The sequence below is a fragment of the Acomys minous genome (assembly GCF_964271855.1).
Source record: "Acomys minous genome assembly, chromosome: 11".
Classification (NCBI taxonomy): Eukaryota; Metazoa; Chordata; class Mammalia; order Rodentia; family Muridae; genus Acomys; species Acomys minous.
In genome coordinates, this window is record NC_140492.1 from 35,998,970 (window position 1) to 36,575,685 (window position 576,716).

General features: G+C 40.8%; 6 protein-coding genes and 1 long non-coding RNA gene across 26 annotated transcripts; 4 read left to right on the top strand and 3 right to left on the bottom strand.

Annotated features, from left to right (window-relative positions):
• Positions 1–14,513: 14,513 nt before the first annotated feature.
• CPOX (coproporphyrinogen oxidase) lies at positions 14,514–24,671 on the bottom strand. Its single transcript, XM_084800472.1, has 7 exons — positions 23,750–24,671; positions 22,119–22,262; positions 21,749–21,859; positions 20,274–20,415; positions 19,275–19,493; positions 15,394–15,498; positions 14,514–14,812 (listed from the first exon to the last, which is right to left on the bottom strand). Exons 1-7 carry the CDS (start codon positions 24,249–24,251, stop codon positions 14,725–14,727), a joined length of 1,311 nt encoding a protein of 436 aa, XP_084656598.1. The 5' UTR covers positions 24,252–24,671; the 3' UTR covers positions 14,514–14,724.
• Positions 24,672–42,310: 17,639 nt separating this feature from the next.
• Positions 42,311–45,988, top strand: LOC311608784 (ferritin heavy chain B-like). Of its 2 annotated transcripts, none has more exons than XM_084801424.1 (4): positions 42,311–42,476; positions 42,764–43,033; positions 44,183–44,308; positions 45,708–45,988. In XM_084801424.1, the coding sequence occupies exons 2-4, from the start codon at positions 42,803–42,805 to the stop codon at positions 45,915–45,917; spliced, it is 567 nt and encodes a 188-aa protein (XP_084657550.1). In that variant the 5' UTR covers positions 42,311–42,476; positions 42,764–42,802; the 3' UTR covers positions 45,918–45,988. The 2 variants fall into 2 exon arrangements, with proteins under 2 accessions (XP_084657550.1, XP_084657549.1); XM_084801423.1 differs by having other exon boundaries at positions 42,890–43,033.
• Positions 45,989–60,441: 14,453 nt separating this feature from the next.
• LOC311608340 (uncharacterized protein) lies at positions 60,442–65,108 on the top strand. 2 transcript variants are annotated; one of them, XR_014782911.1, is made up of 4 exons: positions 60,442–60,698; positions 62,345–62,459; positions 64,080–64,202; positions 64,793–65,108. XR_014782911.1 is itself a non-coding variant. In XM_084800799.1 (4 exons), the coding sequence occupies exons 1-4, from the start codon at positions 60,567–60,569 to the stop codon at positions 64,922–64,924; spliced, it is 531 nt and encodes a 176-aa protein (XP_084656925.1). In that variant the 5' UTR covers positions 60,446–60,566; the 3' UTR covers positions 64,925–65,108. The 2 variants fall into 2 exon arrangements, 1 of the variants encoding a protein (XP_084656925.1); XM_084800799.1 differs by having other exon boundaries at positions 60,446–60,698; positions 62,345–62,488.
• Positions 65,109–104,467: 39,359 nt separating this feature from the next.
• Positions 104,468–138,527, bottom strand: LOC311608685. The gene is made up of 6 exons (XR_014783080.1): positions 138,437–138,527; positions 131,311–131,393; positions 129,811–129,889; positions 117,573–117,674; positions 109,721–109,865; positions 104,468–107,842 (listed from the first exon to the last, which is right to left on the bottom strand). It is a non-coding gene; the product is annotated as an uncharacterized lncRNA (long non-coding RNA).
• Positions 138,121–193,328, top strand: ST3GAL6 (ST3 beta-galactoside alpha-2,3-sialyltransferase 6). Of its 6 annotated transcripts, none has more exons than XR_014783067.1 (11): positions 138,121–138,544; positions 154,242–154,394; positions 166,940–167,039; positions 171,010–171,087; positions 172,003–172,106; positions 174,263–174,326; positions 183,958–184,053; positions 188,129–188,315; positions 188,418–188,550; positions 189,691–189,843; positions 191,877–193,328. XR_014783067.1 is itself a non-coding variant. In XM_084801256.1 (11 exons), exons 3-11 carry the CDS (start codon positions 166,951–166,953, stop codon positions 191,961–191,963), a joined length of 954 nt encoding a protein of 317 aa, XP_084657382.1. In that variant the 5' UTR covers positions 138,129–138,544; positions 154,242–154,394; positions 166,940–166,950; the 3' UTR covers positions 191,964–193,328. The 6 variants fall into 6 exon arrangements, 5 of the variants coding, with proteins under 5 accessions (XP_084657382.1, XP_084657378.1, XP_084657379.1 ...); XM_084801256.1 differs by having other exon boundaries at positions 138,129–138,544; positions 172,003–172,064; positions 188,418–188,555; XM_084801252.1 differs by having other exon boundaries at positions 138,135–138,544; positions 188,418–188,555.
• Positions 193,329–193,612: 284 nt separating this feature from the next.
• DCBLD2 (discoidin, CUB and LCCL domain containing 2) lies at positions 193,613–254,507 on the bottom strand. 2 transcript variants are annotated; one of them, XM_084801238.1, is made up of 17 exons: positions 254,048–254,507; positions 239,480–239,707; positions 229,234–229,371; positions 215,451–215,502; positions 213,905–213,977; positions 213,479–213,612; positions 210,889–210,929; positions 209,837–210,052; positions 209,011–209,135; positions 205,614–205,764; positions 204,719–204,799; positions 204,436–204,561; positions 202,113–202,206; positions 199,690–199,739; positions 198,684–198,821; positions 197,126–197,517; positions 193,613–196,717 (listed from the first exon to the last, which is right to left on the bottom strand). In XM_084801238.1, exons 1-17 carry the CDS (start codon positions 254,241–254,243, stop codon positions 196,709–196,711), a joined length of 2,244 nt encoding a protein of 747 aa, XP_084657364.1. In that variant the 5' UTR covers positions 254,244–254,507; the 3' UTR covers positions 193,613–196,708. The 2 variants fall into 2 exon arrangements, with proteins under 2 accessions (XP_084657364.1, XP_084657363.1); XM_084801237.1 differs by having other exon boundaries at positions 193,613–197,517.
• Positions 254,508–254,626: 119 nt separating this feature from the next.
• On the top strand, positions 254,627–351,714 carry LOC311608683 (uncharacterized protein). 12 transcript variants are annotated; one of them, XR_014783068.1, is made up of 6 exons: positions 254,627–254,826; positions 257,852–258,012; positions 260,212–260,435; positions 263,103–263,207; positions 280,317–280,468; positions 284,306–284,506. XR_014783068.1 is itself a non-coding variant. In XM_084801275.1 (5 exons), exons 2-5 carry the CDS (start codon positions 257,918–257,920, stop codon positions 284,312–284,314), a joined length of 417 nt encoding a protein of 138 aa, XP_084657401.1. In that variant the 5' UTR covers positions 254,627–254,826; positions 257,852–257,917; the 3' UTR covers positions 284,315–284,506. The 12 variants fall into 12 exon arrangements, 1 of the variants encoding a protein (XP_084657401.1); XR_014783069.1 differs by lacking the exon at positions 263,103–263,207; XR_014783071.1 differs by lacking the exons at positions 280,317–280,468; positions 284,306–284,506 and adding an exon at positions 269,017–269,536.
• The last annotated feature ends 225,002 nt before the right edge of the window (positions 351,715–576,716 follow it).

Sequence of the window (576,716 nt, forward strand, 5' to 3'; positions counted from 1 at the left end):
GTACCCTAAATTTCATGTTGCCAACTCTCCAACTTGGAGAAGTTACTGTATAAAGAAGATCCTCCTCTCCTAAAGGATGACTGGGTTACTGGGGGGAGGTCATCATCTTTGGTATAGAATGGAATAACTGATATGCTTGCCTTGTCTTGAACTGGGGAGCCCCGCACTGTCTCAGGGCTGCAGAGTGTCAGCACCAGCAGCATGGTCCCTTTGCTTGATTTTGCTTGGCTTTGAGTTTGGGATCTCCAGAACTGCAAGAATACATTTCTTTTCTTTACAAAGTAGTGCACGGATTCTGTTTTATCAACCAAAATGGACCAAGACAATTATCCCTTTCAAAACTAAGTTCTGATGACTAATCCAGTGGGTCTTGACCTTCCTAATGTCACAACCCTTTAATACGGTCCGTCATGTTGTGATGACCCCTACTGCAAAATTATTTTTGTCACTACTTCATAGCTGTAATTTTTCTACTGTTATGAATCATAATGTAAATATTCAATATACAGGATATCTGCTATTCCACCCCTGTGAAAAGGGCATTCAACCCCCAAAGGGGTTTTGACCCACAGTTTGAGAATCGATGCTGCAATCAAATGGGATAAGATAAGGACAGGCTCAGCCTTCTGGTCTTACTGAGCCAGAGTTTCTGACTACAGAAGATCAAACCAAGGCTATGACCTGACACTGTGGGATTCGAATGACAACAGTGAACACTTATCATGGGCCTGGCCTGTATCAAGCTTTATATATATTAACATAAGGATGTTTTCTTTCACTCTGTCAAGGTACCTGCCACTTACATGAGACTCTAACCTCAAGATCTGGCCTCTGAGTTCACACTTTCCTGCTCTCTGTGATTGTTATGATTTTTATGATTCATGTAGTGTCTTAGCTACAAGCAGAAGTCCCTACCAGTGGTGAAGGGTTTGGCTCCAAAACTACAGGTTAATGAGTAAACAGATGAAGGAAGTGGTTTGGTGCATAATAGCAAGTTTCTATCCAGACTTCTATAGCTGTATCAAGTAACGCATAAATACTGTTCAAAAAAAAATCTGTGCCAACAAGACCTTAATGTTATTAACATTCCCAAATTCAAAGCCCAGCAGACCATATTAATCTATTTTTTATTTAATATGAAAAAGATGAGGAGGAAAACGATGGACTTGTTTTCATAACTATAGGAGTCATTTACCAGCACATGAACCACAAGATATTTACAGATCCTTACAAAATGCAAATCGTGGTTGGGGCCTGGAAACAACTGAGACGAGAGGGGAGATCTTCATGCCTACTGAGCTGTTGTTTTTTCATCAGTGACTCAGAGGACATCTCAGAGATAGCCTCTTCTGGCCAACGTTTGGCTATTAGATATTGACCACACACTCCATTCCTCCAAACTCTTGTATTGTTAGGGATAACCTCCCACTAAGATTGCTCCACATCATGAAGATGTCAACGTGTGTCTAGAAATAACTCCTGGTAGAGTCGCCCCCCTCAGTGCATGTTCACTTCAGGACTAGCCAATAAGAGGCAAAGTAGAAGTGGGGCATGGTGGCACACACACCTTTCATCCTGCACTTGAGAGGCAAAGGCAGGTGGATCTCTGAGTTCAAGGCTAGCCTGGTCTACAGAGTGAGTTTTAGGACATCCATGGCTACACAGAGAGGCCATGTCTTGAAATCCCACTCCTAACCCCAAAAAGGGATCAACATAGAGCATTTAAATGTATATTTAAATTTACAAAGAGAAAAATCATATTACCAAATGTCATGGGAGAGTCATATGAGAGATAAGGATACCAATACTCTTGGGTTTAAAGTGGGATAGGCCGTCCTAGGTGGGCCACTGGGGTAGAGTTTCAGGGTACGAAGCCTTGCATAGAGACAAAAAACAGCCTGCTTGGCCCCCCTTTGATGTGGGCCAGGTTCACTTGCTGCCCCTGGTGCAAAGCTCTCAGCTCTACCTAGATGGACTTCCGGTTTGCACTTGACCACAAAGAGAGAACAAACAGAACAAAAAACCAAGCAGTAGATTTGAAGCCAACACACGGTAAAACAACTAGCCCTCTGTGTAGGAGATAACATCTTATTTTCTTCCCAAGTAAAATTATATTGACTATGTGTGCTATCTATCTGCACTTTTTCAGATTACTAAAAATTTTAACTTAAAAATCATTATGACTTGATGTGTGATGATGTGAGAAAATAAAAAGTACCCTGTTGGTGCTTCTGTTTATATGAAGTATCTCCATTCATCTATATTTCACCTGGGAGGGGGAAAGGCTGGGATGAAAAGAACTAAGTTCTCCTCTCTGCTTGATCTCACTTCTACATCGTCTTCCCATCTTTAAAGTGCCAGCCAATCCCATGGTCTCCTCCAGCTGGTTTTAGTGTCTTCAGTGTGTCTCTAACTGACTCACTAAACACCAGCATCCACATTGCTCTGTCTCCCACAGTGTGTGTGGCCACTCCCAGCCTCTTTTTATTTTAGCCCGGGTGCTGAGGACTCAAAGTCATCACTTTGGAGAACTCTTCCCCACACACGGTTTCATTAAGGTCTCACGTGGAGGTTTGGAAGTACATGTTATTCACACAAGTTAACTTGAGTACAGAATCTCCCTTGGGTCTCAAGTGTGAGTGGCCTGAGATCTAGTCTCCAATGGTATGGGAATATATAAAAATAAAATAAAATAAAGTGTTCAGAAAATATTGGTCCATATTTAAGGTGGCAGCTTAAATGGAAAAGGGGACAGCATAGAGAGTTATTATATTGGGGTCTCTGACTATGAAGTTTCTCATTTTGCCACTTTCTTGTGTTATTTTATCCTTGTTTTGGCTTTCCCTTTAAAAAAGAACTTAAGAGGTTTTCCTCTGCAAGGAAGTAAGACATGAAACAGCAGATCATGTTGTGCTCTTCCTTTCATAGCAGACACACTGGATCACTCAGTCCTGAGAAGTTTCCTGAAGGACACTCATAGCTCTACTCTCATACAGAGAGCTTTAGATCCACACCCCTCATACAGGCTTGATTGGGTCATAACAGAATTTTTGTTGTTGTTGTTTTGGCTTTTCAAGACAGGATTCCTCTGTGTAGCCTTGGCTGTTCTGAACTCCTTTTATAGACCAGGCTGGCCTCGAACTCACAGCTATCTGCCTGCCCCTGCCACAGAGTGCCGAGATTAAAGGTGTTCACCACCACACCTGCTTCATAATAGAATTTTATGAGTTGGGGAAAGTACTTTGATTTGCTGTCAGACACTGTTGTTGTTGTTGTTGTTGTTGTTGTTGTTGTTGTTGTTTTATTCTTATTTGTTTGCTTGATTTGGTGTTCTGCTTTTGTTTGATGCTGTGTCTCATGTATGCCAGGCTGGCCTTGAACTTACTATGTACCTGAGGCTAGCCACTGAATGTCTGATTCTCCTGCCTCTACCTTCTGAATGCTGAAAATGAAGGCATGTACCACCATATCCAATACCATATGTGATTTTATTCTGTGCTGAGAATCAAGCCCAGGGCTTCACGAGGGTTTTGGGAGTACTGTGCCAAGAGCTTTGCCCACAGCATCTGCAAGACTCTCGTGTACTTTTTAAAGTGTGAGCGTGGGGAGTGTGGGCACAGGTGCTGGGGTATACTGTGCAGCACTTAGAGAAGGATGTTGGGCAGACTCTTCTTTTTACTTCCTCCCTTATTCCTTTGAGACAGGACCTAGTAGGTCCTATCAGTCTTCTGCCTCTGCCTCCTTTCATGTGAATGCTGGAGATTCAATGCCAGGTCCCGGTGCTTCTGCCACAATCACTCCCTCTACTGAGACATCTTCCAGGCTTGCCAGGATGGTTGCAAAAGAAATCTGCATTCAACTCTGTGGACTTTGAGGAAGGTAGTGTGTCTTCAGAAATCATCTCATTAGTGCAAGCTCTAAACCAAACAAGACTGGTTTTCCTCTACATGAGGGAATCTGCCAGCCAACATCACTGTGGAGCTTGAACTTGCCAGCCTCCATGCTCACGTGAGCCAAGACCTTCAAGCTGATCTCACTCTCCGCGTGCGTGCACTGCATGTCCTGTGGGTTCTGTTTCTTTGGAGAAGCCTAGAAGGAGTAGGTTCTGCCCATCTATGTATGTATAGAGTTGGACTTGAAGCTGCTCAACTGAACAAGAAGGAGCTGGTGCCGTCAGACTTGTGGCCCTAGGTGTCTGGATGCGGACCTTGGTCTTTGGTTCATCAGTAGCTATGTCTAGCTCCCTTTGTTGGCTCTCTTGTCTAACTGAATTCATTCTGTTGTGTTTTATGTTCCATTATGTGTCGTCATAAACTCAACAAATGGATTCCTATCAAATACAGAAGTTGCGTAACAGAAAAGTTATGCAAGCTACATTCAATATTACACAAATCTTTAAAAAAAAAAACTGATGATGATGAGATATCGAAGTCCCAGTGCATACTCAAGGGAAAGAAAGCATTTATATAACAAGACAATAAGTCTTACGATCAAGCTAGAGGCTTAAACATCAAACCACAAAGGTTTGATTTAGGTATAATTTAGAGCCAAAAATCTTCATTATAAAACATGAGGTTCTGGACGGTGGTGTCGCACATCTTTAATCCCAGCACTTGGGAGGCAGAGGCAGGTGGATCTCTGTGAGTTCGAGGCCAGCCTGGTCTACAGAGAGAGTTCCAGGATAGCTAAGGCAACACAGAGAAATCCTGTCTCGAAAAACAAAAAAACAAAAAGAAAGAGGCATTGGTCATACGTGCTATGCCAGCCCTTGAGAAGACAAAGCAGAAAGATTGTGATAAGTGCAAGGTAAGCATGTGAGTTCTAGGTTATTGTGGGTTACAGATTGAAACTGTCTCAAAATAATATAATAATAGTAATAATAATAGTAGTAGTAATAATAATGCTAATAATAATATAATAATAATATAAAGTCTAAATTTAAAAGTTGGAGAAGAGTAAATGAAAAAATGAATTTTGTTTCAGCTCCCACCTGAAGTTTGTAAGTATTCTGTTACTAAACTATTTTCTGGAAGAACAACCAATGTTCTTAACTGCTGAGCCATCTCCCCAGCCTAAACTATTTTCTGATGGAGGAAAAGTAAAGCGTCTGAGGGTGAAGAAGATGTTAGGAGTAATGAAAACATGATGTTATGTTGTCTCTGTACACACCTCCCACTCTGAACTGCTTTTCTGTGCTAACAAAAATTCCTGACCGTTTTATACTTGTCAGTAAGAGAAGCAAAGGGCATTTCTAGTTGTATCAAGGATTTCAGAAGAGCACAAAAAAAAAAAAATGAGGAACAAATACTAGTGAACTCAGAATGTCACCACAATGCTAGAGTAAGAATGGAAGGGCTCCACCCTACCTGCCCACATAAGACCCTGGCCAAAGCAAAAACCAAACCATGAAACAACATGCACAGCAACCTCGACGATCTCGGGAGGAAACAGTTAGCTTATGACCCATTTGCCCTAACCAGTACATGGCCTTCAATCTCCTGTGCTTGTCTCTGTTGCATCTCAGACAGATAAGACCACGAAGTGACAGAATAGAGTGAGGTTGCACACTGTGTGACTTTTCAGTAAATGCGACACACGTTTTCTCAGTGCACAATTGGCTCATTCCTCTAATCTGGAAGAAATGGAGGAGCAGGGAAGGATATAAGAAGTGTGTTCCATAATTACAGTACTTTCCTTTCATTTCCCTAGTCTGCTAATGGCCAAGAAAATAAGGTTGAGGTTTTGTTTTGTTTTGTTTTGTTTTTTGTTTTTAACCATTTAGATAGCATCTCTTTCCATTTGTCATGAAAATCTACTTTGGAAAAAAAAAAGGTTGTGGACCTGTAAAAGCCAGAATATGCTTTTTCCAACTTCCTTCTATGGAAACACAACTGTGCAAGAAGTCCTGCAGAGCGTATAAGATGCCCTTTGCGTCTCTTGCCAGCAAGCATAAAACAGTGAGTGCATGGCTGAGCCAGAGGGCTTTAGAGCTGAGGAAACCTAACCCCCAGGAAGAGCGGTCAGGTTGGTCCTCAGATGTTGTTTTCAATGTAAGCATGAACCCCCTGCTCAGATGTAATTGATAGGCAGCTCAGTCTCCATGTTGGTCCCCTAATATATGAAACAGAACTTGTCTCTTGCCCACTGCTTGATCACTTTCCCCTGGTGGGGCGACCTTGCCAGGGCACACAGGAGGCGAATCATTTCAGGAGGTCACACATCTCTTACCATTCGGTACCCACCCTCGGAAGCACGTTTCCCAGGCCCTTTGTGGTACTCAGAAGCTGCGTTTTAACAAGCTGGATGTTGTGAACAAAAGTTGTTCTCGATAGCAAAGGTAGAAAGTGTAGGACTCCACTAGGTCCTGGAGAACTATTAGGAGCTGTAAAGCAATTCTGCCCTCTGACTTCTTAAAGCTTCTTGGAAGGTGATAGTTTTAGCAATAATGAGCAACAGGAAGAGGCTTCTAGAACTGATAAGCTGATGGAAGATCATGATAGAAGCATTACTGTAACAGAAAGGAAGCCCTTTCCAATAAGAAACATGAGCTCATAGAAACCTACATGTGATTAAAATGATGTTTTGAGGACTTAAAATACCCAAAGGTCTTGAATATCTCTATTATTCTTAGTTTAACCATTTTTAAATGATAATTAAGGCTTGAAAGGGAAAACATCAGTCCCTTCCTCGTCTCACCTTTTATCTTAAAGCAAGCACTCTAAAACCTTTATGGCCTTTTGTTTATTTTGACCAGTTTCTTCCTTTCTTTCTTCTTTCTTTCTTTCTTCCTTTTTCTCTTTGGCTTTCTTTCTTTCTTTCTTCTTTCTTTCTTTCTTTCTTTTCTGGAGACAGGATTTCTCTATGCAGTCATGGCTGTCCTGAAACTCATTCTGTAAACCAGAGTGGCCTTGAACTTAGAGATCCACCTACCTTTGCCTCCTGAGTGCTGACAATCAAGGTGAGTGCCACCACTGCCCAACTTAACTCTACTTTAAAATTATATTTTTATTTTATGTGTATGGCCATGTTGCCCACATGTAAGTGCGCCACATGCATGCATGTTGCCAGTGGAAGACAGAAGACAGTGTAAGACTGACTACAAGTTGTGAACTACTCTGTGGGTGGTGGGGACAGATCCTGAGTGAGTTCCTGCAGAAAAAACAAGTAGTTCTAAAGAAAAACCACTTTACTCTGGAGGCTTTGGTATCCCCACCAAAAGTAGCTAGCTCTTCTTGTCCCCCAGCTGCCTCCAGAATCTTCCTATCCGTATCTTAGTGCCTCTGTATGCAAATAGACATTTCTTCCAGATCGTCTATTGTTCGAAAGTCAACTATCTCTGTTCATTCTCATACAAAGGCACACATTTTCTCAAGAAATCCGGGAACTCCAGGTTAGGACCTATAGGAATTCCAACAATAACCGTGCTCCGGTCGAATGACGTTCTTGCAACTGTAGTCCGAGGCAAGTGCAGAGGCTCCTGGCAATACTGAGAAACAAGGAACATGGTGGAGCCACTCGAAGAGAGATGGGCAGCAGTCAAACTAACCGGGCGGAGTTGCCAACAGCGCGTTTGGAAAGTCTCTAGAGAAACGGCAGTGAACTGAGCGCGCTTTCAAAGGCTCCCATCTTCTTTTATTCTGTTTCCTCCTTCTCCTGAGCATTCTTTCTCTCTGTGTGTCCCTCTCCTCCTCTCTCTCTCCCTCCTCTTTTTACTCTCCTTCTTTCTTCCTCAGTTTTCTTCTTCATTTTTTTCCCTCCCCATTACCTCCCCAACCTCTCCAAAACCGAGAATCACATTTCTTGAGCAGAACGGCTCCACCTATTGGTTCTTAGAAGAACGTCATGTTTATGCTCAAGCTGAAGGCACTGCACAGGTCTGTGAAAATAATTACTCCCTGGCCTTTACTACCGGGAACACCGTGTTACTTAATGGACTACACTGTTCGTAAAATATTAATTTGATTCCGAACTGATCAAACCTGTTGCCACAGACCATATACTTCATGATCGCCTTCTCTTTGTTTCACAAGCAGCAGGTGTAAAGTTTCGCCCTGCTGCAGAGGCACACCTCATGGCCTTTCTATCTTCCCTATTCCATTTATATGAGCTGTTTCGTGGCTTCCTCTCGCGGGACCTCCTCTCCTAGTTTCTCTGCCATGATTCAGTCTGTGGCTTCCTTTCTCGCTATTCTGCACTCGCTTCCTTGGGCAGTTCATCATCCTCCACTTTCCCAATTATCACCTTTATATAAATAATAGGTATATATATATATATATGCTTCTAGATTGAACTTTCCTCGTGAGCTGTAGATGCCCATCTCTAAATAATAGCATGGGTAGCTTACAGGCAATTTAAGCTCATCCACACTGTTCCCTCATTTTTGTTAATGGCACCTAACATGTTCCAGCTATCTACTGCAACTTAACAAACCTCACATTTAATGGCATACCACAGCACAGAGATGCTGTCAATCAATGATTGTGGGATCTCAGGGATAACTTGCCTCTACTCCCTGGCTGGGAGCCAGATAAGAAGACTGCTTTTGTCTGTGAACAAGGGAGGTACCCTAGGTCCTGTTTGTTGCTAAAATAGGAAAAGTAGATTCCTTGTCCACTGCTTCCTATAAAGATATTTTATGTGCATTGGTGTTTTGCCTGTATGTATGTCTGTTTCAGGGTGTCAGATCCCCTGGATACTGGGAACTGAACCCAGGTCCTCTGGAAAAGCAGCTAGTACTCATAACTGCAGAGTCAGCTCTCCAGCCCCAATATATATTATTGATGTACTGGTTGTTTTTGTTGTTATTGTTGTTTTGCTTTTTTGTTTTGTTTTGGTTTGGTTTTTCAAGACAGGGTTTCTCTCTGTGTAACCCCTAGAACTCACTCTGTAGACAAGGCTGTCCTCAGACTCATAAAGAGCTGCCTGCCTCTGCCTCCTGAGTGCTGGGATTAAAGGCGTCCATCAGCACCACTTGGCAAGAATATTTACTGAACCAATTCTTTTTAAGAAGTTAAGCTACAAACGTAGCTTCAAGTATTTGATAAGTTGAGTAGCTTGTGGTTAGGAGGACGTACGTCCCAGGTGGAACAGATCATGAAAAGGGCTTCCTGCTTTACCCATTTGACCATAGTCAGACTTGAACAGGGAAAAATTGCCATGTGTTTTTCAGGCCAGGTGGTGGCGGTACACACCTTTAATCTTAGTACTCAGGAGGCAGAGGCAGGCAGAACAGCCTGATCTACTGAGTGAGTTCCAGGACAGCAGGACAGCCAGGGCTACATGGATTAACCCTGTCTCGAAAAACCGAGAGAGAGAGAGAGAGAGAGAGAGAGAGAGAGAGAGAGAGAGAGAGAGACAGAGAGAGGGAGGGAGGGAGGGAGGGAGGGAGAGACAGAGAGACAGAGAGACAGAGAGACAGAGAGACAGAGAGACAGAGGGAGGGAGAGTCGGTGTCTTAATACTAGAGTGAACTTTAGTTGGAGGCCTCACCAACCATTTGATAACCAAATTACCTATGACAGGGCAATGTGGCAACTGTCATCCTATGACCAGCTTTGTGGTAAGTTGTTGAGAATACAGTGGGTTATATCATGCCAAATTTTATGTTAAAACATGTTTCTGAAATGTAAAAGATACAAAAGACTGCAGGTAAAAGACAGTTTAAAATACCAGTTGAATGAGTTTAACCTCTAGAGGTGAACCAGAAACACTGCTGGGACGCTGGAATGCAGTTTAACTGCCTTGCGTGGAAAGCATGCCTCAGTGTGGGCTTGGTTTAAAACCACAGGTAGAAACTGGTCTGTGAAGTTCTATTGTGGCTGGGATTCAGGAGCACAGGAGGATTAGTCACTAGGTGGATTTGTAAGCACCTAGCCTCACTAACTTAAGTATTCTGATTAAGGTATATTATGAAACTAGAAATTAACAGATATATTTCTTTGGGAGGAACTAAATTTTAGTATGTGGGCTATTAAACACATAGCTAATATTTGTGGCAGGAACACAGTTTCTAAACGGGCTTTTCTAGCTAGAGGCTTGGAACTCCGCTTTCACAGATTAGGTTTCATCGCACAATGTTAAGTTTGATGTCAAAATATTCTACAAAACCAGTTGAAAATAAAGGCTTAACTGGGCATTCAGAGGTAACGAAAATAAACCCCATCTCACATGTTTTGTGTTTAATGAAATTTACATTGAATGAGAGTAATAATAAAAATAAGAAATGTGTTGAACAAAAAGAGGAGACTGTGTCTGTGGCAGGATTTTTAGATTTGGAGCAGGCATGGAGTGATGCAGAAGAGCAGGAGATAGGCCAAGCAAAGACAGAAATTCCCAGAAGATGAGAGGAGGCAGCGTAACTGAGAGGATGCTCAGAAAATAGTCTGAAGGCAAAGTGCATAGAAGAAACACACAAGAGGCTGAAGAGCAGCAAGAGTCAAACAGTGGACCATTTTCAATGTCAAGCTAATTTAGAATTTTCTATAGGACTTGCTTTGAATATTCAGTATAGAAGTGTCAATAGGATCTAGATAAACAATTCTGAAGGACCCACAGTGACTGGAGGCAAAGCAGGCTATGGGAAAGAAACTCCCTCCCCCTTGAACATGGGAAGCAATAGAACGCAGAGCAAGTGACAACACGTAACTTCAGAGGTTAGACCTGTAGAAGAATTTTAATCCAGCAACATGGCTGCTCTGATCATATCCAAAGACCTTCTAGGTCTGTAGAATGCAGCCCTTGGTACACACCTCTAATTCTAAACAATGAAGGTGAAGTCCGTGTGTAGAAGGAAGCAGCCATATTTTAAAGTGATGTCTAATTGAGCAGCAAAGTGACTAATGAGAGAAAGATTTGACAGAATAGGATATGCCTGACTCTCAAGAAAAGAGAGAGGAAAGAAAGGAGACTTAAGAGAAGTGCAGAGAAGAGAGGAGGCAGTTTTGCTGGGACAGTTTTACAGAGACAGGTTGTAGAGAGAACAAGCTACACACAGGGGAAGAGAGACAAGGCAGAGAATAAGGAGCCAGATTAGAACGGATTGCCAGAGTGAGTTTGAGGCCAAGCAGAGAGCAATTCAGTCAGAAGGCAAAAGAGAAGCCAGATTGAATCAGTCAGCTTGCAGAGAAATTTTGAGCCAGACAGTTGAGTTGAACCAGCCACAAGTCAGAAAGAACCAGAAAGGGTGAGCTTATTCAGCAATAAATCTCAGAGGCTGAAAACACTTTAGGCCTAGATTAGATTGTATGGAGGCTAGAAGCTTCCAGGACTAGGCCTAGGTTAGCAGATGGCGCCAGTAAGTTACCTTCACATATTCTGGGCCACAGACATCCTGCTTTCATCTTGTTGCATGGAATATGTGTTCTGAGCCCCCAACAGGCACTGTGGCCTACTATCTACCATGGAGGGAACTGGGAGAGGTCCTGGCCAAGTTCCTTCTCAAACACTTTCAGGTGAGTTGTGTCTTGTTAAATTATAACAAAAGACACATGAAAGGATGTGTCCTATAGAAGAAACATTATTTGGCTCAGAGCTGGGCATGCCAAAGCACTGTTGTTTGGCTCCTGAAGGTCCACACCCTGTAGACTTGTTCCTGTCTGTGGAGGTTGGTGAGGTAGTTAGGGTACTGGACACATTGCCCCAGGAAGGGATAAATGCTGGTTCCTCAGAAATTAGTTATGATTGACTTAAAAAGGATGTCCACTGCACATGCTGGGCTTCTGCTGTAGATAGCCTCTTCCCTTCCCTCTTCTCTGCCATATTGTAAACTGGGGGGGGGGGGGGGGGGGAGCCCTTATGAAAGGCCACTGTTAGAGCAGCCTGGTCCTCAAATTTTAGCATCTATACAATCTAAACCTTTCTCTATGAAATACCCAGCCTTTGGTATTTCATCATAGTAACAGAAATCAGACCATGTGAGTAAGCAGAGCACTGTGGCGGGCGTTGGATACGTGCCCCTGTGTATTTACATCTTTCCCTAGATACCCTTATGACCAACAACAGACCAGTGTAAAACAACAGAAGTTAGGTATCATACCACGTGGATGCGTATCTTCATCTAGTAAACTTAGAACATAAGATTTTGAAAGTGGGGCTGGGGAGATGGCTCAGAGGATAAGAGCACTGTCTGCCCTTACAAAGTTCCTGGGTTCACTTCCCAGCAAACCACATGGTGGCTCACAACCATCTAATAATGAGATCCGGTGCCCTCTTCTGGTGTGCAGGTGTACATGCAGGTAGAGCACTGTATAAATAATAAAGAAATAAATCTTAAAAAAAAAAAAAAAAAGGAAAAAGATTTTGAAAGAGCAATTCATTTTGAAGCTCAATACAATACAATGGCCAGAGGATGGCAGCACACCCCTTTTATGCCAGCACTTGGGAGGCAGAGGCAGGTGGATGGCTGTGAGTTTGAGGCCAGCCTGGTCTTTAGAGTGAGTCTAGGACAGGCAAGGATACACAGAGAAACCCTGGCTCAAATAAATAAATAAATAAATAAATAAATAAATAAAAACAACAACAAAACCAAAAAAACCAAAAACAGAATGTTCTTCAAGTCGGCAACTGTTGCTGGTCTTCCAAACATGGTTCTGCAGTGGCTACTGAGGAATTCAAAATGGACACATAGGGTTTTAAATTTTCATCTTTGTCGTGTGTCTGTCACCTACAGGCCTTAAATACAACGGAATCAGCCAGAGATCCTTGTGCTGGGAATAAAACTCAGGGCTTCATGCCTGCTAGACAGGCTCAGAACTGAACCATACGCTCAGCTTGACACTTTTAGTTTCTAAAAGGCAGCCAGACATCCAAATCATATACACACCAGATATAAGAAAATTCTATAATGTTGAGTTCAATGAATTTTGATAAATGTATAGAGCCTAATAACCATTGTCACCTCAATCTCAGCACAGATCACACCTCAGCCCACACCTGCAGCCTGTGGAAGCCACTGACCGCTTTCCTGCATAAAGTCTCCCTGGTCTGGTTTTCACAGATGACATCTGACAGCAAATACTCTTGTGCCTGGCTTCTCTCTGTCACCATGGTGCTTGTGACGCCTCTCACACTTGCATTTCTCAGCTGGTACCTCCTTTTTGTTGCTGTGTTTTAACATCTGCATAAGTTACAAACTGTTTATACATTTACCTGCTAATTTGACTTGAGTTGTTTTTAATTTTGCCTATTCTTACTAAAACTGATAACAAAATGAAACAAAAAAATGTATATTTCTCTTGGGTAAAATACCTAGGATTAAGGAACTATTACTGTACTGAGAAATATTTGTATTCCTAAGATAGCCCAATAAAATAAAGAATATAAACACTTTCTTGTTTTATTTGAAAATAAAATTTATTAGCTGAATCTATGTAAGACATGTAGAAGAATTTGTAGGCTTTTTTTCACCCTAAAAGAGCCAAATACAATCACTAACATTTAACATACTCTAGGATAATATTTAAATATGTATCACACACTGCTTCTTACAAATTCAATATATTATACATCAAATAAGAGAGTGTAGTCATACTATTATTTACATAGTTAAACTACATATTAAGAAATCTTCTGTGACTTTTAAAGCAAAAATGTTGAAGAATCTGTAAATTGAAAACTAGAACAATTTCTATTGATTCATTTTTAAAAAAAAATATAAAATGCCCACATGTTAGACTAGCTCCATTCATTGTAACTAGAGAAGGAAAATGTTTTTCATTTGTTCTTAGTCTAAACTACAATATCTAAATGTCTGAAATATAAAACTTTAAGTATCAGAATCCAGGGATATAAGCTTTTGCTTTCAAAATTACATAGAAGCCCAGTGTCAGCAATTTATGATCCTACAAAAAGCACTTAGATGTATGTCTCTTATTTAAATAATAATAATAATAATAATAATAATAATGTCATGTACAATTATAAACTATAGGTCATCATATATAATACAGGAACTGACTTAAGGAAATTTCTAGAACTCCTAAATATCTACCTTTATAAAAATGAGTATTTCTATAATATTCTAGTCTATAGTGAAAAATACATGAATATTACATTAAGAAACTTCAAAAATAACAAAGAAAAACATTCCTTCAAGTTGCACTTTTTTTTTTTTTTGGTTTTTGTTTTGTTTTGTTTTGTTTTGTTTTTGTTTTTCGAGACAGTATTTCTCTGTGTAGCCCTGGATGTACTAGAACTCACTCTAGCACTGACCTGAAACTCACAGAGCTCCACTTGCCTCTGCCTCCCACGTGCTGGGGTTAAAGGCGATCATCACCAACGCCTGGCTTGAAATTGCATTCTAAAGTTACCAAGAAGGTCAACCTAAGTAAACTAATGAAGATAAAATGTATCTCCCAAAAAATTATCTATGGCAAAAAACTAAAACTTCAAGCAACAAAGAAAATAAAGAGTTTCCTGGCTCATTTCATAGTATATACATTCCCTTATCTTAAGACCTGGAAACCCAATGTCAGAACAAATGGTCATAGAAAAGGATTCTAAAAACTACAAATGGATTTTGGATCCAACGAATCTGATATTTTTACATCCCCACCCATCATTGCCACCTCACCCCCTAGCACCAGAAAAGCTCAAAAGCACGTGCCCCAGAGGTGGTGCCCAGAGGCTGAACAGTAAGGCACACACGGGACGGCCTGCCACACGGTGGCAATGGTGCAGGAAGACCACACCTGCGTCCAGCAGGCCCTGGGATGGTGCTCTGCTGCATCAGTGCACCCAGTCCTTCGGGTGGCGCAACACTTCTAGAATTTCAGCTTCTTTGGAATTCTCTGGGGGCGAATGCATGTACTCCCATCTACACACGACCAAAACAAAAGCAAGAAAATGAAGACAAAATAACACTAAGTGACATACATAGCTAATGAAGAATAAACCCTAAAAGTAAAAAGAATGCATTATTCCCCGCACCTCCCCGTGCCTACCCTGCCTCGCCCCTTGTAATACTTGTATTATACCTGCATACTTATAAAAAAAACAAAAAACAGAAACCTGCTACTTAAGAGGTTAAATTCTTAGTAAGTCTTAGATATATCTGGGTTAATATTAAAATCATAAAGGTAAAATGCACTTTGATTATAAACTAAGGTTTTGTAAAGTGTAGAACCTTGAGTGACACATAGGTACATATTGGCTTAATGTTTACAAATGTATCCTTCCAGAAACAAGGCTGTGATCAAGGCCGACCTCACCCCTCAAACACCATTTCCCGCTCGCTGCACCCTCTCCATGTCCTCAAACACAAGACTATGACATTCATCCTGTCACTTCTTACAAAATACAATCTGTGTCTTAGTCACCCACAATTTTCTTATAAAAGCAAAATGACGTGCAGATCCTCTGGGCACAGGGAGCTACTGTAAAGAACTGTCTCCTTACCGGGCTGTGAGGGGCAGAGACATCAAGATGCTTTCAATTCTTGACCCTGGAGTAAAGAGGCCAAACTTGGTGCCCCGATCATACAGCAGATTAAACTCTACATACCTGTCATAAAGACATCAAATAACAGGAAGGGGGTGTTAGTGAAATCTTCCAGAAATCCATAAGAAACACCAAGGGGGGAGCAGTCCCCCGCTCACCCTATCAACCGGAGCCAGAACACAGAAGCAGCCTACAGCCCAGTGGAAAAGCATAAATAAAAGGGCATTCTACCCACTGAACAATTGGACATGGATTGTGCCCAACACAGAGCAATTATAAATCAAGAAGAGTATGTTTTCCCCATGAATAAACAGTACAAATACAAATTGGGATCCCGCATGCACAACAGTTAAGAAAGAGACAGCATTGTTTCCTGGGTAACACTGCTTGGTCCTCCCTGTAGCCCGAGGAATTGCAGGAAAAAAAAGAGCTTCATCTCGCTGTAACTCACGGTACTAGGCTAGGAGTGCTGAACTTCTACAGGTAAGGACCAGGTACCACTCAGCAAGGAGCAGTCTATTAAGTGACTAACAGCCTGCATCTTCCTCCTTCCCTACACAGCATCAGGAGAGATGGGACCACCCATCCCTAGTGGTTACAGCTGTCACTATGGAAGCTACTGCCCTGCAATTCAGTGCTTAGTTTTACTCGATATTTTCTATGAAAAATATCTTGGTATCAGCTAAATTTATATTCAGTGCATAGTCCAAATTTTCTACTAACTATTAGGAAAGCAGATTCGAATTCCATCTAGCCCAAACATGTTTCCACCTTTAAGTCACAGGATTCAAGTCTCTTCATTAAAACTGTAGTTTCTACTGTCCTAAAGAATTCAGAATGATTCTTTTGTTTGTTTGTTTGTTTGTTTGTTTATCAAGACAGGGTTTCTCTGTAGACCAGGCTGGTCTCGAACTCACAGCAATCCGCCTGCCTCTGCCTCCTGAGTGCTGGGATTAAAGGCACGCGCCACCATGCCCAGCTCAGAATGATTCTTAAAATGAGTTTCTACAGAGCCCCCTTTCAGTCATTTCCCAACTCAATGAGGAACTACTCTTTGGTCCAAACTTCCCTCAGACATTCTTATTTAGTGCACAGGTTGCTGTCTTTACGTCCATCAACAGCAATATATATAAATATATATATGCATATGTGTATATATGTATATATGTGTATATGTGGGTATATTCTAGAATCCTAGAATCACTTTTGAAAAGGCATGTTTTGTGGGGAATGTTGTCAAAGACCGTGAAAAAATTTAAGCAACTGTATCTATGGATTCTTTTCTGTCTCCATCCTACTTATCACTGCCTGGCTTTCATGCTCTGATGGCTATTTTATGCCTTCTTCTACGTGTCTCAAAAGATAGTTCAAGCAACTTTTAAAAACCTCATTCCTGTAACTGTGAGAACGGATTTGGCCACTTAGCGACCTTCACTTGACATGGCATCTCTACTACATGTTCTCTACGAGGCAGCGGTGACATGAAGTCCCGTCTTAGAGACTGTTGTAAAAGAGCTCTCAATATACACCTTACAGCATGTTTCTGCTGGGCTCTGAGCCCTGCTGCCTCCTGTCTCAACACCATCCCTGACTCTTGCAGCTTTCACTTGGAGCTGACCTGTCTAGTACTTTCTTTGTATCTAGCCTCTGCCGTTCCTATAATCCCCAGGCTGTGAAGAATCTCTTAGTTTTCACGGATGCCTCTGTTCTAGCCTGCTGCCCTTTCCCAAATTAAGAAAAGAAAAATTAGTTCAAATTATAGTTCCAATTTTCCTGTAAAAGATGACGAGGAGACTAAAGTTCAAGGTCAAAGAAGACAACAGTAGTAACTGAAAAGACCAATGATGAAATGCACAAAAGAGAAGGCAAATGAAGTCAAAGGAGACGCAAATGACTGCTGAAAGGTGCGTGAGGGAAGAGGGCTGTGAAGGGTACAGATAGAAGTTAGGATGCAGTGTCAGAAACTGAAGCCAGCGCTGACCACTGTGGGTCTTTACGATGACGCTCAGGTTATCTGAAGCCCCAGACTCTAAGGCTATCTTCCAACCCAGAGGTAAGGGTGACAGAGCACTTCTCTTTGAAGATTAGTGACATACTAAGCCATGAGGGATTAATCTAACCCTCCACATAGCTGCTAACTCAAAAGACAGGCAACGCAGAGCAGAGCTCACAGAACAGCCTGCCGAAATGACGGAAAAACCAGACAGACAAGCAAGACTATTGGTAATGTTGTGTAAGAGCATTGCCTAAGTAGGATTCACAAAACTTCCCAGCTTTGCGTACAGAATATGTCCCATACTGAAACGGAGCTTTAATTAGCAATACCTTCCCTACTGAACTGTGAGCCACTTTCTGCATATCTGTTATGCCTACTGTGTAGTCAGGGCTATGCCTAACCTCAAAGAGTCCAAGATATATTAGAGAAAGGAAGACAGAATGGGAAGGGTATATTTGACAAATTGGGTGTTTTGGGGGGGTGGTCAAGACAGGAGGAAGTAGAGGAGGGAAGGGGTGCCAAACATGTATTGCTTTAAAATATGCTAATATTGAATCAATTTTCACTTCATCGGGTTGTTACACAGGGCCCAGACACAATCATTTAAGTCAAACAAACAAACAAACAACCCAAGAAGGCAAATACAAGCAATTATCTCTAAACTTGGCCTATTTAAGTTGACTTCTTCATGGCCTCTTCAAGGCACACACAGCTTTACCCCCTTAGGGCACAAAGTCCCAGATGCCTGAGAGAAGGAACATGAGTCAGAAGAACTCACGCAGTGACTGTGACTTATGGCACACAAGCGACTAAGATGGCCAAGAGAGGCTGGTGGGGGCTGAGCGTGGCTATGTGGAGTGGTCACAAGAACACTGTGACTGAACACAGCCTGTCTCACCACTTATGAGCCCACCAAGGTCAACAGACAGCCAGGGGTTGGGGGTAAGTATGGGGAAAAGCACATGCAGGGCGATTTTCATATCTGGGAAGTTATCAGACCTGCTGCGTAATCTTGGACGAAGGAATTAGTCGGCAAGGACCACTGGTGATCAGTAAAATAATGCTGTGTGTCTCACAGGGTTCCTGGGAAAGCTAGACACAAAGCGCCTCATATGCAGGGGCTATATGCATAGTGAGGGGTCCAAAATAAGGAGGGTAATCCTTAAAATGGATTGTTTGTAGTAAGACAGCTTTCATAAAATATTCAAGATGACTCTTTTTAAAGTGTGACTCTAAATTTGTAAGCAGAATGGAAGCTTACATGATGCCCTCGTCTTGGCAGAACATTAGAAGCCATCACTGAGAACTGAAGAGAATTATTATTATTATTATTATTATTATTATTATCATCATCATCATCATCATCATCATCATCATCATCATTATTAATTCATTCAGATTACAACTCAATTGTTATCCCATCACTTGTATCCTCCCATTCCTCCCTCCTTCCCACTTTCATCCTATTCCCCTCCCCTAGGTCTAAGACCAAGGGGGACCTCCTCCCCACTATATGGTCATAGGCTATCAAGTCTCATCTTGGTAGCCTGCTTATTCTTTCTTTGAGTGCCACCGGGCCTCCCCACCAATGGGAGGTGGTCAAAGGGAACGGAAGAGAATTAAACTCCACCAGTATTTACCATACAAATGCCTGCCATGCCTACCACAAGCACTTGTGGTGTAGGTAAACTAAGTAAACCCTGTGCCATCGACTATACAGTGTCAGCAAATTAATTTTTAGTGCAAAATAACAGTGTGGATTGGCATGACTAATTATATAAAGCATTTGGCCAAAACAGTACAACAGCTGCTATTATTAGACCCCTCCACTTCTGCCACTCACCGCCCTCGCCTCAGCTGCTGCCACAGCTTATCCTGGGGGGTGAATGAGTCATCGCAGTGCTTTTTCACAATGGGTACATAAGAAGGAACCACAGCTTCAGCGCATGTCTTAACAAAGCGGAACGCCTCCTCCTTGGATGGAGAGTTGAGATCATCAAAGAAGATGCCTCCGATGCCCCTCCGCTCTCCGCGGTGCACTATGTAGAAGTAGTCGTCGCACCTAGAACATGCGGCAGAGTAAAGAGTAGAATCCTGGGCCGAAAGGGAGGACGAGGCACACGTGGAAGCCGACATGGGCCCTTAGCCTCAGAGCACTCTCCTTGACTCACACCAGCAGTACCTTTATTTTCTATACAACTATGAAACTAGGACTTTAGCCGGAAGAGCCAGATTTCCTGCAGCTATTATGCAGGCAAAACGTGCTATATACTCTGCCCTTCAGAGCAAGGAGGCAATTCAAAACCAGCCAATCTAAAGGATAAGGGACACTACGAACTCCAGCAAGTGAAACAAGAATACTAGGCTGCTACCGTGTTTCCTAAAAAAAAGCGATGCCACCCTCTGGGGGGCACTGCTGCTTTTACAAGAGGCAAAGGGTGAGGCTCTGCTAACACAGATACCAGCTCAGGTGCAAGCCTGAACTCATGTGCCAACAGCAGGGTGCTGTAAGCAACCTTAGGTCTCTTTCAATATTAAAAGCGGTGACTCTAAAGCATGCACAACTAGAGAAAAGGCTGGCCAAAAGGAAATGTTTACAGAATGTCTTCATGTGTGTTAAAGGTCGCCCTTCTGAGCCAGCAAGAGTCCCTCAACCTACTCTTGATGCTTTTGTCCTCTGCCTAATAAAACAAGCGTCCTAAGACACCACCTACTACTGTTCCACATGTAGAATAGTCCTTAACTTGAAAAAAAGTTCCCTTGATGATCTTTATATAAATAAGGCCCGCAGGCAAGTCTCTGCAAACAGAAGATAACAGAAAACACAGTCTCAAGAGCTTACCATTTCTTAAATTTAGGGTAGATGTCTGACCCGTGCTGGTCACAAGCTTCCTTTAGAGTACGATGGAAATGGACCGCATCCTCTTGGTTCAGGTATGTTGGCGTGAGGTCACATCCGCCCCCAAACCACCAGTGCGTGATACCTACCAAAGCAAGGCAGCTGAAGCAATGTTGTGCGGAGGCCCAAGCCCACCACTGCTTGGACTAGCGACTTAATTCGTTAGCAGGAAAATGGGTGGCAGTCAAAGCACGGCTAACTAATGGAATTTAGCTCTGACAGCCAGTAAAGCTAAGGCTGGCAAGATGTGAAAACAGGAAGAAAAGGAGCTGGAAGTCGGGGAGAGAGCAGCAGTTGCAGGGAGATGGGCTGGAGGACAGCGCGCAGCAGCAGTTCGTATAGTGTCGGCTGTGAATCTCAACGTTGGCTCAACATTAGGATCCCACAGCTCAAATATCTCAGCTAGATCACTATATGAAAAAGCAACTGCTGGATGGCTGTGGTGGTGCAAGCCTTTAATCCCAGCACTCGGGAGGCAGAGGCAGGCGGATCACTGTGAGTTCGAGGCCAGCCTGGTCTACAAAGCAAGCCCAGGACAGCCAAGGCTAACACCGAGAGACTCTGTCTCGAAAAACGGAAAGAAAGAAAGAAAGAAAGAAAGAAAGAAAGAAAGAAAAGGCAACTGCTACCTCAGATGCATAAATTTAATAAAACCACCCAAGAGATTCTTATGGTCCCACTATCAGGAGTCACTTAAAGCCCTTGACATCTTCCTTCTGCCCCAGAAAAGGAGAAAACACCCGCTAAAGGCGCAACCTGCCATGTAAGAACAATTGTTTCACAAACTCACTCTTACCTAGAAGTTGTCAATACCCGTTACCAACCTTTATATGTGTACCTGTGAGTAGACAGTGCTTGTGTGTGTGCAGTGTGCACGGGTGCCCATACATGTAGGTGCATTTGTGTACAGGCCAGAAGCTAATGTCAGATGTCTTCTTCAATCTTACATGTTTTGAGACAGGGTCTCTCATTGGACCTGGAGCTTACCAATTAGCTACCCTGCCTGGCTCCAGATAGCCCCCTGTCTACCCTCCCAGCTCCTGGCTTTCTAAATGAGTGTGGCATGGGATCCCAACTCAAGTTCTCACGCACTGTGTGTTTATAGAGTATATATATTTGTGTTCGTGCCCCAAGGGCAAGTTCTCAATTTCAGAAATAACCAATTTATATTGGCAAAGGCTTTGGGTGGGGGACTGAAGTTTCGGCTCACAAAGCCACTCTGTGCAGAGGACAGAGGAGAGAATCAGTACCACTCTGATGTTTCAGGTCCTGTACTTCCTGCCGAGACGAAGCCCCTATGATATTCCTGGAGAGTCTAGGAAATTTGTACTTTCTCACTTTTTGATAGGGCACCTTTTGAGTTCTTTAGAATACTGATTTTGCACGATGATATTCTGCACAACTTTTGAGGGGCTTACCATCAGCTTCTTCCACTTCGAAATATCTGTAGTTGAAATGCATAGTGGGTGCATAAGGATTCTTGGGGTGAATCACAGAGCTTATACCCATAGCAGTAAATGGCAATTTACCTGGGAAGGAAAATAACACAGTGAGATGCATTCAGTCGCCTGCTTGTCAAACTACTCCCACGTGATTTCTGAATCCACTATCATACCCCGCTTTGTAACTTGTCTTTTAACTTCTAATTTCCACAATACAAGCATATGAACCTAGTTACTGGGCATATGCATCCAATGGCTGTTCCGGAAGAGCTACTTTTTAAACTTTTTTTTTTTTTAAAGTAAAACTGGCGGGAGAACAGTTGGCAGGAAGGTTTGTCTGATTTACCATCTTTCCTCCTCAGAATTTTTCCTCTGCTTTTCATTTGGTTTGCTGCTTCCTCAGAAAGACTCCCATGAACGACAGAGATGCTCACCCCAGCCTTTTCAAACACACGGCCGTCCTGAAGCACAGAGGTGATGCCGCCACCTCCTGTCCATAGAAACAGAAAATCAGAATAGGGGACCATCCTATGGGACACCACTCTCCCATGTCCGTGACAGCATGAGGAGCTCACTCTCCTCTGGTTCCAAAACCATCACTAATAGCAGATATTTTTATGGGCAATAAATTGAGTCATTAGCTTAGCTTGATGTCTTAAGCTGCTCATATGAGGAAAACATTGAGCCCAGATACAAACCGCTAAAATGACTTTTTTCTTCTGTGTTCTCGTGCCATTGCCTAATAAATCACCTAAGAACTCTTTCTTCAAATATCGCCAAAAAAAGAACCATTTGCTATTCACAAAATAGAAAGCTAATGTTACAGGCAGGGGTGGGTACATTGAATGGTGTTCTATTTTTAATGAACACAAGAACTTCATATCGGTTCATTGCTTTTTCCTCAGTCTGATATTTACCTCTAATTTATTATGCAATTTTAAAATGTAGCTATTCAAACTCTTTGGGGATTCAGCACCTTAAATTAAGTAAAGCATATATTATTGTTTAGGTATATGAATAGGATTGTTCTCGAGGATTAATTTTTGGGTTCTTTTATTTCTAAGAGCTGGTAAGGGTGTATATGTTCCCAGGATGACCTAGCACAATCCTTGAACATTCCAGATGAGAAAAAAAAAACTCAAAAGAAGCAGGAGGCCACATCCAAGATCACACAGCTGGGGTCGGCGGCCTTTACTTTAAAGCATTACGAGATGGAAAACTATGAAAGTCAGACTGAACACCATTTAATATACATGTGGCAGTATCATAGCTCAAAATGTGTTATAGTTCCAGCTGGGAAAAAAAAATCAGCAATCCTCAAGTTTAAGATCAAGATAGGAGGGGAGAACAGGCAAGGACAGTGTCGAGGGAGCAACACAGTCCCCGGTGCGGGGCTCCACAAGGATGGGTGGGTATTTGGGGATTCCAAGGAAATGTTTTCCTTCTAGAAATATGATGTGATTCATCAAGAGCTACTGAAACATCAATCAAATATTTCTTCTGTAACCCCGAAAAAGAAAAAAGAGGTGGGGAGAGTGTTGACACAGGGTGTCTAGTAGACGTGAAAGATCAGTGTTCCCTCTGCCTCTCTAGGACAAGGGACAAATGCATCCTAGCAGATGAAATGTGTGTGTGTTGGGGGGGGGGGGGTGTCTGTTCAGGAACGAACTTTGAACATGCCAGCTTCAGTCTGCTGCCTGCAAATGTTCCCTAATAAAGCTATAGAAAACTCAATTCTAGATTTCCAATACTTCTTAAATGGTCTGCCCTACGTTGTTGGCACACCTGGGTCCACATCTACAAGCAGAAAGCGAACGGTTCTCTCAATGTCAATCTTTTTAAGGGTGTCCCTTTCAACAGATGACCTCACCCACCCCCACCCCACCCCCCACCGCAGTGAGTACTGTCTACTTTAACCTATCCCCAATCCCAAACTACAACTGTTGCCCAACCAGGAGACAGGATGATCCTCCTCACCTTCCTTCCTCTCCCAGCGGTCCACAGAGAAGTCGGCGACTCCGTCTACCTGTGCCAGCGCCCGACACACCTGGGCCTGGATCTCCATAATCATCAATTCCATCTTGGTCTTCATGTCCTCTGGCCTCCTCCGCAGCTCCCGCAGGTCGGTCACAGGCAAGGTCATGAAGGCGCTGCAGCGGCGGGCCAGCTCGTCATCGTCCTCCCCACACCCCCCGGAGCTCCTGGGCACCATCTCCGCCCGCTGCACATGTCCAAAGGCGGCGGCTGCCAGCCCTGCCAACCCCGCCAGCGCCGCGGCCAGCCCGGTCCCCAATCGGGACCCGCCTCCAGCCGAGTGGCTGTGGCCCAGCCCGCGGCGAGCCTGGGTACCAGCCGTGCCAGGCAGCCTGCAGACGCGCGCGGAGGCGCCGCACGGGCACCAGGCGCGCAGCTGCCCATAGTCACCCCGCACGGCGCGCCAGCAGGGGCCCGCGCCCAGGCGGCCCAGCAGCAAGGCCATCTTCCGCCGGGACTGGGCAGCTCCGGTACTGAAGACCCGCCAGAGCCCCCAGGCCCCTAAGACCGAGACTTGCTCGGACTGGAACTAGGAGCCTGAACTGGCGCTGCCGGTTTGGGCCGCAGGCGGCAAGAGGGAGCCGAGGATGCTGGGAACTGTAGTCCGGTCCTATCGCCACCTGCACTCGCCTGATGGCTCCAGGACTGGAAGATAAGACTCTACCCCGCCCACAGAGGTGGGTCCTACTGGGCGGACGCCGGCCTCTGGAGCCACCAGAGGACTGTGAGGTTGCTTGGACTGATAAGAGAGGCGGTTTAGTCACGTACACCTCCGAACGCCCTTCTCACTCGCCCACAGTGAGCAAAACATGGGGCCGGAAGCCTGAAGGCAGGCGGGCAGATACAACACATAGACACATGTGTCTTAAAATAATCAAACAGGGATTGCAGACTAGTCCTGGATCTGGGGCGCGGGGGGGGGGGGGGGCCGGGGGGGGGCGAGGGGCCGAGCGAGATGGGGGGGATGGGGGATGAGGTGGATGCCCCTTCGCTGCAAACAGCTCAGGAAAGACTCAAAAAGTAAATAGGGGGCTGAGTAAATCCTAGGAAAAACATTCAGACTTCGGTTTACTCTCGTGGAACTCTGTCCTCCCCGACAGCTCTACACTTTGAAAATATGAAGGCAAAAGCAGATCTAATAGGCAGCAATTTGTTCCAAGCATTATGGTGCCTAGACTCAGATGTCATTGTCAACATATGTTATAATATCAGAAGGACTCGTTTTAATTTTTATTTCTAATAGTAAATAATAATCTAGGCCACTGGTTATTTGTCCACAAGCTTTCAGAGCTGGCTAGAGCAGTAATACAAGCTTAGTGGGTGTGGTTATGACCGCTCTTACGCAAAAGGAGACTCAAACTGCCTGGAACAGCCTGCTTGATCAAGCCTGGCAGCTAAGAGTGTGGCAGGCAAATGTCTTCAGAGAAGAGATGAATACTTCAGAGGAGAACACTCTTTAACTTTTAGGTGTAATGTGTCCTGCCTGGAGACCAACGTGGAAGAGAAGAAAAGACAAGAACTATCTCTTGGAAGGTCGTTTGCCTCCAGTGAACGCCTGTTATGTGTCTGGCTGGACCCACTGATGATAAATAAACCTCTTTAATGAAAAAGAATCTCTCTAATGGGTTTCTCTGTAAGAAATGCCTCCGTTTCTGTTCCTATTTTGCTAATGTGAAGCTAGTCAAAAAATAAATAAACCAAACAGAAACTTTTGGAGACTTGCCCAGACAAATAAGTTGATCCTGAACGAATTGTGTACTAGCTGACAGCCTGTTTGGATGTCTCTTTCCTCCCGACCTCTGGCTTCTGACTTAGTCCTGACCTTCAGTTTTAATGTGCAGTACTTTAATGGAATCCTCAACCTGATTTATGAGAGAGAGAGAGAGAGAGAGAGAGAGAGAGAGAGAGAGAGAGAGAGAGAGAGAGAGAATATCTTTCTAGCTGGGCATAGTGCTGCATGCTTTTAATCCCAGCACTCAGGATGTAGAGCCAACCAGACCTCTGTGAGTTTGAAGCCAGCCTGGTCTACATACTGAGTTTCAGGACAGGCAGGGCTACATAGCAAGACCCTGTCACACACAACAACAACACACAACACACAACAACAAAATATCATCTTCCCATGATCTTAAATTACTCCCAAGTCAAGGCTGGAGAGATGGCTCAGAAGTAAAGAGCACTGACTGCTCTTCCAGAGGTCCTGAGTTCAATTCCCAGCAACCACATGGTGGCTCACAACTATCTAGAATGAGAGCTGGTGCCCTCTTCTGACCTGCAGGTGTACACTGTATACATTGTAAGTAAATAAACATATTTTAAAAATTACTCCCAAGTCCTACTTGTTGGTGTATGGCGTAGAAGTAAAATATCCCATTCGATAAGCATTTTCATGTATCAGAAATAACTTCACAGAGAAATATAGAAAACTAATGGGGACAAATGGAAAGTTCCCATAAGATGTAAACAAGCCGTAGGGGTACTCATCCGCACCTAAGTTCTGTGTTCCACAGCGCAGTATGGTCTTATTGTCTACATGACCCCACTGGCCAGGAAGTTCTGATCAGCCTCATGCAGCTCACTAGATACAGGATACAACTGTCAGTCTACACACTCCACGTGCCTCTCAGAATCATGATGAATTCTGATCCTCCGTCTATTAAAAATAACTAATTCTATGTCCTGGTATTAGTGTATTCATTCTCCCTGTTTAGAGAGAGTTTAAGGAAACCCCTTCATTCATCTGGTGTGTGACACACACACACACACACACACACACACACACACACACACACAGACACACAAACACAGAATTCCCAAGTGTCTTTCCTAAATTATACTGTGTCTTACCAGTTCTCTGTGATAGCCAAACATGAGACGTGCCTTATCAAAGTGACTCTGTTCTGTTGCTTTCAGCCAGACACAGAACCCTGGGCTAATTAGTAACAAGGTACTGTCAAACATGGCCTTGGCCGACTTTCTCATCAACCTAGGAACTCTAGTGGGTTGTGGGAGGAACTGAGTTACCAAGAAAGTGGAGTTTTTGAGTTTGTTTTTTTTTTTAATACTTCACCCTAAGATTTAGAGTTTGACTTTTTCATTTTCTTACAGATTTTTTTAAAAAAATCTTAAAAGATCATAAAGAGCTGCCTTAAGCCGGGCATGGTGGTGCACACTTTTAATCCCAGCACTTGGGAGGCAGAGGCAGGTGGATCGCTGTGAGTTCAAGGCCAACCTGGTCTACAAAGCGAGTCCAGGACAGCCAAGGATACACAGAGAAACCCTGTCTCGAAAAACTTAAATCAATCTATCGGTCAGGCATAGCACATACCTGTCATCCCAACATACATGAGGTGAAGCAGGAGGACCACTGTAGGTTTGAGACTAGTACGGGCTACTACCACACCCCTATATATTAAATATGCAAATGTAACTTAGTGCGGTTGACTTCACTCGTTGTCCTTTCTCTTCTATCTTTTTGTCCTTAGCTTCTCTCTAATATTTTTTTTTAACTGTAGGAATCTGGATGCAATGTGATCACAAAGATTCTGTGACTGAGACTGTGAAAGTTTCACAAAGCACCTTGGAGGGCAGGTCGCTCAGCAGAGCCAGCATTTTGAGGGCACCTTTGAGCACATATGTTAGGTCACACTGCTTGTGTTTACGCATCCTGTGCTATGAGAGCAAACAATCTAAGGAATGAGATGTGGATTCTGTCCATCTTGGTTCAGATGCTCACTGAGGGAAAGGGACAATGCAAGGATACAGGATACAACTGTAATTAGTGTTTGGGCCTTGGCGAGGGGATGGTGAAACTGTACCATGTTATCGATAGAAGAAAAGATGATTTGAGAAGGCAAGAGCATGGATGCTTACTTAAAAGAGTAGAGTGAAACTCAGGGTGGGCAAGCCAGCAATCTGAGTCTGATCCCTGGACCCACAGGGTAAAAATAGAAGCAACTTCAGTAAGTTGTCTTCTGACACTTAATGATTTTTAAAAGAGAGAGAGAAATGATTGAAGCTGATTCCGAAGAACCTCACTATGTCTCAAAGGTAAGTTTTAAAATGATTGGCTCAGAACTAGCAAGCACAGAGCTGTAGGTCATGGACAGTGCAGGGCAGGAGACAGGTATTTAATACATCCGGCTAGTAATATAGGTATTTCTTCTTAGTTAGACAAAATACTGAAGGCATTTGCTGGGGTGTAGGGCCACCTGGCCCCTTATGTATTAAATGCTCTCCCCAACTGTTTTTAAGTCAAGGCCAAGTGGTAAACTGGGCCATTTGGGAAGAACTTGGGGGCAAAGTAGTAGCACATGGGCATGTGTGCTCTGTTTTAAGTAGTCAAGGAATGGTGAGTCTTAGGCACCTGTTGAGGAGCCTTCCTCGTCTAACAAGGAGAAAGAAACTCAACACTGCTTACGTGCCCCTGCCTTCACCTCCTTCATGTCCTCATGCACTATCACAACAAAAAGCAAATCTGCTCCTGCCGTGTCTCCTGACATTCATCTCACCTCGTGGGGTGGAGCACTTTTGGAAAATACACATTTAAGAAGTTTTATCTTAAGTCATCCTGGCGTCTTTTTTAATTTGGGTGTCAAGAATCAGCTCTTTTTGTTTTCTGCATCCACCTAGAATCATCTTTTTACCCCATCCTTGAAGCCTACTTCTTAGGAGAGAAGAGCCTTGGCTGAAAGCAAGAGGGCAACCCATATTTGAAAGGCTTTCTGCTGCAGGTGGATTGCTGTAGAAATGGAGATGTGGACGTCCATAGAGCTGAGGGCCAAGGACAGGTGAGCAACCTACGGTGCTGAAGAAGGCTCACACAGAAGCCTGAGTAAAGCAAGGAGTTCCAAGTTGGAAACAAGATCAACGAAGCAAGTGTAGGGCCTCAGTGTAGTGTGCCACTGAAACAGAGGGGAAGAAGAAATCAGGAAGAAGAAATCAGTGGGAATTCGTTTAAGCGCTGCTGTCTGGTCTACAGAGAACGCAAGTGCCAACCAGAAGAAAGTGCTGGAGCCCAGGAACTCTCTGGCTGCCTTTGAGATGAGAATTTCAGGAAACAGAGCAGCCGCTGGCTTTTCTGACACTGAAACTGAAAGTGTGAACTGAGAGATTGGGGCTTCCAATAGATTATTCCTCCTGTAGACCTTGCTTTGCATGGTGCTGCAACACTACGAAAATGACCCTCAAGCAGAAGCCACTGTGCTATTCTTAACAGCAAATGGAAAGTGTTTGCTCCTTCTGGGGCACTTCACTTGCCAACACATAAAATCTAAGTGACAATAAATTATAGGTAGAAATATTTGATTTATTAACTACTTAGTAATTTAAAACACTAGTAACACTGAGGATTTTTGAGCATAGTTTGAGCCATACTGGTGTCCGTCTTCTTACTGTGTATGCTATGGCTGGGAACAAGAGTCTTTCCTGAGCGTTGCTGAATTGTCACAGGTGTTTTTGTTCTGGATCAGCTTAAAACATTAGCTGGGTGTGGGCATGGTGGTGCACACCTGTAATCCCAGCACTCAGGAGGCAGAGGCAGGTGGATCGCTGTGCATTGGAGGCCAGCCTGGTCTACAAAGTGAGTCCAGGACAGCCAAGGCTACACAGAGAAACCCTATCTCAAAAAAACAAAAAACAAAAAAATTAGATATTTTGAGCTCTCAGTCTTTTGACACATTCTAATAAATCTGTGGGGAGGGGGTTGCTGGGCATGGTGTGCGTGCGCACACGTACATACACACATAACATATGTTGGAGCATGTTCATGCCTGGGTTTGGCCTCTTAAGGCAGGGAGGGGCTCTTCTCGGGCCCTTGTCTCTGTGGTCAGGATACAGATGTAAGGGTGTGAATTAGATCAGCTACTTTGATCCCATTCTACCTTTTTTTTTTTTTTTTTTTTTTTGGTTTTTCAAGACAGGGTTTCTCTGTGAGGCCTTGGCTGACCTAGACATACTTTGTAGACCAGGCTGGCCTTGAACTTATATCAATCCACCTGCCTTTGCCTCCCAAGTGCTGGGATTGAAGGTGTGTGCCACCACACCTGGCTCTGTTCTACTTTTAAGTGAGTAAAGAGATAGGGCAGCATGTTGTGCCCCCCAGGTGGCTGCCTGTTGACAATTGCATCAGAAATAATAGACTTCATTAGTGTTTGATCCTCCGGCCTGACAAGTGTTACACATCACTTCCTGCTTGTGGATGAATGACAACCAAATACAGAAACAGAGAGATATAGACACATACCACTGAACAGTTGATGCAGTCTCATCCTGTCAACGTTCATATAAAAATGACAGGAGGAAAAGCTGAGGATTGCTGGGCATACTGGTGCACTCCTGTAATCCCAGTATTCAGGGAGGCAGAGGTAGGCCGATTTCTGTGAGTTCGAGGCCAGCCTGGTGCAGAAAGTAAGTCTGAGTCCAGGACAGTCAAGGCAATACAGAGAAACCCTGTCTTAAAACGACAACAACAAACAAACAAAATATTACTCTTGTGAAATAAACTGGCAGGTCCTGCTAAGGATGACTGGCAGCAGGGAAGCCCTTGTAGCTCTGTTAATTAGACTTGGCCTCTGGCACAGTGGTCATCATAGCTCTCTCTTGTAAGTTGGAATGTGGACTTCCACTAATAATATTGAATTTAGAGCTAGAGAGATGGTTCAGTGGGTAATGGTGCTTGCCTTCAAACCTGATGACTTATCTAATTTTGATCCTGGGGACCCACTAGGTAGAAGGAGGTAACTGAACTGACTAGCAAAAGCTGGCTCTGGTCTCTGCAAATGCTCTAATACACACATGCACATGTGCATATAGACATTAAATAATTGTAATTTAAATTTTTAATTTTTAAAATATTTACTTATTTTACACCCCAATTGTAGCCTCCTCCTCCTCCCTCCCAAAAGGCATTAAGGTAGTCTCCTCTGGGGCCCACCCTCCCTCCCTCATACCCCCTCTCTGACCCAGTTCTCAAAAAGGGGGAGCCCTCCTCTTCTATCATCTGACCCCAGCCTATGAAGTCTCATCTGGACTGCCGGCATCCTCTTCCTCTGCGGCCTGGCAAGGCTACTCCACCAGGGGGAAGTGATCAATAAGTGGGCACCATAGTCCATGTCAAAGATAATCCCTACTCCCCATATAATGGGACACATAAGGGACTCTGCTGCCTATCAACTACATCTGAGCAGGGGGTCAAGGTCCTTACTATTTGTGGTCCTTGGTTGGTGCATTGTTGGGGTCAGTGCAAGAGGAAAAACAAAACAGCTCTAGAACTCATGGAATGTGGCCCACCGGTTAGCAAACCCACGATGGGTATCAGAGAGGCATAAACCTGAGAACTACATGTCCTGAGGACTTCATGCTGTTATGGAACATAGCTCTGCTTGCTTCCTTTGTGGTCCTTATCATCCCCTTAATATGTGAATTGTCTGTGTACTATAAAGGCAGCTTCCAGCCCCTCACTGGGCAGTATCGTTGGCATATTCAATAACAATGTTTGATCTCTTTCAGGAAGTGCTGCTGGAGCAGATTAATGATTAAGCCACCATCTCTGAAAACATCCTGCAGATATAGATTGTTAACAATGACCATTACTCTTGGAAAGTATTTGGAAAAATAGATTGTTCAACAAGGTTAGGTAAAGATGTTTTTGCTAGTGGCTCTGATGTAGAAAGTCTTAGGGAAAAAAATAGATTGTTTAGCAAAGTAAGGTAAAAATGGTTTTGCTATTGGCCCCGATGCAGGAAATCTTAGGGGACAATTGAAGTTAATAAAAAGTACACTCTTATTAGTAAAGGTAGGGACTTTTTGAGGTTGGCAAAGCAAGAACAATGGCCCATAGCAGCATTGGCCAACATGACTCTTTCAAGCTGGCCTGGTGACTGAGATGACCATTGATTCCCTTATTCTATTTTTCTGCCCTCAGCTTTCTGATATGATTTAATAAACCATATTAATGAGTAGATGAGCACCTTTAGGACTTAGAGTAGAAATTGCTGATTATTTTTATATGGGAGTTTAGATTTGTGATTCTTTTAAGATCTTTATAGGATTACTTCTTAAGATAATTGATGCCTTCTTTGTAACCACAAACTGTAGCCTGCCAGTAAAGAAAAACTGGCTGAGAAATCACCTTGCTTGCTTATATTCTGTTAATATGTAATGAGTTGCTTATGTACAAATGTATCTGGGTTCTTAGAAATAACTTGTTATTCATGTTTGTTCCTCGCCCATAATATGGAAAACATTTGATCATGTGAAGGTATTGATTGTGAAACATGATTTTTTTACGTATATCCACTGTAACGATTTATGTATAGAGAGATAGAATGTAAACACACTGTGATTTTTGTACTGCTTGAAAGGTTTTGTTGGGGTATATAAACTGTGAGACTAAGGATAAAGAAAAGCAGCTTGTTGAAACCTACCGGCTGGAGTCTGTCTTACTTCATCGCCGTGTGTGTGTGTGTGTGTGTGTGTGTGTGTGTGTGTGTGTGTGTGTGTGTGTGTGTGTTTTAGACACTTGCCACCACCAGTGGAAGCTATTGCCGGTAACTATCAGTTCCGGCTTGGAAGGCTGCCCTCAGAGAAAGTCTACAGGGACGCCAGTCAGCCAGCCACAGGATTCACGTCCCACCTCAGTTTTCCCCGGTTGATGTTGAAGCTGGAATTTCAATAGTGCATCAGTCTCTGCAGCCTCCACCCCAACCCAGGCCCATATCTGTTGGTTCCATTGGTCTCCTTGAGGAGTTCCTGTCCTCTCTAGATCCTTCTATCCCTCAACTCTTCCATAAGACTCCCTAAGCTCCACTCCAAAGTTTGGCTGTTGAGTCTCAGCATTTGCCTCAATCTCCGACTGGGAAGAATCTTTCAGAGGACCTCTATAGCAGGTTCGCATTCTGTTCTTTCTCTTCAGCTTCTTCTGGTGTCTATTCTACTTACCCTTCTGAATGAGAATTAAGCATTCTCCCTAGGGTCCTCCTTGTTATTTAGCTCCTTTAGGTCTGTGTACTGCAGTGTGGTTATCCTGTGTTATGTGGCTAATGTCAGCATATGAGTGAGTATATACCATGTGTGTTGTTCTGGGTCAGGGTTACCTCACTCAGGATGATCTTTTCTCCATCCATTTGCCTGAAATTTTCAAGATTTCCTTCTTTTTAAAAGCTGAGTAGTATTCTATTGTGTAAATGTACCACAGTTTCTTTATCCATTCCTCAGTTGAAGGACAGGTTGTTTCCAGATTCTAGCTATTATGAATAAAGCTACTATGAACATAGTTGAGCAAATGTCCTTGTTGAATGGTGAAGCATCTTTCAAGTATATGCTCAGGAGTGGTATGGCTGGGTGTTAAGGTATCACTATTCCCAATTTTTCTGAGGAAGTGCCAGGTAATCTAAATGTTTAATGAAATTTAATTTCCAGGAGTAAATAACAGCTCATGGCAGATCTCTGGCACTGCTTCTATAGTAGTGACAAAGTTGAATTGAAAGTAAAGGGTCAGTCATCACAAGGAAAGTAATTTGTCCTACTCTACATGTAGAACATGCACCACAAAGTGTGCCTCATGCATGGGAGGACTAGAAAGGAGGAAAGAGAGGAGGAGATAGTGTAAATATTGTCTCAAAAAAACTTTTTTTTAATCTAATACATCAACTAAGAATGGTGTAATAGTCAAGTATACACACTAGAGGGCACTCACGTACTAGTAGCTCTCAAATATTAGCACTGTAAACATTTCCCCTGGCCATGGATGTGCCCGGTGAATCTGCAGTTTCGTGAAAGGTACATAAAAGCGTGTTTTAGAGGGTGGCTCACAGAGCCTAAGTGGCAGGCTCTGAAACTGAGAAATAAATGTTCACAAGATTTATTTGAGTTTCCTGATCCTAGGCTTCCTGGTCCATCAGAAAGGTTAGGAACAGAAGCTACCTCTTAGAGAAGTTCCTTAAATTTTTCTCTGTGAACCACAGGACACAATTATTTGATGATGGTGATGATGATGACGACGATGATGACAATGATGATGATATTTCTCTTGTAATGTTGTCAATTAAAACTTAAGTTCTGATCCTCAGCCACAAGGATCATGAATGCTGGTAAACAAAGTTGCGTGACAGTGAGTGGGGTGAGGAGAGGCTGTTCTCTGCATGCTCTTTCAGACTTTATACTTTACCAGAAGTGGGTGGGATCCATTACAAAAGGCATTAAAGCAGAGGTCAGATAGCAAGACCTGACTCATACGTGGCATGGTCACTGTAGATGGAGAGGAGGGCGTGGAAATGAAGGTGGGTCTGAAGCCAAGTAAACGGAGAGCACAGACCAGGATAAGACTGCCCCTCTTCTAGTCTACAGAAGAATGTTCAGAAAATACAATTATTCATTCATATCTATGACTCTAATAGTAACAACTTGAACCCTATCGATGTCAAGATTGCACCTTTTCTAATCTAAAGAATACTCTTCTGCAAACACTATTCATATCTATGACTCTAATGATAATAATTTGAGCCTGATGAATATCTCCTTCTTGTGGGATAACAATAGTGTCTTGGGAGTAAAACTTCACATAAACTTCATAATTTATACACAGTTCATATTATAAAGCAGTCGTGAAGGCTCCTTTCTATGTTTTAGGCAGTCGGTGCTACAAAGAGGAGGCTATGAACTCTGCAACCACAAGGGAAAGCAGGCTGCTTTTTCACAGAACACAAGGCCGAGAAAGACAAGCATTCCTCAGATAGTCTGGCAGCGCTGTAGCGAACGCAGTGGGGTTTCCAGGAACCACGGGAATTTAACTATCTGACTCAAGAGATACTGAAATACATTTCAGTTTCCTTTATCATCCTGAGCACAGAATGGGTGAGGCTACCACAGGCCTGCCTGGGCCCAGGGCAGAGAAGGCAAGTCATTGTGGTTTGAGTCTAAAAATGTCCTTCAAACACTTGGGTCTTGAATGCTCGCTCCCTGGCCGACGGTGATAGGTTCAGAGCCTGTGAAACTTTTGAGAGGTGGAGCCGAGCTGGACGAAACACATTGCTAGGGATAGCCCTTGAGAGCAACAGTCAGCTCCTGATTCCCCCATCCTGTCTGGTCCCTGGACTGCTGCCCTGTGAACCCTCTCCCACATGGCCTGGCCTCCATAAACTGAGCTGCCCCGTGACTTTCCTGCCATGACCCTGAAGGACTGAAACTCTCAGAAATCAAGAATCCAAATGAATCTGTCCTCCTTTAATATGTCAGGTTCTGTGATCCAGGCCATGGGAAAGTAACCAAGACAGATGATTAATGCCAAGGAAGTAGGGTCCCTGCTATGAAGAATCCTGACCACGTGGCTAAGCCTTTGAAACTGGTGTGTGGGACGAATTTGGAAAAAAACTGATGCATGGGCTGGAAAAGCCATAGAATGATTTCAGTAGAATTTGATAGCCATTCTACTGGGAGCTCAGGAAACCAAAATGATAAAAATGGAGCTAGTCAAGGCTACATTCATAAATTCTCAGATGACATAAGGTCTCTATTGGGATAAACTAGGAGTTAGCTGGTCATGTGACAGTCTGGCAAAGGACTGCTCAATATTCTGCTGATGTCCTTGACAATTCGAGAGAGACTGAACTGAGAAGTAATGGGCGTATTAGTTTGTAAGAGGAAATTTCAAGACAGCATAGCTCTTAGCTATGTGGAGTGGTTGTTGATAATTGTACAAGTTCCAAAGAGAGCGAGCTGCAGAGAGGGGCCAGATATGGACTACAAACTGCAAAGTCGTAGTGATGGGGCTGCCAAATCAACACCATGACACCACAGGCCCCAGGGCTGGACGTGGAGTTATAGAAAATAATGTTTACCCTGATGGGTTTTGGTTTGTGTTGTCTCAATCACTTCCTTCTATGTCCTTGCCTCTCCTTTTTTGAATGGGAGCATTTCCTCGGCGCCATTGCACTTTAGAAGCATTTCTTTCTCTGCTTTTATTTTATACAGAACTAGACTTAGACTTTTGAGCAACGTAGGAACAATGAAGCCCATGGTGACTCTTGAAGCTGAGATGAATGAACTTTGTGTTATATGAGGACCAAAGATGAACTAGATAGAAGTCTTCAGAGGCCAGAGATAGTACAGTACACTTTACATCTGAAGGATCCTACACAGGCTTCTGTCTCCAATGCCACCCGGCTGGTATCACCATTTTCCTTCAGATACTGTGAAACTTAAACCTGTAAGTAGTAGGTCATTAGGGTGGAGGGGTCAGTCTTCAAAGATGGTACCTGGTCCCAGCTTCCTGTCTTTCTGTGCTTTTGGACCCACTGTGATATGAACAGCTACTATCCCACACTCCCGTTCCCACAGGCCGAATCGCTCTGCCATGCCTTCCAAGCCATCAAGGATGAAAATTGTGAGGCAGCATGAATGTTTCTCCTTCTAAGGTGCTTAAACCAGGCCTTGTGTTAACAGGAACAGAAGTAACCCATGTCTAGGGTTGTCTTGGTTTTTCCTAGAACAACATTTGGTACCAGAGAAAAACGGGTACACACATCTTCTTTCTAGTTACCTGAGTAATGATTAGAAAGGCTCCATAAGGAAAGATTTTCCCCCATGGGACACTTTTGCTGAGAGTCAACCCCAATTTTACACTTATCTGAGCCTCTTCTATTATCCATGTACCTAAGCTGAAAATGTACAAAACGCAAACTGTTCTTCCCTCTGTTAAGGTTTTCAAAATTATAGGTCCATAGGATTTTATCTTATACTGTTCTGTTGTTGTTTGGGGTTTTTTGTAAGGTAAGAGGAATCTAATGTTATGGCTTTAAATTTTTACTATCAAATTATTTAAAATTTAATGCTATAAAGAAGCTTGTTTAAAATGTGAACACAGGCCTGAGCAGGCTTTGATGTTGGAAGAGCCTCTGCTGTTTGTCACACTTGAACACTAGGGATAAGAATCACTTCTTTGAATCTTAGGAATCACGAGAATCCTGAAAATCTTGCTAAAACTATTTCCTCCTCTCTATAGAGGGTAGAAAGAACCCCAGATAGCTACCAGTTATGTAGCTAACAGAAGAAGAGCTCCGTGAGTGGTTATAAAAATAGATTTGAAAATTATCATTTCAAAGTATGGAAAAGAATGAGACGAAAGTAGATTTTTAGGGCATTTTGGGGGTTGGGACCAACAAATTGACGGTAAAGCAAAGTAGGGGACCTGCCAGGGCAGATTACAGGGTTACCCAGCAGTCACCTGATCCTCTATGGATAAATGGGGCGGGGGGGGGGCGGGGGAGCTGAAATCCAGTAATGGATTTTAAGATACCTGAGGGAAGTCGATATCCTGTCGTGGAGCAGAGACAGGAAGGCCACTCCAGTGAGCCAGATCCCGGCACAGAATTCAGCTTCCTGAGTGCTGGTCCGGAAATCAGCAAGCACACTTCCTGTGGAGAAGTGCTGTGCCCTGACTTTATAGTGGAAGCTTGTGGTGTCACAGCTGGGAGCCACTCAGAATACCTTGTCTGAGCTTGGCCCCCTGAAAGCCAAAGGATCTTTACATTCCCTTATCTCTGAGAACCCACATTTCTACACTGAGTCACCATGTATATGACTCAAAAACCAGTTTGGCCCTGAAGAAGAGTTTGTGGGTGGCGGTGGGGCGGGTGGGGGGGTGGGGGGGGGGGAGGGCATCGATGAGAGTTCTTTGTAATGATGGATTGGTGTAACAAATTTCTCTTCCTTTTAAGACACCTGGCTTTGGAAAGCCAGCTGCAAGATGCCAGGGGGAACAGCAGTGCCACAGAACATGAGTGGGTGGGGGTCTTGGGACACCATAGAAGGGGTAGGTTGCATGGAGCCTGCTTCGCCCATCCCCCAGCATGGATAGCTGCGCCCTGTATTACTCCTCTGTTGCTACGATAAACCCCCTGTGACCAAGGGCAACTTGTAGAAGGAAGAGTTCGTTTGGGCTTACTGTTTCATCATAGTGGCGAGGCATGGCAACAAGCAGAAGGCTTGGCGGCGGGAACAGGAAGTTAAGAGAACACGTCTCAACCACCAGCACAAAGCAAAAACGAGAGCTAAAAGTAGTTCGAGGCTGCACTCTCTCAAAGCCCACCACCCGTTGACTCCCTTCTTCTGGCACGGCCACACTATCTAAACCTTCCAAACAATGCCACTGACTGAGGACGGAAACACCGCACACACAGGCCCCAAGGTTTGCCTCCTAAGTTGAGCTAGTGGTTCTCAATCTTCATAATGCTGTGACCCTCTTCATGTTGTAGTGACCTCCAACCAGAAAATCGTTTTGTTGCCACCTCATAACTGAAATTTTGCTACTGTTATGAATCATAATATAAATATGTGATATACAACTCCTTGTGGGGGTCGAGGACCCGTAATTGAGAACCAAGTGATCTAAATAATTTGTGGTGGACAAGTAAGATTAACCATCCCAGTTCAGTTCCCTGTTATTTTAACACCCAAACACAATACTTTTAAAGCAAATGCTTCCCCCCTCCAACCCCCCGCAGCACTCATCAGCTCAAGATCACCTTATAATGGGAATTGCATTCATTCCATTTTCAAAAGTCCCAAGTCATTAACACTCAGAGTACTCTAAAAGTCCAAAGTCTCTTCTGAGCCTCTTAGACAATGTTTAAAAGGTTACATTCAAGCCAGGTGTGGTGGTTGCATGCTTTTAATCCCAGAACTCGGGAGGCAGAGGCAGGTGGATGCCTGTGAGTTCAAGACCAGCCTGGTCTACAAAGCAAGTCCAGGCCAGCCAAGGCTACACAGAGAAACCCTGTCTAGAAAACAAACAAACAAACAAAAAAGGTTACATTCTTACAATATAACAATGTTACAATGTAACATTCTTACAGTGGCTGAACGACTAGTCTCATCTCAAAAAGAGGAATGGAGGCTAGACCAAAACAGGGCCAAAACCCTATAGGAAAAACGTCAAGTCGCCTAGTGCTGTGTCTGCCATCTCTGGACGCCAAAGGACTTGGGAGCTCCGCCCTTCCAGCTGTATTGAAGCACACATGGCCGCACTCTTGGGCTGGCTGCATTTTGCACCTGGATTTGTCTTGACAGAAGTCAAACAGTTTTCCATCTCTAACATCCTGTGGTACCCACTGCATCTTATCTTATGTTTCACTCTTATAGTTTCCATGAAGTGGTCCCTTGGGACCTCTTTGCAGAGCCTCCAGCCCTGCCTGCCACTCATTGCCTAGCTGCAGGAGCCTTCCAGAACCTTGACACAGAACCTATCAGAACTCCCTCATTCTTACATCTTTTATGCCTACAAAGCCACTACCACTGCACTGCCAAGTTCTATTACCAGCTTAAGGTGTAGCCAGGCGCTTTTGGAACAGGGTGTCAGTCAGTGTCTGTTACATGCCTGAGGAAACATTTCCTCACGCGGTTCAGTTCAGTCTGTCTCATTTCAAATGAATTTTGATGGGTAGAGTCTTACCTTCAGGGCATCTTAGTATTGACCCAGGTCACAGGAATGGGTTTTTCTTCAATGATACTAATAGCATTCACAATGAAAGATTGGGCAGGGGAGGGACGCATACCTTTAATGCCAGCATCAAATTTAAACATCAATTGGGGAATGATAATGGGAAAACTCCTGAAGGTTTCAGTTACGTTCCTTTATCACAGCAAAAACGGATTATAAAAGCTATAAAAATATGGAAAAGAAAGAAAGAAGTCATAAAAGCTCTTTCAAAGTGGTTAAATAGCAATATTACACAGTTTTCCATAGTAATGCCTAACCACAGGGTAGAGATAGTATTCATACATGTGTTATGTATATACACGTAGTATATATGATTATAGATACGTATATTCAGTTTTATGTTTTGTCACAAAAGGAATGGTAGAGTCATGTACTGTCTGTACGGGAGTATCTTAAGGATCATGCAGAGATATCCAACTGCTTAAAAATCTTTCTATAACTAACATCTATAGCTTGCGGATTCACTCTAGCATAAATTGTACCATGTTGGGAGTAATAAACCAAACTTTTTAAGTCACTAGCTGGGATTATTCCCACAGCATTCTGATCCTCTGAAAAGTTTCCTGAACTGGGATAGGACGCATTGGGCTCGCATTTTACTGAGCTGTGAGCAGATCCAGTGGACAATCTTTCCAGCTTCCATGTTCTTTCCTCTTGACCGCCTCTGATCTTCAACATCCAATTTTCTTAGAACTTCTGCTTCCCAAGGACTGCTATGGAGATCTCGGCAGTATAGTCGTATAGACAGTGTAGTCAGGGCAGACAGTAGCCACTGGAAAATGCCCCCTTTTCTCTCCTTACTCAAAGATCACCAGCAGTGTTATTTTTACCTTACAGAACTTTATTAGCAGCTTTTTTTTGGAACGCTCTTAAAGGCTGGAGAGATGGCTAAGCAGTTAAGAGCACTGGCTGCTGCTCTAGAGCTCCTGTTCCCAGCAACCACATGGTGGCTCACAGCCATCTATAGTGAGATATGGTGCCCTCTTCTGGCCTGCAGGCGTATATGCAGGTGGAATACTGTATACATACTAAATAAATAAATCTTTTAAAAATTATTTTGGTTTTGTACATATACATTTATATTATTATACATATATACAATAGATTACCTATGGCAAGAAGAACCGTGACACAATCAGGGATTATATAAATGTTACATTCTTAGTGGTTTGGCTATTTATATTTGACAGCCTTGAAGGAGACATCTTTCCTATCTTGGTGCATCTACATTTCTGAATGTAAATAAATCTCCATCACATATTGTCATCATCAATTTAGAACACCTATCTAGACCTAAAACCATTTTAACCCCTAAACAATTAAGCTTCATTGTAAAACTAAGCTACCTGGTGTTCAATCAACTCCCTCGGAGACTTGAGAAGGAATAAACTTGATTATCTGAGTATGCCAGGAGTGCAGGTTAGTAGCTTTCCAAATGAAAAGTTCCAAATGAAAAAGAGACAGTTTTCTATCTGAATAGTCACACAATACTCTCTATAACATTGGAGCATCTTCTTCAGCCTTCTGGCTCAATATATCTGACAGACATAATTGTGAGGCAGGAACTATTGAGGACTTGCTTACTCTGTCTTGACAGAGTTTGGCCGTCGACTCTGCTTGCATCCAAGCTTGCAAATAAATAATTATTTAAAAGACAAAAAACAAAAACAAAACAAAACTTTCTTCTCAAGGTGTGTCCCTGCATAGGCAGTGGGTGAGAGATGTGGCAGGTTCCACCAATCACAGTTTATGTTTGAACCAAAGCCTCAGGTGATTCCTATGCAAACTATGGTTTGAGAGGCACTGTCTTAACCCACCCCTCTCCTTCTAAAATGGAGACATATGTTCAACTGGAGCAAGGGCAGTGTTGGATCACAAAGCAAGAGAGTCAAATGAAGTAACATTTTATAACCATCCCTTCCTTAAGATGACCTTGTTTGTGAATCTGTGCCCAACCTTAAAAGCTTAGCTGCTTTACTTAGCACGACCCATCCTCCCTTCAGCTGCAGCCTGGACCCTCACCACCTCACAGAGATGGACCTTTGGACCCAAGCTACTTCCATTTGTATTCATCCAGACATGATTTGGGCCTAGGTAGAGATCCACCGGACATGAGAGATGTTTTACCCTTTACTTCCATGGAAACTGTACTGTAATTAATCAGCACAGATTCAACCCGCTACCTAAGTCTCCCCATTGTGGAGCATAGGAAGAGTGGAATAAGTACAAGAGCCCCTGACCTCAGGAGGTTAATAGAGAATTATCTCTTGATAATAGATGCCAGGGAACATAGAGACTCCAGACAGCTGGAGTCAGGAGGAAGCAAAGAATCCAACAGAGGAACTGGGGAACAATGATTGCCTCCTCTGGTAGCTACACCTGTTCCCCAGAAGAAGGCCTCACTTCCATTTCCACTTCCGTCTTCCTGCCACTATTAAGACAAATTGAAAATGCATATTTACCAGAGACTCTGCCCTACTCTCCCCCGCTGACATGATTTTGATTTTTCAGAACGCTGCCTTATTAGCTGTCTCCTGCTGCTGAGGCCTTATGCACAAGGACCGGGGTCATAGGGTCACCTCATTGTGGAACGAACATGCAGCCATCAGGATTTTGTTGTTGTTGTTGTTGTTGTTGTTGTTGTTGTTGCTGCTGCTGCTGCTGGTTTTTGTTTTGTTTTGAGACAGGGTTTCTCTGTGTAGCCTTGGCTGCCGTGGCTTCTGTGCACCACCATGTCTGGCCAGCCATCAGTTTTTAAAGGAGAAGACTAAGAAAAGGTGATGAATCCCTTCGGGCAGTACGTCACTATCCCAGCGTCTCTCCGCCTTCTCTAATCAGAGAACACTGAGCAAGGGAGTAATAAGAAAGAAGAGCTCTTCCCAAGACAACTCTTTTGGCATCCTTGAGTCAGAGCCGTTCCTTCACTCAGAAAGCAGTCTTTATTGGTAGCTCAGTTACTCCCAGTCACAGCTGGTAGAAATTCACCTTTGTTGTTAGCTCTGGGCTACCCTATCATACTTAAAACGTGCTCTACAACAGTGGGAAGCTCATTTTATGGTTGAATCCTCTAACCCTGAAATGGCTTCCCGCCGCCCTTTTTCTGAAGAACGAGTAGACGCTTTGAGCCAAATTCTGTCTTACCAGATGCACATCTCCCATGTGTATTTAGGAATGGTTAGTATGGGCTCTTAAGCAGCCAAACGGGAGGATTTTGCTCTACTGTGGGTGACAATGGGTTTGTTATCCTGTAGAAAGGGTTGTGGCTATATCATAAGATGGGGACTTGGTGGTTAGGTTATTGATGTGCTGCAATCTGTTGACTTAAAACTGTAATCACGGGCTACAAGAAGGAAAAGTACAACCTTTTCAGTGGGTTTCCTAGTATCAAACAGGCATCAGGCAGCAGTGGGAGACAGAACAAATGGGTTTATGCCAATATGTATTTTTTGTTTTTAATGTAGATGTCCTGGGACTAATGAAACTCTCACTGCACCTCTGTCATGAGTCTAACAATTAATGAGGGAAAGTGTGAACAAGACCAAGCTTCCCTCACTCCCAGTGTTCTCCTCTTCTCATCTCTATCCCAGGCCTACAGTTTCACGGAAAAAAGGAACAAGCCACCTTTTGCCAAGTTCTTTGAAAACCAGGCTAATATGAGGAGGGAACATGCAGATGAATTCCTAAGATATCTGTGGAAGTGTGAGAAAAAGATCCGCCCTCAAAGCCATGAGGTAACTAGGATTTCACTGTGATCATCTCGGCAGGGTCTAGGAAACAACTGCTTACCATCTTACTGACGAGTTTATTCGTGTTCCAAGAATGGCCTTCTTCATAGCTGAGCTCACGGAGGAGTGTGTGTCAACACCTCTGTGGTAAAACGTAGTCGCCGAATGCTTGTTTAGCTTTTCTCAGTGGACTCTGCAAAGGGTGGTCTCTGTGTCCGAAGCACGAGCTCCACCTGAGGACCCTGAGAAATGCCAATTCCTGGACCCCAGTCCACAATGAGGAGATCTGTGAGTGGGACCTCACTCACACAAGTTCCTCTTTGGGTCCTAACTTGACCCAAAGGTTGTATAGACTGAAAGGGGCTATCCTTACTTCTTTCCAGACCCGCCACCATTCTCTTCCACGTCACTAACTTATCCGCAGTGTCACATACTTATTATCTGTCTTATCAGTAAGAACTGTACCTCATTTCTCAGGGAAGACAAAAAAAAAAATGTTCTGAAACTCAGGAACGCTGCATCCCTGATTATCTAAAAGGTTGCTGTTGCTTTGTAACTGAGCATTTTTTTTATATTTTATTAATTTATTCATATTACATCTCAATGGTTATCCCATCCCTTGTATCCTCCCATTCCTCCCTCCCTCCCGCTTTCCCTCTACTCCCTTCCCCTATGACTGTGACTGAGGGAGACCTCCTCCCCCTGTATATGCTCATTGGGTATCAAGTCTCTTCATGGTAACCTGCTATCCTTCCTCTGTAACTGAAGCTTTATAAAGAGAAATATCTGCTAATAAGAAAACAGCACTGTCACCACACAATTCCAAAGCTAACAGAGTAATTGACTTTCTATACCTGGGCCATTTCCCCTCCATGTCCTTGATCTGTAGCACATTACCGTGACCCCAGCAGGTAAAAATAATAATAATAATAATAAAATAAAATAAAATAAAATCTATGATCCCGAAGCTCACTTTCCATATCCTACCAATTACGTCAGAGTTTGGAAGCGAGCCACCCAGACTCAGCTGACTTCCAAGGCGCTCCAGAGCGTGCAAACTCCTGGACTGTGCAAGTCTCGTCGCCCTTATGATGTGTAAAGTAGACCGGGAGGCTGTCCAGAGGGAGGAAATGAACAACTGTTTCTCTCCAACAGAAGCCTGACATGAAGGAGATAACCACTCCTATAACAGCCATAAAACTGGCGCAGGAGATGGAAAACACATTAACCAAGATGCTGCTACACATAAACAATAAAGCTGAGGAATGCCAAGAAGAGGAGGTAAGTAGTCAAGTCTCACAGTGTCACTCCTTACTTCCAGCTAGCAATTTGCCTGTGCTATGTTCTCACTTCTCGTATTCCAACTAGCAATGAGGAGAAGTATACTCCACATCATGTTTGTGTGTGTTCAGCCCCAAGGGAGGGCAGATACTTACTGCTAAGAGTAGCGGCGCATGAGAGGTTAGAGATTTTTTTTTTCTCCCCAAGACAGGGTTTCTCTGTGTAACAGTCCTGGCTAACCTGGACTCTCTTTTGTAGACCAGGCTAGCCTCGAACTCACAGAGATCCGCCTATCTCTGCCTCGTGGGTGCTGGAATTAATGGCATGCGTCACCACACCCAGTTTAGCGATCTTAATAAGGAAGAATGCAACATATTACAGGACAGGCTTCCCAGAAGTAATGGACTCTGGACAGTTATACAAAGTCACGGTCTGGTGCCAGCGTGTGACCTTCATTTCGAAATGCCTGCACTATCTTGATCTCCTCAAACAGAGTGCTCACTGCCAACAACTGCTGGCATCCACCCCCGGCTAGCTTTGTTTGCTATGCTTTGCACAGGGTTTCCGAGTTGCCTTTGAAATAAGTTCCAGAGAATGCTAGTGCCAGCCGGGAGGACCCGTTTGAGACGTTATTATACTACAATCCTGATTAAATCTTCCTGGCTGTTAATAAACACTCCTTATATAGTAGAACTCACACACCAGGCCCAGGGCGTCTCCGGAAGTCAAAATGAAGGAGACGCCACCCCACAAAAGTTCTCCAGCCCAGTTAGACAACGCACTCAACTAGGGGCTCTGAGGAGATGCAAATAGCTGGGCTTTAGGCCTGGACGTCTGTGTTTCTTTGAAAATGGGCTTTGGGTATCTAGTCAAAATCTTCATGTGAAATAAGTAAAGGGGACTGAGAAGCATGATACAGGGTTGGAGATTTAGCTGAGTGGTAGAGCGCCTTGCCTAGCAAACGCAAGGTCCTCTGCTCTGGGAAAAGAAGAAAAGACAAAAAAATACCAAAAAACAAACAAACAAACAAACAAACAAAAAACAAAAAACAAAAAAAAACAAGGTAACTGGCAGTAGAACCTTGCTCCTTAAAGTGATCTCGCCCTTGATGGAATACCCTGGCACTCCTGTAAGTGGGTGCCTGTATTCACCTAGGGGCTGTGAATATCTGGGATTGGTTCTCAAGGTTGGCCCTTCAATCTACATATAAATCTCCTGGTCCTTCTCAGTATACTCAGAGAGTGATGTAGTAGGTTTTCGGCAGAACTTGAGATTCTGAGTACCTGAAATGATTTGGACTGAGGTTCACGGGCTACAGTTTGGGGTAAATTGCCTCACATTGCAGACACAGTCCTTAGTGACTGTCCTACCCTGTTTTGTTTTGTTTTTATGTCCGTAGCTGTTAAACATTTTGAAACCGTTCATGCAAAAACAAAAAAGGAATGAAGATTACCTGAAATGTCAACTTAATTATCAGGAAAGAGAAGAAAAGAAGAAGCAAAGCAGCGCACATCCTGAGGACCAACCTTTTACCACATCAGGTGGGAGGGTTTTACGTCGGAGGGTCAAGAAGCCAGTTGGGGATCATAAAGTCAGTGAGGTGATGTAAGAGCCTCCATCGCTTCCAACTGCTAAAGACTGCTTCCTTTTCCCGTTCCCCGTTCCCGTATCCCTGTTTGGATAAAAATAAATCTGTTTTGCATTATAAATGTGACTTAAGAGCATAATGATTTTTTGAAGGATTGCTTCCACATACACGAGACTGGTAAAAAGCATCCTGAGGGCTAATTATCAAATACATTGAATTTGTTGTTGTTTTTTTTTTCTCTCTCTCTCTCTACCTTCACTTATTGTTCCCAAACATTCATTAGGTGACAATCAAGATTAGGCAAATTCAATCGCAAACGAATGTAGAAAAACTAGGTGGTAAAACTTTACTTTTATTTTATTTGTATGGATGTTCTGCCTGCATGTATATCTGTGTACCACGCGTAGTACGTGCAATGCCTATAAGGTCCAGAATAGTGTGTCAGGGCCCCAGGAACTAGACGGGGGAGACAGGTATGGACAATTGTTCCCTCCCATGTGGGTGCTAAAAATCAAGCCCAAGTCTTCTAGAAGAGCACCCAGTGCTCTTAACACCTGAGCCATCTCTCCAGGCCGTAATAAAAATTTAAATCTCCATATTCTTCCCTCATGTGTGTATGCCTTTTAAATTTGAAACGATTGGAATTTTCTTGTTGTTGTTTTGTGTTTCTTTGGTGTTTTGTTTCAAACTAAACACAATTTGAAAACAGGAGTTGCTCATGTAAGAAAGGATGACCCTCACCTGATGGATGCACAGCAGATGGCTAAGGCCATCTGGTCCCTTTTCATAATCAGAGATTGATGCGTGTGGAATTAAATGGAGGCAGTTAGCTCACCATAGTCCAGCACACAGCTTCCTCTGTTCCCTTACTGTGAGCGCACTAGCAGCTACTGGAGCAATTGCTTTCAGAAGCAAGCAATTACAATCTAAACTTAGTCAGACGTCCCATGGCCAATGCAGAGGCTGGTGTAGAAATAGGAGGCTTTATAGCCCACCTTCTGGCTCCAAACCTTGTTAGTTCTGCATTCATGAGTTTAGTTTTTACTTCTTTGTTTAAGGAGTTTAATAAGATATAAAACAAAGTTAATCTTGTGAAGTACTAGTAAGTAAACAATGTCTCTAAAATATGTAGAACAGCCCCCGTCCAGAGGATATATTCTGTTTATGTACTACTAAAACCTTTAAACACAATGAAAGCTGATCGGTAAGAAAAAATAATTCCAGTAAGAAAACAGGATGGCGGCTAGAGAAATGGCTCAGTGGTTAAGAGCACTAGCTGCTCTTCTGAAGGGCCTGGGTCAAATTCCCAGCACCCACATGGTCTACAGCTGGGGTGGACGTGGTTTACTAAAGGGGTGTGGCATCAAGCTACCTTCTAAATATTTATATGTATACCCATAGATCAGTGCTCTCTCTGCCTTGGTCAGAGAAACTGTAGAAGACAATGACTGATGAGGACGTCCATATATGGTCAAGGTGCTCCAGACCCAGTGAAGTGGCTCAGCAGGAGCATGGGACCCAATTTCTGTCACCAAGATCCACATGATGAGGAGATAACTGACTCCCTTAAGTAGTCATCTACTTGCCGCACATATACCGTGACACATCTGTGTCCACACACAAGAACACATATACACATGGGTGAATAAATAAATGTTTAAAAATATTAAACAACTGAAGTCCCAGCACTTGGGAGGCAGAGGCAGGTGGATCGTTCTAAGTTCGAAGCCAGCTTGGTCTACAAAGTGAGTCCAGGACAGCCAAGCCTACACAGAGAAACCCTGTCTCAAAAACAAAACGAAACAACTATATATGTGTAATAATATAAATGTATATGTAAAAAATTAAATAATTTTAAAAAAACAAGCAAAAGTATTTGATCAGCTAGAAGAGTTACCGCCAGTGTTAGGCCAAAAAGGCGGGTAAGGAATGCTGGCAGCTGTAACTCAGCTTCTAGCTCCACTTGCATCTGTCCTAGATGGCTAGAACCAGGGCGTGGAGATCCACCAGGCCCGGGAGACAGACTGACAGGAAAAGAGATAGGAACTAGGGATGCAAGTAGACTGTGGAACCCAAGAGAGACTTAACACATCTGTCGTGTCACATAATAACCTTCGAGGCAACCCTAAGAGCAAAGCTGGGTTGTGAGGACAAATATTACACAAGACACATCTACCATCCAGCCTTACATCTTTCCTCAAGGCCTGCAGACTGCAGAGGCTGTATGTGGCCTGGGGCTACTCCCTTCACCCTTAGCACTAGTGCTTCAGAGCCTATGGATGAAGCCAGGCCCAAGCCCTGCTTGCCCAAGGAACACTAAATCGTGGTTCCTGAAAAAGTCCTGGGGGGAGGCAGAGGCAGAGGCAGGTGGATCACTGTGAGTTCAAGGCCCACCTGGTCTACAAACTGAGTCCAGTACAGCCAAGGATACACAAACAAACTCTGTCTCAAAAAACCAAAAAACAAAACAAAACAAATGTCTACGGGGCTGGAAAGATGGCTCAATGGTTAAGAGCACCATCTGCTCTGCTCTGCTCTGCTCTTCCAGAGGTCCTGAGTTCAATTCCCAGCAACCACATGGTGACTCACAACCATCTATAATGAGATCTGGTGCCTTCTTCTGGCCTACAGGCACACATGCAGGCAGAACAATGTATGCAATAAATAAATCTTTAAAAACAGGAAAAAGAAAAAGTCCTAGGGAAGGAACTGTGTGGGATCAAGCCTACAGGGCAGTTCTGTGACTAACACTGCCTACTTCACGGCTTTAAAAACAGGAACAGCAACACGACTATTTCCCTAAGCCAGCAACAAAGCCCTGGCCTGCTGTGCTTGGTGTTTTCAGATAATCTAGGAATGTGGAATTTAAGGTCCTTCATGCTGCAATCCACAGACCCAGAGAGGATAAGAAACAAGAAGAGCTCAAGGGTGGAGTAGGGTGGGGTGCGTGGATCTCCCTGGGAAGGAGAAAGAGAATAGATCTTGTGGGTGCACTGGGAAGTCCAGGCCTGACTGACACTGCCTGGAGGGTTAGGACTGAGTCCAGAGACCTAGGATAGAACCAAAGGCAACTGATTTAAAAAAAAAAAAAAAAATGGGCCCATAGGCTCAAAGGGAGTGGCATTATAGGAGGTGTGGTCTTGTTGGAGGAGGTGTGGTCTTGTTGGAGGAGGTGTGGTCTTGTTGGAGGAGGTGTGGTCTTGTTAAAGGAGGTGTGTCACTGGGGGGCGGGCTTTGAGGTCTCAGAAGGTTGACTTCCTGCTGCCTGCTGATCTAGATACAGAACTTTCTCTGGCCTCTTTTTCTTCCTGGTATGAGGATAATGGACGACACCTCTGAAGCTGTAAGCCAGCCCCTGTGCCCAGAAACATTCACTGTCTGATCAACAGAGAATATGAATGAATACAAGGAGGGCTGAGCGCTAACGTCGACATAGTGACTGGCTATCTGGAAGCAGGGGCTTCAGAAAATACGATAGGACAGCAGCTAACTTGACACACAGTAGGAAGGGTGGGGAGTTCCGGCACTCTCCTTTATTTGAGGAGGATAAGCACTGCTTTTGTTTGTTTTGCTGAAAGGAGTGAGACAATGCAAAAGCAAAACAAAAACAAAGAAAAAAGCTAAAAAAAAAAAAAAAAAATAAGAATTTACTTTCTAGAGACTTCATGGGTGACCAGAGACTTGTTTTCTTTTCTTTCTAAACCATCTCAGTGAGGCTCCACCAAGGGATTACAAAAGTCAAGATGGATGGGAAATGGTTGGCAGTAATGAAATAGCCACATCCGATCCTGCTAGAGGTGGTTTCAAGAGACCTCTCTCTAGCTCCAAGTATTTGCTCTGATTTTCACTTTCATTCTAACCAGAATCCAGGCAGTTTTTATATCTGGTTTGGTTTTTGTTTTGTTTTGTTTTTGGTGTTGTTTGAGACAGGGTTTCTCTGTGTAGCCCTGGCTGTCCTGGACTCACTTTGTAGATCAGACTGGCCTGAAACTCACCGCCTCCTGAGTGCTGGGGTTAAAGGCGTGCACCACCATGCCTGGCGAGTTTTTATATCTGTTATGTTTTAAATATGAGATGTCCATCACAGACTCAGGTATTAGTTTGTTTGCCAGGCGATGGTCTTGGAGAACCAACTGCATCCTCGGTGCCCGAACCTCATCAAAGGATTATCTCCTAAGGATATCCTAGAAGGAACACGGTAAAAAAAAAAAAAAAAGAAAGAAAGAAAGAAAGGAGGTGGTGAGGCTGGATTCAATCCCTGGGGATGTGGCCTGGGCAGCTTTACCTTCTCCCCTTGCTGGGGACGGGCTACATGGCCAATGTTCAGCCATCTTGTCAGAACCTAGGTTCCTATTTCTCCAGCAGTCTGCCATTTACCAGACACCAGCTGACCCTGTGGTGGTTCAGCAGTTAGACTAAAGGTAAGATTTAGACGGAGGCACCCTGTTGTAGCTTAACAGTTAGATTAGATAAAGATAGCAAAATATTCGGTGTGGCAGGATGTTGTGACCTGCTTGGAATTCCTCGCATCTTGTGATAGCCTGCAGCTGGGTTGCCATAGGAATATGCTTCCCTGCCCTCTGCCTTATAAAAACTCTGTGAAATTTCTCAATAACCGGGGTTTGATCAGAATGCAGAAAGGGGCCCCCTTCTTCGTGTCATGTGTTCTGTCTCCATACAGGAAAAGTTTCCTCCCGAGCGTTAGTCGAACCCCGGCGGGCCTGGGCGTCCCTTCACCCTTCCTTCCCTTCTTCTCCCTCATTTCCTCCCCCACTCTTTCTCCCTCGGATTTCTGGCCCCCATGAGGGGGGCAGCTCCACTGTAGCTCCTGCTGGGCAACCACAGTCTGTAACTTCTGAAAGGCAGAGCCAGAACCAGCTTCTCCTTCCTTTCAGGTGTTACCTCAGGCATGTCTCCAAGCAATGAGCTCTCTGAGTAGTATAACACCTAACCTCAACTGCAACCGAGGGTATGAGAAAGCCGTAGGGAAAACACCGCGGCTCAACCTGAGCCCAGAATTATTCATTCTCTTTTTATCAGCACTTTCTAAGTCTTAGTTCATATCAACCTTATGTGCACAGAAGTCATACTCACATGCTGTGTCGGGAAACTGAAGTGTGGACAGGGCTAGAGGAAACCAAGTCTCCATCTTGTCTTTAATTCTCTCTTAACATTAGTATCCTGCTGCACTGCCTTTCACTGGGCATAAAGTAGCCACTGATCAATGTCAGTACTACTTACTAAGCACATGTACCTTACTGGGAACTCCAGGGTTACACAGAAGCGATCAGTTCCCCCCCCCCCCCATCCCTAGAAGCAGCGATCCCCTTGAGCCATGAGATGCTGTCTTCAAGCGCATTACCTCACATTGCATGATGCTTCAGAACCATGAAAATGAACCTCAAGCAGAAGCCAGATCATTTTTTAAAGATTTATTTATTTATTTATTCATAAGTAGTCTTCTGCTTGCATGTGTGCCTGTATACCAGAACAGGGCACCAGATCTCATCATAGATGGTTGTGAGCCACCATGTGGGTGCTGGGAATTGAACTCAGGCCCTCTGGAAGAGCAGCCCGTGCTCTTAACCACTGAGCCATCTATCTCTTCAGCCTACCAGATCATTCTTAATAATCAATTGGAACTATTGGATCCTTCTAGAGGCTTTAGTAGTTTTGCCAACATAAAATAACTGTTATAGTAAATTATGAGTGAAACAGATAAAATATTATTTAGCTAGAATGTTTTCTTGGTGCTTTTGAGATGACTTGAGCCATTTTCACCTTCTTGTTCTCACTGTAAGTGCTGTGGCCTGGAGCATCTATAATTCACGCACAAGAAAACCAGCAATACAATGACAGGTAGCACTTGCTTTGCTTTTATTTCCTTTTCTCTCTCTTTTTTTTTTCCATAGTTTTGAAATTTTTACTTATGAAGTAATTTTGGGAATTTTTTCTTTCATTTTCTATTTTTAATTTGTTTACTTTACATCCCGGTTGTAGCCCCCTCCCTCATCGGCTCCCACTCCCACCCTCCCTCCCTCATGCCCTCTCCCTCCACTAGTCCTCAGAAAAGGGAGGATTTCCTCCCCTAACATCTGACCTCAGCCTATCAAGTCTCATCTCAACTGCCTGTACCCTCTTCCTCTGTGACCTGACAAGGCTACCCTGCCAGGGGGAAGTGACCAACACGTGTGGGCCAGAGTCCACGTCAGAAGTAGTTCCTACTCCCCATATTATGGGACCCACAAGGAAACTGTGCTGCCTATCTACTACATCTGAGCAGAGGGTCTAGGTCCACACCATGCATGGTCCTCGGTTGGTGCATCAGTCTCTGCAGCAGCATCTCCTCTCCCCCACCCGGATTTGTTGCCTCCATTGGTCTCCTTGTGGAGAGTTCCTGACCCCTCCAGGCCCTTGTGTTCCCCGACTCCTCCATAACGCTCCCTGTGCTCCACCCTGAAGTTTGGCTGTCACGGAAGATGCTTGGATCCCCCACTGGGTGGAGTCTTTCAGAGGACCTCTACGGTAGGCTCCCTTCCTGTTCCTTCTCTTCAACTGCTTCTGGTGTCTATTCTATTTGTCCTTCTGAATGAGAATTACGCATTCTCCCTAGGGTCCTCCTTGTTATTTAACTTCTTTAGATCTGTGTATTGTAGTGTGATTATTCTATATAATTTGGCGAATATCCACTTATATATGAGCATATGTGATGAATGTCTTCCTGGGTCTGGGTTACTTCACTCAGGATGACCTTTTCTAGTTCTATCCATTTGCCTGCAAATTTCAAGATTTCCTTGTTTTTAATAGCTGAGTAGTATTCCATTGTGTACCACAGTTGCTTTATCCATTCTTCAGTTGGGGGCATCTAGGTTGTTTCTAGATTCTGGCTATTATGAATAAAGCTGCTATGAACATAGTTGAGCAAATGTCCTTCTTGTATGGTGGAGCATCTTTTGGGTATATTCCCAAGAGTGGTATGGCTGGGTCCTGAGGTGGAGTTATTCCCAATTTCCTGAGAAAGCACCAGATTGATTTCCAAAGTGGCTGTACAAGTTTGCACTCCCACCAGCAATGGAGGAGTGTTCCCCTTTCTCCACATCCTCACCAGCATGTGCTGTCACCTGCATTTTTTTTATCTTAGCCATTTAGATAGGTGTAAGATGGAATTTCAGAGTCATTTTGATTTGCATTTCCCTGATAACTAGGGATGTTGAGTATTTCTTTAAGTGTTTCTCAGCCATTCCTCTGTTGAGAATTCTGTTTAGTTCTGTTCCCCATGTTTTTAATTGAGTTGTTTGGTTTTGTGGTGTTTAATGTCTTGAGTTTTTTGTGTATTTTGGATATTAGCCCTTTGTCAGATGTAGGGTTGGTGAAGATCTTTTCCCAGTTTGCAGACTGTCATTTGTTCTGTTGACAGTGTCCTTCGCCTTACGTAAGTTTTTTTGTTTTTTTGTTTTTTTTAGTTTCATAGGGTCCTATTTATTGATTGTTGACCTTAGAGCCTGAGCTGTTGGTGTTTTGTTCAGGAAGTTGTCTCCTGTGCCAATGAGCTCAGGGCTCTTCCCAACTTTTTCTTCTAAGAGATTTAGTGTGTTTGGTTTTATGTTGAGATCTTTAACCCACTTGGATTTCAATTTGTCATTTACTTTTCAGTTATCTAGATTCACAATTACTCAAGCGAGCACCATGAAGGCCTCTCAAACAAGGAAAAAGGGTTCCCAGAAGAATCAGTAGCCCCTGTACAAGAATACTATCACTCAGGAGGCAGAGGCAGGGGGATCACTGTGAGTTCAAGGACAGCCTGGTCTACAAAGTTAGTCCAGGACAGCCAAGGCTAACACAGAGAAACCCTGTCTCAAAAAAAGCCAAACACCCCAGCCCCCCCCAAAAAAGAACACTGTCACTTCAGTAACTGGAACTGTAGGGCCACACATGGTGATGCACATCTTTAATCCCAACACTTGGGAGGCAGAGGCAGGTACTAAAGTACTGTGGGTAAAGGCAGGTTTCTCCCTACTGCCCATTACTTCTTCCCCTTTACCCACCGTACTTTAGTTTTCAATGGGGGCAAATGGGTTGTTAACGCCACCCTCTTTTGAGGATTCTGACCAAATATTGGCCATCGAGATGCGGAGAAATCTGTGTTGTGCCACTTCTGGATTCCACCATTAGAGGCACGGCTTTTCCTTTGGCCTTTTCTACCCTGTCTGGGATAAGTCAAAAAAGATGGAATTAAATCAGCCACCATGAACCCAGATATGGAATCTGTGTTGAATAAGAGCAATGTGCACCCTGGACTGTTATATCTGTACACTTGTTTCAAAAAGAACAACATTCAGTCATGTTGAAGTCACTGTGGTCGGGGGTACTGTCTGGTTGCAGGCACTCAAAACTAGCTAAGGAGTACAGTAGATTGCTTTCTGTTTTGGTTATAAAAGCCTAGGAAGACAGAAAACTTATACACATAGCAGCAAACAGTGAGCCCGGCGGGGTGGTGCATGCCTTTAATCTTAGCACTGAGGAGGCAGAGGCAGGCGCATTGCTGTGAATTCAAGGCCAGCCTGGTCTACAAAGCAAATCCAGGACAGCCAGGGTACACAGAGAAACCCTGTCTCGGAAACAAAACAAAACACCCACCAGCAAACAGTGGCTTCTCTCCCTTCCGGCTCTCAATTAAAGATAACAAAGGGAGAAATGACGAGCAAGTCATCCCTCTATATGAACAGAAGCTGCATGCTAAAGATGACTAGTGGTGTAGTGAAGTCATTGCCGCTGTGTGGAAGAAAGCCCGCCTCTTGCAGAGTGGCTATGGTGCTTCCTGCTTGTCACCGCTATGCGCCAAGGCTACACATTTCCATCCTGCCCAGCAAATATGTTGGAGCAAGGACTTCCTATACAGAAGGCCCAGCGACAGTCATCTGGCATTGACTGTATAGTTTTTGTGATAAAAGCAAAGTTAGCAAAATAGTACCTCTACAGTGATTCACATGATATAAACTATACTGTTTACTGATACAGCTCCGAGTGTGCATCGGAAAGCTTGGCTCTTACATAAGGAGTATAATTATAAAACAAAACAAGGAAACAAAGATCTGCAGAAGTATAGGAGTAGACACAGCCATTGTGCAATGTTTGTGTGTAACCATTAGGGGGCGCACACCTACTAGTTCTCAAATATTAATGTGAAAGAATCATGGTATATACATATACATTTTTTTTAAACAAAAGACTAGCTCCAGGTTGTGGAGGGGCAGGTGAATCTGCATTTTAGCTCACTGCATAAAAGCATGATTCTGAAGTTGGCTCATACAGCTTGAATGTCACCCTGAACTTGGCTTTCCCATCTGTCAACTTAGGAAATTACTTTTACCTCTCTGAGCCTAGTTTTCTCATTCATCAGAAAAAGTTACAAATAACACCTGCTTCTAATAGTCATTGTGACTTTTAAATGGATTCATTTAAAACACAGTACGTAACACTGGGTGCCGTGCGTGGCCCATGCCTGTAATCGGAGCACTCAGGGAGGCAGAGGCAGCCTGTTCTACAAAGCAAGTCCAGGACAATCAAGGCTCCACAGAGAAACCCTGTCTCGAAAAGCCAAAACCAAAAACAAAAACAAACAAACAAACAAAAAATCACACAGTACATAAAATGCATTTAAGGTGTAGTAAGATGCATGCCCTGTGTGAGAAATTCAAGAGAGTTATATACCACTAACAGAAACTCAAGAGTTAAGCAATCAATAAATAAAAATTTCAAAACAGAAAGTTGAAAACTTCAATAACAGACGAAATCAAGCCAAAGAATTATTTTCTGAACCTTGGGATAGGTCTTTTGCAGGCATGCAGTCAAACAAACAAAAAAAAAGGGAAAAAGGAAAAAAATCAGGAAAGAAAATGAATAAGGAAAAATGAAGGATATCTACCAGACCTCTGAGAACCCAGTGAAAACACTGAGCTGTGGTGAATTTCAGAGTTAGAGACACAGAACTTAGGAGAAGAACAGTCTACCCTTTCCCAGTCTTGGGAAAGATTAAGACACCAAGACTTAAGAAGTTCAAAGAGCCCATCAGACTCAAACAAAGAAGATTCTCTTTGTAACATATTAGAATCAAGTAGTCCCCAGTCTAATGATGATCCTTGTATACCTGAGGCAAAATGTCACACGTGCTGCTCCGTGAATGTGTGTGTTTAAGTATGAGCTAATTAAAAATAGTAAGTAAAGCTGGGTAGATGGCCCGATGGGTAAAGTGCTTCCCACACAGGCCTGACATGCTGAGTTCTGAGCCCCATTCCACACACAGTATCACAAGCATGTACAGAGCCACCATTGTCCGACCAGCAGATGGGAACAGGAAGGCCGGCAGTTGGGAGGCCGGAAGCTAGGAGGCCACTAGCCTGGCATAAGCAGCAGTGAAGAGGAGGGAATCCCGTCTCAAACAGAGTAGAAGGGAAGGACTGACAGCTGAGATTGTTCTCTACAGGTGTACCCCTGTACACTCACACATGCACACACACATACACACACACACTACATATACATATATGTTCGTGTGTCAAAATTTTTAAATATAATTATAAAAATTTAAAAGGGCTATGGGAATGGCAAAGGCCCTTGCAGCCAAGCCTGATGATGTGAGTTTGAGCCCTGGGAAACTCAAGGCAGAAGGAAAAAACTGACTCTCTCACACTGTCTTCTGACATTTCATGGCATGTACATATAAGTCCATGCATATACACACATACACACACACACACACACACACACACACACACACACACTTGCACAAATGAATAATTGTAATAAAAGGTTTAAGTAGAAAAATAAAAAAAAGAAAACTCATTCTAAATCTGCCATACTTGCATAATAATTACTGAAGATATGTGTTTCCATTCTTACATGTGTGTGTGTGTGTGTGTGTGTGTGTGTGTGTGTGTGTATGTATGTTTAGATAGCAGAATCCTTAGTAATATCTAATTAAAAGAACAAAACTCTTTTTAAATATACATTCAGAGCTAGATGTGGTGGCATATGCCTTTAATCCCAGCACTTGGGAGGCAGAGGCAGGGAGATCTCTGTGAGTTTGAGGTCAGCCTGGTCTACAAAGTGAGTCCAGGACAGTCAAAGCTACAGAGAGAAACCTTGTCTTGAAAAACAAAACCAAAACAAAAAAAACAACAACTATATATATTCAGTTCTCTGTTGTGACCCAGACTATGTAGTAGAATCATGGAATATTTACATGGGAAGATTTTTATTTGTTTTGTTTTGTTTTTGTTTTTTGAGACAGGGTTTCTCTGCGTAGCCTTAGCTGTCCTGGACTCACTTTGTAGTCCAGGCTGTCCTCGAACTCACAGCGATCCATCTGCCTCTGCCTCCCAAGTGCTGGGATTAAAGGCGTGCGCCACCAACGCCCAACTATGGGAAGATCTTTAAAACTACGCAGAAATATGCAAAGTCTCAAAACTATTCCAGTAACAAATCTATGAATTTCAGATTTACTAACTTGTAGGTTGGATAGTATAAACTTGTCACTGTTGCCCACAAAACACTGATCTAAAAAGAACCACAGGGTTTGAGAAGTAAGAATCGAGGTCACATATCACATAAGGAAAAGCTGGACAGGGGCCTGGAGATGGTTCAGTGGTTAAGAGCACTTGCTGCTCTTGCAGAAGACCTCAGTTCTGTTCCCAGCACCTACACAGTGGCTCACAACCACTGTGGCTAGAGTTTCATGGGATCCAATGGTCTCTTGTGACCTTCTGACTTCTACAGGTTAGGCACACACATGGTATACATACATGTATACAAGCAAACACTCATACACTGAAACAGAATCAAATACATCATTAATAATCATGGTGGATGGGCTGGGGAGATGGCTCAAAGGTTAAGAGAACTGTCTGCTCTTCTAGAGGTCCTAAGTTTAATTCCCAGCAACCACATGGTGGTTCACGACCATCTAAAATGAGATCTGGTGTCCTCTTCTGATCTGCACACATATAAGCAGGCAGAATACTGTATACATAATAAGTAAATCTTTAAAAAAAAAACAAAGCAAAACAAACAAACAAAAAACATGGTAAGCCGGTCATGGCTGCATACACTTTAAATATTTATTTATGTGAGTGTTTTAGTTGCATGCATGACAGAAGAGGGCATCACATCCTATTATAGATGATCATGAGCCATCATGTGGTTGCTGGGAATTGAACTCAGGACCTCTGGAAGAACAGACAGTGCTCTTAACCATTGAGCCATCTCTCCAGCCCAGGCTGCATACACTTTAATCCCAGCACTCAGGAGGCAGAGACAGGCTGATCGATGTGAGTTTGAGGGCAGCCTGGTCTACAAATCGAGTCCAGGACAGCTGAGACTACAAAGAAAAACAAACACAAAAAAATAAAGAAAATATAAAACATGGTGGACAATCTGCACAGGTGCCGTATTCTTGGCCTGCTCTAAATTCTAGAGTCCAGCTGTTATAGAATGTCCTAGCACATCTGCCTCTCCAGGATGCTGCCACGGAGGACCTGACAGCTTGGACATGTCAGGCCAGCACAGTGGTCTCTAGAGAATACCTCCCTCGCTCTCCGTACTCAAAGATCCCCAGTGGTGCCATGGCTGCCCTATAAAACATTCACTGAAAGCTTTTTAGGAAAGTTCTTCAAACCTTTCTTTCTCTTCAAGGTGTGTTCCTGGACAGACAGTACCTGGAAGCAGGTTAGAAACCCAACAGCTCTGGCTCCACCAATCACAGTTTTGCATTTGAACAAAAGTTCCAAGTGATTCCTACGCAAACTATATTTTGGGAAGCACCTGTTGTTGTTGTTGTTGTTTTTAAGATTTTATTTATTTATTTTATTTTACGTATGAATGCTCTATCTGCATGTACACCCACTTGACAGAAGAGGGCATCAGATTCCAGTACTGATGGCCATGAGCCACCATGTCGTTGCTGGAATTTGAACTCAGGACCTCTGGACGAGCAGATAGTGCTCCGATCCGCTGAGCCATCTCTCCAGCCCAAGCGGCGGTTTTAAATCATCTTTCCTTTCTAGGAGTAATCTCAGACCCAGCTGGAGACAGAGGCAGTGGTGGGTCAGGAAACAAGAAGGGCTGGAGAGGTGGCTCAGAGGTTAAGAGGGTTTTGTTTTGTTTTTCTTTTCTCCCAGAGGTTCTGAGTTCAATCCCCAGCAACCATCTATGCTGGGATCTGATGCCCTCTTCTGGCATGCAGATGTACATGCAGTCAGAGCACTGTATACATAATAATAAATGCATCTTTTAAAAAGATAGAAAAAGACATTTTTTGTAATTATCCTTCTTTAAGACGACCTTGTTGGACTCTGTCCAAGGTTGAAGGTCTGGCTCCTTCCCTTAGCGTGTGTTCTCCGTCACAGCGGCTCCTTCCTCTTCACCACCCCACAGAGATGGATGTCTCACGCATCAACCCCAGAGCAGCGGGCGTTACAGGCTAGCACCTCCCTAGACAGCGGTTATTTATTTCCATTCAGTTCAAGCAAACAGGGAACAGTTAGCTCAAAGTCGTATAAGAATTTTATTTAAAAAAAAAAAAGAATTTTATTTTTATTTATTTTTGCCTGCATGTATGTCTGTGTGAGGCTGTTGGGTTCCTTGGAACTGGAGCTACAGTGTAGGCTCCCATGTGGGTGCTGGGAATTGAACCTGGGGCCTCAGAAAGAGCAGCAAGTGCTCGCAGCTGCTGAGTGACCTTTCCAGCCCTTGAATTTTAAGCTTTATTTGCAGGTCAAATACATTTTCATCTAATCAACCATGACTGGGTACATTCCTACAAGCACCCCATAATCAGCCATAAGGATAGTGAAACAGGTACACGCGGAGCCACAAAGAGACCTTTGAAGGAAACGAGAAGGAAGGAGCCAACGCGGTGCCAACTGGGGAACTGAGAGACTTCCGTTTCCTCGAGTAGCCACAGCTGTGCGTGCTTACGAGCGCTGCAGCTGCAATGCCTTTCTTTTATTTTCACTTTTCCATCGTTCTCCTGCTTACAAGGTCAACTTAAATTGCCAGTTTACCACCCAATTCTGTATGACTCCTCTAGCTGGGTTGTGGTATTTCAAAACTTGACCACATTACACCATAAGTTCAGTTACGACCGGGGAAGGAACAGGTTGTAGCGTTTCCTATAGACATATGCGCTCAACAGGCTTCTTAGATCCCATGTATATCGAGCACGCTATGCTGTCATCATTTCAAAGAGACTGAGAAATTAAAGATAATTCACATTACCCTTCAGGAAGTATACCTGCCTTCTCAAACCGAAGGCGAGAAGGACTGGACCATAGCCGGGCGTGGTGGCGCTCGCCTTTAATCCCAGCACTCGGGAGGCAGAGGCAGGGGGATCGCTGTGAGTTCGAGGCCAGCCTGGTCTACAAAGTGAGTCCAGGACAGCCAAGGCTACACAGAGAGACCCTGTCTCAAAAAACCAAAAAAAAAAGAAAGAAAATTACAAGACAAAGCCCTGCATCCCCTTCCAATCCATCTTTTCTCTGTTCGGCTTTGTTTCTTTACCCTCACACAATATCCTTGTTGGTAGATCAGCAGCTGCAGTCTCAGGTGGCTGTGATTTTTATCTCATTAGAAGGAGTGGGTTGTGTCCACTCCTCTTTAAAAGGCTTTCCAGGAATGTGGGCGGCTGAGTTTCTTGTTGCTGAAATGGCGCGTAAGAAAGCGGAGGCCATTCCCGAAGAGTCTTTAGCTATTATTCATCAAGTCGCCTGTGCGCAGATGTGTCTCAGTGATGCTTATTATTTCTTGGTGAGTGGGGCTTTTGGGCAACTGTGAGGGGTGGGGGGGAGGGGCGGGGGCGGGGTGACTTGCTAACTTCGTATCCTGACGTCTAACACTAGATGAGACAGCAGTTCAATAGTGAGGCTTATGCCGATTTAGAACCGTGACAGCTCAATCCATTTGTCCACAAATTTTGGAAATTCCTTGTTTTTAATAGCTGAGTAGTATTCCATAGTGTAAATGTACCACAGTTTCTTTATCCATTCTTCTATTGAGGGACACGTAGGTTGTTTCCAAGTTCTGGCTATTATGAATAAGGCAGCTATGAACATGGTTGAGCATATGTCCCTGTTGTGTGGTAGTACATCCTCTGGGTATATTCCAAGGAGTGGAATAGCTGGGTCTTGAGGAAGCCCTATTCCCATTTTTCTGAGAAAGCACCAGATAGCTTTCCAAAGTGGTTGTACTAGTTTGCATTCCCACCAGCAATGCAGGAGTGTTCCTCTTTCTCCACACCCTCGCCAGCATGAGGCGTCAGTTGAGTGAGTTCACACAGAAGCAAAAAGAGCTAAATGGTATATACTCACTTATATCGAGACACTAGTCCAAGGTGTACGTCCCCATGAAACTGTACCTACCAGAATAGTGGGTAAGAGGGGAGGACATCCTATTGAAACTTTAGGTGGGAGAAGCCTGGGAGAAAGAGGAAATGGAAGGATCCAGTGGGTCCTGGAAAACTATAGGCGAGTCTGGGCCCTGGGGTCCTCTGCAAACTGTGGCGACAGCCAAGGAAAAAATAGGCAGTAAAAACCTTGAACCCCTACCCGGACTAGCCGATGGACATTCTCCACTGTTGAGTGGAGAAGGAGATCTAACTTTCACACAAACTCTGGTGCCCCATATTTGAACATGTCCCTTGGACGGAGATGCCTGGTGGCACTCAGAGGAAAGATAATAGGTCACCAAGGAGAGACTTGATACCATATGAGCATATTCAGGGGGAGGAGGTCCCCCTCAGACACAGACTTAGGGGAGGGGAGGGGAGTAGTAGGGGGGAAGTGGGAGGAAGGGAGGAATGGGAGGATACATGGGATGGGCTAACAACTGAGATGTAATATGTATAAATTAATAAAAATGTATTAAAAAAAATAAAATAAATAAATAAATATAAATAGATTAAAAAAAAAAAATAGAACCGTGACAGCAAACTACAGGCTAAGAGAGGTAGAACCAGTTCTTCAGTTGGGTTCCCAAGCAATAGCCATGGGTGACAAAATAAACCCTTTTACAGCTAAGTGCAATTTTATACTTGCCACCAATATGTTAGGCTTAGGAGGATAAATCTACTCTTCACTTTTTAGTTCATTTGTGCTAGGCTTCTGTCCTGGATCTATTCAGTTAATGAATGAAATTGGTAGTGTGTGCGTTAACAGATCTGATCCATAGAAAAGCCATATTGTAGAAATATTAGGGTGTAGTAATGGGTTGCAGCTCTTTGGAGCAGGAAGACATAAGCTTCTGGAGTTCAAAGGATAAACAAGCTACCCAGGAACACCAAAGACCTTTTCTAGATGACCACTGAGGCAGGAAACTATTTTTATGAGATTCCTAGCTGAAAAAATCTAACTTCTCTTATCCCCCTCCCTCCCCTCGAATTCTCACCTCTGTCCTAGGCTTGCTATTACAGGGATAAGGTGACGACAACCGGCTTTGGAGCATGGGTTCAGGACAAGGCTGTGTTGAGATGGTTTGATGCCAAAACCACCCTGAGATACATCACTACAAAAGGTAGTCAGGTCTGCCTTCCGAGTGTTCAGGTGACTGTAATCCCACTATGACAATTTCTACCAGAGCTTTTTACTAGATCTAGAATATAATTGCTTGCTACTCAAACTTCCTCGTTAGGTTATTGGTGGTGTTCTTAGTAACTAAACAGGAGTCAGTATCTTTGGGGCTAAAAGCTTGGCCACTTAATACCTGTTGAGCTTTTTCTCTGTGAGCCAACCATACAGACCTCTGCATCGACAGCTCCAGCTCCATATGAGGATGGTGAGAAATGCGAATTTGTGACCCTCACCCTGCCTCAAGGAACCTGTTTGTGAGTGGGGCTAAGAATCAGTCTTTTTTGTTTTGTTTTGTTTTTTGAGACAGGGTTTCTCTGTGTAGCCTTAGCTGTCCTAGACTCCTTTTGTAGACCAGGCTGGCCTTGAACTCACAGTGATCCTGCCTGCCTCTGCCTCCCAAGTGCTGGGATTAAAGGTGTATGCTACCACGCCCGGCTAAGAATCTGTATCTTAACGGTCTCCTTGGATGCTCTGAATGCTCTGCAGAGTTTAGAAGCAAGTGCTGGGCTGGAGAGATGGCTCAGAGGTTAAGAGCACTGTCTATTCTTCCAAATGGTCCTAAATTCAATTTGCAACAACCACATGGTGGCTCACAACCATCTATAATGTGATCTCAGTCCTCTTCTGGTGTGCAGGCATGCATGTAGGCAGAATACTGTATAAATAATAAATAAATATATACATATTAAATATTTATTTTTTTTAAAAGCTGGGCGTGGTGGCACACACCTTTAATCCCAGCACTTAGGAGGCAGAGGCAGGTGGATCTCTGTGAGTTCGAGGCCAGCCTGGTCTACAAAGTGAGTCTAGGACAGCTAAGGCTACACAGAGAAACCCTGTCTCAAAAAACAAAACAAAACAAAACAAAATGAAGCAAGTGCCCACAAGTTCTCCCCAGAGCTGGCAGCATCCTTTCTCAGTTCACAGAAACTTTAGGTGGACCCTCAAGCATGCATTATGGTTGTCTTATCAGTATCTAGAACTATATTGTTCTCACTGGATGCCAACACTCCACAGAAACTGTCTGATCTTCTGTTAAGACTATTGTATCCTAGCTCGATTGGTGGTGGTGGCTGCAGCAGTGCCGCACACCTTCAGTCCCAGCGTTCAGGAGGCAGAGACAAGCAGATCTGTGAGTTTGAGGTCAGCTTGGACTAAAGAACAAGCTCCACGACAGCCAGGGCTACCCAAACACTGTTGCATCCATTTATCTGTAATGTTTCAGGTGCATTTTTATGAAGGAAGTACATATCTGCTACACAGCAAAAATCAAACCACCATTATAGAATTTCAAAGCCAATGGAATAATTTTTAACCTGTGCTATTTGCCCTCAGTATCCTTCCTATACAGCAACTGAATTTGTCAAGGGTCTCTTTACAGTCCTGAGGTCCATATCAATTAATCAAAATGACTTCAGGTTAGCCAAGAATCAGTCATTGAGACTCTCAGCTGACTCTACTACGCTATACAAAGCTTGAGAGCCATCTCACTTGCGAACCTATTCCTCATCTCACATAGAAATTACCTGACGTAGGAAATTGACCTCCTGTTCATTTCCAACAGATGCCTGCAATAGACAACCAGGGATGCATCCAGTGTTTGACGAGTGTTCTAAACATGGAAAAAGAATTAACCAAGATCCTGAAAGGTCTGCATGCCACAGCCCTTAAGATTAGGGATATGGATGTAAGTAGCTAACTGGTTCTGATAACCCTGGGATCCCTTCCTAACCGTTGGGAGCATGCTGTCTCAAAATGGACCTTCCCTCACTAAGCCCAGGGTGCCTTGGGAAGTCACAATGAAGAAAATGCTGCAGCACAAGAGTCCTCCATGCCAGTTAGACACCGCATTCATGAAGGGGCATCAAGGAGATGCCAACGGCTGGGCCTCGTGCCACAGCACTCACATCTAAGTCTTTGAAAAATGGTTCTGGGTATCTAGTCAGTCTCCAAGTTAACAGACTGAAAAGCCTGACAGAAGACCATCATTCCTTAAAGTGATGTACATCCTTAATATAAGACTCGCAAGGGGGTGCTTACAGCTACCTAGAGATTTTACATGTCTTCGGTCTGTTCTCTGGGACTTTCAATGTACATATGAATCACCTGGTGCCTTGTTTTGAAGACGCAGGTATTGATTTAGTTGGTTTGATAGAGCTTGAAGATGTTTTGCTGCTACGGTCTGGGCACCGCTGTTTCATGGGATAAGATTTGGATCAACTGCCTCTCAATATAAATAGTCTTTAACCGGAGTCCTTTTCTGTTCTATTTATGTAGACATTAAACTTCGTGAGAGAGCTAATGCCTACACAGAGAAAGAATGAAAAGTTTTTGGCACAGGAACTTGCTGTGCTGGAAGAGAGAGGTGAGCAGGCTCAGGAGGAGGAGGAAGATGAAACAAGACTCTAAGGCCCACCGTGGAAGCTGCTGAGGAGATAACTGAATGGCAGCAAACAAGAGCAGCCTCTCTAGTGCAGTTCCTAAAGTCAGTCACTTAACGTCTTTCTTTGTCACTTTCACTTGCCTGAAGATTGCTTTCCTTTTCATCTTCCTAGTTCTTATATGGGTGAAAATAAATTTATTTTGCATTCTACTTATCTCTAAAAAGGTCACTGTACACAGACTTCCTGAGAGTTATGTAGTATACTATACATTTTAAAAGATATCTCTCACCCTGTCCTATGGTCACCAAACACTCAGTGGCAGTCATGACTGGATTAATCCTGATGAAAATGTCTTTTTTTTCCCCCCTTGGTTTTTCGAGACAGGGTTTCTCTGTGTAGACCTGACTCTCCTGGACTCACTTTGTAGACTAGGCTGGCCTCAAACTCACAGAGATCCACCTGCTTCTGCCTCCAAGTGCTGAGATTAAAGGCATGTGCCGCCACCACCACCACCGCTCGCCCAGCTGAAAATGTCTTATTTGAAATTCTCAAAGAATGAAAAAATTGTGTATTTTTCAATCACAGGGGAATTCAGTAGAATAAGTGGTGAGACTGTAAATCTGAACACTCTGCCCTTATTTGTGTATATGTTTTAAGCTTGGAAAGTGGGGGTTTTCTTGACATTAAGTGAAAATTTCAAAGAGTGTTTTCATGCAGAAAGGTGCCCGTTATCTTAAGGGCATAAAGCAAACGGCTAATGGTGCCAGCTGCTTTCTCAAGGCAGCAATAGATATGGCTGGGATTATACAGGCATAATTAATTCACTACAGTCTGGTGCCTGACTTCCTCTATGAGACAGGCAGCAGCTACTGCAATAATTATTTTCAGGAGCCAACAATGAAGATGCCAGCTTAGGTCGGACTTCTCAGGACTGATGTGCATAGCACAGGATAGACCTCTCAAGGCTGATACGGCAAGTGTAAGATAGACTTTTCTGGGAAGATGTGGCTAGTCCAGGATGGATGTCTTGAGGCTGATGTGGGGAGAGCAGGATAAACATTTTAGGGCTGATGTGGCTAGCTACTGCCACCTGAGAGCAAGCAAGAACCTCTTTAGGGCTGATTGTATCGCAGCCCCAAAGCTTACTAGCCATGCACAAGCTTTTACCTCTTTATTGCCTCAGTTTAACCTATAAAATGAAGCTCGTTTTTCATAAGGTAGGTACACATTGATCCATGAAAACTGCTTAGAATAGCCCCTGTCCAAGTTATGTGTCCTGTCGACATGCTACTACTTACAAACACGGAGGAAACTGCTATTTAAGAAATATTTCTGATAAGAAACTGCACAGGGAAGACTGGGGGACTATCTTAAGAAAAAGGCAAATTTTGTTTGAACAAGAAAACATGGGTATAAAAATCAGCCATAGATTTCTTTGTTTTGGTTTGGTTTTTGTTTTTGTTTTGGTTTGGTTCTTTGAGACAGGGTTTCTCTATGTAGTCTTGGCTGTCCTGGACTCTGTTGGCCTTGAATTCAGAGATCCTCCTATCTTTGCCTTCTGAGTACTGGGATAAAGGGAGTGCGCCACCACATCGGCCCATAGACTTCTTTTAAAGAGTGAAAACATTTGGTATAAAATGCCAGTTAAGCATTCTAAATCACATCTCAGATTCTCAACCAAAGGAGTGAAAAGATGTTTAAAATATGAACATAATGGAAGAAAAATCTAGGGGCTGGAAGATGGCTCAGTTGTTAAGAGCACTCACTTAATCTGCTCTTCCAGAGGTCCTGAGTTCAATTCCCAGCAACCACATGGTGGCTCACAACCATCTATAATAAGATCTCATGCCCTCTTCATGTGTGCATGAAAACAGAGGACTCATATACATAAATAAAATATTTTTTTCAAAAAGAAAAATCTACTTAGACATTCAGAAGGAAATAGAAATTGAAAGGAAAAAAAATCCATAGAAAATGTAGCTCACTGGTCGTAAAAAGCACCCCGGGAAAGACTGGAAGTGCCTTTCTCATCAAAACTAGAATGAAAAGGAAAAAAAAATTTTTTTTAAATGTACATGGTAAAAAGTGACAGCAAAGAGTCAGAATAAAGCTATGCAAACATGCATGGTGAGAAAGATTTGCAGAAACTCATAGTCAACAGAAGTTCAGTGAAGAGTACCATTGTTTAAAGGCAGGAGTTTAGCATGTAAGCCCCACAAGACCCGCAAATAGCAGCCAACACTTCAGAGAACTTCCTCTGTCAATAACTGTCAGGAGGAAGGGTGTGCCCCTCAGCGGTGGCATCCTGTGGTGAGTTTTGCGTATTTTCCATTCACATCTTTTCTCTAATCCTTCTTTGTTTCTGTCACGGTCCACTTCCATCACCCTTACAGATCACTGGTTTTCACTAGTTTGCAAGTCACTCTTGACGCAAGGCCTCATCTTTATACTTATTAGCTTCTATTGAATCTCAAAATCTTTTTTTTTTTCTTTTGGTTTTTCGAGACAAGCTTTCTCTGTGTAACCCTGGCTGTTCCTGGACTTGCTTTGTAGACCAGGCTGTCCTCAAACTCACAGAAACCCACCTGCCTCTGCCTCCTAAGTGCTGGGATTAAAGGTGTGTGCCGCCACCACCCAGCCCATACCTTTTAATGTTAAGGCATGTACATTAATTTAAAAATCAAGAGTAGCGCTGTGAGTTGGAGGCCAGCCTGGTCTACAAAAGTGAGTCCAGGACAGCCAAGGCTACACAGAGAAACCCTGTCTTGAAATAAAACAAAACAATCAAGAGTAAGAGCCAGGTGTGGCAGCATGGACCTGTGATGCCAACTAAGAGGATGAGGCAGGAGGATTTAGGGTTTTAGATTAGATTGGGCTAAATAGTAAGACAGTAGCTCAAAATAAGAGGCAGGAGAAAGACAATAACAATTCTCTGTCTCTCTCTGTATCTATCTATCTATCTCTCCCCAGTACCAACCCCCCCCCTCTCTGGTTCTACCCAGTATTCTTCTAAAACATCTCAATCAACCTCAACATTTTAAAAAGATTTTTGCTGCCTCCACCTCATAAGTACTGGTATAGCAAGCAAGCTTATGCCATTATCCCAGATGCTGGAACTTTTTTTTTTTAACCCAGGTCCTCTAGAAGAGCGGTCAGTGCTCTTAATAGCTGAGCCATCTCTCCAGCCCCTCTAGAACTTCTAGAACTTTTTGGAGGAAACTAGCTGTCTGTACATTGCAAGAGGGTTTACCCAAGTCACAAGCACATTTGGTTACATACATAGAAATAGGCAGTAAGTAACATCTAGGTGCTGTGCTCTTCACAGTGCCACTGTTTGGCCTACTTACAGCAGCCAGGGAATGAAGAAAGGACAAACACACAGATATGTGGACACATGGACAGAAAAACCTGGAAGCACCCAGAAGCATGGCTTGTTATTATATACAGGTGAACAAGGGTGCAGGTGTAGCTAATCTTAGTAGGAGCCGTTTCTATAAACAAGCAGTCTTCACTCTGTAAACATCCGGGGCCAGAAAGCTATGGTGTTCATTTTCCGCACACACTGTCAACAGTCATGCTCAAATCTAAGGAAGGCTTCCCTGTCGTTCTGAACCTCCCACAGGCCTGAGACAGCGAGGTCCTTGACATGGCCATTGCCACTTCCTGAGGACTTCATTCGCTCTCCACACTGAAGGGGCTAAAATGGCCCAAGATGATTTGACTCTGGAGCTACAATATCCTAACCCTCCACAGCCACTGAAATTTTAGCTATCAATAAGCCCTCTGGAACATTTAAGGTAGCACAGCCCCTGTCCCCCATGGGAAGTTCAGTAGACAAACCACAGATCATTTTGAAAAAATAGGTGAGAATCCTAAGTCATCATGCACAACAGGCAGACACTGGAGATGGTACCCCTGTGTTTCCCTCCCTCACTGATGGTGCAAAACGGAGGACATGCTGAGTGAGGCTTTTAGATCAAATCTTTCTGCTTAGCCAGCAGAAGGCAGGGTAATTTTACATCTCTAAGCCCCTTACCACCATCATCCATGTCAACAAGCACTATGAATACAGGAGAAGGGAGAGGAGGATTTGAACTCTGACCCACGGAAGTGAACACATTTGGATAGGAGAGTGGATAGTGGGTCAGAAGGAGCTACACTGCAGGGGCAGGGTAGTCTGACCTTGGTCAGAGGAGGAAACTCAGGGTGAATCTTCTCACTCTAGAAAACATGTCTATAGCTGGATGGTGGTGACACATGCCTTAATCGCAGCACTTGGGAGGCAGAGGCAGATAGATCTCTGAGTTCGAGGCCAACCTGGCCTACAGAATGATTCCACGACAGCTAAGGATACACAGAGAAACCCTGTATTGGAAAAATAAAACAAAACAAACAAACAAACAACAACAACAACAACAACAAAAACCGGGACATGATTGCCCACACCTGTAATCCCAGCACTTGGGAGGCAGAGGCAGGTGGATTACTGTGAGTTTGAGGTCAGTCTCGTCTACAAAGAGAGTCCAGGACAGCCAAGACTACACAGAGAGACCCTGTCACGGAAAAAACAAAACAAAATATTGAGGACATAGAAATCAGAATTACAGCAAGTTCCTACCTCACACCAGTGATCCCCCTGCCTCTGCCTCCCAAGTGCTGGGATTAAAGGTGTGTGCCACCATGCCCAGCCCTTTTGGTAAATTTTAATCTGACCATAAATTTAAACATTTAAAAAGTTTAACATGGATGCCAGGAACTGGTCTCTACTTCCACCCAAAACTGTTAAGTGAGACATAGCCTGGGATGCACAGTTTCTGCACAATGAAATAGTATCTTGGCATAACAGCATCAGAAAAGGTCACTCTAGGACCGCCATGAAATAAAAGAAACCCACACATGGCAATTTTGTTTAAGCAATCCACAAAACAAGTGCCACAAACATAACTTTATACTCATTCTAGGCTGACCTCTGTGTGAATAAGATAATAGCAGCTCACACCAGGAACCACCAATCAGTGAAGTTGTAGATCAAAACCACGGTGGCATAGCATTTCATGCCTGTTATAATCTATCATAAAAATAAACATGACAAGTGCTGGGAAAGATATAGAGATGGGGAAAGTCTTACAAACTGCTGCTTGTGGGGAGTAGATGAAATAAGTCCCAAGTGAGTGTGCATTGCTGATATGAACATGGCCTGTCTAGGACCTTCAATGCCTCAGACTCATGGCAATGGTAAAGTCTTTTTTCCCAGGTCCACACACAGAAATTGACAGAATATGCAGAAAGTATCAAAGGCAGCTTCCATGACTGGAGCCCAGCCAGGACTGCCCCCTACACAGACTCCCTACCAAGGTTAGCTAACCCACCTCCTCACTCAACGGTATATAATAAACCCAACTCCTTCTTCAGTGTGGTGTAGTAAATTTCCTGAGCTTTTGTGGTTGGTCCTGCATCTCCATTAGAGCTCACTGCCCAGCTGATCACAACGCCTTTTTCTGTAGATGTGTCTCATTCCTTCACCCCCTATCACCCCAGTCACATCAATCCCAATGCCATGCAGGTTATTGTTGCATAAGGCATGAATGCAAATTAGCACAACAATTATGGAAAACGATATAAAGGCTCCTATAAAAGTTGAAAACAAAATAAGCATGTTACCCCACAATTGCACTATGTGGTTATATATCCAAAATAAATGAAATAAACATATCAAAGAGATACATGCATACCCATATTTACTTCCACACTATTTATAGTAGCCAGGATATGGCATCAACTGTGGTATTCATCAATTGATGAATGGATGAATAAGTGTGGTATATACACTCACATAGTGAAATATAGTTTACAAAAGCTTATCATTTATGGGAATATGAATATAGCCAGAAGGCATTATGCTAGGTAAAGTAAACCAGGTGAGAAAGCAAATTACATACTGTCATTCATTTGTGGAAACAAAGCAAGCTGAGTACATAGAAATAAAGACTACAAGCTGACGTGGTGGCACACACCAGCGCTCGGGAAGCAGAGGGAGGCAGACCTCTGTGAGGCTGAGGCCAGTTTGGTCTACAAAATGAGTACAGGGCAGCCAAGGCTACATAGAGAAACCCTGTCTCGAAAAACCAGTGTCCAATACTGAGGCAAGTCCCACTCTCCAGATCACCCAGTAAATGGTAACATGGTCAGTAAATTTAGCCACCTAGCTCTGCCTGCAGTTTCCTACTGAGAGCACCCTTCCTTGCTGCACTAATAGCAAAAACAAATCATGCAGTTCTGTGCATCTCTGGTGGCCATGGCTAAAGAACTCTGACAATGGCTGCTAATAATGTAAAATGCAACCGAAAAGGCAGGATACCTGTCCACATTTTAAAACTCCTTTTCTATAAGAGAACAAGTGAATCTTTTGAATGATTATAAGAAAAACAAAACAAAGGCATGTATAAACAGTTTTATAAAGAAAAAAGGGGGTGTAACTACAAACATAGACAAGAATTTTGTTGTTGTTGTTGTTTGTTTTTGCGTTTTGGTTTTCAAGACAGGTTTTCTCTTTGTATAGTCCTGGCTGTTCTGGATCTCACGGAGATCTGCCTCCCTCTCTCTGCCTTTCAAGTGCTGAGAGTAAAGGCATGTACCATCTCTGCTAGCTAATTTTTTTTTAATGTTAAAATGAAATTGTGAGCCATGTTATGAATGTAAATTTGAAACTAGAGGGCAGTAAATAACTTTTAATAAGAAAAAAGAAAGAACACACAAAATACCAAAACTGATCAAAAAACAAAATGGAAAACCTTGATATTCTATACAGAAAAATATTAGAATAGGTAAAAATAAAAAACTCTTTTCCCTTGTTTATACTTCTAAAAGGAAGGCTGATAGGAAGACAAGATGGAAGAAGAAAGGAAGGAAGGGAACAGGAGCCACTAGTGCTTAAAGGGAGCCTGTGAAAGTGATAGCTGTGAAAGACAGGCAGTGGGCACCAAAATTCAGTCAGAGGGGAGGATAGTTCTATTGTCCTAAGATAGCAAAACTATATCCCACAATTAATTACATATAAAAACTAGTTAATAATAGGTTTCCTCTGCTGACAAAATAAGCCAGTTCAAATCCAATCAAAGGATGAAAGCAGGTTAATTGGGTGCAGAGTTCACTGGACTCAAGGAACAAGGCCAGGAAAGTTGCAGTGGGGAGGGAGATAGAGAAGAGGGGGAAGAGAAAGTGTGTGCACGCAGGGAGAGAGAAAACGCATAGAGAAGGAGGGTGCCGAAATCTCTGGATTACATAGGGAAGTCCAGCCCCTGGCCTAGAAAGTTGAGAGGAGAGGGCAGGGTATGCCGGCCATGCCCTGGAACAGGTAGGGACTAGGGGATGCTGGGAGAACCTGGAAGACAGATCCACTTTGGTACACAATGTGCACCTCAGCCACTTGTTCTAGGTCTGAAGCCCAACAGCTGAGAAGAGTTTAGAAGGACCTAATAGAGCCGGAGAGATCAGAGGTTAAGAACACTGGCTGCTCTTCCAAAGGTCCTGAGTTCAACTCCCAGCAACCACAAGGTAGCTCATAACCATCTGTAATGAGATCTGGTGCCCTCTTCTTGCATGTAGGCAGACACATGGGCAGAATATTGTGTAAATAATAAATAAATAAATCTTTAAAAAAATAAAAATAAAATAACATAAAAAGACCTAACATAAATACATTAATGTGAATTTGAAGCCTGGGCAATTATAAGTGATCAGAACTACTATATTTTTATTGTTAGGAGGCAGGTGCCTGAGCAGTCCATCCATCTTAGGAACAACCTTCATCTTCTTGGCAAGGTCAAAACTGAGTCCATGTTCCCAGACCTCCCAACCAATGCCTATCCTGTTTCCCTAGGTGTTTCACGTTTATTTGTTAACCAGTAAAGACTGTAAAGAAAGGTGTTGCCCGTTCTTTAAACTAAGTCACACAAGTCATAAATACATTGCCTATCATGACTTAATTGCCGTTTGTCTGCTCTTTGCTCTCTTATCATTCTGAATTCAGGGCCACAAGTCCAGGAGGGTATCTGACTGTGTATCAAGGACCCTGAAAGCGGGTGGCATAGATAAGGCCCGGTCACCAACGTTTCATTACCTTGCTCAACCCCTTCTGTCAAAACATGATTGGACAATGCTACAGCCTGCCCCACTCCATCTCACTTTGGGGTTCCATCCTTTAAAAATGCTGTACAATTTCTCTTTGGGGTCAAACTTCAGCTCTGGAGTCTGTTCTGCAGCCCTGATTGATCACTAGTGGCCTGAGTAAAATAAGATTTTGTCATCAGCTTAAATACTTACTAAGATGAACATTTAAAAACACAGTCAGCTCTCGAGCCTGTGCTGTTGTCCCTGACTGGTCCGTTTGTTTGTTTGTTTGTTTGTTTTTTGTTTTGTTTTTTGGGGGCTTTTTTGGTGCCTAATTCAAATAAAGATCTTGCTTTACTGCACTCTCTTGTGACTACTTGGGTTTTGGTTTTCCGGATCCCAACATTGAAGTATATAACTACTATATTTTACTGAGAAAAAAAATTCCCAAAAGACAAATAAAAAATATTTTAAAGACAATATCACGATACAAAAATTAAGCATAAAAAGCATTGTGATAGTGGGTGGAAACGAATCCATATTGCTAGATAAAACAAAAATCAAGAATAGTGTTTTCAACAAGAGGGTAATTTACAACAGGATGAGGTTTTGGAGGTCAGGTTTATAAGTCATTTGATAATCAATACCCAAAACAAAATAAAAAAGAGACATGTATCCCTGTAATCCCAGCACTTGAGAAGTGGAGACAGAGGACATGGAGTTCCGGGCTAGCCTGGAATACATGGAGAGACAGCAAGACCTGAATGCAGGCATGGGGGTTGGCAAGCAGTTCTTGGTAAACTCTTTGTAGATGGAAAGTCAAACCTGCTAAAGGGTGTTTATAAAGAACAGACACTAGCCAGGTGTAGTGGCGCACACCTTTAATCCCAGCACTCGGGAGGCAGAGGCAGGCAGATCTCTGTGAGTTCGAGGCCAGCCTGCTCTACAAAGTGAGTCCAGGACAGCCAAGGCTACACAGAGAAACCCTGTCTCAAAAGAACAAAACAAAACAAAACAAAAAAACAAAAAGAACAGACACTGGCCAGGTGGTGATGGTACATGCTTGCAGCCATATACTTGAGAGGCAGAGACAGACAGGTCTTTAAGTTCCAGGCCAGCCTGGTCTATAGAGTCCTAGGACAACTCCAGCTACAAAAGAAAATTCCTGTAAAAAAGGGAACAAACACCACATGTGGTAAAATCTCGGAAATGGTTTCATTACAGTCTAAAAACAACGTGTCTGCCATTAATATTTTATTGGCATAACTCTCCAATTTATTTAAATTGATATTTTTTTTAAAAAAGGTCCTTAAGTCTTTTACTTTATGTCAATTGCTGAGCACGTAATGTTTCTACTTCTCTTCCCAAAAATTGTTTCATAGAACAACATTCACAAAGCAGTTATCTCCTGTGAAAACTAAGAGAAGATGAAAATTAAGAGAAGAACAGCAAACCCTTTGCAAGCTCGAAGCTAGATAAACTCCGAGCAGCAGTTATTGGCAGAAGGAGGGAAGGAAGCAAGAGAAAGAGGTTATCTGTTGTAGATAAGATTAAGTGTACAAATATTCAATATCAAATACACCAATGCCTTGGGAACCAAGAGGTTGTCAAATCCTAAGAGGCAGACGGAACGAGCAAAGGGTCATAGATAGATAATAAAGATAGCACACTTCCTGCTTCTTCCCTTTGCCAGCTGACCTATCCCACAAATTCAAGGCCAGAGCAGGACTCATAAAAGTTGAGGCCCTATCAGCATCCCTTTGTTTAGAAGATCTCCCCGCCAGCCTCAGCCTTCAGCTTCCTCAGTCGCCCCCTGCCTTGGTTCTTTCTCTCTGTGTGCTTTGCTGTGAACACGGCCTTCTTCACCTTGAATCAGAGCTTTTCTTCACCATTTGACTGTGCCTGCTAAGTCTGAATGTTTCCCTGTGGATACCTGCTAAGGTGAGATCTTCCCTCCCCTCCCCTTCCTTCTCCTCCCCTTCTCTCCCCTCTCCTAGTTCTTTAGCCAGTAGAGAAAATGAATCCAATCCTGAGCCCTGCATAGCGACACACCAAAGACTATCTATCCTACTTCATCGTGGATTCACTGTGGTGAATCTCTGTTCACTCTGTCATTCCTTCATGTCCCACTTTCACTAAGAGTAATGTTTCATCTGGGCACTGCTGGCACATGCCTTTAATCCTAGCGCTTGGGAGGCAGAGGCAGCTGGATCTCTTCTTGTGAGTTTGAGGCCGAGCCTGGTCTACATAGAGTGAATTCCAGGACAGCAAAGGCTACACACACACACACACACACACACACACGCACACACGCACACATGCACACACACACAAAACCTGTCTCAAAAATACTGTTTTACTTTGGACATAACTTTACGCTAGTAAGTGAAATATGCCTTGCAGTATGGTGGAATTTTAATCCAGAGCATGGCTGTTCTGGCAAGAGAGCACATCCAAAGACCTTCTAGGTCTGTGCAATTGCAGTTGGAACGCACAGGAGACAGAGGCAAGCCGAGTTCAAGACTAGCCTGGTATTGGGAAAGTTTCAGGGAAAGAAAAAGCTTAGGTCCAGAAGCGGTGGTACACGCCTTTAATCCCAAGCAAAGTAAAGTTAGTTTTTAGAAAGAAGCACCCATGTTTGAAAGTGATAGCTAATTGAGTGGCAGAAAAGGAAAATGATGTATCAGAGGAGCGAGGAAAGGGAAGTCACTTAAAGGGCAGTGCAGGGGAGAGGTGCAGTTTTACTGGGACAGTTTTACAGGGGGAAGTTGAATGAGAGAACAAGCTAGTCACAGGTGAAGAGGGAAGGAGGTGGAGAAGGAGAGGCAGCCAGAAGATTAGAAAAGACTGCTGGAGTTAGTTTGAGGCCAAGCAGAGCAATTCAGGTGCCAAGAGAGAAGCCAGAGTGAGTAAGTCAGCTGGGAGAGGCGTTTGAACCAGAACAGCTGAGTTGAACCAGCCAACCCAGAGCTCAGAAATAACAAGAAAATGTGAGACTTATTAAGCAGTAAGTTTCAGAAGCTGAAAACATTCTAGGCCTAGGTGATACTGCACAGAGGACAGAAGCTCCCAGGACTAGGCCTAGGCTAGCAGAAGGAGGCAGTAAGCCTCTGAAACAACAATTTAAACAGGCAAATGAAAGTTCTTTCTACATCGCAGGGAGACCAATGCATAGGCACATTTTGTCGTGCTGCTTTCTGTTTCCTGTCTACTCACCAGCATTAAATACAGGAGAGTTCAACACTCAGAAGAGCACCAAGAATATGTTCTGTGTTCACCTTCTCAGTCTTTCAAAACAAAACACCACACAGCCAGGCATGATGGCCCACCACTGTAATCCCAGCACTCGGGAGGCAGAGGCAGGCAGATCTCTGTAAGTTCGAGGCCAGCCTGGTGTACAAAGTGAGTCCAGGACAGCCAAGGCTACACAGAGAAACCCTGTCTGGAAAAAAAACAAACAAAGCACCACAGATTGGCTGGCTAAAAGAACAGAAAGATGTTTTCCTACAGTTTTGAAGGCTTAGGCAGGATTTCCCTTGAGTCCTCTCTCCTTGACTCCCTCATATCTGCCTCCTCGTTTCCTGGTTATCTGTGTACACGTGATTCTAATGTCTCTTATTGCATAGAAATGTCCAATTTCTGTGAGGGCTCTCGTGAGCCTGGATAGTGTGATCATCTTTCTTAAAGGCCCTCTCCCACATGCACAGCACTCTGGGGCACTGGCTGTTAAAAATCCAACATGTGAGTTTGGAAGGACACAGTATTATCTGGAGAAAGGGAGGGAGGGAGATTTGAGAAGCCCCAAGCTGATTCATTGATTGATACCCAGTGTAGAATTCATCTATCACTGTCAGATCTGTGGCTCTCATGCACACCTTTTTTTTTTTTTCGTAGTTTTTAGTTTTTCTGAGACATGGTTTCTCTGTGCAACAGAGCCCTGGATGTCTTGGACTCTCATTGTAGACCAGGCTGGCCTCAAACTCACAGAGCTCCGCCTGCCTCTGCCTCCCAAGTGCTGAGATTAGAGCCAAGCGCCACCACCACCTGGCTGATTTTAATTGTGTAAAATATCACAAGTGTAATTTCAATAAGCAAGATCCCATAAGGAGAGTTATACAAATGCACTTGTCATACCTGTACTTTACTTTGTAACCTGACATCAGTCAGCTCTAGCCTAGATCTATTGTTAAAGAGCTCCCCCAGTCCATTTACTAACAATTTCCTAATCCTCAGGGACATGCTTCTGTAAGCCATGGGAATAATACTCCTCTGAGTCTTTGAATGTGAAAAGAATACAAGCCTGAAACCTTGACACTTGGACGACAGTTTCAATTGGATAATCCCTGAGTGTCAGACAGAAGGGTTCTGTTTCTGTTGGTGTTGACTCTGGCTATGTCAACTTAGCCTTCCATTCCTACGAATGTCACAGTGTTCTTGGCCTGGCTGCCTAGCTAGTGACTAGTGCAAGCAAGATGATCTAGCTTATTATTAATAGACACAGCTCCTGGCTCCTGATACTGATCTTGATGCTGGCCATTACAGGAGAATTTATCCAGAGTTTGGGTGGACTGTTCAACCTAGTCTTGCTTCAAGAACACATTCTAAACAGGGCAAAGTGGCACCTGCCCTTAATCCCAGTACAGGGGAGGCAGAGGCAGGTAGATCTCCCTGAATTTGAGGCCAGTTTCATCTATACAGTAAGTTCCAGCACAGCCATAAGACATTCTAGTGTTTGTTCTCCATTGTTTCGGTTTTCCTCTGAGTGAAAAAAATAGCAGTATTCATAATTTGGAGTCTTTTCTCCTTTTCTTTTTTAAAGTTTTCAACTTATTCTGTTTTCCAAGTATTTCTCTCTCTCTCTCTCTCTCTCTCTCTCTCTCTCTCTTTCTCTTGTTTTGTTTTTGTTTGTTTTGTTTTTCGAGACAGGGTCTCTCTGTTAGCCTTGGCCATCCTGGACTCCCTTTGTAGACCAGGCTGGCCTCGAACTCACAGCGATCCACCTGCCTCTGTCTGCTTCTCTCTTTCATGTTCTTCCACTTTTCCCATGAGAGTAGAATGCGCATCCCATAGGTTTCCCATTCCAACCCCCATGCACCTTATAATTTAGTTTTTGCTTGTAAAATGATTGTTTTTTGCCATCTCTCCCATAACTTTTTACAAGCAACCATTTCACATCCTGGTTTTTATGACCATTATCTCGTCCCCCCCCCTTTTTTTTAAATCTTTTTTTGTTTTTCATTTTTCAAGACAGGATTTCTATGTGTAGCCTTGGCTGTCCAGGACTTGCTTTGTAGACCAGGCTGGCCTGGAACTCACAAAGAGCATCTGACTCTGCCTCCCAAGTGCTGGGATTAAAGATGTGTGCCACCACTCCCAGCTCATTGTCTCCTGTGAGTTGACCATCCTAGTGGATTTTGGCTGTGTTTCCTGAGGTTCTGTTTATATTTTCATTGTGTTCCTCTCGGTTCAATTATATCATTAACTTATTTATCTTTTTTTCATGTTTGGATATCATGTTATGCCCATCCTCTGCTTTGAATAAATATTTCTCTAGAACCTGTTACTTGGCAAGGAAGTTTTTCTTTTGTTTTGTTGGGGTTTTTTTGTTTGGTTTGGTTTGGGTTGGGTTGGTTTGAGTTGGTTTGGGTTGGGTTTCTTTTGTTTTGTTTTGTTTTTAGCTTGAAATTCTTTTCACTCTATTCTTCTCTAATATATCTTTGTTTGTAGTTCCTAATTATGCAATTATTTTGTTAATAAGATTGAAATGAGTTGGGAATTTTCTTAATTAGAATGAGGCTGTACAAGAGGCCGTTGGTTTTCCAGGTTCTCAGCTCCAATGTAGGGCATATGTCACTGTTGGTGCCAAACCTTCCCTCAACTTCGGATCTTGTTCACAAAAGCTCTCTCTGCTCACCAGTTCTACAGTTCTTCTATCCTTCCCTGAAGAAGCCAGATTCACCAGCAGATCCCGTTCCCTGTATACTCCAGCATGCCTTTCTTTTACAGGTGCTGTTTTCTTGAGTGTGTCCCCTCCCTACATGTCCTCTCGTGCCCAAATGTTCTACCCCTTGTCTGCCTTTCTCTCCTGTTGCACCTCCACTCTCCAATTACAGGAGCTCTCGCTGGGGACTGGGGCTCATTCTTCTGGGAGTAGATATTTACTATTAATAGTGACAGTAAGTATTTATTCTTAATTTCTGGTATCTGCCCTTTCTAAACCCACTGTGCATCTCATTCTGAGATGTACTCATGGCTTTTTGTGGCTTTCTACACCCAAACTGCTGCATTTACATACCGAGAGAGAGAGAGAGAGAGAGAGAGAGAGAGAGAGAGAGAGAGAGAGAGAGAGAGAGAGAGAAGGAAGGACAGAGAGACAGAGATCACCCAGAAACCCACAGGAAAAGAAATATAAGAGAGACAACCTTGTATAGCAGATACCGTAAGCACAGGCAATGGACTTTATGCTTCCTAAGTGTGGAGAATTCCAGAAAAGTAATCCTACATAAAGAAGGCCATGATGTCTTAGAAGGGCTTATTTTCCTGGATCCTACAGGAAATTCTTTTAAAAAGCTAAGCCATATACCCCTAAATAAAGTACTGACCATAAATATAAATATAGAAAGAGAAGAAAAGGAGGGAGAGGAAGAGTGGAGAAAAATTGGCAGCGCCTGTGTGCAGGTTGTTATTAGACAAAGGAGGGAAACTGAGCTGTTTGTCTCTTTGCTTTTTCTTTCCATGGTTATAATTATATCTGGGGTAAGGTGTGAGGTCTAGCTATCTGCAAAAACTTCCCATAGGAACCAGGAAAACAATCCTTGCTTAAAAAACAAAAAACAAAAAAACAAAACAAAAAACAAAACATAGCTTGCCGGGCAGTGGTGGCGCACACCTTTAATCCCAGCACTCGGGAGACAGAGGCTGGGCAGATCCTTGTGAGTTTGAGGCCAGCCTGGTCTAGAAAGTGAGGCCAGGACAGGCAAGGCTAACACAGAGACCCTGTCTCGAAAAGCTAAATCAAACAAACAAACAAAAAGAATAAAAAAGCATGGCTTCCCTCATGAAATCTCTTTCTTTTCCAGAACCACAAAATCAATTGGTTTGTTCTAGTTACAAGGAGAGTCTTCAGGCAACAGATACAAACTATAAACATATATTTTAATTTCAGTCTTTCTTCCATTTGTCTAGTGCATTCTGTTGTAGATTTGTTTTTTTATTCCTCTGTAACTGAGAAAGAAACCTTTAAAACTTGGGGAAGTGGTATGAGTGAATATATTGTTGCCCTGAGTCCCGTTAGTTAAGAGAGAAACTATTACAATGCAACACCTTCATGTTAGACTGGATCTTCCTATTTCCAAAATACTGTTAGGTCATCACACGAAGGCTTGCTGATGCTCACAGATACTCCTGATATGATAAGCATTGTGCTTGTTTTAATCCTAAAATATACAAGAGCCACAATTATACTTATTGATGCCTCTCCTCAGTTTGCAATAATGTAATGTTATATGTAGAAAATAAGTCCCTTTAGAATACCAGGGAGACAGCTTATTAAAAATGACAACCAAAATTGTTGAATGCTGTTTTTCACACCAAATCAATTCAGTTAATCAAGTATTTATTGAGCTTCTTCTTCTTCTTCTTCTTCTTCTTCTTCTTCTTCTTCTTCTTCTTCTTCTTCTTCTTCTTTTTCTTCTTCTTCTTTTTTGATGCAGGGTCACTGCATGTATACCTAGCTGTCCTGGAATTCACTGTGTAGACCAGGCTGGCCCCAAACTCACAAAGTTCTGTCTGCCTTTGCCTCTCTAGCGCTGGGACTAAAGGCATATGCCACTATGCTATGATGTAAGTTTCGTGTTTGCATCATGCATGAGCCTTACCTCGATGTGAGAATCAAAGATGAATGGGTCTTGTCTTCAAGGTATGGATAATAGAGTTAGAAGCATGTGCGCCAAGCGGAACTCCACATGATAAACGTGGTGAAGGGGTGAGAAGCAGAGGGGAGCATCTAGCATAGTGACCACTGTGCAGTGTTTCTGAGGGGTTCAAGGGATAAAAAGTTTTCCAAGTTGGGCATCAATGACTGATTCACTGGCCAATGGTTGAGGAAGGAGAGAACAGATACTAGGGTCTCTCATAAAGTCTCTTTTGTGCACACTAGCATGCTAGAGCCTTGTTCTTCCAGACACGGGAAGGCAATACAAAGAGGGTTGAACTGTAACTTGAGCCAGGTGTGGAAGTACACAGCCTCCTGAATGCTGAGGCAGGAGGATCTCAGGTTGAAACTGAGTCTGAGCAACAGACTCAGACCTCACCTAGAAGGCAAAGAAAGAATGAAGAAAAGAAAGGAGGAAGGAATAGAGGGATGGAGAAGAGACATCACATTATTTACAGTTTAGGTGAGGAAGCACAGGAGCTGATGATAGCCAGCCACTGGCAGTCAAGTTCAAACACTAGGAAACAGCTGGAATATTTAGTTCTGTGTAGAGCACTTACCTAGCGCATGTAAGAGCCAGCACTCACAAATTATGCACAACCTAAGAAGCAGAAATGAGCTACTGAGAAAATGATGAAGGTACGTGCTGTAATATTGGCAGTGGAGTGGATAGGAAAGGACAAATTTAAAAGTCATTGTCTGGGTATAATAAGTAAAAGCTTGGGATTCATCCACAGTAAAATATGGGTACAATATTGTTTTTATTTAAAAAAAAAACCTTCTTCATCAGTCACAGTTATAGGGAAGGGGAATGGGGTGAAAGCAGGAGGGAGGGAGGAATGGGAAGATGCACGGGATGGGATAACAATTGAGATGTAATATGAATGATTTTATTTTTCAATTAAAAAAAGATAAAAAATAAAAATAAACCTTTTACAGTTTTATGGTTTTATTTTGTGTTCCATTTTTAAAATATTTGTCTTCCTTCAGCACAAAGCAAGGGCACTTAGGGTCCAGTGTGAAGGAAGGTAGCAGCTAGCTTAAAATTACCTTGCTGGACAGTACCATTCAACACCACAGAGCCGTTCAGTTTGAGCTGCTCACCAGGCAGTAATCAGAGCCCAGTGTGCTGTTGAACATCTGTACTACCAGCACTTGGGAGGCTGAGGCAGTAAGATGGTAAGTTTGTGGACAAGGAGGACTATAAAATGAGGCCCTGTCTAAAAAAAAGGTAGTCAGACCATGGGGCTGATCTATCATGAACATCAAAATGAATTGTACATTATTTATTTATAAGGAGTATTGAGGGAAACTGTAGGATTCAGCCAATATCATTGTGTTATTCTTTCTTCTTACTGTTACACGAGCAAACTAACCGCAGGAGGTTATATGTATCATCACATATTTCAGTCAGTATTTGAATGCTTATTAACTGCGAAGAACACAGTTTTCAAGTGTACAAATTGACATTTTGAAATAAAATGTTATCTTACTCTTTTCAATAGATCGAATAAAATGTAAATGCATAGTGATGTGCTATTAATTTTCTCTTATATAAAAATTCAAAGCTGGCTGGCGTGGTGGTGCACACCTTTAATCCCAGCACTCAGAGAGGCAGAGGCAGGTGGATTGCTGTGAGTTCAAGGCCAGTGTGGTCTACAAAGTGAGTCCAGGACAGCCATGGCTATACAGAGAAACCCTTTCTCAAAAAACTGAAAATAAATAAATAAAAATACAAAAACTGAGCTGGGCATGGTGGCACATGCCTTTAATCCCAGCACTCGGGAGGCAGAGGCAGGCAGATCACAGTGAGTTCAAGGACAGCCTAGTCTACAAAGCGAGTCTCAGGCAGCCAAGGCTACACAGAGAAGCCCTATCTTGAAAAACAAAACAAACAAAAAATACAAAAACTGATCTTTGGTTTAACTGAGAGTGGAGCACATGTGAAGTTAACTCTCGTTTCTGACAAAATTTATAGAAAATTTTCACGAAGCCCAGAACCTTTCATGTTCTGAAGTTTAAAAAGTAATTATTCATATTCCCTCTTGCAGGAAATCATTTTTGCAGATAGAGTAGCAACTATGTCAATAAAAGGTAGAAAGGTGGCATTTACATCACACAGTTGAAGAACAATGGTAGGATCATCATTATTTGGCATTAAAGGTTTTCCCTTCCAACCACATGAGCAATGCAGTCTCCACTGACAATAAGAGAGTTCTCTAGGGTGGATATGATATGAGGGAAGCTGGTTCCGGATACTTTGCAAACTAATGGCATCATTTTCTGTGGTACCCACAGGAGTTGTGGCTCAGTTCTATTGCCTCAGAAATTCAGAAGAGGTTCCTAAGGAAAAACAGATTACTGTGAAACAATCAATGGTCAAAAAGACCTTAGTTTGTTAGAAGGTCTTCCCTGACTACTAAGTCTAAGGTTCTGGACAGTCTTTGTAGGTATTTTCTGAGATTTTCAGCAATTTCTTCCTAGAAAGAGAGCTGTACCTCTAGAGTGCTGAATAGGTAGGAACATAACAGTTGAAATTATACTATATATATATAGAAACTTAAAGAGGATATAGAAATAAAGTTAGCAGAGAATAACTAGAATTGTTTATAATACAAAGATAAAATGTATGAACAAAAACTTTAGAATTGTAATTTTTATTCTAGGTTAAATTTCTTTACAAACTATAAATAGTTGACCAAAACAAAAATTATTTAGACTCATAAGCATAAAAATTAAATATAAAAGCAATTTATTGAAAATAACTTTCTTTTTAAAATATGTTTTATTAATTTATTCATATTAAATCTCAATTGTTATCCTATCCCTTGTATCCTCCCATTTCTCCCTCCCTCCCATTTTCCCCTTACTCCCCTCTCCTATGACTGTGACTGAGGGGGACCTCCTCCCTTTGTGTATGATCATAATGAGTGAGTTAACCCAGAAGCAGAATACTCACTTATATCTGCACACTAGCCCGAGGGATATGTCCCATGAAAGTCTTCAGTTACCAGGAAAGTGGGACAGAAGGGAGAACATCCTGTTAGGACTCTAGGTGAGAGAAGCATGAAAGAATGGGGAAATAGAAGGATCCAGAGGATCCTAGAAACCTACAAGAAGAACATTATGGTGGGCAGATATGAGCCCAGGGGTCCTGTTCAGTAAACTTCGAACCCAGATCTACCCAATGGACAGGACATTCTCCACAGTTGAGTAGAGAGTGGGGTCTGTCTTTCACATGAACTCTGGTGCCCCATATTTGACCACATCCCCTGGATGGAGAGGCCTGGTGGCACTCAGAAGAAGGATAGCAGGCAACCAAGAAGGGACTTGATACCCTATGAGAAAATAACTTTCTTAAATCAGGCATGGTGGCTCACAACTTTAATCCCAGCACTCAGAAGGCAGAGGCAGGTGGATCTCTGAGTTTGAGGTGAGCCTGATCTACAAAGTGAGCCCAGGACAGCCAGGGCTGTTACATAGAGAAACCCTGTCTCGGTGTGGGTGCAGGGGAGAAAATAACTTTCTTAGAGTTGGATGTGGTGGCACACATCTTTAATTCCAGCACTCAAGAGACAGAAGGAGGTGGATCACTATGAGTTCGAGGACAGCCTGGTCTACAAAGTGAATCCAAGACAGGCAAGGCTGCATAGAGAAACCCTGTCTTGGAAAAAAAGAAAGAAAGAAAGAAAGAAAGAAAGAAAGAAAAGAAAGAAAGAAAGAAAGAAAAAGAAAAAAGAACTTTCTTAGCTGGACATGGTAATTTAATTCCAGCACTCAGGAGGCAGAGGCAGGCAGTCTTTCTGAGTTTGAGGCCAGACTGGTCTAGAGAGTGAATTTCAGGACAGCCAGGGCTACACTGAGAAAACCTGTCTCAACAAAACAAAACAAAAATTACTGATTGCCAAAATAAAACAGTTCCTTAGCACTTTGGCTAAGCTAAATGGATTGGAATAAAATAAATTTTGTTATGGCAATGCTACTAATTATTTGGCCTTTTCTGAACTTATGCCCAATATCAGCCGGCCTTGAACTCACAGAGATCCCCCTGCATCTGCCTCTCAAGTGCTAGGACTAAAGGTGTGTGCCACCACTGCCAGCCAAAATGAACGTTTAGGAGCTGAGTTTGGTCTTATCTAATTCTGTGGAAAGGGGAAAAAATCAAACTTGCGAAAATTAGTTATCCATTCTTCAAAGTAATTATCTTTCTCATCAACACTGATGTCTTTCTTAGTAGGGGTGCTCACCATACTGGAGGCGTTCACTCCTGAGCAATGTACTACAACAAGGTTCCAGAAGAGTGACAGTTACGACATCAGCCACACATTGAAGGAACGATATTTGTGAAAGAAAATATCAGGAAAAAAAAATCAGTATCTTAGCCCAGCAGTGGTGGTGCACGCCTTTAATCCCAGCACTGGGGAGGCAGAGGCAGGTGGATCACTGTAAGTTTGAGGCCAGCCTGGTCTACAAAGAGAGTCCAGAACAGCCAAGGCTACACAGAGAAACCCTGTCTCGAAAAAACAAAACAGTATCTTCACCTAGAAATTATCTTTAGTAATTTTAAGATAAAACAAAAAAGAAAATTTCCCTTATTAATTATTCACTTGTGTATGTTAGTAGTGTATAAGCATGACATTTATGACCATCTATGTATGAGTATGTGCGCATGTGCCTCTTAGGAGGCTAGAAGAGGGATTTAGGTTACAGGTATGCTTGGAATTGAAGGAAATGTTGGTGCTTGGAGTTTGGCCTTAGGCCCTCATGCCTGAGCAGTGAGCATTCTTACCTGCTGGTCTTGAACTCACAGTGATCCACCTGCCTCTGCCTCCTGAGTGCTGGGATTAAAGGTGTGCACCACCATGCTTGGCCCACAACTAAAAGTTCTGCTTTACTTCCTCCTCTCCCTCCCTCTCTCTCTCTTTCTTCCCCTTCTATTTCCTCCCCTCCCCTCCTCTCCTTTCCCCTCCCCTCCCCTTCTTTCCCCTCCCTTTCCATTTCTTTCTTCATGATAAGGAGCATGAAAAGGCCTTCCCTATGCCTGCTGGACAAGTTCTCTGCCACTCTAGGACATCCTCTATTGGGGGATGTTCTGATGTATTTTGATGCTAATTACTGCTTGCTGTCTCTGTAACCCACCTTCTAATTAATAAAAAGCCACCCACCTGGGCAGGGCAAAGGAGATAGAGGTGTGGCTAAGATTCAACTTTGGGGAATATTCCATATGATAAATAGTGAGAAAGAAACAATACATTGTGAAATTTTTCATTCAGCAAATTCTATAAGAAACAAAAACAAAGCCCTAGGGCTGAGGATGTAGCTGAGTGGTAGAGCATTTGCCTAGCATGAGTGGGGTCCTAGGTTCATCCTTAGCATCTCAAAAATAATATAATAAAAACTATAGTAGCTGGGCAGTGGTGGCACATGCCTTTAATCCCAGCATGCAAGAGGCAGAGGCAGCCAGATTTATGAGTTCTACACCAGCCTGGTCTACAGAGTGAGTTCCACAACAGGCAAGGCTACACAGAGAAACCCTGTCTCCAGAAGAAGGAGGAGGAGGAGGAGGAGGAGGAGGAGAAGAAGAAGAAGAAGAGGAAAAGGAGGAGGAGGAGGAAGAGGAGGTGAGTGTAGGTGGGTTCTAATAGACTCTTTGGATTCCTTAAAATCTGGTTCTGGGCAGACGGATGTTGGTTTGTCTTATCATTCGTTGCTTGCCTCGTGTCTCCACATCTCTTTCACAGTCTCCATGACAACAGTCAGCACAGTAATACTCATCCCCATGTGCTTACAGAGATGTCCAACTTCTAAGATTCAGTCTTTAGACTTTCTGCGGTGCTTCAGTCTTTTCTGGGAATAAGGATGTGGTTTCTTGTTCCCCTTGAGGACAGAGCAGTGCAGACAGTGAATGGGTTCCCAGACGACTTGAAACCTTCTTTTCTGCCTCATTTTCTAGCTACCCCATTACCGAGTAGAAATTATCGGCATATATGAAGGGCACTTAGTGTACGATTCCTTTATAAGCACAAAGTAATGGCCAAAGTATAATACTCTTTAAAAGCCATTTTCTCCCTGGGGTTCATATTGGCAACAGCCATCACTTCCTTGGTACATGATTCTAAGTGCTTCACATTAGTGTGTTTGTGTTTCTTGGATAGCTCTAAGTTTGGCATGTGTTTATTATGCTAACTCTTTGTAGGAAGTTCTATCACTAGCTCCTCCCTCTCTTAAAATTAAAAGAGGAGGCAGATGGATCCACTATATAGGGGTGAGCATTGACCTGATCCTCCTAGGGCCAGATTGGCTTGTCAGGATGTCTTTTTGAGGAGGAGAGGGAGGTCCTGATCTACTGTCTGTGGGCGTCCCCAACATACAGTGAACAAGACAGTTTTTGACATTAACCTCTATGCAATCAGGTTTACTTCTCAGGGGACTCAGAGTTGGACAATCAGGTCCTCCCCCTGCGGTACTTTGTCCCACACCCCTTGCAGGTGACCATGCCTTATGGCAGGCAATATCTGAGTATATGCCATTCTCACCGTGTCAAGGAAGGGGAATGGAGCCACATTAGTGTTCAAGCTCATCATGGCTTTGGTCTGCCAAGTCAAGTTTATGACAATGCACCTGTATTGCTTGAGCATCTTGAGCATCTAGCTGCTGTTTTACAAAGGCAGTGAGGCATCTAAAAGCCCAGGGGCCAAAAGAGATAAGGAGAAGAAATCCTATCAGGGGGCCCAGAATGGAGGGCAACAAGGTAGTAAGCCAAGGGGAGGTGGAAAACAAGTTATAGAACCAACTTTGTTCCTGTTCTCGCTGTCTTTTTCTTTTTCTAAGCCTTCTCTAACCTTGGCCATGCTATCTTTGACTACCCCAGAGTGGCCCATATAAAAGCAACACTCTTCTTTGAGGGCAACACAAAGTCCTCCTTGCTGAAGATGCAGCAAGTCTAGACCTCTCCTATTTTGTAGAACAACCTCAACGAGGGAAGACAAGGATTTTTCAAGGTGAGAAATGGCAGTTTCCATCCGCTCCAACTCTTCATCAATTGACACGCAAAGATCTGAATAATGTTTGTTGGAGAGAACAAAAGAGGTTATGCCCACCCCAGTACCTGTAGCGCCCAATCCGAGGAGGATAGCCAGGGTAATTGCAGTTATAGGCTCACGTTTGGTTCTAAGTAGGGCTTGTTCAGTAACAGGATCCCAGTAGTGGGAAAATTGTTCTTCAGTGTAATATATTAAGTGGAGGGACTAATTGAATAAGGATGCAAAAAGTGGTCTTACTGTTCTTTAAATGGGGGGAGTATATGCAGGGAGTGAGGCCATCATGACAGGCCCACCAAGTGCTGGGAAGGATATAATCAGAAACCATCTTTGTGATGATTATATTACAGAGACGTTGATAGAAGGAGGGGATAACTTTACCTATACATAACCTGGAGCCTGATAGGGAACTCAAGGTTAGCTTGGCGTTATCTAGTTGGGCCCATCGGCATTTAGAATGGTCAGAGGAATTGGAGATGTTCCTAATTACTGCAATTTCTTCATAAAAAGGAGGGATGGAGTCATAGCATAACCAACATGAATCAGTTAGCTCAGGACGAGAGTGATTTAAAGTCAAGTAAGTGAAGTTAATGACATTCAGTAGCAATTCACGAGTGTTTATCAACCCTAACCTCTGTAGTGGAGTTTCCGTGTAGGAGATAGTGAAGGAAGGAGCTGCAGTGACCTTCTTATGATTAGAGTCAAAGGTCTGGGGTGCCAGCACTGGATTAGAGCCCAGAGCCACAGAAGACGTACTTACTTTTAATTTGATTGTAAAGAGTAAGCCTGGATGGGAACCTCCTCTCCAATAAGTACATAATCCCCAAGTATTTCCTCTGAACCGGTCTCTATTTAGTTTGCCTTTTTTAGTAAATTTAATAATGATGGGGTTGCAGAATTTGTTTTACAAGGTCCTGAGGGACTGTTGGCCAAAGCACAACCAGAGTCAAGGGTCTGAGTTTGCAGGGTCATAAGAGCTGTTACATTTTACAGTGATAAGGTCCCAGCACGAAGTGGGCTTCCAGTAAGCATCACCTGTGGTCTCACATCCCCAGACTTTACAATAATAATCAGATGCTCCCCCACATTTATGTTGTTGGGTCCTCGTAAGGCCCTGTCCTGGACAGACATAGAACTGGGGTGCTCAGAGGTTGGCTCTATAAAATTATCCAGAGCATCCATAGGAGCCTCCTACCCCCATTTGGGAGACAAGTTTTTTCAGCTGGAGGGCTTAAATTATCCTCATGATTAGGAATGTCCCAAGTAGCAAGTCTGGCTACAAGTTTACAAATATCTGGAGTTAGGTCTGGCCACCAGGTCCGTAGACCAGACAGTATCTCCCACTGATGACCATACAGACCAGGTTTGTAATACTGGTTGATGAGGGTTGTCCTCTTGATTAGAGATCACCTTCTGGCCTCTCAACAGCATCCCAAGGATATTATCCAAAGAAGCCGCATCTGTAAGAGAAGAAAAAGGATCTCAGGGGGGTCTCCCACCCTGGATTTCCTGATCATTTATATGTTGGTCGACATCATCAAGATGATTGGGAGGAGGAGTATCAATTTGTTTGACCAGCCTCTCAGGCAGCTGGAAGATGTCTTTTCTATTATAAGACTGATAGATAGGCTCATTGTTCTGAAGGCCTTTGCACATACAAATCTATATGCATTAGAAATGCAACATTATCCATACTAAACTAGATACATTCTGTCTTATTACTGCAGAACAAAACTTTGTGTGTGTATGTGTGTGTGTGTGTTTCAAGACAGGTTCTCTTTGTGTAGCCTTGCCTGTCTTGGACTCGCTTTGTAGACCAGGCTGGCCTCAAACTCACAGAGACCCTCTTGCCTCTGCCTCCTGATTGCTGGGATTAAAGATGTGCACCAGGGGGCTGGAGAGATGGCTCAGAGGTTAAGAGCACTGTCTGTTTCTTCCAAAGGTCCTGAGTTCAATTCCCAGCAACCACATGGTGGCTCACAACCATTTGTAATGAGAGCTGGTGCCCTCTTCTGGCATGCGGGCAGAATACTGTATAAATAATAAACAATTTTAAAAAAAGATGTGCGCAGCCACCACACCCAGCTCTCAGTTATACTCTTCTGTGGAGCAACAAATGTAGACTTTGCATGGACCCAAGGCAGAAATCGCTAAGCTTTCCCCCTAAAATGGACACAACAAAATGACTACACATCAATGAACTTAAAGCAACAGAAATAGCCAGCTGAGTGTGGTGGAACACACCTTTAATCCCAGCACTCGAGAGGCACAGGCAGGTGAATCACTGTGAGTTCAAGGCCAGCCTGGTCTATAAAGCGAGTCCAGGACAGCCTAGGCTACACAGAGAAACCCTGTCTCAAAACTAACTAACTAACTAACTAACTAACTAACTAAATAAATAAATAAAACAGAAATTCATTTTTTCTGCTGTGAGTTAGAGGCCAGCCTGGTCTATAAAGTAAGTCCAGGACAGCCAAGGCTACATGGAGAAACCCTGTCTCAAGCAAAACAAAACAAAACAAAACAAAAACGAAAAAAAAAAAAAAGAAAAAAAAAAAAAGAAAAATTTATTTTCCACATTTTGGACCCTAGATTTCTAAGTTCAAAGTGTCTGCAAGGCTTGTTCCTTTGGGAGACAAGTGGGCAGGGAGTTCTGACCAAGAAAGACCTTACTCTCAGAGTCCCATAGCTCTTGTGATATTCGATGTTCCTGGGCTAGTAGAAACCTCTCTTCGATCCCTACCTTTGTCCTCTTGTCTTTTCTTCTCATTTCTCCTTTTCCATCTTTTTCTTAGTTAGGGTTTTGTTGTTTTAAAGAGACACCATGACCATGGCAGTTCTCATAAAGAACGCATTTACCATAATTGGGGCAGTTTTAGAGGTTTAGTCTATCGTCATCATCATGGTATGAAACACGGCAGCACGCGGGCAGACATGGTGCTAGAGAAGGAGCTGAGAGTTCTAAGTCTTGAGCCACCAGCGGCAGAAGGAGACTGTGTGCCACACTGGGCATAGCTTGAGCACAGGGGACCTCATAGCCTGCCCCCAGAGTGACACAGTTCCTCCAACAAGGCTGCACCTCCTAATAGTGTCACTCCCAATGGCCAAGCATTCAAACACCTATCTAGGGGGCCCATACCTATTCAAACCACCACGATCTTGTATAAGGATATTCTCATTTAATTCAGTTCAACTCCAGGCACACTGCAGAAGTTTGAATTTTGGGGAAGGGTCAACATACAGCCCAGCATATTTATCCAGAAGACTTTCTTTGTAATGAACTTAGAACCTCATGCCCCACTTGCCTTCCTTAATCTGTTCATTATACTCTGTCAAACAATTTCTCTGTGGGTGGCAGCAGTCTCAGCATTAAATACTAATATCTACCAATTGTTACGAATTGGTTCTACTTTCTCTGCTGGCAATAGTTTCATTGTTGTTGCTATTGGTTTGGTTTGGGTTTGGTTTTGTGTCTTCATGTGGAAGTCGGCTAGTCCCACTCTTTGCCATTGGTTCGTATTCTAAGCATAGTGACCAAGCCTGGGTCCCAAGACCCAGCTGTGGCTGCCTGCTATGTAGCTCGTGTGGTCTATATTGCCACATCCTTAGAAGCACTGAGGGATGAGATTCAGAGAACAAAACAAAACAAAAATGTAAGGCTTGTGGTAACAGTATATTTTTAGAAAATGAGAGCAGCCAATTTTTCCAAGGAAAGAATGTAAAACATGAGGAACTGAGCCAGTACCCTCAGCCAAATGCAGTAACTGGCTCAGCAGTATTTCAGGGAAGTGCTCTCTATTTAAAGAGAAGAACTTTCTTGATCTTGTCCCCAATCATGTCTTCTCCTTGCCCCTCCTCTACTCAGATCTAACAAGACATGTAAGTTGTAATGGAGGCACTACATAGGACTAATTTTTTTTTTTCTTTTTGAGACAGGATTTCTTTTGTAGACTTGGCTGTCCTGGAACTCACTTTGTAGACCAGGCTGGCCTTGAACTCACAGAGATCCACCTACTTCTGCCTCCCAAGTGCTGAGATTAAAGGCATGCGCCACCACGCCCAGCATGGACAGATATTTTTAATTCTAACTTGTATTTTGATTTAAAATGCCTTGATGTGTGCCTTTAATCGCAGCACTCAGGAGGCAGATGCAGGTGGACTCTGAGTTTGAGGCCAGCCTGGTCTACAGAGCAAGTTCCAAGACAGCCATGGCTACTCAGAGAAACTCTGCAGTGAAAAACACACAAAACAAAACAAAAATTAGCTTAAATTAAAAGATTCCTTCATTGTAACTTAGTTAAATGAGTGACAATCTAGCAAATCAGTTTATTTCCTTTCTAGTCAGGGAACCTATATAGCAGTTTATTTGCAGCTTACTTGGAAGTGGCATTCATTGGCCTCGGGGGCCTAATGATACTAACCCTTCTTTCTGTTTATGTCCTCAGTGCATCAGTAAGCTGGCACCGCCATGCTGCAGGCACTACATTAAAGTGATGGGGCTTTCTGGCTTGCAGGAAGGATTAGCTGCCATAAGTAACATAAAAGGACAGTTGCCCTAATGGGAAGAAATGTAAACTGAAATAAATTATGATGCCTTCTGTGCCAGAAATGGGAAAGCATCAACTTTTTAAAAAAGTCAAGTGTGGTGGTGTTTTCCTATAATTTCAATATTCGGGGAGGAATGCCACAAGTTGGTGGCTAGCCTGGGCTATATAGTTAGTTCCAGGTCAACTTGGACTAAAATAAGATTTTGTTTCAAGAACATTTTACATATACTTGTACATAATTCAGCACATGAATCAGCATAATTTGTTAACTTTAGATTGGAACAAAAATTTCATCAGTTGCAACACTTCACAGATAAGGAGAAAACAAATGCAGGGAACAACAGTCCCGAGGAGAACTTTGTGGGGTCAGGGTCTTTATCTAGAAAGTGCAAGGGGATTGCTCTGTTCCTAAACCCTTTTTGGATGTGACACATATCACAGACCAGTACATGAACAAGAAAGATTTCCCCAGGAGACAAAAGATTTTTGAAGATTAAAAAAGAAAGGAGCAGCAATTTAAAAATCTGTTTGGCTGCTGTACTTTAATATCTTGTGAAAAGGCCTTCACATAGTCTATCATGAGCCAAGCAAAGGCCAGTAGATTAACTATACACCTGTCTATTAGAGGAAAGGGTGTAATGTTTTGCCCTGTTTTAATAGTTTAGAAAATGTGGTATAGCTTTCCTGAAAGCTTATGCCCATCTTCTGTGTCTGATACATCTCCCTCAGGATAAGTCCTCCAGTTCATACCTATGTGGACACTTCCTTCTTTAGAAAGCTTAAACAATATTTGTGTTAGCCGGGCGTGGTGGTGCACACCTTTAATTCCAGCACTCAGGAGGCAAAGGCAGACAAGTCACTTTGGGTTCCAGGTCAGCCTGGTCTACAAAGGGAGCCCAGGACAGCCACAAAGAAACCCTGTCTCGAGAAAAAAAAAAAAGTGTGAGTGTGTGTGTGTGTGTGTGTGTGTGTGTGTGTGTGTGTGTGTTTCTTAGGTCATCCTCCTGTGGACACAGCTGCTATAATGCTTCAACAAACATGGGTGCTCAAGGCTTTCTCCAGAATACTGATTCCATTTCCTCTGCACACAGAGCCAGTCGTGGGATTCCTGACTTTTTGAAAACTCAGTGTTGGACTGACTCAGACATGAACTCTGGTGCCCCCTATTTGACACTCCCCCTTGGTGGGGAGACCTGGTGACACTCAGAGGAATAGTAAGCAGGCTACCAGGAAGAGACCTGATAGGCTGTGATCTTATAATGGGGGACAAGGTTCCCTTCTGTCACAGACCTAGGGAGGGGAATAGGATGAAAGAGGGAGGGAGGGGGAATGGGAAGATACAAGTGAGGGGATAACAAATGAGATGTAATCTGAATAAATAACTTAAATAAAAACTCAGTGTTGTTTTCCACAATGGCTGTCCTGACTTGTTTTCTTACTAACAGTGTACCAACATCCCCTTTGTTCCAGCAATTGTCTATACTTATCATTTATCGTGTGTGTGTGTGTGTGTGTGTGTGTGTGTGTGTGTGTGTGTGTGTGTGTTGTTTCTTTTCTTCTAGGGAAGGAGTGGTTAAATAGGATCTCCTGTAACTCAGGCTGGCCTCAGACTTGATATGTAGCCAAGGCTGATTGTGAACTCCGATCTTTTTGCCTCTACCTCCAGAGTGTTGAGATTACAGGCATGTGTCACTCTTAAAAAAAAAAAGATTTATTTATTTATTATGTATACAATGTCCTGCCTGCATATGTGCGTGCACTCCTGAAGAGGGCACGAGATCTCATTATAGATGGTTGAGAGCCACCATGTAGGTTGTTGGGAATTGAACTCAGGACGTCTGGATGAGCAGTCAGTGCTCTTAACCTCTGAGCCATCTCTCTAGCCCCCATATTTTACTCTCAAATTAGATAGATAAATGATAGATGATAGATAGATAGGTATAGATAGATAATAATTTGTAATGATAATATTAAAGAAAAAGAGCCATATTCTGCATGTCTCTGGGAGGTTTTTTAAGACTTTATCATTTTGTTTTGTTTTGTTTTTGGTTTTTTGTATTTTGGTGTTTTTTTGAAACAGGGTTTCTCTGTGTAGTCTTGGCTGTCCTAGACTCACTTTGTAGACCAGGCTGTCCTCAAATTCACAGAGATCCACCTGCCTCTGCTTCCCGAGTGCTAGGATTAAATGCATGAGCCACACCTGGCTTGAAGACCTTATCTTTCTATAGAGTTATATCTATCTGCTGCACCTAAGATGTATATTCTTGTGATAAAAGTAGACTAGCAATTGACATGTCCATGATTTAATCTACTAACATTTAATTTGTATAACTTATTTCTCCTAAACAGCTTGCTACAGCACTTTCAAAGCATTGGGAGTAAATATTGTATTATAATTGAGTTATATGGGTACAATAACTCATATTAGAGTAGAAATATATATATACATATATACATGTATTCATATAAATACATATACATATATATAATGTGTGTGAAGAATAATTTTATACCTTTAATCCCAGAACTTGGGAGACAGAGACAGGAGGATTGATGTGAGTTCAAGGCCAGCCTGGTCTACAAAGCAAGTCCAGGATAGTCAAGGCTACACAGAGAAACCCTGTCACAAACAAACAAACAAACAAACAAAACAAAAAATGAATTCTATACCATTGTATCTAGAATTAAACTTATTTTGCATCAATATACAAAATTCTATACCAGTGAATTAAAAATACCTTGTGAGTGACAAGTCACTAATCTATTTTTTGTTCTATCTTCCCTATATATTTCTATATTCCCCCTTCCTTCTTTTTAACCTCTTTCTCCAACAGGATGTCAATGTCCAGTATGCTGCAATGAATTTGTCCTGTCAGGTCTGATCCAATGTCTGTATCTGGTTCTTTTGTTCTGAAAGCATATAATTTCTCACAAGCATTACACAGTCCTAAAATTATAAGTGTATAAGGTGTGCATGATGCACAGAACAATTAAGGCTGGATTTCTGCTCTTTGCATGAGCAGGAAAAGAAGACCTCTATAAATCTTCATTCATGCCATATGAAGAAAGGCCTCTAATAGTAATTCATAGGGGTTCAGTAGTCAACAAGAAGCATTTTATTACTTTAAAGATTCATTGACAATGAGACAGGTTAACTCCTGGCAATGCTCAGCCTACCTCAAAGAGGATGATGGACATCAATGAACCTCCTTATGGAGATGGCTTCAAATGTAGCAAACCAGCTGCTGGGCAAAAGGTCCTCTTTTCTACCACAGACAGAATTCTGTCTTAAAAAGGGCAAGCTTGATTGCAGGCAGAGTTGATGGCCAAACTCTGCCAAGACAGGGTAAGCAAGTCCTCAATAGTTCCTGCCTCACAAATATGTCTGTCAGATATATTGGGCCAGAGGGCTGAAGAAGATGCTCCAACATTATAAAGAGTATTGGGTGACTATTCGGATAGAAAACTGTCTCTGTCATCTTTTTATTTGGAAAGCTACTAACCTGCACTCTCGGCATACTCAGATAATCAAGTTTATTCCTTCTCAAGTCTCTGAGGGAGTTGAAGACCACGTAGCTTAGTTTTACAATGAAGTTTAAATGCTTAGGGTTTAAGATGTTTTTAGGTCTAGATAGGTATTCTAAGTTGATAATGACAATACATGATGGAGATTGATTTACATTCAGAAATTTAGATGCACCAAGATAGGAAAGATGTCTCCTTCAAGGCTGTCAAATACAAATAGCCAAAATGCTAAGAATGTAACATTTATATAATTCCTGATTGTGTCATGGTTCTTCTTGCTATAGGTAATCTACTGCATACATGTGTAATAATATAAATGTATATGTAAAAAAAAACCACAGAAATTAAAAGAAAGAAAGAAAGAAAAAGAGCCATGATTTGAGATGGAGTGAGTGAGAAGCATGTTTGGAGGGAGGAAAAGGAGGTGAGATAGGATGTGAGGGTTTTTTTTTGTTGTTGTTTTGTTTGTTTGTTTGTTTGTTGTTTTTGGATTTTTCAAGACTGGGTTTGTCTATATAGCCTTGGCTGTCCTGAACTTGCTTTGTAGATCAGGCTGGCCTTGAATTCACAGAGATCCACCTGCCTCTGCCTCCCGAGTGCTGGGATTGAAGGCATGTGCCATCACGCCCAGCTTGTACCTGTTTCTTTCAACTACAATTATGTTGTAAAATATAATCTGGCTTGCATGCAGCAGTTTATTCACACTCACCCTGAAGATTCTCCATTGTTTAAATGTGACATATTGTGTTTATTCTTTCTTACATTGGTGAGCATTTGTGCTTCCAGGTTGATGATATTACAGTCCTGTGACAATTCGTACATATGTGTAATCATTGTCCTTACAAGAATATGTACAAGTGTTTAACTGCTATGTGCTATCTGCTTAAGCAAGACAGTAGTGTTTGTTTAAATGACATAAAACATAATAACAAAAACAACTGAATATACCCTCTTTTATAGACATATAAACATTTACTAAAATTGACATGATAACCAGGTAAAGTTTCAACAAATTCTGTTTTTTTGTTTCTTTTTGGGTTTTTTTTTTTTTTTGTGTGTGTGTGTGTTTTGTTTTGTTTTAGTTTGGTTTTTCTTTTTCTTCTTCTTTCTTCCCCTGCCCCCCCCCCCAACAAGACAGAGTTTCTCTGTGTAGCCTTGGCAAAGGCAGGTGGATCACTGTGAGTTCAAACCTAGTCTGGTCTACAAAGCAAGTCCAGGACAGCCAAGGCTGCACAGAGAAACCCTGTCTTGAAAAACAAAACGACGACAACAACATAAATTATTTTTAATAATTGTGGTCAAGATTTCGTTTAAGTTTGGTGTTCTTTGTGTTGCTCAAATAGGTAATTTGCTAAAAAGCATGAAATGCCTAGACTAGGCATGGCCACACACTCTATTTTCAATAGATACTAGATTTCTTTTTTTACAAGACAGAAAATTAAACTCAACTATTTCATGAACTACAAATGTCAAACATCTGCATTTAAAGGCATGGGGTTTTGTTTTTTATTTGTTTGTCTGTTGAAGGGGACACAGCAAGTCTGAGGCTGTGGCTATTTTATTGAGAGCAACTAGACAGGAGCTGGGTTTTATTAGGGCAGACAGAATGGCTGCTTCAAGAACAGCCAGCCTCTTGCTTCTGCTGATGGGCACTGGTGTGGGCGGAGCAAGGCAAGAAAGATGGTGGCAGTAATCCATGGGGACACTGCACTGCCTGGGGGTCAAGTCAGAAGCTTACAGCAGCCAGCAGTGCATGGCTGCCTGACCAGTAGTCAAGCCAGAGATCCAGCAATGAGTTCTTGAGGGAGAAATGGAGCCCTTCCTTCTTTAGGATAAATGATGAGTATCAAAAGATCTTTGATGAAATAGATGATGCTGGCCCATTTATTTCATGTGAAACGGGGACTTAAAAACCTCGGACAGTGGGAAGGTTTTGAAGGGTAATGCATTTGATTGGCTGGGACCATAGGGTATTGCAATAGGATGGAATCCCAGGAATTCCAGGTGCTTGCTGAACAGGTTCTACCAGGAGAAAGGGAGTTGAACCTGCTTTTTCCCTAAGGACTATATGACATTCCTCAGGTAGAGGATGTGGGGATTCGGCTACCCAGGCTGAGAAGGGGGAAACCCTGCTAACAAAGAGAGTCCTTATTTTTGTTTTGTTTTTGGTTTTCGAGGCAGGGTTTCTCTGTGTGTATCCCTGGCTATCCTGGACTCACTTTGTAGACCAAGCTGGCCCGGAACTCACAGGAATCCATCTCCAGAGTGCTGGGATTAAAGGAGTGCACCACCATGCCTGGCTTTCCGCACTCCCCTCGCCCCCCAAACTAAGCTCAGGTTATCAGGTAGTGCTAGGCTTCGACCTTAGCAGCAGGGTCCAACAAAAGACTACCTAGACAGTAAGAGGATAGGCAGCTTAGTGGCATGGATGCATGTGGAGGACACTGTGTTGAGCAAAATAATCCATTCACAGAAGAATTTGTACCACGTGATCTTGCTTATAGGTGAAAATTTGAAAACCCAGGCTCAGAGAAACTGAGAGTGGCTGCCGGGGCTAAGGAAGGGCTGAGACTGGGGAGAGAGTAATCAAATTACGCAAAACTTGAGTTAAGTTGGAGGGATAAGGTCACTGTTAGGATTCTGCTTCAGTCCCCCTACCTGTGATGTCATTGCTTACCTGCCGCAGGGGCGTGGCCTTGCCCAGGACCCTCCAGGAGGTCTCTCTCTCCCTCTCTTCCTCTTCCTCTCTCGCCTTTCTTCCTCTCTCTCTCTCTCTCTCTCTCTCTCTCTCTCTCTCTCTCTCTCTCTCTCTCTCTCTCTGCGGTACCCCTTCCCCCTTTCCTTCTCTCCCCATGCTCATTTCATAAACTCCTCTACAACATAATATCTGGCATCTGGTACCTTCATTACCTTAACTTACCTTATATCTTACTGCTTTAATTATTAACTACAAAATTGGTGGCCCATGCAGGGAAGGCTCTTCCAGGACTAACAAACCGGGAATCCTTTATATCAAACTCCATTGTTCCAAATTTCATTCTAAATCTCCATTCATTCTGGTCTTAACCCATCACCTTCAGACCATTATTCTAAGCTGAGACAAATCTCTGTTGCTTCGCTATCTCCCGGGACCCAGGGCAGAAAGGTAATTCACTGTGACACATGGCACCTGCTCCCAAGGGTGCTGCTATTCGAGGTGAACCTTGGTGTGGACTACCAGTTTTGGGTCCCTCTGGGGAAGCAACTCTGGGCTGGCCATGCTTTGCCAGCTGCTCCTTCAGCTACCTGATGGATCTTGATCACAGCCGGCCATCACCGAGCCTGCTGTTCTGGGATACTAGCCTCCGGCTCTGAAGCTTTCAGGAGGGTTACGCAGAGCCGAGCCTCCAGACAGGATGGGATGGAATGGGGTCGGCAGAACCACCGTGCAGCCAGCTGTGCAACCATGCCCCTGCGCTGGCAGCTGGGCATCTGTGGCAGCGTGCTAGCATTTTAAATCTGCCTGCTGTTACAGTCGCTATGTGGAAGAGGCGCTTGCTCTCCGCACCAGCCACGTGACTGGCCACCATCTTTGTTAGGGGCAATCACATGGCTAGCCTCTGCCTACCAGGTCACTAAGCTGCCATCTTTGTTAGGGGCAACCACATGGCTCGCCTCTGTCTTTAAGGACTACCACATGGCTAGCCACCATCTTTGTGGGCAACCGTAAAGATGACCGTCACCTGCTTCCTGTCTCTGCCCTGGCCCCTCCCCCTTCCCACCACAGGTATGCTGGAGATTCAGTGTTTATGCGTATGCATGGCCCCTACGCCCCGAGCCCAGCCTGCCCAAGGCCGGTCAGACGGGCCAGGGGAGGAGTTAACCTTCTCCACACAGTGACTAGTGACTAGCAGCTGTGCTAAGTCAGTACTGTATCCTGGTTCTAAATGTTTCTTATTTCAAAGTTATAAAGGTCTATTCAAATTAACAAGATAAATGCTGTTTCTCCCACAGGGCTCCTGAAAGCTTCCTAGTCAACTGATTGTATAATGTTCTGCTGTATTAACATTCATTTGTTTACAATGTTAAATTTTATTTATTTATTTATTTATTTATTTATTTATTTATTTATTTATTTATTTATATTTTGGTTTTTGAAACAAGGTTTCTCTTTGTATCCTTGGATATCCTGGACTTGCTTTGTAGACCAGCCTAGCCTCGAACTCACAATGACCCACCTGCATCTGCCTCCCAAGTGCTGGGATCAAAGGCATGCATCACTGCCTTAAAACATGTTTACCTTAAAATTCTAAATGTAATGTTATTAATCATACAGGAAACTGTTCTACTCTCTGTGTAACTCTTAGCTTTAATTAAGATCTTATAAATGATCAAGTCCTTTAACAGGTTCAAAAATGTAGTTTAGTCAACCAATGTAATTAATTATATTTTCAAGGTCAAACATAGAATGAGATCATAACATTCTATTTTATGTTTACAAAGTAAAGCTGGGCATGGTGGTGCACACCTTTTATCCCAGCACTTGGGAGGCAGAGGCTGGCAGATCTCTGTGAGTTCGAGGCCAGCCTGGTCTACGAAGTGAGTCCAGAACAGCCAAGGCTACACAGAGAAACCCTGTTTTGAAGAAAAAAGAAGAAGAAGAAAAGCGCTTAGCTCAAATATCCTAAACCTCAAACTTACCAGAGATCTGCTGAATATGGCATTTAACATGTGTAAATTTGTTATAAAAAAAAAAAAAAAGAGATTCCCAGATCATAAGAGTAGTTCCCCAAGGTCTCAGAAGACTTGGACACAAGGGCAGGTGACTTCAAACATAGATTGTGGTTTCTGGCCATGGAGCAAAACTGCTCGCAACATCTGCTATGGATCAACCCATGGACACCCAGAGAGTCATTGTCTCACGTTGCCTGACACAGGTGAGGTCAGTCTCTTCCATGTTCATGTTCACCTTCCACAGAAACAGCCTCTCATCCTCTGTGCCTAATGCAAGACTGTCTCTGCCATGGGAGACAACTGGGGCAACTATCTATTTACTGGGATATGACCTACTAGTCATCTCTGTCATGTTTATTAATCATAGATTCCTTTAGGATACAATTTATCTTTCTCAGGTCTCTGATCACATTAACGGCTAAGCTGATGTTAGCTTGATAGCTAGTCAACTCATTAGTTAGTTAAGACATCTAGATCTCTTATTTAAAAGGGCAGACAGGTTGGTCTTACTCACAGACCTCAGGTTAAAGATAATCAGGCTTCAGATGCCTTCCCATTCTTTTAGCTAAAGGACAGTGACTACTTACAGCAATTTCACTTTAAGCTTCCAAGAAGGTGTTTTAAGAACATGTTTTAAGTTGGCAAATACAAGTTATGGATATTAAAATGTCTAAAAAGATGTTTTATTCATCCTGTTGCTATGCTATTGTTGTATTAACTATTCAGAGTGTGGACACTGATCAATGGTGCTCTAGTTTAGTAATCTAACTATCATAAAACATTCCACTAAACGATCCTATCATAGTTCCAAGATTTTAAATTTCTTTTCAATTGTCTTTTTCTTAAAATGTCTCTCATTGTACTAAAATTATATACCTTATTACGTTATCTTACTGTCTTTTTATTAATCATAAAACTGGTGCGTTGGCCTCAGTCAACTGCTTGGAAGGCAGCTAGCTATGCTCAGCACTATATTCCTCCAGTCTTCTACAGGGAAGAAGCCTCTCTTTTCATGATATGTACTAATGCTTTTGCCTTCTGTTCTCAGGAGGTTTCTGTCCTCCCCATGTTACTGTTCCACAGAGGCCAGAAAGGCTTCTGCCTTCCCTAAGCTTACCTCAGATCATTTGTGCTTTTAACACAAAGGTCTTTTCCCAAGCCTCTGCTGCACTTTGTGTCTACTGCCTTTCCCTACAATGTGTTCATATCTAATAATGTGTAATTCACTGCAGATTTCAAACAGTGATGATGCTAAATTTATCTCCCTTTATGAACTTACGATTCTTGTAAGCTAAAAAAAAAAAAAACCTCTCAGGTCAAATGGAATCCAGATAAGTACCGTAAAACCAAAGCCTAAGTTTCTCACCTATCACCTATATCAAAGGGTGGGATTCCTTCCCTTTTTCAGTGGTTTTGGGACTCCTCTCTCCCTAACTACCTTTCTGCACCCAACATCAACTAAATTCCCCCTTCCTAGTTCCATAAACACTTCCCTTTGTCTGAGAGACCATCGACACCTCTTTGGTTCACTGGGAGCGAGGGACCCAACCCCAAACCTCTTCGCTGACCTACAAGTAGGTTTGTTCACATTGAGTGAGCTTTCAGAGGTAGCTTCTTTCCTGAAGCTGTCCTTGCTGTTTGTAGCCACTGTCTAAATCCCAGTGCATTAGGTAGTTACATCTCCAGGCCAGCTCAATCCACCATCTAGCTGCACTCTTGGTCACTGGTCAGGGATGAAGAGCCACTGACCAGTCTGTACCTGTTCCTTGGGTCACTGTCCATTTTTTGTTTGTTTGTTTGTTTTGGAATGCCCTAATGGATTTCTGTGTTGGGGCATGGTCTGATATATTTTGATGCTAATTGCTGCTTGCTGTCTGTGACCCACTTTTTGCTTAATAAAAAGCCATCCCACCTGGGCAGGTCAAAGGAGATAGGTGGGGTTTGAAAGAGAGAGGAATCCTGGGAAGAAGAAAGACAGCCAGGAGGAGAAAGGAGAAAGACCTGAAGTGAAGAGAGGAGGGCCACCATGGGTTAGGTGGAGGAGAAGCATATGGCCAGCAAGGATGGAGAATCTGGCCCAGATGAAGAACATTAGCAAGTATATGGGATTATGGCTGGGAGGTAGCTTGATAGACGTTATTAGAAGCAGATGGCATGGGATTGGGGCAGGGATCCCATGCCTGTCCCACTATGGGAGGTAGTTTAGAGAATTGATATCTGTCCTGCCCCAGGTTAACTAAGGCTATTTTAAAATATAACAAGTGTCTGTATCTTGATTGATTGCTAGCTGGGCCTATAGATAACACATGTCATTTTTAAAACATATTACTGACTCCACCGCCCCGTGAAAAATAGTCCATCCGGTGCTTCTCAAGTCTCCTCCGGGATGCCTTCTGAGAATTCCAAATCCCTACACCCACAGTAAGGGCTTCTAAGTTGACACACCTCTGCAACCAAACTTAGATCCAAAACTAAACCGTTTTGATTATTGCCAACAATCGGGTAAAATGGAAGGAAGCTCCCTATATCCAGATCTTTTCTTCACTCTCCCAAAAATTTCACACATTGTCAGCATCGTGTCTTGCCTTTTCTCTTTGCTCTCCCAAGAGTTTCAAATGTACCCCTAAAGGAAATTTTCTCCCCAACCTACTAACTTTGTCTTCTGCCTACATATATGTTCTAGTATTCTGTCAGACTTCCTGCATCTGGGACATCATCAAAGCAGCTACTCACAAGTGCTCCTGTCCAACCTCACAGATCCTGCCAGCTGGACCTGCATTGCTCCTCTTAGCTGGGCCTGCATGGTTCCTCCTAGCTGGACCTGTACTGTCCTTCCCAGATGCAGATGTTCTCAGACCCTTGACAGCAAATCAGTAGCCTGTTCTTCTGGAATCTGGCCAACATTTCAGTCTTTTTAAACCCCGAATTGCTGCCCTACTGTCAGCAGGAAGTAGTTAAGATGATTACTTCACCCTTATCCATTTGCAAAAGGCTGAAATGGTGTGCTCCAGGCCCCAGACTGACAGCTCCAGGTTCTCCCAGCACTCCTCTGTCCTTATCTGCTGCAGAACATGGCTGACATAGCCTGCCCTCTACCTTGAATTTTCAGGGCAGAATTTTCCTTCCCCTTCACTATATAATCCAGAAATTTTGTTGCTTTTTTTGTTTTTTGGGTATTTTTTTGTTTTTTGTTTTTTTCAAGACAGGGTTTCTTTGTGTTAGCCCTGGCTGTCCTGGACTTGCTTTGTAGACCATGCTGGCCTTGAGCTCACAATGATCAGCCTGCCTCTGCCTCCCAAGTGCTGAGATTAAAGGCATATACCACTGCGCCCGGCTCCTCATTTTTTAATTATAGGAAAAGGTAGGAATGTTAGGATTCTGCTTCAGTCTGCCTATCTGTGATGTCATTGCTTACCTGCCATGGGGTCGTGGCCCTGCCCAGGGCCATATAAAAAAACAGACCCTCCACAAGGTCTCTTTCTCCCTTTTCCTCTTCCTCTTCCTCTCTTTCCTCTTTCTTCCTCTGTCACTGTCTTTCTGGGGTGCCCTTCCCCTATCTCCTTCTCTCCCCATGTTCATTTAATAATCTCCTCTACAATGTAACATCTGGCATCTGGTACCTTATTAATACCTTATTACCTTACCTTTATTACCTTATCATCTCATCGCCTTTATATTAAACATAAAAGTCATGATATCTATTTTTTAAAGATTTATTTATTTGTTATTATGTACATAGTGCTCTGTCTACATGTACACCTGCAGGCCAGAAGAGGGTATCAGATCACATTATAGACGGTTGTGAGTCACCATTGTGGTTACTGGGAATTGAGCTCAGGACCTCTGGGGGAGCCGCCAGTGCTCTTAACCTCTGAGCCATCTTTCTGGCCCCATGATATTTATTAATATTGTTACTATCATTAACATCAATCTATAGTAAACATCTCCAAGACAACAAAATATTTTCACCACAAAGAACTAAAGGTCTGTAAGGCAATGCAGGATGATTAGCTTCATTAGCTTATTCCACAGCGTGTGCATAGTTGAGAGCAGTGTGTAGTATGCCATGATTATATAAATCTTTATGTCAGCAAAGAAGTTGAAAAAAATTTTTAAGTTTTATCTATTTATTATGAATACAGTGCTTTGCCTGCATGAATGACAGAAGAGAGCATTAGATCTCATTATAGATGGTTGTGAGCCACCGTGTTATTGCTGGAATTGAACTCAGGACCTCTGGAAGAGCAGTCAGTGTTTTTTTTTTCAATACAGGGTTTCTCTGTGTAGCCTTGGCTGTCCTAGACTCACTTTGTAGACCAGGCTGGCCTCGAACTCACAGCGATCTACCTGCCTCTGCCTCCGGAGTCCTGGGATTAAAGGTATGCGCCACCACACCTGGCTGCAGTCAGTGCTCTTAACCTCTGAGCCATCTCTCCAGCCCCAGCAAAGAATTCTTTAAAGAAAATGATGAGGGGAAAAAGAATGGAAGAGGTTAAAGGAGGTCAAAGTGGACAAGGGAGAAAAGTGAAAAGGACATGAAGGAAAAGCCAAAGAAATAGGAAAGAAGGTGACAGAGTGGCAGGGGTTGGTGAGAGCTCATGCAGCAAAGTGCTTGCCTTGTCAGCTTGGGGACCTGAGTCTCATGCTCTGAACTGTAGGGAACGGGCTATATAGCCAATGTTCAGCCATCTTGTCAGAGCCTAGATTCTTATTTTTCCAGCAGTCTGCCATTTACCAGACACCAGCTGACCCTGTCGTGGTTCAGCAGTTAGACTAAAGGTAAGATTTAGATGGAGCCACCCTGTTGTAGTTTAACAGTTAGATTAGATAAAGATAGCAAAATATTCGGTGTGGCAGGATGTTGTGACCTGCTTGGAATTCCTCGCATCTTGAGATAGCCTGCAGCTGGGTTGCCATAGTGTTATGCTTCCCTGCCCTATGCCTTATAAAAACTCTGTGAAATTTCTCAATAACCGGGGTTTGATCAGAATGCAGACTTGCCCCCTTCTTCGTGTCATGTGTTCTGTCCCTATACAGGAAAATTTTCCTCCTGAGTGTTAGTCGAACCCCGGCAGGCCGGGGCACTAAACCCATGGGAAAACAAAGGGACAATTGAGCTGGGCGTGGTGGTGCATGCTTTTAATCCCAGCACTCGGGAGGCAGAGGCAGGCGGATGGCTGTGAGTTCGAGGCCAGCCTGGTCTACAAAGCGAGTCCAGGACAGCCAAGGCTACACAGAGAAACCCTGTCTCAAAAAAAAAAAAAAACAAAAACAAAAACAAAAACAAAACAAAAAAAAACCCAGAAGGGACTATTGAGAGAGAAGTAGTCCTTGCCAGAGAAGAGCCCTTATCCAATGCCAAGTACTCAACCTTGAAGTCATTTATATGTAAGCAACACTAAATGGACTCTGTAAGTTCAAGGCCAGCCTGGTCTACATAGTGAGTTCCAGGTCATCCAGGTCTTCATAGAGAGGCCCTGTCTAAAATAAATTAATAATAACTAAAGAAAATCCAAAGCCCATCTAAGTAGGAAAAGTGGCTGCTATGGCATTTTCAATGACTTCAAAATTCATCTTATAGGAGCTTGAGGTTGATAGTCAGGTGGGTTGTAATACAGCCTCCATTCATCATTGGGTATCTTTGATCCCTTTCTTGTGTCTTAGCCCATAACCCATAATTTCTTGTGTCTTTGTTTTCTGATCAGTAGAAGAAGGATTTGGGCAATATGCTGCCAAGATCTCACGGCTGTATAGGTTATCAAAAATAAGAGAGAACTGAGCTGGATGTGATGGCACACGCCTTTAATCCCAGCACTCGGGAGGCAGAGGCAGGCAGATCGGTGTGAGTTCGAGGCCTGCCTGGTCCACAAAGTGAGTCCAGGACAGCCAAGGCTACACAGAGAAACCCTGAGTCGGAAAACAAAACAAAAATAAGAGAGAATGCACTAAGGTGTCATAAAGAACTTTAGCATTAGTGATATTTATGGTTAGTAATGCCTTGGCTAGGAAAACTATTCACAGACTAGTTATGGTTATTGACTTAATTGCTTTCATAAAGACAGGAGATAGATCAATGAAGAGATATGATATTGGGTAAGAGAAAACAAAAAACCATCCATAATTGTCAAGTTAGTGAAGGATATGTATTGTGTTATGATATTTCTGTGTCACAGTCAACAATTAAATCCAAATTGAGATGATCAAAGGGCAATTGCATACATTTTATGGATTTTCATGGCAGCAATCACTGTGTCTGACACATAGTTAAAGCATTTTCCAGGTGCTATTAATTAGTGTCAAATCACATCAGTTATTGATGATGCTAAGATTCAATAGCTTAATTTTAAGCTTTATTTTTCCAAGTTACAGATTTGAAAAGTAGAAAACTTAAGGACAAAATTAATTAAATTTAGCCGGGTGTGGTGGCACATGCCTGTAATCCCAGCACTCGGGAGGCAGAAGCAGGCAGATAGCTGAGTTTGAGGCCAACCTGGTCTACAAAGCGAGTCCAGGATGGCTAAGATAACGTAGAGAAACCCTGTCTCGAAAACAAACAAACAAACAAACAAACAAACAAAATTAAATTTAGCTGGGCAGTGGTTGTGGTTGCACAAGCCTTTAGTCCCAGCACTTGGGAGGTAGAGGCAGGAGGATCTCTGAGTTTGAGGCAGGCCTGGTCTACAGAGTGAGTTCCAAAACAGCCAGAGCTACACAGAGAAACTCTGTCACAATAAATATGTAAGTAGATCATAGATAGATAGACGCTAGATAACAAACTAAATAATTTAAAAGTTTCTTTGTTTCCTAAGTCAGTCAGGATGCATTCATCTTTACGTAATAGAAAATGGTTTTTAAAAACAGCCAAGACACATGGAGGACAGTTTACAGTTTTCCTGGAGCAACTCCAAGTTTCAGAAGGCAGAGCTGCCACCCCGTCTTCTTTGTTGTTGTTCTTGAGAAGTGTTCTGTGCAACCTAGATTGGCCTCAAACTTGCTACGTTGTGCAGGCTAGCCTTGAGCCTTGAACCCTTGATCCTCTTGTCTCTGCCTCCAGAATGCTGGAATTACATGCAGTGCTAAGGATGGAGAAGAGAGGTTCATGTATGCTAGACAAGTATTCTTCCAGAAAAGCACAGCCCTTCCCCACCACATACACAACTCTTTAGCACCCTGGATTGGCACCTGACTGCTTGCTGGGTGGCTGTACCCACATTCCATAAAACCTATGCAAATATAGCAGTTATGCCTTAAAATTATCAAATTTACAGTCCCCATTACACTTAATATTTTCTGCATATGTTTAATAATAGATTTTTTTTTTAAATTTTCAAATGGTGATGTGTTCTGTACTCCAAACCACAGATAGCCTTTTCATTATGGAATGCCTGGCTGTGTGGGACGGACACAGGTTTTAGTAGCTGCTGCTTCTTCTTCTTCTTCTTCTTCTTCTTCTTCTTCTTCTTCTTCTTCTTCTTCTTCTTCTTCTTCCTCTTCTTCTTCTTCTTCTTCTTCTTCCTTTTCAGACAGTGCTTCTCTGTGTAGCCTTAGGTGCCTGGGACTTGCTATGTACACCAGGCTGGCCTTGAACTCACAGAGATCTGCCTGCCTCTGCCTCCTGAGTGCTGGGATTAAAGGCTTGGCCATTATGCCGGGCCTTACTTCCTAAACCTTAACACGGTGCCAGAGGTAGCTACTACCATTCAAATTTCACAAATAGCAAAACTGCAAGTAGGAAATGGTAAGATTCTCCCCGCATTTGTGTTGGTAAACTGTAGAAGAGGGAATTTGAACATATGGTTGCAATACAGAGAATCATATATTAAATGCTACTAGGGGCAACGGGAAATGATCATCGAAGGAAGGAGTAAACCTATAATATGGAAATCAAACAAGACAAAGATACTCGAATTCCTGCTTGTAGCCAATATGTGGCTACAAAGCCATGGCAGATAGTCAAGATATTCAGATCTATTGAAATGAACTAGAGCTATACTCAGTAGTCACTCAGTTTGCATAGGTAGCCATGCCTAGGTCAGGCTAACATCCTGTTTTTATAATTTTTCATTGAGCTTACTCTGATCTTATAAGCTTTCATCAGCTCTTCTGGTAGTTGCCTCTGAGTATCTAGCCCACAAAATTAATCACCTTTTTTTGGGGGGGGGGGGAGACGTTTCTCAGGAAGTTTAGCTAAATGCAGTTCCTCACATTAGTCAACTATAAAAAGCTCTTGGCTTGACTCACATAGCAAAACAAACTCCTTTTTCCAGTAGGATATTCTGTGGACTATGCATGAAAGTGTTTATAAATAAATGTTACATTTCTTCTGTTGGTTTAGTCTGGGCCCTCAAGCAAATGACAATCATAGCCCCTTTGTTCTAAAGATGACATAAAAAAAATTTTTTTTGAGTGTCAAAGGTAAGTGGGGGAAAAAAAGGAAGAAAGAAAGAAAGAGAGAAAGAAAGACAGACAGACAGACTAAGATGGAAGGAGTAATTCCTTGAACTCTAAAACCCAGAATGATATATTCTCAAGCACACTGGTAATCTCGCTCACTTAAAGTTCCTGGCAGACACTGCCGTCCTGATTACCTCACTGCTCTCACCTTCTCCCTCCCCCATGCAGAAGCTAAAGCACTTGATTACAAAATCCCTGAACAGTTTCCAGCCCACTGAGATATGCTTCCTCAGCCCATTCTGGGATACGTTCCAAAAGTTATCCTGGTTACCCAACAACACCATGTCTTTTCCATGTCGGGCCCTCTCCTCTCCGACCTGACACCCTCATCCTTCCTGCCTGTGGTAGGTGGGGCTCGCTCTGGAAGGAAGGTGGGGATGTATACACTTTCCCTAAGGACTCCATACCGGAGCCAAATAGACAACTATGCTAAGCAGCTGTCATATTCACTGAAAGGCCCTGCCATGAGACTCCCTCAGAGAACAGTATACACAGAGAACCTGTCAGCCTCCTTGTGCCCTCTGGATCGGCGATAGGAGACACAGCATCCTCGAACAAGAAAGCATCCATTCCTATGTCCAAATGACCAGGCCAAGGCCATGTACAGGTCGAAGCTTTATGATAGCTCTTTCTTCCAACCCATTCCTACAAAGAAGAAAGAAAATGCTTTAGTTTAATTTTCATGACTGTAAAGAAAGAAGGATTATTTTACTTTTTTTAAATTTTGAGACAGGGTTTCTCGGTGTACCAGCTTTGGCTGTCCTGGAACTCTTTGTGTAGACCAGGCTGTCCTCGAACTCACAGAGATCCACTTGCCTCTGCCTCCCAAGTGTTGGGAGTAAAGATGTGCGCCTCTACCACCTGCCTGGATTATTTTACTTTATGCCATTGCAAGTTACTAATATCCCCACCCAACACTTTAATAATCCAATGCTGCATTTGGGAGTTATATCTGAAACAACAACAAAAAAAAGATGATTGAAAAAAATGAAGATTTTAAAATAAATTATCTAATGAACCCTAAGCATATAAGACATGAATTTATAACACTTATAAAAATGTATTATAAAGCAGAAAGGCTTGGAGAAGTACAGCCCTAGTTTTTCATTCTGACTCCCTTATAGGCCAGCTGATACGTAGTGGACAAGGTGGTTGAACATCACCTTCATTGTGGAAATGTAGGTGATGATAAGGACCCAAAAAGCTGCCAAACACTTTAAGACACATAGCTTCCTAGTTTCAGGTTTAGAATGACGATAATCTTTCAGCCCAAAAGAATTGTACAGGCTTTTTTTTGTTGTTGTCTTTTCCACAAATCAGCAAATGCTTTGAAGCATTTCTGTTGTCATTACCACTATCAACAAGTTTACAATCCAATTTGGGATTTACGCTGTGTCACATGGCGTGGTGGCACACGCCTTTAATCCCAGCACTTGGGAGGCAGAGGCAGGTGGATTGCTGTGAGTTCGAGGCCAGTCTGATCTACAAAGTGAGTCCAGGACAGCTAAGGCAAAACAGAGAAACCCTGTCTGGAGTAAAAAAAAAAAAAAAAAAAAGAATTAGGCTGAAAGCATAGGTCAGAGGTAGAACATATTCCTAGTGTACTAGTTTTCTGTTGCTGTGATAAAATACCAAGACCCAGGCAACTTCTTCAAGGAAGTGTTTACTGTGGTTTAGGGCTCCATGGTGGGGGGACGACAAGTCTACAAACAGTGAGTAAGATGGCGAGCAGGAACAGGAATCTTTAGCTGCAGGCCCAAAGCAGAGAGAGCAAACAGGAAGTGGCTTGAGGCTTTCAACTCTCAAAGCCTACCTCTCATGAGGTATTTCCTGCATCAAGGCTGCACCTCCCCCAAAACCTTTCCAAACACCGCCACCAACTGGAGATCGGATGTTCAAGCACCCAAGCCTTTGGGGAACGTTTTTCATACAAAAGACCACGAGGACCAAAATAGAATCAAGGGAGAGGAAGCAGAAAGATTGTAAGAGCTAAAGGTTGGGGAAGGACTGACTGAAGCAAAATAGGACGGCTGCACTCAGGAACTCACAGCCCCCGCCTTCACCTTTGTATGTCAAATTGGACTTGAGATATGTAGCCTTGGGAAAGGTTCTTTAACATTTACTAAAAACGGAAAAGCTGAGTCACTGTGCCTAAAGCGTGAACATGTCCTTAGTCATTCTGAAGAACTTAGAATCTTATAAAAAGAAGCAAATGCTCTGACTTTCAATTCATGCAGACGGTTAGAACGTCTGTCCAAGGTGGGAGTGACTTTTGTGGGTGGAGGAAATTATTCCCATTTTAGGGTGTTCAAAAGACGGAGTGTTCTTCATGCGTTTTACGTCGAAGAAGCGCAGCATGACACAAAGGTTCACAGGGAGGATGGAAGGATTTCTTCTAAGTCTTTCCCATTTGCCACTTAAGAGAAAAGGATATGTGGCATGACAGTGACTTCGTAATACTGCTCTTCACAATGTGAGATTGTCTATAGTCTCTGTTTCAGAACCCTTTTGCTAAAGAAAGGGATGAGCACAACACTAGCTAGATGAAACAGTCCAACTTTGGGAAGTTGAGGATGAGACATGAGGAACGAAAATAAGGATACTCGCAAGAAAACATTATCTTTTTTGTTTTGGTTTGGTTTTGGTTTTTTTCTTTTTCTTTTTTTTTGTGTGTGTGTATGTGTGTGTTTCTTTTTGTTTGTGTGTGTGTGTGTGTGTGTGTGTTTTGATTTCTTGAGACAGGGTTTCTCTGTGTATCCTTGGCTGGCCTGGACTCACTCTGCAGACCAGGCTGGCCTCGAACTGACAGCAATCCCCCTGCCTTTGCCTCCTGAGCTCTGGGATTAAAGGTGTGCACCACCACTCCCAGCCACATACCATTATCTTAATTGAATGCTGTGAAACAACAAATTTGTATTCCCTTTTCATGACCTTGCCTCTTGCTTAGGAGTTGAAAACTAATGTAGAACTACTTACTCTGTGCAGATGTTATGCCCAGATCACTAGATCCCCAAAGACCACCAGGAGTCCAAAGCCATATGCAAAAGCAAAGAGCCTTTATTTTTATTTTTATTTTTCCCCCAAGACAGGATTTCTCACTGGGCATGGTGGCGCGTGCCTGTAATCCCAGCATTTGGGAGGCAAAGGCAGGTGGATCACCATGAGTTCGAGGCCAGCTTGGTCTACAGAGTGAGTCTAGGATAGTCAAGGCTAACAGAGAAACCCTGTCTTGAAAAAAATCAAGAGAGAGAGAGAGAGAGAGAGAGAGAGAGAGAGAGAGAGAGAGAGAGAGAGGGTTTCTCTCTGTAGCCTTGGCTGTCCTAGACTCGCTTTGTAGATCAGGCTGGCCTTGAACTCACAGAGATCGCCTGCCTCTGCCTCTTGAATGATGGGATTAAAGGCATGTGCCACCACACTCGCTACAAAGGGTCTGTCCCAACAGTTCTTGAACCTCACCTAAGCAGCGGATTAGTAGGAGAGTCCCAAACTACCCTCAGGCAGGGTTTTAATCCTGGTTATGGCAAAGAACAGGAGTTTCCAGTATGGCAGTTACAGGATAGGTTGACATTTAGCAAGGTTGGCTTGGTGCTAGAGGCTTGGTGGAGCCTGACCACGAAATGCTTAACATCTGGGGATGGTAGGTGCTCTCCTGCTGTCACCTGATTGGCTCAGGCCTAGGGTGTTTCTTTTTCTGGAATAGTTTGGGATTTTTACAGTAAGTGGGATGACCTTGAGGACAGGCCTAAGGATAGGCCTAAGGTGAAGTCTAGCAACAAGATGGAGTCATAATGGCTTGGGTTTCCACACAGAACCCTGCCATCTATCCACATTTTTCACTAAACTCAACTCTTTTGACAACTATGTGCACCTCCTCAGCCAGCTCTCTCTCTGCTGGGAAGGGGCTGGTTGGCAAGTGATACCAAATGCAAGTCAGCCTGGAGCTTTCCTTCTCCATCAGAAGAGGAGAGGTTCTGGTACGCTGTCTCTGTCTCTGTCTTAAAAGTCTATCCACTGAGTCGGGCATGGTGGTGCACGCCTGCAGTCCCAGCACTCAGGAGGCAGAGGCAGGTGGATCTCTGTGAGTTTGAGGCCAGCCTGGTCTACTAAGTGAGTCCAGGACAGCTAAGGCTACACAGAGAAACCCTGTCTCAAAACAAAAAACTAAAAGAAACAAATAAATAAACAGATAGTCCATCCACTGACCCATGGACTATCTCTGTTGCAGTCAAGTGGGTTTCCAGGAATGTATATTGAAATATAACAACAAGCAGAGGACCTGACAAGAGGTAGGAGAAGTGAGAGAGTCAATTACCCTTTAAAATAAGCAAGCATGCTAGAAATTGAGAGGACACGGAAGGTGTTGACATTATAGAGGTGTAAGATAGGACAGAATGCAGGCAAAAGGTAAAAGAAGAATTAGTGCTGGGTTTTGGTAAAAGTCAAATTTCATACATTTATAAAGCATAAAAATGGGAACAAGCCAGGCAACGTGTGACAGAGGCAGGAGCAGGCAGATCCCTGTGAGTTCAAGGCCAGCCTGGTCTACAAAGTGAGTTCCAGAACAGCCAGGGATACACAGAGAGATCCTGTCTTAGAAAAACACAAAACAAACACACACACACACACAAAAAAAAAAAAAAAAAAAGAAAAGAAAAGAAAAGAAAGAAAGAAAGAAAGAAGGAAAGAAAGAAAAGAAGAAGAATAGGTTGGTGTGGAAAATCTATCAGAGAAAGTCAAGCTATGGACAATCCAGGCCAACTTCACAACAGTACCCAGAGTGCTTCTTCCACATCCCCACCGCTGCCTTCTCCTAGCTCAGGGTCAAGTCCACAAGGCCCTTTCTTCTCCATCTGGATCTCAGCATATATCACTCAGGCCTAAGAGATGCCTCCACTCTTGTGCTATGCATAGTTTATGCCATTTGATAGTCGCCTATAATTTCGTTGTGGCAACTCTCTGATTAGAGCTTGGACCATATATGTCATGAGCATTCTAAGTCACGGAACGAATCTATATCACTTAAAGATCACAAAGACTTGATTGCCAAGTAGGTAGATTGCCTCCCAGGTAGATAGTCTAAATATTAATCATATTGAAGTAAATCAGTGCTGGAGCCCAGCCTGGTGGTTCAGGCCTGTAATCCCAACTTTTCAGAAGGGTCGGATAGGAGGACCACAAGTTCAAGGCCTTCCTGGGCAACAGAGTAAATTCAAGGTTAGCTTGGACAATTTGGACTCTGTCTTGAAATAAGTAAAATTATGCCGGGTGTGGTGGTGCATGAGGCAGATCTCTGTGAGTTTGAGGCCAGCCTGGTCTACAGGGTGATTCCAGGACAGCCAGGGCTACACACAGAGAAACTCTGTCTCGGAAAAACTTAAATATTTTTTAAAGTTAGATTAAGGCTGGAAATATAGCAATACTTCAGTAGGAGAGCACTTACCTAGCAGGCACTAGGTCCTATAGACAAACCAATATAAAAAGTGTTGCTAGGAGTTAATAAAGAAAAAGAAGAAGAAAAAGAGGGAAGAAGCTTGTGTGGGGGGACATGTAGTTCTCTGCTAAAAAGGTATTTTTCAGAAGGAAATATTTAAATCAGTCTCCTTTGAGTGTTATTAGGAGAAATTATATACTTGGTATTTATCACAAATTAGACTTTGAGTAAACATCTAATTTTTAAACATCAGATAAAATGTTCACAGGAGTTGGCATTAATGAATGTTTCTTACTTTCATGGATTATTTTACTCTATGTAACAGTAATTCCTATGCTTCTGCTTTCAACCTTTATAATAAAAATATTTTTTTTTCCCCAGGTCCACATGATGTGCTCATATGAGCTAGGTAGTGTTCACCCTAGCGGGCATATTTGGTCCTACCTTCTGGAGGACACCTGTGGTGTGAGCTGAAATGTGGGGAGGGAGGTTCATTACTCTGAGAAAGAAGATTATAGTCAGTTTAGTGTCATGGAATCTTTTTTCTTATTTTTTTTTTTCCGAGACAGGGTTTCTCTGTTTAACCTTGGCTGTGCTGGACTTGTAGTGTAGACCAGGCTGGCCTCGAACTCACAGCGATCCACCTGCCTCTGCCTCCCGAGTGCTGGGATTATAGGCGTGCGCCACCACGCCCAGCGTGTCATGGAATCTTAATGGCTACGCACCCAGTAAATTTTTATTAGAATTGCCACAGAATTCTAGAATCGAGGAGAATCATCATCTTCAAGTACATCTTCATCATATTAGCACCTTATCTAATTCTCTTTTTCCTGAAGACACACATGCCATTGGCCTTACTTTGTTCACCTTTCGGTGTAGTATGTAGAGTTAAAGATCTTTCCCAAAGTCACTTTCAAAAACTGGGCTTTTCTAAAGAACGTGAAAATGACCCAACTGCCTATTCTACCGATGTGGTCAAGACAGGTATATTATTTATAATTTTTCATACGTCTTAAAATGTTTTGGTTTTGGTTTTGGATTGTCAAGACAGGGTTTCACTGTGTAGCCTTGATTTTTCTCTTGAGATAATAATAGCATATTCACTTATAGTGCTGCAGAGCAGTTGTCCTGTAGGTCTGAACACGCAGTCAAAGCCCAGCTGTAGCTCACATGTGAGGATCTTGTCACATTCCGTATCACACTTTTACAATGCCTCTCTCTTCTCTTTCACACATACATAGGGGAGGGTAAAAGGAAGAGAGAGAGGGAGAGAGAGAGAGAGAGAGAGAGAGAGAGAGAGAGAGAGAGAAGGCACATATACCTCGATTTGTAAATAGAGAAAATGAGGCTCCCTCAAAATTATATCTGGGACCTTGACAAGAACACACAATAAATGACTTGCATCCAGAATCCTGTGCACCTGAAACTCCTGTCTAACACTCATGCCCTGACTATGGACGTGGCAAATGCTAGGATGTTCATGACATAAACTTCAAGTTGCATATAAGGAAAGTACTATGATTTAGATACTATGCTAAAAGCATTACCTAAGAGCACACTACGGACTTTTGACTTTCATAGTCCACATTTACATAGAAGTTTAACTTTCATATTTCACATTTACATAGAAGTTTGCAACACAATGTTCATCTAAGAAAGAGAGCGCCATTTCTTTGTTCATTTATATTAGGAATAAAATCTAAACAGGAGGGCTTTTAATTTTCTTTGTACAAAGGTATAGACAAACTGTTTTTTGTTGTTGTTGTTTTGAGTTAGGGTTTCTCTGTGTATCCTTGGCTGTCCTGGACTCACTTTGTACACCAGGCTAGCCTTCAACTCAGCGATCTGCCTTCCTCTGCCTCTGCCTCTGCCTCCTGGGTGCTGGGATTAAAGGAGTGCACTACCATGTCCAGCTACAAATTACATTTTTATTTCAAAGTCATTTAATGAAACATTTTCTTTTCATAAGCACACAATTTATGCTACATGAGGGCACTAGGGAGGCAGAGGAAGGAGAATCACTGAGTTTAAGGCCAGTCTGGTCCAGGATGTCCAGGGCTATACAGAAAAAAAAATGGTGTCTTGAAAAACAAAAACAGCCGGGCGTGGTGGTGCACACCTGTAATCCCCGGACTCAGGAGGCAAAGGCAGGCAGATTGCTGTGAGTTCAAGGCCAGCCTGGTCTACAAAGTGAGTCCAGGACAGCCAAGGCTACACAAAGAGACCCTGTCTCAAAAAAAAAAAAAAAAAAACAAAATCAAAACCAAAGCAAGCAAACAAAGCACACACAGACACTAGAATATGTTAATTCCTGGTTTTTATGTTAAAGACTTACCAATAGTGCACAATTTTACCCAAGTCCAAAAGTTACTGATCAATCAAAATCCAGGAAAATCTGAAACAGCCAGAGTTTCACATATGGCCTGAAGTCTGACCCTTGTAATTTACTTTGCCTGGTAAAGTGAACATTTTGCTTACAACTTTCTAAGTAGTTTCTTGTCCCATCACTTTCATGACATTTTCTCCAAACTGGCCCTTATTTCCACGGAAGAGTGAGGCCTAGAGGCTCGTCTTTAGTCAGCCTACTGTAAAGTCTTAGATAAATGCTTTAAACTTTAACCATCTGTTCTCCCATAAAATGATCGGTACATTATTGAGATGATGATTGATAACTGGGCTACATTCTAATAAAGGTGTTGTTAGGTGATTATAGGCTTGCAAACTCGATGGCCAAGTCCACAACATACCTAGGCCATATGGCACAGGCTATTGCTTCCGGGTTCCCAACATGTACAGCGTGTTACCATATGAAATGCTGTAGCAACTAGAACACAACAGTAAGAATTTCTCTTTCTAAACACATCTACACTTAGAAAGGCACAGTAAAATTATGGTGCCAAGGTACTGGCTAGGGTACTTACTGTGAATGCAGTATACAGGTCTCAAACTTGCTCTGAATGCTCCAAATGACAGGACAGTTCACGAAAGCAAAGCCCAAGCCACTATTATGGGTTGTGGCAAACCTTATAAATGACAAACATATAAAAATATTTTTCCTAATTATAAATCAGTGGTAGTGTATTACTACCCTTGGGCGTATTTCATATTAACATATTTCATAGCATCACTTAGCTTATAGGATAAGTATAGGGCTGGGAAGGCAGCTCAAGTGTTAAAGTGTTTGCTTTGCAACCCAGAGGACATGGGAGGGTGGAGAAGGGTGACTCCCTGGTTCTCAGTTGCAAACCAGACTAGTTTACACTGGTTGCAGCCAGTGCAGAACAGGCCCTCAAAAGACCAGAGCAAGATCGTCCTTGACCTCCCAGAGCACCCCCCCCCTTTCTCTTCTGCCCCCCTTCTTCCTCTTCCTCCTTTATTATCTACTGTTGATCCACACCCAAGGCCTCACACATCCTAGGGCAAAAATCGAATTCATTTCCAAATTGGAGATGGAACTTGCTAGGTTTGTAGACTGCCTTCAAACTTGGAATCCTCTTGCCTCAGACTCTTGAATGTTGGATACTGCCTTGATAGGATATAGTGCTATATTTTTGGATGTTGTATTTTTGGATATCTGGCAATGCAGTGGGTTTAGTTATACCTGCATCAACATGAACACAGGAGTAAATATAATGTCCAAGGTGTTACAATGGCTGCAATGCTGCAAAACAATAAAAAATTTCAACTTTGCTATAATGCTTTATGGGACTACCATCACATATGTGGTCTACTGTAGAGTGAATTGTATTGATATATATATATATATATATATATATATATATATATATGTGTGTGTGTGTGTGTGTGTGTGTGTGTGTGTGTGTGTGTGTGTGTATGTTATATAACTGTACGCTAAAGCTGGGCGTGGTGGTACACACCTGTAATCCCAGCACTCAGGAGGCAGAGGCAGGTGGATCACTGTGAATTCGAGGCCAGTTTGGTCTACAAAGCCAGTCCTGTAAGACTGAGACCTCCAGAGAGATCCCTAAGTCTATTCCTGGAGTCCCCACTAAGAGACGGAGTCCGTTGTCGATGCAAATGCATAGGAATTTACCGAGCCGATGCAATGGAGTCTGCCCAGCTCTTTCAAGCTGCAGACTCTGAGAAGCAGAGGCATGGGCCTTTTATAGGTTTTAGACAAAGAAATGAGTTTTATATTATGTGATTGGTTGGCATTTGGGCAGAAAAGCTGCAAGCAGGGGGTTACAAGCCTTGGCATTTCATGGTTGGATAATAGGTGGAGGGGCAAGCTGACCTATGGAAAAGATTGGTTGAAGCAGTCACAGGGGGCATTTACGAACTTTTTTAGTTGGAGAGGTGTAGAGGAAATTTTAAACACAGCTGGTTGTCCTTGAGTCCAGCTGGACCCTGACTGAGCACAGACTGAGACCTTGAGTCAAGTTGGGCTCTTCAAGGTTTTTCCTGACACACACACACACACACACACACACACACACACACACACACACACACAGTGATTCTGATATCTGTCCGTCCTTGGCTCAAGCTGGACCCTCTAGAAATTTACAAGCTTTGGTCTTAATGGAGGTCCTTAAGGGAGGACTGGTAGGCTGACTTTTTCTAGACTTTGGCCTTAATGGGGGTCTTTAAGGGGGCTGGTTCCTTCAGTCTAGGACAGCCAAGGCTACACAGAGAGACCCTGTCTCACAAAAACAAAACAAAACAACAACAACAAACCCCAACCAACCAACTAAACAAAAATAACTGCTATAAAGCAGTGGTGTTAGAGTGCACTAGGTATCTATATAGTGTAGCTACTTTAGCTTGTTTTGTTCCTGTGGCCCCTGAGGCTAATAGCCAGACCAAAGGTTATGCATATGTAATACAAATACTTGTCAAAGTTAATTATACTATTAGAAATCACCTAGCTATGACTAGTCAACAATCTATGCTTCTGTTTACTATAGCCACAAATATGCGTCCCGTTTTAATCACAGTCACAGGCTACAAGGTCATATTTTTCTTTCTCTGTCTAGAGATTTCTTGTTCAAAGATGGCTTCAGTTTTGCACCTGAGATATTTTGTACAAATAACAGTGAATCGAGCTGCAAACTAAAGGTACTTTTGTCACTTAATAACACTAACCACAGATGGTAGCATTTGCATGCAAATTGTACAATAACAAAGAGGTGGGTGGGTTTCTTTGCTTTAAGTAGGAGGCTACGTGGGCTATAAGGCCTTCAGTTGTTGACAACCACCCTAGTTACTTTTCTGCCTCTGTGATAAACCACCATGACCACAGCAATTTATAGAAGAAATAGTTAATTTTGGCTCACTGTTCCAGAAGGGTAGAGTTCATAATGATAAAGACAGTATGGAAGCAAGAGACAGGCATGGTGGCTGAGGCAGGGTGCTGGGAACTCACACCCTTTACTGTAAGCAGGAATCAGAGAGAGATGGAATCACTGGGAGTCCTTAAGTGCTCAAAGCCTGCCTCCAGTGACACTTCCTCCAACAAGGACAAGTCTTCTACACCCCCATAAAACTGCACCTCCCACTGGAGACCACCTGTACAAGAATCTGAGCCATTTCTACCCAAACCAATGCTGTCACCTGAGCTCATTGCATCATAGGCCTTAGTAGTGGATGAGATGGAAAGGACAAGTCTGCAATGATCACAGACTGAATCTCAGGCCTACATGACCATTCATGGGCTGGAGAGATGGCTCAGAGGTTAAGAGCATCAGCTGCTCTTCCAAAGGTCCTGAGTTCAATTCCCAGCAACCACATGGTAGCTCACAATCATCTATAAAGATATCTGGTGGAGCTGGGCGTGGTGGCGCACGCCTTTAATCCCAGCACTCGGGAGGCAGAGGCAGGTGGATCGCTGTGAGTTCGAGGCCAGCCTAGTCTACAAAGTGAGTCCAGGATGGCCAAGGCTACACAGAGAAACCCTGTCTCGAAAAAAACCAATAAATAAATAAATAAATAAATAAATAAATAAATAAATAAATAAATAAATCTTAAAAAAAAAAAAAAAGAAAAGAAAAAAGAATGACTATTCATGGCAGACCACAAGATAAAGAAGAGTACCTGCACTCTTCTGTAGGAGGAAGGCATTTCGTTCAAGGGCCCAGCTAGTTTGAAACCCTGTAGGAATTTGAACCTAGGCCTCTTAGATGCTGTAGCCCCTGAGCCTCATTTTATAATTGTCCTTCAGGATCTCAAGAAAATGGGGTATAGAGTGCGCCTAACTGCTCACCCAGCATCGTGCCACCTTATTCTCACTCAACATAAAGACTGATGTTTATTTCATTATCAGAATGATGAACCGTTGGTCTTAAATTCAGTTAAGGAAAGAAATCTGCTTTCTGCTTATATTTAGAGAGAGTCAAAGAGTAAGTATCTTGGTGAAATTTTTCTGAAAACAACTCCTTTTTGGTGATGATACCAAAGAAAATGATAGGGTTTTTTTTGTTGTTGATTTGGTGTGTATGTGTGTGTGTGTGTGTGTGTGTGTGTGTGTGTGTGTGTGTGTGAGTGTGAGTGATATTGGCTTGGGAGTAGTCAGTCAGGATGGAATGAAGAATTTTCTAGTTCAGGGTGGATGGGAAGGATATCACCAGCCCTTCTCCTGGCCTTTGGGGAAAGTTAGAAGGAAATGAGTTGTCAACTGCTAGTCGTCACGTGGAGGTGCTACCCATGGGGTTTGAGTCATTGCTTTCCAATCTGTCTCTTCGCAGGTGACTTCTGCTCAAGCAACTCATTAACTTCCCACAAAGTTTCCCTTTCTCCGCCCCACCCCCCAAACAGGGTTTCTCTCTCTGTGTAGCCTTGGCTGTCCTGGACTCACTTTGTAGACCAGGCTGGCCTCGAGCTCACAGCAATCTGCCTGCCTCTGCCTCCTGAGTGCTGGGATTAAAGGCGTGTGCCACCATGCCTGGCTGGTTTCCCTTTCTTAACAGCAGTGGCTTTCTTTTGATTAGCTAAGAGCTAAGCCTTGGATCCCAGAGGCAAGACTCTTCAGATACTGCCCCACCCCCTCTACACACATGGTTTGAAAGTACAGGAGTTGGCACAGAATACAACAATAAGACCAGCTCCTCAGCACAAAGGAGATTTGCACCAGAGGGACAAAGGGCAGGGGATAAGGGCCAAAGATAGGAGATGGACAATGAGGGAAAAGGGATAAGAAACAAAGGAGAAGGGAGAAGGGGTGTTTGTACCATGGGGACACAGGACTGCCTCTGGAGAGGAGACAGGCAATCACAAGTTTATAAAAAGGGAAAGGGGAAACCTCGGTGATAGGATGGGTTGGTTTGCTTTGATTTAGCATGCTAATTAGGTGAGTCAAAGGGGGCCTCTTGATTACTGGATTTCAACACTTGGATAGTTGGACCATGGTAGTCAGCCTCAGGAGGAGGAGGAAGTGGCCAAATATCAGATGTCTAGCTTTAGGAATGTAATCTAACAGTTTAATGAGGTGGAGAGAATGGAGGAAAAGCAAGGTCTACCAGGGCCATGTTTGCCATGTTCAGGCTTGTTAGAGCCAGATCTCTGTCTTCTTGCCCATCATCACTTAGAAGTTGGCAACATCTCAGCCATCAGTAAAATGCAAATCAAACCCAAATCGCTTCCCAGCCAGAAAGCCAGAATGGCTATCAATGAGGAAACAAAATGATGTGGAGACGGGATAGGACACTCAATATACTGTTGGTGAGAATGAATTTAAGTTAGCGACAGACAGTGGTGGCACACACCTTTAATCCCAGCACTCAGGAGGCAGAGGCAGGCAGCTATCTGTGAGTTCAAGGCCAGCCTGGTCCACAAAACAAGCTCTGGGGCAGCCAGGGCTGTTGCACAGAGAATCTTTTTCAAAAATTATAATAACAATAGTAAGTATAGTACTTGCGGAAATCGGTAGTTCTTCAAAAAACTGAACATCTGCTCCTGATATCCAGTTAAAGGAACCAAGGCAGCATACAACAGATATACTGGTACCTGCACGCTGTGTTTACCATGGCATTATTCACCGTAGCTTCTATGGACTCACTCAAATGCCCATCAGTGATAAATGGGCAAAGAAAATGCAATGTAAAGCTGGGCGTGGTGGCACATGCCTTTAATCCCAGCACTCAGGAGGCAGAGGTCAGTTAAAGGCCAGTCTGGTCTACAAAGTGAGTCTAGGACAGCCAAGTATACATAGAGAAACCCTGTCCTGAAAAAACTAAAATAAAATAAAATCCAGTGTCTATGCAATTATTATTCTGCCACAAGAAAGAAAAAAGCATGTCATTTGTAAGAAAATAGATGAAACTAGCTATCATCATATTAAACAGAGTAAACCAGTCTCTTAGAGAAATATCATGTTTTCTCTCATGAGAGGAATTTAGGGAAAAAAAAAGACATATAAATAGGGAAGAGATGAAGATAAGAGGGAATGGAGAGTGAATTGATCAGGTATTTAATATGGACACATAAAAATAACACACCCAATCCATTATTTTATATAATTAAAATATTCTGATTTAAAAAATTGTCTGGTATGATAGCATATGCCTATAATTACAGAATTTGGAAGGTTGATCCATGAAGACCTTTAGTTAAAGAGAAACCTCAGCTGTATACAGAGGTCCAGGCCAGCCTGAGCTGTATATGCCTCAAAAGAGTAGGAGGGGTGCAAGCTAGTGAGATAGCTTAGTGACAGAGCACGCACCCAGCATGCAACAGGCCCTCTGTTCCATCCCTAGCACATATAAATAAATAAATAAATAAATAAATAAAATGCTATACTCACGCATTAAAATCTTTGACCACTGACATCTCACACCAGCAAAAGAGGAGAGGGCCCCTGACTTCCCGTTTGTGCTATTTATTTATTTAGATATAGTTTTCCACTATATAGTCCAAGCTAGCTTCTGAAGCTCACAAGCCACTGGTCTCAGTCTACCCACACTAGACCCTAGTTATCTTTTTAAGAGGTAAGAAAAAGATTTCCCAAATGTTTTCTTCTCCTGCTTCGTTGGCAATAGTTCCCCATGCCTGTTCCTAACCTCAGATGACAAAGGAAATGGTTACCACAGGATAGCTCAGGTTGGCACTGATTTACACTTAGTGTCTGCAAGAAAGCCCAGGCTACCTTAAAGTTTATGTGGTAAAGATCCCTGGAACCAGTGGTTTTGTGTTGACAAAGATGAAGGCAGTTTGCTTTGGTTGGCAACCTATGCTAGCAAGAGTTCATATTATTCTTGAAAAATATTTTTTTGGCTAAAAAAAAACCAAAAACCCAGCATATGTGGAAAAATAATGTCTCCCAAAGCTGACTCTATCCTAATCCTTAGAAGCAGTGAATATACTACCTCTTATGGCCAAGAGAATTTTGCAGAAGCGATTCAAGTTTAAGACCTTGATAGTTAGCCAGGTGGAGCCGATGCCTTCAGAGTCCTCTTAAAGAGCAACAGGGCTTGACTTCAGTGACGGAGACAAGAGGAACTATGCTTCTGGCTTTGGAGGTATAAAAAGACGTGACCTAAGGAATGCAGATGGTCTCTCATCTGGGAAAGTCAAGGAGCAGACCACCACTGTGGCCTCCAGATGAGCAGACGTAACATCACAGGCCATAAATGGAATCTCAGCAAGCATCTGCAATCTGAATCTTCTTCTCCCATGTTGCTTATCAAAGCAGAAAACCCAACATTTGGACTTCTGTATGTCCAGTGACCAGTACATCAGTGTGCTGGGTGTGCAATGGGTTCTCCTATAAATGTGTAAGTGAATGAAACCATTATATTCACACCAAATTCCGTTCTCATAGCCAATGCACATTCTCCTACACTATAAAGTTTCTCTGGAAATGAGTAAAATTGGGTTAAGTACCAAAGAATTTCTGTTGCAATAATTTGTTTAAAAAAAAAAAAGCTAAGCCAGGTGTGGTGGCGCAGGCCTGTAGTCCCAGCACTCTGGGAAGCACGGGCATGAAAATCTCTGTGAGTTCAAGGCCAGCCTGGTCTACAAAATGAGTGCAAGCTACAAAGGTCTACAAAGCGCGTCCAGAACAGTCAAGGCTACACAGAGAAAAAAAAAGTTAGAGTTTTGTACATGTTAGAACGAGGACGAGCTGGCTAGCAGAGAGAAGGTCATTTTAGCCACTAGACTAAACAGGGACAAAAATCTTTTCTGTGGATTCTGACCTAAAATAATGACCAATGACAGTAAACATTTGGTACAATAAAATATTAGGGAATGGTAGTATACGTGTTTCCAAGAACAATAAATAATGGTTGATATTAAACTTGGTTCTGCAAGTCTGCCACACAATGTGTTTCTAAACATAGTTCTCATGAAGTGACTTTCATATGAAAATTTTTATATTCTTGGCTGATTTCTTAAGAAGATTCCAGACCACATGGTTCTCTAATTGGATATATAAAGAACCAAATCTGGGGGGAAAACTGTTTTCGTTTTCTCTTTTACTTTTTAAGAAACATTTTATTTCATATCTTTTCTTTTCTTTTCTTTCAAGACAGGGTGTAATTGCTCTGGGTGTCCTGGAACGCTCTTTGTAGATCAAGCTGGCCTGGAACTCACAGAAATCCGCCTGCCTCTACCTTCCCAGTGTTGGCATGCATGCTTATTTTCTGTCCTTAGGAGATAGAGACAAGGTGTTAGCATACCTGCCCCCAGGCTGCCTAGTAACCTATAACAGCATCACCTGCTGGCTACAGGTGTGTCCCTGCCTGGGCTATAAAAAGGGCAAACCCACCTTTGTTTCTGAAAAAGAAACAAAGAAACCTAACATACATGTCCCTCATTTCAACCGTGTTAAAATTAGATTTGTCTAACTCTTAGGTAGAGTTCAACGTCTTTCCTTATTGCTGCTATTGAGTGCTGGGAGTTTCAGGCTCCCTTCTAAGCGGAAGGGCCATGGCTAAGGTGGCCGGCTTCTTCTTTACCCTCCTGACATGAGACAAAAGCCAGAGAGCTTGAATCAGTGGTTCTCAACCTTCTGCTGCTGCGACCCTTTCATACAGTTTCTCATGCTGTGCTGACCCCCAACTATCACGTTATTTCATTGCTACTTTATAACTAATATTTCTACTCTTAGGAATCATAATGTAAGCCCGGCGTGGTGCCACACGCCTTTAATCCCAGCACTCGGGAGGCAGAGCCAGGCAGATTGGTAAGATTTCCAGGCCTGGTCTACAAATCGTGTCCAGGACAGCCAAGGCTACACAGAGAAACCCTGCCTAGAAGAAAAACAAACAAACAAACAAACAACATAAAAAAAGAATCACAATGTAAATATCTGATATGCAGGATATCTGATATGTGAACCAGGGCGGGGTGGGGGGAGGGGCCTTAAGGCAAAGGCTTTTTTTTTTTTTTTTTTTTTGGTTTTTCGAGACAGGGTTTCTCTGTGTAGCCTTGGCCATCCTGGACTCACTTTGTAGACCAGGCTGGCCTCGAACTCGAACTCACAGCGATCCACCTGCCTCTGCCTCCCGAGTGCTGGGATTAAAGGCGTGCGCCACCACACCCGGCTAAGGCAAAGGCTTTTAAACTGTGGTCCCCCACCAGCGGGCCCCCTGCTCACAAGCTGCCTTAACAAGTGCAAGGCCTGCTCAGGACATGCTGTCCAGCAGTTCTGGGCCAACCAACCCTTCGGACTTTCTTCAAACTAAGCAGCCCTAAGTTAGGAGAGGAAAATTCATCGGTTGCTTTAAAATCAGTTGTCTTCTGGAAGAATCTGGATGCTTTGACTTTCCGAATCCCCATTCTGCTTTCAGAAGGTCTTTTTCTCTGTCTGCCACATGTGTGTTTCCTCACCCTAATAAATACCTTTCCCCTTTAATTCTTTAGCTGGCAGAGAAGATACACCTGACCAAGATCCCTAGACATTATCACTTTTTCTGTATTACTATAACTATAATACTTATTATTTTACTCATTGCATGTTTCTAGCAGTGTGTCCTGGTTGGAGGCACTGTGAGAACTCAATATTTTGTTATGCCCAGATGGCTAGATCCTCAAAGACCACCAGGAGTCCCAAGCCATATGCAAAAGCAAGGGGCCTTTATTTCTGCACAAGTTCAGTGTGCAGGGATCACCATTTAGACAAAATTGCCATCCCAAGGTGAGCTCGCAGGCTATTTTTAAAGGCATTCAGGGGAATCCCAAGGAAGGGTTTGGTGACCTTTAAAATGATTGGAGCACTCAAATTGAAAAAGCTCGGACAAGACTGGAAAGGTGTGGGCAACATTAGTCAGCTGTCATGAGTTAATCATAAGACAAAAGATTTCTAGCCGGTAAACTAACCTTGAGAAATTTTACCTTCTGCAGACCAGGTGGCTAGGCCATCCCTGATTGGCTGCCTGTTATCTGTGGTATTCCCAGTAACCACTGAGCTCATTACTGAAGAATGGAGGCTCAGGCCTACTCTGAGCTAACAAGAAACTAAAGCCTGTCATGGAGTCGGCTAGATTTAGTTAACCAGGCCTCCTCATCTTTCTTGCCTCAAAATCCTTTATTATTGTTATTATTTTTTATTTTTTGTTTTTTTGTGACAGAATTTCTCTGTGTAGCCTTGGCTGTCCTGGAACTGCTTTGTAGACCATGCTGGCCTCGAATTTACAGAGATCCGTCTGCCTTTGCCTCCTGAGTGCTGAGATTAAAGGTGTGAGCCACTTCAAAATCTTTTATTAGCCGGGCATGGTGGCGCACGCCTTTAATCCCAGCACTTGGGAGGCAAAGGCGGGAGGATCGCTGTGAGTTCGAGGCCAGCCAAGGCTAACACAGAGAGACTCTGTCTCACAAAACAAAAATCTTTTATTATTGGAACTCAAAATTAGTAACTCTCACAGGACAGTGTGGGAAAGGCTACTTAAAGTGTTGATTCCTTCTTGAACTAAAAGCCTCAGACTATGGTTTTCTGCAGTAGGCTGTTCCCAGGAATAACCAGCCAAAAAGAAAAAGAAAAAGAAAGAAAGGAAGAAAGAAAGAAAGAAAGAAAAAGTGCTAGTTTGAAATGAAAAAGAAACGAGCAAGTCATTACTTTATGAAGCTTAAAGATTCTGTATTACAATGTATGTGGCGGGGCTGTAGAGAAAAATAGAAATCATGTCACATGGTAGATCCATGTGAAAGGTTTATTAGGGAAGGGAATGCAGAGACAGTCTCTGGAGACATATGAGGGAAAGAGGAGCAGAGGGATGGGAGGAGTTCCCTTTATAAATCAGCCTAGCCCATGCATAAGATGCTTAGGAGGTACACACGTGGCTTTGGGGACCTGGATCCTGCCAGCTGGTGGCGACTTTTTTCCAATGACATGCTTCCAGGGTGGCTTTGGGGTTGCCTGTTTTCCCACCGTCATCAGAACCTTTTGGTATGGCTGTATTGCTGCCTGTTGACTTGCATTCTGTAAATAATTTTCTTCGCTACAAGGCCCAGGTCCACGGAGGGCTTCCCCATGAGAAGCGTCCCACCCCTTTTCACCTGCTGTCACATGATGCTTTGTGCTGTGGCTTTGGCCCAACTGGGGATCTAGGCTTGATCTCGGCTCCATTACTGTTTTTGTTGTTTTGTTTTATCTCAGTCATACTTACCTGCCAGGCTTATTGCCAAGTCTCCTCCCTCACACCCAGTGCTTGACTGACACCTGAGGTCTGTCTGGCTGAGACTTTTTCTTCTTCCTTACTGGGCTTGTGCGGACAGATGTGTGGTCAGATGACGAAGAGTCCTCAAATCTCTTTATGTTGTTTCACTCACCACTGCTGTAAATATTTTTCCATCTCGAGGAAGTAACGCAAACTTTGCACTTGTTTTGGTGGCCTAGTGACTTTTTGTTAGAGCGAAAGAAAAGTTTTCAGGTATATGGGCGTTAACCCAATGTGTGGTGTTTTTTGTTTAAAAGCTCGAAAAGAAAACCAGGTGAACTGAGTCTGGAACCGTGGTCTACCGTTTGGTTTGGTTTGGGAGAATGAGAGTTGAACTCAGGAACAGGAGGCTGTTCAAGAGAGAGTGGTGTGGAGAGAACGTAAGGGAAGAAAGGAAGGGGAAGGGGCTGTTGAAGAAGTTGGCCTTAGGCTGAGCAGTAGAAAGGTAAATTGTCGGTCTCTAAATAATCAGCCCCAGGGTTGGAATCTCAGCAGGGAAGCCTTGGGGAAGCAAAGGAATGCTAAGTGAGAAAAAGCACAATTGAAATGCAGACAAGGCAATCAATCAGCAAGGGGCAGGCTGGAAGGCTCCTTCTGTCAGGAGCCAGTAGCCCTTAGACCACAGGTTCTGCAGGCAATTGATTCTCTCTTTGTCTAACTGCCCTGGCACAGAGCACACCCGTGTCTGGCAAACAGCTGGCACATGTTAAACATATCATGGGTATGGAGTGTGCAAATGACACGAAGGATGAATATTTGGCGGATTGGGGGAAAGAAGGGTAAAACCAGGATGACCAGAGATTTCACAGGTAAGGAGTGAGGTGGATGGAGAGTTGGCACTATAAGGCTAGCAGGGCAGGAAGGCTAAAGAGATGGCTTTTAGACTTGTTGACACAGCAAAGCACATAGAACAAGCAGGCTACTGCTAAGTACACGCTGAACAGAATGCAGAAGATTTAGTTAACAAAGTAGTCTCTATGGCTGGAAGTGCACCTTCCAAGAGATGGCAGGTAGAGAGAAAATGTGAGTGGAGATAACACACACCTCTTTTCTTAAGCCATGTATGAGTGAGCCTCTGAGTCATACCAGAAAAGTGAATTAGAGACAAGTTTTAAATACCCAATATTGACATTTTATTACTTTCTAGCCCAAAATTTTGTCTCTATGATTGAGAGATATTGTAACAGCAGGACTCTTGGCTCTAAAGGGCAGAGGAAAAGTCAGAATATTTACTACCTTTGTCATCTACAGTCTGTATAAAGAAATATGCTATCAGTTATACAAAAATTGGAACATACAAAAATCTCAGCGATAGTTGACCTAGTTAAAAGGCATTAATTTATCATGTGATAAGCTCAGAGGCATATAATTAAACTCTGACTACTCCCATTTGTTTTGGCAGGCAAAATCACAAGCACATAGACTTCTTTTTAGGTCCTTAGACAAGCATACAGAAGGTCTTCCATTTTATGGGACAATACTAAAATAATGGTATAAGTTAAAGCTACCAGTATTTGCAGGTGGATGTCAGTACACCAACACTTACTTAATTGGCTTGTGACAGTTTGCAGTCCTTTTGCTAATATGCAGGATTTACAGAAATTGTCCTTCTTAGGGTGCAATGGCTATTTAGAGAGAGAGAGAGAGAGAGAGAGAGAGAGAGAGAGAGAGAGAGAGAGAGAGAGAGAGAATAAAATGTTAACAATACCCCAAAAGCTAAAACTAAGAAACAGATTCCGGGGGTTGGAGAGATAGCTCAGAGGTTAAGAAGACTAGTTGTTCTTCCAAAGGTCCTGAGTTCAATTCCCAGCAACCACATGGTGGCTCACAACCATCTATAGTGAGATCTGGTGCCCTTTTCTGGTCTACATGTAGGCAGAATACTGTATAAGTAATAAATAAATAAATCTTTAAAAAAAGAAGCAGATTCCTCCTTTGTCATTAGTAAACAGCTATCATACTGATTTCTACTTACTTATACTTCAGATTTTTGCAACTGGTGGAGTAGTCAGTTTGGGATGCCATTGAAAAGCATCATCTCACAAACTGGGTAATTTACAGACAACTGACACTTAGTTCCAGAAGCTGGAAGTCTGAGTTGAGGGAGACATCACAAACAGGGCCTACTGAATGCCTTTTTTGGTTTTTGTTTTTTTTTGTTTTTTGTTTTGGTTTTTTGAGACAGGCTTTCTCTGTGTAATAGACTTGGCTGTCCTGTCCTGGACTTACTTTGTAGACCAAGCTGGCCTCGAACTCACAGAGGTCCGCCTGCCTCTGTCTCCCAAGGGCTGGGATTAAAGGCATGCGCCACCACGCTCATCTTCTGAATGCCTTCTTTCTGGCTGCAGTCAGCTGCCTAGTGGCCTTTCATGGTATAGGTGAGGAAGTTCTCTGAGACCCCTTTCACAAGAACATTAATTTTCATGCATGGTGGCTCCAACCTCACTGCGCAATTGAAGATCTATAACCGTACCTCTTAATACCTTCACACTCAGAGTTAGGGTTCAACTCATGAACCTGCCGGGGGCACGGCACATTCCATTACAAACGCTTCTGGGTATCTCTCCCTCTGATCTCTTAGCCATGTCTTATCTTGCAGTGAACACTTGCAGGTAAGGAGTAGAGATGCTCAGGCATTGGGCTTCCTCTTTCTGGGGAGCCCCTGGACTCTTCCTCTGTGATGGGTTGCTGCTGTACCCTAAGAATAGGAACCACGCCTAAAGGGTAGTTATGGCACTGGACCTGCCATGAGGAGGGGTGGCTGCTTATATTAGTCTATGTTTTATTCATCCTTGGAGAAAACATTCTGAGTTAGGAGAGCTGGTCGTGGAACAATGGGAACGAGAAATGACTAATTCCTTTTTACTCTATAATTGTGTGCTCAATACCAGAGACTCATCTGAGTTTTACAGGATCCCTAGTTATAAATATTTACCAGAAATGTCATACTCCAGAATGGCAGATACTGCCTTTTCTCATATGAATCACTGGTTGAACAATAAGACATTGTATCATAGGTATGAAATAAGGGCTTTTAATACTTAACCTGGTATCATCCCATTGGTGACACATGTTAGCTGCTGATCTTTCTGTAAATTATTTAAGTTCTTTGAATGTCCAATTTACCACCTGAAAAAATGGGGATAGTGGTAGTTAGCCTACAAAATTTCTACATGTAATAACGTACATAAAGAGCCAGGCGTGGTGGCACATGCCTTTAATCCTAAGAGGCAGAGGCAGAGGCAGAGGCAGAGGCAGAGGCAGAGGCAGAGGCAGAGGCAGGTAGATCTCTGTAATTCCAAGGCTAGCATGGTCTACAAAGTGAGCCCAGGACAGCCAGAGCTGTTACACAGAAAAACAAAAACAAGAACAAAAAAGTACATAAAGGAATATAATAAATGTTAGCTTACATTTGAGTGTATCCTGTAACCAACCCCACTAGTTGTTTCTTCTTTGACCACCCTCTTTTTATCTTAAAAAAAAATTTATTTGGCTGGGTGTAGTGATGCATACCTTTAATCCCAGCACTTGAGAGGCAGAGGCAGGCGGATCATTGTGAGTTCGAGGCCAGTTTGGTTTTCAAAGTGAGTCCAGGACAGCCAGGAGTACGCAGAGAAACTCTGTCTTGAGAAACACACACACACACACACACACACACACACACACACACACACACACACACACATATATATATATATGTTTGTTTTTCTGTGTAACAGCTCTGGCTGTCCTCGACTCACTTTGTAGACCATACTAGCCTTGGAATCACAGAGATCTACCTGCCTCTGCCTCTGCCTCTGCCTCTTAGGATTAAAGGCATGTGCCACACACATGTGTTCTATCTGCATGTATAACAGAAGAAGGTATCAAATTAGATGGTCATGAGCCACCAAGTGGTGGCTGGGAATTGAACTCAGGACCTCTGGAAGAACAGACAGTGCTCTTAACCACTGAGCCACCTCTCCAGCCCCCTCCTCTTTTTATCTTAAGGGGTAATGGAAGGAAGCTCGGAGGGATCCAGGCATGCACAAGGAGCAGGTTCTGGTAGATACTCCAGTAACAACCTTGTATTTAGTCAACACCTCCCAGCAGTCAAGAGGCCTTCTAATAAATATAAGGATACTGGGGTAAATACAAGGTATTGTGAAAATTTACTTCAAGTTTATATATGGGTAAGTCCCTCTGATTCTAAGACTCATACAGGAGACACCCTGAATGCTGACATGGTCAAAGTTCCGATGATTGATGTTGCACACAGTTCTTTACCACATCAGCTGATGTCTAGTTCTCTCTGACAGGTGACTCCCCTTTCTTAACAAAACAAAAAAGAAACAAAAAAAAAAAAAAAACAAAAAAAAATCAAATTTGGGACTGTGGATTACATCATACCTGTAATGCCAGGGCTTGGATAGTGGAGGAAAGAGAATTTGGAATTCAAGGCTAATTTTGGCTGTATAATGAGTTTGAGGCCAGACTGGGTTTCACGAGACCCTGTTGAAGAGGAGAAGAAAGAGGGGAAGGAAGAGGAGGGAGAAGAGGAGGAAGAGGAAAAGGAGGCAGCTGCTGCTAGTGGTTGCAGAAGTAACAGCAAAACAAAACAAAAAATATAAACACAGGTAAAATTGCATTAGGTATGTTCCTAAGCACTTGGATGCTTAGATACCTAAAGTGAAAAAATGCTTTTTGAGTAAATAAACAAAGAACTCTTTCTTTTTCAGTTACAAAAGTTAAGAGGTACTTGTGAAACTCAAATATCCAGAATTTTTTTTTAATAAAATAGGATAAGTCCAGCTTTGTCAGCTACTTATGAGAGATAAAGAAAGGTATAGACTAATACTGTTAAGTATTAATAAACTAGGTAAAGGCCAGGCATGATGGTGCATGCCTTTAATCCCAGCACTCGGGAGGCAGAGGTAAGTCATCTCCGTGAGTTTGAGGCCATGTTGGTCTACGAAGTGAGTCCAGGACAGCCAAGGCCACACAGAGAAACCCTGTCTCGAAAAATCAAAACCAACCAACCAAACAAACTAGATAAATATTCAACACAGAGGCATTTGTAACACTTTTTTTTTCTGTTTTGTTTTTGTTTTGTTCTTTTCCAGACAGGGTTTCTACGTGTAACCTTGGCTGTCCTGGACTTGCTTTGTAGACCAGGCTGGCCTCGAACTCACAGTGATCCACCTGCCTCTGCCTCCCGAGTGCCACATTTGTAACAGTTTAAAAGAACATGGGCCATAGGACCAAAGTAGAAATCAGAGCGAGGCTCCACCACCTCCCTCCCCTCTCCTGAAGAATGCCTCTTTCGTAACTGAATAAAAGCTCTGAGCAAGGCGCCTTGTGTGTTGCTGGTTTGGGGATTGCCTCCCTCCTCCAACCTTAGGAAGGGATCCTGGTATTTCCTAGTTTTTGTGAAGAAGAGCTGCACAGTAACCAGAAAGGTTGTCCCTGTGTTGGTCAGGGTAGCTAGGCACCCTCTTAGGGATGTAAGCCCCCTCCCCCTCCTCCCTGCCTCCTCAATTGTAGCCTGTCTGCTGAATTGAGGCCAAACTGTCTTCTAAGGGGCACTTTAAGGGAGAATTTGAAATCCAGCCTGAAGTAACTTGTGATTTTGATAGCAATCACCAAATGGTTCTCTCAAAAGGAAGTGCCACTGTGTAGTTATGTGGATTTTTTTTCCTGACATCTTTTTGACAAAACTGGACCTCAGAAACTTTTTAGAGCCTATAAAATTTATTTCTGGTTGTTTATTTTTTTAATTAAACATTGTTTGCATATAAGACCATTAAGGAGCTGGACTGGGTGGCGCACGCCTTTAATCCCAGCAGAGGCCAGAGGCAAGAGGCAGAGGCAGGCGGATCGCTGTGAATTCAGAGGCCAGCCTGGTCTGCAAAGCAAGTCTAGGACAGCCAAGGCTACATAGAGAAACCCAGTCTCAAAACAAAAACAAAAACAAAAAACAAAAAACAGACGAAAAAAAAAAAAAAAGAAAGAAATTTAAGGAGGAGACAGTTCAGTCATTAATAGCACTTGCTGCTCTTTCAGAGACCTCAGTTCAGTTCCCAGAACCCACATGGTGAATTACAACCCATCTTAAGCCCAGTTCCAGGGGAATTAAGTGCCCTCTCTGGTCTCCTTGGGCACCATGTACATATGAAGTGCACTTACATACAGACCAGCAAAACACTAGGGCTGTTGGTATAACTCAGACAAATGCTACAAGGTCCATCACAGATGAGGAAGTTTGCTACAGGACGTGGCACATGTCAGCTGTGAATGACACTCAATCTGTCCCGCTCAGCCTGCAGCTCTTCTCTCCTGGAGGTCATTTGGCTGCCTGTGATTATTTGACCAGAGCCTAAATGCTGGAGCTGTGGGTTGAATGCAAAACAGTGAATTGTTTGATGAATATTGACATTCAAAAAGCATATAGAACCATCCAAGTCCGAGGACATTGAACCCAGAGATGGCTGGCAAGATGGCTGAGTAGGTAAAGGTATTTGTGTCCAAGCTTGATCCTCAGGTCTGTGTAATAGCAGGACAGAACTGACTCCCCAAGCTGCTCTCTGGTGCCCACGTGCAGTGCTTGCACACACATACAAAATAAATAAATGTAATTAAAAGAACATTGGGAATTTTATGCATTCGTGAACCATTTTATTATTTATCTGAATTACTTGTTATGAAGGCTGTGTCTTAAGGGTTTAATTTTTTTATGAATCCATAAATCTTTGTATTTCCTGGATATTAACCTATTTCTTATTAAGTAGCAATGGTTTCCTGTTTGTATTAGTTATAGTTTCCACCAACCAGATATTCCACATGTTACATGCCTGGGAAGTGTTAGGATTGTTCTCTAGTTTGTAGAGGGAGGGAAAAACCTGGTTCTTGAGACTAAGTTATTTACAACGTTCAAAACTGTGGTTGGAGTGTTCAATACAAGGACACTCTCATTTATGGAGTAAAAATGTCTATAGATTCAAATTCCTTTTGTGTGTATGTGTGTGTATGTGTGAAATCTTCAAACTGGCAAAATTATTACAGCAGATACTTACCCATGCAGGTGAGACCCTGGTCTGATGGTGTTTGGGAAAGTGTGGTGCTTCCATAAAAACCTAAGTTCTTTGCTAGTGTAATAGCTTTCCCACATTGTAGTCATAGCTATAAGTCATAATACAGATGGTTAAGGCACTGTGGCTTACTCTTTCTGAGAAGCACTTGCAGTCAGAATTAATGCTCATGGGAGACAAGACCCCATGGCAGTTAGAAGATGGAACTGGCAGCATCTTCCCTTAAGCTAAAGAAGGATTAAATGGAAATAGAATCAGCTTGGTCAGTCAGTCTCAGCCTTGGAGGATATAGTATTTAAAAGTCAACAGCTTAGAGCCAGGTGTGGTGGCGCACGCCTTTAGTCCCAGCTCTTAGGAGGCAGAGGCAGGTGGATTTCTGTGAGTTCCAGGCTAGCCTGATCTACAAAGTGAGTCTAGGAGAGCCAAGGTTGCACAGAGAAACCCTGTGGAAAACCAAAAAAGAAAAAGAAGAAAGAAACACCAAAATAAACAAACAAACAAATAATAAAATAAAACATAAAAATAAATAAATAAATAAATAGAAACAATAAAAGAAAAAAGAAAGCTTTGAGGTATAGGATTGGGAGAGGACACAGGGTCTGGACTTCCTTCCACCCTTATGGGTTTTTGTTTTATTTTGTTTTTAAGATTTGTTTATATATTATGTATATAGTGCTCTGTCTGCATGTACACCTGAAGGCCAGAAGGGGGCATCAGATCACATTGCAGATGGTTGTGAGCCTCCATGTGGTTGCTGGGAATTGAACTCAGGACCTTTGTAAGAGCAGTTAGTGCTCTTAACCTCTGAGCCATCTCTCTAGCCCAAGGGTTTCTTTCATTCTTTTTTCTCTCTCTTTCTTTCTTTCTTCTTCTTCTTCTTCTTCTTCTTCTTCTTCTTCTTCTTCTTCTTCTTCTTCTTCTTCTTCTTCTTCTTCTTCTTCTTCTTTTTGGTTTTTCAAGATAGGGTTTCTCTGTGTTGCCCTAGTGGTCCTAGACTCACTCTGTAGACAAGGCTGGCCTCAAACTCCCAGCGATCTGCCTGCCTGCACCTCCTGAGTGCTGGCATTAAAGGTGTGCATCACCACGCTTGGCCCACCCTTGTGTTTTAATTTGCACTAAAATGTTTATATTGTTTCACTCCACAGTTAATCAAAACGGAAGCAAGTGAAGGGAGCAACTACCTGGCTAACATCACACAGCAGGCAGCATTCCAAGGTAGGTGAGCAGCTGTTCCTGCCAGCTTTCGCAGCCTTCTCCCTTAGTATCTTTCTTTGCAGATTAAAAAATGTAGTGGGCTGGGCTTAGTGGCGCACGCCTTTAATCCCAGCACTCGGGAGGCACAGGCAGGCAGATCGCTGTGAGTTCGAGGCCAGCCTGGTCTATAAAGTGAGTCCAGGACAGCCAAACCTACACAGAAAAACTGTCTCAAAAAACAAAGCAACAACAACAACAACAAAAAGTAGCCATATGGGGCTGAAGAGAAGGCTCAGAGGTTAAAAAAATACTCTCTGCTTTTCCAGAGGTCTCAAGGTCAATTCCCAGCAACTACATGGTGAATCACAAGAAAAACTAGGAGTATTCATGCAGTATCAGCGGTTGGAAGGATAAGGCAGGATTGTCATGAGTCAGAGAAGCCAGCCTGGGTTATACAGCAAGATTTAAAAGGCCCTGTTTAAAAAAACAAAACAAAACAAAACAAAAAATGCCCTGTATAGCAGCAGCAGCAGCAACACACACACACACACACAAGTGTAGGTATGCCCCTCCACAACAACAACAACAACAACAACAACACCACACACACACACACACACAAGTGTAGGTATGCCCCTCCACCACCACCACCACCACCACCACCACCACCACAACAACACCACACACACAAGTCTAGGTATGCCCCTCCACAACAACAACAACAACAACAACAACAACAACACACACACACAAGTCTAGGTATGCCCCTCCACAACAACAACAACAACAACACACACACACACAAGTCTAGGTATGCCCCTCCGCATCCCACCACTACATAGATGGGCACTCCCAGTACTTCAGAGTCTGAAAAAAGGGGACCACACCAGCCTAGATTACACAGGGAGGTGCTGTCAAAATCCAATTGAATACACAAAACCTAGAGGATCAGAAGAGATAAAACACAACTCAGTTTTAATATTGAAGATCATGAAGAGAACAAGAAGGAACTCAGCAGAAACGAAAAGTATATGGGAATTCTCCACAAATTTTTATCTAGATGGAGAAACTCCAGGAATCTTTTTGACTGCCCTGCTGTCCCAAGAGCCAAGCTTATAATTACACAATCTATGTCAAAGTCAACTTGTAGAAAGGGGAGAGACTATGAACGATCTGTGCTACTTGTTGGTATAATTACGAAAAAAAAAATAAGAAAAATACCAGAGGTTCCATCAGAGATGAGGGACTTTGTTACAGGACTTGGTGCATGGCCAGCTTTGAATTACACTCAACTCCTTTCTTCCTAGTCTGGAGCTCTCCTCTCCTGGGGGGCCATTTGATTGCATGTGATTATTTGATCAGAGCCCAAAGGCTGGAGCTGTGAGTTGAATGCTAAACAATGAATTATTTGACAAACACTGAAATTTAAAAAGCATTCAGAGTTAAGCAAGTATGAGGGCATTATTCAGACAGACTTCTTATTAGGGAGAGCTACAGAAAGAAAAGAGGAGAAGGGAGGAAGGGAGGGAGGGAGGAAGGAAGGAAGGAAAGGAGGAAGAGAGGAAGGGAAGTAGAGAGGAAAGGAAGGAAGCCCCACTCCTTTAAAGATAAAAAATGTACTACATGTCTACAGCTATTTCTTTTAACACTAACACTTTTGTCTTTGAAGACCAGAGTCAGGAAACGGTGTAGCTTTGTGAACACCCCTCCCTTTCTGCTAGGGACCAAAATGCCCGCTGTGTCTGATGTCACAGACAGTCCAGGCTGCGACCAAACTGTGTTGATTTCTGCCTCCTGTAAGCACCGGGAAGGAGAATACCTCAGAACCTCCCGCCTTTGCTCCCGTGGATTTCCAAACAAACCGGGGCGGGATGGGAGTGTCTTCTTGGCTCTGGAAGTCAATCCTCCTACCTTGTCCTGAAGCTACCCGCCTCACTTTCCCGGCCCTCCGTCACCAGTGATTTTCCTGTCCTGGACTCCAGGCGAGAGCGAGCGGCTGGTGACCGCCCCGCCCTAAAGGTAGGAACCTGGGAGCGCGCCTGCCGCCCCCGGGGGTCTCGGAGCCCTTCTCCAGTCTCCCGGCTGCACTTTCGGCGCGAACTTGGGGGAGGCGGCCACCGTGCATCTGGCGCCGGCGACAAGGAGGAGCTTCCCGCAGCGTCGCACGCAGCGGCCAGGGACGCGGAGCCGGGTGCCGGCGGGCGGTGAGGGGACCGGTGGCCGTCTCAGACTCCCGGCGACACGGCGCCCTGCTCCGCTCTTTCCGGCCACCCCCGTGTCCGTGCCACCTTGCTCAGGCTTCCGCTCGCAGCCGGCTCGGGGACCCGATGCGGCAGACGCCGCGGGACAGACAGAAGCGCGCTGCGGAGAGCCACGCACATGCCTCTGTGGTCGCCGCGCCCGGGCCTCGGCCGGTAACTCTCTGCCGCTTGGCTGTGGGTCAGCTTGGCTAGGGGTGCGGGGAGACTACGTTCCCCACCCAGCGGGAGGCTGGTGGGGTGCTGCCCAGATACTGGGGTTCTGCAACCGCTTGAGAGTAGAGAAAGGCACTCTGCGCGCTCTCGGCCCCTTCGTCCCCTGCCATTGCCCCAGAGCAGTGCGGGAACTACAGCCCCCCCCCCCCCCGCCCCCAGACCCTCTAGCCAACCTGGTGTGCGGGGGCTGTCCTGTAGGGTCCTGGAGCTGCTAGGGAGGACCCCGGGAATGTAGCGGCCAGGAGCGCGGGGACACTGCTCTCCTTGGTCGTCCCGGAATCTGTGAGCTGGGAGGCCGACAGGGGTGCATGGTTCCTTGCTCACCATTGTTTGTGAAAGGGTCTGTAAGCGTGGAGAGGCGAGAAGGTTCTTTTTTTTTTTTTTTTTTTTTAAACAAACTAAGTTTCCCAAGAAATCCTCCTTGCCATAATAAAACTAAACCTAACAAAATACCAAGGCAGTTTGGAGCCAAGGGCTACAGTGAGAAAACTGCAGTTTTGGCTGCTGTGAATTTTTAAGAGAGAGAGGAAAAAAACCTTTGCTGTTTTGCGGTTTTTGCCTTGGGAGCTCCCATAGACTTACTTCAGCTCCCTCCTTAGGTGCTGTTATTTTGGGCGAGTTAAAAGAAAAATCTATAAAAAGCCATTTCTAGAAACCAAAGAAACTCGAAGCGCCTTTTAGGATCTCCAGAGGAAGCCGGGAGAAGGGCAGGCTTGGGGGTGAAGATTTTTCTTTAAAGGTAATATGTAAAAATTGTGTGGGAGTGGGGATAGGAAAGGCATGGGTAGGTGCTAGCCTATTAGAAACCACACATTCCAAATTCAGAAGTCAAATTTGTTTTTAGGAGGATCACCTTAGCACCATGATTAGTGGATGGATTAGCAGATCCTTCCTTGCTGCCGTGCCCCATCCTATTGACCTTCAGGCCTCTAACGTTTCCTTAGAGTGCCATGGGCGCCTCTAGTAGACTCCACTGACTGTTTGACTTTCCGGGGTCTTCAAATCCAATTTTCTCTCCCAGCTCCTGACCCACCTTGGAGCTATCTTTTTATTTACACGGTGGTGTTAAATATTTGGGAAGCTCTGATCAAGGTGCCCAGTTATTTTTCATCTAAAAGCATGGTGATTAGATGTTTGTTAATTAGTTTCAGTTGCCGCCTTTAGAAATCACCAAGAATTGCTTTTCAAACCAGGATCAGAAGAAAACAAAACTATATATAGCTGGTTAGTTTGACTTTGAATAAGGACATCTGCTTCAGAGCTTCCTTAGATAACGGCAGCTTTGGATCAAGGAAAATATTTGTATGAATCTGATCTGTTTTTCCAAGCTCCTCCAAGGTTAATGTAGACAAGGCAGAGTGGTCATTCATTGCCTAATAGCCTTTTCCATGAACAAACGTTCTAGCATAGTCCGTGAGTGTTATTTTTAGATCCAATTGTATCCTGATGTACTAGTGATACAACTAAATGGGACTGCAATTGTGAAAATATTTTAGTAGCCTTATGGCAGGTACCTTTTTCCCCCATGTCCAAAATCAATACCAAAAAAAAAAAAAAAGTTGAGAACCAAAGAGCAGATGACCTGACAGAAGAACGCAGTCAAAACACACCAGGCTGTCTTTTGTAAAATTGAAATTCTCCAGTTTCCCATTTCAGAACTCAGTGGCACAGAACTGAATTCCACGGTCCTTCTCTTCTGTCAGAGATATTTCTGTGCTCCACATCTGTGAAGCACAGATGAACACTGCCCTAGTTCCATTTCCATGATCAGCTTCGTCAGCCCAGCATGCAGAGTCCAGGTGGCTTTTGTGGAAATTAGGAATCTTTACCTGCTTCTAGATGGCCACGTCCACTGCAAAGGGCATGGCTGCATGGAGTGAGTGTGGAGTACTCATGCTGATGCCTGGTGTGTTCGCACGAGTCATTTCATTTAATATCCCCAGCAATGCCGGGACAAAAGTTTTAGTCCCATTTTAAAGCTATGACAAGTGAAGACATCTCTAAGCTTGAGTTGTAGTGAGTTCTTTGTTTATGTCTTCACACATGCACAAACAAACACACACACACACACACACACACACACACACACACACACACACACAGAGTTATAGATCGATCAGATTGTTACCTACTTCCTAATTACCACTCACTCCAGAGAGACTTCCTAGAGAGATGTCTTGTATGTTTTGGTGTCCTTTCCCTTTGACACCTTCAGACATTCACTTTGTTTCTATATATTGCAGAGTTTTAATACACCCTTGGATGTAGGATATCTGGCTAGTCTAGGGAACACGCTGTCTCCCTGGGTTATATTCTTTTTTTTTTTTTTTTAGTTTAAATTTATTTTAGATTTATTTAATTTTACTTTTTAAAACATAGTTTATTAATTTATTCATATTACATCTCAATGATTATCCCATCCCTTGTATCCTCCCATTCTTCCCTCCCTCCCATTTTCCCCTTAGTCCCTTCCCCTATGACTGTGACTGAGGGGGATCTCCTCCCCCTGTATATGCTCATAGGGTATCAGATCTCCTCTTGGTAACCTGCTATCCTTCCTCTGAGTGCCACCAGGCCTCCCCATCCAGGGGACGTGGTCAAATATGGGGCACCAGAGTTCATGTGAAAGTCAGACCCCACTCTCCACTCAACTGTGAAGAATGTCCTGTCCATTGGCTAGATCTGGGTAGGGGTTCGAAGTTTTCTGCATGTATTGTCCTTGGCTGGTGCCATAGTTTGAGCAGGACCCCTGGGCCCAGATTCGCCCGTCATAATGATCTACTTGTAGGTTTCTAGGACCCTCTGGGTCCTTCTATTTCCCCATTCTCCCTTGATTCTCTCACCTAGAGTCCCAATAGGAAGTCTTCCCCTCTGTCCCACTTTCCTGGTAAGCGAAGACTGGGACCTGGGTTATATTCTAAACTTCCTTACTTCCCAAAGATAAAGTTTTTCTGAAGTCCCTACTTCCTCCAAGGCCAGCTCTGTCTCGCTTGTGTGTACTCTTCCAGAGACACATCCTCATCCTCCGCAGTAAAATGAACTTTGCTCTTGTGCACGCCTACTGCTGTGGATACTGGCATCCTTCACAGTTCTGAGATAACATTCGTAGGATTCGAAAAGGAATCAGAGGCCAAGAGATGATGGCTCAATGGGTAAAGGTTTGCTATCAAGCCCAAGAGAGATTTATGGGACCCATTATGGTAGAAAGTGAGGACCAATCCCAAAAGTTGAATTATGGCATGGAGCAAGCTTGGTGTGTGGGACAAAATAGTCCACAAAGGCTTGATATATGTGTCAGCTTTTATGGTTCCGTATCAGGGTGTCAGAAACAGGGTTGTCTCACTTTCTGTGGGTGGCAGGAGTGCTCCTGGTAGTGACACCTACCATTGTAATCACTTCAGGGTTGATCAAGAACTTGACTGCTGGTCCCCTCAGGCTAAGGTGTGTGAAGCTGTGAGAGTGAGAGAGAGTGAGAGAGAGTGAGAGAGAGGAAGGAGCAGGAGGATCTGTTTTCTCTCCCGTGTCTGAATTCCTTTTCTTGGTCACAGAGTAAGAGTTGCTAGGCTGTCTTTCCTTGCTACACGTTCTGATCGGTTGCCAGGGGATTTCCTTTCGTGGGAAGCTGGGAAAAAGTGGAAGGAAAGCAACCGGCCCTTAGGAAGTTTTCCTTATCATGAATACTAAAAAAAAAAAAAAAAAAAAAAAAAAAAAAGTCCTGTTCTCTCCATTTCTCTCACCTTCTCATATATGTAGCCCAAGATAAAGTATATAGATGACGTCATTTTTTTCGGTAGCATGTAAACACTTTGAAGACTCTATAATTGTTCATGTGCTTTTTATCTCTTTGAGAATGGAAGTTGTTGTTGTTTCTCTTAGTAGCCCTGTATGTAGCCTTGGCTGTCCTGGACTGTCCTCAGACGCACAGAGATCCGCCTGCCTCCGCCTCTCCGAGTGCCACCACTGCCTGGTTAAGGTTTTAACATGGTGAGAAATAAGGCCTCCAGATGAGATGCAAGAAAGCTAGAGATTTCCCCAAAGCTTTAGGATCATTCTTGCATTCCACGTTGAGGAAGTAGACCTGGAGTTGGTATGAAGGGGAAGGGAGCTGCCCACCCTAAGGGACGAGGCAACAGAGGAAAAAGTAGCTTCCTTTGAATCTTGGGTGCGCTGTCATCCATAAGGTAGGATATTCTTCACGCACAATAAAGATAACTTAGTATGCCTGCATCACAAGAGGTGTTCCAGGAGGATGAAGGGGTGTGTAGGGTAGTGTGTGACAAAACAGAGAAGCCCCCATGTCCTTGTAGAGGTTTGTGAGAATCGGAGTCAGTAACAGAGGAAGAAATAAATGAAAGGCCTGTTTGAGATGGGACGGGTGCAGTGAGGATGATGCGCTGTGGTGCAAGTGACATGTGCTTGAGGGAAGAGCTGTGTGTGGGGGCGGGGCAGAAGGGAGGGCACTGCAGGAAGAGGAAACAGCTACCACCAAGGTTCAGGGAAGTGCATGGATTTGGAGTGTTGGGGAAAGGGAAGGTCAGTATGGGGGAGATTATGGGGTAATGTGTAGCCCTAGAAGAGTGCAAAGAGTGAAGGGGGAGATGGAGTTCAAGATGCAGAAGGGGTGGGGTCGGGGGGACAGATTTTTTTTTTTTATGGTGCCATCAAACCTCTTTGGAAAGTTGCTGGGTGCACTTAATTGGAGCCTCCTTTACCCAGTGAACACTAGATCACGCCCCACTCCGCACAGAATTGCAGCCTCCGGGGGACTTACTCACTGGCAATCACTGAGCTCTGCCTTCATTCCTCATTCCAGCCCAGTGCCAGGCGTATGTACACACAGGGGCAGAGTGCAGAGAACCTGCCTGGATCCCCCAGAGCCTCTGAAGAAAACTCACGTATTTGCTTAATTTCACGTTCATGCATAAGACTCTATCATTACTCTCAACTGTTCTGTGGACTGAATGTTTTTGTGTCTCTGAAGCCTTGCGGGTTGGCTGGTCCGCATCTGAAACCGGATACCAGAAATTAATTATCTATTCAAATTAAGTCATGGCTGAAAACAATAGGCAAGCCAAGGCTGCTGCTGAGAGAGGCACAATTCTAAATCACACAAAGGTCTTGGCCTCCCTGAACTTGTTTCTTACCCTCTTGGTAGCTTGTCTTGTGGCTTCTTTGTACAGAAGTCTTGTCTGTTTGTCATGGGAACACAGCTTCCTCTTCATTCCTCTCTAGGCTTGATATTGGAAATGTAAGAGTAGCACACGGATCTGGAATTTATTATTTCTGGCTTATCAGAGATGCTCAGACCTCCTGTAAGCCTTCAATTATTCTTTGATTCCAGGAGGCCTCATGTGACCCACATATTACTCTCTGGAAAAGACTGGCCTGGCTTTTAGAGAGAAAATTGCTTTTGAAAAAAAATTTTTTTTTTTGAGACATGGTCTCTCTGTGTTAGCCTTGGTTTTCCTGGACTTGCTTTGTAGACCAGGTTGGCCTGGAACTCACTGTCGTCTGCCTGCCTCTGCATGCACCACCACACCCAGCTGCTTTTGAGATTCTTCGATATGTTTATTTCTCGTCACTTATCCATAAGCTGCTTACTTTTGCCTTTTTTCTTTACTTTTTGTTTTTCCTTTTAAAATGGGGTCTTGCTGTGTAGCTCAGAACTTTTGACCTTTCTGCCACGGCCTCTCGATTACATGTACTCAGCTTTGTATTCTTGTTCTTTCAATTGATTTAAGTGGCATAAAATCTAGGATTCACTTCTGTTTGCAAGGACAGACTATTCAACACCGAGAGGTAGCAGCAAATAGTCGGCAGACAACACACCGTGATTGAAAGCAACACAGGAAGGAAAGGATTCATTTGCCTGATAGTCCTCCATTGAGGGGACACTCAATAGGGACCTTGAAACAGAAACCATGGAGGAAGAAGCTTATCGGCTTCCTCCCTCGGCTCGCTCAGGTCCTGGTCCCATACAGGCCAAGCCCACCTGCCCAGGGATGCCACCTTCCACAGTGGGGAGGGCCTTCCCACGTCATTTAGCAATTGAGGCCCACAGGTCATACTGAGCTAATGGTGGCAATTCCTCAATTGAGATTTCCTCTTCCTGGGTGTGTCAATTTGATAACCAAAACTAGCCATCCCCCACCTAATGTTTACACAATGGCTAATGCTAATACATTAGCTCAGTTACACAACTGTGACAATCAGCATTCATCCTGGTAGTTTTTATGATCACCAGTGTGTTGTTTGAAAAGCTCCTCCCACTAGAGAAAACAGGCTTATCTCCGTACATTTGTTCATGCTTGTTGAAACTCTAAACTGGGCATGGTGGCTGCATCTACTTCTTTGTTTGTTTGTTTGTTTATGTAGTCTTGGTTGTCCTGGACTCACTTTGTAGACCGGGCTGGCCTCGAACTCACAACGATCCGCCTTCTTCTTCTTCCCGAGTGCTACGATTAAAGGCGTGCACCACCACGCCCGGCCCTAGGTTTTCTTTTTCTCTTTTTCTTTTGGTTTTTCAGGGTTTCTCTGTGTAGCCTTGGCTGTCCTGGACTTGCTTTGTAGACAAGGCTTGCCTCAAACTCACAGAGATCTCTGTAAATGCTGCTTCCTGAGTGCTGGGATTAAAGGGGTGCAACACCACGCCCTTCTGGCTGCATCTACTTCTAAGCCTTGAATTTGTGAGGTGGGGTCAAGAGGATCTGGGGTTTGAGGACAGTTTGGGGGTACATAAAAGAATCATCTCTGAAAACAAAACAATCCATCAAAGGATATGGAGCCCCCAAAAAACCTAAAACTGTAGAGAATAATACATTTTTTTTCTGGAAAATTACAGTGTACTTAACTGGGAGAGATGGATGTGTAGATGCCAGTGGGTGAGTGTTCTGATGTTTGTTTTCATGTGCAGCAAACTCTCAGTACAGTTTCATAATTCCCAGTTGGTGATAATTTGTGTTGGCTTAGTCAGGTTTGTGGCTGCAATAATGAGTGTGCCATCAACATGAACAGCAAAGGTAATTGACTCTTTAGGAATAAGACAGCTCAACAGGCCTGGTCACTCAGCGCTATCCTCACAGCTGCTCCGGAAGGTGATAACAGGAAAGGTGAAAGTTCAAGGCCAGCATGAATAACTTAATGAGTCCATGTTTCAAGAGCTGGGTCGCATAACATGTATGAAGCCCCCCAAAAAGTTTATTCATAGTTTGATGCAAATCCCCTTACTCCACCCTCCACCCCCCAAGCAAGCAGAGTTTTAAGGCCATAATTTCATTGCTTATCAAGTTTCAACTGATAATTCTGGTGTTTCCTAGATGCCTGTTTGGTACCACTTACTAAGTTAGTGCCCCAGGGTATAAAAAGTTCTCTGTCAGAACTGGCAGAGCGGGGTGGATTGCTAGAGAGTGGAGGAAACTTGGACTGGAAGAAGAGGAAAAGCGGAGCTGCTGTGGGGTCAGGACAAAGCTGGGGGATAAGGAAAACCACAGGTTGACCAACTCCTGTTTATGGATGGCTGACTATGGTTAAATATTGAAAAATATCTAGGGATATGATTCACTGGCAGAGGACTTTCTTAGCATGCATGAGCCATAGGGTTCAACCCTTGCACCATCCACACACAAATACGCACACTAGAAAGTGAAATTATGGGGGCTGGAGAGATGGCTCAGATGTTAAGAGCACTGTCTGCTCTTCCAAAGGTCCTGAGTTCAGTTCCCAGCAACCATACGGTGGCTCACAGCCGTCCATAATGTGATCTGGTGCCCTGTTCTGGCTTGCAGTTGTACATGCAGGCAGAGCACTGTATATATAATAAGTAAATAAATTGAGAGAGAGAGAGAGAGAGAGAGAGAGAGAGAGAGAGAGAGAGAGAGAGAGCATGCATGCCAGGCAGTAGTAGTGCATGCCTTTAATCCCAGCACTTGGGAGGCAGAGGCAGGCAGATCCATGTGAGTTTGAGGCCAGCCTGGTCTTCAGAGTGAGTTCCAAGACAGCCAGAGCTGTTACACAGAGAAACCCTGTCTGAAAAAAAGAAAGAAAGGAAAAAGAAAGAAAGAAAGAAAGAAAGAAAGAAAAAGGCAGGGGGATTATGTCCAGCACTGGTGGCACACTCCTTTAATCCTAGCAGTCTGGAGGCAAAGGCAGGCAGGTGGGTCTCTTGAGTTCGAGTCCAGCCTGTCTACAGAGAGAGTTCCAGGATAGCCAGGGCTACGCAGAGAAATCCTGTTTCAAAAAATAAAAAACAGGAATTAATTTATAATTTTAACAGAGTGTCGGCTGCCTTGGAAGAAGCAATAGACTGTTCCTGAGGTCAGGAGGGCACTGCCTGCTCTTAGTTAGTCACTTCTGCTATCCTTAGATACGACCCTTATGCTGACATTCATCGTTGTTGGGAGTGTCTTGGTCTTGGTTGCTTCCCTTTGGCATTGCTGTCGGCACTGTACGCATTACAGCTCAGGTGGAAAGGTATCTTGGCAGTCCAGAGCCAAGTAATACCATAAAGCCACATCATGCAGCCAACTTCATGCAAGCCATTTTCTGGGAGTGGGAGAGAAAAACCCCAGAAGGGTGGCTACCTCTGCTTGCACAAGAAACAGCAGGGAACTGGGTGGAAAACAGGCTTCTTGAGACGAGGGGGGAGGGCAGAGCTTTCCAGGTGGGGCTGGCATTGGAGGGATTATGTGTGATTGGTGGGATCTTTTTGTTAGGTAGGGAAGTCTGTTTGTGGACCAGCCACTGAAGGGTGTGTGTGTGTGTGTGTGTGTGTGTGTGTTACTTGCAAGCCTTGAAGGTTTACAAAGTTTACAAAGAAAGTATCTGTCCTGCCACTTGAGTTGGTGTGGATAGCCACGCGTACCTATGGATTCTGAAGGCTCCATGGCACCAGGGTCTATGGCTGAGCACGAGGGCCTGGCCTCCCTTTGAAGGTGTCATTTGTTCACTTCTTGACAACTCTAGCATGCAGCTCATGGTCAAACCTGTGGTTCTTTAAAAAAAAAAAAATTTAAATTTATGTGCATTGGTGTGAGGGTGTCAGATCCCCTGGAATTATAATTACAGTCAGCTGTGAACCGCCATGTGGGTTCTGGGAATTGAACGGGGGTCCTCTGGAAGAGCAGGCAGTGCTCTTTAACTGCGGAGCCACCTCTCCGGCCTCTCCCACCCCCGCCCTCGCCCAGGCCTGTAATCTTATTTGGAAATAGAATTGAATCTGATGTAATTATGATGAGGTTATATTGGAATAGGATGGGCCCTTAAAACAATTAATTGATGTAATGCTGGAGGCCTGGTGAAAACACCAGGTGAAGGCAGAGACTTGCGGGATGAATATATAAGCCACAGCATGCTGTAAGGTTGTCTGCAAAGCTCACAGAGCACGAGAGAAGTGACTGACTCCCGGAGGGAACTTGGGGCCTGCCAGCGCCTTCCCTCCAGACTCGTAGACATCGGAACTGTGTGAGACAGCATTTATTGATTGCTTGAAGCTCCTCCCACCTCCCTCCAGTTCCTGAAGCCCTAGACACTGTACAGAGAGGGTCTGCAGTGGACTGATGTTCTACCTCTCTTTGGATATCACGGGCGTTGACCTCGCTTTGGGTCTCCAGACTGCCTCACCAAGAAGGCAGGGGCTGCCTCTACCTAAGTTCCCCCGGTGAGCTGACTCCCAGGCTTGCTGTCTGGCCCCTTGTTCCTTCCGGTTTGAAAGTGCCCCGTGGGCTGATGGGTTTGGTACTGCCTTGTGACTTTTCCTTTTCCCTCCTGACTCAGCTCTTGAAGTCCTGATTAAGACACAGGATGAACCTTACATTATCCCTTTTACTTATCTGGCCCTTTCTGAGCAGGCCTTTCCCCAGACCCAGGCTGAAGCCGTATTGCGGGGTGCAGTTTTCCCAGTTCTCTGCGCCAGAATAATCTTTGAAAGAAAAACAAAACCAAAAACCAGCATGTTGTATTTTAAAATGAAGGCCCTGTTTTCCCGAATGCTGTGCTGTCTTGCGAATAGATACTTCATTCTGCTACACGTGGGCAAATTGAAGAATGGTTTTCATATGCGAAAAATATAGCCTGCTGAAAAACAGCTTGATAGTGGGATTCTCGATAGTGAGGAATTGTGCAGAGTTTATGAGTCTACAGGATGTTTTGTTTTGAGCAAAGGTTGATTTTTTTTTTAACTGCCTTACTACTTGATCTAGTTTTTATTTGTGTCTAAATTTCTAGTGTGATCACAAGGAAGGTACTGTTTTGAAATCCCCAGGGCGAGTCCACAGACTCTGCCCAATTTCTGTGCTCTGTGTTGGTGTCCTGGTTTCCAGGCCTAGATACTCAGCAGGCAGCAGTTCTGTTACATGCTCTGAGCACAGACTGCCTTTTAGTCTCCTTTCATGTTTAGTCTAGAGTGGCTGCAGTGTAGAGACGCAGTCTCCAGCTTCCCCTCTCTGTCTGTGCTGTTAGTAGCTATGAGAACATCTTCAGGGCAATTAAAAACAAAAATGTAAAACTTTCAGGAGTTTAAGTGATGTTAATTTTAGCCAGGTGTGGTGGTGCACGCTTTTGATCCCAGCACTTGGGAGGCAGAGACAGGTGGATCGCTGTAAGGTCGAGGCCAGCCTGGTCTACAAAGCGAGTCCAGGATAGTCAAGCCTACACAGAGAAACCCTGTCTTGAAAAACCAAACCAAACCAAATCCCAACAAAGTAATGTTAATTTTGTTTTCGTGTGTGTGTGTGTGTGTGTGTGTGTGTGTGTGTGTGTGAGATTTCTCAGTCCACTGAGTCTTTCAGCTTCTAGTTCTTGGCATTTGTACCTGGAGAAAAAGAAAGGAATTTTAGTCTACTCTTATCTTTCAGAAAATACATATTTATTATAACAAATTATAAAGTAGCTTACCTTGAACAAGCAGTTAAGAGGTCAATAGTGGAACAACAGGTTCTGTTTATGTTATGGTTGATTGTCTTAAGTGTGTGACTAGGGATTTGCCTGTCAGCTGACCGCAATTTCAGCTCAACCGTTGCATCCTGAGATCCTGTGGTGCCTGATAGATGGATAGTAAATCTAAGATGAAAAGGTGAGTCTACAGATGGTGGAAGGGGAGACGCACATGGTAAGAGCCCTTTGATCTGGCCAGTTTTCTTACTAAATTACTAATGGGATTTCACTTGAGTTAGGCCAGGGGTCTCCTGAAGGCTGGGAGGGTTTTCCTCAGCCTGGGAGGATGTCTTGGACTTCAGCCAGGAACTGAGTAGAGGCGCCATCTCCTGGCCTTGTCTGTGGAATGTGCTAAAGCATTTTTTTTGTAGTTGTGAAAGTGGCACCAAATAGATGGACTCCATGGAGACTCCCATGTGCTGGCATTACTTCTTGCATTAGGAACATAGATTCCTTTTTACTTCCTTTCTTGGGGGATGATGTACTTCATTGTGAGTCATCTCGACTCGACTCCACCCCCCCCCCAAGACAAATGCCCTTCTTTTGAAGAATGTGGGCATTAGTAAATAGTTATACATATTTTGAAATATCTAATGTTTGGGGATGGGTTTTTTTTCCAGATGCTTGTTTATAAAAATAATGTTGAAGGTGCAGGAATCGCACAGATGAGTCTTAATGTATTTGTAGTTCTGACTTCAGTTTATGCACGACAGTCAGTATACTTTATTCTAATGTCTTTGAGCTAAAAACACAGCAAATGCGAATAAGGTTCTTGTCTGTAGTTAATAGTTTTCGGACATTTCACTGAGTTGTTTAATTGTTGTTAGTCACTGTCTCTGCACAGTACACACTCTACAATCCTTTTTATTTGCTCTAAAAAAAATGGCAGTGTTTTGTTTTGTTTTCTGTTTTTTTGAGGCAGGGTTTCTCTGTGTAGCCTTGGCTGTTCTGGACTCACTTTGTAGACTAGGGTGGCCTCAAACTCAGAGATCTGCCTGCCTCTGCCTCCCAAGTGCTGGGATTAAAGGCGTGCGCCACCACCGCCCATTTAGGCTGCTTTGTTGCTAACACTATCATAGGTTCATATAAATTAGAAATTTATTATCTTAAGATTGTTTTCATGGATTTTGTTTGTGTGTGTCTGTTTGCATGCACATGCATGGTCATGCCTTGCACATGTGTGAAGGTCAGAGACAGGTCGTGGCACTGAGTTCTCTCCTTCCATCATGTTGTTTTTGGTGACCGCTCTCAGGCTGCCATTGGAACATTTGCAGGTGCTAGCCTCTCTGTCTGGGATGTTCTTCTTTCTTAGCCTGCTTCATGGGGCTCAGTCTCATCTTTCAGAAACTGTTTCCTGCCTCTCCCTGCCTGGATTAGTTCTGACAGCTCTGCACTATAATTAGATAAGTGCTCATGAGTGGCTTGCTGAAGTATGACTCTGAGGCACTGAATCCCTGGTGGCTAGAACAATGCGTGGTGTTTTGTAGACAGTCGGAATTTGTTTATTTGGTACCAAAAACATCACGAGAGATGAAACAATGCTGAGAGTTAATTTTACCAATACTGGATTTTAGTCAGTACTCTTTGCTACAAGGGTTATTGGTATACTGACATTTGGATGAAAATCTAAGATATATGGTTTCCTAAAAACATAAACTAAAGGTTTATTTATAATAATGAAATATATTGTACTCCAAATTAAGACCCGCCTCTCATGTGTAACTTGGGTTAGGAGACCTTCTACAGGACAGTGGTAGATACGTTGTCACATGTATTTGGCCTGAAAAGCAGGACAATTTCTAACGCTGAAATCTTACAGTTTTCCCTCAGCCCGATTCGTTTCTTTATTTTAAAGGTAGCTAAAGAGCAGAGAGAGGTAAACAGAGAAGAGGAGGAAGGTACAGAATGATTTAGGCTCACTCAGAAAACAACAACAATACTGACAGGATAGGTGACTTGAAAAGGGACCTCTGTGAATCAGATGTTGCTGTTTATAACTTCAGGAAGGCAACACAATCTTTTTTTTTGTCCTTTCTTCGTCCAATACTGGGAAACACCATGGGCCTCACAGGTGCCAAGCAAACACTTCCCCCAGTGTGCTCCCTCTCCAGCCCCATTGCTATTTGTTTATGGTGAAACAGGATGTTACTAAGTTGCCCAGGCTGGCTGGCCTTGCCTTGAGTAGCTAGGACTACAGACCTGGACTAGCAGGTCTGGCTTGGCCCTTGTTGGCTGTAGTATTATTTTCACCAGAAAAGAAACTAAAGGTTGCTTAAAGTTTGAGAAAGGGCTCCATTCAGATCTGTATATTTCCCCAGGGAAGGTTTCACAGAAGGTTAGGAATGGATGGAAAGCCCAGCTTAGGTGGGTTGAGGAGCAGAACAAAATATGAACAACTGATGATCCAGGTGAGTATTAGTGAAATGTCAGGGCTGGAAAAAAGAAGAGAAAGCCTGTACAAGGATTACAGTCTGTGGCTTTGAAAGACTGCATTTCCTTTTACGGCCACGCAGTTTTATAGAAGTCATGAGCAGAATTCTTCTAGAGCCTTCTTTTTCACATTCTGTTTCACTGAAGCCACTAACTTACTGGCTGTGGTTACCTTCTAAGCTCAGGATGAAAGCACCATTTCTTAAAAATAGAAGTGAACTGCATCTTTGCAGTTGCGCATAATAACTACTCAAGATACAACAGTAAGGTCCTCAAAGTAGCATGATGTCACACGTTTTCTGGAACTTGGTGTGGCCTCGTTAATCCTCTTAACCTGATAATAATCATTTGTCTGCAAATCAGGGCTGGAAAGGAGGGTGTGTGTGTGTGTGTGTGTGTGTAAAACCATAGCACAGGACTACATTTGGGAAACACTTGTTCTTGTTCATAGTCTATTCTTTCTACAAAAACTGTGGGGCCATGGAATAATGACATTGGCGTCCCCTGGGAGCCTGCTGGAAGGAAGACCGATGAGGTCTTGCTTTAGACCTCAGAATGAGCATGTCCAGCTGATGCCAACGGATTTTAAGTGCTTCTTTGCAAATCCTGCCAAAGAGCAGAATAAGTATCCTTGATAACAAGTGACTCACTAGCCCATAATGAAACCTGCTATTATCTTTAGGTATCCAAAATCTCAGGACATTTTTCCTAGGAAGGAGCTAACTCTGTGAATAGCTTTTTAAATCATGGAGTTCCTCTTCTGAGGATCCTTTGAACATAAGGCTGGGCTCTTTTTTCTTCTGGCTTATTTTCTCTGGGTGTACCTACATATCCATCTCCCATCTAGTTTTGGTCAGGCATTGTCGGCCTTTTTGCCTTTTCTTTATGATCTGTTCAGACTACATAACCTTAAGGAGCCTTTCCAGCATTACAATATGGATTTTTTTTTTACTCCAGTCAGTCTTGAGTAGTAGTTGGTGGTAGATGACAGAGATCCAGAAACTCCGTGTCTTATATATCCATGAAGGAAAATTCTGTAGACCAGGCTGGCCTAGAACTCAGAGATCTGACTGCCTTTGCCTCCCAAGTGCTCTGATTAAAGGCATGCATCACCACCACCCTGTGTTAACCTATCTTTGCCTGGCACTCCATGATTTGATAACAAGATAATTATTTGCCTTGACTTCAGAAATAAACATCATCCTATTTTGGTCTTGTATATCTGTTTTTGAAGAGATCCAATTAACCTTGTATAAGAAAAGTTGTATGAGGAGCAGTCACAAACTTTCTTTGTAGCCTTTTTCCTCTCTGTTTTAGGAAGAGGCTCATGGCACATTCTGACACTGGCTGCTGGTCGTTCTTGTATTGTGCCATGATTCTGTCCTGCTCATTCTCCTCTGTTTTTATTCCCAACCCCTTCCCATTTTCCTTTCTTCTCCTCTTAACTTCCTAAGGCTTTGACAGCTTATAGCTTCTCCTCTCATTTATGCATTTAACAGTAAAGCTGTGTGAGTGTAACCCAACAGGTGAGGCAGTGGCCTTTTCACTTTCAGATTGCTTTTGGTTAGTTTAGCTGGGTATGTTATTTTTGAAAGAGATTGAGCTGGATCCTTTGGAAAGCCAGTCTGGAAGGAGAGGAATGTCATGTGAGGCTTGCTTGGCTGTTGGGACTTGTTTGTTTGTGTTTTTGGCTGTTGGGTTTTTGTGTTTATTTCATTTATATTTTGTGTTTGGTAATCTCACCTAAATACCCCACAAAGCAGCTTTTAGGGAATCACAACTGAGTTGGCTAATACAGTGTTCTTAGTATATATTTTTTAATACCTTCAGTTTCTTGTGGCCTAACCACTTTCTAAACATCACATCGTTGTGTTTTGTTTCAGCACTCACAAGTGAAGCTGCAGCATACCCCCTCATCTTGGATTACTTCCGGTATCAAGACCTCCACATGTCGGCAGTAGGCTCCTGAGGTGTTTCATCCTCCTCCACCTCCCCTCGGGAAGAGAGGGCCTTCTCGAAACACCTTAAAAGTGCAGGTTGGTGGACAGTGGAGACAACCCAGTCTTGGCTCAGGTTCCTTAGATGTGAATTTCAAAGCACCGGAAATGTGGTGCAGGTGGTCTGTTTCCAGCTTCAAGCTGTTTTCCTTCTTTCAAGTTCAGCATGTGACCAGAAGGGCCTAGGAGCCTTAACCCAGTTGGTTCCTCTTCAGCGTATCCAGAAGTCAAACTGTGGAGGCTGGGTAGCTAATTTTTATAGCCGACCTGAATGTGCTTTCTTTGGAGCTGATTTAAAGTCAATATGGAAAGGAGGAAGAAGAAAACTCTAGAGGTCAAAGTAGGACATTATGCTCTTGACAAATATTGAGAGATGTCATGGTTAACAAACCTTAGGCAAGAGGCCTACTCATCCTGTGCCTGGTTTTCTGGATAGATTCTATTTCCCTCTGTCTTTAAAGACAGAATTAATAGTGATATCTTTACACCACCCTAATGAAAATTTTAAGCCTATTCTCCCCACTATTTGCACGTATTTCGTAACCGCCTCATCACTTATTCAGAGAAAGCTTTAAAGCAAAAATATCCATCAGGAATCATCCACTTAAAAACAGGCAACACCCTCCAACCCCACATCCCCCCCGCCCCATGAGCTCTCGTAGTCTTGGATCCATTAAGATTTATCACGAAAGGATTATTCTACTAGCAAATGCGTTACAGTACGGCCTTTAAAAATACTAGGTTTTGTTAAAGTGTGTTTCTGTGCTCCCGAGAGTGATTGTGAGTGCTTGTGTGCCAGCATACAAATGCCATGTGTGGAGGACAGAGGGCTACTTGCAGGAGTAGGACCACGTGTGTCCTAAAGATAAAATGCTGGATGTCAGCCTTTGTGGCAAGCGCCTTTACCCGCTAAGCCAGCGGTTCTCAACCTTCCTAATGCCGCAGCCTTTTAATGTAGCTCCTAATATTGTAGTGACCCCCACCCCCACCATATAATTATTTTGGTTTTTATTCCACAAGTAATTTTGCTACTGTTATGAGTCATAATGTAAATATCTCATATGCAGGATATGACTTCCCAAAGAGGTCAAGTCCTATAGGTCGAGAACCACTGCACTAAGCCATCTTGCTGGGCCAACAGTACCTTCTTCTCTGGAGATCTTTTTGTGCAGGACATGTCTTGATAGAAAATATTATGGTTTAGCAGCACTGACCATTTGAATATTCACCGTGGTCTTAGGATTTTGTCCTTGATAGTTTCTTGTTTATTAGTCCTGAGATTATTTATGGTGTTTCATAGTCCCACCCCTGACACCAGGATACCTCTAGGTCACTAGACTTAAACTACACTTCGCTATCTTGAATTTTGAGGAATTAGGAGGATGAGATAAGATTCTCACTTTCAACCAGGCATGGAGGCGCACGCCTTTAATCCCAGCACTTGGGAAGCAGAGGCAGGTAGATCTCTGTGAGTTCAAGACCAGCCTAGTCTACAAAGCGCTGGTCTAGCACAGCCTTGGCTGTTACACAGTGATACCTTGTCTTGAAAAATAAAAAAATAAAAAAATAAATAAATAAATGCTCAGTTTTTTCCTGCTGGCAACCTCTTAATGGAGTATGGCCTGTAATCTTGATTTTTGCCTTCCTGTTACTCTTTAGATTTTTCTGGCACCAAGGAGATAGGATTTTGAGAGTCCTCATAATAATGGAAAACATCAGTTCAAGTTGCATTTCTGCTGCAGACATTGTAGTGTCCCAGGGCTGGTGTTACCCTCTCTGTGTGGTGAAAAAAAACCTTTTTAGAGGGTGATTTTGATGACTGAAGATTTCCATATCTAAACTGTTCAGAACAGTTTTGCCAGTTAAGGGCTCGGTAAGGTTTAGCCATTTATTGTCTTCAGTTACACAGTGTGCTAGTGGGTTGTAGTCAACCTCACAGGCTGGGGTAGTTTGGGAAGAGGAAAGCTCAGCAGAGAAAATGGCCTCCACCTGTGGGCAGGTCCAGCCCATTGTGGGCTGTGCTGCTTTGGAGCAGGTAGTTCTGAGTCATATAAAAAAGCTGTGGGGAGCAAGCCAGGAAGCAGCCTTCCTCCATGGATTCTGTTTTGGCTCCTGCTTCCGGGTTCCTTCCTTCTGTTTTTGTTTGTTTGTTTTTTGAGACAGGGTTTCTCTGTGAAGCCTTGTGTGTCCTGGACTTGCTTTGTGGATCAGGCTGGCCTCGAATTCACATCGATCCGCCTGCCTCTGCCTCCCGAGTGCTGGGATTAAAGGCATGGGCCACCGCCCCCAGCCCTTTTTTTAATTTTTTTTTTTTTTGAGACAAGGTTTCTCTGTGTCACCCTGATTGTCCTGGACTCACTTTGTAGATCCTCCTTCCTTTGTCAGGTTTTAAAGGTTTTTGTTTGTTTTGCTTTTTGGTTTTGTTTTGTTTTGTTTTACAATCCTGGCTGTCTCTACTGTGGTTTAGTATATTACAATCCTGGCTGTCTCTACTGTGGTTTTGTGTCTAAGGCCCCATTCTGTCTAAGTGATTGTCCTAAACTTTTGAACCCATCCTAGCTCTAAGATTGAAATTCCTGCATCCAGTTGTACATAGCAGTAACTGGAAATGCTATTGTCAGCATTTGAATAGTGATGTGTTTGGCACTTAAAAAATACCTTTAAATTACATTTTCATTTATTTATTTGTTTAGTCTCTCTCTCTCTCTCTCTCTCTCTCTCTCTCTCTCTCTCTCTCTGTGTGTGTGTGTGTGTGTGTGTGTGTGTGTGTGTAGGGAGGATGTTAGACAAGAGGCCAAACGACAGCTTGTGGAGGTTGGTCCTTTCCTTTCACTATGTGGGTCTTGAGGATTGAACTCAGGTTCAAGAGGGTGCTACATATTTCCTCCCCAAAGCATGAGTAGTTATGGGACAGCGGTGGTAGGTAGGGTATAGATCTGTCTACTATGTAGGAACAACCATGTCTAGTGCGTTTACAAATAAACCAGACATTCCCTGCTTGCTGTGGCGAGTAGGTCTTTTCCTTAATCCCTCTTATTCTCAAAGGGTATGTCTTTTTTTTTTTTTTTTTTTTTGCTTCTGAAAAAGTTCTGCTCATTTGCTATTTTGAAAGACACCTAAAGGCTGAAGCATGGAGTTGGAGGAACTTCTAAAATTCAAAACACCTAGTTTGCATGAAGGCTTGACCCTCTCATTGGGGGTCCTGTTCCCTTTCCTCTGACTTCCAGCAGTGTTTTGTAAGCACACATCACCCAGGCATCTGCAGAAGTCCAGATGCCAACCCAGAGGATCAGAGAGGACAAGAATGTACATTTCTGTTACCGTCCTTCTTGTGATGTGCACTCTGGACCACCCTGGAGTGTCAGAGTAATGTGCACTGTGGACCACACTGCAGTGCCAGGGTGACGTGTACTGTGGACCACATTGGAGTGCCAGGGTGACGTGTACTGTGGACCACATTAGAGTGCCAGGGTGACGTGTACTGTGGACCACATTAGAGTGACAGGGTGACGTGTACTGTGGACCACATTGGAGTGCCAGGGTGATATGTATGTGGACCACACTGTAGTGCCAGGGAAATGAAATCTTTTTTCTTTAGCAGTAACAGATTACCAACATGACCTTTGAACTTGTATAGTTTAATTCCAGTACCACACTGAGTGTTGTTTTCCATATCTTTGGGTACATATGCATCATGTTTAACTGTATGTACATAATCAATGTATTATCATCATTAATGCATTTAGAGCTTCTTTGTTTTTGTTTTTGTTTTTATGGTTTTTTGAGACAGGGTTTCCCTGTGTAGCCTTGGCTGTCCTAGACTCACTTTGTAGACCAGGCTGGCCTCGAACTCGCAGCGATCCACTTGCCTCTGCCTCCCGAATGCTGGGATTAAAGGCGTGCGCCACCACGCCCAGCTAGAGCTTCTTTGTTCACTGATTTTTGTCTTATTCAGTAGCACCATTAACTTAAAGCAGTTATGTATATTTTCCTCTTTATCTGATTGAAGCAAATATATTGTTTAAAAAATAGCTATCAGAATGAAATATAAAGTCTTTGTATAAAGTTAAAAAGTATGTGCTTTACTGTGTTGAAACACTGACCAAAAACAAACATGGGGAGGAAAGGTTTGTTTGGCTGATAGGTTCAGTCAATCACTGAAGGAAACCAAGGAAGGAAATGCAGACAGAAATCAGTTTCAGTCACTGAAGAGACTACGGAGAAACACTGCTTATGGCCTCACCCCCCACCCCCCCCAATGGCTTGCTCAGCTTGCATCCTTATACAACCCAGACCCACTTGGTCAGGGGTAGTACTACCTTGAGTGGGCTGGGCTCTCCCGCAATCAATCATCAATTAAGAAAATGCTGTACAGACTCACCCACAGGCTAATCCAGTGGGGGCATTTTCTCAATTGAAGTTCCCTCTTCCCAAAAGACTCCAGCTTGTGCCAAGTTGGCATAAAACTAGCCATCACACATACTTCCTCAGCTTGGCATCTTATATAACCCAGAACCACAGTGGGCCGGGCCCTTCCACTTTAATCAGCAATCAAGAAAATGCCTCACAGACATGCCCAGAAGCCAGTCTGATGAAGTTAATTCGTTTAAGTTTCCCTCTTCATGGGTGACCCTAGTTTGTGTCAAGTTGACAAAAACCAACTAGCACATACACTGTCCATGAAAACATATTCCTACCCAAGGAGCTATATTTGAATGTCCACTCTAGTTTATTTGCAGTAAACAAAGATCTGCAGAGAAGTCAAACATCTCTTTCCAGGGAAATATAAACCAATTCCTGTATACCTAGCCACAGTTGAATACTACCCAGCAATAAACTTGGTACAAGCAGCTACAATGAATGCGATTTTAAGGCATTATATTAGCATAAATAAGATTCACCTGGTGCGGCTGCATATCTATGAAATTATATAGTGATATATATGAGTGTATGTGCATATTCTATAGATATATAGAAACTACAGTGATGTCGTCAAGTTGCCAGAGATCAGGAAAAAGGGCCAGGGAGCTGACTACAACAGAGGAAATTTGGGGTTTGCTGAAAATGTTTGGTATCCTCACATTGGTGATTGTGACAGGATTGTCTACTTTCTCCAAACCTCATCAAATTGTACAAACAAACAAATCAGAGTAGAGTATGTAATTTCCACGATAATAAAGCCATTTTTTAAAAATTAAGCATAGCACTTACACATTTATATTATCAAATACTTTTTGCAGCTAGTATCTTCCCAACAGAATATTAAAATAGGAAAGCAGGTCAGCTGTGATGGCTCAGGCTAGTAATCCCAGCACTGGTGAGGTGAAGGCAGGAGAACCAGGTGTTCGAGTTTAACCTCTGCTGTAATAGTGAAATTGAAGCCAGCCTGGGCTACATGAAACCCTGTCTCAAAAAGAAAAAAACAATTCCACTCTAATACAAGTGGATAGCTGGGCATTGGTGGCACATTGCCATTCATCCCAGCACTCGAGAGGCAGAGGCAGGCAGATCTCTGAGTTCGAGGCCAGCCTGGTCAACAGACAGGATATCCAGGGCTACACAGAGAGACCCAGTGTAAACAAAACAAAACAAAAACAGAAAATGAGAGAGAGGGATGGGGGGATAAGTCCCTGAGGTGGGGGGGGTGGAGACAGAGACAGACAGGAGAGAGAGGGAGAGTGGGGAGGGCAGTGGCGGGGGGGAGAGGGAGGGAGGGAGGGAGAGAGGGAGGGAGGAGAGAGAAGAGAGGAGAGACCGGCCCTGAGAGAGAACAGGAATACCTAGAGGGAGCATAAGAAGCCTCCTAAAACCTTCCTTGTGTATGTTCAGTGAGTGTAGCGGAGCGTCCAGTGAAAGGGTCTAAAAACAGAACTTTAGTTCACTTATTTTTCGTACAGTTGCTGTTAGCTGACTAGTTTTCACGTCCAGCTGTGCTGTTAAATATAAAGGTTCTGCTGACGGCAATTTCTGTCCGTCTCATGTCTGCCATGAGCATGTCCCCGGTAGATAGGGGTGAGGGAGTGTGGGCATTTACTCAGCTGCTGTGGCAAGGACAGCCTACACTCAAGTAGATGGAACAAGCCCTCTGCATATGCACATGATGAAATCTCTCTGGCAAAGCACTGGTTCTGCACAGACTGAAGGAGAGCAGTGTGTGTGGCTGAAAACTAATGCATCATCCAAACAACCGGTGGGTAGCCGGCGGGAGACAAAAACTTAAGACACGATGTTGCCTTTCTTCCCAAAGGAGGAAAAACAGCCGTGGCTTTAGAAGTTGGCCAGAATTTATGTAGTTAGGGACAGCTTGTTAAGACAATTCAAAATTAGTTTTTGGAGGGGAGAAAAGTCAAGTTATACTTTTCTTTTAGTTTATTTACAGGTGTTTTTCCCATCTTAATATTTTGAATTAAACATTAGTATCTAATACCTTCACAAACTGATAGCTTCTTTTGGCATAAACGGCACATTTACATTTGTGTGTGCTTTAGTTCTTTTTTTTATTAATTTATTTAGATTACATCTCAATTATTATCCCATCGCTTGTATCTTCCTGTTCCTCCCTCCCTCCTTCTTTCACCCTATTCCCCTCCCCTAAGTCTGTGACAGAAGGGGACCTCCTCCCCCACCATATGGTCACAGCCTTTCAGGTCTCATCCTAGTAGCCTGCTTACCCTTCCTCTGAGTGCCACCAGGCCTCCCCACCCAGGGGACGTGGTCAAATATGGGGCACCAGAGTTCATGTGCTTTTAGTTCTTTAATTGTGAAATAGTGAAAAATTTTAGGTGTTTCTAGCAGGAAGTTCCATCAGTGCCTTAAACTATCCCTTTGTGAGCTAGATTAGTGTTTCTAAGACAGTAAATTTTAATAAACTCTTACTTAATGTGTATCATAACATTATTTTCTATTTGTTTAGCGTTGGAAATTGGATCTAGGGCCTTATACATGCTAAATACATGCTCTGCTACTGAGCTACACTCCAGTTTCTTTGTTTTAACTTTAAAATGTGCCACTAAGTTCATAGTGTTAAAGTTAAAAATACAGTTATTATAGCTCATAGCGTTACAGTTAAATGTCATTATTATAGTTTTACTTAGTATATAGTTTAAAACTGTGGGCTATGATATCAGATAATTGCCAGTTTGAAGTCTAACCACTGTCTTGAGTACTAAACAAATTCACTGAGTATTTTAAAACTCTTGACTTAACTATTATGCACAAAATTGCTTAATACCATGCTATGCATTTAGTATGTGTATACTACACTATGCTGTCAATTACATGGCTGAGGTGTCCAGCAGATCGAGTGCCTAAGTATGTTAAGTGGGCCATCCCTGCACATCGGGACCATCAGGTGAAGAGGTAAGGACTGCTCTTCATAAGGAGGCTGCGAGTTGAAGAAGACTGAGGCTTTTCCCTCTGTCAAAGTGGGGTCCATGTTTCCCATAAGACCTGGGCTAAGCGGAGATGGCTGGGTCTAGGAGTCTTAGGGTTAGGGCTGGATCTCAGTATTCCAAACTAACACAGACTCACGCGGGTCAGTTTCTTCACTCAAGTATGTAATTGTAGAGAACAGTCACAGACTGAGCAAGAAGTGCAAAGAGGAAGGAAGGCAGGATGTGAGATGCACTGGCCTCACGCCAGGCCGCTTTGAATGTGTGTTTGTGTGAAGTGAGGATGGGCAGAGGCCTGAGTGGAGGAAGGGCCGTATGGACACAGGTGTTAGCAGCACCTCCACGTCAGTGTGTAGAGCTAAACCATGGGCACAGGTGAGTAAGAGGAAAGTCATAGCTGAAGCCTAGCGGGGCTGAAAATCATAGATACTGGGGGCCCAAAGGGATGTGTGTGGAGCTAGTGTCCTTTTCTAACTTCCGCAGGTACATGTAAGGTCTTAACAGCAGGACGTTGGGTATGAAATCAGGCCTAGTGTGCACAGTTAAGTCATGTATCACCGAGCAAGCTGGAAGCACAAGAAAGCCTTGCCTCAGCATAGTACCTTAGTAACTTACAAAAACAGAAAATAAAGTTCGGCTGCCAAGCTGCTGCGGCGGGGGGGGGGGGGGGGGGGGGGGAAGTGGGGGAGGGAGGGGAGAGGTCAGTTAGAGAGACTATGAATAAATGAATTCAGATATTAGGAAACGGGTGATCTAATGTAGGAATCTAATGTGGGAACCAGCTTTGGCAAACAGATGCTATCTGCAGGAACCTGGTCAAAGCGTTGAGCTGCTAGCCCAGGGCTCTGTAGGCGGTCTTTCCCTGAACCAAGATCAGCGCTAGATCTTGGGTGGCTTAGCCTACAAATGGACATTCAAAGGGCCCTGGAGAAAAGCCAAGAGGAAATGAGGTCATAGAAACCAGACAGCAGGGGTCTGAATGCCCAGCATTGAAAAAAGTAAACACCATCACTGGCTGTTTCTGCCCTGCTGTTGACTGACATCGGTTTCAAGACCCATGGGGTTTTTTTTTTGTTCTTGGGGAGTTCTAACTCGTGTTGTTGAACATGCTTTCTTCTATGTGACTGTTTAGATTCACCAGGAAGCTCCCTTGGGCTGAAGAAAACATTAGGATTCCCGCGCCCCGCCCCCCAAAAGAAAACTGAGGCCATTTTCCAGTGCCATTTTCTGGGGTTAGCTTTGTTTCTGCAAACAATACTAGCATAGGGGGAGGGGCAGGTTGGAAGGAACTGAGTTGAGAATAATAGGGTTTTATTCCAGCAGAATTTGTGTCAGAGACTGTGAACTTTCAAATTTACTAGCTGACATCGAACTAATTCTGCTGAAGAACTGGGTAGAACTGAGAATCAGAGGAAACGTAGTGTACCGTTTAATCTGGTGTCAAAAGTACAGAAATGCTTCCTGCAAAGGGGTGCCCCTGGGAGAGGTAGTGTGTATAAGGGTGCCGGTATGACAGACACGGTTTGAGTCATGGCTCTGTTACATGTCGGGGGGGGGGGAACATCTCTCAGTGCTTCCATTTTCTCATCTCTAACATAGGAATTGTGTAAGGTTACCACTTCCTCTCAGGGCCTCTGTGAGACAGATACGGTTTGAGTCATGGCTCTGTTAACGTGTCGGGGGGGGGGGGGGGAACATCTCTCAGTGCTTCCGTTTTCTCATCTCTAACATAGGAATTGTGTAAGGTTACCACTTCCTCTCAGGGTCTCTGTGAGAGCAGTAAGCCATGATACACCGGAACCCTTCTCCCAGATGATTTGGCACATGCCAATGCTCACTTTCCAATGAATGGGTGCCATCATTCTCTCTTGGGCATGCGTCACATGCTAGGCACTTCAGGGAAAGCTTAGTACAGGGCATTGAGTTCTGATACCTGTAAGTACATCCAACAACCAACGTCTGTGTGACAGGTCCTGTGCCAGGAGTAAAATAAGAAAGGAAGCACGTGCTTTCAAGTCACCTGAAGCCCAGAGCAGCGATGCTCAAATGTCTGCATGCACTAAGAATCACCTGTCCAGGGTGGTAACTTGTTAATGTGGCTCCCATCTCAGCCTGGCTGCCTCTTGGCAGCCCCTCGAGTGTTATCTGCACTTCCAAAACAAGGTCAGCAAAGCACCGCGTGCAAGACTCAGATCACCCTTGTCACCCTTGGGTTCCCCTCTTGCCTTTTATCTTGAGATGACAGGGTGACACTGGACTAGATCTCTAAGGGGCAGGCTAAACTCTTCCTGTCTCTTAAATCGTATGGACAGAGACAACCTTTATTTTCCACAATCATCAAGCTTATTGTGATCCTTAAAGGAAATGCTAGACTTATGGGCTGTTTGTGAATTTAGAAGCTCAATGCAAACAGCACATTCATTAGTTACTGAAGAGGAAAGGTGTTGTCTTAAAAAACTGTGTGAGAGAGGAAGGGTGGGAGGGAAGGAGGGAGGGAGGGAGGGAGGGAGAGGGAGTTAGTCCTGTGTGTAGATTAGGGCAGAGAGCAACATTAGGTGTCTTGTCTTTTTTTTTTTTTTTGAAGATGTCTTTCTCAATTGCTTTCCTCTATATGTACTCCATTTGTATGTATGCCTGCATGACAGAAGGCATCAAACAGTAGAGGGCATCAGATTCCATTGCAAATGGTTATGAGCCACCATGTGGTTGCTGGGAATTGAACTCAAGACCTCTGGATAAGCAGCCAGTGCTCTTAACCACTGAGTCATCTCTCCAGCCCATCCTCTTTATTTTTATATTTGTTTTTTGAGACAGGGTTTCTCTGTGTAAATAGAGCCCTGGCTGTCTTGGACTCACTTTGTAGACCAGGCTGGCTGAACTCACAGAGATCTGCTTGCCTCTGCCTCCCAAGTGGTGGGATTAAAAGCGTGTGCAACCACGCCCTGGCATCCTCCTTATTTTTAAAGACCAGGTCTTTCACTGGGCTGGGAGTTCAGCTGTTTGGCTATACTGGCTGAGGGACTCTCCCCTCCCCCAACAGCCCCCCCCCCATGGAAGTTACAGAAAACACACACCCACATCCAGCATTTTTGGAGGTCTGGACTCTCAAGCTTGCATAGCAAGCACTTTACAGAGTGAACCTTTCTCTCAGCCCGAACTGTTGCCATGTTTAAGCTTAACTTGGTACTTGAAAATTATTTATGCACTGAAAAAAGATCAGCTTGTGCCCTCTGTGGGTGAGTTCTAACTCCCTCATAGTCCCCAGCCCACATGTTAAAGGAGTGGTGGCTTTGTGACACCCTGGTTTGAAGGGCACCTAAGAGTTGTATTCTAGACCCTTATGGCTTTTTTAAAAGCCACACGTCCTCTATAAAATCTTGGCTGGTTTTCTTCTGAATACTTTTGCTCAAAGCAACACAGTCATTCCATTTATGGGATTACAATTAGAGAATTATTCTATTTGTGAAAGCTTTTTCCCATGGGAGAAAAAAAACAGAGGGACCATACATGTTTGTTGCCAGGATATCCTGGTTGCCCTGGCCTACTTTGCACCTTGAATATCAAAGCTTTAAGTTGGCCACGAAACTCTAGAAACTACCTAAGCTTCCTCAATTTTTTTTCAGGTGCTGTGTACAACACCTCTTCAAAGACAGGTTTATTTTACTGTTTTGAAGCAAAAAAAAAAAAAAGAAAGTTTTTAAAATACTTCTTTGTTTTCAGTTAAACCACATGTTATTGAGTGAAAAACAAGACAATAACAAGATTCTCAGTTACACATAATGCCATGCTTTATAAAATTACCCCCAATGGTATGTTTTAAGGGCTAGGTGTGCATGTTGAATGCTAAATACTGACAGCTCTTTCTAGACTCTTATGTGCAACTCTATTTTTTTTTTTTTTTTTTTTGGTTTTTTTTTTGGTCTTTTTTTTTTTTTTTTTTTTTTTGAGACAGGGTCTCTCTGTCTAGCCTTGGCTGTCCTGGACTCACTTTGTAGACCAAGCTGGCCTCGAACTCACAGCAATCCGCCTGCCTCTGCCTCCCGAGTGCTGGGATTAAAGGCGTGCGCCACCACACCCGGTGCAACTCTATTTTTAAAACTTTATTTTTGCTGATACTGGTAAGTTATATCTTTATGAGACATTTATATCAAGCATGTTATTCTGAGTCGAAATATAAATGCTTATTTTGAACACTAAAGTGAAATATTTGGTGACAACCTCGGACTGTGGTCATTCATTTTCCAGGACAATGTGACAATCCATGGACACTGAGGGTGTGCTTTTGCTTATAAACATGTGAGCTTAGTCAGTAAAGTGCTTGTTATGGAATTCCACTCTCAGAATCCATGTAAAGAAGCTGGGCATGGTAGCACACATTTATGATTCTGGTGCTGGGTTGGTAGGGACTGGAAGGTCGTTAGGGCTATCTGACCAGCTAGCCTAGACACTGCCAAAAAAATAAAGAGGGACACACACACACACACACACACACACACAAACAGGTGTACGCTCACACACATACACATACACAAGCATACACATACACACACATGTGCGTGCACATTCATACACATACAAGCACACACACACACACATACACACGCATGAACACAAAATTTAAATACAAAGTCTTTTCACTTTAACTTATTTTCCTCCTGGAAGGAATTGCAAATAATTCCAGCCCGACCTCACTTTGTATACTCAGGTGCTTGGATTGAGGTTGCTACATATTGATAAGAAAGAAAGGAATGGTTACTACCTGCAGTGTAGATCATCCAGGGCCTTGGTAAGAGAAGCAGAGCAACAGTATACCAGTTTAAAGTCAATGCACTGAAATTAAAAAAAAAAAAGATGCATTATAGAACTACTTATTTTCTGCCTTCTGCATTTAATCACATAGTAAAGTAGGAGATTTTTTTTTATGTCTGTCTTTGAAGCAAAGAACAGGGGTACCATATAAATATATTTCAAATGTTTTCAATGGTTCTCAGCTATATATATATATATGTTTGTTTTTTTTTTTTTAACTAGGACACTAAACAGAAGTGTTCTTTCTGTATGTTCAGCGAGCATTTTCAATGTTATAGATTCATGCCATTTTCCGTTTATAGATTTATTTACTAATTTATCTATCTGAGCCATTGTGAAAAACTTCTGTGTAATTCTGTCCTCTCTCTTTGGACCCTGTTTCAGGCAGGCCAGCCATGAGAGCGTACCTGGTGGCTATAATCTTGAGTTCCATCTTCCTGTACTATGTGCTACACTGTATCCTGTGGGGGACAAATGGCTATGGGTAAGTTTCAGTTTTGCCACTCAACCATGACTTTTAAGCCAGTCTTCTACTCATTGCCTTAAAGAATTTTCCAGAGTAATATTGTAGCATGCAGGCTATTGTCTACCTTTTCACTGTACATTGGGATTTTACTATTCCAATATGCTATAGATTGCTGTCTGGGGAGATGGCTTGGTGTGTCAAGTGCTTGCTGTACTTGTATGAGGACCGAGAACCTGGGTGTTGATTGGTAGAACCCGTGTGGAAACCAGGCATGGCCCTGTGCATGTGTGACCCCAACACTGGGGAGGAGGCATGGACTGGAAACAAGAAGATGCTGGTGATGGCAAAAATCTGGTTCTGCTCCATGTTTAGTGAAAAACTGTCTTGAAAGAACCAGGACTCTTACATAATGAAAATGGCTTAGAGGTACAGAGAAAATATGCTCAAAGACAAATGAATGAAGCAAAACTGAGGAATATAGAAAATACGTACAACCTAAACCTTGGGTGTTTGTGTGGTTGGTATCAAGCCTCTTCATCACGGGCTGAGTGACAAACCGCGTTTGTATATATTATAGCACATCAGTTTTAAACGTGGGGACTCAGGGTTTTTGAAAGTCATATGAATTTCCTTACATAGTGCATTCTTTATTCATCTATCCTGGAAATTAATTTTATTTGGTGTATGTGTTACTTTTTAGAATGTGTATACATTACTACTTAACCATTGCCGTAACTTCGGTTATTCAATAAAATATGCCTAAATGAAAAAAAAAAAGAACCAAGGGAAGAGTGGTAGAGCTGCAAGACACACACACACACATACACAAACACACAGAAACATATACACACAAATGCACACACAAGAGTTTTTGGTTTTGGTTTTTTGTTCTCTCTTTTTTTTTTTTTTAAAGAAAAAACCCTGGTAAAGAGCCCTGTGTGTGTGTGTGTGTGTGTGTGTGTGTGTGTGTGTGTGTGTGTGTATTTTTTTGTGATTATGTGCATGCGTGTGTAAATACCCAATAGAAGCCAGAAGAAGGTATTGGAGGTCCTGGAGCTGAAGTTACAGATGGTTGAGAGCCACCCAACGTGTCTGTGGGAACTGACCTGAACCTGGATTTAGCTATTTTGTGGGTTTTCCCCCACCCTTTATTCCCCCTCCTCCATTTCGCCACCTATCACTAGATAGTAGAGAGAGAAGGATGAGGTGAAGGTAGAGATCTGTGAATCTAGTTTCTTCTTTGAGCACAACTACTCTTAAGCCCCAGCCAACTGCCTAAATGACCACCAAGCCTGTCTCTCAGGGTTCTAGAGTGTGTATATATATATATGTGTGTGTGTGTGTGTGTATATATATATACACACACACACACACACACACACACACACACATATACATACATACCCTCTGAAAAGTTGCCAGAATTCCACAACATCACACAGTTGCAGAGACTGTCTGCAGCTGGCAAAACTACACTTCTGCTACAGAGCATGAGGCAAATCATAGTCAGCTGCTGCTAAGCAGCCCCGTACATCTCCACGCCTGGGATGAAAACATATTCTTAGAATATGTCTGTGTTTCTTAAAGAAACAAAAACATCTTACATAGCCTTCAGGGATGGACCTGATGGGGGTAACAAGGGGACAAAGACAAGACAGACAGATGGACACCTGGATTGGGTGGGTAGTCTGGGCTCTTTTCTAGAGAAGCCTTTAGAACCCTAGGTGTAGGTGCCAGAGTATTCTTAGGTGCTTAGGACACACAGTGTGTTTAGCATACACAGTTGGAATGAGAGGCCAAGGTATTGCATACAGCTAGAAAAGAAGACAGGGTTATATATACACATACACCAGGAGGCGGGGTTTATGATATACAACTGGATCAAAGTGATAGGTTAAGCTAATCTCAGTAGGACCAGTCTCTGCAGGCGAACAGTCTTCAGGCCAAACACAGTGGGAGAAAGCCATGGCGGACATTTTCTACATATCCTATCGACACTCAGAATCAGTCCCTCAAGGAAAGCTTTGCTGTGGGGTCCTTGGTATATGGCTGTGTCCATATCAACAACATACTTTCACTGGGGACTTCAGGATTCATTCAGGGCTTCCTTCATTCCCTATACTCAGGAGACAGTTAACAGGGGTGGGGAAGATGGTTCAACTGGTAAATATTTTCCATAGAAATACAAAGACTCGAGTTTGGTCCCTGGCTCCCACATAAACAGCCAGGTGTGGTAGTGCATACTGGCCAGTGGGCCTAGCCTAATCTGTAGACTTTATTTCTCAGTGAGAGACTGAGATAGCAAGGTACGTGACCCATACCCATGTTGTCTTCTGGCCTACACCAACACAAATACAACAAAACCAATGAAAGATGGCTCAGCAGTTAAAACACTTGCCATTCAAGCAAGACGACCAGAATTTGGGTTCCCAGAATGCACAGAGGGTGTGGGAGCTCACCTGTAAGGCAGAGCAAGCTGGGATCACAAGACTACCATTTAGTGAAATTCGGGTTTGCCTGAGGGACTCTGCCTCAAAAGAGTAAGAGTGATCAAGGGAGATTCCCAATAGCAACCTCAGACCTCCACTCATATGTGCACACATGTATGGTGCATCCACATGTATGTGACATGCACACGACACATATACATAAAAAGGAAAAAAATAATACAGGTGATTGTCTTCATTTTCAAATCCACCTAAAGTTTGTCTTCATATTCTAAAACAGATGTTTATTTTCTTTTTGTGTTGCTTCTAGGTTGCTTCTAACCTTATAAATGAAGTAACAGACTCATTTAATATAATGTAGGGTTTGTGGATTAGCTGTGCTGGTCCACCACATCTGGGTGTTATCCTTATGTATAAACCAAGAGGCCCTTGCTCTTGCAGTATTCTCAAAAATATCTCATTTTATAAGAACTTATATCCACTGAATCTAGTAGCTTACTAGTTCTAATTGTAGAAATTTCCCACTTTAAAAAAAATGAAAATTATTTGTCTATAAAAGGTTCAGTCTATTCATCTTGATTCCTATTGATAGTAGAAAAAATGATTAATTTTTTTTACTCTTTTCATTCAATCATTTAAATTAATTTTTAAAGCATTGGTTTTTCATATACTCAATGACCAATGAGTTCTTGTGTGAAGTTGTTTTCTTCTTCCCCAGCTGTTTCCTCCCATCACCCACCCCTCCCCCCAACTTACTTTCCTGGCTGGGTTTCACAAAACCCTTCAAGTCATAGACATGAGTACTTCACGCAGGAACGTGGCACCAAGAACCTAGGACAGCGAGATAATGGATCTCAGTGCTGTGTGTGGCTTGTGACACCCTCAAGACAACGGTCTGTTGTTGCTGCTCAGTCAGGTGTTTCCACTGTTTGCTGTCACTAGGTGTTCCCACATGTAAAAGGCCTGTGCAGTTGCCCTGTGTTTGGTTTTGCCAGCCTTTGAAGGCTACTAAAACTAGAGTGTGGCGCCGGGCGTGGTAGTGCACGCCTTTAATCCCAGCACTCGTGAGGCAGAGGCAGGTGGATCTCTGAGTTCAAGGCCAGCCTGGTCTACAAAGTGGGTCCAGGACAGCCAAGGCTATACAGAGAAACACTGTCTTGGAAAACCCAAAAACAAACAAACAAACACCCCCTCCCCACACTGCCAAAACCCTAGAGTTTGGCTTTGGTTTCCACTGTGAGGTAATCCTGCCCAGAGTTCCCTGTGAATCACTCACTGCTTCTTTCCCCAATCCCAAAGGTCGCGATAGCCTTTTCCGTTCTCCCTTGCTTTTCATTCATAAATTTCTAAGCTTGCTGAGGATTTGGAGAAGGCTGTGTTAAGCATCAGGGCTGTGTGTGAGCCTGTGGGCGTTGCCTTTGTCCTCTGCCTCCAAGGCTGGTCAGCAGTGGATGGAGCCCGGTGGGTTCCTGGGGTACATGGACCTCCTTGGACACGATTCCTTGTTCTAGTTTCTTATGGCTGCTTTTTCTTTCTCCTAGGGCCTTACCTCTGGAAATAATGAAGAAAAACAGCATCAAGAATTGTAAACAACAGCCAGCTTTCATCTCTCTCCTGAGGTAAAAATAGACCCTTTCCCCCAAAACAAAACAAAACAAAACAAAACTGTGGCCATGCAGCATTTGCAGAATGTGTTTGTGGTCATTTCCCACACTATTTACTCTTTTCATGTAAATCTTGGTATGGGGTAGACACCGTATGTGTAAGAAAGTGTGCAATGAATTTCAATAGCCTGCTGTTGTGCCTTTAGTCAGGAAGAACTCTGGGTATATTTTAAGGAAGCTGATGTTCTTTTCACATGTGTGAGTCTGATGAGGCCTATTTGCATTTGATCAGAAAAAAACAAACAAACAAAAACCCAAAACTTGAGCTCTCTCCACTCCCTTTTCTCCCATTCTATTTTTCACTCTCATTAGAATTTCTTATTCTAATTTAGAATTAGAATTTTTTTTAATTAGGAATTATCCTTCACTTTTATAGAACTGCATAAAATGCAAATGAGCGATCTACACGTAATGTGAATAGTGAGTGGTCGTTACAGCTGCCAGAAATTGTAGTTGACTCTTCCATCCCCGTCTGTTTCTGTCCCTATGCACTGCCACTTTGGTAGCTGGCTGGACCATACACTTGTAGGTAACAAAAACAGTGACAAACTCAGGCACGATTGGCTGCAGAACACAACTTTCTTGAGATTCCCGTCCCCTAGGGGTTATATTATTTGTTCAAGACTGCTAAGGGAGTATCTGAGATTGCAGTTATCTAAGGTCGCAGTTAAAGGGACAGATAGGATGTGTGTGTGTGTGTGTCACTTGTACAGTAGTCTCTGAGGAAGTTCCCTTGAGCATGCCAACTTCTCGGAGAGAAGCCAGGACACCCGAGGAAGGATGTCTATCGTGAGTCTCCGTTGTGATCACAGGTGGCTAAAAGCGCACAGGAGGCATTTGACAAGATCACGCTTTATCGTTTTCTTCCAGGTATTCTCAGCTTTACCCATTTCTGTGTGCAGCTGATTATGCAAAGGTTACTTCTGACTACGGTACCAATAATTTTTTTTTGCCCTATGGGATAAAGGGAACAGGTCAGTCACACGGTTCTTATTCTGCCTTATAATTTGGGTGGCGTTGGAGGATCTTTTAGAGGCAGTGTAACTTCAGGGAATAATTCTTTCTTTTCTTTTTCTTCTTCTTCTTCTTCTTCTTCTTCTTCTTCTTCTTCTTCTTTTTATTTATTTATTTATTTTTAATTTTTTGCTTTTGTTCTGTCACAGTGGGCCTTAGCTGGCTCACATGCCCAACTTTATTCCAGAGTAGAATTGGCAGGATGCCCTAACAGATAGTTTCTTCCCTATTCCTTCATTTCACCTTTGTGTGTGTGCCTTGTGTGTTCATGTGTGCATGGGTAGACATGTGTGTTCATATGTACATGGGTAGACATGTGTGCATGGACATATGCACATGTGAAAGGCGAAGGACAACCTCTGGCCTGGAGGTCAGCTAGTAGGCTAGAGTGACAGGCCAGTGAGCCACGGGGATTTGCCTGTCTCCTCCTGTCACAGCCTGCCCTGGGCTCTGATTGCAAGCACAGGCCACCCTTTTATTTATGTGGGTTTCGGGATTGACCTTGGCTTCTCCTACTTGCAAACCAAGGGCTCTGCTGACTGAGACATGGACCTACCCCCATTCCTCTTTTTACTTGTCTGTCTCATCAGCAAGATCTAGATCAGTGGTTCTCACCCTTCCTAATACTGCGACCCTTTAATGCATCTTTTGTGGTGATTCCCCCAGCCATAAAAGTATTTTGTTGCTACTTCATAACTGTATACTTTTGCTACGTTATGAATAATAATGCAAATATCTGATTTCTGGTTGTCTTAGGTAACCCCTCTGCCCCTGTAAAAGGGTTGTTTGACCCCCTAAGGGGCTGTGACCCACAAGTTGAGAACCATTTGTCTAGATCCTTAATATTTTAATTTCATCAGTAGATTTTATTTTTGTTAAGTTGAGATACCTGTGTACACCTGTAATGCCATCACTTGGGGATCTCTGTGAATTTGAGGCCAGCCTGGTCTACAAAGCAAGTCCAGCACAGCTATGGCTACACAGAGAAACCCTGTCTTGAAGAAACAAACAAACAAACAAACAAAACAAACCCCCACAAAAACTAACCAACCAAACAAAAAGAAGTTGAAAGGGACTTATTCAACCTCTTAACAATACACCAATCTTCCCACTGCTCACTGAGAGCTTTCAGGGCTTATAAAGCTTTGAGGTCTAGATTTAAAAAAAAAAAAGGTTTATTTATTATTACGTATACAGTGTTCCATTTGCATGTGCACCTGCAGGATGGAAGAGGGCATCAGATCACATTATAGATGGTTGTGAGCCACCATGTGGTTGCTGGGAATTGAACTCAGGACCTTTGCAAGAGCAGACGACACTCTTAACCTCTGAGCCATCTCTCCAGCCCTGAAGTCTAGATTTTGGGGAGATGTTAAAAATGCAAGTGGTGACAGAATTATGATTTGTGAGAGTTTTACTATTTCAACCGATCTTGCTTTAGAAGGTTTCATGTTTATGAATCTATATTTTGTCAAAGGCTAGGGATGCGATTTAGTTTGGACAGAGCTTGCCTAGCATGGGTTGAAATCCTGGGTTCAGGTCTTAGCTTTACATAAACCAAGTATTGTAGTCCAGACCTATAATTCTGGCACTCGAGAGGTAGAGGTGAGGAGATCAGAAGTTTTAGGGCATCCTTAGCTACATACACAGCGAGGCCAATGCATGAGATTCTCTGTTTCTTTGTGTGTGTGTGTGTGTGTGTGTGTGTGTGTGTGTGTGTGTGTGTGTATACATATATATGTATATATACAATTGTATGCATACAGTGGAGATTTTGTATGTATGTATCAGAGATTTTGACTAATTGACTTAAATTCACTGAGTTCTATTTTATGGCAAGTTTTGGAATCATGTGATATTACTAATTTTTATTACTACTTATGACTGCTTTTGTATTGACCATCACTCTTGGGAGGCAACTTCAGAGCATTTATTATCTTGAGTGGCTTTTTTTGAGTACTGTGACCAAACTGTAGATAAGTTGTTAATCTTTCACTGATTAACTCCAATGTGGCCTTCATGCTTAAGAAGGGCTTGGAAGTGGAGGAGCTGGGTGACTCCTTGTCTCCAAGAAGGGTCGGTTCTCCTTTTACTCCTAACACTCTTTGTTTTCCAGAGGGATATTTTCGATACGCCCTTTCCAACCTGCCGAATTGTGAGCTCTTTAAAGAGTTTGACAAGTGAGTGCATTTCCTTTTCTCTTGACTTTTAGCTTTATATAAAGTGACTCAAAGTGTTTGCCTTAAGAAAAGCAAAGTGAACTTACTCTGGATGATTCCACTGGATGTGTATGTTGTTAAAATTCCAGTTCCTGCCTGTGGCATAAAAAAAAAGATTTATTTATTCTATTTATTATTTATACAGTATTCTGCCCATGTGTGCCTGCCCTTCAGAAGAGGGTACCAGGTCCCATTATAGATGGTTGTTAGCCACCATGTGGTTGCCAGGAATTGAACTTAGGACCTTTGGAAGAGTAGACTCTTAACCTCTGAGCCATCTCTCCAGCCCCTGCCTGTGACATTTTTAATCCATCTTGATAGTCTCTAAGTTGTCTTTAGTAAAGAAAGAAATCACTTGTGCTGTCTCTCAGCACAAAGCCTCCATTCATGGTGGAGTCCTTTCTGTGCATGTCCAACAGATTCCCAATAGTGTTTCTCTGTTTCTTATTTAAAATATTGACTGTTGGACTTTGGAAACAGTTTCATTCCTTTTTTGCTGTTGTTGGGAATTACATCTGAATGTAGCTGACGTCTTACTGAGGTATATATTTTCTAAGTACAAATGTAATTTAGCATGTAGAAAACTTCCTTGACAAGAAAATCCATTGAAATTACATTGCCAAAATTAGGTGTTCTAGTAGATAGGCTTACTTTTACAAAGGTGGGCTTATTTTTAAATTGTTCTTTTTTTTTTTTTTTTTTTTTTCCCCTGAGACAGAGCTTCTCTGTGTAGCCTTGGCTGTCCTTGACTCACTGACTCACTCTGTAGACCAGGCTGGCCTCGAACTCACAGAGATCTGCCTGCCTCTGCCTCCCAAGTGCTGGGATCAAAGGTGTGCGCCACCACCACCGCCCAGCTTTTTTAAAACATTTGAAGGTAAAATTTAGACTTTGGACAATGGGACAGTATAAAAATGAAGATGGTCTAGGGAGATCAAACCTATTTGAAGATGGTAGAATTCCCTTTTTGTCCGAAAGCACTGTGGTGCTCCTTGGGGAATGTGGAGTATGTATACTATGTTGCTGTACCGCCACTTGCTATAATTTGTAATTCAAAACCATACTCCTTCCTCCCCTACCCCCCACCCCCACCCCCCACCTTGATCAGTTTCAACTTTGTATAGCAAGAGTTGTTTGTTTTTGTTTGTTTGGCTGGTTTTTGTTTTTGGAGATGGGGTTTGTCTGTGTAGCCCTGGAAGACCTGGAACTCTCTGTATACCAGGCTGGCATCAAACTCAGAGATCAGCCTGTCTCTGCTTCTTGAGTGCTGGGATTAAAGGTGTGTGCCACCACTGGCCAGAGCATATCAAGTATTTTACACACACACACACACACACACACTACCTCACTTAAAAAAATTACGGGCTGTTTTGCCTCCATGTATGTGTGTGTGTGAGGGTGTCACATTCCCTGGAACTAGACTTAGAGACAGTAGTGAACAGCCATGTGGTTGCTGGGATTTGAACCCTGGTCCTTTGAAAGAGCAGCCCATGCTCTGAACTGTTGAGCCATCTCTCCAGCCGCGCCCCCCCCCACCCCCCCGCCCCTGCACCTCACTTTTACAAAGCTTTCTTTTTTAGAGTTCTGATTTGTGAAGATGGTTGGCCTAAGTGTTTTGGGTCGGTTTTCTCTGATTTTGCAGATGGGGAAAGTTAGGCTGGACAGACAGACAACTTGGCATAGCTGGGAAAGGGCAGAGTGAGGGTAGGTACACAGGTAGCTGTGACTCCAGTGTCCTGATGTCTGAGCGAAGCGCAGTAATAGACCCCATAGGGTTTGCAGCAGGCATCTGAGAATAGCTCTGCAGATACAAACTGACATTTGACGGATTTTTCTCTGCTTTTAACGTAACCACCAGATGGTTGCATTCAGTTGCTTTCCTAGGATATCTCTGGCAAAGAGAGGTCTTCAGCTATTAGTCTGTGCCGTAGCTAGAGTGTGCTCTTTTTTACTGACTTGGTCTGCTTATCTGTCTGCACTGTCTCCTCTTCATTGCTGTAAATGTTCCCACTCCCAGCAGCCTATGGCTGAGTCACCCACATGAATCTTTCTCCTTCATTTTATCCTCTCTCTGTTCTCTTTCCAATTTCCATGGGGTAGGGATGGGGAAATAGCCTTTTTTTTTTTCTGTTTCAAATGTAAGCCCTTTAAGACTCTGTTAGTTTGGCTCAGACAACTTCATCAAGCTGCATCTCTGATGCTTTAGTTTATTCCGCTGTGAAGGAAAAAACATGGAAGTGTCACTTAAGTTTGTAAACCTCCTCCCCTTTCTCACTTACAAGCGTGAAGTCTGTCCCAGCAATTCTGTGGTCAGCAGGGCCTTTGTGTTGGACCCTGCTGTTCCTCTGTACATGGCTTCTTCCTTAGGGGCCAACAGGATAGCTAGAGCTCACCCCGTCACCTCTTCATTCCTGCCAAAATGCCAGAAGAGGGGAAGAACGGGAGAAGGGCATGCGCCACTCCTTGAGGCTTGCCTTTTTATTTTCAAAGGATGTCTCAAGAAGCCATACAAAACGTTTCATGTACCTAGTGATGAGCTGGGGCCAGGGGTGCCAACAGGGGAGAGCTGTATCTCTTGCCAGCTCCAAATTTAGCAGCCTTAGCTGGAAGCGCTTGTGGTCTCCCATGGAGCCATTATTTATAGTCATGGGAATTGGCAAGTCTCACAAGCCAGAGCTTCTCAGGCTGTCCTTTCCTTCTCCCTCCCTCAAAATTGATCATTAAACACTTACTAGCAACCACTGATGACATCCCACTGGGTCAACTCAGGCACCCGGCCATACCTAGCTGGAAAAGTGATGGGAGATGTTGCCTGTGGTTTAGGTCATTGTGTGCTCACTGTTAAAAACAGCTAGTCCTAGGGCTGGTCAGATGGCTCAGCAGATATGGGTGTTTGCTGCCAAGCCTTACATCCCGTGTTTCAATCTCCAGAATCCATATGGCGAAAAGAGAAAATCCAGTGCTATCTGTTGCACAGAGTCAACAACTGTAGTGAACTATGCCTGTCCCCATTTTAAGGGACAAGGGTAGCATGGTGATTGTTCTTTGTAGTAGCTTTCTCTGTCATTTCTTTGGTTCCCCAAGTGTTTGTGTGTCATGGAGGATTCTGAAGCCAACTAGGCCAAATAGCCCAGCCAAGCTCTTCTGTGCTGCTTCTGTTGCTTTCTCACAGATTTAGGTCTCCCTTTTGCCCCAAGCCCAGTGAGCATCATGCTTCTGTGCTCAGTGAGGTTCCCTAAAGATGATCATTTCAGGATGATTGTAAGTGACACTTAAGACAAGCCCATATTCTATTCTGAGGTGATGACTTCCTTGCTGCTGAGGTCACTCCCTTGCTCTAACCTGGTCCTGGTCCCAGGGATATTGCTGTCTCTCGAGTGGAATTTCATCCCTCCCCAGCTAGGAGGAGCACCAGAAACCTTGGCATGCAGAACTGTAGCTCCTACTTAAAGTGCACAAACTAGCTTCCCACCCCGACCCATGAGATAAAGAATGCCTTTGTCCTGCAGCATAGGTAGTTACACAGTAACTACTACCTATAAATAGCTTTCTAAGGGAAGCACCTGTGTAAGTCGGTTGGCAGCTAAATGGGGTGGGGAAAGTTGTAAAGGCTGCCTTGCTGCTCACTGAAGTGGAATCTATTACGTCAGCTCAACAGAACTGGGTTGGATTGGCCATTAGTGGAGGCAGGGCAGGAGCTGCCTCCCATCCACACTCGGTCGGTATTCTGCCGAGCGAAGGGTTGTTTACCTCGAAGCCTTTGTAGGGTGGAGGGAACTTAGGGCAAGAGGAAGCAGCGATTCTGCCTCAGCAGAGGGGTCATTTGTGGGAAGAGTGCAGTGCAACCACTCCATTACCTGTTTTCTGTCATCTCTGGGCAGATGTTGAGTAAAGATAGAAGAGCTGGAGCCACGCAGGCTGGAGGAAAGGGCCCTGTCTGATGGAGCAACCTGGGAGACAGTGATTTCTGTAGTTCACACAATGGAAAAAAAAAAACCAAAAAACGGAAATGAGAGGTCAGATCACCAAGCCAAGTTCCTTGAGGTTTTGGGGGAAGCACAACTCCAGAACCCGGCTCCATTTCCAGTCTCTTGCACAGTGGTTTAGAGTTTAGCTGCAAGAACCATAGATTGCCGACCGAATGCTCATGCAGTTTTTGATCTGCAGGTTTGTGCTTCCTCCTGTAGGGTTGACAGCCTATGGCATCACGGAGTGTAAAGAGTACAACCCTAAGGAGTGCCAGTTTACACCTGTAATTGTCTGAATCAGGTTTCCTGAATTTAGACCCGTAGTCCTCAACCTGTGGGTCACGACCCCCATAGGAGTCATATATCAGATATCCTGTATATCGGGGACTTACATTATGATAACCACAGCAAAATTATAAGTTATGAAATAGCAATGAAATAATTTTATCTGTGGAGGTCACCACACAGTTAAGAGGAACTATATTAAAGGGTTGCAGCATTAGGAAAGTTGAGAGCCACTGGCTTAGACTATACAGAGTCTTAGCATCTTCTGTCTGTGTCTCTGGTTGACAGTTGAATTAGTGGTTCAGTGGTATTAGGATCCAGGATGGACTCTCTCTGGTTCTTTTCACTTTAAGTATAAGATGGCTGCAGCCCCTCTAACCTTATGCCACCCAGTGTCAATGTCTAAACTGAAAGGAAGGGGCAGATTAAAAATATTGTTTTACTTATACCATTCCCTTTGCAGGGGCAGAATCTTTCTGAAGGCATATGACAGACTCCCCTGCTATCTCATTGGTCATGGATGACAGCCCAGTCATTGTCAAGGATAATGAACTCACCATTGTAGGCTTACAAAAGTTTATTGTAGGCGCCTGGGTTATTGGGAGTACGACCAGTAGGGTCTGCCATAGATTCTTACACTGAAGATAGAGTGATGTGTTTTGATGTATTATGTTGCCATGGTGAAAAGAGAATACCTAAAATCACAGTGGTTTGAAATAGCAGCAGCTGCAGTTTCTCTGTACTGCACTGGGTAGTGACTCTGCCAGGGGTTTTGCTTCCTCCCTGAATAGTGACTCTTGGTTTTGCCTGATTTGAGACAAAGCAAGCCTTCATCTGGGGGAAGTGACTCTTAGCCCCACTTCCTCAGCAGCTGTCTAGGTTTTTTTTGGTAACAAGTTCAGACACTCTGCAGTTACTTGACTTTGTGGTTAAGAGGCTTGGGGGCCTGTGTATTTCCTTACTTTTTTCCTCCCAGAGTAGAGTAACCGAAACCTGCTTCACACACTTAAAGTGAGTATCAAAGTGCATTTATTTATTTATGTATTATGTATACAGTGCTCTGCCTGTATGTACACTTGCATGCCAGAAGTGGGCATCAGATCACATTATATATGGCTGTGAGCCACCATGTGGTTGCTGGGAATTGAACTCAGGACCTCTGGAGGAGCTGTCAGTGCTCTTAACCTCTGAGCTGTCTCTCCAGCCTTGAGAACCAAAGTGGTTTGAAAACACCTGGAGGAGAGGATCAGTTTAGTCGATGGCAGGCGGTAGAAATGATGCCATTCTTTCTTTTAGGCTTTCAGAATTCACTGGAGCCACTTATGTGTGAAGATGGTGTTAAGTAAACAGGAGGAAGTTACGCACGCAGTCACCAGAGGATCCTGGGAATCATTACTTATATTTAAGGAGCTAGGGCAGCCATATTCCAAAGTCAAGTTCATCTGGAAAAGTGGGAAGTGTCAGTTCATTTATAGAACATAAGCATCTGTTTGGGAGAACTGAATTCTGAGATGAGTGATTTGGAAAGTCTGTACCAGTCTCGACCGGCCAGAACTGCGGTGGAGCCGTGCATAAGCTGCTACCAGAAAAGAGCCATGCTAGGACCACACCAAATACCCTGTAGCTTGAGTGAGCTTCATAAAAATATGTGGGTCTCTGTGGTATTCTTTCCGTTGAGGAAAAGTGGGATCCCAGTTGACCGACTTTCCCTTGAAAGGCTTCAAAAACTATTCCTCCAATAAAGGCTCTTTCTACCCCTGTCTCCTGTAAAGCCGGCCAAGAAGAAAACAGAAGATGGAAAGTCTTACATGCATTTCACACTGAAGTGTGATGAGCAGGGACCCCACTTTGTAGGGAGCTGTAGAGGATCCTGTAGAAGAGATCTGTCTGAACCCTATATCCCTTGCTCTCTTGGCTCGACATGGTAGGTCTGTGGGAGGTCCAGGACTTGGACTCTGAGGGGCGACCACTGGGGGGGGGGGGTGGCATGACAGCTGGTGGCCATCTTTAATCCGTAGGTCATGATGCCACTGATAACCTCATCAGATAAGGAGGTACCCTCTGGGCATACTACGATTCAGCTTGTCAGTGTGTTGTAGCACTATGGAGCTAGCCCAGTTTGGGATTGAGCCAAGTTACCTCTTCTAGGAATCAGCTTCAGAACTAGAGCTCATAAGCCAGGAAGAAATCCTTTGTAGAGACCTCAGTTTTAAGTCCCAAGGGCCATGCTGGTAGCCTCCACTTCCAGCAGCCCTTGCCCTTGTGTGTGTGGTACAGATAAGCCTGGTACTCTGGTACCAGTTAGGGACTGCAGGCCTCGGTAAAAGCTGGAGTGCCCCCACTCGGCACACACCTTTAATCCCAGCACTCAGGAGGCAGAGGCAGACTGATCGCTGTGGGTTCAAGGCCAGCCTGGTCTACAAAGCGAGTCCAGGATAGCCAAGGGTACACAGTGACACCTTGTCTTAAAAAACAAAACAAACAACAACAAAAAGGTGGAGTCCAAAGGTTTATCCCTGAACCTAAAGGGAAGCGGTTCTTCCCTGGATCGAAGCAGAGTTGCAAGTGGCTTCGGTCTTCCATGGAGGCAGAGGGCTTAGGCTGCTGCTGATAGATGCTCCTCCCCACCTCCATTCAGGCTGTCTCATGGAAACAGCTGTTGTTCCTACCCTGTCTGTTCTGAGCCACCCTCTTGGCGCACAGCCTTGCTTAGGACTTCCAGCGGGGAGGTGGAGCCAGCTTCACCAGGTCAGCCTGGGAAAGAACTGACCCTGAGGTCTTCAAGAGGGGATTGCTCCCTGTGGAGGGCATTTATGGGATGGAGCTCCTGGGGATAAGCGGGGGTGGGGGGGTGGGGGGGCGGTGATGGAGGGGAGGTGTTTGAATATCCAGTGGTGGCCCCCCTTCAAGCAGGAAAGAGGAAAGCTTCGGTAAGCTGGGCTTCCTGAAGTTTCTATTAAGGTCATACTTGTTTATATAATCCTCTAGAGGCAGGTTACACTCTTAAAACAGACAGACAGAAAAGACACCTTCAGGACATATTGTAGAATACCCATGATGTGACCGTTTGTGGCCACACTTTTTTAAAATTGGGCAATGCCCTCTGTCTTTCAGCCCCCAAAGTCCCGACAGCCATTAAAAAACAAACAAAAAAACTGCTTGTTCTTATCTAGTGAGGCAGACACTGGTGTAGGCAGAACTGATAATTAAAGTGTGTTAAGGGTGTTCATGAGAGAGGGACGGGTGAGATGGCTTATTGGGTAAAGGTGCTCGCTGCCAGTTGTGGTGACCTGTGTTCAATCACCAGCACCCACATGATGGAGAGGGAGAACCGCCCCCCCCCCAAATTGTCCTCTGATCGTATTTGTGCCCCACCGCCACCACACATGTGGCGGGATAGGGAGAGAGCGGGGCATAGGTAGGGGGTTGGAGAGAGAGCGAGAGAGCGGGAGAGAGAGCGAGAGAGAATTCTCTTACAGAACGCATACATCATTTCTTAGCCCAGGCTGGTTCTTTTAAAATGTTTCCCAACTCCGACACTCTCTGCATTTAATTATTACTCTCCACTTGTACAGTTTTGCTACACATTTTAAAAAAAATCTTAAACTTTTGAGGTTGACTAGTCTGCTGCTGTCTTGAGAAACAAGTTTGTCTTTTAGACTTGGCCTGCAGTGAGGACTAGCGAGGGGCCCTTCAGTCTCTTCTTTGCAGCCTTGTCTCCTAGCGAAGGTTCCTTATTTCCTGGGCCCAATGGACAGTGGTCAGAGCAAGAAAAACCCCAGGCTAGGGTTGCATTAGCTGAGGGTCCATTCTGTGCTCCCCGGGGTGGGGTGTGTGTGTATGTATGTATGTTGACTGTGGCCTGTAGAAAGAAGTCCCCTTTGTGCTCCCCTTAAGGCTTTTCAGAAGCAGGGTAAGCAAGCATCGTGTTTAGGTGAAACACCAAGAAGCAGTCTGTGTTTGAAAAGTGAAGTGAGCCCAGGCAGGGTACAGAGAGCTGCTCCTCCTCTACCACATTCCAAACTGGCCGTTTCCACACTTGTGTGATGCAAGAGAAAACCAGGGCTAGATAAGGAGTGGGGAGTACTGGCTTAAAATGTAGATAGCGAAGTAATGTGAGCTGTGCTTGTACCCGCAAGCGTGTGCTGATGGAACATCTTGGTACCCTGGAAGTTTGGAACCAAACGCTAGTTCCACCTGATTGCAATTTGGACTTTGAATGCTACTTATGTTTTTTTTTTTTTGATTGTTGTTGTTTTGCTTTTGTTGTTGTTGTTTTTCCTTGCAAATGTATTTCTTCATTTGTCTGTCAGGAGATAATCAGGCTTCTCTTTAAACTGGTGATTCTAAGGGTCCCAAAAGGGAATGTACATGTGCAAGAGCCACTAAGGGTTAATATCAAAGTGATAAACTTTCCCCAGTAGCATAATTGCCGTGGACCTGCTCAGTCAGGTATAGGTTCTTCAGGTCAGGAGTTCTTGAAGCATCAGTGGGCAGAAGATAGGTGAGTGACAGAGATAAACCCAGAGGTGCTGTTTGAATCTGAGTGTATTTTGCAGGCAAACGAGCTAGGTTTTTATACACATTTTGAAACGGGGGTGGTTTTTCATGGTTACTTTTTTTGTCCGTACAATTCAAAATACAGGATGCAGAGTAATAATGTTGTGATTAATCTTGAAAAATCATTCATAAGTCATTAGATTGGTATCAGTGCATATGCCCTCTTTATCAAAGGCCAATGTTCTCTTATTATGCCAAACATCTGTGAGTCAAGACAGTTTTTTTTTCCTTAGCTCTTCCACCACTATCTGGAGCTTACTTAAACACTTTATTTGTAAGTCATAATATGAATTATGATTAATTCTTAGCCATGTTTTTATTAACAAGTGGAATGGAACTTAGTGGTAAACTTGCCTGAATGACCCTTGGCTGCAGTTTCAGACACAGTTATGTCTGAAAAGTCCTTGATAAGAAAGTAAAAACAAAGGCAGAAAGAGAAACAGTCAGGATGTTCCAAAACAATGAAAAAAAAAAAAAAGAAAAAAGAAAAGCTGCAATCAGTTAGTCCTGGCAGGGACATCAGAACCGTTTCCAGGAGGCTGTCCCTTGGGTAGGGGTCATCGCCTTGGGTTCTATGGTAACGTTTGTCAAACAGATTCCACTGGAGGGGTCGTGACACATAATTTTTCTTGAATCTCTGGACCGAGGCACAGCTGGTTCTTCTTCTTAGATGTCCAGTGAAATTTAACTTAGTCCCAGAAAGCTGGAACATTGTTTTGTAATCACTCCATTTCATAAATGTCATTACTCAATCTTTCACTTATCTATTTGTCCAACAGAGAGCCGTGTAAAAGATGTGTGGTGGTTGGTAATGGTGGAGTACTGAAGAATAAGACATTAGGAGCAACAATCGACTCTTATGATGTAGTAATCAGGTAAAAATATCTCCTATTTGCTAACCTAGAATTGCTTGAAAAGAATGTAGCTTCCTGCTCTAGGCCAGCTGTGTTTTAAAAATGACCATTTTGTGCAGCTGATTGTACAGCTTTCTGCCTTGGTTGCTGACTCCAGTAAATTAGATTTCAGATTACTGATTTAGCAAATATTTAATAAGTCCAGTTAATATGCCAGGGACAAATCTCGCCACAGGGGAGACCAGGGAGTGATAAGCGCATTCCTGTACCTTGGGGTGTTTACATTCTAAAGAAAAGGGAAAAACTGATTAAATACTTAGGAAGATGTCTTAAATATAATATAGACATATAAATATAAAGGGATGATAAGGAATTATCAAATGACTACTTGGGAAAGGATTATCATGTAGAGGAGAGGTTTAAGCTAGACCAAGGGACCCATATAAGACTAGCTGTATGAAGACAGCGGAGGAGTGGTCCAGACAGAGAGAATATGTACTGCAGGTTGTCGGGAGGCTTTTGACCTCAGTTTGTAAAGGAGCCTCAGATAACCCAAGCTTAGGACAGTGGTCTAACCAGAGGCTGAGGATGTGGGCAAAGAACGGGTTATGTAGGACTTTTACGATTGATAGACTACATTTTAATGTGAAGGCCATTAGGAGCTTTGGAAGCCTTGTAGGTGGGAGGTTAATGAAATATGGTTCTGTCTTGAAAGCATTCTGGCTGCAGCAGACAGTGGAACGTGAGGGACAAGGCAGGGTCCGAGGCATCAAGAGAAGTTGCTGTATTTAGGCTGTAGTTGCTTGGGCAGAGTCGTCATGGAAGGGGAGGGGGAGTGGACAGACTGAAGCTAGGTTACAAAGGGGTGTCAGGATTTGCTGCTTTATTAGCTGTGACAAGTATTGCAAATAAAGGAAGCAAAGGGCACCCCTGTGTGTTTTCAGCCCCGTCGATTGGCTAGAGTTATAGAATCCTTTAACAAGTTTGTGAGAGACAGGTTTAAGCTCAGGTTCAGGCTCAGAGGAGAGTAAAAATTTCTTTCTTTCTTTTTTTTTTTTTTAATTTTCTTTCTTTATTATGTATATAGTGCTCTGCCTGCATGTATACCTACTAGCTAGAAGAGGGTACCAGATCACATTACAGATGGTTGTGAGCCACCTTGTGTGGTTGCTGGGAATTGAACTCAGGACCTCTAGAAGAACAAACGGTGCTCTTAACCTCTGAGCCATCTCTCCAGCCCCGGAAAATAAAAAATTCTATATTATGACATTAGCTTTGAGATGTTTTTGAGATATGTAGTAGGTAAGTGGGCAGTTACATAAAAAAGTTAAACTTCAATAGTGAGTGACCTATGAGTTTTATTTCAGTCAATGGCTTCGTGATATTCCCAGGGAGAGACAGAGAGACACAGCCTGGCACTAAGGTTTGGAGCTCTTTTTTTTTTTTTTTTAAATTATGTTTACAGTGTTCTGCCTGCATGTGTGCCTGCAGGCCAGAAGAGGGCATCAGATCTCATTACAGATGGTTGTGAGCCACCATGTGGTTACTGGGAATTGAACTCAGGACCTCTGGAAGAGCAGTCAGTGCTCTTAACCTCTGAGACATCTCTCCAGCCCAGAGTTCTTAAGACTTAGAGGTAGAACAAGAAAAAAGCATGCTCCACCAGTGAGCGACAAAGAAAATGAGGTGACCCCAGTTTCCAACAAGAGGGCTGAGTGTTTTACAAGAGATATCAGCTGGGTCATAATTATGATAAAAAGTCATGCAAGGGCAGAACAGGCTCAGCTGGATTATCAACCTGTACAGCCAGAAGCCCAGCTGGAATGGATTAAGGAAAGAATGACAGAAAAAGAGAGGGACAAACCACTTATAGTCAACTACTGAGAAATGTTCTGAGTAGTTGAAAAATGAGCTGGGCCTTGGAGGTGGCTACAGAATCTAAGAAGGCATACAGTTAAAGCGATTGAAATCAATAGTGAGCCTGGTATAATAAAAAGAGGCCATAGCAAACCAGCCACTGGGCAAAATGGCCTCATTTCTACCACAGAATTCTGCCTAAAAAAAGGGCAAGCTTGGATGCAGGCAGTCAATGGTCAAACTCTGACAAGACAGGCTAAGCAAGTCCTCACTAGTTCCTGCCTCACAAATATGTCTGTCAGATATATTGAGCCAGAAGGCTGAAGATGATGCTCCAATGTTATAGTGATTTTTGGGTCACTGTTCAGATAGCAAACTGTCTCTGTCATCTTCTCACTAGGGAAGCTGCTAACCTGTACTTCCTATTTACTCAGGCAATTAGTTTTATTCCTTCTCAAGTCTCTGGGGAGGAAGACCAGATAGTTTAGTTTTACAATGAAGCTTAGTTGTTTAGGGGTTAAGATGTTTTTAGGTCTAGATGGATGTTTTAAGTTGATAAAGAAGAGATATGATAGATATTGATTTATATTCAGAATTTTAGACTCACCAAGATAAGAAAGATGTTTTCTTCAAGGCTGCCAAATATAAATAGCCAAAACACTAAGAATGTAACATTTATATAATTCCTGATTGTTTCATGGTTCATCTTGATGTAGGTAGTTTATTTTATATATGTGTGTGTGTGTAATAATATAAATGTATGTGTAAAAATATTTAATAAAAAGAATTAAAAAAAAAGAGGCCATAGGAGTAAAAGCTCAAGGGTGATTCATTTTCTGCAACGGGAAGGAGACTCATGACTGTGGCTAGAGCTACAGTCTGATACAGCGTGTGGGGGAAATACCTCTCCTACCTCTATTGTCTGAATGGAAGAGAAATAAGGTTCTACTCTGGGTAATAGTCTCCCTTTCCAGCTCTCCCCCTCTCCCTCCCGTGTGTGTGTGTGTGTGTGTGTGTGTGTGTGTGTGTGTGTACGTGTACACGTGTACATGCGTGCGCGTTAGAAGTAGCTTTAAGCAGCCATCTTACTAGTGTACACTGGGAAGGCCTTGCAGTGTGTCAGGGTCACAAACTGACTTCCTCATAGCAGGGTCATCTTACTTTTGCTTTATTACACATTTTGAAGAAGCTGTAGTAATGTATAAAGCAATCGGATTTATTTAGTCCTCACATACAGACGTTTAACTCTGAGAATTTTTAGAACCTCGGTAAGTCTTCGCAAGGAAATACCATGAATCCATTGTGAAAGAAAGCCCCTTCAGGTGTCTTGCATTACATAGAGTTGGTGGCAAAAGGGTAAAACAGTATTTATCCTCCCAGGGGACATTGTTTTAGAAACAAAACAATTCTTTAGAGTGTGTGCACAGTGAGTGTCTAACCTTGGCCGTGAACTTACACTAACCCAGCAGCAGATCTTTTGCAGTGTTTTTAGTTCAGTCGCAAAAGGCATTCATCTGTTTGTGCTGAGTGGTACAGATTTTTTTTAATGGGGTTAATTTCAGAATACTTAAAGAAAAATAAAATAGGGACTTACTTTTATTTTATGAGTATTTGCCTGTGTGGATGTACACACACACAGTGTGTATGTCTGGTCCCTATGGAGACCAGAAGAGGGCACTGGGATCCACTAGAACCAGAGTTCGGGTTGGTTGTGGGCCAGCACATGGGTGCTGGGAACTAAACTTTTAGTCTTCTGGAAGAACACTAAATGCTCTTAACCACTGAGCCATCTATCCAGCCCAGAACACAATTTCAATGGGTTTTCATGCTAGGCTCAAATGTGATTCTTCACGCTATCAGTCATGTAGGTGTCATCCACCTATTTTGGGGCTATATAGCCTGTAGGCATATAACTTCCCCAGGACCTCAGGGGCATTAGCGGTAAAGCCAAGGTGGGTTATCCACCATGGGCTCTTTCAACTGTAATCATTCCGTGGTTCTGTATTCTCATTTCTTTTAGTCATGCGCAGGTCAGACCGAATGAATGTTACAACTGGTTTCTGAGTACAGATGGACTGTCTTGTGAAAAAGAATTATTTTCCTGGTTGTTACTGCAAGATGTTAATCAGTTGTCTTGGGGCTGCAGAGTACAGGAATAATGATGATGCCTGTCCAGGACTTGGTGAAAATGGCTTGTACTCCACTCACGCTGTATATGTTGTCGTCTTAATACCCACAGGATGAATAATGGTCCTGTGTTAGGACATGAGGAGGAAGTTGGGAGAAGAACAACCTTCAGGCTTTTTTATCCAGAGTCTGTCTTTTCGGACCCCACTCACAACGATCCCAATACTACAGCGGTCCTCATTGTTTTTAAGCCACAGGATTTAAGGTGGCTGTTGGAAATACTGATAGGTAAAAACATAGTAAGTCTGCAAAACTATTTAGCTTCAGATTGCTTTCAATATTTTTCCCCCTTAAAACAAAATACATTCGCAGCGTCCCATTTTCCATGTCCTTTATTTCAGAACACTAATGGTTTTTGGAAGAAACCAGCCTTAAACCTGATCTATAAACGATACCAAATCAGAATATTAGATCCATATATTACCAGAGAAGCAGCTTACCACCTGCTCCAACTTCCCACAAAGTTTCCCAAAGGTGAGGTACGTATGTATCATCACATTGTTTCAAATTAAAAATCCAGCCAAGGGCACAAAGGAACATTAGAGCTTTCAGAGACTGCTAAGGACCATGGCTCAGATGGTATTTTCTTAGGACTACAAATGAGTTCATGAAATTAGACACCAGATGGATATTATCTGATGTTCGATGGGTTGTAAAAGAAATGACCTTAATCAAGAAGTGTGTACTTTGGGAGCCAGGCGTGGTGGCGCACGCCTTTAATCCCAGCACTCGGGAGGCAGAGGCAGGCGGATAGCTGTGAGTTCGAGGCCAGCCTGGTCTACAAAGCGAGTCCAGGACAGCCAAGGCTACATAGAGAAACCCTGTCTCGAAAAACCAAAAAAAAAAAAAAAGAAGGAAGTGTGTACTATGGGTTTCATTTATCTTTGTACAGTCTTCACAAGCTTTTTCCAAAATGTCCAACAATTCATTTCTTAGAGCCTCATCTTCAGTGTTGTAGGGCAAAGGCCACCATGACCAGTGGGTTGGTCAGCAGCCTTGTGTGCAGAATAGCTTCAGGGCAAGCATGGAGCTTTTCAGTGTACAAAGAAGTGTCTCAAGCACTCTGTGTTAGTCAACTTCATGCTGTATGAAATACCAGAGGTATACCACTAATCAAGAAGTGGCTCTCTTAGCTCAGTTTTGGAAGTTCCTATCATATGTTGGAAGGTGACACACCATTGTGGGAGTGCGTGAGAGAGTGCTCTCCTCCAAAGGCTGGAAAGAGGGAGAGGAAAAAAAAAATGTAGATCACGAGCCCGTAAGTTAGTGAAAGGAGTGTCCTGCCATTTTGTTGATATTCTCAGTTCTCCAAAGGTTTTGTCTTTTCCATGGGAGCTGGATTCATAATGTTTCCTTTTTGTTCAAACACAGCATAGTACACTTCACAGCTGCCCTCTGATCTAAAGCTGCAGCTGTAGTTTATCTTAGAGACCTTCCAAGATATCAACCATAGTGTATGTCCTTTTCAGAGTAGTGTGGGGCTTGAGTCTTAGGGCATAATGACGGCTTAATTATTTTCTTTTTCATCTTTAGAAATCGTTTTCATCAGACTAGGCCAGCCAACCATGTTTGGGAAGAATGCAACTTATTTTTAAGTTTCTCCTTTCTTCTTAGAAACCCAAACACCCTACAACAGGAATCATTGCCATCACAATGGCATTTCACATATGCAGTGAAGTTCACATCGCTGGCTTTAAGTACAACGTTCACAGCCCAAACAGTCCTTTACACTACTACGGGAATGCCACCATGTCTTTGATGAGCCAGGTAATTTTTCTGTTACTGTTTGAAAAAAAAAAAACAAACCTTACTTTTAAAATTATGTGTACTGCGTTCACATTTGTAGGTGCATATATGTGTGGGTGTCTAGGGGCCAGAGGTCAATGTCAAACGTTACTCCTCACCTTGTTTAACAGTTTCTCACTGGTACAGAATTGACAAAGCCATCTAGGCTGCCTGGCCAGCCAGCCAGAGATCAGTCTGTTATCACCTGTACAGTGTTGGGATCACAAGTATGACCACAGTCACCATGCCTAGCTTCTTAGGCATGTGCTGGAGGCGGAACTCAGGTCTTTGCGTATACCTTGACCATCTGAATTTTGTCTCTAGCTGCCTATGTGCTTTCACACTCTTGACCTCCCAAAGGCTAAAACCAGGATTCTGGTCCAGAGGCCGTTTTACTTACAGAAGCAGTTTCTAACTTGTGGGTCTTAGATTCTTTGGATAGCCTCATGGTGATTGTTTTATCAACCCACAATAGAGACTGAGTCTTATTTTAGATTTTTTTTTTAAAACAATATTTAATATAATTAACTGTTGTGTCTGAGACAGAGGAACTCACCAAATCATCACTATGGCAATGGTAATTATGTTCATATTTCTAGTTAAGTAGACAAGGTAGTCTAGAGACATGTGCCCCTACTAAAGACTTCAAGACGACAATGCAGCTGACTTAAAAAAAAACTTTATTTATTTACTTAATGCATATAAATGTCCTATCTGCATGTACACATGCAGACCAGAAGAGGGCATGAGATCGCATTATAGATGGTTGTGAGCCACCAGGTGGTTGCTGGGAATTGAACTCAGGACCTCTGGAAGAGCAGCCAGTGCTCTTATCCACTGAGCCCTCTCTCTAGCCTGCAGCAGACCTCTTTATAAGGTCATGATCCTTTCGGTCAGACACTGATACTGGTAGACTTGACCTTGAAAGTCAAGTTTTGAATGTGAAAGAATTTCCTACTTTTGTAGTCCTTAATGATATACCATAAATGACACAAAAATATGTTTAAAACCTTGGCATATGAGTTTCTATAAAGTATATGGCTGTTAAATAACCCCTGAATATCTCAGAGCTGGGGAGGTGATATTCATGCTGGATTTTACTGCTGCCTTTTGTTCCTCTAACATGAAACCAAATGTTTAAGCTTGGAACGAATTTTGAGCTTTTTCTTTAGCTCTAATTTCCTACAGCACTTGTAGAATATTAAAACAAGACCAGTATAGTGAAGCAACTTCCTGGGGTTATCAAGAGAAAAGATTAAAAAAATTTTTTTTGTGGTACTGTATGATGCCAGGCAGACACTCAACTATTAAGCCTCACACCCCACTCCAGACTTGCTAGTTTTGCAGTATGAGGAACAGAACTCAGGCATTCAGGAGGCTAAGCAAATACCCTGCAACTGAGCTAACATCTCTGACCTCTTCAAACATATCTTGGGGCAGGGACTCCTTTTGTAACCCAGGCTGGCCTTCACCAATGAGTCTCCTGCTTCTCCTTGTCAATCGTATGCATTGCACAACTGTGTCAGGCTTAGATTTGTTGTTTTAAACATGGAAGCAGGAGGGTCACACAGTAAGTATGATCCCACCCAGGCTGTAAGGAATTCTGTTATGGGTGCTACTCTTTTGTTTTGTTTTGTTTTGTTTTTTGAGACAGGGTCTCTCTGTGTAGCCTTGGCTGTCCTGGACTTGTTTTGTAGACCAGGTTGGCCTCGAACTCACAGCAATATGCCTGCCTGTGCCTCCCGAGTGCTGGGGTTAAAGGCATGCGCCACCACGCCCAGCGATGCTACTCTTATATTGCACATTCTGACTTTAAGTTTTTGGTCTCTATATAGTTCACTATTACAAGTGAAATGCAGGTGGAAAGTGAGACTTAGGGGAAGCTCTTGAGCAAAATCCATGTAAATTGTTACTGACATCGGAGCTTATTGTGAGGAACTTTTGCCATGCAGATTATCTTTGATAATGTCTGGAGAGTAGGACTGATGCCAATCCTATTTCGTTTTCTTTTTCAGAATGACTATCACAATGTGACTGCCGAACAGCTTTTTTTAATGAACATTATAAAGAAAAAAATGGTAATCAACTTGACTCAGGATTGACCATATAGATTGAAAAGATGACGCTAAACAGTATTAGTTTTATTTTTGTACTGCAAAGTTTAGTTTATTTTTAAATATGTTGAACTTATCAAATAATTATGTATATTAAGTCTGTTGCTGCCTGGTGATTTATAACCACCAGCTAAATTTCTATGAATGTATTTATGAAAAACAACAAAAAACCCCTTTTAGTTAAGATATCAGGGAAACATGTAAAGTTTTGATTATGTTGTTTTTAAAACAAGCTGGTGTTTTATTTTAATGTGCCCTTCTGTAGTTCCTTCATCTGAAGAGTTCTAGGCAATTCAGTTGACTTCATTAGTTCTGATAGTCTTGTGTCATTTTGAGATGTTAAGATTTGTATTCCTGCACATGTGACTGGGAGTCAGGTGCAGAAAACTGGAACCCACTGGCTATGGAAGCCCATGGTGTTTGTAGTGGTTTAATTAAGTCCCCCTGCAATTAATTAAACCAGTAATAATCTGCTGTGTTAGGGAGGAAACCATAGCTTTATACATGCTAGACAAGCACTCTCACCCTGATGAACATCCTGACATTTTGCTTTTTTTGGGGGGGGGGGGCAGGTTCTTACTATGTAACCTAGGATGGCCTTGAACTTGGTTCTCTTGCCTCAGCTGCCCAAATTCTGGGATTACAGCTGTGTGCCACTGTGCCGTACAGCACTATTTTTTAAATAAACACACACACACACACATACACACACACACAAAAAAAACCCAAAGTTTTTTAGACAGTGACTATGTCGCTCGGGATGGCTTAGAAACCACAGTGTAGTCCAGCCTGGCCTTGTGCTCCAGGTTGAGCCTGCCTCTGCCTCCAGAATGCTGGGATTAAAGGTGTATGTCAGTTGAACTGTTCAAAAAAAGGTTATCAAGTTCAAGAATGAGAAAACTTACTTTCCCAGTTTAATGTATTCACTAAATTTAAATGTTTATTTGAAGCAAATTAGAAAAGTAAAACAATGCAAGTAAAGCCTTAAGATTTGAGTATGGGAAAAATATCCTATTTCACATGACTAATTTTAGCCTTCAATGAAGCATTTCAGCTACATGAGACGTGATGAGACAGACAAAGGCCAGCCCTGTTGGGGCAAGTTTGCCCTTTCAACTGTTAATATGCACAACCAAAGGCTCCTGGGGGTAGAGTGGCAAGGGAAAACAACAGTAGAGATGAGGGCACATTCAAATATTGTCAGACCCCTCAGCTGAGAGAAGAATGACTGTCCTTTGAACGGCAAGCATTATTGGAAGTGTTGGTGTTACTTGCAACCAATTTGCCTCCCTAAAGAGAGTATATATAAAGAGTGAAATACTAGAAAAAGAATAAATGAAATACGGAAAACCAGCTTGTAAATAGGCGGGTGACTCAGTTGCTGATTGGTTGGGATCTGATAGTGAGGCCAGCTCACTGGCAGTGTCCAGCTGGGCACCAGGTGACTATTTGTTCATAGGGTGTTTCCCTTCTACTACACAGCTGTAAGGAGCTGGGCTGCGCACAATGCACTGCGTTAGTGAGTCCGGCTTGAGCAGGGTGGAGCTGGTGCAGGGAAGGGAGGGAGCAAGAGGAGAAAAATATTGGCCATAAAATGCAACTGTTGCCAACACAGAGAAATTTGGCACTTTATAGAGTATGGTGTCAAGGTTGTTTTATTTTAATCCAAATAATCTGAGAAAGACACACATACACACACATTATATATATAATTTATTAAAAACACATTAGAATCTCACTATTTTCAACAGCCTAAATTCTAGCAACATATACAAATATTAAGTGACTACAGTACATGCCGAGGTAAGAAAAATACATTCTGGGAGAATATAACTGACACTCAAGCCATTTTCACTTCCTCTGCATCTCAATACATGTTTTATTTTTACCATTCCCAGTGCCAAAAATGAAAAATGAGAGAAACTACACACAAGTTGGACTAAATGAGAATTGGGGCCACAGTTCACCTAAACACTCTATAACCATCCAATTCCCTAGAGTTTGCAGTTTAGGGACTTCAAGTTCAACTCAAAGGTAGAATTTACAACTCTTTTTTTTTTTTTATACAGAGCCCTGTCAGTTCTCCATGGAGGATCTGGAACCTTCCAGTATCCCCCATAATCTCTGGGTTCTTTCTAGTGGTCTTGTCTGCCTTTGTTTGCTACTCTCCAGGTGATGACATAGAACCAAGGCACAGAAGCTCCCACTCCATCCCTGGCCACAGCTTTGTGGCTACACCCACTTTTAATGCTTCACCCTCGGGGGCAGGGAGAGGAGAAACCCACACAGAACACACCGTAGCTGGCCTGACTGCAGAAATTCTCTATGTGAACAGCGAGTAAAACCATTGTTCAACGGAAAGTGCAAATAGTGAGGCAAGAATTAAATAAAACTGGACTAGACCTGGCACGTTCAACAGGAACTGCTTGGATCTACAAACAGCATTTAATAAAACGCAAACCAGAATTCACAATATTTTTTTTTCTGTGCTGGTTCCAAGGATCAAGTAACAGCCAAATCAGTGTAATTTTCTGAAACCTCCAAAGGCTGTACTTGCCACACTGCTGTCTAAATTTCTATACTCATATTATTAGGAAACAAAAACCTAATAAGCCACAGTGACTTAAGTATTGAATATTTCAAGCAAAGAATTAAAAAAAATTAAGGTGTTTGGTCAAAAAGTGGTTACTTTCACATTTTACTTGATTGTCCACACGTAAGTGACTAAGAAGCTAAGATAATCTATAACACCAACACTAAAAAGGGCAAGGACAAAACCAGAAAAAAATCATTTGAATCAGGCTCAGCTCTTTATCTGCAAAGTAAAAATATATAAAAATAACCAGGTATTTCATGAAAACCATAGGAAGAGCTCAAGGACAGCACAGTGGCCACTGGAATTGAGCCTTATAATACACATCTCATAAACAATCGTGGCCTCACTTGGCTTTTGAAAAGTTCTGGGGAGAAGTCGGCCTGGGACACACAGTTAGTTACACCAGATGGCAGGCTTCTTTGGGAAAACGACTTCTTCACCTTCACAATGTCTCTTAAAGCTTCCAGCAGGTATCTGACTCAACTGAACTCTACTCTGCGTCCTAAGCATGAATAAAAATAAAACGGCAGAGGGTTTGCTTTGTCCCACCTGGGAAGGGACACCTGCGTCATGTGCTCTACACACTCTTATGTGTTTGTGTACAAGTTCAACACCTGTGCTTTGTTACCTTGAAACAAAATGTGTGCTGATTTTTCAACCAGTGAGATCGTGTCTCAAAGTCTGCAAGACAAAAGGCAAAATACAATAAAAGCAACAAAAGTCCTATGAGGAGGTGGCCGGGAACCTGCAGAACCAAACAGTTCTGTCTCTGAAGCAATACTGATGTTCTTGTCAATACTGTTTACTTCTATCCAAATTTAGTGCACGCTGGCAATACGATAACCTGGATGGCACAAGCTGAGAAAAATGCCTAGGACCTGATGGCCAAGTATACTTTAAACCTAAAATACCAATAGGTTTGTAGAGACAGGGAGCTGTGTTTACATCTGATGTGCTTCTTCAGTTATCTTGCCAGCCTACAATACCAGAAGACAGTTTCTGTACGACAGGTTAATACACTGAAATATCTAATTTACTCTACCTGAAATGTATGCAAGGCAGGTTGTGTTCAAGCAGTGGCAAGCAGGCTGCTGGGAAGAATCACATACAACTCAGGCGCCAGGGCATCTGTCAACCTGCTCTGACAGGAAGGATTGCTTAGGCCTCTTCCCAGACAGAAGGCAGAATCACAGAGACCTGAAGGATGCATGTTGCTCCTTTTTCTTTCTGTAGTGCTGGGGATTGAACCTGGGGCCTCACAATGCCCTAAACCACTAAGACATGTCCCCACCCCTTATTTTGAGATAGGATTTTCTGAGTGGTCTAAGTTAGGTCTAAACTCACTCTGTAGACCATAACCCATTGAACTTGGGGTCCTCTTGCCTCAGCCTCCCATATACTTGGGATTGCAGGCCTGAGCCAATGGGCCTGGCTCATGTTCATTTTCTTACAATGAGTTACTGAAGAAAATTAAAAAGTATTTGACTAAAATTACAAAACACCTTGGGACTCACAGAAAAATTGTGCATTTGGGCTTGTGTGTAAATAAGGCAAAGGAGGCTAAGTTTTAGTCTCCCTTTAATTTTTTCCCTAAAGTAATTCACATATTACTTCAGAATAAAGCAGAGTGACCCTTTATAGCTTTTCTGGATGGTAAGTTGCTTTTCTCCCATCTCCATGTGGAGAAGTGTACTTAAAGACAGGAAAGAATGGTTTCCTGTGACTGCCTACTGAAAAGGAGGCCGCCTGTATTTATGAACACAAGGTGGATGGAGCGAGGCCACAAAGGTCCTGGGTGGGACGAACAGAGGTGAGACCAGGTCCTGTACCATGAGGAGTTAATGCTGTCAAAAGTGTCATCAAACAAGAAGTCAGTCACCCAGCTCACTGCAAGGCAGTGTACTCTAAGTGCGCACTGCTCTAGGGAAATAGAGACGTACACGGCGGTCGCTAGAACAATGCTTATCGATCACTGTTGTGAGGAAAAGAAGAATGCCGACAGTAACGCAGGATTCAAAGAGGAAGAAAGCGTGATAGTACCCACCTTTCACGAAGGGAGAATTTCAAGCCATTCGGTATTTCAAGAACAGTACCACGCAGTATTGCCAGCAAGGCTTACATAACCATCTCAAGTTCATTAGTGTAACTGCAGCATGGTAATAAATACTGAGTGATTTTCAGTTTCTTTGAAGTGCATTATAGGGAGCCTTTTCTGTATTAAAAATAGTGTTTTACAGTAGTAACCAACAGGATGCTTGAAATGTAACAGGCAAGCAGTAACTGTGCCACACAGCAACACCTTTAAAGCAAGATGGCAAGATAAGTAGTTCCTTGTACCTGGATCACCACAGTCCCCTAACCACTTCCGTGACAGATACGATTCTACGATTACTACCACTAAGAATTAAAAAGCCATGTGCTTTAAATGGATGCTTTGTAAAAAAAAAAAAAAAAGGAAAAAAAAAAAGCAGCACCACCTTCAAAGGATTTCTTTAAAAGCATCAAATTTCTCATCCCTTCCTGCTCCTGATACTTCCTGGGTGCTCTGCGGTACCTGGTAGACCAGTTCCTCTGGAGCAGCTGCTGGCTTCCCACCTTTCGGGGTGTCGTACTGAGCCTGACCCGAGGAGCAGCTGTCAGTCCTGGAGAGAAGTGTGTTGTAAGTTCCCACTAAAGCGGGAGGTTGGGTCCCTGCAGTTCTGAAAGTGGATGTGGAGGGCACACCAACTGAGGCTGTGGGGCGCCCCGACATGTCCAAGATGATCGGGGTTGCATACTCAGGCCCCGTTATGGGCAGCGGTTCAGCGTAGGCATGGTACACCTCCTGCACTGTGGAGTTGTAAGCATCTGGGTCCGCATAGCCTGCTGCTTTCCCTTCCTCAGGCTTAAAGGTCGATCTCTGATGGAGTGTGCCAACAATTCCTCCCACGAGGGGCTGTGCATATTCTATGGGACAGAGATGACATACTTTAAGGTGGCAGCTACAGGTTGCACAAAAACAAACATTTCACCGTGGCACTTTTGTCTTTATCAATGTAAAGCTATAGAATTCCCACCCAGAGGGACCAGTACCTCACAGTAGTAACCTGACATGCCAAAAAGCCTCCCTCATATATTTCTGCATGTTCTTTAGATTTACAAGCGTACCCAAATGGAATGAAGTATTTCATTCACGGAGTAAGTATTAGTCTTGGGAAACATTACCTGGTTTCCCTTTGGAACTGTCAGGAAATGGTGAGACGGCCATGCAGTAGGGCAGCAGGATGCCATGGCCAGGCTCTTTCAGACTTTCCTGGTCTTTTATTGTCTTGTGTACTGACATTCATGTACACGTGGAGGCCAGAGGTCAACACTGTGCATTGTTTCTCAAGAGCTGTTTACCTTGTTTCTTTCTTTCTTTTTAAATATATTTTATTAATTTATTCATATTATATCTCAATGGTTATCCCATCCCTTATATCCTCCCATTCCTCCCTCCCTCCCATTTCCCCTTACTCTCTTCCCCTATGATTGTGACTGATGGGGACCTCTTCCCCCTATATATGCTCAGAGCGTATCAAGTCTCTTCTTGGTAGCCTGCTATCCTTCCTCTGAGTGCCACCAGACCTTGTTCCTTGAGACAGTGTCTCTCACCTATTTATTGGACAAGCAATCTCCAAGCTGATGGACAGAATGCCCAGTGTCTTTAGAAAGGAATGCTTCAGTTTCATGAACAGAACACGCAGGCAGAAACTGATTCGTCTCCAGGTCATTTTTTTCAAAAAGTTTTCAGAACATAGTTTATCTTAAAAAGAATTTTTTTTTTATAGGTATGAATGTTTGCCTACATACATGTCTGTGGACTGTGTGTGGGCTTGGTGCCTGCAGAGGACAGAAGAGGGCAGCTCCTCACCCAGAACTAGAGGTGCAGGTGGCTGTGAGCAGCAGCCTTGTGGGTGTTGGGAATGGAACTCATGTCCTCTCCAAGAGCCACCAGTGCCAGGCCATCTCCCCAGCCCCAGAACATAGATTATCTTCAACATACAAAACCGGTCAAAGAGACAGTAGATGCTGAAGTGTTTGGGACACAGTGTTCCCCCTCCTGCCTGGCACTGAGGGCTGCGCAGTCTTACCTGCAGAATCAGCTTGCAGCACTGTGGTGACTTCCCTCGCACTCAGGTGACTGACTTCACTATTGCTGTAGCGGACTGGCGTCTCCTCATGTTCCACTGACTTGGCTGGGAGGAACTGCTTCACGCCTTTCCACCAACCTTCATGGTGATCGTGAGGCAGGGACACGCGTTACTTACACACAGAGAACTAGTCTACAGAAACCAGCCTTCATGTGCAAGGTGACTTTGCGCTGAGAGAATGTCCAGCGCAAAGCAGCACACGGTACAAGTTTCTACCTAATGCACATGTGGAAACAAGTCACCACAGCTACATGTCAGGGTCTCCCCAGAGTTTTAAGAAGGTTTTCTAAACTCCAACATTTTTAGCCCCGCCTGGGCTGCACTGTTGAGCCACTGGCCCACTATACTCTGTCATGGCACTGACCTCTTCTCTAGCTGTGAGACTAGGAAGGGAACATTCAGCAATTCAAATGACCAAGGGCCTCATAGGTTCTCAGTGATCACCATGGCAGAGTCACATACATACGCGGTTACTGGGACTTGGACTCTAGTCCTTGTTTCTTAATCAGCGTTTACACAGACCACATGGACGGTTGGTCCCAACTTTGCAGAGGAAAAGATAGTGTGTTGCAAGAAATTTACCCTCTACTTTTAATTACCTATGAATCAGATAGTGGAGCATGCTAATTTTTTTTCTTAAAAGATTTATTCATTTTTATTTTATGTGCAATGGTGTTTTGTATTCATGTGTGTCTGTGTGAGTGTCAGAGCCCCTGGAACTGGAATTACAGAGTTGTGAGCTGCCATATGGTTACTGGGAATTGAACCCAGATCCTCTTGAAGAGCAGCCATTCCTCCTTACCCAGGAAAGGATGTTAATTTCTCTCTGAGGAATCCCTAAGGACCAGACAGCATCTTTTGTCCTCCACTATACTTCTCTCTGACTGAAAGAGCTTCTGACAGAGCTTCTCTCTGACTGAAAAGAGAAGCTAAATCCACAAGTTACCTGCCCGGTCCCAGCGGGGTAAATCATAGGTGCCTTCAGTTTTTTTCTTCCTGAAAATAAAAGTTAGACAACAGTGAATGGTCTAGTAAAAATCTCCCAAAAGGCAGCATGAACACCAGTTAATAACCAGTCAGGAGCATGTGGTCCTTTGGCACAGAAGTTCTGAGCCTCTCATACTCCTACTTATATAAATGTCCTCGCCCCTACTGTCCCAGCAAACAACACTGCTAGCACTGCAGTGACAGGCGGTGGAGGGGAGAGAATGCTTCTCCAGGCCTGGAGAGCCCTACAGCATCTGTGAGGAAGATGGGTGCAGTGAACAAGGTTAGTCCCAGTTCCCTCCCTCTCAGAATTCTGATTCGTCCTCCCAGGAGAAACTGCTCTCTGTTAAGAACTATTTGCTCAGAGTCTTTTACAAAAGGAAACCAGCAGTGAAAGGGCATTTCCTGATACAATAGGTGCTAGTCTCACTGGGGCTGGTGAGATGGGTCCACAGGTAAAGGGTCTTGCCACGAAGCCCGAGAGCCTGAGTCTGATCCCTGGAACTCACCAGCTCCCACAAGCTGCCAAGCTGTCCTCTAACCTCCATGGTAGTACCTATACTCATAGTGTATAAATGTAAAGATGAAGACAGATGACATCCAACCAGGCGGAGGAGAGGTGGTCCTGGAGTTCCACCCATCTGAGGAGCTATTACTAATTAATACCAACACCTAAAGAGGGAGAAGTAATTAGTTTTCCTCAAGGGCATGGTTCTTGCAGGCCCCGGGCCAGATTCCAGTGGATGGCCACTCACCCGAGAGTATATAACCACTGATTAAGTTAGGTGGGGATGGAGTGGGGTATCTCTGAAAGGAGTTTGGGTGGGGGTGAGTATGATCAATATATAGTTATGCAATTCTTAGTTAATAAAAATATATGTAAGAAACAACAAAAAGGAATTACTATTTACTCGGAGCCTTTTACATAGAAAAGTTAGCAAATGGAAGGTCACTGATAGAAACACGCAAACTCAATCTAACTAAAGTTAGTGTTTACAGCCTATCAAGAAAGATCCTGCTTTACAAATGAGGGTACACAGAGCTGTATGCTTTTTTTTTTTTTAATAAGCTCACAGGTGTGCCTTTCATAAAGAGCTCAAGCCATTTGCCTGCTAGGATGCACAGATCATCTGGCTGTTAGAGTCTAGCACATGGGTCAACACTCGGCATAAGGTGGCAGTCAAGTCTTCAGACACAGTACTTGTTGAACAGTGAACAAATGAAGTCACCTTTGTCTGTCAAAGTTGTCCCTCCAGCTGGGATCTCAACTCACAACACTGAGACTTCAAAAGGCAGAAATCTCACACTGCCCCTGACTATTGCTGCCTCTTCCTTCATATACGACTAGTCATGCGTCCTTCTGGCACGACTGTAAAACACGTGCCTTTTGTAGAGCCATGCTGCTGTACTCTGTCTTACTAAACTGTTTCCAAACTATTCTCTGGACCCATACTTAACAAATCCTGTCACTTTTTATACTCACCCGATAACACAAACAGTCTGCTTAGCACTCAATAGTTTTCTAATCTATAGAACCTAAATTTCTCTTTCCCAGAAAGCCCTTCCTAATCCAAGCTCACAATGCATCTCCATGGTCATGTCTGTATGGCCCCATACCAGGCCCAAAGGAGGGGTCTCCATGTTTATTCTGACTACAGGGCTCCCGCCATCTTTAGAAGCAATCCTTGTTTGGGTTAGTCTTTACTGTGATAGACTCAGATGTTGCAATCCTAACCCCACAAGATGTGGTGTTGGGAAATGGGGTTCTAGGGAGGGATCAGGCCATGGTTCCATTGATGGGACAAGTACCCCAATAAGAGGCCAGAGGGAGCTGCTTGTTCACTCTCCACTCTCTGAGCCACAAAGGGGTCTCTTGCTAGTCACTCATCTGCCAGCACCCGATGCTCCAGTTCTCAGCCTCCAAACCACCTGTTTTATGATATTTTCTTCTGGTAAAAAATACCAATGCCTCTACTCTCTTCTATCTGGGGGACATGATGCTGATCCTCCCAAAAAGAAGATATCAGGTTAAGTCTCAAGGTCCTCCCAGGTCCTTCATGTACATGATGTTCACGAGTGTTTGGTTTTTTGGTCAGTAACCCTGTTAAACATGTTAGAGAAATTAGTCAGTCTACTTTTCTCAGTATTATCAACACCTATATTGTGATGTATGGATCCTAATCTACAATGCAGACCTTTTCATTAGAGCTCTCAGCAACTATCTATGAAGCTGAAGGAGAAATCTGATTTTATTCTAGTAACTATCCTAACAGGTCAACTATACTGTATTTCCATTATTTTATATATTTAGGTTGTTTCCCATCACTACCCAACCCCCGACCCCCACCCCACTCAATCATGTTAAGCAAGCTTGGTACTGACCTGTTTCTCCAATGCCAAGCACACACTAAAATGAGGATAAGTGTGGTGAGAGCCATGACCAGCACAGGAACAAGAACAGCAGCCAGGGCGACATCTGAAGCAAAGAAACAGAACAACCGCATCAACAGAAAAGCAGACATCATGAAGGAAAAGACAGAGAAGTTGAACCCGACTAGCATAACTCAACACTTTCTATCTTAAGAATATTCTCACGGGAGTATTTGGAAGGTTGGCAGCACGCATCTGACCACCTGACATGGCTTTCTCCATGAAGTTACATGTACGAGGAGGAGATTAAAGTAAAATCCTGACCAAGGCCAGGAAGCACTCAGAAATCAGAAAAATAAATATGCCTTTTCCTCATGTATTTCTTTTTTAACATCTGGAGGGAACAGGTTTACATGGCCAGTTTGATTAAATCCTAGTCATTAAGACAACTGCCTAGCCTCAGGAGCTATGAAACATGAAGTCTTGAATTCAGTCTCCAGAATCCATGTTAATTAAACACACAAAAAGCCAAGAGTGTAGACATGTAATCCCAGTGTGGTGGAGGCATGGGACAGGCAGACATGGGATGCTCACTGGCCAGCTAACATAGCTTGGTTGGCAAGAGCCAGGCAGAGTGGTAGACGGTACGTGAGGAACACATCTGAGGTTGTCCTCTGGTCTCCATATGTAAACACAAACAATTCAGCTTAGAATTGAAAACAAACAAACAAACAAACAAAAACCCCAAAACAAACCCCACTGTAGGTCTACACACTACTACCCTGAAGCTGGGGTTGGTTCCTGGGATATGCTCACCTCTATTTGCTCTGAGAATTCTTGTTTTTCTCTAGCTTTTTCTATACCACCAGGAAGATGAAGAGAAGAAAGAAGCTCATGTGCAGAAAGCGGGGGCGTGGGGGGATTATCTGAATTTATGCAAACTTTCAGAAAATGAAAGCAGTTATTCAATCTAGAGGAGGAGGGAGCCACTGCGGATGACGTGGCCTCCTTGAGTGGCAGGAGAGTAGCGACTGGGGACCACAGAAGACTGGAAGCCTTCCCCACTGGGTTTCATTACGAGCAGGGAACGTGTGAGAAAAGCCTGTCAAATATAAATGGGAGTGTGGGCGCAGTTAACAGTCCTACAGAGAGCTCTATACACCTTGTGGCCCAAGAGTTTTGGGGCTTCCCTTCAGCTCACTAACCCCACTTCTACCCCTGAAGTGCTGTTTTCTTTATACTGTCTCTATTTCATTTCTAACCACGTGTCCCTGGTCTAACCCTTCTGTGTGGGGATGTGAGTCAGTCCAGTACCCTCTGAACCCAGAGCCTTAGCCTGGTGCACCTTTTTTTTTTCTCTCATTTCCGGATGTTCTATGCATGCTCTAAACCCCACCACACCCCTAGTCGCTAAGGCCCTCCTCTTCCTCTCCATCTTAGCTTGCCAGCTTTCTCTTTCTCTCTTCTCCACCTCCTGACCCTGAAGCTGTGAAGGTTTACAGCTTGCCTGCCCTGCTGTTTCCTTCTCATGCTGCGAGAAACCATACTAAAGCTTCGCTCTCTTATTAATGAGGCAGGAACCAGGCTTTCCTAGGAACCCTTCTCCATACTTGGCTGAAAATGAGCATTTTGGTTTTTTGTTTGTTTGTTTTGTTTTTATTTCATGTTAGCAGTGATTGGCATTTTCCCAAGACACTGGCACTTTATTTTCTGAATGTAATTGAAATTATTTTCAACAAGTAGAACTGGAATGGTTTGCACAATTTAACACTGTACTTATCACTGTGATACAATTTAGAAGTAACTAATGTTTGAATGAATAATAATAATAATAATAATAAAAAGAAATAAGATTACAAATGTGTAGAAAGCAGAGGGTAGTTAAAAAGTGAGAATGTTAATTGAAGTGTTTTTTTTTTTCTTTTTAAGTTTTCGGTTTTTTGCTCTCCTCTACCAATTCTCCCCTTTAGTAAATTATCACATAACGTAGGTTAAAAAAAGCTAGTTTGCTGCTGTGGCTTAACAATTTCTAGAAGTGATGCATTTCTCGAGATTCATGTGTTTACGTAGCTGATGGGGACGCTAAGAAGAGGCCTACAGAACAGCCCAGCACAACAGTTAAGCATCAAGCCTACGTGAATGAGAGAACACACTTAGGTACCTGCAGGCTTTTCTCTAAGGAAAGAAGTTCTACTTATGTATTTATTTATTTATTTTGAACGTGCTGGAAAAATATAGATAACGTAAGTGAGCTGGAAAGCCTGAGATGAAAACAAGACCCCCACCTCCCCCCCCCCACCAGTTAACACTACTCATCTGTGCCCGGTCTGCCTACCTTTGGTTACATTGGGAGTTACTGTCGTATTTTTTATATCAGGAGTAGCAGTTGTTTGTGCTGTCTGTGCAGGAAGTTCATTCCTACTTCGTGGTTGGAGTGCTTGATTAAATTTAGGGGCACGACCTTGAGAAAAGGTTGAAGAAATCTTTATTTATTTGTAATCATTAGCAAGTTGATTAAGGAAAGTCAAGTTTTATAATGTTTTCAATATATTCATAGTACATTATATCATAAGTCCAGAGCATAACAAATGTTCATATTAATGCAGGCATATCTTTACCTAGTTTGGGGTGAGTTGTAGTGTTTTTGAGGTTGTTGCTGTTCCGAGGTGGTGGCGGCTGAGTAAGCTTTGGCAGACGACCTTAAAAAATGGTTTAGAAATATTTATACATTTTGCTTTAAAAAAAAAGTAAAATCATAGTTTAAAAAACGAATATTAAATGTTCAACATTTCATAAGTTGCTTAATTCTCCAGAGCCATATTAAACCTCAGAATCCAGATGGATAACTATACTTTGCATTACATGCAGAAAAACTAAGATTTTCCAGCTTTTAAACAATTAAATCATTAACAGATAATCTTAGAAGAATATTGGGGCATCAGAATGCTGTTTAATTCTATAAGTACAATTTGATATATGCCATATTCAGTGCATTTAGTAGGTAAGTATGGAAAGCCAACTATCCAGGTACAGTGACAGTTTTGTGGGATATAATAACATTAAAAGTGATATAGAATAGTGAGAGAATTTATTCCAGTTTTTAATTAATTGAAAATAAGTTACTCAAGCTAAGGTTGCTGCTCTAATCTTCAGTGCATATATCTCAATACGCAAACCCAATTACAAGCCTTTAATTGCAAAATACTGTCTCACAATGACGCTGCCTTTTCATTTGTGTTTTGAAACCATCCTGATGGCTAAGTTTTTAACAGGAAAACAAACGAGCAATTCCTACTAGAGAGAGGACTTTGAAAGATTGTAAATACAAAGGAATGCTATCTACCTAAGCAACAGAGATGACCATTACCCTGATCTGATCATTATATCTGCATACATGTACTGAAATGTCACAGTATCTCAGAAGTGAATGTGATCACTGTGCGGCGTGTCGGTTACGCAGGGAATTTAACAGGGAAACAGTGCAGACCACTGCTGCCCATACTGACTCTTTACCTTTGAGAGTAAACTGACATCCGAGCAGTTCCACTTTCATGGCAATTTTCTGTTGCCACTGGACAGGGTTCACTCTAATGAAACGTGCAATAATTGGTGGCAAAAAGTTATTACGAACATCCTTGTGATAATCTTTGTTTCCTTGAAATATCTTTAAAAAATAACAAAAATTGGTATTTTACATCAAGAGAGACCAGAACTGGACTGCTCCACTTAAGCATGTTCAACAACATCTGCAGAGTACGACAACAGAACAGACTTCTCAGAAAATGACTCCGGTACAATTTGGAAAAACAACTATTAAGAAGCTGCACATTTTATATCGAAGCTTGTATGAAGGAAACACTAACTATAAAAATGCTTTCTGGATGGTGTAAGAGCTGCACAGGAGCACTGAGCTGGCAGTTTGTGAGAAGTTTCAATTGCAGTGACACCGTTTCATTGATCAATAGTTATCACCCCGGCCCCCCTGGAAATAACAATTATTTAAACATATAGATTTTATTTTTGAAGTGAAAATGAGCTGACCACACAAGGGGCTGGTGAAAATGCTTTGCTCAAGTACATTTTAAAATTGTTTTTTCAATAAGCTGGGTGTGAACCAGAGTAGCAAATGCGAGGAGGCCTCTACCTCCACCTGCTGGACCAACTGCATCATGGCATGCCCCACACCACACCACAAGCCTCGTTGTTTTTTGTTGTTGTTGTTGTTTTGTTTTTTAATCACTTGTGGCTTATGTGAAGCAGCAATAACCCTCAAACACTGTTTCATGTTTGATATAACAACTATAACTAAATAGCCACAAATGCATTTTACATGATTTACAGTCATTAGCTTATTCCCTCAACTCTTTCAAGCAAATATGTTTTTTACTCAGTTAGCTCTTACTTATAAAGTATTTTTATGTACTTGCCATAAATGGTCTTCAAGGCAGCAAATAGAAAAAGTGCCTCACAGAGCAGCAGTGGCCAGCAGCAGGGGCTGACTTGACTGTGTCTGCTCAGTCAGCAGCAGGGCTGCACTAAGTTAAGCAGGGCCTTGCTTTGCCCTTGTGCTAAGTCAGCGAGGTCCACTCTATTAGCCAAGGGGAGGACATGCACACACTGGTCTCTCAAGTCGTCCCTAAGTATGAGAACTACTACTTCTTGGCCCATCCACATATAACTAGATTGTACACATTGAAGGATGCATCAACATCTTTTCTTTCCTATAACGTTTGCTCTGAAGTTCCAACAACCTCCCCTTCTTCAAGTTTCTATGATCTCTTTCGATATTGTTCTGAAATCGAATAAATGCAGATGCTAGCAGTTTTGTTATTGGTGAACAGGAACTAAGTGAAACATCACTTCAGAACGAAGCTATTGGCAAAGGCTGGAGCTGTAGTCCAGTTGGTAGAGTGCTTCTGTGTGTGCACAAAGGCCTAAGTTCTAGCCCCATCACCACATAAAACTGGCTATGGTGCAGCACATCTATAATCCCAGCTTCAGAATCAGAAGTTCAAGGTCATCCTCACCTACACAGTTTAAGTCCAGACTAAGCTATATGAGACCCTATCTCAAAAACAAAATGCTATTATTTGTTTGTTTGTTTGTTTTTTTGGTGTTTTTTGAGACAGGGTTTCTCTGTGTAGCCCTCACTGTCCTGGACACACTTTGTAGACTAGGCTGGCCTTGAACTCACAGAGATCCACCTGCCTCTGCCTCCCAAGTGATGGGATTAAAGGTGTGCACCACCATGCCCAGCTTCAAAATGCTATTATTGATCTGCCAACATTTACTGAGAATCCAGTGCACAGGGAGGTTTGTACGATATCCTTAGGAGAAATAAAAATAGAAGTATACATTCTCTCTCGCTCTCCTGCAATTACAAAGACAGTGTAATATTAGAAAGCGATAGCTTAGGAAAGTATAAGAGATGCACTGATTATGCTTTCTAGGGATAAAATCAAATTCAGGCTTTGTATGTATGTGCAGACTTAGAAGATGTGTGAAAACAAACACAACAGTTACCCAAGACGTGAGCAGATGGACAGAGTCAAGTGAGAAGAAATACTGCTATTTCATGCAATTCAAAGACTTCCTCTTTTGTTCTGTCTGTACTTGAGTGGCAGGAACAGGGCCTCAGCCATAAACAACTAAAAAACTGGGAAAGTACATGACACGGGAGTTCCCAAGACACTGGGTAACAGGAGGCAGAGGGCAAGAACCACAGAGTAGGGAAAGAGGTAAGCTAAGCTCTGCTTATCAGTACTGACTGGTGCACTTCCAGGTCACAGGGCAAGAGTCTCCCACACAGAACCTGCTGGTGGGTCTATCTAGAGCCAGAGACCATGGGCCCAATGGACACCTAGAATTCCTGGGGTAGAGTTCAGTAGAGTACGGGGCTGGGAGGGAACAGCAGGAACGGATGAGCTAGTGAAAGGCTACTAGGCTCTGCAAGGGTCTTTCCTGTATGTCCTCAGCCAGAAGCAAAGAAGCAACTTAAAGTCTCAGAAAAAGAACCCTACAACCAGTGGAACAATCCTACAACAACACAGGCCTCCAAACCCTCTACATCATCAGTACAAACAATGGAGAAACTTCATAATACATGGGATGTGGTCGCAGTGATGACCGGAACCCCAAAGCTCTTCATCCCTGCCTGGCACTACTTACAAAGAAAAACTGTTTTCTGACAGCTTAATTGAACCCAAGAAAAAAAAAAGCTCAAACACATATAAAGGGTTAATAATGACAATAAAAACATCCAGAAGCAATCAGTAGCATAATGGCTGGCATGCAGTATGTATGGTGAAGTCACTAGATGAGCACACTAAGGTGTTATATGCTCCATGTTTCATGTACCTATGAAGACACACATGAAAGAGAAACTAAAATGCATTAGGTGGGATTAACTGATTAGACACTGCAGAATGAGAAGCCAGGGGCAGAGGGGAGGAACCGCCAAGCTCAGTCATGGAGAGAAAAGTGCTGCTGTGAAGTTACCTCAAGAGACCACGAAATAGAAGCGGGGTGAGAAAGTATGGGAAAGAAAACAGTGCAGGGTTCACTGAGAGAAAAGGCCATCAGTTCCAACTCCACACAGCCTTCTCCTTCCCTGGGGACAGAGACTCCTCTGCTTACAGATTCTCTCGAGGGTTACGGGCAGGATCTGGGGCATGGGACAAACCCCGCAGGGAAACACTGCCACCCGCTCCTCTGCTTTACCACCAGCTTACCCAGTTCCAGCTACAAAAACCAGTACTAATCATACAACCACAAGGACCCGGCCTCACGACCACTTTCTAAGCCTCCTTAGCAGGAGAAGGCAGTACCTGAAGTATCCAGAAGAGGGCAGTATGAGAAAACATTTAACATTCGATGTCAACAGTTGCCTTCCAGCAAAGGCCCACTTTACCTTGTCCTGCTCCACCCCAGGCTCTCTGTATACAGTCCATCTCTGCCCATCATCGCTATACAGAACTCTGTAGGCAGACACATAGTAATTGTGCTCTACCATGGTGGATCCAGTGGTTACAATACCTAGGGAATAAAGAGCTGCCTTTATTAGTGCGCAGGCCCAGGCTCCCAGAAAAAGCTAAAAACGCCTATGATGCACTACATAAGCATCTCTGACTATGGCTTGTGGTGTGGACAGTTTCCATCAGAGAAGTTACTAATCCTCTGGCTTTGCTCCTCTGCAGAGAGAGGAAGGACAAGTGTGCTTTTGCAGCATGTATTCATACCATTAGAAGACACATTTCAATTACAAAGAATGATTCTTTTCCTGGGCATGAACATTAAGCATGATGACTAGTAGGCAAAGTGAATCTTCTAATAAAAGTATCTAAACCAATTTTAATGATTCTGATCACTGCTAAGTTTACCTAAGTTAAATTTACTCTCAGCACATGTGGAATATGAGTTATTATAGCACTTAAAATGCATTCTTTTTTTGCATTCTTCTTAACTATACATTTTTAATACTGTAAGAGATTAAAGTCTCAAAGATTATTGAAATTCTGCCTTAAAAGGATATTAAAATAAAATAGAACTGCTAAAAATTAATGCAAATTCCTCTTTTGGAAAAATTAAAAAAAAAATATCCCCAGCAACATTAATACCCATGAAGAAAACTGAAGCTATATAATTTTCAGTGACCTAATTTCCGAAAATTTCAGCTGCCATGGGGTTTCCAAATAAAATCAGTGCTAGCAGTGCTGCAGAAAGCCGTGTCTCTTAACCTGTTATCTTCTTCTCCTTATTCAGGTCTATTTGCAGCCACTGATACTCATCGGTGGCAAAAGCAGCCCATGGAGGTCCAGGCTTTCTCAGCCTGGCCTTCTCTGGTTTCCAGCTGTTCTCCTGACCCATGTGGTCAGTCCACTCCAGTACAGATGATGCTGTTATCTGGGGATCAGCAATCACGCCCGACTCCATCCCCAGAGTTCCATAGCAACCTGCAGTAGAGAGGAATATCAATTTGGTTCCTAGAGGTAAGTTTGAAGTCTCTGCTCAGGGCTTACTGCAAACTACTGATTACACAACCACGGAACTGCTTCTTGGGCCTTTGCCTTTGTGTCCCTTCAAAACCTACAAACGAGCAGCCGTCCTTTGCTATCTGTGGGGTCCAGTTCCAGGATATCCCGTACTACCTGGCGGATACTAAAATCTGCAAGTGCTCAAATCTTTGATATAAAATGGGACAATACTGACACATAGCATGCTATCTGTCAACTTTAAATCATCTCTGGGCTACTTACAATGCCAAAGAAGATATAAATGTGATGCACACAGTTATAATACCATATACTTAGGGAAAAAACAACACTGCACAAAAACAAGATTTCCTCAGACTCTTTCCAATCTGTAGGTATGAAAGCCCTGGATTAGAGGGTCGGCTAGATGTACGTACAAGGATTGTTAGCTGTTAGTCTACGGAGATACACTATCCTGTCTCTGGGGTGCCCAGCAGGCTAGAAGGCAACTTCCTTGCCCTCTGTAGGTTTTGCTTTCTCCTCTGTAAAGCCTTCCCTATCTAACGTCAAACATCAGGCCAGTGGAATAACTACTTCTTTCTTCAGACAAGTTCAAACCAAGATCTTAAAGGGATTGCACTTGCTTATAATTCCCCCATGAACAATGAACTTCCGGTTTAGTGCCTCTGATACATAACTAGGCCTCCACTTCACTTAGGGTGTTCCCGGAAGCAAATGAGAAAGGATAAACAACTCAGCAGTCACTGGTGCATTAGCTACTATGCAAAGGTGATGGCCCAAGTCCACAGAAGGCTTACCACTGGTCTTAAACGTAAACAGACTCGCAGATAAGTATCCCCTGAAAGAGAAAGGGCCGCATGTGACACTCAGTTAACACGCAGCTTCCTCACAGCCATCACAGTGAAGCTTTAACGTCTTAGTGTTTAAAGGGCGAAGAAGATCCCATGGCCCCAGACCAGACAATGATGCGCATTAAAGCAAACAAACAAACAAGCAAAAACCCACCACCACCAACAAAACATTTCTAAACAAAACAACTTGTAAAATTACCATAAACAACTTTTTCTACAAGTCTAGCACCTAGGTTCACATACAATTGTGCAAATTTGCCATGCAACCGTTAAGTCTTATTTTACTTCTTCAAGGAAAAAAAAGATACATAAAACTTTTAAAATTTTTAAAAAGAGGCACTTTATTTAAAGATTTATTTATTTTTGAGTGCTCTGTCTGCATGCACACGGGCAGGCCAGAAGAGGGCACCAGATCACACTGTAAGATGGCGGTGAGCCACTATGTGATGTGGTTGCCGGGGACTGAACTTAAGACCTCTGAAGAGCACACAGGGCTCTTAACCACCGAGCCATCTCTCTCCAGCTCCCAACTTTTTTCTTTTTTTCATTCTGTGACAGAACATGGAGAGGTATATTTTCAGGGAATGAGGTTAGATTCAAGACTCCTGGTAAACACACAGGAGCTGGCTACCAACAGAGACACTGCATTTCGTATGGAGAAAATCAGCACGTCTGAACAAGAACTGGGGAGGACGGAAGGGTCAGACAAGAGAAGCGCTTGTCTTGCTAGAGGAGACCTGGAAGGTGTTCAGCTACACCCCTGCTCTTACCACTAAGTTCAACTAGTCAGAAGAGGATGCTACTTGTTTGTTTGTTTGTTTCTTTGAGCTAGGGTCTCTCTCACACAGCCTTCGCAGGCCTTGAATTCACTAAACAGCTGAGCTGGACAGTGACTCTCAATCCTCCTGCTTCCATGGCCTATGCCTGGGGATTGCAGGCACACACCACCACACACCTGAGTCACAAAGCTGGGCTCCGCTCACACAGGGTAGACAGTTCATGTGAACTAGTGGCCATGAGTGTGATGGGACTGTACACCAGACGCCAAGAGCGTGGCCCCGGAGGGGAGGGGAGGGCAGGGGATGTTCTGGCGTGTTCCCAAAAAAGGTGCAGTGTGTGTGGGAAGGTTAGAGAGACGCAGGATCCAGATCCTGCGGAAACCCTGTGGGCTATGAAGTAGGGGATTCACTTGTAGATAAAAATAGAGAGCCAGCAAAGGACCGTGACAGCCCACAGGTGCAACCCAGTGAGTAACTTTTTAGAGAGGTTAATATGGTATAGAATTAGCACATAACCTACTATCTGCTAACTGACGTCATCTTTAAGAGTTACAGTGGCAAAGAAAACACACTTTTTTATAGTGAAAGAGAAACTACATGTCCCCAAATTCTCTTAAAAGGGTAGAACTCAAAAAAGAATGAAAGGATGTGCATAAAATCATATAAAACAAAAAGAAGGTGGCATAGCCTCTTTTACATGACCAGTAGGCTAAGAATGTTTTCTATGCAATTAAAAGGCTGTGGGTAAAATAAACAAACAAACAAAATGAGTGGAGACCGGTTTTTGCTTTTGTTTTAGAGACAGGGTTTCATTATGTAGTTCCAAGCTGGCCTCAAGCTTATAACCATCTGCAAAGCCTTCTCAGCTGTAGGAATACAGGCATATGCCCTCATGCCTGTAGATGGATTTTCAAAGAAAGTCTGCTGCTACTCTATTCTTCTGGGTATGAGCCAGGCTCTTTACTTGTGAAAGGAAGCAGACTGCAGGCAGCAGTTAGGCTAGTACAATGTCTGTGGGATGAAGCACACGGAAGAAGCAAGATTTTAGGAGCAGACTGCTAATACTGTGTTTTTATTTAATTTTTCAGTTGGCCCTGATTTGGGTGTCTCGTGTATGCTTTACAAAATACCTGAACACTGCAGAGACCAGGAGAATCCATTTCCAATACTCTCTTGTGATGAGGAGACTTACAGCTCTGCCTCAGCTTTATGTCAAAATCTGTTTTCTAGTCCTTATTTCAGTTAGCCTCAGTCCACTTCCATTTGCATAAACGACAAAGAACATCACAGTTTTGTCGACTGACCTTCAAGGAAAGTAAGACCTGGCCACAAATTCCTAGACTCTTATCCTAGACTGTTTCAAAACCAAGGAAAGCAGCAGCAATCACCTTTCTGAAGGACAACCTCTGTACTGCAGAACAAGTGAGCCACCGGGAAGGATGCCACCAGCTTATTGGCCTGCACTATGTGTTGTGTGTGCGTGCAGTAAGCTCCAGGTTCCCAGTTTCTGTGAGCTGTCACCCATGGTAGGGTGAGCTTTAGTGATGCAGCTGCCTCTGACTAATTTTTGTTCTTGTAAGTAACCTGTCACTCTCTTCCTGTAAATAACACCAATAAAACGTGTTGGTTCACTGTGCTGACCTCTGGTGCTGTCATCAGTTGCCCCTTGGGTGGATGCTTATGTCTTCCTAGAAAGAGTGTTGCACAGCCCCTCACCCCCATCCAGCATGCTTACTAAAAAGAATATTTGCACTTACACCATGGAAGTGACGTTGTTAGCCAAGGAGCTTTCATAGTACGGGGTGCCTTTGCTAATCACAACGCTGATTTGGCCACCTAGCACGTTTGACACCACTCCTGCATGGATTCCAGCCATACACAATGGCGAAGACTTGAAAAACAAAAAAGGAAAATGAATTTTTCTCCCAATTATCCATAAACAGGATACTTGTTCTTTCTCAAAAAATCATCTGATCTGGCAGCTTCTCAGACACACAGGTTATTGTAACAAAACACAGTTTTAACAAAACAGTTAGGTTTTACTGTAAAGATATCAAACATATATGAGAAGACAGAGACACATGATATATATGCATCTTGGGACAACCAGGTGGCACCCTAAGCATTTCTGGGTTTAAAGTAACAGTGTCCACAGCAGTGAAGTAAGTCTGTATTCAACTTACATCTCTATATCCATGAGGAATTGTTCCAGATATTTCAGCAAAAGGGAGCAGACAGCCAGCTGGGCAGTATTTACTGAGAATGAAAACAAGTGAGAGGTTACGGACACTCCCTTTCTGTGGGAAAATACTCCAAAGAGAAGTCACATACACTCATACATGCTTCTAGTCAGTGGACAAAGCACCTCAGCATGGCACAGCCAACTCTCTCTAAAAAGCCCACTTACCCTCCCTCCACCCACACACACTGAACACACTGTCAAGAGTGTTCTTGTGGTCTGCTACTCCTTCATCATTTACTTCACTGTGAGCAGTAGCCATCTCTTTACTCTAAGACCTAGACACCACGGCCCACAGGCTTATATGAACGTCCACACATCATTTGACTTATAAATGCTAACCAAATAAACATAGCCCTGTTACCTCAGTCCCTATTCAATCGGCGGAAGAAAATATTCAGCTAGTACTTACACAGATATTTGGAGTCGGGAAAGGGTATTTTGAAATAACTGGGAGAACTGTTATTTAACAAGATGCACACATTTAGCAAGTTTGCTATGTATGGACGGAGCAGCTCCCGGAGTGCGTCAGGTAATCTCACAACAATCCCACCTAGGAGGTACTGTTATTATTCTTCCCATTTTACAGACTAGGAAAGTAAAACAACTGTGCACCTGAGTCACAAAGCTGGGCTCCGCTCACACAGGGTATAGACAGCTCATGTGAACTAGTGGCCATCAGTGTGATGGGACTGTACACCAGAAGCCAAGAGCGTGGCCCCGGAGGGGAGGGGAGGGCAGGGGATGTTCTGGCGTGTTCCCAAAAAAGGTGCAGTGTGTGTGGGAAGGTTAGAGAGACGCAGGATCCAGATCCTGCGGAAACCCTGTGGGCTATGAAGTAGGGGATTCACTTGTAGATAAAAATAGAGAGCCAGCAAAGGACCGTGACAGCCCACAGGTGCAACCCAGTGAGAAACTTTTTACGAAGGTTAATCTGGCTTCTAGGATGTAAAGACTCGTGAATGGGAGCTCAGGGGAGGATTGACAAGAGCTCAGATGTGGGTGGTGAGGACAGTGCTGGGACGAGAGATAGCCTTCCATCACGTTCAGGTCACACTGAACAACACCAAAGGCAGCAAGTTTTCCACAACAATAACAATATTCCATGTGCACACATGACTACATGTTTGTGTGCATGTGTATGAACGCATCTTCATTTGTGTGTAGAGGATGGAGTCAATGCCAGGTACATTTATTAGGGAATGCACTTCTCCATAAAAAAAAAATAAAAGTTATACTTCTGTTTTGGAGATGTAACTGCTACAGATAAAGACAAATTTAAACATGGCAACTGGATGACTTTAAATACGCACTGTTGGACTGGAGTCTTAAACAATGACTAGTTATGAATCACACTTTATACATTACCAGGCAGTATAAAAGAATGAGAATGAAGAGATGTGCTCGAACACACACACACACACACACACACACACACACACACACACACACACACACGCACCTGTGCATGCATGTGCACAAGCTCATACCTGAACTCAGGTTCCAAAAAATTCGAAACAGTATCCAAACAAGTGATTAAATCTAGAAAAAAGCAAAGAAAAAACATTTAATAAAAGACATTAATCTTATGAAAATACTGTAAAATAACATAAAACGGTATCCATCTAAATTTCAAAATCTTACGACCTATAACATCACAAATTTTTGTTAAACAGTTTCTCACATTTGATGTATCTTCATTTCTGGACCTGTTTCCTTAATACTGCTTTTCATTATGTCATATATCATATGTAGTACAGAATTTATATTTTCCTCAGTGTTTCTATAAAATGCAACCTCAAAACATAGAGAAAAACATTTACTGGTTATTATGACTAAAAATGATTGTATGCTGTTTATAAACAAAAACAATGACAAAAAATTGTTAAGTTAACTCTACAGCTCAAATTTTTACTCAAAATGCAGTCTTCTGGTCCACAGATGGAACCAGCATATCGACATCTTCTGGGAACTCCAAAGATAATGAGCCTCTGGTAGCCAATGCCCCACGCAATCACTCAGCACATCCAAGTCCCAGTGCTCTAAGGGAACCTCAGCTTTAACAATTCATCTGAATAAAAGTTAATATGCCTCTAATTAAAGACATAGTCCTAGGCACACAAAAAGTAGCTTTTACTTAAAAAAACATTGGACATCTTCCCTTCCTTGGATTAGGATAGAATACACAGTCAAGACTGAAGCCCACAGCATGTTGCAGGGTTGATCTTTCTTCAGTATCAACCTCTGACTTGTACTATGGCTCCTCACCATTTGGTTCTCTTCTGTATCCCCAGGCATACACACTCCTGCATCCCTGGGCATACACACTCCTGCATCCCTGGGCACACACACTCCTGCATCCCTGGGCACACTCTCTGCTGCATCCCTGGGCTTACACTCTCCTACATCCCTGGACACACATTCTCCTGTATCCGTGAGCACACACTCTCCTGCATCCCTGGGCACACACTCTCCTGCATCCCTGGGCATACACTCTCCTGCATCCCTGAGTACACACTCTGCTGCATCCCTGGGCACATACACTCCTGTATCCCTGGGCACATACACTCCTGTATTCCTGGGCACATACACTCCTGCATCCCTGGGCACACACATTCCTGCATCCCTGGGCACATACACTCCTCTATCCCTGGCCACATAGTCTCCTATATCCCTGGGCACACACACTCCTCCATTCCTGGGCACATACACTCCTGTATCCCTGGGCACATACACTCCTGCATCCCTGGGCACATACACTCCTGTATCCCTGGGCACATACACTCCTGCATCCCTGGGCACATACACTCCTGCATCCCTGGGCACACACACTCCTGCATCCCTGGGCACATACACTCCTGTATCCCTGGGCACATACACTCCTGTATCCCTGGCCACATAGTCTCCTATATCCCTGGGCACATACACTCTTGCATCCCTGGCCACATAGTCTCCTATATCCCTGGGCACATACACTCCTCCATTCCTGGGCACACACTCTCTTGTATCCGTGGGCACACACTCTCCTGCATCCCTGGTATACAACCTTCTGCATCCCTGAGTACACATTCCTCTGCAAAGGTATTCTACCATCCCCATTTCCCCAAACCTAATTAACTATTTACTAATATCTGAACTTGACTGTTATTTCCTTAAAGGCGCTTCCTAGCCCTTCACATGTGAAATCCCTTTAGGCACATCAGCACTTCCATTTTGCTTGATCTAATCAATATATAAGTACACATGTTCCCAGCATAATATGCTATGAAAACATTAACTTGGTGATAGATCATACATTTATAAGTAACATTATTTTCTAACAACTAGTCCTTGGACAAAGAGTAGAGCTGTGTTTTTACTTTTCTGGAATAAGAGAAATTAGGAATTATAGTGTGGAGTACATTGGGGACTTTCAGTGAACATTTATCTGGAACTATCCGGACTATCTGGAAGAACAAGTTTCTGTTTATTAGCATGTTTGGCTACATCTAGTCGCTTACCAGACCCATGGGTGAAAACCTGGAAGGAGACTGCAAGGCAATAACAGATCACATTACAAGCATTCTATGTTGGCTGGTTTTGCCAACTTGACACAAACCTAGAAACATCTGGGAAGAGGGAATCTTAAGTGAGAAAATGCCTCCATAGGGTTAGCGTACAGGCAAGTCTGTGCAGTACTTTCCAGACTAACAACTGATGAGACAGACCCTGCCCACTGTGGGTGGTGTGAGTGGTACTATTTGTTCCTGGGTCTGTAAGAAAGTAGGATGAGCAAGCAACGATTATGACGCCAGTAAGCAGTATTTCTTCATGGCCTCTGCTTCAGTTCCTGCCTTGAGTTCCTGCCCTGACTCTCCTGGAGGATGGACGTCCAGCCATAAGACTAAAAAACCCCTTTCCTTCCCCAGTTGATTTTGGGCAAGAGGTTTTGCCACTGAGAGGCCTTTCTACCACACTGTCAGTACACAAATGTCACCTTAATAGTCTCAGCAGCAAGGCCAGGGTAACCCATCATTTCATTTTACTACTCTAAATAAATTTGATATTCACTAGCCAACTGAAATAAGTCTTAAAAGACCCTGAGTGTAGTGTTACACAGATAGGAGAGCAGTACTTTGAGATCGATATGTCTGCACCACTGCTATTTGAATGATACAGTTAAACCTGTGTTTTAAGAGTTTTCCATGTGGGTTCACTACTACCTAGTCAGCTCACTAGGAAGGGCAACATAATGGAATGGTTTGCCTACCAGCCTTTGCACAGTATCAAGGATTATCAATTTCCTGCTCTCCTGATCTATCAAGAAGAATTTCCAACTTCTAAGATCAGAAGCTCAGCTTCTAAACTTAGCCTGCCAGGAACAGTACCCGTGTGTTCCAATGTGGCAATCTAGGCGCCAGCTGCCTCTACCTTCAGACCACACGCACAACGGTGCTTGAGCAGTAAGTTCACGCAGGGCATATGCCACACACTAGGCCATGCTAATGTGTAAATCATTACCTGGCTCTTAAACTCCACTGGGGCTCCAAAGAGCTCCTGAAGAGGAAAATAAGAATCCAAAGTGGACAACTCGGAAAGCCAAGAAGACTGCAGACAGGAAAGGAAAACCCTGAGTACAAACTCTGACATTTACAACTCCATGAAGGCATATAAAAACCACCAAGTTAAGGATTTAAGAAGTTATGTGCCTTTCCTGAAAGCTTTTCCCAAGGAACTAGCTTTTCAGAAAACTGTTATTATGGAGCTCTCAGTGAATAACACAGCCAGGGCAGCATAAATATAGTTAAAAAGGATATATCTGCCCCAGAGGCTTCTGACAGCAACGCATAAGAAGTTATTGTGATGAATGGAATAGAAATAAACCCAGAAGAGTCTAGAGTTAACCCTTCAGATTTATATCCAAGTAAATGTTGACAGTTGTGTCTGGCTGATACAGTGGAGTGGATGCTGGTGGGATAGTCTTTTTAATAATGCTGGGACAACATGACATCCTTGTACAAAGACGTATCCTTTCATGAGAGAACTAGTTACCAGCCTCACATACACAAATATTAGTTCAAAGTGAACTAAATTTAAGAAGTCACACTGCAGACCTTTTAAAAAAATAGGAAAAAGTAAGATACGAATAAATCTTGACTTTGGATTAAGAACTAATTTCTTAACTATAATGAACAGCACAGCACTCAAACTCAGATAAACTAAAAGGCTAATTAGAAACACCTGTGCTTCCAGGAGTATCAAGGCGAAAGATGGCTCCAAGGGTTGAAGGAAAGAGGGCTACAGGCACTTCCTAGTCTCTGGCTCTTGAACCCTTGGTCTCCAGACGATGACACTGGGGAAAATTCAGGTGGTGCAGCCTCACTGGCAGAAGAAAGTCGTTTTGGATGGATTTAAGATTTAAAAAACAAACAAACAAACAAACAAAAACCTCACCTAACTCAGGGCCCGCCATTCCTTCCGTCACACCTTCACCTTCTAACATTTGTGCCAGAACCGAAAAGGAGCTTGCAGTTAGCTGCACAGAAGAGTCCTGCCAAGATGTGTGCTGGTGTGCCGATTCAGGACTCACTCGAGGCTGAGGGCCACATCTTAACATGTGAGACCAACACTGGCGAGGTGTACCGAGGGAAGCTCATAGAAGCAGAGGACAGCCTGAACTGCCAGATGTCCAGCATCACAGTCATGTACAGAGATGGCCGAGAGGCACGGCTAGAACAGGTGTATGTACGTGGCACCAAAGTCCGATTTCTGACTTTGCCTGACATGTTGAAAAATGCACCCATGTTAAAGAGCGTGAAAAATAAAAACCAAGTCTCAGGGGCTGGCTGAGGAGAAGCTGCTATCCTGACGGCCCAAGTGGCTATAAGAAGAGAACATGGAATTGGCTGTGGAAGCATCTTCCAGAAGCGAAGAAAATTTTCTCTGTTGAAGGGAACATTGTCCTTTATTCTCTTAGATTTTGGGAGGGGTTTTTTTTGGGGGGGGGTTGGGGGGCTACATGAGCATACTTTCACAGGCTTTCTTTTGATATTTCTCTTTGTATCCCTCTGTTTCATGCCTGAGGTTCAAGATGTGAGCTCTCAGCATTTGCTCTTGCCACAGTGCTGCCCACATCATTATGGGCTCTAATTCTCTGGAATCACAAGCTCAAATATATTCTTTCTCTATAAGCTGCACCTATCATAGTGTTTTATCACAGTAACAGAAAAGCAATGAATACAATGGCCCACAAAATTATTCTTGCAAATCATGCATCTGTTAAGTATCTAGAATCAATATAAAAAAGTATTAAGACGTAAAAATAAAAAGGCAAATGTACACCTAACCAATGGAATATAGTTTGGCTACAAAATCAAAGCAGAACTAGTTACAACATGAAAGAACTTGGCAAATATGTGGTCAAAGCCACCAGTTTTTAAAAAATCCCATAATATATTATCCTTGATGAAGTGTCCACAATGAGGTAGCTAGAGACAAGAAGTGGATTAGTGGTGATGAGGGATGGAGGGAATTAAAAGTGATAAACGGAGAATGACTGTGACTAACTGTGGGATTTTTTTTTTCTGCTCTCAAACTGTGGTAAGAAATACAGTACTCTGAAAATTCTGAAAAAATAAATTAAATACTCTGAGCATGACTATCATGCTGTATAGAAATTAAATCTTTATAAATGTGTTATAAAATTAAAAATAAAATGGTATCATAAAAAGGAATAATTATTTTATTTTAATATATACTATATATGTATGGCTGAATAAAATAAAGCCCAATAAAGAGCTATGGTGGATAATTCATGCAGTTACTCCTCAACAATCATCAGATATCTAAACATGACCAGTTATTAGTCAAAAGACCAATCAGACAAAGGTGTCTACATCTAGAAAGTATACCTTCAAGTGGAGAGGGGAGGAGAGAATATTACTACAAAACTGGGCATATATACTGGAGTGGATGGTGATACATACTTTAGTTAAATAAATGCAGTAAGAAGTTTTAAAAAGCTCAAGTTTTGATTTTTTTTCCGAGACAGGGTTTTTCTGTGTAGCCTTGACTGTACTGGACTCGCTTTGTAGACCAGGCTGGCCTCGAACTCACAGCGATCCGCCTGCCTCTGCCTCCCAGGTTAAAGGCGTGTGCCACCACCGCCTGGCCAAGTCTTGAACTTTTAAGAGTTAGGTCCAGTATGGACCTCCCTGCAAAGGCAACACCTGAATAAAACTCTGAGTGGATGAAGAAGTGAGGCCCGGGCACCTACAAAGCCACAGCGAAATGAAGTCTGATGAGCAACAGGCAGCGGAATTCTATGGGGTCCTGGAGGCAAGGACGTTTGGCAGAGTATGGTGGGAATTTCATCTTAATGACATTACACTGACGGCTATACTGAGCGCAGAGTCAAAGAGAAGAAGAGTAGAAACAAAGCTCAGAAAGAAATCTGTTACCATAACTGAGGTAAATGCTGGTAGTAACTTGAACTACGGAGGTTAAGAGTGGAGCTGCTATATTTGACCACTTCCCCATGGTGGGGAGGCTGGTGGCACTCAGAGAAAGGATGAGCAGGCTACCAGGATGAGACTTGATAGGCCGTGACCATATGGTGGGGGAGGAGGTCCCCTTCTGTCACAGACCTAGGGGAGGGGAATAGGGTGAAAGAGGGAGGGAGGGAGGAACGGGAGGATACAAGTGAGGGGAAAACAATTGAGCTGTAATCTGAATAAATTAATTAAACAAACCAAAACCAAAACTAACCCAACCAACAACAAAAAAAGAGTGGAGCTGCTGACATGTAATCAGATTTTCATATATATTTCAAGAAGTGGCAGATGCCCAGGACTTGAGAAATGGCACCATCTTTGGACTGAACAACTTAAAAGACCAGCTCATACGTGAAGTACTTAGTATTACAATAATAAATACTGATGTGGACTCTATTTGATTATTCTATAATGCTAGAACATTGGTGTTCTATTAGAAGTGCAAACAGTGTATAGTTAACCATATTCTTGGCTAAGAGCTTCTTTATAGGGCTTTTCTATAATTTTAGTCAAATACTCAATGTGTACAAAAGCATATGGATATACACTCGTTATTACTTAGCATGTTATTTTTCTTCAGTGCTCTGGGCAAGAGCATCCAGCAGGGCCCTGTGACAACAGACATCATTCCTGCTCTTCTGTGCAGCTCAAGGAGAAACCAGCATCTCCAGTGTCAGCTCGACACTAGCTCTAGCAATAGAATCTAACCCAGAGGGAGTGCATATTAAGTCTTATGAGAAGCCTCTGTCCTTCCTCTAAGTTGACAGAGCCAGTCTCAGTTGCATTTGTTGTACCGAATATCCTAGTTTTCTATGACAACTTGAAATTTAACATCTTTGCACACAGAATCTTGATACAGCTTAAAAATTAAAGGCACATGCTTTTAATTCCAGAATTTGGGAGGCAGAGGCAAGCAAATCTCAATGAGTTCAAGGCTAGTCTGGTCTATAGAGGGAGTTCCAGGACAGCTAGTCTTCATAGAGATATTGTCATGAAAAAACAACAAACAAGTAAATAAGTAAAAATTAAGTACAATATATAGAGAACTCTGTAACTGCTCAATGAAAATTTGTACATATTTTAAAATCTTAGTTGGCCCATAAATCATACTGTAAAATATGGTAGCTCTTTTATGCCAGCAAATCATTTAACATACAAGCACACTAGTTTCTCTCTTAGGAATAGAATATTTTGATTGGCAGCACTGGCTATTTCTGAGACAGGGTAGTTATGAACTATTTTTATTTAGATTGTCCCTAAGTCATACTGTTGTATGTTCTTGATTTAAGTGCCAAAACCTCCCAGTTGCATCAGTAGCTATTACATAAAGCAGTCTTACACTCTATTAACTGTGGTATGTAATATCTTGTACCTTATAGGTATAATCATTTCCTCCCATAGGAAAGGAACTGAAATGTAAATAAAGTTTTGCTTCTCGGTGACCATATTTACTTACAAGAACCGAGAAAACAGGAAAAAGACAATAAATATGTACTTACAGACTCCTTCATTTCCTCTAAAATCCCTTGAACGACCAACTCCCCACAGCTGGAGGGAGGCCCCTGCATAACAGCAGTTTCAGTAACTTCATGGTATGCAGACGTCTTTGTTCAGATACAACAGGGTGTGGAATATGGCTGACATCTTTGATCAATATTTAAAGTTAGTGATTAAATATTAGGCTTCTTTTAGGCAAATTACAATGGAAGCAGATCTCTACAGTAGGAGATTGGGCAAATTTCTGTGATAAGAAGGTTTCTTATCAATGATGTAAAGGATGGCTAAGGTGCCTAAGCAATTAACAGGACAGTTAGTTAGGCTGTAAGCCACATCTGGTTAACTGCATCCAATGAAACCCCCTCTACACCTAACTTCCCACTATGTAAGACACATCAAAAGTCAGCATGTTTGTCATCTACACAGTGTCTGGGGCACTAAACAATGAATTAGAAGTTAGCAACAGCGTGACATACCTATGTGGTTCTTTCACAGAATTTCCGTTATCAAAGTCCCCAACTACATAGCAAACACTAGAAACAGGCTAGTCACCAGATGGTGGCGGCACACACCAGCACTTGGGAAGCAAGAGGCAGGCAGATCAATAAGTTTGCGGCCAGCCTGACATACAGAATGAATTCCAGGACAACCAGGGCTGAACAGAGAAATTCTGTCTCAGAAAAACCAAACCAAACCAACCAACCAACCAAAAACCTAACAAAACAAAGAAAAACAAGATGTTACATTTCAGGCTGTTTTTATGTCTACTTTGTACAAACTTCATTCTATAGGCCGAAATGTCTCTTCTGGTCAAAGATTTTAACAGATTAATTCTGTGTTAAATTTTTCCTCTTGGCAAAACTGGTGAAACTGCTCATCAATGTGCTTGCTGTCTAACACTAAAATATAGTTGGTTTTCGGTACTCTATTTATATTATACACAAACAACTGTGTGCTCATTATTCATTTGCCTATAAACAAGGACGCATACTGAAACAGGAAACAAACCGAAACTTCACGAAGAGTCATCACGAGATCCCAAGTGTTAAAAAGTGTATCAGATACAACAATACCAGAAACTAAAAACACGGCATGGAAACAGAAACTTGGCTAAAGGAGAAGCTGACACAAAACAGATTTTGTGTCATCACTACGCAGTCAGAGCAACAATCTGAAAAACTCATACCCTAGTTTCAAATCCAAAAACATCCATGTAGAAGAAAAAAAATTAATCAGCAACAGAAACTCAAACTCTATTAGACAAAAAAAAAAAACCAAAAAACAAACAAAAAAAAACCCTACTCTACCCTATGTGTTACAAGTTTATATACTCTGATGTAAGAAAGAAGAAATGGAAAATATTCACAAAAATATGTAGTTAAAGAAAGTAACAATCAGAAGAACTTTATGACAATGGTATTGGCTCTAAAAATACTTCAACACGCTGTAACTGTGACCCTCAAATGGGCTGTTTTCAGGCCCAGCTGTTCAAAAGTCTTAGGTATACTGTCAGCAAACTCTAGGGTGGAGGCAACAAATGAACACGTGTGTGTGTGTGAGTTCACACTAGGGAGAAAACGCATACACACACTGATCATTCTGTGTCCCAAGTGATTGCAAACTATTTTATTTCTTTCCTCCAAATAAATAAGGAAATGCAAGTTTAGGCACCCCACTCCAAAATTCTGGGATGGTAAAGTAGTATCACCTTTAAAGTTTCAATTGAATAGTCTCTAAAATGTGTCTGGATTTTAGTTTTCTAATCCTGTGTGTTTTTATCTACCCACACATCAATTATAGAGCATTTAAATCAGTGCTGTCTTGAAGGATTTGAAGCCTTCAATGTGTAACATAAATGCGCCGGGCGTGGTGGCGCACGCCTTTAATCCCAGCACTCAGGAGGCAGAGGCAGGCGATTGCTGTGAGTTCAAGGCCAGCCTGGTCTACAAAGTAAGTCCAGGACAGCCAAGGCTAACACAGAGAGACCCTGTCTCAAAAAACCAAAAACAAAAAACCAACCAAACAAACAAACAAAAAAAAACCACACACACACACACACACACACACACACACACACAAACAAACAACAACAACAAAAAAACATAAATGCATTACTATGTTAACAGTTCTTCTAGAAACTGGCCAGAGTTGAACTGATTCAAAAGCAGAAATTCAGATGACATATCCATAAAATTCACTTTATTTTTCAACTTCAATTGAATGCTGTTTTCAAGTGAATTTTATGTGTGAGTGCTTTTCCTGCATGTATTCCCCATGCATGCCTGGCACCCTTGCATGTCAGAAGAACATTGAATTGTCTAGGACTGGAGTTAGCAACATTTATGACCCACTGTGCAGGGGTTGGGAATCAACCTGGGCTCCTCTGAAAGGATAACAAATGTTCCTAACTGATGAGCCATCTCTCCAGCCCTAAATGATGTTTTGAATTGAAATTTATTCATGTAAACAGTAGCATTTATTACCAACCTTGACTGAGAGATCCCAGTGAAGAGTCCTGAACTCTGAGAGGCTAGCTTTGACTTTCTCACTGAGACCAGTGGCAACTCGGGAGGTTTTTTTTTCCCTATAGAAAACCTTCATCAGTGCGCGCTCCTAGGGTCAGGACACTCAAGGGCTCACACACACCTCCTCAGAGAGTCCTGCTGGCCTTTGATGAGTTTATGCTAATTCACAGTAGAGGCTCTGTGGAGGTTTGAATAAGATGTCCCCATGCTCTTGGGCATTTGAGTACTTGGTCCCCAGTTGGAGATGCTGTTTTGGGACCCTTAAGAGCTGTGGCCTTGTAGGAGGAGGTTTGTCACTGGAGACAGGCTTTGAAAGCCATCTTGGCTTTGCCCACTGTTTCATGCCTGCAGCTACTTGGGAGTGTGAGCTAAAATAGACCCCACTCTCCCCCAGGAAGGTGGTGTGTGAGTTTTCAGCTTCCTGCTGCAGCTGCCTACCTCTGCTCTGCCACCATGGACTCTTGTCCTTGTCCTGGAAATGTAAACCAAAGTAAAACCTTTCTTCTGTAAGTTGCCCTGGTCATGGCAGCAATGGAAAAGCAACTAACATGACTCTAACTCTCAGATTTTTAAGTGCCCACATGCACTTCTGTTGGCCTGCCATTGAACGGAGAAAATGAGAATCTGTTTTCCCTACAGCAGAATCTATCTATCCTTCTTTCTATCTTTTTTTTTTTCCTTTTGTCTAAAAGATGGAGAAAAAGTCTGGTAACTACTGCTTACTGATAATTTAAAATAACAGGGAAGGGGAAAGCACCCCATGATGTTAGGAAAATGCCTCCAATATGACCTGGATATTGAGAATTCTGCCATGAGCAAAGTCTCTCATTACAACTTAAAAGCACAGGACAATGAGTCCCCGTTCTTTGAAGTGTGTCCTTGAAGAAGGTGAGTCCGACTGTAATGTCTTTAAAAATGGATCTCACGCTAGTGTTTGTATTACATGGCCTCTTAATCTAATAAGCTCTTGTCTGCTGTCTTCCAACAAGCCTCTTCACTGGCCTTCCTACTCCTTCATCTACTTTTCAGAAAGTAAGGAAGAGCAACTGACACAAACCAAAGACGAACATGGTCAGGTCACTCTACTAAGTCTAGAGCAGAAAATGGAAGGGGACATAACTTTGCATAGGTTCTGATACAAAATAATGAAGTCATCCTATCTTATACAAAACTGTGACTCTATACATATAAATATAACAAATAATATATATACATATAATATAGCATATGTAACATTAGTGAGTCTTTGTAGGTGTTTATAAGAAATGAAGTAGCTGCGGAGGCAAGATTGTTCACATATTTTATTCCCTACTACTCTAAATCTCAATTAGACTCCTTAGCTAGGGACACGTAGCAACCATCCTTCTAGGGATTTAAGAGAGTCTCTAAGTTTCCTGGATGGAAACAAGCTGAGATCTCAACCAAAGCCAAACAGACTGGGAATAAATGAGTTACTAGAAAAAGTTGACTGAGAAGCTACCCAAGAAGTAACAAGAAATTCAGCCAGTGATCCCCAGAATTGGTTTTGAACAACTAACTTCAGTCAAATTAAACAAATGTTTGACGGCTGTGCAAAACAACAACAACAAAACAAACAAACAAGCCAAGCCAAACAAAATAACCCCAAAACCCAAACCAAACCAACAACAAAAAAATGCCTCACAAGTCAATTGGGAAATGGGATTTCTCAAGATTGTCACTTTGGGAAGTATTAGTATCAGAAGTTCTTAAGGTGCCTATCTCTAAATTGGAATAGAGACTTGTAAGTCTACAACATGCTGACTCTGAGTTCACTGAGAACATCTTATCTGGAACCCTTATCAATTCTTTAAGGAACTGTAACGTAAGGGCATCAAGTTACTATGAGAAAAACAACAACCCATGAATTGTATGTCTAACTTAAAACACCCCCTTTTACAATAAAAAAGAAGACATTCATTTTCCTGGAACCATGCACATGATACATAGTGAGGAGAAAATTGGGAAAATATGAATCAAAATGAAAATGTAAAACAAAGAAACTTCAGGCCAGTAGAAAACAAAATCAGCTGTTTATTTCTTCCCTTCTCACCTGTCCACCTGAGACTCCCACAGCATGTGCTGAAAGGACAATAATCTCAGGAGTCTGTGTTCTCTCCATCACCCGTTAGGTGGTGAGGGAATGCAAATGCATGTTCGTAAGACGTGTGGGTGACACTGTGCACACCCACAGACAGAGCCCACGGAGGTGAAGTGACATGACGGAGATGGCCAGGCTAGCACACGGCAGAAGCAGGCTTCTTTTTGGTTTTATTTTGGTTTTTGAAAGACAGCCAGGCTGTCCTCAAAAATTGTGATTCTCCTGCTTCAGCTTCCAGAGCTCTGGGCTACAGTGTGTGCTACCACACCCACTAGAAGTCAGTTTTAATTGAGGGCTACCTAGTGCCATTCCTATGACATAACTCCACCTGAACTTTCCTAGCTCTGTCAAAACGTTAACTGTTCACTGACACTTCTAATGCACATTACTTCATTCAAATGTGTTAAACCTTTCTCATTATTGAGTTTGTGAGCTTCATGTCTTGCCCATAGTAGATAATCTGTGAGAAAGTAGATCCCTTCTAAGTAAGCACAGCTTCCTCCACATGAAGGTTCTTAACTGCTGGGCCATCTCTCCAGGCCCATGTTAAGGTTCTAAATGAAACTTTTAGGGAGACCATGTTCATCTCAGTTCCCACCACTAAAGGACAGCCTGCCTTTCCCTCAGCAGTTCCCAGAGCTCGACATTTTCATACCTACAAAGGTCTTGATATTGGCATGAAGCTAATTTTCAAGTGTAAATGGCCAACTTCAAATATTTACTGTTGCACATAAGAATAAGCCTTTACTTTTTTTTGTTTTGTTTTGTTTTTGTTTGTTTGTTTGTTTTTGGTTTTTCAAGACAAGGTTTCTCTGTATAACCTTGGCTGTCCTGGACTTGTTTTGTAGACCAGGCTGGCCTTGAGCTCACCACAATCCACCTGCCTCTGCCTCTGCAGTGCTGGGATTAAAGGTGTGCACCACCACGCCTAGCAATCATCTACTTTCTAATGCAGATAATTGTTCTGATAGCTCTTCTAATGACAGGACCTCTGAGCTGTCCTCTTCACAGTGCCTCTAGTAACAGAGGTGAAACACAAGCCAAAGCAGTCAGAGCAAGCAACAGATTTCATATAGGTAGTGCATTTTCTGTTAGAGATTCAAATACATTTTGGATTCTACTCTATTTAACATATTTGCTTTTAACTCCACATCCCCTTTAGATGCCAAACATTAACAATGAGAAAAGACTATTATGCTCTGTCTCAGCACTTCTCAGGGAATGCTGAGCCAAGTCTTTGTAAACAACAATGTTGCCTTTAATAGAGAACTGTGACACTGTAAGCTGTAGATAATAATTTTTTACACTGATACAGTTTACCTCAATGCTTCACAGATTTCTATGAAAATTAAAACTGTTTGTGTTCTGATCTCACAGAAATGAAAAATTAGTATTTCTTCTTCCAAGCAAAATAAAGTACATGGACTTTACGTAACAGTTAATACAGTCTGTTTTCAGAATGCAGGCCCAGATCCTTCTGGACCTTGTGTGTGATTAGATGTTCAGTCTCTCTGTTCTGCTCCATGTGAGATCACAGGAACTTCCTTCTTGCTGTCAGAAATGACAAAATGTGGGAGCTACAGTATAAAATGGAAGTTACCTTGTTTGTCTATAACTGAGTATGAAGCCAAGAATCCTCGTCCGGAAGCATGGATTCCACTCATGAACAGCACCGTGACCTCACTGCCTTTGGACTCAATTGACTGATTCATCTGCAATCGCAGACCACAGTATTTGCCTAGGAATGAAAGAAACGCATGCATTTGATGCAGCTCTTATAAAGTCAGTATTTGTAATGTACATAACAATACCATACGACAAACCAGGCACTAAATTAATATAAACAAATTAGTAAAACAGGTTAAAAATCAGACTATTCTGGAGGAAAATCTGAATGCCAAGTAATAACTACTTAAAAGATTCAAAAGAAAAAAACACTACAAATTTTCACTGAACTTAGATTCAATTTCTCTAAAACACACATATGCTCTTTAAAACAATAGTGAAATAGTTTTAGAAATAGACATTCAGACAGGGTGGTAACCACACTAAGTGACTGGTCAGCAGTGTTCCTACAGGGTCCCTTCAGGACCTCCTAGATTCCTCGCCTCAGCACATTCCTCAACGTTTCCTCCACCTGGACCTCCTCAGCTTCCTTTCTGAGGAGTATCAGATCTTTCTTGATGAGATGGTGTGGACTCACATGGCCTCAGCTATCAGCAGAGACTTAAACTTCTACCCATGGCCTCAAACTAATGTGTATACATTCAATGTAAAACCCACATGTAAAACAATTCAAATCCTTATAACAAAGACAGAAGAGAGAAAGAAATCCTTGATGCAAAATAGCTGCCACTAGGTTAAAAAATGGATTTCCTTACATGGCTGACAACATAACTAGCAAATCTGTAATACAGAGTTCTAAAACTTTTCAAGTTGTGCAACATCATTTGAATATGAACAACACAGATTTCATGTGACACCATTCATCATCAGGGAAATTATATTAAAACCATGAAGACATGGCTGGAACACTACATACCCGAGGCTGCAGTCAACAGTGCAGACTATATATGCATTAAGTATCAGGGAGAATGTCGAGATATCAAAACCTTCATAAATTAACAGCAGAAATGTAACGGACAATTTTGAGAAAATTTGGCAATTTATAAAAGAGTTATCTATGCAGGCAGAAAGAAGGCACAGGAACAGAAAGCATACGTGGTCATTTGTACTCACTGTTCACTCAGCCTCAACTGAAAAACATTTGGTTAGATCAACCAATAGCTACTGTGGTACACACTCACACCCAGGAACATTCCTTGGTAATACAAGAGAACAATTTTTTGCAACACAGATGAACCTCAAAGGCATTATGCTAAATAAAAGAAGCCATTTATGACACTTCTGAAAAAGGCAAACAAAATGACAAAATTAGGGGCACAAAGCAGATTGGAAGCATCCTGGAGCAGGAGATAGTGAGAAATGCACTTCAAGTGGGCACAGAAAGAACTTCTGATACTGTTTGAAATTTCTAGACCTGGATTTTGTGGTGTCTGTGTAGGTGGCATATGTACTCAAGCTCATTAAAGTATAATTTATTTTTAAAATGTATAATTTAAAAAGGCTAATTTTGTGATATGTAAAACATATCTAACAGTGTCTGTAAAAGAAACACGAAGACAGTTTTTATTGATTAGAATTATTAAATATGAATGAATGAAGTATTTTTATGCAAGGAAAAAACAGGCCACAGAATTAGATACTACTTAGAGATAAAATAAACCATTAGAAAGCCATCCTAACCTCCTCATCCAACAACTGAAAAATGGAAAGTCATGCAGATAGGTCGATCACCTAACCTGGCAAAGTCAGTCCAGACCCTGTGTTTTTGTTATGGAATGAATCGTCACCCTCCCTAAATTTTTATGTTGAAAACTGTAGTCCTACTCTGACAGTATTTGAAGATAGGTCTTTGGTTAAAAAAAAAAGGGGGGGTAATTTTTTCTTTTTATGAATAAAGTTGTTATGACAAAATTATTATCTTTAGAAGAGGACCATGCAGCTGAGTGTGGTGGTGCACGCCTGTAATCCCAGCACTCAGGAAGCAGAGGCAGGCAGATCTCTGTAAGTTTGAGGCCAGCCTGGTCTACAGAGTAAGTCCAGGACAGCCAAGGATACACATAGAAACTCTGTCTCAAATGACAGGAAAAGAAAGGAAGGGAAGGGGAAGGAAAGGAAAGGAAAGGAAAGGAGGAATGCAGCAGAACAGGAAAAAACCACAGATAAACCAGGAGGCCCTGCCACACACTAAATCTCTTCACTGGACCTTAGAACTTGGAGCTTCTAGAAAGTTGAGAAATGACTCTGATGTTTACACTCTCAGCACACTTGTTATACTATATAAAGTAAGACAGCACACACTCTCTCTTATGTCTCATCTTTTTCCTTCCACATACTACTACTCCCGCACTGGGAAGGAAGCTGACCATACTTTGAAGCGGGACTGTAGTGCCCAGTGCTCTGTTCCTCCCAGAGGATCACCAATACCATCAACAACCTCCGCCCTGACGAAATGAGTAAATATTCTGGCTCATCTTGGGGATACAGTGTGTAAGGTGTTACAATGCTACCTTTGCTCGCTCTGACTGCATTATTTCTAAAGCTACATGCATGGAGAACTGCACCCAGGAAGTCACAGTTGGCTTAAAAGGACCCGTTGGTTGTCATATAGAACTTTTAGAAAAAGACATAAAAGACAAAGAGTGGTTACATCCGCGTGCTATCGGTTTGAAACAGTAAGTGAACCGCACACCAGCCTCCCATGGGCCTACCCACTGCATTGTGTCTTCAGTACCATTTACAATCATGGCGGTGCTGTTACTTTTCCAGTGCCTGGTCTTTTTCTGATAATTTATTCCAGAGGCCTGATTCATGTGAGTTTGTATGCAACTGTGTAGACTTCAGAAATCTAACAGTTGTTACACTTCTTCAAATGTCCCCAGGCTTATTATACACCAAGTAGACTAGGAACAGTAGCAACCCCTGAAGATGTTAAAATGCTGTCTGAAGAGGAATGTTCTACGTGATTCAGACACTAGAGTTGCAGTTAATGTGGTTATGCATTCCAGCAGCTGAGTTCCTGAGCTTGAACTGGTGGCACATATCTTGTAATCTAGAAATTAAGAAACTGAGATAGGAGGATTGCTATTAATCTACAAAGTGACTTTCAGGACAGAAGCACCAGCACCAGCACCAGCAGCAGAACAGCAGCAGCACCAGGACAGCAACAACAGCAGCAATAGCAGCAGCAACAACAGCAGTAACAGCAGCAGCAGCAGGAACAGCAACAACAGGAGCAATAGCAGCAGCAACAACAGCAGTAACAGCAGCAGCAGCAGGAACAACAACAAGCAATGGTTAAATCGTGCTCTCAACTACATGAAAGCTCAGTGTCCTGAGGTGCACCTTGGAACAATCTCCTGCCTTAGGTGCTGCTACTTATGGAGGAAGGACAAGCTGGACAGGAAGCACTGCAACTGTGTGCATACACTTGGGAGGAAAGCAGTGTCCGCTCAAAGTACACTTCTCTTGCTTTAATTCTTCAGAACCTGGAGCAGGAGCACCTTGGACTCTAAAGTGAAGTTTAGAATTCTCAATGGAAATGTTCTGATATTTACCAGTGAGCCCTTGTTATCCGGGACCCACTGGCAAGTGGTGGGATTCCATGATGACGTGCAATGACGTGCAATGCGCACAGTGTTACCACTCCAAGGGCTTAGTGCAGTGAGGTCAGAGCACGTGCACAGTGGGCCCCTCAGGCTGACTGCGCTGTGCCTAGAGGTCAGCGTGAGGGCATCTGTACACATCAGCTGTGTGGTGGCTTAGTGTGCTCCTTTTGATTGACTAACAGGTCCTAAAAGGATCCCTCTCATACTGCGCCTAAAAAGCTGATTTTTAAAGGAAGACATTTAATCTTAGTTTTGGCAGCTTCCACAAAGGCTCACCTTCAGAGGACAACATCCAAAGTATAGATTAAGAAATAGACCATGAGGTACACAGCATTTAAAATGAGACGCACCAGGTACTGACTATATTCCAAAGGATGCAATAAGATCACTAAGGCTGAATTTGCCTTTCCTATAAAAAGATGGTGATGACTATTTGAAATATATCATTTTTTTTTTAATCAGGAAGTGACTGTGCATTTTGATTTGAAGCAAGTTAGTTCACTATACTTTCTTATAGATAGATCTGGCATCTACATATTTAACATGAGTAAAAGCTACAGGGGAAAATGTATCCTTACCTATCTCACACATCACACAAAGAAACCAACTCTAGAAAAACAAGGGAAATATCTGTAGATTTTATTACCAAGAAAGGGAAAAACATACTAAACACAATACAAAAGTGCTAGTTATAAGAGGAAAAAGATAATCAAAATGCACTACATTAAAAATGAAATTGAATTTAATGACTGTTTAGCAGAACATACCAACTAAGGGAGTGAAGTGAGAGCCCACAGACAGAGGGGAGATATTTGCAACGCACATGTGCAAAAGCCACTCATAACTGGACTGACTATATTTACACACCTCCTACAAATGAATAAGAACACAAACAGAACCAGGAGAGCCAGGCACTGGGACACACCCTGGCTACTTGAGCAGCCAAAGCAGGAGAATCATTTGAGCCGGTGAATTCAAGGCCAGACTCAGCAACACAGTGAGATGTTGGGAAAAAAAAAAACTGAACAAAAAGAGGTGAGGACTCAATCAATAGAAAACATACAGGAAAACTAACACTTTTCACAGAAGAAATCCTTCAACTGGTTAACAGGCATGAACAGTGCACACCAAGAGCCACCAGGAGACAGAGCAAATTATAGTGCAGACCTACAGAATCATATGGTTGTAAAAGAAAACCAATTCTTACAAGTCCTTCTCTGATTTGTACACACACACACACACACACACACACACACACACACACACACAAAAAATTTTTGTTTAAAAAAAAAAAGTATTTTCTGAAGGCCAGTTTGGTGGCACATGCCTATAATCCCCGCACTCAGGAGGCTTAGACAAGAAAAATTATTCCAAGCTTGAGGCTAGACTGGGCTACATTATAAGTCCTTGCCTTAAAAAAAAAAAAGAAGGAAAAAAAAAAAAGAAATCAAACAAGAAAGAACTATGTTCTAGAAAACCAATAACTTAGCTAAAAGTGAACTTCCCGTTCTGATTAAGTCTCTTGATGAGGTCATCTGAAGAGGTGTTGTTTGAAGGTACTCGCTCTTCTGAAGCTCACGACTTCTGTAAGGGCAGTGAGCAGAGCCCATGCCAAGCCCTCTAGTCTAGAAAGAAGAGGGTCATCACATGTAAAGCCAGACCTGTTGCCAAGAAACAGGGAAGCGGGCATAATGTGCCAAGAAAGCTCTCTCAAAGCTTTTCTAGAAAAACAAACTTTTATGGGAAATATCAAAACTTTGAATAATTCGTAAGAAGACTCACAGATGAACCAAACCAGACACAAATAGATGGCAAAACCACACCGAAGGTCTGAAAGAGAGAAAAGAAAGTGTTTGTGGTTTTGTTTTTATTTTGCTTTGCTTTTTAACAGTGTGGAAGCAGCAGCTTTCCCTCAGGTGAAGACTCCACACAAGTAACAGTATCCTGCAGGTATGGACAGCCTGCAGCCCACACTGCAGGCATGGACAACTTGCAGCCCACATTGCAGGTAGGGACAGCCTGCAGCCCACACTGCAGGCAGGCATGGACAGCCTGCAGCCCACACTGCAGGGTCTTACTTAAGAGTATGATGAGATTTTTGCTTTTGTACAGCTCTCCAGTATGAGCTTTGTTAAGGACAATGTCATTTGACAGTGTCAGAAAGCCAAACACTCCTGACAAAGGAGAGCTTTAGTAATTCTGAACTTCCTGGCTTGAGCACTGAACAAAAGGCCAGTGAGAGCTAGATACTGCATTACCAGAGAAGTGCGTGACAATACACACAGACAAGGACGGAATGAACCACTTAAGAACTATTGGAGAAAGACTGAAATATCAGCACGGGCTCAGCATTTTTAATAAAACAGCTACAGAAATATAAAAACACACGATGTATATATACAAGTATCTATGCATGCATGTAATGCAGATATATGCGTAGCTGCACATCAATTTATGAAGCCTGTGTTTAGAGGACATGGCAGCCCACCATTCTTGAACTAAAAGAGATTCTGATTTCTAATTTTAATCTACAGTAAAAGAAAAGAGACTTCTAGAAGAAATAACGTATTGCAAAATCCAGGCAAGATAAATTTAGGACATTCTGTGCTTTGCATTAAGGATTTAAAAAAACCAAAAAGTGTAAGTCAAGGCTTAATTTTTTTTCTTGTTCTAATTCAGTTTGTCGAAGCAGGGGCAGACTTCAGATATGAAAAGCCATTTTAAGCTATATCATTAAACACACCACTTGTCCATCAATGATTCTATTCATAGTACTACTATAGCAAGTTATTTCAAAAGCTTCTTTACAGTTTAGTAACTCAGATGTTGGTCATTAAAATTAATGTTGTCAATAGTACATAAAAGAGAACAAGAAGTAACTCCCCAGCTGCAACATAAACCAACACCCTGAGAGTCAAATACATCCTATTGAGTTTATGATTTAAAACACCATTCCTCTATAATCTATTCTATAGTTTCCTCTGATTATTCCAGGGAAAATAAAATTAACACTCATAAAACCCCAAACCTAATTTTCAATACCAAAATGGGTGCTAGTTACAGGGAAATGGAGAGCATTTGGCCTGCCTCTGCTCTGAAGGGGCAGGGAGACAAGACTAGGCAAGATAAAGAACTCTAATCTCCTCTACTGCATCTTGAACCCCCTATGTACTTCTTTCCTCTATAATCCTCTGCAGAGTACACAGACCAGAATGTTAAATGCTTATTTTGACAGGATCACCACTCTCCTGTGATACGTCAGGAACAGGCTGTGTGGCAATGGAGAAGTAGTGCGTGCCAGTGCTGTGAGGCAAGCGGGTCTTGGGCTGGGGTTCAGCAGGAGCCATCATTACTCGGCCCTTTGACCTTCCTGCAGCTCTGTACCTTGGAAAAAGGGTGGAGGGCCAACTATGAGTCCGTTCCTGCCTTTAAAAGTAAAGAAGATGACTGAAACCTGGGCAAGCTCATGGCAGGGGGAAGGACTCAGAAGGAGGTCCTGGAGGCTGGCTGGACAGAGCAACGTCAAACCATGCCCCAACCCCTCCCACGCCACTGCTGTTCTTCCTTGTCGCAAGCCACGATTCATTTCCCAAATACAGAATTCGCTCATCTTATTAAAGACATTATCATGAAAACTTCTGAAAATACACCCAAATATTAGGATGTTATCTCCTTCATGACCCCTTTGTTTGGTTTCTCCTTCCATCACCTTTTCTTACGGAAATACTTCTATACCATTTTCACATCTGAAGCAATCGTTCTTTATTATCACTGAATGACCAAATGCCTCCTAAAATTTCTCTAATAAGCTTTAAAGCATCTTTAAACCACCACACATGTAGGACCTGGGACTTGGGTAGTTCAAGCTGGATCTGACCTGAAAGCCTTTTTCCTGTGATATAGTGTTCATAGTTCCAGAAAATACTATGAAGGTGTAAAGAGAGGGATGCAATGCAATGAGGTCCTACCCGGCTGCAATACCTACGAACCACGCAGTCACCAGCAAGGCAAGACATGCATAGAGCTGCAGTAAGTGGCACTCACATGCCAGTGACCACCAATGGCTGTCTAATTGAACTTACAGCCCACTCAGCATGAGGGAAATCATATCTGGTAGTGCAGACCTAGCCAGCTTCCCAGAGCTAGTGAGGTCACGGATCTTGGAAAAGAATGTGCTACTGCCACTTTGCTAGACCAGCATGATCCCTTACTACATTTTAAATCTTAATCTTCCACCCACACCTAAGTGTAGTTACCACCCCTTACCAAAGAAGCCCCTCTTTACAGAAAATGGGTATTATGACAGAAAACCATAACTGGCCACAATGTAGACATCAACAGATTGTGGGGAGTCCAGCTCCAAAGGATGTCTCAGCTCCCGCTCCATGGGTCAGATTACATTGTAGGAGCGGGGGCAGAGAGAGAGATTCTAAGAGCCAGAATACCAGGACAAATGCAGTGAAACAGTCTCTCTTAGAAATGGCTGAATAAATACGACTGGAACAATGGCAGCATCCGTGGGTACTTTAATGTGGAAAGGGAGAAACTCTGCAGGGGAACCACCCCAGACGAGAACATTACAGCTGCTGGGAGAAGGGAGGCTGACCTCTCCCAGGAAGCCCCATTATTGGCTGTCCAAAGCAGAGTGGTCAGCCTGGTCCCATAGACACACAAACAAAGCGACCCAGACCCAGCAGGTTGTATTTATATGTATTTGTGTGTGTGTGTGTGTGTGTGAGAGAGAGAGAGAGAGAGAGAGCGCACGCGCCAACACACGTAAAGAAAAGAGGCTATCAACTTGAAAGTGAGGGTCATGGGAGGAGCCGGAGGAGGATGGGGGGGGGAAGTGATGAAATTCTATTTCAATTAAGAACTGTTAAAAAACAAATTAAAAAATTTAAAAAGTAAACAAAATCTAATTTAAAAACGTCTTTTTGAAATTAGTTGTCCCCAATTAGAATAACCAGGCCCCAAACATTACTTTCACCTCCTTCCCCTTCCCCTTCCTCCTAAAGGCCACTGGATGTGGATAACGGGTGGCCATTTGTTTCAGTAGAGCCTCTCCTATTTTTAACTTAGTCCTTAGTAATTTACTTTTCCATCTTTTACTTCCTATAAAGTGCTAGGCTGGTGTTCCCCTTTGACTGCTGTTTCAGTTATGCTCAGAGTACCACTGCCTGCTCCTCTGAGTCCTCAGAAGGCACTGTTCACACACCTTCCCCTGGCACTACAGCGATACTGTGTCCACATTCTCAGGAGGTCTAAGTTCTGGCAATCTTACCCAACATCATATGGTGACAGTATGTAGGAGCTACTCAAGCTTCCAGCTTAGTCAAGAAGTTTCTGAGTAACAAAAGAGGTAACCAATCAGCAGCCAGGAAGTGGGTTAGGATGAAAGACTTGGCTAGAGCTGGGTAGTCAAAGAGCAAGACACCAGGGTCCTATCATAATTCTGAAAACTGTTACATACTGATCCCAAATAAACTCAGAGAATTCAAGAATGCCCTTCGCTTTGTATCAGTTCTCTAAAACTGTTTACAAAGTTTTTGGCTTTTTATAAGAGAATGGTACTGATCTCTAAGCCAAAGCTTCTAAACCTTGGCAGCAAAGTAGATTTTCCTGGAAAGCTTTTATAACTCTGAGGCTTCTGTCTCATACAATCAATTTCAATACATTGGTTTTGGGTGGAAAGCAGGTTTACAACCTGTTTTAAGTCCCCATGACTGTTTCACAGCTCTACCTGACAACCACTGCTCTCAACACTAGAAATACAGTGACCACTGTGTGCTCTGCATCTATAGTGCATCACAGGCCGCTCCAGGCACTTTACATACACATGTGCAGAACTGAGAAAACAGAGGTCAGATGCTCCCAACAGGTCACAGCAGGCAGACTTAGGCTTTAATCCAGAGCAGTGTGGATTCCAAACCCATGGTCTGCAGGGTACACTGCCTCCTGAGCATGCGTGAATGATATCTGTATCCTCTGATTATAAATAAAACGACCAACGGAAAACATAAAACACCAGCAAATATATTTCTACCTTCTTAGAAGCAGCACAGTAGCTTCCTGAAAGTAACCAAGTGCGTCTTGCATGAGGGTAACCATGTGCATCTTATAAGAAGGTAACTATGTGCATCTGACACTAAGGTAACTGTGTGCATCTTGCAAGAAGGTAACCATACACATCTTGCACTAAGGTTACCATGTGCATCTAGCATGAAGGTAAACCATGTGCATCTTGCACAAAGGTAACCACGTGCCTCTTGCAAGAAGGTAACCATGTGCATCTTGCAGGAAGGACAGAAAGGTAGCTTGGACATCTTGCACAAAGGTAACCATCTGAGTCTTGTAAGAGGGGCAGGAAAGTAGCCTCTGCATTGTCACAAAGATAGCATGTGCTAAAATAAGCAGGCAAGAATCCCCCTTCCCAAAAGAAAATTCAATTTGAGATTTCTACATTTTTATAAAAATTTTCATGTCGTTTTATTTACCAGTTATTCCACACTAAGTATTAAACACTGCTTCAGTTTTAAAACTTAAGGAACTATATATAACATACATACTTACATACATACATACAAACGTACATACATACATACATTAATGTCCTACCTATTTCCGTTCTGCTGACTCCAATTCCATTATAGATTTTCAGGTAATTAAGGTGACAAGAATCAGAATCTTCAATGTCAAAGTCGCCAAATTTGATGCGAATTCTTTCTCCTGTCTTTACTCGGATCTCCCACTCACATACTGTGCTGTTAGGATAGGTATGCGGGTAGTTGATGGATGCAAGAGTTCCACTCTCAGGGCCTAATACAGTGTGTCCACAGCCATCACCTTAAAAACAAAACAAATAAATCATTCTCCCACCTTAAGCTTATACATAATCAGGATTTTTACACAGACCTATAGCGATGTATGACAACGCAGCCAGTATTTCCTTTACAAAGAACACAGAGGGTTCTTAGCCCATCCATTCACAAGAAGGGCGAAGGAGCCAAGAGAAGTCAAGTTAGGTCAAAATCAACAACAATTACCAACATTAAAAGTAGTATAATTTATAAGTTCAAAGCACTTTCCATTTGAACATACAATTATTCAGTAGTTAAATATATATTGAAATAAATCCTACCATTAAGAGAATGTCAGCATGTGTTTACAGTAACCATTCAAAGCAAATGCAAATGTAAAGATGTGGTTAGCTTCTCCAACTACAAACACCACAAGCTGCTGAAGTCTCTGAGCGGAAGCAGGGTTTCTAGAAAACCTTACTGCATACTAAGCTGTCCCAGACCACTGGCCGTCGCAGGCAAGAAACCAAAGTAAGAGCTGGCGACACTTCAACCTATATCCCATTGAGCTGGACAATTTGTCTTCTCCTCCCAAATCTTATTTCTCTCTCAGAATAAAAAGGGAAAAAGGTTAACGGCTTACTGGAGACTAGGAAAGAAATGACTTTAATATCTTAGCAATGGAATTTCTTTGTTTAAGAAATTTCTTTAGCAACTGAGAGCATTAAAGTTTTAGTAACAGAGCTGGGCAGTGGTGGCGCACGCCTTCAATCCCAGCACTCAGGAGGCAGAGGCAGGCAGAACACTGTGAGTTCGAGGCCAACCTGGTCTACAAAGTGAGTCCAGGACAGCCAAGGCTACTCAGAGAAACCCTGTCTCGAAAAACCAAAAAAAAAAAAAAAAAAAAAAAAAAGAAAGAAAGAAAGTTTTAGTAACAGTATGTTGTTTGCATCTTACCTTTCTCACAGCTCATTTTTATCTGAGTGTCCAGGTCATTAACTCAATGAGCACTGTACACTTAGAAGAGTCAGCTGATGTTCTAAGGTATGATCAGGGTTGAGTAACAGCGGGATGCCGCAGCCTCTTTTTGCCAGGACAACAATAGCTCCCTTGAAGGAGTTATCTGTTATCTTTTGGCATCGTAGAGAACTAATAGAGAAACATTAAAATAGACACTTCTGGGTTTTAACTTAATTATTATAGTCATGGATAGTATTAACAGAATTTCCTTCATGTTGCTTTATTATCTAATGATGTATTATTGATATCATTCACTAGATCAGATTAAAGATTATAACAGCCTAGTACTAGAGAAGGAAGTAGGAGGCGCCAAGAAAGCTTAACTGGATGCAACAGAAATTTTAACTTCCCAAGGAGCAATTTAATTTCTACAAAGCAACAGCTACCTGCCTGAACCCTTTAATGACACCTGAAATAATGAGTGCATTGTGCTGGCAGTTTTATTTTCCAATCCACACCAGCACTGCACATTGGTTTATGCTTGAGTTCGATGACAATATAAATTCTGCTTCCTAAACAAACATTTCTCATAGAAGTTTAGCTTTGAATCAACACTAAACTATATTTTCTTTTTATTTTTTTTTTTTTTCGGTTTTTCAAGACAGGGCTTCTCTATGTTATCTTGACTGTCCTATACTCACTTTGTAGACCAGGCTGGCCTCGAACTCACAGCAATCTGCCTGCCTCTGCCTCCCGGGTGCTGGGATATTAAACTACATTTTCGACCCTTGCTTTCATTCATGCATGAGAGCTGGGCATAGTGAATTAATGACATAAAAAAATTAGAAGAGAATAAAGTATATGTGGATGTGAAATACACCCACTTATTTTTACAATAAAACAGGCTTTTACACATTCAAAAAACAAAAACAAAAACCTACAATTTCTTCCCAAAGCTACCATCAAAACACCTTGACTCTCCTGGATATCATCTAAGTAAAATCGTAAGACTATAAAAACCTTCACTGTAAAAATAAACAACTGAAATATAAGTAACTTTTGAATTATCATTAACATTTTCCTTTAGACAGGAAAAAACAATGACCCTAAAACAATTTCTAACATTTGAAATTATCCTGTGATGCCTGGAAGTGTTTCAATATTAAAAAAATTCCTCAGCAATTAAATACTTCAAAATATGTTATTTTTGATATGCAGAAGTGAAAGCAGCGACTAGGAAGTGTCAAGGAATTCCAAAAGTCAAGAATCACCTGCCAACAACCTGCACAGGACTGTAATGCGGCACGTCAGGTCAAGTGCTCCCAGCAGACTATCACTCACCCTGAGATTGTTATTTTAAAACCAGTGTTAGGGAAGCACAAGCAGAGTGCTCAGAGTCATTTTCTAGATGTCTTTATGAGCCTGCTTAATTTTTAATAAAATGCAAATTGTTTCTTGTCCTTTCCACCATTAAGAATCATTTAAAGGTAACAGAATAAATAATAATTGATGAAAAGAAGACTTTCCCATGCACAGGGATGCTGAGAGCAATTAAAATGGAGCTGCCTTTTTCAGAATCCTGGGGGTGGGGAGGGAGGGCATAGCCAACGAGTCTACAGTAGTGTGCCAAGAATGCTCTAAACTATGTGCTGGAGTTCAGCACCCCCTCCTCCCTAAGCAGATGATGTGCACCAGAAACCTAAGTTAAAAGGATGTCTCCAGTCTGCTGCAGTGAACATTCTGGAATGTTTTACATTTCAAGGAGTGATAAATTTAACCCAACTAGATAGAATCTGCCATCACCTGTGTGTTTAGAACAGCCCAGCTCCAAGGGCAGCTAGGCAGAAGTGCCCGTACTTCCGAGGCCTGCAGTTGCATGCTTCATGTTGTTTTAAATGAAGAAATACAGTTGCATTGTGACTCTTGGCACTGTGGCATGCAGATTCCTGATCTGCTATGGTAGCTTTCACAGTGTTTCTCAACCTGTGGGTCAAGAACCCCTGGGGTCAAACAACCTTTTTGTGGGGGGTCACTTAAGACCGCCAGACATATCAGATATTTAGATTACCATTCATAACAGTATTAACACTACAGTTAGGAAGTAGCAACAAGAATAATTTTATGGTTGGGGATCCAACACAAGGAGCCAGATATTAAAAGATGGCAGCATTAGGAAAGTTGAGAACCACTGTATTAGAGGGTCCACACCTGCAATGTGGAAAACACGCCTCATGTTGAAAGGTCCCCATGTTAAATTCAAGTGAAAGAGAAATCATGTCCTTGTTTTCACTTCAGAAGTAGCAAGGACAATACATGCAGTAAATGTCGAACCCTTACTCAGATCTAGCCAATGGACAGAACATTCTCCACTGTTGAGTGGAGAGGGGGGACTCACTCTGACATGAACTCTGGTGCCCCATATTTGACCACTTCCCCTTGGTAGGGAGGCCTGATAGCACTCAGAGAAAGGATAAGTAGGCTACCAAGATGAGACCTGATAGGCTATGACCATATAGTGGGGGAAGAGGTCCCCCTCAATAGGGTGAAAGAGGGAAGGAGGAATGGGAGGATACAAGGGATGGGATAACAATTGAGATGTAATCTGAATAAATTAATTAAATAAAAAAATTATTTAAAAAATAAAAATAAAATAAAAAAAGAAGCAGCAGCAATCAGCTTCCTGGTTATTTTTATGATTCTTAAAACTAAAGTCAATCTATGAAAAACCCGATTCATAAAAATATTTAAAAGTTAAAACCAAAACCTAGGAAATTATCAAGAGGCCATCTAACTTGCTGACAGCAGCAGTTCCCCAGGCCTCTCCCTCCCGCACAGCACAGCAGTTTTTCAGTCATCGCTAATGAAGGGAGGGGGCCATTATGGGCAACTGGAGCACAGGCCAGGAATGCTGCTCAAGCACTTCCGGATGAACAGGACAGAGCATGAGCGGCCTCCCAAAATGTGGGTGACGCTGAGGGTCAGGAGCACAACTTAGGGCCTCCGCATGAAACTCTCGCCTTAGTTCTTGGCTGGGTCCATCTGGCCAAAGGGCAACGTTGCTCAACTCACTCAGGGTGCAGCTAAGGGTGGAGAGTCGTATCTCCCACTTCTCAGCGTTTGAAACAAGTGCATCCTTCATTTTTAAGTTATAGGGGGAAAAGTCTCTTGACTAATCTTCAAACCTCAAATGATGTTCACTGGAGGCTCTGAATGCTACAACAGATCAGAGCAAGCGTCCACAGATTCTCACACTAGCATTGTATACTGGAAAAAACCCAATGCTCAGTGCCCAGGACACACTATCTACTATCATCCATGACAGAATCCACAAAGTTCAACTACCACAGAAAAGCAAACCCCAAACAACACTTCCAGACCCTTTCATCACTGCAGTCCACACCCTCTGCACAACATTGCGAACTTTGCAAACGTCACCACCATCACTGCCAAATTCCTTCTCCTTGCCTAGATGGTCTCCACTAGACTACGACTGGCTGAAAAGAGTAGACGGACACCCATTGCTGTGACCTTTTCATTTTGAATGTACTCCGCTTGGGGGAAGAACAGCGGGGTTTGGTCAGACTGCTCCGTCGCTGCAGACGTACTTACACGCACGCAGGGACAACTGAGAGAACAAGCGCTCACTTCCTCTGAAGAGCGCAAGGTCAGATGTGTTAAGCCAGGTTACATACAAATTCTGATCTTGCTCCAGGAAAACAACTTAACAATTTTCTTTAACAAGCTTCCCAAAGGAAAACATTGAATATATTCAAATGACCATAAAACAATGCTACTAGGAATACAAACTTATTTCAGGCTGTTGTAAGCAAACTCCACACCAAACGTGGTTCTCAGACAAGTGCTTCCCCTGACGGCGGTCAGGTTAAGCCTCCAGCCACCCTCCTATATTAGTGATGCGGTTATCAATCAACAACACAATTACTGAAATTTAGTAACAGGAGCCCTAGGACTTCTGAAACTGTACCCCTTAGCAACAGAAAACATGAATGCAAGAAACCTGTAGAAAAATGCCACAAATTTCATTACAGCTTATGTTTTTGTACAGCTTTCAAGGATTTTGGTTTTATCAATGAAATGGTGAGTTTGACTACACTTCCTCTAAGTGCTACTTCTGTCATACCTCAGCATGCATCTATGCCATAGAAAGAAAAAAAAAAACCACAGCATTTAGTGAATAGGAGAAAGTTCATAAAGAAAAGTTACAACTGTTAATGATACATCTAGTTTTATTTGGCTACAGTGAAGTTTTTACTGTTTTACTCACATTAAATTTTCAGACGAGAAGTACTAGACCAGCCATAAAAATTACCAGGTCCCCTAAGCTATATAACTTAATTATAGCTTAATTTCAGTTAATGTTCTTTGTCCCTGGTAACATCCGTGTTCTGAAGTGAATTCTGTCTGACATTAATATTGGCGGTGTAGTTTTCTTTTAATTGTTGTTCACATGTTATAACTTCCACATAACACAGTTACAGTTTTTGTTTTTGTTTTTTTGGTTTTTCGAGACAGGGTTTCTCTATGTTATCTTGGCTGTCCTGGACTCGCTTGCTTTGTAGACCAGGCTGGCTTCAAACTCACAGCGATAGTTACAGTTTAAATAAGTTTCTAGAATAGCTTTAGTGTGCAGGCTCTTCACATGGGGGTGGTTAGAACTGACCAACCTCAACAGACCCATCGTCTCCCAGAGCTCGGTTTACAGCCTTTCTTGGTCCTAAACAGTCTGGGTTTAGGCAAATACAAGAAAGGATGCTAATGGCCAAACCACGTTTTTTCCCCTACCCCGATCCCAACTTCTGTTTGCCACCTTCACACACTCTCTCTGGTAATCACGGTTCCTTATTATCCATGGTGTTGCCTTTTCCAGAATGCTAACAAGTGGAAGCACTCCCGGTGCAGACCTTTCAGACTGGCTTCTTTCACTTAAGCAATTAAGTTTGTGCCTTTTTAAAAACTGCCCAATGGCTCCATTCTCTTTTTTATGTTCTTAATACTAAATATAAGGCAGATATGTATGCAGAGTCAAGGGAAAACTATGGAAAAATAAACAATCCCATCACTCTCTCTCGTGCTGAACTCATCCCTCCATGTGATCTTTATTGTTTACCTTTTATTTGTATTGTTACTTAGTTGTGGGAACTTCATGAGCACTGTATTTACATCCTCTTCTCCCTCCTTTTACAACTCCTCCTATGTCCCCCAGTCTCTCAAAGTCACAATCTCTTCTTTAGTCATCAGTTGCACAGTGTGTGTATGACACGTGTATGTACAAACAGAGCCTCCTGAGTGCATTTAGTACTGTTCATTTGTGTATGTGTTAGTGAAGCCACACCCACGGACTCTCCAAATTATGGTCACCTACACTAGATTTGAACAATGACACCACCCGTGGACAAGGCACACCGATGGAGATGTTTCACAGGCCTCACTCTACTCTAGATGAAGAGCAGCTAGTAATTAAAGACAGCAAGAGTTAAGTCTTTTCCAGGCAAAAGCCTCATTGATTATCTGAATTAAAAAGAGGTGGGAACTATGCAAATCCTCACTGCCACACACAAAGACTTTACCCAGGACACCACAGTTAAACTATTCAGGATTCTGTAGCAAGCAGAGGTAACCCTGAGGTTATCTATGGGAGCTAAGCTATGGTTTTGCTGTCTATAAAATGGGGACAGTCAAGAGTCCACACTGCATGTGCTGAGAACTGGGTGTTGTATGAGCACAATTTACATTTATGCTTTCATTACACATTTGTGGTGACTTTTCTCACAATAATATAGTAACACTACTAAAAAAAATATCCAATTGGCTTTTCCCTTTTTTGTGTGTTGCCCCATTACACTTCGGCTACAGTCTAGTTAATTGTCAGGAAGAACAATGGCCCATTACTTCTGAAAATGTATAGCAATTTTCAGAGGCCCAAATGATCTCTGGTCTTATGAGGATGGTATTACATTCCTGAGAGAAGTGCTCCTGACTAATCATTCTACTCCAACTGAGCAGCTCATTCATGTGGAAACTTCCAGAACTCCCCGTTTTTATCCCAATCCTCAAAGCCTGCTATCTACTTACAAGGTCACCAGCTTCTGCTCAGCTTTTCCACAGCATTTCACATTCAATATACCCAAGGCTTCAGTGGACGGCTTTTGCATGCTACAGTGGGCCCTGCATACAGTTTATAGCAAGTACTTCCCGGACGGTGAGCTCTCCTGGGAACTTCTTGTCTGTCAGCAAGTCCCGTTACTGCATTTTAATATGGTTAAGTATGTACTTCTTTTGAGACAGGGTTTTTCTGTGTAGCCTTGGCTGTCCTGGACTTGCTTTGTAGACCAGGCTAGCCTTGAACTCACAGAGAGAGATCCATCTGCTTCTGCCTCCAGAGTGCTGGGATTAAAGGCGTATACAACCATGCCCTGCTTTAGTTATACACAGTTACGTCCACTTACCATTGCACCGTGGAGAGCAGGGCGCTCTCCTCACACACATAGCCACAGACAGAAATGAGGCACCCCCTGTACCCCAGAAGCAAACTCTAGATGAAGATGAGAACTCTGAAATCCTCTGCAGCTCTACACAAGCTCACCTAAATGTGATTTACACCACAAAGCTCCCAGGACAATTGTGTTGATTCAATAAGAACTTGCTGAAGTGTGTGCGGTGGCGCATGCTACCGTGCTGAGGCACAGAACTGTATAAAGCTTAAAACAGGCCTGGGGTAAATAGCTTGCATCAGGCCAGCCAGGGCTACATAGCGAGAACCTGTCACAACACAGGAACACAACCACCCTATAACAAAGCTCTCATGTTAAAAAGAGCACACTCTAAAAATTCGACACTTTTCCACCCTGGGTGGACTGCCTTGTCTATCCAGGACTTTATCCTCCCGGGGACTGTCCGGAAGTTCTGACCAGTTTTAAATGACCTCTTGCCCCCTGTTAGCTGACTGGTCTCTGGGTGGGTACTGACTCACCCTGTGCCTACTCACTTTTCCCTTCAATTTCTGTGTTTTGCTCAAGAAGGAAAATCCCAGAATTTCTCCAGTTTAACCCTTTGAATCTTGGGGACTTCCAGCAGTCGTGACCCACTCCACACAGAGAAGCCTGAGAGAGGAAACCAAAGCTGACACTCTGGTTTCTGAAGTGCAGCGGCATGCTCTTCCCTTAGCTTAGCGAGGTGCAGCTCTGCTCTGAAAATTAGCCCAGAATCCTCTAATAAGCTCTCTTCTACAGTCAGCAGCACATCTGGATTTCAGTTTCTCTGACCCCAAACATATCCTCTGCCCTCTCCATGCCTCACATCCAAACAGCGAGCTCCTAGCATACAACATGAACCAGGCAAACAAGAAAGGGCAAGATAAACCAGAATCCAAAGTGATCATAGAGACTGAAGTTCAAGGACAGATGAGACACATCAAAAGATGTAGGGTCGCAGCAGGAGGGAGGAGCAGCATTAAGGGCTGGGTGGTTTTGTGGCCACACCCAGGCTAATCACCTGATTTCACCTTGATGTCTGAGTCTTCTTCTTGCAGAATTTGACTGCTTTCACTGAGCCAGGGCAGAACTTCAATGAACAGTAAATGAGGTGGGGGATCAGAAGTAGGGAATGGAAAAGGGGGTCTCACACATTTGAAATTGGGAGATTTTTAACTGCTGAGCAGTGAAGAGCTTAATTCATTTTATATACTGATTCGCTTTGAATAACCTGAGAGACAGGCTGAAGTCTGTGCAGCTGGTAGATTTTTGACCCAGTTACTGAAATATAACTGGAATTCTTGATCTACTTTTTCCTTCAGGTACGAAGGGAAAAGGCTGTGGCAATTATCACAATCCAACTTTTAAGTAGAATCTGAAAGAGATGACACAGACGTTCGTTCAACTTTCTGCCAATGATGTGGGCTGTCACCATTCTTGCAAGCAGCTAACCCAAGAGGAGAAGGTTTTATTAAATTAGCCACAGCTATATTCAGAGTTCCAGTGTGAAAGAGAACTCCCAGAGGCAAGCTACTACAGCAAAGAGGACTGGTGCTCCTGGGATGCCTCGGGAAGACTGACAGACTGCCAGGCCCTGGACAAGGAAGCAGTAAAGTTCAAGAGAGAGCTCTATTCCCAGAGCAATAAGCTAAGTGCCCAAATTCTGGACTCATGGCTGTATGTGGGGATTAGCCAAAAGCCAAAAACATGAAGGACCGACACCAAATAATGTGCTGGGGCAACAGAGTCACAGCAAAAATGGGCTTAATAGAGACACTCTGCATAACAGACACCATAGTAAATATCAGCAGCAGGAAAGTAAATAACATTCAACCTAGCATGGGAAGTCTCACCTGGAAACGGGTGTGTGGTGATGCTTACAGAACACTTCCTAAGGACGATGTCTGCGGGTTTCAAGCATGATTAGAAGAAAAGTAAGGGCAGGGGTTCTGAGCACAGGACACTGCTATATAGAGATCAGTACAGATACTAAAACAAAATGGTATGAAATTGCTTATTAGTGGAATACAAAGTAGCCCAGTCTCATTCCCCAACTATGAAGTGTTGACTACTGCTGGTATGTGTTGGGACAGAGGCCAAGGGAAGAACCAGTGGCAAATAGTGTGTGTGTGTGTGTGTGTGTGTGTGTGTGTGTTTCATACAAGTGTTTGAGCAGCATCCTGTGATACATGAGCTGAAGTCACTATGAAGAGCAATATCCTACAACATGGGATGGATCACAGGTGGCCCACAGTAACAGTTAACAGATACCTGTCAAGTGACTAGGCAGAAACAAAGGGCACAGGACTCATGAAGAAGTGATGACAGGACCACAGGCTGAGGCTTGCTACTCATTGGAGGACAGTAGGCTTGCTACTCCCTTCTCTTGACGCTATGATCACCACTTCTCAAATATCCAATCCTGCAAAGCCCAGCAACCTAAAGCTATTTCTCAGGAAAGCTTCTGCTTCCCAGGCACTGTGAAACGGTTCCTTTAGTCTACCACGGTGCGCACTACTTCATTTAGACATAATTACTTACTGGGCTTACTTGCAGAGTTTCTGAAGGCAGGCTGATGTTTTGTCTCTTCTGAATACCACGGGGTTGCACCGACCCTTGAACAGTCAGTCTCCTGAGAATTATGATGCCTACCCCCAGACTGTGGGTCGATTCGGTCCGTGAAACTCAGTTAGAAGTCACCATTGTCACCATCATAAGAGCGTTCACTGAAATTAGTTTACCTGAATATTTGTATTTCCCATCCTCTCGAATTATGCTGCTTTAGCCCAAATAGTGATCTGGAAGTGTATCATCATATACTTTACTAAACTAACATCTTGAAGTGAAATTTTTTAAAAAAGTCTCTACTGAATGACAAATAAAATGTAAAAGAAAATACTGAAAAGGCAAGGCTAAGTGGTGTAACAGCTTCACAAAAAGGGAATGCCTTGTGATAAAATCTTATGCTCTATAATTTGCTGTATTTTATAAATGCTTGCCTGTGTTAAAATTACAAAGCTATGTGAATATGTAGAAAAGAAAAAAAAAGATAAAGAGACAATTGTGGATCGATACCATCTAAGATTCTTGCTCTACACAATTATCATTATCTTCTGTAAAATATTTTCTAAGTTATATGTGAAGCACCATGGCTGCAAAATTGTGACAAAGTTATCCAAAACCAAGCCAGGAATCCCACAAAAAAAAAAAAAAAAAAAAAAAGCTAGCTGGTCTCACTTCTCATCTCAGCAATCACATTATGACTCGATCTCACCCTAGGCCAGCCTTCCACATCCTTCTAGATAACCAATGTCCACTTGTATGTGTTTAATCCAGGTTCACGGTTAAGTCTTTTTTTATATTGCTCTTTAGGACTACAACTACATAAAAGAACCTGTTTGGCTTGAATTAAACACACGCCAATAGAGGGTTCCTACTTCCACATCCTGGTTCTTTCGAAGGATGTGGAAGGATGACCTAAGATGACAGTGATTTAGGAAGAGTCATAAAAGACAGCCTCGGAACACAGCCTCATAAAAGAGCCCTGTTTTAGTTTAGTGCAGTGGTCCTCAACCTTCCTAACGCTGAGACCCTTTAATACAGTCCCCCATAGTGTGGTGACCCCCAACCATAACATTATTTTCGTTGCTACTTCATAACTGTGATTTGTCTATGGTTATGAATATCTGATATGTAGGATATCTGATACGTGACCACTGTGAAAGGATCGTGTGGCCCCCAAATGGCTCCTGACCCACAGGTTGAGAGTCACTGGTTAGTGGTTGGTAGACAGGTTCTGAGACAGTCTCACAAGGTGGGGTAGCTAACCAGGAAGTCCTGATGCCCATGCTTCAGCAAGAGCTAGGACTGCAAGCTTGTCTGTGTTACACTTATGTTTTATCAAACCAAGAGAAGACAGAACATTCTAAATCAACCTAATATTGATAATTATACATGTTTCTTTGCGGAGAGAAATAAGTTATTCACTTCTGACCATTCAAAAATACTGTGCTTCCTTTGCACCACACAAGCCAATAAAAGTACTGCTTCCCAGAATACAAAAGTTTTCATGCGTAACTACAAGTATTACTGTCTGAGATGATTCTTTCAAAGAATCAACTTGATTTGTTTCATAGGCTATTAAATTGCAAACCCAAATCAATACCCTTGCCAACATGCCATATGAATAGCTGTAAACAAACCAGTCTTAATGGGTTTTAAAAATTAATTTCCTGATATTCCATCATGTTCAAGTCACATTCTAGCCCACAAGGCAGACAAATCTTCTGTAATATAAATGAGAAAGCTGGGCTACTAAGATGAAGTGACCCAAATTCCTGATCATAATATAAACTGGAAACGGAAATTCAATCACAGCAGATTATCAACTTCTTATTATGGAAAATTTATTACAGCACCGCATATGCAATCAGGCTAAGCTCCACTGATTTTAATATTGTTAAAAAGATGTGTATTTTAAAAAAGGTTTTGAAAATGAACTTAATTTAAAGACTTAAAACTTAGTATAAAGATTTGAAGATCAATTTACCATGGTAAATTTTAGTCATGTATATAAGCTATATCTAGTATAAATATATGAAAATAAACCAAACCTATTTATAAATTTAAAGACTACTAGTTAGCTATGATACATCATTGTGAAAGAGAATGTTTTAAAAACTTCATGAATTTTATTCTAAGTCAAACAGAAAGAAAAATCATTTAAGCAAACAATGTGCTGAGAAACAGCTATGTACGACATTACTTGTAACAAAGGTAATAGATAGTACTATCACTTCAAAACAGTGTCAGAAAGATTAAAAAGCACATGTGCACTTGCATAGACACAGGATATATTTTTACCTGGGTAGGCTGAGTGGAGAAAAAGACTTATTCAGTTGAGAAAATTAAAAAGCAATGACCCACAACCCTACTACCAAAAGACAGATGAGACTGTATTATTTCCTTCCAATCTCCCTCCCAAGGCTTCTTGAGAGAGTGTAAGTTCCACCTTGGAACATGGGGGCATTCTCATATTAAACAGTCTGTAGGTGCTCCAGAGGCTCGCATCTGTGAGTGCATGTCAGCTGACCAGGAAGGAATGTGCTACACTGGTTAAGACAGGCTTCAAAGAAATTTCACTGCAAGAAGCACCAGGGCCCTTTGAGTAAGAGATTTTTTTTTTCCCAGAAATTAGGGAATCCACCTCTCACACGACTTCTGAATTCTCACCACGCTGGCCCTTCATTTCCTAGCTTAGTAACTCGGGATTAATAACTGATGAATACGGTATGCGTTCCCTTCCTAAAACTGAATTTTCAGCTCATTTTCTTAATCTAAGATGTGCATTCTCATATGAACAAGACATTAAATCGACACAAAGGGCTTAAATAAACAAAATGTATCTAGGTTCGAAGAACTAAAAATCATGTCTTTTAAGATCTCTAGTGTTATTTCTATTTGTGTTGATATGTACTGGTATTTACATAAAATAGATGGGAGACCAATATATGGTTACAATGCTGACGATGATTATTCAAAGTCATTAAAAATAAGATAAGGATGCATGTTATATTAGTCTGGGCATGCAACATTCCAAAAGACAATGGTCTCCTACATAGCTGACTCTATCTGAAGATTTGTTCTAAACATGATGCAAATACTTAAGCCATTTAGAAATGTGCAAAACACAGTGTGCTTATATGGTGTGCTGCCTCCCCTCCTGTTCCCTTCTGTATTAAAATATGCTGTATTTATTCAGTCTGCCTCGGTTTCCCTTTGTTGGAAATGTGATAACTATCTCACCCAGCTATATGTTAAGTGCATTGATTCGCACAGACCACTTAGTCCTGGGCCTCTCACACACTAAACATCTGTAGCCATAGAAATCTGTTTCCCCACCATTAGGAAGAAATCTCATGCACAGATGCCAACCTCAGCGGCTTCCACGCTCTAATACAGTAAGTGCTGACTGAAACCTGCCTGCTACACATCTGAACCTTTGGTTGCTCGGTTTAAATGTGGCTATTTAAGAGTACAGTTTACCAAGCATGGCTTTCCCTTAGAGATTAACTCTCACACGGCCATCAAAGCTGCGGCACCTCAAGCCAAGCCCATAACCTTGAAGATACACTTTACTGACAAAAATGTGCACTCGGCAGGAAGCTTATAAATGAAAATGTTTAAAAAAAAACAGCTCTTCTTAGCAATAAGTAACAACACAATCCTTATCTTTCCCATTGCAATGCAGTGAGAGAAGCAACGGAAAACGTGTTCAACCACTAATGCCAAATAAAATGTGGTATGCTGCCTGAAAAAGCAACACTGAAACGTTCAGTCCTGTATTATTCTCTTTCCATTGTGATGATTTATAAACCAACAATTTGCACCCTTCTGGAATAGGTTTTCCGAGGATTGTTGATGGAAAAAAGTTTTGTCACTTTCTGGGAAAGTTTGCCCTTTTGGTAGTGGACCGCTCCCCTGGGTTACTTCTGCGTTTGATCAAACCAATTTACAAACCTCTGTCCTTCCTCGGTAATGGGCAGGTGCTCTGGAGAACGAATTAACAAATGCAAGGCTCTAGAGAGCACTGCAAACGGCTTCATTAGCTTTAGAACCTGGGCGCTATCCCTAAGAACAGTAGTCACTGCCTGCCTTTAATAAGCTCAAGACTCCTTTTAATTTGCTTGGTCCATCAGTCCAGCAGAAGACAAGCAGAGAGGCCTCGGGGTAAGAACCTCACGTGCCTCTTTCAGAGAAATGAATGGCCTTGCGGAAAAGTAAAGCGACGCAAACTTGAGACACCGGGCGGCAGAGCCCCCCACTTGGCACAGGAGCCTCGCCAGCGTTGTGTCGCTGCATCTCTGGGTACATCTGCAGGTTCCTTCAACAGCCAAGAGCCTCAGGAGGCCGACCCCGTGCTGGCCACCACTCACCTTGCTGGGCTCCAGCGTCTTGGAGCAGCAGGAGCAGCAGGAGCAGCAGCCGAGGCCTGGAGGAGGAGTTGCGGCCAGGAGGGAGGGGACAGCCGTCGGCGCTGGGCAGCGCGGCCCGGCCGGTGGCGGCGGGCGCGGCCGGGCCTCGGGGACCCTGCGGACTGCGCGCGGCGCTCAGCGGCGCCCGGCTCGCCATCGCGGCGGCCGGCAATCCGCCCGCATAGTGCGCGCGCCGCGGAGCCCCGTGCGCCCGGGGCCCGCAGCACCCGCCGAGGACCGGACGGCGGCGCAGCGCGCCTCTACCCCTCCGCCCTGCTCCCCGCTTAGGCTTCGCCGCGCTTTCCGCCCCGAGACCCCCAGGCCGGAGCGCGGCGGTCGGGAGGGTAGCACCGGGGGGCCGAGCTGGGACGCGCTCCCGCCGCGCTCGTAGCCCAACCGGCTCGCGGGCAGGCCAGCCCCGCTCCCTCGCCCACCCTCCCGCGCGCGCGGGCCACGCCTCCTCGGCCAGCCTAAACCAATGAGCGGCCAGCTCTGGTCCAGCTCCTTCCGTACCGCCCAATCAACACGCTCTCTCTTCGGCCGACCTGTTAGCTCTCCTCCTAGCGCTCCACCGCCCCTTATCCGCGTCCGCCAATCGCGCTGGACCTCAGGGAGCGTCCCACCCGCCTCCCTCGATCCGGGTCCGCCCCCAAGCCGCGGCCCGGAGCGGTCTCCGCCCCTCCGAGGAGCCTGTAGTTTTTTGGGACCACTGCCCAGAGTGAACCCGCCGAGACTCTCCGGTCAGTGACTTCCGGGACTTCCCCATCCCGCGTTCTCCAGCTTCCCAGAGCCAGCTTGTTCGTGGCTCCTCCCTCGTCGCACATCAGGCCACTGAGAAGGGGTGGGATGGCTGGATGCTGGAAGATTTCAGCTGGGAGCTGTATTTAAGGCACTGTTTTTTGTTTTTGTTTTTTTTAAGATAGCAGCATGTGTGTTTAATTAAAACTGCAGTCAATTGTGGCAACATCTCCGTGTACAATTATAGATGTCATGTTCAGTTTTCGAAACGATATCTCCTATGTCCTTTACTGTGGAAGTCTTTGGAGGGAGAGTATAAAATAAGACCCATGTTGCCGAGAGACATAAGTTACGTCTAGTATTTGTAAAACTGTGCTCAAAGAAGTCCCGGGAGTTAGAGCCACCTTACAAAAAATTTGCAGGTTCTGGAATGAGGAAGATAGGTCAATACATCATTCACGTCAAAATGAAACAAGTACAAATTAGAATAAGAGGCAATTGGATGGAGACTATGAGCAGACAGTATGAGGGGGGAAAAGCAGTCTTTAAAGAAGAATACACAGAACTAGACAGACAGTGGTTTTACAGAGAAAAAAAAACATCTGGGATGTTTTTAATATGGCATCAAAAGACAAAAAGACAAAACAAAAAACCGAGCACAGTGGCGCTCACCTGTAATCCCAGCACTCAGGGAGGCAGAGGCAGAGGCAGGCAGATTTCTGTTGAGTTCGATACCAGCTTGGTCTATAAAGTGAGTCCAGGACAGCCAGGGCTACTGGTCTACAAAGGGAATCCAGGACAGCCAGGGCTACACAGAGAAACCCTGTTTTGAGAAACCAAAACAACAACAACAAAAACAAAACTAAACTAAACTAAAACCCCAAAAGAAATAGGGAATTAGTAAGGTAGGACAGATTGTGTAGCAAAGGAAGTAACTATAGGGCATGTGTATTATCTTCCGATTTATGGATGTTCAGCTTGGTTGATTTTCACTGGACCAAAAGTATGCACTTCGATGTCCTGGTCCAATCTTGACTGCCTTAACAAACCACAGTTTTCCGGCAGCTTGGGTGTTCTCAAGGTTAAACAATTGATGCGCTCTAGCAAACTGATAGTGACGTGGGATGTCTGCAACCTTGAGCGTATTTAATGCACTCTTGACTTCCTGTATTTTCAAGTGATGGTGGGTTTATCAAATATGACTCCATCATAAATGGAGAAGCATCTGTACTGGGATGCAAAAGCTAGAGAGATAGCTTATAGGTTAAGAGCTCTTGCTGCTGATTGTTATGATCTGAGTTCGATCCTCGGGACTCACAGGGTGGTAGGAAAGAACTAACTTCTTCAAGTTGTCCATGGTCCTCCAGATCTGCATTGCGGAACATGCCCCCACCTCCCAGCCCACAAAATAAACAAATGCATGTATTTTTTTTTAAGAAAAAAAAAAGTGATATAGCTACTCAGCCAATAAGTGAGGCTATATAACAAGCAGGCTGTGTAAATGTCAATTTGGGAGGTATGTGGAAACTGAGTCTGGAATTCACGACTACATGTGATAGCCACAAACATGTAAAAGAATGACATCGGCAAAAGATCTGAGTGTTGGAAAGGACTGCAGAAGCCATCTTTTTCAAGTTCCCGGCATCCTTCTCACACAATAAGCCTCCCACTCAATGTCTATGATAAGCATCTATCGGGTATCCTGTGATAGGCCCACTATGTGCACTGGTCACACAAAGTTCAGTTAGAGAAGCTTACATTCTAGTGGTGAACACAGACATTTAAATAAATCCATTGTCACCAATGCCAACTTGGAGGTATCTTGACCTACTCTGGCAAACTGTTCTAAGCCAAGGCTTCTAGTGATAGTCCCTGAGATAACGCACCTCGCTTGCTGGACCACTCCTTCCACATGGCCTAATAATGATAACCGGGGGCATCACACAGTGGCCACAGCAAGGTGGCTGAAGCTCCTGCCTAGGATTCCTTCAGCTACACAGAGCTGCACCAGAAGCACAGTGAGGTTCCAGAGGACAGGAGAGGGAAAGAAAGAGGAGGAGCCAGTGTCTGAAAAATGATGCTCTCTGGCTTTGTATTCTTTTACGCTTCAGCTGCCCAGGTTTTGGTTTTGGAGGTTTGGGCTGGAGAGCCGCTGGAGAGCATCCCTCTGCTGCCAGACCATGGGGAATCATAGGCGGAGAGCTGATGTGTCAGAATTGAAACGTGCCTCCCACTTTGTCCCTCCACTTCTGATTACTGTTGTACAGGCAGTTTCAGAAGGCTACTGTGAGATAATGAAACTTTTTTTCTCAGGAACCTCCCACTAAAGTCATGTATCAGGGATTCCTGTCTGGAACATTAACTGCCAGAGGGGAGTCCTGGTTTATATTTGCTCTCCCATTCTCTGCATACTGCTCGAGTCAAACTTATCATTTCCTTTGCCTCTGGGACTCAGTTTCCTTGTAGTTTGACATCTGCTGAATCCGAGGGAGCAGGATGAGTTTGCCTATGACACTCAGCAGCATAGAGCCAGGACGTAATTGGCTACTGTGAAAAATCACTCAAAGTGAATAGGTTTGTTGAAGGCCACCATCATAAAAGTCATAGCTAGAAGCTAGAGGCAAGTCTGGCCCTCAGCTCTCCTGCAGAACCTTAAGGAGATGAGAGCTTTAGGGATTCCCTCGGGTGCAAAACAACAGCACGAGCCCAAACTGAGTAGAGACTTCATTACACATGAGTTCCTGGACATAAGCCAAGCCCTGCAGCCACCACAGTAAAAGAAATAATGTAGGGCTCTAAGGAAGATTTGGACTTCAGGAAGACACCACATAGGATAGTTGGATATGAAACACTAGGAATTAAAGTATGCATCATTTCAATGCATATTTACCCCATGCAAAGACATTTAAAAATACAAACAGATTGCCAATGTGAATTTTAATTTACAAAATCTTCCCTTCCCTAATTGTCTCTTGCTCTTTCTTCTCATTCTTGCTTTTCTCTCATCTTCTCCTGGTCAATAAAAAGAAACAGGAATTGACACCCAGAGAAAAAGAAATATGAAGAGTCACACCCCACAATTTCATCTTGTAAATGAGCTCAGGAAATGAGACCGGAGAGAAAGCCCCTGGGGCTGGCGGCCTGTGTTTCTGTCACCGAGGACATCTGGGTTTTAATGACATGATATGGTAAGAATCATTTGGCACCATCACTGCTGTTAAATGTCTTTCAAGCATTAATAAAACATAAGGGACTCGCTTAAAATGGCATGTGCACTGGAACCCTTCCGGTGACGGTGTGTAATGCATCATTGGTGAGCTTTATCAGTGGCTGTGCTTCTGGCAGGGTAGCTGAAAGGGGCAAAGGAAGGAGAATTTGCTTTTGTGATCTTCTCCTGAGGTCAGAGAGAAAGAAGCCTATGGCAGTTCTGGGGAAATATTTCAAACTTCAAAGACTGCTGGCCTAAGATCTGGTTGCCATTCTCACAGAAGTGTTTTCTTTGTCCCATGGACTGTCGGGACAAATGTTTATAGCCATGCTTGTTTGCCGAGTGTCTGAATTCTGCTAATGATCCCTCTGTGAACAGAAGTGGTTTTGATGCGTGCTTCCCTGTACGTGGCTGGTTTTCTTTCAGCCCGCCTTTTCTGACAAGGTTCTCAGGTTTATTCCTCAGATATTCTTAACATTTATCAACTCGTGCAAAAGGTTTTTGTTGTAGCAAATGTAAGGCAAGAGCATTCGTTGGATGTACTTAAATATTCATTATAGAAGGTGTTTTGTTTCTGCAAGTAGGTGATGAATTCTAATTTTTTTCTTGCTAGATTGTCGGTGTCTACTTTTATTTCTTTCTACTATGTTTTAGCTGCTGCAGCTGTCTCTTTCCATTTCCCTTCTCCATCACACTCTTACTCCTTTCCTTTTTGTAGGAATATAAGAGCTTTGGGAGTGAGAACATAGCTCAGTGGTGGAGTACTTGCCTGGGATTCAGAAGACCCTGGGGTTTGTTTCTAGTACCAAAAATAAGATACATAAATAAAGCTAATGGTTAATTCTCTTGTGGTTCACAACAAGAAGCCTCCACTTTATTGTTTATCTCTGATGTAGGCTTCAATAGACTTTGGTGACATTGCGTAAAAATCGCCTGGAAATGAGAGGATTAATTATACATGATTGGTTAACATACCACTTTAATACAAATACTGAAAACTGCCAAACGTCTGAGATCATGTGTTTTAGAAGTGAAAGAGCTACATGCTGCTGCTGTGGTTTTATGCTGTGTCTTTTCCTGTAGGGATGTTTGCTGGGAAGAGTTAAGAATTAAAGTGTAGACCTGGGATACTGTTGAGCATCTGAGAAACTCAGTCGCTTCCTAAGGTCATGGCAACTACCTGGAGAAAGCGCGTGCATTGAGCCCCTGCTGCGGAGGGCTGCGACCCCATCAACCTCACTCTTCACCACTGTGTGTGTATCTGTGTGCTTGGGTGTGTGAGTGCGGGCAGGTGTGTATGCCATGGTGTGCAAGTGGAAGTCAACCTTGGGTGTGAGTCTCAGCTTCCACCCTGTTTACTACAAAGTTTCTTGTTTGTCACTTCTTCCTGCAGGGTAGCTGCCAACGGCTTCTGGAGAGTCCCCTGCTCCCCCCGCCCCGCCTCCCACAGCTCCATGGGAACACTCTAATATGGGTTCTAGGAATCTGAACTCAGATCTTGGAATTTGTGTCTGGTGAACTCTTCACCCACCCAGGCATGCTGCTTTCTTTTATCCCTTGGATAAATCCTGAATCCTCCATTTCTAAATTGCTACATAATATGGGAAGGAGAGAAAACAAACGCTGGTGAATGCAGAATTGGCCTCTGGGAAATGTTTACCCTGAATAGAAATGTACCTTAAGGGGTGCTTGAAAAGCAACTCCCCAAACAAAGCCTAACTCCATATCAGCAATGCCTGGGTGGCTGGGCTAAAAGAATAACCACTGTTTGTTCTGTGGAGGAAGCAAACAGGACCTTGGAGTAATGAAGGTGATATTATCCAGAAGAAGAACGGACTCAGAGGAGATAAAGCTGGTCAGCTATGTGGCAGGAAGCTGCGGTTGCCAACACTGGAGAAATAGAATTACCCAGTTGTGTGGATGCCAAGATGCCTTTAAAAGTAAAACTAAGTCAGGGGTGATGGTACATGCCTGCAACCTCAGCCCCTCGGGAGGAGGGGAGCATCCGGGCTAGCATGCACTACACAGTAAGACTCTATTGTGGCTGACTAACTCACACAATAAATAAATAGATGCTATAATAAGATTCAGAGCTAATAAATAATCTCAAGGCATTTGTTATGTGTGATATATTGCAATCCTTTTTTTTTTTTACTCTCTCCTCAAATGTTCCATTAAGTTTGCTAGCCATAGCCTTGAATTGGATGAGATACATAGCATTGGGAAGAGAATACAATCACAACAGTACCCAGTTCATTGACTGTACACAGAAAGGGCCGGTATCCTCAAGAGGCAAAGTAAAGAGAGACCCGGAGACTGTCAGGACCACAAATTTGAGAAACTTAAACCTCCATGCCACTCCCCACCTTCTTGAGAAGAAACTGGATGCCCAGCTCTTATTAGGTCAGTATATTTGAAAAGGCGGTCATAGCCAGCTAGAGAATTTATAACAATTTATAACTAATACCTTTTATACTAACATAAGTAAATAATACAATTAATTTTAAATATTCTATGAACCAAGAGAACAAAAGTAGAAACTGCAAGTTTTAAATACATCATTTCCTTCAACTATTTGTTTTCAGTCCTTCAATTACATTTTAGTTTAAATCCTTTAGGTTTAAAATAAGTCAATAACGTAGGATTCCAGTATCAAGCCTTTGAAAATTTGTTGTTTAAAAGGAAGACCCAAGGTCTTTTAAAACAAATAAGTGCATTATCCCTTTCATAGCGAATTCATAGGCAAGCTAATGTTAGCCTGCCTGATGCAATGACATGTAAATGAGATGAGGACGTATGTTTTCACTTGAGCAGGTTCTTTTTCATTTTTGACATTTTACTAACCATGGTTTTCTAAATGATAGATTGTGGATGGAAAGGAAATGATATATTATTCAGATTAACTTAATTTTCCACGACCTTCTGCATTGATAGCCAGATTTTAATGCCACTGTAAGCATTGCACTTGACTGACACACACTATCATTTGGCTCATAGCTAACATACAGCACAAAAGGAAAGAGGCGAATGGTTTCTTTTGAAGGATTGACTGCTGACTGCAATAACTTCTGAGAGAAAAACAAAAGAGAATATCATTTGCCTATACTAGTTATTTTTTTCCCCATCTTAAAAGATAAGGCATGTCTAGTCTGTGTGGAAATAAAATTATTTTCTTTTTTTAATTTAAAATTATTTTTTACTTTTACATATACATTTATATTATATAATTAGTTTCTTACCACTTATATGGTATTATATATGCTTCTTCTAAATCAATATTTCATGTACATTTGTGGATCTGAAGATTCATTTTGGGTATGTATAATAACACATGATGGATGGGGCTTGTATTACTAACCCTGATTAAACAAAAGGGAGTAGCATGCATGGCCTTTGTAAAAGTCACAGACTATTGTCACAAGAAGGCACACAGTGACTTAGGATCATGCACTTCTTTGATATTTAAGATTCATGCATAAAACACATGGATATGAACAGCATACATCTAAATATTTATTTAGCTATTTTGACTTCAGTTTTTTCCTTCCAAAAAAATATTGTCAAACATAGGCAATCCAGGATTCCTTTAGTCTTTTTATATTCCACTATTCTCATATTCAAAATTAATATTCAGAAAGTATTATAAATACAACCTAAATCATTCATGAACATATTCACTATATAGCTATTGTTAGTTACATATGCATGCCATTAATTAAATCACCTACAAAATAATATTACTTACCAGAGAACCAAACTGAATTAGCCTTAGGTTTTTATAATAATCACAGCACTGCATAATTAAATTGAAATTCTCTCCAAGTGAACAAACTCATATGGCCACTCCTGATTGTTAAAGAAGCCGTTCATTTGGTGAAATTAATGTTATACATGCCAGGAATGGAAATTGTAATATAATTCTTTGCTCACAGAAGACAAAATGAAACAATTAAGCCACATCTAATGATATGTAAAAGTATTATACTCAAATCTTATCTATAAATTATTATCTTTTGTAAATTATTTCTCAGCTGCCATGTCTACATGTTCTGTGTATGAAACAAGCATTCACATTTTTTACCCAGAAATATTTTCTTCCTGGTTCTGGAATTATTTCTGTAACTGATGTTCTTATTCCATTCTGTTGGATGAAATGAACCCTGTCCTTATTTTCTCAAGTTGGATAATAAGAGAAGCAGCTAATATTCATGGAAGATAGAGTGGCTATCCTCTAAATATCCCTTCTCAAATATTACCTCTATGATCCAGGTGTGGTGGCACATATCTATCATCATTGCCCCTCGAGGTAGAGTCAGGAGATCATGAGTTCAAGACCAGACAGGGCTATGAAATAAATTCAGGCCCAGAAGTACAAGAGACTCTGTCTCAAAAAGCTAAGGGTTATAGGTGTAGCTCAGAGGCTTGGCTAGCATTCACACGGTTTGGGGTTCAATCACTGGCACTGCCAAAGAACTGGGAAAAGTTACCCCTACGCATTTGATAAAGGTAGCCAAGATAAGAAGTTGTTATTTAGAAGAAAACAACATGAACCCTTATGGAGGCCATCCTGAGTAAAAAGTTTAGAACGTGACTGCCCGACAATGTTAATTCTTTTCCAATATGACTGAAAAGAAAACAAGCTGCATAAAATAAGTGACACTTAAGACTGTGAACTATGGCATACACTGACCTACCCTACAAGATGGTCAGTGCCAAATGAGCTATGGCATACCCTGAACTACGCCACAGAGATTACAAATACCCATAGTAGCACCAGACTGGGACTTTCCAAGTTCCAAGAATCCCTAATGGAAACCTAAGGCTTCCCAAATAGTGAGGGAAAGTGTTGAGAACAATTCTGCTCAGAGCTTTGTTGTGACAGTTAGGCTGCATGGGTTCCAGGGAATCACTATAATTTTACACCTTAAGAACCTGTATGTTGTTTCTTCCAACTAACTTGTCTCTCTGAGGCTGTACAGAAGCCATGTGCATTTGCCTGTGATGTAAGAGTCTAAGTGAAACACTCTGATCCATTGGTGTGGTATCATTGAACACTATGTTGATTTGCAGCCACAGGAACAATCGATAGCAAGTTTGTCTAACCCTTAGCAGCAGGTCAGACATGATGCTTGCCTACCAACCTCTCCACCTTAAGTTAGTAGATCACCCGTGACAGTGAGTACAGCTTTATCATTGTGAGAATTCACTTTACACAGTTACCTTTTACCAGCACTCTTCAGAAAACTGTTTGCGACAAGAACGAGGTACCTTCTTGCAACTAATAAAGAACCACGAACCTTAATAGGAAACCACAGACTTCCATGCTAGTGCCGCCCCCAGCCAGTGGAGGAAGGGACAAGTATCATACAATATCGAGCATTCTATACACTGACTACGGATGTTTCCTAGCTCTCAGTGAAGTGGGTATATGGAACTCATTTGGGTTAAGACACTAGGGCAGTCTGTGAGCATTTGTGGGTCTTCCCCGCTTGATCACACTTCGTCCACATTCTCCTGAGGATTTTGTTTGTATCATTAAGTGAGTAAGATTCTCTCTAAAGCTTGTTCCTACTTGGGAATAAGGGCAGTATCTAATTGAGGCCCATTGTGGGTTGTTATACAATTATTACTTGATACAGTTGGCTATTTTGAAATCTGTTAGCAAATGCCCCTATCATTATATTTTCTAAATTTTCATTAAAAGTTTTGATCTGAAATATTTTGAAAAGTATACAAACTCAGGCCTTGGAGTTGTGTGGGGCTTAATTTAGTGTTTAGAGACAATGCCTTGCACGGTCTTTATCTGTACCTAATTAACATAGGTCTGGAAGAAGTTTGAGGAATTCCAGATGTTAATTTCCATTTAAATAGGGTGGCTTGATCACATGCATTTATTTCCTTTCCAAAAATGATTTTAAAGTGATACTGAAAGAATTAAAAATGTATGTATATGAGCCACGGTGGTGGTGGTGGGAGCAGTGGCGGTGGTGGTGGCAGCAGGGGTGCATGCCTTTAATCCAAGTACTTGGGAGGCAGAGGCAGGTGAATCTCTATGAGTTCGAGGCCAGCTTGGTCTACAAAGTGAAAAACAAAAACAAAAACAAACAAAATGTATGTATCAACAAAGATGTTGCTTACAAGTTATACAAGGCAGAAGGGCTGGGATTTAAGGATCATGGCTGAAAGTGAAGCTGTGGCCAAGTAAGTGAATGTCTGTTGGTTTAATGCCAGGACCCTGTGCCCTTTCTCCACCCTGGTGACACAGTGGGTATCTAAAAAATAGCAAAGGATGGGTTGTTCTGAAATTTCACTTACAATCCAGAACATTCTGCCCTGCTAGTACTATGCACAGGCTTGACTGTTATTGTCTACCTGCTGTGGGCTGCAGTACAGCATGCTTCATTCAGTGAACAGGCCTATCCTATATCCGTGAAGCCCAAAGGAATGTTTACATGTTAACAGCCACTTTCCTGATGGAAAAGAACATGCATTCACTTAGGGCCACGCTAGTTTGAGGAACAGCAGACGAATTTCTATATAGCTGGTTGAGTTACATAAAAACATGAAATTTTGTGCCATGTACATACTTAAATCTTGTTACCGATCTATTTGCTGATGGAGAACAGGGAGTGTTTTACATTGATTTCAGTGTCTCGTGTCAATACACAGAACTGTAGTAGACTTACAATGAAGCGAATATGGGCATAAAAGAATGGTGGTCATTTTTTTAGACAAAAAAAAAAAATCTGTTCTTGTGTAGACTTGAGGTATGGACTTCTCTCCTCAGGTTTTGCCTCCAGCTCTTTCCTAAGACTTTCCTCCCTTAGATATGCATCTGTCCTGAGGAGATAACTTCACTGCCACTCTAGAGTGAAGCATCTTGGTGATGTTTATTTATCCTTTCCTAGATTCAACCACTTTCCCTGGTTAAGGGCTTACAAGATTCTGGATTTTATATCTGGGTTTCACATCCAGATTCTGGTTTATTAATCTGTAAAATAGGGTTAGTAATGGGATCTTGCCATGACATTGTTGAGGATTGAATAAGAGGCACATTAAAAAGGTCTGGTGTAGCACCTGGCAGAGAGACAGCACTCAGCGAATGTTAGTCAAAGGGACCATTTGGGGGGGTATCATTTAAGTCTATGTAATCCCATGTACCAAAGATCAAGAATATCAAGACACATAGATCAGGGATACATTGTATACACCTGTGTCATGCCACCTGAAGTGTTAAGAGATCATCACTCACTGTTGAGCTTAATGGACAGTGGACCAGTAAAAACACACATGAATATTTAACACAGATATATTCTCTTCCCCAATTTCCATCCCCCTCTACATATTGATATACAGACTCGATTAGTCATGTCTAGTTGGCAATGTAATTGCCATTTTTATTTCTCTCCTAACAGACTTCTAATATCATTTGGGATGAAAAGTGCCCATATTCGCTTCATTGTAAATATACACATGCATGAAAAGTATTTTACAAATAAAGATGTCCAAGTGAGTTAGTTCTGACCAGTGCCATATGAGAACTCTTCAAGGAAGGTTCCAGTAAACTTCCAAAAGGGAGAGAGGCTTGTGCAGCAATGCCACTTGCACTGTTCCTTTCTTCCTGCCTAGGGGTGATCCTAATATCATGGTAGTACAACAGGTAGTTCTGGAATGTAAAGACAGAAGATATCTGACCAACATTACAGAGTAGGAAAACAGAACTAGTAGTCCCGATAACATACAGACCTACCCTATAGTTACTTCCTACAAATACATTTATTTTAGGAGAGAAAAAAGAAACCCAGTTTGCCCATCAGGTTTCTTTTCTTTGAAAAAAAAAAAAGCACCTGTACTTGGAGAGTTATAATAAAACACAAGGCAGGTAGACCCTGAACACATTCTAAGAGGAGATCTTACTGCAAAGACTTTACTATAGGTCTGAACTGTCCTTTTTCCAGAAGTATAGAATTAGAATAAGCTTGTTCTTCTCTAGTCCCCAACTGAATGAAAGAGATCGCAGTTAATTTCTGGCGCACACTCTTCGCTGGCATTATAAGAAATGGGTTATGAATAAGTTACGCTGTCTCCTTTAAGAGGCTATGGTTGTAATCCAGGTAACCACACAAATATGCATAAAACAAAATAGGCTGAAGGGCATGCCATGAGTGAGCATAGGTATAGTGGATGGTGACATTGTATGCTGTCAGACGCAACTGGAAGGCCACACAGAGAAGAAAAGGCAGGATTTTAGTAGCATAAAGGAGGGGGGGAGCAAGCAGTATGGGCAGAGCATGAAGGAGGACTTAAGGGTTGCCGTAGGAAACATGCTAATTGTTTTCAGCTCTTGGATTATGGTAAAATATCACCTTAGACAGTCTTGAACTGGAGATGTAACTCCATGGTATGTGTACCCTGTTTCAATCCCAAGCAGGACTGTAAAGAATCTCTAGGTCATTCTGACTTCATATTTAATTTAGCCATCTTTGAAACTTTTATTTGTTAAAAATGTGTTTCCCCTTTCAGTTCTTTCAAAAAGAAGTAGAAGCATCAAGACATTTTAGTCTGAGAAAACTAACACAAGTGTGAATTCTTTGCACATACTGCCTGTGAGGGAGTATGCAACACAGTGGGACATCTTTATTCTTCATGATGACTTGAAAGTTGCCTGTTTTGGTGACATCAGGAGTGTAATACCTGGAGTCTCCTTGACCACCCTTGTCTTCTGTATCACGTGCCAATGCTTTTAATTGTACTGCTTGCCAAGCAGAAGACTATCCCACACAGAAAGAAACAGAGGCTTGGAACTGATAAGAGCTTGTACATTGTGAATTGTTCCACAGAGTAGGAGAGTCCCCAATGAGTCCTTGTTCACCACTTTATCTCCTTCGCTTTGAAAGTGTAGTCTATGACATGCTTTGTGACTGGCTGGTGCTTTGTGACTGGCTGGTGGGACGGAGAGACTGCCCTTCTTCAAGGTTACCAAGTAGTTAATACTATAGATTATTTAATAATAAAAAAAAAAAAACCAAAGCTTCCCATAAGCCCATCTAAGTGAATAAAAAGGCTATAAGGGCTTTAGAAAATAATTTTAATTAATAAAAAATAAATGTACAAAACTTAGGCCAACATGGTATACACAGAAGCTGGAATAATGTTGCTTCTGAGACTGCTGTGTGTATGTTGTAGAACTGATGTACTACTGTGTTGAGGGCGCACTGTTTGAGGCCATAAAGAATGCATTCACATCATAGTCCAGAGAGAGACACCCTTGTTGCTGGTTGTACTTCTGTGGTCATATAGAGCAACTCAGACAACTCTTGGGTTTTCTTTTGTTTTGTTTTGGCTGAAGAGATTTCCTTGCAGAGTTCTCTGTCTTCTGAAATTCCTCTAGCTCTTACTTTTTTTTTCATTTTTTTAATTAATCATTTTTACATATACATTTATATTATTACACATACATACATACACAGATATACATACACACATACATACACACACAAACATATATATATATATATATATATATATATATATATATATATATATATATATATATGTATGTATATAACCACATACAGCAAGAAGAGCCACAGAACAATCAGGAATTATATAAATGTTACATTCTTAGTGTTTTGGCTATTTGTATTTGGCAACCACGAAGAAAACATCTTTCCTATCTTGGTGAGCCTAAAATTCTGGATGAAAATCAATATCTATCATATCTCATCTTTATCAATTTAAAACATCTTTGTAGACCTCAAAATATTTTAACCCCTAAATAACTAAGCTTAATTATAAAATAAACTATCTGGTCTTCAACTCCATCAGAGACTTGAGAACAATAAAACTGATTACCTGAGTAGACAGGAAGTGAAGGTTACCAGCTTGAAAATGAAAAAATGACAGTTTGCTGCCGGAACAGTCATCCAAACCCTTTATAACACTGGAGCACCATCTTCCACTTTCTGGCCTGGTATGTCTGACAGATGTATTTGTGAGGCAGGAACTGTTGAGGACTTGTTTACCCTGTCTTGGCAAAGTTTGTCTGTCAACACTGCTTGCATCCAAGTGTGCCCATTTTTAGGCAGGATTCTGTCTATGTCCGAAATGAGGACAATTTGCCCAGTGGCTGGTTTGCCACAATTGAAGCCATCTCCATAAGGAGATTCTTTGATGCTAATCATCTTTTTGAGGTTGGCTGGGTGTTACTAGGAGTTGACCTGTCTTGCTGTCAATGAATCTTTAAAATATTCAAAGCATCTTTAAATGTCATATTCTGTAGGTCTCTGAGGTTTTTGAAGACCTTATCTAACTACTTTACCTTATCTATCTATAGAATCATATCTATCTGTTAAACCTAGTTGAGCAACTCATGATCATGTCAATTACTAGTCTATTTTTATCACAAGAATATACAGCTCATACTTTTGTGAATCACAGGATTCACAGTGTCCATTGTCTCTGGGTGTGGATCACTGTGTCCTTGGCTCCCTACTATATCCTGAAAGCTTCTTCATATATCCAGTATTTGGCTACTACATTAAGTTTTCTTTGTGTCAATTATTATTATGCCAGAGTTCAAGGCTTTTCTCTACCTATGACTTTGTCTGCTTCAAAGAAAATAACCTTTCTTTGTCCTTGTATTGGGTTGTATCATACAATTTTTAGTCGGGGACAATTTTTGGTAAATATCATGTGGTCACTATACCGAAGGCCACAAAAGGCAGAGATAATTCTCTGAGAAGGAGCTGTCACTAATAACACTGGAATGCCAGGTGCACACTAGGGATGTCCTGGGTCTTTTTATGTCTTGTCACCCACTCTCTGCTTTTTCCCAATGGGTAGTCAGTCAACCCATAGCTTTAACGGGTAATAATATCATGTAGGAATATTTCTATTTTGTTAGTCATGGCCATTCTGCCCCAAGAACACTCCCACCTTTGTAGCACTTCCTCAGGTCTCTCCATGTCTCACTGCCTCCCAGCAGCTAAAATGGCAGCCCTTGGCCAGGATGGAAGCTTCCAATCCTTTCCTGGGACTGAGGCCGCCATCTGCTCGACAAGGAAGCTACTCCGTTCTCATCATTAAATGCCTGGCATTTTCCTATCTGATTCAAGAAAAGGAAAGTACTGGATTCTGTTCTCAGCACCTCAGCACTGCAGCGTGACGACTGTTACTTTGCAAGCAGCTTTGAAAGGAGAGCCCTGTCTCTCTCCACAATCCCAGCAATGTGGACAGACGGTGTGCTTGCATTCCACTCCCCTGACTGGAATGTGGAGAAGGTGACTGGCTGTGGGAATGAGATTAGAAACACTAGAGAAGCCTTTTGAAGAGAGCAAAAGGAAGGTAGGAAACACTGTCTTATGCTTACAACAATCGCATGCCAAATATTTGCTGTTGTCGACTCAAAATAAAACCTCTTAGGGGCAGTAAATTTTTAAAAAATGAAATTTCTATGGCTATATAAAAATGCTAAATATAAACTATAAAAACCCTAAAAGACACTGGACAAAGATTTGGCTTGGTATTAGTTTCTATTTCACTCTTTTCCTTTGTCATCCATGAAATGTATTTTGAAAAGTGTAAAGGGAACACAGAAAATCTAGGGGTGTGATGAGTTGTACACAGAGCATACAGTTTGCAGAAAGGCAGGTCTGGGATCAAATCCCAGCTCTGTCTTCTCACTAACCTCTCTGTGTAGCAACTTCCTCTGATTAGACAAAGGCGCACAATGCCTTCCCTATGCAGCAGTTGCCAACCATCACAGGCTGATATAGGCAACGTGTCTACCAGCATGCTACTCCATAAAAGGTGCTCAGTAAATATGCACTTCAGAGACTGGAATACTTTAATACAGAGTAAAGGAATGAAAAATAAGAGCAAAGAATTTGGCCAAAGAGAATGGGACGGTCGGAGTGACCTAGGTCCTGGGAGTGTGTAGAGAGCTGGCAGAAGAGCACACAGGAGAAAGACTGCAGCTGCATTTTCCAGACCATGAATCAGTGGTCAGCAGCTGGCTTCATATAGCAGGTCAAGGTCATAGAGTTCCCTGGCAGATACGTGAAGCCCTTTCTCCTTCGAAGATTAAAAAAAAGATATCTGTGATCATTTCTAGACATACAGTGAGAAGAACACAAGCATACTGTGAGAATGGTTCACCTCATTGGATGCTCAGTCTCTATCATTGCTGCGGTTACAGCCTTGAGGCTCATGGATTCTTAGAGATGAACATTACGAGTGTTTGCGCAGGCTACTTTGAGCCTACCCAGCACACAGTTCTGTGGAAAATTTGGTGCATAATTGTGCTTTCTGAGAACTGCTTCTGTTGCTTTTTTCACATTTATCAAGAGCGTGTAAGGCGTATGCCACTTTTGATACACTACCACTTCCATCAGCATTTTAAAAAACAATTTTTTAGAACTGGAGATTCTGTGAAAATAAATTAGTGTGTCATTCATGTAGCTTTATTTATTTGTTTGTTTTAAGTTTTTGAGTCAGGTTCTCGTGCATTCCCAGATTGGCCTTGAAAAGCCTACATAGCTGGGGATGACCTTGAAATGGCTGAAGTCAACTTTGAACTTCTGATTTCTCACTTCCACCTTCAGAGTGCTAGGATTTAGGACTGCACTACCAGCCTACGTATGTGGTACTGGGATAAAATCCAGGGCTTCCTGTATGGTAGGTGAACACGCTACCCGATTTAGCTACACACCCAGCTTGGGTCTATTCCGGTTCTTACTTTTCCTTCTCAGTCTTGAGGGATAAAATCTGTTCTTTGTCTCAATACACAAATCTGGGGAAGCATATAGCCCATCCTAAAAAACGTTCCATGATCATGGGAAGAAACATCTTCCAACACTGCAAGTGAAAGAAAAAAGGATAGAAAAGACAGGCATTCTGCCATGATTGAGCCTCTTGTTCAATGTCATGATCCTGGTCAACCTACGTCATAGCCCATCTCATGGGCTCATCAATGCACTTACTTAAATAAGCTTAAGCAGAGTTTTCTGCTATATTCAGCCAAGCACATTCCAATGGGTCCTTACATTATATTAAAAGGAAAGATGTCATAGGAAATACAGACTCAAGCTGTTTAGCCCTTTAAATCCATGTCCACATAACTAGATAACACATTTGAGCACCTTGTCTAGAATACTTATAACATTTTCACTGTAGTAATTATAGGAATGCCTTTGATTCCTTTATTGTGGTAAGGGTAATAAAACACACTGCCATGTAAAAAGAAGCAGCCATGGGAATTCAGAGTGTATTCTGAGGACTTTTGTTATGTAGAGTATATGCTTTATGGAATCACAGCCATTCAGAAAAACTGAGGAATATAAAAATGCAATTGGGAAGGTCTATGCAGCAGCCTCAGCATGTCACGAAAGAGGGAAATGGCTGTTTTTAGAAACTGAACTATAGAACCCTTTTACTCTAGAGAAAACCTTATGGCTTTCTTTGTCAAGTGTAATAATTGTGCTCCCCTGCCCTGACAATTGGATGGCGGATGTGCGCTAACCCAGAAGGCACTCTGACCTTGACTTTATACTCTACAAAGTCCCAGCCCAGAACAAATCAAAGATTTCCTGCTGGATTATCTACCCTGGATCATCCTGATATGCATCCCATTTCCAGACTTCAAGGCTACAGAAAGGCACTCTTTCCAGAGCATTCTCATACGATTACCACAGTAAACTCAGAGTCCAAATCATTTTTGGATGCTCTGTCCCATTGGATGATGGAAGAATTAGGATGATGAAGACGATAATCTACAAACAGCTGGTGGCTAGACCTATGGTGTCCTCCCTAGAGACTTCTTGAGTTTGCAAGAAGGTCCAGACAGGAAGCCAACATCTTCTGCATTCCTAAACCTCAAACTTAAAAGGAATCCTGAGCATCTGTTGTCACTGACACTCACTCTATTCGCATTTTTATCCATGGCTTATATTGATTGATGAACAAATATACTTTATGAGGCAAGGCTGAGAGAAATGTTTGGAAATACAACCATAGCTTGTGATACTTATTTTTATACATCGTTAATGAAAATTAGCTCATTTAGTTCCTATTTTGTAGATGAAGGACTTAGGACATAGAGCCAGGACTTTAGGTGTCTTGTCTAAGGCTACACTGCAAGGAAAAGATAGATGGAAAGTTTGGAACCCATAATTCTTGCTGCAAAAACGTGCTCATTTAACCTTATTTTTTCATGCCTTTGGCACAGTGTAGTATTTAGGCTGGTAGAATAGATATTTTTATTTGCTAAAAATATTGGCAAAAACTACAAGCAAGGAACCAAATAATTTACTAATAATGTACATGAAGAAGAACCAGTGTTGCTAGTTGCTCACCCTGGATTTCAACAGAAGAGAAGTGAGATGAGTCTACAAAGGAAGCTCTGGGTTCAGCACAAAGGTAACTGTTCCATAGCACTCTAGCTGCTCTGAGCCCCAAGAATAAGCCAGAATGACTTATTTAAGTCTGGTGTCATAGTGCAGGAGCAGCGTTTTCAGGATAATGACATGACATTAGCCGTCCAAGGACTGCTTTGGATTCACTGAGATAGAACCCCAGTAAATACAGTCTATAGTACCAGTTTCTCATATTAAAAAAAATCAATTATAGCAAGTATGGCCTGTAACATTTCAGTTGAAGAACAGGTAGTATCATGTAAACAGTGAAAGTTTTGAAAATGTTTCAAGACACTAATAAGGGCTTCTAACTTCAATAGGGAGGGGACACCCAGCAGCACAGCTCTACAAAGCTCTTGGGCCATCCTGTTTGTTAAGTATCTTTTCTGTTAGCAGCGAGGATATTTTTCCAACAAAAAGTGCTTTAACCTACCCAGATTTCTAAAGGTAATTTTAAACTCAAAACCAAAAAAGTTAGTCACACAGTTGTTAATTAGAAACACTGACTTCGTGTGGGCTTCTTGGGATTCCGCATCTTCTGACAGGCAGTACCCACAATGAACCATGGGATTCTAATACCTGAAATCTCCAAATTCTTTCTTACGCAGCTAGGAAAATGTTGAAAAGTCCATTTCAAATGGGCATGTCTCTGACCCACTCATGTTTGTAAATGTTCTCTGTCTTTGGGAAGATGCCACAGAAGTATGAAAATTAATAATGTAAATACATGGTTGAGATCCACAGTGGGATGTACCTATAGTGACGGAAGAAAGTAGAAAAATTTAGCATAATCAGAGAGGTGACTCCTGGATAACCCCAGCAAACTGTCTTGTGAGTCATCACATTTCTTGAACTATGTCTCTCTCAAGGGAGATGAAGCAATTACATAGACATAATGTCTTACCCTTTCAGTGCAGCGTAGCCCGCGTTCTTCAACCCATTCATCACCATCCACGGTATTTGTGTGCACTGCTGTCATGCAGAGCTGGTTGCCAGCAATGATTAAAAAGAACTTCATAAGGGTCTACATGTAGGAGACAAAGTAAAACCAATTTTCACCGTGTCTGCTATGAAGACATCAGTCCATTAAGGGGAAACTCCCCCGAGGAGCTCCTCGATGAGCATGTCTTCCTTGAGGACTGTCTCCAGAGACCAAGAAGTAAATGAAGTGATTCTCTGTCACTCACAACCACTCTTTCTCCTCATAAGCGAGTCAGTGAGGCTGGGGAATTGCCGTAGACCAGCTTCTCTCTCCAGTCACTTCTTTGCCTACCTCTTGCTCATTGATTCTGAAGGTCCCTTTCTCTCACTTCTTTCCTGATAGCCTGCATTGATTCTCAAAATAAACAAAAAATGAAAATACCAAACACTCTGTGATTTCATTGCTGGAGACACTTCATCCTATCTAGCACATGGAGATTCATTGCAAGTTCTTAGAAAGAAAAAAAAAAAACTAATTCTTCAAATCTAATCTCCCCACCTTTTCTCTCCTCCCCATCTCTTCCTGCCCCCTCTTTGTCCTCCTTTCTCTTTCATCCTCCTCCTTTTCTACTTCCTCCTCCTCTTCGGTCTCTACTTTCCTTCAAAATGAAAATTCCAATGCCAACCAATTTTTTGATGCTACTTGTACAACAGCAGTGTGGAAGTACTTGCAATATGCCTAGCCCAGTAGTAGTCTAACCATATTACACTTATTGGCTCATTTAACTGACTTAGATGGGGATAGTTGCTTATTCTCTTCAAACAAACAAAACTGAGGTCGGAAGAAGTTATGTAATTTGGCAGTGGCCACATGAAACATGAGCTCTAAAATGTCAAATTCCATGTGTGAATCAACGCTACCACCGTTCTATAGAGGAAGGGATTGAGGAATACAGCTGTAATGTACACAGGGCCCCTATACTGTTATAGTGCTCAGACTCTGCATTACTTAGTTAAATCTGACCCACAATACTACACACCAGGCATGATTATCCTTGATTTAATAGCTAAGATTAAAATAACCTTGTCCAGCAGCGAGGCTGATAATCAGATGATTATGCAAATTATTCAGGCTAATGCATACTAGATTACCACCTGCTACTGGAAAGGGGGGCGGATGGGAACAGGAGGGATCAGGTCAAGGGAGAAGGAAGGGAGAGACTACTGAGAGAGACAACTGGAAAGGGGAGCATCTCTGGGATGAACTAGAAACCTAGGGCAATGGAAACTCCCAGGACTCTATGACAGTAATCCTAGCTAAGACTCCCAGCAATGGCTGATATGGATCCTGAACAGGGCATCTTCTGTAACCAGGCAAGGCTTCCAATGAAGAGACTGGGACACCAACCCAGCCACAAAACCTTTGATCTACATTTAGGAGTGGCCAACCAATGACTGGGCTAGCTTGAAAGCCATGCAATGAGAGGGAGCCCACCCCTGACACTGTTAATGACATTCTGATATACTTGCAGATAGGAGCCTAGCGTAACTGTCATTGGAGAGGCTTCATCCAGCAACTGATGGAAACAGATGCGGAGACTCACACTCAAATATTAAGTTGAGCCTGGGGAGTCCTGTGGAAGATGGGGAGGAAGGATTGTAGGAGCCAGAGGGGGTAAAGGACACCACAAGAAAACCTACAGAATCAACTAACCTGGGCCCATAGGGGGTTACAGAGACTAAACCAGCAACCAGGGAACATGCGTAGGACTGACCTAGGCCCTCTTCACATACGTAACAGTTATATAGTTTGGTCTTCATGTGGGACTCCTAACTGCAGGCGCAGGGGCTATCTTTGACTCTGTTGCCTGCCTTTGGGACCCTTTCTCCCTACTGGGCTGCCTTGACTAGCCTCAATAGGAGAAGATGCCTAGTCTTACTGAAATTTGATATGCAAAGGCTGGTTGATATCCATGATAGGCTTCCCCATTTCTGAAGAGAAAGGAGGAGGGGTAGATGGGGGAGTAGGCAAGTGGGGGAGGGGATGACTAGGAGGAGAAGAGGAAGGGGGAACTGTAGTTGGGATGTAAATATAGTAATTAAAAATATAAAGAAATAACTGTGAGTATGTTTGATATAATTTTGTTTTATGTAAATCATTAAGTATTGATCTTACAACTTCAGGAACTAGTGCTGTCACACTGCAGTAATTTAACGAGAAAATTAAAAATATACTGTGCTCCATGAGAATGCAAATACAAAAATTTATGAAATGCATTAAAACAGAGCTGAGAGGGAAATTTATAGCACTAAACACTTAGTGTAGAAAATAAGAATATTCTCAAATCAATAATCTCACTTCCCATATTAAATAACCAGAAAGCTCAAAGCAAAAAAAAAAAAAAACCAAAAAAAAAAAAAAAAAACCATGAAATTTCAAAGACAGTAACACAGACCAGTGAGCCTGACAGCAGAAAAAGCAGAAAAAAAAATCAATGAGACAAAGGGAGTTTCTTAGAAAAGATCAGTAAAACTATTAACCCCTTGCGAGATTAAGAACAAATAAAGAGAATATGCAAATCACATATATTGGAAATGACAGGATATGACTACTGACCTAGCAGACACTATAATTATAATAAAGAAATGTCACCAAATGTTTGTGTACATAAACCATACAGCACAGTTGAAATGAACCAGTTTTTCCAAAAGCACAGACTGTTACAGGTCTCTTCTTATGAAACAGGTAATTTTAGTAGCTCTAAAAGTATTAACGAAATTCAGTTTATAATTTCAACTTTTCCCCCAAATGGTTTTAATTATTTGGTGAATGGTGAATTATTCCAAATATTTAAGTAAGAGTAAAGGTCAATTTCTACAAACTCTTCAGAAGAAAAAACATGTTCCAATTCACTGTTGTCAGTACTATCTTGACTCCAAAACCTATTAAAGATAACAGAAGAAACAAATTACAGTGTCTCTCAATGGTGCATACACAAAAAATACTCAATATTTAGCCCATTAAAATGTAAAAAAAGCATGAATAAAGTAGTATTAATCACAAGACTATACACTTGGCTCAAGTTTTGAAAATCAGTCAGTGTAATCTACTATATCAATACAGTAGAGAAGGAACAGCATACGATCCAATCAGGTGGTACAAGGAATAACTTGAAAAGGTCAACATTCAGTTTTATAAAAACTCAGCAAAGTCTTAGTGGATAGTAATATCCTTATTTCTATAAAAGACATGTATAAAAATGGTCATGGTTAACTAATATTTGATGAAAAACTAATGCTACAAGGTAACCCCAGCAGATAACACACACGGACATGCTTTCAGCTGACTAGAAAGTGTTTCCTCACCAACTGGAGGCTGCATGGGGAACTTGCCCAAATCACGCAGCCATGAGCCCTGCTGTTCTTGGCTTTTTATGCATGAAACCCACACCTTGGTTGACACAATCTGATTAGCAAGAATAGTTAACACTAAGCAGAGTTACAGAAGCCGAAAAAGCAAGGTCAATACATTTAGGGTCTTTCCGAGATCTGTGGATGGGTTAGGTCCTTGGTCTCCTTTTTGGCAGACGTTGGGGTCTATGTTCTGGGTATTTAGTTCAGAAGTGCCTTGGTGCCCTTAACAGGGCATCAGTGTGGTGCTTTAAATAGGTATGGCCCTTATCGACTCCTGTGTTTGAGTGCTTGGCCCCACAGAGAGTGGCACTATTAGGAAATGTTGCCTTGTTGGAGGAAGTGTGTCACTGTGGGGGCGGCTATGAAGTCTCCTATGCCCAAGCTATGCCCAGTGTGGCATGCAGTTTCCTTCTGCTGCCTGAGGATCAAGATGTAGAATTCTTGGCTCCTCCAGGACCATGCCAGCCTGGATGTCACCATGCTTCCTGCCATGATGATAATAGACTAAACCTCTGAAACTGTAAGCCAGCCCCAATTCCATGTTTTCCTTTATAAGATTGGCCTTGGCCATGGTGTCTCTTCACACCAATAAAACTCAAACTAAGTCAGTGAGCTAGGCTAAGATCTGTGGCTTTTTCTATCCCCCACTGGTTCTATGGGCATGAGTAAAATTTGTGGACTCTTTATGGGGTAGGGAAGTATAAACATCATATACTTCTACGAAATTGTAAAAGAAAAACGAAAACAAAAAAGGGGCTCCTTTATTGAAGGCTTGATAGCTAGCACCTCTGTGGGGTGATTGCGTCATGAAGGCACTAATATTATCAATGGACTAACCCGTTGGTAGATTCACAGCAGGTCGCTGGTGGATGCCTGTCAACAATATGCTGTGTCCCTGAAGTCTTCCTGTCATACCTGTCTCCTGTCCATTGTGAGGTAAGCTTCCCTCCCTTACCTCAGGCTCCCTGACAGCCATGTTACTCCCTCTCACCATGCAGGGGTTGGGGGTGGGGTGTCCCAGAACATTGCAGTCAAACGGTGGTGGGCTGCAACCTCTGAGTTCCTGGATCACATCCAATCAAATCTTCTCTTAAGTTGCTTCTTTTGCATTTGTCACTCTGGTGAAAACTGACTAATGTAGATGTTTACTCGCAACTCTTGCATCCAATATTATACAAAATGTACTAAGTACTGTGAGAATCCTCCTGAAATAAGTGTTCTGACACCAATGAAGGTGGGAGAGAGGAGATGTCTCAGGTGGACTGATGCCAGGATAGTACCTGAAAGGCTTCGAGCCTGGGCTCAGTTTGTATTATCATTTTATATTCTTATATTTTATTAATTTATTCATATTACATCTCAATTGTTATCCCATCCCTTGTATCCTCTTATTTCTCCCTCCTTCCCACTTTCCCCCTACTCCCCTCCCCTAGGTGGGATGGACAAGCAGACAAGATTTTACAGAAGCCTGCAGGGAAGCCAGCAGGTTGTTAAGGACGAGGACCCATTGTCTCAGCCATACCTCCAGGTTATTCTGTTCTTGGTAGCAAGGGAAGTCATGCTTGGCAATTAGGCAGTACCAGCAGCCCTTTCAGTAAATCACTAAAATTAAATCAGTAAATCGATTCTCTAATAACTGGTCTTCTATACCTTACTCTACTTTATGATCAATGTTGCAATGCACAGAAAAATAATAAATATACAAACTAGAAACTAAACCCTATTGTTAGCTATTACAGAATCCTAAGAAAATTACAATGAAGATCCAAGCAAACATTTCTAGGAAAAGTGATTGAGGCTAGTATTGTGCAGAGTTACAAAGATAACATGCAAGTATAAATCCTATCTCATGTACCGATAACTGAAAGCCAGCGGTGAAAAGCCATACCATTTATAGTTCCATTAAATAGGAACAGTTCCATCTAATCACCAGCAGTAGATCTGAGGCTCTGAGGTGGTCTGACTGGCTGGAGCCTTTCCAGATTCACACACTGAACTGTTACCCCTCCAAGTGGCGGTATTGGCAAGAGAGACATTTGGATGGGGACTAGGTCACGAGAAGCAGAGGCCTCTCAAATGGGAGTGGTTCCCTTAGAAAAGGGCCACTGAGAACAATGAAGTGCAATGTAATTAAAAGCAGAAATTGTTAATTATAAACCCAACAGGATATGTAGAAAAATTAAATGTAGACCAAGATTCCACTATACACCTTTTGGAAAAGCTAAAGTGGAAATACAAAACCAAAAGAAAAAAGAAAGAAAAGAAAAGAAACAAAAAACCAACTCCAAGTACCAACCAGGATTTAGAACAATTACAGATAATGGTGGAGTCACTTTGGAAGAGAGACTTTCAGTTTCCTGTGAAGTTAAATATATTTTGAAAATACATGCTTTCTATATGAATCCATGGAAATCTTACTCCAAGGTACCTGAGAAAGTAAAACTTATGTTTATACAATGCATAGAAAAATTAAGGTTTATGAGCACATCACTGCAGGGAACCTCCAGGAGAATTTGAAGAAAATCACACATGTTTTCATCTTGACTCTTGGCTTCATTCACTTTGTCCCTGGGCTCTTGAACAAATTTAATTTGTTTGCTGTCTGTTATGAAGAGAGGAGTCAGGCTCAGCATCTTTAATTTCACCTAAAACTGTTAATCTGACACATGAAAAAAATATTGATAACAGCTATGTGTGCTCCAGAAAAAATGACAAGGCTATGTTGCCTATAATTCAGAAATAAATGTAGAACAGTAATATTAGCAGTATTTTGTTTTCTTTATGCAAGTACTGCTTTCATCCTATGAAACTTTCCTTCATATCACTAATAAGTCTGTTTACCAATGAAGAATAATGGCAGAATAAGGCTTAGCTACTTGCTGAAGACCCTGGCACTCCTAATTTCTGGCATTGGAGTTAAACTCAAACTTTAAATAATTATGCTCTTCTTTCTCTTGACCAGAGCTCCAGTTATACTTTCAGATGCAATAAGTGTGAAATCAAAACAAATAACTTATGAAAATTAAAGACCCAGGTGAGATGAGAAATTTGCCACATGCATTGACACATTAGTTCACCTGCTGGTTTCAAGACAAGAATTGTAATTAGAATTTCTGTCTTAATAACTCAGGGTGTATGAGAAATAAAATGATAGAAGACACCTTCTGAGGTAACTTAGTACTTTGTCTTTAAACGGGTGATGGCTGGAATAACAATCTTGAAGGTCTCATTTAAACAATGGGGTTATGGTTATTTTTCAACAGGTAGTGGCAGGGATAGTGTAAATGGGTGTATGTTACATTTCCCATTTCATGGCATCTTCTGTTAGGAAATCTCATTATTCTCATTAAACATGTAGAGGAATATATATATATATATATATATATATATATATATATATATATATATGCACATATATATTAATATACCACAATGAATAGCATAGACAACACACTCTTGCAACCATCAAATGATAGATGTATGTATTCAAGTAGTGGTAGAAGTCTATGGACCAATTATGAAAAATTTCTTGCAGGGGAGGAGCTTGAACTAAAACCTGAAAACCAGTAAGAGTCAGGAGACTATAGTAGCAAGCACACTACGTTATATGTAAGATCTGGTTGACATGTTCTGGAGGAAGTGAAGACATGGGCATGATTCGAGTAAAGATGTGAGAAGAACAGTTAAGTAGGTACTTATGAATTTTGGGATTTGTACTGTATTGTATAACATTATGGAATTATGAGAGGCTCTAAGGAGACATTAAAGTATTTTAGGATGGTAGCAACTAGGAGAAAAAATTAGGAACGTATACCTGAAGAGAACATTTAAAGGCTGGGGTGTATATCCTACTGAAATACAATGCACTATTTTTGTATTCTGGATCGGAGTCAGTCACTCTAACTGCTATTGGCATTGTTTTCTGGGCTGTTTAGGATAAGATGGAGGCAGAGAAAAAGCACCTTTGATAAGAAAAATTCTAGAACTCTAAATTCAAGAAGCCACATCTATTCAGTTACAGGAGCACTCATGGAGCTAAGAGCCAGAGATAGAACTAGAGACTGGCATGGAAAGGCAAGAGTTGGTCTGGAAGAGAGGATTTTTTTGTGAGCAAAGGGTGAAGCTTGCGTGCAGGCTCACAGTTCAGTGGTATCAAGGCTTGGGTGTCTCAAGCTCTCTTTAGTTGATGCCAGGTGCCATGGGCTACTGGTTAGTTATTCATCCCCAACCAAAGACCTATTAGCTGCTCTTCTAGATGACCTGCGTTTCATTCCCAGCACCCAGGTCATGTGACTGCCCTTAACTGCAGTTGCTTGGAATCCAACATCCTCTTCAGAACTCTACAGAAATAAGAACATATATGCAATACCCACACTCTGAAACATAATTTAAAAATAATGAAAATAAATATTTTTGAATGAGAGTATTAAACAGAACAGGGAGGTTAAGTGGGATTATGGCAGCAGCGAACACTAAAAGACACTTGAGGGGTCATATGGAAACTAATATAGTAGGAGGTTCTTAATATATACATACATGAAATCACCAAATAATGGGGGAGACAAAACCAAATCTAGACCTCTCTTACCACCAAATGAAATCTCTAGTGCTAGGATGAGCTACATCTAATTGAGTTGTTGGCCAAAGGGGCCCCATGAAACCTCCAACTAACTCAAACTATTGGTTTCTCCCACAAATTGTTGGCAAGACCTTTTTGCTGAAGACAACACTTACATAACTGATTAAACATGGAAAAGTCAAGTTGGTACCTAGCAAGAAACTTAACTATATCGACTAGTGTTCTTAGTACTATAATGTACTCTGCAGGTTACCAGAGTGGAAAGCTAAGCACCAACCCAGCTACACACCCTTTGCTCTATAATGGTGAGCTTCCTGCAAAATATGCTCGTGCAATACTGGCACAAAAGTTGTGAGAATAACCACCCACTATCTGAGTGGGTTAAGGTTCACTCCATGAGATAGAAGCCATGCCTATCTCTGTTCAGGTAGCCAAAACCCTGAGACTAGCCAGGCGTTGGATCTACGGGAAAACCAAGTACTATTGTTATGATAAAAGAAAATAGCAATAAAATGACTCCTAATGATATTCTGTACTACTCATAGATCAATGTACTGCTCAGCAGTCATCAGAGAAGCTTCTTGCTATAGTAGATGGTAACTAATACAGAGACCCACAGTGGAACAATATACAGAGAGTGAAAGAACTTGGAACACTTGGTCCTAACCCCTCCCCTCAGGGCTCAGGGAGCTATGAGGAAGCAGAGGCAGGAAGATTAAAAGCGTCAATGGGGTTGAAAGTCACCAAGGAAACAGTGTCTTCCAAATACAACAGGACAGGTGCACAGATGAACCCACAGAGACAATGGTAGCATGCACAGGGCCTGCGCAGGTCCAAGTCCCATGGGGTCTTAATGCTGCAAAGGGAACTGGACACGGGCTTCTATCCCTAACCCAGAAGCTATCTCCAATGGATGACCGCTTGCAAAAGAAAAATTAGTTTTCCCTAGTGGAATCTTACTGGGTAAACCACATTTAAGAGAAGCCTGGTGGCCAGCAGCAGGTGACCAACACAAAACAAACTCAATGGTATTTTTGGAGCTCTTTTGTGTCATAATGCTTTGTTTGGGCTTTTTTATAAAAAAAAAACTCACTTGTTTTTGCCTTATCTATTATGTTTTCTGATTTTGTGGGCTTTTTTTTTAATGTCGTGTGTGTGTTTGTGTTTGTGTGTGTGTGTTTCTTGTGCTTTTTCTTAGCTTTCCCCTTTCATCTGTTTGCTTTGTTTATTTTAGTTTGTTTTCTTATTTGCCTTTTGTTTTCTATGGAGAAAGACAGAGAAGAGCTGGAATTGGAAGGGTGGGTGGTGGAGACATCTGGGAAGAGATGAGAGTTGGGGAACTGCAAAAAAAATATTTTCAATTAAACAAAGTTAAAACAAGATAAAGTTTATTTTGAGAATGTTGACTATTCGTAGGGATGGACAGGGGTGTCTTTCTGCTACATTTTTACTCTATCACAGGAAAATAGTCATTAAAAACTGGCAATAGAAGAAAAAATCTATAGAGTATTGGAACTTATTTTCTTTATGTATGGCCCTGTGAGCTGTTTATCAAATCTCTAGAGAGGAAAATATATTACTATCAGCACCAGTGAAAATAGTGAAAATCATTTAAATTTATGCTACATGTACTTCTATTTACAAATTACCAGATGTATCCTGTCATTCCATTATCACTTTAATTGAGAGTTACAGAATGAAGAGCCAGAAGCATTGGACTGATCTGTGACAGGCTTTTCTGCAGCACCTCCTGGATCATTGGCTTTCAGTGTCTTTCTTACTAAACAGGCAGAATATTCTTAAAACCACATTAAAAATCAATCACAGAAACAGATTCTAAAATAAAATAACATTTTTCTCTATGTAAAAATAAGACAAAACCAATACCAATAAACTCCAGATCTTGTTGGTTTTTTTCCCCCCCTGGAGAATAAATTTTCTGCTCACAAAATAGCTGTACATCCATCCCATCTTGTTTCTATTATAGGTTGAGTCATACAGCGAACTGTGAAAAGAAAGAAACATGCTAGTGTACCCTGTTCACATACCAGACCGTGCTGCAGCACACTGCAGTAGATGTCATCCTGTCATTTCTTTTATGAATTTTATCATTTCCTTGGAGCTAGCCAAGTCAAATATCAATGCATTAAGTCATCTTTGTGTCCTCTTTCTGATACTGCTGAGTAACATAAAAAGTGCACTGCTTTTCAGTGTAAGCCTTCAGATACTATGGTTGTATACTAGACTTATTTTTTAAGTAAAAATATGCAAATGACTTTGTAACTCACCAGCTCTGTGTGCAGGCAACAGGATATGTCCTAAGTGTGCTGCTAGTGCTGACCAATGTGGTGGTAAAGCACAAAGAGAGTGCAAGAACTATTTTGAAGGAAAACATCTTTATCTGGATGTGAATAAAGTGATTGATTGATTGATTGATTGATTGAAAGAAATGGCTCCAAGAAAGCATGGGTAATAGGCATGTCTAAGAAGGGCTGACTTTACGTGTGGTGGGGGATGAGAACATTTGTTCCTTGTTGACTCAGAGTCAGAGCTCCAGATTCAAATGAAGAGTTGCCAGTACAAGGTTCTCTCATTACAAACTCTTACTTATTGAAGAGTGTGGATCCATCCAGGCAGCGTTGGATGGCTGCGGCTGAGTCAGACACAATGATGGGCCAGATGGGCTTTCATAGAAGGAAGCTGGGCTTGAGTTGAACTTGTAGAAATAATAAAAATGACTCAGGCTAATAATTAGAGGTGAATCGAGGGAGAAGTAAAGAGGGTGTTTGGTAGAATATGAGATACACATAGGGGCTAGGTGACAGCCATGTCTGCCTCTGTGAACTTATTAAAGTTGGTAAGAAGGAGTTGCTTCCAATAGGCGTCATTTCTTTACAAGGAAAATGAGTATGCTTGAAAGTGAAGTTTTTCTTCTTTCCAATTAGGTGGACTGAATCAAGGGATCCAGAAACGTGTATATATCCGTCCTATTGTAATAACTGAGATGAGAAAAGCCTGCCTTCTCTCCATCACCTGCTTATTTGTGTTCACAAGGAATAACAAAGGGAATTTGAAACTACTCTGGAAAATTCCAGAGTGCATGGTTTTTTTTCCCCTGAAATCTTATTACTGACAAATGTAAATACTATGAAGCCTACAAAACCACACTGTCCCATCTTTCTTTACTGATTGGATGAGGATGCAATTATTGGAGTTTGCAGAAATTTCATTTTTGATCTAATGCTAAGTAGAGGATGCTCAAAAGAATATATATATATACATATTCAGAGCCAGGCAGATCTCTGTGAGTTTGAGGCCATCCTGGTCTACAAAGTGAATCCAGGACATCCAAGGATACACAGAGAAACCCTATCTCAAAAAAAATTAGGAGAAAATATAATTTGTGTATGTTAAACCAAATACATTTTTGAAGATCTATCAGTGACCAGTAGGCACGACTAGAAGAGTGAGGCATCTTTAAATGGGCTTATATGACAATGTTAAATAATTTAAACTATGTTAGAATATACTTTAAAACTTTGCTTAGCATGTGTGTCTACGTGTGTGTGTGTGTGTGTGTGTGTGTGTGTGTGTGTGTGTGTGTGTGTTGAGGTGCAGGCTTATGCATGCTGTAGCACACATGTTGAGTCAGAAGGCAACTTTTTGGACTGGCTCTTGTCCTCCCAGAACATTACGCTGGTTCCATGGCTTGAATTCAGTCACGTTGCATCACTGGGCAGCAACCAGCTCTAAACTAGAATTTTTTAAAAAGCGAAATTGCCCCATATGGAGCCATTATTTAGTTCTTAGAATTCCCACAAACAGAATATGAGCAGGAAGAAATGGCCTCTTATAGGAAATCCAGATGTCCTGGGTGTATCTTTAATATTGACTGAACAATGATTTTAGTGTTGCTCACCATTTTTGGAGCACTTGCTATGTCAGACACACTGTGAAGGGTAGTTAGTTCTACATGCATGTGCCAGGTTCTGTGTTAAATGCATCTTATCTAATAACCCAGACACCACAGAGTATATACAGTTATGACTACGCCCATTTCACAGGTAGGAAAGGCAAGACTGCAATGTTTAACTTCTTAAGCTTATAGAGTAGTGATTTGCATCTGTCTTTGCTTAGCTCTAGAAAGCTAATCATTTATGCAATGAAACTTGGTGAAAAAACAACCCTACTTAGTTTTAATGAGCAAACAAGGCTTTCAATAACTTCACTTAAAATTTTTTTTTTTTTTAATACATTTTTATTAATTTATACATATTACATCTCAGTTGTTAGCCCATCCCATGTATCCTCCCATCCCTCCCTTCCTCCCACTTCCCCCCCCTACTCCCCTCCCCTATGTCTGTGTCTGAGGGGGATCTCCTCCCCCTGAATATGCTCATACGGTATCAAGTCTCTCCTTGGTGACCTATTATCTTTCCTCTGAGTGCCACCAGGCATCTCCATCCAAGGGATATGATCAAATATGGGGCACCAGAGTTTGTGTGAGAGTTAGATCTTCTTCTCCACTCAACAGTGGAGAATGTCCATCGGCTAGTCCGGGTAGGGGTTCAAGGTTTTTACTGCCTATTTTTTCCTTGGCTGTTGCCACAGTTTGCGGAGGACCCCAGGGCCCAGACTCGCCTGTAGTTTTCCAGGACCCACTGGATCCTTCCATTTCCTCTTTCTCCCAGGCTTCTCACACCTAAAGATTCAATAGGATGTCCTCCCCTCTTACCCATTATTCTGGTAGGTACAGTTTTTCATGGGGACGTACACCTTGGGCTAGTGTCTCGATATAAGTGAGTATATACCATTTAGCTCTTTTTGCTTCTGTGTGAACTCACTCATTATGACAATTTCTAGTTCAATCCATTTGTCCACAAATTTTGGAAATTCCTTGTTTTTAATAGCTGAGTAGTATTCCATAGTGTAAATGTACCACAGTTTCTTTATCCATTCTTCTGTTGAGGGACACGTAGGTTGTTTCCAAGTTCTGGCTATTATGAATAAGGCAGCTATGAACATGGTTGAGCATATGTCCCTGTTGTGTGGTAGTACATCCTCTGGGTATATTCCAAGGAGTGGAATAGCTGGGTCTTGAGGAAGCCCTATTCCCATTTTTCTGAGAAAGCACCAGATAGCTTTCCAAAGTGGTTGTACTAGTTTGCATTCCCACCAGCAATGCAGGAGTGTTCCTCTTTCTCCACACCCTCGCCAGCATGAGGTGTCAGTTGAGTTATTGATCTTAGCCATTCTGATGGGTGTAAGATGGAATCTCAGTGTCGTTTTGATTTGCATTTCTCTGATGACTAAGGAGGTCGAGCATTTCTTTAAGTGTTTCTCAGCCATTTGATATTCCTCTGTTGAGAATTCTCTGTTTAGCTCTGCGCCCCATTTCTCTATTGGGTTATTTGGTTTGGTGGTGTTTAATTTCTTAAGTTCTTTATATATTTTGGATATTAGACCTTTGTCAGATGAAGAGTCGGTGATGATCTTTTCCCAGTCTGTAGGCTGTCGCTTTGTTCTCTTGACAGTGTCACCAGCCTTACAGAAGCTTCTCAGCCTCATGAGGTCCCATTTATTAATTGTTGATGTTAAGGCCTGGGCTGTTGGTGTTCTGTTCAGGAAGTTGTCTCCTGTGCCTATGAGTTCCAGACTCTTCCCCACTTTTTCCTCTAACTGGGTTAATGTCTGTGGTTTTAAGTTGAGGTCTTTAATCCACTTGGACTTGAGTTTTGTGCATGGTGACAAATAGGGGTCTAATTGCATTTTTCTACATGTAGACATCCAGTTAGACCAGCACCATTTGTTGAAGATGCTGTCGTTTTTCCATTGAATGGATTTGGCTTCTTTGTCGAAAATCAGGTGAGCAAATGTGTGTGGATTCATCTCTGGGTCTTCAGTTCGATTCCATTGATCCACTAGCCTATTGCTGTGCCAGTACCATGCTGTTTTAATTACTGTTGCTCTATAGTACAGCTTGAGATCAGGTATGGAGATTCCTCCAGCGGATCTTTTATTGTAAAGGATTGTTTTTGCTATTCTGGGCTTTTTGTTTCTCCATATGAAGTTGAGAATTGTTCTTTCAATATCTACAAAATATTTAGTAGGTATTCTGATAGGGATTGCATTGAATCTGTAAATTGCTTTTGGTAAGATGGCCATTTTTACTATGTTGATTCTTCCAATCCACGAACATGGTAGATCCCGCCATCTTCTGATGTCATTTTCAATCTCTTTCTTCAGAGGTTTAAAGTTTTTTTCAAATAAATCCTTCACTTGCTTGGTTAGGGTTATTCCTAGATATTTTATATTGCTTGTGGCTATCGTGAAGGGAGTAATTTTTCTAATTTCTTCCTCTGCCTGTTTGTCATTTGTATATAGGAAAGCTACTGACTTTTTTGAGTTTATTTTGTATCCTGCCAATTTGCTGAAGGTGTTTATCAGCTGTAGGAGTTCTCTGGTGGAATTTTGGGGGTCACTTATATACACTATCATATCATCTGCAAATAGGGATAATTTTACTTCTTCCTTTCCCATTTGGATCCCCTTGATCTCCTTTTGATGTCTTATTGCTCTGGCTAGAACTTCAAGAACTATATTAAAGAGGTATGGGGAAAGTGGGCAGCCTTGTCTGGTCCCTGATTTTAGAGGGATTTCCTTGAGTATCTCTCCATTTAATTTAATGTTGGCTATTGGTTTGCTATATATAGCCTTTATTGTGTTTAGAAAAGTGCCTTGTATTCCCGATCTCTCCAGAACTTTAAACATAAATGGGTGTTGGATTTTGTCAAATGCTTTTTCTGCATCTAAAGAGATGATCATATGGTTTTTCTCTTTCAGTTTGTTTATATGGTGGATTACATTGATGGATTTCCGTATGTTAAACCATCCCTGCATTCCTGGAATGAAGCCTACCTGGTCATGGTGAATGATGTCTTTGATATGCTGTTGTATTCGCTTTGCGAGTATTTTGTTGAGTATTTTTGCATCAATGTTCATAAGAGAAATTGGTCTGAAATTCTCTTTTTTTGTTGGGTCTTTGTGGGGTTTAGGTATCAATGTGACTGTGGCCTCATAAAAGGAGTTTGGTAATATTCCATCCATTTCTATCTTTCGGAATAGCTTGAATAGTATCGGTATTAGCTCCTCTTTGAAGGACTGGTAGAATTCTGCGCTGAAACCATCTGGCCCTGGGCTTTTTTTGGTTGGAAGACTATCAATGGTTGCTTCTATTTCTATAGGCGAAATAGGGCTATTTAATTTGTTTATCTGGTCTTGGTTCAATTTTGGTAAATGGAATCGGTCGAGAAATTTGTCCATTTCCCTTAAATTTTCAAATTTTGTGGCATAAATGTCTTTGAAGTAGGTCCTTACGATTCTTTGTATTTCTTCGGTGTCTGTTGTTATGTCTCCCTTTTCATTTCTGATTTTGTTAATTTGGATAGCTTTTCTTTGTCTTTTAGTTAGATTGGCTAACGGTTTGTCTATCTTGTTAATTTTCTCAAAGAACCAGCTCTTGGTTTTGTTGATTCTTTGGATTGTTGTCTTTGTTTCTAATTTATTGATTTCAGCTCTGAGTTTGATTATTTCCAGGCGTCTACTCCTCTTGGGTGTAACTTCACTTAAAATTTAACAAAATTTGATTCTAGTTCAATGCTGTTGAACACTTTATAGTTATTCAGTGGAGTCATATTCAATACAGAGTATGCTTATGCGTAGGACATTAGCGATGATGGTACCCCCATTTCTTCTTTCTTTGTCACACTCACATCATCATTCTCAAAGATGGTGTATTCATGCTTTCAGGAGCCATTGAGGCTAACTCTTTTCTGAAGCCTGGATTTTCCTTACAAGGTCTTACCTAGTGCTTGAGTGTATTGCACAGAGGAAAACTTCACCTGCTCTTGATGACAATTCTATTTTTGGACCCCACTGATAGTAAGAAAAATGTGTCTTATCATAAAGCTAAGACTATCTTTCTGTGCGCCTCAGCCACTTGTCCTAGTTAGCTCTGTGGTCTTACAGAATAAGTCTGTTCTCAGAATGCACGTGTCAGGTAGAGTAGGTACGCCTCGCATAGAGTACAGCGCTTGTCAAATAGATGCAGTAAAAACAAATCTTATGATTTGGAATTTGTAAAGACAATATGAGAAGAGAAAAGGAAAGGGGAAAAACTGGAGGTTTTGATTATTTTGAGATAAATGTGATGCTGCTCTTTTATGTAAATTCAGAAAATAAGGGGCTAAAAAATAGAAGCCCACACAAATCCCTTATTTATCCCCATAAGTCTATAATCTTCAAATAGCTGATCTTCGTCAGTGATATTTTCATGTGCTGGCCTAAATAACTTCCTCAGGAGGCTGCTGTTCCTCCGTATTGAATACTTGCTGATGTTAACTTGCTTGGAAGTCTTTTGTTTTTCCACAGACATTACACATAGAACATTGAATCTGTCTAGAACTTAATATTATAGATTATTAATTGATAATAGCATGTTTTATAGAGAAGTTAAAAATATCCTTGTGCTATAATTATCCTTTCTAAGGCACATAATTATCCATGCACGTTAGCCTCAAGTACTTAATCTCATTAAAAAAGTTTAGTGCTAATAACGACCTCATTATAGTAATGGTGCCTGATCCTGAGTTAAGTACGTATTAAGCATAAACTTGCTGAATGCTATTGAATGGCAATAAACTAGAAAATAAGTATTTTTTTATCTGTCAGTTGATCTTATTAAATAAAATTAGTGTTTCAACATTAAAACTGTTTAATTTGACCTGGGTAACATACAAGAAGATACACAGAAGACAAATACAGCTTTGGAACAGTTTTGGAAGCACCACCTCTTCATCACCCAACTAGGCATGTGAAAATATGTCATGGCGACTTCAGAGTCTTTTGGAACCTGGAAACTAATTATAGAGACTAAGTTGCTAAAAATCAAACAAGTAGCTTAATATCTCTGAGGTTCCAGTTTGAGACCTATACCATGATGAAAATCTTTGCATTAAAAAATTAGTGGGGGATAAGGACTTCCTCTGACTTGGACTCTGATGCCCACTTGTTGATCACCTCCCCCTGGCAGGGTGGCCTTGCCAGCCCACAGAAGGAAAGGATGCAAGCAGTCCAGGTGAGACTTGATAGGCTGAGGTCAGATGGTAGAGAAGGAGGGCTCCCCTTTCTGAGGACTTTGGGAGGGTGAGGGAGGGAGGGTGGGGCCGGGAGGAGACAAGGGAGGGTGCTACAATAGGGATGTGAAGTGAGCAAATTAAATTTTTTTTAAATTAAAAAAAAAAAAACAACAACAACAGTGGAATAAACTGGGCATGGTGGTACATGCCTTTAATTCCAGCACTCGGGAGGCAGAGACAGGCGGATCTCACTGAGTTCAAGGCCAGCCTGGTCTACAAAGACAGTCCAGGACAGCCTGGGCTGTTACACAGAGAAACCCCACCTTGAAAACCAAACCAAACCAAGCCAAAACAAAACAAAACTTAGTGGTCTGGTTGGTTTAAACTAATGAATATTGGGCTCAGTAAGATAACATTAAATTATTTACAAAAAGTTGGCAAATAATACATAGACTATCATATAAGTTTTGCACAATTAAATGAACATAAGTGCATAGAAAATGTTCTATAAGAACCCACAGCATCAGAATGGGTAACTTGGAGGGGTCTTTGATAATGCAGAAGACTGGAATAATTTTTACAATAAATGCTTGTTATGTTTATATTATATGGTTCTTTGAGAATTAGTGTTTTTACTTTCTATTATAAAATATCTCAGAGGTAATAATTATCTGAAAAATCAATTAAAATTAATAGTGGAGTCCCTTTTCCTCCTCCTATCAAATTCTGAAAAGCAAACTAAAATTAATAAAAATGTGTAAGTTTACCATAAGCAACAGCAAACAAGATGGCCAACTTCCTAATGTTTAAATTGCAGAAAAACTATTTGTAGTCAAAACCCCTTGGTTCTTTGTTAAACATTGTCAAGTGTTTATTATATTACCAAGTCTTGTGTTTGTTGTAATGCCATTTTGTCTCTAAAGTTTAGAAATCAGAAAAGCTCTATGTTAAACTCTGAGAAGATATGGTCATTGAAGCTGCAGAAAACATAGTAAGCCGCTATGATTGATATCTGAGGCCTTTCCAAGACAGAGGTACATTATGGGAACATGCTGATGCTTTCAGACTGCCTGCTCCAGCTTAAGCAGGCTCCTTCCAGTAGTGACATGATGAATCTTTTCTCTCTGTAAGCTTAAACTATGGTGCTTAGATACACGATGCTGTGGAGAGTTAGGTCTACCTCATCATCTGAGAGCCCCTAAAAGGGATGCATTCAATTACATCTTACCAAAATCATGCTGCTACAGTTTCTAACGTGACTGCTTGGTACTCTGCTAATTTCGAAGAAGATTAAACCAATAGATATATTCATCTAATGGAAAATTAAGGAGTAGTGTAATTTGGTTATCAATGCATGCAAAGGGGGAAAAACAAGGTCAAACTTTAAGACTTACACTAAGGAACAGAGCCAAGTGATGAAGGAATAAATCTTGTTGTTTTTGAGAAGTCTTTTCATGTTAAGACTTGAGTTATTAAACTTGATTCACTTGAGCTCACCCTTGAAGCTGTATCCTCACCGAGAGAATTTATGAGCAAATTATTCCTATTGGTTCTGACAGGCTGTGCTGCTTTTTATCCATCCGAATACAAGTGGAAAGAGGCTTCTCTCTGACGGCTTGCCATTGCCAAGCCGATGCACCTGCCCGAGTTTATAGTTATAAATGGCCCATGGTTGGCCTATTGCTTTAGGCTTGTAAAAATCCTCCTGTAAATCATCTATTTCTTTCTAAGTCCCCATTGGTGATTTTGGCATGCATTTCTTTTATCATTCCACACCCCGAACCCTAATTCCAGGGCCTGGCATTCACAAGTGTTCAGTGAGTTAATTTTAGGTTTATATTGAAGTATTTCTAAAGGACAGTATTATATGTTTGGCTTTTTTGCTTTTGTTTTTGTTTTGTTTGTTGGTTTGTTTTGGGAAAAAAGGACGTTTCCCCCCCTTGAACTGCATACCAGAAACATGACCATTCTGAGAACGAAAGGAAATGGGGAAAGGAAAGCAACAATTAATTCACATGCTTAGGACAACGTAAAGTGAAAAGGAACTTTAAGAGCAACCACGATGTTTATATTTTTATTTACTAGTTTTTGTTTCCTAATATGTTTTGACTACCTATGCCCCAAGAGAAGCTCAAATAATGAGCTATTAATGGAAGCATTCCCTCCCAAAGGCAAGAGTGATGCTCATGAAACTCAGAAGGCTCGCAACACTTACAGGACTCACAAGGCTTCTCCTTAAAGTTATAGGAGCACGGAACAGTTGCTTGGGGGAAAGGAGGTTTCTCAGCAGGGCTGTCTTCCAGTTGCACAGAGAACTCTGGCATTCCATTTTGTGAGTTATCCCACATGCTAGGGTATGTTTCTCAGTTATGCAGCTTCTGGGGTGGGGAGAAGTCACTCGTTCTCCATTTAGTAACCCCTCACCTGTGCTCTGGTAAGCAGCTCTAATAAACTCATTTGTTCAGCAAGCTAGCCTTAAGGGGAATCACTTCCTTCATGGCCTGTGCAGAATGAAGAGACACTTGCTCTTCTATCTCCTGGAAAAGCCACGGTAACAGAGCTTCAAATTCAGAAGAGGTGTGTTATCTGTGGTAGCTTGACCTGAGGTCATGACATGGAAGCTGGACCTTGAGGTTGGATTGGATTAAGAAGTGAGTATAGAGAGGAAGAAAAAAAAGGAATAGAACCCAAGGTAGAATGAATGACACCTCACTCTGTCTCAGGCCACCACGCTCTGCTTTGACCTTGCATCTGGCCAACACTTCCATTGTAGTCATCAGTAGCTGGGTTACTTTGCACGTTACCCACAGGTCTCTGTCCTGCCTTTTTTAACTTGTCTCGTGAAATGCATCGCCATTTTTGCTACTCTGCTACTTAAAAATCATTCAGTGGCTCCATGATCCCAAGACCCTTCATAATGTGGTCCTTACTCTACCAGTAGAAAATTTGCACCTTCTGGGGAACATTCAACAATTGCAAAGTTTGGAGGCCATTTTTCCTTCTCATAACTTAATAGGCACGGACACTCCTATCATCTAGGTGGAGACATGAAGAACTGCTAAATAACCTACAAAGCTCAAGGCGACTTCTCACAATGCAGAACAAACACAAGACTTGGTAATGCACAACCAAGCGCAAATGCCAACAGAGCTGAAACAGAATTTCTGGATTATTTAGCATTTAGTTCAAATTCTATAATTATACAAACAAGTCCAGAAGTGTGAACAAAGAGACCACTGACTCCTAGTAAGTAAAATATCAAATAATGGCTATGGGCGAACAAGAGAGTCATCTATGAGCTATATGCAATTTGTATGTCCTGTGCATTGGCCCATCTATTCACAAAGGCTTGCTGTGTGCTGCATAATGGACACCAATTAAGGAAGCATTTCTACATTATATTTTCTCAAACACAATGTCTGTCTTACAGTGATTACACATTTCTTTATGCCTGGGATTCTCTTTTTAGTTCCATCTTTACTAGACGAAATTCTCTTCCATCTAATATACATATATTTTTCTTTCAAGTCAAGCTTAAATATCACATCCAAGAGGAAAATTCCCCCAATTGCCTACAGTCAGTTGGCCTAGAAATCTCTTCTGACCTCATCCATCACCATCACATGCTTCTCAGAAGATTATCATTGTTCACAATCTGTTTGTTTACAGTTAAGAGCACATGACGTGAAGACAGGGCCATGGCTTATTCATCTCTATAGCACTATTACTTATCATTTGAACAAAAAGGACACAAAGTTGGGAGGAGAGGAGGTGGGACAGATTTGGGAGATTTGGATGAAGGAGTATTGATACACATTAAAAAGAAGGAATCTACCAATGGGTACTGACTTAGTAAATTGAGGATGGCTGAAAAATAGTATTGTATATTAGTAACAGCCAATAGTCTCCTGGATGGGAAAGCAGACATGAAGGAAAGAGTGGGAAAAGGACAGGCTGCAGAAATTACTTGAAAGTGATTATAGAATGTTCTGAAGGCCTCGGGTTTGTGGTTGATTTGGGAGGGTCGATAGAAGATAGAACATCTTTCTTTTTAATCAATAAGTGGCACAAACTGTCACTATAAAAACAGCTGGTGGAAGCATTAAGGAGTGTTTGGTAATTACACAGTGTTTAATCATTTAACTGTGTATATGAAGCTTATGTAAACACTGTAGGGTTTAGTGTGAGAACATAAGAACTCAGTCTGGAGTCTCTCCCATCCCAAGAAGACTAAAAAGAGGAGGCACGGGGGTATTATATAATCACGTAGCTTGTCCCTGAGGATTTGTGTATTCTATTGAGGATTGGACATAGAAAAGGGGGACACCAGGCCTGGGAGTTTGGATAACCACTGAAAATGACAAAAGCCTGGCTTGTTTTACAGGGAAGGGCCTGCTCCTCTCCCCATCGACGTCCTTACTTTGTACATTTTATGGTACCCACTGCCACTGATACTTATGCTATTATCAAGGAATTCCGTAGGTCTTTTTTTCCATAGGTCTTATTATTATTATTTTTTAACTAGCTGACTTGTTCCATCTTCTTTTCCCTGATAGAGTACTTTCTTGTCTTTGGAGAATTCTTACCCTCTTTATACGTTCTTTGTATGCCCATTGATGATAGCAGTTCTGTCATCGCAGGCTCATGTTTGAACATTTGATTTAGGCTAAGCCAATCATTAAATCGCATGCACTTGTACAGCTACAACACACTGAGTGAACACATCGACAAGGCCAGGCCAGTTGGAATGCTTCCCCAGAACTCCATGGTTATATATGGAAGTGGATCGCTTTCTCCGTCTAGCCTGTGAACTCTTAGAACGAGTGGCTACCCTCTGACAGTCACAGAGAGCCTGCACACAGTGAGAATGAGCACCTCGATTGCCCGTGGCTACCCTTTGCCATCCACAGTGAGCCTGCGCATAGAGTGGATGACAAAGAAGGTGCTGGTATAAAGAGAAGCAATTCTCAACCAAAACAAACAGTGGCAGGAGACAGCCATCTCAATGGTAGTAAGGTCTTGACCAGACTGACGCGCTGGCCTCCAAGTGTGTGACGAACCTTGATATGCTTCCAGAACAAATGAGTCAAGCTATTGCCTCTACTTGAAATCATTTTTTTTTTGTAGGAATGTGGTCATATGGAACCTGAGGAATTTAACTGATATAATGTTACAACAATTCAAGGGTACATGAGCCTGAGTAAGCTGTGAAATATCATCTCTCTCTCTCTCTCTCTCTCTCTCTCTCTCTCTTTTTTTCTTTTTAGGTTTTTCGAGACAGGGTTTCTCTGTGTAGCCTTGGCTGTCATGGACTCACTTTGTAGACCAGGCTGGCCTCAAACTCACAGCAATCCATCTGCCTCTGCCTCCTGATGCTGGGATTAAAGGCGTGTGCCACCACGCCGGGCCTGAAATATCACCTCTTATTGCTTTCCATGCCCCCACGATTTATTGACCTGCAACTGAAATTTACGTATGATTATTTGGATCTCTATTATGTCTAAATTACTGTAAAAAATCCAACCACATTACAAAACAAAACAAAACAAAAACAAAAAACAAAAAACAAAAAACAAAAAAACCAAAGCCTGGAGCTTTAAAATCTTAGTAAGCATTGCAAACATTAAAAATATGAAAAAAATGCTCTAATTTTGTAGTATATAACTGCAAAGATGGAATGTGTACAGCCAATCACAACAGGATCCGCCTATGATGTCAGTATGTGGCTTTTCTTGTTTGGACACTTCAGAATCAGAGGGAAGCGACCTCTAGTCCAGTAGTTCTCAACCTGTGGGTCACGGCCCCTTTGGGGGGGGGGTCATGTATCAAACATCCTGCACATCTGATATTTGCATCATGATTCATAACAGTAGCAAGTAGCAACAAAGTAATTTTATGATGGGACGTCATCACAGCACGAGGAACTGTATTAAAAGATCACAGCCTTAGGAAGGCTGAGAACCGCTGTCCTTATTTCGTCACCTCCGCGCAAGGGGAAGTGGAAAAGGACTGGCAACAGCCTGGTTTGCCGTGGACAGAACAGAAAGAGTGGAGACAACTGGCAAACACCGGAAGCTCTAAACTACAGGCGAGGCGGTATCACGATGGGCCCCTAGCTGGGAGAGTTTCCTGGGGGCTGTGATTCTGTTCTTTGGAGAAATCTCTTCCGACATCTTGGGGTGTTGTTTGTTCTAATTCTTCATGGTTCAGAATAGGGCATCCGTGGTGTATGCTTTCCAAGGGCGGTTTAAAGCTCGGTAAGACCAGTCTCAAGAAGGCGGCTGGAGGTTCAAGACCCTGTTCTGCCTCTTACTTTTTCCGTCAAAGTTCCAGGTTCTTGAGTATTTTACTCTCCTCTAAATAGGCTTCTTATTGGTTTGGCTTGAATAAAATCTTGTAGTGTCAAACATGCCTAGAGCCAATTTAAAGTCACAGTTCTCAGATTTGCTTCACTTAAATCTTTTACCCCTTTGTCTTGCATTTTTTTCCTTTGTTTGTTTGAGATGAATCTTGGCATGCTGTTCTGACAAGCCTTAAAACTGTGGCACTCTCCCAGCCTCAGCCTCCCCAGAGCTGGGCCTGCCTGCAGGTGTCTCCAAATCCAGCTCGTGGTCTGTGTTTAAACTTCTGAGTTTACTTGAGATTATACCCTCAATCTGACCTCGCCAGAAAGAACTTTAATCCACTGAGGGTTTTTTATTGGTTTATTTTTAATATTGTTAACTTTGCGGTCACTCAAAGCTTTTTAATCTCATCTCTTACTTTTGAATTATCACACCCATGCCTTGGATGCCCTGGATGCCTAGTTTTCCCCTTGCAGATTCCTTCTCAGTTTGCTTTCCGACAGTTGGCCCTTCCTGATTTTATTTCCTTCTGGCAATGCCCCGCTGAACACAGCAGAAGGTCCCCCAATACACAGAGCTAACCCTCTGTTTTCCACCCTTCCACTGACTCCCAGTTGAAAGCCCATTTAAGCTGACTCCCTAATTGAGATTTACCAATGATTTTTATCACCGTGAAACACACTGTTGTTCAAGCTGCTCATATCAGTTTTCACGTCCACTTAAAAAAAAAAAATAAAAGTAACTTAGGTTATTTTAAACGGCTTCTTGACATCCAGATACTAGTTTCCTTATTGGGATGATTGATGGCAGCTGCCACAACAGACATTCCGAAACAACACACGAGCGACAAAGGTTTCATATTCCTCCTTCTGCATATTCAGAAAGAATTGGAGCATGGAGGTGGAGAAGCGCTGCTGCACACGGGGAACCACGCTGGGAGGATACGCTCATGGTATCTCTGTGCCTCTGCATCAGCTGGCCTTTGAGGTATCTTTCTCTGGAATCAAAAAACTGGACCACAACGCCGACTCCTCACTCCTCAAACCTGGGCTTGTGAATGCCATTCTACTCACGGCCCATTTGTTTTAAATAGTCACTCAGCTCAAACCTAATTGCAAACGAGGCAGGAGGCTTAGGAAACATAAGGGGGCTTGAGGGATAGTGGGTGTGCCTCAAGTGACTCAGCCCCTGGAAGCTGCTATAGCAGTATGCAGATGTGAGGCTGCAGACTGGAACGTCCTGCAGGACAGTGTCTGGTAGTCATTAGTTCTGTTCTGCAAATATTCCCAGTTCTCTTTCTCAGCGTGCTGTACTTCTGCATTTCCCAGGAGGTAGAGCGCTTGATGTTTTTTTTTGTTGTTGTTTTTTTTTTTTGCCTTTCATAGCTTTGTGCAATGAAATGTGAACAGAAGGGCATGTGTTTCTTGCAGGTCGGCTCTTTCCGCCCAAGATGCAATTATTTGCATAGTATCTCTCCATCTGCCTTAATCCCCAGTGGTCCAGACAGAGGTTGCTTCATCAGCCAGGATACCGAAGTGAGGATGACAGGAACCAGAGATTCAGCTAAATCATTGTAGACGTGTATGAGCACGCACAAGAAAAATCCCCATTCTAAGACACTGAGATGTGTGTCATTGCTTGTCATCGAAATACCTACCATTCCATTCTGATTGACGTCACTTTATTTTCATTTTTTTCAACTTTGCTCTTTTTAATGTCAGAGATTCAGTAAGCGGGGAAGGAAATTTCAACTCTTTGGGGTTTTTTTTTTTTTTTTTTTTTTTGCCATTTTTCCTGGGTATCTCTGTATCTATTATCACCAATGATATCCCCAAGGCACAGAATCAAAATTTCTGACTGTTATCCAAACACTGTTCGAGCCGGGGCTCACTGACAAGGGGAGGCATCAGTGACGAGATGGAGAGGATCACCCATGGTCTTTCCTAGCTGTGTTTTCAAAGCAATGCTTGTCCCTGCAAGTTAACATCAGCAGAATGTTCCCTCAACCTCAAGTCACTGGGGACTTACTTTCATTCGCTCTCCTGCCCTCTTTGCTGTGACGTCATCCCTCCTCCATTTTGTTGCAGTAGAACTCATTGCTCACATAACACTACATCAAATGGTTTTCATTCTTATTTTTTGAGTTAACATACAAAATCATGGGTTTCATCATTCCATGTTTAGACCTACTTTGCTTTTGTTGTTCCACCTCCCCTGTTCTTGCTCTGTAAAACAGTGACTACTAAAGTAGTATTGAAAAATACATGAAGTGGCTTCAGTGCACACCCAGATTTACTTACAGGCGGAATACATGGTGGCCAAAACACCACATGTGGATTCAGGGACTTGGATTTACATCATGTTTCTGTTTAGAGCTGTGAGAATTTTAGATAATTTTTTTTTAAACCATGAAATGGGGTCAGTATAGACTGGGTTTTCTATAGTATTGTTATGAACACAAAATATATTAAACAAAATATAATGGTTACAGAGGCTCTTTCATATTACCATAAAATAAATGGTACAGTTAGCATAGAGACCTGTGTAACTGTTGCTTGCTTTATTAAACACCTTTAAGACTGAGGAAGCCCCCAAGACAGGTTAACTCTATTCTGTCTCTGAACTTGTCTATGCTTCCAGCATGGACACACAGGGAAACCCTTGCTGAGAGACCATTCTTGAGAATGAATGAAAGTTGGTGCAATTTAAATATGAAGTTTACTCACTTCAGGTTTGTATATGGTCTGGATTTAGTTTTTCAACTTTATTCAACAACAAAAATGGTTAAATGAAAGGGACTGATAGTCACAGTTACAAAAATGCTATTAAATTAAGCCTAGAGCTGATAAGCAAAACTGTATTTACAGATCTGCTCAGTGTTTGTTTATAATCTTTCACTCTAGGGAATGGGCAGAAGATGCAGACGAGCACGCTCAATAGCTGTAGTACTATACTTAACCATTCTTTCCTATGGCTTTCTGATGTTTTTTGTCTTTACTGTGTTACTTCGAATCATCCAATGACTTTTCTGTCCCTTGCTGCACCATTTTTTTTCAATTTCAAAGAATTTTCAATCTTGATCAAATTTTCTCAAATACTTTACATATAGAGTGGTTATTTCTAGAAGGTTGGCCATCACTGTTGTTAATGTAGAATTTAAGGATAGGCCAGATCTTGTTCATTGGCTCTCTACTCTTTTATCTTTCTGTGAGGTAGGCTAGCTCATGTGGAAGGCATATATTGGCACATTCATGGGTTTCCTGCTAGGTGTGTAGAGATTCTTGGCTATTGCCAAGGGAAGGGAAGGGAAAGGAAGGGAAGGGAAAGGAAGGGAAGGGAAGGGAAGAGAAGGGAAGAGAAGGGAAGGGAAGAAAAGGCAGTTTCCCCTCCAGACCAGGTGCAAGGTCTCCTGTAGTGGAAGTTTTGGTTCCTTTAAAAACTCATTTATGTTATGTAAACATGTTTTTGTTTTAATCTCAAATGTAGAATATGGGACTGCTTTAGTTTATCTACAGCTGATAACAGCCTCTTGTGGCTCAGAGAAGGGCACGGTCTTTGCCAGCTGTAATTAGTTTAATTCTGAAGACTCAGAGAGGATATAAATATCAGAGCCCAGAGAGAGGTGAAGAAGGGCTTCAAGAAGATGGATGAAAAAGGAAGAAGGCTGCAAGTTAGTCTTTCTGTGTTTGACGGTTGCTATTGCTGGACTTCTAGGTATCCTGACTATTGAGACTGGTATTTCCCTAAAGAACCTGACAGTCCTAATCAACTGGAACTAAGTCTAAAGACTTCTATGTCCCCTGTCCCTTCTAACATTCTCTTCTCTCCTACCTAGGGTCAGGGACATAGGAGGTAGAGGCATTAAGGAACCCAACACAAAAGAGTTAAAAGGGGCCCTATAGTCTCCTCCAGCTGAATTCTTCAAGTCAGTGTGACATTATCTGTGGGCTTCTGCACTATTCCCTCTTCGCCTCCCAACAGGCTGAGTATTAGACTATTCTCAATCCTTGGCTGCATGGTTCCCATACTCCAGATTTTTGCTAATAATCTCTTTGCAAACAAACTCATAGAATTATTCCATTTGTATGACACCATCTTTGTTTCCTCTTGGGACAGTAACTCTGAAGATGCCTTGATTGGATCTACTCTTTTTCTACTTTCTCTTTTACTGTTACTCTTGTTGATATTTTCTTCACCTGTATGTGGTGTCTGCTGTGTAGTCCTGTTCTCTCTGTGTGTGGCTTTGTTTTTCCACTTAATGTGGTGTGTCTTTCAATTACTCTATTGTTTGCCAAGTAAAGGTCATTTGGGGGAAAAATAATGTGTTTCTCTTTTTTCTTTTCTTTTTGAATTAATTAAAAACACACAAAAGTGGCAAGAATAAAACAAAGAGCTTTTTAAAATTCTGAGCCATTTGAGGAAGTTAAGAATCATGCTAACTTGAGCCAGCAGTATGGCTAAGTGGGTAAAGATGCCTTCTGTGAAGCCTCACAACTTGAGTTCAATTCTTGAAGTACACACAGTGAAAGGATAGAATGAATTCTTGCAATTTTCTCTCTAACCTTTGCACATGTGCTGTAGAACATGCATGCACAAACTCACGCATGCACACTAAATTAATTAATTAAAAATTAAGGACTTACCCTAAATCCAAATACTTTAATGAATATATTCTATGAATAAGTATAGTTTTTCTGCATAACCATAGAAACACCATTGCAGTGAACCATGATAAATTACTATTGCTGAAATCATGGATATCTTCTTAGTAAAAGACAATCCATTCTGCAATCAGCTAGCATGTCTTTGTTAGCTCCTATAGTCAAGAGCAGTCTCTTAGTCCCTCTAAGCATTACCATGGGTTTATGATTTTGTTAATTTAGTTTCTAAATCATCTCAAGATTGGGTTTATCAAGTGTTTTCTTATGGTGATTGAGTTTGAATTCCTTTTGCAGTTGAACTGCTATGGTAATGATTTTGTGTTCTCAAGGTATCACGCTTGGTGGTGTGAGCTTTCATTTCATCCCACTGCTGGTGATGTCCGCATTAATCCTTGGGAGGTGATGTCTGCCAGGTTTCTCTACTATGCAGTCAGTCTTCTTCCTTACAACTACCCTTTTCTTGATAATTGACATGTAAAAATTTCACCTCTGGAACTTGCACATGAATTTACTCATGTTTCTTGCCTGAACTAATTATTACTGTGATGGATGCAAAATTGTTACTACTTTTATCATATCTTCTGTATTTATTAGCTAGCATTTCATCATTAGGAATTTATTATTACCAACTGATTTTGTTTATTCATGTCACTATGGATTTATGAATGCTTGTCTTATTTGATGGGTTCTTAATTCTAGTGCACAGACTATTACAAATTTTCCAACAAGAGCCCTTCTAAGATGGCTCCCACAAGAATTTAACCATTTCCTTGATATACTGAATAAAATATTCGAGTTCACCTTTAATATTCTAGGCTTTAATCCTAAAGTCAGCCATTTTCTGAGTAGCACTGACTTCTTTTAATGGAGAGTTAAGTTTAGTGACCAAGATTTGGACACTTCTCACTTGTTTTGAAGCATTGTTGTACTCAGACCTCTTGGTGAGTACTCAGGGAAATGATATATCAATTATATATGCACATGTATGCATTTACATGTGAGTATATATGTATATAGTCACCTCTATTTAGTATAGGAAGAATATTTAGGATAGTGTAGTATACCTATACTATACATAGGTATGAATAGCTAGAGATATGGAAGATTGGGAACTATCTTAAAGGTTGACTACCATGGCTTCCATATTTGCTACACTAACTCTTTCTATACCTATGTACTTGTGTATGTGTATATGAATTTATGTATGTGTGTATGTATATATGTATGTGTGTATGCATATATATGTATGTATATATGTATATATTCATGTATCAAAGCTGTGAGTTCATAATATTATCTTCAAACATTATCAAGCTCAATTTCTGTTTGTGCTTTTCCATTACAGTGATTAAGTTATATTCCCAATGTAGGCAATCTGCTGGCTGTGTGATAAGCACTGGCACCTGTGGATATGTGTACCCTTCATCTCATATGGGTTCTTTCCTTCACTGAATCACTAGTTTCTCTTTCTCTCCCCACTCACAGAGATTAGCAGCTCATGAAGACTCTATCTAGTGACTCTTGAAGTAAATTATTCAAAAAGAAAGATGAGTAGTATTCTTTCATGAATTATAAGTGGTGAATAGGAAGAATTTGTCATGCTTTCACTTGGACTAGAGAAACATTCTTATGAATTAATATAAACTAACAAAGGTTCTTCACACCTGTGTAAAGGTTTGAGACATCCATGATCCCTGTGTAAGATAAATCAAGAACTTACTTTGTCTGTGAAGATGTGCTTCTTTAGCCTGCCAAGGATGATTTTTACGAAAGCTATATCTAAACATCTTAATTTCTTTCCCTCTATTTTCCTCTTCCTTCTCTTCTTTTCCCTTCCAATTCTTTTCTTTTTACTTATCATAGATTTCATCCTCCCTATTTTTAAAAAGTTGCTTTTGCTTCAGGTTTGTCCTTGACATTGATGGGTATGATAATAAGACCCAATTATACTCATAGTAATCCTCAGGAGGTTATGTGGTGCCAAAAAAGAAAGCCTCCATGGATACTTATTAAGGAAACGAGCATATCAGAATACTCCATCTCATCTTAGCCCTTTGTATAAAGTACCTCCTTGGAGAACGTGGGTATGGATTGCTTTTTAAAGTTACCATTCTTCTTGTGTCTCTGCTGAGGTTCTTACTGATGACCAGAGAACTTCAACTTCAAAATAAGAAATCTGAATAAGTCAAACAGGATGTCCAACACACAATTCATGGTTATTCCAACAATATGATTTCCCTACATTGCACACTGATGAATCATACTAAACATCATTCCTACCCTGGCCATTTCGTCTTCCCAGAATCTAGGGTGATTTACTAGACAGGACACATCTTGAAGAATATGAGGCAGATGTTCCAGATATGTCAGAGAGACAAAAGCAAGCTGTTCAGTCCTCAGCTGTTGACACAGAAAAGCATAATAGACCTTTTTGGACTTGGAAGTTGAGCATGAATAAATCACCTGTAGGACGCTAGGAGCTTTACAGAATGTAGATATGATTTTTTTATGCATAGAAATGGGAGTTTGTTATGGTTTTCCTGTGGAGAGATGCAGGGCAGAGTGACAACATGTATCTGCCAGCACCAGGGTACAGACATCTCTGCGTTCAACAATCTGACACCTCTCTTGAGAGTAAATTGTGGAGGAAGCCAAAGGTAGAACAGCTAGCAGAATGTGCACACTGGGGATCAGACTCAGTAGGACATCAAGGGAGGGTAAACAGATTAATTTTTAGTACACCTCATGTTCTCTGAGGTTAACGTGACATAAAGCCAATGTGTCAAGTTATCTTGTGCTAGGAAGTTTCACCACTGTTTATGAAATGGCTTTTGTTTTTAAGATCAAGACCAATGCCAAATTTTATCTAAAGTAAGTTCAGAAAAAATCATTCTAGCTAACCAATAAGAGAATTAAGTTTAAAAAAATAGGAAAATATAAACATTAAAAAATGTGAGTATTGGCACAGGAAGTTTCAAGATTGGAAGATAATAGGACAACATGAGCAGAAAGAGTTCAGTGGATTTCCAAATCCACTTCTGACTTGGGCTTCTGTTTAGCTGTGTTAACTCATCATAAAATGAAGCTGACACTGGCATCTGGACAGGTTTATCTGCAGTTTTAAGGGTTACAAAGGAATAACATTAAAATTTTCTTGACATAGTCATTGTAATTTTAATTTCTCTGGATATATTTAATATGATCAATCGAGTGCAAAGACAGACTTTATTGTAAAGAATGGATGAAAAGGTAGAAAGAGCTGTTCTCTAACCTCGGGGAGGGAAGAGGCAAGAAATAATATCAATCATAGATGTTCTTTCCCAGGAGTCACTAAGAAAAAAAATGTACAAATAAATAAACCCAAAGCTTGGATTTGCTAACCTTTCAAGATATTTGTTTTCTTTATTTTTATTTTATTTTATTTTATTTATTTACCTTACATCCTGATCATAGCCCCCTCCCTCCTTTCCTCCAGGCCCTACTCTCCCTCTCTCCACCCTATCTCCCCTATCTCCCCTCATCTACTCTTCAGAAAAGGGGAGCCCCCCCCCCCGACTAATCCATCCCAGCTCATGAAGTCACATCAGGACTGAGTGCATCATCCTTTTCTCCTGTGGCCTACCAAGACAGCCCCACCATGGGGGAAGTGATTAAAAAGCAAGCAACAGAGTCCATGTCAGAGATAGCCCCTGCTCCCCTTACTAGGGGACCCACACGAAGCCTGAGCTGCCCATTGGCTACATCTGTATAGGGGGCCTAGGTCCAGTCCATGCATGGTCCTTGGTTGGTGCTTTAGTCTCCTCAAGTCCCTCTTAGGCCCAGGTTGGTTTTCTTGTGGCGCCCCTTTCCCCTCTGGGTCTTTCTATCTTTTCCCCACTCTTCCACAAGACTCCCTGAACTCCACCCAGTTTTTGCCTGCAAGTCTCAGCATCTGTTTCCATCCACTGTTGGGTGGAGCCTTTCAGAGGACAGCTATGCTAGGCTCCCATCTATAAGCAAAGCAGATTATTGTTAATAGTGTCAGGGGTTGGCTCTCTTCCATGGGGTGGGTATCAGGTTAGGTCAGACATTGGTTGGATATTTCCTCAATCTCTGCTCTATCTTTATGCCTGCACATCTTGTAGGCAGGGTAAATTTTGGGTCAAAGATTGTGTGGGTGAGTTGGTGTTCCCTTCCCTCCACTAGGAGTCCTGTCCAGTTATAAGGTGGCCTCTTCAGTCTCCATGACCTCTGCTACTAGGAGTCTCAGCTAGAGTCACCCCCACATCCTCCCAGAAGCCCACCCTGTTGTAGGTCTCCAGCTTGTCACAGAGATGCCCTGCCTGTTTGTTTTCTTTTCCTTTAGTGTGATTCGTTCTCTGGTTTGTCTTCATAAGAGAACTTGAAGGAATATGGCTGATGGAGGATTTCAAAAGTTAATAAAGTTAAGAAGTGAAAAGCTGTCTGTCTGTGTTTGTTTGAAAACAGTCTGTGTTTTGAAACGAAACATTCTAAACAAGAAGGAAAACCCCACATGAACAAAATCATCACTTTCTTAGAGAAGAATCTAGTCATTATCTTTCAAAACATGAATATAAAAATATTCTAGTTCCTACTGCATAATTTGGATAGGGCCAAGAAGTGTCACTCATCCTACTGTGGATGCATTGTTTCATATCTCTGTCATCTGTTAGTCTTTTTCAGAACAGCACTTGCACTTTCCTTAAGATGTACCCATTCTTTATCACTCTCATTATTTCTGGCAGGTCTCCATCTCTTTGTGTACATGACCTTGGTTTGCCTTCTGATCACAGTGATTGGCTCAGGGACCACTGTGTGAGCCAATTTAAGTTCATGAGGATCAGTTCTAGGAGGTGGTTGGATGTATTTGTAAAACAATCTTTTCTTCAGTGGGACTTTAAGTTTAGGACTAGGAGCCAGGCCTGCCATGTTAGGAAGTGTTCCGTAGCCTGATCTAGCCAGTGAATGGAAGCAACATAGAGGAACATGCTATTGAGCAGAGGAAACTGACTGGGAATTGAGGCCATTACTTGAGGTCTTTCCCAGTAGAAATATTGTAGGTTTTTGTTTGTTGTAGGTGATTTTGTGGTAATTTTATATCACATTTTATTAAAAATAGCAGAAATTAAATGTGGTGGTTAACATTGATTGGCAACTTGACAGGAAGTCGATCATGTAAGGAACAGGTCTGTGGGCATGCCTGTGGAAAGATCAAATCGACACCTTACATGTCATTTAAGGTAGGAGAACTGACTTTAAATTTGGATAGCATCATTCTACTGGCTGGGGTCCTGGAAAAGGAGAAGGCAAGCTAAGCACTAGCATCTGTCACTTTCTGCGTTTTGACTGTGGATGTAGTCTGACCAGGTGACCTCCCACCATCAGAGTCTACCTTCAGACCGTGAGCCAAGCAAACTCCTATCTGGTAAATATGGCTATGTTGAAAGTCAGTGTGATTATAGCATAACAAGTAGTAAATTCATGCTGTTTTAATACCTTTCCCTTTAACTTTTATACTTAGATTAAGAAATGTAAGTAAATATTTTAATAATGTTTACGTGTCAGCACTGTTTTAACTGCATGGGCAAGAACAGTCCCACGCTGTACGAATTCTGGGCACCTCAATTTCACCATGGAGGAAGACGAGGCACATAAAGGTCCAGCTTGCCTCAAGTCTTACAGGTGTGAAGAGCAGCCCTACGGATTGGAGTCTGCCATGTTCCCTTCAGACATGCCTCAGCTAGGACTCTACATGGTCTCTTCAAAGCAGTGCCCTGCCCTGTTCAAAACTGTGAATAGAAGCAGAGAGTAAGTACCTGTTCATTCTGAAAAGGAAATTCAGGTTGAGGATACTGTCGGGCAGTTAATTACTTTTTAAAAAAGTAACGCCCAAGAGGCAAGATAGCAGAGAACCGTTTAAATGCCTGCAGCACTAACTACCAGCTGTGAGGGTTAATTACTTCACCTCTGTGTCTCCACTGCCTCATGTGTGAAGTGGAGTAAAGGGTAAAACATGCCACTTCTATCCGCTTGTTCTGCTAGGACTGGCGACCAAAACCTGAGCATTTTATAGGAACGGACGTTTACTTCTCACCCTTCTGGAGTCTAAGAAGCACAAGGCTAAGGTGTGACCTCTGGCTTGCCTCTGTGCTCACGTGGTGGAAGGAAGAGGACAAGACAGGGCTCACTTCCCTCTGTAACGTCCTTAAACAAAGGCTCCTCATCCCACTCACCATGGGCAGACCCAAGGATATAATCATTTCTTAAGATTCACATATCTTAATGCTGTCCCACTGGTGACATCTAAATTATGGAGAGATTTCTTTGTATGTGTGGGTTTGTGTGTGTGTGTGTGTGTGTGTGTGTGTGTGTGTGTGTGTGTGCGCGCGCGCGCGTGTGTTCTTTCTGGCTTTTTATTCTTCTCTCATATATTACATCCCAACTGCACTTTCCCTTCCCTCTCCTCCCAGTTGTCCCACCTCCCCGCCCCCCCCCCCCCCGAAACCGGTCCTCCTCCTTTTCCCTTCAGAAGAGGGCAGGCCTAGATATGCCCCGCCCTCTTACAATCCCCCCACCCCCGTCCCGCACCATATTAAGGCTGGAAGATGCAACCCAGTGTCTTATCTTTTGGGACAAGGGTTCCAAACAGTAGGCAAAAGGGTCAGAGACAGTCCCCGTTCCATTCCAACTGTTAGGTGTCCCACAAGAGCACCAAGCTAAACAACCACAGCGCGTATGCAGAGGACCTAGGTCAAACCCTGATTGTCGGTACAGTTTCTGTGAGCCCCTGTGAGCCCTGGTTAGTTGATTCTGTGGGCCATTTTCTTGTGGTGTCCTTTAGCCCTCCAGCTCCTCCCCCTCTTCTCCAGGATTCCTGGAGCTCTGCCTGAGGTTTGACTGTGGGTCTGCATCTGCTCTCATCAGTTGCTGAATGTAGCCTGTCCAAAAGTATAGCACAGTATTATTAGGAATTATTTCATTGCCTTTTTAGTTTTTTAAAAAAATTTTTTATTGTATGTATGTATGTATGTATGTATGTATGTATGTATGTGTGTATGTATATATGTATGTTACCAGTTATGTTTGGTTCTATCCTGGTCTCTGGGCTATCCAACCGATTCCTGGCCCTTCAGGCAGTGTGAGGCCTGGACTCCTTCTTGTGGCATGGGTCTCAAGTCGGACCAGTCATTGGGTTGACTACTGGCTCAGGGTCTATACCACCTTTACCCCAGCACATCGTGTCAGCAGGACAGATTGTCAATCAAAGGTTTTGTGGCAGGATTGGTGTCCCAGTCCCTCCACTGAAAGCCTTGCCTGGTTACAGGAGTTGGTTGGTTCAGGTTCTGTAACCCCCGTTACTAGGAGTTTTTGCTAGGGCGCTTTTGTAGATTCCGGTTGCACTAGGGTTTCACTATATCCCTAAACGACCCCTATTTCAGTTGTCTCTCCCTGTACTCTCTCCTTCCATTCCCCCCAATAAGACCAGCTTCCTCCTGTTCTAATCCCTACCTGCCCCAATCCACCCATGAAATCTATTTACCATTCCCAGGGAGATCCAGGTGGCTCCTCTTGAGCTCTTCTTGTTAGTTAGCCATATAGAGGATTCTTAGTATCTACTTGTGTAAGTTATTTTTCCAGTTTAAAATCGCAGTACCTATAGGGGACCTTAACAGAGCATAGTAATTAATTTATTATTATTATTATTATTATTATTATTATTATTATTATTATTATAGTTCACCTTTCATTCTTAATGGTTGTATTTCTCCCCCTTTTTTGGTTTTATCTTTTGTGTCAATGTTTACAACTATTTTATTTTGATTATGACAAAAATTTTATTGTCATCTCAAAGGATCATTCTTTTAACTAATCTTGAGTCCTTATTGTTTTCTGGTCTTATTCTGACTACAACCCCATGCTCAACCAGGATTTTCATTTGAACAATGAAGAATTAGGGTAGGATACACAAAACTTCAATTCCCTAACATACTTCTCTTCTTTTTTTTTTCTTTTTTCTTTCTGTTTTTTTTTTTCAAGATGGGGTTTCTCTGAGTAGCCTTAGATGTCCTGGACTTATTTTGCAGACCAGCCTGGCCTTGACCTCTCAGAGATTTGCCTGCCTCTGCCTCCTAAAGTGCTGGGATTGAAGGTGTACTTCACCAAGCCCAGCCTCTTTTTTTCTATGGAGAACCAACAATGTACTCAGTCACTTGTTGTTCCTATACAAGACTAATGATGCTAGTGCCATTTGTTTAGCACATGCACCCATTTTCTCTGCAGAATGCCTGTCAGCCTCTGACCTCCATAGTTCTGCCCAGGGAACCAGTGCATGTTAGCTCCGTTCCAGGGCGGAGGCTGAGGATTAGTCTCTAGATGAGCTGAAACACTTTTGCATGCCGAATGGCTGCTGACGGACGAGGTATGTAAAATATATAGGAATGCAATGCTATAGGAAAATTAGTTTGGAGCAAAGCACTGTAGGTTGTGATTGCCAGTTACTGTGCCTTATGGTTCACATGCAGCCATAAGCAAGTACTTCGGAATACTACCATAACCATGTTCAGTGAGAAAGAGTTTTTATTAATTAAATTATTTGTTATTTACTTTATATCGTGACCACAGTTTCTCCCTCCTCCACTCCTCTCCCCACCCCTGTCCCCCTCTCCTCCTCTCCCTTCCCCTTTCCCACACTATTCCTCTTCTGTGCTTCAGAAAAGAGGAGGCCTCTCTAGATATCAACCAGCCTTGGCATATCAAATTGCATAAGACTGGGTGCATCTTCTTTTGTCTGGGCTCAATGAGGCAGCCCGGTGAGGGAAAAGGGGTCCAAAGGCCAGCAACAGAGTCAGAGAGGGCCCCTGCTCCTGCCTTAGGAGTTCTACATGAAGATGAAACTGCCCAAGTGTCACATATGTGCAGAGGACCCAGGTCAGTCCCATGCAGGCTTCAGTGAGGAATATTTTGCACTCAACAAAAAAGCAATGGTAGCTTCACTCCCACTCACCTCCTCCTGAGAGAAAGGTATGCATACTCCAGAGCAGTGGTTCTCTACCTGTGGGGTACAGCATTTAGGGGTTCGAACAACCTTTTGACAGGGGTCACCCAAGACCATCAGAAATACCAGATGTTTATATTATGATTCATAATGGTAGGAAAATTACAGTTATGAAGTAGCAACAAAACTAATTTTTTTGGTTGAGTTTACCAAAACATGAAGAACTTAAAGTATGGCTGCATTAGGAAGGTTGAGAACCACTGTTCTAGAGGGTAGCATGGCAATAATTAAAAGCAAGCACATGACTAAAGACCTGCGCCCTTTATCTTTGTGCAGGCTGCCCAAACAAAAGTGCCATATCCCCAGTAGCATAAACAATAGAAATTTACTTCTTAGTTCTAAGGTCAAAGAATTATTTAAATAAAAATGAAGGTCAGAAAAAAAAAAAAAGAATTAGGTTCTGATGAAGACCTGCTTCCCAGATTGTAGATGGCTTCTTTCTCTTTGGGCCCCCGGGCACCCAGATGACGGAGATAGATTTAGCTCTGGTCTGTTTCTCTAATCCAATTTTTGATTCCTTACTTTGTAGCTCTGTCTAATCAAGTAGTGCCTCCCAAACTCCACACTTCCAAATACCATCATACTGAGGGGTAGTGTTTCAACTCATGAACTTGGAGGTGACACATGCTTTTTCTAATTATAAGATCTTCTTTATAAAGAAGGGAGGTCAATTTAAATGTAATTATCATCTACTACCATAATTACGTATGAGCTTAAGAGGTTGGACTTTAAATTAAGGTCATTATTAAAATTACTCACTTCTAACATTTTGTGACCCAATTTGCAATTAATGAGAAGGAGAAAATTTGTCTAACATTTTCATTTAATCTCAAGTTTTCTTATGTAGTGAAAAAAATGCTACGAGAAAAAATTTTTCCCTTCACTGTTTTATCTCACTGCTAATGAGAACTGTTATGAAATGAACATCACCCTTCCTCTCGGGGGACTTTTCTGGCTCTTGCTACAGGCAGGATGCGGCGTCAGATGGACAAACATGACCTTATGATCCCTTGGCTAATGTGGACCTTTGAGAAAGATTAAGCAGATATCCCAAGCAACTAGTTTAGGATTTAAAAGCTTTGAGGTAGATAAAATGGAATCCCCATGCTGCCCCACCTTGACATCCACCAACTTGTCTTTAAAACTATGAGTCATTTTCCCTTTAGTGTGTAAAAACACTATTAAAAAATTCATTGGTAAGTGAATCAGAAGGCATTCTGAGAACTGATGGCAGGGTTTGTTTTCAAGTATTTGGGGGAAGATACCAAACTACTCTGATTTTTCCAGAGTTGGGGGGACCCTTTCAGATTTCATGTCTTTTGATGTAGACTATGAGATGGCAGAGGTTCTTGAGGGTGACATTTTAGCTAATGGTCATGGGTAAGATACTGGGTCTCTGGATTCTTTCATGAAGTGAACTGTTAGTTAAAATAAAGGACCGACCAACTGTGACTTTGCCCTGAAGTTGCTTGACTCTAAAGGAAATAAGTTCAAGCAAGAGGTTAAGATGAGAACTTTCCAAACAAACTGACAAATCAACTGACCTGCTGCTTTACAATAAAAACAGATTTAAAACTCCAGGACACAAAAACTTTAAAGCTTCTACTTTTTTTAATAGAAAATGAGGAGTTTGAAGGCAAATGACAAAATTTATTTGACCTAGCTCTCTTCATCTGCATTTGACAGACAACTTCAGGGAGAACTCATATAACTTGATGGATTTTATAATTAAATAGTGAGGCCTTACATAAGATGTGGACTGCTTTTTTATGTAGAAAATAAGCAATCTTTGCTCCACCCAACTAACTGGTCAGCAGACTTCTAAGAAAACATGCTAAACCCATAAAAGTGACAGGGTAGGCAGAAGATGACTAAGAATACACACAGCCCATAAAAGTGACAGGGTACACAGGTACAACATCCAGAAGATTCTTCCCAGAGTAATGGGCACCATGACAAGTCAGGATGACACAGGACCAGGAAGAGATGTTTAGAGACTCAAGAAACAATAACAATTGTGTCATCATCAAAACTATGCAAGTAAGATACTCAAGAGGTGGAACTGAGTCCTGGAAAGTGAATTTGTACAACTTATAAATGGTCCCAATCTAACAAAAGCTACACTATTGAGCCAACTATGGCTCAAACTTCAAAGAATTAGAATTTGAAAGAAATCATCAAATAGGTAGTGACTGGGCTTCACCAAGAAGTCAGAAGTATCTGTAAATCAGTGACAACAAAATTTATTGACTGCTGTTCTTCCACCAAGGCACTACTTTCCAGGAGATATGAAAGAAAATGGGACATGGTTACTGTCCAACATTTGTTCACAGTTAGAGATTGGGGTGTGAGTCTAAGGGCTAACCAGGAAAAAATGCCAGCCTTGGAAAAGCTTGAATAGGGAAAAAGAAGTATTTGGGGTTTTTTGTTTTTGTTTTTGTTTTTGTTTTTTGTTTTTTGTTTTGTCATACTTCAAATTGCTCTTAGGGGTGGGGAAGGAGGGGCTGAGTATCAGGTAGTAATTTAACAATTATATTGGTGAGAAATGGAAGATTATAGAGGTAGAAAAAGCTCAAGGTTTGCAAAGCTGTTGGCAGAAATGCAATGTTGGCTGGTGCATCAAAGATTTACAGTTACAGTTGACTGAAGGGAAGCTATGCTTTGGAAAAGCAAATATAATCAATGTTTTCTCTTGACTAACTCATTTCTCTAGTGAGGGCAGTATCTTTTTTTTTTTTTTTAAAGAGACTTACTTTCTAGATCTCCTGCTCAAGAGTGGGCCATGCCAGTCAGAAGAAGAGATAGGATTCTAGGGCCTAGCCCAAGCATCATCAGGAAGGCTTTATCCAGTAACTTATGGGAACAGATGCAGAGACCCCCAGCCAAACATGACACAGAGCTTGCAGAACACTGGAGAAGAGAGGGAGGAAGGATTGTAGGAGCTGAGGGACTGAGGACACCATGAGAGCATAGCTCACAGAATCAACCAAGTAGGGCTCAAAGGGACTCACAGAGACTGAAGTGACAATCACCCAGGAACCTGCATGGGTCTGCTCTAGGTTCTCTGCATACATGCTCTGACTGTGTAGCTTGGTGTTCTTGTGGGACTCCTAACAGTGGGAATAGAGGTGTCTCTGACTCTTTCACTTCTTCTTAGGATCATTCCTTATCCAGCCTTGATATGAAAGTTTGTACCTAGTCTTGTTGTAACTTGCTATGCTGGGTTCTGTTGACACCCCTGGGAAACCTGCTCTTTAATGAAGAGAAACAGAAGGAGAGTGGATCTGGGGAGAGGGCAGGTGGGGAGATTACTGCAAGGGCTGAAAGGAGGGGAAAATAAAAACTTACTTATTAGGAACTCATTTAATAATTAGTACCCATTAGTAATTTAGGCATTGGTAAGTGGTCATTGATAGCAAATGGTGGAAATCAACTAAAGCCTTTTCCTTTCCTTTCTTCTATGTGACCATAGCCAAATCCCTTAATGGTCGTTGTGCTGTTTTGTTTTCATTGTACATTTGACACAGCCAACAGTCATCTTGGAAGATGGAGTGTTAAGAAGGAATGGCCCCATGGGCATGAATTGATGTAGGAAGACCACGCCCATTATGGCTAGCACAATTCCCTAGGCAGAGGGTCCTTACTATATAGGACAATAGGAAACTAGATGAGAACAAACAGGCAGCAGGGATACATTCATTTCTTTCTGTTCTCGACTGTATATAGGATATGGCTGACTACTTGAGTTCTTGCCTTGACTTCACTTCGGTGATGTATTGTACTATGGAATTGTAAGCCAAATACACTCTGCTCCTATGTTGCTTTGGGTCAGAACATTTTATCATAGCAACAGAAATGAAAGCAAAGCAGTTATCCACTGGTTTTCTCGTCACTAAAGTGCTGAGTTCATGTAGATGTTACAACTTTTAAATGAATTGATCCTCATGTCTTTAAATGCTTCACGCTGGAAGCTCCAGGCTCTCTGAAATTCACCCCATCTTTCACTCCCAGGCTCCTTCTCTTGTATTCTCACATGAGATAACACTTGGCATGTAGGCCTCCTGCACAAAACAATTTATTTCTATTTTTGTTTATTTCATATGTCTGTTGCCTCCTTTTATCTATAAAATAATGACTAGGGGTTCAAATCGAAGTGGCTCTTATTTATTTATCTATTTATTGTGAGATGGGTTTTCACTATTGTGATGGTATGAATGAAATTAGTTCCCATTGGCTCTTATGTTTGAATGTTTGCTTCCTAGTTGGTGAACTGTTCCGGAAGGATTAGGAGGTATGGTCTTGTTGGAGGAGGTATATCACTGGGAGTGGGCTTTGAGGTTTCAATAGCCCATGCCAGTCCCAGTCTGTCTGTCTCTCTCTGTCTCTGTCTCTGTCTCTCTCTCTCTCCTTGCTGCATGCAGATAAGAATGTAAAGCTCTCAGCTACTGCTACAGTGCCATGTCTGTCTGCTTCCCACCATGGTGATCTTCATGAACCCTCTAAAACTGGAAGGAAGTCCCAAGTTAAATTCTTTCTTTTATAAGAGTTGCCTTGGCCATAGTGTCTCGTCACAGCAATAGGACATCAAATAAGACAGCTATGTAGCCCGAGTTTGCATGGACCTAGTATTCTCTTTCCCAGTTTTGTGCCATGGTTGAGCTTTCAGGCATAGACCACTAACCTTCGATGGACCTCTTTACTTGTTTCCTTCATGTCCAAGATGAAGAACTAGTTTTTGTTTGGTTTGGTTTGGATTGGGGCTGGGGCTGGAAAATCTGACCTTGGCTTCAGCCAGTTTAATGGGATGTGATAACATACTGTACAGTTTTCCTTTCTGTTTTCTTCTAATTTGGATTGATATAAGAGAGTTGGCTTTAGTGTGACGTTTAACTTTAAAATGCAACTTATTTGAGCCAGGGTAGGAGAGAAGTTCAATTCTAAGGCTATAATTAATGCTTCTTCCATACATGGATACATTTTTAAAGATTTAGAATGATTTATGTGCAGTAACTGCAGAGTTAGAGGTTATTCTCCATCAAAGTCCCTCAGAAACTGCTGTAATTTTATACGCACACACCACCCCTATTTTTCTATATTAATAAAATAGTAATGAGTTTTTTTCAGACTACACTTCTTCATATTGGTTAGTTGATATACGTTACTAGTAACAAAGGGAATTCACATTTACTGGGTATCATAATTATGTACCAGAGATTTTAAGTATCCATATTACCTTATTGGAAATAAGTTAAGTTCAGAAAGAGTAATGTGAGTGCTCTGAGTGGGAGCTCAGATCTGTTCTACTCTAAAACTTGGCCCTGAATCAAGCTTCAAGAGATACTTTTTCTTTATTGAAAGTGTCTTACTATGTAGTCTTGACTAGCCTCAAACATGGGTTTTTTTTTTTCCCATATCAGACTCCCAAGCACTGGCAGGACAGTGGCACACCACCATGTGTGACTCCATATGAAGGTATATTTTAATATATAGGACAAAGAAATGGTTTATGATCTCATTAGGAAAGAATGCTGTGAGTATATTTCAGAAACCAGCGAGCTCCAAAGAGTTATGTGCACAGTTCTGGCCACTAATAAATTGACAAGGATGGCTCATGGACTGTATGTGGGAGGAGGTGGTTTCCTACAGGAAGAGGGTTGGGTAATAAAGCCACAGAAATCTGCTGATATATTTGCTAGGCATGACTTCTGGTCATTTAGGAAGTTATTTTGTGGTTCCATCAATAAGGTATGTCCCAGCTGTATCACTACATCCCACTATTGTCTCTTCCACTTGAGTGATAGCTTCCTGGCCTATGGCAAGGGCGGTTATTCCTTTACCACCAACTCCCAAGGCTGGCTGCTTGACTGCAGTAATGAGCAGAGGAAATTAATGCCTAGAAATCAGTCTTTGGAAGGTGTGGGATTTAGTGATCCATGATTCTAAAATACCACTGGTGTGCAAGATCATCTGAGCATTCTCAGAAATAAAAATTTCACTGCTGTTTGTAGAATAAACAGTTGGAATCTAAAATACGTCTGTCAGAGTCATATAGTTTCTTTTTATAAATAATTTATTAATTTTATAAACAGCTTTCTGATTATAAAATAATAAAAATGAGAAAACACAACAGAAATAGGTGAAAATTTTGACTGTAACAAATAAGACCATTGCCAACATGTTGGTAGACTCTCTATGAGTCTGGTAATTTTTTGGCAATGGAAATGAGAAAAGTTCATATTTGTACCCTTTCTGTTTAGTTCAAATTATGAAGATACTTTGCTAAATTATTAACCAATGGAAAAATTATCTAAAGCATTTTAAACTTAGTGATATAACTACTGTTAATATTATTGCAACGTCTCCTAACTAGAAACACATACTATTTATGTCCTATTCTTTCCTATGAATCAGCCATGTTGGATAAGAGTGTGTGTGCTGTTCTTGCAGAAGGTCTGAGTTCAATTCCCATAACTCACATGCTGGTGAATTCCAACCACCCATAGCCCTAGCTCTCCTGGCTGCCACCAGCGCCTGCTGACACACACACACATATAACTTAAAACTAATTTTAAAAAATCAGCCATGCTTATCCAAGGTCATGTACCTGCTTATTCCCAAGATTAGGGCAAGGAGAAAAACAATCTTCTCTTATTCTTCCTTGGCTGAGGGTGTAATTCTAGCAAGGTTTTGTTTCCACACATTCTTGAGGAAGGCTAATACTAAAAGAAGAATTGGGAGTTTTATTAAAACTAAAATGATGCACTCTTAAAGAAGCACCACACCATGTGTATTTCTTCTTTGTGTCTCTTCTAAGATTATTTTGTCTTAAAAGAGTTGCATGTAGATAATACAACTTGCCAAGTGGTGCATGCTAATGGAATCTACTTTGCCTCTCAAAGAACACAGCAGCTCTATATCTGTATCAGATGGAACACAGCAGATTATCGGTGACAAACGTCATGACAGTGTAGCATCTGGTCTAGGACTAAGGGGCTTGGTTTTGCCATGGCTTTCATTGTAACAGGCTTGTCCACAGTTTGAGTGTGCATATGGTGATCTGCCACCTCAAACTTCCCTTGCCGCTTTATACAGATGAAGAAATGGGAATAATGTGGGCGTCTAATCACTTGTCTTCACCCACAGAGGGGCCTGACTGCACCGCTGGGATGGAAACCTCAGGACCTGGCTGAGTCCCTGGCTTTGTCCATGAGCCCAGCTAAAGGCAGAAGGCTTTTCTCTTTCCAAACAGTGATTTTGAAGGACCAGCTTTCTGGGATTTGTTTGACATTGAATCTGAGCTTTGTAAGGAGCTTTAGTGGGAGGAGCGGGGAGGATTTACTTATCCCTTGGCATACATTAGCATGCAAATACATCACTTCTCTGCATTGCAGAGTGGCTGAAATTATCCCCCCCACACAATATATCTGTTATCAGCAGGTCTCAGTACAAGTGTTGCTCTGGAGGGTTCATGCTTCTCCAAACATTTGCAGTGTTTCTTCTTCTTCTTCTTAGGATTAAACCATCTATTTATTGTCATTTTAACAAAAAGAATTACTGATTTATTCATTGTTAAAGCTTCAAATAGCCTCTCCCAAGCAGTATATTTTTTTCAAAATATGGTTCACACCACTCACCATATTACATGTACACAAAGAAGCTTTAGGTTGAAATAAAAACTATAATCACAAAAGGAAAATCTTATAAATCTCATGAAATAAATTTACATGGCTCTATGACTATGGGCTTTTTTGTATTTGTTTTTGTTTGTTTGTTTGTTTGTTTCTCTTATTTACAGAAACCAGAATCTCATGTGATTGGTGGAAACAGGCCCATTTCGAGTGTGACTCACTTTTTATAAACTAAAGGTTAAAACACATTTATTCCAAGGAGCTACTTCCTGATGGTGCTGGAGCCAAAGGGTATTGCATATGCTAGGCAAGTGGTCACATGTACTCAATCACTGAGCTGTAGCCCCTATCAGAGACAGTGGTAATTATAGCTCTGAAGGCCAAGAAAAGATTCAGAACAGCCAGATACTTATAGGCTGATGAATGATCAACTGACACTACTGGCTAGTATGTTCTGCAGGCAATAAAATCCAAGAGTCTTTGTTCAATACCTTAAGTAGTAGGAAGGGCCAAGGTTAGACGTGATCTAAGCTTTGAAATGGTTTAACAGTGATGAGCCAATTTGGGCTTTAGAATAGTGTTAGCTTCAGGTTCCTCTCCAGTCGTACATTTTCGCTGAGTGAAAAAACACCTTCTCAATATTAGGCAGGTCTTTGTCTTACGTTTGCTGCTTGCTTACTTCTAGTTACTGAACTGAAAGATGACAGAAAGTCTGATGCAGTGGCTTCTGATCAGGGGGTGACTTTTATATCCCAAGCACTGTTTGAAAACATCTAGAGAAACTTTTGGTTGCCACAACTTGAAGCAATATCCTGTGGTCATTTGGCAGTTAAAGGTTAGAACAATGGCTCTGAAAATCCAGTAACAGACAAGTTGCCTTCCACAACGGAGAATTATCCAACTCCAGTGTCAAATACTGAGGCAGAAAATGCCTAGTCTAAAGGCTTACTCTCCTATATAACTTTTCCTAAAGTGATATAAGGAAACACGGAGATCGCCCAAAGAATCATCTCAGTATGTATGTCCTAATGCTTTCAGACTTTCTTAAAGTCAAGTCATTTAAGGAAAGCCAGATAGAATCATCTTCATTCATCTTTCTCTGATGAATCGATACCATCACAATGACTTTTAGTAACTGTTATTAGCTTTTTTTGTCATCCTGATTGGCCTGAGAATCACCTAGGACATTGATGGGGCACATCTTTGGGAGTGTCAATGAAGGATTTTTCTATAGGAGTGTAATTTAGAGGCAAAGACTTATTCTGGATCTGGGAGGCACCATCCCTATGAGCTGGGTTTCTAGACTGAATAAAAGTGGAAAACGGAAGAATCAGCCGAGTGCCAACATTCCCTGCTCACTGCTCATGGTCCATCAAGGTGTCAGGAGTTTGAGCTGAGGGCTCCCACCTCCAGGAATTCCATCACGCTATCCCAGTTACTGTGGGCTGCACCATCAGACATCTTTCCCTTCCTCAGTTTGCTTCATTCAAGTTATTTGTTCCAATGATGAGGAAAGGGGCAAACTGTAAGGCTGGTGCTCGCAGTAAGTCACCCCAGCTCTTACTAGTCCCCTAGAAGATATCTCTGTTGAAGTGCCCTTCACTTTTACTCATTCTGCAGGCAAACTGTGCCATCAGAGGCCACTCTAACTGGTGAAATATCTACAGAATTGCCTGTTCTCACTCTAGATGGTGGTCCTGTCAGAGGTTACGAGACTTTTGTTTTTGTGTGACCTCGCCCTGTGTCTTAAGCTGAATAAAATCGTTTTCCCATGCCCAATTTCATTTAAAAAACCACAATAGATATGCTAATGTGGAGGAAGAAATCTCATGAGGTCTCACTCCTAGACACAGAACTCCAAGCAAGTAGTAACTGCTGAGAGAGGGAGAATTAGCCTCTCTCACGGATGAGCTCCCTAATTGTTATCCAGTATGAAGCAGTCAGCCCTGAAATCATACATACAAGCAACAGAAACAGACACAGCAGATTGTAGTCATACACACACACACACACACACACACACCACCACCACCACCACCACCACCACCACCACCACCACCACCACCAATAACAACAACAAGAGGACATCAACTTAAGAGGGACTGGCGAATAGGGGAAAGGAAAGGTTTACTTTAGCTAAATAAAATTAAAAAGAAAGTATGCAGATATAAGTGAGTATATACCATTTGAGTCTTTCTGCTTCTGGGTTAACTCACTCATTATGATCATTTCTAGCTCAATCCATTTATCCACAACTTTCAGTAATTCCTTGTTTTTATAGCTGAGTAGTATTTCATAGTGTATATGTACCACAGTTTCTTTATCCATTCTTTTACTGAGGGACACTTAGGCTGTTTCCATGATCTGACTATTATGAATAAGGCTGATGAGAGAAGCATGGGAGAATAGCAAAGTAGAAGGATCCAGAGGGTCCTAGAAACCTACAAGTAGAACATTATGATAGGCAGATTTGGGGCCAGGGGTCCCGCTCAAACTAAGGCACTAGCCAAGGACAATACAGGCAGTAAACCTTAAACCCCTACCCAGATCTAGCCAATGGTCAGAACAGTCTCCACACTTGAGTGGAGAGTGGGATGTGACTTTCTCACGTACTCTGGTGCCTCACATTTGACCATGTCCCCTGGAGGGGGTGACCTGGTGGCACTCAGAGGAAGGACAGCAGGTTACTGAGAAGAGACTTGATACCCTATGAGCATATACAGGGGGAGGTAATCCCCTTCAGGAACAGTCATAGGGGAGGGGAATAAAGGGAAAATGGGAGGGAGGGAAGAATGGGAGGATACAAGGGATGGGATAACCATTGAGAGGTAACAAGAATAAATTAATTTAAAAATATGTATTAAAAAAAAAGAAAGAAAGTAAGCCTCCAGTGGTATAACTTACATACAATAAACTGGACACATAAGTATATAATCAGATATGTTTTGATAGGTATACTTTTACAAAGCCTTCCCTGGGTTGAAGATGATGATGATGTCACCTGCAAAAGTTTTATTTGCTCCTTGGGAGCCCTTCCTACTTATTCCTCTAGTCTGAGACAACTACTCCCCTGCCTTCTATACCTAAAGATCACTTTGTGTTTTCTTAAAATTTTACATCACTGAAAACTCACAGAATGTTTTCTTTTTGATTATTCTTTTCATCACCAGAATTAGTTTGAAATTTATTCATGCAGCTAGTGTATTTTTAATCCTTCAGTCCCCTTTTCCACTCAAGGGCTCTGTTGTATGCATTACCTAGAATTTATTATTCATCTCATTGAGGGAAATGAATGATATATAGTATTCTACTCAGCAAATGGTCCTGGGAAAACTCATAGCCAGAAATTAGATCCCCATCTATAACTCTGTATAAAAATCATTCCAAATGGCTCAATGAGGTGATTAAAGACCCAGAACTCTAAAGCTGATAAAGAAAAAAAAAAAAAAGACAACGCTTTAAGACATTGGTATAAACAAATAAGTTTTGATTAGCACTCCAGTAGTTCAAGAAATAGTATCAACAAATGACAGAAGGACTTCATGAAATTCAAAGGCTCTTCAAATTAAACAAAGGTTAAACTAATCAAGTGAAGAGACAGTCTACAGAATAAGAGAAAAGTTTTTCATGTCCATATGCCTTAAAGATGGCTAATAACTAGAATATGCAAAGAAATAAAATAATCTAAATAATAAGAAATCAAACAACCCAGTCAATAATTGGGGCAACAAAACAAGTAGATATTTCTTAAAACATAAAGTACAAATGGCCAGTAATGTTCAATATCACTATCCACCACACAGGTGTAAATGAACGCTATGTTGAAATCCTAACCCACCCCCAGTCAGAATGTCAGTTATCAAGAAAATGAATAACAATGAATAGTAAGGATGCCGACAAAGGGGAATGTATAGTTAGGGTTTCTCCTGCTATGAAGAGACACCATGACCATAGCAACTCTTATAAAGGAAACCGCTTAACTGGGGTAGCTTACTTACAGTTTCAGAGGTTTAGAGATCATTATGATCATGGCAAGAAACATGGCAGCATATGGGCAGAGGGAGCTGAGAGTTCCACAGCTGGATCCACACGCAGCAGAAAGTGATAGTGGGCTTGAGCGTCTGAGACATCACAGCCCAACCCGTAGTGACACACTTCCTCCAACAAAGCCATACTCACTCAAACAGGACCCCACCTACTCCAACAAGGCCACACCTCCTAATAGTGACACTTCCTATAGGCCAAGCAGTAAAACACTTGAATCTATGGGAGTCACTCCTATTCAAACCACCACATATACCATGATGGGAATGTAAACGACTCCAGTCACTAAAGAACCCAGAAGGGAGGCTCATCAAAAAATACGACTAGGTCTACCATATATATGGCCTAGTGATACCACTTCTTGTCTTGGTATTTTCCCCAAACACTCTAAGTTAATACTTCCATATCGGTTTTTACTACAGCACAATTCACAAAATCTAAGTCATATAAACAACCCAGGCAGTCCAAGACAGGAATGGATATAGTGTGTGTGGCTTACATATACAGTGGAATGTTTTCCCAGTCATAAAGAACAAAATTATGTCATTTTCAGGAAAATGGGCAACTGAGGATAGTAACAAGTGAATACACCACTGGAAGACAGACAAATATTGTGTGTTTTCTATTATTTGCAGGTTTAGACACTGTAGACACATAATATAATGTATGTACTGATGATTTGACAGCAGAGGTGAAACTGTCTAGGAAACAAGGAGAGGGGAAAGGGCGAGAAGGAAGGTTAACAGAATCTAGAGGTGGCATATGTTCAAAGTACATTGTACATCTGCCTGAAAATGGCCTTCTGCAACCCTGTCTGATAAAGATAACTGGAAAAGAATATTATACAATATCTTTTGAGCTTTTTAAATAAACATTTTCATTTGTGTTTGAAATGAAGTTAACATATATAACTTAAGAAGGCTTTGAGTCCAGATGGTAATCTGTTTACCAAAAACATGACTATATATATATATATTTTTTTTTTAAAAAATATTTGATATCTCTTTTTGAATGGTTTTAGCAAATATAAATGTACTGGGAAAATACTAAAACTCCTACCACCAGGCGATCTAAGCAACGAAAGTGGAGGAGCTAAAGCAAATGCTAACTGCCTCAGTTATCAGCCTTCTTACTCAATTTTGTAACGCAATTGGTCTCAGCTTCCCAGCTTGGGTGGTGGGGGTTGGGATGAGGTGGAGGGTGGGAGTTGGGGTGAGGTATGAGGTCGCATTCTACTCAGAGAATGGGGTGTTGTAGGAAAGATAAAAATTGCCCAGGAAGCATCAAGGACTTGGCTCTTTAAGTTGGGTAACTGCCCAGTTGAGAGTTAGAATAATGAACTGCCTTTCTTACCTGAATGAAGTATCTCTCAGGTTCTGGTTTCAGCATTCCAGCCTCCTTTTGGAAGGATTCCATCTCTTCAATTAGTTGCCTGCGAACACAAAAAAATCTGCTTCCCAAGGCTGTTTGATTTGAAAGATATTGATTAACAATTACCAGTCAGAAGATGGCAACAACCTTTTTTTTTTTTTAAATCTTGTTTTTTGTGAGTCACCCTTCTTAAAATTGATGTTAAGAGTTTCTACTCATGGTGGCCATGAGTATTAAATCACAGGATACGTGTCACCCCCACCCCCTAAAACGTTAGAATTCCTGGTTTCTATAGTTTTGAATGGAAGGGAATCTGTAGCCCTGCAGTTTTTTCAGTCTGCGGAAGCATGCACAAGGGGAAAGAACACAAGGTAAGAAGCTTGCCCTTGGCTGTCCACGCGTCCTTTCCTGACATGGGTGAGTATATAGTGTGGTGTTTATTGTGAGCTCTTGCTGCCATAGCGTCAGCTAAGAAAGTGTAGCTACAGAGCATGTCTTACAATAAAGAAAAGAAAGCAAAAACCAGCCGACCAAACCAAACCAGAACAAGAAACCCAGCAGGCAGTACTGCATTCATTTGGTAAGTCTCATTGATTTGACTAGGTCTAAAATATTCTCCCAGGGAACTGATTACGACTTTAAGTCCTCATATCTCATGTTTCCTCATGAAAAAGTACTGATGGCATCGTTTTTCTAAAAGGTTCATTTCTTATCTTTTGATATTGGAAAATGCAAAACATATTTTTTTTTCTAGTATCACTGGGAAATGCCAAAGGACCCGCCCTGACCTCCAGGCTTTGCATTGCTCTGTCTTTAATTGCTTTCACATTATGAAGTCTGAGCGCTTGCACTTAACACTCCACTAGGCTGAAGGATGTCTGCTTTAAATTTTTTTCAGTCTGTGAAGGACTTTTTTTTCCTGCTTCACAAGCCTAAAGGGGCAAAGGTCAAACCTTTTCAGCTGCAGATGAGGTCATCCTTGCTGATGGACTGCAGCTGATCACAATAAAAACAGGGCCTCCCATGTGACCAGTCCTCCCCTGTTTAGGAGCAGTGATGTCATCTCTGCTGAGACAGGATGAGACATGTTTCAAACTTGTTTTAAAATACATAAAGTTTTCTTCTGATTTCACCAGGACCCTTTTATGTGTTTTAACACAAGGATTAATTTGATCGTCATTGCAAATAAAAAAAAAAAAAGATAGATAACAAGGATGACACGTACACTCCTCACGTGGTCGTTCATCTCTATTAAGCTGAGCTCTGTGAAATCACCGTTCCACTCAGCCAAATGATTACATATATTCTAGCAAGGAGTGGGAGGGGGATCATGAGTCCCCACCCTAACTGAGGAGCTGTAGATAGTGATGGCTTCTGGGGGTGGAGAACTCTGTTTTTCTTATGGGTGTGGCTCCTTGTAGGTTGTCTGCTCTCAAGTGAGTGGTCCTTCACCCAGAAGTATGGACAACACAAACTGAAGTCAGTACGCTATTTAAACAGGTTATATTTAGGGATATATATGTATACACACACACACACACACACACACACACACACACACACACACACACATACTAATGAATATATGGATGAAATAGCAATGAAACAAGAGGCCATGAATTTGAAGGACAGCAGGGAAGGGTATATGAGAAGGTTTGGAGGTCATAAAGGGAAGAGGGAAATGTAATTAAATTACAGTCTTAAAAATAAAGGAAAAAGGATGGGATTGGGGAGATATGAAGGTGGGGTGGATGTAGGAGGAGCTGGGGGTGATTATGATAAAAATACAGAGCATGGAATTATCAGTTAATAAGACATCTATGAAGAAATGAAAAGACATTCCATGTTGTCAGTCTCCTATGGTGCATCTTCATAGTCCAAAGATCTTTACATTTAGGAACATTAAATGTCTTTCTTGCTGGAGAGATGGCTTAGCAGTTAAGAGCACTGGCAGTTCTTCCAGAGTTCTTGAGTTCAGTTCCCAGGACCCACATGATGGCTCACAGCATCTATAATGGAATCTAATGCTCTCTTTTGGTATGTAGACTGTGTGTGTGTGTGTGTGTGTGTGTGTGTGTGTGTGTGTGTGTATAAAATCATATATAACATTATATATAATATATACTATATTAGATTAAATCTTCAACAAAATCTCTCATGAGCTGCAGACCCAAAAGTTTAAATTCTACCTGTGCCACAGTGGAATGATCTTCAAATTTTTGGATAAGTTGCTGATCTTCACGACTCAGTTTTGAAAACTGAAGAATACGGTATTACCACCAAGAGCTCCATCTAACAGATGGAAAATCCTTACTTGTGAGCGCTGTTCAGGAAAACAAGTCTTTGCATGATCAACAGAGATGCCATGTTTTTCCTGAATATTTTTTCACCATTAGCGGATTGAATCTCCTAAGTGTACATCCTTTCTGTTTTGTTGCATACAGTGTCTTTGGGTAGAGTTTGAGTCTGTAAAGTAATAATAGGTACCATGTATTACATTTTATTGTTTTACTGAACTAAGAATATTTGAACCGTGAATCATACAGACTTGGATCTAAGCCTCTTGTTAGCATTTCACAGTATTTATTAAGGGCTATATAGACATGATTTATCTTTTAACGACCCAGGAGAAAGATCCCTGGTTGACATTTCTCCAAACTTAGAAGCAAATCAGAATATTTTGATTTGTATACTATGTATTTTAATCACAAAGACTTACTGAGACATAAAATAAGTGGGAAGGATTTTTTAACAAGTTATGTATATAGAATTTTAATGGAAAACAAGGAAAAAAACCCAGAAAATGAAGAAAATAAATGCACCAGAAAGCAATACTCTTATAAAATAGCCTTACAGAGAAAAGACCAAAGTAATGAATGGGATTATCCCAGTAGAACATGAGACTATGCAATCATTTCAAGCACGTTAGAGTGAGGAAAGGGCAGGACCCATATTTTTCAAATTTGCTTCCTAGAAACACGAGACAGTCTGTGAAAGCAAGCATGGTCAACTTCAATTACTTTTGCAAGCAGCGTGTGAAATTGTGTTTTAATTCAGTCAATGATCAAAACAGGAGAGCATCTTATTGTGACCAAGACCATACCAAGATGTTTTCAGCTGGAACACTGGATCATCAGAATGAGTGGAAATAGTCCAAGATAAATGTACTCGCCTTAAAAACGTCTAAATTATAGATGCAGAGTGTTCGAACATGAACCTTTTACTTAATAAGCAGACATGAATATAAAGAATATGACTAAGGAGATTGAAGAAATCTCCGTGGATTTATTTAATAGGAACAGCCAGTGATACTTTTCCTGTTTAAGTAAGACATTTAAGTAAATTGCAAATTCTAAACCAAATAAGCCCAACATAATAATATCATTGAAAGGAAGGACAATACTGCTGTATGATGCAAGGTCATGTTTCAGGACCACAGGGAACTCTGCCTCTATTAAGGTCCCATTAACTTTGCACTTCACCCTAATCCTGGAGAAGTGGGGTTTGCCACCTTCCTGTGACTGCGCTCTCCTGGCTTCAGTGTGCTCCTGGTCACCAATCCCTCTGGTTTTCCCTCATTTATCTTCAATAGGTTACAGGTTTTCAAAAGTCATTAGCAGACACAAGAGTAAAACAAAACAAAATAACAACAAAAGCCAATCAAGCACACACATACACACATGCACATATGCACACATACACATGCGTGTGTGCACACACATGCACACATACATACACATGTGCACACACACAGACACATACATACACACAGGCGCACACACATGCACGCATGCACACATGCACACATAGACACACACGCACACATGCATGCATGTGTGCTCACACACACACACACACTGGTCCTTCTCAACGTTAAAAAAAAGTCCTGTGAGGTGATGGATCTTGTCCTCATTCCACATGCCTTGACCTTGCACTTGGCAATGGTCACCTGCCTTTTGTATTAATTTCCTGAGAGAATAACAGAATTCTCACAAGCAGTAGAGCATCTCTGATTTGGACGGAGTGTGGGGTAGAGCCATTCCCTCTGCAGTTTGTGTTTGCTTTGGCTAGGTGGAGCCTCACGCCTCACAGTGTCACCATGTGTGAATCTTCCCTATTTTCCTTCATTGTTTTTTCCACGATTTCCCTCATTCAAATCTCTCTTTCTTTGGTAATTTTTTTTCTTTTAGTAACTTCATACACATATAGACACATTTTTGATATGACCTCAAGTTCTTTTGTTTTCCTCCCACCTCTGACAGTGCCACCTTCCTCCTTAGAAACCTTGTTTCCATATGCAGAACTTTGGTTTTGTGACCCATAGAGTTTGACTAGGACTGTCTGTGGGACTGTGGCTTTGGAACTGTCTAAAAGAGTCTGGTGTAGTCACCAGTGAGCATACACCTGGAAACTATGTGTCTTTCTCTCACAGAATTTGTTCCCATTGCTAGGGGCTTGTCAGGCAGGCAGGAGTCATGGGCAGCCAGTAGGCGCAGGTGTTCCCAACTCTTGTCTGCCATGGCCTTGCTTGAAGGAAGGCATTTTGAATCCCTTCTTGTGTTCTGTCTTGTGTATCTTTTCCCACCTCTTCTTCCACAGTGTTCCCTGAGCCTTGAAGGAGTGGCAGAAGACTCACGTGTGTGGCTGTGTCCTCAACAGTGCTTTATCCTTAGGATTTCTTAGCTTAGTTTTAGTTTGGCTCTCAGTGGTCTAAATTCTAAAATTCAATGTAAATGACCAGTTAGGGTAGATCTGTCTCAGAGTACCTGGAAGGGGGGGTATGGATTTTGGAATGCATACACACACACACACACACACACACACACACACATATATACACACATATATATACACATATATATACATACATATGAATACTTATCACAAATACTCTACATTTAACTATATACTGCTTCTTTTTAAAAATCAATATTTGTTTGTTTGTTTGTTTATTTATGAGTACTCTGTCTACATTGGATGCCTGCATGCCATAAGAGGATACCAGATCCCATTATTGGTGGTTGAGAGCCACCGTGTGGACGTTGGGAATTGAACACAAGACCTCTGGAAGAGCAGCCAGTGCTCTTAATCACTGAGCTGTCTCTTCAGCCCCTGTATACTGTTTCTTATTTATTTGTGAAAATTATTTACTTGTTACTTTTGGGCTCCAGATTTACTCTCCAATCCCTGCTCCATGATATCAAGTGGGATTCTTGCCAGCATCTGCGTTTGCAATGAAGAGGCTCTTCAGCTTCCTCAGCGAGGCTCACCCCACACTGCTGTTTAAGAGATGGCAGGGCATTCAGTACGTGGGGTGAAGACAGAGTTACCATCACTTGCCCTTCCAGTCCTAAGAGCTGGGGTGGGTCCTGGGGGTTACTTCCTTGTGTTCTTCTTGACACTGACATGCACTGCTTGCCCCTGTCCTCAGAATGCCTTCACTGAGCTGTCCCTACCTCTTAGCCACTGTCTGAGGTTCATGCACTTTGCGTGTCATCTGCACTCTGTGTGTGTTTGGAGGATTGTTTCTATTTGTCAACAAGCTAACTATTGGTTGTGTCAAGTTTGAGACCAGATGGTTGTTTCCTTCATGCTCAGTGACTGTGGAGCAGCAAATATGGTCAAAGCAGCTAATGTCTTTGCTATCACTGGGCTGCAATCTTGCCTTTACCAGTGAAGTCCTAACTAAACTGCAGGTAGAAGGATACTTTACATCACTTCTCTGAGCCCTAGAATACTTAGATGGTAAAAATATCTTATAAATACTGCTTGGACATATTTTAAATCTTTATATTAAATAACTTCTATTTCAATGACTAGTAATGTATAACTCCTAACCAGGCCTGAGCATAATACTTACATGCAACAAAACAGAAAGGATGTGCACATATGAGACTCAGTCAGCTTCACATGGAAAATATTTTTTTAAAAAAACGACACGCCTATTGAACATACCAAGGCTTATTTTTCTTGTCACTATTAAGGAATAGAGTCAGACATCTAATTGTACAAAGTTTACATTCTATTTTGTATTACAACAATGTAAATAGTCTAGAGGTGATTAAAATGTATGAGAAGATGTAAGTCACATGCAACTACATTATACTTGGTACCAGAATACGAATGGACTTTGGTATCCGTATCCGGGGCACTTCGGGCATCAGTCTGCTCTGGATACCAAAGAACAAATGGAGAGTCTGGTGTCACATCACTTTCTCTCTACTAAGAGTCCCCAGCTCAATACCTGCCCTTCCTTCCATTTTACATCTGTTTCTTCATACCTCATTTCTTTTTTTTTTTTTAATCATCTTCAGGATGTCCCATGGTTTCTTTATTGACATATTGAAAGCTACCAAGGAGTATGCATTCTGAAGCCCCCTGCTAGGATTGTGCTTTGACCTCTGACCCACCTCCCCAGTGCCGGAGAGGCTGTAGGATTTGCTCTCACTCTCTGTCTCTCTACTCTCTGCCCATCTCCCTCTCCTGAAGATTCCTCTATGGGGTGGCATTGTGTTATCCCTGTCACATGAGTGTGTTGTCTTAGCATTCAGATGAAGGGGCGTCTTTCTCTTTTGTGGCAAGTGACCTCTGCTTGCTGTGATAACAAGGCGGTCTCCACGGTGAGGAGGAGTTTCTTTAGACTCCGTGTTTCTTAAGAAAATGGAGCCTCTCGTTTATTCAGCCCCATGTCACTTGCTGTGTAATGCCACTGCAAGATTCATTTTCCCTTTATAAAGCCAGTGCCGTAATCTTCGGCAGTGTTGTGAACACTGAGGAAAGAGTTATACGTTTATAGTAAAACAGCCAGACACTTTACAAGTTTCAGGGCCTGAAGGACAAATTATGGCTTCCTGTGTAGTTAAGGTTTCTATTGATTAAGAATGCCTAATAGCGTTCCATGGGGAGAGCCAATTAGCAACCATGGGTTCAGGAATAGGCTTTGGATTTGGGTTTGGGGACAGGAAGGAATGGAGACTGTGTAAGGAAAGCCTATTCCTTTGTGCATGGACAGACCTGTTTTATCATGCAGCCACGGTAGCTCTCTTTGACTCTTTCCTGATCTCACTCCCTCACCCCTACTCTGTTCCTTCTAAATGACTAGGATCTAGGCACAGCATGACACATTCCACACTGTTGAGCATGCTACAGATGAGAAAAGCAAAGAGAAACCTTTACCTCTTACATAGGAGCAGGAGGAAAAACTGGGCACAATTTTATTTTTTTCCCCAGGACAGTGCTGCCCTCTTCTGGTGAAAGCTTGTATCTCTCCCCACCCATTGATTTAACAGTGGTGTTAAGATGTAGTGCAAGCAGTACACAGTGCAAATTGCTTTCAGAATTTCTACAGCCTCTAATGCAGTGGTTCTCAACCTTCCTAAAGCTATGACCCTTGAATACAATCCCTAATGTTGTGGTGACTCCCAACCATGAAAATATTTTTGTCTGTACTTTATAATTGTAATGTTGCTACTGTTATAATCTTAACACAAATATCTGCTATGTGACCCTGTGGGCGTTACAACCCACAGGTTGAGAACCACTACTCTAAGGAAATCAAGTGTTGCCACCCCACTTTTTTTTTTTACATTTTCTCAGAGTCCTAAAATGCCACATATGTTTCTGTGAGTGGCTGCAGTCATTTTACTACTACTCTGAGCTTCAGTGTGTGTGTGTGTGTGTGTGTGTGTGTGTGTGTGTGTGTGTGTGTGTGTGTCTGTGTGTGTGTGTTTTACAAGCCAAACTACTAAAATGAAGATTTGTAGTCAGGTTTTAAATTATTTATCCTTTAAGACATTCCTTTTTGTCCCTAGAGAATCAAAAGAGCAGTTGTATTCAGCAGAGGTTGGAATGGATAAACGGATGTTATATTAAATTCAGTCAGTAGTATATGAGCCTTGTGATGCAAATCCCAGACTCCTACAGAGAACTGGACCACTTTCTGTGCCTCACCTGCCCAGAGCAGACATTCTAGGCTCACAGAGGTAACTCAGTCCCATCACATGTATGCATCTTAGTGCTAGTGTGGTTTTTGCATTGATAGTTGTTAACAGAAGGAAAAGGAGCAAATTAAATCCTGGATTAGACCCTTCCCTACAGCCTGACAAAGGTGATGGGGTAAGCAGATGAAATAACTACAGACAACTTTGTATATTATGTGTATACAGTTGCGACTTCAGAAAGAGTGTGCTGAGCATTCATATTATATATACAAATACTTAGATTTGTTCTTTGGACACTAGTTTCTTTCCCTGATACTCAGCTCCTCAGTTATTTTTGAAAGCCAGAGTGGTCTCCTCATTTTCTGCTCTGCATGCACATGTATATTGAATTAAATATTTGCTTTCTCTTAAGTGCTCCCTTGGGAAGTGTTAAAGACTGATGCCCTGCAAAGGGTTACAATGGAGCAAGTGCCGAGGGATTCATCTTCCTCACTTACCACTGTGTGATCTGGGATAAGATAACCAGGCTAAAAGACAGTCTGGAGAACAGGCATAGATAGGTCAGGAATCCTGAAAGGAGTACACAACACAGGCAAGACTGACCTTTCCACAAACGAGGAGGGGAACACATTGCGTCTCTCCTGAACAGAGCACGATTTATGTGTCAATAAACTACAGTTGTTTTTGACACTTACACTTATATTTTTAATGTACAGAATTGCAAAATAGCTCAAGGCCAGTCAAAGAATACAATCAAGTCATTCTCAGAGCCCTATGTAAGGTATGGTTTTCCAATGAAAGCACAGGTATTTTTCTTTACGGGAATACTTTTCTGCTTACGTCTCATTCTTATCCATTTTCTTAAAAAACTTGGTAGATTCAGAGCCCACAATGGAACAGTTGGGATTCTACATCGAGATTTCTCTCTCACATCATCCGATGGGTTTAGGTCGAATTTGCATGACGTTTACAAGACAGAGTCCATAGTCAGAGGGCCTGTCTCCCAAGTGAAGTACTTAACCATGTGAAGCAAATAACAACAAACAAACAAACAAAACCAACAATAAACAAAACAAACAAAACCTTTTTTTTGTTTATATTTATCTTTGATGGATATGCACCTTTTTGCTTAATAAATACTTCTGAGTATCTGTCTTGTCTAATGTCACGTTTAAGAAAATAGAAATAGATGCCAAAGTCTGTCGACAAGGGGCTTGAATATAGCAAATGAATTTAACCCCACAACCTCAGGAAAACAAGAAATACAAAGGTCCTAAGTCTAAGACCCAGATTCCTGCTATGAAGAATAGGTAATCTCAGTTGTCTGCCTTCTGTGGTCATAGGAAAACCATTCATGGAACTGTTTTGTTGTCTTTGGTCCTGAAAGAAGAAGTTGTGTGAGATGTTAACTTTTACTAACTTCCAACTTCATTCTGAAAGGTCGTCTCTGCTTGCAGTTGTCCTTGACTGACTACTTTGCAGTGCTGTAGCTAACGGAGCACAGCCTGAAGTGCAAGCATTTTCTGTAACATCTAGACAATGATTCCTGTTCATGGCAGTGCACTGAATTTCACCAAGTGCAGCTCAAGATGCTCAGTCTGTCTAGACCTTGAGACCTTCAATGTCACTCTTGATTGGGTTAGACTGCTTAGCTGCAGGAAGAATCGTCCTCTGTCACCTCATCTAGAACTCCCACTCTATGTGACTAATTACCTTGGGTAGGCAGTCAAATGTTCTGTCCCCCCCACCCTTCAGATCTCTCATATCCTGGCTTGCCTTCATTGTGAATTTTGCTGAGTCTGTTTAGCCAGGCTCTTCTCTGCCCATAAGATCTAATGTGGTAAAGTGTCTAAACCTATCCACATTTTTGGACAACTTTCATAAATTTGTCTTTAGCAATGCACATCCTTATATGGATTAAATTATTAAATCATTTAATTAAATATTTGAGAATTTCATCCATGAGCACTCTGCATCATTTCCGTCTTTTCTCTCCCCAATAAAACTCTTCTTGTGTCTTCCTCAAATGCATATTCCCTTTTCTTAAAAAACTAGTTCTTTGAAAGTGTCAAGTTTCACACAGCATCCTTTGATTGTATCCATGGCCTCTTGCAAGTCTTCCCAGATACATGTCTCCTTTTCTATCCACCCAACTTTGTGTCATTAAAAAAATCATTCAAGACCAATTGTGCTACTCAAATGCTCTTTGATGTGCCTGTTTCCACTGGAGCATGATCAGCTCCTCAAGAGCTACACTCTTGAGAAAACTGTCTCTTGTGACCTCTTCTTGACCCTGAGCTCTTCTGGAGATTTCTGGAAAATCTCAAAGTATTTGTTCTCTTACCTTGTTAAAAAAAAAAAAGAGAGAGAGAGAGAGATATTTGTTTGATTAGGCTTATTTCGTATGCTGAGCTGCATGCAAGAGCAAACTAAAATAAAGAAGAGAAACTCAATCATCTCTAGATTAAAATTTCATGGACCATATAGGATGATGATGCATCCAGGCATGGCACAAGTTGTAGATTTGGTTATTATTTTAAAATACTATATACTGGAGAAATGATCTAGTTTCCTTGTTAAAGGAACTCTCATCAGGTCCTTGTCTAGAGCAAATTTAAATATTTTCTCTTTCAAGAGTATATTTTGCTTTACTCTGATCCTTTCCAAAATGGGTTTAAACTTAACAAAAAAGTGTGTGTGTGTGTGTGTGTGTGTGTGTGTGTGTGTGTGTGTGTGAGAGAGAGAGAGAGAGAGAGAGAGAGAGAGAGAGAGAGAGAGAGAGAGAGAGATTCTAAGAATGCTCACAGAAGTCAAAAGAGAGTGTTGGATCCCAATGAGCTAGAGTTATAGTCACGTGCTGCCTGATGTGGGTGCTAGGAACAGAGCTCAGATCCTCTGAAAGAGCAGTAAGGACTTTCAACTGTGGAACCATCTCTCCAGCCCCCAAACATGCTTTTAATAACCTAGGATGGAATGCTTCATGATGGAATTCCTTAATAACTTTGTGGCCACGGTCAAGTCACTAGACTGAGTAAAGATTTTCAGAAATATAGTAAAAAGGCTGAAAGACTGGCTCATAACCCAGAACTGAGAAGAACAAGAACTAACTACAAGGGGTTGAATGAATTGCTATTTGTTTGGTAGTAGGGTGTTCTAGTGTACCATTCTGTTGCTGTGATAAAACACTGGCCTGATGCAATTTGGAAGGAAATGTTTATTTAGCTCACAGGTTATAGCCCATCATTAGGGAAGCCAAAAGCTTGGAGCAGAAATAATGGAAGAATGTGTCTCACTGACTTGCTTTCCCTGACTTGTTTAGCGTGTTTTCTTTTTAAATTATTTTTTATTAATTTATTCAGATTACATCTCAATTGTTATCCCCTTACTTGTTTCCTCCTGTTCCTCCCTCCCTCCCTCTTTCACTCTATTCCCCCTCCCCTAGGTCTGTGACAGAAGGGGATCTCCTCCCCCACCATATGGTCACAGCCTATCAAGTCTCATCTTGGTAGCCTGTCTATTCTTTCTCTGAGGGCCACCAGGCCTCCCCACCATGGGGAAGTGGTCAAATGTGGGGCATCGGAGTTCATGTCAGAGTCAGTCCCCGCTCTCCACACAACTGTGGAGAATGTCCTGTCCATTAGATGGATCTGGGTAGGGGTTCAATGTTTACTGCATGTATTGTCCTTGGTTGGTGCAGTAGTTTGTGCAGATCTCCCCTCTGCGTCCAGATCTGCCTGTCATGATGTTTTTCTTGTAGGTTTCTAGGACCCTCTGGATCCTTCTGTTTCCCCATTCTCCCATACTTCTCTCACCTAGAGTCCCAATAGGAGATCCCCGCATCTATCCCAAGCTCCTGGTAAGTGGAGGCTTTCATGGGATATCCCTTTTGTTAGCCTGTTTTCTTAGGCATCTTCCCAGGGGTAGGTAGCACCATCCTCAGTAGGCTGGATCCTCCCACATCAATTGTGAATCAAGAAAATGACCCACAGAAATCCCCACAGGCCAATCTGGTGGAGACAAGTCCTCAGCTAGGGTCCCCTCTTCCTGGTGAATCTAGTTTGTATCAACTTGCCCAAAACTAACCAGCTTGGGGTTTTCTTTGAACAATGCTGTTGCTGCTTTAAAGGTCTATTTTCTGAATTTAAAGAGACCTCAACCTTTTCCTTAGGCTATATGTTACACATAGCACTTGAGTAGATTGTACTGTCACAATCAGAAGTGCAGCAAGCTTTCCTCTATCATTTTCCTCTGCCTCCAGAATCCCCAAAATCCCATTGCATGCTCCTCCCCCATGTTCCTGCTTTTGTGCACCATGGCACTGCTGTGTAGACTATTCTCAAAGTCTTGAAGATCATACAGCAGGTAGTGTCAGTCATTACTAATCTCACTTCAGCATTAAAAGTGATTGGAGCTCTACTGTAGGCATCGATCTTTCCAACTGTCTGCCTTCCGGACTCAGGAACTGGGTTTACAGTCTCCTCCACAAGTGAACTTTTGCCATTGTTTTTGTAGCTAACCCTCTCATTAAAATTTTGCCTGCTGGTACCATCTAGGAAATAAATATCCTCTAGTACCCAGTTTCAATAGATGGATCAGCTGTCCTGGATTATAAAATGAGGTGACAGTTTCAGTTTGACATAGACTTTTTTTTTTTTTTTTAAGATTTTTAGTGTTTCTTTTTTTTTTTTTCCGTCCAAGAACAAGGGGGAGGAACTGACAGACTTCTTCTTTGACCGAACCATAGCCAGAGTCCTCTAAGCCCTCTGCCCTTCTCCCTTCAGCATCTCTACTCATCATCGCTGCATCACCCAGTGCTAACGTTGAGTCTTAGCAAGTTAGCTTACCCAGAACCTTTGCCCTGGACAGCTGGACAAAATCCTCATTCCAGTTGGTATTCCAACCCCTGACATCCACCGTGGTGGCTTGGCAGCAATCCCTGAAAAACTGCACGAGGACAAATAGCATCATTCATGTAACTTTCCTCTGTTCCCTTACTTGCCCCTTAAAAAGCACTTGACTTCTTTTCTTGCTGTCCTCTAGTATAATTTTCTCATTAAGTCCATTTTCTGAAAATGAAAGCCAAGAAGGAAATTGTTAGAAAATTTTGCTTTGGTCTCATAATGGCTCCAAATAAAAGAACAAGAATACCGCCTCTCATTTTCCTGATGAAAAATGAAAGGAAAACTGTAATTAGATACAAACAGTGACTTGTACCTCGGTACGTATTCTGTCATAATGATAAGACCCAATTTTTGCTATAATCATTATTTGTATTTTCAAACTTTTGGGGAAATCCTACATATTTTTCAAAGCACTTTCCCACATGTACACCAAAAAAACAGGAAACGTTACATGAGAAGTGTGCTGGTCCGTGTTTAGCAGCTGCCTTAAGACTAGGCAAGGACGGGAAAGTGCATGTCTTTGGGAGTGTTTGCTCTGGAGGAAATTACCCACTGCATGGAACCAGATTACCTCAAGCCCACCATGCTAGGGAGGACACATGTGAGTTCTGTGGTAGAGGCTGGCCTCCATGTATGGGTCCAGCCACACATGACATGCACAGGCCAGTTCATCCTTCAGAGGGCTGAGGTACCCCGATAATGTAAGTGAGAACCAGCATGTTGTGTCCTTTGTCATTCCTGACCAACCAACACAGTGGTGAGCAGAACAAAGTGGTGGTTGATTATACAAATTTTTTTTAATATAGTTGGTTATGGAATGATGAGATCTGTAATAGGAAGAAAACAATACTATTAGAGGAGTCACTTGGATAGGTAATAAGTGAGAGAGAAGAATTCAACATAGCTGTATGGACTGAGCCTTTAGAGATCAATTCTTTCTTTTTAGTGAAGGGCCAAAATGCAGAGAAGGAACTTAGATAGTCCTGGCTGCATTAAATCTACCAGGTCTTAAAATTAACACTTATGTTCATAAAAGGATTTAAATACAAATATTCACTGAACTTTAATCAGATTATTCCCAAACAGCTGTTATTGGAAACAGCTCAAATATCCACTAACAGGAACATCTAAATACCTATATTATTTAAAAGAAACAATTTTCTTTAATGGCAAAGTGAAAAATGTATAATAGCTTTGCCTTGTTTAATATTAACTTTCTTTTTTTTTTTTTTTTATAGAAGAAAGAGTACATGAATAAAACAGTTGGGAATGAACAAAGCTGTTAAGAATTCAAGTCACTTACAATGCATTCCACTTGAGCTGCTTTTCAAAAAAATGTAATTTCCCTGGGGAACACAGAGCTGAGAAAATGAGAAAATGACCTGTGAGAGATAAGCCTTCATATACATAAACAGCATTTTGTTTGGCATACCATGGGCTAGGTGTAATATAAAAATCTGAAGTATTTACATGTAGATTTTTGAACTGAAGCTTCCTTTCAGCTGTTGATCCTCTAATCACAAATAACCATTGAAAACTGTTAGACTGTGTGTGTTTTTTATGAATTTAAAATCAGGATATCTTCTTTTACTGATAAAGTGACAATGGAGTCAACATGTGTTGAAATATCCCAATAGCTCAGAATATACAATGACAAAACAGCTTGGCTTTCCATTTTGGATTTTTACTTTTCCTTTTTTGGCACTATCTACAGTAAAGAAAAATGCTGTGGATCTTTTAAAAATTCTGTTCCTGTGTGAGCTTATATATGTCGTCATATATAATCAGTTTGTACGCATTTATAATCTATCTTGATGTGTGTGAGAGAAGTTCCTTTTTAGATCTGCCTTTATATATTTCATGTCACAGCATCTTTATGTGATACAATTTGATATATAATTCTTGCTTATACATTACTTTTTAACATGTTTCTTACTAACAGGCATTTAAGTTGCTTCAAAAATTACAATGGTAGAGGCTCAGGGGTTAAGATCATACACTGCCCTTGCAGAGGATCTGAGTTTGGTTCCTAGCCCCGATACGAATCACTGCAAGCACCTGCAATTCCAGCTCCAGAGGATCTAATGCCTGCTTATGGCCACCATGGACAACCTCACTTACACACACATACTTACACCCCCCTGCACGCATACAATCAAAAATAAAAATAAATGTAAAATTTTTACAGTGGCAAAAAGTTGGTTGCAAATGCCACTCATCTGTAACGTCAACATTTATGGAGGCAGAGATAGGAGGACTGAATGTTCAAGGCAGGTTGGGCAAACATTGCAAGCTCTTGTCTCAAAATCAAAACAAAACAAGGCAAACAAACAAAAACAAAACAGTAAAAGGGTTAGACTGTATTCAATGGTAGAGCACTTTCTAAGCATATGAGAGGCTCTAGGTTCAATTCTTAGTCCTGAAAAAAACAACCCGACAAAACATCAATTAAAGCCTTTGAAGAGTTAACTATTCATAACTGGAAAGAGAAATGCTGGAGGTAGCTTTATACCTTGACCTCAAATTACGCTATAGAGGAGGTTGCGGTTGGCTTTCCTACCCCTGAGTCTCCAGCTCTGGGGAGCTGACATTACTCAAGGTACTTCACGTGACATCCATCTCAGTGCATCTCTCTACTGAGAAGATTCTTTAATTAATCGCCAGCCAGAACATCATAGCAAGAACCTATCTGAAAAACAAAACAACAAGAAAAAAAGAAAAGACCAAACAAAAAAAAAACAATGGCATCTTCTTGGGATGGTCCAGCCGAAGGTACTACCAGGATGAAGGGTGTTTATTCTGGTCTGGAGCCACACGACTGCCATCTTCATGGAAGGCAAAGAGCCGAGTATTTAGAGGGTTTAGTTGAGCTGAAGTGTTCCTCAGGGCATCCTCAGGAGTCTTCCCTAAAAGCAAAGGTGGTTTGTACAAGGAGACCCACTTGTTGATAATGGGAAAACAGTGTGATCCCAAGGTCTTGCTGCAACATGCTTGTGGGCAGAAGACGCCTTGAGAGCACTGAGTTCTTCTTCAGCCCTTCCAAGTTTCCAGATGCAGTGAGGACTCAAGACTGTGCAGCAAGGCTCCCAGGCCCATTGCAGAGATGCTTTCCCCAATAAATAAAAGGGGATAGTGTGATGGTTCAAAGGGCGCAGTTGGCTGCCCCCAAGCTTGAGGACTGACTTCCATCCATGGCACCCGTATATTGGAAGAAGAAAACCAACTCTTACAAGTTGTCCTCTAATCTCTGAAATTGCTCTGTGCCACCCCTACCACTTCCAATGCATTTCCAAAAATTATAGTACAGATCTATAGGAATAAAAATTGTATGGTGCAGCCGCGCAGTGGTGGCGGCACACGCCTTCAATCCCAGCACTTGGGAGGCAGAGGCAGGTGGATTGCTGTGAGTTAAAGTCCAGCCTGGTTGACAAAGCGAGTCCAGGACAGTCAAGGCTACACAGAGAAACTCTGTCTTGAAGAACCAAAAAAAAAAAAAAATTGTATAGTGCTTATACAAATAAAGACGTGCAGCCCAACAAATGAGAATAAAGGAACCAGGAGTAAATTCACACAGCTATAATTATCTGACCTTTTCTTTTCTTTCTTTTTTCCCTTTCTGGTTTCTCAAGACAGGGTTTTTCTGTGTAGCCCTTTCTGTCATGGAACTCACTCTGCAGACCAAGTTGGGCTTGAACTCAGAGATTCACCTGCCTCTGCCTCTCAAGTGCAAGGATTATAGGTGTGTGCTATACACTCATCTATAAACACCAGACTTTTTATGAAGGTGCCCCAAACCTATAGCTACTCACTTTGTTGCTATGACATATCCTGCCTAATGCAACTTAAGGAAGGGGTTATTTAGCTTCAGGGTTCAGTCCACTGTGGTAAGGAAGACACAGGGTGTCAAGGGGGCATGAGCTTGAAGCAGCTGGTCACATTGCATCCACAGTCAGAAAGCAAGGGGGAATGAAGCTGGTGCTCGAGACAGCATAGGCAAGGGCTTTTTTTTTTTCTTCTTCAAAGACTCCTATTATAGGAAATGCATATAGGATTGTATGACATTATAAAGCTTCTGCGCAGTGGAAAACAGTCACCAGCATGATGAGACAGCCCATAAAATGAAGAAAAACATGCTCTCAGCTATTAACATCTGAAAATCTTCAAATAACTCTAAAATTTAAATGTCAAACAACACAACAACAAAAACATGCCACACCATTCTAATAAATAAATGGCCAATAAACTGAAAAGACAATTTTCAAAAGAAGAAATGCAAGTATCTTAAAAAAAAATCTAAAACTATTTAGTAACCTTAAGTATCTTGGAAATGCAAATCCCACTGTCCTGACGTGAAGTCAGAGATGCTTTAGACTAGCAAATCTAGCTGAATCAGTGAGAGAATTTGTTTCCAAAAGCGAGGAGAAGAGAAACAAGGGAAGATACCTCATATTAACATTTTGTCTATAAACACACACACACACACACACACACACACACACACACACACACACACACGAACATGAGCACACACACCACACCACACTACAGCAGACCTCACCATACTACACCACACCACAGAAAGAAAAGAAAAACAAGAAATGCTAGTGAGGATTTGAGAAGAGAGGAACCTGGGCTGGAGAGATGGCTCAGAGGGTAAGAGCACTGACTGTTCTTTCAGAGGTCCTGAGTTCAATTCCCAGCAACCACATGGTGGCTCACAAACATCTAGAGTGAGATCTGCTGCCCTCTTCTGGCCTGCAGCCATACATGCAGGTAGAACACTGTATATGTAATAAATAAATCCAGAGAGAGAGAGAGAGAGAGAGAGAGAGAGAGAGAGAGAGAGAGAGAGAGAGAGAGAGAGAGAGAAGAGAGGAACCTCCTAATACTGCTACTGGGAGTGAGTCTGGTGCAGCCACTGTGGAAATCAGTGTGGAGATTCCCAAATTTACCATCTAGTCCAGCTAGACCAGCCATAACCGGGTGCGAACCCAGTGTTATATCTAGATTTAAATTAGTGTGCATGCAGTGTGTGTGCATATGCTTGTATGTGGTGTGTGTGTGTGTGTGTGTGTGTGTGTGTGTGTGTAAGTTGTGAAACTAGCAAGAGGATAATGAGAGGGGAGGAGAGATACTAAGAGCGGGAGGGGGAGGAGAAAGGGGAGTGGAACGCGTGAGCTATGAAAGGGGAACTGTTTACAGGAAGAAAGGAGACAGACCAGTGCGAGGGAGGATCAAGATTGGGGGAGGCTGGGTGAAGAGGCACAAATAATGGCAATATGTGCTGACGTAAAGATGGAAATGTCGTAATAAGACTCGTTACTTTTGTTTTCCAATTAAAGTAATAATATGCATGTACACGCATATCAGTTGTATCTATAGAAACACAGGAGGTATAGATGCACATACATATTATAAGCATTTATATAAGCATCTAGACGGGATAATTTATCTGTAGCGCACACTTCTGGAAGGGAAGGACTCTGTCAAGGGATTTGGAATACCAGGCTAAGTGCCTTCCTGGGAAGACTTTTACCAGTTTTCCTTCCATGGCTTTTCTCATGTCTTTATCCATGATATCATCCTTGAAGCTTTTTTTTTCTCCAATTTTAACTATACCACTTATAATTTTTTAATTCCCTTAACTAGGCTTAACACTCACTATATCTTTGGCCAGTTAATTTTCTTTTCCCAAAATTACCAGTTTTCTTGTCTTAGCAGATTTTTAAGGGTTGTTGTTGTTTTGTTTTTTTTTTTTCACAAGGGGCTCTTTCCTATGGCATGTTCAGTTATAAACAGCATGCAGACTGGGAGGGATGAAAGGGCAGGTAGACAGAAGATCGTTCTTTTCACCTCTCCAGTTGGAACAAGTGAACAAGTGTGACATTGAAATCAGAGCTCCCTATCAAGTGGTTGCCCAATACCAAATGCTCATCCCTGAAAATACAAGTAACTTTACACATGTTAATCAGGTTTTATTTATATATCTAGGAACACACACACACACACACACACACACACACACACACACACACGGAAGAAGAAATAATGTAATTATTTTATAATTTCTTCTTCTTCTTTTTTTTTTTTTTTTTTTTTTGGTTTTTCGAGACAGGGTTTCTCTGTGTAGCCTTGGCCATCCTGGACTCACTTTGTAGAACAGGCTGGCCTCGAACTCACAGCGATCCGCCTGCCTCTGCCTCCTGAGTGCTGGGATTAAAGGCATGCGCCACCACGCCCGGCTATTTTATAATTTCAAAAAGTAAAAAGAAAATTTAAAAATCAGATTCTTAAAGAAATAATTTTGAAACAATCATGGTTTCTGTTTTATGGGTAATCCTAGAAAGGAGCATAACTACTATAAATATATCTTCTGTATGAGTAATACATAAATGGGCTATATGTTATTTGTATGCTGTTTTATGTATAGTGATACATGATACAAAGCATTCATAGATCAATAACCAGCCATTTGTTCCTGCTTGTGAGTTAGTGCTGCAGTTGGTCTCTTTGGTTCAAGACTGACTTTCATTCTGAACATTTGCTTCCATTGCCCCGTTTCTATAATAGACTATCACAGATGGGGAGTTTAAATTTTTTGAATGTTTTGAAGCTTAAAAATTGCATCATGTGTTAGTTTCTGGTACAGTTTGTAGCACCAGATGAATTCTTTTTCTTTGGTTGGGGTCATTGTTTCCGGGTCTGTGGAGTGACCCAAATACCAGATATTTTATTTTCTTTAATGTATGCCTGTTCCAGTAGAATTTAATGTCTTATATTAAAGTAGGGATAAAGGTCTGAGAGGCTGAGTTACCAGCAGCTCTTACAAAGTCAGCAAGTGTGCATGAACTGTCTAAGGAAGAGAAATGAGGTTATAAATGGAAGTTCTGCTCCCATCACAAATGGCTACGACACTGACAGCCATGCGTCCTACAAGGAACGACATGTTTCTTCCCTCTGCACTTGAGTGAGCGCAGTTAGCGTCGTCATTTTCCTTGCAAGGCTTTGCCCCATTTCATGTATGACCCCAGCTTATGCTTCCAGCTTCCAAGTGCTTCCCTTTGTCTCTTTACTTCAGAGGCTTCGCAGAAATGAGAATTTGGAGGCCATTTGCTCCTTGAGTTCAGACAGTGAAATGGCAACCAGTAGCTGTCTTACACATCACCGGGTACCAGATGTTTGCAATGTCCTGGGTCCTGTATGGTTTGGGCCCCACAGTTCTGGCTAGGGGCACAAGGGAATGAAGAATGGGCAGACATACAGACACACATACGGGGAAGTTCGGATCCGATGCTGTTCTCTAGTGCTACTGCCTCATCCTGGAACCTGAGCACACTTGTGTTTATTAGGTATTGCATGGAGCCTGGGATTGGCTAGTCTAGGTAGGAGCTCTTTGCAGGTGGGCAGTCTCAGACCGCAAACAGCCAGGAAGAGGAAGCCATAGTTTCTATCTTCGCACACACACCGAGCAAATCAATCATTCATAACCACTCACACTCAGGCTCCCAAGGAAAGCTTTGCTCTTCCTCCTGATCCTGGCCCATATGAGTGATGGCTTTTCCAATTTCCCATGGGTCAATTGACCTTGGAGTCCTTGAGAGACAAGGTTTATGTCAAAATACATAGCCACCGAAGAACTTCACGCACTCGGGGCTTCCTTGGCCTTCCAATGGAGGCATTTAGTGTAACGGAGCTCTAGACTGGCTACTTTCTAGTCTTTCCACTCAACTTCAACTTAGGCAGACTCTGCTGATCCCTACCATCAGTTGGCCTGATCTAGTCTTACATTTTATTGTAACAGAATTAAATAGTGTCTACTCTGCTGTCAGATCTCTTTACGCAGCATAACATCAAGGAGATTTATCAATGTTATTGCCCATATCAGCAGTTTGTTTCCTCGTACTGCCGAGTGACATTGCCTTGTATGAATAAACCATGATTGGTTTGTGCTGTTTTTGTCAATAAAGATTTTGGTTGTGTTAATGGTTTGCAAGCTAAGGTGCCTGGAACATATCTACAAGTGTTCTGTGTTTGCACTTCTTGGGGCAAGTACAAATAAGTGCATATGTTAGTCATATGTTCAGACTGATAGGCATTATGGAAAGTGCCTGATTTTTCTTCAGAATGGCAGCCCCATTTCATGACTTCCCTTCCAAAGAGCAAACGACCCTCAGTTTCTTAGCACTTAACTAACACTCAGTAATTTCAGTTACTCTAGGACTCCTTGTAGTCTTATTTTGATACGTTTATTGATGATTCCTGCATTCCAAGATTTTGTAGAGATTCACTGAATCATAAGAGTTCATTTTTACATTCTTGTTATTTTTGTGGGATATATGCATTTTATTCCTGTCTCAAATCTCTCACCTTTTTAATTTTCTTAATATAATCTTATAATTTTTACTTATTTTTATTTGTGTGTGTGTCTGTATATAGACCTATGCGAAGAAAGGTAGGAATAAAGATCAAAATAAAAACAAACTTAACACACGTTCACAAGTATTTCAGTTTTAATTGCCTGCTCAGCAATTTTACAGTCCAGAAGAGAATGTTAACTGCATAGGCTCATCATCCTGCAAAGACACAGGGAGTAATTTTCTTTTCCTGGGAAGCTGTGCCTGTTCCTCTACTTAAATATATATTATCATTTAATGATGACTGTGAGCCAGGTTGTCTTTCATATATACAAATGTTTTTCTTAGCATTGTTTCTGTATGTCATAAACCAGAGTTGCTCAACCTTTCCTCTGTAAAAATTCCATTAGCTTGCTAGAGTTGCTACAACTAGACACCACAGATCACATGTTTTCCATAACCAAAGTTTACTTCTCCCACAGCTTTGGAGATGAAAAATCCAAGATCAGGATATCTGCGGGTTTAGTTTCCTGTGTGTGAGTGTCTCTCTCTTTGGCTATGGCCTTCCTGCCATGCCCTTACGTCTTTCCTATGTACAATCACACCTCTGGTGCCTGTCCGCATATCCCCCTCTCCTTCTTGTAAACATAAAGTAGTTATTAGATTAGTACCCACCAATGACGCCACCAAGTCTAACTCAGTCTTGTCTTTAAAAGACCCTAAACCAAACAGAGCCATATTCTGAGAAACCTGGGGACTTGGGGCTACAATGCACAGACGTTGAAGTGGCACAGCCCATAACAACAATTTCTTGTGCTGGAGGCCCTCCCCTCTGCTGTTAGTTGTTTACAAGTATTCCTCACTTTTACCCCTGATTTTTTTTTTATTAGAACTTTCCAATCACGACAAACAAAAATGTCTTTAAGCACGGCCAAAATATCGCCAAGGTTGTGTAGCCAACTCACGCTGGCCTGGTAACTAGTTTTATAAGGGATAATTTGTAGCTTGCTTCCACCCTGTTACTCGTTTTACCACAATTAAGTAAAATGGCCCTGTGATTGAGATGAATGTTGAATGTAGGTATTACCTGCATCTGCATCCAAGAAGAATTTCCTTTCCGCTACATCACACAAGCTAAACCATTCAGTGATAAAGAGACCTTAGATGAATTTTGGAACACAAATTTCTTAGTATTCATTATAAAGTCAGATAGGATGCTTTGTCTGTGTATCCATCCTGTCTATCTATAGATCTTTTCCTTCTTCGTCATTCTCTTAAAGTGTGAACCGACTGTAGTGAGATTTTGTTCCAGGCTTTTCTCTCTCCATATTTGTATTGCAGCATTAAAAAAAAAAAAAAACAACTTGGCCATTTCTGGGATTGAGGTGGGAGAATCACAGGTTTTCATCGGCATCATCAAGCCCAGTCTACAATGTGCATGTCTTCCTTAGGTTGACAGATTCTGATGCCCCTCAGCTGCTCCCACAGGCAGCCCTCCTACCTGCTGAGCTTTCTACGCCATACTGGAGACCCCTCCATGGATGCCCATTTCACTGCTCTTGACGATCTGTGTGTGGGAGCTCTGCTAACAGGATAATCTCTGTCTCCTGCTTGGACTTTGATATTTCATGATGGCTTACCCCTCTCCCACACTCTGATACTCTCCATTAGGCAACCGTGTTAACTTCTGCTTAGACCCTGACACCTTATGTCGGATCGTCTTCCCACACTGGATATGGAAGCTCTCCCAAACCTTCTAGACTCTATGGATCCTGGTGGACTGAAGATGTGCATGGGTAATCTTTGTGCAGTCTCAGGCTGCGACACATTGCTGTCCACCCTCTGGCATATATATCTACCTTGTTTAGCTGGTAGCTGACATCGGGTGAATTATTTTCAGGCAGAGGGCAGGAAAGGATAGAGGGAAAAAACTCTGAACAACTCAAGTGGCTTGAAGAAGTGTTGGCCAAGGGAGACCAGTCCTAATTAATATCCATCCTCTTTCCACCAGACTAACCCACTTCTCTATCTATGGCAATATTCTTTTACTTCTAAACTGTTGGGTGAGAGGAAAATTATCACCAGTGAGCATATGCTTAGTAACTAGCTAGAAAAAAATTTTAAAAATTTCCTAGACCGTAGGGATTTCTTCACTAGCCCAGTGCCTCAAAGATCATTTTGCATGCAATTGTAAAGGATTCGGATCATGCAAGGGGAAAGAAAGAGTTCCCGGTAAAAGGTCATGAAAATGCCATCTTCTCTAGTGTCTTTAGCCCTGGGGTTCAGAAAGACTACTTATTATGTTGGATAGAGATTGCATCCTGGCATTCAAACTCCATTTAAATTTTGGAAATCAAACATAGATGCATTTCCCAAGAATTGTCATTAATTCATTGTTTCATTAGACAGGTCCTGAAGTTTCTTTTCCTTTTGGTAAAATGAGACAAAGTTTCTCATTAGCCAAAACAAACAGGTCACTGAAATAAAAAAAAAAAATAAAACCAAGAAATGCTGCATTTCCCAGGTGAAAACATTATTATCTTTATTAGAAACACTCCAAAGGGCAAAACTGTAGAAATTAAAATACAAGAAAATGTTGGCTTAAAAATGTAACTAACTAGACCATTTAAAAGATGATCACTCATGCCCTTGACATATGAAATAAAAGTAATCATGAAAAAATAAATGTCTTGATTATTTTTGATGGGAAATCAGAGATTGGCTCATTGGTCCTAAAGTTTAATAAAATTAATCGGAATTTGTGCATTCTTGGAGAAAGAAAGATTGACTAACCACCTCTGGAATACTTTCATTTCATATTTCTCCAGCCTTGTTTTATTCTCTCTTTCATCAAATAAAATATCTGAGTTTTTATGCTTCCAATTTATGGCCATAATTTTATGATAAATTATTAGCTTTGTTCCCAATAAGTCACTTGGCCTAATTCAGTCTGCATTTCATGGACTTAAATGACTTCAGCTGGATCATATTCAGATAAAGTTATCAATTGTAGTTGTCCTAGAAGACCCAGGGATCAAGCAGGACATAGACTGGACAAGGTGGCCTGAGATTGGAGTCCATGCTTCTGCTCTGTGGAGCTCTAGCTAAGTTATACCCCCCTCCCCCACGGCTTCAGTTTCTCTTGTCAAATGGAAGGCAAACATGTAGCATTGGAAACGGTGATGACAACCCTTGAAGATCCACAATGCAGCATGGTAGAAAACCCTGCCCTTTGTGTTCATCTAGACATCAACCGAGTTTCTTCATTTACTTTACTTCTCATATTCCTCTTCTCTCAAGACTCTGGCACAATCTAAGTAGCTCATCTATCCTGGAGAGTTCATGAACGCAGTCTTCTTTTATGCTTATTGTTCTTCCTTCGGTCAGTTTTCATTGAGCTTAGTTATTTCTTTCTTTACGTCACAACTCAGAGCTCCTGGTCTACACTGCTGTTATCGATATGTTTGACTCACCTTTCTCTTACACACCTGCTAGGCCAGCATCATGCCACTGAGTTATAATTCAGTGCCCTACCATCTATCTTTATCAACAGCATTTTACTGTCACACAGACATACCCATTTGTTTCCTTATTGTCAGTGGAATTCCTGACATCTGTAACAGGATGGACAACTGTGAAGGACAAGCTGTGAAATAAGGCAGAAACAACAAGAAAAGTATGTGATTCCACTGACCTGTGGAATCTAAAAAAAAAAAAAAAATTAAATTCAGGAAAGCAGAGAGTAGAACAACGGTTCCCCGAAGCACTGGGGGTGGGAAATAGGAAGCATGGACCAGAGGTGATGAAGTCTCAGCTCTGTCGAATGAATAATCTCTAGAGATATAGATATGATGTTCATCATAAAGATGATACAACCATTTATTCTTTGTTGTACAGATGAACTTTTCTAAGCCACTAAGTCTTAAGAGCTATGGTCAAGCGAAAAGATGGATTTATTAATTGACATCATAGCAATCAACTCATTATGTATGTGCATATGAAAGCATTATTTTAATTAACAAAATAAACAGCTTTCATCTTTCTCTAAGAGAGAAAAGAACGACACTCACCCTTCAAAATCCGAATTATTTACTATTTGTGAAAAAATGTTACAGGAATGTTTGATAATTTCTGCTCTAGAGGCCAGTGATAGAGAGAGGTAAAAACCAAACCAAACCTGAATAATCAATGCCTACGTTTTCTTTTATTTGAAGGAAGAAAGTGTGTGTGTGTGCATGTGTGTGTATGTGTTGGGGGTGGGGAGTGTGTGTTTACATGTGTGTGTGTGTGTTACACATACATGTGGAGGCCTAAGAAGGACATCAATCACTCTTCTATCACTCTCCACCTTATTCCTTGAGACAGAGTCTCTCCCTGAGCCTACAGCTAGCGGCATCCAGTATGCCCCACAGATCCTCCTGTCTCTCCCAACTCACCTGTGCTGGGGTCACAGGTGGGGATTGACACTCTTGTCCTCATGCTTGTGCCGTCGTACCCACTGAGCCATTCCCCAGTCCCTTGAAGGAAGATTAAAAAAAAAACAAACCACTTCATTTACTGTTTTTCTTCATAATGAAAGTTTCTTGTCAGCCTACTTAGACTAGAAAAGCATGTTGATGTAGAGAGCCCCTGTTTAACAAAGGAAGGAAGTCACCTGCTTTTGTCATCTTTGTTTCTCCCAACAGTGCCAATTGTGCTTCTATTAATTTCTTATATTTCCCTCATGAAGGAAAGCAGTTCAGTCAGTCTCCTCACAGCAGCCAAAGGACTTTAAATGAAAACTGGAACAAAGTGTGATACCAGACCGAGTCCAACAGGTGGCTGTATTTCTCAAAGTTTCAAAACCAGCGGGGCCGGCTGGCCTGTTGCATGCGAATTTTTATCCCAGCGTGCAGCTCTCACTCACTGATCATTTGATTCTGGGATCACCGGTTTTACAACAAAGGGTTAAGCAGCCTGGGGGATTGGGGGTAGCGAAGAGAGGCTATCACACTACCAGAGATGATTTCACTGACTTTATCCACATCAGTGCTTTCATTGCTCGCTGCACAGATTCAGAACGAATGCTCGTTTATATCATCAGCCTGGCTGATCACTCGGTAGTGGTCCCTGAACTTAGAGGAAAATCTGAAGCTTAAATATACCATGTTGTAGACAAGTGAATCTGGCGATGATTTGACCCATTAGAATAAGTTAATTAGTGAAAAGTCACATTTCTACTCCATCCTACTATAGGTAGTTTTATAGAGGCTGTTGGTTAAAGGCATTAATTTATATTAAATGTCTTATAGTTCTCTCACGTTCACTAAATGTTCACTCCATATAACTGAGACTTCATCAGATCTGTACTTCCTATTTCCCACCTCCGGTGCTTCAGGGAACCATTGGTCTACTCTCTGCATTCTGGAATTAGGGTTTTTTTTTTTTTTTTTTTTTTTTTAGATTCCCACAGGTCAGTGGACTCATGTAGTTTCCTTGTTGTATCTGCCTTATTTCACAGCTTAGTCCCTCAGGGTCATCCATCCTGGCACAGATGTCAGGAATTCCATTGAACAGATGGGTATGTCTGTGTGACAGTAAAACGTTGTTGATAAAAACAGATGATAGGGCACCGGATTATAACCCAGTGGCACGATGCTGGCCTGGCAGGTGTGTAAGAGAAAGGGGAGTCAAACATATTGATAGCAATAACTGCAGGAGAGACCAGGAGCGCTGAGGTATAACATAAGGGAAGAAATAACTAAATTCACTAAAAGAACTTATAATTCACTCTTAGTTCACTACGTGTTTTTATTGTTCACCATTCTTTCTTCATTTCAAAAAATATTGGTATGTTTGCTTATTTCATTCTGTCAAAAATGTTAAAATGTACAGTGTAGCATACACTTTTAATCTCGCTGCTTAGGAGGCAGAGGCAGGAAGATCAGAGGTCAAAGGTCATCTTCTACTACCTAATAGATTTGAGCCATGCTGGTATACTTTAGTATAGCTAAGACCCTGCCTCAAAAAAGAGGATGATTATGAGGAGGGGCAGAGAGAAGTGACTGATGCACCAGCTTTAAGTGACTGCTACAAGGTTGCATTGGTCTCTTTCTTTCGGCAACTTGGAGTTGATTTCCTAAGTGCTGACATGAGGACATCTCAGGTCAGGTTCTAAGAGTTTATGAATGTTCTTACGCTGGCTTCTCTCTCCTACCACGTAGCTGTTTATGTGGAATCTAGTTCTGCTTCAGATGACTATTTTAAAACATTTTGTTCAAGTTAGTATGGTTTCTGTCAAAGACTCCCCTGACCCCATTTTTCTTTGTGTGGTGTTATGGATCAAACTCAGAGCTTCATCCGTTCTAGGCAAGTGCTCTGCCACTGAGCCAAAACATTGACAGAGCACTTCAAATCCTTATAAGACACTGCTACCCTTATTATTTTTGATATTATAGATTAAGGCCCAAAAAATAAGTTTAGAACTGCATATGCTGTATTATCTTTATGCTGCAAGTCAGAATAAACTATTTTTTTATTAATGTAATCAGATATGTACTTCTTATATTGATGTTTTTTTCTCTTTCTCTGCAGAGAATAAGGATCAGTGGATGGACTGGAAAAATGCTGGGAAGTCAAACTCTGTCTGCTTCAGATACGTGCTTGTCCTGAGCTTACGTAAATAGAGCACAAGCTCCCATCCCCAAGCACAGTCCTGTCATCCTACCCATGGAGAAATATTTCTATCTGTTTTAGCCTTCAGAAATAACAGAACACTGAGGTCAATTCTGCCTATTTTAACCAGGAAAGAATTTGAAAAAGAGCAAAGAGCTGTAGTAATCATGAGTCTATATTGATAAGAGACAATGCATGGAAAATAATATAACTCCTTCTTGGTACTAAAAAATATTGGCTAAGCTTGAATATAAGTTTCTGTAGTCATAGCAACTTCTAAGAGAAAATGAGATGTCAATTGAAGAATTTTCCATTGTAGCTTAGAAGTATCATTTTTAATGCTCCCATCTAATAGTTCAATAAACTTTTATTCAACTCTCTCTGTTTCTATCTTTGTCTCTCTCTGTCTGTCTGTCTGTCTGTCTCTGTCGGTCTGTCTGTCTGTCTGTCTCTCTCCATTTGTGTGGATATCTCTGTGTGTAAGAGTGCTCATGTACTCAGGTGTGTATTCGTGGAGGCTAGAAGACAACCTTGGCTGTCATTCTGTCAGATACCATCTCTGTTGTGATTGAGACAGTTTCACTGGTCTGGGGTTTACCAAGTAGGCTAGGCTGGCTGCCTAGCAAGTGTCAGGGACTGGCCTGCCTCTGCCTGCTTAGCATTGGGATTACAAGTGCCTGCCACCACAGACGGAAACTTTTACTTAATCTATGGGAATTGAATCCAGATATTTATGTTTTCAAAGCAAATACTTCACCTACGGAATGATCCCCTAAGTCCTGCTTAATGACTCTTATAGATCAGGCAGTAGTGTATGTGCTACAGTGATAAACAAGGCAGAACTTCTGACTTCATGGCATGTACCATTTTGGTTTTTAAAAAATTTTATTTATTTATTTTTTATAGCTCCTCTAACAAAGCACTGGCAAATTTATGCTAGAGTTCTGTAGGTCAGAAATTTAAGCAAATCTCTCTGAGGTAAAAATGAAGGATCTGGAAAGTCTTTAATACTTTCTAGAGTCTCAGGAATAATTCTTTTCCTTGCTCTGGCCAGAATTCGAGTCTTTGTAGCTCTGTCTGTTGTGCATCTTTAAAGCCAGTGATGTGGAATCTTTCTGATCTGTCCTTCATCATACACTTCTGTGACCATGGCCGAAACAGTTGCTCACTTAACTCATGTGGTTACATTATAGCTGTTTGAATAATCCAGATGTTAGCCGGCAGCTGCAGGCTCTATTCCTCAACTAAACTTGATGAGGTCCCTTTGACTTAAATTCCTGGTATCTCAGAAGGGGATCTTTTGGGCTGTTTCAGAAGACATTAGACGGACTAATACCATGAGTAGTAAATGATGACAGCAGGACAAGCAGGTGACTCAAATGACCAAGATAGGCTGGATGAAGGCAGTGATGACCTGAGGCGTTCTTGCTGATGTTAGCTCATGATAATTCTTGCCTCCATGTTCCAGATATTTCTATATATTAAGAAAAACTAGGAATCTTGATTATGTGAATTTTACCAATTTTAAAAATGTAAACATGTACCTTGGGGCATTTTCTCAGAAGCAGAACCTGCATTGGACACTGGCATTTAAATAGTGTATTGAATAAGTCCCCTGGGGAAACTGAGTGGGGAATCAGAGACTTAGGCCAGGGAGGGGACAACAAGGACAACAACAGCATCTAGGACAGCGTCTCAGGCAAAAGAGCTGATCTCATGGGGCGGATGCTGGAGCAGGTAATATTTCATACTGTCTCTTGCAGGAAACTAGGGCTTCCATAAATACTTACTGGCCAGCCATTTGCTCAGCGTCTCCCCAGAGGCTCATAAACAGTCAAGCATTAAATGGACGGCCACAAATGGAAGTGCTTGTGGTTTTATTGTTTGGCTTGTTCTTTACTTTCTACTAGGCATAAGGATGACTATATGATCAGCCTAATTGGTTTTGTTGTTGTTGTTTAAGACTTCTATCTTTATTTTCCAAATATTATATATATATTTTTCCTTGAACCATATATATGTATATATACATATTTATGGTTCAAGGAAAATATTTTGATATATTTGCACACATTAGAAAGGTCATATTAAAATAATATGTCTATTGTCTTATACATATTTAGAATGGCTAAGCTTTTTGATATATTTTTACTGGGTTATGCTGTATGGACTTTAAGTCTTGAAAATTTATTCCCTCTGTCTAGTCGAAACGTTTTTCCTTTGAACAACATTGTTAAAAAAAACCTCACTGCCCTGCCCTGTCTCTAGCCTTTTTATTACACTTTTACTTTTAGCCACTATTTTACTTTCTAGTTGCGTGAACGTAACTTTCTTAGATGCCACACATGGAGGAGATCATGTGGTACTTCTTGGCCTGGTTCATTTCATTTACTAACAAAATGTCCTCCAGGTTCATCAATGTTATTATGAAGGAAAGGATTTTTTTCTTTTCAAAGGCTGAGTAAAACCCATTTTCTTTATCCATTCATCTGCAAAGTGACTACCTGAGTCATGCTCTAATGAACATGGGAGGGCAGATGTCTCTTTCAATACACTGATCTCAATTCTTTTGCATACATAACTAGACATAGGATTATGGTAATTCTGCCTTCAGGGATTTTCGAGGAACCTCATACTGAACATACTTAATGATTATGCTATTCTACATTCCCATTTTTTCCTGTGCTTTTGCCAGCTTTTATATTTTATCTCTTTAGTCATTATAACTAATGTGAGGTTGGATTGGTCTAATTCTAAGTGTGTTTTTAAATCTAGCACAGCACATAGGGATAATGCCTTGCAGGTCAGTAAAAAGGTTAATCATTTAGACTTTTGAATTCACATTTACAGTTCAAAAGATGCTATGAAATGTAGAGCATGGTAATTTTATTAATAATATTTGAGAGCAAGGAGTGGTGATGCACGTTGTAATCCCAGCACTCTGGGAGACAGAGGCAGGTGATTTCTGTGAGTTCTAGGCCAGCCTGGTCTGGTCTATGATGTAACTCTAGGACATCCAAGGCTACACTGAGAAAGAAAGAAAGAAAGAAAGAAAGAAAGAAAGAAAGAAAGAAAGATTCTTTTACTCTTCCTTGAAAACACTCTCCATAACTTGAGACACTTTAAAACTTAATCTTTTCCCAGATTTTAAATTAGGAGATTTTTAATTACTGTTTCTATATTCTTGGATGTTGTGGGGGGGTCTATTAAAATTATTTACATAATCTTTGTTTGACTTTGGTTTGTTGTATTTATCCAGAAATTCATAAGTTTACATACATTACAGGAAAAAAAAAACACAAAACAACAAGAACCCAAAGCTTCCAATACAAGCAGCTCAACTAGACATGTCCTTTTCAATATTGTGTGCATAATACAGTTCCAGTTCAGGTAACATAAATTATAAGATATGCATCTTGCTTTCCATACAGTGAGAACATTCATTAATTAAAAAGAACCAAGCTACAAGAGTATTTTGATAACTGACAATACGTCATGCCAACTCAATCTTGTTAGAAAAAAATTCAATCTTGCCTTCCTTTGGCACAGAAGAAAAAAATGGCATTAGGCTTTCAGATAAACTAGTATTAAAATGTTTACAGTTAAAAACTCCACATTTCCTAGTGGTTACTTTAGAGGGAAACTTTAGAGTCATAAATTACTTGGAATGTCATTTCTAAGCCAGTGCCTTATCAAGTTCACACTATCAAATTAGGTGTTCCCATGGAACCGATGTTTTCCTATAGTATGCTCAGAAGGTGAACAAACACTAATGGCTCTCATCAAAACACAAGTCTAGTCACACCTGTCTATACCTCTCCCAGTAGACTTTCATCTGTCTCTCAGCTTCCTCACTCACAGGGCCCAAGGTGGCATCACCACTTTGTGTTCAATAGATATCTATTGACCATAAGACACTTACAAATTAGCTAAATCATTAACTATGCCATCTGACACATTGCCACCATCAGCGTCCATAGAGCTTAGGTATTGTGGGGTGAGCTTTGTGCACATTCAACACAAGGACTTTACTAAAACTGAGTTCAGACTTGTGGTTATAATTGAAAGCTGTAGTTCAGATACGGAGATGCCAGTAAAGAGGCCTTCATTCATTCTTCCTCTCTCACTTCTGTGCTAGCACAGTGACTTCGGGATGCCACTTGCTACAAGAGGTGCATTAGCCATGCTCACAACCAGTAGACAGTTCTTCCTGAAGCCCTAGCAGGACATTTACATATTATTTTTGCTATTTCCAATAGTCTTTGAGAATTAGGTTTTATCTTTTAACCCCTGATGATATTAACCGAAATGTATATACTGAGCAACTGTTGGACAATCTGATGCAAGCTACACTGCACAACCCCCTTCTTTGCTCCCCACCCTTACCAAGGCCTTCGAAAGTCTTGAGTGGTGAGCGTAGGCCTATATGGGGGCACAATGGTAATCATCAGGTCAATTATTCCACCTGAGAGAAATGGCATGCTATGTGTGGATGATTAAAATGCCTATGGAAGATTTACTGGCCATTTGTAAGAAGACCTTTGAATATAATTTTAAAAAGCAAGTCATGAGCATTTCCCAAATTTAAAAAGGAAACTCTTGCCTTCTCCGGCTATTACAGATGTAATGAAGTTGCTAACCTAATAAAGAAGGACAGAGTCCCACGCTCATGCCACTATGGTCAGCAAAAGTCCTCGAGAGCAGGTGACAGCATCTGCTCCAAGATGTCGGGTTTAATATGCCATTCTGCAAATGCAACCATAAAGTGATGAAAATACCCTGAAAGCATCTTGCGTTAGCCTCTACTTTAAAAATGGAGGCTGTATTTAAAAGCACAGTATGCATTTTTAAACTTTTAGAAAAACCAGACTTTTCCAATAAAGACTTAACTTTTCCATGACACACAGCATTATATTGAATATACTACATACACCTACCAAAGGATATGATTGAAAAATATTTTCTAAATAAACACAGTCTCTCCACAAGCCTGTCCCATCTCTAGCAACCCATTTGTCAGTTTATGCAAGTGTAATGTTTTCAAGGAAAATTAAAAAAAAAATAACTAACAAACAAGGGTAATGACCTTTCCTACGCCCTCCCTGAACATGCACAATCTTTTGCTATTAATTAAAAAAAGATATTTACAAAATGTGTTATTTAGTAACTCCACTTTTAATATACACTATGTACATCTAAACAGTATTTGGAAAGACTAGATGTTTAAAGAAGGACTTTCACAGTGATATTAAAAAACTGTACAGAGGTCTCAATGACTGTAACTGAAAGTTCTGGTTTCTTCCAGGACCCCCTCTCTCATATCAGATGTTATCAATCTTATGTCCAAAGATTCCTTTTCAAACGATAGCCTTTCTATGAATTTAAACACAAGGTGCATAGGGGCACACACATGTTAGCTTACTAACTTTCCTCATCATATATTGGCAACTCCTTTAATACATAGAAATTATAAGATCTTATTATAAAACCTACCAGTTATTTGTGGCATGTGCGTATGTACACACATGCGCACACGCACACATGCATGCACACACACACACACACACACACACACACACACACACACACACAGACACGAGAGAGGGGGGGTGGGCAACATAATGAGCAATTTTTTTGTAGCACATACTAGCAAAATCTTTTTCCATTTCCTCCACCCTACTTTCTTCAGTCCAGCCAACAATTACAGACAGTCCCCTGTTATCAGAAGCGATTTCTCAATTCTGTTTTCAAACAGTATTTCCTAAGTTTTCAAAAGCTATTTTCAGAGCATCATCCTACTAGTTCTACTTTTAGGTGCACCAAATGCTTGTAAGTATGTAGAAATCCTGGACTTTTTTCCTATCCAGCAAAGACAAATAAAACTGCACATGTGGCAATGGTTATAATCTAAGGTAGCTTCTAAATGTGATCATTTGGGCTGTGAACCATTATTTCATCATTTCTTGATCTCTGCCTCCAAGCAGTAGACAAGTACAGGCATATGTAATGTTTTGAAATGGTAAAAAACAAACTTACCTCCTCAAACCATTCATGGAGAACAAGGTTTCCCATGAAGGGTAACACAAAGAGTACAAAATGCACTAGCTTTAGTGATGAACAACTTCACCATTTAAAGACCAGATGCTGAAAACCCCCAAGGGCTGTCCCCAATGTTTGTTGACTAGCATTCTCAGATGCCATGCTGACCACCACCCAGGCACTGACACGTTCCACTTGACCTTGCTGGTGCTCTCCCTAGGTCCTTCATGTCAAGGCTAGTGACCAGGGCAGGGCCTTGAACATGGACAGAGGAATATTTCTTACACCACAATGCTACAGCTCTGGGAGACTGTACAGCTGAAGTTAGGCCTGTCCAGCTTACCCTAGCCTAAGCCAAGGGCTCAGAGATCCCCTGTGAGGTTGACAGGCCATGATCTTGGATGGAACTCCTAACACTTGGTCTTTGATACTCAGAGCCATGACATTATGTCTTTGCTACAGTTTCACAAAGTGCTCTGAGATCTGCTCTGAGGTGCATCACAAAGATGCTCATTTTTGCTCTACCTTCAAGGCACTAAAATAACCAAATGCATTGAAAAATTATCACTTATAATAATATATAGATCAGTTTTTTAGAACCAGAAAGAACTAGGTTGATTAGTTTTAAAATTACGGCTATTTATAGCTCCTCTGTCACCTCATTCTGTGTGACTTGCAAAGTAATTTTGCCTTTGGACACATTTGATGAGCACCATTATAAAATATGTTCACTTTTGGCTGCCTTGAAGAGGCATGAAAACAGCATCAGAAAGTATTAATAGGACAGCTGAAAATCTGAGAAGCCAATACTTTAATTTTATTTCATTGTTCACAGCTGAATGAAGTTGGAGAGAAAAGGCCATTGACTCTTTATCATGCCCTTGGGAACCCGGGGTGTTACTCTGGAGGTAATCTCTTACAAAAGGAAGACTGTGACTGTGCATTGAAGGTTTGGGCTCCCTCCTGAATGCCTAGGCTTCGTCTTGTTATAATTATATTCTCACACTATTCTAGATGTTGCAACCGCTATCTCTTGGCCAACTAAACAATAGGTTCCATATGGACATGTCTGTAGAATTCATGCCATGATTTTTAGTTTTTCAAAAATATTTTAACAGTATTTAAAGGCACCAAAGACTGCTAGTACACTAATGTGCAGGTTGACCCCAAAACTCAGAAATGTGCATATATTAAACTGCATAACCTTTCTATAACATCAATAGCTTAGACTTGTTTTCAGAGACTATTGCTTAGCAAATCACACATGGTACTTACCAATGTTTCTTACTTTATCTGTGTACTTCAATGCACCAGATCTCAAATACTGCCAACTCTACTGGACAATCGTGGTGGAGATAGTAGAGACAATTTAGCAAAAAGAGCACATAAGGTTCAGGTACTTTCTCAAAAGTGGTCATGAGGTCAACAAATGACACCTGCTTTGGAGTAGGCGAGCTTGATTATAAGTTTCCCCAGCATATGACAACACACGCATATCTTAGCCTCTGTTTTCTCATCTCCAAAATGAAGAGCTTAGATTTAGACAACTTTTTGAAGCTTTTTCCAAGTCCGACATTTGCCTCATCCTCTGTTCCTCCACTGAGACAGGCTGGAGACTGGTCAGGATAACGTCATTGTCTCCTCTCTTGCTCAACTGATTTATCTCACACTTGTCTGGCTATTTCTCATCTTAGGAAATCCAAGCTGGTGTCCTGGAGTAGCTGGACCTTGTAAAGGGAAGTGTTGGACTGTCTCCTACTCAGTTAAGCGGTTTGTTCCGTCCACCAATACCATAAAAATCATCTTTTTGTTTCTACTCCAGGATTTTTGCTTTGACTCCTAGACAATGAAGAGAATTGCTTCAAAGGTACCAGCTAAGTTACTTTTCTCTAGACACTTTCAACTAGTGTGGTCTGGGTAAGGAACAGGAAGGAAAGGGCATGTTGGTCTCTGGAAAAAATGGCTACATTTTTTTTTTCTATTTCCAGGAGCTGGACACCACTGTGGAGGACCTGTCAAAGGTTCTTAGCAAGAGTCAGAGATCAGGCCATACTTGTGCTGTTGAAAACAGGCACATTCTTATTTTCTAAGTAAAACCGATTTCTTGGAATCATGGGCTTGTTTAAACAGTTCAATATTGTGTTCACAGTAATTATAGTCCTATGTGAGGGTTCCAAAATTTCATGCTTTATCTCAAATAACATATAAGTTCTTTTATCACATAATATCCCTTCTTATGGAAGTAATTACGTGCCTTATAGAGGAAGGGGTGGTAGAAGAAAGAAAGGGAAATGAGCCATTTCCCCTTACCAGTTCCTTTTCAAACATGGAAACATGATTAAGCATGTATGTGTGACATAGTGGTGGTAGGAAATGTCTACTTCCCCCGGAAAGCTATTAAAACATGTATTTGGGTCCAAAGAGCCACACGCAGTGAGGAGACCTGGAGTGTGATCCAGTGCATCTTGGCTGTTTCATCCCTGCCTTTACCGTAGATACTCTTTGCTTATCTCCAGGTATTTGAAAGCTGTTTGAGTTGGCCAGTCTGAGTATGCAAAACAGTTACTCAGGAGGCATACCCTTTTCATTGCTTAGTGTTTACTAGATGTAAAAACAGTTAAGTAAATAACATTTTATTTAACACTGTGTGGTTGGAATGCCTATACTAAATTTTACATAAAGAGATGTAGACTAGATTGAGAAGATGTCTTTCATATCTTACGATTGCTTGGCCCAAGCAGTATTGCTGCTGACTTATGTTGAATAGCTCCCTCTCCGCCTCTTCCCCTTCTCTCCCCTCCCCTCCCTCTCCTCCCCTCTCCCCCTTCTTCTCCCTCTCTCCCTCCCTCTCTTTCTCCTCTCCTCTCGCCTCTGTCTCTGTCTGTCTTTCTGTGTGTGCATATAAGTACTTGTATTTGTTATGTGTGCTGTAGGGTATTTATCAGCTTCTGGACTTTACCACATAGATTCCAATAAAACTTTCCATTATTCACTTGTGGGAACCCAAACTAGGTCTGGACATTGCCAAACATCAACAGGGAATCAGAGAATATGACCTTCCTTGGTTGAGACCATTGCCCAATTTTAGATAAATTTTGGTTTTATGCTGGTCTATCACATACATGGAAATAAGTTGGTTGGCTCCAAATCAATTCAGTGTCAGCCAGTTTCATAAAATAAAATTTGAGATTTCCCCCCTGAACTACCATTGAACAGACTCATTTGAGTTAAACACTAAGACTGGGAGGAACAGTTGGGGGCAATCAGCATTTCACAAAGTTACCATAATAACCAAACTCATGAAATTTATTTAAAAGAAATATTCTTCATGAATATAGCAAGTAAACTGTTAAGAATATATGTATATTTACCTATAAGAAATTTGTATTCAATTTCTGGATATTTTCCTTTTTAAATAATACATTTAAATGTGTTTTTAGAAATAGGTAAGCCCAATAAACAAAGCAAACTATATTTCATTGAAGTGATTTATAGGAAGCAAAGTCAAAGAGCTAACTTAGAGTTCTACTGCATCTTTCTCAATGGCATCCCAAGCAATGTCTGTTATTGGGGAAGTTACCAAGAGCCCTGGTACATGTTGGTGTCACTTTGTAGTAAAGAATACTGAATTTCTTATCTTGGCTCATATTTTATACATGGGTAAAGTCCATGCATCCAAAGCATTTTGGGGTTGTCCTTGTTGCCATGCTTACCTTCAAGTGGTAACATGGCCTCTAAAGACAAAGGATATATATAACATCTTAATGCTATCCCTCTTGCTGCATGTAGCTGTCATGTTAGATAACAAGAGTGATGAGGCTTCTACCACAGATGCATTCAATGAACACATTGTGGGAAATGTTGGAAACATGAAGTCTACTCAAAAAGACCTCTAGTGGGTTGGTGGAAGTCAGAGAAACCAGTCCATGGATAGGGGTGATAGAAGTGGTAAGGGAAGAAATGATTAAGGGAAAATAGATATAGGCCAAATATTTCCTTATGATTTTTATTTGTCATTAAAAAAAAAAACTAGGCTGAGGCTAGTTGTCAACTGTTTTTGGATGTCTGGAAGTTGTATTAGTTTTATTTCTCACCAGTACACCATGGATTGAGAGCTGCCACCAAAAATTTACTGTTGTTTTATCACTCACACCTGAGACAGTTGACTTATCATGGTATCTTTCCTTGATCAACTTTGATTTGGTTTTAGAAGTTCTTATCCTGGTATTTTCAGCAGTCATTACTGAATGGTTGGAGTTAGTACATGAGTTCAAAAGCTTCACTTGTCACTTCTGATGATTAGAGCTAAGACTTACATGTATGGTCACTCATGTTTCCCTCTAAAAAAAACTTCTGTTGCACAGTGTCCACAAAAATCTGCAAAACCAAGATAAGTTTTGTAGCCAGCACCACCTTTTAAGACACACCTTAGAGGACATTTGGATGGATGTCATTTTCCCACACTACTTAAAAAAAATCTTTTAGCTGGGTGGTGGTGACACACACCTTTAATACCAACACTCAAGAAACAGTGGCACTTGGATCTTTGTGAGTTCGAGGCCAGCCTGGTTTAGAGAGTAAGTTCTAGGAGAGTCAAGAGAGAAACCCTGTCTTGAAAACACCAAAATAAACAAAAAAACAAACAAACAAACTAAAAACTAAAAACCAACCAAACCAAACCAAAACAGCAACCACAAAACCAAAAAAATACTTTTGAGAACTTTAAGAATAAACATGTTTTTGAATTTTATCCAGCATCTCACATTATTACTGATGACAAATGATTTTAGAAAAAAGTGTCCTATATAACCCGGTCATCATTTTAATGAGAGCATCTACCAATTTCCTTTATGGTGGATAGTTACAACATTTACCTTTGGCAGAAGGATATGGAATCCAGTGCCTCATGGCCACTCTGATGTGGTTTAGGAGTTTATCTACAGTGGTTTACTAAATGGTTTACTGTGCTTGTATTTACAAGGCCCAGCCTCTGAAGGAAAAAAAAAAAGATAGCTTTTGTTTACTTCAGTTCCACTGAAACCTCATGGGCCAACGTAGACAGACAAATGCATCACTTATTATTTTAATTCATCTTCTCTTGACTCTTGAGAACTCTTTACTTCAACAAGTCAACTATATTTACCTTATCTTTTAATCTTTTAAAATGTCCAAAATCTCTTTATTCTGCTCATATATTTGTTATAGATACAATTTTTTGAAATAATTAAATATTCATAACTTGTTTTCTGTGATACAATGCATCATAAGCAATATCCATATTATATTTCTATCTCCCACTGAAGCATTGTTTTTTCCCTATATATATTTTGAGGGTCTTGTTTATTCCAGGCTGGTCTGGAACTTGATATGTTTAAGAATGACCTGGTATTGCAGATGTATATCATTATATACTTTTAAATAATGTTTTTCTTGATTATTTGGGAATTTCACAACATGAACCCAGAGCACACTCACTTTGGATCCTCCCAGGTCTACCCCTCCCCACCCTTAGGACCTCCCTCCAAAAAGAAAGAAAGAGAAGAAGAAGAAGAAGAAGAAGAAGAAGAAGAAGAAGAAGAAGAAGAAGAAGAAGAAGAAAGAACCAATTCCAATTTGTGTTGCCTACTGGAACATTGTCACACCCTTGGGGGCCAGCTCCTTAAAGAAAACTGAGTCCCACAGACATCCACATGGTCTCTGGTGTCAGCAAGTGACATTGACCTCAGTGTGTTCTCCAGTGGCAGTAAAGACCATGGACATGAACATGGCCGCAGATGACAGCGCAGTCCACTCACATCAACATGGCCCCCAGTGGCAGCACAGCCAATGGAAATCAATGTAACTTCAGGCCATTGTGTCTATTTTTTTGTGTAGTGCTGGGTATTGAGGCCAGGGCTTTGTGCATGTTGGGCAAGCACTGGACCTACTGAGCTGCCCCCCTACTTCCTGCCCATTTATTTACTCAAGGGAGATGTCTTGAACCCTAGCAAAACCAGAAGCTAGCATAGAGATAAGTGAATGATTGCTCCAGGAGACTGGCATTTTCCCTTGGTAGTAGGTGTAGAACTACTTTTGTTGTGGTAAGACAAGACTAGTCATCATCTGTTTATTTAGTTTTGTCTTCTGTGTACATGTTATTGCACTAGCCTCAAATTCACTTATCTAGCTTTGTTATCAATCCCTGTCAAGTCCAAGGTGGGCTATAGTCCTTAATATTCTTGCAAGAGCTGCTGATCTTTCTTTACTGAACTTGCACAACCATTTTATTTCTATCCTAAGTGTTTATTCCATTCTCATAAAACTTCATGTCGTATCCTCAAGTGCAGAGAGAGTGTTTTGAATTCCTGTCATGTTGATGTAGATCTCCAAAATGTTCGTCTTCTAAAGAGTTTATAAGCATGGCCTTTGTCTTCATCAGAATCACTGATAAACATGGGGAGTAGGACAAGGCTAAATGCAAGCCTGGGAGCACATTATCTTTGCAGTCAGGCACAAATCCCACTAACCTTGCCAATTTCTTGTTTACATTTCTTCACTTTATCTATAAGCTCCCTTTGAAAGATTTTTATCAAATACTTTAAGACATTCTTTTTTAATCTAAAATACTGCTCCTTAAAATTATAAAAGAAATTAATTTATAGTAATGTTAGCTTAGAAATGGGGCAAACGTGGTACATCTCTCTTTAAGAAAAAAAATGATTACTCTATCCAACGTTGTCTGGGAGGTAGATAGGAAATTGGGACACTGAAGAGAGAGACATTGGGGCAATTGAGTCAGTAGTTAATGGAAGTCCCAACGAAGGTGTGCAGAGCAAAAAGAGAAAGACTGGGGGAATAATGGTGTCTATTGAAAAAAAGAGGGCCTTAGCGCCATCTTCCTTGAAACTCCTGAGCCATGAGAGCAAAGTGGCAGACAAAGCAAATGCTCAGGCTGAAGCGCAAGAGAAGAAAGATGAGGCAGAGGTCCAAGTAAACACTTCGTTCACCACAGAGGCTACAGGAGCAGAAGTAAGGGATGCTGAAGGCTGAGAAGCTGGTACAAGATGTGGGACTGTGCTGCAGTCAGTAGTGAGCCTCAGGGCACCTGGAGGAACACCCTCTCCCTGAGACCACATGACAAGCTGACTGCCCACTGTAACAACAAAACAGTCCCCCCTCCCCTCTCTGGACCTTTGGCATTCTGGACTGGCTCTGTTTACTTGTGGCCAAGTGTAGCTCATGTACAAATCATCTTTATCATTGTCTCAGCTGAGAAAAAGAAAGAAAGAAAAGAAGTTGATAGAGGTTTTGTTTTGTTTTTACGTTTAGATTAACCTAGAATGACTCAAAAGGAACATACTCAGAAGCTCATCTTTTAAAATCCAGGCTCTGAAAATAATGGAAACTGGTCAAATTACTTAACATTTCATACTATTATATTTCATGCAGCATTTAATATAAAACAAAAAACATTTATTACCAAAGCTACATTTTTTAAAACAGAAGTCCAAATGATCAATTATTCTTTTCACTTATTATATATCACTTCATAACTTATTTTCTATTCTTTCTTTATTTCCTGTATCCTCAGTACTATATGCATTAATCAAAGGCTGGGAAAGAGGGTGACACCAGAGAGATACAGAGAGATATGGCCATGCCACGGAGTATGTGAAACAAGATACAAAAGTGTGACTATGGGCCTATAGGTAATAGTCTAAAGTGGTTCATGGCTATCAGTGCAATGATAAAATAGTGGAAAAGTTCAGTGATGGAGGCACTGGCCAGTGCATTCAAGCTTAGGGATTTTAGAGGGAAAAAAAGTGGATGGTATGATTTGTAGTTAAAGAGCAGTGGCTTGGAATTAGGATTCTCGAAGTTAACCCCTACAGAGGGCAGCTGTCAAAAGGCAGGTAAACAATGGGCCCAGAGAGCATGCCTTGGCTTGCACTGAACACAGGGATGTTGAGTACCAGAGAGAAAGGCAGGCCACAGACCGTAATGCCTAATTGTCAAGGCTCGGTGTTTTTGTTGCCCACCAGTGAGGAATCAGGACACAAACCTATGTAAATCCAACCCAGGGATTAGACTAGAATGTTTCCATAAATTAATTCTCTACTTTCAAACAATGGTACCGTAAATTTGCCAAGCTGATTTTGGAAGCCAGAATAGCCCTTGTAAGTCTGTTTTAACTGTAGAGGTTTAGATCTAATCTCAATTAATAATGAACTTCAAATGTGATGTTGTCTTTCCTCCAGCAGTTACACAAATAAATATAGATAATTTATATTTTGACTCATTCCCAAAGCTCTCACTGTTAAGACACTGGAATTATTGTCAATGGCAAAACACAAAAGAGAAAAGAGAAGGAGGGGACTGGGAAAATAAATTTAAACCCAACTTTTTCTTACTAAATACTTCCCTTCTGTTCAATTTTATTATTTTCACAGAGCTATTAAATGTCATATTTAGAGTAAATGTCATTAAAAATCCAGAGGCAAATTAGAAAAATAACATCTGAATTCAATAAGAAAATATCTGCTTAGAACAACACAACCGGTGGAAAAAGAATTCTCTATACCCCCACCTCCACATGTTCCGAATTCACCCATTCCCAACCCCTCCTCTTAATTCTCCAACAACAAAAAAAATCGTGTATTTAACCAATGAAAGACAATCATCTCTACTGGCCTAGAATTTTATTAGCTGCTCTAGTTATGAAGAAAGAATGCTTTGTTTTTTCAAAATTGTCCAGCTCAGGACATGATGCAAACCATCTCTCAAATTGGTGATTTGAGAAATTGCACATGATACTTAACAGTTGCATTCTTTTTAAATGTCAGTTATGTGCCAGCCAATACTCAGATTATTAAGCTAGAATAGTTTCATTTTAGTTCATTTAAGGCGAAATTTTTTTTTTTTATCACAAACCCACTGTAGTCAATGGTAAGGAATGATGTTAGGTTGTTTTCAAGGGTTACTGTACTGTTGAGATCGTCTGGTCAATGATAAAAGTCATTATTGATGGCCCTCAGCAAATGTTGATTTAATTGTGCCACAAAATATCATGTGCTTAGAACTATCCCATCAACTTGCTTTCTGTTACTGTATCATTTACCCAGGATTTCATTTTAATAATGATTCTACCTGCAACATTTAATTCCTTTCTGAGACCACATCTCCTCAAAAGTTAGCTTTAGACAAATGAGACAAATACTTACCATTAATAGCCATCAGAGTACAGTCATTGTCATTTAAGATCTAGAGACAATTTAGAGAAATGACATTATGAAGGTCTAAGAAGATAGCCGTTTAGAATGATATAAACTGATGGAAAGAGAATTCTCTGCACTGCTACCTCTACATGGTGTGAACTCTCTCCCTGCTAACGCCCATCTTCCTTTTAATTTCTCAACAGAACCTACCTATCAGGCTCTGGCCACAAAAGGAGCTCTGTCACTGGTTCTGTGAGTGCCCCTGTGTGGGGATGGCGCAGAGAGTCTGCACATGGTTTGACAGCTTGCCTACCAGAGGCCTCTCAGCTGTATTTAAACATAGCTTTGCAGTGGCTGTTTCCCAGTTGAGCATGGGCATATATTAAAAGGGTACAAAAAGATGGTCAGGGACTTCTACACAATCACTACTGAAAATGTTTGCACTGTGACTTAACATTTCCTAAGAATCATTTGGTTATCATCTCTTTACTGTTCAGTTCCAGGAAAATTCATCTGTTCTAATAAAAGCACAAAATTAAAAATATTAATAACAAAACAACTCTGAAGAAACCTGCATGGTGAGTGGTTAAGACTCTGTCAAAGGCCAATCATGTTCTATTTTCTTTGTGCCATGGCTCTCAGCAGGCTCAGTTTTCTATTTTGCATTAAATTGCAGCACTTACTTTTCTCTCACATTGTTGGTAAGAATGTATTATCTTTCAGTTGCTGTCATTATTGGTCACTTAATGTTTTGTTCTGAATATGTCTTTGCTCTTAAGGTGTCTCAGATTTTCACACGAAAGAATCATAAATAATGCAGTTAAAATTAAAAAAAGTTTCTATTAGTTCCACTTTAGACTGCATTAGTCTCTACCTTTTCCCCTTCTGATAGGTTTCATTACTTGTATTTAATTATTCATATCCTTTATGATTATTTCTTTAACCATCAGTTTCCTCTTACTTTCACAATTTCTACTTACAGTTTAAACATTCTCATTATAGAATCTTTTCTCTCTGGTTTTTATCTTCTTTCACTCTTTTAAGCGAGCGTTGGTCACTACCAAGTTTGAGGTGGAATTTACTCATGGTATACTGACAATCCAATAGGCATGAAAGACAGACAGTAAGCAATACAAATGTAATGAATGTTACAACATAATGTACAGGCACAGCCCTGACCCTATGCAGGGCTTCTGAGCCTCAGCACTGACATTCAGTGTGAGCTAATTCTTCTTGGAGGGGGCTGTCTCAACCACTGTAGACTATGAAGCAGCATCCCTGTCTTATGCCTATCACCCACCCATTACATACTAGTCGCTCCCTTCAGTGTTGACAAACAGAAGTGTTTATAGATATTACTAAATATTACAGTGGGTACAACATCATCTCCCACTTGAGAATCTCTGGTTAACTCTGTTCCAGGTGAGTTGGGGTGAGCCATGGTGAGCATGGCATCTTTGCCTAGAAGTTTATTTGGACTAAGAGCTGATGAAGGAATTAGTGTTCTGAAAAGAAGTGCGTGGGAGCCTTTGAAGATGGGAGTCTCAGTGTTCTCAGAAGAGAGAACTGAGCTGGGAACGAGACTCCAATAGTCCAGGAACTGAAAGGAGGCTAGGGTGGACTAATAACTATAGTATGCTCAGAGAATGACTACTTCTAAGCTTGAGAGGTACACCTCTCCTACTGGGCTATAGGCCAGGCTTACAGCAAAACCAGCGGGAATGCTAAGATATTTTTAGTAGGAAAGTTACAGTATGCTGAACTGAACCTGGATAATGTCAGGAGTTAGAATGGAAGAGAAGATAGAAACAAAGTTTTCAGTGATTGATGGTAGTCATGGGCAGATGGATTTATGACAGAAATGACAAATCTACTTGGCTATCTTTAATTGGCTAATGATATAGGCCTTAGAACCAATCCCCTCTCTGTCTGTCTGTCTGCCTGTCTGTCTGTCTGTATGTATGTATTATCTAGCTTTCACTTAACTATGTCTAAGAGTAATGGTATTAGGAATTTGTGCAACCCCAGTTATCCCTCCAAACCTTAAAACTTCAGTAGGAGAGCTGAGTATGATGCAGCAGGTGCAGTTTTTACATACAGAGGGAGTATCTTACAGGAGTCAGGAAAGAAATGGAGCATCTGTAAAGGATGAAAAGGAATTTTCTTCACTAGAAAGTCCAGGGTATTCTGTTGAATCCTGAGAAAGAAGGAATACAATTTTGGGTAAGGATATATGTTAAACTAACAGAAGATATATGGTTGACTAATTCTGAGCTCTATGAGTGTTGGGGAAGCAGTGGACACTTGAATCTAACAGTAAGAACTGGGGAGTTGATATGGCATAAACCCTCCTTACCCTCGCCCTCTCACATTTCAAATGCCTTTCCTCAGCTTCTCCAGCCCCCAACCAGAAGCCTGATAAGCAAGCAGGACCAGAGAGCCTCCCTGCCACACCACACATTACACGGCTGCACTCCATGAACTTGGTTCTTCATACCCTCGTCTTATTGTTCTGGGTCTTATTCTCTCAAGGACCCCCATGATCCAAATACTGTTTGCTGTTCAGATCTTACATACTTTAAAGGCCTAGCTTATTGTCTCCTATCTTCTACGGTAGCTTCTCAGATCACTACATTACCTGATCTCTATAGGCACCAAATTAAAAGCTGCCCTGGGTGTGTATTGGTGGTGTCTTAAATATTGGTAACTTTCATGGACATGGATTTATTGCTTTTGAAACTAAATTACCGATTTCTTGAAAGGTGGGATAACTATGTCTCTCCTCTGTCAAAGACATGTCCTGTGCTCCTACTACACTCCTAAAGAAGGCACTTGGCACACAAACTAAACCATATGTTTAGTGCATTGGTAAGATACATGCTACATTCTGAGAAGCAGTGCAGAGGGCTGGGATGTCATGTTCTGCAGTGTGTAGACTTGAGGTGTAAATCGGCCTGTATACTCATTCTTTCTGTTCATCTCATAAAGACGTCCCATTTGATCTCCACTACCTACTCAGGAGATGTTCCTATATGCTGCAGATCTTGAAGAAAAATGATCACGACTTCCTGGAGCTCTTCTTGTCACTGATTGGTTGGCCTTCCTGCAACCCCTCACAGATTATATAACAGGCAAACTAGTAGGGTAGCTGCCCATGGGCCTCTTACTGACTCACAATAGTGACATCGTTCATCCAATTACTGCAGAAGACAAGAGTCAAGTATAGTTTAATGAGGAGTTGAATGAGTGACCTGACCTCAGTGCCTGGCTGCATGGTCAGTTGACCCTATTATTTGTAGATTATATTAGTAATTCTTTGGCCACAAGTGTTCACAGTCCCAAACTTTCGCTGAACGATTAAGTCATAAGAAACCTTGATGAATGCTTCTAATTCACATGAAGCTCACCACGCTATATATATATATAGTTCACTTCTCAAGTTCTTTGTGTCTAGATTATGAGAGCTTTGGGGGAGGAATATCTTTAGGTTAATGAGTATGTTTTTTACATATTTATATCTCCATGCCAAAGGACCATCACAGCTTCTTTAGCGTTTTATACAAGGGACTAAAACAAACATATACTTTTGGACAAACATACTTCTTACCACCTGGAAAGACTGCTTTTGATTTTAACTTTAAAAACTTATGAAGTGGTAACAGAAGATGGAACTACTTAATTGGTCAGCAAGGACTCATGAGAGAGCTCTGCAGGTACAGGTGCCTGCTTCCAAGTCTGAAGATCTGAGTTTGAGTCTTAATACCCACGTGGCGGAGGGAGAAAACTGATTATTACATGTCATCTTCTGTTAGAATACAGTCCAGGAATAGCGCTGTATGAGTAGAACTCTGAGTGCTGTCGAGACCACTCCAAGAAAATAGGATAAGAGTCTTGTGACCCCAGTTTCTTCAGAACATGCCATTGTTCTCGGAATGTGTCTTTATGCTCCTCCCAGGTGTACCAGACAGGTTTGCTTCAGATTTTCCATTGCCACTTGGTATTGTTATTTAGAATGTGTATGGCCTGAGCGCATGTGAACTTTACTACTCTCTGAGGCCATATCTGTTGTCTACATGGTGACTGGTTTGGCTAATGGTGTTCACAACCAGACCTTCCGTGGGTTTGCTGATGGTGATGTCTACACATACTAGCACAGGCAACAGCTCTGAGATGGGAGGCCAGGTTCCACTGAGACGCAGAGTCAGCTCCCCGCTGCTACCACACTTCCCAGGACCCAGACTTTCAGTGTCTTCTGTGGACGCCTAGGCTATGTGGCTTCATCACTGCAACTGGAGAGTTTCTTAGGCAGTTCAAGGAGCCAGAAGGTAGTAAGTACCATGCCAACTGTGTCTTCACCACACCCTCTCGAGTCTTACCATTTAGGCTCCCTATTAAACACCCAGCTTTACAACAGATGAAACTCTCTCTAACACACACACACACACACACACAAACACACACACACACACACACCACCACCACCACCACCAGTTTTTAAAGTATTAAAATAATGTTTTTTAAAATTAATTTATTCATATTACATCTCAGTTGTTAGCCCATCCCATGTATCCTCCCATTCCCCCCTACTCCCCTCCCCTCCCCTATGTCTGTGTCTGAGGGGGACCTCCTCCCCCTGTATATGCTCATAGGGTATCAAGTCTCTCCTTGGTGACCTATAAAATAATGGTTTTTCTCTACATATTTCTACTCCGTCAAGGAGTCTTTACTTTTCCGTGGGGTCTTTCAGAAATTTTTTTCTCAAAGTGAAGGAATATTTGCTTCAAATGTGATTTCAAGTGCCCACCATAGCTATGAAATTAGTTTTCTTTCTAGTCAATCCATCACATTTTCAGAGAAAGCAATTTAAACCTTGAGGCCAACAATTTCTTTCTTTAGATGGTGGGAATAGGGTGTCAGGGTGTGAAACCTGCTGTGCAGTTTTAAAGCTTCTCAGAGGAGTCCAGTTCTCAGCTAGGATTAGGAGGTCCTATTAGAAGCATTTACCAAAGGATGGGGAAATCCCGATTTGTTATTGATGTGGGCACATTTGCTCTTCTTTCTATGTCAGAGTTTAGAAAGCTCAATCTTATTCCTCATCTGGCAGGCATAGGCTATCTCAGTCTATTCACTACAGACTGCTCTTTCTGTGATTTGTGCCAACTCTTCCAAGTTTGGAGCCTGCAGTGAGCACAAGCAAGAGGTTGTGTTCTGTTAGTCACAGTGGGTGGGATTGGAGTTAAAAAACCAGGGATCCCTACAGGTGTGGTTAATCAAGGGTTCTTTCTAATCCTAAAATTAACATAAATTTTAACTTCAGCTAACTTGCCAATAAATACATATATTCAAAATAAAGCACACACAAATATCAGAGCAAGAGTTAACAAAGTTGAAAAGAAAAGAAAAGAAAACTCAAGCTAAGGTTTCATTCTCTGTTCTTTAATCATGAATTATTATCAAATGTTGCTTATCATAGTTAAAATGTTTTTCTGTTTCTGTAGCATTAGCTAACTTGTCTTACTCAAAGTAGGTATGTACCAATATCAGATTTTCTTTTTTCCAACCCCCCCCCCCATAATTTGAAGGCTCTAGTATAGGTCAAAATTTCTGAAGTCTTTTATCCAGGTCTTAATTCTCCTAACAACCATGTAATAGTTTCACAGAAAAGGCAATTGTTCAGTGTTTCAGTTTCTTAGCACTTTGTCTCTATCTGATTTCAGCTGGAGAAAGCAGAAAACCACAGGGAAAAGTTACATAGCTTCTGACCTTGGTGCAACTAGTTACTGTTTCCTCTTATGGAAAATGGTCTTAATTTGAGACCTCGGGTCTCACTCCCTCTCATCCCGTATTTGCTGTGCATTTGTGTGTGTTGGCATTCATGTCAATCAGAGCTAACCTAGGGCTACAGGTGTGCCCTGCTTCCTATAATTACAAAGGTTTTGGTTTACCAAGTTGCTATAATTAAACACATGTTCCAAGTCTTGCATAATATAATGCAACTGCACATAGTTTTTGCAAAGACCCAGAGAAACCACCTTTTTAAATTTTTAAACAAAAGCGTATTGTAATAAAGTAAGATAAAATGAGACGCATATCATAATGAAAGTTTCTTGATATTCTCACAAGTAGAATCATATTTTCTAAGAATCATGATTTCTTTTATCACATTCTTTGGATATACTTGCAATGCTTAATAATGAATTAATTGATATGATCTAGAAATTAATTAGATGTGTATAAAAGTTAATTGACAAAGAACACATCAAGAATTTTCCATCTCATTGTGTCATTAAGAATTGGTACATGTTCATATTGGTAATGGAATATTGTTCAGCACTTGCACAAGACAAGTGTGTCTTTCAAGAAAGACTAACACATGAAAGATTTCATTGTGACTACACATACCGTGAATTAAAGTATAAAAGTCTTAAAGCAAGAAATTAGTGTTGCTTGCATTACTTTTAAGTGACAAACTGAAAAGTACCCCTTTCTTGTAGTTTGTTCTCTTAACTCGTTGGGGTTGGATGTTTTTCTTGCATATTAAAAAAATAGCAGCGGAACAAAGAATATGAGTGATTGTTGTTGTACACATAAACCATGACCTATATTATCAAAGTTTCTTTACTTTTATTAAAAATAATGTTACTGGAAGTGTTGGAACAACAGCGACAACACATATGCTATATTACTGATCCTGTGAGTGGCAGGTGGCTGGTAGAGTGTTATGTTTCATATTGTGCTGCTCTGATTTCACCAAATGCTTGTTCTAGGCCCCTACCCATTCTATCTTATTAATGAAAGAAACACAGGCACATAGAAACAAGGGTCACAGTACTAGCCTGTGGAAAAGTTGGGATTTGAGTCCTAGCTCTCTGCTCTGCTGTGTTCCCTGTATACCATTGCCTTCCACATGTGAGAAGCTGACACTGAAGTGAACACTCAGAAGGAACTCACCGGAGGCTACCACAGCTGGGCATGTCTGGTCACTTTGTTCTGCCAGCCAGGCCAGTGGAGTTGTAGTTGCTTCTTATCCCCAGTGCTTTGGTGGTGCCATCATTGACTTCAAAAAGAGTGCTCGTCAGGATCACAGAGTTGTGCGCCTGTAGACAGTCAGTGAGCCCTGAACTCAGTGTGGACTAGTGTTTCCTTTTGGGGGGGGTCCTTTTTTCCATTTTTAAATTTTACATATACATTTATATTATTATACATATGTACAATAGATTACCTATAGCAAGAAGAACCATGACACAATCAGGAATTATATAAATGTTACATTCTTAGTGTGTTGGCTATTTGTATTTGACAACCTTGAAGAAGACATCTTTCCTATCTTGGTAATGTTTCCTTTTTAAATGTCAGTCTCTTTCCTGATGGGAACATTCTGGCTTTGCTCACAATGTTGCCCTTTATTTCTGTGAACTATCCTCCACAAAACCAATTCTGTTTCTGTCTTCTCTTAGCTATGCTCTATGTTTACACATGTTTATGATGCATGCCCTTCTCAACACCAATATTCTAGAGTGTGGCAGATGGTCTCCTCGACTCGATTACAGTTACATTATTACCAAGACTCCTGTTCCTCATTGTCTGATTATTCGTCAGTACATAGACCTGTCTTTAGCATCTCTCCCACACCCAGCCCTCAGAGTGTCAGAGAGCCCAAAGCTCCACACATACCACACAGGTACCAAGGGACATTGAAAACGGTCAAATTGAATCCCTGTGTCCTGTTTAAAATTCCCACATTTAGCCATCAGCTGTCACCACCCATTGGGAATGTCTGTGAATTCATAACTTCCAAGGAAACTGCACTCTGTAAACAACATCTAACAATGACGTATCATTCTGTATCAGGGCACTATGAGCCCACAGCTGACTGCATTAGAATCACAAGGCCACATTAACACATTGTATGCTGGAATTACGGTTGGTAAAGCTGGGTGCTATGTGATACAGTTCCTGGGGAGAGATAAGCAAACCTTCACCCACCTCAGATAGGGAACCCATGACACTGCAAATAAAGATACTGCTAAAATCTAGCTTGGTGAAGTAATATTATTGGAGTTAGCTGCAGATGGGTTACTTACAAGGAGCTGAAATAACTCAAAGCACGGATGATGGCTTATGAAAGCTGGATACCTGGATCTCACTGCACAACTTTTAGGAATCTCAAAGGGTTGTCGAAACTTTCTTTCATACAGCTTGGCTGATCTGAGTGACGCGTGGGCAGCTTGTCTAAGAGTGTTTGTCAGCAGTCCTTAAACTTATGGTGGTCTAATGAATCTGGTAGATTTTGGGGACTTCCTGATACTTTTGAGTTGTTTGTAATGAACCTCTCTAATGAATGGAATTTTTCACTTCCCCTTTGAGCATCCTAAGGAGTAGTTTCAAGACAGAGTGCTTATCTCAGAGGAAGTTTCTCTATAACACTGTACCAGGGTAACCTAAAGTTGGCTGGATTAATTCAATAAAAGGCCATATAAAGACAATCATCCTGTCCCAGGGAGAGCACAAATCCTGCCATGACTTTTCAGTGTTGGCAAATGGTAGCTTTCAACATGATGAGATCATAATGCTTCCCTCAGGTACTAGAGATGCTGTGACAAAACTACCCTTTATCATCTTTGAAAAATGGACTACTACTTTTTGGAAGCATCAACTTGATGTTATAAAGAGTATTACTACTGGAAAGTTTGAGTCCGGCATTGACAAGCAATTGGTATCCAACGAGGCATTTATATATAAAACACATCAAGTTTCCCTCATGTTAAAAGTGGCTAATAATGCCTTTAATTCTTATCCACAAGATAGGCCTACTGTGCCACAGTGTGAATTCATAAATGATATAGGACAGCTGCCTCAGAAGTGCTTAATATGTTTGACACATTGTTCTTGAAGATGTGACTCTTAAGTAGGGCAGTGGCTTTTATGTGTGACTATGAAGACACTTCCATTTCTTTCCCTGACTTTCACAACTAAATACTTTCCACTCTTTTCATTGTTATTCATCTTTTCAAAATCTCTCACTTTGCTAATACAATAATGGCAATCACCATGATTTTTATCTACTCTCACCTTTCAAAACCTGGAGATTCCAGGTTCACAGAGAATCCCTAAGCCATGCTCACCTCACCCTCACTCACAGCCTCAGTAAGCACCATAACTAGACATACCAATCCCTCACCCACTTAGCAAACTATGTTGGAGGGGAAGTAGTGGCTGCTGGGAATACAGATAATATTATCTCACATATGTATACTGGTAAACATTTTTAGGTGTTTGATTTTCAAACTCTGTTAGGAAAGTGGGGTCTTCCTGTAAAGGAAAAAAATTAACCTCTACACAACTAAGTGAAAAATGTCTTGCTTAGCAGCAGAAGAGAAAAATCTCCTCATTGAACAGGATTCTGTGTATGGATATGCCTGACTAATAGTCAACTTTTAAAAATGTCTTTGTATTTTCTTTGGAAAGTAAAAGGTGATTGTGAACAGGGGTGGGTTGTTTCATAAAATTTTCTTGCTTGTCCTGTATAGTGTCATGTGAGGTGTCCCTGTAAAATCTTCTCTGCTTCCTCAGGTATGCACAATGAAGTGTGTTCAGCTTCGGGGTAGAGGATGTGTTCTGTACTTGTCAGACCTCTCCAGGAATTTGTCTGAAATAACAGCCTGTCAAACAATAGAAAGGTATTTTTACTTGAGAGGAATTTCAATTTCATTAAAAAATAAAAATAAAAAAGCCCTTCCTAAAATTTTGTGGTCTGAGATTTTGCCTGTGGTACACGCTGGTCTTAAAAGTGGCTCAGTTTTATTATATGTAAAAAATAATCTTCCAAAGAAAATAATAAATATATTTCTAATTCTGTACTTGTGGAATCATACCACTGGAAAAATTATACAAAACCCAGGCACAGGTATCCAAAGCCAGCTGCAAGTTCAGAATAGTGAGGGTGGCACTCGGCCTAAATGTTTGTCTGAAGAATCTGAACTCCTTTAATTTTATTCCTTCTAAATTTTGCTAGAGACATCCCTGTTTTTGCCAACCTCTCTCCTTGGAGAGATTCATTAAAATTTTTTTTTTGTTCAGGATTGTTTTTGTAGGCCTGCTCTAGAGAATCTGAAGTAATTGATTCAGGAAAAAAAAAAAGCTTTTTACCCATTTATCTATATATTTATTCAATTCTCTACCCAGGCTATTTTTAATCTTATAAAGCTATAGATTTCTCTAAAAATATGAAGGAAGTTGTGATCTATCATTCTAGGATTTAAAAACATTGTAAATGTAGGCTATTTGAAGGATGTTGGTGGCTTTTATTTCTTCATGGAGGGCAGAGTGGACATTTGAGTTGATAAAGCCAAACCTTTGTGGTCTATCAGCTTTACTGATATGGCATATTCCCTATGTGTACCGACATATTCAGTATTTCTTAGCTCAAAAATCTATTATTCTCTCTCTCTTTCTCTCTCTCTCTCTCTCTCTCTCTCTCTCTCTCTTTGTTCTTTGATAATTATACTCTATGAAAATTTTCTTCTCTCGTTTCTACTGTATTAAGATTTATAAACAGGGAAGCTGAGGGGGGAGCTGGAGAGGGAAACTAAAGGTGTTAGCTCACAAGCCCACTCCTAGTTTGCCTAGATGTCATTACCTGCCACTGCCAGGTGTGTGCCAGATCTAAAGGACCAACCCATCACTTCACTCTCTCTGCCTCAGTTTCTCTCTCCCTCCCTGAGTCTAGGGCGCTCTCCCATCTTTGTCTGTTTCTCTGTCTCTATGTCCGTTCCTCCCACCATCCCTGCCTCCTTCCTTCCCTCCTTCCCTCCCTCTCTCTTTCGCTCTCTGGCCCTCTCTTTCTGCCTTTATACAATAAACCTCTTCAACCAGCTCCGTTATGTGGCATCCCTTCATCAATAGTATATAACATTGGTGCCAAAACTGGTGAGGCATTTCTGGTAGTGTCTGCGCACGCAGGGTGCCATGACACCCACGACACATTTGCCTTCTGTTCCATTGATTGCAAGGCGCCCCATTTAACATTGACTGGCAGGTTTTTCCTTCCTGGTCAGCATAACCAGCAACAGTAGGCTGTTTCGGCTGACCTCTGCTCGGATCCTTTTCCTGGGTGATAATCTCGCTCTCTCCTGCCCGCATGGTCCTCCCCCTGTCCTTTCTTAAGCTCGAAATCCTGGTACCAGGTGAAACTGTGTCACTGGGGTGGGGCTGTGTGTCTGTCCTGACCCTGGCAAACTCTAACAACACATTTGACCACGGGTTCCTGGCCTACTTCTCTTTTCACCCACCCACCCACGGAACAATGTCCCAATTCAGATTTCCAAGCTTTTTGGAGACACGTAGCTTTTAAATTGTCTAAATCATATCGCCCAAGTGGCGCACACCTTTAACCCCTGCACTCGGGAGGCAGAGACAGGTGGATCTTTGTGAGTTCGAGACCAGCCTGGTCTACAAAGCCATAACAAAACAAAACAAACAACCCCCCCCCCCAAAACAAAACAAAAAAATCCTGAGGTGGGGCCATTAAATTCTTTCCTTTCTGTGCCTTTTTTTCTTGCTCCAAAATTTGGTTTTACGCTGCCTGATCGCTACCATCACTAGCTATAGACCAAGCCGGGAATTTGACCACTCCTGAATAGACCTCAGGGCTGTCAGCCGTGTGCTGGAGCCCAGCAGCAGCGATGGCTGCTTTGGACCCCACACTTGTTTTTTTGCTGCCACAGCCCCTGCCCCGCCTGGCCTGCGTTTCCGCGAGCTGCTCTGTTGCAAGAAGCTTTCACTAGGCCACATTTGCAGGTATATGGAAACCATCTGTCTGTAAATTTAATCCTAAATTCTACTTGGTCCAATTCCCCCACATGGCTCTGGCTCCATCTTCTTCATGTGAACCCAACTTGCTGCTGCCCATCCCTCCCTCCACTCCAGCAGCTGGAGTGCGGGAGCCCATGCCCCGATTCCTTCCTTCCTTGCAATGGACTCTGTTAAAATAAAACTGGCCTCATTCAAAGCCAAACATTGGCACACCAAATTTCCAAATTCTTACAGACAAATGATTCCCAAATACCCAAGCTCTGCTCTTATCTCTAAAACTCTACTTTCCAACTCATTAAAAAAATCCTCTCTGATTTCTTTTTCCGATTTTTAATTGTATACTTTCTTTTTTAAAAAATTAATTTATTTATTCACTTTACATCCTGGTCATAGCCCCCCTCCCTCCTCTCCCCCTCCCTCGCTCCCTTTCTCCCTGTCACCACCCCCTATTCCTCACATGAGGGGAGCCCCCTTCTCATCAGCTCCACTCATCAAGTGGCATCAGGACTGAGCTTGTCCTTTCCTCCTATGGCCTGGCAAGGCACTCCCACCAGGGGCCAAAAAGCTGGTAACAAAGTCCATGTCAGAAACAACCCCTGCTCCTCTTATTAGAGGACCCACATGAAGCCTGGGCTGCCTCTTGGCTACAACTGTGTAGGGGGCCTAGGTCAGGTCCATGCATGGTCCTTGGTTGGTGCTTCAGTCCCGGCAGGGCCCTTTGTGCCCTCGTTGGTTGGTTCTGTTGGTCTTCTTGTGAAGCTCCTGTCACCTCCAGGTCTTTTTTTTTTTTCTCCCCCTCTCCTCTCTCCCTACTCATTGCCCAATGTTTGCCTTTGAGTCACAGCATCAGTTTCAAACTACTTCTCGGTGGAGCCCTTCAGAGGACAACTCTGCTTTGCTTCCATCTGCAAGCATTGCAGAGCATCTTCAGTAGTGTAAGGGGTTGGTTCTCTCCCATGGGGTGGGTCATGGGTTGGGCCAGGCATCGGTTGGGTATTCCCTCAATCTCTGCTCTATCTTTATCCCTGCATGTCTTAAAGCCAGGGCAAATTTGGGGAGGAAGTTTTTGTGGGTGGGTTGGTGTTTGCCTCCCTCCACTAAGGGTCCTATCTAGTTAGAAGGTGGCCTCTTTGATATCAGTGAACCCTGCTACTATAAGTCTGTGCTAGAGTCCCCGTTGTATGCTTCCAGAAGCCCACCCTGACTTAGATCTCCAGCTTGTCATGGAGACACCCCTGGCCAGTTTCTCTTTTCTGTACAGGCCTTCTGTCCTTAGACCTCTCTGTCCAGGTCTGATCTCCACCCTCATATCTCTTTGCGCCCCTTCATCTGTTAAAGGCTAGGCTCACAATCTGATTTTTTTCTACTCTCAAAAAGTTCCTTATCTACTTTTAAACTAAGAAAACAACAAGCCTTATTTTAAATTGGTATAGATTTTTATAGAACTTCAAAGTTATATTTTTCCATCCTATCTATAATTCAACCCTGGCTCAAAATAAAATGGTGAAATTTAAGGTTTGTGAGGGTCTATTTAGATTAACAAGCTAGTTTAAAATGTATGTCTAACTGCTTATGTCTTTGCTGGTTCTTGGATGCGTGAGTGAGTAAATGGTGTTTCTCCTGCTGCCAGCTGCCTATGCTCAGAATTCAGCTGCAGGCTTCCTGGCCAATGGGTTTGTATAATAGATTCAAATACAGTTTCAAAGTTGTCTTATACTGTTCCACTGTATTTCCAGCTCTGGAAATTGGGAAATAACTCGAGAGACATTCACTTGTTTACACGTTAGGACTTGCCTCTGATGCCCTATCTTCGCTCTAAAAAGGTTAAAAATTGCTGCCTTAGGAATATGTTTAGCCTTATTTTATGAATATGGTAATGTTATTAGTCTATTAATATAGCCTTAGACTTTTATAAGCTATGGACCTTTTATAAACTAAATCATACAGGAAACTGTTAATGCTCTATTGTGCTGTACCATGAAAGTGTCAGAAGGTTCCCAATGTCTTTATGGACTATGTTTATCATTTTTAAGTCTCCAGGCTAACAGGGATAAAACCTAAACTCTTAATCTTTAATGATTAGGATCTTATAAATGATCAAATCCTTTAATGTGTTCAGAAATATATTTTTTGTCATTCGAAGAACCACTCTGTTTGATTGTAGAATTAAATTTTATTTAGCATCCTGTACATATCTTCAAAGTTAACAAAAAGTAACTAAAACCAAACAGAGTGTGTCTATTTACATCTACTTGAGATAGACTTGGTCTCACTGCCATCTTAATTAAAGGGCTAAGGATGGCCCCTGAACCCCCATACAGGACTTGCTAAAGATGGCTTTTAAAGTCTTTAAAGCCCAAGAAGAGCCTTCCTAATAGGCTCAGCTACAGCAGAAAACTATGCGCCAGGGCCCAGCCTGAGTCAACACCACCAGGAACCTGTTTTGAATACAGCCAGGAAGGAAACTGGTGTCACAGCTGCCTCAACAAGCCCCGCCCCATCCTACCAACTGACTGGCCTCTGGAAGCCGAAATGGTTCCACACAGACTAGCCATCTATGCACAGACAGGGAGACCTAATCAGCTCGAGCACTTGCAGCCTTTGAGTTCAATGGCCTGGTGGAGGACTGAAGGCTCCGAGATTCAGCCACCTCCATCACTCTTGCAGAGCTCAGGGTGACACTGCAGGTCTATTTTAATCTTCTACTCAGTGCCAACTTCTGTCATGAGAGGCTTTAAATGGCTTCTCAGTCCTCTTCATGTGTAGGGGTCCAGGCCTTAAGCCTCACTCCTAGAGCTGTTACTGTCAGGTCTAGGTATAGTCTACCTTGTTGCCAGACTTAGAAAGCAAGTCTCAGATGTAACCTTTTTATCATTCCTCTAGCTAAAAGGCAGTGAGTGATCCCAGCAGTCTCACCTGTGTGTCATGGTAAATAGGAAAAAGGATACAGAAGTTTAAGGTATGAGGAACTAAGAAAATATCTAACAAAACAAAACAAAACAAAACAAAAAAATCTTTCACTATCATAGTTCCAAGCTCAAGATTTTTAAAAAATATCTTATTAATTTATTCATATTACATCTCAATTGTTATCCCCTCCCTTGTGTCCTCCCATTCCTCCCTCCCTCCCTCTTTCCCCTTACTCCCCTCCCCTATGACTGTGACTGAGGGGGACTTCCTCCCCCTTTATATGCTCATAGGGTATCAAGTCTCTTCCTGGTAGCCTGCTATCCTTCCTCTGAGTGCCCCCAGGCCAAGCTCAGGATTTTAAATTTCGTTTGGTGTATCTTTTCAAGTCTCGACTTTGAAGTGTTGTTTCTCATTGCGCTCGGCTTACATACACCCAGTCTTCTGGATAGAGGGAAGAAGCCCCTCCTTCATGATGTGCACTCATGCTGAAAATTAAAGCCAAGTGAGCTTTTGCCCTTCTGCTGTACAGGAGGGTTCTGTCCTCCCTGAGGTCACCCACGTTATCGTTCAGCAGATGTCAGAAGGATCCGTAAAGCCTCTGTCTCTCCTAAGCTCACCTCAAAGAATAGTCATGCTTTTGACTCAAAGTTTTTTTTTCCTCCCAAGCCTCTGCTATGCTGTTACATATATCTACTACCTTTTTTCACAGTGAGTATTTCACTGAAGATTACAAACAATGGTAATGCCAACATATCTGAAGTTTATCTCCCTTTGTAAACTTAAAAAGGATTCTTGTAAGCTACAGGAGAGCCACTCAAATCCATCCCCCAGGTCAAATGGAACGCAGATAAGTATTGCTAAGTGGGACTCCTCCCCCTTTCCCTGCCTTTGGGATTCCCCTCCCCCAACTTTTCAGTTACCAGATGGCTACATTCCTGTGCCCAACACCAGCTGATTGGCGAGTCCTCTCTTCTGGTTGGAGTAAACGCTTCCTGCCATTCTTATCAACTTGCTTACAAACCTTTCATCTAGAACCGCCTCCCTTGGGTGAGATTTTCTCTCTGCCAGCAAGGTCTCGTCTATCCCTTCTTCTCTCACACGCACCTGAAATCCTAGCGCTAGGTAAACTGTTTCTGCCAGGGCAACTGTGCCCTTGGTCTCTGACTAGCACTGATGAGCTGCTGGAACAGATTGAACCATGCCCTTGGGACACTTTGATGGGACATTGACTCCTATTCTTCCCATGGGAAGTCCATTTGCCAGTCCCTCCGGGTTACCCTCTGGAATGCCTTCTGGAGAATTTCAGATCCCTATGCCTAGCGCCCGCTTTAAGGACACTCTGCTTACTTGCCTCTGCAACTAAATTTGGCCTCAATATCCTTTAGATAGCAGATCCAAAATGGGACCTTTTAAATGATTTCCAGTGATCAGGTAAATGGAAGGAGGTTCTCTATGTTCAAACTTTTCTCGTCTTCACTCCAAATCTTCCCTCCCAAAAGTTTCAAATGTACACCTAAAAGAATTTTATTCCTAACCTACTTGACTTTGTCTCCTGCCAGATTTCCTACATCCAAGACAGTGCCAAAGCACTTACCCACGGTGCTCCAGTCTAACCTCACAGATTGTGCCACCTGGACCTGCGTTTTCCCTCCTAGCTGCAGATGTTCTTAGATCCTAGACAGCAACAAATACAACAGCCTCTTCTTTCCAGACTTGGCCAACATTTCAGCTTTTTGCCTCCCCCCTCTTACCGCCCCAAATGTCATCAGGAAGTAGCCAAAGACAATTGATTTCTTCACCCTTATCCATTTATTATCAACGAAAGACCGCAATGGTGTGCTTCAGACCTGGGACAAACAGCTCCAGGTTCTCCCAGCACTCCTTGGTCCCAGTCTGCTGCAGGGCATGGCTGGCATACCGACCATCTACCCTAAGCTTTCCAGGGCAGGGTCTTCCCCTTCCTCTTCACCGTATAATCCAGACATTTTGATATTCTTGGCCCCTCTTTGCCCTTGCATGGCAGTCAAGAGCAGCTTCCAATGAACCTATATTTATATACTTCAATTTGCCTTGCATGAGAAGCAGTCTAACGTCCTCATTTCCACCTTGCCACCCCTCCCTAGCTCCTCATTCTTTTAAATTATAGGAAAAGAGAGGAATGTTAGTTCATAAGCCCACCCGCCAACCCACTCCTAGGTTGCCTAGCAACTTGATGTCATCACCTGCCACTGCCAGGTGTGTTCCAGACATGCTTCAGCTGCACACCAGATATAAAGGACCAACCCATCACTACACACTTTCTCTGCCTCAGTTTCTCTCCTCCTCCCTGTGTCTGGGGTGCCCCCTCTCCCTCTCTATCTCTCTTCCTTTATACAGTATACCTCTTTGTACTAGATCTGTTGCATGGCATCTCTTTATCAATAGTCTAACAGAAGGGAGAATCTGGAGGGGGAACTGGACAAAAGAGATGGAGGGGGAGCTGGAGGGGGATCTAGGGAGGGGAGCTGGAGAGGGGAACGGAAGTGGGGAGCTGGAAGGGTGTTTTAAGGCCTAGCAGAGGAGGACTTTCTTGTTCTGCTTCTGGTGTGGTGGATATGTTCCTCCCATGGTGTGGCTGACTGTGTTTCAGATGAACAGTGTCATTCATTCTGCAGGGAATTTTTAGGTCCCTTAGTAGATGCCCTCATGAGCAATAGCTGTAGCCTGCTGGTACCCCAGCAGACATCTTCAGGCCACACTATCGCATCGTCAACGAACCCTGCCACACACCTGTTGGGGATGCTGTCCTCTGGGTTATTGTTTTGTTTAGGTGTTGTCACTAAGAAGTGGTAGTTGTGACTGTTTTGTCCACATTTCTTAAAGTCCATTTTTAGCCATTTTTCAGTTGTTATTCATTGATTCATCACATGAGGTTTTCTCTATTCAAGTTAATGGTATAGTTTCCATCTTCTGTCTGACACTGACATTTAACTTCAACACCTTTTTCATTTTAAAATAAAATCATTTAGGCAATTAAGATTTAAAAATCTTCCTCTTAAAATACATGTTTTTGATAGACACTCATATCTAATTTGCCTCTACATCAGGGTACCTGGGGGCCCTTCCCTTGAAGCTAAGCATGACAACTCGTGCCATTTGCCCTGGAAACATTCAAGGGCTGGAGCTCAAAAAAATGTTGCCTTCCCTGCAACCATCTATTCTTTTTTTGTTTGTCTGTTAACAATCTTTGCTTAGTTAATTATCATTATCTAGGTATTGGCAATGATTGCCAAAGAAGGTGTGAGCAACACGTGCTAGAAAAGGAAGAGACTGGGCTTTGTTAATTGATTCACATCTTGCGGAACAGGCTTTTCCTTCCTTTTAAATTTCACACTGCAGAATTTCTGAATATGTGTTGGAGGCAAACAAGTAAGGCTGTTCTCTATGAAGGGAGCATCTTTAAGCTTTCATAGCCATAATTCCTGGGGCAAGGAAGAATAAATTGGAAACAGCCTTGCTAATCAAATGCTTCTATTGGAAAATGCTATATGTCACTTTCATTCACATTCACCTCCTAGGGAATCCTTGTGAGTACTTTGAGAGAGGAAATTACTATCAGTTTAAACTATCAATGTCTGCCACAAACTATCACATTTATTAAAACAGTGATGACAGCAACAGTAACAACAAACAAAACATTTTTTTGGTCATGTTAATAGCCTGAAATTTAATAATACAAAAGTCATGGAAATACAAATAAAATGGCTAGTTTTATTGTGATTTGTTATACATATTATCTGCCAAAGACATGAATTACTATGCTTTGGATTATGTCCATGGTAGGCACACATATAAAAAAGATTATATGCTCTATCTCACAACGTTATCATTGAAGAGATTAATTTTTTCCACATCAGTTGTTAGGTTGGCATGTGTTACCATTTTTCTGTGTTGGACAATGTCTGAATAGAGTTCCTGGTTAATGACACTAAGGGCTTTGAAGGTTTTATAACAAGACAACAGTCCTTGATTTCATTAGGTTTTTTCTATTTTATGGAATTCCTCTTTCCATTTTCATCTTTTCACTAGGACAATTCTTGGCAATAGTAATAAGTATCTTGAACACAAAAGATATATTGGTACCCAAGGATGGACGTATAACAGCACAGTTGAAGGGTTGATGAAACCTGAATACTAATTCTAGTTAGTGAGAATATACAATTAGTCAGATTCTTTAATATTTTAGGGTCTTTTAGAACATTTTTATCGATTCTTTGTGAATTTCACATCATGTACCTCAATCACACCCATCCCCTTGTCCCTCCACTTCTGCTCTCTGTCCTTGAAACCACCATGCTAAAGAAAGCAAAACAGCAATAAACAAACAAAGGCCAACAAAAACCCAACAACAACAACAGCAACAACCCAAAATGAAACAAAACATCTTGCCATGGAAGCTGCAATATGTCACACTGTACCCTTTTGTCTAAACAGCTTTACTTGCAAATGTTTATTGCAGTGAGTCATTGGTCTGGTTTGAGGCCTCTGGCTTCTGCTGCACTCGCTATTGATACTGGATCCTCTTGGATGTCCTGCTGTTGCCCTGTGTCATGGAGATCCTGCAACTTTACTTCTGCAGGACTGGCCCCTTCATGCAGTCCAGCAGTTTATAGATGGAGTAAACACTGGAGTGGGCTAATTCAAAGTCCTGGATCTGGGCCTGGCTGGTAGCTGAGTTGGTCTGCCAGCCTGTTGTTTTGCACGAAGGCCACAAGAGCCAGCTCTCCTGTTTGCTGCATCTGACAAGGGGTAGGGCAGCTCACCCACACTGCCCTCAACAAGGCCAGATCCACCATGTTGTCCAAGTGAAGTGTGGGGTCATCTCTCTAGTGCTACAACACTGCGCAGCCAGTGAGGGATGGGGCCAGCTCTCTCTAGCTCATGCCCTAGGGGCCAGCTCACCCATATGCACTGCACCATGGCCATCTCTACAGTGGTGCCTAGGGAAAGTGTGGGGCTCATTCTCTTGAATGCTATAGCTGAAAGGGGGCGGAGCCAGCTCTCCTACATGCTGTAGGAGGAGGGAGGGGAGGCATCTCTTGTAACCATGTGACTGTTTGGAAGCAAGGGGAAAGGGTTATCCATCCTGTGCTCATGCCCTGGGTCTCATTTTGTTTTAAGCCTATAAAAATATCATAGTTGAAGTAGTTGATTCTTATAACCTTAGCATTCTCCCACCCCTCTCTCTCTGTTTGGAACTGGACCTGTCCTAGAATTCACTCTGTAGACCAGGCTGGCTTTGAACTCACAGAGATTCACCTGGCTCTGCTTCCCAAGTGCTGGGATTAAAGGTGTCCACCACCACCCAGCTGACCTTAGGATTTTTATTACGTCCAATTTGGAATTTCAATTCTATGTTACCTATGAGAATAACCTGGTAATCATTGTGTTAGTTCACGTTTTTTTTTTTTTTGTGAATAATTATGTTATTTTTTCCAACTATAAGGGTTTGGAGATGAAATGGCTAAGTTAAAATAATTCTATGGCATTAATTAACTTATATGGGCAGCACAAAACTTCAAGACACTCATCAAATTGTGTTATAGTGAGTGTCTTAATTAGAAGAAATTTTTTTTTGTTTTCTATTGAGATCAGATAGAGTTGGATACATTGGAATACCTTCAAAAAATCTGGGGAGACTCTGTGAAGGTCCCTAGGATGATTGGTTGAACAACATTCAAGAAAAGCTTCTGTTGATATTGTATTTTACCAGAGGGAAATGTAAATTTGCATCGTTATCAGCAGCAATTTACCAGAAGAAATGAACAATTCTTCCAGTTAACAAATGAAAGTAATGTCAAAATTCTCAATCAAACAATGTGCCCAAGGATAAGATTCTAATACTTATGGTAGAGACAGTTGTTTGTGTCAATCATTCTAACTCCATAATTAACTCTGATGAGGAGAAGGTAACGTATCTTCTCACTTAAATGTTTGGAGTTGATGCAAGTGAGCCTTTTGTCAGGGAAGCTATTGCCAAATGCTTGGGCAGGATGTGGAGTGAACAAATACAGTCTTATTTCAAGGGAAGCTTCAACATGTGCAGAGGGTAAATTTATGGCATTATGTGCTTTGTGTCATATCTGTTTCAATTTTTCTTCTTTGCCAGTTATTGACCTTTACAAAGCACTGCCTGGGAAAGGAGACTGGTCTCCTACTTCACAGATATCTTGGCCCACATAAGAAGAGACTCCAGGGAAACCTTGGAAGTGCATTGGTTGAGACAGAGCAGGTAACCATGTTTCCAGTGTGAAATAAATTTGTTTCTGGCTCTGTATGAAGAATAACTCCCTAAGTCACCTGAGCATCATCCTTCTTCCTCTACTTCTATGAACTCATCTTAGGTTATCTCTCTGTGTATATCAAAGAGTTTGTGCGAGGGATCTACATGGTACACAGATGCTGCATACTGGAAAACTGAATTAGCCACATCTCTCTTCTCAATTTACTAATTCAACAGGTACTTAGTGATCATCTAGCATTACTAACAAATGTGCTATGCTTTGGAGATGATGTTATGTGAATAGGACACATGCACACACACACACACACACACACACACACACACACACACACACCAAAGGAGATATGTTTGGGGTCTTTTTCTTCTGTCCCTATGGTTCTAGAATAATGACTTATGAGATTCAAAATATATTTACAAATACTTATCACATATACCTTCTCTGACTAGCTCATAGCTTAAAACAACCCATTTATACTAATCTATATTCTGCCACATGGCTGGTTACCTTTGCTCAGGTACCAAGCATCTGTTCTCTTTCATGCCTTCCCAGGTGACTCTCCTGCATTTGGCTCTATCCCAGAATCCTTTCTCCCTGGTGGATGTCCCATATTTTATTGCCTGTATCATCTATAGGCCATTATTGTTTTATTGACATGTCATGCTCCCATACAGATAAAAGAGATCCCTTCTACAGAGATACAATAAATAGATAATTTAGATCAGATTGATGAAAGAAACAAATGAGATGCAGAGATACAGGAACAACAGCGAAGTAGAATATCCAGAATTGTTTGTCTAGAGAAGTGACATTTGAAGTGAGGCAGTGTGTTAGCTCAACCACCAGAGATGAGATTGCGAAAGCCATGTGAACACTGAGTACAAGACTGAATCAGGCAGAGGCAGAGACACACACAAAATAAAACAACTGTCCCTAGTTCAAGAGAGTAAAAACCTTGGAGCTGAGCCAGGCCAGGGCAATGGGCACATTCCTAATGAAGATGGGAAGAGTGCCAGAAACTGGTGAGAATGTTGCTTCCTGGGGTTGTCCCATTGTTGACGGATTCTTGTAGGATTTTCCCATGCATTTTATTTGAGTGCAAAGGAAGACCTCTGGGTTTTAGTATCTAGTTTTCTACTTTAAGATGATATTTATTTCGATGTGAGATATGAATTGAAAATATACTAGAATAGGGAGATGAAGAACTGTCAGGGAGGTGTTGGGTCACTTATGTCAGAGATGATGCTGGTGCCATGGGAGAGAGGAAGTTGAAATGAAAACACATGGATATGTATTTCCTAGGTAAAAAGACTGTATTATTCATTTGCCCATAACATATAAAGAAAGATAATCAGGAAAACAATCTCATTTGCAACACCCTCAAAAATTTAAATAAACATAATAAATGGATAAAAGACCTTTACAATGAAGACGATGAAACACTGAAAAAAATAAACTGAAACAAAATTGAGTATGGAAGGACATATACTATTCATACATTGTCAGAATTAGTACTTTAAAATGGCTATACTACTGAAAGTGACCTAAAGTTCAATGCATTATTTTTCATAGAAATCTAAAAACAATCCTGTGAGTAATATTAAAGGTCATCCTGAGTGAAAGAATGATGCCAGAGATGTCACAAGGTCTGATTTCAGGTTATACTACAGAGCCATTGTAGTAGAAAGTGGTGCTGACATTGAAGTGGGCGGTAGATTAGTCGAATGCCATAGAAGAGCCAGCAATCAGCTAGATCAAAACAGGCTGGACAGTGGATGCTAGAGCTCTGCTTGCCTCTGTCTTCCCAGAAGTTGGTTTACAAGTGTGCACTTCCACAATTTGTTTTTCACATGGCTGCTGGGGATCTGAAGCAAGAGCTTCAGAAGCGAGTGAGCCACCTACCCATCCCCTACAAGATAGTTTTACTTGGACCTGTAAAAGATGATGTCACTTCCAGAAAAATGGTGCAGCTGGAAATCATTAATATCAAACAAAATAACCTACACTCAAAAAGACAAATACAAGGTTTTCTCTCATAGATACTACATACACACACATATGCACACCTCTCTGTCCCTCTCTCCCTCCCTCTCCCCCTCCCTTTCCCCTTCCCTCTCCCCCTCAATACGATCAGGCTCCCTCTCTCTGGCTTGCTTTCTAGCATGCACACACAGAAATGGGAACAGGAATAGAAGAGTCAGGAGGCATGAGAGGTGGCAAGAGAGAGTAAGGTGGATTTAATATGGTCAAATTGAATGATGGATGTGAAAAATTATGGTTATAAAATACACCATTTTGTACAATAAATACAAACTAGTAAAAGTTTAAAAACTATATTATATATTTGAAAGGAGACTCAAAAATTGTATAAGCATATCACTGTTGCATGTAAAACAATAATAAAAATAACAAAAATCATGTGATCCAGTCTTTTCATTTAAAGATAAACCTGAAAAAAATTAGCCTAGTTAATGTACTAGCCAGTATCATTACTGACCTACTTTTGGTGCTTTCCCTTTTATAGAACATTGCAAAATAGAATAATAAAATTATGGAATATTTGTTAATTTTTACTAACTAAGTTTGACATTCTAAAAATAACATGGTTGTAAAACCAGGTAAAAATATAATGAGATCTGTTTGTCCTGGATACTCAATTCATTGCTAATGGGGAGAGATAGAAAATGAGCTAGTTAGTAATTTTGGAGGCAACACCAAATGTGGAAATATTTGAATGGCTTGGAACAGCATGGTGTGATGTCATCTTAATTTCACGAGTTTTGAGAAGAGAACACTTAGTGGGCTGAGATGCTCACCTTTTGTCTTTTCGCAGCAAAGCAGGGGTGAGTAAGCAGAAAGAAGCTGAGGTAGTTAGAAAAGACTGCCTCCTCTCTGGGGACTCCAGCAGTCTTTGGCTTCTCCCTCCTCCTGATAGCTAAACTAGACTGGTGTAATTAGCTATTAGTTAATTATAGAAGCGTATTAAGTAAGGAGGTGGGCATAAAGAGTGCCTATGATTCCTTGGAAGCAACGTTGGAATTTTTCTTAAGACAACTAATTTAAAAAGTGTGGTTTATAGCATGTCCTCACTCTCTGAATACACACTAACTTACTTCATTGATTGGAAAACTTGGCTTAAATGTTCAGAGCAGCACAATTTTATAATTATTCCTTCTAATTAATTCTGTCTGTCTCTTGACAATACAATATAGCGTTCTACATATTTTTGATTCAAATAAACTGATCTCTTCCTTTAACTCAGAGTGTAAATGTACTTTGTAAATTGCAACTTACTTTTTATCATTAAAGCGTTGAGTTGGGCCAAAGGGACACCACAACAGTGAAAACAGCAAGCAAATGAAAAATTCACCCCAAACCTCTTATAATTCTATATGTCACTGTGATCTTTGTTATTACTTGTCACTAGATAAAATATTTTCATTAGCTCTCTTGTTTACATTCTTAAGAACGGTAGATCCATATTTAGCCGCTTTTGCACCCAACTTGGAGAAAAATAATGTAAATATCTTGACATAATCATAGAGATAAATGGATATTAAAGTTTAAAATCTCAAATTCCTGAGCACTTTGGCTCATAAGTTCTCTCACTTTCCTTTTATGATTCCTGTCATTTTAAAATATTAAATGTGGTGGAATGGATTAAAAACAAATGCAGGTCTGTGTTCAGTACAGGACAATACCAAAAAAGAAAATCCTCTTCCACCATCATCTTCAAGTGGCTTTCATAAGCCAATCTCAATGTTTTGTGTAAGTTTATCAGGTTTTGGCTTCATCTTCTTGCATCAGTTAAATGTACTGATAAGTAACATTTACATCAAGCCTAGACGCTCCAGATTTTACTATTTCAGCATGTGCGTCTGTAAAAATGTAGCAAAGTTGACTTTTGTTAAAATATTTTGTCATTCACTACTTTAAGGGTGAGATTGTTGCCACTATCTTTTCATTGTACTTTAGAGATACATACTGAAATACGGTGAAAGAAACTGCATGGCAGCTGAGCACGCTTTATAAAGTGTTTTAGCATTAATAAGAAAACAAAATAATCTTGTACATATTATAACTGGAAAATTTTTCTCTCATTCCGTAGGCTGTTCTTGCACTTTGATTTCTCAATTGTGCAGAGTTTTTAAATTACGTGTAAACTTATGCTAATGTTTTGCTATTAAATCTTTCCCAGAAACTATATTTACCTGAATTTGCATCTTGAAATATTTTTCTCATATTTTTCTACATCATTTTCAAAGCTTCAGGCCCTATATTTAAGTCTTTGTTATATTTTGAATAGAGAGAAGGCAATGAAAAGTGGATGTAGTCCAGGTACAAGATACATCAGTGAGAATGCCATAATGAAGCATATTATTTTGTACAATAAACATACGCTAAAATTTAAGAAACCAAAACATAAAAAAAAAATTAAAGCATTAAAATGACTGGTGGAGAATTTGTATTTGTTGAATCCACATGACAAACTAATAGTCACGTAAATATTTTAAAAACCAGAGCTAAAACATTGTCTTAAAGCTGCAGGGACCAGTTCTTAGGTGAAAGCAAAGAGTAACTAATGATAGACTGATCAAGGAGAGTAAACAGCACACTACATCCTATGGCTTCGGGTTTCTAAAAATTTCAATTTATCTTGTTTATTGCAGATGTTAGAAAGTTTACTTGGTCTGTTTTTCTCTTTTCTTTATGAAGAACTTATTGGAGAATTTCATCCAGTATATGTTGGTCATATTTATCCCTTCCCGATCTCCCCTACTCCTCCTCCCTGTCCATTTAATTCTGTGTCCTCATTTTCCACCAAATCAATGGAGTCTAACTTATGTCATATACTCTTGGGTGTGTGGTTATCCGGAGGAGTATGGTTGATCTACCAGGGGCCACATTCTTAATAAAAATGGATTCTCCCCTTGCCAGCCACAATCAAGTGCCAACAGCCCATTTCTATATTTTTCTTTTTAATGGTAATTTATTTTTTTTCACATACTATATTTTGATTATATTTTCTCCTCTCCCAACTTCTCCCAGATTCTTCCCACCTCCTTACCCACCCAATGCCACACCTATTTTGTGTCTTTCATTAGAAAACAGGCATATTAAAAAAAAAACAATAAAAAGCCCATTTTTGAAGAGCATATAATGAAATCAGGGAAAAGTGAGACATGCAACATTCCAGCTCTTTACTTGCATAATCCCCAGCGGTTTACTGTGTAATCCTCAGCAATTGCTTATCACCCATCAACCCTGGCTTCTACCGTGAGGATCACCTTAAAGCTACTTTATAAGAATAAAGACGAGAAGCACATTTGAAATCCCAGTTTTCCAGTGATGAAGTTGAACCTAGGGACTCAGGCACGCTAGGCAAGTGCTGTGTCTATGAGCCATAGCCCAGACCCAGAAAGATAAACATGGTATGTTCTCACTTACAAGTGGATTTTAGCCGTACAGTACAGGAAAAGCATATTGTGATGCTCAGACTCAAAGACGGTAAGTAACAATGAGGATTCAAGGGAGGATGCTTAAACCTCACTCAGGAGGAGATAAAGAATAGACAGAGGTACTGGTTGAAGAGAGAGAAAAAAGTAGGAGAGGAAACACAGATAGATATGAGGGTAGAGCTCAGACCTGGGGAGATTTGGGAGTAGAAGGACAAAAGGTCTGTAGAGAAAAGAGAACCTCTATGTGTGTTTGGGGGGGGGGAGGTCATCTCTGTGACAAGCTGGAGACCTAAGTCAGGGTAGGCTTCCGAGGGGATATGAGAGGAACTCTAGCAGAGGCTCCTAGTAGCAGGGCGCATAAAGACTGTAGAGGCCCCTCTAACTAGATATGTCTCCTAGTAGACGGAGGGGAACACAAACCCATATACAAAAACTTTGACTCACGATTCACACTGCCTACAAGACGTGCAGGGATAAAGATGGAACAGATATAGAAGAGATTGAGGGAGGGTCCGACCAATGCCTGGCCCAACCCAAGACTCACCCCATAGGAAACAACTGACACTATTAAGGATACTCTGCTATGCTTGCCGACAGGAGTCAAGTAGAGTTGTCCTCTGAGAGGCTCCACCCAGCAGCACCTTGAAACAGATGCTGAGACTCATCATGCCAAACACTGGGTGAGGTATAGATAGCATTATGGAAAAGTGAAGGGAAGGAGAAAAGGACCAGGAGGTGACAGGAGATCCACAAGAAGACCAACAGAGCCAACCAAGAACCTTGCCTGGACTGAACCTAGGCCCTTTACAAAGATGTAGCCAATGGGCAGCTCAGGCTTCATGTGGGTCTCTCAGTAAGGGGAGCTGGGCTGTCTCTGACATGGACTCTGTTGACAGCTTTTCAGTTACTTCCTTCTAGCAAGACTGCCTCACCAGGCCACAGGGGAAGAGGATGTGCGACTTGATGAGCTGGGGTGGATGGGAAGGGTGGGTTCTCCTTTTCTGAGGAATAGGGATGGAGGATGTGGAAGAAAGAGGGAGGGTGGGAGTGGAAGGTAAGGAGGGATGGAGCTACAACCAAGATGTAAAGTGAATTAAAAAAAAAAAAAGAAAAGAAATCCCAGGAGTTGTGCAGGTAGCTCAAATATACTCATCAGAACTCACTCAAATATCTACTCTCTTTCATTTATGTGCTTTTTTTCTCTTGTAAACAGACATCCCACAGAAATCATCAGAACACGTTGCAAGTTCAGTTCTCGGAGTTTTTGTTAAGAAAATATTTGCACATAAAAACGAAGAACCCTGCTATTTAGAAATTAGCACAAATCTTTTATCCTGCCTCAAAGGCAGAATAAACCCTTCCTTGTGCTTTCTTAACTTTTTCCTATGTACTGTATGCTTTGGACCTCACAGCATTTCATGTGTCCTGTGTTGGTGTTTCTGTTTTGGTTAAATAGCCTACACTTAGGAGCCAGGGCTTTGAGCGCCCATCACAGTGCATGGTAAATCAGTTATGGAACTGATTTAATCCCACAGTTCATGGGGGTAGAAGTAAAAGCATTTCTACCAAAGGCTTCATTAAAACTGTTACATTCAATTAAACACTAATTTTGTCTTCAGGACTAGAGGTTTGGATTCCAAGTCAAAGTTCAATTTCCCTTTGTTCTTTTGTTATACTCACACATGTATCCTGCCGCTGAGGCTATGTGTCCCCACCATGTTGTCTCTCCCTTAAAGACAGTGCTTTGTGGCCCTCCCTCCCTCTGAGAAGGTTATTGCATTCACTGGTCTCATTTGGAAGAATTTTGATGACCGGGGTGGGGGGGCTTTTTTTGGTGGTGGTTGCTAAAGGAGGGATTTGAGTTTTAAGTTTTATTTTCATACCAGGCTTGGGTTGCTGAGCCGGAAATCAAATTAAAACTGGCACGTCTCTGTGGTTTCATTTGCTTTTCTTCCCGCCATGGGACAAGCTGGCACAGAAGGCTTGTTTTGAAACCCTGAAATCCAAGCCTTAGGAAGTCATTGCCAATAGTGAGCTGAAAATGCTTGCTTTGGATTTCCATAGGATTGTGTCCACCCAGAAAGAAAGGCTGAGTTAGAGTTTGTCTCAGGCACCAGTGTCGTCTTCACACAGGATTGAAGGACATATTGTCTCTTGAACTCTTTAACGCTTACTTAGCACCGGCTCTTCTTCTTCCCTGTGACGCATCTCACTTATGTGGGAGATGGCCGCTTGTGAAGCCCAGGAAAGGAAAGCATGGATGTTTGCTCCTTGAAGAAGGAGGAGTGGACATGGGTGGCCCTGAATTTGTTCACTGTGGACATGAGGAGAAGAATGAACGGTTTGGGATGCATTTGCTGTGTGTTACAAATTCTCATAACTAGGCCTGTAAAAGGCAAGGATTTCAGTTGCCTTAAAATCTCTACGTAAGGAAAGGTTAGACTGCATGGCAGAAAGACGCACTGATGTCTTCTGTGGGTGAAACTGACATCAGTTTGGGACTTTTTATTGCTCTAAGCTGCACAGTATCCAAGTTTCATATGTCAAAAGTTTTAAATATTCATTAGTTTTTCTTTAATATTAAATTTTGGATGGGAAATATCTCCAATTCCTGTAGATGGGACAGGAGATTCAATTATCTGTCTTTATTACTTTTTATCTAATATTAGATTTTGGAATTATAAATACTTTCAACTTCAGGCAGCATGCTATGTTGTTGATAAATAGAGAATTCTGAACATTTCATATACACTGTAATGGCAGTGTAGTGGTCTAGTTATACAGAAATGAAGAAAGGTACTCGTAGACTTGCAGAGTTCAGATTTGTCATACTTGACTCCTTTTTCCCCCCTTAGTAACAGTCTACATTTAAAACATATAAATCACACCATAGATTGTGAAAAGTAGAGTTAAGAAGTAAAACATGTGTCTGGTGTAGAAATGACTATTGTCTGTATTCCCCAACATGCTCTTGTCAAGTTCGACTTGAAGAATAAATGAGGAAGCAGTTAGTGCACTTTAAAAAATCAATTAATCAATTAGCTTTACATCCTGCCTGCAGCTTCCCCTTGCTCCTCTCTTCCCTGTTCCTCCCTCTCCCTTCTTCTCCCATGTCCCAGTCCTCCCTTTCTCCTCAGAAAAGAGTTGGCCTCCCACGGACATCAATCAGCCTTGGCATATGAAGTTTCCGTAGGACTAGGCACATCTTTTCCTATAGTGGCTAGACAAGGCAGCCAAGTCAGGGTAAAAGGACCTCAAGGCAGGCAACAGAGTCAGAGACAGCCCCTACTCCTGCTGTTAGGAGTCCCACATGAGCACAGAGCTGCACAACTGTTCAGAGAGCCTAAGTCCATCTCACATATGCTTTCAGGTTGGCAGTTCAGTTTCTGTTGGCCACAACGGGCCCAGGTTAGTTGATTCTGAAGGTCGTCTTGTGGTGTCCTTGACTTCTCTGGCTCCTTTGATCCTTCCTCCCCCTCTTCCATAGGAGTCCACAAGCTCCACCTAAGGTTTGGCTGTGGGTCTCTACATCTGTTTCCATCAGTTGCTGGGTGAAGCCTCTGAGATAACAGTTATGCTAGTATATGATTAATCTATTGCATATATTCTATATGCAAGTAAAGCAGAATATCATTAATTGTGCCAGGGGTGGGCTCTATCTCATGGCATGAGTCTTAAACTGGGACAGTCATTGGTTAATCTTTCCCTTAGTTTCTGTTCCATCTTTACCCATGCACCTTTGGTAGACAGGAGAAATTGTGGGTTGAAGGTTTTATGGGTGGGTTGGTGCCTCAATCACTCTATTGGAAGTCCTTCCTGGTTACTGGAGATAGCTTGTTGCAGGTTCCATATCTCCCATTGTTAGGGGTCTTACCTAATCACCTCTGGCTATTTTAGTTTGGTCCAGGGCTGAATTTGAAAGGCAGCAGACTGATGCTGGTGTGGATCAACAGGGTCCTGTAGAGACTTATCTGGTCCCCACAGATGTTGCAACTTAGAAGTGTGTTAAAGGCCCATTTCTTTTTCTGTAAAGAATAAAATTCTCAATTTATCCATTATACAATAAAGCCAAATAAAGCTTTTCATGAAAGGTGGTCTGATTTGAAATGTGAGGAGTCTAGTGCTCTTCAGCCCATAAAACATTTATTATTATATCTTATGGCATATTGAAGAAACACAGGCCAACATGGACAAGTATAGAAGTGTGAGCATGTGATGAATTATAGCAAACATGATTTACTAATGACTGACACCAGCAAAATCTCTCCAGTTAGGGAAGATGAAGGAAACGTACCGCAGCATGATGATGAGTAGGCTGTTTGTAATCACACATCTGAACCCGATTTCATTAAACCTCCCTGATTATTCAAGTCTGACTCAGTGTACATTTTAATTTTACCTCCATGCAAAACAGAGGGCTGATCACTCCAGGCTGGCTCCTTGGTTAGTAGGTTTTGGAAGAAAAGAGCTTAACCAAGAATTGGAGAATGTTATTGTTTTATTTGGGAAAAAGTTAAAGACATCACTTTAAGTATGATTAAAATATGCTTTTAATCAATACGTTATAAAAACTACAATGTTTAAAAGTGGAATGAAGGAAGAAAGTTTCTGTTTTCTTAGGCTTCGGTGTAAGCTTGCTTTCCACATCAGCCCTCGGAGAGGAAGTGGGAAAGGAATGGAAGTCACATTAATCAGGGCTGGAAGGAGAGGCCCTGGCTAGGCCCAATTTAAATTTTGTGCTTCATAGATAATATCATGGCCAAACTAGGTACTTTTAGGTGAATTTGGACTTTAATGAATTTTAGAATCAAAAGATTTCTGAGAAGTATTAAGGGCTGAAAATAAAACCTTGTTATTAACTAAAGGAGCTAAGACTAAAGAACCCTAACTTCCAAGAATTATAAAAAAACAAAACAAGAACCCTTCAAGACCAAGATGGCTTTGCACCCTAATTCTAGAAAGATCTTTACTGACTCTCCCCTGAAGGTGGATATATATGTGTATGTACATATATATGTGCAAAAATATCTTCACGGGACAACTGTTTTGCTTTTCAATGACAAAGAATACTCACTCCCACAGAGTTTTCCCTCTTAGATCTGAGTTCTTCTCACTTCAGCAGGGTCCACAGATGTTTGGCCATCCACTCTATGTCACACCAAGTCAGAATTCAAGAACACAGGCCTTCTGGACATGCTATAAAAAACTAATGGAATTGAATTGAGAAATATCATTGTTCAAGTTTTGCACTCTATTGCTTAAGTAATATATGTTTCTTGAAGTATGAGAAATAGCCCATGGAATAATTTTTGCTACAATGCCTTCAGAGCTGATTGAAGGCCAAAGAAATGATTATGTGGAAAAAAACCCCAGCATGATTACCCAATAGCTTTATTTGAAAGGAAGATGATTTCAGTGGCTCTCCTCCTGAAGAGTGATTTCATCTCAGCATCATTACACCTTACTATGTCTCAGGCATTGTTGAGAAAACAATGAGGTTGGATTCAAGGATATCTCCCCCACCACCCACGTGCCACTTATAGGCAAAGATACCCATGAATATATGGTAACAAAAAACCCATAAAAATACTTAAGCCATCATGAGGTTTTTGTTTGTTTGCTAACTCAGTAGTATGGCTCTTAAGCATGAAGTCTGCAAATGACAATCTTGTGTTGCAATGACCAAAGGTTGGACATACTTGGAAGGCTGGCTCTTGTTCTAACTTTGTACATTCTAGTTAATTCAAGTCTCTTCTTAAAAACAAACAACAACAAAAAAATCAAAGGAATCATCCTGTAGCCAGGAGAGATGACTCAGCAGTAAAGAACATGTGTAGCTCTTTCACAGGATCAGAGTTTGGTTTCTAGCATCTACATCAATAAATCTGGGAAGTAGTGATGGAAGGGCCCTGAAGAGACATGAACGGTGGTATGTTAGGATCCTTTATTTTAAGTTACCTCAGATTTTTCTCTCATGATTTTGCTTAGGCAAAAAGAGACCATCTCCTGCTGTGGGATGGATACACAGGCAAGAGTTTCCAAGATAGATATTACTGGTGTGTGTGATTTAAAATAAACCCCACAAAGGCTGCCAGGAAATGTGGTTTTGAGACTGGGCTTGTACATTCACAACTTGCCTTTCCTATTTGAAACACTTCCCTCTGGAGTGTGAAAGGAACTGGCTAATGTAATGGAATGAAATAATGATAAATATATTGGTCCTCTTGAAATAAATGTGTGTTCCTTGCATGTTGCAGGTAAATGACTGAAATTTCTACAAAGGTAAAAGCAATGCTGTGGTTTTGAGCCATTATCTCAGAGGACATATGTCGCTTTTAAAAACAGTTAACCAGTTTACAGTATGATGAGCAAGCTCTACATGTATATTGCTTATTGTCATAGGTAGAACACCAAAGAGTTCAAGTTGCATTACTGGTTAATATCAAACATATCATAGGATATAATAAAGAATAAAGGAATTTCATGACTTTGTACTGGCATGGACAGTGTATTATATTTGTTTACCTGAGTTATAGACTTTTGGACAAACAGAGCCACTTATTGGCTCCTGTGATGAGAGAGACCGAGAAGCTTTGTACAACATAGAGGCTTGAAAAGACAGCAATATAGTTGGGAGTCCTGCGCACCAGAGGCCCAGTGTAGGCTTGAGTCTATAGGATTAAAAATCATAAATGCCAACAACAACAGAGTATAGACATCCCAATTCATGTCGTCAGGAGCTAAGAAGTGAATCCCTCCTTTTCCACTTCTGTGTTCTGTTCATATTACCGGGTGCCCGCCTCCTTTTCCACTTCTGTGTTCTGTTCATATTACCGGGTGTCCCTGGGGGCACTATCTGATGTAGCGAGTCTACTGATTCAGATGCTTATTTCCTCCAGCCACACTCAGAGTTAACATTCAATCAGACATCAGCAGCCAGGTTGCAGTGACAATGTTGTATAAAATGAAACACCGCACTGCCTAAATGTCATTCAGAATATAATCCCTAACAAACGATAAAGTGTCAACAAAGTAAAAGACAGCGTTTCTCCAGTTAGTTTGCTTTTGTCCCCTGAGAAGGTGGGGGGTGGATGTGTGGGCCCATCTGTGAGTACTGTTAATTTGATGCATTAGCACCATACTAATATTTTTGATCTCACTGATAAACGGAAATTAATTACATTCAGACCTCCAAAATGTTATCTCAAGTATTCATAGAAGACATTTAAGTAACAAGGGATTTCGTGGCGAAAACGTAAAAGCATATGTTGCTTTTATGTTTTTTGAGATGATTTTCTGTATGCTAGGAGAAGCAGAACTGAGAATCTGCGATACCCCATCAACTCTTGAAGGACACCTCCAGCGCTACACACTCACTCTGCTAAGCACAGAGGGGGCTGCTGCTGTGCTTGGCAAACACTGCTCTAAACCAAGCTGCCTATTAACACTCCCATCTCATCAGGCTTAGGGGGCCTTGTCTCATTTACTTCTTTTCCCTGGGCAGTCTCTTGCTTCAGATATTTCTTATCGTCCTGTCTCTTAAAACAAAGATTTTTACTTTGGGTGAGAAACTCTTGTCTCAGAACAGGAGCAAAAGTGATGAGGCCTTTTCATGAATCAGTGATAATGCTTACGTGTGAATTGGGGATAGTGCTCTGGGCCTGATCTATTCGGCCAGACGAATTATTACCTGGAAGTCCAAGAGAAAAGTCTCTTTCTTCTTATTTGCTTTCAATTTGAAAGGAGCTGATTTTGTGTTGTCTTTAGTTTTCATTGTCAGCCTGCTTACATGGACATCTGCCTATGTGGGATTTGTGGTCGGTCCTGGGGTCTCACACTGGGCCTTTCTTCTCTAGTGTGTTGTTTGTCCTCCTCCCTTGATCTTCATTTCTAAACAGTTGATCTTTCTCTTTGGAACATTTTCCCCACAGTGTGTCTCATATAGCCCAGGCTAGCCTTGAATTCTTTATTTAATTGAGGTGGCCTTGAATTTCTAATCTTTTGCCTCCTCCCCCTGTATGCTGAGATTATCGGTGTGATTTATGGAGTGCTGAGGATTCATCAAACCTGAGGCTTTGTGCAGGCAAGGCAAGAACTCTCCCAACTGAACAACATCCCTACCCCCAATGCTTGTCAAAAATCCACAACGCAGAACTTAATGAACTGATTCCACACTTCCTTGGGTTACAATGCCCTGATATTTCTCCAGAGTTTGCTAAACAAACTACTTAAACTCTCTGTGTTCCTTTAAAAGTGTGTGTGTGTGTGTGTGTGTGTGTGTGTGTGTGTGTGTGTGTGTGTGTGTGTTCATGCATGCCACAGTACAGATGTGGGGGTTAGAGGATAACTTGGATAAACTGATTCTCTTCTTCCACTCAGGGATCCAACTCTCATAGTCAGACTTGACCCTACTCATTAAGGCATCTCAACAGTATTTCTTGGATGAATTCTTTGGTGTATATGGGAGTGTTTCGAGGGATGAAAGGAAAGAGAGAAATATAATTATATTATAGTCCCAAAAATAATTTTTAAAAAGAAGGTAAGTGTGGAGGAGGAAACATTCATTTGGTAAGAAACCCACCCACACAAAGTTTCAATATTCCAGTCTCTGGACTGCTAATTGCAAGTGCTCTATTGTGCCAGTCTCTTTTTACTTGTTATTGAGAGACAGAGGTGCACAAACTAGATCAGGCTAATCTTGAACTCATTCCGTAGCCCTGGAAGACCCTGAACCTTTTGATCTTCCTGTCTCAGAGTAGCTGTGCATCACTGAGCTTGGTATATGTGGTGCTGGGTACCAAACCCAGGGTCTTGTGCATTCTAAGCTTGCACTCTGCCAATTGAGCTACATTCACATCCCTGAATCACCAGTTTCTGATCAGTAACTCTTGACTCTGAGGTGAAAATTACTATTTAATATTTTTCCATTTCTGTTTTTTTTATAATATTAAAAGAAATTAAAATGGAGATGAAAAAAATCCCAATTTAAATTGGACTCAGATGACTGTTCTGTGACTCTCAATTCTGGTAATTGTTAGACATATGACTTCAGAAATGCTAATTTCGTCTGCTCCTGCCTCTGTTTTCCTAGTTGAAAAACCAGTCTAATTTACCTTTTTCATTGAATTGCTTAATAGAATTAAGCATCTGAGAAATTACAGGTTAATCATATTACATAGCATACAAATCAAATAATAACTGTTAATTGTTTTTTATCCTGTTAATAAGAGACAGATAAAGCATTAGTAATGCAGGTGATAGAATGTGCCTGGCATGCAGGAAGTCAGAGCACCTGTAACCACACACCACCATACTTGGGAAGTTGGCAGGTGGGTATCAGAAGTTCAAGGCCATCCTTAGGTACACAGTGAGTTTGAGGCCAGCCTGAGTTACACGAGATCTTGTCTCAAAAATCATGTAATTATATGTGTATGTGCTTATGTTCCCTACAGCATACTTCCTAAGAATACTTTCCATTGCTCATTACTGACAAGACTGGAAAAGATTTGCATCTCATTACTGTTTTCATTATTTTTCTTTCTCTTGCACATCTCCCTGAATACAGTGAAGACAGAATGACAGTTTCAAATTTTTGTAGCCTTTGGGTTAGAGTATTTCTTAGTTCATATAATTTCCCTACTATATCAAATGAGCTTTAAGAAACCTTAAAGGTATCCCAAGGAGGGTCCATGACTAAATTCCTAAATAAACAAAGATAAGAATTAATTTGTGGTAAATTGATGCAAGAGGTTTACGGATTTCATTCTCTAGAAGATTAGACTAAGGGATTGCTTATAGATTTAAAAGCTTTAGACTTCTGTCGTCTCAGATATTCGGGAAGAATGAGAGGCTGTCATTGACAGTGGTTTTTTTTCAGATCTTAGTCACTGTATATTTAGAAAAAGACAATTAAGATGATAAGTTCCTTTGCCTTTTGTCATTATTAACTTACTGGCATGTTAATTCTTTCTAGAAACTTTCATATGCAAAAGGTACAAACTAATTATAGTGCCTGAGGTTTGTGTGGTGGAGACGCTCATTATTTCTACTGCCATCTGTGTCTGCAGACTGTGCCCTGTCAAAGAGTAGTCTGCTATCCCAGAGTCCAATATGTCCTAACTCAATAATCTACTCAAATGACAGACATCTTGTTGATTTAGACCAGTAGTGTGATTTTTATTTTCCCTGATTGTTCATTTGACCTTTCTGTGTGCATTGGGCCACTTGTCTTGTTTACACTTCTCAAGCAATCCAGCATGGATTCACCTTGATGCCTTCATTTTCTCCCCCACCCCTGCTACAGTGTAGCTGTTCAATTCTGTCACGTAATTTTATTTCTGAAATATCTCTCATCTCTATATTCCCTTGTCAATGTTCATGGTCATAGCTTTCATCTAGCTATTCACTATGAACCTCAATTAGTAGTTGGTAATACTGTAACACATGACCTTAACTCCACCCCCACCAAGGTAAAATGTGGTCCACCCAAGGCTATAACAGACCAAATCATGTTATTTTTACATTTAAAATTTGGTCTACACTATCAAAGAGTGTTTCTAAATACCTAGATGTATAAGACCTTTTAATTCATGGTTTTAATGTAAGAAATGGCCCCATTTCTGGATACTTTTTATCTAAACCTTAAATTTTTGAGATTCATTTATTTTTATTTTATATGTTTGGGTGTATGTATGTATGTGTGTATGCATGTATGTACACCATGTGCATGCAATACCTTCGAAGGCCAGGAAAGTGTTCTGATGACCTGGAACTGGGGTTATAGATGGCTATGAGCTGCCATGTAAGTGCTAGGAATCAAAATCAAACCCAGGTCCTCTGGAAGAGCAGCCATAGCTCTTAATGGCTGGTCTATCTCTACAGCCCCTAAACCTTTTGTTCATAATAACTCCGTGGTTGTTTTCCTTTAATTTTTTAAAATGTATTTTTATATTATTTCTCCTCTTTCTTCTCTCCAACCCCTCCCTTGTTCATCATCTGTCCTCACTCCCTTTCATATTCATGGCCTATTATTTTCTGTTGTTGTGTATTAAATATAAACACAACATCCTGAATCCACTTAGTGTTATTTGTATACATACTGGACAGGGGCCATTATAGAAAACCATAACTAGTAAAAATATAAAAGTTTGTCTAGTGATTAGGCACTGTGATATTTCTCCATTAGATGTTAGCATGTGTGGTGGTTAGTTATGATTAGCCACTGTTGGGTGCCCAGACCCCAAATAAATCTATAACACAATTCCTGCACCTTAGGCTCAAGTAAAACTCTGGAAGATTGTAGGAGCCAGATGACCAAAAAAATCTGATGTGAGAGTGTGTCTCTTAGAAACAACAGGGAAAATTTGTCCATGATATGGTTACACTGTGGTTGCCTAAACAGGACATGACCAAGGATGGCATCAGTAGATGCTGTATTAGTCAGGGTTCTCTAACTGAAAAGAATTTGTAGAACATCACACACACACACACACACACACACACACACACACACACACACACACACACACACACAGCACACATGCACAATTTATTAGATTGATTTACAGAATGTAGTCCATGTAGTCCTATAATGCTGTCTCACAGTAGATTGGCTGGATGTCTCACCTGGTTCTGAAGTCCTAGAGGATCCTTGGAGAGCTGGAATCCCCAGTATTCATTGGAATGTCAAGGAAGTTAGTTCCAACGTAGATGAAGGAATGCCTCAGCAGCAGGATAGATGAACTAACCAGCGAGAGTGAGGGCACACAGCACAGAGCAAAAGCTTCCTTCTTCCATGATCTTTCGTGTGGGCTGCCACTGAGAAGGTGTAGCCATATTTAAGGGTGAGTCTTCACATCACAAAAAATCCAGTTAAGAAAATCCCTAACAAGAAGAAAATTATGATAGGCAGATTTGGGCCCAGGGGTCCTGCTCAAACTATGGCACCAGCCAAGGACAATACAGGCTATAAACTTCAAACCCCTACCCAGATCTAGCCAATGGACAGGCCATTCTTCACAGTTGAGTGGAGACTGGGGTCTGAGTTTCACATGTACTCTGGTGCCCCATATTTGACCATGTCCCCTGAATGAGGAGACCTGGTGGTACTCAGAGGAAGAAGAGCAGGCTAGCAAGAAGAGACTTGATATCCTATGAACATATACAGGGGGAAGAAGTCCCCCTCAGTCACAGTCATAGGGGAGGGGAGTAAGGGGAAAATGGGAGGGAGGGGGAATGGGAGGATACAAGGGATGGGATAACCATTGAGATGTATTATGAATAAATTAATAAAATAAAATAAAAAGAAAATCCCTCACAGGCATGTCCAGAAATTTGAGTTTTAGTTGTAGACAAGTGACAATTAAGAAACAGCTCTTACACATGCTAACCCAAATGGAGAAACCTTACATGGCCCCAAGTGTAGTGGATATAAACCTGTTTTTGTTTTGATCCCAAATGTGGGATGCGAAACTGCTTTGTACAGGGGCATGGACTTTGCCAGTTGAAAAACATCCTGGTACGGATTCTGAGAGGACATAAACAGGAGCCCCCAAAACAAAGATCAATCGCTTTTGCGTTGCTTTGCATCACTTGGCTGTTCATTTCTCCATTTCAGGATGCTCCTAGAGAGAAACATTCAAGGGAATGCTTCACGGTACCCGTTGCTGCAGTTGCCACAGCTTTTGCTGAATTGCTGGACTGCTGGATAATAGGTCTTCTGTAATCCTGATATCAAAGTGTGGAGTCACCCCAAATAACTGAGTCTAAAAAGGGAGGTAGAGGCATTAAAAAACCCCAAATAAAGTAGGTTGTAAAAGATCAAAGCCTACACCAAACTCTATACAAAGAACTATAGGTAACTAAGAAATGCTGAGAACAGAAGAAATATTCTTCCCCAGGAATGACACCACCTCCTCCCTGCCATTAGTTATACAACAGTAAGTAGTCAGCCAGTTTTCTTTAATTTTTTTTGTTTTACTTAAATGTTTCATATACCATATTTTTATTGTAGTCTTTTCCTTCCACAAACTTCTCTCAGAACTGGCCTACCTTCTTGTCCACTGTTTGTTTCCCACCCCTTTCTCAAAAAGTAAACCACAAAAATAAAAAATCAAAGCTGTCCATGCTCACCTTTAATTTTTTTGTAACAGCTTATTTCTCCTCATGATTTTAAGGCTTCATTGCTTACCTATTTTCACGGCATATTTTATTCTTGCATTTATCCATTTAATCACCCACTTGTTTTATGTGCCATGCATTCAGCCGTCCACATACTTGTTCTCTACAATGGAGTCTAGTAAATTATGACATAGTAAGGAGCAGTACAAAGTTTTTATCTTCATGGATTTAAAAAAATACATTTTAGTATGAAATAAATAAAAACAAGATAAATGTAGGGATAATATGACTTCAGATAAAGAAAAATTCCTTGAACAGCAACAAAAAGAACAGTTTGTAAGGCTAGATGGGATCAGAGTCAACAAGTTCATTATTGCAATGGCTGCTGTATCAAAATAACACTGGCTTTATACAGAGATAAGTTTGTTTCTGACAGTTCTGGAGGCTGAGAAGTCCAAGCTTAAGATATGAGTAGGTTTTAAAGTCTGGTGAGGGCTACTGTTTGTTTTTGAGGGGATACTACATTAATGTGTGTTCTGAGAGGAGAGAGTCATGATGGAAGGCGAGCCGGCTAGCCTAACACTAGGCAAAGCTCCTTTTATAAAAAGCCTCATCTTACTCTCAAAGGAAGTGCACCAGGTGTCAGATCAACTCCTTATACATGCCACCTTTCTATCCACTATTATTGGCAACTGAATGTTACAGAGGACACACTGAACCCATTACAGGGAGGCCTGAGATAACTGTAGTAGCATGGTGGCATGCTTCGGTTGTATTTGGTACAGATGATGTGAGAAATAGGAGTAAAGAATAAAATGTGAATATGAATGAAAGTTGACACCATTGTCTGGGATAAAGCAGATTAAAACGATGTAAGTTAAAGAGAGGATCCATTATTTATTTACAGATTAAAGTCTCTCACTAGGGAGAAGCATGGTGGAACAGAGTTCGTTAAATGGCCCTTGGAGGTGGCACAACAATGAAAGGCCATGGTTTGGAATCATTTCCAGTTCCACCACTGTGCATCCTTGAGCCTTAAGATTTTAATTGACATAAAATAATAGCATATAGTTATGAAATGCAATGTGATGTTTTGATATGTGTATACAATGTGTAACATCTCTATGTCTTTGTGTCGCCTCCAAAATCTTCTGCTAAGGTTCTTTATAGTATGTATATTAAAGTGTTTTCTTCTCAGTATTACTGTGTAATGGAACACTACAAGTTCTTCCACTTATCTAAGCCACTGTTTTCCAAGTTTCTTCAGTCTTCCACCTACACCCCAAGTCGCCCGTCTGACTCCCTGGTGACCATGGCTCCACTCTCTCATTTTGTAAAATAAACTTTTTAAGCGTCCACATATGATTGGGGCATATGGTACTTGTCTTTCTTTGTCAGGCTTATTTCACTTAGTATAATGTCAAGTCTTACAACTTCAAGATGGGCCGTTTCCCAGGAGCTTAAAATCAAATGTTAATTGCCGAAAGACACGCAGAGTAATACATCCCTGTGTGCAGCACACATTGCCAAGCCTCAGAAAATTTCAACTTAAAACACTGCCCTCGACATGGGTCACAACGATAATCTTAGACAGGGAGGAACGAGTTAGCAAAAACCAAAAAATCAAGGAAGCAAGCAGGCAAACAAGCAAAAAACCAAAAGAACAAAACGCGAGTAACAGAAGCCGCCAAAACTTAGCAAACATATAGTTAATAATAGAAAAATCTTGAATTCAAACTTGGTCATTTGTATTCTTCTATTGAGACATTCACATGTTCTTTCTCTTTTTAACACTGAGAACGTGTAGAGGTCATTTATCACCGATAAGGAAGAAAGCAGCCTTTGGTCCTAGGAGGAACAGGAGGCATTGGGAGGCCAGGGCCCAATTCTGCTTTGTTTACACCCAGAAATAGAGAAAAAAAAATTTCCAAAGTTCACTTCCATTAACTGTGAAGTAGGGAAATTGTATAGACCCTGCCCATCTCACAGCATTTTGGTGGCCTTTTGCCAAATAGCTTCATAAACTTAAGGTTTTCCCCCACTTACACGCACACCCTTAAGCCACGAAGCTTTATACACTAACAAGACAATCCCCTTGACTGCAAACTTCCCTTTTATAAGGGCCATTACAAAGGTCTCAAAGATCATCAATATACCTTGAGAATTGTCTTCTGCATCAGGCGAGGCAATATCCGAAACAACTCCAAATCCAAGCCTGCGTGAGACGCAGGGTAAGTTCAAGGAAGTGCTACTAATGTCACTCTGCATTGTAGGGACTGGTGTACCCATTAATGTCCCAAGGAGATGATAAATTCCTGAACGTTAGAAACCATGTCTTGTATAGTGTTCTCATATTCCTTCTATTGGCAGCAGTTATGAGCTCAATAAAGATTAGTTATATGAATCAGGGTAGGGAGGGAAGTAGGCCGAGGAGCCATATCACTACATATGTAAACACTCCATAAATCTTCCAGTCCGTGTGCACAGTACCCTTGCTTCTCCGTGTCTCTGCTTTTGGAATGTCCATTTTATGAAGCTAGATTAGTTTTCTTGGGCCTTGTTCCTTATTCCCTCCCATAAATATTTCCAAAGACATTCCAGAAACATACGCACACCTCAATTTTCCTAAGAAAAGTATACTTGGTGAAAACATTTTGGCAAAGTTAGTTCCATTACTTGAAGTCTGTGGAAGACATGGTTTAACGATATAGTTCCTCTTATTTCTTTACCTTAGCCATGTTGTAATGGCGTCTTCTAGTAAAGGTGTAAAGGTGTATAGTAAAATTGCCCAGAACACGAGAAAACTCCTCACAGAGGCATATTCCCAGGTTATTTCCTGACCTCATTCTGAGAGTGGCTAAACCGTGATGAGGTTGTTACAAATACAGGAAACAGCTGCAGAAGAACACACAGTCCAGAAATCTGGCTTCTGTGGCTTTGAGCCAAACTTGCTATCTCTCCCGAATGTGAGCCTTTTGATCAATGTCAGTGTCAAGTACATTCCAAACACATTGTGTTAATTTCAAAATGTGACTAAACACAAATGTTCTGTGCACTTGCTCAAGTGCACAGAACACCTGGCCCTGTCTCATGACTGGATATAAATGCAAATGGGACTACTTGGTCATTATCTAATCTAGTCTCATCTCTCTAAGTGTGGTGCCCAGTAGAGAGAATGTCAAATAAGCTTAAGTAGCTAGACTTTTCCAGATCACACGAGTTTTGTCTTGTGGTTGTTTTGATTTGTGCTTGAGAAACATTATAACATATGAGGTTATGTTCCTATCAAAGAAGTTAGGAGGACAAGAGTCGGCTGCTATGTTGGTTAGCAATAAACTCTCATACATTGGACAAGCCATTTAACCCTTAAAGATTCATATTGTTACAGGTGAGTGAAGATAGCTGGACTGACTTTGGGATACTTTTTCCAGCTACCACAGTCTTTAGTGCTTATCACTTACAGCACCATATAGCATAAAGCTAACTTAACTTTTTAGTTAAGGAGAAAGATTTGAATGCCAGAAGTAGATTACTTGATTCCTTACATAAAGAGAGAGCATGCTTTATGAATTAATGCAAAATCCCAGTCTAGAAATTCCAAGGTAAAAATCAGTTCCCTTTAGTTATTGGGTGAGAATTTCCCATTATTCCAGAAGTGGACACAAATGTCCAGAGCTGGAAGTGAGAGGACACTTAGAATACCCATGTTTCATGGGCTGGCTAATGGATGCTATCATAGCCAGACTACTTCAGTTATGTTTATTTATTCATTTGTTTAAAGTATTTATGTATATGTGCATGTGCCTGCTTGTCTGTATGTGTACCACTTGTGCTCATGTGTCCATGGAGATCAAAAGAGAGTGCAGGGACTAGGGGAAATACAATAATAAGTAATAGTAACCTGCCCAGTGTGGGTGCTGGGAGTTGGCCCTGAGTCCTCTGCAAGAGCAGTGTGTCCTTTTAATTGCTGAGCCATCTCTCTAGTCACCATATTTTAAAGCATAACAAAATACCCATTTTACTTTAAACAGGACTATGATTATCTGTAAGTAAGAGGAGAAAATTAAACAAATACCAGGGTGACTAAGTCTAAGCAGAGTTAGAACTTTAGCTGTGTTCCTGGTAAAGGAATTTCTTTGTGGAAATTCTTCTTTCTTTGAGTAAAGGGATCTGGTACCAGCATTCCTAGAATAGCACCACAGAGATGCTGACATATCTTTGTGACATACTCCAAGGCCAGGGCTGTTCAGAGCTCTCAGTGGCGAATCGACAGGTCTAAGGAAGCAAAAGGTGCGAGCTCTGAGTAAGGGGCTAGGAACAGAGCAAGGTTCACGTGGAACTTCGCTGAGTGAGGAGGCCCCAAAGTTTTTAATAAAGGACAACTTAGAGTCAAGAGGCTGTGAGGCACATGATATGGGAAGGCACAAATGGGGCTTGAAATTTTCAGAGTTGGATAAATCTCCTGGGGCTAAAATGGTGTAGTTAGAACACCATAAAAGTCCCGTGAACAACTTGCTTCTGGTTCTTCTAGAAGGGCATATGGAGGGCATCATCTCACAGAGAGGACCACTCCTGCACCTTTTCCTCTTCTCTCTGTTTGCTAAGGGGAAGGTATTCAGAGGAGGGTCAGGAGACATCAGGTTAGAGAGTTGGAGGGTGGGCATGTTCCTGAACAAAGGACAGATGCCTGTACCCAATGTGAGGATGTATTTCAAACTGTATTTAAGCTACCAAGCTCTTTAGAATGCATAGCAATCCCCACTGCCCCTCAGGCTAAGAGCTCTTGGAACATAAAGTTCATGCCCGATTTATTCTTGTATTTCTACACGTTCTAGCATAAGGTTTGTCACCCTTAGACATCCGATAAACTTTTGCCAAAGAGTAAAGGAATGAATAAAAGAACAGCACAAATAAACACACTGAGCTCTAGAAACAGCACACGCACACACACACACACACACACACACACACACACACACACACACGATTAAAGAGAAATAGTATCCTTATGGTTTACATTCAAGTGAAGGTTTATAGGGACACACGAGCTTATGGAATGATTCAATTAAGTTGATTTATTGCAACTTTCAAACAAAATGTGAAGAAATCTTAAAAATATGCATAGGAACATGTCCCTTATGTTGAATGTTTAAGCAGAGAACAAAGCTTCAAGTACAGACAATTTAAACAATGGGAGATTTCCAGGGGGAGGCAAAAGGTCAGTATTTAAGTGCACAGTGGAATTCCTGGAAAGCAACCACATTTTCTTTGGAGTCTCCCTTTTTTTTATGTTCTAGATGGTCTGACTTTGAATATGAATATGAAACTTCCGTCTGTGTCTCTGTTCTCTCTCTCTCTCTCTCTCTCTCTCTCTCTCTCTCTCTCTCTCTCTCTCTTTGTGTGTGTGTGTGTGTGTAAATGATGCTTGGATTCAGGCATTATGAAGATATCCATGTACAATACGTCTATAAAATAAAAGTGGTAAATACACAAGAAAATGTGAGAAAGGTGAAGATTTATAACAGAGCATTGCATTTTTGAATGCACTCTTTGTGACTTTAAGGAACAATACTGGGAAAACATTCTCACATTGCTGGTGTCAAAGAAAGCAAACTTTTGGCAGTTTTGCTGCAATTTGATTTCTTACTGTCACCATCCCATCATCATTCTGTCTCTTAGCCATGCATCAAATTCTGTATCATAGAAATAAGAAATAAATTGTGATAATTAAGTGCTTGGCCTCTGCAATGTTAAAATTCGGGCCCAGAGTCTTACTAGATCTGAAATGTGGCACAAATCTCTCTTTATTGTAAATTGAGAGTTTTAACAGTTCCTCCTTTTCTTGGAGAGAATGCTAAATAAGAAATAATATTCTCTCCAAAGCATCCTCCTGAGTATTTTCCACAATGACTTAGGGCCAAGTACACAACTATTTGCTATTTGAAATAATATACGCTGAACTCATTTATAATAAAAACCAATAGTGAATATTAAGTCTATATCATTTAGTAAGGTTTTAAAATACTGTGATGCTTTCATGTATTTAATAAGCAATAAAAACATGTTTCCAATAAAATTTCACACAAGAGATAATATATAACCCTGATGAATGCAGAAGTTTAGTTAGGAGAGTTCTTAGGCTTTGTTATTTGTCTAGCGATGGGGATGCTATTATCTGGGCTGGGAAAGGGTGGGAAACTCAGTAGTTAGGGCTGAGGAAAGTGAGACCAGCCTTGGTATGTTGAGGTAAATAGAGGACATTTCAGAGGGTAGGCAGTTAGGCAGAAGCAGGGATCATTAATTTAGGACAGATTGCAGAACCAAAGACATAGTGTGGGAGGCATTACGTGTAAGTTACAGGGAAAGCCAGGTGGTTGGAGTGGGTTAGAATAGACAATGGGCCAAGGATGTAATCTTGGTGCAAACACCTTTATTAAAGATTAACAAGAAGAGGCTATGACTGTAGAAGAATCCAAGAAGGAAGGATGTAAAATACAGAACCAGTAGTAGGGAGGAGAGATGAAGAAGCTGCTTAGGAGATACACATCACCTGCTACCAAGTTTAAGAACGTGCCCCCTCCATGACCATAACCTAAGCCTGCTCCCTCAGCAGTCCTTAGAGCCAAGTAGCAAAGCTGACTGGTGACCAGGACATGACACAGGATAAAAGCTGGTTCAAATAAATTATTTCTCCTTGGTGGGCATGCCCCAAAGCTCAGTTCTAGCTCTGAATACTGGCCCACCATCAGAGTAGTCATGCCATCCATGCAAGAGAAGAAAGGTGAGTCTCTAGATCGTCAGCACAGCTGATCTGAGGAATGAGGAGAACTATGGCAGGCTTAAGCTACTTAATAGATGTGGTGGATTGAGTAAGAGTGGCCCACATAGGCTAACATGTGGGGTTTTTCCCCTTTATTTGTTTATTCACTTTACCTCCTGGTCGTAGCCACATCCCTCCTCGCCCCCCCACCCCCAGACCCACTCTCTCTTGCTCTTCCCTATCCCTCCTCCTTTATTCTTCAGAAAAGGAGAGCTCTCCTTCCTGTCCACCCCAGCTCATCAAGTCGCATCAGGACTGAACATGTCCTCTTCCCTTGTGGCTAGGGAAGGCAGTCCCGGCAGGGGAAAGTAATCAAAAAGCTTGGAACAAGGTCTGTGCCAGAACTACCCACCCCTCCCACACTACTAGAGGACACACAAGAATCCTGAGATGCCATTTAGCCTATGCCCAGTCCATGCAAGGACCTTGGTTGGTTCGTCAGTCTCAGCAAGCCCCTCTGGGTCCTGGTTAGTTGGCTTTGTTGCTCTGCTTATGAAGCTCCTGTCTCCTCCAGGACCTTTTCTCCTTCCCTTCCCTTTTCCACAAGACTCCCTACCCATCACCTAATGTTTGGCTATGAGCCCCAGCATCTCTTTCAATGTGCTGCTGCGTGGAGCCTCTCAGAGGCCAACTCTGCTAGGCTCCTGTCTGCAAGCATAGCAAAGTACTGTAAATAGTGTCCGAGGTGGGCTCTCTCCCATGGGGTGGGTCTTGGTGTGGGCCAAGTGTTGGTTGGACAGTCTCTCAATCTCTATTCTATCTGTTCTATCTTTATCCCTTCATATCTTCTAGGTAGGGTAAATTTTGGGTTAAGGTTTCTGTGGGTGCCTTGATGTTCCTCTCCATCTACTAGGACTCTTGTCTAGTTAGAGGGAATCCTCTACAGTGTCTATGGCCCCTGCTACTAGGAGATTTCGCTAGAGTCTCCCTTATATCCTCCCAGAAGCCCACCCTACAGAGATGTCACCACCCATACTTTTTTCTTTTCTCTTCATGCCTTTTGTCTTCCTGCCCCTGTTAAGATCTATAATTAATAAATAAGACCTCTTGAAACGGATAAGCTTCCATAAGGCAACGGACACTGCCAGTAGAATGAAAACGGCAGCCTACAGATTGGGAAAAGATCTGCATCAATCCTACATCTGACAAAGGCTAATATCCAAACTATATAAAGAACTCAAAAAGTTAAACACTAACGAACAAAATAATTCATTTAAAAATGGGGTATGGTAAACAGTGAATTCTCAGCAGAGAAGTATTCAATGGCCAAGAAGCACTTAAAGAAAGCCTAATACATTTTAATTCTTGGTGCTCGAGTTAACAATTAAATGTAGCCTCGTTAGAGCAGGTGTGACAATGAGAGTGGGGTCCAAAACCCCACACCAGGTCTAATTCTCTCTCTCTCTCTCTGTCTCTGTCTCTGTCTCTCTCTTCTCTCTCTCTCTCTGTCTCTCTCTCTCTCTCTCTTTCTCTGTCTCTCTCTGTCTCTCTTTCTCTCTGTCTCTGTTTCTGTCTCTGTGTCTCTGTCTCTGTCTGTCTGTCTCTCTCTGTCTCTGTCTCTGTCTCTCTCTCCCTCCCTCTCTCTCTGTCTCTCTCTCTCCTACTTGTGGATCAGATGTGAGGTCTCAGCTACTGCTCCAGCATCATGGCTGCCTGCCTGTCACTACAGTGATCATGGACTAACACTCTGAAATTGCAAACAAGACCCCAATTAAAACTTTATTTTATGTTTCCTTGGTTATGGTGTCTAGCATCTAGTCACAATAATGAAACAGTAACTAAGGTGGTACAGAAACTTAGGATGCAGTTTCTCAATCTTCCTCCAGACCCTCAGAAGAGAAACCTCATGGATTCTGCCTATTAAGCTTCCCTGAGAGGTCTACATTCTCAGCAACTAGCAATTCCCTATTGAGGCTAAAATCAAGGGAGAAAGGCATTTGAAGAAGGTTGTAGTTACTGTTAATGGAATTGAGTGCTGAGGCAGGATAAGGATATGCACTGAAACATATCCATCCATTTGGTGCAGAAATATTCAGAGGACCAGTAGTTACCAAGATAAATGTGGTACTTGGGAAAATGAAACTGAGGTAATCTGGCTATTGGGGGAGGGACAAAAGAGATAGAAATGGGGAAAGGTGGAGTTCTTTTTTAAAAAAAAATTATGGGATTTTTTTTGGGTGGAGCTAAGACCCAGAAGCAAAAGCATCTTTGCTAAGATAATGGTGTCTGTAGTGAAAGTTCGGAGGTACAGTGCACTCGACAAAGCAGATTTACCAAGATGAATTCTTATCATATTTTGGTAAATCATAGACTACTATGCAGTATTAAATCCGGGATGGAGAGATACCTCAGAAGTTAAGAGTGCATACTGAACTTACAGAGGACCTAAGTTGGGGTACCCAGTACCCACATTTGGGCAGATCACAACTGCCAGCTCCAGGGTATCCAATGCCATCCTCTGTTTTCTGTAGATACTTGCCTTTATGTGCATATCTCCACATACACATGATCAAAACTTTAAAAAATATTTTTAAAATTATGTCTTATACATTTATAATGTACCTAATATAAAAGCATAGTTCTTATGTTGTTAATAAATAGATGTATACTGTATGTATATATATTTTATTGATAAGTGTGTGTAATAAAAAAAGACTGAGGCCATAGTATTAAAGCATCAAAGAAGCAAGTACTCATTCTTACAAAAGTCAATATTAAATAAGAAATCATCAAGTCAGCAACATGAAAGGAAAATGTTTTGGCAAAGTAAAAATTAAAAAAGTGGAAACAGGTGTGTCCCAATGTGAAGGCAGTTCTACTTTAAAAAAATGTTTTATTTTTTTGTGCTTTCTTGAAACTTCTACTTATATCTTAATGAGGTGAACTTTATGGAGCTGGGAACTGAGTAGAACTCAATAATATTTTTATTTTATTACTTTTCCAGAACAAAGACTTTTGGTAATCAATGACTGACCCCAGCATACCAAAAGTATCAGGTAAGAAATCAAATATTTCTGAAAAGAAAGTGCCAGGAGAATCTACTTTGATTCTTTTCTTAACCCAGTCATCTTTGGATGTCCTAATGTCTCATTTCTAATCAGACAGAGAGAAACAAAACAAAACAAAACAAAACAAAACAAAACAAAACAGGTGTCCTGATTGTCAAAACTGAGGCAATCATACCTTTTTTCATAACTGAGCTAGTAAGACAATGTCGAAGACAGAAAACAATATTTTTCCAAACACCAAAAAATTTTTGGTGTTGATGTAGCTTGCTTATAATAATGATGACATTAACCTTCCACTGACAAGTAAAAGATTTATCTTCTTATATTGTCCATTTTTAGGCCCCTCAGATGATAGAATTTATAGGTCATATGAAAGATAAAAGTTTTCTCTTTCATGCTTTAGTTGAGGTGAAACTGCGATCATTCAGTAGATTTAAGAGTTTTATAATGGTTGTGCATGTGAGAAGTAGAACTTAGAAGTGGGAAAACTCCCGCTTTCTCCACGGTCCTCTGTGAAGGCCAGGCCAGGAACTGGCCTGGGTGGTGGGGGATGGACACACCTAAGAAGAGACCAGGGTAAAGGGTGAAAATCTTGCATTCACTCTGACTTTTAGAATCTACTTGTATGAAGAACTGCATGTCATGGATTTCTTTCTCATCAGAAACATTCTAGATGTCCTTCATAACTAAAACCTTATGTAAAAATGCAGACTGCCATCACATTGCAATATTTTTCATCATTAATATTCAGAGATGTTACATTTTACTTCAGAAATACAACTATATCCAATCAAAACCTGGCATCTTCAGAAGAGTTAAGTCTAACTAAAAAAAATCCATTATTGAATTTGTACTCTCAATATATCTTTCACACATTTAAATTTTTTCTAACACCTTTTAGTTTTAGTAGAATTCTAGTTCTTTATTTCTTCATCTTACTATTGCTAACTGTACTTTTAGTGTTAATGTAAATTCCAAGTAACCTTGTCCACTTTGGTAGATCTGTAGGCTTAAGGGTAATCACTCCTAGGCACCCTTCCCCGCAGGATAATCTAGAAAAGGGTCAAATAGCAACTGGAACTATAAGGCTGGAATCATCTGTATCAGAGCTATATTCATATTCCATGCCTTCGTAGGTTTCTGGCTTTCCACAATCTAACCTGAACTTCTTGTACTGAGAAGAAAAATGACTTATTCTCATGATAGAAATACAGGAATACTAAGTGGTATTATGTCCTCATTCTTTGCAAAGATTGTGGCTGAGCTTCTATAACAACGGACTAGAGAAAAGCACAACATATGAAATGATTATTCAAGTGTTATTTAGATTTATTTTATGTATATGAATGCTTATCTGAGATTTACATGTGCACCGCATGAATGTTTGGTGTGGAGAAGGACATAAGGGGGGCCTTATAGGTCCTCAGGAACTGAAGTTACAAATTGTTGAGAGCTGCCATGTTACCTCTAGAAACCAAACCCATTAAGAGCTTCAAGTGTCCTTAATGGTTGAGCTATCTCTCCATTTCCTTTGTTACCTTGTAAATTGCTTTCATGGGAGGTGGGCCAGATAATTCTAAGAAGAAAAGCCAAAGGAAGGTCAGAAAATGATTCCCAAGTGTCACTTTGTAGGGAAAGGCATCCTGCATCCTGTGAGTAATTATATTTATCAGTGTGGGTAGGCCATGGTACCCACTTGCTTGATTAAACACGAGTTTATATCCTACAGTGAAGATATATTTTACACAAGCTCAACACTGAAGTCAGCAGGCATCCTTTGAATATTAGATTATACCATAGCATGAGTGAGCACCAGTCAGTTGAAAATATTAAGGAAAAACAGAAACAGAAATGAAACAAAACAAAACAAACAAACAAAAACCAAAACAAAATCAAGATTGGCCAAAGGGGAAAGAATTCTGCCTACAGATTGCCACTGAATCAGGAATGTACCTTCATCTTCTGCCAGAATTTTGAAATCTCTATGCTGTTGATCTTCTTTGCAGTTTTCAGACTTGCCCCAATTTATTTTCTTACGTGTGTGTGTGTGTGTGTGTGTGTGTGTGTGTGTGTGTGTACACTAGATGCATTTAGAAGCATTCTGTTCCTTTGCGGAACTCTAACACAGATAAATTGAGATTTCGTCCCCAAATTACTAGAATAAGTTATATTGGCATTGTTTTGAGAACAATAAACTCTTGCAGATGTGTATTCTCATGTCTTTTCTTTATTTAACCAAACACTGAAACACGCACAGAATGTTCTATCAGGAGCTGCTTACGGTGCTGGACATAACAGGAGTAAGACTAAGATGCTCTTGACTTTCTGTTTCAGCGTCCTGCTGACCTTTGCCCACTTGGTTCTGTTGTGATTCCCAACACCTTCTAGCTTTCAGAAGAAACATTTCCAGACCTAAGGTAAAGCCTTGACAAGAAGGAGCTCACTCCAAACAACCTTAGTGGAATTTTAAGCCAAAGGTTTCTATAGCTGTGGCCAGTTCGCTGCTACAAGTTGCACTAAAATAGATGATTATCAGAAAATTTCCAAATGCGGAGTGCAAACATGCCCTCTCTCTGAAAATTAGTCTCAGTACTCAGTATTTTGTTTTGTCTGCTATTCAAGGTAAACAAATGAACGAGGTTTCCTGTCACATTCACTCTTCCTTGATGGACTAACATTTAAGAATTTAGAAATACCTGTTTCTTACCCAACATATTTTCATACCTCATATTTTCATTCTGTGGGATCTTACATTTGATTCTGGATGAATAAACACACAAAAGGTTAAGTACAATGGCTTCATTTGCATCTTTGCTCTGCTATATTGCTGAACCGGAAAACCAAATTAGTTCCATGACACTAGATTTTACCTGTTCTGATGCTCCATGGGAGTCATGCTGATGCACTGTATTGACATTTTTATCGTGTGTGTGTGTGTGTGTGTGTGTGTGTGTGTGTGTGTGTGTGTGTGTGTGTAGATCTGCATATGGAACTCTGCATACGGAAAAACCAGAGCTTGATGTTGGTTGTCTCCCTCAACCACCTTCCACTTACTGACTTGACTTCACTGGTGGCCAGAAAGCCCAAATAAAAACCTGTCTCCACTTCTCTAGTCCTGAGGTCCTCAAAACAAATGTAGGTATTGTTTCCTCTTTCAGTCCTTTAACCATAGTTACCACCTTCTGTTCAGGGACTGTGGTGAAACAGCTAGAGTTTAAGTACTCAAGGGTGTAGATAGAGTAACCACGTCTATTGCATTATTTAGACTAGTCATGTCTCATGCAGTGTGAGAACGAGAATTCAACAATTTCCTATGAATTCCTTCCTCCCTACAAGGTACAATCATTCTACCAAGTTCAACTGTGCTAGGTTAATAACAACATCCTTTCATCTTCATATCATAAAAGGAGTTTTACTTTCTGTAGGGCCAAGAAAGAAAAATAGTCTATACTTCATTTTGTCAGGGACCAAAGCTGGCCCAACAAACCTGGGAGGGTGAGCTTAAGCTGTTCAAAGAAAAAGACCAAGATAAAAAATACCTCAGACTAAACATTTACACACTGTCTATCTGGACCTGACTTTGACCAGTCTGTGAAATCTGGCAGAGTGTGTTAGAAGCAGTCAGTGGCCCTGAGGCTTGCCAGCTTCTCATCTAGAGGCTGAAGTGGCCACAGGCATCTAGCTATTATTGTCAGGACCCAGAAAGTCTGAATAAATATCAACATTTTCCTAAGGAAGTGGAGGAATTCCAGATGCGCCAACCCAGAGAGAAAGGCTCTAGAAAGGAAATGGAGGCAGACACGCCCACACCTCTTGGACAGACATTCACATTTCCTACTCTGGGCATCCATTTGCCCACAAATGTGAGAACTGAACAAACACCACTTTCACAGCCCAGCCCAGCCCAGCCCAGGCCAGCCCAGCCCAGCCCAGCAAAGGCACATTTTTGATTCCAGAAATTCTGCAAGTTGACTAAAGGAGTCTACCTATGAACATTCCTGGCTATTTTCCCCCATTTCTGAGATGAGAATGTCAAGGTATCAGGCATTGCTCCCCTCATACCTCAGGGGAGACAGAACATGACTGAGATGCAAATTTGCCATTCTAGATGGGTGTGGCTCCCAGAAGACCACAGTCACTGTAGGAAGTTGTGTGTTGTAAGGCCAAGCATACAGAAATGCAGTGAATGCCATGATCAGTATTCTGGGATGGTTTGGAGAGAGAGGACTTGGTTTTGTTCTTTATAAGAGAAGCTTGCATGTTCTTCCAACCAACCATACGTCCCTGTAGGCTGAGCTTGCTCCCATATAAGAACTCTTGTTGAAATATGATAGAAGAGAATTTTGGCTCAAAAACAATAACACAAGAAATGAAAGGTTTTCTTTTTGGAAATGGTGGCTTTTTTTTGATTTTGTTGGTTCTCAAGCGGACCTCAGACAGACAGATGTACACAGGATCTGCTGCCATAGCAGGGTTCTTTTTTGTGCAGAGGAAGGAAGGGGTTGCATGCTTGGCTCTCACTGGACACTTTAAGGCTCCAATCACTGTGCCTGAAAAGCAGCACTGGAAATAGAGACAATATAGGCTTTACAATATTTTAATTTTACTGTGTTTGAGGTTATAATATAACTATATAATTTCCCCTTCCCTTTCTTCCCTTCAAATCCTTCCACACAGCCCCGGCCTCTTTTTCAATTTCATGGCTTCATGCTCTTCAATTTTTGTTATACCCCACCCTATCTCTCTGTGTATTCCTAAATATAGAAACACAACCTGCTCACTCTGTATTATTTTACTTTTATGTATATGTTTTCAGGGCTAACCATTTGGTATTGTGTAACCAATTGGTATGCTCTTCCTTTGAGAAGATTATTATCTCATTCTCAGAATTCCTTAGTTGTTAGTAGCTCTTTGTCCCAGGCTGAGGCTTCCTGAGCTTGTCCCCTTCCATATTAGCATGGGTATTGCTGTCATCCTTGTTAAGGGCATGTTTAGACAGCCATGTCGGTGTGACTTCATGGGTGTAGATCCATGACTTTTCTATGTTTTCTCCACCCTCACAGCAAACTTTTTGGTCAAATATTCAGATGGTTGTATTTGAACTAAAATTCAGTAAAGTAGGTTTTTCAAATAAGTTGCTAGTCATTTGGACGAAAAGTATTTCCTTAGAGGAATCATTTGCTTAGCATGTACTAAATTGCCCAGTGTGCTCAGAGATTACTTTATGTCTTTAGTCTCCACTTATGGAAAGAGTAGTTTTGCTTCTTCAAGAATGTTGATGCATCTGAAAACAGATAAAAATATGAAAATGATGGTATAGAAAGAGGGCACATCATGAAGAGCAACAACCAACTGGCATCGATGCTTTCCTTGCTAGGTTTGTGAGAGAAAGGAAGATACTGAGGATGGAGTATTATTTTAATACTCAAAATGCATCTTTTATTTTAAAGTAGAACCCCATTGTATAAATGTTAGAGATAATTTTTTGTTAATGGTCTAGCCTAAACACCCATGCAGGGTTTGGTTTTTTCTTTCTTTTCTTTCTTTTTTCTTTCTTTCTTTCTTTTTATGTTTGCATTTTGCAAGGCTATCAATGAATCCCTCACAAGTTAACTGAAGTTGATTTGTGGTTGAAGAAAAATTGGAATAAAAGAGGTTAACAAAGCTCCAAGAATGCTTCTTTAGACACAAAATTTATGACCTAATTTTGAGTAATTTAAGCTAGAGTCATCTGAAGAAACATAGTAGTTTATGAGTCTAGTAGATGCTGGGTATTGCTTTTTTTGTTCCTTCCCACACAGAAAGGTATGATGTATTAATGTCAGGGGACTGCTTGATAACACTGCCCTGTAGGACTGAGCCATCTGAGAGTGGGACCCATGTGCACTTGAGAAGAATAAACTCAAGACTGCCAACCACTGTCATATTGCAGGTAAATTAGAGGGACCATCACAGTCAGAGATTAAACCATATTTCAGCTAGTCCCAAAAGAATTATTTTACTTTCAGTATTCTTTAAAACAAACTGAAAGGCCAAGTATGTATTTGGCACAGGTTTATCTGCTACATTCATTTGTATGTTTTAATGGAATCTATCAGTATATTAAAGCTGTCTACAGAAATACAATATCCCTGGGTGGAAGCAACTCAAGTAAAATCAATTTCCACTGTACATTGTGGTTATGATACTGAAATGTGTAAAGGAGCAAGAGTTAGCCAAACCTGTACAATTATGGCATGACATGTACTTCATTTATCCCCCAAATGGATTATTTATCATTAAACCTATCAGCAGCAAGGCAAAATCATGCTGAAAAAAATATAGTGAACTCTTTTTTGTGATTACAGTATGGTGTTTTCTAATGAAAGCAGAATTAAGAATAGGGAAAAAATTGCTCTGGCTTAGTTCTACAAACTCACTGTGTGGTGACCAGTAAGGCATAAACAAACTAGGTCTCAGGCTCCTGTTTCAATAATTAAAAAGAAACTTGACTCTCTATAAGTTATATTCTACATTATGCTTCTTAATCCGAAGAGGTGGTAAATGGAAAATGAAAAGAGAGAAAGAAATGCAACTAATAATCAAGGTAACCTTCCGATGTTCTTGTTTTTAGGGGTGTGGGGTCTGTGGGGGTGCTTTCATACCACCAGAAACTTTCTTATTTATGCTTAGCATTCCTATAGTCAGAACAAGAACCACAACAAATTGTACAAACTAAGCTCAGAAACTTCAAATAAGCAGGCCTTTAATAGCAAGGAAAGCCTAGGCACAGAGACTGGGATTTATGCCGAGGACGTGGGTGTCTACGTGGTGTCTGAAGAGATGAAGGGCGAGCTTTGTAATTGCAGAGGGCCTTTAATGCTTGTTCTTAGCTCCCATTTATAAATAAGGTGCTGTCTAAAGTCACTAATCCGCTCTTCCGTCACCAAAAGACAGTGTATTTGGGACCCAAGGCAGAATAAAGCAATGGATTTCGCTTTAAATTTTTTTCCTCTAATGTATACCAGTCACATGCTTTGATTTTCATTACCACACACAAAAAGGTGATGCCTAGTTTTACCTTTATTTATCATAGAGTACCTTTGTCTTCTTTTCTTTCTTAGAAGCCAGCTTACTTCACAGGCCATTCCTTGAGCATAAGGTTCTTTCCAAATATACTAGGATTATCTTTAATATACAAAATATCTATCCTTAAATATTCTTTGAGTTCTTTTGGTGACATCAAAGTGTATCCTTTTGCAGAACGAACTTCTCTATAACAAGTAGCACTGCTGCTTAGAAACAGGATATTGCTCAGAAAAGTTTATTTATATTGATTTACCACAGCCACAACAAACAAGTTATATTAAACTTGATATCTTAGGCAAGAGAAAGTTATTTATTTTTTCAACGTTTGGGTGGCAAGAAGTCTTCAACAATGTAACTCTTACAATACATCATTATCTCATTTGAAAACTGAAAAGTTAAGTTTTAAATAGTTTGAGCTTAAAATGTTTTTAAAATTCATATCCCACATTTTGATGGTCCATTCATGTTTTCATCATATTGGAATATATTTTCACTACTAGTTACCAGCAAAGAGTATATAGAATGACAATTACAGAAAAGCATATTAATTCCATGTCATATAGGAATGCAAATGCCCTGGTTTTAGCTTACCTACATAATTTAGAAGTGTGTATATATGTGAGTGTATATGTATATATGTGTGTTTGAGCATATGCATGTATGCGTGTGGCCATGTATGTGTGTTTAGTATGCATATTTATATCTGATCTGATTTGTATATTCTGGTGCAATAAAGTTGCACACATGCTTAGTACTTAGCTATCTTAACGTCAGAATTGCTTGGTAGCAGGTAGTGGATGCGAATCTGTTTTTGTTTTGATCCCAGGTGTGGGATGTGGAACTGCCTTGAGAGAGGGCACGTTGTGTTTGTTAGCTGCAAACGGACTCATGAGAGGGTGTGTGATCTGTGTCAGCTGGGGAACTGCCTCATGTGGGGTTGTGGTCTTTGCCAGTTGGAAAACATCCTGTTGGGGACTCTGAAAGGATATATATATATATATATAAGAAGCTCCAAAACAGAGAGATATCACCTTGCATTGCTTCGATTTTTTTTTTCTGGCTTCGAGTAGTTTGGCATCATGTGTTTTTGCTTTGAGACACTTCTAGGAGAAATGCTCTGGAGAAACTTTGGAGAGGCTGCTCTTGGTCCTTGCTGTTGCTTCTGCTGCTTGTTCCTGCTGCTGTGTTTGCTTTGTTTTGCTGGACTGCCGAAATCCTGACGATGAAGGAACTGAGTCTAAAATGATCTAATTCCCCCGTCCCTACTAACCTTCTTTCTCTCCTACCAGGCGTTGGTAGGTTGGAAAGGAGGTAGAAACATTTAGGTTTAAAAAAAAAAATCAAAGCCCACAGTAGAACATGATAGCTTTGCTGACATCTCATCATTCTTTCTCTCTTGTTTATTTTTGAGATTATATTTTAATTACAACATTTCTCTCTTCCCTTTCCTCTATCTAAATTCTTCTGTATGCCCCTCCCTATTCTTCTTCAAATTTTCTCGTAATTTGTGTGTATGCATGTATGTGTATAATATATATTTATATTTTATATGTAATACATGGATAATACACATAGGTGTATTGCATGTGATAGATATGTATATGTATATATATATATATAATTTAAATTTTAGGTAATTCTATTCAAATTTCAAGACAGACTTGAAATGTGAGGAACTGTGATCAACTGGACTCTATTTAGGATCATCTAGGAGATAGAGAGGCATATTTCTAGAAGTTTCTACAAGAGAACTTACATTAAAAATTCTTGAGAGGGAAATAACCCTAAATATTAGTGGTACCATCCCTATGGCTTCAAAGCCAGAAAAAATAAAACGAGAACAGGAAGGCCAACTGTGCATACATATTCCTCTTCTCTCGGCTTGCTGACCAGCCATGAAAGGGAAGGTCCTCCTGTGCACTGCTGGCTCCTGTCCAAATGCATAGTGTCAGATAACCATGGACAACACCTCTTGGAACCAGGAGAAAAAATAAATAGCCTTTTCTGATATCATTTTTGCCTAGATACAAGAAAAGTAACTAATGCAGAAGCAGATTATAAAATACACATGAAACAAAAAGAACCAGCTATAGCAAAGAAAAGTCTGAAAACCAAGCACAAAGAACATTGAGATGTGCCATAGTCAGGCTGGAGAGTTGGCTCACTTGTTATGAGCACCTGTTGCTCTTGCAGTGGGCCAGGGTTTGATTCCCAGCGTTGACATGTGGCTTACAACCATCTCCAACTCCAGTTCCAATGAGCCAATATCCTCTTCTGACCTCTACAGGCAACAGGCACAATGCACAGACATACATACAAGTAAGACACCCCACACAAACACAATAATAAAGTAAATATAAAAATTCTAGAGATTTGCCATAACTAAAATAATATAATATTAGTACAAGAAATAACGAAAAGAACCGTGATGATATGATGAAGCCTAAAAGGGGAGAGGGGAACCTTGAGATGATAGGAGCAATACAAATTGTTGGAGAAAAGGATGCTCTTCAATGTAAGTGTGGTATGATGCTAAGCATAGCATAACAAGATAAAATTACATCTCTATGTTGTATAATAATATTACCACAACTAGCTGTGAATTGATATCTAAAACATACAAAGAATACTCATGGAGTTTTAAAAAAAAGTAAGCTACCCAGCAGAAGAATTAATAAAGGTTATAAACAAATAATCCACAGAATAGACCTAATTCAACATTTGAAAATGAAATCTGAAATGTATTTATAGGTTTTATATCCTTTCAGATGGATCCGGAAGTATCTAGGAGGCCAGTAAATCAGTATTGTCAGTCTTCTATTATTAACTGAATAATTTCTGTTTTTCATCAATAACTCAGTATCAATTCAAAAGACAGTACTGTCACACCATCAGTCTACTCATTTTGGTTCAGAGTCACATCTGGAGTGAATATATACTGAGGATACTTTAACTTCCAGATAATTCTGATGTTGCTCATGTGAATAGTAATTCAGTAAAAATTGTATTGAATTCATTAAAATGACAATGATTCTTGACTCACAATTTTACGTTAGCAGCAAAGGTGTGAACACCAGAAATACTCATTAAATTGTCCCTTTGTGTCTTAGATTTCAAACATTAGAACTTCAGGTGTAAAAAAGTTGTCTAAGAATCTTTCTACATGAAGATGTTGATGAATGTACTAGACTTAAAACATTCCAAATTGGGTCAGGTTCTATCCACAAGGAAATGTTCTACAAAGGCCAAGATCACATCTAAGAACTCACTGGAGGCTGGTGTGATACAAGTCAGGACTATAAGATTATATGAATCAGCTCTCAGGATTCACTGTGTGCTTATGCTTAAAGTAAGGCAAGTAAATGGCTTCAATAAAAGTGGCTCTCTATTTTTAAAAGTAGAATGAGGAGTTACTCATATTTTGCTTTCAGACAAAGAACATCTTGGCATCGAAATCAGATTATTCTATTTGAGTCACAGATTCAAATGCTAGGTTTGTTATGTGCCTTTGAACAACTTAACAGACTTACCTTTCTCAATTTTCTGATCTTAACATGAAGTAATTATAGATTCTCTTTTAATTCACTCTATGAGGTGACAGGAAATAGGGTCCTCATATACCCTAGAAAGTGGTGAAGAACACCCGACGCCATCATCTAGCCTCTATTTAGAGTGGGCACAGGTGCACACACCTGTACATACATGTGTGCACTAACACAGACACACACAGACTCACATAAGTGCACACTAATCAAAAGATGGGTGGGGGCTGGAGAGATGGCTCAGAGGTTAAGAGTGCTGCCTGTTCTTCCAAAGGTCCTGAATTGAATTCCCAGCAACCACATGGTGGCTCACAACCATCTAGAATGTGATCTGATGCCCTCTTCCGGCGTGCAGGTGTAAATGCAGACAGAACACTGTATACATAATAATAAATAAATAAATCTTTAAGAAAGATGGGTGGATAGTTAGTTAGATAGACAATATTATTTTAAAATGTTTGTTTCACCTTTCTAAGAATCCATTTGAATTTTATATATTTTTGCAGGGTAATGTTGCCTCTAGACATTTCTTTTTTTATTGAAAAATAAAATCATTCATATTACATCTCAATTGCTATCCCATCCCGTGCATCCTCCCATTCCTCCCTCCCTCCTGCTTTCACCCCATTCCCCTTCCCCATGACTGTGACTGATAAGGACCTCCTCCCCTTGAATATGGATATTTCTTGTTGATTTTAATTGTCACATTACCATAATTGTTTCATGTAGACAATAAAAATCAATGAAAAGCACTCCCATGCTTAAAAGTAATAATACTATCGATTTTGGAGTTCAAAGGAAATCTCTTAGTTATTACTTTTATTATTAATAAGGTTTTGGTCAGCTACTAAGTATTAGAAACTGTTTCCTTATCGTAAGTAGTTCTCTGATGCCCAGGGGACCATGAGAGACACTCAGAGGGCTTACTGAAAGATATGGCTGGGATTTATCTCCATGATATATCATTGATGGGTGAGGAAGAGTGTGCCCTCAAATGTGTATTCCTGATATTTTTCCTGAGATGTTGATGCCACTGGTTAGGGGATCACACATTCATGCCTGTAAAGGTACACACATTCCAGGATAAGCTTCTGTCTTTATTAACTGAGTGCTATGCTACAGTCATCTGAATTTTGTTCCTTCATGAACCTGTTTATACTAATTTTATATGGTTTAAATTTTTTTTTCTGTTCTCAAGGACAGAAACCCAACTGAATACGAGGTTCACCCCATGATTTCTTTCCAAAGTTTGTAGCTATTTGTCGATGGCTGTCAAATGTCAGAAGATACGTCTATGGCGACTGTGCTTATCCAGGTTTTACGGTTGTTCTCCTTCTCCTCTACCTGGTTCTTTCATTCTTTTATTTTAGAAATTATTACATAGTTACATAATTTCCCATTCCCTTTTCTCCTTTCAATCCTCTCCATGTTACTGCCGCGTGCTCCCTCTTAAATCATGGCATCTATTTCTGTAATTGTTTATATATATATATGTGAATATATATTTATAAATATTTATGTGCAACTTGCTTAGCTCTATAAAGTTACTTGTATGTATATGATTTCAGTGATGACCATTTGGTATTAGGTAGACAACCGGGGGCTCCATGAAGGGAAAATTATTTCTCCTGCTCTTATATATTCCTCAGGATACAGAATTGCCTGCACCCTTTGTCTAGGGTTGAGGTCGCACGAGCTTTCCTCCTTCCATGCTAGCATGTTTATTGGTGTCATCCTTGTTTACAAAGCCATATTGGTGCTATTTCATGGGTGTAGCTTCTCTGACATTTCTCAGAAACAGTTTCACAGCAAGCTTCCTTTTTAGTATTGAGCCAGTCAAATTTAAGTGCACTTATTACAGAATTTAGTTAAATCTTTTCCCAACATGTAAGAATTGGAGGGATATTATGCTAATTGTCTACCTGTTCCATGACTACTTTACTATACTTGGCAAACAAATCTGTCCATCTCTCTGACTATTGGTACATTTTTTTCATGTATCTGTATCATTTTCCCTTGTGTCTATAACTTTCTTTTTCTTACTAATCATTTACTTTAGATTTTTTTTCTGGTTTTCTGTGATTATTGGGAATAGAAATTTTTGTTGTGAGTTTCATCTCATTCATGATGCATTCTTTCCTCTTATTTTATAATTGCATTGAAAGCACTTTCATTTTTATGGGAAGGAATCCTACGCAGTTGAGGTTGAAAATATTCCTATCAGAGAAACTTTTTCTTATTGCGTGACTCAGGAGTATAATGGTTACAAGAACAATTTTTATGGTCATTTCTCTTCCAAATCAGACAATGTTTGGGAGAGGCCCAACATAGAGATGATGATGATGATGATTGTTTGTGATGATGATGATGGTGATGGTGGTGGGGTGGTGGTGATGGTGATGATGATTATAGCCATTTAAAATCTAAACTAGAATAAACTTCCTTATATTTTCCATGTGCCTTATGGGCTTTCTTTCCTCTTTTTAACTTTTTGTTTACTGTAGACTTTGAGGTCCCAACTTTACACTGGTGACACTGTTATTGCCCCTTGCTCTTTCTCAAATCATGGGATCTATTTATGTAACTGTACATCTATATGTATATATATATATATATATATACACACACACACACACATATATATATATATATATACACACACACACACATATATATAGGTGTATAATATGTATTCCAGTGTCACTGTTTTCATATATATGTATACACACATATATGTATGTATATATGTGTGTATAATATATTCCATTGTCTCTGTTTTCATGTTTATGCATATATACACATATATTTGAAATATTTATTAATTCTCAGAGAATTAAAAAAAATGTCTCTTGATCATGTTCACTCTCCATGTCTCCTGCAGCTCCTCTCAGATTCACCTTAGTTCAGAAAGTATGCAGGAATAGGAATCTATTTTCAGAAGAATTAAGGTCAAGAATTAACAAATGTGAGCTCATAAAACTTAAGAGTTCAGTATAGCACAGGAAACAATCACTTGAGTAGAGAGGAAGCACAGAGAATAGCCTTTCCCAGCTCTACATGTGATGGAGGATTGATTTCTAGGCTACACAAAGAACTAAGAAAAAAAGGAGTCAAGAAAATAAGCAACCCTGTTAAAAATGGCTTATATATTTGAACAGAGAGTTCTCAAAAGGAGAAATAAAAATGGCTAAGAGCAATCTCAACAAATGTTCAAAATCTTTAGCAAGTAGTTTTTTCTTTTTTCTTTTCTTTCTTTCTTTTTTAAAAAAGATTTATTTATTTATTATTTATACAGTATTCTGCCCAAATGTGTGCCTGCATACCAGATGAGGGCACCAGATTACATTATAGATGGTTGTGAGCCACCATGTGGTTGTTAGAAATTGACCTCTGCACCTTTGGAAGAACAGACAGCGCTCTTAACCACTGAGCCATTTCTGCAGCCTCTTTCTTTCTTTCTTTCTTTCTTTCTTTCTTTCTTTTTTTCAAGACAGAATTTCTCTGTGTTGCCTTGTCTGTCCTGGACTTGCTCTGTAGACCAGGCAGGCCTCGAACTCACAGCTATCTACCTGCCTCTGCCCTCTCCCTGAGTGCTGGGATTAAAGGTGTGCGCCACCAAGCCCAGATCATATAAATCTTTTGCCTTTTAGCAATTAGTTTTCTGGGGACCAAGGTTAATGTTGTTCTCTGTTCTTGTTTAGACATGTAAAACTGAAGAACACAGCACATGCCCAGGCCCAGACGCAGCTTCCACTCAGGAGCTTGCTAACTGTTGCTCTGTTTTTGTTTCCTGATGTGTCTGGTTTCCTGATTCATTTAAAGAGTGAATCTATTGTTGGATTAATTCACATTTTTTGGTTCCTATATGGTTAGAGAAAAGAAGTTTGCCTTGGCATCACTGGGTTGGAATTTAGTTTTGTGCATATTCTGAGAAAGTACCTGTGTCTACTTCCTATCTTTTTACCTGAACTGCCAGGCCTACTCTATGTTATTTTAGATTTTCTTAAATTAATTAGCCTTTGTTAGTATTTATCAGCATGATTTTCTTTTTGTAAATCATGTTTACTGTGGCTCATACATATCAAATACTTATAACCAAGAACATATTTTCTTTTCTTTTGACTATTCTATTCATATCAGTTATGTTATAAACTTACAATTGGTTTTGTGTTACTTTATACTATTGTTATTTATTTCATTTAAAATGGTTTCATTAATAGAAATAAAGTTTAGTGATAAACATAGCTAAAATATAATTATTCCCATTAGTATTAAATTCAGTTTTCTGATGAGGAAACAATGTTTCTAAATTAATTTTTCTTTTTAAATTAAATGTCAATGATAACATTATAAAGGATTTAAAAATATTCTCAAAATTTCAAGATTTATGTATCAGTATTAATTTGAAGATGTTTTTAAATTCTCATTCTACAGAAGCCAAAATCAGCAAACTTAGAGATCACATAAGACTTCGGTAAATATGTATACTTAAGTTGAAAAATCATATTTAAACAACGTATTACTTAAAAATATTCTTTATATTAAATGAGTGTTGGTAAAATAACCAATTACTGATCCTCATTGTATAAGACAAAAACACAGACTTTGCTTATTTTTTTTAATTACAATCAAATTTTTTCACTTGTTGAAGTGTTACTAAAATGTTATATTTACTGAAAAATCTTTCAATAGGAATAGGAGGCAAGCAATAAATTAAACTTCTCAAAATAAAATGAAATATTTAATGCTATTCAGATGTTCATGATTGCAAGACTTCCCCTGTTCACTTGGGATCATCTTTGATTATGTTACCATGTTTATATCACATGACCCTCTAACAAGCCTTGGGAAGCTGACTGAATAAAAGACATGTTGGCAGATATACCAAAGATGAGCATCAGGCTTACAAAGGTGATTGGAGTAGCAGCAACCTGCCCTTAGACACTAGGATGTGGAAAGGATCACCTTAAAAGAGAGTAATTTTAAAAATTAGCATTGAAAAATTAATGAAAATACTTGAGTGTCAATAAAGTGGCTTTAATAAGTATAAGACAGGAGACAGACAAAAAGTTTACAAAGATAGGTCAACTAGAAAGTAGGAAGGTAAGGTTGGTATGTTCCCCGGCTTTTCACAGGTACCCTCTCCCGTCTCCCACTCTTGTTAACTTGAAACCACAGTATCACTTGCCCTACTCTTCCTGAAGGCCTTTAGAGACTATGCTTTGCCATCTCAACTACAAACCTGCTCCTCACATGAAATCTAAACATGTGCTTCCTTGCCTGCTGAAAGAGCCAGCAGGGGGAAAAGACTGATTTACAATTCTTTTTTTTTTTTTTTTAAACAGCTAGCATTCTTGAAGGCAGGGAACATATGTCTACCACATTTTGACATACTAATAACTAGACAACAAAACAAAAACAGCTTTGGTGAATATTTATCTGTACACATTTGCTCATTTAGAACTGCATCTTAGCAGAGTGAGGCCCTAAGTGTTCTCTTTGCATGGGGTGTCCTATGAATGAAAGACAATAAATCATTGGCTTGAGAGTCAGAAAACCTAGACCACAATCAGAATTCAGTTGTGGCAAAGAGTTGATGATTTGCGAAAACCATTCAAACTCTTTCAGCCTCAGTTTCCTTCTTTGTGGGGCTCTGGCAACCTATGTTGGAGGAGACTTTGCAACACTCCACATTGTTATTACCAGTTATATCTGGTTACTGTTACAGTCAAAAAAGAGGAGTTTATAACAGCCAACAAACGGGGTTATATGGCACTTCAGGATGAATTTCAATGCTTTTAATTCTGTGTTACTTTTGTTTTTTTTTCCACTGCCATTCATGTTTGATTTAAATGTAAATGGCAGTTTCTTGTGTCTTATTCAATTAAACATCTTCATAGTCCTAAAACAACAATTAACAAAAGCTAGGTTTGATTTTTGTCTCAAGTTCACTATTATGTAAAAAGAGAGAAAAACATATTTTATTCTCAAGCTTAAAAAATACAAAGTTGTTCCCAGCCTTAAAAAAGAAAAAAAGATTAGTTGAAGCATTTTGTATAAAATTGCATTTGAATTGGGCAAATGCTGGTGGAGTCGAGTAGCGTTCCTCTATACCTTGTGACCTGAGCTCCTATGATGTCCCCTCAGGCAGCAACAAACCTAAACTGCTCCCTCCAATCTTCATGTTCTCAAAGTTCTGTTCCATGGGCTCTACTTGGGCAAGGATGTGGAGCAAGGGGAACACTCATTCCCTCCATTGCTGGTGGGAGTGCAAACTTGTGCAACCATTTTGGAAATCAATTTGGTGGTTTCTCCGAAATTTGGGACTAGTTCTACCTCAAGACCCAGCTATACCACTCCTGGGCATATATCCCAAAGATGCTCCATCATAAAACAAGGACATTTGCTCAACTATGTTCATAGCAGCTTTATTCATAATATCCAGAAACTGGAAACAACCCAGATGTCCCTCAATCAAAGAATGAATAAAGAAAACTGTGGTTCATTTACATAATGGAATACTACCTAGCTATTAAAAGCAAGGACATCATGACATTCACATTCAAATGGATGGAAGTAGAAAAGATCATCCTGAGTGAGGTAACACAAAACCAGAAAGACACATATGATATGTACTCACTTATACGTGGATATTAGCCATAAGGTACAGGATAACCATGCTACAATCCACAGACTCAAAGAAGCTAAGTTAACAGGGAAAGTCCGAAGGAGAATGCTTAAACCTCACTCAGAAGGAGAAATGAAATGACATCAAATGTTGTTGAAGAGGAAACTGAGTGGGAGAGGAGGTGGGGAGGGGAGTGAGGATGGGGACCAGATGTGGAGAGCAGGACGAGAGAGAGAGAGAGAGAGAGAGAGAGAGAGAGAGAGAGAGAGAGAGAGAGAGAGAGAGGAGGGAGGGAGAGAGAGGGAGGGAGGGAGAGAGAGAGAAGAGAGAGAGAGAGAGACAGAGAGAGACAGAAGAGAGAGAGAGAGAGGGAGAGAGAGAGAGAGAGAGAGAGAGAGAGAGAGAGAGAGAGAGAGGGCAGAATATTGGCATTATTAAAACCCAGCTCCAGTAGAGGTGAGCACCGGGAAATGGAAGAATTACAGTTGGCTTTGTGATTTTTTTTAAATTAATTCATTAGCCCACTGATATTTCTTTTGATATATTTTGATGATATTTACTCATTTTTCTCTCCTCTCCCAACTCTCCCCATATCCACTCTCTCATTTCCTTTTCTAAATTTTTTTTATCAAGTCCGATGTGTACTGCCCATCTACTCTTGGGTAAGTGGCTATCTACTGGAGTGTGGTCCACATGCCAAGAGTCACACCCTTAACAAAAAACTGACTCTCCTGCTCTGGGTGGCCGTTACTTGTCAATAGCTCCTCAGTTAGGGGTGGGACTTCACATGCTCCGCCTCTCTCCATGCTCCTACTTTATCTAGCTTGAGTGTGTACAAGTCATGTGTAAACTGTTTTACCTCTCAATTCATATGTGGAACTGTCTTGTTGCGCCTGGAGAGCACTATTATAGTCATCTACCACCTCTAACTCTTACAATCTTTCTGTCCCCTCTTTCAAGGTGACCCCTGAGCCTCAGAGGGATGAGGTGAGATACAGCTATCCTATTTAGGGTTGAGCATCTCAGGCCCCTACTATATGTGAGTGAAGCACAAACAGCTGGCAAATTCTCTCTCTCCTCTCCTTCCTTCCCTCCCTCCTTCTCTCTCTCTCTTCCTCCTCCTCCTTTCACTCTGCCATCTTTATATGTTCCTGCTCACATTCTCTCTCTCTCTCTCTCTCTCTCTCTCTCTCTCTCTCTCTCTCTTTCTCTCTGTGTGTGTGTGTGTGTGTGTGTGTGTGTGTGCGCGCGCGCGTGTGTGCGCATGTGTGCGTGCGTGTGTGCATGTACACATGCATTGTCTTGGAAAAGAAATTCCAGCTACAATTTATTTTTTCCTATCTCATCTGTGAATAACCGATGAGTGGAAGTGTTTTCTAAAGTGGTTTCATCTGCCCTATTTGGGGGACACCATTGCCCAAGAGGTGTCAGGAAATGATTTTTCTTATCACTGACAGCCCTTTATTGATGCAGCCAGCAATAGCCAGGTTGAAAACATTGTTTATACAAGGTCCAAATGCGTGCTGCTATCTTGTTAGGCGCAGATGTCTGTATTCAAGATACAATCTTCACACCCCCGCCCAAACCAACATTGTGTTAGGAGACTGAATTCCACAAAATTCAGCCCTTGTTGTCTGTACTCTTTTGGGAAACCATGCATCTTGTCCCCCTCCCGCTTTCTAGCCCTTCAGATCATTAAGGGAACAGCTTAAAAGCAGTCGAATACAGCAGGAATATTTTTGCAACTGTACCGTTCTGGCCTTTATCAAGACTCGTGAGATCCATCAGAATTTTGTCACAAGAATCTCTACCCACAGCCGAATCAAAACAAAACAATTGTGAAGATTTGACAGGGAAAAATACACAAAGTCACCAATAACAGTGATTAGTGGGGTAAGGACTAGGTTAGCTGAATAAAGGTCCTCAGACTATGGGTCACTGTTTTTATTTTTATTTTTATTTTTTTTATTAATTTATTCTTGTCACATCTCAATGGTTATCCCATCCCTTGTATCCTCCTATTCTTCCCTCCCTCCCATTTTCCCCTTATTCCCCTCCCCTATGACTGTTCCTGAGGGGGATTACCTCCCCCTTTATATGCTCATAGGGTATCAAGTCTCTTCTTGGTAACCTGCTATCCTTCCTCTGAGTGCCACCAGGTCTCCCCCTCCAGGAGACATGGTCAAATGGGGTCACTGTTTTTAAAAGTTTATTATTTTTCTTGTTGTGCTAGAGAAAATGAGTCCTAATGAAAATGTGAGCTATGTAACTGATTTTTAACTACCAATAGAATTTGATTTAGAGTGATTGGGCAGAGAGAGTCCTTCTGTTGATTCATCATAAATTATCATAGGTAAAAAAAAGAATGTCCAAATGGATCTCAAATATGTTCTGTTTCAAGCAGAAAAAATATTCTAAATAAGATTCGGTTTGCTGTGTTGTATTAAAACCCCTAGGTTAGCAAGTAAACTTGCACTAAGGACAGAAAGTTTGGTTAGGTTTCAAGAAGACATGCGATTCTAGAGATGATTGGCAGTAACCCAGGGCAGGAACAAGGGATGGAAGGAAACCCATCTCTAAAGTAAATTCAAATAGCACCGCATTGGGTTGTATAGGTATATATCTGCTGAACGCAGAGCCAGTGCAGAAATAATATCTATACTGCTTTAGCTTATTGTAAGGTTTTATTTATGATTTCCTGGTAAAAACAATTTTGCCTGAATGATTTAATAGAAAATGAAATAGTAATTATTATTATTTTTCAATATTATGTGCAAAATGGTGTTTTTAATATAATAGGAATCTTTATAGTACTTTAAAGGAAGAATGTGTAATTGGGAGATGGTTCAGCAGGTAAAGACACTTGTTGCCAAGCCTCGTAAAATTCAAGTTCGATCCCTGGGGGCACACATGATAGAAGAGAACAGATTCCTATGAGGAGCCCTCTGACCTCCACATGTGAGCCCTGGCACAGGTACCCCAAAATATATACATGAGTGAATGAATGAATACATACGTACAAACATGTGATAAGATTGTACATTTTCTACTGCAACTGCTTTTATGTTGGTATAATAAAAATATTTTTAAAAACCCATTCCTTATAGATGGTAGTTTTACTAGCCTGGCAGGAGAGGAGGCACTTTACGGAAATAGTCATCCCCCTTCCTTTTGCTACCAGGCTGTTGAAATGAAGAACCCCAGAGAATTAATATTTCAGCAGCCAGAGGAGGACATTACCCCCCAGGAAGAGGTTTCACACACTTCTGACACCTCGTGGGACTCCCTTGCTGTACAAGCTGGCGCCAGCCACTGTGGTTCTAGCACTGTAGACTACATAATGTATGCTATTGTATATGATTATTTTGTGTTTCTAAAAATATATAATCTATTTTTAACCATTCTCTGTGTGTGTGAACGAGTGTCTCTCTCTCTGTCTCTCTGTCTCCCTTTCTCTCTCTGTGTATAGTGGTGTGTGTGTGTGTGTGTGTGTGTGTGTGTGTGTGTGTGTGTGTGTGTGTGTGTTCCTTTCCCCACTAATTCTTAGAGAATTTTGTGAAATATACTTTGGTCATCATTACAGTTACCCAACTCCTTCCAGGTCTGCCTTTGCTTCCCTACCAAACTCCTCTAGTCCAATTTGCGGTGCTCAAAACTCTTGTGTGTGCAGCCTGCCCTGGAGCATGGTTGGCTTGCCAGGTGTCACGCCCTTTTAAAGTATGACTCTTTCAATTGTCAATAGCGCCTCTGATAGGAGTGGGACTTTTTTCATAGACACCCTCTCCTCTGTCTTGGGATTTTCTCTGGCTTGAGCTTGCATGGATCTCGCACTTGTCCTGTTGGATTTGGGAAACATTATTTCCTTGTAGCTATCCACTACTGTAAGAGTGGGTAATTAGGGTACTTTCCTAATACTTTGTTTTGCTCGATCCCTCTTCACCCAATCCTTTTGTTTTAGTTGCCCCACACACCCAGCCAGGCCCTGACTTTATACTCTTGTGTCCCCAATATTCCCCTTTCCACCTTCGTGTCATATGTGTTCTATTATCATCATAACCTTCACTTCTTTAGAATGTCATTTTCTGTGAACATGGTCCCTTTCCTAGTTTCATGATCTATCCCCACCCTCACTCTCACTTGATTACACATACATAAAAAAAATCTGAAGATAAGATCTGCATGTGAGAGGGAACATGTGGTATTTGTCTTTCTAAGCCTGGGTTACCTTACTTAATGTAATATTTTCCAGTACCATCAGTTTTCCTAAAAATTTCTTAATGCCATGAAAAAAGCACATCGTGTTTCAAATGGAACAATCACTTCAGTTACTAAGTTAGTTTATTGTTGTAAATTTTGTAAGAAGAGATGTGACAGAATAAAAATCTGTGGTTTTTTAAACACTTATTTTAAAAAGCTATCCAATCAGTTTCCTGAATCTTAGAAAAAAGCCACTTAATATATCTACATTTTTTGTGTAATTAAAAATTATACAGAACTGGATAATATTCCAATGTTCAAAGTATAAGACTTAAAGAAACTTACCAAAGATAAGCTATAATAAGAAAACATGCTATAGTATAAATATCAATTATAATATTTATGTTTATTATTTTGTGTGCAGGAGAACTGTTTTTGTGGCCTGGATGATGTAAAGATGAATCTCACCTACATCACCGGCAAACCCTCTGTATCATAATGAGCTTTCATTGTGATGACAAAGTCTTTCACAGATGCAGAATATCTAGAAACAATCTGAAGCTGTGATAACTAGAATTCACCTGGGGAGGAAGACTTGCCTTGAAGGGTATCCTCATCTCTCAAGGCTCTGCAAGTACATAATTGTGAGAGGAATCCTTGAAACTTATCATCAGGCCATGTTTCCAGATGCATCACATTGAGCTCCATAGATATGGAAGAGATTCGGGGTTTTTTTTTTTTTGCAGAGAGGAAATTAATTTAGTATTTATTGCTCACATGGAATTATTCTAAACAAAATGATATCCCTGGTAATATGGTTAAAGCCAAACAGTCTGTGCATCCCAGTGTCTGGAAACATCTGGTGAGTAATCACTTAGCCAAGTCTCCTTGAGAATTTAAAGAGTGTATGCGTGATATGACCCCTGGGTCTTTGCTTCTCAAGTTGGATAGTTCCTCCCCTCCCAGCCTACCTTAGCTTCCAGTTCTTTAATCATCTTCTGGATCATCTCTAAAGTGTTACAGTCTTTCATGAGTCAGCCTACTTGAGAAAGCCCTCCAGCTGCTAAGAAACACATCAGGATTTGTATTTAGTTGTCATAGTATTTTCAGCATCATGATATGCATTTTTGTAGACTCTGGGCACAAGGACAAAGCAACAGTGATGCTGTCAGAGGAGTAGGTTCTGCTTTATTCTCATTTTTAAAATGTTTATTTGAGAATGTGGTTTACCAAGAAGAGACTTGATACCCTATGAGCATATACAGGCAGAGGAGGTCCCCCTCAGTCACAGTCATAGGGGAGGGGAATAAGGAGAAAATGGGAGGGAGGGAGGAATGGGAGGATACAAGGGATGGGATAACCATTGAGATGTAACAAGAATAAATTAATTGAATATATTTTAAAAAAAGAGAATGTGGTTTACCAATGAGTCAGATTTCTTAGTTGGGAGTACAAACTAGACGTAGGGATGATAGTTTAGTTCCATTTAAGTCTATAGATTCTACATTGCCAGTGTTTACTCAGCTTTAATAATCTTAACTTTGCTAGATAGCATTTGTATGAAGCATTTCCCAAAATATACCTGGTTTTCGTTCCTTAGACATTGTACCTTGACTATACAGGGCTTCTGATAGTATAATTAGATATAATATATGCTTATTGAGAACTTCCAAATGCAACAACGTGGAACTAAAGGAAATCTGAATGCTACTAGTGCCTGGGACCTAGCACGAGGGGCAAGTGCACATGGAAATGATTCTCATGCATATTGGTAAGTACAGATGTTATAAATTATTACAGATACAAGTTAAGGGTATCTTGCAAGAAATGGATAATGTGGAGGAAATACCTTTAACCTGCTCATTAATACTGAAGAAATGCCTTCTCTGCATAAGCAACAGATTTCCCTAAACACTGAAAAATGACCATAAAATAATACTTAAAATTCAGCTGATTTGACACATAATTTCAATATAGTAGCAAAATCTGGGAAATCAGGAGATATATATCTACCCTATTATGTATGTGTATGTATATATGTATATATATATATATATAATCTCTCTACATATTACATATAATAGATAGGTATTGAAAGGACCAGACAAACTCCATTTTGTGTTAAACCTGGCCAAGGGCTGAACCCAGATTGAGAAAAACCACAAAGTAATCTAAACAGAAAAATATTCCCTAGCAACACGATCAGCTCACCTTGGGAAAGTCCAAATATACTCAATATACTCAAGCTGACCAGCAGGTGGTCTGTCACATAGCAACAACCAATTAGGAAAAGCCAGGCCAAAGTTCTGAACACCCCATGACTGCTTCAACCAATCTTTTCTATAGGCCAACTTGCCCCTCCACCTATTACCCAACCAAGAGCCGCCAAGGTTTGTAACTCTCTGCTTGCAGCTTTTATGCCCAAATGCCATCCAATCATATACTGTAAAACCCATTTCTTTGTCTAAAACCTATAAAAACTCCTCTCCATTGAGACTCAAGGCCACTTCCCTGCATCTGCTGTGCCAATGCATGGGAGGGGCAGCCAGGGTTTGAACCTGCAATAAAGACTTCCTTGCCATTGCATTTGGACTCGGCTCTTGGGTGGTCTGTTTGGGGAGTCTCTCAAAATTTGGGTGTAGCAGTATCAATGGATAGGAGGTAGCTAGCTAGCTAGCTAGAAACATATGTAGCAGGTAGTGACTGGAAACGTGCCTAGTAAGTTTACACATTTTATAGATACTTGGAAATCACTGTCATTTTTAGAGTGAGAATGTGATGAACAGGGTTGAATTTCAATAGAATTGTCTTGGCATTCATGAATAAAATTTACTCAAACATAAAAATTATTTGAAAAACAAATAATTTAGAAAAAATTTCACAAAAGTTTGAGACATGAGGAAGGACAGACTGTTTTAGAAGAAATTATACCATTTGACTGGCCTGGAAAGTAGCAATGAGAGGTGATTCTAAAGTTGAGTGTAGGCTGCTAAAAGATGACACACTTACAGAAACAGAAAATCGAAGTGCAAGATACTCATTTGGATCATAAGAGTCAGAGCAAGATTTTAAATAATTGGTGATTAAAGGTCATGAATGAAGAAATATATAAACCTTTCCCTAAAATATAACAACCATGAGAAAGATAAAGAAAGGTTATTCACTCGAGAAACTGAATGTAAAAATGATTTGCAACTATGGTAGATTTTGTTTGTGGGAAACAGAACGTCCGTGGAGTGTAAGGCAAGGAAGAAACAACACAGACACGATAGCCAAGAAAATCAAGGAAATAAATACAACAGACTGTGAATCGCAGATGGCTGGAGTAGCAAAAAGTCATAACCAAGGACTTTAAAATAGCTGTCACAACTATGTTAAGGACTTTCAGGAAAAGGAGACAAAAGAAGTAAACAAACAGAAAAATCCCAGACAAAGAATGAAACTGTAAATCATAACCAACTTAAGTTAGAATTTAAAGTCTTTAAAATAAAGTGTGTTATTAATATAATACTAAGCATTACATAAAGACCATCACTAACAAAAAAGGCTCCATGAACTTGTAGATGGGCTAATAGAGATTGTCCAAAATGACTCATTCCAGATAAAAAGGAAAAAATTGGTAAATAGCAAAGAAAAAGGAGCACAGAAGCATGTGAAGAGAATAATTCTTTAACATCTATGATGAGTACAGAACTGTCAAGTCCAAGAAGCTCAGTAAATCTCAAGAAAGGCAGAAAAGAAATAAGTGCATTGGAGTAGAATTACATAGAAAAGACCAATTATTAGTTGTTGACTTACTGATTTATTTAATGATCCACTGACAGCCCTGCTTGTACTACCTATGCACCTAAACATGACTTCTCTTGCTACCAGGGACCTGAAAGAACAGCTGAAAAATGGGTGGTTGCCTTTAGCAACCTGCCAACTGTCATGCAGTCTTCTTTAACATCTTGCTTGTTCACCCATCCCACTTTGTAGTTTTAGAATATGAAATGAGAGCACAGGCTGGACACCGAAGGCTTTCAGGAGCTATCCTGCCTTGAATCTTTTGATGACATCTCCTTTGCTACCCTCATTGGTGTTAGAGTGTTTATCCCACAGAGATTTCTGACATAGTATCACAAGTCTGAGAACCAAAAATAGATGACTCTGAAAGTCATCAAAGGAAAAAATTCCCATGATAGGAGGGTAACTATGGTAACATCAATACTTTCTTTTTAAGAAAGATATTTTTACCCAAAGTTCAATGGACTGAGTTTTGTTATGTTTTGTTTGGGGAGTGGCAAATAAAAAACCTCACTTATCTAGAATTCTTTAATCAGCAATAAATATATCCTTTGGAAATGAAGGTGAAATAAGGACATTCTAGGAAGGAATGCCAAGACCTAGAAATGGTCACATGTTTTATTTAAGAAGCTGTTTTACTTTGAATGTGCTTCAATTGTTTTATAAAAGGCATTGAGCTGAAGCAAAAAAAAAATAGCAATGTATTATGAGACACATAAAACATAGGAAAATATTTTAAACCACAGGATAAAATAATCAGCAAAAAATGGCCAATAGGTTAAAGAGGGCACACGGAATTGTGCGTTTGTAGCCTTCTCATATTCTACATGAAGTGGATTAATAATAACACAAAGTAGACAGGTTCTGCATACAAATACAGCAATACAACAATACAAGAAATTATATACAGGATCCCAGGGAAGCAATTAAAAAATGCTCAATCTTCTCAGTCTGAAGGAATGTTTAAAAACTGAGGAAGAAGGACAGTAACAAGTGTAATAGCTTTATTGGATGCAAGTGGGATAACAAAGGGCAGATGTGACCAGAACTGTTTTAACAATTGAGTGCTAACTGCTTACTGCAGGAAAGAAAGCACAAAATTGAGAGAGAAGACGGAACGTGACATGCCATACAACACAATGTGATATGCAAACTTTCCTGTCTATGACAAGTGTTGGTGAGAAACAACATTCCACGAAGAAAGGTTCACTCTGCTCCGAATTTCAGAGGTTTCAGTATGTGACGACGTTGCTGTGATGCTTGGATAATGGTATCAGGCAGAATAACATGGTGGCAAGGAGCATGTGACAAAGGTTGCTTGTCTCACGTGAACAGGAAGCAGAGACAGAAAGACTGTGTCTGGGTGCAAGATATAGTCCCCAAGAAAATATTCCACGAGGGACTTACTTCCTCTCTCAGCCCCACATCTGAAGGGTTCTACTCTTGCAATATCATAAAATTGTGAATTCATTGCTGGGTTAATCCATAGATTAATTCAAAGGCTTCATGACTGATTCAAATGCTTCTCGATTGTTACACCTATCAATTCTGCTTTTTGAGGAAACATTGCATATCCAAAGCATAACATGTAAGGAAGTGATATGATCTTATCACTGTGGGTAAATTTACTGAACAATAGAGCATTACTGTAGGCACAGAAGGACATAACACAGCTTAGGAGGGTTGGCCTTTCATTAAGACAAAACGATCTTAATTGGCTACATATTTGCCAGTGGAAGTCAGGATGCTGCAGATACACAGGTGAGGGAATTGCAGTGAAGGGGTCTCAGGGCTGGGGACATGTGATGACTGGTAACTCTTAAAAAGAACGCACACTGGCAATGTTGTCTGGGTCTTATGCCCCACTGAAGACCTCTGGGTCTCGAGAGGAGCAACATGACATGGGCTCCTTATTTAGAGCAAGCAAATGGCCCCTACTAAAACTGCAGAGACAAAAAATCTCTGTTCCTAAAAAACCCCGAACCCTTACAGGCCCCGAGTCCAGGCTAAGGAGTCCATGTCATATCGCATCTCTCGAGACCCAGATACCCACTGTGGGGCATCATTTTGAGATCCAGACATTGTCAGTGTGTTCAGGGTCTTCTGGGAGCAAAGATTCTAGATCTCTGTAACTCTTATAGAGGCCATTTGGTTGCCTTTCGCTTATTTTTTCCTTTCAGGAGACATCCTCCTTGGTTCCAAGGTCTTTGTAATGGAGGAGTTGACGCAGCAGCAGTAGCGGCGGCGGCGGCGGCGGCGGTGGCGTCAGAAGACTGTTTCTTCATCTATGTAGCCATTTTGACCTCTGGCTCCAGAGAGGCTTTGTCACTGTCGCTGGACCCTGCAGCAAGCTTTCTCGGATGCCACAGTGGGAGAAAACGTGTGTATTCATCGTTTGAACTTTTTCTGTGAGGGGAGTGAGCATTCTGCTTTTTTTGGAAGACACTTTGCCCTTCGCCCAGCAAGTGATCATTTCTGTATTACTTAGGAGAAGTGAAAGGATGCTAGCCAAGCTTTTACTGTTTAGACAGACTTTAAGGGAAACGCCAAGAAAAAAATAAAAGCCACAAATTATTAATTAATAGAAGAGAGACAACAGAATTCCCTAATACATCAAGCTATGGAAAGACATTTTAAAATACAGTCTTACAAATAAAAAGCCAAAGTCACAGAAGAAAGAAAAACTATAGAAGAAAATACAGTACTACAGGCAGTGTTGCCACTGCTATTGAAGACAACTAAAGGATCCATTTGCTCAGGTAAAGACTCTACCTTCACAATACTAAGTCTCTCTAAATAATCCTAGATATTGTAGCTGTTTAATGGGCCAACTATAATTATTAGGAGTGGTTGATAACAGCAGCACTGTTTTTAATCTGAAGAAATTATTATATTTCTCAAGTAGATCTTATTCACAAATTATTCATTTATACACTGGTTTTGCATTAGCTATTTTAGGCAATTATTTCAGCTAAAAATTTTCATTTATCATTTTCTAGACATGCAGCCATTTTACTATCTATTCCTTTATACATTTCAGCATAATATTGTTAATGCAGAATGACTTTCATGTAACCAGTAACATTCTAGAAAGTTTACTACAAACCATTTCCTTCTTTCAATTGTTATCAAAACATCAGCTTCATAATTGAATGAGAGTTATCCATAGGTGAGTAAATTTCGGTAGATTAGCTAAGAATTTTTAAGCCAATTCAATGTTCATGGGTTTAGGATTGAGAAATTAAAAACAAACAAACACACAAACCAAAACCCAACCAACCAACCAACCAACCAATCAAACAAAGACATCCCAAATCAAAACTCAAACTCTCCCCAAAGGGGAGACTTTAGTTGAGCTCATACAGGCTTCTGAGCATCAGCCTCTTTTGTAAGATTATTGATTTTCAGCCCATTATGATTTTTAGCTGATTCAAAGGGACCTGGAGAACTTCCTTGTTGAAGAACAAACTGCATAGAATGTGTTCCAACCATTTTTCTTTTTTAAATAAACGTTTACCCTATCACTAACACAGTCTAGTGGTTTGTTTTAGGTAAACATTTAAAATTATCAATGCGATCTTATTTACATTTAAAAATTCTCATTTATTTCAAAGAATACAAAAAAAAAAAAACCACTAGGAAAAAACGTGGATATTCCTAAAATAAAGCTGCACCTCATTAGTTTAGTGAAGGGAAGCTTGAATTGACAATATTGAATTCACTGCACCAAATGATGTTCACATAGATAACACATAGTAGACAATGTTTAATTTAATTAATTGTTGGCACTGCTCTAGGTAATAAAAGAACAGCTGGGTGTTTGATGGAGCAGCTCTCTGTTCTTTTCAGAAACATTTATCTTATGTCATGAGGCATGGAAAATGTATTTGTATTCCTTGAAGAAGCTGATTCTAATCAAAGTCAAAGGGAATTGTAATCTCTGATCTAAACACATGCTTAGAACTATGTCATATCAAGTTTGGGGGCTTAAGAAGAAGGCCAGGCAATTGAAAACATGATTAAAGATTAAAGGAATTGGGATTATTTGGTTTGGAGACAGCACGATTGGGAATTGACAGACCGTGAGCCTTTAAACATGCCATTCTTATGTGGAGACTGTGGAGCAGCTGTTTCTACCCCAGTATATGCTGCCTGTAAGACAGGTATTTGAAATAGCAGCAAGAGAAATAGAGAACAGAGCAAATGAAGATCTTACCAATTCTAGCACAAAAATATTGAGGTTGAGAATAAAGTTATATATGTGGCTATTGCAAGTGCTTAATAGTTGAACAGGCTCACATCCAGCCATGTGAGTCTCAGAACACAGGGTCGGCACACGTATTCTTGGTAATGTATTCACGGCATCCATTCATTTGGATTGAGAGGAAATGTTTATATCATGACAATATAAATCACAAGGTGAATTTTTATGTGACCTAAAGCAAATGACAGCAAGAAATAGTGGCTGCCAGAGTGTCTATTTTCCTTAGAAACCATCACAGTTTCCCTCAAATTAAACTGGAAATGGAATCTTGGCAATATATGTTATTATTCTCTTATTCCATGGTCATAATAAAAAGGTATTTGACAGAATGAGAAAAAAGCATTACGATGTTCTCCTGATGTTCCAACACTTCTCTTTGTGGCTGTTACCAGCTGAAATAGCTATGAGTCAATGGAATCTCCATAGCTGAGATGCTCCTTTGCTCTACTAAGCAGAAGAAACAGGGCTAGCTTGAAACACAGATAAAGAAAATAAGAGACAAGTTCATCAATAAAAGTCTAGCACAGTAACAGAAAAGGAGGATTCAAATCAGAACCAAACTGGAGACAATAACATAGCTGTATTTATCTGTAAAGCTCTCCAACATTTTAGTATGGAAACGTTCTGCACTTGTGTATATATAAGTTTAAAATGCAATGCAAATTCATTTAAACCAGTTTTAATGAGCTATATTTTATATGAGACAAAATATATCCCTTTGTATTTACATGCTTTACCAATCACACATATTTACCTGGTCATGCTCTCAATGAAGAAATAGAAGTGTTTCTTATTTGTGTATGTGTGTGTGTGTGTGTGTGTGTGTGTGTGTGTGTGTGTTGAGTTGAGTGAAGGTGCACAAGACATAGACTGCATTTGTGGAGGTTGGAAAGCAACCTTGGGTGTTGGTCCATGCCTCGTGTCACTGCAGCAGGCCTGCTGGCCAGCAAGCTCCCTGGTATCCCATATACACTTATCCTCTTGCATTAAGAATGCTGAGAAACAGACAGAGACTACAGCTTTTGTAGATTCTGTGCATCCAAACTCTGTGGCTCATGCGTTCATGGGAAGCATTTTACCCATCGTCTTCCAAGCCCATGAAGTAGCGTACGCTCTTCTTTCTAACAAATTCTCTTGTCTTCCTCTTACGATAGTCTAAGGTAACAACAACAGATGGTAATCTGTTAAAATGGAATAGTTTTCTCTTATAGATGGGGTTGTTATACAGTGTGGACTCTGTTTCACATCCCCTTTCACTACTTAATGGTTCTGAGATTCATTCATGTTGTCTTTTTAACCTGTAAGTTCAGACCTTCATTTTTTAAAATTTTTAATTAATTTATTCATATTACATCTCAATGGTTATCCCCTCCCTTGTATCCTCCCATTCCTCCCTCCCTCCCATTTTCCCCTTACTCCTCTCCCCTATGACTGTGACTGAGGGGGACTTCCTCTCCCTGTATATGCTCATAGGGTATCAAGTCTCTTCTTGGTAGCCTGCTATCCTTCCTCTCAGTGCCACCAGGTCTCCCCATCCAGAGGACATGGTCAAATATGAGGCACCAGAGTACGTGTGAAAGTCAGACCCCACTCTCCACTCAACTGTGGAGAATATCCTGTCCATTGGCTAGATCTGGGTAGGGGTTTGAAGTTTACGGCCTGTATTGTCCTTGGCTGGTGCCATAGTTTGAGCGGGACCACTGGGCCCAAATCTGCCTATCATAATGTTCTTCTTGTAGGTTTCTAGGATCCTATGGGTCCTTCAACTTTGCCATTCTCCCATGCTTCTCTCATCTAGAGTCCCAATAGGATGTCCTCCCCTCTATTCCAGTTTTTTGGTTAGTGAAGACTTTCATGGGACATGCCCCTTGGGCTAGTCCCAGACCTTCATTTTTTTATTGACAGGCCTTTGAGTCACAGTCATTACATGTTTTTAGTATACAAAACTGTCACAACTCTTTTTCTGGATGAATGTATTCAGGCATGAATTTTCAACTTGGAAATTGGTACCTATGACTGAGGTTCCTGAATTACAAAGGAAATACTTCATAATTTGTAGGAATTGTTTTTGTGAAGCATTTGAGCATTTGAGTCACGTCATGTTTCTTCCAATGATGTAAAAATGTTTCTATGGCCCCAAATCCTTGATATCACTTGCTTTTGTCAGTCTTCCTTTATTCATTGTCATCTGTATTATGGAATGCTATTGTGCTTTTTACTTTGCATTTTCCTGATGAACAGCTATGCTAAATGTATTTTCATGCATTTATTGATGATTTGTACATCTTTTTTATATCTATAGAAAAACATCTATTTATTCATTGTCAAGTAGTGTTCACATATATTTACTCTCAATTTTTAATGAAAAGGCATTAAGTATACAAGCATACACTATTAAGTATACAAATACAATGCTAGCTATGAATTTACAAATACTTTTTATCAGGGGGAGAAATCTAGTTTCCTGAGACCATCTGCATGAAAGTATTAATTGCTTAAGTGAACTATGAAAGTTTATGTCCCCAAATAATCATTATACACACAATATATTTGTATGTAATCATACTATGTGTGCACAAATATCCATATGATATCTATATGTCTATATATAACATTGATATATCATGCTAACATTCTTATCTCCCCAAATCCCCAAGGCTGTGGTTTCTATACAACACATCTCAAGTATCAGAAACATCTAATATGAACTCACTTTAGCACTTGTTTCTCTTGTAAAAACCTGTGCCTTTGGCAATCTCAAGGTGAAGAAAATTTTTGTCTGGTTTTTTCTAGAAGTCCTACAGATTTATCTTGTACAGTCCTGTCAGTATTGCATTTCTGGGTTAATTTTTTACCGAGGGTCAGGTAAAGATCAAAGGTCACCATTTTCCATTTTCCTAAGATTTCCTGCCTAATTTGTTGAATAGATTATTTCTTTTCCCCCTTACCTGCTCCTTCTCTCCCTCCCTCTCTACTTTGATTTATACATCTGACTTATCTAATACTGTCTTGAATATGAAACTTCCAGTTCTGAAACAGTTTTGACAGTTCAAACTCCTCTCTGGTTTGTTGTAAGCTTTTAGTAATACTTTGCATCAGAAAGGTCACCATGTTTGAAATGTTCATTGTACCACATTCACGCTGCTCTTTGCAGTGTTAGAATTAGTGAGTATAACTCATCTTTCTCCCTTTAATTTCATCAGCTTTTCCTTCAAGTATTTTAAAGTTTCATTATATGGCTCCTACATGTTTTTGACGAACTTAACCCTTTGTCATTATTAATAATATTTTCAGTCTTTCTGCTTATATTGCATCTTTTCCTGTTTCTCTGTACTTAAAATTTTCTTGTATGCAACACAAAAGGAGATAAGACATAGAATTTAAATGGTATCGTGATGTTTATATTTAATTCATTTAGTAACATGACGGTGCTTAGCTATCTAGTTTTGCTTTTTAGCCCAATTTTCACTATTTCTTCTGTGTTCTCATCACCTCTTCCTTTGTATCAAACATTTGTGTAGATTAACTCATCTTTCTGCCTGTACGGCCACAACTATCTGGTTGCTGCCATATCAACTAGTTCCTTATTTTTGGGTTCTGGACAGCATGCACACTGTAAATCTGTGAGTGCATAGATTTTGTTGTCTTATTGGAGAGGACAGCACTTGTTTTGACAGGCAGCTACAACATTTGTTGACAAGCAGAAAAATCATTTTTTCGTCGAGTTGAACCAGCAGTTGTGCCATCTACCTCTAACACTTTAGAAAAGGCTTACAGTAATCACTCCTGGGGTTCCAGGGCCAGCCCAGTCTTATGTCCTCTGTGACCTCAAGAGACACTCTTACACTGGCCTGTTGATTGTATCATAGTTAATTGCAAGGCAACTTCATATAGTTTTATATCTGCTTACAGCAGAAGCACAGGTTTGAAACAAACTGTGACCGATGGTAAACATTTCTACTTCCTTTCCCAAATACCATAAGTAATTCTATAATGGATCAATGTACACAATGCATTTTCAGAACTGCTAATACTGCACGGCATATTATGATGGTGTGAGTTGTATAGATACAGCCAGCACATTGAGACTGAAACCCAGAAATATTTAAAACATCTCACTAGAATTACAGATCATCTAGTTCAAATGCACAGCCAAACCCCCTTAACTGAATGTGTATAGAAAACCCATGTCTTTATTTGCCTAACATCGTATTTATTTAACATTATCCTACATGTTTGGTTGCTGTAATTATGGCTGCCCTCAAATATATTTTTTATAAAGGTACAAAATCAGTGAAGCACTCTGCAATCTGAGTTCAATTACCATCTTAAAAAGTGAGACACACTGTGCTACTCATTGTTTCCACATGGAAATGGGTAGTTTGGCTGGGGGTCTTGGCGAAAATGTCTTATTTGTTTTTAATTTGACTCATCTTCCAGTCAACTTGAAAATTTCTCTATGTCATTGGCATTACAAAGACATTTTTCATCAAAATATCAAAATTTCAAAATGTCACTTCATCAGCTTTCAAAGAACGCAGGAAGAGACACCCAGATTTTGTTAAGTGGCCCCAGTAATCTCAAACCTATGAGATTGTAAGCTAGAAAAAAAATCATTTATATGAGAATCAATATTAAAATGTGTCTATATCTAAAGCAATAGTACTGAGGCCCAATCAGTCATTTTAAGTCATCAAGTTTTTATCCAGAACATTTTTATATCTTCTTTTATATCATCATCATCATCATCATCATCATCATCATCATTAGGTGATGGTTCAGGGTGGATTAGGGGGTGGATCAGGGTCTCACACTCTACTCATTATGTAGCCCAGGGTGGCTCAGCCTCTTGATTGCTGGTCATAGCAGGTGTGAGTCACGGTACCCAGCTGTTTCTTTTATGTTTTAATGATTAATTCTATGTAATAGTAATCTTCTACATTATAGAGGACTGATTCTGATCACTCATGATGAAGAAAACCATTTATTTTATATAATTCTTCAGATAACACACAGCGCACAACACAGTAGCTTCTCAGTTAATAGCTAATCTTATATTCTCAAGCTAATCAAGGATTCTCAAAGAAAAGGATTTGACAGCATAAAATATCACCTGCCTTTTAAAAAGTACATTTCACTTTCTTCCAAAGGTAATCATTTCCTAAGTTAGTTTCAAAAAACTCCTGGTCTTAGGTAAATGCAAATAAAAGAATTTGCATAATGATAAGCAGAGGAGTGCAAATATTAAGTGCTCCTTGTAACTGTGTCTGTGAAAGAGGTAAAGAAGTTGTGCTCATCTTTAGGATGAGATTATAGTAGACTTAATAGTACAATACTTAAAAATTTGCAACAAACAAGTGCCTTGCATTTGGCAAAAGAACAAAACTTCTACGAACAGTGTAGACTGAAATGCTCGTGCTGTAGGGAATAAATACATATCTACTGGTTCAGAAAGATTTATAAGTATTGGACTCACAACCGGTCTCCACATAAAAATGTTAGGTTAATGACAAAAGTAGTGTTACTAAAGGAAATGATAAGTGGAGATGTGGCACAGAATCATGACATTACAAGGTGCCCCCTAGCTCTGTCTTCATCCCGTTGAACATACAAGTCTGTTTGACACCAAATTAGGACATGTGAGAACATCAAAGGCCACTTAAAATCCTGTCTTGTTTCTACTGATTTTCTGCTTAACTGACCTCAGGTCACCTGGACAATCCACTGAAAGTTTCCGGGTCTTCTCAGGCACTGGGCGCCAAGGTCTAGCCACACGCTTGGTGGGGTGCTCAGCCCCTGAGCTCTGTATCTCAGATAGAACTGTGGGCCACAAAAACACCAGTGTCTGGGCCTTTTAGCCCAGGGGAGACCCCACAGTAGGGAAACTGAAATCAAAGGTATTTAATAATCTTTTCCTCATCATGTAGTAACCAAAGGGAGAAACATATGTCCTTCATGATGTGCACTGTTAATGTATTTTGGTCTGAGCTTCTGAATGCCTGCAAAAGCACACAGACATGGCAGCAAATCTAGGTGGTAGGAGGGTTTTGCTTTAACAGGAATCATGTGAGGGACGGGCTGTCACAAGCGTGAGCACCACCCTCATAGTTGGCATATCACTTAATGTGCGGAAATAAATGTCTCAAGTGCTTTCCAAAGGAATGGGAACGAAAAAGCCTGTAAAGGGGGTAGGATTACATAAGATCCAGATGAGCATGGTCAGATTCCTACACTGCTCATGAGCATTCCTCTACTATCACCAAGCCATGGAAAAAAACAGCGTGGGCAAAGTTCACAGGCAAAATTTTTGAGCCAATTTTCATTGAAACATGGGCACTGCTAACTGTCAGCCTAAATACTAAAGCATCTCAGAACGGGCTCATTAAAGTTCTGGGGAGGAGGGTCTGTGTTAACTCTCCCCAAGAACGTGTTCTTCCAGACTTCTCTGGATAATTACATTAGCTTTCAAAATATACAAAATTACAAACAGTAGACATATTTTCTTTTTAAAGCTCTTTATACTAACTCAAGTTCTAAAAGAGGCACCTGTAGCATGACCTGTTGCAGGACATTTTTATCTTAATGTGATCCATGAGATTGTGAACTGTAAAAACCTATCTTTGATCCCGTTGTGATGCCTGAGATTGTAAATTATAAATCCCTGGTTCTTGTGGTTGAGCCATAATGTGCCTTTAATCCAAGAACTTTCTGTTTATTATAAACAAGTGATTAAGGCATGGTTCATCAAGCCTTACACATACCTTAAGAGCTATCTGTACACAGGATTTAAGAAAGTTATCCCTAGGTCAAGAGGTGGAGCAAGAAACCACCTGATAGGTATTAAAGAGTAGGAGGGACTTTGGGTTGAGGGGTATTTAAGACGGCATGTAGCAGTAGAAGGGGTCTTTGGCTCTTTAGCTCCTTTGGTCTTGGGATTTTTAGCTCTAGCTCCTCAGCTCCTTGGCCTTTGGCTTTTTGGGCTTTGGGCTAGCAAGCCTTTGGCTTTGGGTTTTTTGGCCTTTTCTTCCTGGGCAGTCAGCTGAGCTAGTGAGCCTTTTGGGGCTTCTTTATTGGCACGTGAACTGAGTAGAAAGTTCAGTTAGGTACTTTCTTTGCTTCTCTGAGTTAGTAGGTTTTTCACCACAGCACCTGGCTCCTGAGTCTTTATTGGTAAAATAGAATGATCAGGGATTTTCAATGAAAACAATGATCCATGCTCTTTGACCCCATTCACAACCCATCTATGATGCTAAGATTTTGTTCATGCCACACCCAACTTCCTAAGGAAGCACAGGACAAGCCTCAAAGGTTGGCTGGTTTAGCCTAAAACATCTTACCTGTAATCCTTAAATTTCAGGGTGATATGGTACATCCTAACTTTCAGTGTTCCAGGATATTGGAGCCTGACAGAGACTAGAGATGGTTTCAGATGGGTGAGCACATGCTTTTTCCTTTTACATAATAGATGTAAATATTTTCTGGGCCTTGGAGCTTGGAGTCTTCTCCTTCTTCTGTTCCTTTTATTCTCAGCTTCTCTCTTTTCATAATATCTTTGATTTCTTGGGTGTTTTGTGTCAGGAATTTTTTAGATTTAACTTTTTTTTTTGACAGATGTATCAACTTTGTCAATTGTATCTTCTACACCTGAGATTCTTTCCTCCATCTCTTGTATTCTTTTGGTGATACTTACCTCTGTAGCTCCTGTTTTCTTTTCTCTGTTTTCCCTCTCTATGACTTCCCCAGTTTGTGCTTTTTTATTGTTTCTATTTCCATTTTCAGGTCTTGAACCATTTTATCCATTTCCTTCACCTGTTTGACTGTATTTTCCTGTATGTTTTAAAGGTATTTATTTATTTCCTCTTTAAAGGCCTCTATCATCTTCAAAAGCATAGATTTAAGGTCATTTTTCTCATGTTTTAGCTATGATAGGGTATCCAGGGCTACTCAAAGTGGAATAAATGAGTTTTATAGGTTCCAGCTTGCTCTGGCTTTTGTTTATTGTGTTTTTAAGCTAGCCTTTAGCTACCTGGTTGTCTCTGACATTGGCTGGTTGTTCCTGGTGCCCACTGGATTTTTTTGAGGGTGCAGGAAAGGCTGTGGGCAGGGCTCTGGATGTTCCCAGAGCAGCCCTCCTCAGGATGGTCAGTCTGTTTGTGGACTGGTTGCCCGATCTTAGGGAATAAACCACCATTCTCTTCAAGTAGCTATGCCTCAGTTAGACCCAGAGGCAGGGGATTGCAGTGGAGGTATATAACCTATATGATCCTGAGGACAAGCAGGTCTCCACAGAAACCCAGGAGCCCTACTTTTACCAAGGAAACTCCTGGGGTCATCAGTTCCACCACTGGCTGGCTTGCTCCATTGTCTCTAAGCTCAGGCTTCCCAGATAGCTTGCACTGGGTGCTGCCATTTTGGAGCAAGATAGAGTATGCTCCTGAGGTCTGGCTGGTCCCCTCAGGGGATCCAGGTAGAGTTGTGGACATGAGGCTGGGACAGTTTTCCTGGGTCCCAGGATTTGAGTGGATGGAGGCTCTAATGGTAAACCTGTGGAACCCGGGAGCTTTCCTTGGGAAGATGGGAATAGCCAGTGGTAAGAGGCTGAAATTGCTCATTTCTGGAACCTGTGTGCTCTCTTCTTACATAGGAAACACAGGCACTAGTGTTATGGAGTCCTCAACACAGTCTCTTGCTTGCTATGTAGTCACTGTGGTTCTGCTACTCAGAAACCATCTACACTGGGCGCCACCATCTTGGATCCTTGACAGATCCTTTTTATTTGAAAATGGCTCTATATTGACACTGAGTGTCCCTAAGACCAAGGCAAAGAAAGAAAGATAAGATGTTCCTGTCAAGAGAAAGAATAGTGATTCTTTAGAGGACTTAAGAGTTTCCATGGACTGGTTCTTGATTCTCAGTGTTCTACCTGTCCTTAGATGGCAGAGTCAGTTCTGATGTGAGTCTTTAGGAAACAGGTCTGAAGGGCTTTGGAAGGATTGGGCCTTGGCATTTCAAAGTGAGAAGAGAAACAGTGACCATTTCTGTTTTGTTTTTGTTTTTCTAGAAACTTCAAGAAGAAAACAGAGAAGAGGAAAATATAGACCCTTTTCTACAAGTATTGAAATGATGTCCAGTCTATGAGACAGAAAGTTTATACTTGTGATTTTTTTGCTGGATAAGTTTCTCACATTTTCATCAAGGCAAAAAAGTTTGAATTATGTAGTTTATTTACTCCTTCCTTATTCTGGCCCGATGTGACAGTTTGGCAGATGGTGAGGCTACTGAGAAAAATTTGACGTGTAGGCATCTAATAAAAGGATAGACTGGAATAAGTAGGTGGTAACACGCAGAGCAGGCAGGCTTGATAATCCCACATAATTCTGGTATCCATGCCTGTGGTTGAGATGTTTTGACAGAGCAACAATGTGGCATTTGTGCCTGTTGTCCCCAATAATTACTTTATTTATGGCCCCATAGCTCCTCACATTGCAAAATAAGCCATGAAACATCAAACATCAAACATCAATCATGACAAAGAAATGTTTCAACAATTCAGAATTAAAAATTCAAGATATTAATTTTAAGCTACAAAAGTCAAGGTCCTTAAAGAAGATTACAGAAGACCATGGACTCAGACCAAACAGCCTCTTTTTCTCCTATCCCCAAGGACAATGCTGCCATACTATGGAAGACAAAGGAGGGCTGGAGGTAGCATTTAGTCTTATGCTTGCATGCCTTGAGAAGGAGAACGAGCTTTGTGGCAGTAGCCTTCGGCTGTGTACCCTTGAAGGATTCAATAGAAAATAATGAAAAAAAAAAAAAAAGGAACTTTCCCATTTTAAAAATTTTCTGTCAATACAAATGCATCACAGCAGTATTAGGAAAAAAATTACCAAAGAGAAAGAAAAACAACAAGATTAAAAAATGTCAAGAGGGACCCATGAAGAGACAGAAATGTTTAAAGGAATTTGTTCTCATAATGAAGGTTGGAAGTCCCAAATTCTGAAGGTCATGGCAGCTTGCTGGGGACTTAGGGAAGAGCCGATGTTGCATTTCAAGTCCAAGGGCAGTCTGGAGGCTGAATGAGAGCCACAGTTACTGTAGTTTGGATCTTGGATTTTCCCCCAAGTCTCCCATATTCCTAGGCCTAGTCCTCATGGCGGTACTATTAAAGTGGAGGAACCTTTCAGACATGGACTTCCTGTAAGATCCTGAGGTCACTGAAGGCATAAAGAGGGCTGTTACATCCTGGGCCCTTTCTCTTCTTTTATTTCCTTGCCTATGAGACAACTCTGCCTATATACTCCAGTCATAGCAGGATGCTTTGCTATAGATCCAAAGCAAGAAGACCAACTAGCCGCAGACTGAAATCCCTAATGCTGTGAGCCCTAACTTTCTACTTAATCAGTTCATCTCTATTTCATATATTTTGTTATAGTGATGGAAAACTAATTAACACAGTAACTGCTATTATGCAGCAAAGAAGTCAAACATACTACCTATTAATTGGGTAAGAATTATGGATTTTGGTTGTAGACCCTGGATGAAACAAAAAGAAGGTTTTAGCTATGTCCTGTGTTATGGAGTTTGGGTACTGGCTTACTGTCAGAAGCACCCTAGAGTGAAACGTATACTTATTTGCAGACAACAGGAGGCCCAGATTTGTATAGGAAGTTATCCTTACTCATCCCAGTAATAGAATTAATGTGGTTGTGAGATGCTTTCCTTATGACTTAGGTTTTGAACAACAACAACAACAACAACAACAACAACAACAACAACAACAAAAACCCACAAATGTTTCTTTCTTGATTTTAGAGAAAAGCAGGTTACTTATAATAAAGATGATAATATGGGGCCCAGAAAGGGTAGATCCAAGGAAAAGGAAAGAGAAGCCCCCAACAGAAGAGGCTCAAAAGACATATTTTGCTTATCTCTGTTGATTTGGGAGAATGAAAGTTATCAGGAGGGAGGAACTTACTGTAAGGGGGGATGTTGAATAAAACACACAATATGCTGGGCACCCAAGAGCAATGGGCACCCTAATAGTGCAGTGGCTGTCATAGTTGAAAGTACAAGTGTGATGCTGACTGCCTGTGCTTCCATCCTGTCTTCATCAGTGTCCATCTCCACTGCATGATCTTACACATGTTTGTTAACCTCTTCCTCCTCCTCCATGTCTTATCTTTAAAGTGACTATAGTAATAGTATCTACTTGCCAAGATGTTGTGAAAATAGCACAGTAGGTTTTATTTGGTGCTCTACTGAAAAACTGAGGTGTTCCAAGTATGAACATTCACAATCTTTCACTGTTTCTGTAGGTAAGAACATGAAAGAGACTTTGCTAAGACCTTTGACATGTCTGTGACAGTGTCATAGTCATGACATTGAGGCCACACCAGTTCATCTATAGGCTGGTTGATCGGTGTTGGTTGTTGATCAGAGGTCTTGGTTATTCTATGTGTGGACCACTCACAAAGATGTTGAAGAGTTTGTAGGGCAAAGTGGATGGCCATCCAATAGCAAATGAGGCACCTGACACAAGCTATCCTGTTCACAACTGGTTGCAGAATTATATAACATCACTTTTGCCCCATTCTCTCCAATAGACTGAGTTTATAATCTGGCACACATTTGATGAGGAAGGGGATATAGATGGAAGAGTGTCAGTGAGTTCACGACATATGTAAAGTATACAGGACTGAATAATGTATAAGTACATTATATATTTAATCAGATAATAAGCTTAAATTGTTTGGCAGCTTAGTTGTTAAAGTTTAAGAATCTCTCTTACTTTTGTAAGCAGGACCGCCTCACTATTAGAGGCCTGCTGGTTCCTATGTTCCTGATGATACCAGTCTACATGTGCTTAAAGCCAATTATATAGAGGGTATAGTATTTTCATGTAAGCTGTGCAGATCCTCTCATGTCCTTTGCATCCTCTCTGGATTGCTTGTAATAGTTAACACAATGTAAAGGGTTGTTTACTACTCTCTGTTATGGAAAGGATAATGATGAGGGGAAAAAACCTGCACATGGTCAATAGAGATTAAAGCTTTCAAGAATATTTTCAGCCCATGTTTATTTGACTCCTTGAGTGCAGCGCACATGAACTTTCAGTCCTCTCTAGGTTTAGCCAATATTGTGAAGAACTATATTAATACTAGTAATTTGTTCATGAACCCCTTGAGGTTATGTATGAATTATCAGTAATAGTTTTAATGCAATGGAATCTAAATATGTATACATTTTATATTTTTTTTCTCATTTGTTGTCCTGGTTAGGACCCTGGAACAATACTGAAAGAGTAGTGGTAAGAAATATTTTTAGTTTGTCCCTAGTATTTGAGAAAATTCTTTCAAATTATGGGGTTTATAGAAAGATTTTTGCATATGCTTTTGGTCAATGGTGAATATTTCTTTCCTGGACTTAGGTAAGAACTTTTCTCAAGCATGAATATTGAATTTTTTTTCTGAAGTTTCTGAAGTGAACTGATGATTTTCTTTCCTCATCTCTTTTTCTTCTTCATTTATGACTCTTCTCAGTGGGAAGAGTCCAGTTTAGTCCTGAGGTTTCTGAGTGACGTGGATGAGGATTCAGAGGCACATTAATCCAGAAAACAAATATTTGGCCATCAGTTCTTCACAGATTTCTTCCTAGAAAGTCTACTTGTAAGTTGTAAGTGTTGGTGAATCTAGGTTTGCACTTATTATTAAGTATTCTTTTCACAGTTAGGTTTTTTTTTTCTGTTTTATGCTTGTTATAAATTTTCTCTGGAGTTTTCAAATAAACATCATCTACTTAAATAAGCTTCCAAGAGAACACTTTCTATATAATCACACACACACACACACACACACACACACACACACACACACACACACACTACTTCTTCCTATCCCTCAAATAAGTCAATGAACTTAAGTATAGCAGTAGACTAGCTCCCTAAATTTACTTTGTGGTGGTTTGATTTCACTGTTCTTTCTTGTTTTGATTTGAGTGGGAGGGCTTACCCACAGAGAGACATGAGTCCTGCTTTTCCTCAGGGCTCTTCTGAGCAAAATAGCATCACCGGGTTGGAGCCAGGTAGTGCATTAGCCTGTAGTCAGTGAGGTAGAAACAAAGCCGTTCTTCATAATCTTTCTCTGTGAGTAATAAAAAAGAGAGAAAGAAACACACTTTTCTCTTTTCCCTTGGAATTGAGCCCTGCTGACCTTAAAGGGTTTACCTCTCCCCCTGTCTAGTCCTCCAGCAGGTAAGAATGGCTGGTGACTAGCCAGCTGGAGAAGTGGGTAGGCCCCTTGAAACTCACTTTCCGTTTTGACCTTGTTGAAAGTGGTTCCCTCTCAGGCAGCAGTCAGGATACTCCAGGCATCAGTATCACGGTCACATCAAGTTGCAGGTGTCCAATCCTAACAAACGTCAAACTCGCCCTGACTTGCCCTAGTGGATCCGTGTCTCTCCTAGGAGACTGGTGAGATTGACAGCTTGCTGCATGGGAAAAGTTGGCAGCATCTTTGTACATGTTGGCAAGGCATAAAGAAAGGCCAAGTTGGCAAGGGATGGAATACTAATTACTACCAGGCTTGGAGCGCTTAGCATGTGCCAGGCGTAACTAAACATAATTTATTATTATTTTTTAACCACTCAGGGGAGCAAGCATTGTAACATCCAGTTTACATATGAGAAGTTGGTGTTCAGAGAGGTTCTACAAATTTCACTTCAGCTAGGGACAGACTAAGGTATCTCAGATTAAGCATTTTCATTTATAGTTTCAATTCCTTGAACACATTGCTTATGTCCATTTAAAAAAGGACAAGTGAGTTTCAACAGCCGAATATATCATCAAACAAACTAGAGTAATCCATCACACTTGTGTGAGTAATATCACAGGCAGAACTATGTTCGCATTGTGCCTCACTACTTAAGGAGCTATGGTGAGACAGTATCCTGCCAAGTGTTCCAATGTCAACGGACTATAGATTTTAATAAATGTTCTCTGTAGGCAAAGAAACAGGATTAAAATACTTTTATGGATCATTAAAGGCAGCATTCTGGTATAAAGGAGCTTTCAGATTTTATAAGTTTGATAGGCTGTCATTGGTTTTTAATCACAAACAAATTATCCACTAATAAGAAGCAGGTCAGCTTCAACAGCTTTATTGATTTCAAATAATACTACCTGCATAAAATGTGCTGATTTCAAAGCAGCAGGACCTCCTTTCAATAGCACATTGACACCTGGCTGCTACATGTCCAGATTTCCGTTTCTGAAAAATGACCTTCTGTTTTATTTCTGCAAACAATTCCCTTTTCTCTACTTGTTGCGTGGACCTTTTGGAATTCAAGGAACAATCTTCTTTTTTTCCAAAGTGGAGTACCTGCAGGGAGTGAACAGCTTAACCCCTGTAGACCTTAAATTTGTTCTACAGAATTTGTAAGCAGAGAGTAGAAACTAGTGAAATCCAGAGAAATTCCTTTATGATACTTTACGGATGTAAACGGACACAAGGTTTGTAGTTTCATTTAAATAAGATTAACCTTAATTGAGTGTGTTTATATAATCAATAAAAGACGAGAACTATGATTCTATTTCATCTTCTTGTTTTATTTTATTGCTGTATTTGTACTCGGGGAAACAAAAGAATATTCTAGAACACAATAGGAGTGTTTCATTGCTTTTGCAATGTTTAAATATTCGTTTAAAAAGTTGATGCACAAGATTTAGGATATTGAGGGAGAATAAAACAGGACCCTATAAGGATACTCTTGGACTCTTCACTCACTTTGGTTATCAGAACCATCCTCCCTTCTCTCTCTGTTCTTCAACTTCTAACTGCCCACTGTCACGTGGTAAATACCACGAAAGCATACAGGCAATTCATGTATATAAGCACAAAAAAGTGATTACCTTGTGATCTTGCTTCTTACTCTGATTTTTTTAAAGTGCCTATGTATACATTTGGACATTTTCTATAGAAGTACAGACACATGAGTCCATATGTTTTATAGAAATTCTATTTTATGTATTTTCCTGCCATGTTGCTATCATTCCATCGTGACCCTCTTATTTTATCAGGCCTTTCAATCTTCTTATTCGGATGCACAGGGCTCGATAATATAAATACATCACAGATGATTTAAACTCTGTCCTATTGTTGGATATTTATAGTGTGATGTAGACTTTAGTGGCTTGTTTCTATAATGCTATGGTTACTGTAGCTTTGTTATGTCTTTCTTAAAAGTTAATATCAATGAAACCATAGTAAGAAATATACATTTTATGAGCAAATTGGTTGGCTATATGTGGCATTAACTAGTGTTTCTTTCCAAAGTAACAACTATGAAAATATGTTGATTAAAAATGAGGATAATAACATGGGAAATAGCCTTCAACCCGTTATACTTTTGTGCTTGAAATGCTTAAGTAATTAATGAGAAAAGTATTTGGTTTTGACAAGTACTCTGGAATTAAGCAATTAACACAAACATTAGCATATGTGCATCTTTGAAACCCACCAAAAGGCAAAGCTGTTGAAAAAATTAGATGTTTTGTGTTGTCTCATTTGTTTTTCAGCTGTACATAAAAATACCCACAATGAACACAGCTGCAGAATAACTTTTATATTTTAAGTTACGATAAAGGGGCTACTGCTGAAAAGGTGATTGTGCACATAGGCGAGGTTTAGTTGTGGAGGCTTTGATCCAGCCATGTGAACAGGCCTTCATCTGTTTGCCAAGAGTCTGAAGGAATCCGATCACCAGATCTAAAGGAAATTTAAAACATGGCACAGCCCTTTGTTATTCTTTCTGTTTAAATTTTTGGTATTTGTGTTTGGAGACAATGTTCAGTCCAGACAGTAAGGGTAAAAGCTTGTATTTTTCTTAATCTTGGGAGGAAAAAATGCAAGAAACAAGTGAAGAGAAGCGTAGATTGAAAGAATGTGCTCAGAGGTTTTCTGACCGTCCAAGGGCCCATATTTACATTTGTGTCCTTCTCACTCACCAGCATCTCCAGTTGCTTTGTCCTTCAGCTGTTTCCCTACGGCTCCTCTTTTCATCCTCACACAGCAAGCAGCCCACATACATTTTTAAAATTTTATTAATTTATTCATATTACATCTCAATGATTATTCCACCCCTTGTATCCTCCCATTCTTCCCTCCCTCCCATTTTCCCCTTATTCCCCTCCCCTATGTCTATGACTGAGGGGGACCTCCTCCCCCTCTATATAATTATAGGGTATCAAGTCTCTTGTTGAGAGCCTATTATCCTTCCTCTGAGTGCCACCAGGCCTCCCCATCAAGGGGACATGGTTTTATAAGGCAAATCAGCCACATCTCACTATCTAGATCCTACTAGGGACCCTTTTTTCTCCAGAGGTTGAAAGCCCTCCATTTTTTTACTGTGTGTGGATGCTCTGCCTCAGGGTGTGCAGCATCTTGCACAGACCCCAGCCACAAGGCCGGGCCTGAGAGAGAACAGGTCAAAATTTTCTCTGTTTTTAAGTCTTCTGCGCCAGCTTCTTGACTTCCAAGCCTTGCAAAGCTGACCTCTGGTAACCTTTAGGATTCACCTTAAATGTGTTTTTTTTTTTCTAGTAGACTTTTCCGATCATATGACACAATGACTTTTCCTGCTCCCAGTCTCTCTGTGGTTCATGCTCCATTCCCTCCGACCCCAGTAGTGGATCTTGAGAGGGAACGAGACAATGGCAGGTGGGCATAGAAAGAGACCTCAGGTTGAGGTGAGTGCAAGGAGAACAGACTCTAGGGAGACAATTGAGTTAGGCAGAGTGGCGGCGGTGGGCAGGAATCAAAGGTACTTAAATCTTTGGCGGTGGGTAGGGACTTTGGGGGTCAGTGTACAACATTGGCCAGGCCAGGGTCCTGGGGACACCTCATTAAGATGCTGCCGGACATGACTTTATAAGGGGAGAGGAAGTTTAATTTGGCCATCAGGCTAATGACCTCCTTGGAGGGGATTGGGGTACACACATTAGGACAGGCATGCCTGGAGTATGGGGGAGCAATCCTATTCCTGCCCATCTCAGAAAAAGATTTCTGGGGTTTGAACACGCTTTGACCCCCCTCTTGCTCCAGGCGGGCTTCTACTAGTCCCATGGCCCCACACCTCTCTATCCTTTTACCTTACTTTGTGTTTTTCATAGCAATAATCACTTCCCAAATTTTTCTTGTTCGCATACTTCCTTTTTTCAACCCTGACCACATTAAACTGTCAGCACCACCAGGTTGAGGATCAGGTTGATGCAGGACGCATAGTAGGTGCTCCAAAGAATTCGTGGCCTAGATGAGTCATGAAGCCTTCTGCAGAAGATTTAAAAGACTTGTTTGGCGTTTGTGATTACACCTCTGAGTGAGGTTTCTTAGAGAAATATTTCTGTTTTCTACACTTTGTAGTTTTTAGTGTATTAGAAAGCTGTGAACCTTCTGACTTGTTTAGTTGTACCTCTGATACACTCAAGTAATGGTGCTATAATAGAACCCAGAATTGAGCAACAAGACACTAAATCTACACTTCAGGTAGCCCATGGTCTTACTTTGTGGAAAATTGATCAAGAATCACTTCAGTTTACCTCTAATTGTACTGAATGTGCCTCATTGCTTCAAAGTCTGATATAGCTTTAGCCATATGGTTGATTATTTAAGAGAATAAAAGTTTAGTTTACCTAACACTTTTGAAATTATAAAAAAAGTAGCGTAGTTGTCATAGGAGTTTAGTCCTGGGACATCCATGACTATCAAAATATGAAGATACTCAGGTCTCACATATAAAATATATGATATTTGTACATAACTTGTGCAATACTTTAAGCCAACTCAGTAGATTCCTTATGATATAACAATAAAAATGCTATGTAAATAGGTTTTTTTTTGCCACATGGTTCAGAGAACAATGACTGAAACTCTATATAATACATGCTCAGTATAGACAAAATTCTTCCAATTATTTTCATCCTTGGTTGATTGCCCTGACAGATATAGAATCAGAGAATGATGGCAGATGTATGTTGGTGTACAGAGATTAAAAATAATAACTGAATCCTCCCATGCAAATTCTCAGGATCTATTGGGCCTTGTGACATCTAAACAAATAGCTACACTGTGATTGAAGGACAAAATATTAATTCTAGTTTCGGGGTTTGAAAAGTCTTCACAAAAATTTTGATTAACTATCTAAGGAATGATTTGTAATTATTTTGAATGCTGCACTATGAGCATTTTTAATTTTTTTAACCCTTGTTTTTAGTGCTCTCTGAGTCTACCATATGGCATTGTTAGGTCAAGTGATAAGTCAGTCTTCTCTATAAGCAACCGCAAACTTGTTTTCACACAATGGCTATATCATTTTATATTTCCAGAAGCAATGTATGACTATCTTACTTTTATATATTTCCACTAACACTTTTCATATTCCATATTATTGTTATTAGTGATTTTTACTATTTCTACTGCCTTCCAAGGGTTGTAAAGTTGTCTTTCTCAGTGTAGTTCTACCTTACACCTCCCTAGTGGCTGGCATTGACAAAACTCTTTCTCTGTGCTTATTAGCCACTTGAATATCTCTTTGGAAAATATTACTTAACTCCTCTGCTCAATTTTATTTGGATTGTTGGTCTTTTCACTGTACAGTAATAAGAGTTTTAATACATTATGGATACTAGACCTTGGTAGGTAAGTGTCTTAAAATATTTCTATAATTATGTAGCTTGTCTTTCAACTCTATTGATAGTGTATTTCAAATATAAGGTTCTAATTCTGAGCAAATCCAATTTATCTACCTTTTTTGTCATTGATGTGTTAGAGAAGACAACTGTGCTTGGTTAAATTGAAGACATACTCAATATGTTCTTCTGAAAATTGCGTATTTTGGCTCTTATACACTTAGTCTTTGACTCATTGAGTTAATTTTAGAATAACATGAGCTAAAAATCTACAGTCATTCTTTTGCAAGTCATTACTCCATTTACTACATTAATTTAATGAAAACACTATTATTTCCCTTGTTGAATGGCTTTGGCCAAAAGTTAATTGACTAAAAATGTATGGCTTTATTTTTGGCCTCTTGATTTTATTTCACTGCTTTATGTACCTACACTTATGCCAGTAAACCACTCTGTTCATTGCTATGTCTCAGTAGTATGCCTTGAAATCAGGAAGTAACTCTTCCAAGTTTGTTCTTTTCTAAAATTGTTTTTGCTAATTGAGATTTACTCTGATACCCTACAGACTCTACAATCCATTCTCCATCTCAGCAACATATGCGCTGATCTTTTCATGGAAATTTCTTGATGTCTCTAGATCAGTTTGGAAGCTATTGGCTCTTTAACAATATTGAATCTTTTGATGAGCATATACGCCTTTCCATTTATTTAGGGTTTCTTTATTTTTTCTTCCACGAATTACATCATTGCTTAGCCTTTTCTGCCAAGCTTTTTTAGTGTGTTTATTATTTCCTCTGCCATGCTTCATCCCAGGCAGCTACTAATAGATTTGCCTTAAAATGGCTTTGACAAATGTCTTCTGCACAGCATTCTCAGTCCTGGATAGTTCTTAATTAGGCAAGGAATAAACAAATCCTCTGGGTAGGTCAATCACTCAACAGATACACAGTCACCATAATGAACGTCAGTTCTGTGAGAATACATTTTGCCCTGAAGACCTGGACAGGCAAGTAACGCTGCCTGTTGTCTTCAAGACTGTCCCTGAGCTAGGGACGAGGAGATAGGCATTCTAAGATAAAATGCCACCCAACTCCTTTTTACTGAAACTTGAATATTTTTATTGATTAAGCACTGGCTGTATACCCTTGATTGCTTTCTAGAATTTTGACGGTTGATCCTGACAAATCTTATCAGTTTCTTTACTGCTTTGGGGATAATTCTGCTCAGTTACTTCTTGATACCTCTCCTAGGTTAGGTCTTGATAAGGAAGTAACCTTAGTAGACTGGTCCACAAAGATTTCCCTCTTGCTCTTGATCACGTGTATTATGCGTAGGCGGGGGGTCTCTGCTCCGTTTCTATTTCCACCTCAGGACTCAGCTCGAAAGTACAGCTGCAAGTTTGAGCAATGTCAAGACTTTAGGCTGATGGAGAGGGAAACGGCAAATTATCTTCTAATTCCTCACTTTTTTTTTTCTGGAAATGAGCGCTCCACCCAGGTGAGGAGACAGAGAAGTGGGCATTTGAGAATAAAAATATCTATCAAAGAAAATTGGAAGATTTCCCTAAGGTTACAGTTAAGATATATTTACATGAAATAGCTTTAAGTCTCAGAGTAATGCAAATAGTGAGGTAATTTGCTATGGTATAGGGGTGACAACTACATAGCAGTCCTGAGAGCAAACCACTTGGAGCAGTTATTATATGCAGGTAATTCAATATAGTGTCACTTTAAAGGAGTTGTTGAATGGTCCTGTAGGCTTTGCTGAAGCTAGCTATGGATTCCTAAAGCAAACAATAACGTTGGGATATTCTCCAGTAACACTTCACTTTCGCAGACTAACAAAATACACCCACTATTATTACATTGTGACCAATAATATAGTAGACCACTAAGAGACAAGTAATGGTCATGTTTGAATTGAGGTAATTATGCTCACTTAAGATGCATTTTCCTTTCTTCCCACTGGATCAAGTAACATTCTGGGCAGTTTAACTTCAATTATTCTACTTTGAATGAATCCAAATGCAATGAGGTGAAGCCTAGGGGCGAAGACTTGTCTGTGGTTTGGCAGGATGATCTTCCCACAAGATGTTATTGACAAGACATAATTTTTGGCCTCCAACAAGAATATTTAACATATTTTTAACTGTAAAAAATATGTATGTGAAGGTTCATATTGTTTCATCTTCAGGACTTGATAAGAAACTTGGGAAATAAAAAGGAGTGATGAAAATGATTCTCTGTAAGCTGAAGAAAAAAATACAAGATTAAAAACCTGGTGGTTTACTATTGTACTTTTGCAAGGGTGGGATGGAAGAGACAATTGGATTCCACGAGACAGCACTAACGTTGATTGGAATGTGGGGCTAGGGTAGAGCGATTGAGACTAATTTGGACATAGGAAGTGCTTCCCTACTGATTGTCTGGAGGAAGAGCTTGGAAGGAAGCTGATTACTAAATGTAGAAAGGATACACTGACTTCTTGATGGTAAAAACCAAAATCAAAGCTAAGAGAACAGCAACAGACTGCTGCTTCTCCTTTTCAGTGCTACCTTGAGAAGACCTATTTTGTAACATTAAGACGTCTACAGTGTGCTGGTTCTGGCATGTCCTGAGGCTTGCCTACCTATCTGGGGACTACAGTCTTATAGATGACTATACCCTCTTACAGGTGAGACCAGGCATAAGACAGAAGTATCAGAATCATCAGTTATCCTAATAAAAGACCTCTGAATAGGGTTATTAAAGAAATATCTGCTACCTCTGAATAGGCTTGAGGGAAAAAGAAGTTCATATAATTTGTCCTGAAAGTTTTAAGATTTTATTACATAGGTAGGGTAAGCTTATTAATTCAGTGAAACTAATTAATTAATTAGTGAAATTAATTCAGTCCCATCACATTAGCTAAGCATCAGGAACATGGGCCACATGTGTAACAGTCAAGCCCTACTGCCCTTATGAATGTACAAAACAGCAAAAAGCACATCAGTAGCTACATATCTATAAAAATAAACAGAACGTGCTCAGGACCTCAAAAGTGGGGAAACAGCGACAGGGGTTTATCCAAATCACTATTTATATTATTTTGGTGGATCATCAGAGGAATGATGCAAGAACTAACAGTTAATTGGGGTTCCGAGTTGCTCAGCATCTTATCACATTGAAATTGTGTTATTTCAGGCAGAGGAAGTAACATAAGCAGAAAAAAAAAAGGCAGATTCATTATCATCTCTACAGTCTATAAGTTTTTTTAAATACATTTTTATTAATTTATACATATTACATCTCAGTTGTTAGCCCATCCCATGTATCCTCCCACTCCTCCCTTCCTCCCCCTTCCCCCCTACTCCCCTCCCCTCCCCTAAGTCTGTGTCTGAGGGGGACCTCCTCCCCCTGAATATGCTCATACGGTATCAAGTCTCTCCTTGGTGACCTATTATCTTTCCTCTGAGTGCCACCAGGCATCTCCGTCCAAGGGACATGTTCAAATATGGGGCACCAGAGTTTGTGTGAAAGTTAGATCTCCTTCTCCACTCAACAGTGGAGAATGTCCATCGGCTGGTCTATAAGTTTTACCAGAGAAGAAAATGCTCCTAAATTTTAAGAAACGAGACAGAATTTTCCTTGTCAAGTTAGGTTGTCTGAGGTTTGAATAGTAGGATGTAGAGAGTATGCTCTTTATTTGATAGGTGGGTGGAAGATCGATCAAGGCTTTAGAACTCATCTGAGACATGAGCGAAACTGTGTTTACAAAGGAAATATCAGTCTGTCTGCCATGTGGAGTAGCCCAGAATGGATGGAGACCATAAGTCAAGGTAATTAAGTTAGGGACCAGCTCAGTCGTACTGTGTAAGCCGTGAAGAGGCCAGTGTGGTGGCAGATAGAAGAATATCAGCTCCCACGTGTTTGTCAACAGACAGACTTCAGGGCCGCCTTAGGAGTTAATTTGCATTCTGATGCTTTAAATAGCAATGAATGAGAGCTTTAAGATGTCACTAATAATAGCATAGTAGTCAAAAGAACGAGGGGCTACAAAAGAGAAATCTTGAGTTAATTATCTGAATTCTTTTTTAAAAACATTTTATTAATTTATTCTTGTTACATCTCAATGGTTATCCCATCCCTTGTATCCTCCCATTCTTCCCTCCCTCCCATTTTCCCCTTATTCCCCTCCCCTATGACTGTTCCTGAGGGGGATTACCTCCCCCTGTATACGCTGATAGGGTATCAAGTCTTTTCTTGGTAACCTGCTATCCTTCCTCTGAGTGCCACCAGGTCTCCCCCTCCAGGGGACATGGTCAAATATGAGGCACCAGAGTTTGTGTGAAAGCCATATCCCACTCTCCACTCAACTGTGGAGAATGTTTTGTCCATTGGCTAGATCTGGATTCTTTAAGTCATAAATTGAGCAAATTCAAAGAGCTATGGTTACTGAACAATTTCTCATGATGTACATCACTCCGTGAGTGGAATTTGAGGATGGGCTCATTTTGGAGTTTGAAGTGACTGTAGGATATTTATTATCTTTGTCCAGCCTCGAGCAAACCTTTCAGTTTGGAATAAAAAGAAAAATAAAGGTACAGGACCACCAGATCGTCCAGACAGCATTTTAAGTTTTACAAAAGGTTGTGGAAATATGGCTTTTCTGGAAGAAGTGGTGTAATGTGGGTTATGCCCAAAATTTTATTTCTTTTGGAGAAAACTGATGCAAAATGTGTTAAAATCTGTTTGGGTTAGAAGCAGGTGAGAAGGGACGCCTTACTATCGTTTAAGGATCTAAAATTACTTTGCCGCCTGGCTTATGGTAAGAACTCAAAAGCTGGAACTTCACAGGCATCGAGTTATCACTGAGGAATTTATTACTTGTTAATAAAGTCATTGCCATTGGAAAGGGTCTTGTTTAGAAGGTGAGGCCACGTTCACAACTCTGCTTCAGAGGGAGCAATAAAAGGGAGCTCCTGTGACCTCCACTGAGGTGAGCGGCGCAGTGCCCGAGAAGGCCTAAAAGCAGGGACACAAACGAAGACATACGATAAGACCAATAAAGGAAAGCTTCCCTCCTAACTCCGACCTATGTATGGTAAAGAGGAAATAAGACGTAACAACTGGACGTTGCTTCAAGTTTAACTATCAGATACAAGTGCTAAAAGGCCTTTTTTTTTTTAAATGAAGTTTCTTTTTCTCAAAGGGCACATTCTTCAGTATTTAAAAAAAAATAGTATAAAACACAAGACTAGAAAGAAATGTTTGTTCGTGTTCACATTGAGAAGGTTGACTTGTTGGGATCTGTGGGTGAGTGTGTGGATATGAGATCAGTTGAGGAAGTTCCGTTCGTCCACATTTAATGTTCCAGATAGCCTTGTCCCCTCCGCCAACACTCCGCGTGCCAATGGCTCACCTATGCTTGGAGGTGCAATTAGGCCACCTGGGTAGTATTGTGGAGGGATCTGTAAAACCTACTCACGTGCTCATATAATAAGCCACGGGACTATTTATGTCTTCCTTTAATCTCTTTTTGGTAGGCAGGCAGATTCTAAGGTGGTTCCCTAAAGATCTTTCTTCCCAGCATTTGTGACTGTAAAAACTTCTTTCTTTGAGAATGAGCTAGCTACTACTAATAAATCTAACAATTGATATAGTAAAAAAAAAAAGTGGGCTATGTGTTATGGACTTTGATTTCAGCTGGGGTCATGCACCTACTTGACTCATTCTCTCAGAGTTACCAGCTGCGTTGTGGAGATGAGGACCTTATGTCTCCACCTGACAGCCAATGAGGAGGATCCAGGGACTCCCAGTGAGTGATCCTCCCTTAGTGGAACCATGAAATGACAGTAACTACTGCCAAAACCTCAACTGTAGTCTGGAGAGAGCTTGGCCCCCTGCCTTGAACTACAGCCATCCAGTTCAACAATGCCTAGAGCCCTGGCACACAGCAGCTTTGGTATAACAAATGTGTATTGTCTTAAAAGACTAAGTTTTAGGAGACTTTTTTTTAGTAAAAATAAAAACAAATACATTTTCTTTTCTTCTAACAATTGGTGAATTGGCTAACACTACATTGGAAATAGATTTTTTTTTCTTTTCTTGGCAAGTCACTCATGCTTCTGGGGAACCATATGGCTCATCTCCAGAAAAGCCAAACTTCCAAGGACTGTCTACATGAAGGAGATGCTTAGTGATATAGGCCTTCTATTTTATAGAATAGATGTTACTTCTTCTAATACTGAAATTTGATGAGATGCATCACTTAGAATTAGAATATTTTAGAATCAGTGGGAATACTCCATACTGTGCCTTTTTTTTTTTTTTTTTTGAGATGGGGTTTCTCTGTAGAGCCTTAGCTGTCCTGCGTTTGCTCTGTAGACCAGGCTGACCTTGAACTCACAGAGATCTGCCTACCTCTGCCTTCCACAGTGCTGGGATTACAGGTGTATGTCACCACGACCAGCACACCACTGTGCCTTTTGTCTTTCACATTTTCATTATTGTTATAAGTACCAACTGAATATGAAAATTTGAGGCAATAAGTTCGTTGCTGAAATTGTGTGGCTCTAGATTTTTTTTTGCTTATGTGAAAAGACTACTATAATACTGGTCCACTTAACTGCATATCCATCCAGTATGCTCTATTCGATGATGCTTTTTCATTTTTTGCTACAATAACACCAGACTGAATAACTAATTGATGGCATCTAATGCTCAAAGCTTTGTAAGTTTCACTTCTATACTGAGCTATTTAGTGGCATTTACACTTTGACTCTCCATCTTAAAGTATTTTCTTAAAACTGCACATTGAGTCTGTTCCGTGTACCCAGGAAGTATGCCATGATGGATGAAGAAGTCTATGGATCTTGGTTTCGCATGTGTGAAGTCAACTGAACTGTAGACTTTTGTGTAGTCTTCAAATGATGTGATAAATACATTCATTCATTGTTGAACAGTGAGAATGGTCCTGTTACTGGCACATACCATGGATATATAATTAGAAACTGCATCCATTTATTATGGGTTTGCAGTTTATGACTCATAGTATTTCACATTAAAGAGTAGTAATTATTTTAAAGTATTTCTCATTTTAAGGAAATTTGTTTTGTGGATTGTAACTATAAAACATAGTATAGCATGGCTCCTTTGTCTGGGAGTCACAACAGCCCCCTGGGTGTGTTCAGTGTGTTGCATTTCCTTGACTTTTCCCCCCAAACTTTACTACAGTTTGGTGTGAGGAAGAGAGAGAGATAGGGGAGTGTTTTCTAAGCTTGGGCATACTTCTAATAGTCAGGGGAACCATTTAAGTTCAGTTCACTGTGACCATTTTCTTCTTTCCTTCAAGCCAAACCTTCTGAAGTCCTTTGCCAGTTCTTGCTCTCTCTGGGCTAGTCCTCCTTTGTCACATTGAAGTATTAGGTGACCATCCTCCTTTTACCTTCCCTCTTTCCACTTACCATCATCCTATGTCAAACTATAAACTCTCAAGGCAGCCAGTATGTCTTCCTTGCTTATTGCCCAAGCCTTAGCTTAATCCCAGTGCCAGAAACACAGCTAGCATTCCCAATATCTCTTTTGAACAAACGAATAGGGGAAGACACATCTTTCTTCCTTCTGTATGTCAGTGTATTCAGGAAAACAGATTTAGCTACTAGGTCATCCATTGCATGGTAGAAGGACGGAGTATCAAGTATGTCCAACATGGTTATAGGAAATGTAACGGCTACAGAAAACCAGATGATGAATGGCCACTTCATAAAGATGTTGCCATCCAGCTAGCAACTCTATACCTAATTGAAAACAGGGTTCCTGTCAGGCAGTGGTATGACCAAGCAAACAAACACTTATGCTGCCCATTAGTGAGACAGACCTCCGCTACCCTCTTAACCAAAGCCTTGCAATGAATTTTCCATATGCACTTCTTTCATTTTCTTTTGGTATAAAGTTCCAGCAAACACACAAAACTTCTTTGGAGCACAAAATAAACAAATAAATGAAATTTATGCAGAAATTTATTTAATCCTAAGTGATGAGAGACAAAAAAAGTCTTTCACCTAACTCAAACCACATAAAGGACTTTCAAAATCAGCTGAGCATTCCTCGGCTGTGTTCCCTCTCCACATCCCACTAGCCAGACAAGGAAGTGCCTTCTCCCTGGGTGAAATCTCCCCTATTGGACAACTGTTCCATGTCTTGGGAATCTCATTTCCTAAGGTCCTGCCAGTGACCTTCTATTTAAAAAAAAAAAGTAGTTCTTGTAAGCTTCTGGCCAGGTAAAGTTTGGTCTGGCAGCCAGACAAGGGTGATCCTGAGCAGTCCTGTGTAGCTCAAAACAGTGTTATGCACCACCTTGGAGTCAGAACATGTTTGTCCCTCTGGTGACTGGCTTGGGCATGTGACATGGCTAGATGAAGCCTCACTGCATAAGTCATAATTCTATAATCACATTTGCACTTTTTTTTTTCAGTCTAAAAGAGGGAAATTGGCTTTAGGGAGGCAGAGAACAGTGGTAAAGCCCTTGCAGGCTGTTTGAGTGACCCATGCCAGAGTTATTTATACTCAGTGAAATGGTGCTTTGAGCGGTGCCCAATTGCCGGCTCCTCACCTACACCCAAGCCCCATCTAAAATGAAATCAAATCATACACACCTATGCCTTAGCCCTCTTTCCCTAACAGCCAGTGTTTTATAAGGCTGCCCGAAGCTCCTTTGGCTTTTCCCTTAGAACAGATGAACACTGTTGATGGACTAAGACTGGCACTTTTCTCCAAGGAAAAGAAAAGGTCAAGAGAAACGAAAGTCATAAAAGCTTTTGCAATTCTTCATTTAAGACATATCCCCTCACAACATGTCTTTCTAAACCCAAGTTCTAAACAATGTGCATTTATCAGATCCTGGGCTTCAGCCTTTTCTTCATTCGTAGAATGAAGTTTTAAAGGAAAGAGAAAGGGGAACCAAGATAGGGAACAAAGAGGATAAAAGAATTCAGTGGACAGACGCTGCCTTTTATTATCTCATTCATGTTGGAAGGGAGAATTTCCTGACAACTTTGTGTATACAAAGCAAAGAACTAATTCCGTGTTTGCAGATACCACATCCCACACCCCCAGGCCATCAGCAAGTGTTGAGGAAGGATGGTTTGCACTCCTGGGAAGTATCAGAGAACAGTGAGTCTTGGTTCTTCACAGATGTGGGTCCACACTGTGGTAAAACAAAAACAAAAACAAGAATCAAACAAAAAACCTTCCAGATACAGCCCAGTTGCTTCTAGAGTAACTGTGGTAATAAGCTGGTATCCTAAGCCATTTTTAGCTAATTCTGGACACGAGTGAAACTCTAAGCTACCTTCAACGAGGCTTACATCTTTACAGGACTTTTGTCACTCCAATTGTCTTGGTGCCCAGCTGTCCTCACCATCTCTATTTATTTTAGGTCTCAGTCTAGGAAGAGCTAGCTCTTAGGGAACCCATTTAAATATCTTGTTAAAAAATTCCTGTAATGAAGGAGATCTTACACTGTGGCTCAGGGAGAAATTATTTCTGTTGCGGCTGCTGCTGCTGCTAATGCCATCAGTTTTGTCCCACCTTTAACTGAGTATGATTTATCCTCACAGCTAAGGTTGGTATTCTCATCTGTTTTAACACATTGGAAAAGTGAGGCCCTGAGGAATTAATAAGTAACTTGCCAAAAGTATTAACTGACTCGTGAGAGAGTCAACCAAAATTTGAACCCTGCTCTTTCCACACTGAAAATGGATGTTAATTATTTTTGTAAAGTCACAAATTATTTGCTACATGAGTTATTAAGTACCAACAGTGATTAGGTAATTAAAAACCTATTTAGAATTTTGAAATTAATCTTCTAAATAAGTGAAAAAGAGTAAAATAATTATATATTTTACATGACCCTTATAATTCAACTTATTAAAACATTCTTTCTTGCAGTGCTGGGGAATGAACCCTGGCTTGTAGACCCTAGGCTAGCACCCTTCTCCTGAGCTATATTTTTTGCCTCATGTAATGGTTTTTCAGTGTTAAGGATGTCAGGTTATATTTTAATATTGGGATGAGAGTAACAAACAAAAATTATCCCTTGATCGAATCTACATAGTTTCCTTTATTCAGGATCTGTCTCCTAGTGAAAGGAGATAGGATATAAAAATAAGATAACTTGTAAACAAGTGATAATTAATTCAATGAAAACAGTGGGGAAAACTAATGGAGGTGGAAAATGGAAAAAATAGAAGCAGTTTCTGCTATACTTTTAATAGAATGGTGTTATTAATTCATTAAGAATTTATTTCATACATCCATGAGATGTATTCTTTTATCATATTTTAATTCCTACTACTTTAACTCCTCCCAAGTCTACCCTACTCCCCACTCCCTCCCAACTTTGTGTCTTTTTTTTTTCTTCCTTTTATAATTCGCCGAGTCCACCCTGTACTGCCCACATACTCACAGCTGTGAGGCCATCCATTTGGATAGTGGTCAGTGTACCAGAAACCACGCCCATATGGTTAGCAACTCTTCTTCCAGAATCATCAACTGCCTATGGCTCTTCATCCAGCTGTGAGTGCCCATAAGCGCTTTCCTCCAGGAGTGGTGGCCAGCTTGAGCTTGTGCCAGTCTCCGGGTAACCAGAGCTTCTGTGAGTCCATAAGAGTAGTGCTTCTGACCCGTCTAGGAGACACTGTTCGCCCCAATCCTCCCAGGCCTCCGGTTCTTTGATCCTTCCTTTCCCTTTCCACAGTTATCCCCTGAGCCTTGAGTTGAGAAGAAGCATCTGCTATTTTTCAATCTGGTGAACAGCTTACCTCTTTGACAAGGTAATATATAAAAGGCGGCTAGGAGGAAATGGAAGGGTGAGTCGCGTGCAAGTACGGTCGAAAGGCGTTCTAGATAACTCTGCATTGCAAAAGTATTCATCCAGGACCATCTAGATTTGTCTTAGAAATAGCAAGATTGAGCATCCACTTGGAGTAGAGGGAGAAGACCTTGCGTGCTAGGTGCCGGAGAAGAGGTAGAAAGGAAGATTTGAACCGGCTTGGGTTGGAGAGGCAGCAGAGGGGCAGAAGCTTTGGGGCCTGGGTGGTGATGGTCCCAATAAAAGGTTTGAATTGCACAATGGGAATGGAGGCCATGAATTTGAAAGCATAAACATAAACTCAGGTGGCATTTAAAACCATGAATGGAAGGAGAAAGTAAAATATGCTAGAGGCAGTATTCAGGAACTGAGCCCGATTCATTTAAGTGACAATGGAGGGAGTACCCAGCAAGCAAGACCAACTTCTACAAGGAGTAACCAGTGAAGAAGATGTTGGCTCTTGTGGTCCAGGAAGGACATGGGAATAACTGTATCAAGATGAGTTACTAAATCCAGCAGTAGCTCAGGCAACTGGATCATCTACGGCATTTACATCAGATGAGCAAAGTGTTCTGGTGAGAATTGCTTTAAATAACCAATCCATTCCAGAAAATCACACACCTCAACCTTTTCTTTCTAGTATGCAAAATAAAATCCACCAGGAGAGGAAAAAAAAAGAAAGAAAGAAAGAAAGAAAGTGTAAGTGAAAAACAAAGCAAGCATCCATATTAAGTAATAAAAATTTTAGGTATAAAATATGGGCTACTTATTTTCTGTGACCCTTTTACCTGATCCGGTTTCTATGTAGGTAGGATGGGTGTGGTGAATTTTCCCAAAGCAGCTCCTTTCCAAATTCTTGATGGAATGAAGTGATGACATTGTCACTAAAATATAAAGTTCTCAGGAGTTCTTTTTGCTGGTTTTCCTCTAAGCAAACATTGAAGTCATTCACCAATGGCAGTGGCAAGGCTCACAGAGACCATCTCACAAGCATCGAACGCTTTCACTTGCTTAACAAGGACCACCATGGAGCTGAACAGAATACTTGTTATTTCTTTAAATTAAAAACAGGCATTTCACAGCATCTAGTTCAGTAACATTTCTTACAAAGAATATTTGTAGAAGCCCAGGCCAAACACAGAAGTGGCATTACTCATGATTCACGCCAAGGGTCTTTCAGGAGTCCTGAAATAATAGTCACAGCTTTTTACTGTTTGCTTTTCCCCTTAAGATTAGAACATAGTGAGCATTCTATATTCCAACACCACTGTTAGGTAAAAATGGAAAGTATACTTTTGGTAATCCTCTTTCTGTTCAGACACCAGGCCCTCACACACTCAGATCCTGACTTTCATTTCTCTTTCAAGTTCCCCATGTATTGACTATCTTTCTCACACAGGAACACACACACACACACACACACACACACACACACACACACACACACACATACACACACGTAGATATTTTTCATATTATGTCTGCTTCATACCACAGATTCACCATCATTTATTCACTGTGTTTCTAGAGGGTTCACTATGTGTTCGGCAGTGTCCTAGCCACTGAAAGCACAGTGTCAAACGAGACTTGGCTTCTGTTTTCATAGAAGGTGGTGAAAGGAGTTGAGCAAAGGACAGCTTTTGGAGAGTGGTCAGCAGTGCCATGAGTTATATCTGATAATGTGGCTTTTAAAAATGGGAACACGGCTTCCTCCATGTTGCGCACCGCTCCTAGGATTCCACTCTGTGATTTTAAAAGTATTGACTCATTTTTTTTAAAAGTCCACATTTCTGTTAAAACCTTCTTTTGTCCGCCTTTTAATTAAAATAATTGTCACCATTTGCTCTCCACAGATAATAGTATTACCCAATAAATACTAGTTGACAACTTAAATATCAAAGCCCCAGAGTGAAAGATTGGGAACAAGCCAATTTATCATCCAGTCTGCCCCAGAGCCTGGCTCTACTTGGAGTGTCATTATTTCTTTTATAGAGTTCCTGATCTAAATCTGTCTCTTGGGCTCCTCTGATTTTTCCACTGTATTGCACAGAAAGGGATATTTAAAGGCTCCCCGATGAGTTGTTTCTAGTTTGTCTTCTTGGCCCAATCTTCCTCCAGTCACATCCCCCTCTCAACACTTGTCTGCCATTGCCTCCTGGCCTTTACTGTTCTACTCCTCCGGTGGATCAAACTGTCTGGATCTTGCTCCTCTCGAGGCTGTTTCTTCCAATATCCACATGCCTTTTTGAGTTTTGCATTTTTTTTTTACTGGAAGGTGACAAGTTGTCTAGCATTTCAAAGAATGAGAGCGTAAATAAAAGCAATTTCTTGTGTCTTAAAAATTCCCTTTGGCGCCTTGCAACACTGGGTTGCCACTTTTCCAAGGAAAATGAGAGACCAGGATCATTAGTTTACAAATGTTATGAGTCTCAGAGATTCTTATTGGGCGGCTTTTCATGTCTTGGACTCCTACACTCTCATTGCAGGAATGGGGCAGTGTTGGCTGCTCATGAAGCAGACACAAAGCAAGCAGGGCCCAAATGGCCATATTATTTTTCTTTCAAGGAACCCTTAGGATAGTATTAGTCATAGAAGAAAGACAGGAAGAACCAGACTCTTAAATACATAGGCAACCACATTACCTGTTCACTAAGGAATAAGTACATAGGGGTCAGGGGTAGCAATGCAGGAAGGAACCTGCCTGGCTTTGAAAAGCACAAGCTTTGATGCCTGAGAGGCCATCTTGGGTTGCTAGAAGAAAGAGAAGCTAACAAGATGGTCTTAGGATAGAGCTGAGAAAGCAGGCAAGAGTCACTGAACACAAGGTGGGGCTAACTGCTGTCTGACGAAACTGGCAACCATTAGGACTCTGAGATAAGTCTCGGAAATTCTCAAGGATTCCAGAAATACTTACAGAAACGGCATTTTGCTTTGGGTTGTCTTTTCAAGTAAGTTAGGAGAAAAATCTATGTGTCTGCTATAGGCCCTGGGGAAATAGTTGTTTAGCCTTGAAAAATCAGCTCACTTGTATCTGGGATGTAATGAACCCTTTCATACATGTCATCTGAAAGAGTCCTTTTATACCATCTATTGTTTTTAAAATTATCTGTATTACCTGTAGTCCTGGCTAGCAATCAATTAAGACACAGACACTTGTTATATTTTAAAATAGCCTTGGTTAACTTGGGGCAGGGCAGATATCAATCTTCAAAAGTACTTTTCATAGTAGGGCATCAGGCATGGGATCCCTGCCTCAATCCCATGCTATCTGCTTCCAATAACTTCTATCAAGCTACCTCCCATCCATAATCCCAAATACTTGCTCATGTTCTTCATCTGGGCTGGGTTCTCCATCCACGCCACCAGTCGTGTGTTTCTCCTCCAGCTAACCCATGGCAGCCTTCCTCTCCTCTCCTCAGGTCTCTCTCCTTCTCCTTTCTCGTGGTGGTCCTTCTTATCCGAGAATTCCTTCCTCTCCTAGCCCCACCTATTTCGTGCCCTGCCCAGGTGGGATGGCTTTTTATTAAGCAAAAGGTCAGTCACAGAGACAGTAAGCAGTAATTAGCATCAAAATACATCAGACCATGCCCCAACAAGGATCCATGTTAACCTCTTCACTGCACAAATGAAGATATGAAAGTCCACAAAGGGATGGAAAAATATTGTCCTTTCCCTCATTCATTTCAAGGGCCATCCTGGACACTAAAGATAGGATAGTAATTGAAAAGCATGCCAAATTTACTTAACCAAATGTTGCATGAGATGGGAACGATGCTTCAGAAATGAAGATTGAGTGGCCCATGGAAAACAGTATTACTATTCTTAGGTGGAATGCAAAGTAGACACAAAGTCAGGTATACATGGGGTGGAGAAGGGTAGGATCTCATGACAATAAATTGGTCAAGTGAGACTGGATCACTTGGTCCTTCTTATTCACACTCTCTTGGCCTTTCTGTGTGGGAATCCTTCCTTCAGGTATAGCGTACAACTGGATGGGATGAAGGTCTTTTGGCCTCTAGTAGGATAAATAAGCAAGAGAACTCCTCAGCGCCATGCTTTACACAAACAGTAAAAGGTCAGAGTGTCTTCTTACTCTGAAGCCCTCCCCATCACTCTCAGTTCAAAGGACGTTTTGGTACTGTTTTCTGAACCAGACTCTTAAATAGTTAGGCAACCACACTCCCTGTTCACTTAAGAATAAATAGTAGGGGTTTGGGGTAGCAATGCAGAAGAGAACCTGCCTAGCACCAGGCCAGGCCTTGAAGTTAAGCCCCAGCAATAACGAAAATCAGATATCAGAAGGTGAAAACCTGAAAAACTAAGTATGAATCATAATCCATACTTGGATAATGAATTCAAATTTTATGTTATAATTTCACATATAATCACTGTGAAGTATATATACGTAGGTATATAAAATAGAAATTCCTAAAACTAGATGAAATATAACTGCCTTTATTTTAAAAGATTTGAAACAGTGCATGTTATAATTTTTTAGAAAGAAATTTCAAATATATACTAATTTAGGACATAAGATAATTAGGTTAGGTTATATGCTACATAATTTAGATTTATGACATCTTAATTATTTAGAATAACAATTTCAGAAGATTTTTTTTATCACACAGCCTACTACTAATTTCATTGGATTAACAATATGTAGGTTATCAGGTATGGTGGCACAATCTACAATCACAAAGCTTCTATGGGAAGATTACAAGTGCTCAAGATGCATCTGATCTGCCTGGCTGGTCTTCCAGGCCATTCAGGGGTACAGATAGTACTGTCTCAAAGAAGTAGGCAAAGAAACATACAAAAAAGCTAAGTAGGCTTGCTCTTGAACTGAACGAAATGCATTTATTTATTCATAAGTTAAATCACATATAACTGAACTTACATATAACAATGAGATATTTTTAACTATATGCATTTAGAAAGTCATTTCATATACCTATATCTTGGTTGCCACACAGAACTTGACCATAATACTGAAGATAGCACACACTTTGGACACAAAACATGGAGGGATTGATCTGGGTGGAACTGATCAGGAATTATCTTCCCCAAGGACTAGCACTCACAGAATATAAAGGTGCTTTGTAAGCTGCTAAAGGAGAAGAGAAAAAAAAAAAAAAAAAAAAAAAAAAAACCCCACACACACAAAACCTCAAAACAAAACAAAACAAAAAACCAAAAACCTGGCAAGATATTCCCAACTGTTCAATAGTAGCACTTATATCTCGGAGGTAACCGACAGCTGTCTTATTGGGCTTTCTCAATAGAAGAGATTTCAGGACTGGTTCTGCAAACTTAGCCACCCACCCATGGCTGAAGGGGCCATAGCCCCTAAAGGACAAGCTGTTACTGCTATTTTTTCCTAAACCTCTACGATTTCTAACTGTATTAAAATTATGTTTTGATTAATCAATTTACTTTGAATTTTAATGGGAACTTCTTTCCCTCCTCTACTCCCAGTCTCCTCCTCTCCCTTTCCCCCCCCCTCCCCCATGTCTCTCCCTTTCTCCCCATAGAAGGGGAGACCCTCCCATGAATATCAACCCGCTTTGTGGCATATCAAGTTGTAGTATGACTGGATGCCACTTCTGTTGAGGCTAGGCAAGCCTGTCCAGTTAGGGGAAAGGGACCCAAAGGCAGGCAACAGAGTCAGAGACAGCCCTTGCTTCTGCTGTCAGAGGTCCCACATGAGTATCAAGATATATTACCTGCTACATATGTGTATGGGGCCTAGGGCTACCCAATGGATGCTTTCCACAGTGGTTGTACAAATTTGCACTCCCACCAGCACTCCTTGCTCCACATCCTGGCCAGCATGAGCTATCACTTTACTTTTTAATCTTAGCTATTCTGACAGGTATAGGATAAAATCTCAGAGTCATTTTCATTTTCATTTCCCTGATGACTAAGGATGTTGAACATTTCTTTAAGTAAGTGTTTCTCTGTCATTAATGTTTCCTGTCAAGAATTCTCTTTTAGCTTGGTGTCCCATTTTTTAAAATTTTTTATTAATTTATTCTTGTTACATCTCAATGGTTATCCCATCCCTTGTATCCTCCCATTCTTCCCTCCCTCCCATTTTCCCCTTATTCCCCTCCCCTATGACTGTTCCTGAGGGGGATTTCCTCCCCCTGTATATGCTCATAGGGTATCAAGTCTCTTCTTGGTAATCTGCTATCCTTCCTCTGAGTGCCACCAGGTCTCCAATTAAAAAATGGGACACCAGATCTAGCCAATGGTGTCCCATTTTTTAATTGGGTTGTTTGGTTTGTTGCTTTCTCATTTCTTGAGTTCTTTATATATTTTAAATATCAGCCCTTTGCTGGATGTAGGGTTGGTAAAGATCTCTTCCCACTCTGTAAGGTGCTGTTTCATCTTTTTGATGGTGTCCCTTGCCTTATAGAAGCTTTTTAGTTTCCGGTCATTTTTATTCATTGTTGATCTTAGTGCCTGAGGTGGTAGTGTTCTGTTTAGGAAGTGGTCTCCTTCTCAAAGCATTCAAGATTACTTACAACTTTTTCTTCTATCATATTTAATTTATCTGGTTTTATCTTGAGGTCTTTGACCCACTTGAAGTAGTGTTTTGTGCATGGTGATAAATATGGGTCTATTTGCATTCTTCTACATGTAGGTATCCACTTAGACCAGCAGCATTTGTTGAAGATGCTTCCCCGCCCCTCCCTTGTATGGTTTTGGTTTCTTTATCAGAAATCAAGTTTCCATAGGTGTCTGGCTTTATTTTTGGGTCTTTGAATTTAATTCTATTGACCCACCTATCTGTTTTTATGTCAATATCATGCATTTTTTTATTACTATTGCTCTGTAGTACAGCTTGACCTCAGGGATGGTGATACTTCTTTTATTGGACAAGATTGTTTTAGCCACCCTAAGGACTTTGTTTTTCCATATGAAGTTGAGACTTGATCTTTCAAGGTCTGTAAAGAGTTGTGTTGGAATTTTGGGGGAAATCGCATTGAATCTGTAGATTGCTTTTGGTAAGATGACCATTTATACTGTGCTAATCCTACTCATCCATGAGCATAGGGCATCTTTCCATCGTCTGTTATCTTCTTCAATTACTTTCTTCAAAGATTTGAATTCTTGTCACACAAATCTTTCACTTGATGGAACAGATTTACACCAAGATTTTGTGTGTGTGTGTGTGTGTGTGTGTGTGTGTGTGTGTGTGTGTGTTGTGAAGGGTGTTGTTGCCCTAATTTCTTGTATTTCCCTATTGCTTGTATAAAGGAAGGCTACTGATTTTTTTTTTTTTTTTTTAGCTAATTTTGTATCCAGTCACTTTGTTGAAGGTGCTTGTCATCTGTAGGAGTTCTCTAGTACAGTTTTGGGGTCACAGATATATACTATCATCATCTGCGAGTAGCAATATTTTGACTTCTTCCTTTCCAATTTGTATCCCTTTGATCCCCTTTAGCTGAGTTATTGCTCTAGCTAACCTTCCAAGTAGGCCTCCAGGGATGTAGGCAGAGCTGTGGGCTGGGGAATGGAGCACACAGGTGACAGGGTGGACCTCACAGCTGCTGGGTTTACCTGGGGGAAACCCAGGTTTATGGGGTTCAGGGGGGCAGGTAGGGAATTGGGATGTAGGGGTCTTACCTGGTTATCCCTGGTGCCAGCAGGCCTCCAGGGGTTCAGGAAAAGCTGTTGGCTGAGAAATATATTCTAAATTCTTATCTTTGGTCTTAGTTAGGTTTATTGCTGTGGTGAAACATCATGGTTAAAATCAAGCTGGGGAGGAAATGGTTTACACTTCCACATTATAGGCAGTCACTGTAGGAAGCCAGGGCAGGGATTTACATAGGATAAGAACCTGGCATCAGAAACTGATGCAGAGGCCATGGAAGATTGCTGCTTCCTGGCTTGCTCCTCATGGCTTTCTCATCCTGCTTTCTTATAGAAGCCAGGGCTACCGTCCCAGGTGGTTTACCTCTAGCTCAAACTTATGGAGGTATTTTCTCAATTGAGGCTGCCTCCTCTCTGATGATTCCAGAGAGTGTCAGACTGCCTTAAAATTAGCCATCACATCATAATCCACATAGATGTGAATTGTTCTCACTTCATTAAAGAAGTTAGTTTGTGCAATAGTTATTGAGTAGATCCATGTTAGGTTAAAATGGGAGAACAAGTGACCATGTGGTGCCTTCCCTAAAAGTACAACACCTACACATCATGAAAGAGGGCATGGAAAGATTGTAAGAGCCAGAGGACCAGGACAACTGCTATTACATAGTGTCTTCTGGCCATGCAGGAATGTCGTACCTATGAAATCTCAATAATATGGTTGCCTAAACAAGACCTGCGTAATGAACATGTAAGTCAACATGCCAATGTGGATGGAGCAAAATTTACAAGGTCCCACCCTCTACATAAAGAGTTACAGTCAATCAATGGCTGCTGAGAAAGAGAGAATCAGTTTTCTCCAAGGTCAGGTCCCCAGAGAGATTATTCAATTCTAAGTAGTCAGTATTAAACACATACACATAAGAACCTATTAGGACAATGTGCCACAATATTTACTATAGAAGCCTTTCCTATTCAAACCACCATATTCCACTCTCTAGGCTCCCATAGGCTTGTAGCTATAGCATAATGCAACATCAAAAGTCCCTGTAGTCTTTAACAGTCTGAGCCCTGTTTAAAAGATCAAAGTTCAAAGTCTCTTCTAAGACTTAAGGCAATGTCTGAGCTGTAACTCTTGTAAAATCAAAACCCAAAAGCAGACCACACAACAGCACAGGATGTGTGTATACACACACACACACACACACACACACACACACACACACACACACACATCACCATTCCAAAATGGAGGAAAGAAAGCATAATGAGGAAATACTGGACCAAAGCAAGACCAAAGACCAGGAGGACAAACTCTGAACTGCATCTCTGTGTCTAATGTTAGAGCGCTCTTCAGATCTCCAACTCCTTTCAGCTTCACTGACTGCAACACACGTCTCTCTCTTGTCCTGGTTCCAGTCTGGAGCTTCCTTCCCTTGGTAGGTATACCTGCTCTGGCATCTCCAACATCTTGGGGTCTCCAAGGCAATCCAGGCTTCACCTTCACGGCTCCACACAATGGCCCCTCTGGGCCTCCATGGAGGTAGACCCCTGATACATGCCTGGCCTCAGTAGCTTTCCTTTGTCACAGATGGAAATTCTATAACCCCTTTCTTGTAGCCTTGACTCTAAAGCCAGAACCATGGGGTCAAAGCTGCCAAGTTCTGCTGCTTGCAGGAGCTGGAACTGGCCCCCTCATTCAAATACATTTTCATCAGCTTTCTGTTCTCAATGGTTCCCTTCACTGCTTAAGCTTCTCTTTAATTCTGTTCCACAAGCTGGAAGCTTAGCTGGGTGGGGTCTCGCCCTGAGGTCACCACTCCCTTTATTCCATCCAGCATCCCACTTAAACTGTTTATCTCCGCAAGCTCTTGAAAGACCTACATTACACTTCCTGGTGCTCCTTTTCTCATCAAACTGTACATTTTGTATTTTTCCTTGCTCAGCTTGCTGTTTTGAATCTCCTTTGCCAGTGCTGTTAGTCCAAAGCTCTTAATTTAGTCTAAGGCATATTTTTCTACAAGGGCAAAAAGCAGCCACATTCTTTGCCAAAATAGAATAAGAATAGTCTTTAGGCCACAAACTAATATTCTTTCCCTCTGTAACTTCTAGAGCTGGGCTCCCACAGTTCAAATCACTCTTTATTTATTTATTTATTTAATTTGTTCACTTTATATCCCAATTGTAGCCCCCTTTCTGCCTTCCCCAGTCCTCAGAAAGGGAGAGCCCTCCTCCCCTAACATCTGACCTATCAGCCTGGACTGCCTGTACCTCTTCCTCTGTAGCCTGGCAAGGCCGCCCCACCAGGGAGAAATGATCAACCTGTGGGGGCCAGAGTCCGTGTCAGAAGCAGTCCCTACTCCCCATATTATAGAACCCTCAAGGAGACTGTGCTGCCTATCTACTACATCTGAGCAGAGGGTGTAGGTCCACACCATGCATGGTCCTTGTGTGGTGCATCAGTCTCTGCAGCAGACCCTTCCTATGCCCATATTTCTTGGCTCCATTGGTCTCCTTGTAGAGCTCTGACTCCTCCAGGTCCTTCTATTTTCTAGCTCTTCATTCAGAAAGACAAATAAAATAGACAGTTGAAGAGAAGGAACAGAATGGGAGCCTACCATAGACGTCCTCTGAAAGACTCCACCAAGCAGAGGATCCAAGCAGATGCTAAGACTCACAGCCCAACTTTGGGGTGGAGCAGAGGGAGTCAAATCACTCTTAACATCACTGTCTTCCTTGTCCCTACTAAGATGGCCCATTAAGCCCCATAAGTATCCAATCGCTATTCTAGCCCAAAGTCCCAAAGTGTTCCATACTCTTCTAAACAAAAGCATGGTCAGGACTATCACAGGAATACCCCAGTCCTTGGTATCATCTTCTGTTTTAGTCATTGTGCCATTGCTGTGAAAAGACATCGTGGCCACATCAACTCTTATAAAAGAAGGCATTTAATTGGCACTTGTTTAGAGTTTCAGAGGGTTAGTCCATTATTGTCTTAGCAGGGAGCATGGCAGCATGCAGACAAACATGGTGCTGAAGAGGTTGAGAGCTCTACATCTGGATCTGCAGACAGCAGGAAGAGGGAAGAACCACCGGGCCTAGCTTGATTTTTCTGAAACACCATAGCCCTCCCAACCCCCTTCCCCCACCCCCAAACCTCCAACCCCGCTACACTTCCTCTAACAAGGCCACATCTATCTAACTAGGCCACAACTCCTAATTCCTATCAAGTAGAGCCACTCCCCAATGACTAAGCATTCAAATACATGAGCCTATGGGGGCCATTTCTGCTCAAACTATCCACAAGGAAGAAATATCATTAGAACCAGAGGGTCAGAGAATTTGCTGTGAGATTGTATTTCTTAGTAATATCAAAGCTGCTGCCATAAAGTCTCACCAACAAGACTGACTAAACTTCATGTGTTCACATGGAAACACAAACAAAAGTAAAAAGACAATACCATTTAATCGTGTTGGCAAAACTTAAAAGAGTGAAAAATAGCCAGTATTGGCAATAACCTTGGGAAAGAAGTTCATAAAACTGCTACAATAAGAAGTGCCTTAAGATCTTTTGGGGTGTAAATAGTTTCAAGCTTTTTGGAGGGTTTTGGAGTATTTACTGTAGGTGAAGATGTCTGTATCCTGGGTCCTCATCCCTAAATATCAAACCCTAGCTAGCTCTAGATATAAAATATGTGTAGAGAGACATCAAAAGGATGGCTGATATAACATTGTTAGTAGCTGGTCTATCTGAAGTAGCTACAATTGAAGAAATATGCATGCTGTGGAAGTAGTCAGTAATTAAAATGCTTAAAGAAAGTCCATATTTTCCTCCAATAGCTAAAATATTGATGATTTGGCTTAAAAACTGGAAAGAGATTTGCTCACATCAAAAGAGACCAGGAATACCTGGCCTGACAGCGAACAGCTATTATAGGCTCTCCTATTTTACCCATATTTCTGCTCAGCCACCCTCATTGTATGGCGTTAGTGTTAGGAAACTTCCTGTGTACGTTTGTAGGTTCCCCCATTTAGATACAATAGATTTCATCAGGAGATAAAGTTATTTTTTTTTTCTTATTCTGAGAGAAATTATGCCACATGGCCCTACACAATTCACTCACTGAAAAAGTAATAAAATTACGATTTTTAAAATTAGTTCACACCTTGACATGGAGGTAAGCCCTCCAGCCTAAGAATGAGACCTTCCACAAAACAGAGTCCCACTAACAAGAAGAGAAAGGAAGCAGTGTGTGATCAGATCACCTGGAGCTTGGCTTTAAGCGATAATGAAAATACTAGATGTAGGTAGGGAGTTGGCAGAATGTGTCCTTGGTTTAAGGTATCAGATACAATGTTGATGCTGTGTAAAGATAGAGACACATATAGGGAAAGGCCAAAAGCCCTGATATGGAACTGGAGTTCTAAGCTTCCCTTTTGCACCATCCCCATCTATGGGCTTAAAGTTTTCTTTAGGAAAATGCATAACTAAGGGAGAGCAAAACGTGGAGGTAGGCATCAGCAATAGCCACACATTTAATTTCTTTTAATAAAGGAACAAATAGGGCAATATGTTAACATTTGTTAACTCCAGGAGGCAAATGAAATCCATCATTTTAAACAAAAAAGGAAAAAAAAATAGTTTTGGAGCCGAAGCCGAGGGTACACTTTGTTGTGTTCAAATTCCTGTGTGTTGATTATCTGGCTTTTTGCAACAAGGAAAACAGTATTTCAAAGTAGAAAATTGGTACATTTTAACCCAAAGCAAATATATTTACTTTGGCAGAGCTGTCAGTGATTTATGAATGATGATTAAAATGATCAAAATGTTACCATTTCATTGTTACAATTCCAAAAAGGCCATTCCCAGCATGAATTCCCAGACAAATGTGTATGTGGTTCTTGGCTGTTTTTTTAATTGCTGGTTTGTTTTGAGTTATTCATTCATGTAAATCACTGGGGAACAGGTAAGCTCTGTTTCCTCTGGAAATTAATTCCATTCATGTACACACCCTCAAAGATTACATGTGGGCAGATCCCTGCTTCAGTCTTGGGAAACAGATTCTAGGACAGAGTTCCTATTTTTCCTTTCCTCTTGTGTGTGTGTGTGTGTGTGTGTGTGTGTGTGTGTGTGTGTGTGTGTGTGTGTGTGAAATGTATTCAAATGCACTGATTTCCTCTGAAAAACTGTCACAGAAAGAAACACTGCTACCTTGATTGAATCTAAGGCTTCAAACATGCTCAACCAAGCACATACCTGTTATTTCTTAGTCCCCTTTTATACTAAGTCTAACAGTAAGAAATTCTGTATACAGGAAGAGTTTAGAATGCTGGTGAACCTCAGCAACTCCTGCTTTTTGGCAGATAGGGACCATAATAAGAAAGATATACTTTAGGTCACTAAGTCTTCTCACTGTTTGGAAAACAGCACATGCCTTTAAGAAGGTCACTAGCTGCTTGTTTTCTGTCATAAGTATTCAGAAAATCCAACCAAAAATAGTTTCTAGGACCTGTAGGCAAAGTGGGTGACTCCCTGGTTTACGTGTCAGAACGCTGGCATCCAAGCACCCTTCACCACTGGAAGCATTATGGTTGAGGAGACTTGCCTGAGAGCCCAGGGCAGCCTCCCTCAGGCTTCTTGTTTTCCTTACTGCCCCAAATAAGGAAAGGTTATTCCAGGATATTTCATCTGAGGCTACAGGTAGACAAGCCTTCTCATAGAAAGTGCCGATCCCCTCGCTATTATTGTCTAAAGATCAGGTTAAAGGAGAAGTTGCTTCCGAGTCACACTGTAACATTCTCAAAAGGAAAGGGGCATCTTTTTTCCCTCCCCACTCCATTTCTAATCACATTGTATGTATCATCAGTGCTTGTTGTCTGAAATGCAGCCTCTCGTTCTGAAGTTGTTTGTGAATACTCTGTTATGGGTTTATGTTATTAGTGTTTAGACAGTACTACAACAAAGAAGTTTTAAAAAGACTTAGTGATTGGGTAATTTAAATGACACAGGAGAGTGATATTAGAGGTTGCTTAGGAGACAAGTAGAACAGGACCCTTCTTGCTTAATTCCACTGTAGCCTCACCTTAAGTGACCCTATTTAGACACACCCAAGTGCTTACTCTTGTTACCACCAAACTTTTATGCCTATCTGTTCAGCATTTTTGTGAGGAGGTATAGCGACATTTCTCTAGATACATAAAATCTCATTAAGTTCTACATAGACTCAGGCTGAGATTTCATTTGAAAGGGTGTGTATGATGTGCGATTCAGGCATCATTTTTTTGCTCATGGGAAGATCAAGTGTGAACAGATTCTGTCCAGAGCCTTCCTCTTAAAGGCTCAAAGAACGTTTATATGTAAAGTTTTATTTATCTTTATGCAACTCCTGTAATAGAAGTCAAGGTTGGGTTTTAATTACTTCCTCATGTTCCACACAGATGATATGCTATTATTTTATGGTAAGTGAAGACTTCAAAGTATTGACTCAAAGTAAAATAAAGAAAATCACTGTTTCTTTTCCTAAAGACATCTATTGCCATCAGGCTTTGGCAGGCCTGTGCCTGACCTTTTGTTCTTTCTATTATCTAAATACTTATTTGGCTTTTAGAACTCAGCCATGTATGCCTGGAGTTATTACTAAGTGTGGCCATCAGAGTCTCACACCACTTTACAACTCAGACAAGGAAAAAATGTGGTGCATCTGCTGTCTCCAAACCATCTTCTTATTGATGGTGTGGAACAGTGTCTTTGCATTCTGTATGAATGAGTTGGCTAACTGGCACCTCTACTACCAAAGATTATAGGTCACAACCCTCTGATATCAATACAGTAAAAATAAAGAAGAAGGAAAAGTCTTTTCCTATGCCAATTCTACTGTCCTGCCTTTATTGGATTTAGCCTTCAACTGGAAAAACCTAAATTTCTAGCAGTTCTCAAGAGCAAAAACAAAAACCAAGAGATATTTCTAATAAAAATTGAATTCGCATGAATCATGTTTCCACATCCTCTTTTGAGTTTATAAAAATATCAGCATGCTGTATCTCTAAGTGGATAACTACTTTTAGCTAGTTAGTTTTAACTGGCTATTACTTGTGTCTTTAAGTAAAAGACAAATTACATACTGCTGAGGTTAGTGACACATAATAGTGTCCTCAAATCTAGTCTATAGCAGACTCCAGAGGACTGCTATCCCTTGTTAGTGTGGTGTCATTAGGGCTCAGGAATCAAAATCTGCCATTCTAGAATTTCTGCTTCATTTGTCTTCATCTTTCATGCAGAAATCCCAGAAAACCTGCCTAAAAAGTTGTGTGAGCCTCAGAATTGTACATTAAAAACTTGGAAAGTGAGTAAACCCCACACTTAACAGTCATGCATATATGACTATGTAACAGCTATATAAAAAGTGGCCTAGCCAGGCCCTGTGATGGCTAGCCCCATGGGGTTTATCAGACAGTCATACATAAATACAAATAAAAACCATGTTAAGAGCTGTCCTGGGGAGGTGGGTACATACAATCATTTACTCAGGACTTGATCTAGTCAGGGAGTCCATAAAAGCTTGTCCAAAGAGGACATTCTTCACAGTTGTGTGGAGATTAGGGGCTGACTATGACATGAACTCTGGTGCCCCATATTCGACCACTTCCCCTTGGTGGGGAGGCCTGATGGCACTCAGAGGAAGGATAAGCAGGCTACCAGGATGAGACCTGATAGGCTGTGACCATATGGTGGGGAAGGAGGTCCCTTTCTGTCACAGGTTTAGGGGAGGGGAATAGGGTGAAAGAGAGAGGGAGAGAGGAATGGGAAGATACAAGCGAGGGGATAACAATGGAGATGTAATCTGAATAAATTAATTAAATACATACTAGCCCAAGGGGCATATCCCATGAAAGCCTTCACTTACCAGGAAACTGGGACAGAGGGGAGGACATCCCATTGAGACTCTGGATGAGAGAAGCATGGGAGAATAGCAAAGTAGAAGGATCCAGAGGGTCCTAGAAACCTACAAGTAGAACATTATGGTAGGCAGATTTGGGCCCAGGGGTCCTGCTCAAACTAAGGCACCAGCCAAGGACAATACAGGCGGTAAACCTTAAACCCCTACCCAGATCTAGCCAATGGTCAGAACAGTCTCCACAGTTGAGTGGAGAGTGGGATATGACTTTCTCACGTACTCTGGTGCCTCATATTTGACCATGTCCCCTGGAGGGGGAGACCTGGTGGCACTCAGAGGAAGGACAGCAGGTTACCAAGAAGAGACTTGATACCCTATGAGCATATACAGGGGGAGGTAATCCCCCTCAGGAACAGTCATAGGGGAGGGGAATAAGGGGAAAATGGGAGGGAGGGAAGAATGGGAGGATACAAGGGATGGGATAACCATTGAGATGTAACAAGAATAAATTAATTTTAAAAAATAAAAAAAAAAACAAGCAATCAAGCGAAAAAACAAACAAACAAAAATAAATAAAAATTTAAAAATAAAATGCTTGTCCAAAGAAGACAAATATGAGCTACTTAGGGATGGGCAAAGAGGAACCATTAAAATGTTGAGTTTGCTAATTATTAAGGTTTGAAAAAAGCCATGTGGTAGTAAGACTAGAAAGAACATGGGAGTCCCACCACGGAGGGACCCATCATGAGAACTTTTACTTTACTTTTAAGGCACAGCAAATTGAGAATTCACTAGGAAAAGGTGAGGGAATGTGTGTATCATGATCACACTTGTGTGATGTCGAGTGTGTGTAGGGGTGTTAATGTGTATGCAGGTGCATACATGTATGTAAAGAGCACATTTTGACCTCAAGTGTCATTTCTCAAAGGCTATCTTTTTTTTTTTTCCCCATGCAGGACCTTTCACTGGGAGTCAGGGATGGCAGATTGTGATGGTTTGAAAGACTCTATAGACTCATATGTTTGAATTCTAGGCACCCAGTTGGTGGAACTCTTTGGGAAGGACTGGAGGTGGAGCTTTCTTGGAGGTGGGGGTAGGCTTTGAGGTTTCGAATGCCCATAGCATTACCAGTCTCTCTCTCTCTCTCTCTCTCTCTCTCTCTCTCTCTCTCTCTCTCTCTCCCTTTTTTCCTTCCACCATCCCTCCCTTTCTCCGTACCCCCTCTTTCTTTCTCCCTCCCTCCTTCTCTCCTTTCTCTCTCCCTTGTGCCTGTGGCTCAAAATATAAGCTCTTGGCTACTGCTCATGAGCCATGTCTGCCTGCTGCCATGCTCTCAGAGTTGATGATTCTAACACTCTGAGACTGTGAACCCCCAAATTAAATGCTTTATTTTGTAAAATTGGTCATGATATTTTATTATAACAATAGAAAAGTAATTAAGACACTGCTTAAGTAGTGAGAAAGCCCCAGAAATCCAACTTTCACCACTTCTTCACCACTGACATTACAAGCACACATTTTTTTTGTTAGTTTTTATTTGTGCCTGGAGATTGAAATCATTGTCACAGAATGCAGTTTTACTAGCTGAGCTATCTTCACACTCATGTTGTTTGATTGTTGAAAGATTATTCAATATTTAATATTGAATTATTATGTTAGTGAAATCAACGGTTACTCCTTAACCAGCTTTACACACTCCACATGCACATTATGCCATTTGATTTTTAATAATTACTTCTCTATGAATATACTAAAGGAATAGAAAAAAAAGATCAAGTAGGATTCTGCTCAAGTCCAAATATCATTGTTAGAATTCATGAAGAGAGGGCTGGAGAGCTGGCTCAGCAGTTAAGAGCTCTGTTTGCTCTCCCAGGGGTCCTGAGTTCAATTCCCAGCAACCACATGGTTGCAGTATTTGAGGTATGGAGACTGACAGCAAATGTCTATGTCACCTGCATCTTCCAGATGTTTTGCATTACTACTTGAAACCAGTGCTTACTTCATGTTTACGGCATGCATGCATACATGAATGAAGGAATGAAGGAGCCCATCAGAGGTTAGAATCCACTTTCCTTATTCACTCAGAATTAAAAAAAAAGAAAAAAGAAAGTTCAAAAGAATAGCTAGCTATATTACTAACTTCAGGCAAAATATTCATCAGAAAAGGAAAAGGAAAAATCTGGTTGAAGCTAGAACCATTACAGGAACAGAAGGGAACCGGGAAAAAAGCAAGCGAGCGAGAGATTTTGGTGAGGAGGTAGTGTGGGCAGAACGAGATGATTCTTATTCTGGCAGAGAGAGGAAAACTGGATGGAATTGGCACCTAATCTGATGGAAACAGCGTGACTATGTTTGCCCCAGCTGGGCTTAATCCACCTCCGCGGCCTGCTGGGCCTGCCCTGGGTCTTGAAGCTTAAGCTTCTGGATTGAAAATCAGTCTAGACACTTTATTCTCAGACTTTCCAGAGGAAACTCAGATCAGTAACCCTACCAGCGTGTCAGATTGAAAACCTGCATTGTTCTCACCTCCCGACAGCCTTTTAGGCCATGTCCAATGCAATTCAAAGGAGTAGGGGAACTCTTTCTACTTTGTGAGAAAGTAAATGTTTCCTTAAACTCCATTATGAGAAATTCATAAAAAAAAAAAAAAGGAAACTCTTTATCTGCTTGTTTAAATGTTGACATGGAAACAGAGACAGGGAATGTGAGAATTTTCATCTCTGCTTCTTGTCCTTGCTAATCATAGTTTCATATGAAAGCCAAAATCTTGAATACTGGAGGTAAAGCATAGTTAGGAGAAAACACCACAAATAAACAGGTTTGTTTTAAAATTATACCTAAGTGATCAGGGGCAAGCTACTTAATTTGAGTGCTCACTCTGTTACAGAAGTAACAGTTGTATAAATGATCTATTTCTATGTAGAATATTCATTGATGCCATTTACAATAGATGGTTCATAACTTTAAAAAATGTAATACATTTTGTAATGAGTATTAAATACTTTTTAAACAAAGTGAGACATTAAAGGCTCAACTTAGATTTTTGCATTATCACAAAAAGTGTTTTACTCCTCTGTGTTAATTATGGTGTCCAGCTGACTAACTACCCAAAAGTGATAAGTTCTCTCTAATTCATTCTGTGTTTAAAAAATCATTTCCAATAAAATCTCTCTCCTCTCTCCCTCCCCCCCTCACTCTCTCTCTCTCTCACACACACACACACACAAACACAATATGTGTGTTTGTGTGTGTGTGTGGTGGTAGTGCTTATCCTAAACTTCACACAAATGAACAGAACTTAAAAATTACATAAGAAGTTTATAAGATAAATATGTAAGTAGCAGCATATTGAGTTATATTTAAATCTGTGATTGTGCATCCTTGTAATCCCAGCACTTGAAAGGTGAGGAGATTGAATTCAAGATTGCCTATACTACATAGCAAGAGCCTATCAAAAAAGGAAGAAAGAAAAAAAAACAGGTGAGAAGGAAAGAAAGAAGGAAGAAAAAAAACACACACACATGTGTATGTTTATAAAACAAACTATCTTTATAATTCCCATGAAAAAATGAATTTGTTAAGAAATAACATTACAACAGCCAGGTATTAAAATGCAAAACACTTTCAAATATATGAAACATCAAAATATAAGAAGTGAACTTAAAATGTTGGAAAGGAAATATAGGCTAAGTTTACGATGTGGAAGTTGAGAAGTAGGTATGATAAAACCTAACAATTAAGAATACACGGAAAAAAGAATACAGTGAACGAAAACATTTGTGTTCATTAAAACTGCTGGATAAAACACATAAATCTAAAAGAAGACAAACAGTAATTTCATATATTTAGCATATATAATCAACATAGATATTTTTACTTATAGCATATAAATTATTGTAAATGAATAAGAAAAAGAATTCAATAAGGAGAAATGACAGTCTATGAGAGCAAGATGCTTAAAAGGGGGTGTGCCTTAATAGCTGGTAAAATTGAAGTTGGATGCTGACACCCACAAACAGTTTACTTTGAAACTTAAAACCACGTGGAGAATGAGCTGTCCATTGGCTACATCTTAACAGGGGTTCTAGGTTCTCTCCATGCCTTGTCCTTGGTGGGTGCATCAGTTTGTGTAGGCTCCCCCCTGTGTCCAGATTTGTTGGCCGTGATGGTCTCCTTGTGGGGCTCCTGTCCCCTCTGAGTCCTTCTATCCCACACTCTTCTACAGGACTCTAGTGCTCTGCCCAGAGTTTGGCTGTGAGTCTTGGCACCTGTTTTGATCCCTTGCTTGTGGAGTCTTTCAGAGGACATGTATGTGGGCCTAATATCTACTTATTAGTGAGTATATACCATGCTTATCTTTCTGGGTCTGGGCTATCTCACTCAGGATGATCTTTTCTAGTTCCATCATCTGCCTGCGAATTTCATGATTCCCTTGTTTTTCATAGCTGAGTAGTATTCCATTGTGTAAATGTAGTGGTTGACTACCTTTGACAGGGACTCTGATGCCCACAATTTGATCACTTCCCCTTGGTGGGGGAGTCTTGTAGGGCCACAAAGGAAGAGGACGTAAGCTGTCCTAATGAGACCTGATAGGCTGGGGTTAGATGATTGGGGAGGAGGGCCAGAAGGGAATGGGGCTGGGGAGGGAGGAAGGGTGGGAACAGGAGGATATGAGCTAGGGAGTAACAGTGTAATGTGAATAAATATAAAAAGTAAAAAAATAAATAAAAATGAAGTTAAAACCAGACATATATTCAAATGATCTATCTGTTCAGATGCAGCAAAACAAAATTATTTTAAAGCATGGCAAAATTGTAGGTTGGTAAAGTCAATGAGTCATGAAGATTCTTCTTTTTATGTTATTAGTTCTCTTATTTTTTGTGACTATAATTGCATCATTTTCCCCTTCCTTGTTCTTTTTCAATTTCATGGTCTATTTTTCATTAATTGTTACATACACATATATGTATATAACATATATACTATATACATATATAAAATAGTAATATTATACAGTCTAAACAGGTTGTATTTATGAAAATTATGGAGATTATACATTGATAGCACACAGTCAGCATAAAAAAGAGACTCTCGATGAGTCATATTCAGCCATAACTAGTAAACTGTAATTCAGTGTATTTGTTTTCTGTTGCTACTACAACAAAGTACTGTAATCAGACTTAAAGCAGGATGTTCGTAAGCTCTCAGCTGAAGCCACAATCCCATCACAGTCTCATTGGCTTGTCTACAGGACTGCATTGCCTTCTGTTTCCTATGTCCTCAGCCTCACATTCCTTTGTAGGAGGCTCTGTTCTTCTCATCAAGATGAGTAACAGCTGGTAAAGACTTTTCAGGTCCTATCATTCTGACCATCTATTCTGCCTTTAATTCCAACCTCAAGGTCTCATATGAGCACATTTGTACTTCTTGACTAAACCAAGATGGTCTCTGCTGTGATGCTCCTTGATATTACATCCCCCAAGTCCACCTAACATATTCACTGGTCCCAAGAATGGCTTTGGAGATCTGTTATTTTATTTATCACACACACAAGTTCTCTTTGAACTAGTAACTCTAATTCTCAGGTATATAGGAACTATTGCAAATATGTTTGAAGAAACAATCCCACGTATATTCACTGGAACCATTGTATACACTATGAAGCATGCTTCAATGCATCCATGGAAGGATGGATAAATACTATTGCATCAATATAACATAATGGTGTTTAGGGTCCAGATAAGTCTTAAACACAGTGTGGATCCAAATAAAAAGGAATGGTTATGTAATGATGTGTAGATGCAAATTGATAAGCAGCGACATAACTTGACAAATGTATAGATCTAGAATAGAACTACTTGTATTAACAAGGAAATGTTTGATAGCTTGCTCTTACCTTTGTGAAATAGAACATAACAAGAAAAAGAGACACACTGAATGTATAAAGTTACATTTGCTAAAGCATTTGTTTGGTTTTTGTTTTTATTCACCTTGATGGAAGCTATAGATGTCTCAGAAGAGGAAGTCACTTGAGAGAATGCCTCCATCAGATTGCCTGTAAGTGAATCTGTAGGGTATCTTCTTGATTAGTAAATGGTGGGGAAGACCCATCCCTCTGGGAATTGTGACACTCCTGGGCAGGTGGTCCTGAACTGTACAGGAAAGCAGGCAGAGAAACACTATAGCAAGCCAGTAAGGAGTGTACCTCCATGGCTTCTGTTTCAGCTCCTGCCTCCTGCATGAGTCCCTCCTCTGACTTCACCCACTGTTACCTAGAATTACAAGCCAAATAAACATTTACTCCCTAAATTGTTTTTGGTCATGGTATTTCATACCAATAGAAACTCTAAGACAAATGTGTTCTTGTTAAAATATTCTGTGCTTTTGTATTCTTTAAGTATTTTAAAGTGTGAAATGAGTCAGGACATTAGATTGACTGCATGTATCCTATGAATGGAGCAACAGCTAAGAAGAGAAAAATAAGAAATTAAGTTTTGATTAGCTGGGATTGAAAAAAGAAAGCTCATAAAAACCTGAACTCTAATCTTGGCTCTGTCTTTGCTTAGGCCAGAAACTTTAGGCAAGTTATTGAGATAATCAGATTCCATTCCTCCATCTTTAAAAAAAATTTATTAATACTTTTATTTTATTACACATGTATAAAATAAACTACATACAGCAGGGAGAACCATGTGACAATAATGAGAATAATGATTTCTATACATGTTACATTCATAGTAAATTGACCATCTGCATTCGTCATGTTTGAAATAAGTGTTTTTCCTGTCTTGTTGGGTCTAAATTTCTGCATCAAATTCAATCTCAATCTCAATCCTATCTCAACTCTAATAGCTTAACTTCTTTAACTTAATCTCAGATGATCTTGTCCCCTAATCAACTAAGCTTGGTTGTAAAACTATACTATCTTGTCTTCAATGCCCCTCAGAGACTTGAAAAGGAATAAAACTTAAATTCCTGAGTGAGCTAGCAGTGTGGGTTAGCAGCTTCCAAAATGTACAAATTGACTTAAGACAGTTTACTGCCTGACCAGTCACCCATCTCCATCTTATCACGACCTTGCTGAATCAAAACCTCATTAGCACATTGGAATTATAAGATCATTTAATCTCGTGGGTTTTATTAATGTTATTGTACTAGTATCAAGGGTTCAACAAAATTCAACCCACTAAATGTGGCAATCACATCCAAGGAACTTGTATACACAAATAATGTAACCTGATTTGTTCTTTTACTTAAAACAACGTACACCCAGTCTTAGAGGCCTGAAAGTTGGGAGGCCAGAGCCTAGACTGGGATCGTGGAAAGCAACCTGCAGTCAAGCCTTGCAATGGGATTGAATTTTGAAGGCCTTTTCCTTTTAGTGGCTTCATAAGATCACGTTGAGCATCTCATCTCTTTGATCTCCTTGGAGAACAGGCTCAGTTGGTAAGCCGTGACAGTACATTTCCAGAATCCTTATTCTCCCCAGAGAAGCCTGCTTAAAATTGTAGAGTTACAGTAACTGCCTGTCCTAATTTAGGAACAGTGTTAGACCATGGGGTAAATGTTTCCTGGCAAAATGATATGGCCATACAAATCCAAGCTGTGTGGAGCAATCTCCTTGCCCATGCCAAGGGGGCCCCCAGTCTCTGCAGAACTCTGAATGTGTTCCCTTCACCAACTCCGTGCCACCTCATCCGTGCTCCTCTTGTCTTACACACTACATCAACTCCAGGACCACGCAGGCTTTGTACCTTGACTCGTTTCTGCAGACACTGCTCGGCATGCCTTCAGGGGAAATGTCTTCTTCAATAAGAACAAGCCACTGCCTTACTTCTGATGACATGAAGTCCAGAGTGCTACTTTACTAGGACACGCACTGCCTAAGGCAGCAGGCTGGGTTCCCTGGCCCTCAATTGCTCAGCCCTACTTTCATGTCCCAGTTTGTCAACTTAGAAACAGCCAAAAATTCTCTTAAGCCAAGTTCTTCTGAACAAAAAAAAAAGCACTAAGAAGTCTTGTTTGCTTCAAGTAGAAGACTCCAGCCAGATATTGGACCCATCAAGTAACTGTAATAAAACTTAAAGGAGGACATATTATATTGTTTTCAATTTTTTGTATTGCTAACACTACATTCTTTTTAGTCATGCCTATGTAGAATTTTTATATCCTTTTCTTTAAATGTTATGTTGGCTTTATTATTTTTTTTATATGGGGCAATACTTCACGATGTGCTTTGTAATGTTTACACTTCTAACGGTCCACCAAAGTGGATCTACAATGGATATGCCATGATTCGGCATTGTAGGAAACAGGATTGCAGATGTTGAATGACTCCACTTCCTTCTTTCTATCATCTTCTACTAGTTTCTTATTCATTTCCTTATTTCTTTTTTGAGAGTTTGAGATCAGACTCACGGATTTCTTTTCTAAGTTAATACAAGTTCCTTTGAACAATTTGTGCAAACCCTAGGTCTTTAAGTGCTTGTAGTTTTCATGTGTAATCATGTGTAATCATGTGTAATGACCCTTGCAGTTGGTCATTTTCTGCTATATCTATCATATAGTCCCCCCCAATGTTCCTAATCTGAGTTTCTCACTCCTTTTATGATCTCTATTTTTTTCTTGTTTATTTATTCATGAGTGTTTCCTACTCTCTGGGGTTCCCCAGTTTATTGACTTTTCTATTTTTCTCTTCTTTGTAAACAAGTTTAGATGACCCAGTTATGTGTTTAGTACAATCATTAGGTAGCTTTCCTGTTTTGTCAGAAAGCTCCAGTCTTGCACAAATCAATTATCTACTTTGTAAAATCAGTCCTGTGATAAATTTACAATAATGCAATCACAAACCTTATCTCTTTTTCAGGCCAACTTTTCCTTTTACATTCATCAAAGATTATTTAAAAGCTCCTTTTCAATCATTATGATGATATAAATGTAATACTAACCCCCAAGTTGACAGAATGATGCATAACCCACAAAAGTGATGGTATTAAAACAGTGTCTTTGGAGGGTAAGTAGATCAGAAGGGAGGAGTTTGCGTGGATTAAATTCTTCCTCTTACCAAGCATGGTTGCTCCTTCCACTATATGAGCACATAACAGCATTATTTAGGAAGAAGCAGGCCTTTACCAGACAGTTAACTTGTTTACCACCTTTATCTTGAACATCTATGTCTCTAGAACTAAGAAATGGAGGCTGGAAAGATGGCTCAGTGGTTAAGAGCACTGACTGCTCTTCCAGAGGTCCTGAGTTCAATTCTCAGCAACCACATGGGTGCTTACAGCCGTCTATAACGAGATCTGGTGCCCTCTTCTGGCCTGTGGGTGTATATACATGCAGAGCACTGTATACATAATAAATAAATAAATCTTAAAAAAAAAAAAAAGAAAGAAATGATCTATGTTGTCTACAAACTACCCAGTTTAGAGTATCTTTATTTTATTAGTCTATATGAACATGACAATCTTCAAATTTCATGACTTCTTTCCTAACCTTACTGTGATTTTTTATTTTTTAACTGACATTACACTAAACTATACAAAGAAAATCAAAATATACCTGAAAATATACAATAAACTACCTATAGCAAGAAGAACCATGAAACAATCAGGAATTATATAAATGTTACATTCTTAGTGTTTTGGCTATTTTGTGTTTGACAGCCTTGAAGAAAACATCTTTCCTATCTTGGTGCTTCTAAAATTCTGAATGTAAATCAGTCTCCATCTCATCTTGTCATTGTCAACTTAAAACATCTATCTAGACCTAAAAACATCTTAGCCCCTAAACAACTATGCTTCATTGGAGAATTAAGCTACTTGGTTTTCAACTCCATCAGAGACTTGAGAAGGAATAAACTTGATTACCTGAGAATGCCAGGAGTGCAGGTTAGTAGTTTCCCAAATGAAAAGATGACAGAGACAGTTTGCTACCTGAATAGTCACCGAAAACTCTCAATAATGTTGGAGCATCTCCTTCAGCCTTCTGGCCCAATATTTCTGACAGATTATGGCTAAAGCCAGTAAAAAAGAGTGTTCGACAATTGGAATTTGACTTCATAAATCTCAATGCTCTTTATCAGTGGTTCTCAACCTTTCCAACGCTGTGGCCCTTTAATACAGTTCCTCATGTTGTGGCGACCCCAACCATAAAATTATTTCATTGCTACTTCATAACTGTAATTTTGTTATGAATTTTAATGTACATATTTGCCATGCAGGATATCTGCTATGCGTCCAATGTAAAAGGGTTGTGACCCAGAGGTTGAGGACCACTGCTCTGTACTATTTTCCTAACTTTTTGTGCTTCGGCTTGATTGGTTTCTCTTGCCGTTTCTTCAAGGGCTAGTGCAATCTCTTTTCTGTGGAGGTTACTGCTTGTCCATCAAATAAGCCATTACAATACGACTATCCCTTCCAGATTTTTTTTTTTTTATCTTGTCATCGCTTGCATCTTTGAACTGGTTTGTTATGGCCTTCGATAGATTTCACTAGCGTCCATTGGAGTACTCTGAAGGAGAAACCAGGACGATCCGTCAGTGGAGTTTGAGATAAGCGCTGTAACATCTGAAAACTCCTGCTGTGCTTTACTTCATTCATCAGTGGTCCAGAGTACGAGAAACAACGCGCTGTCACTTCTGAATCACCAGCAAGTTGTTTCTTTGTAGCTGCTGTGTGGTGCTCTGAATCAGGGAGACCCCGCTCCGAATGGTGGCCTGGCCAGTCTCCTTAAGGCTGCGGCAGTGTAAGGGTCCAGGAATCCAGCGAGGAAGTAGAAGGAAGCAATATATCCAAGTCTATGTGCATCACCCCTACACATTCGATGAAGGGAAGATGAGGTACGGGTTCCCTCCGTGTCTGGTGGCCCACAGGCTCTGACCCATCATCCTATTCAAAATCTGGAAATATTTAGCCTAGAGATCGTGTATGATAGATTCCTATCTATTCTTTTTCTGTGGATTAAAGCTGGAGTAAGTTGTTTCTTTATTAAAATTTAGTTGCATTCTTGGTTCTATGCTTTTATTTAAATCATGATTTTTGTAGCTTCAGCAGCTTGTTGTGTATCATCTGAGTAGTATTTCATTTCTCTTAAAGTAAACACATCTGAGAATGTGTTTTCTTTACTCAAAAAATCAAAACAGGTTCATTCTGTATCAAAGTATGCTACATAAAATAGTGTATTTATTTGCTGGGAAAGGTTTAATTTGGCTATATTTTTCCTTCTGTTTAGACTCTCCAGTGTACCATATAGAACAATAAGACACAGCTCCCCGAACAGCCAGTGGTTGCTTGTGATGTCAAGTGATCATAGGCACTACATGCTTTTTTTTTTTTATCCTCTCAGTTTCTGCTAGTTGCAATAAATCAAAAGCTTATTTTTTGGTTTCCAATTTTAGTCTTTAGGTCAACATCTTTGCTTTGTTGTTTGATATTAACAAGTTTTTAATTTGGCAGTTTGTTTCGGCTGAGTGCTGTTTCTTGCAAAGCTATTTTTTTTAATGACGGAAACATGAAATTTGTTTTTTTTTTTTAAATAGTGAATGGAAAAAGATGTGGATGATCCACAAAGTCAGAGGAGGACAGAAGAAACTTAGTATCTTTTTGAAAACATATTTTTCCACAGTCCAAAGACTATTCCCACTTGCTTTTCTTTTGTTCGCTTCATGGTGTTATTATTACATTCTTTTCGTCAGACAAGCATTGCTCCCTCCTGTTCGAGAATATGAATTTTTCTTAAATGATCAGTTCATAGCATTGGCATGAAGAATTCTTACTGCATCCAATCCAGTGGAATGTGTAATGAATTAGCTTTACTGAGAATGTTTTCTGCTTTTACACCAGAGTCATTGAGTATGAACCCGAAATCATAGCAGACCTCATGAGGAAGAATTTTTGCAACAGATAGCAGACTTCAACTCAGTCAGTGGTGTTGCATCAAGTAGCAATGAATCTAAATAGTTCTCTGTATTAGAATGTGTTTTCTAGACAAATAGGAAAAACATAAAATAAGAAATTGATTTTACATAAGAGCATAGGTTTGAGGTGGGGTGGTGGTGCTGGAGAGATGAGTCTGCCACTGAAAGCACTTGTGACTCTTTCAGAGGGCCTGGGTGTGGTTCCTAGTGCTTACATGGTGGCTCACAACCACCATAAAACAAATTCCAGAGAATCTGATCTCCATTTTAACCTCTGTGGTCACCAGGCACACATATATGGTACACATGCACACACTGGCAGAACACTCTCACACATAAAATAAAATGAATAATTTTAAAAACTAGAAAGACAGTGTAGGTTCCTTCAAGAAAGAGTTCTAAGTTTGTCACATGGTGTCGATGGCAGAGCTGCATCCCTCAGTCGCTTTTCTGCCTGTGATCCTGTGCACCATTTGGTACTGGACTCTATTTTGTTCCAAAGATGATCTGTTCTCAGTAAACAGCGAGACCACAATTAAGATTAATCCTGCCTCTAGGAGAGAGTGTTTGTATATGACTTGACTTTTATAATTGACGCATAGGGTTGTATATGTGTATGTGATAGCGGGTATGTCTCAATACATTCACAAATGCATAACGTTCCACTCCGAGTTCACATATCTATGCCCTCAGATATTTCATCTCTTTGTAGTGAAAGCCCCCAGAAATTAAAAATCCTTTCGTTTTGTTTCATTGAATTGTACAGTACATTGTCACTGTCTGTAGTCGTTTGGATAAGCACCAGAATAAAAGAACATTTCTCCTGTTAGAAAAAAATGAACATCCTTAAAAAAAAATGTATTTAAAAATTAGCATAAAGGGCTTAAATATTCTTATGGCATTTTCTAAAGCAGTGTGTTTGGTAGATTCTTCTCCCAACTCATCTCCTCCATTCCCTGATCCCTGTCTTCATAGCCCTGACTCAGTGCCCTATAAGCCTTCATGTCACATGTGTCCTTTCCCCCTGCCTTTTCCTCAGCCCCTTTTGGTTTTAAGCCTCTCTCAGTCTCCTTTCCAGTTTCTCAGGCTTTATCCATATTTACATACTTACAAGTTCATATCTGCTTATGAGAGATAACATATGGCTTTTCCTTTCATGTGTGGGTAATCTACCTTAATACTGCACTTTCCAGATTTGTTCATTTTTCTACAATTATCCTGATTTTGTTTTTCTTTGCAGCTAAGTAATACTCCACTGTGTATATGCACTACATCTTTGTCATCCATTATCATGGGTGAAGCTTCTCTGTCATTTATGTGATACACAGTGTCACAGCACACTTCCTGGTCAGCTGGCTCTTACCCTCTTCCCATCTCCTCTTGGGACATGTTACCCAAGTCTTAGATGTAGGGGTTATATTGTACATGTGTCTCTTGGGAGTGAGCACCCCACAATTAGTTGTCCTTTGCATTTTGATGAATTGTGGTTTTATATAATGGTCTCCATCTGCTGCTAAGAAGCTCCTTTAATGGGAGAGACAGCTATGCTTATCTGTGAGTATAAGAATAAATTTTAGAATATATTAAGAAATTATGCCGTTCCATTAAAATGATGTTAGTGGGGTTCCCTCTAAGAACTATGACCTTAGTAGCCTTGGAGAGCTGGATAGATTTTCAGTACCAGGCATGATTTCCTTCTGGTTAAGCAGGTTTTATGTCCAATTAGAGTACTGTTTGCTGCATTCAACACATGAGTGCCACTATTGCATCATTAGATATAGCTCTCCCTGCTGGTCATTGTTATGGTTCGTAGGCATCATAGCTGGGTATGACCACTGATTCCTTCCCTCCCATGGTAGTTTTCATGGAACCTTCAAGTACTATAAAAACCATAACTCAGGAAGGAGACTTTCAGGTCAGATCCAGCTTAAATCTTTCAAGTTCTGTGTCCAAAGTCTGTGATGTCTTCAGCAATAAGGCCTTACCTTTGACTTGTGGGAGATAACCAAGGGCAACAGCAATATATTAAATTGTTTTGTGAGTCTTCTGGAATTCCCTAGCAAAAACTGAAAAAGAGTTTTCTCATGCCTGACATTGAGGTTTTTGTTAGTTAGTATGTGGCTCTTGCAGGGAACATATGTATGCATGTATGTATGTATGCATGTATGTATGTATGTATGTATGCATGCATGTATGTATGTGTGTGCATACACACATGTATAAGTGGTATATGTATATATTATATTACATATGCATGTCTGTGCATTATACATATTATATTATACATATTTTACATATAAAATAAAAATTTAAGGAAATATAAAATAATACGATTCCTTAAGGAATTTTCAAACATCCTTAGCATCGCTTGTCCTTCTTTCCTCCCTCTCCTCCAGAATAAATGTAATAATAAAGGTGGAACTGGAACAAACAAGAAGGGGGTTTAATTGAGGTAAAGTCATATTTCACTTTTGTTTTGATTTACATTTTCCTGATAGCTGGTGCTTTTAAACATTTTAAAAAATATATTCATTGGAAGTTGTTATGATATGTAAAAGAACTATTTATTTGAGTCTAGGAACTACATTAGTTGGATTATATGCTAGTTGTATTTATTATTTTATATAGTTGAAATGTATACACATATACATATATGTATCTATGTACAAACACACATACACACACACACACATATGGAGGCTGGCCCTCTTTCCTGTGTTTAAGTGTATTCTCTGATTCTCTGATTCTGTATGGTATTTACTCACTTGATGTTTTGTTTGCTATGTAGAAAAAGGCTTTCTGGTCTGGTATAATTCCATTTATCTATTTTTACTTTTGCTCTTGTGTTTTGAAGTCTTACCTTAAAAATACTGGACATTACTGTGTCCCAACGCCTTTCCTCTGGGCTTCCTATTATGCTGTCATAGTTGTGACCTTGCATTTAAGTTTTAAATATACTTGCATCGGCTTCGTTAATGTTAAAGTACAGAGATCTAGAAGAATCATTCAGTGTGCGTGGAAATGCAACTTCCCCATCATTTATGGAACAGACTCTACTTCCTGTGCACATTCCTAACATAGCTTTGTCCAAGATCAAATGACTATAGGTGTTCGAGTTTAATTCTAGACTCTCAATTCTATTCCTTAGTCTCTATGTTTGGATTTTGTTTATATGTTGTTTTGGTTGCTGTAGCTTTGTAGTATGTTTTGAAGCCAAGTAATGCAATTATTCCTCTTTTTTTTTCCAAAATTTTAAAAATTACTTGAAAAGTTTTTTTCTAATAGGACTGATAGAATTCTTTTATTATTATTAATCTGTACAGGGTTTTGTTTCTTGATTCAATCTTGGGTATACAGGCTTCAAAATTAATCCATTTTCCTTGAGGTTATTCAGTTTGTTGGTGGAGAGGTTATAATGTCGCTAATATTGGTTATAGCATCTCAGTTTCTTTGTAATTTATTTACTGGAGTCCTTCTTATTTCCTCATTCATCCAACTAAAGACTTTTCAATTTTTAAAAGAATAACTATCTTTTTGTTTCCTGATGTATTTTTCTAACTTTTAGGGCTATCATTAATTTCTGCTTTGGTTTTAATTTATTTCTACCAATTTGGGGGTTGATGTGTTCTTATCTTTGTATATACTTGGAATGCTACAAAAACCTTGTTCCCTTAAATTCTTTTTTATGTGATCATCACTGTATCCCATAGAATCTGATATTTTGTGTCTCTGTTTCCATGTTTTAGGGGAAAATGGAAATTATTTTCTTGATTTCTTCTTCCTTGGTACATTGGTACAGAGAGTACACTGTTTAATTTTCATGCATTACCATAGTGTCTAAACTTTTATTTTTTATTCATTTATTTTTGTTACATTATAATTGAAAAAGCACTAGAAATACTTTCAATTTTTTCAAATATGTTAAGACTGGCCTTATATTGTAAGCTATAATGCACAGTTGAAAAATGTTTAATTGATGAGAAAAATGTGTATTCTGCAGCTACTGAGTTGAATGCTCTGTAAAGAATTGATTAGGTAGAGCTGGACTAATGTTCAATTGAATTCTGTGGTTTCTTTAAACGTTTTCCATGTAGACAATCTACTCATTGATAAAAGTGCCGAGTTAAGGCATTTTTACATCAGAGTCTACTTCTCCCTTTAGTCTGTTCATACTTGTTTTATATATTAAAGTGCTCTGATATTGAGTGTGCATATTTATTTCCTCCTGCTAAATCAATGCCTTTCTCATGATATGGTTTTTAATGCATTTCCCCACCCCCCTTATAAATACGGTAACTCTTTTGCAGCCTATGGAATTAATTGGTTCTCAAGTATTAGCGAAAATGATGGCAAACACAGAAGTTCACACTTTCTATCATTTCTCACATTTTCTTATGCTTATATTCAAGTGTTCTCCTCCACACTTTGGGGGCAGGGCCCCTATATTTTTGTGTGTACTATATTTGGTTCCCAGTTATATGTCTTTTAAATTTTCTTTTCTTTTATGTAAAATTCTCTGGCTTGCCCATCATCTATAATGGTTGGATAGTTTTTAGGAAGAAAGATAGCAATCAAGTTTTAGGAGAAACAGAACAACACAATAATTCATTTACTCTAAAGCTGCTGCTGTTCAGGCATCTGTTTCAAAGATGTTTCCTCCTAAGAAAATGATGTGAGAATACCACTTAAATCTTTTTTACGATTAAAAATATTCTCTAATGATTTTCAGTTAATAATTTATTTTTCCCAATGAAGTGGGAAGAATGCAATAAATAAGCAAAATGTATTTAAAAGTAAATACTTTGTAATTACTTCTATTTATATCCATATTATACCGGCAAAAGTCATTTCTCTGTATTTTCTTTACCAATGTTCCTAATAAACTATAAGACAATTATAAAATATTAACAATAAACATGTCATAAACTTTGGGTCATTTACATTTTAAATTGGAACTCAATTCAGTAGAAATTCTTTACTGAGTATTTACCATTAAATCCACTGACAAGGCATAGTGTGAAGCACAACTGTGAACTACTCAGATGGAAAATAGTTATCCTCAAACCAGAAGTCTTCCTCAGTTGTTGTGATTATTATTCTTTTCAGTAAATTCAATCAATTAAGCCCCCCCCTGTTTTGCATCTTCAACTTTCTGTTTAGCCTTAAGTGTCAGGTCCAAGACAACTGGCATTTGTATTTCTTCTTCCCTGGCATGACTGAGCTTGCTAAATGATCTTGGATGTGACTTTAGAATGTTCTCAAGCAGCTTAAGATATTTATTCCATCTGATTAGAATTTCCATACAAGATGAAACCCATTTGCCATTCCTGGTTTAGATTACACATGTGTAGTAATCATATTTTCACAAATAAGAACTTTGATTAGTATCTGGGTAAACTCTAAGTCGTCCATATAAGACATCTACAGAACTGTCTGAAAACAAAAATACAATGTAAACTAAACTTGATATTTTGGGGACAATTTGTACAAAAGGAAGAAAGCAGGGGCAATAGGTATGCCATGAAAGAAGCTTCTAGCTGTATTCTGCTACTCTAAAATACTATATTGTGATTAGTCAATCTTTCAAAAATATGAAACCAAGACTATGGAATGGTCTATGTTGGTACCAAAAATACCATATCTTACCCATTTAAAACTATATATTTTTAATGTTATTTCTGTTATCAAAAGACTTTATGACATTTCTCAAAAATATTTGCTTGATATCATTGTGGTAAGTATGTGTGTGTGTGTGTGTGTGTGTGTGTGTGTGTGTGCATGCATTCTCAGTTCTGAGTGTGCATACACATGTGCACATGTGTGTGGAGGCCAGAGGTTTTTCATATTGGATGTTCTCCCCTATCATTGATCTTATTCTTAATATATGTACATATAATTATAAAATAATAACTATTACTACTTTTATTAAAAGAGGTAGATGTGGAGAATTTTACCAGAAGAATAAAATATATGAGAAGAAAGAAGAAATTCAAGAAATACAAATTTACACTATATGAAGTTAATTATCCAACAGACAAAGTCAACATCTAGTTGGATAAAGAAAAATGCAGGACTTATAAGTGAAAAAATATGTCATAGGAAAAATAAGCAAATTAAGAACAGAGAGGAAGAATAATGAACACACAAAAGAAATATATGTGATCATAATAATGTAAATCTGCAGTTGAATTTCAAGACGGAGAGTATGGGACAGAAGCAGTATTAAAAGGGTCAATCACTTATGAATTTTGCAAACTGATGAAATTAACTAACACACATGGCAGAAGTTCAGTGAACTCAAAAACAGAATTTTAAGTAATCCAAATTTAAAGTGAATTATGGTAAAATGCCAAACAACAACAACAACAATAAAAACCAACCAACCAAATACACAAACTCAAAGAAAAGTTCTCCAAAAAAAAAATTTTTAGAGACACATTCATGATATGCTGAATGTAGCAATAGTATGGCCAAAAAGAAAGATTTCTCGATAGAAATAAAAGTAGTCAAAAGATAACAATTACTATCTTTAAAAAAGCTAACACGTAGATTTCTGCTTATAAATTGCCTTGAAGCTGAAGATAAATTGAGTGTTCTCCTAAGGCCAAGGATGTAGAAAGCTGAGAGAATATCAGATATCCTCATTGAAGTCCACTAGAGAGCTGAAGTCAAGAGAACAGATACCATTAATTTTACTCACTGCAGTAACAAGATACAAAATATGTAACAGGAAACAACTAAGATAAGATGCCTCACAATTTCAAGATGCAGCCCATCCCAGTGGAGACCACAGGGCTTTGAGAAGGTGAGGTAACTGGTCACATTGTGTCCATAGTCAGGAAGCAGAGAAGGATAAATGCTGATATTCAGCCCGTTTTCTTCTTTTTACTCAGCCCAGGCTGCCAATATTCAGGGTTAGCTTTCCTTTCCCAGTTCACCCTCTTTAGAAACACCATCATATACATACCCAGAAGTGTGTTTTCACAGTGCTTCTGCATCAAATGAAGTTGACAATAAAAAAATAACCACCACAACCAAAATCCAAGTCCTGAGGGAGGATAGAGATAAATGATTTCAATGTTGGTGGGCAAGAGAAAAAGACTGAGTCTCAAACCAAAAGCCTAGCAGATACCCTCTCATATTTCCTGGAAGAATATTGTTTGCCTTGTATTCTATTCTTCTTGCCTTCACAATTTCAGCATTCGGTTAAAAAAACATGAGATCAATAAATACACAGTTACATTTTAAAGTAAAATGATCAGTTGAGTCAGACACACATGATAATGTTCTATAGAGTACAACTACCAGATCAGTATTGTAAAAGTAAATGATAGACAAAAAGGCTGGATGACCAGCAAAAGGTTGGTTTTGTCTAGAAATGATAAAAATTAAAAACAAACTATCAGACATAAATGACTTTCAATAGGTGAAGTGTTGGAATGTATGTTTTAGAAGTTGCCAAAGTATTTGAAGACAAATAGAAACTAAAGAAGATGACAAGAGAAAAAGAGTGACAAAACAGCGTTAAACAACAACAACAAAAAAGCAAGGCAACATCAACATTTAAATTTTTATAGTAAGAGTTCTATAGGGGGGAAAACAGAAAAAATATTCAAAGATAAAATAAGAATATTCCAAAAGTAACAAAATCTAAATAACCACAAATTGAACAAGCTATGAGAACCTGATTCTGAATAACTATGAAGACACAGTTCTAGGGACATGATTTTCAAATTGCTGTTAAACTTATAGATCAAAATTCTAAAACTTTACTCAAGAGAAATTGAAGAAGACCTAAACAAATAGCCTGTTATCAAACATGAAATCTGAATTGTTTAATGTACCACTACATTCCAAATTAATCTATAGATTCAACCTCATTTCAGGCAGACATTTTGGAAATTGAGAAGTAGAATTCTGAAAATTATGTATAAATACCAAGGACTTACCCAAAATAATTTTGGAAAAGAATTTCATTTTACATCAACAGCTGCCATAAATTTCCAATCATGGAAAAATATAACCAGTTGGCATGCTCCTTCCTGGGTAAGACTTTATCCTGCTTTTAACGTTCCTTAGTTGCCTGTAGTTTTTTGTGTAGGGTTGAGGCCTCGTGGGCTTTCTCACACCCATGGAAGCATGTCTGTTGTTGTCCTTGTTTAGCTCACCTTTAGGTAGTCATGTTAATGAGACTCAATGGTCATAGCTTCTGAATGTACTACAAAGCACAGTCTCACATCAAACTCTTTGATCCTTGGGCTCTTGCAATCTTTCTGTCCCATTTTCTCGAATGTTCCCCAGGCTTTAGGGATGAAAGCACTGAAGATCTACCCATTGAGAATGGTTTCCACAACTCTGGATTTTGATTGGTTGTGTTGTCTGTGATAAACAGTCTCTTAATGTTACAAATAGTAGTTTCCTTGATGGTGTGCATGTTGGGGAAGGTGAAGATTACACTTACCAGTGAGTATAAGGACAAATAACTATAATATAGTTAGGAGCTATGCTGGTTTTAGTAAAGTAGTAGTTGTAGGTTCTTCTCCAAGAACCATGTCTTCACCAGCCCAGGGTAGTTGGCAAAGTTCTCAGAGATGGATATGATTTCTCTCTTGTTGAAAGGGTCTTAAGCCCAGTTACAGGTAACATTATACAGACAAGAATGCTTTACTTATATATTTAGGAGCACACGCACTCACAGAGCAATCGTTAGGAAAAAATATTCCATGAATTTGAAAATGAGCAATGACAGTGGGAGGGTTTGGAGGGAGGAAAGGGAAGGAGAAAATTATATAATTATATTATAACTTCAAAAAATTAAAATTAGTTTTAAAAAATATATAAACTTAATCATTATTCCTAATAAGAAAAAGTATGCAAAGTGTACAATAGATATAAATGAAGCAATGGAACATCAAATTTTTAGAAGCATACAATAAGGAAACTTTTGTGACTTTATACCAGGTAATTTCATTTCTTAGAACCAACTAAAACACTTGAATTATAGAGAAAACGAGGAAGAAATTGAATACCTTCAAACATAAACATATCTACTTTTCTAAGGATACTAAGAAGTGAGCGACAAGGCAAGCCATACATCCACAAAGCACATGTTTAACAAAATATTTATAAAGAGATAATATATACTTTAAATATTTATAGAGCTTAGTAATGAGAAAAATAAACATACAATGAAGTGAAACTTCTTATCAACTCTATTATAGTTCGGGTGTAATAGTTGCATCAATTTTTTATTGGCCTCTGACAATTCAGGAGTAATATTTCATCTTTTTCAGAAGTGGGCCACTAAACAGGATATAAACTGAAAGATTTAATCAATAAGGGTAAAGAAAAGCATAAAAGGATTTATCTCTTTCCTGTGGCTATGCTAATTTAATATAATACATCAAAAGCAAATTTGGAGATAAATGGTTTATTTTGGCTCACAGTTCAAGTATGGTCCATCATGGTGGGAAGTCAGTAATAGGAACTTGAAGCAATAGATCACAATGCATTCACAATCAGGAAGCAGAGTCTGTGATCAGTTACTTTATTTTTCAGTCATAGTCTCTTTTTTATACACTCTAAGGTCTCAGGCCAGGAAATGGTGCCATGGACAGGAGATGAGTGCTCCCACTTCAACCCAGTTGAGTCACCACCTAACAGGCATGCTTAGAGACTTATCTCCTAGGGAACTCTAGATCTAATCAAGTTGACAATGGAAATTAAACATCAGAACTTTAACTCTTGCAACCCCAACACCTAAGCACATCCCCTAAGTCATTAAGCACATCCCACTAAGACACTAAGTTCACAAAGTGTCATCTTCATCTCATAATGTAAAATATAACTTTAAATAATACCAACAGTTTAAAAGTTAAATGTCTATGTCACATTTGAAATTGAACACAATCTCCTAATTAGGAGCTCCTATAAAATTGACAAAAAAAATAATAATTACACACTTCAACATAAACAGAACAAACATTCTCATTTCAAAAATGAAATGACTCAAAATCCTACATGGTAAATAACAAATACATTGGCTCCATGGCTGGTGTCTGGACCGTGTGATGGAATTGCCTGGCCTCCAAAGGCCTCAGGCAGCTTCACCACTTAAAACTCTGCCACCTGAAACAGGCATATCCTGTCTCTTAGCTTGGCTCCACTCCATGTCCACACCTTGCTGTGGTGAATGTCCCGCGGTCCTGGCATCCCCTATACTGGCCCCTCCCCCTAAAAGTACCTTCCCCACGTTCATGCTTTTTTGTTTGTTTGTTTTGTTTTGTTTTGTGTGAAGCTTGCCAGCTTTACTTAGCACCATCTGAATGCCATAGATTTAGAGTTTTCCCTTGGTGCATGGTAGGCTCATCAGTGGAGGTGATAATGCCTGCCGTCTTCCAGAATCTGGAAGTGATCATTCTTCTGTATGGCCGATAGGGCCATGGGTAATATGTGCTCCCCCAATCTATAACTGAACACTGAAGAAAACCCTGTGATCTTTTCTCATCAAAAATGCCTAATTGAATCTGGGAATTATTTCAATAATCGATATTTCTACCTGTTTGTTTTGCTCAGTCCTATATTCAAGACCCTTAACCAATTGCCAGCCACGTAGCTGCCCTCAGTAAATACCTGCTCAATGATTAATTAGATGTAAGAATTTTTGCTTTAAGAAAAATTGTTGGTCCATGATTAAATAATTTAAAACCAAAAAAACTTTAGAACGCATTTTAGATAGAATTAAGTAATAAGAAAATGTTATGAGGCACAGAAGGAAATTATGTTCAAGGTAAAAAAAAATGAACACAGACATAGCTTTGTTTTATTTAACTATCAAATGATTATTCTGATGTACCAGAAAGGCTGGGCTTGTGTTGTCTATTCTGTATTTATTTGTTCATAATGATTACTATCATAAACAAGTTGTAAAATTGAAATTGTATCTCAATGGCCTTTAAGCAGTAATGACTTTTCCTGAAACAAAGTCAAGATGCCACAACATCGATGTATCCAAAAATTCCTAACAGAAGTTAATTTCAAAACATTCTCATTAAAATATGCTGATGCATTTACTATGTAAACAACAGCAGCAGCCGCCTGACATGAGAGAAAAACAAGGAGGCTGCTAAAATTTTCAATTATATAGCATCTGTTGTATTAAAAGAAATACATCTGTTTTTAAATTCTGTGGCATTCCAACTAGCTAGCCTACAGGGAGGGAAATACAAATGATATTCTTTACACAAAGACATTTAATAAAAAATCTATCACAGTGGAATGAAAATCAGTATTTCCCATTCAAACTATTTTAGCCATAGGGGGAATGGAATTTCAGAAACTGGATGCTCGCTTTTCATAAATTTAGATGAATTTTCAAATTAAAGCAAAATCTAATCAAAGTTTATTTTATGCCCTGCGCTTTGCGAGCATTATTTTGGTAACCCTGTGAAGTGTGTATATCTGTCAATACTCAGAGAATAAGAAACTAAGAGACTTCCATTCACTAACAGATTTCCATGTGGCGAGAGACCAATAGGTAAGTCTTGAATTCAACAGCTCCAAATATCTCATGTTTTATGCTCAGGCTTCTTGAAAACATTCCTTCTTCTTCTTCTTCTTCTTCTTCTTTTTATTTAAATTTTCTGTTTCTTTGTCTGTAATTATTCTTCTTACTGGAATCCCCAAGAATTAATTTTCTCCAAAACTTCACTCACTTAACTTTGAACACTTTCATTACAGCTATCACGATAGACAAACTTTTAAATTTAGGGAGTAATTTGAGATTATTTTTCATTTCATATTATTGTGTTTATGCTTTACCACTCTCTACCATGGTCATGTAACAACTTGGCTTAATATTCTTCCAGGAATATTAAAAACTTAATACATTAGTAGCTTAAAGAGTCTCATAATAAATTATATCCCATTATCTATAATTTTCTGGTACACTTATGTGCTTACTTAAAATTTATTTTCAGTTTGACTTTAATTTTGTAAATGGAATTATACTACAGAAAGTCCTCCGATCAAGAATCACCTCATTAATTACAGTTCATCTGAAACATATTTTTCTAACCTCATGATCATACGTATTATTTCCTTGTACAGTGAAAATGAAGATTTATTTTCAAAGGAAGAGTTCATAGACTTGCAGTTGTTTCTCACTTGTACCTTCTAGAATTTGGGATTCCAATTTGTTTATTCACATGGTCTTCAGTACATTATTTCATTTCATTTTACTGTATTCCCTCCGTATAAAGGTTATAGTAACATAAAATGTAATGTCTGCAAGGATTAAACGAGGTAATGAAGTACAGGTCACACAATATTAGGAAAATTAGGAGGCACTCTTAGTTCCTTTTCCTTCCCTTCTCTCAGAATTTGTATCCCACACCACATTCTCAATGTATTTTGCTCTGTTTTCTTGGCTAATTTTTGAGTTATTAGTCTTCATTCATTCATTAATATCCTTCAATTAAGATATGCTTATTTTGAGTTGATTTTTTTTTTAAGGCTGAAGGCTTTTCTTAACAATAGCCTCTTACTGGGCAGTGGTAGCTCACACCTTTAATCCCAGAAGTAGTAATGAAAAATTTTGGTTGGGGTCACCACAACATGAGGAACTGCATTAAAGGATCACAGCATCAGAAAGACTAAAAACCACTGAACTAGATGATACTATCCTGTTAGTAAAGACACCACAGACTTTGAGGCACGGTATAGAGAAACCAAGCTGGAATAGAGCTGAAATCTTCTTCCCTGTAAGCAATCTCTTGTAGTTTCAAAAGGTGCAGCAGAGGCTCTTAGGAAGTGTTGGGGGAGGGAGAAAAGCCATCAAGGGTCTTACCCAATGGGATTTAGAAGACAAACTTGCCAGACAAGGTATGCCAATTTATGCAACAGTGACCCTACTGTTACGGAGGTAACCAAATATTCTCTGACTGGATTTGAGACCTACTCCAAACAATGGAAGGCAAGCTTGAGTCAGTAAACTTGGTTTAAAAAAAAACATGGTGAGGGTAATAACAGACTCAAGGTGAGGGACTGAATACTATTGTGTCACTAAATTGGCACAGCATCAAGCTGCCTTCCAAACTTTCACAATTACATCCACATACAACACTATTTTCGTCTTTAGTCAAGGAAACTTTTCTTTCCAATGATGAATGCAGAAACTTATGACTATGAAATTTACTAAAGATTAATGATGGGTTACAGCCCTAAACAGGACATTTATAGACTTTAGGTTTCGGGGAACATTGTGGAAGAGGAAGTGAAAAGGATAGATGAGATAAAAGATAGGAAAAAGTGCTGCTCCCAAATATCATCATCACCCCTCCTCCCTTTAAGCATTTTCCCCCCTGAAGCATGAATTTTCTTCAGTTATAAAAGAAGTTCCACCCCCTCCAAGGCAGTGGGCTTTAATTTTTGGCAGCTGCCCGAGGTGGAAGATGGAGAAGAGAAAGAGAAAAGGCCACGCTATTTGAGCTGGCATGGAGGTTGGCCGTATAGCAGACAAGCAGCCACATAGTAGGAAGAGGAAGTGTAGAGAAAGAGTCAGGAACTTCACAGTGCCAGAAAAAGGGCCCGACCAGCATCTGAAAGAAAGAGACAGGAAAAAAGGGAAAAGCTATGCCTTTCTGAATTAAGACTCAAAAAGGCAGGCAGGCTCAACTGAAGGTTATGATGACCCTGGAGTCTCTTCACAGAGAACAGGAATTCTGGAAGGGAAAAAGTACAGTATCCCATTAAAAGAACACTTACTTCTGCTACCTCTTTGGCATAGCTTGGGGAGGACCTCACTTACTAGAGATGGTTCCTTGGCCAGGTGATAGACTTGCCAAACAGAATTACCTCCCAAGAGCAGAGATAATGGCATGTCTCCGCTTAGAGGGAGACTTCATTATTGTATTATTACCCCCTCTCCGAGAAGAGGTAATCCTAGAGGGTTTAGGATGCATGGCATGCCAAAGTTGGGGAATAGATACAACCTTTTTTTCCCCCACGAATATCTAAGGATCCAGTTCCTAAGTTATTTCCCAGAATGGAATGATTTCTAAGCTGGAGTATGGTTTCCATGTATAGCAACCAGACAGAGGAGCTCAATAAAAAAAAACCTAGATATAAAACCTAGAGCTATATTCTTGACTTCCTTCCCAGATCACCAAGGAAGACTTCTGGAGCATCTGTTTCCAGGTACCCATCCTGAACTGCCTGTTCAGTTTCTATCTTCTGTTCTTGTCACTCCCCTCCCTGAAGAAGCACTCTTAACTGCCATTTATGGAACTGGAGCCCTGACTGAACTTGGCTTTATCCTAACTGGGACCATTGGATGTGTGAATTGGGGTCACCTTCCAGTAGGTGTATGCAGAGGAGCTTCAAAATACCATCAATGGTTATATTTGTATAAAAGTAAGGTGTAGTAAGGAAGTCCTTAGCATGTTCTCAGAAAGAGATGTGAGAGAAGTAGACGTACGTGCAAGAGGTTCTTTTTTTTTTTTTTGCTGCTTTGAATATTTTATTTTTAATGATAATTTAAAATCATTCAATACGTCTCACAGCTTTATCAAACGTGTTACATATTATTGTTTAGATAAGTAAAAACTTTTAAAAGTTATTTTTGTTCATCCCTTTCTTTCTTTTTAGTTTATTACAATTTATGTGCAAGGGTGTTTAACATTACAAGCCTTCACCAGAGAAATAGAAGCCAAGGCAAAGGACATTTTTAAATGTTTCAATTAAACTGCATTAGGTTCTCTTGATGGATTTATAAGGGCATCTACCCATGATATTCTTTTTTCATGGATCCTCTTCTCCAAAGGAGAAAAGCCCCTCAGGATTAAGGAACCTAGGATTTGTTTGTAGGCATGTTGACAGCTGTTAGAAGGGCTAGAATCATAGTATGAGGTCCATCCTAGACAGCTTCCAGATTAGGAGAGATGAAATCTATTTAACCATTGTACTGATTAATTTTCTATTGCTATGATAAAACACCATGATCAAAACTAAATTTCAGTTGAGTGTATTTTGGCTTATTACTCCAGAGTGATGAGAATGCATCATGCAGGAGATCCTGAGAGCAAATGGCAAACATGGTAGCCATACATATATGCGCACACACACATATGGCTTATTTAAAATTGTTTGTGTTTTGCCCAAGATTTATCTAAATATTACACTGTAATAAAAAGTACTAGACTGGTGGAACAGGCCCAAGTGTTCAATAGATATACTCCGAGGCCCATTGGGTGACTAAAGAGGATAATATTTTGGCTCTTGCTCTTCAAGGTCAACTAGGTTCCAGTGAACTGTGAGGCATCATTTTCAGAGTCTTGTAGCCCTGGTGAGTCACCTGTCCTCTTATTTGGGGAGGTCATGAACACTCTACCAAGTGTTTGCCAGAAAAAGGAGGGTCAACATAGAGGAAAATGTTCTCAGTGTATCCAAATTAAGCCATGGACAAGCAATGCCTTTGACTTGTTGTCACAGAGATGGAACAGCTGGTAATAGAAATAACCTTCAGGATAAGGCACAGTCATTGCAATGGGAAACTTACAACAGCTGTTGGTGCCTACATTGGGGCTGTAGAAGAAAGGTCCTATCAATAGTCAGGGATGGATAGAGGTGGCACTCATGGGGCCCATCTCTTCAATGGTGAATTATTTGGTATTAATACATTAAGATAGAGAAGAAAACATTGTGTTTAGTTGTGTATCCACTGATGAACAAACCAGATTCCAATGAATATTTTCAATCTAATAGTTACACAGAAGGCCCTGGGATAACTAAGTCAGCCACAAAACCAGACCAAAAGTCATGGCATCACTACGTGGATGGAGCAGGTTTTTAAAAGAGTACTTGACACTCAGAGAGGGAAGCAGTGGGGGTTGGATTTAGCCCTTACTCCCTCTCCTGGATGTCTTTTAGACACACTCGATTCTCATACCACATGCAACCGAACCTTCTCATGTGTGACATTCTGGAGAGAGAACACTTGGCTAGACACAGTAATAGAAAGAGCTTAACCTGGGACAGGAGACTGTATTCTAATTTTGAAGAAACAATCTCAGTAGAATTCTATGCTTCCCAGTCTGTGGGTTCGCCACTGTACTAGGAGGGACCACAAAGCTGATTTTATCATATTTTTTACTAGTAATAAATTTCAATGAAAGAAAATACAGGCTTTGAATTGAGTGGGCATTTGAATTCATTTTCTTTTCTTTTTATTATTATTTTTTATTTTTAAGAAGTATAATTTTATTTCGGCGGAACACATTTGAAAAAAAATATTTATTTGTTCACTTTACATCCTGATTGTAGGCCCTCCCTCCTCTCCTCCCAGTCTCACCCTCCCTCCCTGTTTTCCCTATTCTTCCTCCCCTCCCTTTCAGAAAGGGGGAGCCCCCTCTCCCTATCAACTCACCCGAGCACATCAATACCCATCAGGACTCTGTTGCCTGCTTTTAAAACCCTTTTTCTAATGATTATCTTTGCCAAAAATAGTTGAGGATCCAAGAACTGTGACTTACCCAAGCCCGCATAGCTTTATGGTGGCATAACTTGAAATAAAACTTATCTCAGTATTCTTATTTTTAATGCAGCTGATTCAGGTACTAGCAAAGAATGCCCAGAAAGGAGCATTAACACCAAACATTCTCATTTCTTGTACCACAATGTTACTAGATTGACCTGAGTCATAAAAAGCCTTTGATCTATGTCCTGCATGTTTATAGTCTCCTTGTTTTGTGCACATAAAATGTGTGATAATTTAGTGCTATAATTCCTCTATTAGTTTACCATTCAGATTAAGGATCAGTTATTTTAAAGAGCTGGAATGTCTCTGATTTTTCTTACTGGCAGTAACAGAGAATGCTTTCTTCTCTCTCTATGAAAAAGGACTGGTAAGGATAATAGGCATTATATCATAACTATGAAATTCCACCCAGTAAAACTGTCCCTGGGGTTGGAAGACTTTTACTTTACATAATACCAGGGCATTAATCTACTGTGAGGAATGAAAACAACTGGTCACAACAAGACTTGCTGATGCCTTTATCCCAAACTCAAGTACAGCCAAGAAATGCAAATGACTATGACACTCACCTGTCTTTCCACTAGTCCCCAGAGTCATAGCACAAAAGAACTGAGATGCTTATGAAATTCCATGTAAGTCTGTGAGCAGTGAAGCAATGAAGTGATGGAGCATGAGTCTGACAATCAGTTTGATTTTTAAGCTTAGTGCTTATAGAAAATCCAGGCATTACAGTTTTCAACCTAGTGTCTGATCGGGAACAGTTGTTATTAGCTACTGAATATAATTTCTTACAGTTTTATGAATTACCTGAAATGTTTACCATGCCAAATTTGTTAGTTAAGTTGAACCAGGTAAAATGTGTTATTTCTTCCTAAGACTTCCCTCAATAATAGCTTTTTAAAATAAGTATATGTTTTTACCATTAAAACAGGGACATATTAATAATATTTAAAAACTGAAGAAAGCCCATTTACAATATAGTATGTATGTGATCTGTGGCTCATTGTTAAAATGTGGTTTAGTTAATGTTCAGGATTTCTGCAGGGAGCAGTTCATTTATAACATTTTTATACAAGCTGAGCCTCTGTGCTGTTAGTTTGCTTCAAATAAAAAAAATATTCTTAAAGATGGAGAAAAGAAAATTATCACAAGCTAAAAAAAAAAATCAAGAATTTGTGCACGATGTGAAAGACTCTAACCAATATGAAAGAAATATGAAGAAATGTGTGCTAATAAAAATAATAAGAGCTATAAAAGAACCCATCTTGGAGAGAGTACCACTTTGCTTGGTAAAACATGGAAGATGTACATCACACTTACACCTAACAGCCTTCCTTGACTCTTACCTCTTTCTGAATCATACTCAAATCTATTTTTTTTTTTACCAGTTTAAGAGTTTAAAAATGTGAACCAGATAAAATGCCTCCTTTATTTAAGCCACGAAAGGCCTTTGCTGTGCCACTGAGTGTGCCCACCACGGGACATGGGCTGTGCCACTGAGTGTGTCCACCACGGGACATGGGCTGTGCCACTGAGTGTGCCCACCACGGGACATGGGCTGTGCCACTGAGTGTACCCACCACGGGACATGGGCTGTACCACTGAGTGTGCCCACCACGGGACATGGGCTGATGTCTGCCTGCTCCTTCATCTCCGGCATCCCTACTTGCTCCAAAGTGCTCATCCCGCTTCTATAGTAGACTTAGAACATTCCAGGATAGTTCACTCACTGTTCCTCAGTGTGAATAGTGCCCTCCCTAAATAAAGATAGACAGAGATATAGAGGTGATACATATATAGTGAGATAGAGATAGACACAAATATAACTTTAAGATGGCATTTAAAGATCATCTTATGAACTATTTTCTTAGCAAGTCTTGTATTAAACATCTATTTCAAATTATTAGTACCATGGCTTGCTAAGCCATGGTATTTTACTTGTGGATATGATCAGGAGTTGAAATCATTTTGGCATTTGTTTATTTGATACTGTTTTTCCTGTCTCCTCTCTGTCTTCTTTCTTGCCATGTTCCTAAACTTATTCTTTTCACATCTTAACTTGACACGTAGTAAATCCTAATGATGAAGCCCACCTCATTTAAGTAGCTCTTATATTACTTTGCTAATACATTTCAGTTCTCAATTCCTCCAGAAGTAATCAAACCGAATTACTTTTTAAAATGGAATCTTTTTTGCAGCAAGAAAACTCAGCCTTAGTCAATGTAAGCAATTGTAGCTTTGGGGAGTGTGAGCAACGTTCTTGGCCAGACATTCTGCCCTGAGTTTGAGGAAAGCAGTTCTCAAAAGGTGTAAGACAAATTAGGAAAGACCACACAGCAGGGGCCTAAAAAGGAAGAGTTCTTCAGAGAGATGGAAGAATAACAATGGCATTCTGATAATACAGTCACTGATCACATATTAAAAAAAAAAAAAAATCAAGCCATAGGTATGGCCTGCTATGAGATCATATTTTACAAAGACAAATGATAAAGACAGAAAAAACACTGTATAACCAAAAATAAAAATGAGAGTGCTATAAATTTGCAATTTGACCATGAGTCAAGTTCAAAATTGGCCTGTGCAGCCAGAGAAAAGAGAATAGGGAAAGACACTACTGCTTTTTAAAAGGTTCAAAATTAACACTATCCAGAATAAAAAGAACGTAAGAGCTAAGTTTGGATAAAATGATTTTTATTGATTTTTATTAGTAAAAGATTTAAGCTCCAAACCCAGTAAGATGGCTCAGCTGGTAATGGTGCTTGCCACCAAGTCTGATGACCTGAGTTTGATCTTAGGGATCCACATAGTTGGTGAAGAGGACCGACTCCTGCTAATTGTCCCCGTGGCCTCCACAGAGAAGCTGTGAGGTGAGCCTGCTCCTAGTACAGCAGTAAATGTAATACATTTTTTTGAGACAGGGCATAATGCTATTACTTTGCTTCCAACTTATGCACCAAAAGAAAGAATTTCATAATAAACAGGTAAAACTGGAGAAGAGAAAAATAAAGTGTGGCATAGACTCAGATGTATGAATTAATGAAGTCAATAAAAATGGAGTCTGAAAACAGCACAATGTTTAAAGAATTAAATGAACAGTATAGAAGCTAAGAGACTGAAACCTCAGTGTAAAGCTCAAAAGGAATGAAACACGATCTTAAACATCCCTACCTGTTCTTGGTAAGATTCTAACGCATGCATTCATAGATGAAGGAGGAACACTACAGCATGCTAAGATGAACAGGCAAAACAAGACAGCTTCCAAACACAGTTTCTTTTACAAATAAGCTTGGAAAATAGTGAGATAACTGAAGTAAATCAAAACTCTTATCAAGTTATAATGTTCACTATAACAGTGGCTTTCTAAGAAAAAAAAAATAAGGCATGGTGCTTTTAGTATTTCGTATCTTTTAAAAAGTGGATTAAGAAAGTGAATATTTCATAGTTTTTCTCTTAAAGTTTTATCCAATTTTTCATTATGCATCTATGTGTGGCTATGTACATATGTCCTAAGTCCAGATGAGCATGTGAGATCCCCTGGAAATGAACTTACAGACAGTTGTGAGCTGCCACCTGACTTGATTGTTTCACACTGAACTCAGGTTCCCTGAAGGAGCAATGTATGGTAGCTGCTGAGCCATCTCTTCAGCCTCTACTTTATGGTTCCATACTTTTGTCTCTTGTATTCAACTCTTTCACTGATGATGCAAAAGATACCAATAGGTTCCACTCATCACATCCAAAGCCAACACAAGCTAGGAGCAATTGTTAATGTGATGGATGGCTGCATCAATTTTGAAAAATATTATGACAGGCTGAAACATTGGACTAAAACAAAATAATGCTGGGCTCCAAAATCACCCTGTGTGGAGAAGACAGGAGACACCTGGCTTAAAAGAAATTATTTTGAGCAAAGTCTAGAAAGTCATCAGTGTGATTGTCTGCAAAGAGAAACACTGAGGTAAAAGATGTCTCCATGCGATGTTTTCACAGGAGAGGCAGGACTGCAAGTATGGCTGACCTCACTGTCTGCCATTGAAGGTTAGGTTAGAATGATGGTGCTCTGTTCAGATGAAGACCATGAGAAAGTCAAATTGTCTGGATGTTATCACAGAATGGGAACATGAAACTGGCACTGTTTTGTCTAGACAAGAGTACTTAGACTAAGACACTGCAAAACGGAAATACTGTGACTATGTGTTCCTCCAGAGGGGAAAATTCATTGTCTAATTGACGAGATGGCAAGCTCCCTTTTAGAAAAAATTTATTTATTTTTATTGGGGTGTGTGTGTGTGTGTGTGTGTGTGTGTGTGTGTGTGTGTGTGTGTGCACGCTTGTCTTTGTGTGTGCGCATGAGGATGTGGGTACCTACAGAGGCCAGAAATGAATACCAGAACCCCCTGGATCTTGAGACACAGGTGGTTGAGAATGACCTGACGTGGATCCTTTGCACAAGCAGTAGGCACTCTTGACCACTGAGCTGTCTATTTAGCCCCACAAGCCCCATTTTGATGTATACATTTAAGTCAGATTGAGCTACTATTTGACCAGAGTATTAAAGGTAGCATTCCTGTTCTGACTTTTGCTTTCCTAGTCTAGATAGAATTTTAGAGGTCTATTATTTCAGTATTGTTTTTTTTCTGGCATAAATTCTTAAAAGGTGTTCATGTACACTACTGTAGACTGCTTAATAAGGGAATGCTTTCAGACAATCTGTGTAAAGCTTTACTTTTCAGAGGTGAGAAAGGAAACATTTTGTGCTGTGTCTTTCTTTGTGACTGGTATGTGCAGCACGCTGGATTGTACGCAAAACCAGGGAGAAAGATTGGAGCCCACAAGCTCATCTAGTGAGGAAGACTGGCAGACAATCCAAAATAAGGACAGATATGTAATATACACAACCAAGGGAGAGCAACTCCTTCTGATGAAGAGATTGGGGAACATGGAGATTTAAAAAGTGTTTAGCGAAACAAATAAGAAAAGCATTTGTTTATTATTTTTTTAAAATGAGATCATGAGAGCGGTCTCACGCACAATCAACTCACGATAGTAGAGCACTGCAATCTGTGGGATCAGGTCTGCTCTCCTGCTGCCTGAGCATGACCTCAGAGAGAGGTTTTAGGTAGGCATAACTCTTTAGGTCCCCAAACTTATTTCTTCCCAGAGGGACATTAAAAAAGGATCAAAGTGAGGCCTCCAAAGTGGGGCTCACAAGTAACAGAAATATTGTCCTAATTCCAGTGTAAGGCATTTAATTTGATCCCATGGCCATTTTGGAGCTACGTAATTTTTCTGTGTAAGAAAGTAATATTATTTCTCCAGGGCAATGCTGCATCCAGTGAGTGTTGCCTGCATGAATTCATTCTGAACCTCTAACTAAAAGCGTTTAAAAATTCTCTCTGTGTTCTTGATCAATATCTAGGAAGGCTGTTCTGAATGAACTAAAGGAGCTTGGTGAGGGTGTCTGTCATCCCCCGACACACGACTCTGATGAATTTCTTTATTGTGAGAACCTCACAGGAGTTGCCATAGGGGCACCTCCTCCCTTTCAAGTTAGCCTTGTTAATATTTAACAACTACTAGCACTGAAGTCTTCCACTCTATATGCTAGCCAATCTGCATTTAAGTTGAAAGGTGACATTGATTTATTTGGTGAACAAATTTAGAAAGGTCCTAATATCTGTTAATAGTGAGAACCCCTGGCTTTATTACTTTCTTGCGTGTGCATATTGAAGATAAAGATTAAGTCAAGCATTGGTAAATCTGTTTTTAAAAGAAAAAGTTCCATAGAAACACAAGAAGTGATCGCATCCATTCTTGGCTTACAGAGGGGAGGAGCACATGGATGCCTGGGCTCCAAAGGGACCACTTTATTCGGCTCTGTTTGTAGTTACATATGGTCTGTATAAACAGATGAAGGTTTTCTGGCTTCTCTTAGACTAGGAAGGGTAATAAAGATCTAGCAGCCAAAAGAAAAACATTGTTGGTGACAAACAAGTTTGATCAATGGTCTGAAAGCTTCAACTGGCCACTCTATTTCCTTAGTGACTTCCTCTTGTGCCAGCTGCTGCTGTGTGCCCTGTGTGATTGTAGGGCCTGGCTATTCATCATCCTTTGCTTTTCTTACCAAGCAGAAGGGTGCCAATGAGGCTGCTTGTTGCCTCAAGATAGCAGGTGGCAATGTTGGCAGTTAAGCAGTCAGCACAATGTCAACTTCACTTTTACTGTTCTGCTCCAGAAAAACACTGAACTGAATGGGAGCCCAGTTCACCACTTCCTAAGTTCTTTTTTTCAGTTATTACTTTAGCAGCATGGAAGTTCCTTATATTTAACAAGACTTAACTGCTGTTTATTTTGAGAGCACACAAACAAATTCTACATAATAAAAAGCTGCTTAAAACATCAGGTAAATCTTTTTTGTAAAATGAAATATTCGTAGTCTGTAGTAAGATTTTGAGTGGATGGTTGTTTCATTGATTTATCCTTCCATTATATCTGTAGAATTCGTATCATCCTAGACTATCATAAATAAAACACTTTTTTTTCTCTGCCTAGATTCTATAAGTCGTTTTTATAATTTCTATTCTGCTCTTATCCTCCTGACTCCTCTGTGCCGTGGGAGTCAAGTGTTCATTTCCACAACCTGTTTCAGAGGCCTGTATCTGAATGACCAGAGTTCCCTGCACAACACGTGAGAACTGGAAATGTAAGAGGAAAAAAAACGGTATAAAGGCAGCTCGGATGCTATAGGGTCACCCTGTGGTTTAATTTCTGTCTCACATTCTCCTAGATATAGGCTAAGGTTGGCATCTCGCTTGCTTTCATTTCTCCCACACTCTAGCATCAGCTTCCCGTGAAGACATTTCCCTAACAAACTGGCAACACGCTAGTGTAAGAATACTAGAGCGGTTCCTCTGGCTTATGAGATGGAGAACAGAAGGATTTTCCAGATCCCAGGATGGTGGGAATGGCGTCCTAAACACTGAACATGTCATACAGTGTTCCCCCCCCCTTTTTTTTCAAAGCTAAAAACACCTAAGAAAGCACGTATGCATCAGAAAGTCAAAACCAAAAACTCTTCTGAAGTATCCACTACAGGCTGTCTTCTAGCTTTACTAGTTAAAAAAAAAATTTGGAAACGTACTCTCCCGCACAGCAGTTTATTCTTTCTCACATATGCGGAACTGTTATAAATGCCTTCCTGTGGGCTCAGATCACTCCCCCATTGTCCTCTGTGCTATAGAACATCACAGATTAGAGCTGACCTTTCCCCCATGTCTGTAACAGTTAATTTTATGTGCAATCCTACTGGGACACAGGGTCCCAGATATTTTGTCAAACATCCTGAGTATGCCTGTGAAGTGTTTCCTGATGAGATTAAATAATTATTGGCCAGGGAGGTCAATAAGGCCTCAAAAACAGCAGCAACAAGAGCAACAAAAGGCTATTATTATTCATTGCTATGTTTTACCCACCAAATTAGGTGGCAAAGTCTCATTACAGGAGACACCACACTATGGTTCTGTATATAGTGAAACCAAGCTAGGACGTAGTCGAATGCTTTCATTCTGGTGACTAGATTGGATGGTACCTGAAGGTGCTACTTAGGCTCCTTAGTCATGGAAGTCACAAATAACTAAGTTGTGGCCCTGCATGCTATACTACTGACCTGGCAGGAAATATATACCCACTGATGCCATAGTGGCATGGCAGTTATGAGAGTCACTGACCACTTTCTTCTTGAATTTCCACAGGAAAGAATTCACATACAGTAATATAAACATGCTCAAAAGCTTGTGGCCGGAAAGGACATAGGACCTAGTAGGTAAACTACATCTTTTGTTTTGCTAAACAAGCATGATATCCTTATGAGTTTTCATTATAAATATTTACATTGGTGCTCAGAGATTTGTGTTGTCTTCAGCTTTTGTCAGAAAAGCTTCTTTATACAGTTGAAGGGAATTGCTGGAGAGGCTCATGAAAAATCAATGTGCTGTGAATAAGTGTTGAATGTTCAGCTATAAATGGGACATCTATATATAAATGGGACATGCACAGCTCAAAGAACATCGCAGAAGATACAGCTGAATGACCGTAAGAGCCAATGGAGGTGGTGTCCTGTTGTGGGATGCTGTTTTCTAGGCATACCATGCCATTATTGTTGAACTTTCAGCAGCTGTGAGTATATGCACAAGACCTGCACAATATAAATCCATTTATATTGTATTATTGAGGCAGGGGAGGTGGTCAAGAGGTCTCCTTGAGGGTATGAACAAATTTCTAGGGTAAAGGAATGAAAAGGTCTCACCCACTCCTTATAACTTAAAAGCAGTTAATGATTAATAGAAGCATTATTTTCCGTAGTTACTGGTAAGTTGACCATGCTTTTGTAAGCAATCCTAATTAAAAAAAAAAAGAAAAGAAAAGAAAAGAAAAAGAAAGTGGAATGGGCACTACTAGGGAAGAAAAGTATGAGTAGGAATAAGAGGAGGACAAGAAAAGATGCAAAGGGTAAATATGACCAAAACAGATATATATATATATATATATATATATATATATATATATATATATATATATATATATAATAACTTTAACACTTTTGGAATGAATTGATATATGCTAATGACTTCTTAATAAGCTGACTGTATTGGTAGAATGACTACAGTATACTCCCTGATGTAGGTGGGCCTCACCAAATCAACTGTAGTTTTTAATAGAAGAAAAAGTCTAAATAATTAGGATTTTCTCATAGATCAGCTGCTTGAGCCTGAACATTGGTCTTTTCATGCTTTTAGATTAGATCTGAAAAACCATCTCTGCTTTTGTCCCAGACCTTGGTAAACTTTTGGCTGGAATGCATCTGTATATTATTCTGTTACATCATGATATAAATTATACCCTATATATATACACACACATACAGCATACATATGTACATAAATACACACATTTGTCTGTGTGTGTGTGTATGTGGTGTGTGTGTGTGTGTGTGTGTGCGTGTGCATGTGTGTGTGTGTGTGTGTGTGTGTGTGTGTGTGTGTGTGTGTATACAGTCAGTTGTATTTCCTCTGGAGAACTATCTAGACACATACATCACTGTACCACTCAAGAAACATATCTATAAATTCTGGTTTAAAAACTGGTGATAGAGCAAATACCTTATCTCCTGCTCCCTGCCAGAATCCTTTGCCATCTGCTATGTTGCTATGGATTGAATGATTATATTTCAGTGAAACTTAAGGAAAATACAACTAACACAACCTCATACATTAATAATAAAAAATATTCTCAGTACATTATCAGAGTTGTGAATGGGTGGAATAAAAAAAACATTTTAATTTGAAAATTCAGTTTTGATAAGTGATTAAACACAGAAAGTGAGTGTGTGGTCAACCTTTATAATGGGCACTTCTGGGGAGTCCGGGATAGCATAAGGAGCTTGCAGTAGGGAAGGTTCCAGAACTACTAACAAAAATTCTTAGTTAGCAGTTAGTTTTTCAGACGAACCTAACAAAAAAAACCTTTCACTGATGATTGAACAATTACCTAACCTATGCAAGCTTTGAAAAATAATAAGTTTGAATTCTATTTTCTGCTTTATACAGTATTTTTTTTTCTGGATAGGTTTTATATGATGTAGGAAGGCATACACTGATATCTGACTTGGTCAACAGTTTTAGAACAGATATCTGAGTATATATGAGTAAAGGCCAAAGGACCAAAAATGACATTTTTAACATTGTAAGGCAGATAGATAGATATCAAGTGACTAAGATATGCAGAGAATTTCATATGTTAAAAAAATTGTTATTTCCAGAGAATATTTCCTTGAGGAGGTTACTTGCTGCATTTTTAATCATGACCACTTGTTTTTGTGTGTTGATCAACAAGTTATGAGTTAATAAAAGTGATTTAAGAAATTATAACTGGTGCTGAGTTTTCTTTTTGGAAATTTAGGCATCATATTGGCTTTATTTACTTAACTCTACATTTGATAGTAATTTTCCTTTGGCATCATAAAAAATAAAATTTATGACTTAATCAGTGTTTCTTACACAGAGAACTTCTGGAGGAAATATGCACCATTTGTAAGTTATGGTCTTAGATTATTTTTAATAATCTAACATACCAATTTTTAATTTAAATCTTCTAGCCTGTCATCTTCTAAAATAGACATTGCTAAAAACTGGAAAGGAATAGTGTCAAAGTCCAGAAATTAAGCCAAGGCTAGATGACACAGAGGAAATCACAACCTATCATTAGGCCCACTTACTTTCTCTTTGATGTGAAAGTGATTTTGAAGAAAATAATATCTGAAAACATTCTTAACGGAAGATTCTACAAGTAAAATGAGTTCTTTTGATCCTAAGAATATGAAGCTCTTGTTTAATAGTAATTATTCTTTAGAAGTGGTGACTGAAAAAGTACATGTAATTCCATTTTTAAAGGAATGTCTGCAAATAAAGTAAGCCATTTTGCGCTTATTAAATTCACAGTCCTTGGAGTTATAAGAAATGTCAGAAGATCTGGGGACATGGTAGGAAAGACATTTTATAGTCAGATCAATGGCATACCCTCATAAGATTTTAGATGGGATTAGATCTTCTCTGCCCATTGCAGATTCCTACTAGTTCTACTACTTAACATCCTTGTGTAAGTGGGAAATTAGCTTGCTGTTGAGCCTAGACTTAAACGTTGTGATTAACTGACAGAGAAGAAGACTGCTAGACCACTGTCATGTACCTGTATTTATAGACCTGCACATATTCTCTGTCTATCTGTCCTTCTGTTTCTCTCTGTCTCTCTGTCTTTCTCCTCTCTTCCTTTTTCACCTGCTCCCTCTCCCAGACCTCTGCAGAATTACGTGACTGCAATAAAAACACCAAAAGCTTTCTGGAATGCTCCTAGAAACATGTAATATGTGCTGGTTTCATAACTATGTCAGGCATGATCTCCTATGGCACTCTAAAGGTTTCATTTTAGGTGCTTATATGTAAGCACAAAAGCAACCAGCCTTGGCTGAGGAGAAAAATAATTATGTTTGAGTTCGACAAACTGCCCCTTCCTCATTTCTTATCATTTTCCAAGTTCCTAACATCCTAAGCATAAATATGCATGAGTATTTATTTATTGAGCAGTTATCTTTTTAAAAATATATTTTATTAATTTATTCATATTACATCTAAATGGTTATCCCATCTCTTGTATCCGCCCATTCCTCCCTCCTTCCCATTTTCCCCTTACTCCTCTCCCCTATGACTGCGAATGAGGGGGTCCTCCTTCTTCTGTATATGGTCATAGGATATCAAGTCTCTTCTTGGTAGCCTACTATCCTTCCTCTGAGTACCACCAGGCCTCCCCATCCAGGGGACGTGGTCAAATATGGGGCACCAGAGTTCATGAGAAAGTCAAACCCCACTCTCCACTCAACTGTGGACTGAGCAGTTATCTTTAGAGCAAGTGAGAGCCTATCTATCCAGGAGATGCAAAAATGGATGTTATAATTTTTAATTTATTGTAATTTATTCAGATCACATCTCCACTGTTATCCTCTCACTTGTATCTTCCCACTCCCACCCTCCTTCCCTCTTCCTCCCTGTTCCTCTCCCCTAGACCTGACATAAGAGCACCTCCTCCCTGACCATGACCACAACCTATCAAGTCTCATCCTGATAGCCTGCTTCCTCTTCCTCTATGTGCCCTTCAGGTCCTCCCCACCAAAGGGGAGTGCTCAGAGACAGTCCCTGATCTCCCCACAACCGTGGAGAATGAACTGAACATGAGGATTTACCTTTGAAGAGATAGACTAGCTAAACAGGCATACACCAAAGTTATATGGCACATGTGCAACAATGTAAGTATGTATTGAGTACAATGATAGTACAGACCCAATGGGACTGCATTCCATTTAGTACTAGAACAGCCACAGTCTGTCTGGGAACTTCGGAATTTCCTGGCATGAGGAAAAGCTTCATGGTGAGCTGTACAAGTAGACAGGTAGAAGGGAATACATAATTAATATGCAAATGTGTGACATGCATGTTGTTATGCGATATTAGTGGAAGAAACCAAATATCAAAAAGATATTTCTATTATCCCAAATTTCTGGTGGAAAATTTTCTGTGTGAATTACAATGATTTATATTTATACAAGATTAAACATACAGTTCCTACAAGAAGTTAAAAAAAAAATAAAGGGAAATAGTAACCAAGAAAACCACAAGTCATTAATGGCACCAGTTTTTAAATTCAGTAACATGTTATAGCCTGAGAACAGTGAGCAGGTCAGTCTCTGCTCTGGTCTCCACTTCATGGAATCTCAGTGCATTTCTCCTTAGTAGCTGGGACTACAGAGACACACACATCCTTATTGGTTTATTTTATCCCTTCAGTGAGTCTAGACTGTCTAAGAGTTAAATATTTGAAAGTTACTTTTATGCTGTCTAAATGGATCTTAAACATCTTACCAGAAGATACATCAGAACATGCACGATCAATTCCAGTGCTAGATAATTTATGGCTGGCTTGACTACTAGAAAAATGCTATTGTGGTCCCTAGCACCTATCTGCTTACAAGGCTGAGGAGACTTCTAAGGAGACTTTGGTTTTATACAAATTTCATCATCTGCATCTGTCTTTGAACCTTAGTTGTCTTTCTATGAAGTACTTATGAGGGTTTTTGTTGTTGTTGTTGTTTTGGTTTGAGTTTTTGTTTGTCCAGTTTTTAAAAATAAATTCAGTAATTAAAATTAGAGTTCTGAGAAAGCAGACTACTGAGAAAATTGTGCAACAATTATATTGATACTGAGTCTTATTTAACACTATTGAGTATATGTAACTGTAAAACAAATCTTTTCCATAAAAGGTAGCACTATTGTCATCATCAGAGGAAACTATGGTCAGGATGCATTGTATGAGAGAAGAATTAAAATAAAGTAAACTCAAACTTTTAAAAAAATCAATAAATAGATATTAACAAGAAAATAGCAAGAAACTCATCTCTTAGGTAGTAAACAATGAGGTGATAGCAATATGCAGAAAAGATAAGGTCTTTTCTGAATATGTCAAGTTGTTTGATCTTGGTGATCTGTGTGTTTTTCGTGCCTTCCTGTCTGAGGTTGATTTATGCTTTCTTCATCAGCTTAGAAAATGTGTCCAATATTAAAAGGAAATTCTTCATAGTTTGTCTAGACACATGATATTTTGTTAGGAGCAAACAATAATCATGTTTCAAAGATTGTAAGATAGTTTTGATAAATATTTCAAAAATTTAATAGTGTTACATTCTTGCAGAAAATTCTATTACAGGTGGAGGACCATTGGTTTATCAAGCATACCGACATTACCAAATCATCACTTGATGGACAGCTTGGCCCTGAATACAGTCAGTCTTTCATGAATATGTGTTGGGTGTGGTATTGTCATGGTATAGACAAGTATGATGAATGGAATTTCATAAAGAAATTTATGAGGTTCCAGGAAAACATTACATCTATATTAAAAGCTGGGAGTTAACCCCCTGGTCAATACCATAAGCTCTCCTAAAACACAAACGTTGCCTGGTGTTCTTTAGTGGTTCAACTGTGCTGCAGCTTCTCTCACTGGGTGAAGTATCACTGGTGTGGCGAGTAATTGTCTACATTGATATTCTAATGAACTCTATGCTGAGCATTTTGTAGTGACATACGTTAGATGGGAGACACTGTGATATCTGAAAGCATCATTATTTTTTTCATACAGATGTCTAAACCAAGCATAAATTTTCAATAAAAAGTGAAATACGGAGTTTTCTTTTCCAGCATAGTTAAATGCCATATAAAGTTAGAATGGAAGACTAAGTAGAGAAAACTATGATGACTTGAAAGGTCTTAAACATGTAAATAAGTGGAAAACCACAGAGAAAAATCCATAGAGGACCATGTTTTTCTTCATGATAGAAACCATCTTTCATATTCAAGTCAGATACTGAGGTAAGGAAGTTAATTGCTTTGAGTTTCAGGTGGGAGTCCAGTGTGGACTTAGACAAAGACAAAGATGATTTCTTTAGGCAGGAAAAACCATATGATGATAAATAAGAAATGTATTAGCCTGAAAATTACAACAATAACCAACACATTGGCACATGCCAAGGGTGCAACTGTGACACCCTTAATTCTTAAGGATGATCAATAGATGTCAAATTGGACTTGACATTCACTTAATAGGAAGAAATTAATATCTAGTACTATAAATCTAGCGAACTCCTTATGGAGTAGGTCATGAATCCTGGAGGAGAATCAATTACTGTCACTTTCCTAAGTCATTATAATATCTATCTGTATTCATAATATTTATCTTTATGCCTGCAGATAAATGTAGCTCTCACTCATCATTAAAGGAATTTCTTATTGCAGCAGTTTGTAGACCATCACAGAAATCTAAACTCTTTAAAATACAAAGAACAACAGACTGAGGGATGTCCAAACCCCTACATCTATAATACAACCTTTGTGCCTAAGAAACATCTTAGATGAGGGGTGTAGAGAGATTGTAAGAGCAAGAGGACTAGGACTTTTATTACAAGAAGTGTCTTACATGTCTTCAATTCAATTCATGCACCCATGAAATCTCAACCATGTGGTTGCTTAAACAAGAACTGTTTTATTAGATGCAGTTGTGAGCTATGCATTGACAATAGCAGTTGACATGCCAATGTGGAAAGGAAAATCTTCCAGGATCCCATTCCTAAAAGGCAATTGACGACTACGAAGAGAAGGGTGTTCAGTCTTCTCCTGGGATGAGCATCCTGATAGGTTACCTAAGCCACACTAGTCATCTCCAAACACATATACATACAAGCAACACTAAATGATCTCAGAAGATATATCTCAGAAGAATATATATATATATATTACACATATGTTCATGTACATAAGCCCTTATAAGTTCATTGTTTCACCATGTTGGATTTCAGTGTGATCATTTCTTTAAACTGCTATTGGTGCTATAGAGGAGTTGAAGAAATTATTGTTTATGCCTCTCCAGGAAAAGTAATACAACAAAATATTTAAGGAATTTGAATTGAAAACTCTCACTTTTATAATAACTTAATGCAAATTTTCTAGTTTATTAGCTCTTGTAAGAAGCACCTTTGCTCTTCAGAAGAGGTATTCTTCTAAGTATCAATTCACCTCACCCTATTCCTCTGTAATATTCATCCATCCATGACAATACTATGCTATCGCCATCATTAAAATGTCAACAGTACCTAGATTTTGCATTGTCAAACTGATAGTGGCCTGAGTAACTTTACTGAACCAAAAGAGATTGATGCACAGGTCAGGAACAAAATATTAATTGTCATTGGTACACTTGTTACTATCAATTGTTAATCTATTTACTAACTCTTTTCATTTATTTATTTAGTTCATTGAGAATTAAAAATTACATATATAAATGTGTATAATGTATAATTTTCATATGTTGATAACAAATATATCTAAGTCCCAGTGATATGTTGAATACGTTTCTAATGGCTTAAATTTTAATATACTCATTGTTTTACGTTTATAGTTTTTATAGTTAAATCTATCTTAGCAACTTCAAATATAATATATACTCATTAAATATAGTCACCATGATGTATAGTATATAAAGTGGACTAAACTGATTCACCCTAATAAAAATTTTGTCATTTGAACCACAGAGTAGAATTTATATTAACATAGATCCAAAAATGGTTTAAGCACATTATGTTATAGCCAGCAACTAGTAAAAAGGATCATGTAATAATATGGTTTACTCAAAAAAGAAGACTGATTTTTACATGTAAAAATAAATTAAAGTAACTCATTATTAAAGGAAAAATCATTTAAATATTTTAATAGCTACAGAAAACATTTTACAAAATTTGATGTTTATTCATAACAAATATTCAACTGATTATCAATAAAAGAAAAAACCTGTTCCTTTTAATGATTTTTTTTGGTCAAATTTTACATGGGCTGATGTCATGTCACACATGTGGAGGTCAGACGTCAGTTTGCAGGGGTCAGCTCTCTCCTGTTACCATGCTAGTTCCAGGGATCAAACTCAGGTATTCAGCCTTGGCAACAAGTGCTGCATTGAATTAGATATCTCTTCTGTCTATTTTCTATGATTAAAATTTTACACTCAGGACATGAAGGACCAAACTACTTTACTTACTCTCTAGTATCATTAGTCACTCTAGAAGACCAAACTAATGAGTTGCTTGTAACAATTTGGGAGAAAAGATTCTATTCGTCCTCTCACTAATATTTATTTTTATTTGATTTCTGTATATGTGCATTTGTGTTAATGTATGCCACTTATGTGTGGGTGTCGGCAGAGGCTAGAAGAGCGTGTTAGAACCATTGGAGCTGGAATTATATGCAGTTGTGAGCTATGCAATATGTATGCTAAGATGAACTCTGGACCTCTGGAAGAACAGAAAGAATCCTTAACCACTGACCCATCTCACGAACTCCTATTTATATTTTTATATTCAACATTGGCATGTAGACTACTCAGGTGCAGAACAGTTTTATTATTATATACACAAGAGAGGAGAAAAATAGGTCATGATCATATTGACCAAGAAGATACTTATTTTTAAGAAGTACCCAAGTGATGTATATAATCTCAGCAAGGAGAAAGACAACAACACTAAATCTTTATAATACAAGTTTCTGGGTTGAATGAGTGCTTTGTACTACATCCAAGGCAAGACCAGACATCCATGTGGTCTTAATCTTCTTCCCTTGGTTCCTGAGACTGCATAAAATGAAGAAAGAAGTCTATCACACATTATGTTCATGAGACTGTGTTTGGCTCCAATATATAATTATTACAATTATTTGGGATACTTGGTTAGACCTGCAATAAAAACTTAATCCAAGGACAAATACCAGCATTAAGGCTCATCACAAGTGCTTTTAATTAACCATTAGCTTTAAAATGTTAACTAAATACTCCCACAGCATTCCATTCTTCCCAATAATCCAATGACAAGCTTTCTTGATCCAGGTCCAGTGTATCTTCAGCTGTGAAGATTACCAAAGGGATTACATAATAATAATAATACATACTATACTACTTACTACATTATCTTTTATAAATTATAATAATTTTAAATTATTATAAATAGATGCACATTGAATAGTCACAAAGGCTATTCATCTGTGTGATGCTGGACAATTCTATTTGTACATGGTTTATTAGGTGTATCCAACAGTTCCATGACTCTGGCTTAATTTGAAGTCACAAAGAATAAATTCTTCTCCATTCTCCTACTAGGGCATCCATGCATTGCAGGGAACTTCCATTGCCTCTAGCTATATTTGTATTGAGGTAGTAATTATGCCCTCAAAACAGTAGCCATGTTTAAAATCATTGAGACAATTTCATCAAGTCTCAAGTATCCTTTAACCAAATCAAGTGACCTCCACTGATATAATGTATAAGAAATATGAAGTATTAATGTAATACTCTACCTTAACATCTAATTTCATTTGCTGTATTCTCAGTGCTTAACTTAATGCTATTCAGACATTTGTTTCATAAACAATGAGTTAATTATCTGATACAGTATATCCATAATACATTTTTACATTTTATTAAATTTATTGATTTTACATCCCAATCACAGACCCCCTCCCTCCTCTTCTCACATCTCACCTTCCTGTCCTCTATCCTTTTTCCCCTTTCCCTTCTCCTGAAAAAAGGAAGGCTCCCTTACAAGCCTACCCCAGCACATCAAGTCCCATCAAGACTAAGCACATTTTTTTCCACTGAGGCCATAAATAGCATTTCAGCTAGGGAAAGTGAACCAAAAGCAGGCAACAGAGTCTGTGTCAGATACAAACCCCTCTCCACTTGCTAGAGGACTCACATGAAGACCAAGCTGCCCATCAGTTGCATACATGTTTGAGCCTAGGTCCGGTACATGCATGCTCTTCAGTTGATGCTTCTGTCTCTGTAAGCCTCTATGGGCCCATGTTAGTTGACACTGCTGGTCTTCTTGAGAAGTTCTTTCCCCTTCTGTGATCTTCTACCCTTCCCCTAACTCCTGCACAAGACTCCCTGAGCTCTGCCTAATGTTTGGCTGTGGGTCTTTAGCATCTCTTTGGATCCCCTGCATTGTGGAGCCTCTCAGAAGACAGTCATGCTAGGCTTCTGTCTGCAAGCATGGTAGGGTATCATTGATAGTGTCAGGAGTTGGCTTTCTCCTATGGGTTGGGTCTCAGGTTGGGCCAGGCATTGGTTGGCCAGTCCCTCATTCTCTGCTCCATCATTATCTGTGAACATCTTGTCGGCAGGGTAAATTTTGGGTCAAGGGTTTTGTGAGTGAGCTTGTATCTCCCTCCATCCTCTGGAAGTGCCACCTGGTTAGGAGGCGGCTACTTTAGTCTCCATGTCCTCTGCAGCTAGGAGTTTCAGCTAGAGTCACCTCTCTATCCTCCCAGGAGTCTACTCTGTGGAATGTCGCCAGCTTGTCTCAGAGATGTCCTCCTCCTTGGTTTCCCTTCTCTCTCCCAGCCCTCTTGCCTCCCATCCATGCTTTCCCTACATCGGATCGCCACCTTCATTCCCTTCTCACACCCTGCCCCACCCACTTCCCACTTTTCACCTACTTTCTATATCTATTCTATTTCCCCTTCTGAGTGGGATTCAAGCATCCTCACTTGGACCCTCCTAATTACTTAGCTTCTTGGGTTTATGGATTGTAGTGTCGTTATCCTGTAATATATGGCTATTATCCACTTATAAGTGAGTACATACCATGTGTGTTTTTCTGGATCTGGGTTACCTCACTCAAGATGATCGTTTCTAGTTCCATCCATTTGCCTGAAAAATGCACACTTTCCTTGTTTTTGATAGCGGGGTAGTATTCCATTGTGTAAATGTACCACAATTTCTGTATCCATTCTTCAGTTGAGGGACATCTAGATTGTTTCCAAATTCGTGCTTTTATGAATAAAGATGCTATGAACATGACTGAGCAAATGTCCTTGTTGTATGGTGGAGCATCTTTTGAATATATGCCCAGGAATCATATAGCTGGGTCTTGAAGTAGAACTTTTCCCAATTTCTGAGAAAGTTCCATATTGATTTCTAAAGTGGTTGTACAAGTTTGCACTCCCACCAGCAGTGAAGGAGTGTTCCCCTTTCTCCACATCGTGGCCAGCATGTTCTGTCACTTGAGTTTTTGACTTTAGCCATTCTGGTGGGTGTAAGATGGAATTTCAGAGTTGTTTTGATTTGCATTTCTCTGATGACCAAGGATGTTGAGCATTTCTTTATGTGCTTCTCAGCCGTTAGAGTTTCCTCTGTTGAGAATTCCATTTAGCTCTGTTTAGCTTTAATTGGGTTATTTGGTTTGTTGGTCTTTAATTTCTTGAGTTCTTTATATATTTTGGATATTAGCCCTCTGTCTGGCAAAGAGTTTTGTTCTGTTGACAGTGTCCTTTGCCTTACAGAAGCTTTTCATTTTCATGGGGTCCCAGTTATTAATTGTTGATCTTAGAGCCTGAGCTATTGGTGTGCCTTCAGGAAATACTCTCCTATATCAGTGAGTTCAAGGCTCTTCCTCATCTTCTCCTCCAATAGATTTAGTATATTCAATTTTATGATGAGGTCTTTGATCCACTTGGAGTTTAGTTTTGTGCAGGGTGAAAAATATGGACCTATTTGCATTCTTCTGCATTCTGATACCCAGTTAGACCAGCATCATTTGTTGAAGATGCTTTATTTTTCCATTGTACAGTTTTGTCGTCTCTGTCAAAAATCAAGTGTCCATAGGTGTGTGGATTTATTTCTGGGTCTTCAATAAAATTCCATTGATTAAGCTGCCTGTTTTTGCCACTATAATGCAGTTTTAAAATTACTATTTCTCTGTAGTACAGCCTGAAGTTAGGGGTGGTGAGTACTTCCCAAAGTTCTTTTACTGTACAGATCTGTTTTAGCTATCCCAAGTCTTATATTTTTTTCATATGAAGTTGAGAATTTCTCTTTGAAGGTCTTTAAAGAATTGTGTTGAAATTTTGATGGAAATTGCATTGAATCTGTAGATTGCTTTTGGTACGATGGAATTTTTTTCTATGTTAATTGTAGTGATTTTCATCTTCTGATGTCTTCTGTAATTTCTTTCTTCAAAGACTTGAATCTCCTGTCATACAAGTCTTTCACTTGATGGGTCAGAGTTATACCAAGATATTGTGGCTATTATAAAGTATGCTGTTTCCCTAATTTCTTTCTCAGCCAGTTTATCACTTGAATAGAGGAAAGCTACTGAATTTTTTAGTTAATTTGTATCCAGCCACTTCACTGAAGTTGTTTATCAGCTGTAGAAATTCTCTGGTAGAATTTTTGGAGCCACTTACGTACACTATCATATCATCTGCAAATAGTGATACTTTGATTTCTTTCTTTCCAATTTTTGTATCCTTGATTCCCATTAGTTGTCTTATTGCTTTCGCTAGAACTTCAAGTACTATATTGAATAGATACAGAGAGAATGGGCAGCCTTGTCTTGTCACTGATTTTAGTTGAATTGCTTTAAGTTTCTCTCCATTTAATTTGATTTTGGCTACTGGCTTGTTCTATATTGCTTTTATTGTCCTTAGATATGTGCCTTGTATCCCTGATCTCTCCAAGACTTTTAACAAGAAAGGGTATTAGATTTTGTCAAAGACTGTCTTAGAGTCTAATGAGATGATGATGTGTTTTTTTTACTTCCAGTTTGTTTATAGGATGGATTACATTGATGAATTATCATATGTTGAACCATCTCTGCATCCTGGGATGAAGCCTATTTGATCACAGTGGATGATATTTTTGATGTGTTTTTAAATTAGCTTTGTGAGTATTTTATTGAATATTTTTGTATCAATGGTCATGAGGGATACTGGTATGAAATACTCTTTCTTTGACGAGTCTTTGTATGGTTTATATGTCAAGGTGATTGTGGCTTCATAGAACGAGTTTGGCAATGTTCCTTCTGTTTCTATTTTGTGGAAAAATTTTGGGAGTATTGGTATTAGTTCTTTTTTGAAAGTCTGTTAGAATTCTATGCTAAAAAGCCCTGAGCTTTGTTGTTGTTGTTGTTGTTGTTGTTGTTGTTGTTGTTGGGAGACTTTTAATGACTGTTTCTATTTTCTTAGGGGCTGTAGGTCTATTTGGATGGTTTACCTGATCTTGATTTAACTTTGCTAAGTGGTATCTATCAAGAAAAGCATCCATTTCATTTAGATTTTTAAAATTTGTGGTGTACAGGTTTTTGAAGTAAAACCTAATGTTCTTTGGGCCTTTCTTCGTGTCTGTTGTTATGTCCCCCAATTCATTTCTGATTTTGTTAATTTGTTTATAGTCTCTCTGTCTTTTAAGTAGTTTGAATTAGGAGGTTATCTATCTTGTTTACTTTCTCAGAAAACAGCTCTTGGTATTGTTAATTCTTTGTATTGTGCTCTTTGTTTCTAAGTTATTGATTTTAGCTCTGCTAAATGATTCACATCTTTTCTGTTAGCCTGTGTCTTTTTACTGGGGAATTGAGTCTATTGATGTGGAGAGTGTGTGTGTGCTCATGTCATCTTTCATTCCTCCCCCCCTCTCTCTTTTTTGGTATGGAATTATTTATACCCCGTATTTTCTTTGATGTTAGCCTCCTTAGGTTGGAGTTTTCCTTCTACTATTTTCTATAGGGCTGGATTTGTGGATAAATATTGTTTAAATTTTTATTTGAATATTTTCTTTTCTCCATATATGATTTTGCTGGGTATAGTAGTCTAGGTTGCCATTTGTGGCCTCTTAGAGACTTTCAGACATCTGTCTATGTCCTTCTACCTTTTTAGAGTCTCCGTTGTTGAGAAGTTGCATGTATTTCTGATATGTCTGCCTTTGTAAGTTACTTGGCCTTTCCCCTGCAGCTTTTAATATTCTTTATTTGTTCTGTAGGTATGGTGTTTTGATTATTATGTGGCAGGAAGATTTTCATTTCTGGTCCAATCTAATTGGTTCTGTATGCTTCCTGTATGTTTATAGGCATCTCTTTCTTTAGGTTGGGGAAATTTTCTGCTATGATTTTGTTTAAGATATTTTCTGGTCCTTGAAGTTTTTTGCCTTTTTCTATTCCTATTATTCATAGATTAGGTCTTTTCATAGTATCCCAGATTTCTTGGATGTTTTTTGTTAGGAGTTTTTTTTAGATTTAACACTTTCTTTGATTGACATGTCAATTTCCTTTATTGTATCTTCAATGCTTGAGATTCTCTCTTCCAACCTTGCATTGCGTTGCTGATTTTTGTGTCTGTTGTTCTTGTTCTCTTTTCTCATTTATTTATTTATTTATTATTTATAGCTACAGGCTGACTTTATCCAAACTCTCTGCCCAAAACAATGGAAACATGAAGGCTAGAACATTGTTAAGGGGCATCTAGTCCTCCCTTCCCCCACTACAGTGTAGGATTCTCTCCAAAGCTTCATGTGGTGACCCTTCTGTTGTATAGCCACTTGGCTGGCTTTTGCATCTCAAATGCATGTGTGATGGCTACCTTTAGCATTCTGCTTGACACAATCACTACGTTGTATATTGGGTAAGAGTAGAGAGAGTGAGCTAAGGACTAGGCATGTGTGGGTTTCTTCTCTTTCTGTTCTTGACTATGGATGTGATAAGCTGTTTTGAGTTCCTGCCCCTGTGACCTCCCTGCAGCGATGGAGTCTACTTCAGAACTGTAAGGTATAGTATACCCTCTCCTCCCTGAATTGTTTTTGGTCAGTAGATCTATCACAGCAATGGAAGTGAAGCTAGATAACACGACACCCCTTCCCACTCTTTCATTTAGTGGTTGATAGCCCTGGGCCTTTGTCCTTGGCCTTCTCTCTTGTTTTTTGGCTTCACTTAGTTTCTACAGGTTTGAAAGTCTCCAGTACTCATCCTGGTACTTTATCTTTCAATTGTACCATCTGCTACAAGTATATTAATTTGAAATTTTAAAGTTAATTTTTCCCCATTTCTTAGTTTTTCAACCAATGTCATATAGCTAGAGTAAAATTATTAATAAAACGGATTCAAAATTACTTTCTTTGTCTTCAACTAACAAGGAACAGAACAGCCCAGAAGGGAGAGCGTATTTTCCATTTTAACTTCAACCTCTTATAAAATCACTTATTTCATTCATGAAAAATCCATTTTCTCTGTTTTCATAAAACCTTAAAAAATCAACAGTCATTTCCCCTGGCTCATTAAAATTACCTTCAGCCTGGCCTGTGATACAGATACACTTCCAACTCCGAGTGTAAACAAGGGATGCCAGGAAGGGTAACATGGGAGTTTAAAGAGCCACTTTAACCCTAAATTACACATGAATTTCTTTTCCATACTTAGATTAACATCCACTGTAGTCAGACCTCATAAATAATGTCACTTCCTAGCTCAAAAAACAACAACAATCAAAAACCCCAATGTCACGTGTCACATGAGATGTCTACCAAGGAGTTGGTTAGAGGGAGACTCCAACTGATTCAAGCACTAGTTCTGACTTCCATCAACAATGATCATGTGGGATGCTACTTGTGAGGTATGGATTTATTTTACTGTAAATACAAGAAACTTCATCACTGTGGCTTGTCCAGACTACCATACCTCCACTGGCCTGAAGTTGAGCATCACTTAGCTCTTTCTCCTCTGGATAATCCAGCGCCTATAGGCAGCTGATGCCATTCCACTGAAGAAAGTACTAACCAAAGAGGTAAATGCCAGAGTGGCACAGAAACAACTATACATTTTACAACTCCATGGGTATGCAGAGTAAAAAGGGAAAAGAAAAGAAAATATGTGACAAAATTAATAAATAATACTTATGAATAGCCACTTTGTGCACTGTATTTATGCATGTAGAAAGAAGTGTGTGTGTGTGTGTGTGTGTGTGTGTGTGTGTGTGTGTGTGTGTTGCAGAAAGTGAAGAGTGTATATGTGTAATCGATAAGGCCAATGGAGCATAAAGACCTCATCACTCTTCTTCTTTACTAGCTTATAATCTAATAATGACAAAACTGACCTACTTGAAAAAAAGATAAAAAATGACTCACATGCTTATAATAAGTACATCAGATGTTCAAAGCAGAGGAAAAGACTGTGTCACAATACAGTCACCTTAGATTTTCCCCAGCAGTAACATCAATCTCTATTAGCTGAATAATTACTAAGAAAACGTGTTACTTATTCGAACTACCGAAGCTGAAGCCTCCCCTGCAGATGTAAATTGAAAACTAACCAAAACAGCACAGACTAATACAAATTCTGGAGTCAGGCTGCCCGCACTTAAGTTGTAACCTTGCTTAACATGGGGTCTTGGGTAGGATACTTGATTCTCTGCATAACTTCCTAACATAAAAACTTGGATTTTTCTAGAATGTTCCTTGGGTTTAACTGGATAATAAATAAGTTTCCATCATTTTGTACACAGCATAGTACAAACCATGGTAAGAACCACATTGTATATTCACTCTTATTTCTAGACCAGTGCTTTGGTAGTATTATATAAGAATTTGGTGTCATTTCTGACTTCTACTACGACATGGTTGGCCTTTCCAAAGATGTCAAAGAAACCTGGGGGCACTGACTGGCCAGCACTCTAATTCAATGTATGTTATTGCTGAACAAAACAGTCCAGGCTAAGTAGGTACAGATAGACTGGGTGTGCCAGAAGGCACTAAAATACTTTATTTGAAAAAAAAAACTTGGTCTTATCTTCCTGCTTATACCCCCTGCCAATTTTTTTTTTGAGAAATCAGACAGGATTATATTGGAGAGCTAAAAAAAGCTTTGTAGACAGTGGCTTATAAGTTATCTAAAATATTGAAACTATTCTTCTTTGGGCTATGCCTTCCGATGCCCAGCTGACACATCAGCTATCCAGGGATGCCTGTGTACATCAGTACTTCCCTCTCTACACAGGTGCCATGAAGGTGAGATATCTCAATGTTTTGACATTTTTGAGGAAACAACAAGTAGAACTTCCAGAATGCATTAGGAAATGCACAGGATATGCATGCTGCTTAGAATTTGTTTTCTATGGGCTTCTATTTCCCTGCAAAGGGACTTTCTTCTTTCAAGAAAGTTTACCTTGACTCTGAGACAGCTGACTTTGTCATAGAGAATGATGATGTCATTTAAGACAGAAGGATCTTCAGTTAACAGAACAACTGACAGTTAAACTTGAGATGGCTCTAAAGATGATAGGATCCCAATGCACTGTTTATCAGCTGTCTGTAATCGTAAGTAAAATACTTGGTTTTTTTTTTTGCCATTTCACTTTTTAAAATATTTTATTAATTTATTCATATTACATCTCAATGGTTATCCCATCCCTTGTATGCTCTCATTCCTCCCTCCCTCCCATTTTCCCCTTACTCCCCTCCCCTATGACTGTGACTGAGGGGGACTTCCATCAAGTCTCTTCTTGGTAGCCTGCTACTTTTACATTAAGTATTTGCCTGTGTCTTCATAACTTTTTAAGATTGAGAGAGCAGTCATCATCTTCCTTTTTATAACCGATCTATGGCTTAAAGAAATACAATTGCCTTTCACAACAAAGTAGGATTTATCACAGTTAGACTTGCTTTCAGCCTCATTCTCTTATAATCTTCATAAACAGAAGTGAATTTTTCATAACTATGGATAAAAGAGTAAAAAAAAACAGTGTAAGCTACTGGGAAGAAAGATTGCAACTTGATTTTCATTGGCATTAAATCCCACCAAATTTGTGTCTAGGAGAAATGTATTTGTTTGCCGGTCTTCCTCCTGTGTCCTTTAGGCACTTTCTTACAAAGAAGAACCCCTGGGTTCAATTAATGGATATAAAACTTTAAAAGTTTTATAATATCTGACTTCATGAATTTTATTTTTTTCCTCAGATTCTTGAACTTGTCAGACCCAGATGCCTTTTATCCGTCCAATACCTGTACCTCATCTACCTTGACTATCATTCTGAAAAAATGACTCTCAGAACGAAGGCACTAAAAATAGCAAGTGATGGTTTCTTAGTAGTGATAAAAAACAGACTACATTACATTTTTCTCATTAGAAAATAATTTACCACACATTGTTGATTCTTTCAAAACATTTACTGAGAGACCACAGAGAAGCAAGCTTTGTGAGAGGGACTGAAGGGAAACTGAAGAGGGAGGGAGGGAGAACAGAAAGATACAAGTGAGGGGATAATAATTGGGGTGTAATCTGAACAAATTATTTAAATAAAAAAGCAGTTAAGTATAAAAATAATAAAACATAACACAAAATATGCTTCTATCTCCAAGCTCCAAGCTCCTGCCTAGTGGCAGAGCTCACTTATAATGCTGTGGTCTGTCACACATTAGATGTGAGGAAACATCTAGGGACTTCTTCATGGTGGAATGATAGAATATACAAAGGATGCAGCTATTTACATTTGAGAAAGTAGAGGCATTTGGTTCTTCTGATAGGGCCTCAGCATCACCAAAAGGGTCTTGAACAGGGATGCAGAAGAGTTGGTGCTGTGCTTCCAGTACTCAAAGACAGTGCCATGCAGAAGAAGCTGCTTGGAACCAAAAGAAGCATGCACAGGTGATCTAGAGGCAAATGGTTAGGGTATGGAGGGGTTCTCCCATCTTCCACTTGGGTGGTGAGGAAAGAAGTACTTTGGTGAGTCTGTATGCAAATCACAGTACTCATTCCCACCCCTCAGATGATTTTAGAATAATCAGAAAGGCCAGGAAAGAATATTAACGCAGCAGCAAAGAAAAAGCACACAAGTAGGATACAGCTCCTGAGATTCTAAACATATGGGAAAACAGATGTGAAGAGAAGGGAAGAACAGGGATTGCTGCTGATTTTCTTACGCAGAGCTATTAAGCGATTTAAATATAGGACAGGGCTGTCAGAAGTTAGTTCAGATGAACAAGATTTACTTAGCTCACTGTTAGCAAGATTTTGTTTACTTTCTCTGTTCTTTTTTTGTTCTGCAAAAAAGTTTAGAAACATTCCAGCATATCTTGGGGAAAGGCTTTAGAGAGCTGCAAAGGAAAAAATCAAATAGATGTTTCTCAATCAGTATAACTCAGATATAACACACTCAGTGGCAAAATCAGTCAGTTAATGTGTTAGTCAGTAAATTAATCCAGTAGTCTAACAGTTGTCAACTATACATGGGAAAGTATGGCGAGAGTATAGTTTGGAGAAACTTATTGTCTGAAAAGACCAAAAATCATGAATTAGTATGCCTATTAGTGATAAAGCATATGGAAACAGGAAATCCCATGGATGCCTCAATCCCAGAGAATAAAGGGGTGCTCGAGCGCCCAAGAGAAGAGCAAACTGAGGTCATGTCCTCAATTAATGCTTGGCTTCTATACTGGCAAAGGGATACCAAAATGAAGAAGGCAAGCGGTATACCCTTTCCAACAATAGTTTAATCTTTAATGAGAGTATCTGGGGAAAATTTGGGGAAGTGAGTGAAAACGCTGCTGTTGTCAGTTGAACTTTTAACTTGCGAATTTTTAAGAATGAACATATACAGGGGGAGGAAGTCCCCCTCAGTCACAGTCATAGGGGAGAAGAGTAAGGGGAAAATGGGAGGGAGGGAGGAATGGGAGGATACAAGGGATGGGATAACCATTGAGATGTAACATGAATAAATTAATAAAAAAATTTTAAAAAGAATACTTGTAACAATATATTTTGAACATGCATAGTTGCAATTTCTGATTGGAGGCCTCTCGTACTAATATTAAGCTGGGATAATTGTTTACCAAAAAAAAAAATCTCATCTTGTGCCCATGTAATGAGCAAGGCTGATGTGCATCTGCCCACTGTTCACCATCTTGTAGATCGTGAGGATGAAAAGCCAGATGCTCTGCTAGTGAAGGGCTCACTTTGATCCCTATATTTCTGCTGCACTCTAAACCGTTGGAATCACCTCCTTGACGGAACCTGACCTATAATGACCAATGTGCATCTGAAACTGAACCGAGTATTGCAAAGAATCATTCTGCTGACGCACTGGCTCTTATCTCCTCAGGGGTGAGACAGGTCAGCTGGTGGGATCTGCTGGTAAGGACCTTGTAAAATGATGAGCCATATGAAGGCACCATTATCTGTTTATAACATCAAGGGGATTGACCCTGAAGCAACCAAGACTTTCTGTCAGCAGGTCAGAATCCTTCAGGAAACAGCTCTCTTGCCCACTCATGTAAGGATTCCTACATTAGACCCAGGAAGAAGAGAAAAACAACTCTTGCTTTCCTGAGACATTGTTGCCATCTTTCTTTTCCCAGGCATCCCAATGGAGTTAATAAAAAGAACCTGGAGGTGGGAGGAGCAGAATTGCCTGCTGTTCTCTGTTCAGTGAAGGTACATTTTTCCTTTTAACAGCAAAATAACTTTCTCATTTAGATTTGTTGACACAAGGTTTAGCTATCCATTTTTTGAAACTTGTCCTAAAATATCATGAAATAGTAGAGATATTTCTTTTGATTGTGATGGAAAATAACAATAATGAATTACAAAATTCATTGAATATGTTTCTTCTCATATAATTTAGAGGCATGTGTGCATGTGAAAGTCTCTCTCTCTCTCTCTCTCTCTCTCTCTCTCTCTCTCTCTCTCTCTCTCTCTCTCTCTCTCTCCCTCTCCAGCAGAGCAAGGCAGGAATTTCTTTTGCTTCCCTCTGCAGCAGCAACCTACAATGTCACAATATGGCCTTGATTTTCCTTGGTGTTCTTCTGTCTACACATGCCTGTCAAGAACTAAAAATTTCTCAAATCCTAATCAGAGTTGTGCATGATATTTTCCCTCTGGATATTTGCTTTAATAGGAATAGGAAATAAAATTATACACTGCACACATGGAACATGGATTTCGATTGTTAACCACCATACCATGAGAAACATGTGTTTCTAAAGCAATGGAGAATAAGCAGGTACTTTTACAGATGGTAAGGTAGAACCAATGCACCTTTGCCACATGTAAAGATTTAACCTCAGGGGTAAAATTTGGAGCCATGAGATCAGCTTCTCAAAGTCTAATGTGTTTTGAAATTATTTTCAGCTTTTATAGTAATTTTTCAGACCTTTTACTAAAGTCAATCATCATTTTTTGGATTACCTCTTCAAATATTCAAATGCCACTAAAGTTCAATGCACTGGTGACACTCAAATGATACAACAAGAAAGAGCACGTCAGGAAGTACAGGATATAGCATTATGTAGGGTGAGAACTGAAAAGCTCAAAATGTCAGAAAGAGCTTCAAACCAGGTGTTCTTTAAATGTGTGATTAGAAGATCCTCTCTGTTCTCTGTTTATACTCCTGTATGGGTGAATAACACTGCTTCACGACAACATGGGTCCTTCAGTGAAAAATCTCAGTGCTAGGAATTGGTAATTTTTTATTTAATAACTGGTCAGGGAGGCCCCAAATCAATATAGGCTGACACCCATCTTGTTCACCACAACTAGATGGTAAGACCCTATTGTTGAAACAAACAAACAAAAAACCCCAAACAAACCACAAACTTCAGTTGAAGAGCACAGAGAAGTTACCCTCAGGTTGATCCCTCTTGTAGCTAGCTTTCATGGCACTGAGAGGTACTCTACATATTGCTGGGGGAGGGAAGACACAGACGTTTGCCCTAGCATCTATAATACTGGCATGCCAAGGAAGATGTGCCCATTGTTGCAATAGGGGCAAGAAATGTTTCTAGGGGTGACCAGTGAGTCTCTTGATTATATTTGAGGCCTGGCCCACAAATTCCTGGAGAGAATTCATACCTACTACTTTCAACATTCTTAAAAATTCATGATGGGAAGTCACTGACCCATGGAGGGACACTATTGATTCTCTTTTGTTAAATGATCTTGTGTGAAATTATCTTCTAAATATTTGTGCTTCTATCCATAGATTTGTGCTCCTTCTTGACCTCGGTGGGACGCTGCTTATGGCTGTGGGTTGTAATTAATGCAGAGAATCAGAACTATTCAAAGTTCTGAGAACTAGAGACTATATGTGTTCACCCTTCTAAGGATATCTGCATCAATCACCACATCCTCAAGCTCAGAGACCATCATGGGAGAAGTCGGTGGAAAGAAAACAAGAGCCAGAGAATCAGGAGGAGCACTGAGAGATGCTGGCCTCTGGACATGACATGGCTGTTGAGCACATGAACTCCCAGGAGCTATAGTTGCCTGCATAAGAACTGCATTCAATCCAGTTCTAAAAACACCAGCATAGAAGAATAGGGGCTCTGAAGGGCACACTCCTAGGCAAAAAGCATATATATATATATATATATATATATATATATATATATATATATATATATATATGGTTGGTGGCTGCTGAGAAAAGAAGTGTTACTTTTCTTTAGTCAAGTGGCCACTGGTAGGGTGACTCAGACTCATTTACCTATGGGCTGCACTGAGTGGACTCAGTGTATGTACACACACACACACACACACACACACACACACACACACACACACACACGAGAGAGAGAGAGAGAGAGAGAGAGAGAGAGAGAGAGAGAGAGAGAGAGATGATGTTATATGTTGAGAATTGATGTGTGGAGTTGGAGGAAGTGCATGGAGCTGAATATAATCAAGATATATTTTGTACATAAATAAACATATTAAAGAATAAAAAATAAAATAGCTATAATACTGTAAACATGAAGATCTATAAAATTTCTGTAGTGGCCTTTGTGTTTATTTGTTTGATTTCTTTTTCTTGTTTGGTTCTAGTGATTAAAAACTGTAAATTGGTGGAGCACATTTCTTTTTCCTTTAGGCACACAAAAGTAATACTTACCTCATGAATTTTTGATGCTCATCCACAAACAAATACAGAGACCTATTTTGTATTAGGAACCAGCTTCAAAAGTTTCTAGGCAATATTCTCACCTCATAAAAATTCTCAACCAGACATAATAGTTTTCCAAAGATGCTGATGCTCAGAATGTTATCTATATAGGAGACCAATGGAGCCTACGATGCATTAACTCTAGAAAAGAAAAGAACATCTATCAAAGGTGGTGCTTCCGTACTTGAACACTGTCAAACCTTCCAGTGACAACATCCCCAGTCTGCTTGTACTGTGACCAGCTGTGAGCCTAAACCTTTGTCAGTGGGGATATAAGAAGAGACAGCCTACATGCATCAGATGGTGGCCTGGCTTGTCCCTTCGGTGCCCCAAGGCCAACAGATTTTCCAAAGAGCAGAAGGAGGTTTGGGTCTATAGCCGACTGAAAAAAAGTCAAGCAGCCTACAAACTGGGAAAAGATCTTCACCAACCCTGCATCTGACAAAGGTCTAATATCCAAACTTTATAAAGAACTCAAGAAATTAAATGCCACCAAACCAAATAACCCAATTGAGAAATGGGGCTCAGAATTAAACAGAGAATTCTCAACAGAGGAATATCAAATGGCTGAGACACACTTAAAGAAATGCTCAACATCTCTAGTCATCAGAGAAATGCAAATCAAAACAACTCTGAGATTCCATCTTACACCCATCAGAATGGCTAAAATCAAACATTCAAGTGACAACACATGCTGGCGAGGATGTGGAGAGAGAGGAACACTCCTTCATTGCTGGTGGGAATGCAAACTAGTACAGCCACTTTGGAAATCTATCTGGTGTTATCTCAGAAAAATGGGAATAGGGCTTCCTCAAGACCCAGCTATTCCACTCCTTGGAATATACCCAGAAGATGCTCCAGCACACAGCAAGAAAATTTGCTCAACCATGTTCATAGCAGCCTTATTCATAATAGCCAGAACATGGAAACAGCCTAAGTGCCCCTCAGTAGAAGAATGGATAAAGAAACTGTGGTACATATACACTATGGAATACTACTCAGCTATTAAAAACAAGGATTTTCCAAAATTTGTGGACAAATGGATTGAACTAGAAATGATCATAATGAGTGAGCTAACCCAGAAGCAGAAAGAGTCAAATGGTATATACTCACTTATTACCGGACACTAGCCCAAGGGACAGGTCCCATGAAAGTCTGCACCTACCAGGAAACGGGGATAGAGGTGAGGACATCCTATTGAGACTCTAGATGAGGAAAATATAGAGGATAGGCAAGTAGGGGGACCCAGAGGGTCCTAGAAACCTACAAGAAGAACATTATGATGGCTAGATCTGAGCCCAGGGATTCTGCTTGATCTAAGGCACCATCCATGGACAAAACGGGCAGTCATCATCAAACCCCTACCCAGATCTAGCCAAGGGACAGAACATTCTCCACAGCTAAGTGGAGACTGGGGACTGACTTTCACAGGATCTCTGGTGCCCCATATTTGGCCATGTCCCTTTGTTGGGGAGGCCCAATGGCACTCGGAGGAAGGATAGCAGTCTACCAAGAAAAGACTTGATACCCTAGCACCATATTCAGGGGGAGGAGGTCCCCCACAGCCACCGTCATAGGGAAGGGGGATTGGGGTGAAAGTGGGAGGGAGGGAGGAATGGGAGGATGCATGGGATGGGATAGAAAATGAGATGTAATAGGAATTATTTTTAATTTTCAATAAAAATGTGTTATTATTAAAAAAAAAAGAAAAAAGTCAAGCATGTAGATATTTCTCCATTGATATTCAGAAGGTTTCCCTATTTTTTTCATTCAGCTAAAGTGGTATGTCTTCAACTCTCATAGCCATGTTATGAGTAAACCAGACTGGCTTTCTTAACCCTATGAAATTCTATAACAAGTACTTTTCAATCTTGGCCAGCATTCTGAGGAGGAAAGCATAATTCTCATCACTGCAAAGTCCAAGGAAATCAGAATATGAACCTACCATTGATATATATTTTCTTTTGACATACACAATTTTACTAGAACTGCTGACTTAGAATTTGAGATGCAGAGCCATTTCCTCTGAATATTGTACAACAGTTAGGGTTTCAACAATGTTCATCATCTTTCCTAGTTATACCCTATTGCCTATTGGTTTGACTTCATGATATCCATACATCTAGAATGCCTTTCAACTGAATTCAATCTATATGCCAAATGTAAACCACTATTATTCACATCATAATTAATATGTATGCCTCATATGAAAGACACTTCATTTAGCACTCTAGGAAGCAGTCTCGGAGTGATTTGCCAAGATTCACATTTAAGGAGAAATACCATGGACTTGTGTAGTTCTCCATTTTCTAGGAAGATACGTGAGATGGAAGTTGGCAAATTGCAATTGCACTTTAGAGTGTCTGCTGAAATTATTTTGGATCCTTGATGTATGGGAAAGTGGTTTGAATGACTGGCCAGACTAGATATTGCACATTCCCTTGCCAAGGAAGCCAATGTAGAACACTGGCCCATTCCAAATCAAGGAGCAAAGCTGCTTAATTAGGAGGGTTACTAGCTCTAATGAGTAGATGATTCAAATGTTTGGTGGGGAAAGTTATTGGTCAATTGAAAGTTATTGGTCAGATATGGTCTGAAGACTTTTTCTCTTAACATAACAATTTGTCTTCAGACTTTTTAAAACCTCCAGTAGACTCAACACTAGCCAAATATTTAGTGGTTTTTGTGAAGTTTTTTTTTCTGGTGTTCATGTCAACTGCAGTTCTTCAGAAATCCATTTAAAATGTTGTTTCTTTTCCATATGGCATTCTAGAAGGGAGCTGGGGGTTTCATATTTAAGATTGTGACAAAAAAGAATGCTTTATATCACACCAAGTGTGAATGCCATGTTTATCATTAGGCTTGTGATTTTAACAAAAAAGATAAAGGCATATATTCTCTTGGCAACTACAATCATGATTTACATGATATGTTACATTGCTTTTTAGTTTCCTCATTTACTGATTGTAAGTTTGATAAACTGAAGCCATGAATGAGTCTTGAAGAAAGTTGAATCAGCTCGCCTTCATGACAACACGTGCAGACCATACTCTAAGTCAGGAGCTCTGAGTACTGGTGGAGAGTCGTTCAACCTCATGGCTTCATTGTGTGTATCAGGAAGCCAAACGTCCTTGAGTTTTCATACACTCCCAACGCTGTCACTCTACTCATTCTCATGCGTATAACTACCAGAAAAGACACATTTGGGGCTCTTCTGAGAAGCCTTGGAGCTCCTGCCAAGCCTCTGCTTCCCTCCAGGGTGGTTCTCCAGCCCTAATTTGCTATACTTTAGTGCCTGTGATCCTCACCCCCATCCTTTAACTGTGGCTACAATTTCTCTAGCCAGAGAATGTGTGCCCAACCCAAATGCATCCATGGAATGGGCAGAGCCAGAAAGGCGTCCAGCTGGAGAACACTGCTCAACAAAAATGATGGGATGACTGATCACATCAAGTCCCTCTCTTAAAGCCAGGCTGACAGGCTTACAAAGTCTGAGAAGTAAATAAAGGTAAGTAGAATGCATACCATGAAGGGTGCCCCACAAACAAGATAGCCTGAATGAATGTAGATCCAATATCTAAGTATTGATTATAAAATTCAGAGAGGGAGTGAGAGCTAGAGCAAGGGTGAGAGAGAGAGAGAGAGAGAGAGAGAGAGAGAGAGAGAGAGAGAGAGAGAAAATAGAAGTATGTATTAGTTACTGGATCTTTGGGAAAAAGAAAATGAAATAGGTAGGAAGCAAGGCAGAGGGGATATTGGTCCATGAACTTGGCAGAGTAGCCGTGGTGTAGTCATAAGGAACCACAGTCACAGATAATCAGAGACTGTCTCATTGTGACTAGATCCTCCTGTGCTCTGACAGCTTGGCTGAGGGTCACTGAAACTCTTCCATGCCTTTCTTCATCTGAGAATACATCCCTAAGAATTAAGATACAAGGGACTGGTTTTCTGACAAATGGTATTCAAAACTTAAATAGTTAACGTACAATGAAACGGAAGACTATTTTATGGGTAGATATTCTGACAAATTTTATAAAAACTCCAAATATGAAACTCTGCCCTCATGGGGCTCATTTTTTTTTAAAGCAGTCAGGGCACAGTTTTTGTAGAAACAGGGAAGACTTCAAAGCATCTTCTAAGGAATGCGACTGCTTATTTTTAAGCCCTGGCTGACTATCTGTAAGATCTTGGGCCCATCTGTGTCTAGGTTTCCTCTTCTATGAGATGGAGGTTAACTCTAAAACCTCATAGTGTTCCTTATATGAGTTCAGAAATCTATGAAGGGTTCACAATAACTCAGTTTGTTCCAACCTTCTCCAGTGACTTGAGTCCTTGTGGAAAGGAAGGAATGGGGTGGATTAGAAACAACTCTCTGTATGCCTATTCCTTCTGGGAGGACAGTCTGTATGCCAAACCGGGCAGTGAGGCTGGGGAGTTACACCTAGATTCCAAGGCAGCTATCCACAGAACAGACACCCACCCAGAGCTCCTGAATCTTGGCAAAAAAAGATCCTTGCTCTCATCGGTCATTCACATGCCAGGGGAGGAATTTGGCTCTCCTGCCTGTCTGTCTGACTGCTCTCTGCCAGACATCTGCTACATATGCCGGTCTTGTGTTTACTTCACCTTTCTCCACATGATCTTGTTCTCGTATAGAAAAGACCAAGGGCAATTTTCTTTATAACATATATAACTCTGCTACATATGCTGGTCTTATGTCTACTTCACCTTTCTCCACATGATCTTGTTCTCGTATAGAAAAGACCAAGGGCAATTTTCTTTACAACATATATAACCACACAAAACATACATTACCCGCTCGGCTTGGCTATATTTTTGAGCCAATCAATACCATCTGTGCTAGAATATCCAATATCCCCCAGTACACCCCTCCATCTAAATCTAATCCTTTCTGTGTAATTTAACAGTGTCTTTGTACTATAAAGCCCTTAATAATTTTAAACAAAATTGCCTTAATACATAACAATTGCTAAATATATACGGAAACATTTATTTCTCTTGCCAGGTATAGGTTCTTTAGCCTGTAACTGTCTTACACAAATTGCAGGACTCTATATGATACAAACCATATAAGACACATTTATTAAAAACTACTCCTTTGAATAGCAAAGCATCACATTCAATTGTATTAGAAATAAACTTTGCAAGTGATCAGCAAGTCAATTGCCCAGGGAAAGAACCCAAGCCATCTCTATAAGTCTGACTTTCCCTTGACTGTTCTGTGGCTCACATCTGATGGCAACATTGAGTCTGCATGATAATACCTGATTCCTAGTTGATGACTTATACCTATTGTCACTGAAAAATACAAAGCATCAGTTCTACAGACATGAAAGAACTCAGCTGACAGAGCAACCTGGATTATGTAACACATACAGCAACAATGTATAAGCACTGAAAAAATAAAAAGAATAATAACTTTGGTAATCTTATGCTTATAAAGTTACATAAATTTAATGAACTTTCTAGTGGATCTGAAAATAGCCCAAAGGTCATTCTTTCAGCGATTACTGAAATTCCATGTCTATGTCATTTGCTGCCATGAATCTGAACTTTTAATTTTTCTGGCTCACTTAACTAATGTCAGTTGAAACATCTCTTGCAGGCAGTATACTTGGATAGAGTCCACATAGAAAATAACCATAGACAAGCCTCACATCTGAGGCCCTAAGAAATTTGCAATCCAACTTAAAATATAATACGTATTTGTATGTGATAGATTAATAGTTACTTAGAAATATCTGTGTTCAGATTTCTGGAAATGGTGAATGATTTGCCTTACATGGCATAAATATTTGCAAAACAAAACAAAAATGAAAACAAGAACCAAAAGCTAAGATTAAGGGTAATGTAGTAGAAGACCTTGCTGTGGACTCTTAGAGTAGGGCTCAGCATGCTTAGACAACTCCATGAATGGGGAGAATGTCCCCACTCTGTAGGATGCAGTTTCAGAGAGATGCAAGATTCATGGTGTTGAAGATAGACATGAATCATGAGCCAAGGAGTGTGGGCGGCTTTTAACATTTGGAAGAGGCAAAGCACTTCTCCTCTAGATTCCACAGAAAGGAAGTAGGCCATATGAATTCATTCATCTTAGCCAAATGGCATGTCACGTGCTGAACCCAGAGTGTACACTAAAAGAGTTGTGTTGGCTCAAGTCACTGAACTGGAAGGAGTTCGTTATAGTAGTAATGGAAAACTAATACAATGCAGAATTTAGATATAGATGGGAAAGTATTAATTGTTGTGCAGGATATAAAAAGTTAACAAGATCTTAGTTGAATGCTAGTATGGAAAGCAACTATCCCTGCTCATCATGTTTTTCTTGACTCCAGAGAGATATTATTTTGAGTTTGTAACAAATAGCATCCATAGCAAAGAAGAATCCTAAAGGCCCCTCATCTTTCTGGGACACTGAAGGTCACACTAATAGGGTGAATAATTTTTACTAGATGGGAGGTTCACAAAATTGACTAATCAAACACAGTATACACTCAAGAGGAAGGTTCCAAGTTGAGAGTAATTTAATAAAATCAAAGTTTCTGGTATCACAATGAGAAACCGGACAATCTCCTAGTGATGCCTAATGTATCTGCTCTCTAAGATTTTCTTATCATTTGAAAATGATTCTTTTAATGTTTCTGTAAACTGTAGACTCCTGGATGGCACAAGGTGGTGGATGCTTCCAGCACTTAATATAATGCTTGAAGATAGTGGAACAAAGAAGACATTCTGATAAACAGAAGTGAAAATCTCTCTAAGACTAATACAGGGTAGCCTTAGACACTAAGAACAACACACATTTGGAAAACCTCCATGAATGATTCTAGGTAAACACTTTAAGCTTTTGAAATATATCTGAATCACCTATTAAGCTTTAAAAAAATTAAACATCTTGACTATACCTCACTATGAAGATAAAAGACCTAACTATGAATGTTTGAGCCAATTCTTACAGAGAATATTTTAATACAGTTGAACCACTGTTTTAGAGTATCATGGAATAGAAACTAATAACTTTACCAGTTCTTTTTAACTATTTACCAAGATATAAAACAATAAGCAAACAATACATGAAACTTTTGGCTTCTTAAAATAAATGAGAATATAATTGGCTTGTGTCAAGCCTGGCTTGTTTAGAAATAAATTGTACTTAGAGGCATATACTCATAATAGACAACCAACCTTCAGTGGAAAGAGAGTGATATGAAATTGAAAACTATTCTTGTGATGAAGTAAATATCTATATATTAATACAGTATGCAGAGAGTTATAGTTCATGAGAATATCATAGTAACACTTATATTTCATTTTTTTTAACTATGAAAGGTTTTCCTTCTTATTCTAATTCAAGCCCAAAACATAAGGCTTTATATGTATAAATAGAACAGGATTTTGAGTCCAAACTGTAAACATTACATGTTATCCTTGAAGCATTTAGATGGTGCTCAGAAAAATGAGCACACGTAAGAAGTAAGTTGAGAACAAGGTCCACCAACCCACCCACAAAATCTTTGACCCAAAATTTACCCTGCCTACAAGATGTGCAGGGATATGGTAGAGCAGAGATTGAGGGGATGTCCAACCAATGCCTGGTCCACCCAGAGACCCACCCCATGGGAAAGAGCCAACCCCTGTCACTATTAATTATACTTTGCTATGCTTGCAGACAGGAGCCTAGCTTAGCTGTCCTCTGAAAGACTCCGCCCAGCAGCAGGTCAAAACAGATGCTGCAATTCACAGGCAAACATTGGGAGAATGCAGGGAGCCTTGTGGAAGAGTGGCAGGAAGAATAGAGGGACTTGGAGGGGACAGGAGGTCCACAAAAAGACCAACAAAGCCAACTAACCTGGGCCGAGGGGGCTTGCGGAGACTGATGCGCCAACCAAGGACCATGCTTGGACTCAACTAAGGACACATACATTGACAGTGGACAGTTTGATCTTCATGTGGGTTCCCTAGAAAGGGGAGAGGGGGTTGCCTCTGACACAGACTCTGTTGCTTGCTTTTAGATCACTTCCCCATGGAGAGACTTCTTCACCAGGACACAGAGGAAGAGAATGTTCTCGGTTCTGATGTAACTTGATATGCCGATGTGGGTGAGTGGGAGGGGGGTTCATTTGTCAGAGGAGTAGGGGAGGGAGGAGAGGGAAATAAGGAGATAGAGTGGGACTGGGAGGAGAAAATAGAGGGGATTACAATCGGGTATAAAGTGAATAAATATATAAAGAAAGAAAGAACAATGGTCAAGGTTTATTGAGCTTATATATTTCATACAATAGAGAAATTATTTCATAGTTATACAGTTTTCTCTTATATACATCCAAAGGAATGGGTTTGACAAAGTGTTTTGAAATAGATCCATAGGTCATTAGATGCACACCAAAGTTGCTAATGTTACACAAAAGGACACCAATACTTATGTAGGTTAATGATAACTAATTTTTCTTAAGTCCATCATAGACTGGTTTAAGCCTTGAATCACATAGCCTCCAGCATCCTAGTGAAATTATGTTTCTCTGCCTTCATATGTACAAAGAAAAGAACTGATGAAAATTAAAAGGGTCATATAATTTTTAAAGGACTTTTGAAATAACTGAAAAGCAATCGGAATAATGCTATTTTAAAGAAATACAATAGCAAAATGTTCTGAAAAGGAGAATATCAAATGTTTAAGTAGCTCATTTGCAAGACAGCCCCAATGGTGACATCAGTCAAAAGTCAAGTTACATTTTCCTTGGAATTAATTCGAGTATTTAGGTCATAATTGTCTGTAGCACTTGGGAAACCCCAGGGGAAGAAATTTGGCTGTCTTTAAAAAAAAAAAAAGAATAGAAAGAAAGGAAGGAAAGAAGAAAGAAAGAAAAGAAAAATTTTCTCAATCTCACTGGAATTCTCTTTAAATTCTAGATTTTTCAGTGTGAAATTTAGAATTATAATTTCCAGTAAAGAACAGAATCTATCAAAGCCATATATTTCAACCATGGGGGGGAAGGACAAAGAGATTATTTTTCAAAATAAGAAGGAACTCTGAAAAAAAGAGGTTTGGATAGTTCAGTGGCAACTATATAATGCCCATAAGGGGGAGAATGGTGTCATTTCCAAACCTCAGGTGGGGGTAGAGTGACTTGTTCTTATAATCTGATTACAAACTATTGAACACAGAAACACTGAAAGCATAGAATATTCATTTAAAGACTTTACTTTTCAAACATACAATGAAAATTTACATTTACTTCTTAGAATTGCTTTTTATGTGCTTCGATTTGATTTTGTTAATATCACAGTTCATCATTTCACCCTGCATAAAGAGTGCATACAAGGGCTGCCACTATGCCTTGAACCGTGAGAATCACAAGGGAGCAAAACATAGTGATGCTTAAATGAATCTTACGTCTCACTGTGGAGGTGGGGCCTGTTCATATTGAGATTGTAAGTGATCACTGTCTACACAGTTCCCACGGAAAAGGGGAGGTGATTTCTAGAATGATTGCAATCGTTGTGAGGAGGGTGATTTACGGAAGACCTCAGATGGAAAGTGATCTTGATTTCAATCTTGATAAATGAGATGGAAGAGAAGGACACTAAACTTAGAGAGAGTAGATTATGCTGAGTCGTTTTAAAAGCTCAGAGAGGAGAATGAAATTAATAAACCCAGTTTACTATTAGACTTGAAATGTGAATATTTAAGGTCCAAGATACTGGAGTCGTGCAAAGGGCTCATAGAACAAGAATGGTTTTTTGAAACCATACCATTATCTGCCACTATAATCTTCCATTCAATTTGCACTGCAGTGAGAATAAACATTAGTTTACTTATTGGAAAAAGGCTACCAGCTTATTTTTACTTAGCATTGCTCCTTAGATTCTGTGATTCTCAAAACTACTTCCACGCATGTCTGAGGAATATGCTTCCTCTCCTGACGCACGCCAATACCCTAAGCTCTTAGGTTTTACCCTAAGACTGTTCACACTTCTCAACTCTAAAGAAACTCGTGTTTTAAAAGATGTAGTTTTCTCCCTGGGTGCTTACATTTCCCCACATCTCATTCAGAGAGGCATGAGCAGTACAGCACGTTAATAAGATATGAGTCTCTCGGTTAACTGCTGCCCTCTGCAAAGAGGGGCTTCTCTGTCCCAGACGGACGGAAACACTAACCAGTGAGTATTAACATGGATATTTATTATAAATGTCTATGTAAAAAAAAAAAGAAATAAAATTTTAAAAAGAAAAAACAACATGGGTATTTAGAAAGGAGTTAGATAACATGTTCACTTAGAGCAACAAGCATAGTATGATCCCTTCTCAGCCACCAGCCTTTGACAAGCTTTAATGTACCAGATATGTATTCCTTCCCATTGAGTGTGAGTCTAATGCAATCGCAAAGGGATTGGTGACACCCAACCGCAATGTAGCCATGCCACTGTCACACCAGTATACATATTTGCCTTGGCAGGTCTGTAGCGTTGCAAGTATAGTCTGCAGCAGGGTAAGACGACTGATGTGTTTTCTCCCTCAGCAACCTGCACAGCATCCTGAGGCATTATGAACATTAGAAAATAGGGAAAGTGTTTCCAATTCAGCTCCACGTGATTTCTCTGTGTCTTATAACTTATCTGTGTAGTATCTTTAGCAATAAGATTTTACCCCATAGCTCTGGTGGGAAATCAAGAACAGTGTCAGTAGTCAGGATGATCAATACCTGTATATATTTAACTGAGTGGGTTAAACTCTCTGGGGCTCAGTTCTTTTCCTGGCAAACAAATATTGACACCAAGTTTTAAGATTATTCAGGTAGTTATACATCATTTATTAAAAAAAAGTACTAGGAAATTAATAATTTACAATATAAATTATTATTCTATAATTATATAATTAACTTTATATTTCTTTGTAACTATGCAATTAATATAAATATAAATAAATAATAACTGATGATTAATATCAATATACTGAAAAAATACTGCATTTTCTCTTTTAAAATAAGGTATCAAATCAAGGTGAAAGATGGGGAAAGGGATGGGCAGGGATGAAACAAAGAAAGTACATGTGTATTATATGAATACTAATGTAAACCAAACTCTTGATTTCTTCAGAGATATTCTATTTCATTAAAATCTACCTATAGCTAGATATCAAAATATAAGGCAGTATAATTATCTCCTCAATATATAGAGAATAGGCCAAGATTTGAAAATGTATTTTATCCACTCATCTGTTGATGAACGTCTAGGTTGATTCCAGTTCTTCACTATAGTGAATAAAACAGGTACAGACACGAGAGTGCAAATACCTCTGGTGTGTGGCCAGGAGTGAAATGGAAGCACATCACACCAAGGCGTGGGGAGCCTCTTACGCACAGCAGCAAGCTTTCTTAGGTACAGAATGTGTGCTCGAATGAGGAGGATGTAAAGCAAACAGTAACTTAAGGTGTTTGGTGCGAGTGTAAAACAGCACTGCTGAAATCAGTCTTGATCGGCTGGATACTGGAGTCTAGTTACATGAGACCTCCAGCTTAGTTTCTCATCTCTCAATTGAGGATTTCTCAGCCCATCCCCTTCCTTCCTCTGCAAGAATGGCATTTGGGGGAGGTGTTCTCTAGCTCCCGGTAGAGCTGGATCCTGTTCTTTCTACTTAAGCACGATTCACTTCAATCAGACTCTGTCTGGCATGTTTAGAGCCATCTTTATGGCTGAAATATTATTTCAAGATAAATGGCCCTGGGAGAATAACGTCCTTCACACTAGATTTCTGAGGAGCTGTTTAATCTCCTTCCCAGCACAGCATCGAGGAGAATGACCTGGAACAAAAGTCGTCATGACAGGAATTGTTCTCATTTCTTAGTTTCTCAACGTCTCAAGAGGGCCTGGTGGGCTTTTGAACTTTCCCCTGGAGCAAGCAGGTGGGAAGTATTTTGACTCCTGGCAACTTACCCAGTGGTCTGATAAATGTGACTTCGCTACCTTAGCTCTGGTTTGTGGGAACAGCAACAATCCCTATGGTTATTTTGTGTGCTGTTATAAAAGAGAAAGCCTTTATACATATTTACGTTTTTATGTGTGGGCTGCGTAGGCACAAAAAAATTATGAAAGGAAAATTATATGGTAACAACAAATGTGATCGCCTCTGGAGACTGCAAGAATGATAAGCGGTGCCTTTCTTTTCGTGTTATCAATGCCATGGTATTTAGAAGTAACTGCCAGGTTTTCTTTTACATCAATTAGGAAACATCAGCATAAGTAAAAGCATGTTACTTACTGTTGATATAACACATGGAGTAAATTTTAGCAAAAGGGCAGCTCACTCTCGATGTCATATGTATGTCAAATGAAAAAAAAACATTGTGATTTTTTTTCTTCACTTTCTACACTAAAAATCTTTAAGTTGTGTTACATTAAGGAAAGTCCAGCATATTTCTTATATTTTTGGTTGTGAGCCTAGCCTTTAATGGCTGGGCCATTTCTCCAGCCCTGGCATGTTTCTTTTAGTCGTCTTTTATGGATAATATATCCATGTAAATTATAAAGCTGAGAGAATCCTGTGACACCATTCACTGAATCCTTACTCCATTCCACATACTATCACAAACTGTCTTGACCTGCCATCCATCCAAGTAGTGACATGGAGACCTTTTTTTTTTAATATGAAAGCTTAGGCGTGTTCCAACTAGTTTGTATAAATTGAATTAACCCATTCATTCTAATCTATATTCTACCACCTGTCTCCTTACCTTCCCTCAGTCCCAGCACCTGTTTCTTTCTCTGTGTCTGTTTAGCAAATCTCCCACACTTGATTCTTTCCCAGTATTCCTATTTCTCCCTGGAAGTTAGACCTATCCTCTCCTGCTTTCCTATAGGCTGTCAGCTCTTTACTAAACCAATCAAAAGGTGTTAGAGGGAGTGTTTACAAAATATGATGGGCCATAGGAATAATAACTCCAAAGTCTAGCCTGTATTCAGCTCTCTGCCAGTACAGAAATCAGCATTTGAGTACTACAAAGACAACTTTTACACAGTACACAAAATGACCATCCCAACAACGTACTGCATAATTTGCTCACTCATTCACACATTTAACAAATATTTATTGAATATAACATCTAACAGATATTCTACTACACACTAACACTATAAAGAAAAGGCTTAGTCCTTGACCAAAGAGGGCAGATGTCAAATAGATTAACAAATACTCATAATAAGATTGCTTTAATCTTACAATTGAGAAAGTGACACCATTTCTTTACTATAATAGAGAAGCCAAGAATAGAAAAAGAACCAGACTAACAGAATGTCGACAGAGAGAAGAGATGTTTAAGCTGAGACATGATGGGTGAATTGGAGTTACATGGGACAGAAGAAAGGATAAGATGTGATTTACAGGCAAGAGGAATGGCTTTGGGATGATAACAAGCCAAAAGAAAGATTACAGCGTATTCGGTGACCTGAAAGAAATCCACTTTCCTTAAGCAATGGGAGGAGGTTGCAGTCAGTGACTGTAATATAATAACTTTTGTAAAGTATGTTCTTGACTTTAAAATTTATCCTAAAACCACATAAGATAGGTAGCATTGTCTTCATTTATCAGATAAGAAAATTATCTCAAAGAGGTTAAGTATGTTCATGATTATCCATCAAACACTTACCCAGCCAGACTTTTAAACAAGGACAGCCTGGCTACAAAGTCTATGACTTTCACCCTGTAATTTATGGTCTGTCATCTAACCCGCCCTAAATTTTCCACTGGGTGGCCTTGTCTTGACACTCAGGAACACAGAGCCAACTTACTTAAGCATAAAAAAGATGAAGTTGATACTACAGAGCCTCAGGAAAATTCTGGGATAATAGGAGGTTCAATTTGGATTTCCAGGAAAGCTTCGTATCTCATTTCCACCTCTTTTGGTGTCAGTAATTTCTACACTTGTAAGTTTTTCCCCAAAGTTTCTCATATTCTAAACACAAAAGCTCACAATCTTATCTACGTAGGAACCCATAAGCCTCTTTATTATATTATATTTCCTCTTTGTTCTAACCATCCTTTCCTTCTCTGCTACTCATTTTCCATCCAATCTTGTGCTAAATGAGCCATCCAGATTATTTGGTTCTTTTCTCTCCCTCTTATCCAATCAGCAGAGACAGGTTAAGCTAGATGGGACCCTCCCTAGAAGTTCCCTTTCCGGAGCACATATCACCAAAATAACCATCACTGGGAAATTGGAAACCTTCCATCTCTGTGGATGACACGCACCTGGAGGTATTAATTGCTTCTCCAAAGCATAAAACACAGATTCTATATGACATAGCCATGAATTGTATAGGATAACTGGCCAGTCACTAAGGTGAATCTTTTATAGCAGAGGAGCAAAACAAACAAACAAACAAACAAAATAGCTTGCAATGTGCTTCTCTGTAAAAAACAAACAAATAAACCTTGGCTATTTTTTTCTTCTGATTTTTAAAAAATCTGTTCACTTTGCCTCCCAATCGTAGCCCCTTCCCTCATCTCCTCCCAGCCCCACCCTCACTCTGTCTTCCCCTCTCTTCGCCTCCCCAATTCCTACTATCTAATAGTCTCCCTAGTCCTCAGAGAGTGGAAGCCCTTCTCCCCGAACATCTGACCCCAGCCTATAGTATCTCACCAGGACTGCTTGCATCCTCTTCCTCTGAGGCATGGTAAGGCACCCCACTAGGGGGAAGTGATCAGAGAGCAGGCAACAGAGCCCCTTGCAGGGACAGTCCCTGCTTCCCTTAATAGGAGACTGAGCTAGCTATTGGCTGTATACCACGCCCAAGGAAGAAATTAAAGCCATTCTTACTTTATTCAAGTAAAAAATATCTTTCTTTGAAATGCCAAAAGAAGTATGCATGTACTGCATGTTAGCTAACTGAGCCACTGAAGCACCAGAAGAAAAATGAATTTATCTAATTACCTGAAGAAAATCACTTTTCACCAGGAGAAAGATACTATCTTATGTTATTATTTATTGTCTGTCCAATAAGACAATAAGAGAATGGCCATGGTTGCTTATGACATGAGGTTGGCACCAAACAGTTAGAACAATGAGTGCAAAAATTAATGGCAAAAAGAGAATCAAATGCTAACAAAGATGATGTTAGATACACAGGAGGAATAAAGAGGGACAGAGACAGACAGACACATGGACAGACACACAGACACACACACACACACACACACACACACACACACAGAGAGAGAGAGAGAGAGAGAGAGAGAGAGAGAGAGAGAGAGAGAGAGAGAGATGGGGTCGATTTGAGACAAAGAAATAAAAAAAATCTAAATGTAAGAATTAGGAAGAGGCCAAGCATTGGTGGTGCATGCCTTTAATCCCAGCACTTGGGAGGCAGAGGCAGGCAGATCTCTGTGAGTTTAAGGCTGCCGTGTTCTGCATAGTGAGTTCCAGGCCAGGCCAGTCAGGGCGACACATAGAGAAACCCTGTCTCAGCCACCCCCCCCTTCCCATGGGCAGAGGTCTGGCTGTGCTGTGAGTTCAATTTGCAGAACCCACATAAAGAAGGAAGAAAAGAAACTGCTGGGCAGAACTGTCCTCTGCCATAATATGATAGCCTACAAACATTCAGTACTTGCCTGCTTTTCCACAGGACATATAACCTCAACATCATCTGAGAAGATACCCTAGGACTTCATCACATTGGATATTGCAGCACCACTGACCTAACAGTCACATGTGAGCTGACAGAAATTGCACATATTGGAGCCATGACACCACACCAGATATTTCAGCTCAAAAATGTTTGTGTCAGAGGGTGATGATGTATCAACAAAGGGGGCAGTCTCATGTCCAGCTTTTGGACAGTCACTCCCTTGAAAACAACAAAGAGAAATAAGCACAAATGCTGTGAACAATACATCTACAAGACTCTTTGTTATTCTTTTCTCTCATAATTTAGGTGCATCCTGATAAATTTGGACATGAGTGCTATGGGGGGGGGGTCATTCTGGCCCCAGCCTTATCCTTACTTACTACATGAAACCCAGGAATTGCTTTGGAAGTTAAATAGAAGATTATGAACATTGATGCCTTTGCCAGGATATCAGAAGCACTTGCAAGGCCTACACAGGTATCAGTAGTACCCATGTAAATTTCTACTATCCAATAGGGAATTTCATGCACATGACAACAGTGACTCTAGGAGAGAGCCAGGGCCAGGGAGCTCAGAATAGCTATGATAACCAGGGCTGAGGAAATGAGTAAAAGTCTTGCTCTAAAAATATGATGACCCAAGTTTGAATCCCCAATAACCACATACACACCTAGCTATGTGCGTCTCACCACAGCCCTAGGGAAGAGAGATAGGTAGATCCTGAGACCCAGGTGCTCAACACCTAGATGAAATAGCATCTTTCCGCTCAGTGGAAGATTCTGTTTCAAGGCAATGAAGCCAAGATCAGGAGGAAGGCACCTCATGGTCTCCTCTGGCCTTCGCACAGATACATATTTGCATACTCATAGCCCCCCCCCAACACATCACACTAAAGAAAGAAAGATAGAAAATGATGGGTAACCCTAAGGCTAAGAATTGTGTCCTCCACATTATTTAATTTGATACACTCTGTGGAGGGATCTGTCCCAACTAATCAATTAACTCCTTTCCCAAGATCTTATACATACTAGATAAGCTTGGTAATTGTCACAGATAATAAAGCAATCGTTAGTAAAAAGAAGATGAAGTATTCACTCCTAAATTATCTTATTATTCACAAATAAAATAATATATGAAAAATAATATAATTGAACTGATTCATAGAGACTAAATTGGTTGGTTTTGGTAGCACGGTAAAGCAGAAATAAATGTAGTGAAAATTTTGGAATTTTGGTTTCTTTATTATATTATATTATATATTCTTATATACTATAAGAGTGTGTTTTTGTTTTAATCCCAGGTATAGAATATGGGGCTACTTCACAGCGGCTGACTATGAGTTGCCTCATGTTCTGGCAGGACCATGATTTTGGCAGCTGCAGATAGTTTGTACAGTTGTGTGATCTTTGGAATTCTAGGGACTTTGCAGAGGGTATATACATGCTAGTGTGGTGGGTTGTTGGTTGCTATTGGTCCTGGTTTGTTAAGTAGTCATGTGCAAAGAAGAAGCAACAGCAGGAAGAAATTAGAGATAACCTGATGAAAGATCAAACTTGCCCCAGGGAGCTCAGTGCCCCTATCAGCAGACTTAGTCTAACAGTAACATCACCCTCTTTCTGACCCTGACTTTATTCAGCAATCTCTTTCCTCTCTATCTCTTTTTTTCTCTCATACCTAGTATTTGGGGAGAAGGGGGAGGTGCAAGTGAACTAAAAGGACAGAGAAGGGTGGAAGGAAGAAGAACCCACAAAGTATCAAATGCAAGCTACAGATAAATATCTATCCAAGGTCCATCTGACTAAATCCTGTGCATTCTTATTTTATTATTAGGTTTCTGTGATTCCAGAAAGTCCATACTAAATACACCCCAGGTTAGCAAGCATTTCTTTGCAATTTTTTTTATTTCCAATTTTATTGAGCAAAGAAATGTTATTTAAAAAACACTTGTCCTGGTAGCTTCATTTGATGCTGCAAAGTGTCAAGAATGAGTGGCAACGGGAATAAAAGAAAAAGAAACATACATTAAAATGTATGGTTATAGTCATTCACAAACAGGGGGGGGGGGAAAGGAGTTTGATATAAGAACTGAAATCTAACTCATGCAGTGCCCACCCAGGAGATCAAAAGGGTATTTGTGGTGTCTAGGAACTCAGGAATTATATTTGCTACATTTTTCTCACATCATCATTATTTATATTACTAATATATAGCATTTCTAAAGAATAGATCTGATTTTTGGAACATCATGTTCGAAAAGGATTTCCAACCCTGATAAGACAGAATGAACTTGGAGTCTAGTAAAGGATATAGGGAGAAAAAAAAACAGGTTTACAAAAAATTAAAAGGGAAAGTTGTATTTTTAATTACATTTTTGTATATTCAGAAATTGTATCCTAATCTTTGCGGATGTTTCTAGATGTGTGGCTGAGTATGATTTCCCCATATGGTGTTATCAGTCCTTCCCCTAACAGCGTTGAGCTCTGAGGATGGGAATCTGTGGAAGAGGCAACTGGAAAAAGCCCTACTGCCCAGTGTTATGCCTGCAGCTGCAAGGGACTGAGATGTTGCATTGCCCCTGCCCTGTGGTGTGAATGCATATCAACTACAAGTTTCTAAGAGATAGCAACTCTGATGATATCATCCAGCCCTTTTCATTTCAAAGCAGTCAGAAGACTATGAAAAATGAAAAGCTCATTGGCTGGATCGGAGTAGGGGTTCAATGTTTACTGTATGCATTTTCCTTGGTTGGTGCAGTAGGTTGAGCAGACCCTCTCTGGGTCCAGACCCGCCCAATATGATGCTCTTCTTGGGTTTCTAGGACCATCTGGATCCTTCTATTTCCCTGTTCTTCCATATTTCCTTCACATAGAGTCCCAGTAGGAAGTCCCTGCATCTATCCCGATCTCCTGGTAAGTGAAGACTTTCATGGGACATCCCTTTTGGGGTAGTGTCCAATTATAAGTGAGCATATACCATGTGAGTATTTCTGGGTCTGGGTTAACTCATTCAGGATGATCATTTCTAGTTCCATCCATTTTCTCATATATTTCGGGATTTTCTTGTTTTTAATAGCTGAGTAGTATTCCATAGTGTAAATGCACCACAGTTTCTTTATCCATTCTTCGGCTGAGGGACATTTAGGTTGTTTCCAGTTTCTGGCTATTACAAATAAGGCTGCTATGAACATGGGTGAGCATATGTCCTTGTTGTGTGATGGAGCATCTTCTGGGTATACTCCAAGGAGTGGAATAGGTGGTTTTGAGGTAGCACTATTCACAATTTTCTGAGAAAGCACTAGATTGATTTCCAAAGTGGTTGCACAAGTTTGCACTCCCACCAGCAATGAAGGAGTGTTCCCCTTTCTCCATATCCATGCCAGCATGAGCTGTTGAGTTTTTTATCTTAGCCATTCTGATGGGTGTAAGATGGAATCTCAGAGTTATTTTGATTTGCATTTCTCTGATGACCAAAGATGTTGAGCATTTCTTTAAGTGTTTCTTAGCCATTCGATATTCCTCTGTTGAGAATTCTCTGTTTAATTCTGAGCCCCATTTCTTATTTGGGTTATTTGGCTTGGTGATGCTTAATTTCTTGAGCTCTTTATATATTTTGGATATTAGACCTTTGTCAGATGTAGGGTTGATGAAGATCTTTTCCCAGTCTGTAGGCTGTCACACAGTTGCGTGGAGAGCAGGGACTGACTCTGACGTAAACTCTGGGGCCCCATATTTGACCACTTCCCCTTGGTGGGGAGGCCTGGTGGCACTCAGAGAAAGGATAAGCAGGCTACCAGAATGAGATTTGATAGGCTGTGACCATATCATGGGAGAGGAGGGCCCCTTCTGTCACAGACCTAGGGGAAGGGAATAGGGTGAAAGAGCGAAGAACGGGAAGGGGATAACAACTGAGATGTTATCTAATTAAGTTAATTTTAAAAATGGGAAAAAAGAAAAGTTCTTAGTGCAAGAACAAAAAAAAAAAAAAAGAAAAAGAAAAAAGAAAAGATTTTAAAAAAGTAAAGACCTGGATTACAGGAAACAGGGAATGAACTAATTGAATGGTTGAGCAAAGTAGTAACTAAGGTGAGCTAATAGGCACCTGCAAATATGAGTAAAAGAGAGGGAGTTAACCAAAAGAGCAAAACCAAGAGAAACAGGATTAAATGGAGCAAAGGGAAGCGCACGAAGAACGTTCTGAGAAAGATGACCACATAATGAGATCTGTCAGTCTGTGGAGAGTCCTCCAGGGGGAAGTGGTGGGAACCTCATTACTTGATTCATTTTTAACTAAGCTGGAAAAATTGCCCCATTAAAGAAAGCTACCAAGCCGTGGGAGAGGGGAAGCTTCCATGATGTGAGCCCTGTGACTTTTTCATCCTTCAGTTCTGAAAAAGAGGCAAAAGCTAAATGGGAGAGCAACCCAGTGGTGCAATTGCAGAGACCACAGATTACAGTGATGAGCGAAATGCACAAATCAGAGAGAAAACATACTAAATCACACAAATGTATATAAAGCTGTGAAAAACCTCAAACAAAGATAAAGAAAAATTACTTTAAAAGGAGCTAGGTGTTAAGGGTGTATTTTTTCCATTCACAATAAATTGTCAAACTCACCTTAACCTTCCTTGTATTTGTGAACTTTTATGAGTATCCAAGGCAGATAAACAGTAGTGCCTCTTGGGGGAAAAAGCAAGCCTCAGTACTTCCAAGGGACCAGAATGTTATGGATTCCATAATACTGGGTAATGAGTTAGTCTGAACACAATTGCATAATATATAATTAAATCATTAATCACAACATAAAATGCTCATCAAGCAAAGTACATTGTCAGATAATACCAAGATGACAAAGGCACACAAATTTTGGGCAATTTTCTCTTTGAGCCTTTACTCTCTTGGAAAAAACAAACTGATGCAATGGAAGAAATACCAAGGCCTTTGAAAAAGCCTAAGTATCAAGTCTTCTTTCCTTGGTGTAATCTACCACTTTCTGTCTCCTCTTCTGCATAGATTCTTGAGCCTTGAGGGGAGGGCTTTGACAAAGACTTCACATTTATGACTAAATGCTCCGAAGTCCCTCACTATCTGCACAATGTCCAGTTGAGGCTCTCTGTGCTCATTACTATCTTTGGCACAAAGAAGCTTCTCTGAATGCGCAGTGAGGCTCTGATCTATGGGTACAGCAGTATGTCAATGGAAGTCATTTTATTGCTATGTTCCTTTAGTGGAATAATAGTAGTGGTTCTCCCCATATAGGCCCATGACCTATCAAGTCTAGGATTCTCGGTCACTTTAGCAGTGTCAGGCATGAAGTCCACCACATGAAGTGGGCCCTAAATCCAATCAGAAAGTGGCTGGTTACTCCCATAACATTTGTACCACTATTGTACTAGTATATCTTGCAGAATGATCACTGTTGTAGGTCTCAGGGGTGGTAGCCGGGTGATATTGTTGAATACCTTTCTCTCTGGTAGCAGAAAGAGTACTTCCCAGAACCATGAATGCTAGTCAGTAGGGTTGAAGCTTCTAGTTAGGCATTAGCTTGGTTGTTCCATGTTCTATGACATAAGTCATGTCTTCAGCAATAGGGCCTTACCATTAGGTTGTGGAAAGTAACTAATAGCCTCAGCCATAGTTTGTAATGTTGAGAGAGAGAGAGCCTGTGGAACCTCTTTGGCTAATGACTCAACAAGTTATAATATATTCCTGGCACTAAAGGTTTTATTTGTGACATAAAATGTCTAGTTGGCCATTCTGTCTCTTATTATATGGTGATTCCATTTAAATTATATATATAAATATACATAATTTACATATTATATGTCAGCATTTTGGCTAAAAGCAAGTGTGCTATCTGTTCTTATTGGTTTGAAAATGTTCCTTCATTTATAGTTCTCTGCTTCTTAGACACTAAATGGAAGTCTCTTTGGTTGGCTGTCCACTACTTTTATTTATAATCATCGGTGTTATCAATTAATTCTCAGGTTACCTCATCTAGCTGCTGCTACAACAGAAACAACAGGAAACAAAGTATAGTATCTTGTGTTTAAGTTCTGATTTAAGTAGTAACATAACAACTATTTTTTGGTTGACTCCTTTGACAAAATTCCCAGGTTACAAAAAGTTGTTCCTGCCAAGTAGGAGTCTAATTAAGCAAAGAAGACGCATCTCTGAGAAAAAGAGCATCCTTTGGGGGAACATGATTAGTCATCACAACAAAAACACATCCAATGAGTACGTTTCTGGAGCAGATACACATTCATGATGACACACAGGAAGATAAAAGCTCATATCCTAGGAGGATGTTGCCTTGGCAAGATTCCCAAACCCAATTTGATGTCATGAGTTCTCAAAAAAATATCATCTGTTGAGTCCTCAAATCTCCTTTTTCTGAAAAGACATTGTCTTTCCAACTCATACTCTAAAGCAAGATGTGTTACAGCCTGAAATATCCTTTTCAGTTTCGAAAGCTTCAAACCTTTCCACACTAAGGGATTTATGACTGTTTGCTATATATTCAATCATTTCCCCTGTATTTTTTCCTGGCACTATGTTGAAAGGGTGATTTAAACATTAAGCATTATATGCCATTTATAGTAAAGGCAGTTAGTTTGTTTTCAAGAGGTGTGATCTGGCTGCCATCTGGCTAGAGCAATGACTTCCTGTTTAATAATGGGGGGGGATGTGTGGAGAAAAATGTGAGGAGGACCAGAGAGCAATAGGGCAATACTCACAAATTCATGCTAAGCACAGATGTGACAGCAGGGATGTTAGAATGCTTTGATTTGGGTTCAGCAGACATGAGTTCTGGTCCTGAATCTACTTACAGACATACAAATCCTGATGAGGTATAGACTGCTATGAGTTTTAGCTTCCTTCCTAGCAAAATGGTAACAGTAGCAAGATTACAATAAATATCAAGTGAGAACACAGAGAGAGACACACACACACACACACACACACACACACACACACACACACAGAGGGGGGGGCGGGGGGAGATCTGTAGAGAGAAAACATATAAAATTGACATATGACAAACTGATCAATAAAAACATAGATTATTGTCATAAAATACTTCATGAGAAGTAAGTGAAAATTGATTTTAACTACCTAATCACTACATTTCTCTTGTTCCACATGTAATATGAGGGAAATCTGTATCAAAATCATGTTCTGGTTTAATATTTAAAATATTCATTTCTGACTCCCATTAAAAATGATTTAGTCTTTTAAATAAATTTCTTTGTTGAAAGAAGTGAGTGTTTCTGCATACCTCAGATATGTCCATCACTGGTGCTGGAAATACAGACAAGTCCTTGTCCCTGGTGCTTACAGAACTTACAGTTCAACGAAGAAAGACATAGCAAGTAAATAAACAACATGATTAGCAGGCTGTATTAGGTGTTACAAAGTTATGCAATAACTGTATGATCTTATAAAACTTTTAAGGAGAATGACATCTGAGATTAGCTGAGAACTAATGAAGGAAGTTGGCACCACTAAAACAAAAGCTGGACTAAGAATATTCTGGAAAGAACAAATAAAAAGCCCAACAAACCTAAAAGTTGTGGCAAGTAGGTAAAGGATCAAAATTTAACTAAAATGCAATGAAAGAGGAATACAACATGAAATTATATTAGGTGTGTAAGAATAACAGGAGATTGCACCCACCTCTGTGTCCTATGCACCACTCAACTAGCTTGCTTGCTTGCTCCCTAGTATAAATTCGTCCCACCTGGGAACACCTTTCCCAGGATTATGGCTGGTGCATTTTTTCAGAGGGACACATACTAAAACAGATTTCATCGCTACCTCTAATCGTAACCCATTTTCATCATCTTTCTCTTCTGTGAGTCATTCTCGATTCGTCTGAACTTTAGCAAACACATCTACTTGTCCAAGTGTGAGGTCTGGTGGGATGACCAGGTGTCACCATGACACTTTCAGGCTGTGACTACTGAGCCCTCAAAATAGAACAGAGATGGGAATGTGACCAAAGAAGCTGCTTTATGTCATAAGGTTGCCTGCCATGCATGCCCCTCACTATTCACATAACACAGCAGCAACTGATTTCCTCCTGACAGTCCTCTGAACCAAACACCCTGTATAGTTTAGTGGGACTTTTACCATATTACTTAGTGGTAGCATCACCCTTCTGAAAACTAGTAGCTCAAGTCCACAAAGTACAGAATTTTATACTATATGGCAATTATATAGCATAAATGATTAGAGACAGGTATATCCTCTACCTCTGAGGATGCATCACATAAATAAGAAGTGCACAATTTTACTACAATGACAAGCAAGCTCAGAATCTGAAGATAACATGACTAACTGAAGAACACACAGCAGGGTCTCCAGCATACTTGGAAGTTTGTGCTCATTTGTTCTGACATACATGAGACTCCAAGATAGTGGAACAATTTGGCATAGCACAAATACTAAGATAGCTATATCCTTTGGAAGTATATTATGCAAAAGCGCTGGATATTTAAAGCTGTCTGGGTCAATACTGTACATATCCTGTTTCATGTGAACATTAACCGTCTTTAATTCTCCATTTTGTCTGAGATGGAAAATAAGTCACTTGCCAGATCTGTGGGTTCATACCGCATGCACCTAAGTCTCTATTAGTCTGTTCCAGCAATGATAAGAGACCTTGGCCAGAAGCTGCAGGTTGGATTATTTTATTGACTTTATAGGAATACACTACCATCAGACATGATCCAAATGTTTGCATATTGCCAGACTGATAAGTCAAATAATACAAACAAGCAACTCTTTAGCATTTAGGTCTTCATCTTTGCTTTTACTGATTGAGTGCCATGTTGCTTTTTTTAAAAAAAGAGTTTTACTAGAAGTGTGTGGGCACTTTCACTCACTTCAGGTTAACCTGTCCTGTCCTGACTTACAGTATGTAAGTTGTATGACTTACATGTTGAAGATAGAAAGAAAAAAACTTAATAGAGTCATACTTGCCAAGAGCTCCATTTATTTCCCAACTTTCAATATGCCTATTCTAATTTATCTGCCTATAACAGCATCTCAGGTCTTGTGTATAATTGTCATATTAAATGCTGTGTCCAATAGTCATTGAACTGTGTGGATATTCCTCTTTAACTAGCATGTAATTTTAGTAATAAATATCTATATATCCCCTTGGGAGAAATGGGAGGAGTGTTTCTGGCCAACACATTAATCATGGAGGTGCAGCACAGTCTCTTCTATAGCCTTATATAGGCTGCAGCCACTGAGTTTTGAGTCTAAGATTTTGCTGAGGTACAGAAATTAGATATGGTTTTGTCATAAACTCCTTAGCCTCCTATTCACAAATCTTTCATTTTTGTGATATAAATTAATAATTGTCCCTGTCGGTTACCCATTTTTCTTTTGACTTAGGTATTTTGTATGTTGTTAATCATTTCATAGCTCTCTCAAGGTCAGTTTTTTGTCAACGTTTCAGACTTTTCTATAGTATGTGTTTAATAACTGTGTACAGCTTACTTATGATATAACCCCAATCACCTTCATTTCCACTTCTGTAACAGCATCCCCTCCTATCACAGGATATACTTTTAAAGTTCTTAGTGATGCTGTTAGGTCTTTTACCAGTACAGCCCTTGGTACACTGGCAAGAATAGTTCCTTCTTAGCTCTCTAAACTACTATAATCTGGTAGAATTTTTAGCCACATAAACTATAGTGTTAGCTTCTGGTATCCTCATTTCTCTTTGTCTATTGATCACCACCTAGCCATTTGTCACAAAACAGCTCTACTATTTTGCTTCATTTAGAGCAACTCTTTGTTTTTTCCAAGCTTCCAAGGAGCTGTATGTTAACACTTTCTCCTACAGTCTTGCCAAGGAGTTAGGCCCTGTATCCCAGGAGAACAGCAAATAAACTCTTACTTTTCCAACTTATGTTCTGTTATCCTGATTCAGTGCCTTAGGAATAAATCTCGTAACAACTTTCCTGGCTGTGCTTGTACATGTTGACTCGGTATTGCTGGTATTTTGTTGTATAGTCCCTTTCCTTCGTTAGCAGACCCACTGCTTCCCTGGAAAGGTTAGATTATAAATTGGCTATAGGTTTGTCTTTAAAAAAAAAATAGTAGTGTCCTTTAAGATGGATGTGTGTACTGACTTTGAAGCTTAAAGGGACCTTGAAACCTCAGGATTCGTGATTTATGATTAATTCCAGGGTTCCATAACCTCCTAATGTGCTGCTTTTGATCTTGGCATGTTGCATTTACTACAGCTGAAAATTTAACATTCTTTCGAAGTCCACTACCTTGACAAAAATCTTTTCTTTTTCTTTCTTTTTTTCAGAGGCAAGATATATAAAAGTCTTTTGCTACTAAGGAGACCATTAAAGTTTCAGAGCTCACATTTAATTCCTTTAATCTCCACACTTCACTCGGTAACACTGAGCTAAGCTATAGTTCTTGATAGTAATGTAATATAATATCAAATCAATATAACTAAGCTCTATCCCTTAAAATTACTGTTGCCCCAGAATGCTTAAAATGCCTAAGGTGTCAGAAGAGCAGAGTGTTTGACAGAGGGGCAAATTGACCTATAGCACTGTCCAACATGCCAACCTTCTGGAAATAGGTTAAAAAAAATCTTTTCAAAGCAATTCCAGATAAAGGCAATATGTTGGGCCTTTCTACTTTTAAATTTTTATTTATTCACTTTATATTCTTATTTTTCTTTTTTTATTATATTTTATTCAGATTACATCCCGATTGTTATCCCCTCACTTGTATCTTTCAACTCTACTCTCTCCCTCCTCCTTTCCTATTCCCCTATCTTGGATCTCTGACAGAAGAGGACCTCCTCCCCCCTCCACCCCCTGCCTATCAGGGCTTATCCAATAGCCTGCTTCCCCTTCCTCTTTGTGTTGCTGGGCCTTCCCAACGAGGGAAGTAATCAAATTGGGAGCACCAGAGTTCTTGTCAGAGGCAGTCCCCACTCTCCACACAACTGTGGAGAATAAGCTGTCTGTTGGCTAGATCTGAACAGTAGGTCTAGATTCACTGCATGCATTGTACTTGGTTGGTACAAAAGTTTGTGAAGGTCCCCTGGGTCCAGATCTGCCAGCCTTGATGATCTCCTTATGGGGGTCCTGAAC

Coding starts and splice junctions, on each gene's coding strand:
- CPOX (XM_084800472.1), bottom strand. CDS start 24,251: ATGGCCTTGCTGCTGGGCCGCCTGGGCGCGGGCCCCTGCTGGCGCGCC. Junction 19,494..20,273: donor TACCCTAAATTTAAGAAATG/GTAAGCTCTTGA, acceptor CGCATGTTCTAG/GTGCGACGACTACTTCTACA. Junction 14,813..15,393: donor TCTCTGCCCCTCACAGCCCG/GTAAGGAGACAG, acceptor GGTCGTGTGTAG/ATGGGAGTACATGCATTCGC.
- LOC311608784 (XM_084801423.1), top strand. CDS start 42,357: ATGGTTGAATCCTCTAACCCTGAAATGGCTTCCCGCCGCCCTTTTTCT. Junction 42,477..42,889: donor CCCATGTGTATTTAGGAATG/GTTAGTATGGGC, acceptor TCTCTATCCCAG/GCCTACAGTTTCACGGAAAA. Junction 44,309..45,707: donor AGGAATGCCAAGAAGAGGAG/GTAAGTAGTCAA, acceptor TTATGTCCGTAG/CTGTTAAACATTTTGAAACC.
- LOC311608340 (XM_084800799.1), top strand. CDS start 60,567: ATGTGGGCGGCTGAGTTTCTTGTTGCTGAAATGGCGCGTAAGAAAGCG. Junction 60,699..62,344: donor GTGATGCTTATTATTTCTTG/GTGAGTGGGGCT, acceptor CCTCTGTCCTAG/GCTTGCTATTACAGGGATAA. Junction 62,489..64,079: donor TCTGCCTTCCGAGTGTTCAG/GTGACTGTAATC, acceptor CATTTCCAACAG/ATGCCTGCAATAGACAACCA.
- ST3GAL6 (XM_084801252.1), top strand. CDS start 166,951: ATGAGAGCGTACCTGGTGGCTATAATCTTGAGTTCCATCTTCCTGTAC. Junction 172,107..174,262: donor CTATGGGATAAAGGGAACAG/GTCAGTCACACG, acceptor TTTGTTTTCCAG/AGGGATATTTTCGATACGCC. Junction 184,054..188,128: donor TCTTATGATGTAGTAATCAG/GTAAAAATATCT, acceptor TAATACCCACAG/GATGAATAATGGTCCTGTGT.
- DCBLD2 (XM_084801237.1), bottom strand. CDS start 254,243: ATGGCGAGCCGGGCGCCGCTGAGCGCCGCGCGCAGTCCGCAGGGTCCC. Junction 215,503..229,233: donor CTCAGTTATAGACAAACAAG/GTAACTTCCATT, acceptor GCTTTTTTCTAG/ATTTAATCACTTGTTTGGAT. Junction 209,136..209,836: donor TAAGGAGAAGAAGATAACAG/GTTAAGAGACAC, acceptor TTTATTCCCTAG/GTATTGTAACCACTGGATCC.
- LOC311608683 (XM_084801275.1), top strand. CDS start 257,918: ATGAGCTCAGGAAATGAGACCGGAGAGAAAGCCCCTGGGGCTGGCGGC. Junction 258,013..260,211: donor GGTTTTAATGACATGATATG/GTAAGAATCATT, acceptor TGTTCCATTAAG/TTTGCTAGCCATAGCCTTGA. Junction 260,436..277,628: donor GGATGCCCAGCTCTTATTAG/GTCAGTATATTT, acceptor ACCCGTTGGTAG/ATTCACAGCAGGTCGCTGGT.